The sequence below is a fragment of the Bufo gargarizans genome, chromosome 1, assembly GCF_014858855.1.
Source record: "Bufo gargarizans isolate SCDJY-AF-19 chromosome 1, ASM1485885v1, whole genome shotgun sequence".
Lineage (NCBI taxonomy): Eukaryota > Metazoa > Chordata > Amphibia > Anura > Bufonidae > Bufo > Bufo gargarizans.
The window spans coordinates 257,426,418-257,930,503 of NC_058080.1; the positions used below are offsets into that span (position 1 = coordinate 257,426,418).

At 42.8% G+C, this 504,086-nt stretch overlaps 2 protein-coding genes across 6 annotated transcripts; one reads left to right on the forward strand and one right to left on the reverse strand.

Annotated features, from left to right (window-relative positions):
* The first annotated feature begins 6,266 nt into the window (after positions 1–6,266).
* NPNT (nephronectin) lies at positions 6,267–107,334 on the forward strand. Of its 5 annotated transcripts, XM_044302620.1 has the most exons (15): positions 6,267–6,561; positions 25,663–25,763; positions 38,356–38,409; positions 64,131–64,223; positions 68,765–68,854; positions 73,236–73,355; positions 75,324–75,443; positions 77,392–77,526; positions 78,115–78,237; positions 82,686–82,736; positions 82,866–83,261; positions 101,139–101,225; positions 103,069–103,167; positions 104,438–104,697; positions 105,158–107,334. In XM_044302620.1, exons 1-15 carry the CDS (start codon positions 6,491–6,493, stop codon positions 105,248–105,250), a joined length of 1,893 nt encoding a protein of 630 aa, XP_044158555.1. In that variant the 5' UTR covers positions 6,267–6,490; the 3' UTR covers positions 105,251–107,334. The 5 variants fall into 5 exon arrangements, with proteins under 5 accessions (XP_044158555.1, XP_044158532.1, XP_044158541.1 ...); XM_044302597.1 differs by having other exon boundaries at positions 6,268–6,561; positions 82,686–83,261; XM_044302606.1 differs by lacking the exon at positions 38,356–38,409 and having other exon boundaries at positions 6,269–6,561; positions 82,686–83,261.
* Positions 107,335–145,169: 37,835 nt separating this feature from the next.
* Positions 145,170–487,376, reverse strand: TBCK (TBC1 domain containing kinase). Its single transcript, XM_044302639.1, has 26 exons — positions 487,261–487,376; positions 485,790–486,007; positions 452,431–452,503; positions 393,237–393,351; positions 386,306–386,379; positions 380,180–380,321; positions 376,528–376,588; positions 370,745–370,806; positions 369,922–369,983; positions 366,142–366,290; positions 365,921–366,056; positions 364,868–364,967; positions 362,614–362,663; positions 362,093–362,219; positions 360,806–360,904; positions 360,113–360,175; positions 358,842–358,968; positions 357,184–357,234; positions 347,314–347,397; positions 346,100–346,185; positions 306,910–306,946; positions 288,373–288,534; positions 264,685–264,860; positions 195,377–195,552; positions 173,844–174,003; positions 145,170–146,494 (listed from the first exon to the last, which is right to left on the reverse strand). The coding sequence occupies exons 2-26, from the start codon at positions 485,983–485,985 to the stop codon at positions 146,384–146,386; spliced, it is 2,679 nt and encodes an 892-aa protein (XP_044158574.1). The 5' UTR covers positions 485,986–486,007; positions 487,261–487,376; the 3' UTR covers positions 145,170–146,383.
* Positions 487,377–504,086: the final 16,710 nt, after the last annotated feature.

A 504,086-nucleotide genomic window follows, 5' to 3' on the forward strand; every position in this document is an offset into this window, starting at 1 on the left:
CCTTCTCATTCAAAGAGTTTTCTTTATTTTCATTACTATGAAAATTGTAGATGCACACTAAAGGCATCAAAACTATGAATTAACACATGTGGAATTATATACATAACAAAAAAGTGTGAAACAACTGAAAATATTGCTTTGATTACTGCTTTGCACACTCTTGGCATTCTCTTGATGAGCTTCAAGAGGTAGTCACCTGAAATGGTCTTCCAACAGTCTTGAAGGAGTTCCCAGAGATGCTTAGCACTTGTTGGCCCTTTTGCCTTCACTCTGCGGTCCAGCTCACCCCAAACCATCTCGATTGGGTTCAGGTCCGGTGACTGTGGAGGCCAGGTCATCTGGCGCAGCACCCCATCGCTCTCCTTCATGGTCAAATAGCCCTTACACAGCCTGGAGGTGTGTTTGGGGTCATTGTTGAAAAAAAAAAAGATGGTCCAACTAAACGCAAACCGGATAGAATAGCATGCCGCTGCAAGATGCTGTGGTAGCCATGCTGGTTCAGTATGCCTTCAATTTTGAATAAATCCCCAACAGTGTCACCAGCAAAGCACCCCCACACCATCACACCTCCTCCTCCATGCTTCACGGTGGGAACCAGGCATGTAGACTCCATCCGTTCACCTTTTCTGCATCTCACAAAGACACGGTGGTTGGAACCAAAGATCTCAAATTTGGACTCATGAGACCAAAGCACAGATTTCCACTGGTCTAATGTCCATTCCTTGTGTTCTTTAGCCCAAACAAGTCTCTTCTGCTTGTTGCCTGTCCTTAGCAGTGGTTTCCTAGCAGATATTCTAACATGAAGGCCTGATTCACACAGTCTCCTCTTAACAGTTGTTCTAGAGATGTGTCTGCTGCTAGAACGCTGTGTGGCATTGACCTGGTCTCTAATCTGAGCTGCTGTTAAGCTGCGATTTCTGAGGCTGGTGACTCGGATGAACTTATCCTCCGCAGCAGAGGTGACTCTTGGTCTTCCTTTCCTGGGGCGGTCCGCATTTGAGCCAGTTTCTTTGTAGCGCTTGATGGTTTTTGTGACTGCACTTGGGGACACTTTCAAAGTTTTCCCACTTTTTCGGACTGACTGACCTTAATTTCTTAAAGTAATGATGGTCACTCGTTTTTCTTTACTTAGCTGCTTTTTTCTTGCCATAATACAAATTCTAACAGTCTATTCAGTAGGACTATGAGCTGTGTATCCACCTGACTTCTCCACAACGCAACTGATGGTCCCAACACCATTTATAAGGCAATAAATCCCACTTATTAAACCTGACAGGGCACACCTGTGAAGTGAAAACCATTTCAGGTGACTACCTCTTGAAGCTCATCAAGAGAATGCCAAGGTGGCTACTTTGAAGAACCTAGAATATGACATATTTTCAGTTGTTTCACACTTTTTTGTTATGTATATAATTCCACATGTGTTAATTCATAGTTTTGATGCCTTCAGTGTGAATCTACAATTTTCATAGTCATGAAAATAAAGAAAACTCTTTGAATGAGAAGGTGTGTCCAAATGAATTGTACATTTTTTTAAATTATTTTCTTGATGCAGTTTGTTTGCGTGGTTATGTTGGTGGTTGGATACAGTAGTGCAGGGGCGGACACAGACAACAGAGGGCCCCTATGCAAAGAATATACCTGCCCCCCCCCCCCTTCCCCAAGCCAAATTCGCAACCTAGCCTATTCCGTCCTAACATTACTTATAGCAATAGAAAACATACAGGGTAAGGCTACTTCCACACCTGCGGCACTACGCTCCGGCCACCTGATCCAGCAGAAAATGCAAGGAATCGACCAGACACAAACCGCAGCATGCGGTCCTGCTGATTCTCTGGATTTTTGCCAGATCTCTGCCTTACCCCATTATAGTCAATTGGCCCGGAGGGCATTCTGTCTACTTCCAGCAGTGCCGGATACAGTGAATTCCAGCAGGGTGCTCTCTGCTGGAACAGACTGCCAGAATCACTAACGCAGATGTGAAAGTAGCCTAATACAGGTACACATACCTCGTACATCCAGTGACGTCTCCTTTGATGTAGATGTTCTCTGTCCTCATCTTCTCCTTTCAGACCAGATCGGCATGATGATTTTTCAGCCATCTCTTCTCTCTGCAGAGTTGGACAGACAGACATCTTAGTTTCCTACTTTTCCATCATCCTCCCACCTTCTGAACACTCTATGAACACCCATCCTGCCACCCCCAATACTGTGCCCGATGTGCTCCCTATACAGGTTACACACAGATCTCTCCCCTTCAATAATTATTGGCACACAGTGTCCTAAAAAATAGCAGTGTCCCTGACACTAATAGTGTAAACATAATGTTCCCCAAAAATAATTGTGCTAAGCTGATATCGTGCCAGGGTGCACCCCACAGTAATACTGCTCCCCAAAGTCCCACCAATAGAAATAATTATCTACCAGACAACACGTAGTAGTAATAGTGCCCCTACAGTAATACATTCCCACTGTGTCCCAGTAAGTAATAATGCTCCCATAGTCCTCATACTAGTATTCATGTTCCTCATAGTACCTCAACTGTAATAAAGCCCACCATAATGCCCACAGGAGTAATAATTCTCTTTATAATGTGTTACAGTAAAAATAAAAGTGCCCTGTTGTGTGACAGTATAAAAAATACCTCCTCTTAGTGCCCCCTGTAGAGCCAATGTCCCCATAGTACCCTCATAATGTGTGCCAATGCCCCCTACTGTGTGCCCAAAAAACCTCTTAGTGCCCCCAGTTGAGACAAGGTCCCCATAGTGCCCTATATCATGCCCCAATAGTGCGCCTCCCCTTATCCCCATGGTGCCTGACTGTGCCAATATAAAATAATGTGTGCCAGTATAATTCCCCTACAGGAAGTGCAGAATTATTAGGCAAGTTGTATTTTTGAGGATTAATTTTATTATTGAACAACAACCATGTTCTCAATGAACCCAACAAACTCATTAATATCAAAGCTGAATATTTTTGGAAGTAGTTTTTAGTTTGTTTTTAGTTTTAGCTATTTTAGGGGGATATCTGTGTGTGCAGGTGACTATTACTGTGCATAATTATTAGGCAACTTAACAAAAAACAAATATATACCCATTTCAATTATTTATTTTTACCAGTGAAACCAATATAACATCTCAACATTCACAAATATACATTTCTGACATTCAAAAACAAAACAAAAACAAATCAGTGACCAATATAGCCACCTTTCTTTGCAAGGACACTCAAAAGCCTGCCATCCATGGATTCTGTCAGTGTTTTGATCTGTTCACCATCAACATTGCGTGCAGCAGCAACCACAGCCTCCCAGACACTGTTCAGAGAGGTGTACTGTTTTCCCTCCTTGTAAATCTCACATTTGATGATGGACCACAGGTTCTCAATGGGGTTCAGATCAGGTGAACAAGGAGGCCATGTCATTAGATTTTCTTCTTTTATACCCTTTCTTGCCAGCCACGCTGTGGAGTACTTGGACGTGTGTGATGGAGCATTGTCCTGCATGAAAATCATGTTTTTCTTGAAGGATGCAGACTTCTTCCTGTACCACTGCTTGAAGAAGGTGTCTTCCAGAAACTGGCAGTAGGACTGGGAGTTGAGCTTGACTCCATCCTCAACCCGAAAAGGCCCCACAAGCTCATCTTTGATGATACCAGCCCAAACCAGTACTCCACCTCCACCTTGCTGGCGTCTGAGTCGGACTGGAGCTCTCTGCCCTTTACCAATCCAGCCACGGGCCCATCCATCTGGCCCATCAAGACTCACTCTCATTTCATCAGTCCATAAAACCTTAGAAAAATCTTGAGATATTTCTTGGCCCAGTCTTGACGTTTCAGCTTGTGTGTCTTGTTCAGTGGTGGTCGTCTTTCAGCCTTTCTTACCTTGGCCATGTCTCTGAGTATTGCACACCTTTTGCTTTTGGGCACTCCAGTGATGTTGCAGCTCTGAAATATGGCCAAACTGGTGGCAAGTGGCATCTTGGCAGCTGCACGCTTGACTTTTCTCAGTTCATGGGCAGTTATTTTGCGCCTTGGTTTTTCCACACGCTTCTTGCGACCCTGTTGACTATTTTGAATGAAACGCTTGATTGTTCGATGATCACGCGTCAGAAGCTTTGCAATTTTAAGAGTGCTGCATCCCTCTGCAAGATATCTCACTATTTTTGACTTTTCTGAGCCTGTCAAGTCCTTCTTTTGACCCATTTTGCCAAAGGAAAGGAAGTTGCCTAATAATTATGCACACGTGATATAGGGTGTTGATGTCATTAGACCACACCCCTTCTCATTACAGAGATGCACATCACCTAATATGCTCAATTGGTAGTAGGCTTTCGAGCCTATATAGCTTGGAGTAAGACAACATGCATATGGGCAGCACGGTGGCTCAGTGGTTAGCACTGGTGCCTTGCAGCGCATGGAGTTTGTATGTTCTCCCCGTGTTTGCGTGGGTTTCCTCCGGGTTCTCTGGTTTCCTCCCACACTCCAAAGACATACTGGTAGGGACCCTAGATTGTGAGCCCCATTGGGGACTTTTGGATGATAATGTCTGTAAAGCGCTGTGGAATTAGTAGCGCTATATAAGTGTGTATAATAATAATAATAATAATGCATAAAGAGGATGATGTGGTCAAAATACTCATTTGCCTCATAATTCTGCACTCCCTGTAAATAATGACCCCAATAGTGCTCCCCTTCTCCATAGTGCCCCCCATGTGTGCTAGCATATAAGATAGGGCCCTCAAAGTGCTCCTCCCCTCCATTGTGCCCCCCATGTCTGCCAGTATATAAGATAGGGCCCCAGAAGATACCCCCATAGTGCTCCTTTCCCCCCTTCTCCATAGTGCCCCCCATGTGTGGCAGTATACAAGATAGGGCCCCCCATAGTGCTCCTCCCCATGCCCAGTTGCTCAGGAGGAACCCACCCCAATATCAATTGTTTATTTATTCAGCCCCCCATATATCAGTTGCCCAGGACTACTACTCCTAGCATCACCTATGCAGGTAGTATATGCAGGTAGTATATGTACATAGTGGAGGCTAGGATCCTTGGTACTACTACTCCTAGCATCCACTATGTACTCATACTACCTGCAGTCCCTATGTACATTTGCATAGGGACTGCAGGTAGTAAAAGTACATAGGTGATGCTAGGAGTAGAAGTACCTAGGTACTACTACTCCTAGCATCACCTATATACTTACAACATACAGCTCCTATGTATAAGTACATAGGAGCTGCTTATATTACATTTTTCTATTGTTGCAACAAGAAAAAAACAACAACTTTATACTCACCTTCAATGGCGGGCTTCCTTCTCCCTCGCAGGCTGGAGCAAAGAGACAAACAGCTCCTCCTATATCCCGGCACAAGCGCAGACCGGAAAAGCGTTCCGGATGCACCAGGATGTCTTCAGTTCCATCCCTTTACGGCTTTTGGCCGGATATATAATACCGCAGCATGCTGCATTTTTTTTCTACGGCCAAAATTCCGGAACACTTGCCAGAATGCCGGATCCGGCATTCATTTCTATTGAAATGCATTAACGCCGGACCCGGTACCAAGTGTTCCGGAAATTGGCGCATTGCCAGATCTGGCGTTAATCCTGCATTCTGGCAAGTGTTCCGGAATTTTGGCCGTAGAAAAAAACGCAGCATGCTGCGGTATTATATATCCGGCCAAACGCCGTAAAGGGACGGAACTGAAGACATCCTGGTGCATCCTGAACGCTCTCCATTCAGAATGCATTAGGATAAAAGTGATCAGTTTTTTTTCCGGTATTGAGCCCCTAGGACAGAACTCAATACCGAAAAAGAATAACGCTAGTACCCTTAGCCGTTTTAGGACCTGTGATGATGTCATCACAGGTCCTTGAGCTTCCAGGCCTCTGGACTTCACTGATGAGGCAGCCCCCTGACAGACCAGCCCACTGGGTACTTCAATATCAGATCGGTGGAGGTCCGGCACCATGCTGAGTATGTTGGAGAATACATTATAGACAGAGCTGGGGGCTGCCTGAAACAGCTGATTGGAGGGTGTCGGTTGTCAGACCCACACCTATCTTTAATATAGATGACCCATCCTGTGTATTTGCATCAATAGCTAAATCCTGTAAAGCCCCCCGCTGGTCCAACCTTCCCACCTGGCTCCTGAATGATACCCTGCCCGTATCACTGTATAAAGGTGGGCGCTGTACTGAGGGCCACATCTATTGCTATAGCTCCATGATAAGCGCTGACAGAAGGGCACAGCTCTAATATGTGCAGGGAGGAGTGTGCATGGTGAGTGAGGAGAGCGCGGGTCCGGAGGGAGGCTGAGGGGAAAGTGAAGGTGACGCGCGGCGGCTCCTCCTCACACAGCCCGGGGAGGGAGCGGAGTTGGGCAAGTGTCAGAGTGCTGCTCCCCGCAGGACGCACACGGACTCCTGCACCTCACTGCCCGCCACACCTGGCCCAGCACGGACTCCTCCTGGACCTCTCCTCCCTCACCTAGCCATGGAAGTAGCTGCAAAGTTTATGGTCGCCTGCTCCCTGTGCCTGTATGCTGCCGGGGACTATGATGGAAGGTAAGCCCGTGCCATCACCTGTGTGGGACTACAACTCCAAGCCTGATAGAGGTTGTAGTACAGCTTCAGATGACCTTGATCTGCAGGTCTGTAATGCTTGGTGGGTGCTGTCCTTATGGGTGTATGCAAAGTTTAAAGGACTTGGGCACCTACCCACCTCCATGCAGCAGATGTACTGTATAGAGAGATGGGGCAAAGTGTATGTTCTCTGGATCTCCAGGTTGCTAGAGGATTGTATGTTTATAGATGTTTCCAGGTATTCTGATGTTGGGTCATTCTTCTGTAGCCCTTATTTCTAGCTTCTACCCAAGTGATCAGAGCAGCTTTATTTTACCCACAGCCTAGAAGTTAGCTTGGGAGAAAGCCTCTGAGAACCTCACTGACCCTTCGTCACCAGCCAGGTGACCACCTTGTATTGTCCAGGACACATGGTCCCATAGAAGAGATGACACCTTTAGTAAGTGGCCAGTACTTCATGGAGGAAGGAAAAGGCTGAGGGCTGAAAGGTGTGTCAGTCCTGCCGGCAGATGTGCGTGTGGAATGAGGCGTGCAGATGTGATGACAGATAGGACACCTGCAGGTTGTAGTAGTCATTAAGGAACAACAACTCCTCCCGGATAGATTCCTATGAGCTTTCTTATGTTCTCAGTCCTATGAATGTTTTTTTTTTGTTCTGATTATTTTAGCTTAGTCTCTTACATGGAGAAGTGGTGACTACTACTAAGACGCTACTTCTTCTGGCAATGAAGTGGAACAGCTAATGCTAGAAGAAAGTATAAATAAGTGGTAGCTGTGGTTACCATGGATGTGCACCCATGCCTCTAACTATACCTTATTATTAAAGTACAAGTCCGTCCAAACTTGGAAGGTCAGGGTGACTGAAATCCACCCTGCTCTGATCTTCAGTAGAGGAGACCTATCCCAAAACTGTAAAGTGTCCAGACTTGTTCATCTCTATCCTGTCACTGGAAATCTCTAACCCAACAATCTATAAAAAGTGTCCTCCTAAGATTTGCTTAAAATATTTAAAGAAAGTGGAATGGCCACAGCTTCCCACCCCTCACTCTAAAAACTGATGGACCCTAGGTGAAATATGTTACATAAATGTGTATCAGTGGAAGTTCTTCTGTAAGGAAAAATCAGCCAGGAATGATCTTCTCACGTGTCAGAGATCAGTGGTGCGCTTAACTGCGTCATCTGGATAGTAGTAGATCAAGTAGATGTGGCATAAATGTCTGAATAGTAGGGGTCTGGCTGTTTGACCCCCCTGTTATTGCTTAGAACAACTCAGCCCAGCTTTACACGTGACACTGTATTGGAAGTTAAAGGGGTCACAGCATTCCTTCTCGGAATCACTTGGGGTTTTAGCCATTAGATGGACTTACTGAACCCAAAAACGCTACAAAACACTGCGTATGTAGCCCTCACGATATTCTATCAATTGTTGTTGTTTTTTTTAAAACCAAACGCAGTAAAAACACCATGACAAATGCTGTGTATGAATTCAGCCTTAACATGTTTTGTCATTTCCCTTATCTTCTCAATTGCTATTCATGGAACTCCCGGAAGCTAAGATCTATCCTGCTGTTTGTAGAGTCCTTATACTTTGACTGTCTGTGATATGAAGGAAGAAATTAAGTACATTTCTAGATTAACAGAATAGTATCTGTAATGTCTCCTCTGTTCTTCAGCCTCATAGTTTTGTTAAAAAATTGTCCCTCCTTTCTGTACACCCAGAAGGTAGTAAAGCTGATCTTCCTGATCTCAGCTCCCTTGACCCTGTCAACATGACCCGGGGAGAGAGAATCTGGTTATCTTCAGCCAAACCAGTTGTCTTGTACCCAGAATATGAAGACATACGGACTTTATGTGCACATATACATATACTGGTAGATAACGGCTGATGTGCTAAACAATGGGTGATGATATGGAGCCCATGGGGGTCAGTTACAAAATGTGGAAAAATGTTTTCAGGCATACAAGAGTAAGAAAATTGCACACAAACAGCATTTTTTGCAAAATGTGTGACTTTTTGAATTTCTACGTGGCTCTCGTCACTTTAGAATGAGTGGGCCGTGCCACCGCAACCTGATACATTTGCTATAATTTACTCCAGAAGACTGGGTTACATCTTAGTAGGCCTAGCTGGTCTAGATTTCAGTTTTTGATTCACGGTCATTACTGATGCAGCAAATTTATTCAGAAAAATGCACCTTTTAATAAACTAGCCACATCTTACTCCTGTGGTCTTTTTTACTAAGACTGGCGTGTTAGGGGCCTTCACACGCTATGGATTTTGTTGCAGAATTTTCTGTGACTGAAAATAATTTCCATTCATTTAAGTGGGGCTTACGAAAATCCATGTGCTTGCCTCCCCGTGGAAAATTCTGCAACAAAATATGTGGTGTGTGAAGGCACCCTAAAAGGACCTTTATTAAATGACCCCCCCTTGTGGTTAGATCAGAAGACTTACTGTTGTTCATTTCCTACTACTATGAGCTGGTTCCTGGAATGTTTTTTCCTTCCCTAAACTTTGTAAAGTTGACACTAATGATCATGACTAGGGTTATATAGTCACAGATATAAAGGGTACATTTGTTAGGAAGCAGTTTGTGTCTGGTTCAGGAGCGTTGTCTGAGCAATAAGCCTCTCGGTTTGCCTTGGCTTAGGATATTGTTACAGTGTTCATCCGTAATGAGGACAGTATATTGTTTGCTGTCAGTCAAGTGTAAACCCAGAAAAACGGAAATTAGCTAGAAATGATGGAGCATGAGATAGGAAGGATTTTCTGCTTTTTAGTAACAGCTTCACATTCAGTTGGACATTCTGCACTCTTGTCTGGATTATCTGTGCTAGACATCTTGGTCTAGAACTTGTGGTGACCACAAATGCAAGACCCTGACGTGAAAATTGCAAAATCAATTCTGTATCGAATAAAGTGCATTGGAGAACCAATTCATGTAGTCTGGTGGTGTCAGTAGCTAAAGTCACATGGTGCCATTGGTTTTACTTTGGTTTTAGATGTTGAGAAACATAACGTAAGCCACAATGACTTGAAACCTTACACCATCTGTAATGACGTAGTGCTGACACCTTACTTTATGATAATAATGTGACTCATCTGTAATAGCTGTTCACCTGAAACAAGTTCATTCAGGGGACACCCTGCCGATAATGGGCCAAGGAGCCATCAAATTCCATCATTCTGTCCACCCATCCAGCATCCTTCCTGCATATGCTTGTACACTGAGCATTTTCCAGCCAAGGTGAACCATTTGCTTTAGATCGCAAGTTATTTTTATGCTTTCCTTGCTGGGTGTTTAAGTTGGCTTCGAGTTTTTGAACTGGGCCAATAAAAAAAAATCCAGGATATCCAGTGGATGAGCTCTGACAGCCAAATAATAAGTATTGATTGAAAAGGCAAAAATAGATCATATAAACCCATTTGATTTGCTATATGTGCTTGACAAGACTTTTTCCTACGTAGCTATACAGTATGTATAGGGGTTCGTTTGAGATACCTACTAGACATCTGTGTTCTGTACTGTGATGATATGGTGGTCTTTATTATCATTAAGTCTAATGGATTTTGATGGAGCTCTGAAACAGGTTTTGCACTTTTGGTGTGCACAGTTCCAGTGCTTCGGCAGCGGGCATGGGCGCTGGTGTCCGATGTGTCTTTTAGGGTGCAAGGGTCAAATGCTCCTTTGGTTCTGTGTGTAGAGGCTTTTGCTATATATGTTGTGCTGTTTGTCTCATGCTCTGCCTGAGTAATAGGTTTACTAGCTTGCGAAATCCTGCAAAGGTGCTATAATCTGTTTGTCTTCCTGTATACAAAGTTCTGTCTGATTCCTGGTTTCTGACCCTCTGCCACCTGCCCTGACCTGTGCCTGATTACTGTACTGACCCTTTGCTGCATGCCCTGAACTCTGGACTGTTTCTTGGATTTGCATAAACTCTTTTTTGCCTGTCCATCGGTGCTTTGAACCAGTGTCTCTGGCCTCTATGGGTTAGCTGTCAACCACACCAGGCCTTCTCCAGGAGATAGTGACCTGGTGGCTCCCCTGCAGCGAAGTTTAGATCCCTGTTTAGCAGTTAAAGAATGAAAGCCAGGGTACTGCTAGGATGCTGCCCTTAGGATTAGCCCAAAGTCAAACCGCTTAGTTGATGCAATGTTTGCACACCCACTGAACATAACAGTACCCTTAAAAGGTCAAAGTGAATCTAAAAAGGTGATAAATTAGTGGTATCAGATCCATCATAACCAGAACAAGGACTGAATGAGTATCTTCTTATACTCTTGAACAGCCGTATGTTAAGTCAGTGGGTTTGCTCCAAGTGGCATGTCACTGGGTCACACTGCTTGTGGGACACATCACCACTCCAGCCAGTCATTGGCAGCTACTGCACATATAATCACTGACGCACTACCATGCCAGAAGTTGACGAATGGGGACTGGAGCACCGGAAGGATCTGGGAGAGAGTGGCAGGGAGCAGGTATGTTTCCCTCCACAGGTCCGACTGGGAGGAGGGAGGACCCAATTTTTTTTTCAAAAGGTGGCGAAACTTGTTAAGTGTCTGTGAAGGTTCTCATTTAACCAGGTCATGGTATATCTGTAAAGAATAAATCAAGGCAACTGGACTTACTGTAGATTAAAAACGTTTCACTCGTTCTTCCAGAAGAACAAGTGAAACGTTTTCTTGGAAGAACGAGTAAAACGTTTTCAAGAAATCTACAGTAAGTCCAGTTGCCTTGATTTATTCTTTACAGATAGAAACTTGTTAAGTCCATGCACTTTATTAGTTGTATACATGAAGAACCTGATTTGCTGAGGTAACTAGTTCCAGAGTAAGGGGGATGATGACTGTTTGAGGACCGACAGGAGGGCAAAGAAGTGGAGTAGATATCAGGAGAGTAGGTCAAAGATGTATGGAGGGGGCAGGTTGTGGATAGCTTTATATGTCATGGTTAGTTTTTTTTAACTGAAGTCGCTGGACAATGGGTAGTCAGTGAAGGGATTGATGGAGGTGGCTTAACCTGGCATCACATTTGAGCAGAACAAAATCAAATGTTATCTCAAGGCAGCAAACTTATGAGGGTGGGAAAGTGTGGAGCCATTAACGATAATTAATAAGTGGGGTGACTGAGTGAGATGGAGAAAGATGATACATTCAGTATTCTCCATGTTAAGTTTGAAATCGGAGGGAAACTCCTGGAGAAAATGTGGTCTTGTCGCCCATAGCAGCCAATTAGATTTCATAAAAACTGTCTATGACAAGACCACTTTTTTTCTAAATTTTTTTTATTTATGAGACCCATATTGTCTACTGAATATAGTTGATCAGATCCATGGGAAGAATATGCTGCAAACATGCCTTGGTAAACAGAAAGCATGCCCCTAAACGATACAACAAATCAGTTTCCTCCTTCAAATATATATATTATTATTAAAAAATATTATAAATAAGAAGAAGAATAGCCATGTTAATGGATTTTACACCAACAGGAATACCATTTTGTATTCCACTGATGGTTTAGTCATATGATGTAAATACTTGTAGATTTAACTTGTATTAGGTAGCGATAAAGATAACCTGGAGCCTTCTGATTCATTCTTTTCCATGTAAAGAAAACCTTTGGAGGTCATGAACCTGCACATACTTGTCATCTGAGCTTCCCAGGAGATACTATGGAATACTCTACGTATAACAAATGTACATGAAGCCGAGAGTTATTGACATGTAAGTGACTGTGTAAGATAAGAGTCGCAGTCATGTTGAGACAGGTATAACAGAGACTACTAGACATGGCGGAAGCCTGGAATGCAGGTCCCGTGGAGATAGACTTTTATTCACGCCTCTTGAGTGGTGGCACTGGAATTGTTGGCGTTCAGGTTCTGCAGAATGTGTCGGACCTTTTACAGGTTTAGTTTAAGGATTGTATAGCCACCAGAAACAATGACCACATCTGGCCGTTTGCTGACAGTGTATTTAGATATGACGTGAGTGACTCCACTGAACTGTTTTACATATAATGTGGTTCATGATATGGAGAGGGTCTTTATTATCTACCTTGCCGTTTTTATGACTATGTTGCTTCTATGACTAGAGGAATATGCTGTCTTCATTGATTTGCATTCTTACTGGCTAGGGATGTGTTCCGCATTGTATTTCATGGCTTTAAAGTTTTATGGCAGAATGGTTCCACATGTTTTCACTGGAGATTATCTTTGCCATCATTCATACATGTGTGTGGTTGTTTCCTAGCTCATCCCTCTTTTGTGGACCATGAAAACTTCATCTGAGTTTGAGTTTATGCTGTTTCAGCAAGCAGCTACCCTCATGTGCCCATACACATTAGGTAAATGGCAAGAAAATCCACTGACCATCTATTGAGTATGGGGCTTACCAGACTCTCCCCCAATGGCAAATGTTGGGCTTGTTGGATTTCAACATGCCTGATCCCTTGTTCCTGCAAGAGGTAGCTATTGCCTTTGAATGCGGCTTGCCTTCCCCCACATTTTAAAAAACTATTGTCGCTAGGAGTGGGCTAGGAATAGCTGTCAGACAAAGAACGTTTAGTGGCTGCTATCTTAAAGCGGATTTTCGGGAGTGCAATATTGATGACCTATCCTCTAGATAAGTCATCAATATCAGATCGGTGGGATCTGACTCTCGGCATCTACGCCAGTTAGCTGTTTGAAAAAGCCATGGTGCTCTTTTGAGCGCTGCGTCGTTCTCACAGCATATCAAGCACAGCTCAGTTCATGGTATAGTGGCTGTATTGCAGCTTACTTGAATGGGACTGTGCTGCGCCTAGGTCATGTGGCCTAGGAAGAGGTAGCAATGCTCACCACACCGGCCTCTTCAAGCAGCGGATCTGAGGGGGTGCTGGAAGTCATACCTCCACCAATCAGATCCTGTGGATAGGGAATCAATATAGATCTCTTGGAAACCCACCCGAAGAGCCATTACACTGGCCTGTGTGCACTCCCACAGTCCAGGCCGCCAGAAGGGCCAGCGCTTTTTCCTATAGTGTGCGAGCACAACCACCACTGATGGATTGCAGGGTGGGTGTAACCACCCTGCAATCGTTCATAGGGTAATCGGCGTCACCTTTACACTAGCAGATCATCACCAACAAACGTTCCTACGAATGCTAGTTAACGATTATCTGACCGATTCTCAACCTGTGTAAAGGGACCTTTAGAGAGCTCAATGATCAATTTGTTTTCCTCCCTAGGCACCTTTCCACTCCATAAAGTTAAAACTCGGGCAGCCCCTGTACATGTAGAAGATATGCTCACCCCTTTTCTCTCCTGCTTCTTACTCTTCTCTGGTCTTCCCTGCCATTGTCTGTTTTCCTGATTGCAGTGGTGACACCCTATACAACTGTAAAGGGAAGATTACCTACCTGCTTCCTTGCATTCCTCCATCTCCAGGCCTGCGATGCTCCGTTGTGCTCTTTTGATATAAACATCCAGTTTGACATCACCACAGCCAATCACTCACCTCGGTCGAGACCATATCCCCTTGTGTCATGTGACCATTTGTCATGATGTAAGGTGGCGAGTGATTGGCTGCGGTGATGTCAAACCGGAAGTTTTTATTGAAAGTGCCCAGCGGAGCATCGCAGCCCTGGAGAAGGAGTGGGGAGCCAGCATCGGGGTGGGAATCAGGTAAGTGATCTTCCCTTTACAGGTCTGGTAAATTAAGGAGGTGTTTTTTTTTTTTTTTTGTGCCAAACCGCCCATTCTTGCACATCTCCTATAAGGGCTTGTTGGGGGTTGTAGATTTCCCAAAATCTTTTGGACCATTTGGGGGCATGGCTTAACAAAAAAAATTTAAGGTCTTCTGTCACCCCCCAAGAGTAATTTTTCATTTTTGGGCTAATTAAAATCCTTATAGTGCGATTTTTCAATATATAGTGCACTTACCCTTTTCTGTTGTCTAGTTTCTTTAAAAACCGCACTTTTATAATATGTTAATTACCTGGCTACCAGCAAATAGGGCGGTTGCTTGCTGGTAGCTGACGCGTCCTCCTTTCAAAAAAACGCCCCCTCCTCCTGTTGATTGACAGGGCTAGCGAGCGCTCTCCTCCTCTGGCTGGCCCTGTCTGCGTTCTAAATCTCGCGCCTGCGCATTACCAGTCTTCAGTCGGCGCAGGCGCACTGAGAGGAGGACCTCGCTCGGCCGTTCCTTCCTCAGTGCGCCTGCGCCAATGATGTCACATCTACACCCGGCGCAGGCGCTCTGAGGAAAGAGCGGCCGAGCGAGCGTCCTCCTCTCAGTGCGCCTGCACCGACTGAAGACTGGTACAGCGCAGGCGCGAGATTTAGAACGCAGACAGGGCCAGCCAGAGGAGGAGAGAGCTCACTGGCCCTGTCAATCAACAGGAGGACGGGGGCGTTTTTTTTTAAAGGAGGATGCGGCGGCTACCAGCAAGCAACCGCCCTACTTGCTGGTAGCCAGGTAATTAACATATTATAAAAGTGCAGTTTTTAAAGAAACTAGACAACAGAAAAGGGTAAGAGCACTATGTATTGAAAAATCGCACTATAAGGATTTTAATTAGTCCAAAAATGAAAAATGACTTTTGGGGGGTGACAGATGCCCTTTAAAAATTATGCAGTGGAATGCGCATGATATGTCCATATGTCCCTATTTGTCCCTAAGTTGGGCAGAATGAAAGTATATCAGCAGTTTGCAGAACTATTAGTTATACAATAATTAATCTTTACGCACATAAACCAGGGAACCCCATGTACCAGTTACATGTATGTACATTAGAGTGATCCACAGTTTTATTTCTAGACTGTGACCACAATTGGATTTTTTTTTTTTAACTCGTTTTATTGAAGTTTAACAACAGACATGGTACATCACAGTCTGAAGCAGCGGCAACCCGCGCAGGGGAGCCACTCGCTTTGCAGCATATCGTCAAAATACACAGTGCATTGGGCAGGTATCCACAGTATTTCACATTTGACCTCAAAAGACACCCAAGATCTGCAGTTTAGTGTTCAGACACCCAGCGCAGTGGGATCCTCCGACACGGAGTGTAAATGCATAGATTGCAGGGAATGAGTAGATGAGCACCACTCCCCCCATACTTTCTGGAATTTCCGAGGACACTTTCTATGGATATACACCACTTTTTCCATCGTCATTGCATGATTCATCAAGGTCTTCCATTGGCCCACCGTGGGGGACCTTTCCGCCATCCACCTCAGAGCTACTGCCTTTCTGGCCATAAAGAGTGCTTCCCCCAGAAATACCCTCTGACAATGTGTCCACTGTTCCTCCTCCAGTACTCCCAGGATACATATTTTAGGGCAGACCCCTATCGGTGCCGGTACCATTGTGGAGAGAATTTCTACTACTTTGCCCCAAAATACCTGTAAATACCTACATCCCCACATCAAGTGCCAGAAATCGGCACCCTCCTCCTGACATCTATGACACCTGCTGCTAGTCGATCTCCCCATCCTAAGCAGCTGAATAGGGGACAAGTAACTCCTATGCAAAATGAACAATTGTATCAGTCTATTATTTACCGATGGGGAAACCTTAGTGGGTACTAGCATAGCCTCCTCCCAGTCTTCAGCGTCAAGAGTTGGGATGTTAGCTTTCCATTTCGCCTCTACCTCCAGTGGTTGAAGAATCATGCGTTCACCCAGCAAATATGTGTACAATATAGAGATAATGCCCTTAGGTCCCTGTGATCGCAGCACCCCTATCAATGGGTACTTAGAAATACTGCGGCTCGTCCCTCTAAACTGAGCGCTCAGGGCGTGCCTTAATTGAAGGTACCTATAAAATAAGGAGTGGGGAATCTCAAACTTCTCCTGTAGTTGCTGTAAAGTCCGCAATACACCCCCATCATACAACTCAGCCAGTGTCAGCACCCCACACCCTTTCCATGTCACCGAACCCTCCAGGTTCATCAAGTGTGGGAACATGGGGTTATCCCAAAGTGGGACCGCATCTGGCAAATCCACATATGAGTTGAGTTTGGTTGCCTTCCATACTTGGTGAGCCAGCCTGTGAGCAGGGAGTAGCCTCACAGAGACTGAACCTGGAGACTCCAGCACAGGCCAGAGAGTAGACAGACTGAGATGATCCTTCAGCCAATACTCCGGCCCTGGTAACTCCCCCTGTTTCACCCATGCCGCTACATACTTCAGCTGGCCGGCCAGGTAGTAAAGAAAAAAGTCGGGTAGAGCAGCCCCCCTCTTGTCCTAGTTCTCTGTAGCACTTTCAGTGAAAGCTTCCTTCTAGCCTTGCCCCAAACAAAAGCCGCCACCAGTGAGTGTAGTCTGTCAAAAAAGGCCCTAGGTACCGGGGCGCATGCGTGCGACAGGAGATACAGACCCTTGGGGAGCAGAATCATTTTAACTAAATTCAGTCTCCCCATTACCGAAATCGGCAATGCCTTCCACGTTTTAAATTTGTCAATAAATAGGGACTCTATCGGGTCTATATTCCTTGCCACGGACGCGCAAGGGTCCCTTGTGATCACGATGCCAAGATACTTAAACTGGTCCACCACTGGTAGATTGTGTATGCACTCCGGCCAGTTGTGATCCCAGAGAGGCATAATAGCCGATTTCGTCCAGTTTATGTGCAAGCCCGAGTATATGCCAAACTTCTCTATTACCTCAATAGCACTGGGAAGGGTCTGCTCAGGCTCGGCCATAAACAGGAGGAGATCGTCCGCGTACAGGCCTATCTTCTCCACTCTATCCCCTTTTGTGATTCCTTTAAAAGACTCATCCTGCCTGATACGCAAGGCTAAGTGCTCGATCACCACTGCAAACAGGAGGGGGGAGAGGGGGCAGCCCTGTCTAGTGCCTCTCTGCAAGGTAAATGAGTCCGACTGGGTTCCATTCACTAGTATGTTCGCCTTAGGTCTCTGGTACAAAATCTCAACCCATCGCAAGAACCCCGGTCCAAACCCAAATTCCCTCAGGATCCGCAAGAGGAAAGGCCACTCCACAGAATCAAAGGCCTTGGCCGTGTCAAGAGACGCCAGGGCCCATTCACAACCCTCCGCTACTCCTACCTGAGCAATGACCTGGGCTCTTCTGATATTGTCAGAGGTGGTCCTCCCCGGCATGAATCCTGCTTGGTCCTGGTGTACTATAGACGTGATCACCCTGTTCAAACGGGAGGCTAGTATCCTAGTCAGAATTTTGTAATCTAAATTTAGTAGTGAAATCGGCCTGTAAGAGCCGCACACAGTTGGATCTTTATCCGGCTTTAATATGACAACAATAGTCGCATCATACAGGGTCTCAGGTAGCTGATGGCGCTGGAATGATGCTGAGTACAATTTAAGGAGTTGAGGGCTAAGGATCTCACTATACCGTGAGTAAACTTCTATCGGGATCCCATCTGGTCCTGGCGCCTTCCCAACAGGGAGATCACGGATAGCCATCTGAATTTCTTCCAGGGCTATATCCCTGTCTAGCAGGGCTATATCCGCCGCACTAAGCCTAGGGTGGTCCACCTCTGCAATATAGTCACTCAATTCCCCCTCCGTATAGTGAGCTGCTGAACTATACAATGATTGATAGAACCGCTTGAATCCATCAAGTATTCCCTCAACGGATTCTACCAGTTGTCCCTCCGGGTTCAGAATTCGTAATACCGGGGGAGACGACTGATTGGTCCTAGCAATTTGAGCCAGAAGCCTACCCGCTCTATCTCCCGCTTCAAATGACTGCTGCTTCATGAAGAACATTTTACGTTCACTTTTCTCCTTAAGATACAGCATATACGACCTACCCCTAGTCATCCACTCCATCCTATTACTCTCCGTGGGGTCAGCACAAAAAGAGGCTTCAGCCTCCCTACATTTAGTATGTAAATCCAATTCCTGGCGAGCCGTGTCCCTCTTAACATATGATATTGAGGACTTTAAACAGCCTCTCAGGTAGGCCTTCAGGGTGTCCCATAGCAATAAGCCTTCCGTCTCATCCCCCTGTGCATCTAAAAAGACTCTCAGCTGATCAGGAATCCTATCATTTTGAGTCAATAGGGAAAGCCAAAAGGGATGAATTCTCATCTTCCCCCCACTAGAGGTAGTCCCAGGAATGTTAAAACGTGCCACAACCGCAGCATGATCTGAGGGGCCCTGCGGTTCATAGGTAATATCTACCAAGTCCGTATATACAGCAGCGTTACCCAAAACATAGTCAATTCTCGAAAGCGCCCCCCTAGCGGGAGTTAAACAGGAGTATTCCCTCAGCTGTGGGTTCCTAAGTCTCCACAAGTCCACCCATCCTAGTTCTGCCGTAATTCTGAACAGTGTTGTTGTCGAATGGGCCCCAGTCCCCCCCCATCAGGCGGTCGATATCTGTCTAGCTCCTCCTGCATGACCATGTTGAAGTCTCCCATACAGATCAGCCGGGCAGTGGGATATTGCGCCGCAAACCCCAAAATCACTTGAAGAAGTGAAAGACTAGCCGGAGGAGGGTTATATAGGTTGATTATAACGTACGGGATGTGATTAATAAAGCCATACACTAATAAGTATTGACCCTCCGGATCGACAACACATTGCTGCGGCTCCCAAAGGAGTCCCTTGCGCACTAGTATGGCCGTACCTCTAGAATTCGATGTACCATATGACTGAAGTGACCACTGCACCCATTGTTTAACAATTCTGTGCCCAGTGTCAGCCGTCAGATGAGTCTCCTGGAGTCCTAGAACGTGAGGGCAATAGTGTCGCACATGTGAAAATACTGCTATCCTCTTGTTTGGAGCGCCCAAGCCTCTCACGTTCCAGGACATCACCACTAGAGATCCCATAATTCAAGCATAGAGTTATCTCTCCAGTAGTGCAGGATGCTATCCGGCGAGTGAGAAGGAACCTTGCTCAGTCTAATAACTCGCCTCCTACCCACACTCCCAGTGAAAAAGTGATGTGTCCATGTCTTCAGTAACTTAATAAACGTATAACCTAACAGGTGAACAACTAACACCTCTAAACATACATCCAGTGTATACATCATAGCGTTAGTAACGTGGAAATGAATTCGGGGACCAGTACGGGAGGAAAGATGTTATGCCCGTACAGGTAGCCGACCATTCCCCATTCAATGCAGATAATGAAGCTGCAGGTGCAACTAAGCCTCAATAAATGCATACATGCGTATCCAACCCCCTCATGAATCAATATCAACCACATAACTGGATCAAAGGTCCCAGTGGTCTGACAGCCAGTAATACAACACATTACATACGGGTGAGGCATAAGATTGCACCGTAAAACAAGGAAACATTAACTTAGTGGCAAGGCGCCCATATCGTGCATTCCAAGGGCCCATCAATACTTGCAGCTTAGAAACAAAGTCCCAGATCAGTGCGGCCTTGGACGCCTAGCAACCCAGTCCTCAGCTTCCTTCGGATCGGTGAAAAATATAGGCCGGTCTCCATCCACCACTCGAAGACACGCCGGGTAAGCCATCGAGTACTGCAAGTTCAGTTCTCTGAGGCGCCTCTTGACCGAGACGAAGGTGGCCCTCTTCTTCTGTAGATCCGCAGAAAAGTCCGGGAAAAGCGACACATTAGCATTATCATGTGAAATTGCACCCTTGCTCCTCGCTTGACTGAGGATTAGATCTCGATCCTTCCAATTTAGCAATCGGGTAAGCAGAGGCCTCGGTGGTGCGTCCGGAGGCGGTGGTCTGGCCGGGACTCTGTGCGCCCTTTCTACAGCATAGGCCACAGAGAACACAGCATCGGGAAACTGGGCCTTGAACCACGTCTCCAGGAAGCCAGCAGGGTCTCTCCCCTCTGCCCTTTCTGGCAGCCCCAGGATCCGCACGTTGTTGCGTGGGGCCCGGTTCTCCAGGTCGTCGCACTTCTGCCGCCATAATCCGACAGCTCTCTCCACCTCCGTCAGTCTCGAGTCCAGCGGCCTGGTGTAGTCCTCCAGCTCCGACACCCGGTCCTCTGTGTGCTTAACTCTCTCCCTCAGCTGTTGCACGTCCTGTCTCAACAGCCCCAGGTCAACGCGCACCTCCTCTATCTTACAGGTAAGGGAGGATTGGCAGGATGATATCGCTGTAAGGAGTTGTTCAGCGTGATCTCGGGTTCCCCAGCATCATCAGGCTCCATCTGCTGTGCGGCCTGCCCACGCGTCACCGCTGCACGTGGAGTAGCGGGAGCTGCGGCGCCATGTTGGTTCTCCTGGCGGGCATATTCTTTGAGCTTATCGGCCGCGGACTGTGCCTTGCTGGGCCCCATATCTTGGTGCCTGGGTTTCCTCCTTCTCCTCTGCACTTGCCACTCAGTATTTGACGAATGCAGCTTGACAGGATTAGTCAGGATAGGATTCAGGGAACGGAGCCGCTCTCAAGTGCGTGCGCTCATGTCGGCAGTTAGCCACGCCCCCCCCCCACAATTGGATTTTATGTCGAGAATGGTCCAAAATGCCATTGATAGAGAATGATGCATTTATGATTAAATCAGGGTCGAACTGCTGAGCCCCACATTATATTGTGTGCCCACTGCTATGTTATAAATGTGAGAGTACACCAAACAAGTCCATTGTGTTCATGCACATTATTATTAATGGCATGTTCCCCAATGGAGGATGTGCAGTACTTCCTCCGTAGCTTCTTACTCCCACTTTAGTTCCAGCAGCTGCTTCTCCATGATCCGTGCTGTATTTTAGGAGGAAAAAGATCCAAGCTCTATTAATATTCACAGCTATCATCTGCTGTGTACTGCGGGATACAGTCCTGATTGCTGGGACATAACCCTTAACACCGCAATAGTTTATTGGGGTTTTACAGTTTTAATTTTTTATTAAATCCTTTTCCATGCTGAGACCACATATAACGTGTTATGCTTTATATATATATATATATATATATATATATATATATATATATATTATATATATCAGCATCCACAGCCTCACAATTGTCCATCAAAATGAATTGTCCTCTTAAAATGAAGTAAGGTGGATAGTGTTGTTTGAGATTTCCTACCTGTAGCAGTGGTGGTCAGCATTACTTAGCTAAGTATGAGATCTAGCTCTCCTTCATAGTCTGTGATAAATAAGGCAGCATTGAAGGTTGGACCATGCTGGGTATAGTGAGGTTCCATAGTACTCAGACAGGACACTGCTCCGTGCACAAGCTCTGCTTACCACCAGTTGGCTTTGCTCTACTGTGTACATAAAAGTATGTGCGACACAGTGAAGTTCTGTATGTGGGAAAAAATACTGGGACACACCAAACCTCCTCTGGTATTAACATCAGCACAAAAACTGTGTGCCGGCCCCTTCATAGCATGGGTTTCCATGGTCGGGCAGCTGCATGTGGGCCTTACATCACCAATCAGAATGCCAAGTGTTGGATGGAGTGGTGTAAAGCATGCCACCACTGTACTCGTCTGGAGCAATGGAAGCTTGTTCTATGGAGTGATTGATCGCGCTTCTCTATCTGGTAGTCTGATAGCTGAGTCTGGGTTTGGGGAATGCCGGGAGAACATTACCTGCCTGACTCCATTGTGCCAACTGTAAAATTTGTTGGAGGAGGGATAATGTATGGGGTTGTTTTTCAGGGGATGGCCTAGATCCCTTAATTCCAGTGAAGGGGTATTTTAATTCTTTAGCATACCAAGGCATTTGGGACAATTGTGTGCCAGAGACATTTAGGACATTTTATATAGGTCAACAGTGAGGATATCAGATCCTGTTACTATACTTTAAGGGGTTATATCATCAATAATGTAAAAGACATCATATAGTACATGATAACCTCCTTCTAACAAAGCTAGAACCAGCCCTCTACCTCACATGGATCCAGAGATCTCCCCAGTCATTGCTCTGTAGATATACTATGTTTTAAATTGCAACTACAAAAGTATTCAGATCCAGGTTAGAATATTCTTTGTGAGACAACCCCTTTAATGATGTCCTGGTGTATCATTCTAGTATTGTAATTCTGCCTTTCATCACTGAAGGGGTAGTATAATAATATGTCCCCTGATTCTCCTATACTTTTGCTTTCTACCGCTTCACTGGCTTCCTATTTTTATCTATATTACCCTATAGGAATGGTGTCCTCTCCTTTTCAGCTCTCCTAATTGATGTATGTTGTAGCCTGCAAATTATGGATCTGCAAAATACAGATACCATACGCAGGGGAGTAACTACCATAGCAGCAGACCAGGTGACTGCTATGGGGCCCAGGGCAAGAGGGGCCCAGTCTTTGTTGGGACTATCTGCTCTACTACTGGAGGTGAAAACTTGGTCAGGACTCTACCCTGTAAAGGAACAACTTTTAGCAAATGAGGCAGTGGAAAAAATGGTCCAAGGTTTATTAAAAGGGTTTTAGGCAGGAACCCTTCTGTCCTGTGTGGGGGCCTGGTTTGATCCTTGCTATGGGGCCCTTACTTCTCTATGTACGCCACTGACCATATGTGTTGCATCAGATGTTTTTGCCTTCAGTGGGTCTGTGGTTTGCATTTTGTGGCCAAGTAAAGGACATGTTCTATCTTTTTATGGAACGGTCCGTGTGCTTTCCACATCCATATGTCCATTCTGCAAAAAAAATTGAATATGTCCGCAAAATGCAGACAACAGGCCCATTGAAGTTAAAGGGTCTGCAAAAAAAACACAGCATATCAACCCCATTTGTATTTTGCAGTTCCACAGTTTGTGGATGGCAAAAAGGACACGGATGTGTGCATAAGGCCTCATGCACACGACCGTATTTTGTTTCCGTGTCCGATCCATTTTTTTTGCGGATAGGATGGTGACCCATTCATTTCAATGGGTCTGCAAAAAACGCGGACAGCACACCGTGTGCTTTCCGCATAAGTATGTCCGTTCCTCCGCAAAAAAAATAGTGCATGTCCTATTTTTTTCTAGTTTGCGGACAAGGATAGGCATTATTACAATGGATCCGCCAAAAAAACGGATGCCATACGGAACATCACCCGTTTTTTGGGGCGGATCCGCAATTTGCGGACTGCAAAACACATACGGTCGTGTGCATGTAGCCTAAGGCCTAACTTGTCTGTTTTGACCCCTTGACACCTCAGTGTCGTGTGCATGTCTTCCCTTCACACTACACTTTCTTCCAACTTCTTATGGAGCGATGGTGAGTGTTAGAAATGCCTGTACTCTGGAGGACATCATTTGTAGTCCTTAACATAGTACAAGTCAGGATAACAGTGTACACACACGCTGTGACCCAATTTTCAAATATGCCTACTAATGGGGACGTTCACGTCCCCTCTCAACCTCCCCTGCTGTGCTCCACTGTTCCTAACATATGGTAATTAACAAAATAAATGATTGCAATGAATTGTATAATTACAAATATCAACTATGTATGTATTTAACCAACCGCATGGACTTGTAGATGCATTAGAGCATTGATTTGTCGTATTTTACTCATATTTATTACTCTTTATATAAAAACTCAGGCAATCCCTGTAAAGAGCCTGAAATAACCAAATGGATGAATACTCACCCGTTTTGTCCTCTGCTTCTTCCTGCTCTGAGAAAGGGCAGGGATTTAAATGACTAAAATGCAAGTTTTATGGAATCATCAGTATTTCATATAACATGATGATATAATTGTGTCTGACTGTCATGCATGCACATGGTATCCAGGCGCCCCCTCTCTCACTATTTCTGTGCTGGAGAGACCCGTAATTAAGCATTAGCATTCCATCTGGTGCAGTAACTCTGCGCTGTGTGTGCCAGTCCCATAGGCAAAGGTTAACCGCCCTGTAATTGGTTAATAAGCATTTTCCAGACCTGTTTATATAGATGAGAACTGCTGCATAGCGGAACACGTGCCTACTTGTAATTTGTCATCTCTCTATTTTTGGCGCTACCCTGACAAAGGGTTAAATGCATTCCAGTCAACTGGATTACTGCTTTTTAAAAAAAAAAAAAAATTAAAAAATGTCTATTCCACATCTCGAGGAGCTTTATTGTGTAGCCTGAAACGTCTTAATGGATTTTTAGAGATATGTGAGTCTCCTCGATTTGCTTGTGCTCCAAAAATACTTTCTGCAATAAAGTGATGGCCTTCCGAATGCACATGCTGCTATATGCGTCTAGGACCTTTGGACTGTAGAAATAACGGTATCATTATAATATTAAAATAGCAATCTGCAATGAAGGTCCAGATGCATGGTACCAGTTAGAGGGGGGCACAGTCTGACACTGACAGAACTGATTGGTTAATGTCAGACTAGACTATGCAGGGCCACACTCCCAACTGGTTACACCCGTCTGGACCTTCATTGCAGACTGCTAGCAGTTTATCTATAACTTCAAGAAGAAATAATAGAGGAATGGCATAACATAGAGCCATAACAATAGATAGCTCCAGAATTGTTACTACATGGGGAATGCATATAGTTACTAAAACATGCCAGGAGACGTTAGACGTCAGCTAGGACAAGGGATAAGTCGCGGCTAGCCTCTTCACCAAGAATGAGCATGGCATTGCCTGTAGGCACCCATAGACATTAGATCATGAATAGATCAGCTGACAGTGAAAATGCGTATAGGCGCCTTAACTGTAGTAAAGCGGGTAGTGTATATCAGGCGGTCAATGCAAACACTCAAACAAACCTCCTCAGACAAATGGCCTGATCTGGTCAACGGTATAAGATATATCAGGTTCCAATCAATCTGGTCCACAGCTTGTCAATGAGTTCCAACAGCTCTAACTATAGCCATAGCAGTTGCATAGCAGGGCCGAAGACACGAGGGGGCCCACTCCGCTGTGTATAAATGCACATTGAAGAATTCCTGTTATCTGGCATTACCGTGTAGATTTCCCTTTGCACGTAAGATCTGATATATGACACCACTACTCGTCTTTTGGTTTCTGCACAAGTAATAGTAGTTGTGGTGCTGTTTTCATTACTGTAGTTCTTTTCACTGCCAACATAGCGGAAGTGGAGCTCCAGCCTCCATAGATGTCACCGCACTGGATACCTAGACATCTGATGTTGGATGTATAGAACTGATGTACGGTATATAAGGCCATGCTTAGAGTGAATCCCAAGTATGTTCTGGTGTCAAAATAATGGCATATCTCTTCTCACAGGTGGCCCACACAAGTTGCCTCTTCTACAGGACTCTGCCGATACGGCAACAGGATTGATTGCTGCTGGGGATGGGCACGACAGTCATGGGGCCAATGTCAACGTGAGTATTAAAATGGCTGGGGCTTTTGCGATTTAGGTGGGGCTTCTACAGATCTAATCATAGCTTCCATACATCATAGCAGGGCTTAATCCTGGGGGCTTCTGCACGTGCAGCCTTAATACGGTGACTCTAATTCACCCATATAATTACCAGAAATGCTCTATGAATCATTTATAACAATACATCTGAGGAACGTAGACTCTAAATACATAAATTAACAGGACATTTTCCATTGCTGAAGCTTCATGTTGTAGGTTTGCCCTTTAGTGCAGTAGCATGGCCTAGAAGTTCTCTCTGAAGGACCAGTAGACTTTAGATACTTGCTGCCTTCACTATAAAACAGTCACAAATACATGACTGTAGATTTAGTCTAGAAGGGAGCTACTCGTATTCTTCTCGTATATGTTCAGTGATGACTATCATTAGAGGACCACCTATGTATGGCGGCATGTATCTTATGGTATGTGGTACTTTTCACCTCTGTTGGCAAAGGGCATGTGGTGTATACTTCTGCTTAGTGTTCTGTGACTAATTCCATTAATCCAAGGCCTTTTTAGGGTTCAGAAAGCACCTAGTATTTTTGCAGTTTCTGACCCACTAATTACACACTGGGTGCTCGTGTAATTAGCAGTTGTACCTGCACACTATGGAGAAAAGCATCAGTGGTCCCGGCCACCAGAGAGGCTGGCGCTTTTTCTATAGTGTGCAAGCACGACCACTACTAATGGATTGCACGGCGGTCGTAACCATGGAAACAAGCGGTGTATAATGTGATGGAAAAATTAATGCAGCCAGCAAAGTAGGCAATATGGACAAGCATAATACATTATACATAATACAATTGCCTTGTATTAACTTTGACTACATGATAAATGCTATTTGCTGAAGTGACAGGGGACTTTCACACTAGTATTATTCTTTTCCGGTATTGAGTTCCGTCACAGGAGCTCAATACCGGAGAAAAACTGATCAGTTTTATCCTAATGCATTCTGAATGTAGAGCATTCCGTTCAGGATGTCTTCAGTTCAGTCCCTCTTACGTTTTTTGGCTGGAGAAAATACTGCGGCATGCTGCAGTTTTTTTCTCCGGCCAAAAATACTGATCACTTGCCGGAATGCCGGATCCGGCATTAATTTCCATTGAAATTTATTAGTGCCAGATCCGGCATTAGGTGTTCTGGCAAAACGGATCCGGCATGCGCAGACCTTTAAAAATGCAAAAGAATAAAAAATACCGGATCCGTTTTTCCGGATGACACCGGAGAGACGGATCCGGTATTTCAATGCATTTGTCAGACGCATCCGGATCTGTCTGACAAATGCCATCCGTTTGCGTCCGGATTGCTGGATCCCGCAGGCAGTTCCGGCATCCTCTGCCGCAAGTGTGAAAGTACCCTAATGCAGGGCTGGCCAACTTGCGGCTCTCCAGCTGTTGTAAAACTACAACTCCCACCATGCCCTGCTGTAGGCTGATAGCTGTAGGCAGACTGGGCATGCTGGGAGTTGTAGTTTTGCAACAGCTGGAGAGCCACAGGTTGGCCAGCCCTGCCCTAATGCATTCAGAGTGAACTGCCAAAGATGCTGGACAGTTTAATCTCCATAAACTTTTATTTGGTTCAGTAAGGCAAGAGTGAGGTGTCCAGGAGGTTTTCAGATTGCAGTCCGAGTCTTACAGCCATAGATGACACCTTGTATAGACAATTTTCCCGTTGACCTGTATAGCAGTCATGACTTATTGTTCCTGGTATATTACTTATTCTACCAGTTCACTAAGGCCTCATGCACACGAACGTATTTTCTTTCCGTGTCCGTTGCGTTTTTTTTGCGGGTCATTTCATAGGGTCCGCAACAAAAAAACTGAAGCTACTACGCGTGCATTCCGTTTCCGTATTTCCATTCCGCAAAGAAATAGAACATGTCCTGTTATTGTCCGCATTACAGACAAGGATAGTATTGTTCTATTAGGGGCCAGCTGTTCCGTTCTGCAAAATACATACTTTTTGTAGATCCGTTTTTTGTGGACCGCAAAATACATATGTCGTGTGCATGAGGCCTAAGGCTCATGACCTAAGAAAATATTGGACACAATGGAAAGTATTTTGGATAATTCTGTTTTTTTTGTGTTGCTTTTGACAGTGGCTTTCAAGCATGGTAATTGGCAATAGGCAACTTTTCATTTATAAAAAGCAGAAATATTAGCCAGTGTTTGTAGGGCACTCTTCTCCTATCTGGGATGAATCCTCTGCCTGGGCTTTGTTCCCCCTTTAGAAGGTTGAGGTCTGTTGTACATCACCTTCGCCTCCTGGACTGTTACTTTTTGGTTGTTTTTGTAATTGCTCAGAGTAACATATCATACTGGTAAGGATATTAACCAAATAAGTAGCCAGTCTAGACATGGGTATAATACAGCTGTCATGGCGGTCATCTATAACTGCTGGATTATGCCTGCTACAAATAGATAGGTGTATGGTATTCACCCTATAAAATGTACATTTAGAGAGGACTGCCATTGCGTTCCATAATATTACTATATCTGTCCATCGGTAGTAAAAGGGCTAAATGAAATACTGAGGGAACCAGAATGACTCTGTGCATTTTATTACCTGGCAGCACAGAACATGTATGGCATACTAAGGCAGCGTTGTGTACCACTAATTATAAAACACATGGGGTAATATGACCCACAGATACCAGTCATTTGAGGACTCTCCTTTCACTATAACATATGACAATATGTTGACCTATTTAAATGCTGACTTAATTTCAGGATGAGATCAACCCTCCTTTAATTGATGGTGTGAAATCCTGCAGAGGACATAACTTTTGAAGGCGAGCCCTATAAAAAGTCATGCACATGACTTGTTGCTTTCATATTGACTTGACTTCATAGTACTGAGGCCAAGCTAAACAATACAACAATGCCACACAGTAGAGTTACATTATTATGACCACCAGCTAATATCCAGAGTAACCGCTGTGTGCAGCATAGACCGCTGCTGGAGGGTGCATGAGGGAGTATCCATAGAGCAAACATGATGATCGAGGTGGTCCACAGATGCTCAATTGGGTTCAAGTCTGGGGAATTAGGAAGTCTTGGTCATGCTCTTTCAACCAAAGTTGGACGTTTCTAGCTGTGTGACTTGTTGCGTTGTCTTGCTGAAAGATCCTATTTGCCCCAGCAAAGACAGTCAGCATGTATAGGTGTACGTGATCTCCAAGTATGGATTCATACCCAAATTGGTTGAAAGTGCCTTACACATGGATGAGTGGGCCCAGAGAATGCCACAAAAACATTCCCCAGGCCATAACACTGCCACCACCAGCTTGTGTTTTTCCAGGGTGTTTGTTATCTGATGTTTCTCCCCTGACATGCCAACGTCCATCCGTTAGATGAAGCAGAAAACATGACTCATTCGAGAAGGCAGCGAAGGCCCAATTCTGATACTGCCGTGAAAATGGAAGCCTTTTATGCTGATCCAACTTCATTAGGAGAGGTGCAGTGACCATCATTGTGTTTTCAGAGCCCGATATTCAGTAGAGTTTTCTGAACACATGTTTTAGACACATGTCTGGTAGCCCCCTGGTTCATTTTGGAGGTGAGCTGCTCTACTGGAACATATCGGTCCGCCCTTGAACACCTTCATAGCCAACATTCACCTCTCACATTGATGGCACATGGTGCTCCACATTTTCCACATCACTAATTCGCAATGGTGCTATTTGTCCACTCTCTATACACTTTAACCACAGCAGCACCTAAACAGTTCAAAAACTGCACAGTTTCAGAAATACTGCCACCCTTGGTGCAAAAGTCAATAATCTCTTTTTGCAACTCTGATAAATTGCTCCTTTTACCCATGACAGCAACGAGGGATATGTATGCAGTCAGCCTATCACACACCTTATATACCCACCAAGCCAGCTCACCACATGTGACTTCCTTCGTGAGCTACACATTACCAACGTAGAAAGTAGTCCTAATAACGTGACTCAACTGTGTACACCAGGGATGTCCAACCTGCGGGTCTCCAGCTGTTGCAAAACTACAACTCCCAGCATGCCCAGGCTGTCTACAGCCATCAGCCTACAGCAAGGCATGGTGTGGGAATTGTAGTTTTGCAACAGCTGGAGAACCGCAAGTTGGCCATCCCTGGTGTAGATTTACACTTATACTATCTAACCACCCTAATTTTGATCATAGGACCTTTAAAAAAATTGCAGTCTTTCACTATAATATGCCCCTCTCTGTATGAATGTCCTCTCTAGGACCTAATATGTAGTCCTGTAGCACTGCTCCTTCAGATAAGGAGTGTGTTACCAAGACATTATATTAGGAAACTGCTGTGAGCTAAAAAAAAATATCTTTAAAGGGGCTTTAAAATGGAGTTGCTTATACCGTACATATATCATGAAGATATGTCACCTCCAAACAGCAGTACACTTGTGATTATTTATCTGACCCTCGATTTAAAGTCTGAAACATAAACTGAAGCATTCTTGGCCACAAATAGCTTGCAGAACATGGATCCAGCTGACACGAGAGCTGTGCTATAGTCCTCTCCTCGGTGGATGGCAGACACATATCTGGACTCTATACCAATCAAGAATAAAGATAAATGGAAACACGTTCTTCTGCCAAACTCTGCAGCACTTTGCCAAATGCAGTTTTACAAATGAGTCTAGGCTATCCACAGGAGGAATGGGGCAGCTCTGTTCTATCAGTGTATAAGCACATCACACATATATCATTTAGCACTCACTGCAATATTACGTCTACGTTGAGCAATGGCCATGGATTAAACAGAATTACATTATCACTCTGCATTCTCACCTCCCTATGTGGCTGAGAAATTTCACTGGAAAGTTTGATGACACCAGTAAACATTGAGATTCCAGTATTCGCCACTTTGTGTTGGTCTATCACATAAAATCCCTATATAATACATTTAAGGTTATTTTCACACTGGCGTTTCTGGGTCCACATGTAAGATCCGTTTCAGGGCTCTCACAAGCGGCCCAAAATGAATCAGTTCAGCCCCAATGCATTCTGAATGGATAAGGATCCGTTCAGAATGCATCAATTTGGCTGCGTTTTGCCTCGGTGGCGTTTTTTAGACGGTCACTAAAACGCAGCTTGCAGCATTTTTGTAACCGTCTGACTATGCGGATCCTAACGGATCTATCTAGAATTACAATGTAAGTCAATGGGGATGGATCCGTTTTTAACTGACACAATATGGTGCAATTGAAAACTGATCCGTCCCCCCATTGACTTTCAATGCAAGTCAAGATGGATCCGTTTTGACTTAGACTTTTTTTTTATGAATAATGCAAACGGATCCGTTATTAACGGATACAAGCGTTTGCATTATTCGTGCAGATTCATCTGTGCAGATAAAAGGCGGATCTGCACAAAATGCGAGCGTGAAAGTAGCCTAAGTTTGTGAGTATAATGTGACAAAATGTGGAAAAGTTCAAGGGGTGTGAATACTTTTTCAAGGCACTGTATGTGGGGGAGAAACAATTGCTGCCATGATTTTTCCTCCCCCATTATTGGCAGCATATGCCTGATTACCCGTGCAGTTTAATAGGGCCTTAAAGAGTTTCTGAGTTTTCAGAAAACTTTTGGTATATCATAGAAACTTATGAAAAGTTTTGATCGTTGGGGCCCTGAGTGCTGAGACTCTCACCAGTCACAAGAATTAGGAGAGAGAAGTCCCACATAGCATGTTCTCTCTCGCACTCGCATGAGAAAAAGGGAGGGAGACTCGGTAGAAGTCTATGAGCCCGTCTCTCTTCCATCTCCAGTGGTGAGGAGCGAGAGTGCTCTATACGAGTGCTTCTCTCTTCTCCTTCTAGTGATCGGTGGGGGTCTCAGTGCTCGGACCCCCATGGATCAAAACCTTAGATACGTCTCTATGACATTTCAAACGTTTTCTGAAACCTCAGTGACCCTATAAGGCTCATAATTGCTGATGTAAGTAAGTGTATGACGATCACATGACTTGAATGTATATGGTACAGAAATTGTGTATTTTTCATGCTGGTGATCATTTGAGTAGTCTCCTTTGTTTCAATTCTAAACGGCGGGCAGATGTCTGTTCATACAGGTGGGTGTATGTCAGCATAAAAGATGTGAATGACAGCAAACAATCAGGCGATTATCGCCCCATGTCACCGGCCTGTGAGTGTTATCTTATATTTTAAATTGTGCCTGTACTTTGTGAACAATATTGTTTCACAGTGACATATCTAAAGTTTTGATCAGTGGGGGACCAAGGACTGAGCACCCCACAAGGAGAGAGAAACGCTCACATATCATGCTGTCTTCCTTGCTGTAGACTACAGAAGCGAGGACAGACTCAATCGAAAGACTACGGGCCTGACTCGCTTCCGATAGTGTGCTATGTGAGTGCTTCTCTCTCCTCATTCCAGCAATCGGTGGGGCCTCAGAGCTTGGACCCCCACCAATAAAAACTTTTTTGATCTGTCACTGTCAAAAGTTTTCCCAAAGTATACTGCCACTTTAAGTGTTATGTTGGATCTTCTTAAGCCATTTATGACCCATAATAATGGAAAGATCATGTGCGGGATTACAGTAAAAGTTTTATTGTTGCATTTTACACTTTTGGAAATATTTTTGGTATTGGCATGATGGCTAAACCACATTGTGTGTTATTTAAGGGCACCGCTTGTGTAAGCCTACCGAAAGTACAGTCACAGACATGTCACACAGTATAGGCAAAGGCATCAGAGTGACCCAAGAGCACAGACGGTGTGCGGGCCATATAAGCGGGGCTTAGATTGCTGCATGCGACTGCTGGCTTCTCCATGTAAAGTTATTAAGATGCTTGTGCTGCTGTTTTGATATGCATATCACATACTAGTGCACCTTTCCATTTACAGGCACTTTCACGCTTTCAGTGGTACTCTACTAAATCCAATGGCATAGCACTGCTTGTTCTGGCAACAGTGGAATCAAAGTACTGTACTTAGATCTGCTGCTCTCCTAAATTCTATAAATTGCTTGTCTTCTGGCAAGTTCTCATTGATCTCTTTAGCGTAAAAAGGGCCACGTCTGTCAGGTCAATGTGAGACTGTTTCATCCTGCAAAATGGACTGCTTTACATGGATGTTCTGGCCAGCCTGGAGAATGTGATATCCCTTCCCCCCCTTTCTTCCCAGGAACCAATTTTGCACATACCACAAAAATGTTTATATTACATGTAGTGACATAGCAGCACACGTGAAAAGCATAGTACATCATTTGCCATTTTATATGCGTCACACAAGAAGCTCTCAGGTAATACATGGTAGATAGACTTTGGTTGTTGGTTGAGCAGTTGAACAATCATCTGATGAATGATAATTTCATAGGCACAGCCGTCGCATTTTAGTCCAAATTGGCCATTACAATTGGCCGGTCGATGGACAAAAGACCTTTATGGGATCTTTTGTTAAACTATCGGACAAAAATATTAAACATGGTAGACTTTTCAGATGAAAATGGTCTGTCATTAGCCGGTTAAAATTATCGTTCATAGTCTGATTTCACCTGATGAATGATCATTTTAGTATGCCACTGATCGTGAATGATTGATCGTTTAGTATGCCACAGTTTTTTTCTGCAATTTGTATTAGATTTGTGGTGTGGATTTTCGATAGATCTCACTGTTCCATTGAAATCTGCGCAAGAAAAAACTGAACAATAATTGACATGTTGCAAATTTCAAAATCCAGACAGCAGGATAATTTCCGCACCTAAGAAAAAGATTTGTCTAATCTCGTACACTTTGCTGGTACTGTATTACACTGCGTTTTTTTGCACAGAAATCAGCATGAAAAAACCCTGCATGTAATCCACATCTTGTGCATCTTGAGTAATGTTTCTTTTTATGCAGATAAGGTTTTCAGTGCATCATGGTCAGGGCTTTGATGTTTGGTGCACCATGGTTTCTCCATAACGTCGTCCAGTGCTTCTCCTTTTTGTTTAATTGACACTTGCTGAGATTTAAAAGCCGATAGCGATGACGCAGGGGAAGCCAGGTGCAATAAAGGGAGTTGCCTTGTCTTCAGTGCAGCGAAAACCTTATCTGCAAAAAAATAAAAAGAAGCATTTTTCAGGATTAGAGGTCCATATTTTCACAAGAAACGTAAGATTATGTTTCAGGGCACCTACCCTTTACTTTGAAACAGATTTTGGAGGTGACAGACTCCTTTTAAATTTGTGTTAAAATGTGGCCGAAACTGTGATCCTGTGAACTATAGAAGGAGGACACCATTGTTTGTGCGATGTGTAGTCGTAACCTTAGAATTGAATTGATGATTGCTGGTCCTCAGGAAAGTGGACTTTTCAAGAATGTCCACTACATTTTCTGATCTCTCTTGTCTTAAAGGGAATGTGTCACCAACATTTTGACATCTGAGCTGTTCTTAACAACATTTAGAAAATATTTAATAGGCATAGGCACAATGGACTGAATGGGAACTTGATTGACTTCTATGGGAGCATTTTCTAGGCATGCTCTGTGACCTGTGCAGAGGTCATTGAACAAGGAAAGAATAGATAAGCTCTGCCAATCACCTATTGTGAATGGTGGATCCTGTGTTATTTATACCTAGAGGTGATGCCATTCTAAAAGTGGATTTACATGTCCTGATTGTTGGGCAGCTTATCGGGAACGAACGTTCCTATGAACACTCATTCCCGACAATATGCCCATTTTAATGTGCCGCAAAATGCTCATTCATCGGGTGATCCTGTCATTCATGCAAGCACATCAATCATCGTTTCTGGTCAGCAGATTGTGCTGTCTAAACAGTGGTCTTCTGCCCAGAAACAGTCCAGCTCTATGAGGATGAGCGATCGCAATGGCAATTCCTCGTCCTCATACTGTGATGTAGATCCGCAGCAGTCTCCTTCACTGAACGAACAGCCAACTGTCGGGAAGGATCACATGCTTCCTGACAATCAGCTGTTGGATCGGAGCGTCTAAACCTGCCTTTAACCTTCCTGTAAAGATAATCAGGTAACTGCAGTAAAGTGATCTGTAAAGACCTGATGTGGCGCCTGTTATAAGGCTGTGTGCAACGGTATTTTTCCAGATCGCGGCCGGATCACCATCGGACCTTATCTTACTGATAAGAATGTGGCTTAAAGAAGTATTTATGACCTCTTAGTAGTTTATAGATAAGGTTTATTAGATGACCAGCACAAAGTGAAAGTACCAGTCACACAGCTAGAAAAACAGTTAACCCTTTGTGACCTAATGGCTCAATATTTTTAATAAAGGCCAATTGAAAATATGATTTTTAGCCAAAAATTTGTAAAACGAAATTGTAAATAAAAATTTCCTCCAAAGGTGTACATAGCCTTTAAGCTGGCTTGGTGATAAGCTGATAGTTGCAGATCTGGCTACAGACACTCATGGTAATCAGCAGACATCGCTAGGGGAACTTGAGCCGTTCATAGATAAGTGGTCAACCATCTAACATTGACAGAATGGTTCTGTCAGATTAGGGGACTCTGTGAGCACCTCTCAGCTCTGGCTAACAGAGGGTAAACCCTACTATCCTCTCTGTGACATCCATATGCCCTAAAACAACCCTTCCAGTTTATACATTATAGACTATATGATGGTCAGAACAATTGATTGAAGGCTCTGGTCACGAGTGGCATTGATGTCTATACAGCATATACATTGTGAGACATTTTATATCAGTTCCCAAGTCTGGTGGTTAAAGGGATTCTGTCATCAGATTTAACCCCTCTAACCTAAACATATCCTCATGTCCAGACTAATAAGAAGAATCCTAAGCTGGCCTTACTAAACCTCACTGTGGCTCTATTTGCCCCAAAAAACAGGTTTTTATAACCTGTCAATCATTTACTTAAGGTGCCCAAGGAGAGGTCTGTTAATACAGGAGAGGTGCCCAGTGCCGCCTTCCCTGTCTTCAGCGCCGCCTTCCCTGTCTTCAGCACCGCCTTCCCTGTCTTCAGCACCCGATTCTCTCCCAACAGATGATATCAAGGGAGACAAGGATCAGACAAAATGAATATTTTCAACCAGTAGCGTGCCTAGGTTGTTTGGCTCCTGGGGCGGGTCTTTTCTCTGACAACCCCCCCCCCCCCAAATACTTCCAAAATTGTACCCCCTCACAGTAGTATTGCCCTCATTGTACAACCTTCATAGTAGTTTTGTACAGATATGTGCCTGCTAACAGTAATTATGCCCACATTCTGCCCCCTTAAAGTACCTTCATTGTGCCCCCTTCACAGTAGTTATGCCCTCATTGTGCCCCCCTCACAGTAGTTATGCCCTCTCTGTTCCTCTTTCACAGTAGTAATGCCCTATATGTGCCCCTTCACAGTTGTAATGCCCACGTTGTGCCCCTTTCACAGTAATAATCCCAATTGTGCCCCCTTCACAGTAATAATACCCTCTGTGCCCCCTCCATAATAGAAATTCCCATTGTGCCCCCTTAATAGTAGTAATGCCCTTTGTACTAGTAATGCCCATTGTGCCCCCTTCACAGTAATAATGCCCTCTGTGCCCCCATCATAGTAGTAATGCCCTGTGTGCACTGTGCTCCCTACAAAGTAGAAATGCCCATTGTGCCCGCTTCACATTAGCACTGCCCTCTGTGCCTCCTCCAGAGTAGAAATACCCATTGTACCCCCTCCATAGTAGAAATGCCCATTGTGCCCCTTCACATTACCAATGCCCATTGTGCCCCCTCCAGAGTAGAAATGCCCATTGTGCCCCCTCCAGAGTAGAAATGCCCATTGTGCCCCCTCCAGAGTAAAAATGTTAATTGTGCCCCCTCTAGAGTAGAAATGTCCATTGTGCCCCCTCCAGAGTAGAAATGTCCATTTTGCCCCCTCCAGAGTAGAAATGCCCATTGTGCCCCCTCTGTGGGGAGCTGAGCGGTGAGTGACAGGACCCAGCTCCCTGCGCTCCAGCAATGAGCGCTTCCATCTATATTGATGAAAGTGCTCATCTCTTCTGGACTCTGGCACCCTCTGAGAGCCGGACACCCGTGGCGGACCTCCCCCCCTCCCTCCTTAGTATGCCACTGTTTTCAACCAATCCTTTTGTTCTCATGGCAGATAAAATGTCTGGCAGCAGCTTTCTCTGCTCTCCCCATAGCATACACAAACATGTTCGGCTGAGCTGTACGTGTAAGCATATAGGGAAGCCGGGAGGAAAACGGGATAGTTAGCTGACAGTTGTTCGGCTGACAGCCATTGGTGAATGGCAAGCTTGAGGTGGCCATACTCTTTAGATAGCTCCTGTTCAAATTGTCCTATGGCCAACAGTTATTCTTCCCAACCACTCCATACACATGTAGCCCCATGCAGTGAAGTATGCATATGTTCTGAGTGGAGAGAGGGGAGTAGGTTGTTGTCAGATAGCTCTAGTGGCGACTTATCTCCCCTGAGAACAAAAGGATCAGGCACGTAGAACTCTAATATCCCAATCCTTTTCTCCCTTGACATCTGCTATTGGGAGAGAGTCAAGAGGCCTCCATAAACATTCGATGGTCAGCAAGTCCCACCAAAATTGTGTACAGATGGCTTTCTCTACTGAAGTCACTCCAGTGAAAGGGAACAAATGTGCTCTCTTAAGAGGGGCCTATATTGCGATTTAGAAGTAGTTAGGAAGATATGTTTTGGTGCACTACTTACACCAGCTTGCTTGCAGATTGTTCATTATGTGAAGCAAGACCAGGTGGAATAGCTTTTTTAGCTCATATTGGTGAAAGATGGCCTTAGCTTTACACTCATGGTGACAAGCATGTCTTGATCTTTAAGAGTAGAACCAGAGATTTAGCTGAGCTGCAGATGTTTTCTCTTAGACTGTTAAAAATTTACTATAGTTAATGGGCATGTGTTTTTTAGAGTTAACCTACACAATGGTTGTTGACAGTGAGCAAGAGAATGACCCTCAATTTTTTGTAATTTAATAAAAAAAAACAACTGCTGCTCACATAGCAGTGTGGTTTTTGGCTCTCCGGCTGCCCATATGGTCCTACCTTACACAAAGCCCCTGGTCAAGCGGAAAGCATGTATAACCAGTGTGCATTATGAAGGATCCATTGAAATGATCAGGTACTCGCTGATTTCAGCAGACGACTGTTATCCAGAATGGTGAGGCAGTTTAACTTGGCTGATGAGATTACATGGTGCTTATCTGTGAGTATGGAAATAAAGTCCATGAAATGGAATAAAGTACGTTCTGTCTGCAGCCCTGGGAGAGAGAGACACCGTCAGCAGTTTGCACCATGATGGTTCTGTCTGAAATGAGATGCAGCAGTGCTATGCCATGTACAGTACCATGCTACTAACTGCTTTTACCTTTCAGCATGCATTGTGCATTACAATAACCATCTTGTTTTGTGCCATTACTTTAATTTTAAATCTGTCCCAGATTTTTTTTTCTTCTTGCAGACTTTCTCTGAAAGTTGAATGTGTTTAAGGCTGCCGGAATGTAGCATGTTGATTAAGACCCAAGTCCAGCCTACCCAAAAGGAACAAAAAAATAATAAAAATAAAGATCTACAATTCCTTTTTTGGACATTTGTTTTGCAGCTTTCTACTACGTCTTAAGGCAGAGAATAGCCAGCGTAAGGTGCCGTACACAAGGTTAGCTAAACATGTTTCTTACAAATCATTTTGGCAGAATACCGTGTGTGTCTGGGAAGAACAGACTCTAGATAGAATCCGAAATTTACTCCTTTTCAATGCTTTTCACTGACCAGTATAATTACTTTAAATTGTACCTATCACCAAGACATTCACTGTTCCATCCAGACTTCCATTACTCATGAGGTGCAAAGTACACTTCCTAAAGTCCTAAAATTGATCTGCAGGCTAAATTGGGGCTGAAAATGGGTCACTGCATGTTGCGTGTTTCTGTATGACCTAAGCCTTGTCTTGTCTTTTCTTATTATGTCTGAATTGGCATGTTTTACTTTATATGCATGCAGGTGTCTGGTAATATTACCTGTGCCTCCGAGGAGGTGTACAGTGTTTTATTGTCCCCTAAGGATACTGTATATTATACCTATGACACAGAATAGCTGGAATTCCAAGGTGTCACACGTCAACTGTATTCTCACGTCACACAGGTGGCCCAAGCACTAAAAGTGAGAGTACAGTTCTAAAGGTCCCTTGTGTTTTACTACGTGTCCCACTGTTATCAGCCACCAGATTATAACGCTTAGTTCACATTTTATTGTTACTCTGTTAAATGAAGTCATATGGAAGAATCCTGCTCCTGCCTCAAGAGGGATTGGTGGGCACCGAGCGCTGTGTTGTTTTTAGGCTGAAAACATACAGTATATGCAGTTTTTGATGCAGTTTTAGGTGCATTGATGCCACTTTTTGACCCCCAGTCAGAAGTAAATCCAGCAGGAAGGGGAAGTGTAAGTCCAACCTTTATGTTCCCCTATTCCTTTTGAATTTACTCCTGGCTCTAGCTCTGAAAAATGCCCTTCAAACTGCATCAAAGCTGTATGTGTGATTCCACCCTTAGGTTATGTTCACATCTACATTGAAGGCTCTGTTAGGGGCCTCTGTCACAGATTTTGTTAAAGCTGAACCCGGACATAAGCTCCCATTCACACATTTAGCTTGTATCAGTGGAGCATCGGATCATTTCTAGCTCCCATGCTCCCTTGCCCTAGACAGGGGCTGTTTGTTTACTGCCGGTGACGTACCCGCTTTTTTCAGTATGCTAGTCAGAGGCTTCTACCTAGCGGTGTTCCCAGTGATGTTACCGACACTAATGGGTGGTCTTTAGTGCTGCCCTAGCCTGTAAAACAGCCTAGGGCAGCGCTAAAGGCCGCCCATTTGTGCCAGGGAAGTCACTGGGCTCACTGCTAGGTGGAAGTCTCCGCCTAGCATACCCATGTGAATCTCGGTACATCACCAGTAGTGAAAAAAAAGCCCTTGTCCTGCGCCATGCATTTGTAGCTCCAATGTCCAAGTTCAGCTCTGAACCCGAACAACAACCGCATGATGGACTAAATAGAGCAGGATGCTGCGCTATATTGTCTAGTAAAATGACGTACACCAACGGAAACCCGACCTACCCTATTGTTGTCAATGGGGTCCATTAGGTGCCGTTTGTATACCTCATAAATCAGGTCTGGCGCTTCTGTTACTTTCATTGTTCAGTATCTGTAAAGAAGCAGAACAAAAGAATTTTAAAAATGCTGATTTAAAGGATAACTGTCATATTTAATTTTATTTGCTAGTTTATTACAGCTAGGCATGAATACCCGAGTTAGTCTGTCAATGATTGCCAAAAGATGTGTAATTACCTTATAATAACAGCTTTCATTAAAGACTCCTGTCCTTTTCCAATGCTCCTTTAAAAGAACGTTGTTATGGCTCATCTGTCTCTGGCTAGGAAGACAAAGAGGCGGTCCTTCACACTGCATGCCTGCATTAGGCTTCAGAGTGAGGAGGTGTGTCTCTTAGTAATCCAATCTGATTGGCTGGCAGGAAGCTGCTGGCTGCAGCAAGTTTGTATGTGACCTGAGGGAATGCAGTTTTGGCCTCAGAGAACTGGCAGAGGAGCCATCTTGAGAAGATCCTCATAATGTAGGATTCAAAACAGATGTAACTAAGGGGAAACCTCAAGGAAAACAGCGGTAAGTGAAGAAGCTAAAGATTGCTTTATGCATAATGCTGCTGCAGCAGTAACATATGCTAAAACAGTTATCCTTTAAACCAAGCCTTGAGGGTAGTTTCACACCTCTGTATAACTGATCCAGTAGACTGTTCTGGCAGAAAACAGCCTGCCAGAGTTCATCAGATCTAGCCTAGAAGGATACTGCCGTTCAGTGCCAGACCACATTGGCTATAATGGGATGCAGCAGGGATCCAGCGGCTTTCTGGCATGAGTGTCAGGTTTTAGCCGCACAAAAAACGCTGCATGCGGTTATAGTCAGTAGGGTCTGGCTAGGCTGGATCCGGTGAACTGCCGGAACAGCCTGCTGGATCAGTAAAATGGAGACGTGAACCTACCCTAAGGTGTACCTGCATTGTAAAAGAACTTTTGATTATTACAGCGAAAATATCAAAGGTTTTGATAGTTGGGAGTCTGGGTGCTGAGAATGCCAGAATGAGGATAGAGAAGCGCTCACATAGCACACTCTCCTCGCGTCAGGAGACAAATCAGAACAGCCTAAAAAGGGGAGATTTATCAAAACTGGTGTAAAGAAAAACTGACTTTAGTGCCCATAGAAACCAATCAGATCCCATCTTTCATTTTCCAAAGGAGCTCTGAAAACTGAAAAGTGGAATCTGATTGGTTGCTATGGGAAACTATGCCAGTTTTCCTTAACACTAGTTTTAATAACTCTTCCCCAAAGACTTTCTGTTGAGTCAGTCTCCTACAGCGAGGAGAGACAACATGCTATATGAGGACTTTTATCTCCTCGTTCTAGCAATCGGTGAAGGTCTCAGGACTCAGATTTCCACAAATCAAAACCCTTGATATGTCACTATGACTTTTTTACAGTGACATTTGAAGGCGTTGGATAGAATAAAGGATCAAAGCACCACTCTTACCCATGGGTCGTAGTATTGCATCCTGGCCACATTCTTTTGAATAAGGCTTAGCTGCACTACTAGCCCACGGACAAGATTGACACTGTATCCAGATAAAAGGGACATTTTTCTCAAAGATCCCCTATAATTATTATATGACAGTTATTTTTATTGCCATTATCTTAGAACAGGAGCCCACCACCTGTGGCCCAGGAGCCACATACGGCCCTCAATGCCATGCCGTGTGGCCCAACTATTTACACACAGAAAAGCATGTCTACCTGTAGCTGCCCACATGTAGTTTCCATGTCAAAGATGAGTAGCACACAGGAGGGACAGGCAAGTACTACTGGCGTACTGTGTATCCATCTTTGGGACCCTCATATATGGGGAAAAGGGGGATCCATCAGGCATTTATGCCATATACTTTTGATATTATAGAATTTATCAGATGGTGATGCCCCTTGGATGCAGTGAAGCATTGCATGGGAGTTGCAATGTGACCTACTGTGACACGACCGTCACAAACATCCAACATTGTCGTTCCAGTCTTTTTGCGGCCCTTGGGAGTGGTTCAGTTTGGCAGTGTGGCCCTCAGACTAGAGAAGGTTGCGCACCCTTGTCATGTTTTAAACAAAGGGGGTCATTTATCATTCTGAAATACACCTAAATCAGGCGCAGATCTGTGACTTTGCCACGCTAACGCAAGGTCTAAACACGTGGGTGTGACGTGGGCGGTGAGGGGACAGTAGGCCTGTCTCATTCACCATTTTCTACGCCTGTTTGAAGTGTAGAAAAAGGTCTAAATGTAAGACAGCTCAGAAGCTGTCTTACATTTGGAATTGGTGCTGGATGCTCCTAAGTTATGGAGAGGCCTGCACCTCTTCATAACTTCGACGATCCACCGCCAGCGATGGCGCTTTATTAAGTCCGACGTCTAAAACTCTAGTCTTAATAAATGTGTCTATTTCTGTTTGCTTATCAGATGAAAATCTTTATTTTTGTGACCAGTTTTACAGTAACACAAACTATTGGCACTCAGCCCTGGCCAATACTGACGGCACAAACTTTTAGTTTATCCAACCAAGCTTCTAGTATCTACGGACACTTGATGTTATGTTAAACTGCCCCCATATTGTGGTTGCCAATCATACAAATGTCATTTTCACATTATCGATAGGTAGATGGGCTTGTGGCTTCATGACCAGTTCTGTACTTGCATATCTGTGTTTCTTCTGCTATTTTACAATGCATGTGACCGATCGCCAACCATACCGTGCTTAGGGCAAAAGCAAAAACGTGTGCAGCTCCCTGGAATCCACTTGAAAGCTTAAAATGACATGGCAGGCCATGGAATCCGTGTTTTGTGGCCAGTCGTGCTGAATGCGTGATGAGAGATGTCACTTCTGCAGATAAAAAGAAGCGCAAAAGTGCTAATCTCCGTCCATCAGTCAGTTTATGATCTGTATAATGCAGCTTATCAAATCGCATTCTGCATCACAGAGAAAACATCTGTTCCAGCACAGAAATAGTTCTTTAGATTCCTCTTTGTCTCCTTTTCTTTGTAATCGTGCCAGTAGAACCGGACTGATGACAGCTGGACTACAGCACTGTAGTTTTGAACCACAAATGGCAAACAAGTGACCTCTGTACTATGTGTCCCAGATATCCTGAAATGTCACATCAAGCTTGTACGTTGTCATATCCTTATTCCAGGATGAAATCTGGCTCCACAAATGGAAGAGCACATGTTTTTCTGTAAACCGTGGAATAATTTGGGCTACTCATTTTTATTTAGTTGTACTCTTACGGGGTCCAAGAGTGTAAAGTATTTTTTTCAAAATACAAACTACTATTAAAAAGACAGCTTCCAACACGTCATCCTCATTGTTTACATTGCTAAGCAGCTCACTGCAGGTGAGACCAAAGCCCCTATACCCTTTAAAGGGAATTTATCAACAAAATTGTTTTCTGCCAGTTAAAAAACACATCCTTTTTTTCTAATCTAATATTAATCTATACTAATATTTTCTGATTGTAGATTTTTATTTTATTTTATTTCCTGAAGATGGTTATTGGGGCGGCCATCCCAGGAGGGAGTAGATAAGCTGTGATATCACCTATTGTGGATGGTAGATCCACCGTTGTGTATATATAGGTGATATTAGTCATTCTAGTCCTGCCTGTGATGATAAGCAGATAAGTGCAATAAAGTGATCTGTGCAGACCAAGAAGTGGTGCCTATTTATTAGGCTCAGTGACCAGGAAGAAAACCGCTGGATTTTATATATATTTTCAAAATATAGATATTGACATGGAAAATTAAAAATAACATGATCAAAAATTCTTAAAAAATGTTTGTTTAAATCAAGTTTTATGTTAATCAGTAATTTTCCGGTGACACATTCCCTTTAAACTATTGTCAGCCGAACCCACAGTTTTTGGCAGGGCTAGTCGACAGTTGAATGTGTATGGAGAATTCCCAGTGCTCTTTCTACAGATGGTGTCAGGTAGAGGAGGATTGGACAAGCTGAATTTCACTGCCAATCTTTTTTTTCTACCGGGATATAAGAGATATCTGGCAGCGGCTTTCTCCACACTGAAAACACATACATTCTCTGCCAACCATGTATGTGTGTGGGGGGACTGGGAAGAGATAGCTTTTGACTGTAAATGACAGTTCTCTGCGTTGTCCACACGTGACTGAAATGCTGAGGATTTGCCTTTGCGGATTTTAATGCAAAAGATTCACAATGTTGTACAGTACCAGAAAAGTGGATGAGATTTTAAGAAACAAATTGCAGATTGCACCCTTTGCAATGGATGAAATTCACTGCCATTTCCTTGGCAAATACTGCACGTAATACATTTGACTTTTTTGCTGAATTTTCAGACATGTACCCTAAGGAATGCCACTGCGTTTTTTGATGCAAATTTCTGCTCCAAAGCCAGAAGTCACTTATGGTTTTGCTAAAAAACAACAACATGAAGACTGCTAGAAATCTGCAGCGTTTAAAAAAAAAAACCGCTGCATGTGACACCACTTAATGGGTGAATTCACATGCAGCAGATTTTTCAGACTATAAGATACACTGGATTATAAGATGCACCTAGGATTTGGAGGAAAATAAGAAAAAATATTTTTGATCAGACCCCTAATCTTCATTAGAAGCCCAAATCAGACCCTTATTCTTTATCAGACATCATATCAGATCCCAAAATCAGAACCCAAGCTCTATCAGACCTCAGATTAGACCGTCCTCAGACCCCCGAGCTCCATCAGCCTCAGATCAGACTCTCAAACCCCCAAGTTCTATGAGCCTATGAGCCTCTTCCCACCCTTAGACCCCCAAGCTCCATCAAATCAGATCCCCATCAGACCTCAGATCAGACTTCCATCAGCCTCAGATCAGAACCTATCAGCCTCAGATCGGACATTAAAAAAAGTAAATGAACTTACCCTGCTTGCTCTGGATGACACTGCCACTCACACTGCTCCCTGGTCTTCTTCCAGCCATCGCTGCACTGTGACCTGACAAAGCATCAGGTCATAGTGTGCGCCTACTGTACGTACACTGTATGCAGTCAGGACCAGTGATGGCCAGTTCGCATTGTTCGCCCGCAAACACATGCGGGCTGCCATCTTTTCTGACAAGTCCGGCGCGGGCCGGTCTGAAATCAAATGCGGTCACCGGGAGCAGGCAGTTCCGAGAACAGCCGCCGGGGGCCTTCATAGGGCTGTTCTCGGAACTGCCTGCTCCCGCCGACCGCATTTGTTTCAGACCGGCTCGCGGCACAGGTAAGGACTTACCTGTGCCTCGCCGGACTTGTGAGAAAAGATGGCAGCCCGCATGTGTTCGCGGGCAAACAATGCGAACTGGCCATCACTGGTCAGTACACAGTGCAGAGCGGAAGCCTGAAGAAGACCAGAGAGGGTGAGTACAGCCGTGCAGCTCTTCCCTCACCACTCCCTGCCAATTGCATGCTGATTACTACTTTCATAATGGACTATAAGACACACAGACACTTTTCCCTCACTTTTTGTAAAAAAATGATGCATCTTCTGTTGTCTATGTGCCAGAACTGAATTCTGCTCCAGCTAAACGAGTTGGGTCTTGAAGGTCCTGTCCACAGAGAGCCTCCTGCTTCTCAAGCTCCGGCCCTATTAAAAAGACTGAAGAGACTCCGGGAGGGACCCCTCCCCCTCACACTTATTGACAGTGTGCAGGTGTATGGGTGACAGAGAGGAGACCCTTTAGTTAGTTTAGTGATGTGGAGAGCTCCCTTAATAAGTGTATGGGTGGTGGTGGGGTGACATTATTTTACCCATTGTTGGGAGCCCTAACCCATAAATTGGCAGAAATCATCAATGTGATCACAGTTGATGATGTCACAGTGGCAATAGTTTTTCTCCTGTCTGAGCTTCCACGAGTCACACAGCCAGCACCAACTGCATGCTGTGTTGCACTGACCTGACGGCAGAGGGCCTGACCCACTTGAGAAAAAAAAGAAAAAAAAAAGACTAGCACTGATTAGTTGAGGCTCAACCAACCAGCATTGGGCTCATTTATTACAAGTGAGCTGCAAGCTACATATGGCTCACAAGCTTCAGGTTAGGGATCCCTGCCCTAAAGAATAGCATTTGTGAATGCAATGTTCTCTCAGAAACACATTCATTTTCTGTTTGTTACCTGTAGGCTAAGTTCAGACAGTGCAGTTTTGGAGCATGCCAAAATTGGGATTGGATCCCTGAGGGATTAGAAGTACTATGGTTTCTATCTTTCTTCTCCGTTAAAGTGAATGCCCACCTTTTAACACTATTTTATACTTAGGTCCAACATTCTATTATAAATATAGAGTATAATAATCAAGAGCTCTGTTTTGAGTTACAGAAGTCCAAGTTCCTTGCTCCACTTTATACAGTTAATGAAGTTTAATGATACAATTCTGTCTGCCTGCAGCCACCACTAGGGGGAGCTTATGATCTTGTTGCATGCAATATTATTATGCAGTAGTCTGTAGACACCTCTAAAATGTTATCATTTAGCTCAGTATTTTTCAGTGGTTTCAGACTCTGTACCAGAAAAACAGAACTCTAAGGCCTCTTTCACACGAGCGTGACGGATTAGGTCCGGATGCGTTCAGGGTGCGTTCAGTGAAACTCGCAATATTTTGCAAGCAAGTTCAGTCAGTTTTGTCTGCGATTTCGTTCAGTTGTTAATTTTTTTCTGTGCGGGTTCAATGCGTTTTGATGCGTTTTTCACACACGTGATAAAAACTGAAGGTTTACAAACAACATCTCTTAGCAACCATCAGTGAAAAATGCATCGCACCCGCACTTGCTTCCGGATGCAATGCGTTTTTCACGCAGCCCCATTCACTTCTATGGGGCCAGGGCTGCATGAAAAACCTCAGAATATAGAACATGCTGCGATTTTCACGCAACACAGAACTGATGCATGAAAAACAACGCTTATGTACACAGACCCATTGAAATGAATGGGCCAGGATTCAGTGCGGGTGCTATGCGTTCACGTCACGCATTGCACCCGCGCGGAAAACTCGCTCGTGTGAAAGGGACCTAAGGGCACGTTCACATATGGTAGATACATTGCAGATTTACCATCACAGATTTTAATGTGGCAAGTCTACAACATTGTGCTCTATCAGCAAAGTGGATGAGATTTTAAGAAATTTCATCCACATGCTGTGTAAAAAGTCAGCAGAGTAAATTGACATGTGGTGCAGATTTTAAATCGACAGCATGTCAACTTATGGCTCATGCACACAACCGTTGTAGTTTCGCTGTCCGTTTTTAACGGATCCGTTGTTCCGTATCTGAGGTTTATTTTTTTCTGTTTTGTGGCCGCACTGTTTTGTGTGCATAAGCCCTTATACTGAGATTGTCCGCTGTGGATTTCACTCTTTGCAATGGTGAGGGTGAATCCACAGACTTATGGCAAAATCCACAGTACATTTTTCTGCCGTATTTGACGTCTGGTGGGGATGTACCCTGATGTTTACATGTAATGGATTCTGTTAAAATTTTCTGTCGCAGAATTGTATGCAGAAAACCTTGCAGCGTTTTACAGTACCATAAAAGGGAAGTACCCTTATCCTCGCGCAGCGAGTCCGCATCGCAGCTCCCGGTCTGACCTCACAGCACTGACGGGATTCACATACCATTATATTGATTTATGTAACCCTTAGGCCTCTTTCACACAGGCATCGCGTGTGAGGGCCGGATAGGATGCGGGTGCATTGCGGGAAAATGCGCGATTTTTCAGCGCGAGTGCAAAACGTTTTAATGCGTTTTGCACGCGCATGAGAAAAATTGGCATGTTTGGTACCCAGACCCGAACCCAGACTTCTTCACAGAAGTTTGGGTTAGGTGTTGTGTAGATTTTATTATTTTCCCTTATAACATAGTTATAAGGGAAAATAATAGCATTCTTAATACAGAATGCATAGTACAATAGGGCTGGAGGGGTTAAAAATAATAAACAAATAAATTAAACTCACCTCATCCACTTGTTTGCGCAGCCCGGCTTTTCTTCTGTCTGGTGATAGATCATGTGATGGACCATGTGATGAGCGCAGTGATGTCACCAAAGGTCCTTTTCCTCCCAGGTCATCAAAGAAGAAGAAAGAAGAGATGCCGGCTGCACGAACAAGTGGATGAGGTGATATAATTATTATTAATTTTTTTTTTTAACCTCTCCATCCCTATTTTACTAAGCATTCTGTATTAAGAATGCTATTATTTTCCCTTATAACCATGTTATAAGGGAAAATAATAAAGATCGGGTCCCCATCCCGATTGTCACCTAGCAACCATGCGTGAAAAACACACCACATCCGCACTTGCTTGCGGATGCTATCGATTTTCACGCAGCCCCATTCACTTCTATAGGGCCTGCGTTGTGTGAAAAACGCACAATATAGAGCATGCTGCGATTTTCACGCAACACACAAGTGATGTGTGAAAATCACTGCTCACGTGCACAGCCCCATAGAAATGAATAGGTCCGGATTCAGTGCGGGTGCAATTCGATCACCTCACGCATTGCACCCGCGCGGAAAACTTGCCCGTTTGAAAGGGGCCTTACAGTTCTGGAATGTGTTGCATAACACTGGCAGCATTATGCCAGTGTTATCCAATACATTCCAGAACTGTAAGGGTTACATAGCATCATAAATCAATATAATGCTATGTGACCCCCAGCAGCGTTGGGAGGTCAGGCCGGGAGCTGCGTTGCGGACTCGCTGTGGGAGGAAACGCTTGTCTGCAAGGGGCCTCAGGGTACATGCACATAGGATGGATTGTGAATTTGCGGCAAATTTTGTTTTGCGGATTTGCAGCAGATTTGATCCTATGCATTGGATGAAATCTGTGGTGAAAATCTACATCAAGGACTGACATGCTGCTGATTTAAAATCTTCCCCTGATCAAACCAACAAGACCACACGTATAGTACAAATCCATTCTTTATTACATTATATCAATAAGACATACTGTATTTGATTGTGCTCCTGGGGATCATCAAAGATTTGGATATTTTTCTATAACCTAACCTGACTTATACTTCTCAACAACATTGTCTCTTACTTGTTTGGAGAGTTCCTTGGTCTTCATGGCAGTGTTTGGTTAGTGATGCATCTTGCTTAGGTGTTGCAGCCTCTGGGGCCTTTCAAAAAAGGTGTGTATATGTAATGACAGATCACGTGACACTTAGATTGCACATAGGTGGACATCATTTCACTAATTATGTGACTTCTTAGGGTAACTGTTTGCAGCAGAGCTTTTTATGGGCTTCCTAACAAAGGGGGTGAATACATACGCACATGCCAATTTTCTGTTTTCTATTTCTAAACAATAGTTTTATGTATATATTTTTCTCATTTCACTTCACCAACTTAGACTATTGTGTTCTGATCCATCACATAAAATTCAGAATAAAACATTGAACTTAAGGCTGTAATGTAACAAACATGAAAAAAGTTGAGGGGGGTGAATACTTTTGCAAGGCACTGTATAGAGATGTGGTCAAGCAGGGATACAGCTGTTACAACATTAAGGCATATAAACCAAACATAATAAACCGAATAATAACAAAAAAGCACTGGGTGAGTCAAACATACAGACCTAGAACCAAGAAGGGCTAGAAACCTCGACGTATGTTTCGCCTCGCTTCCCCCTCTATTTTACAATTTTTCTCGTTGGGTTTTCTGATTTAAAATCTTACTGCATATCAGCTTACGGGTAGATATTTTTCTGCGGAATGTGTGGGTGACTCGATGGAAAATCCAGAGCATTTCTGCTATGTGTGGAGTACAGTATAAGGCCTCATGCACACTACCGTTGTGTGCATCCGTGTCCGTTGTTCCATTTTCTGCGGACCTATTGACTTCCAATGGGTCCGTTGAAAACTCGGAAAATGCACCGTTGTTCATCCGCGTCCGTGATCTGTGTTTCCTGTCCGTCAAAAAAATATGACCTGTCCCATTTTATGGACGGACAACGGTCCACGGACCCATTCAAGTCAATGGGTCAGTGAAAAAACACGGATGCACACAAGATTGTCATCCGTGTCCTTTGGCCTCTTTCATACAGACAGATCCGAAGATCCGTCTGCATAAAAGCTTTTTCAGATCTAAGTTTTCACTTTGTGAAAACTCAGATCCGACAGTATATTCTAACACAGAGGCGTTCCCATGGTGATGGGGACGCTTCAAGTTAGAATATACTACGAACTGTGGACATGACTGCCCCCTGCTGCCTGGCAGCACCCGATGTCTTACAGGGGGCTGTGATCCGCACAATTAACCCCTCAGGTGCGGCACCTGAGGGGTTAATTGTGCGGATCACAGCCCCCTGTAAGACATCGGGTGCTGCCAGGCAGCAGGGGGCAGACCCCCCTCCCTCCCCAGTTTTAATTTCATTGGTGGCCAGTGCGGCCCCCCCTCCCTCCCTCTATTGTATTAATTTCATTGGTGGCCAGTGCGGCCCCCCTCCCTCCCTCTATTGTATTAATTTCATTGGTGGCCAGTGCGGCCCCCCCCCCCCAGGCCCCCTCTCCCTCCCTCTATTGTATTAATTTCATTGGTGGCCAGTGTGCGGCCCTCCCTCTATTGTATTAATTTTTCATTGGTGGCCAGTGTGCGCCCCCCTCCCTCCCTCTATTGTATTAATTTCATTGGTGGCCAGTGTAAGGCCTCCCCCCGGCCCCCCCTCCCTCCCTCTATTGTATTCATTTAATTGGTGGCCAGTGTAAGGCCCCCCCTCCCTCCCTCTATTGTATTAATTTCATTGGTGGCCAGTGGCCTCACCCCCCGATCATTGGTGGCAGCGGAGAGTTCCGATCGGAGTCCCAGTTTAATTGCTGGGGCTCCGATCGGTAACCATGGCAACCAGGACGCTACTGCAGTCCTGGTTGCCATGGTTACTTAGCAATATTAGAAGCATCATACTTACCTGCTGCGCTGTCTGTGACCGGCCAGGAGCTCCTCCTACTGGTAAGTGACAGATCATTAAGCAATGCGCCGCACAGACCTGTCACTTACCAGTAGGAGGAGCTCCCGGCCGGTCACAGACAGCACAGCAGGTAAGTATGATGCTTTTAATATTGCTACTGCAGTCCTGGTTGCCATGGTTACTGATCGGAGCCCTAGCGAATAAACTGGGACTCCGATCGTAACTCTCCGCTGCCACCAATGTTCGGGGAAGAGGGCAGGCCGCACACTGGCCACCAATGAAATTAATACAATAGAGGGAGGGAGGGAGGGAGGGGGGGGCCGGGCTCACTGGCCACCAATGAAATTAATACAGTAGAGGGAGGGAGGGGGGGGCCGGGGGGCCGCACACTGGCCACCAATTAAATTAATACAATAGAAGGAGGGAGGGGGGGCCGCACTGGCCATCAATGAAATTAAAACTGGGGAGGGAGGGGGGGTCTGCCCCCTGCTGCCTGGCAGCCCCTGATCTCTTACAGGGGGCTATGATCCGCACAATAAACCCCTCAGGTGCGGCACCTGAGGGGTTTATTGTGCGGATGACGGCCCCCTGTAAGAGATCGGGTGCTGCCAGGCAGCAGGGGGCAGTCATGTACACAGTTCGTAGTATAGTCTAACTTGAAGCGTCCCCATCACTATGGGAACGCCTCTGTGTTAGAATATACTGTCAGATCTGAGTTTCACGATCTAACTCAAATCCGATGGTATATTCTAACATAGAGGCGTTCCCATGGTGATGGGGACGCTTCAAGTTAAAATATACCATCGGATTGGAGAAAACTCTGATCCGATGGTATAATAGGGACTCCTGACTTTACATTGAAAGTCAATGGGGGACGGATCCATTTGCAATTGCACCATATTGTGTCAACGTCAAACGGGACCGTCCCCATTGACTTGCATTGTAAGTCAGGACGTATCCGTTTGGCTCCGCACGGCCAGGCGGACACCAAAACGACTTTTTCCTTCATGTCCGTGGATCCTCCAAAAATCAAGGAAGACCCACGGAAGAAAAAACGGACACGGATCACGGAACTATGGAACCCGTTTTTGTGTACCGCAAAAAAAAACGGTCATGAGGCCTAATCCTTATAAAGATATGTTGTGCAACTAATCAACACCGATTTAAAAATAAAACAAGACAATGTGGTGCTGTATAGAGGAATTCACTTTCAGGATTAATTTCTGGTGTTGGCTACAATAAACCAAACTACTCAAGCCTTAATCCTGTGACTGGCTGCTCTTTGATGTCATGGAGAGGAAGGTGCCAGAAAATGTCGTTTGTGTGTGTTGTTTTAGAGACTGGATCTGTGCCATGTTGGCCTATATTTATAACTCTGTGCTATTTGATGGAAATTAGCTGTATACCTTTCTTCAGAGTGTTTTCAGCAAGTTCAGTTATGGCATTGAGGCTGCTCTGTAAAATGGTTTATTAAAATAGCCATAGAAACAATAGAATCAGTTATTCAGTAAGGCGCTGATCACATCAGGTTTGAGCCTTCCATTGGTCTATATCTGACCAGTGGGGCCCTATGGCACATGCATCAACTGTCCCAGCACTTTTTAGGATCATATGGGGTCATTTATCAAACTGGTGTAAAGTAGAACTGGCTTAGTTGCCCATAGCAACCAATCAGATTCCACCTTTTATTTTTGACAACTCCTTTGGAAAATGAAAGGTGGAATCTGATTGGTTGCTATGGGCAACTAAGCCAGTTCTACTTTACACCAGTTTGATAATTTACCCCAATACTCTTAAATGCAATCTGTAATCCCTTCATGATGATGGTAGTTTAGATATGGCACCAGCATTAAAGTTGAGCATGTGTCTTGATAGCTGGCGGGTGCCGTCTGTGTTAGGGCGCCAGATTTTGTTCCAGTAAATTCAGCGACTGAAAATCAGTTCCATTTGTTTGAGTGGGGCTGAAAGCACATGGATTTCTGCCAGCCCGGTTTAGGCGAATGGAACAGATTTTCAGTCAAGGAATTTTCTGGAACAAAATCCACAGAGTGTGACGGCACCCTCACACAGCTGACATCCGCCAGCAGTATCCATGATTGGAAATACAGTCAGGGATGCTTAAAGGGGCTACCAAACCCCTATAATGACCCCCCAATGCCCGGGCACCTCATATAGATTATACTTACCCCTGGACCCGCGTCATTCCTGATCCTCACACCGGCCACCGCTGCATCTCTCAGTCGCGCGGATCAAATCATATAGGAGGGGGAGGGGACAGCCAATAGCAGTCCGCGACAGGACAAGCCTCTCTAGCATCACCCACGATGGTAGGGAGGCTCGTCTCCATCACGGCCTGCTATTGACTGCTCCCCCTTCCCCCCTTTTCCGGATGTTTTGATACACTCGGTGAGGAGATGCAGCAGTGTGGGGATCAGGAGCGACGTGGGTGCTGGGTAGCAGGGTAAGTGCAATCTATATGACGTGCCCGGGCATTAGGGGGTCATTATAAGGGGTTGGATAACCCCTTTACCACTTAGATGCCATGACCGTGAATAGTGAGCCTCTCTATTGTCCAGCCTCCCACAAAAGGCACAATTTCTTGGTGCCAGTCATTTGTAATAGCCGCCTGAAGCTTGGGAAAGCTGTCAAGCCTTCAGGTGTAATTTTGATATGAATTCTTCACGCTCACCACAGACAGCAATACAAAAGTATCTCAGTGTGTGGGCTATATGAGATCCAGAACCCCAGAACCCTTACAAAGATTTGTTGTGAAATTAACACAGAATTAGGATGTTTTTAGATAAATTGACAGGGCTAGTCAATGAAAACATCATAATGGCTGTCCCTATCAATCAAAGGGCAGAGGCTGCGGCAGTTGCAGAGAGAGCAGAGCCTCTAGGTGTAACAGCAACGCCCCTGTTGCTCTGTTTCTCATTTGCATATAGTAAAACTTAATCTTTCTCAGCAATGCGGGCACATATGGACATGGGACCAACACAGATGCCTTCAGCTGCCAAGTGCACAGGGAACAGGTCAGCCAGTGTCATAGGTACAAATCTGCTGACAGATGGCCTTAAAGTCTCAGCATTTGGCAATATCCCCTTAATATGCTGACAGTATTGGTATTCAAGTAGTGTTTTTTGTTCAGCAACATTATGGTAGTATTATCCAGTCACAATATGGTGGTATTATTTGGCGACTGGATTTATTATTAGTATACAGAAGGGGCATAAAAAGAATAATTAAATCACTAATGGATACGAACACTGAACCTTTATCACCTTTCCACACGTAATGAATGTCTGATTACTAGCAGAACCACCGCTTGGGACCCTGGCATTCAGTAGGGGTCCCATTTAGGAGGATTTTGAATAGAGTGGCAGGACTCATGCTTAACCTGCAACTGCCACTTAATTCAAACTCAGGACTCCGTTCAGGCTCAGGACCACCATTCTGGTGATCAGTGGGCCCAGTGATCAGACATTTCTCACCTGTCCACTTTGGCACAACCTCTTTGGTAAGATTTTCTTTTCATACTGGACCAAGGGAATTCAACATTGAACGTTTAAATCCCTCCTCCAACGCAAATTGCCGGGATGAGAAAAAGCTCAGATCTTTACCGTTTAGCCCTTTGTTTGCAATGTGATCAATGCAGATTGCTGACAAAGAGAGGAGCGTTCCTTTGTCACCTCACCACCAGCCCTGGTATTGCAACTATAAGAACTGGTGTTGCCGACGGTAGACATGGCAGGGTCCAAAATGCATGAACAGCCCTGGGTCTGTGGTACACTTAATCTGCCACTGTGTTGTCAGTCTTATCGTCCTATGTAAAAGGGCCTTGGTTCTCACCCCCAGTAACCGAAGGATCCCTTTACACAGTCTGAGATTGGGCCAATTATCAGGAACAAAGTTCCTACAAATCCTCATTCCTGATAAGGGGCCTGTATAAATGTCCTACTGGCTACCCAACAAATGAGTGATTGCAGCTTTCATTGCCAGCTCTATCCGTCCATGTAAAAGGGCTTAACGTTAGGCCTCGTTCATATAAGCATTTATTTTTTCCGTTATAGGAGCAGAACAACAGAATAACGGAAGTGCCAGATTTAGCACATAACTGAAGCAACAGACCCCATTGACTAAAATAGGTTCCTTTTGGTTCCCGTTCAGGAGAACGCTTTTTTTTTTTAGAGAAAAAACTCCTGCATACAGGACTTTATTCTCAGTTTTTTTTTTTTTTTTACGAATTCTGTGACGGAGGCCCTGAACGGAGCCTACAACGGGGATGTGAACATAGCCTTATCTTGCGGATTCTAGAGTTAACAGCTTGAGGTTATTCTTTACCCCCACATCTACTATTGTTTTAGCAGACCATCATATCTAATTGATCTTGGCTCTTGAAAAATGGAATTCCTCTATAACATAAAATAATCTTCTGTCACCTTGTAGTCAAAGAATAGAAGGCAGTGTTTAAATCATAGTTTGGCATATTAAATGGAGTAGACTTCGTGTCTGCTGATTTGCTACACTGTCTTTCCTATCATTTGGCACTAGTTCACACAAAAGAGTGTGACAGCTTATCTTGACACCTGACATTAAGAACTAGCTATTAGAAAGCCCTTTCTTACGAAGAAAAACATCCAAGCCAGGCTGCATTTTTGCAAAAACACATCTGAAGCATGTGGGAAAAGGTGTTATGGTCTGATGAAACCAAGGTTGAACTTTTTGGACATGGACATAATATTAAAAGATATGTTTGGCGCAAAAACAACACTGCACATCACCAAAGGAACACCATACCCACAGTGAAGCATGATGGTGGCAGCATCATGCTTTGGGGCTGTTTTTCTGCAGCTGGAACTGGGGCCTTAGTTTATCTAGAGGGAATTATGAACAGTTCCAAATACCAGTCAATATTGGCACAAAACCTTCAGGCTTCTGCTAGAAAGCTGAACATGAAGAGGAACTTCATCTTTCAGCATGACAACGACCCAAAGCATACATCCAAATCAACAAGGAATGGCTTCACCAGAAGAAGATTAAAGTTTTGGAATGGCCCAGCCAGAGTCCAGACCTGAATCCGATTGAAAATCTGTGAGGTGATCTGAAGAGAGCTGTGCATAGGAGATGCCCTCGCAATCTGACAGATTTGGAGTGTTTTTGCAAAGAAGAGTGGGCAAATCTTGCCAAGTCAAAATGTGCCATGCTGATAGACTTATACCCAAAAAGACTGAGTGCTGTAATAAAATCAAAAGGTGCTTCAACAAAGTGTTAGTTTAAGGGTGTGCACATTTATGCAACCATATTATTTTATTTTTATATTTTTTCTTCCCTCTAGTTCTGAAATGATTTATCTTTGTCTAATTTTTTTTCATCACAGAAACCTGACAGGGGCGTGTAAACTTTTTTTATCCACTGTATATATACATTATTTAAGCTTGATTTCTTAAGAGAAAAAACATACTTACACCTTTGAATAGTTGTATGTTTCTATGTTATTCATGCTTTGTTTGCATGCTGCATCAAAGCTGTGGGGGCTGTAACAACAGTGCCTGAGCTCTCCCTCATGGATATTTGTGGGTGTGAATAATCTGCCCTTCCCCGCCCCCTGCACTGCACAACCTAACCTTACATACAAAACAGTCACATGATCATCTCCTAGCTCACACGGGTAGAAGATCTTCCTGTCACATTCCAAATTGTCTTAGGCCTCATGCACATTGCAAATTGTCTTAGGCCTCATGCACACAAATGTATATATGTGCTGACATTTTGTGTACAGTCTTATCCCTGCATTAGGGAGTGGCCCGGCTCTGTACACGAAACGTCAGAGCCTTCTGTGCCCGCCTCCCTCCCTCTGCGTCTGGCTGCCGGCTGGCTCCTGTGGCGATCCTTACCAGTGCCGACAGCCTTAGGTAAAAGAGTATCGCCCTGATCCACTGGCCATCGGACCCCAAAGCCACCCCCACAAACAAAACCAATTAAATCCTTGCCCTTGATAGGCCTAAGACAATTTGCTGTCCCCAATGCATGGGCAACTTCCATGCGGCGGCCGGGACGAATCGAGACCCATGTAACTTGAATAGGTCCGTGATCTGTCCGCACCGCAAAAAAATAGAACATGTTCTCCGTAGTGCTTCCATGGGGTTCCGTGGCTCCGTTCCACACCGCAGCTCTGGATTGCGGACCCATTCAAGACAGGGAATGGGTCCTCATCCGTGATGCGGTGAGCACACGGCCGGTGCTCGCATATTGCGGACCTGCTGTTTGCGGGCCGCAATGCTGCCACAGCTTGGCAACGGCCGTGTGCATGAGGCCTAAGGGTGTTCCGTGGTCTTCATGAGGCCTTACAGAAAGGATAATGTTTGCTTTTTAGCTGTAATAATAATTTCTACAAAGACAGAAAGGAACGGTCGTATGATGGAACTTTTGGGGTATTTCTTTAAAGATAAACACACAGGTTATGTTGTGAAAGATTTGCTAGTAGAAATCATAATTCTAAATAGATAAAATAAAAAATTATAGCTCTATGTTAAGGACAAACCAACAAATAGTTTAAACAACACATACTGTATACACCATGCCCTGCTGTAGGCTGTTCAGGCATGCTGGGAGTTGTAGTTTTGCAACAGCTGGAGGGCCGCAGGTTGAGCATGCCTGGTATACACTATATGGGCTAAAGGATTGGAACACCTACACATTCCAGCTATAGGATTTTTTAGGACATACCATTCTAAATCCACACATTACAATGTAGTTGATCCCCTTTGTACTTAAAAAGCTTACACTCTTCTGGGAATGCTTCCTATAAAATCTTGGAGTGTGTCTGTGGGAATTGTTCCTCATTCATCCTGAATAGCATTTCTGGGGTCAGATACTGATGATCAACTAGAGGGCTTTGCTTTCAGTCTCTGTTCTAGTTAATCCCAAAAATAATTGATAGGTTTTAGGTCAGGGCTCTGTGCAGGTCAAGTTCTTCCACGTCAATTTCACCAAACCATTCCTTTATGGACTTTGCTCTGTGGACTGGGGTGCAGTCATGCTTGAACAAAGAGGGTCTTCCCTAAACTGTTCCCACAAAGTTGAAAGAATACAATTCTCCAAAATGTCTTGGTATGCTGTATTAAGATTTTCCTTCCCTGAAACTGAAGGAATCTAGGCCAACCCTTGAAAAAAAAGCATAGTACTACAGGTCATTCTAAAAGAATTAGCATATTGTGATAAAGTTCATTATTTTCTGTAATGTACTGATAAACATTAGACTTTCATATATTTTAGATTCATTACACACCAACTGAAGTAGTTCAAGCCTTTTATTGTTTTAATATTGATGATTTTGGCATACAGCTCATGAAAACCCAAAATTCCTATCTAAAAAAAATTGCATATTTCATCCGACCAATAAAAGAAAAGTGTTTTTAATACAAAAAAAGTCAACCTTCAAATAATTATGTTCAGTTATGCACTCAATACTTGGTCGGGAATCCTTTTGCAGAAATGACTGCTTCAATGCGGCGTGGCATGGAGGCAATCGGCCTGTGGCACTGCTGAGGTGTTATGGAGGCCCAGGATGCTTCGATAGCGGCCTTAAGCTCAATCAGAGTGTTGGGTCTTGCGTCTCTCAACTTTCTCTTCCCAATATCCCACAGATTCTCTATGGGGTTCAGGTCAGGAGAGTTGGCAGGCCAATTGAGCACAGTAATACCATGGTCAGTAAACCATTTACCAGTGGTTTTGGCACTGTGAGCAGGTGCCAGGTTGTGCTGAAAAATGAAATCTTCATCTCGATAAAGCTTTTCAGCAGATGGAAGCATGAAGTGCTCCAAAATCTCCTGATAGCTAGCTGCATTGACCCTGCCCTTGATAAAACACAGTGGACCAACACCAGCAGCTGACATGGCACCCCAGACCATCACTGACTGTGGGTACTTGACACTGGACTTCAGGCATTTTGGCATTTCCCTCTCCCCAGTCTTCCTCCAGACTCTGGCACCTTGATTTCCGAATGACATGCAACAGTCCAGTGCTGCTTCTCTGTAGCCCAGGTCAGGCGCTTCTGCCGCTGTTTCTGGTTCAAAAGTGGCTTGACCTGGGGAATGCGGCACCTGTAGCCCATTTCCTGCACACACCTGTACACGGTGGCTCTGGATGTTTCTACTCCAGACTCAGTCCACTGCTTCCGCAGGTCCCCCAAGGTCTGGAATCGGTCCTTCTCCACAATCTTCCTCAGGGTCCGGTCACCTCTTCTCGTTGTGCAGCGTTTTCTGCCACACTTTTTCCTTCCCACAGACTTCCCACTGAGGTGCCTTGATACAGCACTCTGGGAACAGCCTATTCGTTCAGAAATTTCTTTGTGTCTTACCCTCTTGCTTGAGGGTGTCAATGATGGCCTTCTGGACAGCAGTCAGGTCGGCAGTCTTACCCATGATTGCGGTTTTGAGTAATGAACCAGGCTGGGAGTTTTTAAAAGCCTCAGGAATCTTTTGCAGGTGTTTAGAGTTAATTAGTTGATTCAGATGATTAGGTTAATAGCTTGTTTAGAGAACCTTTTCATGATATGCTAATTTTTTTAGATAGGAATTTGGGGTTTTCATGAGCTGTATGCCAAAATCATCAATATTAAAACAATAAAAGGCTTGAACTACTTCAGTTGTGTGTAATGAATCTAAAATATATGAAAGTCTAATGTTTATCAGTACATTACAGAAAATAATGAACTTTATCACAATATGCTACTTTTTTTTAGAAGGACCTGTATTTGTCTTCCACCAAACTTTACAGTTGGCACAGTGCAGTCAGGCAGGTAACGTTCTCTGTAGGCATTCACCAAACCCAGACTCGTCAATCAGACCGCCAGATATAGAAGAATGATTCATCTCTACTCCAGAGTCCTGTGGTGGCATGCTTACCTTATACCCCTCTATCCGATGCTAGGTATTGTGCTTGGTGATTTTTAGGCTTGCATGCAGCTGCTCGGCCATGGAAACTCATGTGATCAAACCATTTTTCAGCCAGTGTTATTGCTAGGGATGAGCAAATCGACTTCGGATGAAACATCCGATATCAATTTGCATAAAACTTTGTCCTAATACTGTACGGAGCGGGAACTCCGTACGGTATTAGAATGTATTGGCTCCAATGAGCCGAAGTTATTGCTTCGTGAAGTCTCGCGAGACTTCGCACAATAACTTCATAAATTAATTTCTACTGTAAAAAAACATTTCCCGAACTCGAGTTAGTTTCTAAGGTAACTTCGGCTAGTATCGGAGCCAATATATTCTAATACTGTACAGAGCTCCAGCTCGGTACAGTATTAGAACAAAGTTTTATGCAAATCAGCTTCGGATGTTTAATCTGAAGTCGATTCGCTCATCCCTAGTTATTGCCAGAGGAGGTTTGGAGGTCAGTTATTGAGTCAGCAGTGCATTGGCGACTTGTATGCCCTATGGTCCTCAGCAACCCTGCTCTATAACTTTATCTGGTCTGATATTTTGTGACTGAGTTGTTCCTAAACACTTCATTTTGCAGTAATACCATACACAGTTAATTGTGGAATATCAAGAAGGGAAGACATTTCAGAAACTGACTTGTAACAGTGATACCCTATCACAGTACCCCACTGGAATTCAGTGAGCTCTTTAGATTGAGCCATTCTTTTACTAATGTTTGTAAAGGCAGACTGCATGGCTAGGTGCTGGATTTCATAACCTGTGCCACTAAGACTGAATTAAGCAGCTTACTTTAATGATTCAGAAGTGTGTCCCAATACTTTTCTCCATATAGTCTAAGTAGTATACCATATAAAGTGTAGTGTGCTCACAAGTTAAATGTAAAAATCATTCAGACAGACGCAATTCTGCTGAAGTTACAGTTGCAAGGACAGGCTGTCTAATTACCTGAATCAACATAGAGCTCAACGGTTAGTTTGGGTCATTAGACCCATGGAAAGTCATGGCTTGTGGCCATAATATGAATGCTAAAATGCATCAGAGATTGCACCTATTTTGTAAGCTAAAGCTATAGTGGAACCAAAGGAAGAACTTTTTGTAAAACTGTGTTCAAAAACTATGCAGTTTTGGGAAAATGCTGCAAAATCACAATAAAATGGAGTGGAGTTGCAGGCAGCTATAATGCGGCTCTGTTCTCTACTTTACCCTTATATTCCTTCACTTTCACACATAGACACACCAAAATGTTTTAGATTATATGGAACCCTGCTAAAATAAAGACTGTGCCATGTCTCATTGGATGCTGTATTGAGAAGATATTGAGTAACCACCAAATGTAAATTTTTGCCACATTTGAAAGTGTAACTGTCACTTCAAGTATTTTTTATGTGTAGGGAGTATTGTACTATATTTTACCAAGTGAATTTTGTTAAGTTTTTATAAAAATAAAAAAAACCTGGCTCTGAAAAATTCATCTTCAGTGTTCAGTGTGTACACTGAAGACAACTCACTGTCACCTGCAGAGGCATGCTCCTGATGCTGCCTCTACTCTCCTTGCTTCAAACATCTGTATAACTGTCCCTATATAGTGTATGACTGTTTCTCCCTGTCTACCTGCCTGTTATACTGACTGTCCCTGCTGGTGACCAAGTAGTCACTGGGGAGGTAAAGGAGAGGCTGTCATCACTGACAGTCAGTGTAATAGGGAGAGAGGGAGAAGCAATGTTATACTACATAGGAAAGATCTAATAAGTAATCTAATAAGAAAAAAATGAATTAATAGACTGTTTTCCTTTATAAAAACTCATCAGACCCCCTGCCATCAGTCCCCAACACCCTTCGTTTCCCCCTGTGCGATCTGCCCAAGTGCATCAGTTCCCCTCAGTGCCATCAGCTCCACTATCCCCCAGTGCCAACATCTCCCCCCCGTGCCATCAGCCCCCCCCGTGCCATCAGCCCCCCCCCTGTGCCATCAGCTTCATTCCCCTAGTGCCTTCAGCTCTTCCCCTCCCCAGTGCCATCATCTGCCCCCCTAATGCCATCACAAGAGAAAACATTCGGCACTCACTCTGTTTGCACGTTGCACAGAATAGGAAGTAGTCTCCACAGATATTCAAAGAAAATCCCAGCAATCGTGTCTTCAATCGTATGGTGTTTATTTCATCAAATCAGAAATGTCCACAATCCTGGACGCGTTACGGCTAGCCTAGCATGCCTTCATCTGCACCTGTGCAGGTGAGAGGAGTTGATGATGATGTCATAAGGGGAGGAGTTTATCCCATTATATATTATTGGTCATTCTATGTATCTGTACCTGTTGATGAAGGCATGCTAGCCGAAACGCGTCCAGGATTGTGGACATTTCTGATTTGATGAAATAAACACCATACGATTGAAGACACGATTGCTGGGATTTTCTTTGAACCCCTAATGCCATCAGCTGTCCCCCCAGTGCCATCAGCTTCCCCCTCAGTGCCACTAGCTGTCACCCCAGTGCCACCAGCTGCCACCCTAGTGCCACAAGCTGCCACTCTAGTGCCACAAGCTGCCACTCTAGTGCCACCAGCTTGCCCCCCCCAGTGCCACCAGCTTGCCCCCCAGTGCCACCAGCTTGCCCCCAGTGGCACCAGCTTGCCCTCCCCCAGTGCCACCAGCTTGCCCCCCAGTGCCACCACGATATGTCAGGAAGAAAGTGCAGCGTGGTGCAGGCTGGCGGGTGACCACAGAGCGGTAAGTAATAGCAAGTGCTTTACTACCGCTCCGTGGTCACATGACACAAACGAATCCTCGATGCAAAAAATTTGCATCTAGGATTTTTTTGTGTCGAACTACTCAATTCAATTGAGTAATCGTTTCAGCCCTACAAAAGTGATTTACACCATTTCTCAAATATTTTATTATATCTTTTCATGCGACAACACTGAAGATATGACATTTTGATACAATGGAAAGTAGTCGGTGTATAGCTTGTATAACAGTGTAAATTTGGTGTGCCCTCAAAATAACTCAACACACGCTGATTAATGTCTAAACCGTTGGCAACAAAAGTAAGTACACTACTAAGTGAAAATGGCCAAACTGTGCCCAATTAGCCATTTTCCCTCCCCGGTGTGATGTGACTCGTTAGTGAAGCCTTTTTTAAAAGATGATGCACAAGAAAGCCTGCAAACAGTTTGCTAAAGACAAGCAGACTAAGGGCATGGATTACTGGAACCATGTCTTGTGGTCTGATGAGACCAAGATACATTTATTTGGTTCAGATGGTGTCAAGCGCATGTGGTGGCAACCAGGTGAGGAGTACAAAGGCAAGTGTGTCTTGCCTACAGTCAAGCATGGTGGTGGGATTGTCATATTTTGGGGCTGCATGAGTGCTGTCAGCTATGGGGAGCTACAGTTCATTGAGGGAACCATGAATGCCAATGTGTACTGTGACATACTGAAGCAGAACATGATCCTGTCCCTTTGGAAACTGGGCTGCAGGACAAGTTTCCAACATAACGACCTCAAACATATCTCCAAGACGACCACTGCCTTGCTAAATAAATTGAGGGTAAAGGTGCTGGACTATCCAAGCATGTCTGCAGACCTATTCCCAATTGAGCATCTGTGGGGCATCCTCAAACAGAAGGTGGAGGAGTGCAAGGTCTCTAATATCCACCAGCTCCGTGATGTCGTCATGAGGAGTGGAACAGGATTCCAGTGGCAACCACTGAAGCTATAGTGAACTCCATGCCCAAGAGAGTCAAGGCAATGCTGGAAAAAATAGTGGCCACACAAAATATTGACACTTTGGGCACAGTTCAGCCATTTTCACTTAGGGGTGTAGTTACTTTAGTTGCCAGCGGTTCAGATATTAATGGCTGTGTGAGTTATTTTGAGGGCACACCAAATTTACACTGTTATACAAGCTGTACACTGACTGCTTTATATTGTATCAAAGTGTCAGATCTTCAGTGTTGTCCGATGAAAAGATAGAAATCAATATTTACAAAAATGTGAGGGGTGTACTTTTGTGAGATAATAGGATTGTTTTACTGGTTTACATTGAAATTCTTTTTGGTGGAATGGATTTTAGGTTTGTACATATTTTGATAATATTATACCATGTGTGACCTTTGATGTAATGATTCTGACTGAAATTAACAAGACTGCTATGAGACAGAAGAAACTTGTTAAGAAATGATCATTACTTTCCTTTAAGTGAAGGCATCTCTGCCCTGTGCTTACTATTCTCGGGGCAATGTAAGGGATTCCTGCTGTTATCCAAGTGTTTGCACTGTGTGACTGAATCTTCAGGCCGTCTAAGTAAAATTGTGGGGAATAGAATATCTGACTACACATCAGTGGACTGTCAATGTTAATCTTTTCTATCTCTGTTTCTGTAGCCGTTTGCCAGCCAGGATGCAAACATGGGGAGTGTATAGGCCCCAATAAGTGCAAATGTCACCCTGGATACACTGGAAAAACCTGCAATCAAGGTATGTGTGCTCTTCCTATATTGCTTAGATATTGTATAGAAATGCTAGTGAATTTTGTATGTTTTTTTATTGTATTGACATTTTACTCAACTACAAATATAAAACATCATTTTATTGTGTTGATTAATTCTAGGGATGAGCGAATCGACTTCAGATGAAACTGTACTTTGAAACCGAACCAGAGTTCGGGAAATGGTTTATTACAGTCTAAATACATTTCTGAAGTTATTATGCGAAGTCTTGCGAGACTTTGCAAAGTAATAACTTTGGCTCATTGGAGCAAATACATTCTAATACTGTACAGAGCGCTCACTCCGTACAGTATTGAAACAAAGTTTTATGCGAATCGACTTCGGATGTTTCATCCAAAGTGGATTCGCTTATCCCTTATTAATACCACAGCATGAAACTATTATCATATCAAGAAATGTTTGTAGTTTTGGTTTCCACACTGCCATTCCATAAGGTAATCTCTTTTTTTTAGACCTGGGGTGAGTGAGGAAAAGTCGCAGATTGCAGCGCAAATAACCTTATAGACATTAATAGGCCTAATATAGGTGTATTTCTGTTTGTAAATGACCCCCATTGTTCTTATGCATACACAATTGTGATCCATGTAACTGTTGTCATAAGCATATACCATTGCACTTTTTTTGGATAGTTTAGTGCTCTCATTAAGAGAAACAAAATAAGAGTATTGCAGGTTTGATACCTTTTAATGGCTAACATAAATAGAAGTAATGATGTTATATAGCGAGCTTTCGAGACATCACCAGTCTCTTCATCAGGCGTACTGCAAGAATATATGAAGAAACAGCAATATATATATACAATAAGAACAGAGGCATGGGGGGAATGAATGGACATTTGAAAAAAAAAAACTAAAAAAAACAGAACAACATATTAAAGATCTTGAGAATGAGTCCTTAATTATCTTACAGATAAGGGGTGTGAAAGTTTTATGGTCTCTAAATTGATGTTATCTCAGAGACCTGGTGCCCTGACTATGTCTATAGAAGACTCTTTAGATCTTGTAGTGTGTCATAAATCCTGGGGACAAATTCAGTCCAGTATTCAAAGTGTCAAGCAGGTCTTATAAATTTGTATTCCCAAATTCTTCTAGTTTTTTCAGATTTGAAGTTACCTTTTAATATGAGAACTTTCATGTGTTCTACATTGTGTCCTGGGCTACAGAAATGCTTAGCCACAGGAAAGTGTAGCTTCATCTCTTTAATTGTGTGGGACCTAATCCTTGCATTGAGTATCTGTCCTGTTTCTTTTCTTATAAAAACAAATACGGTATAACTGGTAACACCGCAACTATAATAACCTGTTCTGTACAATTAAATGGGTTATCTGTGAATGATTTCAAATGGTCACAAGCAACCTGTCCTAGGATCTGAGTGGGACTGCTTGTTTCCACTTACACAGTTGCCTAGGAGGTGTAAGGAGATGTCACCAATGGATGGTAAGGATGTGATCCTGCCTAGGATATTCCACTGTGGCTGAGCAGCCTGACAAAAATGCTCACCAATGTGCAGTATATGCAAGTGCCAGAGCATAGTGTGTAGTAAGGCCCTGAGCTCACATCCCCCCCAAGGCAAGTCTGCAAGTGGAAAATCAGTCTTGCTCACATTCTAGGATAGAATGGGCAAATCATTTCCAGAGACATAAAAAACATAGCTGTTTTTGTTTGTCCCGTCTCTCATAAACAAAGAGCCCGGTTCGTCACCGGAGCTCCAGAAAATGCCTTTGCCCTGTGCAATTTAGCACAGGGCAAAATAGAGCATCGGAGCATGAACTGCTCAGATGCTCAAGTCAGGGGGGCTGCCGGGGTGAAAATGGGGATTTGTCCGGGTTCAGCCCTGCATAAAATGCAACTTTTTTTAAATATTAGTTTGCTCCTGCTAAGTCAGCTTCAGGAATCCAGCTGTTTTGTGGGCGTTCTTATGGAGTATATTGGTTTTTGGCCTCATTTGTCATAGGGGAAGTCTCAAAAATAAGTCAGAATGTTAGTGTTTTGCCTGTGCCAAATTTAACAAGTACTGTGCACCACCTTGATAAATTCTCACAGAATGTTACCGTTACACAAATAGACAAATATGAAGACAAACTTCAAATTGTCTGCTGTTGATAAATCGGGCCAATGAGTTAATAAATTATATGTACCGCAAAATGCAAGCGGCAAAAGAAGCCCTTGTGGCTTCATCCAAGGTAAAAAATAAAAAGTTATGGATATTGAACGTGCTGATGAAAAACTGAAAAAAGATTAGCTTCATCTTTAAAGTGAACCTCCAGTTCAAGAAAAAAAAAGCACACATTAACTGGGAATGAACAGAATAGTCCCCAAGAAACTTACATGGTACACTCCTTTTACTAATTTCGGTTGCAGGTCTGCTGATTCTCAGGCTCCTCTTCTGCCGTCCAAGATGGCCACACCGCTTCTCATCTGATGCAAACTGTGCATTGTAACTCAAGACACTTCCTCCTTGTCCAGCACTGATCTTGGATTGATCCATTCTGTGAGCAGTGCTGTCCAATCCAAGGGCAGCAGGAAGTGTCTTGGGCGGCCGAATGCACAGTATACATCAGGTGGTCTGAGAAGCATCCTTGGATGGTAGAAGAAGAGTCAGGGAATTGTCAGATCTATAGCTAAAAAGATGAAAAGGAGGGCACCTGTGTTCTGTTCATTCAGGATAATAAGATTTTATTTTTCTTGCACTGGAGGGTCTCTTTAAAGCCCAAGATAGCTACATCTTTAAAGGGGTTTCCCAAGATTAGGAATTTTCACATGGTCAGGCAGGGTGCATGAGTTTAAAAAAAGACTTACCTGTCACTAGTGCTTCGGTTCCAGGACCAAACACCAGACGTGTGACATGCCATCTAAATGCACATCACCACTGAGGATATTGATTGGCAAGCAGTGGGGACATGTTTATAGACAGCACGTCACACTGGACCAAAAGCAGGGTAGATGGGAGCTCAGCAGTGGAACCGTAGTGCAGATGACAGGCAATCCATGCACCCTGCCTGGCCATACGAAAAGGAGTTCCCAGTCTCAGAGAACCCCTTTAAGAGGTTAATGCAAAAGTTGACATTTTTTTCTTCGTTTCTAATATTACGTGATGCTTTTTTAATAAGTTTATCCTTCAGCCATCAATTGATGACAGTTCTTGTTTACACAGATGTACATGGGTAACAACTCTATTATACAATTTATATTATGAAGCAACTTCTAGAGAACATCTTATGTTTTTTCGCTATCAAAGCAAAAAGTCCACTTGTGAGACATCTCTGATGGTTCTATCATTCTTGACAGCACATTGTGCTGTATTCATTCTTGCACTAGTTATATAAAGCTAATTCTGAATATGGTTAAAGGGGTTGTCCCATCTCGGACATTGGGGGCATATCACTAGGATATGCCCTTAATGTCTTATACTTAGAATTGAGCAAGCAAAGTCGCAGAGGACGCACTGTACATGCAAGGCTGCCCTCCATTCATTCCTTGGGGAGCGCCAAAAATAGCCAAGCGCTGGTTTGGCTATTTCCTTCAGCCCCATAGAAGTGAATGGAGCGGTGGCCGTGCTTACACAGTGTGCTTCCGATTAATTTCAATAGGACTTCCAAAAATAGTCCTATTTTATCTCGGCACCCCCATAGGAGGGTGGCCACACATGCGAAGTGCACCCTCCGGGACTTTGCAGGCTCTCTTTTAAGTATAAGTGCAGGTTCCAGTGGTGGGACCTTCACCTATCAGACATTAGGGGCATATCCTAGTTGTATGCCCCTATGTCTGAGATGGGACAACCTCTTTAAAGGGAACCTGTAATCTGGATTTTGTGAATAGAGCTGAGGACATGGGCCGCTAGATCACTGCTAGCACAACCGCAATATCCAGTCCCCATAGCTCCTTCTTGTCTCCAAAAAACGATTTGATACATATGCAAATTAACCTGAGATGAGTCCAGCGTGAAGGAGCCCAGCACCGCCCCGCATCCTCCGAATCTCCTCCTTGCTCCCGACGTCACAAAGCTAGAGCGCTGTAATCTCTCGCTATGCGCGAGCTAGCACATGTGCAGTGTCGGCATAGTGTTCTTTCCTTGTGCTGGCATCAGCCTCAGGGAACGAACTGCACATGCGCTAGCTCTTGCAGCGCGAGATTACGGCGCTCTAGCTTTGTGACGTCGGGGAGCAAGGAGGAGATTCGGAGGATGCGTGGCGGTGCTGGGCTCCTTCATGCTGGACTCATCGCAGGGACAGGACTCATCTCAGGTTAATTTGCATATGTATAAAATCATTTTTTTACACAATAAAAGCACACAGAGCTATGGGGACTGGGTATTGCGGATGTGCTAGCGGCCATCTAGCAGCCCATATCCTCAGCTCTATTCACAAAATCCAGGTGACAGGTTCCCTTTAAGTATTCATTTTCTTCTTATACAGTGAAAGTGGCGAAACTGTGTCATATTCTGTTGGTTTTGTTATGTACTCCACAATACACCTAAAAGAACTGTTGACCGTATCTTTTTCATATGAAGATGAAAGCCTATTGACCATCCAGCCTGACTGGTACCATGAAGTGCCTGTTTTCTATCCTGTGGATTATCCGACAGCGTTCCCTCCCGGGGGTGAGAATGTTCGTTGTCTGCTACGCCAGTGCATTCCTCGTTACCGCATGGCTGTAGAAGAATGAGCAGACTTTTTGGCAGAAGGCTGCCTCTTGTAATGTGGGACTGGTGGCTTTGCCTTGAAGACCAGGCTTTCATAGGCATGCAAATGAAATGTGTAATGCAAGAACCTTCCTTTTCTGAGAATGATGCCTGTTCTGTAAATCTTCTCTATCTACTCCTAGAGCACATTCTGCTTGTTGCATTCACACTCATAGATGACTACTTTCTTATTATAAATCCCATATACAATATGAGAACTCAAAGCTGTATGCCCAAACATATCCTGCCATGTGCTGGTTCCATGCCATTGCTGGTAGGATCATATTCCTCTGTAATATATGGTAATATCCAGACAAGCATGCCACATTTTTCTCATGGACTCACGCACCGTAGAAAACCTCTTTGTACAGTGTGGGTCCATAGCAAGCTATAGGTTCTATATTACATATCCACACAGCAAACTTTAGTAATATTGCAGTGTGACCTGCTTGTATTGAGGACTGCAAACTGCGTTTCCGCTATATACAGAAACCAACCGTGTAAATCTCATATCACAGATGCAGACCCATTGACTTGGATGGGTCCGTATTCCTCGGATATGGCACAGTGCGGAGTGGAGGCATGGATCTGAAGCCCATAAAAGTACTCTGAAGAGCTTGCATGGGCTTTTTGGTCTGTACCTCCGCAAATCGAAAGATAAGAAATGTCCTATCTTTTGCCATATATTGCGGATTGCGGACCCATTCAAGTGAAAGGGTCCGCGCCACAATACGGGATTCATAGAGCCAGTGCCCATGCATTGCCGACTGCAAATTGCGGTCCATCGCACGGACATGGGGCACACATGGTCATACGATTGAGGCCTTATTCCTAAGCAAAGGTTTTCCCACAAGTGACATTTATCACCTGTCCACATAGTTGCCAATAGTCCTGAATTTGCAGGTACTGTCTCTTATTTTCACACGTGGGTGGGCCCAAATTGGTTTGGGTGCATTCCCTGGGGTGGGGCTTACATACCTTGAATTTACCAACTACAATGTTAGTAAGTATGTGTCCTCAGGATAGGTGGTAAATGGGAGTTCAAATCTCATCCTCACTACAGGACTCCAGTGAGAAGTTGGAGTGATGGTTGAGCCTCCATTCAACGTCTATAAGACTGACATAAGGTAATTAGTGTTCTATGTGAGGAAACCCATTTAAAGAGGACCTGTCACCATAAAATGCAGTGCAATCTGCAGATAGCATGTTATAGAGCAGGAAGAGCTGAGCAGATTGATCTATGCTGAGCTCAGGAGCCATGTGGACAGTCTTATAAGTCACTGACAACCTTCCCTGTATAGGTAGGATATACAGAGATAGTTGTCACGCACTGATAGGACCACCTACATGGCGACTGAGCTCAAATGACCAGGGATTTAAATGAATATATGACACATTTATCGTCTTATTACTAGCCAGTAGTGCGTCTTTCTTCTAGGAACAGTCTCATCCAGGAAAATATCAGTTGGATATGAGTCCTAGCAATGTATCCCAGAACACCATGACCTTGGAATGATATTGTCGTGATCTTGCCATGTTTTTAAATGGCTTGTTGTCAATGAGGGGGATCTGGGCATCCTTTTATTAGAAGACATCATATAGGTTAATGTATCACACACAACTTCCGCATCAAAAAACCTGTGCCCTAACTTCTGGGGAAGCTCTCCTGTTTCTACCAATGTCGGTCTTGTACAGTATGTGCCTCTGCTTTTCATCTGTCTTCACCTAAAGCACCTTTTTCTGAATTCTGGCTGAACACCAATCTTCATGGAAGAAACTTGCTTCTCAAAGCTGATTTCTGTGCATTTCCCATGTGCAGCATGCTAATCTGTTCAGATGAGAAATCTAAGTACGTTGACATATCTGACATTTCCTAAAATCAATTAGTTTTGGGTAGATCGTAGTTACGCAGTTTGTAAAATGTCCTGATACTTGCGGCCTCACTTGTAAACAGATGCTCCCAGGAAATGGAACAATAAGTCTGTGCAAACTTACAAGTGTTCATTTGAAGTCCCAGGTCGCACTTTTTTTTTAAATTAGGTTTTCGTTTAGTTTTTTTTGCCTAAAGTGAGAACCATGGTCCATGTGTAACCGAGGAATTTGCATCTACATTTCAGAATCTATACCGAGAGCTGCAGCCAGTGATCTCACATCCATTTCAGTGACCAGAATTGAGCTGGAATACCAAGCAGAGTAATGCCTGGTATAGTATGAAGGGGCAGCAGCATTCGTCCAAGCTCTGCAGATTCTTCAAATACAGTAGCTGATTGGTGGAGGTGCCAGGAGTGACAACCCCACTAATCAAATATTGGTGATCTGAAGATAGGCCATCAATATTTAAAGTGTAACTGTCATGTTTTCACAAAAAAAAAAACTATTTTAGCACATGTTACTGCTGCAGCAGCATTATGCATAAAGCAATCAATTTAGTTTCTTCACATACCACAGTTTTCGTTGAGTTTTTCCCTTAGTTACGGCTGTTGAAACATTTACAATATGAGGATCTTTTCAAGATGGCTAATCTGCCAGTTCTCTGAGGCCAAAACTGCTTTCCCTCATTTCACATACACACTTGCTGTAGCCAGCAGCTCCCTGCCAGCCAATCAGATTGGATTACTGAGAGACACCCTCCTCACTCTGAAGCCTAATGCAGGCATGCAGAGTGAAGGACCGCCCCTCCGTCTTCTGTGTACATTAAGTTGGGAGACAGACAATCCATAGCAACTATCTTTTAAGGGAGCAGTGGAAAGGGACCGTCCTACTTGTACGGTCCGTCCTAACCGACGGTGCGCAACTGGACGGCAGTCCCTAGCTTACGTACGTGCAGGGGCCTACAGGGAGGAAACACGGTGGGAGAAAACAAGAGACAAAGACACCAAACACAGAAACGTAAGCTACCAGGCTGGATCAGAAACCAAATAAGCAAATAACCAACCGTAAGCAACAACCAGAACAAAAATGGAAGCCGAGGTCAAGAGCCAGGAGGCCACATCAGCACAAGGGAATAACACAGGATCAAGGTCAAATACAAGTCAAGGTCAGAAGCCACAAGGTCACGTCAGTGCAAAGGGATTACACAGGATCAAGAGTCAAATACAAGCCGAGGTTGAATACACAAAATCACGCATGCAGGGAAACTCTAGTGGTGTAGTAAGACCAAGACCACAGGCAACTTGTGGCCAGCAGGTTGCCTGTTAAATAGGCTAGACTGAATGGTCACATGACATGACCAGCGTCATGTGACCCTGCATCAGCCCCAGCCAAAACCCTGAGCGCCGACTCATACCCGTCAGTGCTCGTTCATGCCCCTGCTCGTTGCCTAGGGGATGGAGGATGCCGGCCACGCTGAGGAAGCGTGCGCCGCCGGGTCCTCCCTACCCCCTTGTTACGAGGGAGATGAAAACGCCGGCCGCTTTGACTCCGGCTCCTCCACCCTCATTATTAGCGGGACACTAGCAAATAAAAAAATATATAACAGTTACACTTTAATCCCCAGAAAACCTATTTAAGGTTGCTTCCACACTTGCGCCAAAGCCATACGGTAGGCTGTTCCGGCAGACGAGCAGCCTGCCGGAAATCTTTGTAAGCCTAGCTCAATACTGCTATTTACCGCCAAACCCCATTAACTATAATGAGATCTTTCAGGGATCCAGTCAGCTTCCAGCAGAAGTGCTGGATTTTGGCTGTACAAAAACTTGGTCAATGAGGTCTGGTTGTAAACGGCAGTATCCAGCAACTCTGGCAGGATATTCCTCTGCCAGAAAAGCCTACCACATAGCTTTAGCGCAGAGCTCTCCATGGGAGCTGTAGACAAAAGTGTAGAGTAAAATTAAGACTATTTGTAAAGATGTGCAACTTCTTTATTAAAGACGCTATAGAACAATTGGTTGCAAATTGGTGTGCATATCCTTTAGATAAGTGATACTACTTGAAACTAGCTTATATATCCGTGATATTTTGACAGATTTCTGAATTTATAAATGTGTGACAGCGCAGAGTCCTAATATACATTTATATTGAGTGTGACTTATCTAACAAGACTTCTTTAGGAGGTTTTTTTGTTTGCTGGTAGGTAAAGAACACACCAAATGGTCACACAAATCAAAGCTGATCCACATAGTTGGATCCTCCTGAGCTGTTATATAGTTACATGGGAGTTAGTGACTATGTTTTGGGGAAACTGTAGTCATTTATAGGTCATTGTTCTTCTGCTACATTCCCATAGAGGTACGTTATTAAAACATTTTGAGCTGTTTGATATTTCTAAAAGGAAATTAGTAATTTTTTTAACTGCTTTCAGATCTAAATGAATGTGGACTGAAGCCTCGACCTTGCAAGTACCGCTGCATGAACACGTATGGGAGCTACAAGTGCTATTGTCTGAATGGATACATGATGATGCCCGATGGAACATGTTCAAGTATGTCCATGCACTTGACTGCCTCCCATTGTTATTCCCTCATTAGTGTGACTGCTGACATTCAGTTCTGTTCTTCATGTTCCCATTTTTCAAACACTGCAAGTGGGTTTGTTCTGTATGCCACTCACATTAAGACACTTTTATGTATCCAAGAAAAAAAGAGCAATATCATCCCTGACGTTGGTCAGGATGATATATGCACTGAATAGCTGACAGTTTATTAAATGGACATGTTTCATGTAAGGTGAGATTTCATTCACTTGTTTTCTGAATCTGTAAGTAGACTGCTTCCTTTCAGGACCAGGCCAGTTTTCATGATTTGGTTTTTTTTCTCCACGCCTTCCAAAAACAATAACTTTTTTACTTTTCTATTCACAAATCCATATGAGGACTTGGTTTTTGCATGACGATTTGTAACTTTTAACGAAACCTTTACATTTACCATATCTTGCAATATTTCCAAGATTTAGTTTTTACAGCATTCATTGTGTGCTAAAAATGACATAACAATTTTTTTTTCCCCCATTGTTATATTCTGATGTCCATAACTTTTTATATTTCTATCTACAGAGCTATATGAGGGCTCATAGTTTGTGAGTTGAGTTGTAGCTTTTATTTATATCATTTTGGATACATATGACTTTTTGATAGCTTTTTATTCACTTTTTTTCAGGGGATGAGGTGAATAAAAACAGTGGTCACTTTTTGACCACTGTTTGATTTTTTTTTTCCTGTACAGTGTTAAGTGTACGCGATACTTTTATATTTTAATAATTCAGACATTTTTCAGATGTGGCAATACCAATTATGTTTATTTTTATATGGTAAATCTCAGATGACCAAGGCATCTGAGGGGTTAAATGGTCGGGAACAGAGTTATCTCCAATCCCCATTATTGGTGGCACATGCTCCCTATGGGTGTCAAGCTATGTGTCTGCACATTTGTTAGAATGTGACATGGGGGTGAGGTTGGTCAGAAAAGTGATGTGAGTATAGAGGCAGAGCCAAAGGGTTGTGGCTTGAAAAGCATTTTTCTCATGATGTCTGAAGCATGGGGGCCAGTTTCTGGGGTGTCGAGCCCAAGAAGAACTAGCACATTTCCAGTCTCTCAGCAAGGGGATGAAAATGACAGAATGTTTAAGCAAGGCATATTACAGATCTGCATATCTTCAGAACTGTCATTTTAAAAATAAATGTATTTCACTGGACAAAAAACTATTTCCAGAAAACCAACCACCCGTTTTCTTTTTTTTATCATATATATATATAAACATAGAATAGCAGGAGCACAGACAGTCAAGCAGACAGCTGCTTTCTTTTACAATCATACACGTCAATACCTCTCTGTAATGTCCTTAGGGATGCTTCTGAAAGACTTTGAGACAGTTAGGAAGCAAATTCACCTCTACTTTACTTGTGTAGCTGGTCTCTACCCACCAAGTCTGTAAAAACTGCAAACTAGATATTCATTCTTCCATGCTCAGAGGAAAACTGCTAAAAAATGCCAGCTACAAGTGTTATAATGCCAGAAGCCATATAGTGCCAGAAGTAGTGTAATTCCTTGTGTACACACACTACTATTGATTAATGCAGAGTTTGTTGAAAGGCTAGGTACGCATTAATAGAGTCAGCATCAATACTATCTATAGACCGGATGACCTTCTATCACGTATGGGAGTTTACCAACTGTCCCACAGCGGTAGATATCGGGGGAAAGAAGGGTTAAGCATGTGGATTTTACCAATGCTTGATCCGTTTTTCTGAAGGAAGGTAAGTTGTTACCAGGGGTGTCTGGCAGAAGCTTTTTTCCCTATTGCTATTGAGAACAAATGCAGGGCTGAGCATCTAAAGTATGTAGCTGAGTATCTGCGTAAAAGAATATCACATTTATAATAAATAGCTGTACTTTATTAGAATACGAAGAATACTACAGATCATGAATATAATACTGTATATATCTTCCTATAGATGCACTTACCTGCTCCATGGCAAATTGCCAATACGGATGTGACATTGTAAAAGGAGAGGTCCGATGTCGCTGTCCTTCTCCTGGTTTGCAGTTAGGACCAGATGGCAGAACTTGCGTGGGTAAGTGGTACCTGAAATTCATTCTGTAGTTAGTAAATGCAGGAACATTTACATTTCTATGTAGATTTTCACCAATCCACTATATTAGCTAATAACTGGTTGTGATTGGTCATTTAGTGTTTTGGCACTGCCATAGAGTAACCAAAGCACTGTGCAGTTTTATCCTGACCATCAGTATAGGCAATGACTGTTTGTGGCCATCCTAAGAATTATTCTTTTCAGAAATCTCATTGCTACAACAAGTTTACCTTGTACTGTAATGTGAAATGAGTGAGATAAAATGTTCTGGGTTAGGGTGCTTTTAAACATAGGCTGTTTCCTGACGTTTTTCTGCACTTTTGTGTTTGTGGTCGCATTTTTTGCACCAGTGTTTTTTGCAGTGTTTCTTGCTGTACAATGCCAACTGCAGATGCCAGGTGAAGGTTTATGGGCAGTATGAAATACTGGACACTATTGTTATTTTTTTTGCTAGTGTTGTTTTTGCCCATCTTAGGTGGCATTTGTCTTTCTTGCACTTGCACTTGCACTAGCACTTGCCATTTTTCAGGCGTTTGCCAACACTTTCTAAATAGGGGGAAAACACCATAAAGAAAAGGCTAGTGGTAAGACATGCTGGCCCAGATTTACTAATCCTAAAGGTGGCGTAAGCTTAGAAATGCTGTCTAGACCTGCACCATATTTATCACAGGGGCTCAGGCTAGATGAGAAATCTGCTGCCAGGATAGACACTCTGGGGGAGCTTTATCAAGACTGCTGCTTTCTGTGACGGTCTTGATATCCCCTGCTCTGCCGGAAGTGTAAATGAAGATAAACTTGTCTTGGCTGCTGGTCATGCCCCTTTCTCTCTTGCCACTGCTTGCAACTTTTTAAAGCCACTTTTCTGGCACAAAAGAGATAAGTCTCCCCCTCTGACTCTATACCAACTATTAGTTAGGATTTTTATGCCAGAATTGTTGCACAATTATCTTATTAAACGGCATATCTTAGGCCCACCCCTGCCCCATTCTACTAAGCCCCACACCCTTGTTGAGTATGTTGGAAAAATTGTAAATACTCTTCATGTGACAAAGTGTGCCAGTTTTTAGGCAGATTTTTGACACAGACACTTCAGTAAATCTGGGCAACTGTGTGAAAAAGACATCAGAAAATAAAAGCCACATTTGAGCATTTGAAAGTTAGATGCTAGCAGTGGTTATCCCTGCAATTAGCCCTGCAATGTTCTCCCTGTGTTTGCATGATTTCTTCCGATGCTCCCAAAAAAATACTGATTGGGTAATTCCCTTCCTTTGAAGTAGTTTCAACTTTGTTTAGGTCTTTATATGTGTTAAAGAGGTTTTACAGGAGTAGAATTTTGATGACCTATCTTCAGGGCAGGTCATCAATATCTGTTTGTTGGGGGTCCGACTCCTGGTACCCCTGCTGATCAGCTCTTCAAAGCACAGAACTGTACATTGTATAGTGGCTGTGCTTGGGATTGCAGTTTAGGCCCATTCACTTGAATGGTACTGAGCTCCACATAGGCCATTTGACCGTTGGATGTGACATCGATGGCCTAGGAAGAGGCTGTAGTGCTCAACGGCACCTCAGCCTCTTCAAACAGCTGATCAGCAAGGGTTGGACCCTCTCCAATCAGATATTGATGATCTATCCTGATGATAGTCATCAGTATTCTACTTCCAGACCACCTCTTTAAACTATGAGTTTCCCTTTCATCCATTATGTTACACGCAAATTAATCGCTCAATGAGCACTGTGTACACAGATCAGGACGCACTTCAAACAGGTTTAACTTTTTCGTACGTGAATCGAATCTGCCAACTGGTTCATTAGAATCAGACCAGAAATGAATTTTAAGAAATGTTCTCATCTCTAGCTATTGTACAAATCTTATATGTAAGTAACTGTGTAAGTAACTATGGCACATTTTTCTATAATATCTCCTTGCTAGATGTTGATGAGTGCTCTTCAGGAAAGGCTGTGTGTCCCAGATTTAGGAAATGCGTAAACACCTTTGGAAGCTACATTTGCAAGTGCTATCCAGGATATGACTTAATCCATGCCCATGGGAAATATCAATGTTTTGGTAAGTATTGGCATAGGTGGACTGGAAAATGAAAGTGGCCTTGGAAAAAACCTAAAAGTGTCCCCATATTGTAGTTAGGTCCAAATTGACAGAAGGCGGGCCAACACAAGTAGGTATGGACAATAGAAGTAGAAGGTCCAGCAATACTGTAGTGCAGCACAAATACCACCCCAGTAGAACCAAATACCACCATGCAGGGCAAAATACTGGCGTCCTCACCACAGTATTCAGGAGGGCACCTGCCGCTGTTAGCCAGGTGCATAAGTACCTGATTCTCCTAGCATTCATTAATGCTGAGTTCATCAGATCATTAGGAATCCAGCCAGCAACTACGATGAGGGCTTGGGCGGCCCCCTGGGCATCGGCCTATCTGTAAATTTCCCTGTAGGATCTGTGACCAGTCCTCCCCTTAGTATTGGCTTTTTAGACTCTAGGTTTTCAAGCTTGATAATAGTTAAATATAGAAAATAATAAGATGGGATATACATCTATTAAAGCTATTTCTTTGGTTAATGTAAGGTGTTGTGATGTATTATTTTGTCATGCTAATGTGATTCTTACATGCACGTTTTTTCTCTCTGTGGATAGATATTGATGAGTGTTACACTGGGGAGTATCAATGCAGTAATTATGCAAGATGCTACAATACACCGGGATCCTACAAGTGCAAATGCAATGAAGGCTATCGGGGAAATGGAGCTGACTGCACACGTATGTTTTATTTAAGTGTTATCCACTATATTAAGGATTTTATATGGAAAAACAATGCCTTATACTGTAAGCAAGTAATCCGATTTATTGTTTAACCATTACAGGGAGACTGGCAGCATAGGCTAATATGGACAGTGTACCATTGACTTGAGTCAGTGAATCACAGGTGACAATAGCCTATACTGCACTGTTCCCAAACCAGTGGCTCTGGAGCCACACTTGGCTCTTGGGTCCCCTATTGTTTACAGCTCCATATAGTATTTTGCACTAGTGGTACAATCTAGGTCAGGCATGTCCAACCTGCGGCTCTCCAGCTGTTGTAAAACTACATCTCCCACCATGCCCTGCTGTAGGCTGATAGCTGTAGGTAGTCTGGGCATGCTGGAAGTTGTAGTTTTGCAACAGCTGGAGAGCCTCAGGTTGGCCATCACTGATGTAGGTCATAACATTACTTGGCACCAGGTTCAAAACCAAATCACTGGTAGTTAACAGTAGGATAAGTGTGATATCATTATATTTGAAGAAGCTTTTCCCATTCCATATTCCATGCAGCTGAGTGATTTTCAAATCAAACCCTATTTTTCCTCATGGTAACAGCCTCATTGCTGCCATAATGACAACTGCAGGCACGCAAATAGCGTACATAATAATTCAGATCAAATCTGGTTCACACGTACCAGTAGTGGTGTGGTTTTCACCTCTAGTCAGGGAGAATGTTCTTAGGAATATGTTCACATGCATAAATTAGGCATTTCACAGATCCGTCACATGTTTACTGCAGGGTTCGTGGCAGAAGTCCGAGAATGTCAGTGGGATTTCTGCTGTGAACGTGCAGTTTGAAGTGGCGCGGATTTGCGTAATTAATTGCCCCATTCAATGGGTCTAATCCGCATTGAGATAATCCACTGTTTTTTCTGTCCAGAATCTGCTGAAATAAGAAGATTGCCTGTTTTTGCAGACCTTTTTTTTCTGCAGCAGAGACAAAAATCTGCATGGAAATTTTCCATAGTAGGTTAGGTAGTTTGTAGTGTAAACTCCAATCACATGCATGGGATGTGGATTTGCAGTAAGCCATTCAGGAGTCGGAGCGGAGGATGGGTGGTAGTGGCTCTAACCATATGTGTCACAATGGTCTTCCTCAGGCTGTTGCTCCTAGGACCAGTACAGCTAATAGAGGGTACACCTGTTCTTCTCTCGGGCACACCCTAATGTCGGAGTTCTCTGCCTGATGGTAAAAGGGGTGCCTGTGATTTTAACTGTCCATGTGGTTGCCGGGCAGGGCATGTAGTGCAAGGTGCAGTTGTTAGCGGGGGTGTATGAGTAGGAATAACCAGGCCAGAGGTGGTGAAATAAACATCTCTTTTTACTGAGTGGAAAATAGTGGTTGTAATACATCCAACAACAATCTGGACACAGCGAGAATAAATTTCCCCCAGCTGTTGTGGATGTGGATTGTGGCATGAAATCCATGCTGAAGACCATGTCAAATCCAACATGTGTGAACAGTTCCTAAAACTGCTTCTATAAAAAAAAACATTAACTTTTTAACCCCTTACTGACCAGCCTGTTTTGGGCCCTATTAACCAACACATTTTTTTCATTTTTTCCATAGTCGCATTTCAAGAGCTATAACTTTTTATTTTTCTGTAGCCTTGTGAGGTCTTTTATTTTTATTTTTTTAAATGGCACCATTTTTGGGTACAGAAAACGTACATGTTAACTTAACTCTGTCTAAAGGGGGAACAGCAATACTGCCGCTGAGTGTTTATGCTATAAATTTTGCATTGTGTAATTGTGCAGATACTTTAAAGGGGTATTCTATATATTATGTATTGAAGACTTATCTTCCAACACCTGACATCACAGTTCGTTGAATAGGAGATAAGCTGCAGTATGCTGCCCAGCTACTACTCAACAGATGAAGCCTTATGCTTCCAGTTCCATACACTATGGGTGTTAGACCCCCACCGATCTGATATGTCATCAGTATCTAAAAGCCAAAATCTGCACTTGGCAGAAGTTGACACTAGCACAGACTGATCGAATAGCACTGGTCAAAATGATTATTTTGCCTATTGTGTTGTACCCGATGTGTGCTTCCCCTATCTGGAACGATAATATATTCTTCCATAGATTGGAGGTTCTTATCAACTATCTAATATGGGGGAGGAAGAGGGTGCGTATAAAACAAAGATATCTATGGCTTTCGGAATCAAGGGGCGGATTATCACTACCTTATTTTCAAGGATACTTCTTATGTGCACAAATTTAACGATGTTGTAAGTTTAAGGAGAGTTTACTTGCACAATACTTGTCACACGTTATGGATAAACCAATAGATAATATTTTCACATGCCTGGAAGCTGGTTGTTTGGGTTTGAAGAAGTCCCTATTGATACCTTGGACCCTACAGAGGGTTTGGGAGAAGCTAAAGATGATACTTAAAGTTTCTCATACTTTTGCCTTTACACCTCTGTGGGAGAATAGGAATCTGGTGGAATTCTTCAAAATCACAAACTTCACCTACTGGCTTCGTAAAGGTGTTTTTAATGTATGTCACCTTTTTTCTTCGGGACATTTCAAGTCTTTTTTGGAATATAACTTCACTAATAGCTCACCATTAGTTATGTTTATGTATTTAGGCTTAGAACACGCATATGAGGCCACTAGTAACAAAATTCATATTTTGTCACGGGAGAATTTATTTTTTGATTATTGTTTTCTTCAGGCAGATAACAGGGTCAAGATAGCTAGACTGTATTCTAAACTCCGAGTAACATTGGCAACTGTAACTGTATTTAAGAGTCCGGGCAAATGGGAGCAGGAGTTGCACTGCCCTCCACTGCATTGGGCTAGTATTTACAGAAATGTTAGAAAGGCCACAATATCTAATGCCCATAGATTAATTCAATTTAAGTTCTTACAACGACTGTATTATACGCCTAAAATCCAAGCGGAATTCCCTCAAAATAAAGGCCGCGAGTGCTGCTGTCCGAAGTGTGGATGCACGAATTTGGATTTCGGCCATCTACTTTGGGACTGTAGCAAATTAAAATGGTTCTGGGACCAGGTCTTTGTAACCTTAATAAAGGAGTCCTCCTCTTCTTATAATCCTGGGGCCTTGACAGTAATGCTGGGATATTTTGCTCCAGACACTGTAATTTCAGCCCGGGTTAGACAGACCTGGATGAGGGGTCTGATGGCGGCAAAAGTTATGTTAATTAAAAACTGGGCATCTGCCTCCCTCCCCTCACTAAACGAATGGACCCAGTACTCCCGACAAATTAAAATATATGAGGATATGGGAAAAAAACGGAGAGCAGCACGTGTGACCAATTAGATACAGTTTAATATAATAGTTTTTGATAAAGTCTCTATGACGACAGCCAATAGGGGGTGAAGGGGTGAGGATATAGGTCGTTTTCCGTATTAAATTGAAATATATTGTGATATGCACAAGTTATGCAGGATATTGTTATTCTCCGACATGGCATTAATTATTTGCTATCATTTTCTACTGTAATGTGTATACTTTTTATTGTGAATTTTAAAAAGTAAAATAAAAAGTATCTAAAAGCCAGAATACCCCTTTAAAAGAAAGGGGAGCCTTTCCAGGAAATATCTTGCTTTTAAATAATGATAGAGTTAACCTTTTCTGGAAAAGCTAAAGATATACAAGAAGTTTCAGCATACTTTCTAAAAAACAAGCTTCATTTCTGCTTCTCATCTTAACATTGAAATGTAATAAACATAAAAACTCTGAACTATTTTCTACTTACAAAATTTTCTAACTTTTTTTTTCTCAAGCTTACAACTAGATTTCATTAACAAGCTACTGGTACAGTACTTGTTTGTGCATACATTGTATATATACATTGTATACATGTATATAGTGTAGAGCTCTTCAAAGGGGGTATATGTCTTATTATATTAGGCACATTATATTGAGAAATACCTGTTAATGTTTTTATTTTTTACCTACCTTTAAACCTTGTCTGTTCTGGATACAATTTTTCATATAATCTTTGGTAATAGGTACTTAAAGGGAACCTGTCACCAGGATTTGGGGTATAGAGCTGAGGACATGGGTTGCTAGATGGCCGCTAGCACATCCGCAATACCCAGTTCCCATAGCTCTGTGTGCTTTTATTGTGTAAAAAAAACGATTTGATACATATGCAAATTAACATAAAAGAGTCACATCTTACTTGTGTGACCAGAGAAGAGTCATATTTTCAAGCTCTGACTCATCTCAGGGTAATTTGCATATGTATAAAATCGTTTTTTATACACAATAAAAGCACACCGAGCTATGGGGACTGGATATTGCAGATGTGCTAGCGGCCATCTAGCAACCCATGTCCTCAACTCTATACACAAAATCCTGGTGACAGGTTCCCTTTAATAATATAGAGATGGTAGATAATACTGTGTTGTTTTTTTTACAGCAATCCCCCGAGTGATGGTTGATCCACTTGGCCCACATAATTTTCTACCAGGTAAAGATAATATGAGAAACATACTTAAAGGAAATGGCAGCACATTAAGTGGTAGTGAAGGAAGCAGCAACAGGATCCCAGACTTTGGCTCCAGACATCCTAAGTGGCCTCCCTCACCCTCTATTACAGCAAATCCGCATCCAAAGACACCCAAGACCACAACCAGACCACCTGTAACACGGCCAACATGGAGTCCTGTAACAAGGCCAGCACCAAAACCAGTAACCAGGCCTCCACAGCCAGTGACCAGGCCTCTACAGCCAAAGACCAGGCCTCCACAGCCAGTGACCAAGCCCCCTCAACCAGTCACAAGGCCAACCCAGCCAGTCACAAGGCCACCTCAACAAGTCACAAGGCCACAGCAGCCAGTGACAAGACCACCTCAGCCAGTGACAAGACCACCTCAGCCAGTGACAAGACCAACACCAACAAAGCCACCGACAACCAAATCACCCACAGTTGTTACCAGAATACCAGATAGTAACAAGATTGAGGACCAAGGAAAACAAAGAGGAGATGTGTTCAGTAAGTATTCTAATGCATATAAAAGCCTATTAAGTCAAAAAGTCATGACATTTTTTCTTGTAGCCAGTGGGGATATTGGTTCCTAGACCCCAACCAAAGCTATTTATAAAGGGCAAAATAATTTCAAAGTATATAAGGTAAACCACAGAGTTTTAAATTTTAACACATTTACATCAGATTAAAGCTTTGTTCCTGCTTGTTAAATAAATTAACCCTATAGTTTCAGCAAATGTTGCATAAATCAATATTACAAATTAATATAAGAAACTTTGCAGAATACCTTATTAAAAGAAAATGCCCTTTTCTCCAATTTTGAGACACTTCTTCGTCTTCCCCCCAGTTAAAATCCAATATAGAGGGCAAGACATGTTATTAGCTTATTGAGAGATTATGTTGCATGCTGCCCATATAAGTCAATGGAGAGAGGGAGTGGGGGAGGAAGAATAAGCTTCTGAAGGGAGACAAGGGTGTCTGTAGTAAACTCTCTATATAAACCCAGGGCTGGATTCCCAGCTACACTGCTTAATACTGTTGGATAATGTCTACCATGCTGCTGCTGCTGCTGCTTCTGAGGGTATGATAGAGAGAGATAGGGAACAGGATCTACTCTTCTCTGTGTGTGCCATGTCTACTTTCTAGAAACACATCCCACTTATCTCATATCACCTCAAATTGTGACATTTTATCAAACCTAATGGCATCTAATCTTTCTCCACATGTATTTAAATTTATTCATTCTATCACTCCTTCTAACTCAATTGCAGAGCATTTCCAATTCTTTGCAATAAATACTTTACTAGCCGCATAAACAACACAGTCTTCTTGGAAACTCCATCTAAATGCATCCCCAAAAGACAACTCTCATGGGACATTGTCACATCTCTTCCCAATACCTTATGCAACATCTTACGTACTTCCTCCCAAAATCCCCTATCACACATTCCCACCACATACTCTTTAATGTTCCTTTCTCATCACATTCACTAAAAAACGTACCCTCCTTAACGTTATATATCTTTGCTATTTTATCTGGAGTTAAATAAGCGCTATGAAACAGTCTTAAAGGGAGTCTGTCACCTCCATATGGCCATATACAGTGCTTACATGGCTCTGTAGCACACCTATACAGGATTGTAACAGTACCTTTGTCTTTGTCCTTAGACTTGCACAAGCAGGAAAAACGAAGTTTAATTCATATGCAAATGAGCATCTCGCAAGTGCCCAGGGAGGAGTTCATTGTGTAGGAGCCCAGACTGCTCTGCCTTCATTTCACTTTACTCCTCCCCAGCCTCTTCCTTTGCCTGCCCTCTAAGTCCGGACCTATCGATGAGGCAAGAGACTTGGATGGCGGGCAAAGGCAGAGACTGGGGAGGAGTAAAGTGAAAAGAAGGCAGAGCAGCCTGGGCACTTACACACTGAACGCTGCCCCTGGGCACTTGCGAGTGCTCATTTGCATATGAATTAAACTTCGTTTTTCCTGCTGGTGCAAGTCTAAAGAGAAGAACAAAGGTACAGTCCTGTATAGGTGTGCTACAGAGCCATGTAAGCACTGTATATGGCCATATGGAGGTGACAGACTCCCTTTAAAGCTGTTTCTGCCACTGACATTTGTTTACTGGCTCACCTCAACTTCTCACTTATATCATTCCATTTCTGCCTTTTCCAGTCAATCCCTAAATCCTGTTCGCACTTCAACATAATTTCCAATGTATCACCCTGTGGATCATTAATATCAGAGTAATTTCTCATGCCATGTTTCTCTAGCCTCTTCCTTATAAACCTTTTCACAAAGATAAAAAATGTAGTGGCCTATAATTTCCCATCAAACCCTGGTTTAAACAAATGCTTTTCAAAAATGTTCATTACCATCCTCAGTTTCCTTTATTATTTTCTCCCATTAATTTAAAATCAATTCCACCAGTGGAGCTCTTCCTAGATGTTCTTTTTTAGGTTTCTCCTATGCCCATGCCACCACCAAAAATCTAGAGTGCTGTATTTTTGCAGCACAAAATGGCGCCTGCACTATATATATTACATATAGTACAGGTGCCATTTTGACCACACATAGCAGTCTAATTATTAAGTTCAGAATGTTACATTACTTTATTTGGCATTAATGGCAGCCAAGATCATCCCAGGGGGGTCCAGAAAGGGTCTCATCCAGCTTTTACTCTCCCTGCCACTGTCCCTGTCTCTTTCTTTGCAATTGTCCATGCCTTTGTCCCTTTCTCAGCCTCAGATCTGCCCCCCACCTCCATCAGCCTCAAATCAGCCTCCCTTCAGATCCCCCAGCCTACATCAGCCTCAGATCAGACTCCCATCAGACCTCCCAGCCTCAGATTAGACCCCATCAGACCCCCCAGCCTCAGATCAGACCCTCATCAGACCCTCCCCATCCTTAGATCAGACCCCCAGCCTCAGATCACCCCCCCATCAGACCAGCAAGGTGAGTACAGACATTGCAGTTCTCACCTTCCTGTGCCTCCCACATGCTAATGACCGCTTCCATATCGGAAGCGGTCATTAGCATTTTCACAGTATGTTCTGGCAGGGCGCCAGGGGGCCACATGAAATGATCCCGGCCCTCGGGCCAGAGGTTCCCCACCCCTGATTTAGTACATGACTAAGAGAGGTTTATACACTCAAAATGCATAGGTTCTACAGTGTTTTTAAACTTGTTATTTTCTATGGACAAAATAAAGTAATTTTAATGGATTAGTGCTGGAACATTGCAACTTTTTTATATTAATTCCTAAAATTTTGAACTGACCACCCTCCCTTGCTACAATTGATTCAGTTCTTCGAATCTCCCCTTATTTTTTGGAATTACCCCCTAAAATAATACCTACGTATGTATCTCCTTTATCTCTGTATATAAGATATTTTTTATCACCAAATACTGGTAGGTCATATATTTGTTTTTGTTTTTTTAAACCCAAGATTTATGAGCTATGAGCTTCTGCGTACTTTTCTCCACATTACAATACAGTATTTCAGATTTTTCAACATTAACAGGTAATCTTGGTAATATCCCAAAATATTCTAAAATCTTAAAGTGTAACTGCCATTACATTTTTTTATTCCCTAATGGTATAGTACACCCTGCTGTATAAGTGCTTTTGTGATACATTTTTTTTTATCATTTTCAGTTTTACCTGCTAATAACTCCCACAAATGCATGCTACTTTCCTATTCAGCAGCTCTCATCTCACAGCGTTGCCATGTGCAGTCTGTCTTCTCAGTATTATAACAAGAGAGGGATGAGCTCTGGGAGGAGGAGCTCAGCCCTGACAGCCTGGAGCTGGGCTGAGGCAGAAATAGGAGGGGGGAGGGCTGCTTTAGATGGTGATATATTCTCAATGGTAGCAGCTAGAAATATGCCACTGGTCTTGTTTGAAAGCTGACAGTCCAGGCTTTCATACAAGACCATAATGATCTAGTCAAAGCAACAGAGGAGAAATCACTGTTAGAAATAGAGTTGGGAATAATCGCAGGTAAAATCTGCTTCTGCTTTTACTTTCAGCTTCATTCACAGCATCCTGATTTCTGTCATTGATATCTTCCCCTGTACTGGACAGAGTTATGTCATTCTGGTATTGTCTGAAAGCTTGGAATGTCAGTTTAGCTGATACCAAACCAGAGATATAAGCAGCTAAAGCATGCCCCCCCCCCCCCCCCCCCCCGTCAGTCTGGAAGAGAATGAAGGACAGCTTGCTATTAAGAAGTTACAAGAAATGCTTACTGATTTAATGTAATTGCAGGGTTTGTCTCTGGTTAGCTGTATGTGAGGATACACACTGCTCTGGGTACTGTGGGAAGTTATCTGCATTCTGATTGGTCCTGCTAGTTCATGTGAGGAGAGCAAGGGCTTATGGGAAGTGAGGGAAATACAGGATGGCCTCAAGGAAGGGCAAAGATCATCACAGGAAGAGCAGCAGAGGCCATCTTAGGAAGTTGCTGAAATAGAGGCACAGAGAAATATGGTTGCTAAGGGCTGAATACAGACATCAGAAAGGTAAAATTAGCTGGAAAATGCAGGTTCATGAATATCTCCCCTTCAGCGTCACATATGTTAAGAATTTCATTTTTGGTAGTTAAATGGCAGTTACACTTTAAATAGATTAGGTAGTAAAGTAAAAAGTGAGGACAATGTGAAAAATTATAAACCGCAAACAATCTTAACTTTGACTCCCTCTCCCTAACACTAACACCTGAGATATCCATACACAACACAATCCTTTTAACCACTGGTTCCATTGCCAAACCAAAAATGGCCAGTGAGACGGGCCACCCCTTTCTTCGTCATCTTTTAACCATAATTTTCTCTTTCTTATTAGTACGTAAATTTAGCTTAGCTGTTGGGTGAGAATATAAAGCTTTTAAAGCATTAAAAAAAGCATTAAAAAAAAATTTATGTGCGCCCTCGAAACGCGTTGACAAAAGAATAAATAGCTACTTTCTTTTTTACAATATTTTATGAGAACTTGCCTCCTGTTTTCAGCGCCTTAAAAAGGGTTCAGAAAAAACACTACTTTTTATCTTTCTAACGTTATCTGGGACTTGTATCAATGGAACAAATCCAACTTGTTCACATCCAGTTAAAAATTGCATAATCCCATTTAATGTTTCTGATAAAATTAATGTAAATAACTTCAGATCTACTGTATTTTTTCACCCTATGAGACACACCGGCCCATAAGAAGGTTTCAGAGGAGGACAATAAGAAATAAATATTTTTCATTAGACCTCAAATCAGACCACAAATCAGACCACCAATCAGACCCCCAATGTTAATCAGACCTCAGCTCACAGCCCCAATCAAACCCCCAATGTTGGTAAGACCCTCAATCAGACCTCAGATCAGACCCCACTGTTAATAGGACCAGACCTCAGATGAGACCCCATACCTCAGATCAGCCCCCCATGCATCATATCAGCCCCCCATGCCTCATATCAGCCCCACATGCCTTATATCAATCTGCCCCATGCTAGTTATCAGCTCCCATGCCATTTACCAGCCCCCATGCCTTAAATCAATCAGCCCCCATGCCATTTATAAGCCCCCATGCCACAGAACAAATAAAAAAAAAACACTTATCCCATCTGTTCCAGACGCCAACTGCAGAGAACCAGAAAGCAGAGTACAGAGCCTTCACCACTTCCCGGTCCTCCGGTACTAATGAGCGCTTCCATAATGGAAGCGCTCATTAGTATTTGCCCCATAAGACGCAGTGACATTTTCCTCCACTTTGGGGGGGAAAAAGTGTGTCTTATAGGGCAAAAAATACGGTATATTCAGTAAATAAATTGGCTTAAAGTTCTTAACATTAGTACGATCATTTGCCTATTTTGGAATAAATTTAATCACAGCCTATAAAATTATTTAGTTATCTCCCCACCCCTCATGAAAATGTTTGAAGAATAATCAAATATGGAAATAATAATTCCTTAAATTTCTTAAAATAACTAGCCGAAAACCCATCCTGGCTTGGAGCCTTACCTAATTTTAATTTCCTAATATGATGCAAGACTTCTTCCTCTGTGAGCTCCTTATTCAACCTTTCCAATTTCTCCTTTTCAATCCTAGGCAGGCGTAATCCATACAGAAACTCCTTCACTCTATTAAGCCTTTCCTCTCCCAGATCACTGTAAAGCTTTTAATAATATCTATGAAATTCCCTATATGTTATATCTGGATTTGACGCACATGCCCCTGAGGAATCTCTAATTTTAAATGTCACATTATTATTTTTCACTTTTCTTAATAATCTCGCCAAAGGCCTATCTATTTGCATATTTACTTCATATTTATGATACCTCACTTTCATCCACATAATTGTTTTTTCCACTTTTTCAGAAACTGTTATAATTAATTGAGACTTTATATCCATAATTTGTTTCCATGGGAAATGTGAAGAGGACCTTGATTCTTTCTAACCATCTTTTCCAATCTGGCCTCTAAACCACTTCTTACTCCTTTTCTCTCTCTCCCTTTTCCTTCTTGCAGGTAGCTTCAAAACAGTCCCCCTAATAAAGGTCTTGTGTGTTAACTAAATTGTTACTAAATCTTCTTCATTTGTCATATTCAATTCAAAAAATAATTTAAAGAGTCACAGACAGTACTTTCACACAATTACATTTCATTTCATAGACAATGGTGTAACTAGCACATTTGTCAATCACTTTATTTAAAAATGTGCCTACATCCACCTGAGAAAAAGCTGTAAAGTCATGGCCACTAGGGTCTCATTTCCACCTAATCTGCAGGCCACTGCCTGTTGTCAAGAAAAATGGGGTTGTGTCAGAGCTTCCTAAGATACTGAGCCTGATAAAAGAACTGCTTAAATGCAGCTTTTGAAGATTATTGGAACATTCTGTGTGTCTGCAAGTGTGATTTTCCCCTCCTTTGAGCTCCAGAGTTCAAAACAAACATAGTGGGAAGTAACAGAAAGGATGTCACAGCAGTACAGTACTGGCAGATTCCACAGAAGGGAGAGGTCCCCTGTTTGTGAGAGAAATGCATCTACCTGTGCCTCTGAAACAGGGAATAATTAGGCTGAGGAAGACATTAGGGAAGCCCAAAAAAATACCTGTTCCCGAACAGTTATTTTTGTACAAAGAAGCACAGCCATTATGCAAACTTTTTTGAAAACTCAGGTAATGCTTTAATATCTTCCTCTAATTGCTTCATAATCACTCAATCAATTATTAAAGTCTCATTTAATATCCAGGATTTTATCCCTCTTCCTACTGGATTCGGATTCAAAGCAACTAGGACTATTATACATCATGGTCTAACCAGGCATACAGCAAGTGCCTAGAATATACTAACTGTTACTAGCAGAAGAATATACTAACTGTTACTAGCAGATGGAGTCTAATAAATCATATAAATTCTAGAATAACTTCTATCCATGGGAGAAAATAATATATACCCACTATAAATCCCATTACATTCCCTCCATGAATCTACTAATCTAACCTCATTCAAAAGATCACCTAAACTCCTCTCTCTGCTTCTGTGACAATTTACCATTCCCCAAATTACACCTGTCCATCCCTGAAGAAAATGTATAATTAAAATCCTCTGCCTGGATTATTTTATTAAAGCTTAACATGCTCAACGGTCTAAATACCAATCTGAATGTACAAAACGCCTCCTCAGGAGGTGCATACAAATTCACCATGCAGATGCTGAACCCAAACAAATTTATCAAAACAGTGATATATCTCCTCTGTCCATCCCTAAATTAATCCACGATCTGCCCTGGGAACTCATTCTTAAACAATATCACCAAACCCCTATGTTTCCTGGAGGCTCAGATACAAACGCAATGATTATACCTACTGTTCATGAATTTGGGAGATGACTCTTTTGAAAACATTGTTTCCTGTAGAAACAATAAATCTAAGTGAATATTTCTTGTAATATTCCAATGCTGATTTCCTTTTTTTAGGCAAGTTGAAACCTCTGACATTATAGGACAACGGTTTACACATAATAGTATACGGTAGTTAATTAATAATAGCTGAATAGACAATTGAGCGAACGAGAGAGGAAGAAAGAGGAGAAAATAATAAATACCTTTAATTTAAATCTGAGTTAAATGCAATACGATAGGGCAAATGTTTAGAGCATCAGAAAAAGCCAATTTTAAATAGAACATTAATAGACACTTTACTGGTGGTTTGCCAGTTTCACTTGGAACATACCAGAAATGCCATTCTCATTCAGCCTTGAGCTAGATTGCTTCACAGGCCATTCAGCCTCCTTATATTAATTATTATTGCAGGCTACAGTAGCAGAGAACTCATTGAATTGCGTAACATTGCAGAGTAAACCTTACTAGACTGTGACCAAAGGTGGCTTGAGGAAAATGTATAACCTGAATAACAATGAACAGTGGTTGAATTCTTGACTATACAATGTAAATGCATTTTATTTTTGCAGGAATCTTACTCTTCCACCTTGTGGTGAAAGTTAGTTTTTTCAAAGTAAAAGCTACTTATGTTTTGTAGGAAGGTAAAAGTTTATTTCTGTCTTTCTTTTCCTGACCCTCAAAGTCAGCAAATCCTTCCCTGGGTTCACTTCAGTGATTTACAGCCTCTGAACGGGTTTGGTGCTGTTTTTGGAATGCAGACTTGTTTTTCTAATCATGGACAACCCTTTTAATGTTGAGGTTCTCTCCAGAAATGAACAGTTCATGTGTTTTTTGTTCCTAGTTTTAGGGGAGATGTTCTAATAAGATTTAGGTGACTGACTTTGTTGTAGCTGATATTTGCTTTTAAAGGCATTCAAATATTTTTGGTTTTACTTTGTCTCAAATGTTTGCCTTTCAGGTCAGGAAATGAGTTGACTTCAATCTCAATCTCTTAGCTTTTGAATGGACTTCAAAAATCCAAAACAAAATACCAAACTTTTGAAGGGTAATGTCTAGAAGAAGAGCAGGAGGGTGTTGATAGGGGCATCCGCTGCTGGCTATGGGGGCTTAAGTCAAGCATGGATTCTGTGTTAAATAGAAAGCGATGTAATAAACAATGTAAAGCTAGCAATATAAACTATATTATGGCAAATTTAGCTTTCTGTAAATGTCAAGTGGGAATTTACTCTGCTATTGCATTTTATTTAGTTTCTATAAAACCAACTTACAGGCAGTCCAAATATATGATATTAATAATTTTTCCTAGTTCTGGAACCTGGAAGAATCTTCTTAACCTTAAATAGTTACCAGATGCCTGAACTAAATAATTACTGCAAGAAAGCATGCCCTCTATGCTAATTGGGCATCCAGTAGGTCGATTGGCATCCATGACTCTGTAGTGTCCAGGAGCAGTGCATCTTCATGTAGCAATTTAGCAGAATTTGGCAGTACCCTTATAGAAACTACAGGGATTCATGTAATTTGTCTTAGTTATGGCGTGAAAGAATTACTGACTGGTGTACCTAGGATTAATTACCTGCTAGCATAATCTTTGCTTACTGATTTTTACTGCAAATTTTTACTTGCAATTTTTTAAGCCAAAAACTAGTTTCCTTCAGTCATAGCATTATTTAAAAATAACAGCTAATACCGGTATTACTTTCTGGAGGTCGATCTTCTTCCAAAATGACTTGTACTTTGCTTGGATACTTTAGAATTTCTTGTTTATAATCCAAGTCTAAATCCAAAATGAGAATTTCTTGAGAATACACATTGCTATAAATATTAGGCACTTGCCTGCATGTGGTTAGCTATCTTCTGCCAGTGACTTGTCAGATACTTTCCGTCACAGCATGACTTACGAGTATATTTATATATTTCCCTCTATCTATCACTGCTTGTTGACTGCATTCACCATACAAGATGTTGTTATGCTGCTGGGGTGATTTGTAGAACTTCATAAATTTGGCACAACATCTTTAAATTAATTTTACACTGTCGAAAGTAGTGAATTTGCCCCAAAGTGTGGTATTGTAATTGCACATTATTAATTTTACTCACCTATATAACGTTGACAGTTTCTGCAATGAATCTCACTATCAATTCCGTATCAGTATGTCTTTGGAGTGTGTGAGGAACTCAGAGTACCTGGAGGAAACCCACGCAAACATGGGGAGAACATAGAAACTCCATACAGATGTTGTCCTTGGCTGGATTCAAAACTAGGACCCAAGCACAGCAAGGCACCAGTGCTAACCACTGAGCCACAGTGCTGCCCTAGCAAAACATCTTATCTGTTGGCAAAGGCAATCTTTACACCTATAAATATCTATACATTTGGCAGAAAGCAGAGTTAAAGGGGTATTCCCAATTTACACATTTGTGGCATAGTCATAGGCATGCCATAAATGTCTGATAGAGAAAGGTCCCATACGTATCCAGAACATTGTCCATTGGACCCTCTTCCACCTGGTGAGCCAGCTACTGGCACATTTGGGCAGAGAATGGGGAGTAACAGTTGTTTGGCTGGCTCTCATAGAAGTGAATAGATGGACGTGTGAATACGGACACCACTCCATTCTCTGCCTTGAGGCACCTCACCAGGTGGGATGGGATTGGCATTGCATCATTTTCAATATCTAGCACATTAGATTGAATGCCATATAATGCACTGAGCTTCCATGGCCTAAAATGATGTGGTATATGGTGAGGTGCTTCTTCTGCTGTTACTGTGGGGCTCTTATTTATACTTGATGAATCTACTGGAACAGTAAACCCCTATCCATTGTCAATGCGGTATATAAGGTATGCGGTATATAAGTTTTCACTCATTGAATAGATTACCATATTTTTGTCCCCATAAGACACACTTTTTTCCCTCCAAAGTACAGGAGGACCGGGAAGCGGTTAATGCAGCACTCCCCGGACTCTGTACTCACCACTTCCTGGTCCTCGGTCGCTCACTGTGCTGTGACTGCGCACAGCGTTAGGACATTGGGTCACAGCACAGCCCGTGGCAGGATGAACTTGAAGAATGTGGATGTGCGGAGCTGTGGTGTCTGGAGCAGGAGAGGTAATTTAATTGGCAATTGTTTTTTAATGTTTTCTCTGAGCCTGGGGGTCTGATCTGAGGTCTGCTTGGGGGTCATTCACATTGGGCTCTGATCTGAGGTCTGCTTGGGGGTCATTCACATTGGGCTCTGATCTGAGGTCTGCTTGGGGTCTCATTCACATTGGGCTCTGATCTGAGGTCTGCTTAGGGGGGTCATTCACATTGGGGTTCTGATCTGTGGTCTGCTTGGGGGTCATATTCACATTGGGGCTGTGATCTGAGGTCTGATTGGGGTTCTTCTGAACTTTGAAGGTGTGAGCTGAGGTCTGATTATCATTGGGGGTCTGATTGTGGCTCTGACGTGAGGTCTGATTAACATTGGGGGTCTAATTGGGGCTCTGAGCTGGGGTCTGCTGAAAAATATTTTTTTCTTATTTTTCTCCTCTAAATCCTAGGTGCGTCTTATAGGGTGAAAAATAAGGGTAGCTTGTTTTATTTACACAATAGTCATAGAGGGGTAAGGGGTGTACCTATACTCATAATGGTATGGCGTATGCTACTGAACTAGAAACTGGATTTAGGGGTCTCATGATTAATAAAAATGTCATAAGTGACTTGTAGGACACAGAACATCTCCAGTGACTCCTTGCTGGAAACCTGCTATTCTCCAACTCAGTGCAGTTCTACTGACCATGATTCCTAGTTTTCTACATTGATGCGCATAGTTAATAGCTGATAGGGTCTTACTGGCCAATACTATTGAACATATTCTGGTGAATTGTCATATATTACAAATGTATACTATAAAAGCACTAGTTGTGCAGTAAATTTCAATGTGCTGCAGTCCTGTGAGCATTCAAGGGCATAGTTATCAACAACTTTGTGTTTTTCTGTTATAGGTTCAAGGCTGATCTAAATCAATGTGTTTGGTATTTGGACAGCAGATGGGAACATTGATTCCTTGTCAGTGAGCGTAATATTTCATGTTGGTAAAATGAGTAATTTGTTGTACCCACATTTCTTCTAGCGGCATGAAGGATGTTTTTCGGAGATCTGCATTTTTAGCCCTTTTTGTATCCACGTCCTTATTTCTTAGGAATTATCTCCAAGGATTAAAGGAAATAAACATTCTGGGCCAGATTTATCATTAACTCAAGTCAGAATAATGGAGTGAAAAAGTCGCACATTTTTGCGCAATCACTAAAACTGCACAAAAATTTGTGACTTTTTTCTGCTCTGCACTATGCTCGCCAGTTTTCTGAAAGTGGGCGTGTTTTCTTATGTAAATTAATCTCTAGACAGATTTACTATTGAGACTATTTAAAAAGTCGCAAAAAAGTTGCAAAAAATTGTGCAATTTCACTCCAGTGAGGACCATGCTTATCTTATGAGACTTTTTAATAGAACATGCGACTTTTTCATAAAGACGTGCGACTTTTTTGTGAAGATGTGCGACTTTTGTAAAGCTGCTTACTGACGGATAAACTGCTACCGTCAAACCACATTTATTTCAGTCTTAAAGGGCCGATCATAAATCTGACTTGGCTAAAACTGACTTTAGCCATATGTGAAAGTGGAGTGAGCTGTCAGAGTCATGATAAATCTGGCCCTCTGTCTTTAAAATTACAATTTACTATATAGGTGATTACATGTGCAGTTTTCTCATTACATGTGCCAGCCAAAACTTCTTACATAGATCTTTATAGAAATACGATCATAAGAGGGTGAAAAATGTTGATTGCTAGGTAATTCCAAACTTGCTATGTATTTGTGTACTCCGCATCAATTATGCAATCTTTTTTTTTTGAGATTGGCAATGTATAGTGTCATGTACAGTACATACTCACGTGACCTTGGAGGGACTGCAAGACATTGATCTATCTCCTCTCTATTTTGCACTTACCTTCCAGTCAGGCTGTAAATTACGCATAAATCTTACTCCATTACTGCATCTGCCTTGACGTTTTTAACCCCCGGGTTCATGCACTCCAAATACATGTTATCACCACCCAATACTATGGCCAACGAGATCCGTTCACACAGGTACACTAGGACACATACTGCTTTCAGACATCAAACACTTTTTGAAAAGTTGTGAGTTATTGGAGCTGCGAGGACTGAAAATTAAAGGGGTTGTGTCACTTCAGCAAATGTTATTAATCATGTAGAGGAAGTTAATACAAGCCACTTACTAATATATTGTGATTGTCCATATTGCTTCCTTTGTTGTCGGGATTCATTTTTCAATCACATTATACACTGCTCATATCCATGGTTACAACCACCCTGCAATCCAGCAGCGGTGGACGTAGTCGTGGACGTGCATTGCAGGGTGGTCGTAACCATGGAAACGGGCAGTGTATAATATAATGGAAAAAAGCATAAAGGCCGCAAAGGAGGCTATATGGATAATGACAATGCATTAGTAAGTGCCTTGTATAAACTTTTTCTGCTGAAGTAACACAACCCCTTTAAAGTTGGTAAGCTTTAAAACTAATAGGCACAATGCTTACCAAAATATCTAAAAGGAGACAAAATAAAAAGACATACAAAAGGCAAAACAGTTCTAACATAAAAGGGAGAGAATAACAGGATACTATTGCTGTGAGGGTAGGCAGAACAAAAGAATTCATACTTCAGTCTTGAGTGAGCCTCAGAAACTTTGAACCACAATTTTGGTTTTGAGCATGTTTTATACCTTCATCATGTGGTTTAGGTTTGAGAACTTTCTAGTAATTTATTACTCAGAAGCATGGGTTATTACTAGACAGTAGGTAATTTGGAGGGAGGGGACCTGAAATATTAAATAGCTGGTTGTCCTATAACTATATTCCACCACCGTTTAATAGGTTTTTGTTTTTAAAGAGCTCCCTTCGTTTTCTGGATCTGTACGATTGCAGAGAATGTTTTAATATTGAAAAAATGATGCATTTTCTATACAAGATAAATACATTTATATTTTGATAGTTTGGGCATTTGCGGACATGTTGATGCATATGATGTTTATTTTTTTGGGATGGTTTATAGTCATAAGAGGGAAAGAGAACCCGCGCTGACTAAATGGCAAAATGGGACACTGCTATATATAGCAGTGTCCCATTTTGCCATTTAGTCAGCGCGGGTTCTCTTTCCCTCTTATCTCCATTAGGTTTTCCTATTGTTCCATTTTTTTTTTTGGGCAATTATCCCTGTATCAGAACCCTGCAGCGACACGCCCCACTGGAATTCTTTTTAACAGTGTGGGTGATTTCCTCCACTCCCCCTAATTTAGACGGCAGCGCTAGTATCTTTGTTACTTCTACTTCATGGTTTATAGTCAGCCTAGGTGACTATAACATGAAATGATCAGATTGCAATTTGTATTCTTCAATGATTTTTTTTTTATCCATTACAGAATTCAGTATATTCCAATGCAGTGCTGCCACCTGCAGGCCAGCATTGGAATATGCCAGTAATAGGCCTGGAAGCCTTGTACAGGCTTAAGCCCAATATTACTACAACTGTCACGCTCGTGTGTGGGAGGAAAACACCACACCGAGCATAGGAGAGAAAGGGGATACCGGAATAAGGCCTGGAAACTAGGGAAGGAAGATGGACACCTCCTAGAGAAAACCATAACTCCAGTCCTGACAGACTACCAGTATGAACAGGCCCAAAGGTAGGCTAGTTCATACGCCGGATACCTAGAATCCTATCTCACCCTATAGGACCCTGGAACTAATGTCAGGACAAAACAGGGAAGGATGAACAGGAGTGTCCCTCAGGCCTAATGACAAATAACAGGGAAAGGCAACACACACATATATCAAAACAAATACAAAAGGGAACGGAAGAACTTATCTTCAGTGAAGCTTAGGTAGCACCAGGAACTCAGCCGAGAACCAAACACAAGCTAACCACAAGTCCAACAGAAGCTATAAACCGCAGAGCATAGTGGGAGAAACAACAATAAATAGAGAAGGATAAATTATCACAATAGCAACACCTGGGGATAGAAGGTGTGGCAAGCACCAGAAACAACACACACGTCATTTGATCCAAAAGGAAAACATGTCAGATCAAACCACGTGTTTCCAGTCTTACTGGTCTCCTGCCACCTGTCCGGGAAACGTCCGTACCCTCGGTACATCCGTGACAACAACTTTCTGAGATTGAGGAAGGCGTTCCAGGCCAGGAAGCACACGTTTTCTGGTTTTAGTGCTGCTGGAAACCATAGTCACATTTGAAACAGCAGAAACCTAGTGGCTATGGCGCCAGCTGTGCTCTCAAGCGGGCACCATTTTTAAACACTGGATGCCTACTCTTATTGTCACATTAATCCTGTGGATACTAGATGTGTACAGCCATGTTCCTTTTCATTACTGCTTAGGGTATGTTCACACAACAACATTTTCCCTCAGATGTCAGCACATATCTGCCAAAATCCTCAGGCAACGTGCCTACCATTTATGTCAATAAGTTTCTTTCAGTCACCATTCTGCTCTGGATGCGGACACCAAAACGCTGCTCGCATCCGTCCTGACTTACAATGTAAGTCAATTAGGACTGATCCATTTACATTGACACAATATTGGTGCAATTGTAAACGGATCCGTCCCCCATTGACTTTTGATGTAAGTCAGAACGGATCCGTTTGACTTACACTTTTTTTTTACTAAGTTATGCAGACGGGTCCGTACTGAACGGATACCAGCGTTTGCATTTATAGGTGCGGATCCGTCTGTGCAGATACCAGACGGATCCGCACCTAACGCAGGTGTGAAAGTAGCCTCAGGTGACTTAAAGGGTTTTTTGAAGCTCCTGGTATTGATGACTTATCCTCAGCCATACCCAAATGGTCAGGGTATGACACCCCGTACCCCCACTGATCAGCTGTTCCCTGCAGCCCCGGAGCTGAAACTAGCACTTGAATGAAACAGGAAGCAGAACTCTGTGTATTGGCCGTGCTGGGTACTACTATATTTCCCTCCCCTGGGGAAATACACTGTTATACAGGGAGAGAGGATCTCTGTCTCTTCTCTGTCAGCACGTTCCCCAATAGCTCCCCCTCCTCCATTCTGGCTAAGATCACAGCCGGCTCACCTCTGTAACTGTTTCAAAGGGATAAACCAGTCCTTCAACCAGCTGCCTAATTCTGCTGTTAGGTTTTTTTTTCAAAGTCAGAGCAGAACTCGGGTAAAACAGTTTGGTGGCTAAGCGATTAAGCTCTATACTTTAAGTGCTGGTAGAAGATTACTTTGGAGCAAATTTACTAATGTAAATGCACTTAGACCTTGTCGTAAAATGTGCCGAAATTTGGAGCCTTAAAGTATTACACCTATGTATGAAGCAAACGTGCCAAAACTAAAATTCCTCTGCACCTAACCTAGCTGATTTGGTTTTATAGCTCGACAAGAGGTGTAGCTTAGTAGAAAGGGGACATGACTTAAGATACAACATTGCAAACCACAAAACTTTGTGTCTGTTACATTTAAAATAACTGATCAAAATTTCAAAACTTCTCATATGTAAATCCTTTATTACTTGTAATTGTACAAAAAGTTGCTTCCTGTAACTCAGGACTTTTTTGGTTGTATTGTAGGAATGGTTAAAAGGAACATCTAAACTTGACAACTTTCCACCTGTATTTGCACACACAAGGTGTGAGCTGCTGTAACATTCCTGCATTCATTATGTAACAGAGTACATTCTTTTACGAGGATTAATCACAGCCTTTTTTTTTTTTTTTTTAGAAAACTATGTGATAGGGTTTTTGCAGGCTTATTGTGGGAATCCCTCATGTTCTGGCCCCGAACACCTGTCAGTCTATGCACCTGCAGGTGAGAAGTACTACATAGTGCTCACATTCAGACCTCCCAGATTAAATTGAACACGTCTAGAATGTCTGATTTTAGAATTCTTTCTTAAACATAGTGTCGGTGGAATGAGGAGTCTTCTCATATAGGATTACTGCTATGCATAGTGAAATAAAGAGGTCCAAGATTAAGTAACATGGAACACAATGCAATCAAAATTGTTTAGATAGTTTTGCTTCTTATAGGACTCTATTAACAACCTTGTAAAATGTTCTCACATTCTGTGCTAGAGGAATAATGAGAACATTAGTTCTTTATTTTTTACTTTTGAGATCTAAATTTCTCTCTCCACTAAAGCTGTCATTACCTAATTTCGCTTGTTATTTTTTTTTTGAAGAGTTGTAAAGTCTGTTATAGGAAATGGCCCTTTAAGGGGAACCTGTCACCGGGATTTTGTGTATAGAGCTGAGGATATGGTTTGCAAGATGGCCGCTAGCAATACCCAGTCCCCATAGCTCTGTGTGCTTTTATTGTGAAAAAAAACGATTTGATACATAGGCAAATTAACCTTAGATGAGTCCTGTCCCTGACTCATCTCACATAGAAGACTTATCTCAGGTTAATTTGCATATGTATCAAATCATTTTTTTACACAATAAAAGCACACAGAGCTATGGGGACTGGGTATTGTGGATGTGCTAGCGGCCATCTAGCAACCCATGTCCTCAGCTCTATACTCAAAATCCCAGTGACAGGTTCCCTTTAAGAATACTTACTGTCAGTGGCAGATACATGAGGATCATCTCACACAAGCAGTCAAAGTAAAATAAGGGAAGATATAGTTATACAATTAAAAGAACAAAAACCATTGTTTTCATCCTTTCCGTTGATCCTACTTTGTCAACCTCCTTTTCCCTCTCACTGTCCTGTGTCTGGCTGTAAGATAAATGGCTGGAGCAGCAGCCTCACTACTGTACCCTGTCTGTAGTAGGACAAAAGATAGTGGAGCCTCACGCCTTGGTTAAGCACTGCATACTCTCTCAGTCATTTCCCAACAGGTGGTTAACTCTTGTATTCGCTGGGGGATTTCTACTAGTCTGTTTGTGTCACAAGCATGCAGAAAATGCTACAGACTTACAAAACCCCAAAAAAAACTTTATCCTGTTTACTTGTATCATTCATTTTGAGGTCTCGTTAAGTAAGTTGTATACATTCAGTGTTTATAAGGACACTTACAAAGGTCCCCTAACCTCCTCTGGTCCACGTTGCTCACGTTGCTCAGATGTTAACTTTCTAGTTAACTTCCCATTACCACAGTGATGTAATTACTGTAGTTCCCTTAATATTTGGTCAGTAACACAGTTCATGGAATTGATTCAACTGCAAGGTATTCGGGGCCCCTGGAATGTAGTTTTCTCTGGATCGTTTTTTCTTTCTTTCTTTCTTTTTTTAGCTAAAAATCAGCACATACATGCAGCTTTATGTATTATTGGTTATCATTAAAGCACTATGCCAATGTACTTCTTTATTTTATTTTTAATTTCGACCCCTGAGTTTATTAGTCCAATCTAGCACAGAATTATATAAAAAAAATCTTTTTTTATTACAGTTCCACATCATGAAAATAATATATTTTTCAACTTTGATGTTGAGAGGGGGCTGAGTGCTGATGAATATGAAGAAAATGATGATCCAGGTAAGAATGTAGAATCAAGTGTAATTTTCATCATATGACTGTATGTGTGAAGTTAGCTTTTCTTTCTTCATTTTTTAATACTGTACAGTATATTTGAAGAATTAATCAAGATAGTGGGTAATACCCATGATAGACACAATATAAGAGGTGTGAATGCAGTTATTCTCAAACTTCCTATCCTCCCGTGTCATATCCAGAAAGATATATCCAACATCCAATAGTCCAACAATAAACATTTTTTTGTTTGTTTCCTGTAGTAAAATTGTCTGATAATCTAGAATCTTGTGAACCAAAAGTATGATTGATGTGATAATTGATATACTTACTATATTTTAATTGGGTTAAACATTTTTTATATTTATGTGGTTGTTCAGCTCCGAAAAGGTCATACAACCCTCACCGATCCTTCACTGCTCCCGTTCTTACACTTCCCGGGTCCCCTACCACTTCCTGGTCCATGTCAACACAGGAAATGTGACTCTCAGCCAGTGATTAGCTCAACTGTCATATTTCCATGTTGAGATGGAACAGGGAGTAAAGACCGGGACCAGTGGGTGATCAGTAAGGTATTACATTCTAAAGCTGTTCTGCCATTTTTTTTTATTCCTGGCCAGACACTCATACTCTGCAAGTCCATCTCATAATCTGGCATCTGTCAAAATACATTAATTAAAACATTTTAGTGCCAGGTTTTCTATATACATATTTTCTTATATTTTACATCACTTGTAAATGTGGCATTACTTAAAGAGGACCTATCACCTCTCCTGACATGTCAGTTTTGGTTGCTGTTGCATCCGTCATAAATCTGGAGCATCTATTTTTATGGCTCTGTGATAAATCAGGAGCATCTATTTTTATGGCTCTATTCCTTTATTGTTCTTCTAGGAGTTATTAATGAATTGCTAGCAGTTTGCAATAAAGGTCCAGTTGAGTGTTACAGGTTGAAGTGTGTTCTTGCACTGCATCTGCCATTGGCAGCACTGATATTGGTAGGACTTTGCAGGGGCTAGCCCCCCAACTGGCAACACTCATCTGGACCGCCATTGCAAACTGCTAGCAGTTCTTTCATAACTTGTAGCAGTAATAATAAACAAATGTTACAACATAGAATAGGTGCTCCATAATTGGTATTACATGGGGAATGCAAGTAGTGGCTAAAATGGACATGTCAGGAAAGGAGAGAGGTCATCTTTAACTCACTGGCATTACTCATTCATTACTGGCACCAAGCCAGGTTTCTATACAAGCTAATTTTGACAGATGTCCTATTATACGTGTTTTAGTAATCCGTTGGAAGATGCAACATATGGCTTTGCTCCAGTTACACATGTAGTAGAGATGAGTTTGCTATTTGGCAGGAGGTCTGGTGACATCAGGATGTGTTGGAATTAGTATGGAGAAATGAATGGATGGATGTAGCCTGTACATTCGTTGTTGTTGATTTCCATTATGTGTTACCTGGTTTGAGGCCTGTATTAGACCTGAAGCGTTCCTTCCTTCGTCTGTGAGGGAGGCCACTGCTATTACATGCAATGATCTTCTCCACAGTATGGAGAGGAACAATCAGTAATGCCATTGCTCGTCCCCGTACAAAATCATTGTTTGCTAGACAGCACGATCTGCCTCCGGCAAACTATTTTTTAGCCTGCTTAGAAATTCTGATTGCTCGTTCATCGGGTAATCGGCGGCCCTTTTATCAATGACGAGCTTTCCTACAAACACTTGTTAGCGATCATCTGCCTGACCATCTCCAGGTCTAATACAGCCCTAACTCTCATTATCTGTTTTATCTTGGAGCTTTCAACCTCAGCATTAACACTGTATCCGTGCTACTTTGCAGGAGTTTTGGTTCATAGCTGTAACTTTGACAATGGCTTATGTGGCTGGATTAGAGACAGAGAAAATGATTTGCATTGGGAACTGGTCAAAGATGACTCAGGTAAAATGTTGTGGCATTGTCCACTGGACTTCCATCATGGATTTGCCATATCACATGAACAGCATAGATATCTAATAGTCAGACAACCGGTTCAGCATGTCCCTAGGAGATTGCGGGTAAAGCTATACTCTTGCCGACTCTTTTGTTTATAGACATTTTTACTATTTGATGGTCAATTTCAGATACATTATTGCCCCTTCTACAAAAAGAACAGGGTTGGAAATTGTAAAGCCCATCTTAATATTACAAAATATTTAAAACCATACCAAAAATATATTTTTTATTGCAGTTCTACAGAAAACAATAAGTACATTATTGGCATGGCATCACTTCAGTCAGTTCTTCAGTTTACAATAGTGTGTGCTGTAACTACGCAGTAGTTTGTCCCTCATACCATGCCATTTCATACCACACACCAGGCCTTGGCACAGCCTGCTTCTTCCCCCCACTGGGTGCCATGTTAGAAGAGCTCAGCCCTTATATAAGCTCCTTAGCCAGCTGCTAGTTAAGCCCCATTAACCACCCAGTTGTCATAAGAACGGAGAGAAAAACCCTACTTTAACAGACTTTTCTTTCCTACCCAACTTTTTAACAGCACAAATATGTCACTCTGGCAGCTCCACTGACGAAATATATAACCTAGTATTTTTTTAATCTCTCATTCTAATGATAGACGGTCTGCGAGATGTAGTCAAGAAGCTATCATGAAGGCTTTACAGTTACTGTGCTGAACAGATACGTTGGTAGCGCCTCATACTTGACAGCAGCAGAACAGAGGTTTTTAACTTAAAGTTCAGGAATCAAATCATTCATTTATAAAGACATTTAGAGGGATCCCCTGCCATTTCCTCTCCACAAATGTATTATGTACTGCCACCTCATAAATTATATACTAATCAAGTTATAATGAAATTATTTATAGCAAGTTTCCAATTTCCATTTCATTATATTTCCAGCAGCATGCTTCATTTACAGATAACACGGGAGTTAATAAAGTTAAAGAAGACTAGTGCATTGTTAATGGGAAAACTAGCATAAGTCACAGACTTCATTTGGAGTCTGGGTGAAAATGTGCGACCTGTGGGTATTTTTCTTAAGTTGCTGAGGGATTATTCAATCCATTCCCCATAGTCTTAGTCTAAACTCAGCCATATAAGTGTATAAAAGAAAGGAATAAAATGCATAATAATAAGTGGTTTTATTAGACAACTTAAATTTACTTAAACTTTTCTTCGTTTCTATATATGACAATTATAATTTCCTTGTTTAGGGGGAAAATATTTAACAGTCATGGAACCCAAGGCATCCTCCGGGAAGGTAGCGCGGCTGGTCCTTCCACTTGGACATCTTTCCTATTCTGGAGACCTCTGCTTGTCATTTAGACATTTAGTGTCAGGAGAGAGTTCTGGTAAACTTCAAGTCTTTGTAAGAAGATTAGGCGTTCATGGTCCTGCTCTGTGGGGAAGAAATGGAAGTAGCCATGGATGGGGTGAAACACACATAACTTTGCCGGGGGCAGGTGTCAGAAACGTAAGTCAACCATTAACCAGTGTTATTACTACTTTTGTTTGCATGTTATGTATTTATCCAGGTCTTGATTTGTTGCAACCAGTCTTAGTCAGATGTTCGAATTAGTCAGATGTATCTACTGTAAATTATGCAAAGACAGAAGCTCACACGGCCAATCTTTTCTGGACTTGTAAAACAGAACTTTAACCCCAATACAAGAAATCTCCAATAAGTGTTTCATGCTGGAACTTCTTCCAGGGTCCTTTTACTATAAAATAAAATATATGGTTTACATCTGTAATTAAAGCTTATGTGCACTTGCTACCAAAATTTGTATTGCCCCAGCGAAATTTTTGAAAATAGCCTTTATTAAAAATCTCCTGCAGTGTGTGTATACAGCTGTCGTGCAGATCAATGTGTCTCCACGGTTTCAGACTACATCTGCCCCCTGCATTTTGTCTGATATTTTTTTCTTTTACAGATTGTCTTTAAAGCAGAAAGAGGGAAACATCGATCAGGAAGTGTTGGTCTTGATGATGTCAGTATAAAGAGAGGGCGCTGTGCTAAAGCTTAAAACTGGTCAAAGTTTTTGCTGCAATGTGTGACAACCCACCTTGCAAGAATGGCAGGAAAACCTGATGTGGGGCTGCAAGACATATTCACAAAAAAGTGAAGGCCTGCATTCTTGCAACATATAAGATGACAGCGAGCACAAGAACTTTCTTCTAGACAATGTTTGTTTCTTCCTAAAACTCTTTTCACACTACCAAAGAACTTGACCTGAGGAAATGACTTGAAGAAAATCAAAAAGAACATGTCTAGTCTGGTGCAGAGCTAATTCTTGAAATATGTGTGCTCGAGCTTCTGAGAATTGAGAAAACTCTGACGTTAAATGACTTTTGCCAAGTCAAACTCTACTAATAGTGGAGCTGAAAGCTTTGTAAATGCAGATTGTGTACCTATGTATTTATCGGAAGATTTTAACTCCACAACTTTTTATAATGGGTATAGCATTTTATTTAATTATGTTGAATAGCTCTTAAAGTCAAACACTTAGTCACATCCCCGAGTTTTTATAAAGAACATATAAATGGTGCTTGTTAGTAGATTTTATTGGCCACAGAAAAGATTCTTTGAAGTTTTTATGAAAAGTAAATATATTAGTGTTGCTCTTTTAGCATGGTATATATGTACATTCTTACCTATGAGAACGGTTTAATTGATATTTTTGTATCATGTTTAATAATGGGTCATTGTTGTATTTTTTTATTATTACTTTCACATTAGAAACTGGTTTTCCATGCAAGACCATTAATATACAGATGTAGCAGGCATTAAAGTAACTCCTGTTAAAGTAATGCTGGCTTCGTATAACAATGTGCAAAGCTTGTTACACTGTTAGTTTAACCGAGTTAATGCTTTAACCCACTGATGTTGGCGCTTGTAGATCTATATGGAGATTAACTACTTATGTCATTGAAGAGACAGCGGCCTTAATTTACTGTGACTCTAAAACTTGGTGGGAATGCACCCGAAAAACTGAAAATACCAGATATATACATCAACGTTGTTCAAAAATATCTTTATGACCACAATTAAAACAGTATTGACTACTTTTATTATTGGCCTAATGTTTCCTGGAACTGTGTCTAGCCTAAGAACCATTTTTACTCTTTACTAACAGGTAAATGTAGATTTATTGCTCGACATTGCAGGACCTGTTTTTTTGCAGCAAACGTGTCTAAGGTATTCCGAGATAACACTGATTTATTTTGCCAATTTAGATTTTATATTCAGGTAAGTCATATATAAATGAATGGTTTGGGAAATCAAATTTTATATACTTTTTTTTTAGAGTATACTCAGTAGAGTTGCCTCCCAAAATACTGACTTTCATCTATTAGCCAGAGCAGAGAGAGGTTACAAAGATCATCTCTCATTCTGTAGGACAAGCTGTGTCCATGGCTTAACTTAAAATTCCATTGATTTGATTGTGAGAACTGTGCAATGGCGCTGCAGGGGAATTGAACTCTTACTGTTGGATTCCCCTGAGAAACCCTGTGATCATCTTATCGTCAAGAGACTCTTGTAACAAAAAAAAAAAAAAATAAGCAGACAGCCTTTTTTAAATCCTGTAGCAATATAGCTACACACTGTAGTTTATAAGGCTGAAAAAAGCACAGGTTCAAGTCCAAATAAAGGCAAAACCCCTATAAGGAAGATGGTAATTGCCCCAAAATTCCTTCCTGACTCCAAATATGGCATTCAGAATAAATTCCTTTATCAGTGACCCATGTCTAGAAACCTTACACCCATTGACACACTTTTGCTTATGTGAGTACTCCTAGATTTTGGCATAAACTGCACCATAAAGTAGCACAATAAGGCACATTTGAGACTAAAGAACATTTCAAGAAAAAGATGGGGACCTTGCGGAAAAGGGTGTGGCTTAAGATGCAATGTTTTGTACTAGAATAACGCCACAATTCTGGTGCAAAATTTTGTCTCAAAGAAGGCAAACCAATAGTCGTTATAGATTTACATAAAAGTGTCTATCCTAAGGCCAAATATATTATCCAGTCTCAGCCTAGTGCATTTCTAGACAGCCCGTCTACATTTATGCCATCTATAGGATTAGTAAATATGACCCATAATTTTTAATATTATATTTTTCGAAAAAAGGCATCCATACCCATTTTGTACTTGTTTAACAGATCAGTCAACATAACTTCTATGATGAGGGTAAAATATGTCCCCTTTTCATGGTTATTACTTAGAAATCTCTTGATACTTTAAAGGAGTTGTCTGACTTTTTTTAAGGGTCAGAATAACAAAAATAAAAGTGATTTTGCTGGTCTCTACTTCCTAGTGGTCAAGAGAGATCAAGAAGTATAATAAATTAGGAAATTGCAAGGCTTTGGAAAAGGGGATTGGTGAGATGAGTATCACTTCTTTTATCTTTTTATGCCACTCTGACCCTTTAAATTACTGATAAGCAAGCCTTTTAATCAAATGTACTTACTGTACAAATGAATGTATGTACATGGCATTTTCAGTGTTTGGGTTTTTGATGGTAATAGTGCAGTCTGCAGTGCTAGTCTTTGTGTAAAAATTAAAAGGGAAACACTTAATATAAAAAAATCTTAAAGCTGAGAAAACCTCATCAGGATTTGCTGGGATCTAGAACGGATCTGTCTTACAAAAAGGGGCAGACATAAACAAGAAAGGGCCCCAGTTCAAGACCCCTTGCTCTCAACTTGTCATAGATCATGCCCTTATGTCTCTCGAACAATCTACTAGTAATTGCGAGGTATGAAATTTATTATCTCAGTCCCTTAAGTGCAATCTAATAGCTTTCTATTGGCATATATTCTACCTCCTTGTGGCTTTGATTTTATATATGCTCTGTAAAGTACCATGGAGGTATTCCGCTTACAATCATTTCTTCAAATGGGGATATGTTGCCTCACTGCAGCACTTGTAGTGCCTATGGGGGTCATTTATTTAGACTGGCATTTTAGGTGCCGCTCTTGATAAAGCACCTGCGCCGGCCTTTACATAACTTCAGTGCATCCAGCACAGATTCTAAATGTAAGGGCTCTTTCACACGAGCAGATCCTGTGCGTGGAATCCGCTGCATGAAAGAAAGCCAAACCCCCGTTCCGGACAGCAGAGACACGGAGCATTAACATGATTAATAATGCTCTGTGCCTCTCTGTGATCTTTTTAATACAAAATCATGGTGACAACTTTATCTCACTGTGTTTTTGTTGTAAAAAGGTCACAGAGAGGCACTGAGCATTATCAATCATGTTAATGCTCCGTGTCTCTGCTGTCCGGAACGGGGCTTGGCTCTCATGTGAAAGAGCCTTAAGGCAGCTTCCTTGCTGTCTTACATTCAGACCATTTCCTACACTTAAACAAGGCATAGAAAATGATGAATGAGATGGGCGTGGCATGAGCTGGGAAAAGTCGCAAATTGCGGCGCAACTAACCATTGTGCCGCAATCTGTGCCTGAAATTGCCATGTGCACAAGTCTAAAGGTCTCCACATACATTACACTATTGTTGTCCAAACTCACTGTTTTTAGCAGGATGAGCTCACAGTCCAATGTTTATGAGGAGCTCCCTACTCTCCACCAACAGATAATGTCAGGGAAGAGAAGGATCACGCACGTTGAATTTTAACACCCAAACCTTTTGTTCTCCAAGGATATAAGCCACCATCAGAGGTGTTTGGCAGTTGCTTTCTCCTCTCTCCCAAATGAAAACATGGCACATGTATGGGAGTGTCGGGAAAGAAAGCTGTTGAAGGTGTATTGGCATCTTTAGGATCACCAGGATGTAAAAAATGAAGCAATGCTAAATCTGATGTGCTTCACACTTCTGTTTTAAAAACTTGATTTACTTTCATTTCAAGCTTTGTGTTTGTATTTGTATTCTATTTATTGCTGATCTGCTGCCTGGTGTTCAGTTGTTTCTTTGGTTTTCACGTTTTCTGTTTTGCATACCTTTGTGTCCTTTTGTCATCTGACATTCCGGTTCACAGTTATGCACCAAAGGGATTTATTTGTATAGCCAGAACCTGTAATAAAAGTAATTTTCACTTGTCATATTTTAATGTAGTGTTTTCTGGCATTTTTTTTAGCATATTTTATTAATCTGACTTGCATGAGCTACCCTATAGTCCTGGGACCACACACAGACAGCTTCAATAGCAACTGTCAAAAAACCTAGACCTTTGACATTTGCATGATTTGCATCTGCATTATTTTATTCCTGCACCATTTTATTCATATTTTGACTTTAAAATTGTTGCATAAAAGCAGAGGCAGTTTTTCAGAAAATGGGGACCAGAGAAACAAGGCAGGTTTGCTATTTGGGCTTCTGACCTCAGGGACCCTCTACTACAGAGGTCAGCAACCTTTGGCACTCCAGCTGTTTTGAAACTACAAGTAGTAGTAGCATGCACACGTCCTGTGCTGTTCTTGGAACTCCCACAGAAGTGAAAGGAACATATCGGGAGTTGTAGCTTCACAACAGCTGGAGTGCCAGAGGTTGTTGATCCCTGCTCTATTAAATGCGTACATGCTGCAGAAACATCTCAGTTCATATATAGTGAACAGATCTCTCGCTTGTATAGCATTAAGGGCACTGCTTCTACTGATATATACATAATAGCATCATCACTTGAGGCATGCAGTGTTACCATTCCTCTTTACAATTATTTGGATTTCCAAACTATTCTTATTCATTATTATTCCTTTCTCATCTTTACATGTATAATGAGAATTCATTACAAGGGATGACATGTGAGACCTTTGACAACATACATCACACAGAGCACAATGTAAGGTGGCACATGCAGCCTTGGCACGTACTTGACTAGAAAATCCTGGGATTGTCAGGAACATTCTTTGTCTGTGCACATTGAGTTTTTGGCTCATGCAGATTTTATGACCAGCCTGAGACGTGGATAGATATTCTGTGAAATGTTTTCTTTATACCTACATTGTTGGCCAAAGCACTTATCATATAAGTAAGTTGAAGTTCATGCATTTCCATACATAATGCACAAAGTCTGGGCTGGCTAAGAAAACTTGTAGAAGGAGAAACGCTGGAGGCTGAAAAGCATTCTTAAATGGACAGCAGCATTCAAACAAACAAAAAAAGCAGCACCTCTAGCAACCTCAACAAACTCATAACCTTTGCAGGACAAAAATGGGGATTCAAAGACACTACATTCTGGAATCCCCATACAATATATTGTCCAAAACATTCTTGAGAAGGACCCTGCATGGTTTCAAATAGAGCAATTAAAACCACGAGGATTACTTTACACCTGTTTGGAGGCTGTTGCCCTTTAACAGTGTATACACTTTTGGCATAGATCTGGCCCTCAGAAGTCAATAGAAACTGTATTGTGTACATCTGGATACTCTCCAGACTTGAATGTAGTCACAAAATATATGTAAAGAGTTTCTTAAGACACATATGTCTAAACCGTGATGAACTTATTAGCAACACATGTGATCTTAATATGAGGTGGTTGCTGGATTTCACAAATGCTCTTTTACAGTATTGTTGCACCAATGGTGCCAGTTATGGTCTCCTCCTCAGGTGGGTCAGATTGATATGAAATAGATAGATCTCATACGTCTTCTCTGATTGTAGACATTCTCTTTCCTCATCTTCTCCCTTCGGCTCAGAGTGCCATGATGACTTCTTCCAGTCACAGGTCATCTCTGCAGACTTTTCCACAGAGACATAACTTTTCCATCATCCTCCCTACCGTCTCAACACTAACTCCTTATGTTGGTGCCCCATCAGTGTCATCTTAATGTTATCCCCTAATACAGTGCCTGCTGTGCTCCCTAATAATGTAGTGTAAAAATAATAGTGCCATACAGAGAACCCCCCTGAAAATACTTGCACTACATATACTGTATAGTGTCCCCTTCAAAAATAAATTCCACTCAGTGTGGCATGATGCCCAGCAAATATTACCTATGAATGTAACAATGCCTCTAACATAGTGTCCCCCAAAAATAATTGTGCCTAGCTCTTCGATTAGTAATAGTAGTGTCCTTAGTGTTCCCAATAATAATAATGCTTCCATATGGCCCCCCAATAGTAAAAATAATCCCATAGTGGTAAAAATGTTTCCCATGTTCTCCATAGTCCCCTAGGAATAATAAGGCCTCACATAGTGTCCCAGTAGTAATAAATACCTTCACAGTCCTTCTAGTAATAAAGGCCCCAGAGTGCCCAATAGTAATAATGTCCCCTATAGTGCCCCAGTAGTAATCTGTTCCCTTAGGGCTGTTTCACACAAGCGCAGGCATCCTCAAACTGCGGCCCTCCAGCTGTTGCAAAACTACAACTCCCAGCATGCCCGAACAGCCTACAGGTATCAGCCTACAGCAGGGCATTGTGGGAGTTGTAGTTTTACAACATCTGGAGGGCCGCAGTTTGAGGATGCCTGCACAAGCGGGTGCTGTGCGTGTCATCCGCTGCGTGAAAAACAGCCAAGCCCCGTACTGGACAGCAGAGACACGGAGCATTAACATAATTGATAATGCTCCATGCCTCTCTGTGACCTTTTTACTACAAAATCACAGTGACAACTTTATCTCACTGTGATTTTGTAGTAAAAAGATCGCAGAGATGCACGGAGCATTATCAATCATGTTACTGCTCCGTGTCTCTGCTGCCCAGTGCGGGTCTTGGCTGTCTTTCACTCAGCAGATGACACGCACGGCACCTGCTTGTGTGAAAGAGCCCTTATAGTGGCCCCAGTTGTAATAATGGCTCCCCTATGGTGCCACCAGTGATAATAAATCCAGTGATAATAAATCCCCACATAACTCCCAATAGTAATTAACAACCGCACAGTAACCCCAGGAGTAATCACCTTCTATAGTTCCCCCAAATATGCTCTCACTAAGTGGTCCCATTAGAGATGAGGAAAGGGAACTAAAAATAAAATACTCACCTGATGTTCCATCTGCGATGAGGTGCAGGCTACAGGCATTCCAGCTCAGATGGTTATGATGACATAATCACTAGTGTTGGGCGAGCGTGCTCGGCCAAACACCAGTTTGGCTCGAGCATCACTATGCTTGGCCGATTATCGTGTGTGTGTGTATTTAAATCTAATTTAGCCTCCATTTCTGAAAAGTTTCTGGCGGGATTCGAAATCACAACCTTCTACATTACAGCCAAGAATGTTAACCACTACACCGTAGAGCTGCATGGCCAGTTGCTTAAATAAATAAAAAATAAAAAATATATGAGACTTCTGCTGCATAGGAATACTTACTAGTAGTAAGTATTTCTATGCAGCAGAAGTCTCATTTTTATTTTTTTATTTGAAAATAACTGGCCATGCAGCTCTATAGTATAGTGGTTAAGATTCTTGGCTGCAATGTAGAAGGTTGTGAGTTCAAATCCTGCTAGAAACATTTTATATTTTATATCTTTTTTAGTAATTATAAAAAATTTGTCAGTACTAAAATATATATATCATACCTATGATGTATATGAATACATAATATGTGGGAAACTACTACTGATGTTTTAGCCATAATATATTATAATATATTATAATATATTATATATTCTAAATATATAATAATATATGTAAATATATTATGGCTAAAAATGTATATATATGTTTATATTAAATTTAGCCTCTATTTCTGATGGGATTCGAACTCACAACCTTCTACATTACAGCCAAGAATGTTAATCACTACACTATAGAGCTGCATGGCTAGTTGCTAAAAAATATATATATATGAGACTTCTGCTGTATAGGAACACTTGCTACTAGTAAGTATTCCTATACAGCAGAAGTCTCATATTTTTCTTTTTTTTAAGCAACTAGCCATGTAGCTCTATAGTGTAGTGGATAAGGTTCTTGGCTGTAATGTAGACGATTGTGAGTTCAAATCACGTCAGAAACATTTCAGAAATAGAGGCTACTAGTATGATATATATATATGTTAGTAATTACAATTTTTTTTACAATTACAAAAAAATAAATATATATTAATTTAGCCTCTATTTCTGAAATGTTTCTGGCGTGATTTGAACTCACAACCTTCTAGATTACAGCCAAGAACCTTATCCACTACACTATAGAGCTGCATGGCTTGATGAGACTTACTAGTAGCAAGTGTTCCTATACAGCAGAAGTCTCAAATATATATTTTTTAGGAACTAGCCATGCAGCTCTATAGTGTAGTGGTTAACATTATTGGCTGGAATGTAGACACTTGTGAGTTCGAATCCCAACAGAAACTTTTCAGAAATAGAGGCTAAATTAAATTTTAAATACACTGGGTGTCCCCAAGCACTGACTCCATATGTGGACATAGCTATATATGGAGTCAGAGCAGGGACTCCTAAGCCGAACTAGAGTCCCCACACCCTCCCCTCTTCAGAGCAGGGGGTGCCTGGTTTAATGCTTGGGTTCTCCCATTGACTTCCATTGTGCTCAGAGGCTCTGTAGACCAACACTAGTAATCACGTCACCTGTGCCATTGGTCTGTCTTCAGAACTAGTGGTGAAAGGCATGGTAGACAGCCATTAACTAACATGTTCCTCCAAAGTTGTCCAATATATCGATGTCCTAAAGATGGAGATACAGTTGACTTTGGGGCATCTGATACATTGTGGGCCTGGACAAAATGTCTGGGCCCAAGCCCTGGATGTTTTTGGACTAGTGATCAGTGATGCAGTGTTCTCCAGCGAACACATGCGGGCTGCCATCTTTAGTAAGGTAGACTCACCCGTCCGGCGATGCACAGGTAAGCCCTTACCTGTGCCTGTGCTGGGAGCCGGTCTGAAATCAAATGCAGTCACCGTGAGCAGGCAGTTCCAAGAACAGCTCAATGAAGGCCCCCGGTGGCTGTTCTCGGAACTGCCTGCTCCCGGTGATTGCGTTTGATTTCAGACCGGCACAGGTAAGAGCTTACCTGTGCATCGCCGGACGGCCCCTAGATAGATAGAAAAATAGATACCACATAGATATAAGAAGAGTTTGTCACTGCTTGAGAAAGATCCCAGGAGGAGGATCGAAACGTCGCTGTCTGGTGAATAAAAGTTATTCCTGATTTTACGCCTTGGATGTGCCGTGGAATTTTTCCTGATAGATATAAGACAGACAGATTGACCACTTTAATGGGAGCAGTGCTGCATCAACCAGTTCCATCAACTACATAGTGGATGGAGTTTTATAGTTCAGAAGTCAGACCTACTGAACAACAGCTGATTAATGGAAGTGCCAGGAGTCAGAGCCCCACCAATCTGATAATGATGGACCTATCCTCAGGCCAGGCCATCAATATAAAAGTCCTAGAGAACACATTTAAATACCATATTGCCATTCACATAAGTATTTAAATTACATTAACTTTTGTTATGAGTTAAATGCAGGAAAAAAAAAAGCAATCTCCATGAATAATATATAATTGCATTGTGTGGGCTGTTACAGAGACACTGTATATGTCATATACACTCATTGACAAAAAAAATATAACGCATCCAGATAGAAAAGTCAGCTGCAAAACTCGGCATGCAGTTATGTCTCAGGCAGATATGTAAATTATTACAGGTGTGGTCTGATTAGACAGGAGTGAGCAAATAAGTGCATACACTGCTGCCCTATAAAAAGGCTTTTAGAGGCCACTTTTGGGTAGTGCACTGGTGAGAAATTGTTGCTAGACATGCCCTTATAACGCACTCAAAGACACTTTGCCCAACTGACAGACTTTGAGAGGGGGCGCATCATTGGACCGAGAGAAGCAAGATAGCCGTTTTGACAATTTGCCCTCCATCTAGGTTGTTCTAACCTAGTTGTGATTATGTGAGGGCCCACACAAACACGGCGAACAGGTTCCAGATGGCCCATACAGACCACAGGTAGAGAGGATCATTTGATCTGCCAACGAGCATTGCTGTCACTGCACCCATTATCTGTTCTGCCATTGACAGCCAGCCACCATCACCTTCATTTGCAGTGGGGTCGTGAATGAGAAACCTGGAATGTTAGGGTACGACCACATGGTGAGGCCGGCTTCAGTCGAGAACCATGAGCTGCATATTTTTTAACTAATGAAGGCCACACTGTATAGCTGTTTTTTATTGTTAACACAATGCACCTTTCTTCAATACCCCATGGGCATTAACAATGAAAACTGGCTATTCAGTGCAGTCTTCTTTAGTTAAATAATAAGCAACTGTGTCCTAATTTGCTCTGCGGTTCTCGACCACAGCTGGCCATGCCCTAACGGGCTCATGACTGCATTGTGTGGTCGTACACTTATGGACTGTCTTCACATACCAAGGGTTTCCCAGGAATGTTTAAACCAGTTGCCAACACTGTATAGCTGGTCTTCATTGTTAACACAATGCACCAGATTCCAACACTTTTATGGCCTGCCCAGTTGTCAGATTTATCGGCAGTCAAGCATTTATGGGACCAGCTGGGACACCAGGTTCAGCAATCTACAAGGGTGCAGGATCTTCTGGTCCAGCTGCAACATCTGTGGGCAAACGTTCCACAGGATACCATATGGGAACTGTATGCCTCTATACTCCAGTAAACCTATCCTTTTGCGCTAATATTGTAATCACTTAATACAGAGACATCCCCTTAGCACTGTCAAATCTCAAAATGTCCTACAGGGAAGAGAGATGAGTACACAGCAGTGATGGGTCCCATCACTTAGCATCGATGCTGGGGGTACCATTAGTGTATTTGGTCTTGATCACTAGGGAATAGAAGAGGCAAATATATATATTTATATATATATATATATATATATATATATATATATATTGTGGGGATTCGCTCTGGTAGGCAGATTAGTGGATGCAGTACAGAGGCAAAAACAAAGTCTAACTTAAACAGTTCAGTGTTTATTCACACATAAACAAAATGACAGTTCGCCGTCTTGGTGTTCATTCACACCATTGCAAGTCCACAGAACAAAAAACATTCACCTTGTCAGCAGCAGTCCACAACAGGTTTTTAGGGGCCTGGAGCATGGGGAGCAGCCACCCACCCAGCACTTTAGCTACTCCCAGTAAGAGCCGTCCTGGATCAGCTTTGCAGCCATACTAAACAGCAAACAGTGTCAATCAGCACTAGCTGCCGCTGACACTTGAAACTACTGGCTCTTACCTCACCAAGGCCAGGAACCTCGATGACACATACCTTCCATCAATGACGGACCCTTGCGCCTTCCTACTATATATATATATATATATATTTTTTTTTAAACAAGATATCCAATGCATTTAAAATATCCTTGGTCAAAACTTCCCTACTGTTATGTGTCTATAGTCACTATGCAAATCTCCATGGTAACAGACAACAAATAAATCTTGTGTTCTGCCTGATTCAATAGTCAAACTCCCTTCCATCCATTAACTACTTCTTGCTAATCTGCTGAATGCAAATACTAGGAAGAAATACAAGATAGATGGAAAAGGCTTCAGGATCAGACTACACAGGTCTAGATTGTTTGCCATGACAGAAATGGTGGAAATTTCTATGCATCAGAGGAATGTAAAAAAAAATGTTGTGAAGGTAGAAATAACCTTTAGAAGTAAACTACTGTAGATTGTTTTCCTTCATTGATGGCCAGGAGAGAACTTTAAAATGGTGAATGAATTAAACCAAAAAGAGGGAAATTTATCAAGAATGGCATTCCCATACTCTATTCTTGATCCCCCTGTGCTGGGATGCCCCTGACTGGTGTAGATTTAATCTATAGTACAGTTTTTGGCATTAGTTATAGTAAATCTGGCAAACCGTAGGAAGCCACTCCCACATTAAGCTCTACCCCATTTTTCACCACTTTAGAAAAGTGGTGAGAAGCTCAAAAAGTCACAAATTAAGGCACAATTATTCATCCACAATAACGGGACGGCAAACATGAATCAGATGCAATTAAGTCCTTTAGTGCAAATCCAACATTTTTAAGTATTCTAGGGAAAAATTCATGAAGCAAAATTTCAGGCCAATAAAGAAAGACCTTTGTCAAGCAGGCAAGTCATCCACTATAAGATGGTGGAAGTTGCAGGAAGGCTTACTTTGGGATTTGCACCCAAGAGGATAGACAGCGCTGTTGCATTTGTGTTATTTGAATACATTCTTTCCTGCAAATTATGGTGCAAATACTCTTTTTTTTTATGCCACATTAGTGGAGTATTAGCTTTGATAAATGCCCTCAAAGGATATTCTAATGTGGATTATATTTTATTCTACTCATTTCCATTCTTCATCTCCATCACATGGCATGTGCTAAAATAGATAGGGATTCACTGGGATTCGATTTTATGATAACTATATACAGGAAACGAGGAAAGAAATAGCTTATTTTCTCCTGAGGTTTAAGTGATTGCACACGACAAGTCATCATAGCCAAAAACAAGATGCTTTCCTATTGGGTAAGGACCGCTTGTCTCCGTACAAGAGATTAATTAATTAATAAGAATTCTGCCCACCACGGATAGTGTATAATTAATCCCACTGAAAGCACAGCAGAACAATCCTGTTAACCCTTGTCTATCCATGTACTAAATACCTGATACAGTCATCTTAATGCCAGTTAAGCAGCGTTGCATTTAAACTTCTGGGGTCTTCAAAGTAATTCTCCTGGTTCATTTTGCTCCTCTTAATTAAGAGCAGAAAAGTAAATTGACATCCATGATGTGCGCCCTGAATGTTTAGAGGTGCAATAAGCCTGAGATGCTATCTTCCCCGCATAGACTTGCACAGGAATATGACACAGCTAAATAGCTCAATTACATGCAAAGCCACAGCTCTTGTTTAAATGCAAATTTCTCTATTCCCAGACATCGTTATTGTCTAATTAAAAGCCTCATTAAACAGCCAGGGATTCATTCACACACGTACATCAGTGCTGAATTATAGAAAATTGGATGTGGCTTAGCACCAAAACAGATGACCATTTGGAAAATTAAAAATGTAATGTTCTAATCGCACATGGTGCGCATAAAAAATGAAGCACTGCTTGCACAGTGCCGGGAGATTCATCATTATTATTAAAGGAGTTAAGTATTGCAGTAATGAGAATCCAGTAATCTGATTGGCTAAATGTAACCGGCAATACTCTTCCCCAAATGGGTCTGATTATTCACATGCTGCACATTACAACTATGATTGGGAAAACTAAGGAAAGGACATTACAACTGGGGGCATTTTGTTTCACAAGGAGGGAACAATTGTGAAATGATGAAATGTTCCTTGTAAAACTAGATGGTATTTATTTGCCGGTTAAAATGCACTTTCGGAGCCAGGAGACTATTGTAAAGAGTATTCTAAATCCATAATTTCTGATAAAGGCACAGACTAGGGGCAAAAATAAAAATCACAATGGTGCCTATAGTTAGGTTTTGAAATGCTAATCATTTAGTTTCCCTATGACCTGAAAGCCAAATTAGATGCTGCATTAGAAGAAAGTTTTGGTCATACACATCATCAGCAAGAGCTGAACTCTGACAAGCAATTACGGATTTGTTGGGATATTGCTTTGTTCTACTTTTTCAGCAGAAAGATTGAATTTGAACTAATTCTTAATTTTCAGCGAGATATCAAGATATTACATTGTTTCCATTACACTCAACAATCACTTTAGACAATTGAATATCAACGTCCAGTTCCTTGCCCATTTTTTTCAGATCTGATTGTTTATGTGTGCTTTTACAGTCATGTCCTTTATTCTAAGGATATGCTCCAGAGGAAGGATAACTTTAGGGGAAAAAAATTCCTTCCCGACTTCAATCAGAATAACTCCCTGGATCAACGACCCCTCTCTAGTAGCTATACTCTGTAATATTATTACACTCCAGAAATACATCCAGGCCCCTCTTGAACTCTTTTTGTGAATTCACCATCACCACCTCCTCAGGCAGAGAGTTCCATAGTCTCATTATTCTTACCGTACAAACCTTGTTTCCTCCAGAAGCAAAGGATGTCCCCTTGTCACAGTGACAGTCCTGGGGATAAATAGGAGAGATTTCTGTACTGACCCCTGATATATTTATACATAGTTATTAGATTTCCCCTTAGTCGTCTTTTTTCTAAACTGAATAACCCTAATTTTTATAATCTTTCAGGGTACTGTAGTCCACCCATTCTAGTTAGTACTTTAGTTGCCCTTCTCTGAACCCTCTCCAGCTCTGCTATGTTTGCCTTGTTCACAGGAGCCCAAAACTGTATACAGTACTCCATGTGTGGTCTGACTAATGATTTGTAAAGTGGTAGGACTATGTTCTCATCACGGGCATCTATGCCCCTTTGAATGCCCCCGATAATCTTATTGGCCTAACACTGGTTTCTACGGCTTAGTTTTCTATCCAATCAAATTCATAGGTCCTTTTCCATGTCAGTGTTACCCAGTGTTTTACCATTCAGTATGTACTGACTGGTGACTTGTATTATTCCTGCCCATGCATAACCTTACATTTGTCAGTGTTAAACCTCTTCTGTTACTTCTCTGCCCAAGCCTCTAATCTATTCAGATCCACCTGCAGCCGTATACTGTCCTCTTCTGTGTTAATTACTTTACACTGTTTAGTGTCATCTGCAAAAATTTATATTTTACTGTGCAAGCCTTCTACAAGATCATTAATAAAAATATTGAACAGAATAGGGCCTAATACTGACCCCTGTGGTACTCCACTAGTGACAGTGACCCAATCTGAGTGTGTACCGTTAATAACCACCCTCTGTTTTATATCACTAAGCCAGTTACTTACCCACATACAGACATTTTCCCCCAGTCCAAGCATTCACATTTTATATACTAACCTTTTATGTGGTACAGTGTCAAATGCTTTGGAGAAGTCAAGATATACGACATCCATTGATTTGCTGCGGTCAAGTCTAGAACTTACCTCTTCATAGAAACTGATTAAATTAGTTTGGCATGACCGATCCCTCACGAAGCCATGCTGATATGGCGTTATTTGTTTATTTTCATTGAGGTACTCCAAGATGGAATCTCTTAGAAAACCTTCAAACAGTTTACCCACAACAAATGTTACACTTACTGTCCTATAGTTTCCAGACTTAGTTTTTGATCCCTTTTTGAATACTGGTACCAGATTTGCTAAGCACCAAACCTGTGGAACATGCTTCTGTCAATATAGAGTTCTTATATATCAGAAATAAGGGTCTGGCTATGACATTACTTAATTATCTTAGGATACGAGGGTGTATGCCATCTGGTGTCGGCAATTTGTCTATTTTAATCTTTTTAAGACACCGCTGGACTTCTTCCTGGGTCAGACAGTGCATTTTTAATGGGGAATTTACTTTTACATTCTGCATTTCATCTAACAGTTTATTTTCCTCAGTGAATACAAAAGAGAAAACTATATTTAATAGTTTTACTTTCTCCCAATTGTTCTCTGCAACTTCCCCCTCATCACTCAATAAAGAGCCGACACCTTCAAATTTATACTTTTTACCATTTATAAAACTGAGGAACATTTCAGGGGCAGTTTTACTCTCTTTGGAAATTAATCTCTCTGTCTCCAGTTTGGCTGCTTTTATGTATCTTTTACATATATATATTTTTTCCTTATAATTTTCAATGCATCCTTACTATCCTCCTGTTTTAGTGATTTTAGATGCTTTTTTCTTGTACATTAAAATTTCTACGTATCCACATCGTTTTTTTTTCTTGTTCCAGATCAGGGCTAGCCTCCCTTGCACTCTCTCCTCTACCTTCTTTCTAACTTTTACCCAGATAGCTACCTCATTTTCCTGATCCTCCATACTACCACCAACCCCAGCATCTAACCCATAGAGTGCCTGCTCTGTGAACAGCAAACTCTTTTCTAAATTGCCAATGCTTCTCAGTTTTGAAATTCGCTCATTTAGATACAAGATAGATACAAGTGCAATTCCAAATAACATTTTGAACAAAGAGATGCACCCTCAAATGGCTGTTCAAGGACTGCATACATTTGACAAGATGTGCACTGTACTGCGTTGTCAATAATGAAACACATTTAAGTTGTACTATAGGTTGAAATTTAGGGTACTGTAATTAACCAAGGTGCCATGGGCTTCTCTAACAATGGTCACTATAGAACTTCCCTAAAGCTCGAAATGGCCATTCCACCAGTGGTCAAGTCTGTGACTCTAGTTCACACATTGTGTCACTGGTTGCTTACATATACGGTCATCAGAAAAAAGTATACTTTCTTTGAATTCTATGTCTTTATTTATCAGGGCATAATAAAAAATAAAAAAAATGGTCCTCAGAAGGTCTTAAAATTTTCAGGGCATAATAAAAACACTGGTTAGAAAGTCTTAAAATTAAGTAGATATATCTTCAGATGAGCAATAGCACATGACAAATTACACAATGTCATTATTTATTTAGCAAAAGCTAGGCCAAAATGTAGAAAATGTGTGTGAAAAATTAAATAAATCCTAAAGATTTTTTTTTCCGGGAATTAAGAAAATGAAAATACTTAAATATTACTTCATTATAAATATATTCCCAAATACCTTTTGTTAGTTATAATGGATGTTTTGTCCGGTGAGCAATCATTAGAAGAAATAAAATGGCCGCCATCCTACTAGTCCACACAAAATCTGTCCTAATTACACAGGAGGACAAGTTAAAGAGCTGCGCCATCTTCCTCTCTTACTTGTCAGGGATTATGATCCTGAATACAGTTTAATATGATCTAAAGATGAATCTCTGTAGGTCTCTTCACAGCTTAGCTCCGCCCCCTCTCGCATTGATCACATGATGGTGACATAATCGCAGGTCCTTCTCCCCCACCAAGCTCTGCCTCTAGCAAAGATCACCTGACTGTGATATCATTACAGGTCTTTCAGCTCTTGCAGTGCATCCTGGTCAGTAGTCATCCTTATTTTTTCATTAGAAGGCAGTACATTCGGGGCCTGGGACAAAACATCTGGGGCCCAGGCCCCGAATGTTTTAACCTAGTGATGCCGATGGTTAGCATAATAAAAATACAAGTTCATGACAGTACAATTAGATAAAGACTGAACAAGTATGTCTTGTTTAGAAGCAGTGGCGTTGCTAGGGCTGGTGTCACCCGGTGCGGTAGAAAATGGTGTCACCCCATATATGGGGGCTATGGTGGTGCTACTGCCGTAGGGGGGCATCCGTTAGCTCAGCAGACCCCCCCTAGCTGTCAGAGCCTGGTCTCGGGAGGGGCACTTTCAGATTATTTTCTGTCCTCTGCCACAAAACAATGGTGCTTATAGAACAGACTACAAAGTGTAGAGGTATACTGTATATTGTGTGGCACAGTGTATGCTATATGTGTATAACAAACATATTTCACAGGAAAACTTACAATTACTTGGCTTGGCCCTTGGGGATCTCGGACACCACTTCAACACTTCTGATGTGTTTTATCCTAATGAGAAATATTTCATAATAAGGATTTGGAGAAGGGGCAGAGGGGTCGCAGAGCAGGGAGAGGCTGGTGCTGCTACTAGGGGGTCATACCATGGGGGGAGTAATAAAGCCCACCATAATGCCCCACCCCCAGTAGAAATAATTCTCCTTTTAATGTGACAATGCAAAAAATACCCCCTTGTAATGCCCCCAGTTCAGCTAATGTCCCCATAGTGCCCCCAATGTCCCAGTATAAAATACCCCTATATAGTGCCCCCAGTAAATTCCCCCATAGTGCTCCTCTCCCCCCTTCCTGCTAGTGCCCCCAAAAATGTACCAGCATAAAATGCCCCATATATAGTGCCCCAGTAGATGCCCTCAGTGTCCGGCCTCTGATAGGCTGCCGGCCTTGTGTCCTCCATAATGCCCCCAATAATGTGCCAGTAAGTGTCCCCATAGATGCCCCCCATCATGTGCCAGTATCAAGTGCCTCTCTCCTCCCCCATGTGCCAGTATCATAGTGCCAATACCCCCATGTGCCGGTATCAAGTGCCAACCCCCCCATGGGCCAGTATCAAGTGCCTCTCTCCTCCCCCCCATGTCCCAGTATCATAGTGCCATCTTCCCCCCCAAAAGTGCCAGTATCAAGTGCCTCTCTCCTCCCCCCATGTACCAGTATCATAGTGCCATCTCCCCCCGTGCCAGTATTAAGTGCCTCTCTCCTTCCCACCCCTATATGTGCCAGTATCACAGTGCCATCTCCCCCTCCCAATGTGCCAGTATCAAGTGCCTCTCCTTCCCATCCCCCACGTGCCAGTATCATAGTGCCAACCCCCATGTGCCAGTATCAAGTGCCCCTCTCCTCCCCCCCATGTGCCAGTATCATAGTGCCAACCCCCCCATGTGCCAGTATCAGGTGCCAACCCCCCTCCCCCCATGTGCCAGTATCAAGTGCCTCCCGCTCCCCCCCATGTGGCAGTAACAGTCAGGTATATAATAAACAGCCTCTAATAGGCAGCCAACCCTGTGTCCCCCATAATGCCCCCCAATAATGTGCCAGTAAGTGTCCCCATAGATTCCCCCCATCATGTGCCAGTATCAAGTGCCTCTCTCCCCCCCATGTGCCAGTATCATAGTGCCAATCCCCCATGCGCCAGTATCAAGTGCCAACCCCCCCATGGGCCAGTATCAAGTGCCTCTCTCCTCCCCCCCATGTCCCAGTATCATAGTGCCATCTCCCCTCCCAAAAGTGCCAGTATCAAGTGCCTCTCTCCTTCCCACCCCCCATGTGCCAGTATTATAGTGCCAAACCCCACCATGTGCCAGTATCAAGTGCCTCCCGCTCCCCCCATGTGGCAGTAACAGTCAGGTATATAAAAAATAAAAAACACTTATACTTACCTCCATGTCAGCGATGCGACGCAGCCTCTTCCTGTGTCCAGCGCTGTATGTCCATATATGGAGTCAGTGCTGTGTATTCTAATTTAGCCTGTATTTCAGAAAAGTTTCTGCTGGGATTCGAACCCACGACCTTCTGTATCAGGCAAGGCACTTAACCACACAGCTATAAGAGCTTCATAGCCACTGACTGAAAAAATATGAGACTTCTATTGTAGACTCTGTTATAGCTGGCTAAGTGTACATCTATACACATGACAGATGCCCCAACAAACCCAGCACTGCTATATCTCTATATGGCAGCTGTCCCAGCACACTCAGCTCTACTATATCTCTATATATGACAGCTGCCCCAGCACTCCCAGCTCTGCTACATCTATACACATGACAGCTGCCCCTGCACACTCAGCTCTGCTATATCTATATATCTCTAAGTATTACTATACAGTAGATAGATATATAGAGATATAGCAGAGCTGAGTGTGCTGGGGCAGCTGTCATGTGTATAGATGTAGCACAGCTGGCTGTGCTTGGGCAGCTGTCATGTGTATAGATGTAGCAGAGCTGGGTGTGCTGGGGCAGCTGTCATATATAGAGATATAGTAAAGCTGAGTGTGCTGGGGCAGCTGTCGTGTATTAGATGTAGCAGAGCTGGGTGTGCTGGGGCAGCTATCATATATAGAGATATAGTAGAGCTGAGTGTGCTGGGACAGCTGTCATATAGAGATATAGCAGTGCTGGGTGTGTTGGGGCAGCTGTCATGTGTATAGATGTACACTTAGCCAGCTATAACAGAGTCTACAGTAGAAGTCTCATATTTGTTCAGTCAGTGGCTATGCAGCTCTTATGGCTGTGTGGTTAAGTGCTTTGCCTCTGATACAGAAGGTCTCCCTCTCCTGAGGATGGCAATACAGATGACTATGCCTGGGATTCGTAAATAAGAAGTGTGCAAGTTGTGACACAGGCAGGGCGCTGATGGCTGGCCCTGCTGGTGTCACCCGGTGTGGCCTGCACCCGCCACTGTTTGGAAGGATTGCCAGAAGAAAGCCTCCTCTTTCTAAAAAGAACATGGCAACACGGCATGTAGTTGTCTCAGAACAAACTACAAGACTTCTGAAACAATGTTCTTTGAACAAACTAGAATCAAAGAGAAGATGTTTGCTCATAATGCACAACACTGCATTTAGTGAAAATTAAACACAGCATATCAGCAAAAACACCTCATACCAACTGTTAAGCACAGTGGTGGAGGGGTAATGATTTGGACTGGTCTTGCAGACATGGTAACTGGGTGTCTTGCAGTCATTTAGTCGACCATAAAATCCTCTGTATAACAAAGTATTTTATAAAAATGTGAGACCATCTATCCAACAACTAAAGCTTGGCTGAAACTGGGTCATGCAACAGGACAATGTTCCCAAGCATACCAGCAAATCTACAACAGAACGGCTGAAAAAATAATCAAGGTGTTGCAATGGCCCAGCAAAAGTCCAAACCTAAAGCCAGTTTAGATGCTGTGGTGGGAACTTAAGAAAGCGATGCATAAACACATGCCAACAAACCTCAATAAACTGAAGCAATGTTGTAAAGAAGAGTGGGCCAGAATTCCTCCAGAACGATGTGAGGGACTGATAAGGAACATGCTTTAGCTATTGGATAGATGTCCTCACATTTGGTTCTAGAATATTGTTATAGAGTGGAGTTTGTAGTTGACTCAATGGGCCAGATTTATCATAACTGACAGCTCACACCACTTTAACATATGGATAAAGTCAGTTTTAGCGAAGTCAGATTTATGATCGGCCCTTTAAGACTGTAATAAATGTGGTTTGACGGCAGCAGTTTATCCGTCAGTAAGCAGCTTTACCAAAGTCGCACATCTTTACGAAAAAGTCGCACGTTTTTATGAAAAAGTCGCATGTTCTATTAAAAAGGCTCATAAGAAAAGCATGGTCCTCACTGGAGTGAAATTTGCAACTTTTTAAATAGTCCCAATAGTAAATCTGTCTAGAGATTCATTTACATAAGAAAACACGCCCACTTTCAGAAAACTGGCGAGCATAGTGCAGAGCAGAAAAAAGTCGCAAATTTGTGCGCAGTTTTAGCGTTTGGGACTTTTTTGGGGACTTTTTCACTCCATTATTCTGACCTGAGCTAATGATAAATCTGGCCCAATGACTGCAAGTTTCCCAGGTCCTGTGGCTACCAAACAAGTACAAATCATCACCCCTCCAACACAGTGCATGATAGTTGGTAAGAGGTGTTTGTGCTGATATGCTGTAATTGGTTTGGTTCTGTCCAAAGAACATTGTTCCAGAAGTCTTGTAGTTTGTCCAGATGCAATTTTGCAAACTTAAAGGGCTTCTGTCACCCCACTAATTACCTGTATAACCGCTAGTAGGGCGTCTACTTGCTGGTAGCAGCCTCAGAAAACGGCCCCCTCCTCCTGTTGATTGACAGGGCCAGCAGCGATCTCCTCCTCCGGCTGGCTCTGTCTGCATTTCAAAAATTGCGCGCCTGTGTTGATTCGGCGCAGGTGCTCTGAGATAAGGAGGCTCGCCTCCTCAGCACTCCCTCAGTGTGCCTGCGCCGATGACGTCACCGAAAGAGAAGGGAGTGCTGAGGAGGCAAGCCTCCTTATCTCAGAGCGCCTGCGCCGAATGAACACAGGCGCGCGATTTTTGAAATGCGGACAAGGCCAGCCGGAGGAGGAGATCGCTGCTGGCCCTGTCAATCAACAGGAGGAGGGGGCTGTTTTCTGCGGCGGCTACCAGCAAGTAGACGCCCTACTTGCTGGTAGACAGGTAATTAGCATATCATAAAAGTAAGTTTTTTGCCAAATCTACTGAACGAAAATTATTAATAACATAATGTATAGCAATATCGCAGGATAGGGATTATAAGTACAAAAAAAAAAAAAGAGTTTAGTGGGGTGACAGAAGCCCTTTAAGCCATGCTGCCATGTTCTTTTAAAGAAAGAAGAGTCTTTCTCCTGGCAACCCTTCCAAACAAGCAATACTTGTTCAGTGTTTTCTAACTGTGCTGTCATGAACTTGAACAATTAACATGTTGAGGCGTGTAGAGTCTTAGATGTGGCTCTTGATATTTTTGCAATTTCTCTGAGCATTGCATGGTCCTGGGAAGATTAAAGAGTTTAAAAATGGTCTTCTAACCCTTCCTAGACTGAGGGTTAGTAACTGGTCTTTCCTATTTGGCATTGTGTTAACAGACACCTGAATACACCAGACCAGCAAACTTGCTAAATTGCTGCTTTTATAGTGGTGGTCACACTTGCTAATGATCAATTAATCAAGGGCATTTGATGAGTAGCACCTAACTGTTTTTACCCTCTTAATTTGAATGGAACCAGGAAGGGTGTGCTTCATTTTTCACACTAATCTTCTGCATCTTGGCCTAGTTTTTTTTTAAATAAATCATAACACTGTGTAATTTGTCAAGTGCTAATTTTAAGACCTTCTTAGGACCAGATGTTATTTTTTTTATTATGCCCTGATTCATAAAACAATAGAATTCACATAAGATGTACTTTGTTTTTCTCACAACTGTATATAAAGTCTAATAAAAATAGTTTAATAAATGATGCCGTATCAAATATTCAGCAAATAAAAAATAAAATACTTAAGATGTAAGAAACAAAATGTTCAGAGAAAATGTGGGGCTGCTTCCATAAAAATACTATGCATATTGCCAGCGAGGGTAAGACTACAAAACTTATGACAAGTGTATTTTGCCTCTCCTGTTCTCCCTGTCACTATTAGATACTCTACAAACTGGACTTTGACATGCTCATATAAAGCAGGGTTGCCCCAAAAAAAAAAATTTTTATTTTGCATATACAACTTTTCAAAAAAGTAGCAAAACTGGAGAATAATAAATGTCATGAACAGACTGAGAAACATGTGTCTCTACCTCTTCTGGGATAGATTAGTTAACACGGATAACACTTTCCTAAGGGGTGGGGGTCCCAGAGCCGCAAAGCAAACACTTAAAGTTTCCCTCTTGACACCCTATTAAAATTTGCTACAGGTTTTCCATCCTTATTATATGGTTCTTAGATCAGAAATACAACGTAGTGCAACATGCTATACTCACTCTCTAACCACAACTGTATTTCCTGTCACACATTGTCAATTGGAGCAAAATGTATTTGCTAACTTTTGCTGGTCCTTTTGGCAAAATATTTCAGTTGTTTTTATTTATTTTTTCAGATTTCAAATCAACATATTTGTCCTAACATAGTTGCAAATGAATTTATTTACTTGAGTTTTTCACCTGGGACTCAATTCAGAAATAATGGGGCACATTTATTAACACCGTCGTTTTAGACGCCGGTCTTAATAAAGCACCAAGGCTGGCGGTGGATACTGAAGTTATGTAAACACGCAGGCCTCTTCATAACTTCGGAGTATCCAGTGCCACTTCTCAATGTAAGACAGCTTTCTTGTTGTCTCATATTTAGACCTTTTTCTACATCTGAAACAGCCGTTAGAAAATGGTAATTGAGATGGGCCTGCCAGACCCTCCCCTTCCACTTTTTTAGACCTGGCATAAGAAGGGAGAAGACTAACTGTTGCACCGCAATCTGCACCTGAAAAACACATTATTTAAGCGTATTTCAGCCTGATAAATGACCCCCAAAATACTTTCTAAGATTACTTGGGATAGCTGCCCTTAAAGTGGCCTGCTCTTTTTCTCCGTCGCAGTCCTTCTGGAACTGTTTCCTTAGAGCTGCTAAGCACCACAGCCAAACATATTAAAAACACCTGCACAGTACTGACGAAGCTTTCTGCCGAATCATATTGAGACCTCTGCAGCCATACAGAAGCTGCACATTCACTTCTATCCTTCCTTCACTCAACTGTATAGTCAGTGCAGGGAGGAAATAAATAGCTGAAGCATCAGCATTCAACTTCTTGTTATAGACCATGGAAGGTAACACCATGGTAATAGTGTGTAGAATATGGAAACGCTGTAGGTTAGTGAAAGGTAGGGAGTAGAGACGAAAGAAGTTCTCAAAAATTTGATTCGGCTGATTCGCTGAATTTCATAGAGAAATTTGCTTTGTGCTAAATTACTTCATCACAAAGTGCATTTCTTTGTAAGTAGCGGGCACAATGACGGGGAACAGCAATTGCACCGCCACCCGTCATTAAACCCCTCAGATGCCGCATTCATCGCTGATCGCAGCATCTAGGATGACCATTCAGGGCTTTCTGGGGTTAATGTGTTAAAATAAATAAAAAAATAATACTCACCTTATCCATTTGATTACGAAGAGACCGCCGTGGCCATCTTTATTGAAGATCCAGCGTGAAATCTCATGTGGTGCGTGATGACATCATCACACTGGCCGCGCACAAGATTTTGTGCAGGATCTTCAATCAAGATGGCCTTGGCAGACTCTTGGCTTACAAATGGATGAGGTGAGTGTGAATTATTTTTAGGGAAAATTGATTCATTACCACAAAGCACGAGGAAATTCGGTTTTGCAGCAAATCTAATTTTCCATGAAATTCGGATTGAAGTCCACTTCGTGAACCTCGATTCGCTTTACACTAGTAGATCTTCAAGTTTCAGCTAGAAGTCTTTAAACCGTGAGTCATTGAATGTAACCGTACAATATTCACTAATACAGACAGCAGAATGCATTGGTTGAACTTGCATCTACCACTATATGATCACTGTATAGCGCTAATATTTTTCTTTGTTTTTTATTTAGTATGGTAATATTATTGAGTGAATGTATAGTGGTAGTGGTTGTGTTGTGGCATTATTATTAGGGACTTATATACCAGTATTTTTGATCTTTGTATAACTGTTTTTACTCAGTACCAGTATGGTAATATTATTCAGTCACTATACAGTGTATAGTGATAATAGTGTGTTGGAATTATAATTGTATAGTGTTACCATTGGCAATATTGCTATTTGTATAGTGCATTTTGATTAGTAACAGTATGGAGGTAATGTTTAAACACCGTATGGTGGTAATATTTGGCCCTGGTATAGCGGAATTATTTAATAATAATGGCCCTGATTTATTATTCCTTCACTCCAGAATTCTGGCTTCAAAAAGTCACAAAATAGGGCTTTTATGACTTTTTACCCTCACACAAAAATTGTGCGACTTTTTGCATTTTACACCACTCCAGTTTTGGAAATACAGGTGGGAACGTTGGTGTGGTTAGCTATGTTAATTTTTTTTTTTTAAGTCGCAATCTCACTCCAGGAGGAAAGTGTAATAGGAAAACTGGAGTAGCTTTTCTAGACAAAAGTGTTAGGTTTATTGATCAAACAACCTGTGACATTTGCTAAATGTGGCATAAAGTACTCTAAGGCCTCTTTCACACTTGCGTTGTCCGGATCCGGCGTGTACTCCACTTACACGCCGGATCCGGAAAAACGCAAGTGTACTGAAAGCATTTGAAGACGGATCCGTCTTCAAAATGCTTTCAGTGTTACTATGGCACCCAGGACGCTATTAAAGTCCTGGTTGCCATAGTAGTAGTGGGGAGCGGGGGAGCAGTATACTTACAGTCCGTGCGGCTCCCGGGGCGCTCCAGAATGACGTCAGAGCGCCACATGCGCATGGATCATGTGATCCATGCGAACACGTCATCCATGCGCTTGGGGCGCCCTGACGTCACTCTGGAGCGCCCCGGGAGCCGCACGGACGGTAAGTATACTGCTCCCCACTACACTTTACCATGGCTGCCAGGACTTTAGCGTCCCGGCAGCCATGGTAACCATTCAGAAAAAGCTAAACGTCGCATCCGGCAATGCGCCGAAACGACGTTTAGCTTAAGGCCGGATCCAGATTAATGCCTTTCAATGGGCATTAATTCCGGATCCGGCCTTGCGGCAAGTCTTCAGGATTTTTGGCCGGAGCAAAAAGCGCAGCATGCTGCGCTATTTGCTGCGGCCAAAAAACGTTCCGTTCCGGAACGGAAGACATCCTGATGCATCCTGAAGGACGGACTGTCCATTCAGAATGCATTAGGATAATCCTGATCAGTATTCTTCCGGCATAGAGCCCCAACGACGGAACTCTATGCCGGAAGAAAAGAACGCAGGTGTGAAAGAGCCCTAACACAGACTCAAGCAAAACTGACTTCAAATATTCACCTCATGATAAATTCCCACCTATATATGTATGTGAAGTATTTTTTGTTGGGATGGAGAGCGATCAGTGCTGCAAATCACCTTCTGATTTGACTAAATGACTGTGCTGTTTGTACAGTATTTCAGCATTGGCTGATCCCAATTTTACTGTACGTCTGCCCAGGCCATCACAATAGCTTCGCCGTATCTTTTTGTATTCTTAAAGGGGTTGTCACACAAAAAATATTCTAGTTTTCAAACCAGCACCTGGATCTGAATACTTTTGTAATTGCATGCAATTACAAATGTTGTATAGCCACTGAGCTACGGTATACAGATCTTTGTTCTTTTTCTTATTTCTTTGACCTGCTCACTGAGCAGGCCGCACATGCTCAGTTTTATCCTTCAATCGCCTCCTGAGCTGTGATAGGGAGAGCTAAGACACGCCCCCTTAGCAGCTACAGAAAGGACACTCCCCTTGAGCTTTCAGCTTGATATAAATCTAGTAGAGCAATTCATGTGGAGATCTCTGGATCCATGTGAGGTACAGGGCTGGTTCTAGCTTTGTTAGACAGGTATTGTCTTATTTTCATTTTTTACAGTAATCATGGGATAAACCTCTAAAACAGCTATGGGGGATTAATGGGGTTGTCTCACTTCAGCAACTGGTATTTATTTTGTAGAAGTAGTTACTACCAGGCATTTATTAATGTATTGTTATTACCTATATTGGTTCCCTTGCTGGCTGGATTAATTTTTCCATAATATTATACACTGCTCGTTTCCATGGTTACAACCACCCTCTAATCCATCTTTGATGGCTGTGCTTGCACACTATAGAAAAAAATCACAGCCTTTTTTGGTGGCTGGGACCGTGGGAGCATGCGTAGGCTGGTGCTTTTTCCTATAGTGTGCAAGCATGACCACCACTGATGGTCGTAACCATGGAAACAAGCAGTATATAATGTGATGGAAAAATGAATCAAGCCAGCAAAGGAGGCAATATGGACAATTACAATGCATTAGTACGTGGCTTGTATTAGCTTCCTCTATATAATACATTCCATTAGCCGAATTGAGACAACCCCTTTAAGTAAAGCTTCAACTCATGAAATAAAGTGCACCCTCTTTCTTCCTACTATTCCTGCTCTCCTTTTACTAACGTTAGATGTAAGCAACCACCACAATTTCATCTCCTTTACTTCTGGCAAGCACTGCAGCCCTGCACAGGTGTTTATTACTTTACATTTGGAAACTGCATGAAATTCAAAATGTCTGCATTACAAGTTCATGATCTGTCATTTTCACATTCTTCTAGTGACGGGATACTGCTGACAAGTTGGCAGGGAAATTAGCCCCTAATTGCTGCTTATGCCCTTCAGTAAGCTGCGGACTTATGGAAGCTATACACTGAATCTAGAAATAGTTTAGTCAATTACTTCCAATGGCAATGCTAAGGATTTGATTCCTATATGAGCGTCAAACCAATCCTTATTAGCAGAATGACCACATTTCCCTGCACCTGAGAGATGGCTTCATTTCTTCTTTGAACTCCAAGCTCCACACACAGGGAATAAGGCTCAGAAGAAGTGCTGATCTCCCAGGGCCAAACTACAAGACACATGGCTTTCACCTAGGGACATATTGCTCAGTTGAAAATGTTTTGGATGCTTTACCAATTTCCAGGCTTTTAATCTAACCTTCAGCGTGCTGCCACATGTTGAGAAAAAAATAAAATGCAATCTCTCTGTGCAACCACTTACCTGCATTTATGGTGTGTTTTCTCCCAGCAAGGGAAAACTCACACCAGACTTGAATGACATGAATGCAACTCGATGTTGTAATTAATATAATTCAGTTTTGCTTTTTGCGATTTTTTTTTTTCCCTTGACTTGGATATTGCAGATATGTTGTTGCAAAAACCGCAGTATCCAAAATGCAGCACCACGGTGACATGTGGCAGCACCCTCACCCTAGCACATTTCAACCCACCAAGTGTCCACCTGACTTACACCTGAACAATTACAAAAACTGAACATCTGCCTCAGCTCCAGCCAGAAATTCTACACGGAGAACGCCTCTACGTGAACTAGCGAGGACCCGCACAGTCTCTGAAGGCAATGTGCCTCTGTACGGTGTCAGCTACATTGCCTTTTATTATCAGAAAGGCCAAGAAGCTATCTAGTTCCTATGCAACCAAACTGAAGGAAAAGGAAAGAAAAAAGTAGAAGGCACTTCTCACCTCCAACCCCGGTGGACTTTTGGTAATATAGTATTGTAGTTCTACATATAGGATACCTTGTATGGCAGGAGGTGTCCAAGCTCGACAAACCTTTTATGTATTTCCCTATTGATACATGTAGATAAATGCTTGTTTTATCTGTAAGACCAAAGCATCATTTTTCTTTGGCATGTTAGGCTCCATTCATACTAGCATTATTCCTTTACGTCAGGTTTACATTGCTTCACAGTTTTAATGGCATTGCTATTTAATAAAAAAATAATAATAATACCTGACACCTGAGAGATCCTTTAGAACGGGGATGCTCTGATCAACCTGTGGCCCTTCAGCTGTTGCAAAACTACAATTCCCAGCATGCCTTAATAGCTGTAGGCAGTTCAGGCAATACTGGGCGTTGTAGATTTGCAACAACTGGAGGGCCGCAGGTTAGGCATCCCTGCTTTAGAAGCTAGTGGAGGTACAAATAACATGCATACACAGTGACACATTGCCCCAAAAGCATCGGCCCTTAGTGTCATGCTCTCAACCCAAGACTATCTACCCAACCTTAAAGGGCTTCTGTCACCCCACTAAAGTGATTTTTTTTTTTTGGGCTGGTGAAATTAGTTATATTGCGATATATCACAATATAATTGTGTCACTTACTTTGATCCAGCAGTTTCTTCAAAAAACGAAGTTTTATCATATGTAAATTCGGTCTCTAACAGCAAGTAGGGCGGCTACTTGCTGCTAGCTGCTGCAGAAATCCGCCCTCTCGTCGTGTTGATTGACAGGGCCAGCCGGGATCTCCTCCTCCGGCCAGCCCTGTCGGCATTTCAAAAATCGCGCGCCTCTGTGGATTCGGCGCAGGCGCTCTGAGATGAGGAGGCTCGTCTCCTCAGAACTCCCTCAGTGCGCCTGCGCCGATGACATCACCGGAATAGAAGACGTCATCGGCGCAGGCGCACTGAGGGAGTGCTGAGGAGACGAGCCTCCTCATCTCAGAGCGCCTGCGCCGAATCCACAGAGGCGCGCGATTTTTGAAATGCCGACAGGGCTGGCCGGAGGAGGAGATCCCGGCTGGCCCTGTCAATCAACACGACGAGAGGGCGGATTTCTGCAGCAGCTAGCAGCAAGTAGCCGCCCTACTTGCTGTTAGAGACCGAATTTACATATGATAAAACTTCGTTTTTTGAAGAAACTGCTGGATCAAAGTAAGTGACACAATTATATTGTGATATATCGCAATATAACTAATTTCACCAGCCCAAAAAAAAATAATCACTTTAGTGGGGTGACAGAAGCCCTTTAATAGGTGTTGGCACAAGCCTCCTGTAACAATGTGATATTCTCAATTTGGAGTCATTTGTGTTGGGCATATCCCCATATTTTCCTATTCTTGTGTTATGGGAAGAACAAAGTTACATCAAATGTAGTTATGAGAAGCAGACAAAAGGAGGTCTGTACTGACACAAAATGATGTCTTTGGTATTAGAGTTGTGCCATAATAACTGAATCAGAACATTATATTGTGTATGCAGATAACACTAACAAGACCTAGTCTTTACCACTGCTGTAGGGCCCCTGTTCTAAGCTTCCTTAATGGATACGGGATGACAAAAATTCACTGCAACAATAAAGAGCACAATATAATTGGCAGATTCCTGAAAAGTTGAACTTAGAGTAATGCCATAAAAAAAGAAAGCATAGAGTGTAAACTTGATAGAAAGTTGTAGAGGAAGATGTTAGGAATAATACTGGCTTTGTTCTGTGGTGCCGGAAATCTGACCAATCCCCAACAGTAACCAGTATGATAAAACACTCACTAGGATGTTTTCCTCCTGGACTCATGGGACTTAGAGGCTTCTTTGATAAACCACAAAGAAATACTACTGCTCTTTTCTGCATTTCATAAAACTATGAGAAGTATTCACTCTGCTGCAGGACTAAGCCTCAGTATATATCTATATACGTACCTAAGCATACATCTACAGGATCAGCTATATACATATTCATTCTGTGTGTGTGTATATACAGTGGATATAAAAAGTTTACACACCCCTGTTAAAATGTCAGGTTTCTGTGATGTAAAAAAACGAGACAAAGATAAATCATTTCAGAACTTTTTCCATCTTTAATGTGACCTATAAACTGTATAACTCAATTGAAAAACAAACTGAAATCTTTTAGGTAGAGGGAAGAAAAAAATATAAAAATAAAATAATATGGTTGCATAAGTGTGCACACCCTTAAACTAATACTTTTTTCAAGCACCTTTTGATTTTATTACAGCTCTCAGTCTTTTTGGGTATGAGTCTATCAGCATGGCACATTTTGACTTGGCAAGATTTGCCCACTCTTCTTTGCAAAAACACTCCAAATCTGTCAGATAGCGAGGGCATCTCCTCTGCACAGCCCTCTTCAGATCACCCCACAGATTTTCAATCGGATTCAGGTCTGGGCTCTGGCTGGGCCATTCCAAAACTTTAATCTTCTTCTGGTGAAGCCATTCCTTTGTTGATTTGGATGTATGCTTTGGGTCGTTGTCATGCTGAAAGATGAAGTTCCTCTTCATGTTCAGCTTTCTAGCAGAAGCCTGAATGTTTTGTTGGATCCGTCCTGCTGCTATTTCGCCGTGCCGCCGCTCCATCCCCATTGACTATAATGGGCACCGGGGCAGAGCTCCGGCACAGCACGGCGAAAGGCCGCCAGACTAAAAGTACTGCATGTCCGACTTTTTAGTCTGGCGGCCTCTCACCGCAAACTTCCGTGCAGCGCCGGAGCTCCGCCTCATCCCCATTATAGTCAATAGGGACGGAGCGGTGGTCCGGTGAAATAGCGGCAGTACCTATCCGACAGGGTGAACAGCCTGTCGGATCCGTCCTGCCGCTAGTGTGAAAGTACCCTAACTAAGGCCCCAGTTCCAGCTGAAGAAAAACAGCCCCAAAGCATGATGCTGCCACCACCATGCTTCACTGTGGGGATGGTGTCCTTTTGGTGATGTGCAGTGTTGTTTTTGCGCCAAACATATCTTTTGGAATTATGGCCAAAAAGTTCAACCTTGGTTTCATCAAACCATAACACCTTTTCCCACATGCTTTTGGGAGACTTCAGATGTGTGTTTGCAAAATGTGGCCTGACTTAGATGTTTTTCTTCGTAAGAAAAGGCTTTCGTCTTGCCACTCTACCCCATAGCAAAGACATATGAAGAAAACGGGAGATTGTTGTCACATGTACCACACAGCCAGTACTTGCAAGATATTCCTGCAGCTCCTTTAATGTTGCTGTAGGCCTCTTGGTAGCCTCCCAGACCAGTTTTCTTCCTGTCTTTTCATCAATTTTGGAGGGACGTCCAGTTCTTGGTAATGTCACTGTTGTGCCATATTTTCTCCACTTAACCACTTCAACCCCCCTAGCTGAAACACCCTTAAAGGGAACCTGTCACCCAAAAATCGCCTATTAAGCTGTTTACAGTACCTTATAGTGCTGTATAGTCGTTTCCTGATGCACTTTTTGTTAGTTTTGCAGCATGTATGCTCAGTCAGAAATCGATGTTATATTCAGCTGCTGCCCCGTGCTTCAAGTCAGGCTTGAAGTCACGGGGGCAGCGGCCTCGGCGTCTTACATGGCCCTCTCCCCGCCCCCTGCCTCTGTGACTGACAGCCGAAATCCGATTCCGGGACCGCGCTCAACGGCCGCATGCGCAGTAAAGGGCGGCAGGAGCGCGGTCCCGGCTGCCGCGCGTACTACGCGCCGTCTTACTTTCGCCGCACTGCGCATGCGCCCGACATCCTGTATCAAACGCGCCCGCGCCCAGATGCATCAGGAAACGACTATACAGCACTATAAGGTACTGTAAACAGCTTAATAGGCGATTTTTGGGTGACAGGTTCCCTTTAATGACCAGGCCACTTTTTACACTTCTGCACTACACTACTTTCACTGTTTATTGCTCGGTCATGCAACTTACCACCCAAATAAATTTTACCTCCTTTACTTCTCACTAATAGAGCTTTCATTTGGTGGTATTTCATTGCTGCTGACATTTTTAACTTTTTTTGTTATTAATCGAAATTTAACTATTTTTTTGCAAAAAAATGACATTTTTCACTTTCAGTTGTAAAATTTTGCCAAAAAAACGACATCCATATATAAATTTTTCGTTTAATTTATTGTTCTACATGTCTTTGATAAAAAAAAATGTTTGGGTCAAAAAAAAAATGGTTTGGGTAAAAGTTATAGCGTTTACAAACTATGGTACAAAAATTTGAATTTCCGCTTTTTGAAGCAGCTCTGACTTTCTGAGCACCTGTCATGTTTCCTAAGGTTCTACAATGCCCAGACAGTACAAACACCCCACAAATGACCCATTTCGGAAAGTAGACACCCTAAGGTATTCTCTGATGGGCATAGTGAGTTCATAGAACTTTTTATTTATTTTTTGTCACAAGTCAGCGGAAAATGATGATTTTTTTTATTTGATTTTTTTCTTACAAAGTCTCATATTCCACTAACTTGTGACAAAAAACTAAAACTTCCATGAACTCACTATGCCCATCACAAAATACCTTGGGGTGTCTTCTTTCCAAAATGGGGTCACTTGTGGGGTAGTTATACTGCCCTGGCATTTTAGGGGCCCAGATGCGTGAGAAAAAGTTTAAAATCAAAATCTAAAAAATGACCGGTGAAATCCGAAAGGTGCTCTTTTGAATGTGTGCCCCTTTGCCCACCTAGGCTGCGTGTCACACATGTGGTATCGCCGTACTCAGGAGAAGTTGGGGAATGTGTTTTGGGGTGTCATTTTACATATACCCATGCTGGGTGAGATAAATATCTTGGTCAAATGCCAACTTTGTATAAATAAATGGGAAATGTTGTCTTTTGCCAAGATATTTCTCTCACCCAGCATGGGTATATGTAAAATGACACCCCAAAACACATTCCCCAACTTCTCCTGAGTACGGCGATACCACATGTGTGACACTTTTTTGCAGTCAAGGTGGGCAAAGGGGCACACATTCCAAAGAGCACCTTTCGGATTTCACAGGCCATTTTTTTACACATTTTGATTGCAAACTACTTCTCACGCATATGGGCCCCTAAAATGCCAGGGCAGTATAACTACCCCACAAGTGACCCCATTTTGGAAAGAAGACACGCCAAGGTATTTCGTGATGGGCATAGTGAGTTCATGGAAGTTTTTATTTTTTGTCACAAGTTAGTGGAATATGAGACTTTGTAAGAAAAAAAAATAACAAAAAAAAATTCATCATTTTCCGCTAACTTGTGAAAAAAAATAAAAAATTCTAGGAACTCGCCATTCCCCTCACGGAATACCTTGGGGTGTCTTCTTTCCAAAATGGGGTCACTTGTGGGGTAGTTATACTGCCCTGGCATTTTAGGGGCCCATATGCGTGAGAAGTAGTTTGCAATCAAAATCTGTAAAAAATGGCCTGTGAAATCCGAAAGGTGCTCTTTGGAATGTGTGCCCCTTTGCCCACCTAGGCTGCAAAAAAGTGTCACACATGTGGTATCGCCGTACTCAGGAGAAGTTGGGGAATGTGTTTTGGGGTGTCATTTTACATATACCCATGCTTAGTGAGATAAATATCTTGGTCAAATGCCAACTTTGTATAAAAAAAATGGGAAATGTTGTCTTTTGCCAAGATATTTCTCTCACCCAGCATGGGTATATGTAAAATGACACCCCATAACACATTCCCCAACTTCTCCTGAGTACGGCGATACCAGATGTGTGACAATTTTTTGCAGCCTAGGTGGGCAAAGGGGCACACATTCCAAAGAGCACCTTTCGGATTTCACTGGTCATTTTTTACAGATTTTGATTGCAAACTACTTCTCACGCATATGGGCCCCTAAAATGCCAGGGCAGTATAACTACCCCACAAGTGACCCCATTTTGGAAAGAAGACACTCCAAGGTACTCCGTGAGGGCCATGGCGAGTTCCTAGAATTTTTTATTTTTTGTCGCAAGTTAGTGGAATATGCGTGAGAAGTAGTTTGCAATCAAAATCTGTAAAAAATGACCGGTGAAATCCGAAAGGTGCTCTTTGGAATGTGTGCCCCTTTGCCCACCTAGGTTGCAAAAAAGTGTCACACATGTGGTATCGCCGTACTCAGGAGAAGTTGGGGAATGTGTTTTGGGGTGTCATTTTACATATACCCATGCTGGGTGAGAGAAATATCTTGGCAAAAGACAACATTTCCCATTTTTTTATACAAAGTTGGCATTTGACCAAGATATTTATCTCACCCAGCATGGGTATATGTAAAATGACACCCCAAAACACATTCCCCAACTTCTCCTGAGTACGGCGATACCACATGTGTGACAATTTCCTTTTAGGAGGGCAGTTTTAGACATTTGGATCCCAGACTTCTCACGCTTTAGGGCCCCTAAAAAGCCAGGGCAGTATAAATACACCACATGTGACCCCATTTTGGAAAGAAGACACCCCAAGGTATTCAATGAGGGGCCTGGCGAGTTCATAGAAAAAAAAATTGGGGCAGAAGTTAGCGGAAATTTTTTTTTTTCTAACAAAGTCTCAATTTCCGCTAACTTGGGACAAAAATTTAAATCTTTCATGGACTCAATATGCCCCTCAGCGAATACCTTGGGGTGTCTTCTTTCCAAAATGGGGTAATTTGTGGGGTGTTTGTACTGCCCTGGCATTTGAGGGTCTCCACAATCATTACATGTATGGCCAGCATTAGGAGTTTCTGCTATTCTCCTTATATTGAGCATACAGGTAATGAGATTTTTTTTTTCCGTTCAGCCTCTGGGCTGAAAGAAAAAATGAACGGCACAGATTTCTTCATTCGCATCGATCAATGTGGATGAAAAAATCTCTGCCCAAAAAAAGAAAAGGAGGGGAAAGGAGCTCCGCCCAACATCCATACTTAGCTCGTATGCCCTGGCAAACCAGATTTCTCCATTCACATCAATCGATGTGGATGAATAAATCATTGCCGGGATTTTTTATTTTTTTTTATATACAAAGTGTTTGCCAAAGCATATTAACACCGCCACCTCCTCAGCTCATATGCCTCGGCAAACGTATCTTTTACTGCAGAGGAGAAATCTCGTCTTGCAGCGCCGCATACACCGACTTGTGTGTAATCTGACAGCAGCGCAATGCTTCTGTCAGAATGCACATCAGTGCTGCAGCTAGTCGATCGGTTGGTCCACCTGGAAGGTAAAAAAAACAAAAGAAAAAAGAAAAAACCAGGCCGCAACGCAATACATTTTATTAACTTTATAATAACTTTAGAACAGAACATATAAACTTTTTTTTAACTTTTGAAACTGAACTTTAACTTTTTTGCTTACTGGTGTTTTTTTTTTTGTTATTTTTTTTTTACCTTTATAGGACAAACCTCTCCTTCCCCATGGGACAATGTGCAAAGCGCAAATCGCCCAAAGATGTGGCAAAGTACATTATGCACTTTATCCCAGGTGAAAGGAGAGGTTTGCAGCAGCTCTGTGTGTAAATGGGCCCTAATAGCCCTGTGTGCCTGTCCTCTGAGATGCAATCCCTATGCTAAGTGTACCTGTGTGTGGTACTTCCGGAAACACTCTCCAAAGCATAGGGCAGGGTGGTCAGGACAGAAATAGCGGGTGTCACACCTTATTCCACTCCTGCTACAGACACGACATCTTTTTCGGGGTGACGGTTGGGTTGAGGTACCAGGAACGACATTGGGGAAATGTCGTTTGTGTAGACGGCTAACTACACTGGTGGATGGGGCCACGGAACCTCCTGGGTACAGGAGTTTCTCGATGATCTCTTCCTGAAATTTGAGGAAGGATCCTGTTCTCCCAGCCTTACTGTAGAGAACAAAACTGTTATACAGAGCCAATTGAATCAAATATACAGACACCTTCTTATACCAGCGTCTGGTGCGTCGGGAAACTAAATACGGAGACAACATCTGGTCATTGAAGTCCACCCCTCCCATGTGAAGGTTATAGTCGTGGACTGAGAGGGGCTTTTCAATGACACGGGTTGCTCGCTCAATTTGTATTGTCGTGTCTGCGTGAATGGAGGAGAGCATGTAAACGTCACGCTTGTCTCTCCATTTCACCGCGAGTAGTTCTTCGTTACACAAGGCAGCCCTCTCCCCCCTTGCAAGACGGGTGGTAACGAGCCGTTGGGGGAAGCCCGCGCGACTAGTTTGCGCGGTGCCACAGCAGCCAATCTGTTCTAGAAACAAATGCCTGAAGAGGGCCACACTTGTGTAGAAATTGTCCACATAAAGATGGTACCCCTTGCCAAATAAGGGTGACACCAAGTCCCAGACTGTCTTCCCACTGCTCCCCAGGTAGTCAGGGCAACCGACTGGCTCCAGGGTCTGATCTTTTCCCTCATAGATCCGAAATTTGTGGGTATAGCCTGTGGCCCTTTCACAGAGCTTATACAATTTGACCCCATACCGGGCGCGCTTGCTTGGGATGTATTGTTTGAAGCCAAGGCGCCCGGTAAAATGTATAAGGGACTCGTCTACGCAGATGTTTTGCTCAGGGGTATACAAATCTGCAAATTTCTGGTTGAAGTGGTCTATGAGGGGCCGAATTTTGTGAAGCCGGTCAAAAGCTGGGTGGCCTCTGGGACGGGAGGTGGTGTTGTCGCTAAAGTGCAGGAAACGCAGGATGGCCTCAAAACGTGCCCTGGACATAGCAGCAGAGAACATGGGCATGTGATGAATTGGGTTCGTGGACCAATATGACCGCAATTCATGCTTTTTGGTTAGACCCATGTTGAGGAGAAGGCCCAGAAAATTTTTAATTTCGGAAACTTGGACTGCTTTCCACCGGAAAGGCTGGGCATAATAGCTTCCCGGGTTGGCGGATATAAATTGAGTGGCATACCGATTTGTTTCTGCCACAACTAAGTCCAAGAGCTCCGCAGTCAAGAACAGCTCAAAAAATCCCAGGGCCGAACCGATCTGAGCTGTCTCAACCCGAACTCCAGACTGGGCGGTGAATGGGGGAACTACAGGTGCGGCTGAAGTTGGGGACTGCCAATCAGGATTTGCCAGCACCTCAGGGATTCTAGGGGGTCTACGGGCCCGTCTGTGCGGTGGCTGCGACGGGGTAACTAATGCACGTGCCACCGTACCAGCTTCAACTGCCCTTCTGATGCTCGCCACTTCACCATGTTGTACGGCAGTGCTGGTACTAGGTCCAGGGAGGGCTGCGCTGCTGGTGTATGCCTCACCACGTAATCCGACAGCGCCAGCCCCACTCTGCTGCCCTTGAAGCGGATCCTGCACAACCTGTGGTCTAGCGACACGGGGCCGGGTACGCCTGGTGGTATCAGGGACCTCAACCTCCTTGTCCGAACTTTGGGTCAGACTGCCACTGCTTTCTACAGGTTCATATTCTGACCCGCTAGATTCATCAGATGAGGGTTCCCATTCCTCATCCGACTGGGTCAGAAGCCTGTAGGCCTCTTCAGAAGAATACCCCCTGTTTGACATTTGGGCAACTAAATTTAGGGGTATTCCCTGAGACTACCCAAGAAAAAAAGCAAGCCTGTCTTACAAATGGGAGGCTAGCGAAGTACCGGAGGCCGCTGCCGTTAATAAAAAATATCAAAACTGATTTTTTTATCGCCGCAGCGCGTGTAAAGCGATTGTGCAGTGATCAAAAAATATATATTTTTTGTCACTGCGGCGGGGCAGGCGTGGGCGAACGCACGTGTGGGCGACCGATCAGGCCTGATCGGGCAAACACTGCGTTTTGGGTGGAGGGCGAACTAAGGTGACAGTAATACTATTATAGATCTGACTGTGATCAGTTTTGATCACTTACAGATACTATAAAAGTACAAAAGCTGAGTAGCGATACGCTAATCAGCAAATAAGTGACTGCGGTGCGGTGGGCTGGGCGCTAAACAATCGCTAAACTACGTAACCAAGGGGCCTAAACTATCCCTAAAACCTAACAGTCAATACCAGTGAAAAAAAAAAGTGACAGTTTACACTGATCCCTTTTTTCAATTTCACTAGTGATTGACAGGGGCAAGAAGGGGTGATCAAGGGGTTAATTGGGGTGCAGGGGGGTGATCTGGGGCTATGGGTAGTGTTTGGTGCTACTCACTGTGAAGCCTGCTCCTCTGCTGAGACCAACCGACGAAAAGGACCAGCAGAGGAGCAGGGAAGCCATTTAACACATAATATTTACTAATATGATGTGTTAACTGGCTTGTGATTCGTTTTTTTTTAAATCGCCAGCCTGCCAGCAACGATCATTGGCTGGCAGGCTGGTGACGTGACCCCCCTCTAACTTTTGCCGGCTAAGCGCGTCATCTCGCGTCTCGCGAGATGACGCGTATATGCGTGACTCTGCGCAGCACTGCCGCCTCCGGAACGCGAATCTGTGTTAGGAGGTCCGGAGGCGGTTAAAGATGATTGTCTTCACTGTGTTCCATGGTATATCTAATGCCTTGGAAAACGTTTTGTACCCTTCTCCTGACTGATACCTTTTAACAATGAGATCCCTTTGATGCTTTGGAACTCTCTGTCATCCTTAGACAAGAGGAGAGATGTGCGTGCATATCGTGCTCTGCTGCTGCATGAGATTAGCTCCATAGCAGTCTATGGGCCCATCTCAATTCTATCCTCAGCAGCAAGGAGAGAGAGATCAGTGGGGTCTCAGCACGCAGACTAGTGATGGGAATTTTGGTGAAACAGACAAGAAATAAGGAAAAGAACAAACAGCAGATGGAGCTACACGGATGCATTTTATTGAATAGCTCACTGGCTATATTCCATTTTTTATTATATGCAATTACAAAAGTATTCAATTTCAGGTGCTGGTTTGAAAATGCAGAATATGTTTTATGACACAAACCCTTTAAGAAAGAAAGATGAACATAAGCAAAGAGTGGAAAGGTCTATAGGATCTCCAGCCTGACTCTACCCTCCCCATGGACTTGAAACTGGAAAGTCCATGCTTGGCATGAGTAGGAAATGATGTTGAGATAGGGTTCCCACCCCATGAATTCTACAACCAAGTTATATACTTGCTGAAAATATGAGGACATATTTCAAGTGTTTTTAGGCTGCAAGTGACACTTTAACATTCCCTATTGTAGCTATTATTATTGGTGCAGATGAGGTCACTGATTCATACTAATAACTTATAGTTGAACGGACAATCTATACAAATGTGTTTGACAGGCACTTTCGCCTCACCTGCATTTTTGCAAATTAAATTATGGTGTAAATATAGATAAACATGAAAATTACCTGTGAAACAAATTGGATATCTGTATTTTTCACTAATGTTTTCCTAGATGATCACAAAATATATTTGTTCACATCTGTCACTTCCTGTGAAAAGTCTGATTAGGTGACACCTGGATAATGGGTTAAACCAAATCACATTTCATTCCAGAGAAAAGGAACAGAGAAATACAGGAACCAAAATTCATTATGAGGGCACAAACTATGGTATCGCATTAAAGGGAACCTGTCACCGGGATTTTGTGTATAGAGCTGAGGACATGGGTTGCTAGATGGCCGCTAGCACATCTGCCAATACCCAGTCCCCATAGCTCTGTGTGCTTTTATTGTGTAAAAAAAACTATTTGATACATATGCAAATTAACCTGAGATGAGTCCTGTCCCTGACTCATCTCACGTACAGGACTCATCTCAGGTTAATTTGCATAAGTATCAAATCGTTTTTTGACACAATAAAAGCACACAGAGCTATGGGGACTGGGTATTGCGGATGTGCTAGCGGCCATCTAGCAACCGATGTCCTCAGCTCTATACACAAAATCCATGGTGACAGGTTCCTTTAAGCACTATAACTGGCACCACACATAGGCCAAAGGGCACTTTTCAATGTGGTGCTCTTATAGACTATACCTTATATAAATGCGGTACATTGCTCTTCCACAGGATAATTATTTGCAAGCCTATAAACTATCAGACTGCAGGATAAAAACTGTATCTGAAACAATCCCAGCTCTGCTGAAACATTACACATGTCATTTTTGTACGATTTCTGGAGTTTCCCCTCCTCTTTACAACTGTCAGTCTGCTATGAAGCCATGCTGAATTAGAGACACAGATGAACTCAAGGCACACAATTTATAAAAAGATATGGACATTTTTATTGAAGTAGATATTTTACAGTAACAGCTGTAAAGATTCACATTACACTTCACTTTTATGATAATGCCCATGTAACGTGGATGAGCTGCTGCTACACTTGGGACATCAAAATCAGGAATATAATAGAATATGCCTAATCTTGTCCGCAATTGCGGCCAAAAATAGGACATGTTCTATTTTTTTCGGGAACGGAAATGCGGACCCGGAAGTGCGGATCCGCAGAGGTGGGGTTGCTCTTATCCCTACCCTCTGTCGTGACAGGGTCCTCATGATTCACAATGTGATGTATCCACTTCATACAGATAATTTAGATTCTTCCATAATTCCGTTCTACAACTACTACTCACATCCATAGTAAATATACAACTCGTCACCCAGAATAAGTCATTCGAGTGTCCTCTCAGGGGCAAACGTGAGATGACTCCACATGTACAGCCATCACTCCATTGATATAATCTACTTATTGGTAACCACTGTTTCATTGGAGACATGGCTGAGCATATGGGGTCAGTGTTGTGATTTGTCATTTCTGGACTTACTCCAATGTCACAAAATCCTTAATGTATGTCTGATACACACATTGGATATTGCAGTATTGGGAGCAACCCCTTTATAGAACTAGAATCTGATCCCATGTAATTACCGTATTTTAGGTTTATAATGGAATATATATTATTACTGCAGAATATTATACTAATTGTTCTTGAAACTTGAACATAACTGGTCACTGCTTTACTCCACATAAAGTAAAAGTAATGTGTGCAGCCTGATGGGTGTAATCTTTACTGACATCTTCCAGGGTCATGATGCTGTAGATAATATATATGGAAGTAGATTGGTCCAGTAACACCAGTGCAACGGTCAGAGACTTCAGGCTGTAGAACTTTCATATTTGAGGGGATGGTACAGTTAGTAGACCAGTTGGCTTCATCTTGTTCATTCCACCATCCAGAATACAAACTCGTGGGTATCCCAACTTCACCAGATGTGCTGCAAACTAAAAGAGAACACATTAGTACAAGTATCTACAGCCAGTGCCTGTACTTGCTTTGAAGAAGAGACTGACAGATAATAGAACTGTAAATGTATACATTAGTTTAATTAGAGCTAATTAAGACTTGTGTGAGGACCATATATCAACTGCAGTGAGATCTGTTATATACAGTGTTCCTTGCTGCAGAAAAATATACGGTCTTGGGCTTCACTTCATAGTGTAGTTTATAGCACAGTGTAATGTTCTAACAATGACTGTTGATACTGCCATTTTGAACTACAGTATCAAATTAATCCAGGTCTAAAGACAAAGGAGAATAATGCTCAGAGGAGCACCACCACACGCAAACCACCACCAAATGGCATAGTCTTACATGGTTCACTGATCTGTCAGAATATACTTAAAGGGAACCTGTCACCTTCATTTTGGGATATGGAGCTGAGGACATCCGCAATATCCAGTCCCCATAGCTCTCTGTGCTTTTATTGTGTAAAAAAAACGATTTTATAGATATGTAAATGAACCATAGATGAGTCCCGTCTCCTCCATGCTTCAGAGAGGAGTCCAGTGTTCTTTGACTCTGAGCCCAGCCACGCCCCGCATCCTCTGAATCTCCTCCTTGCTCCCTGATGTCACAAAGCTAGAGCGCTAGCGCATGCGCAGTTCGTTCCCTGAGGCTGATGCCAGCACAGGGAAGGAACACTACGCCGACACTGCGCATGTGCTAGCTCGCGCATTGCGAGATTACGGCGCTCTAGCTTTGTGACGTCAGGGAGCAAGGAGGAGATTAGGAGTATGCGGGGCGGTGCTGGGCCCCTTCACAGTGGGCGTGGCTAGGCTCCGGAAACGTTAGTAACAGCTCCTTGGGCTTCTTACTTGTCTCATTTACATATATATAAAATCTTTTTTTTACACAATAAAAGCACACAGAGCTATGGGGAATGGATATTGCAGATGTGCTAGCGGCGATCTAGCAACCCATGTCCTCAGCTCTATACCCAAAATCCAGGTGACAGATTCCCTAAAATTTTTGCTTGAAGTGTTTTTCCTAAAGGCTTGTTTACACTGCATGATTGTCAGGCATATTATTGGGGAAGGAACATTCCTAGGAATGTTCATTCCTGATAACCTGCCGGTCTAAAGATGTTGCAGATCATTCATGCAGACACCTAAAAGATCATTTTTGGGCAGTAGATCGCTTATACTGTGGAGATGATCGCTGCATGTAAATGCAGAGCTTCACCTCCACTAATGAGCAGGCGATTATCGGGAAGGAAAGCTGTGTGTTCGACCACTACTTGGCAGTTGCTGTGGCTTTTGGACTTGTTCTCTTTGACCTCTCAATTATTGGGACCTAGAATTATAATGGAATTACCTGTGGGGAATTTCTTCCACTAAAGGTTCCTTTAGATGGGACAATTCAGCAGGCGATTGTCAGAAAGGAAGAATTTCTTCCTGGCAATCCCTGGCTTGTCAGTGAATAAGACTGCCGCATTTACATGCAGCAATCTCCTCCACAGTATGGGAAGGAGCGATCGCTAATGCCAATGCTCATCCCCATACAGACTCGTTTGCTGGCAGCAGAGCCTGATTAGACTGCACAATCTGCAGCCAGCAAATGCCGATTTAGATGCCTACACAAACAACCTAATTATCCAACGAACGATGGCTTCACTCATTCATCGAGTAATCAGCAGATAGTCGCTAATAATCATGATTATCTGGCAGATTCTTGGCCAGTGTAAAGGGCATTTTAGCCTCTAATAAGTCCTTCACTCTTCTGCTTTTCTTGTTATCTTATTTCTTTTCTCTTTATTTCCCATTCATTTTTCTTATTTACTTACCACAGGATTTTTATACATATTTCTCTCTCATATTTTATCTCTCACATGATCTTCTTCCATATTTCCCCATAATCTAAATACCTAGTCTGCAACAGCCATGAAAGTGGTGCCATTGATAATAAAAATGTAAGCTTAGGTTCCTTGCACCTTTATATACTCATTTACTCAAGGATTGCCTTAGGGACTCATATATATATACTGTAGAAACGCAGTGTTGGACTGTGGCATATACACTCAGGGTGGGCTTAATATGAGATTTTACAAAGTGTCGACCGTAAAGAGCCTGACAGCTGCCCAAGCCAAGTTCACTTGTCAAACCTAGATCCTGTGTCACTTTTTACAGGCCAACATATTCACATTATTTTTCTGCTGTCTGCACTTTCAATCGGTATTTACGATCAGCAATGTGACCAATATAAAATTCAGCACTTTCAGAGAAGACACTAGATATACTGCATATACATTCCACAATCAGAATGGGTTTATGGTGGCTGCCAGCATTCAAATAAAATGATAGGACAGATGATTAGATTGCTTACAGACTTATAAGTAGGTTGCAGAGCATGTTTAAATACATGACTATGTTCAGTTTGGAAGTTTTAAGAAATTAAGGGGCTTGTCCCACAAAAAATATTCTACATTTTTCAAACCAACAAGCCAGAATACTTTTGGAATTGCATGTACCGTAATTAAACATTTAGTGTGGCCACTGAGTTATTCAATAAAATCTATCTGCATAGCGCCACCTGCTGTTTGTTATTTTCCTAATTTCCCTGTTCACCTCATTAACATCACTGTGGTGGACGCACATGTTCAGTTCCATCCTTCAACTGCCACCAACTGTTCTGTTTTGATGGTTACAGAGAGAGAGAGCAGCAGAAATGACCCACCCACTGAGAAAGGACAAACTTGAAGAAGAAGGAACTGCAACAATGAATGGAGAGATCTCTGGTTCCATGTGAGGTACTGGGCTGGTTCTGGCTTTGTTACAAAAAGATTGTCATGTTTTATATGATGTCCAATGTTTACACTAATCATGGGGTAACCACTTTGAGGACTTTAAAAGGGTTGTCTTGTATGGAAAAACACTTTTTATAGTTTGTATTATAGAGTTAATACAATAGAGTCATCTCTTTAGCATCCTCATTTCATGGCCAAAGTACGGAGTGTATACAAACAGGGTCTCTCACTCTGGAGGACCTACAGGAAAACTGCCAGGTTTCACTACAGATTACAACTAATCCAAAGGGACTCTTCTAATAAGTAGTAACCTTCAAAGTGGATGCCCCCTTTAAAGGGGTTGTACCACAAAACATTTTTCAAACCAGCACCTGGATCTGAATACTTTTGTAACTGCATGTAATTAAATATTCTGCACAGCCAATCAGCAATTCAATAAAATGTATCTATATAGCGCCACCTGCTGCTTGTTCTTTTCCTTATTTCTTCGTCCACCTAAGGGGGTCGCACATGCTCAGTTTAAATTTACAACAGCCATCAGCTATATCTTCAGTTACAAACTGTGGCAGTTACAGGAAAAGAGCTACAGAAAACAAGACACACCCCACGATGAAATAAATCTAGCAGAACAATTGGAGCAAAGAATGTGGAGATCTCTGGATCCATGCGAGGTACAGGGCTGGTTCCAGCTTTGTTAGAAAGAGATTGTCATGTACTATATGATATCTAATTTGCTTTTTATTTTTTTTACATCAAACGGCATCAATAGCATAACCCCTTTAAGAAAGCGACATGGGTCTGATTCAAAGACAGTGATATTCTTGTGTGGCTAGGCATTATAATTACACAGTAAGCTAGAAATTACAATGGTCATTTGTCTTTAAACCCCCCACAGTCTAGCTCTGTTCTTATTTTACAGGACACATCGCACCCAAGTTACCATCATTAAATGGTCCTGAATAAAAAAGAACAACTCTGATACAAATTAATTCAACACAAATTTCTGGAGTTAAAATGTTGAGAAGGGCCAGGAACCGGCCATTGTGTACTGGGTGAATGGGTCCCATGGGAAAACAGGAGGCAGTCCTAAACAAACTTTTCATTAAAAACAACTGAATATCATTGTGAGCACTGTCAGGCGGCTATACAGCTGCCAATTTCACACTTAAGACGCATCTAAATGTCTTCAGGGAATAATCAGCAGTGGGCCTACAGAACTTTCCGGCTTCTATTATAATGGCATTAGCAGAAAGGAGCATCTAGTTAGTACCTTGTTGAATGGCCTAATTTATTCCAGACAGGATAATTGGCGGATCAAAGCCACACTGACTATAAAGGGTGACAGCTTATAAGAAACACCTTTACAGCCATGCTTCACCTTTGTAAGTGATTTGGGCGATAGCGGAAAGCAGGTGTAAACGGGTGCGTCTATTCTTTTAACAATGCCCAAGGGAAGGAGGGATACATCTGTCTGCAAGTGACTTGATATTTTTTCCAAATCATTCTGGTGTGTGAAACAAGCGATTTCAGTATATGATGCATATTCTTTTGTATATATTTTGCAACAGATATAAATTAACTACAAAAAAGAGCTGCGGAATAGGTTGGCACTACATAAATAAAGATTAGCATTATACGTTTTCACTTTAAATTAACAGTAACATGTAGGGATAATTAACAAGAATTCATATTCACCTAGACCGATGGACATGATATTCATGCAAAGAATGAGACGTGAGGCCATGTCACTATGGACAAAATGTGGGCTAGAAAGATACGGGTGCAGTATACAGTAGCTTTAGCAATATATGGGATTGCCAGAAAGCAACATAAAAAGAGCTGCAAAAGTAAGAATATAAAAAAGTTTTTTAGATTTTTTTTCCAGGTGATTTTGGAAAATTCCCAGACCCCAAGTACTCTGGGAATGCACGCACGCAGGGGATTTACTGTAGGGTGGGTCATATTCAGTGTCTTAGACAACTGTTAAAGGGTCACTGATACAACACTTTCGAAAAACTGTTGATATTTCATAGTGACATATCAAAGGTTTTGATCGGTGGGGTCTGAGTACTGAGCTCCCCATGGTCACTGAAATGAGGACAGAAAAGTGCTCACATATCATGCTCTTTGTCATCTCTGCAGGAGACGGAAGTGAGATGGGACCAAAGACTTTTTATTGAGTTTGTCTCCTGCAGAGAAGAGAGACAACTGTCCTATATGAGCGCTTCTATCTCCTCATTCTAGCGATCTGTGGGATCTCAGCGCTCAAACCCCCACGATCAAGGCCACCGATATGAGGCTATGACATATCAAAAGATTTTAAAACGTTCAGTGACACTTTAAGCTTATCTCAACAGTTTTGCGAGTTGTAAAATTTTTTTTTACCAAATATCGTACACCAGTCATGAGGTGTAGAGATGAGCGAAGTTTTGAAAAATCAGATTCGCCAGCCTCGCCGAACTTCATCAAGAAATTTGATTCGATACAAATTACTTCATTACAAATTGCTTTTCATTGTATGGAGTGGGCGCAATGACAGATAATGACGATAGCTGCGCCCCCCCTCCCCCGTGTAATTTAACCCTTCAGATGCTACGTTCAATGCCAATCGCAGCATCTGGTACTCACATTTATCACCTCATGGATTATCCAGTGTTAAAAAATAAATAAAATTATACTCACCTCATCCACTTGATTGCGAAGAGGTTGTCCGCTCCTGCCTTGATTGAAGAAAACCCACCAAAGGACTTCATTCGTAATGATGTCAACATATGATCACACTGGCCGCCCGCGGTGACGTCATAAGTGATGACAATGTCAAATAATTTTCCCTTTAGGCGCAAAGAACCATCCCAGGTATTCAGGTAAGTAGATTCTTCTTGGTTTTATTCAGCAAAAGACATACAACGCGTTTAGGACAACTTAGGTTCCCTTCTTCAGGTAAAGTTTTGCAAAGTTTTACCTGAGGAAGGGGACCTAAGTTCCCCGACATGTCACAATCCACTGAACAGCGGCCGTGTGGACGTTAAGGCATGGTCAGGAACAGAGCAGAGGCTCATTCCCAAGAAGACAGGCAGAAAGCAGAAGACCAAGGGAAGGGATATTGCAGAAGTGTAGTCAAGGATACCAGGTGAGGACCAGAAAGATTACAGAAATGACAGGCAAGGTATCCAGAGGACTAGGCAGGTAAAAGATTAGGAACCAAGTAGAGGTCAAATTCCAAGGGGCCCCACAAATACCATGCAGACTAATGAGGGTGTCTAAACGGGGACGAGGTTAGGAACAGGCATGGGGCCTGGAGACTAAATTAAATATTATACAATGTGTAATAGCAAGGCATAGAGACCGAAAACTTATTTACAAGGCGACATCCATCTGCACTCCTCTGCTTCAGACAGACTGCCTGCTGACATCTCAGAGATGTGTCGAATTTAGCATGTCATGTGCTCCATTTTGATAAATTTGATGAATTTTGTGCCATTATTCCTAGGTCATAAATCTCCTGAATGGTTTATGTGAGTGATGGCACAAGATTATTTAAATTATTTAACTATCTTGCTCCTCTCTTTTTGTTCTATGAGAATGTAGCTCTAGCAATGTATCTATAAGCATTGATGACATTTTGAAAACACAAAGGCCTTATTCACACGACAGTGAAAAATCATCCGTGCAACATGCTTTTTTTTTTTTATTCAATGAGTCTACTGACACTTACATTTAACGGACTGTGAATACCAGCCGTCCAAAAATAGGACATGTCCTATTTTGTCTATTTTTAATAGAAGAAAATACTCCAGCAACGTGGTTGCAAGATTGTTGGTGTTTATTTAGAAATGCGGCTGTACAAATCATGTGACGTTTCGGCCACACTTGGCCTTTATCAAACTGGTGCCGCTAGAGCTAGAAGATCCAGTAAATGTGCGCTTAGGAGATGTGCCTCGGCACTATTTTCAAGGCAGCTCCCATAAGATTCAAGGGGGCCGTTTTTAAAAGGCGTTTTTCAGAAAGGCATCTGTGAAAAAAACATCTGTGAAAAATGGACAGTTTTGCCATATTATTGGCTGGTTTTTCATCACTGCCGTGTGAATCTAGCTAATATTCTACAGATAATAATAAGGTTTATAACAGTACAATATGAAAATGACAAAAGGGGGAAACTGGTGTGAGTTTTCAATGCCGTCACGCAGAGAAGTCCTCCTCTACAATTTAGGGGAAAGGAACAAATGGAGCTTTAATGTATTACCATGGCTTTAGCAAAGCCTTTGAAATGGAAAAGTCACATTAACTTGGAACAGAGTTGCGGTTTTAATCTGACATTATTTACATTCTCTCTACTGCTCTAAATTTTCTCTGTACCAGTTTCAGAACGCATGCTTGGCACAGAGGTGGCAAAGCCATAACAAAAGCATTGCTTTCTCATGCCAGCACAGAAATAGACCAGGAGTCAGAGAGGTTTTTTGATCTATACATTCCCTACATCTTACTAATTCCCACATCGTCAAACTTCAAATAAACTCTGGGGTTCCACTATTATTACAGACTGGGCTTTGAAAACTGGAAAGTGTGAAAAGACTGACCAGGAGATCATGTGACACCCTACCTAAATATATCTACCACCATAAATGAATGCAGTAGGAGAAAGGTTGCAGCAAATTAATTCAAGCCACAGGAGCTGAAAATCCTGGAAACTTTTCAAACTTTTCCTGCTTTCTGCTCTCATTCTTGAGAGGTCGTCCAATGCATTATTAATTAAACCAAATACAAAAGGTTTGATATTTGTGAGGGCAATGTCATTTGAAGGTTGTGTGATTTCCTTGGCCCCATGAAGGGCCTATCTGAGAGGAGGACAGTGGGAGACGTTCTGACAGGCTGCAGGGAGAAGAGCAGAAGCATAGATCTCCGCTCTCTGTGTAACTGCAGATGACCACATAAGGAGGGGTGACATGGACTTCTGTGTATGTTATTCAACAATTGGTGTTGTTGGCTCCTAGGACAGACAACCCCTTTATGGCTAAAATTAATTATGTCACTAAGGGGATAAAATACAATTCAGGTGTGCTATATTTACAACAAAAAAATGTAAGAGGGTTTTTCCAATGTTAATGTTAAAGGGGTTACATTCAAATTTGGTGAAATCCATTAATTATCAAACAGAATGGAAAAGCAACAGATTTTCTAATCCTCTACTATGGCATAAACATAGCCAGGCTTTCTAGACATGCACCAGATTTATCACAGATCTCAGGCTGAATGATAAATTTGTCTAATGTTACAGTTTGGTGCAAAACTGGTTGACATCTGCAAATCTATTTAGCTTTGTGTATTCTGCTGTTGTAATTACTCCAGGTTGCTTTCTGTACCCTGTAGATCAGGGGTACTCAAGTACTTTTTGTAAAAGTCCACATACCCGAGTCTGTCGTAGGATGAAGGCCCGAGCTGCAAAACTAAAATATATAAGGAGGGACAACACTATTGGCGTGTAGCGATGCATTATTATTTTTTACAATAATCCACACCTCCAAGTCCACCTAATCTCCTTTCTGCCGACCAAACGGTAAGAATGTCCTTTCAGTGGCCCTTAACAATAATAATGCCCATTTTATGCCCCTTAGACAGTATGATATGCCTTTAGTGCTCCACAGAGTGTGATACCCCTAAGTGAACCCTCACAGCAGGGTGATCCCTTGGTTCCCCCACACATTATGATGCTCCTTAGTGCCCCTGAAACATTGCGATGCCTCCTTAGTTCCTCCCCACAGAGTATGAATACCCTAAGTGCCCCCTCATAGTAGTAATGCCCTCTCTTTGCCCCTTCAGAGTTTTAATGCCCTCTTTGTGCCCCATTCATATTAATAATCCCCATTGTGCCTCCTTCACAGTAATAATGCCCCTTAATAGTAGTAATGCCCATTTTACCCCGTTCAAAGTAATAATGCCCATTGTGCCCCTTTAATAGTAGTAATGCCCATTGTGCCCCCTTCACAGTAATAATGCCCATTGTGCCCCCTTCACAGTAATAATGCCCATTGTGCCCCTTCACAGTAATAATGCCCATTGTGCCCCCTTCACAGTAATGATGCCCATTGTGCCCCCTTCACAGTAATAATGCCCATTGTGCCCCTTCACAGTAATAATGCCCTCTGTGCCCCCTCCATAGTAGAAATCTCCATTAATAGTAGTAATGCCCTTGGTGCTAGTAATGCCCATTGTACCCCCTTCAAAGTAATAATGTCCATTGTGCCCCCTTAATAGTAATAATGCCTATTGTGCCCCCTTAATAGTAGTAATGCCCACTGTGCCTCGTCACAGTAAGAATGCCCATTGTGCCCCTTCATAGTAATAATGCCCTCTGTGCCCCTTTCATAGTAGAAATCCCCCTTGTGCCCCCTTAATAGAAGTAATGCCCTCTGTGCTAGTAATGCCCATTGTGCCCCCTTCACAGTAATAATGCCCTCTGTGCCCCTTCATAGTAGTAATGCCCTCTGTGTATTGTGCCCCCTTCAGAGTAGTAATGCCCTCTGTGCACTGTGCACCCTCCATAGTAGAAATGCCCATTGTGCCCCCTTCACATTAGCAATGCCCATTGAGCCCCCTCCAGAGTAAAAATTGCCCATTGTACGCCCTGCATAGTAGAAATGCCTATTTTGCCCCCTTCACATTCGCAATGCCCATTGTGCCCCCTCCAGAGTAGAAATGCCCATTGTGCCCCCTCCAGAGTAGAAATGCACATTGTGCCCCCTCCAGAGTAGAAATGCACATTGTGCCCTCTTCACATTAGCAATGCCCATTGTGCCCTCTTCACATTAGCAATGCCCATTGTGCCCCCTCCAGAGTAGAAATGCCCATTTTGCCCCATACTCACCTTGTCCCATTCCTGAAACTCACAGTCCTCTATCCCCTGCAGACACAGATCGCTCTGAAGCATTGTGTGGGTGGCGCTTATGCAGATTTTCGGCCGGCAGGCTCCGCCCACACAAGCGGCGGCGCGATCTGTGCCTGCAGGCTGAATGGGGGAGCAGGAAGAAATCTTTCTGCTTCACCATTCAGAGCGCCACCGGCCTGAAGGAGGGGAGGAGCACGGGGAGCAGAGCGGTGAGTGACAGGACCCAGCTTCCTGCGCTCCAGCAATGAGAGCTTCCATCTGTATTGATGGAAGCGCTCATTGCTTCTGGACTGTGGCACCCGGGTGCATGCAGGGGTCCGGACAGCTGAGTATCCCTGCTGTAGATGATCTATCTTTTGATGCCAAGGCTGGCATCATTTCTTCTACAATCAGATTGTGGTTAGAAGTTGGACTGTTCTCTCTTAGAGGTGGAACGGGGAAATTGTGAACATTCAAAAGTCTGCATTGCTGTACCCCTTGTTTGTTAAATACCATCCTCATCACACCGTCCCCTCCATTTCATCATCAAATCTGAACTCCATAACCTATGGGGTAGTTTTGGATTACCAAATATAGATAAAACTTTTGGGTTGAATATACAGACGTGGACAAAATTGTTGGTACCCTTTGGTCAATGAAAGAAAAAGTCACAATGGTCACAGAAATAACTTTAATCTGACAAAAGTAATAATAAATTAAAATTCTATAAATGTTAACCAATGAAAGTCAGACATTGTTTTTCAACCATGCTTCAACAGAATTATGTAAAAAAATAAACTCATGAAACAGGCATGGACAAAAATGATGGTACCCCTAACTTAATATTTTGTTGCGCAACCTTTTGAGGCAATCACTGCAATCAAACGCTTCCTGTAACTGTCAATGAGACATCTGCACCTCTCAGCAGGTATTTTGGCCCACTCCTCATGAGCAAACTGCTCCAGTTGTGTCCGGTTTGAAGGGTGCCTTTTCCAGACTGCATGTTTCAGCTCCTTCCAAAGATGCTCAATAGGATTGAGGTCAGGGCTCATAGAAGGCCACTTTAGAATAGTCCAATTTTTCCTCTTAGCCATTCTTGGGTGTTTTTAGCGGTGTGTTTTGGGTCATTGTCCTGTTGCAAGACCCATGACCTGCGACTGAGACCAAGCTTTCTGACACTGGCTAGTACATTTCTCTCTAGAATTCCTTGATAGTCTTGAGATTTCATTGTACCCTGCACAGATTCAAGACACCCTGTGCCAGACGCAGCAAAGCAGCCCCAGAACATAACAGAGCCTCCTCCATGTTTCACAGTAGGGACAGTGTTCTTTTCTTGATATGCTTCATTTTTTCGTCTGTGAACATACAGCTGATGTGCCTTGGCAAAAACTTCGATTTTTGTCTCATCTGTCCACAGGACATTCTCCCAGAAGCTTTGTGGCTTGTCAACATGTAGTTTGGCATATTCCAGTCTTGCTTTTTTATGATTCGTTTTCAACAATGGTGTCCTCCTTGGTCGTCTCCCATGTAGTCCACTTTGGCTCAAACAACGACGGATGGTGCGATCTGACACTGATGTTCCTTGAGCATGAAGTTCACCTTGAATCTCTTTAGAAGTCTTTCTAGGCTCTTTTGTTACCATTCGGATTATCCGTCTCTTAGATTTGTCATCAATTTTCCTCCTGCGGCCACGTCCAGGGAGGTTGGCTACAGTCCCATGGATCTTAAACTTATGAATAATATGTGCAACTGTACTCACAGGAACATCTAGTTGCTTGGAGATGGTCTTATAGCCTTTACCTTTAACATGCTTGTCTATAATTTTCTTTCTGATCTCTTGAGACAGCTCTTTCCTTTGCTTCCTCTGGTCCATGTCGAGTGTGGTACACACCATATCACCAAACAACACAGTGATTACCTGGAGCCATATATATAGGCCCAATGGCTGATTACAAGGTTGTAGACACCTGTGATGCTAATTAGTGGACACACCTTGAATTAACATGTCCCTTTGGTCACATTATGTTCTGTGTTTTCTAGGGGTACCATCATTTTTGTCCATGCCTGTTTCATGAGTTTATTTTTTTACATAATTCTGTTGAAGCATGGTTGAAAAACAATGTCTGACTTTCATTGGTTAACATTTATAGAATTTTAATTTATTATTACTTTTGTCAGATTAAAGTTATTTCTGTGACCATTGTGACTTTTTCTTTCATTGACCAAAGGGTACCAACAATTTTGTCCACGTCTGTATAGGGAACAATATGCAATTGTGGCATTGCACAATAAATAAATATATGTTAATGGTAGATGATACCAATGGCAACACACAGACACTATTTATGCAGGGACGAGCTATGGTTTTGTGCAAAGTAGTGGTAGTCTTATACTGGCTATCAAGCCACAATAGGAATACAATAGTAAGCTTATTTCATGTACATACATCATATGAATGAGCATCCGCATCTCCCGCTGTGAAAACGATCTGCAGATAACACACCCGAAATAACTCATTTTCTAAGTATACAGAACATTAGTGCAAAACTAGGATAAAATAGAACAGTCTATGACCACCATACACTGATCGAAAGCAGACATTGGGGTATACTATCAGTCAACATAAACCAAACCTCTGGAGCAAAGTGAAACATATAGGATATAGCTCCACAGACATCTGTATTATAATATTTTATAACGAGAGACATAGAAACCTGGACAGTATACTAAACCTTGGAGTGTCCCAATGGCCGCTATTGTTATTCACTATTATTCTCTATATATACTTTACAATTGTCTTTATGAGAAAGTTTTGAATTTGTAGCTATTTCTCTTTAATGCAATCTATGAAGCGAAAACTAAAACATAGGAATTTCATTATGATCAATGGAGATACAATAGACCAAAAAACGCATGAGTCCATGGAAAAACACACTCATACCGCAAGAGAATCGCAATGATAAGCAATTACCGGATCCAGTTCATGTTTTCCAGGTATTTTCGAGAGCACACATATAAAACCCGGCTACCTATCCAGACCGAGCATAGCCACTGAGGAAGGAGACAGCAAAGTCCCCGAAACGTGGGCGACATACTCGGTCATCAGATTGAATAGCCGGACATATGCTTGCGCATACCGACTGAGTTCTCAACAAGTGAAGCGCTTCACTAAAGGTACCTGATAGCGGTAACCTGGAATCGACATTCATATAGGAATAGGCACGCAGCCAACCCATTCCCAATACTGGGACTCCAGCTACTCTGACACGTTGGAACCCAAAAAAGTTTACCCACAGTGTAACAAGCTGAACCCCTGGACCGCGAATATCCAATAATATCTTGCTACAAAGCAGCAGATGAATACAGACCCGCTACAAGACTGCAGCGAACGTTTCCTAGAGTGCACAAAGCCGTAGGTAAGCTTACCTTCCAGCCATTCCACGTGGGACGCCACGAATAAAAGTGGAATCGAGAGTACTATCTATCTATATTGAAAGCCGACTACTTAAACATCGATTATTCATTGCAAAATATCCAGCTTACATAACAACATGTGGATATTATGAGTAAAGCGATATATCATATAAGACTCTCTTTACTGACACATAAAGATTGATGCCTGGTGACCATCAGTCCCAAGCCTTAGACCAGCGCATGTCTGGAGACATATGAACTATAGTGCACGATTTACAGGAAGATCCTTAGGCCGTTGACTGATTATATGTGATTCTATACCGATTATATGTGATCCTACACCAAGGGGTTTTAAAATCCATCAGTTTGCGTGAATACCGCCATCAGTTGGACTCATTGGACTCGCAGACTATTGCTTGATACACCTGTTAGTGTATGTGAATTTTATTTAGCATTTTTATTTCATATAGGAGGAAGCCAGTCTCTAATTTTATTTATTTTATCTATTTTATTGCTTATGTATTAGATGCATTTTGGAAGCAGCATGCTCTGATGTGTTATTGTTTATAAATAAAACTCTAGTGACAAATCTGAGCTATATGTGACTCCATCTATCAGAGTGCCGCTCCATTTTTGCAAATTTGGTTTTGAACCTCAACACTTCCAGGATGTCTAGAAATGCTACTTTAGGTACCACTTGGAACCGAACCTGAGTTCGGTACAAAGGTTTTTTACAGTAATAATGAATTCACAAAGTTATTACACGAAGTCTCGCGAGTACAGTATTACAATGAAGTTTTATGCGAATCGATCAGAAGTCGATTCGCTCATCTCTAGTTTTCACTGATCATGGTTGGAGATACTCTGGAAATCTCTTTTCAGCCTAGCAGGGCACGTGGAAAACGGATGACAATTTATACAGCTTCACATAATTATACAATCAAGTTCTGATTCATATCAATCAACAGAATATTATAATGATAACAACAAAATACATAAAAAAACAAGTATATATTGCATACAGTGCATGTACTATTCATATACATCTCCCAAAAAACATGCCCATAAGTGTGATATATCAATGTATGGTCATCATCATTATCAACTACACACATCTGACAATGGCCTCATAATTATGTGGTCGCCACAACTAAGGTGCACTTTACTCTGCTATCTGGGCGCACGTGACGCGGTGCACATTGATGTGGGTCGGACATGTACGCTGGAGTGAGCTCTCACATGTGGATGTACGCCAGGTTCCCATGGGGTGGCTTGCGTTCCATATGATTTGTGGAACGCAGGCCATACTTGATTCACTATTGCGGTGACGTGCACTGACGTTTTGCGTTCCATACTGGAACGCAGGACGTCAGATCTCAATGATGCGGAGAGGACAAACATACGAATAGCGATCACGTGATCAGAACTCTGATCACGTGAGCCGATAGTTTCTTAAGGCCCTGCGACATGCGCAGTTGAAGCATAGGCACGCCGAACTCCATGCGGATCTCTCTCCACGTTCACTCTAGGACCTTCCTGAATTGGATTGTTTTTAAGGGACACCTGCACATATGTAATTATGAGGCCATTGTCAGATGTGTGTAGTTGATAATGATGATGACCATACATTGATATATCACACCTATGGGCATGTTTTTTGGGAGATGTATATGAATAGTACATGCACTGTATGCTATATTCAAAATGAATTCACAATATATACTTGTTTTTTTAATGTATTTTGTTGTTATCATTATAATATTCTGTTGATTGATATGAATCAGAACTTGATTGTATAATTATGTGAAGCTGTATAAATTTGCACTCAGCACTAGTATGTTTGTCACTGCTTGAGAAAGATCCCAGGAGGTAGATCGAAACGTCGCTGTCTGGTGAATAAAAGTTGATCTTATTTTACGCCCTGGATGTGCCGTGGAATTCTTCCTACTTGCCTTAGTAACAGTGAGATGAGACAACCCCTTTAAATACAAGACATATATGACAGCATAGTTTACAGGATGTTTCCACCCTAATGCTAGAGGACACTTGCACAATGTGTTTTGTTTGGCCAACGGAACAGACCTCTCAAGGTTCACAAGCAGTGGAGCAAGCAAGCAGATCTTTTGAGATTTCTTATCAAGACTCCGATCTTTGCTAATGGATAAATGCCAGCCTCTAGAAAGGACAAATTCATTAGAGCATATCTTATTTGACTGACTTTTCAATGATGTAACAGAATGTCGAGTACTTCTTCTCTGCCAACATGTATATAGACCAAGCTGCAATGATGTACATGTCTTCAGAGCACACGTAATCTTCAGGAAGATATTAAGATACTGGTTAATCTAATGCAAATGAAAATGATTCTGACCATTGTATTCCGCTCTGAGACTGCCTTCCTTGCATCATCACTAATACAAATTTCATTGGCGCTTACCTGAATGCAGAAGCAAATGCTTGGTGATGTTAATGAAAGGGTATTGATTGAGGGAATTTTCTTATATAAAAATGTAGTACTTCAGTCCTGGGGTACTAAAATTGGTTTGTAATGTAACGCTTTGTTACATGCATGTTATGTCAAACTTCACACTACCTACCTTGTTCACCAGCAGATGGGGTATGGTTGGCAGTGTTCGACAAAAGGAATGGAACTTACCATTCCATTCCTCCCCTCTTGGTAAGAGCGGGCTGGTCTGATTTCCCGCCAAGGGAGCGGTTGTGTGAGTTACAGACAGTGCAGAATGTAGAAAGTGCAGAGTGAGGGAGCATCTGACTCATCTCCTGCTCTGCCAGGCCATGAGGACCACAAAGGCAGCTCATCTAGGAGGGCATCATTGCCTCAGAGACTGCAGGGTCCTAGGCCATGGAAGATTTGTAAACTACCGTGTATTTGGGTCAGAAGAGTGATCAAGCTATCAAGATTCTGCTGCAATGCAGTGGGAAACACATGAAGACACCATCAGCACCGTTTAGGACAGGCATAGGTAGAAGCCTGCATCATATACGGACACCTAGTGCCAGGTAAAGTCATAGAGAAGGGAATCCTGAAACTTCCTAATGTCATTTTCTGCCACAAAGCCAGCCACCATATCCCATTATCTTGGAGGAGGAAATTGCACTTTGTATGAACTGCTGCTGGTTGTGCTGCGATTTGTTTTTTTTGCACACAGTAAAGAAAGAATTTCTTTGTTCTACAATCTCTGTCTGGTTCCTTCATCATCACCTTTTTCTCTGCACTGAACCCCAGGGAGCGACGGCCTGAGGGACATAGGACAACTTGACACAACAACACTAAATCAGGGCCACTACCACTCCCATCATCTGCATCGGCTCCTAGGTGGCTCACTGCAATAGCTCAGCTTCTTACTCAGCCAAATGCAAGTACTCTACAAAGAACAGTCTGCTCTAGATTTAAGGGCTTTAAATTAAAGTGATGCTCTGGGAAAAGATGGTTATACATTTATTACCCAAGTTTTGATTTGTTCACTCCAGCCACAAAGTCATACTTATGGGGCTCCTAGCTATCAGGAGATCCATGAGTGTATCAGAACCTGTATAGGAAGTGCCTCATTGCACATTCAAATACACTGCACCTAACATCTGCACTTGCACTGTGGGGAATTTAGTGCAGGTGCAGTGTGCTTCAATGGAGGAGATACCACGTTGAGGTGACTTGCCATGATCAGCAGCCATTTTATGGACAGAACATCTGTGTGGACAGACTTTGTAAACAAGGGGACATACTTCATGAAATATAAAAAATGGTGCAGAATTTTTACAAAGGCTACATTAGTAAGTGCCATATAATCATCTCACATACACATTGAGCAACAGTAACCAAAAGGTGGCCAACCACTTTATCATTGGTGTAGCTAGAAATAGACTGGGCCCCACAGCAAATTTTTTAATGGGGCCCCCCCTACCTCAGTAATTTTTTTCGCAACCCCTTCTTCTCATGCTGCTCCCATTCCTGTAGCTAGTAAAGATCGCTCTCTCAGACCAGGCCCGGCAGGTGTTCCATCCGTTTTATACACTGTCTATACTGTCACTGTATATTATTTCATTGTGTAATACTGTTAAGGGGGCCCTGACCAAATCCTTTAGTCCTCCTTCTCCTGGATGGGTCCTTCTGGGTCAGGGCCCCAAAGCAGCCGCCTCCCCTGCTTCCCCTATAGCTACGCCCCTGCCCTTTATCTAAGTCTATGACTAGGAAGGTTTGATGTTTGAAATGCATCTACTAGGTTGCTTTTTAAACAGTAATAACAAATGCAGTTATTGTGGCAGCCAAATCCAGAATCAAAAATAAGAGGAAAAGTATAAAGTAGAAACGTTTCCGCTCTCTTCTATCAATTCCTTGTGTTTGGCTCATACATTATATAAACATTGACCCCCAAAACAGTATGAGTTGTTCCAGCCATAAAAGGATTTTCTGGGATTTTAATATTGATCATCTATCCTCAGGACAGGTAGGTCATCACTATCTGATCAGCGGGGTTTGACACCCTGATCAGATGTTACCTTGTATCTTCTACGCCAGAAGTTGGCTCCGGAACTACGTGTAGTGGATGCAGATGGTTACTGGAGGGTTGCTCCCATTGAAGTAAATGGAAACAACACAGCAGTTATCAGCTCTGTCCACTAAACAGCAGATGAGGCTGTGTAGTTCCAAGGACGGAGCTACTCTGAAATAGTTAATCGTCGGAGGTAAGGGGAGCGTTGGACCCTCGCTGATCAGATACCAATGGCCTCCCCTGAGGATAGGCCATCAATATTAAAATCTTGGACAACCTTTTTACTTTACTCAATTTTAGTATTTGTTAAAAAAGAAAATACAGTTTTCCACTAGCCGTGTGCTGAAATTCCTAATTCCTTTTGAAATTTAAATTTCTTGGCATTGTCCCGTCACATGTACAACCATTAAGTCATGTTTCTTGGGAAACAGATGTACCAATGAACTGAAACTACCGTAAGTAATGCTACATTTCTCCTGATGATCATTCTTTGCAATATGCAATCTCTGTGACGGTTTACATGTCATTAGTATGGAACATTCACAGATTGCAATCTTGAATCTGATGCATATAACGTTGACCAGCAGGCAAAGCTAAATATCCAGACTTAGAGCAGTTACCCTGCAGATGCATGTCCGCCTCTAACTAGACTTACCAATAAGTGTATGATACAATCTGTGGAAAGTCATATAACTAATCTATCATTCTGTCCTGTACTGGCCCTAGGAAACTTAACCTGGAAGAGCAAAATTGTTATGACCGTTGTCAGTGAGTTTCCATAAAGAAACACAAAGCCCTGCAGATTGTCTCCTGTAGATGTGTCATGAAGTCAGTGACCGTAGAACCACTGCTGCGTGAAGAAAACAGAGCTAGGGTTTCTCTTGGCTAGCCTCACGTATACATTATGAAAGGCACGACCCTCAGAACATGTTCCTTATTCCCATACACAAGACTTTCAAACTACTTGACAGTCATAGATAACAGAAGATCACGTTATTTTCACAAGGAGTATAACTAGCACTCTACAGCCGTCTTGTTTCCAAGAGGGAGAAACCTAAAGGGGTTGTCCGACATAACAGAAAACTTAAAGTCAGGCAGGAAAGTATGCACAAAAAAAAGAAAATAAAAAAAATCACTCATCCTTTGAAAGTCCACCATTCTAACGCATTGGTTCCTGTCCCTGCAAGGCCAAAAGTGATGAGGTCACGTTCTTGGTCAAGTGGCCACTATGGCCAATTACAGGCCTGTGCAAGAACAACTCATCACTAGCATGACTTTCCTGTATCTGTGCATATGTGACAATGTAGGGTTAGGCGACCCACCGATTCTGGACCACGTCTTTTGTGAAGCCAACACTAGCATCATGATCACGAAAGGGTACAAAGAGGTCTTCTCATCTGATACAACTAAGGCATTTCTTTCACCACATCTACCGTCTGGAGTGCTAAATCGATATAGACATATATGGCATATGGCACTACAGATATGCCATAAGGGCCTTACATGCGAATGCCTAATAAAGGAACAACCTGGTTAGAACTAACAGTGCCTGAAACAGGGATTTAAAGAACACCAAAAAGAGTACAAGTCATGGTCTGCACTAGTTGGATATCTCCATTACATTGGTTAAAATAGAACTCATATAGCCTCCTGGTTCCCCCACAACAGTGCCAGCCATACATTATGCCAAATAACAGTGCCAGTCACAGAGTCCCCTTAAGAGTGTCAGCCATACCGTGCCCACAATAACAATCCTAGTTACACAGTGCTCACTATAATAGTACCAGTCCCCTATAATGGGGATAGCCACACAGTGTCCTCCATAGAAGTGCCAGCCACACAGTACCCTTTAAACAGTGGCAGACATGTAGTGCACAATTCTATTACCGCTCTTTCCTTCACAGCAGGATGCTGCTTCTCACTACTCCTCTTCTATCCGCCATGGAAGAATAAGGTGAGTAGCCACTAGAAGGCGCTCACATGCATCTTCCAAGACCTGCACCGTTGTCTATGATCAGTGCAGGAACGGGAGAACAGAGCTGCTCTGCCTCAGAAGGATACAGCTGTCTGTGTCCTGACTCTTAAAGACAAGGAGGGGGGAGGGGCCGCACAGCATTTAGCGAAATTCAATAAATGACAAACAAAACACGTTGGCTTTGTATTTGGGCAGAATAAAGTGCACATACTGCACATGCATCACCCCCTCTGAGGAAGCCTGTATAAATGGCTGCATGCTCTTAAAGAGAACCTGTCATTTGGGTTTTGCACACTAAGCATATTATGCTTCTTTTATATATCACGTTACCATTGCGTCTTTCACAAGTGAGCTCAGCCCGGTTGTCCATCACTCACCACCTCTCCTGGCGCATGCACACTGCACATATGGACTTGAAGTTAGTACACCCAAGCTTTACTGTAGATGCACGGGGATCAGGAATGAAAGGCTAATGTGCAAGGTTTCAGGAGCATTTCTGCTGACATTGGACCATTTTGGAACATCAATCATACCTCGATGGGTGTGACTACAGTAAGGAGATCATTACTGTTTACATCAATGGCCTGCCCAGAGATGACTTCTCAGGGGTAATCTGCACACTGCACATAAGTTTCTTTTTACTCTACGTTTTTTTTTAGAAAGATTATAAGAAGCTGAATAAGGAAGAAATAACATTGTGCTGGTGGAAAAATCCAAGCAGCACATGCTAGTGATTCTTCATACTGCTAATGGAATACAGATTTGGTTTCTGTCTCACTTAATTCAACTTTTTGCTGACTGATTGCTATTTTTGGGGCGAGCTTGAAGCATGTGATAACACACTACAGCTGTTTTCTTATCAGTTTAGTCGTGTTTACAGGAACATTTATGCTTCAGATCTGACATGTACTACCTCCAAACTGTAATCTTGAAATGCTTGATGTTTGTGTGGGCCTCTGGTGACTGGGAGCAGTCCAACAGTAACCGGAGAGGTTGAGAGACTAAATTAGGATGAGTTGGGTAACTCTCTTAGAAACTTCTTGAATTGTTGAAGTTCAGTCTTCTGCTGAAACGAGTGAAACAACATTGGGCAGATTTGCTAATCCTGGCGTAAGCTGTCAAGACCTGCAACGGATTTACAACAGGGGATCAAGTTGGATGATAAATCTGGTGACTCTATACCAAGTATCGGTTGGCCTACTTTGAAACTGATTTTTCTACCAGAACTGTGGCACAATTTTTGTACAAAATGTTGTTTCTTATACCCTCTTTCTACTAAGCCGCGCCCTTTTGTCGAGCATGTTGGCATAAGGTGTAGAAACCCTAGATGTGCCAAATGGCACAATTTTTAGACAGATTTTTGGTGCAGACACATTAGTAAATGTCTGGAGAGTCTGATGATATCTCTGGTACATCCATATGTGCTGGCAATCTGTAAAAAAAATGGCTTTTTATAATATGAAAATTGCACACAGAGGCTCCGCTCCCTGTCTGCTATGCCAAGCCCCCAACACTGTGACAATCTCGTGGAATCATGTTTGGCACATGCGCAGCAAAAGGATGGAGACCGCCAGGCAGATGGGCAATCTCCATTGCTTTACTGCGCATGTGCAAACGTGTTCCCTTTCACTGCCTGTCTGTCACAGCTATGAGGGCTCTCCATAGGAGACAGGGAGCAGAGCCTCTGGGTGCAACGACACAGTTGTCGTTGCGCCTAGTGATTAATTTTTATATTATAAAAAGCCCTCTTTCTACAGATTGCCAGCACATAAGGAAATACCAGAGATATCACCAGCCAACCGTTTCACCTACTGGTAAATGATGACAGATGTCCTTTACGGCTTTCTATTACAAAGTCATTAGCTGATCACAGAGCAATGAATCTGTCAGATGTGCAGTAACCTGCCCCTATGCATACCACTGCTACAACAACCACAAGCTATTTAATGCTTGGTAACTGTATCCTCGTGATGATCTAATGAAACAATATGGAAACTGCTCTAAAATAAAGGAAACCTTCCAACATTCATCCCATAACGAGGCTACAAACTAGTTCATGGGACTAAACAATACCCACATTTCTGATCTCTCATCCTCATAAAAAAATCATCTAGTTATCAAGACTATGATGTTATAAGTGAAGCTGTAAACTCATGAAAATAAGTTCAGAAGGGTGAAGCTTATGTATTTTAAGAAACTGATAGGTAAAAAGGAAGCTGAATATATACTCCGGGAGGATGCGACTGACACAATCACAGGAATATATTGAATTTCTGCAAAGTTTTCCAAGACAAAAATGTGATGTTCCACCACCGATCAGCGGAAGGTTGGTGAAAGGGGGCCTTGTTGTATCTCTCATCGACGTGTGATACTTAGGGAGATAACATGCTCCAGCAAGCGTAAATACTAAAAAATGCATGGCTTCCACATGGCACAGCTTTAATCCTGCAGAATGGCTGCTATTCAGAATAGAATGATGCCGTATAAAGGGTCATAACTGATGTGTGACAGAGTAAACCCCAGTAAATCTGGAGAGCTGCCTCGTTTATTTTATTTTTTTGAGTATTGTAATCAGGACACTGGCCATGGGTCCGTTAGTCTGTATCTGTCTATCTATCTCATATCTCTCTATCAACTATAAAATTAAAGGGAGTCTGTCACCAAAATATGACATTATACACCACTTACATGGCTCTCTAGCACACCTATCCATGCTTCAAATAGTACCCAGCAGGAAAAACGCACTTTAGTCCATATGCAAATGAGGGCTCGCAAGTGCCCAGGGGTGGAGTTCGGTGTGTAGGTGCCCAGGCTGCTCTGCCTTCTTTTTACGTTACTCCTCTCCAGCCTCTTCCTTGGCCTGCCCTGCAAGTCCCTTGCGTCATCCACAGGACCGCCCGATGTCCCGCGCGTGCGCAGTGCACCGCCGGCGCGAGCATGCGCACTGTGATGCCTATTGTGGGCCTCCAGTCCTCCTGTTTGCTTCTGGTCCACCCTCTAGTCACTGGTTTCATGCCTGTGCTGGCGCATGCGCACTACATGTAGCGATACCGTGCCCACAATTGGCATCACAGTGCGCATGCCTGTGACGGCTGTGCACTGCGCACGCACGGTATATCGGCCGGTCCTGTGGATGACGTAATGGACTTGCAGGGCGGGCCAAGGAAGAGGCTGGGCAGGAGTAACGTAAAAAAAAGAAGGCAGAGCAGCCTGGGCACCTACACACCGAACGCTGCCCCTGGGCACTTGCGAGCCCTCATTTGCATATGGATTAACGTGCGTTTTTCCTGCTGGGTACCATTTGAATAATGGATAGGTGTGCTAGAGAGCCATGTAAGTGGTGTACAATGTCATATTTTGGTGACAGACTCCCTTTAAAGGGCTTATCCCATCTTGGACATAGGGGACATATCGCTAGGCTATGCCCCCAATGTCTGATAGGTGCAGGCCCCACCTCTGGGACCCGCACCTATCATTAGGATAGAGCCTGCAAAGTGACGGAGGTTGCACCGCGCTGCATTCATTTCTATGGGAGTGCCGAACATAGCCGAGTAGGAAATGAATGGGAAGCACACCACACAAGCGCAGCCACCGCTTAATTCACTTATATGGGGCTTACGGAAAAAGCAGAGCCAGCATTTGGGTACTTTTGCAGTCCCATAGAAATGAACAGAGGCTGGCCACATTGAGCCCTCACTTTGCAAGTTCCAGTCTAAAGATAGATTTGGGTCCCAGAGGTAGGACCTGCACCTATCAGATATTGGGGGCATTTCCAATGTCCAAGATTGGAACACCCCTTTAATTGAATCAGTTTACAAAAAAGCAAAGAAACCCCTTCATGGGTCAGATTTTCCTGGGCAGGTCATGCGACACAATTTACAGTTCTATCCTTGTTCCACAAGTCATAGCTATTTCTGAGACTGCAACCTGGATTGTAGAGAAACAATAGTGCGACATTTTTATACTGCCACATTAGATCAGTTTGAGGCAACATTTTATATTTCCATTTGGTGACATTTCATGTTCCAGTGGACATGCCTTTCTATTACAAATCTGTTTCTCATACAATCGGTGATTCCTTGGCATGCTTTGGTAGAGACACTCTCCACCAACCAAGGGCTGATCTAGGACAATTAGAGATGATAATGATAAAGGATGAATGATGATTCTACTAGAAGTGATTCAGATATTATATTAGGACACAGTTTAAAAAGTTTTTTCCTAATACATATTTAAAGGGATTTCAAAATTTGGCTTCATTATAATAACAGTAATTTGCTATTTCTTGCAGATGCATTCTACATCATGTAGGGATCTGCTTGTGTGAATACGGCAAGTGGTCACAGACTTCATGGTTTATTTAGCATCCAGAAGAATACAGGGCAATCAGGCTGTGCAATAACTTGGGTGAAGACACTGCTCCAGAAATAACACACAACCATTAAATCAAAGACCTTGCCCATCTGGGCACTTACTAAACCGTATATCTACCTCAGCTAGGTACAAGTAACAAGGAGATCCGGCTTTCAGAGGAGAGAAGTCTACCAGCTTCAAGGCTCTGACCCAGACTTACAGTCTGAGGCCTTTATTATTTATTTCACTGTAACAATCCCAGTGTCTACACCTGGAAACACCTCAGGCTAGGGGGAATAGCTGTACTGGAAAAAGGTGGAATGGCAGGTCTTCTCTACCAACTCTACCCACCTTTCAAAAAAAATACAGCTGATAAATAAAGTCTGAATAAACCAGTTCCAGCAAACCATGCTTACTGAAACCATACAGCCTTCTGGATTCCTTTTATCGCACCCATCTGAGCAATCTGGGCGAGTTATAAACCCCCTCCGGTACTTTATCAAAGACATTATTACAGTAATAATATTTTAATAAGTAGCAAAACTGCAGAAACAAATGCACTTCATGACTGGGGCGGAGAACTTAACTACTGAGCTGATGGTGGGAAATAACAAGGATAACTTAGTGATAGAATTTGTACGGCTGTCTATTGCCCATTAAATCTGACACGAAAATATTCCGGAATCACGGCAAACTAGAGGATTAGAAGTGTAATACTCAACTACATGTTATGAACACAAACTGAATACCTGAAGGCTCCATGCAGAATTCCTTCACGCTGACATCACTCGGAGGAAAATCACATTACTTTCTGTCAGCTATTGACTTAAAATAAAACATTTCGGGTGAAGCAGAGCTGTCCTGCCGGATGCTGCTCTTCGTTTGGTGCAGCCGGGCTTTCCATAACACATCCTATGTTATACATAATGTAATTATCCTGTCATAACACAGGAAGGCTGACGGTTATATTGTATTAGGTATACTGAGGCCTGCTAATTCATGTGCCGCACCGTCAATGACTGCCACTTCTGTGGACACAACCACTTCATGCATGTTGATGTGGAGAGTGCAGGTGGTTTAGAAGACTGTGTATTACACAATAGGCAGATATATATATATATATATATATTTTGTTTTGTAAAATATAGTGAGTGCCTTGGATTTCACCATTTCAACTACATGTATTTCACACATTTCCTAGATGCTCCCACCCAGAATATAGTTCGGATTGACCATCAATCATGGAAATACACTCTGCACTACCTGGAAACTTTATATGCCTAAAATGGTTCTACATGTCCGGTGTGTCATGAAAGTGGACGTGGTTAAAAAAAACATACCATTAGTGTTGCGCCAAGTGGGCTTCGGATTATAGATCTGAAGTGGCTTCGATCAAAACTTCGAGTGAATGCTCTATGGAGAGTCGTCTCTGCACAGCATTAAAATGTATGGGCTCTGGTGAGGCGAAGTGAGTTAATAACTTTGAGATTTGATTTTTAAACTGTAAAACCATTTTAAAACATGGATTCGAAGTTGGCTTTGCTACTGAGATACCAGTTGGTACCGAAGCCAACTTCGGATCCATGTTTCAAAATGGTTTAAAAGTTTGAAAATAGATGGTCGAAGTTATTTACCGAAGTCTTGCAAGACTTCGGTGATAACTCACTTTGCCTCGCCAGAGCCCATGTACGGGTCTTCGTACAGCATTAAAATAAAGTTCTTGGATCCAAAGCTTGATTCGCTCAACACTGCATACCATGCATCAATGTAGAAGAATACAAAACTGCCCCTCCAGGAGATTACCCCGATCAGTCTATCAATCTATCTATCCTTATTTATATGAAATAAATTAAAGGGGTTTTCTGAGTGTTTAATACTGATGCCCCATCATCAGCATAGGTTACCAGCATGTGATTGCCGGGTGTCGGACCCTCACCAATCTTGCCGATCAGCTGTCAGTACCTCAGCCATCACATTAAACATTTACAGGGTCTAGTCTAAATAGCATAGAAAACCTAGGAATAATTAATAACCTATAATCAATATTTTAATACAGATAATAAAATCTATCAAAATGTATTTAAACAGAAAACATAATAATAAAAATTACACTTACAGTAAGGCTACATGCACACGAACGTTTGTTTCCGTGTCCGTTCCATTTTTTTTGCGGATAGGATGCGGACCCATTAATTTCAATGGGTCCGCCAAAAATGCGGACAGCACATTGTGTGATGTCCGCATCAATATTTCCGTTCTGTAGCTCCACAAAAAAAATTGAACATGTCCTATTCTTGCTCGTTTTAGGCATTGTTACAATGGATCCGCAAAAAAAAAAAACGGATGGCATAGGGTCGTGTGCATGTAGCCTAAGAATGAAAAAAAGAAGAAGAAAGACCAGGATGTCAATGTCCCTCTATACCACTGCAGATTGGAAACACAACAGGTGGAAATACCAGACTCCACTAATCCAATGATCCACTAACACCCCTATAGCATATAAAATTAATCGATATATAACCACAGCTCTGTCCTTTGGATAGGGTTTGTGCTTGGTATTTAAAATTGCTGTGATGTGGGTAGGTAGACCTAGCTCATACCTGATGTCCAATGGATTAGGATACACTGAAATGTTGCTGTCAGTGAGCAGCATTTTGCAGAACTTCACAAATATATCAGAAAACAGCGTATATGTGACAATGTGTGAATATACCTGTACCCACGTATCAAAGCTACAATGTGCCCCTGCAGGCTGAGACATAAAGTGTAACTTACTGGCTAATTGAGTTCAGCCCTTTTTCGTGTCCTACACTGATGACAGAGATTAAAGGGGTTCTCCTGGCATTATGAAAAATACCAGCATTCAGCAGACCTGTGGAAGCGAGATGGTTTTATTACTACATATCTGTCCCGCTCTCCAGCCTGGCTCCTGACTGAATGTGTACGCTTCTTTTTCTGTTCATACAGGAAAAGAAGCTCACACATCTGGTCAGGAGCCAAGCTAAAGAGCTGGGAGCCTGTGTGAGGGCAGCGGAGACTGCAGCATCAGCGGAGGAAGGGATGGGTAAGTATTAACAAAACCATCTTTCTATCACAGGTCTGCTGAATGCTGATATTTTTCATAATGGCTGGAGAACCCCTTTTACAGAGTTGTCTCCATGACTGGACAGAATTCCTCATGAGCACTCTGCCCGATCATTATTGGGGAGTCAAGGAATTGGCGCGGGTGCAGTGCGTCTCTTGGGTAGGATGGGTTGTAGGGAAACATGGCAATATGCACAGTAATATAGTACCAATGATAATAATATGAACACAAGGGCTTGTGCGTGCTAGTTAAATGAGAAGAAGACATATATACTTGGCAATACCAATTAGCGGTATGAAACAGTAATTACTATAGAAACAGTTGAAGACATATGTCACTCAGACTTACCTCTGCTGCATTTGTTGACACATGGCCAACAGACACAATCACTTTGCCTTTGAAACTCTGAAGGGTGGCACTGGCAGGACCTGGCACCAGTTCTCTATCTGCAGTGAATGCTGAGCCATAGGGCATATTGATACTACCTGGTATATGTCCTCGATTAAAGCTGTGACAAGAATGTTAAGGCCTTTGGAGAAAGATGATTCCTGGGAATACAGGTCTTAAACGCAATTACAGTATGAGTTACAACAATAATTAAATCAGTGACAGGTCTTCAAGATGTTTATACCTAAAGAGAACACTTAGATGGAGGTGCTTAAGGTGGCCATACACATTAAATAAAATGGCTGATGGTTAAACAGCGCTTTATGGATAAAAAATCTTTCATTCTCTTAACAATCTTTCTTTGAACAAAAGGTCTTTTGTCTGACAATCGGATGAAAATATTAAACAAGGCCAAGTTCTTTTCTAAAAATAATGGTCTATTATCAATCGGATAAACTATTGTTTGTTGTTAAATTTTATCCCACGAACATTCGTTTTAGGTGAAATCGGACGTTTTACATAATGTGTATGGCCACCTTTAGAGCTGAGTTACTCATAGTATTATGACTTGAAACTCCAGGGCCCAATGCAAAATCTAAAGAGTTAAGTAAGCAGTGGCTAAAAACGTTTAGTTGATATTTTGAATGACTTTTAATGGCTTTTGTGACATGACATCATGCTGTGACATGACATCACGCTCAAGTTTAGAACTGGTCCATCTGCACTGGTTCCAGAGGTGAGGCTTCACTGTAAACTATATATACTTATATGAGTCCACTAACCCTAATAAATTTCAGGACTCCTACAAGAAAGGGCGACTCATAATTCAGTATAACAAGTTCTTGCGTAGTACGAGAGCCAGGAAATAAAAGCAGATTCTAACATATTAAATTGCTGCCTCTCTAACACACAATCATTGTTCCATTCTCCTGTATCTATCTTTTTGCTAGTACTAGAGCTGTGGATTGACCTTAGAAGGAACCGCCGATGGGTGAAAGCCAATACATCTGCTGTTACCTTGAAAAGCAAAAGTGTTATCTCACTTGCCTCCCTATCCAAATTTCCGGATGAGGGTGAATTTATCTGCAGAAGCTAACTTGTTATAATTGCATAGTACAATTAAAGAATAGTCCCATTGACTTTCAGTAACCTGATGCTTTCTATTTCCTTTTTAGATCTCACTTCCTTAAACTTCCCCCTCCCTCTCACAGACCTCCCCTTGGCTTTCCTACTTCACCACTTGGCCATGAAAAATCTTGTATAGGCACAGAAGACATCCTTGGATTGCCACAATCCTGACATGTGCAGTGAGCGGAAGTGTATGCACCTTGGCTTCAAGTGCTCACTGAACTTTCCAGGACGGAAGTGATGCATGTCAGGATCAGGGTAGCGCAAAGAGAATTACCAGATGATGACATAAGAAATCCAAGGGGATATCTGTGAGAAGGAGGGGGAGGTTTAAAAGAGGGAGATATAAGGGATAGCAGGGGATGACTCCATGACAGCACAACGCGCCAATGACTCCAGGAACTACCAGTAGATGACGTCCGGTACATGTTAAAAAATTTTTTTTTAACATAAACACTCTACTTTTAATTCTGAACAAACCCATTTTCTGAATGATGGGAGCATAAAAAGCAGGAATATGTAAATAGTGCTATAGGTCAATTCCGATGACAGGTTCCCTATAAGATGGGCTTTCCGTTACACTGTGGAGGTTTTCTTCAGAGCCAAATTTACATTTTTTTTACTTTTTTAATTTCATGACTACTTGAGCAGCAAAGTCTACCACAATACTCCAAAAAGCAAAAAAAGAAGCCTTATGCTTTCCAAAAAAACATTCTTCTGGCAAACGCCAGTGAAATAACCTCCTGTGCACAAGCCAAACCTTGTGCAACCAAGAAATGTGAACACAGTCTGATCAAAAAGACTTCTGTTTATATGTGATGCTCATCACAATGAGTCCGTTTAATTTCAATTAATGGACATGTAGCAACCATTAAGCGTTTTTTTTCTTGTCTTGCACTTAAAATGTCCAGCAGGTCGTAACTCTGCAAGGCATAAAGATAAAAAGGCATCAAGATAAAGACATAAAGTAAAAACCCCATGTCTCGCTGAAAAAAGAGGCATACGTTATATTACTAACCACACAAAAAATAATTATTGCTTACAATCCTGCACATACCGTACTAAAAAAAAAGAAAATGTGCTCGGTCATGAAAGGGGGAAAATGACTCAATCTAAGAACTGTTTAGCATTATAATGGTGAAAAACATTAACATAACCTAACCAGTACTTTAGGATATAATATACCTGAATACATAAAATTGTCACACATTATCGAAAGATTAACCTTGACACATGGTTTTCCGTTAAGACCTTCATATCCCAGCAGTTCGAATAATTCACTGTATACCATTAATAAACACTGGTATAACTGATGTACTTTTCATTTTAATTTGCTATTATTATGCATCATTTTATGTGTGCTGAAGTCAGCAAAAGTTACAATGTTGCCTGGAGGAACGCTTGGTTCTAGCATTTGCCAAGTGCTCCTCTTGCCTACAGCTGAGCATACTGCTAGTGACTTACACATATGTAACCCTTGGGCCAGATTACTTTCTGTGTGTTATAGTCTCTTTAGGAAACTGATAAATGGGTTCTGCCTTTGACAAGTCTGGGCTGGCAAGAGCAATTTGCAAGATGTACTGTGAGTGCGCGTCTTCAATTTTACACAAAATTACATAGGTGTCCTATAAAATGTCTCTAATGCAGCTGGCAAGCTGGGGCCTGAATTTCCGAGAAGAGATGGGGATAAATCTTGCAACTGCAATACACATCTAGTAGCTCTTATCCCTAGGTGATAGAAATACAGATTGTGTGTACTTTTAATTTTGTTAATATAATACTTGACCTGATAGCTTGAAAGCCCAGGAGACATCACCACCCCAGTGACGGCAAAAACATGCTCCCCATCATTAAATATGATATATACAATACATTGTATTGTGTGTTTTCTGAAGGAAATATGATGTAAGTGGTGGCTTTTTTTTTAGTATAAGCTTGTTCCAGTAGTCAAGGCCAAATTTGTAAGCGGTAACATAACATTTATTAATATATAATGTTAAAAGGTCCAAAAATATTTATAAAACAAGGCAAGGACACACCAAAAAATAATCTTAAATCAATGCGACCTCTGATTGCCTTCAAAACAGTGCAAAATCCAATAGGCAAAGAACAGGAGGAAGGATAGAATGGAGAGACAGGGGTACTGGGACGCTGCCCCTATGTATCCCTAGAGACTCTCACTAGTACTGTCCCTTAATTAGGCAACAGTGACTGCCCAGTTTCGTCAAGAAAAAAGTAAACAGAAAGGGAACAATATAGTAATCCACAAAGTGACTCAATGGTCCCAGGTGCAGTAGAGGTAGAGGACGTGGTTGGCAACCTAACAGATACCGAGGCAGAGGTAGAACTGATAGGGGTGACAAAGGTGTTTTTTTTAGGAATGGGCACAGAATATCCCCCGAGGAGCAGAAAGAATCAGTAGCTCCATTGAGGCACACTGAGGACTTACAGCTCTGACAGCGTACTGAGATGGAACTTTTACTTAAGGGGCTGTCCTTCGTCCCAGTGTGTAAATACAACCCATTCAACTGGGTGAAGGACATCAACCACTTTATCAGAAAACTAAAATAAAGGAAATTCTTCCTCACTCATGATCGTGACCAATGCCGGAGATTGGGCATATATAAGGAAGAATTGGTTGATGTGCGCCTTCTGGCAGATTTGTGGGAGGAAGGGCAAAGGCCGATTGGTACTGGTCCTTTCACGCACTTAAAACCTCCCTTTAGGAAGAATCCACCTGTCAGTGAATACTCACCCCTGGACGCCTTCCTTATGACTGTAACTGATAAACTAAGGACACTACATGTATATGAGCAGGGATCGAATAACCTCACTCCGGGTTAATATGAGGCTTTAGAATTGTTACAGAATGACAAAGAGACCATTATCAAACCCTCAGACAAAGGAGGAAATGTAGTAATTCTAGGAAGGGAAACATACAGGGGTATCTTAAATGATAAATCATGTTATGCAAAACTTCGTTTGAACCCGACTGATGCCCTCAAAATCAAATTGGCAGAGATACTGGGTGAGGCTAAAAGGCAAGGCTTGGTTAATTTGACCGAATATACCTACCTGTTACCCGACAACCCACATTACATCTGTGTTTTATGCTCTGCCTAAAACACATAAAGGGGTGAACCCCTTTAAAGGCAGACCTATAGTGTCTGGGGTCAGAAGCCTCACGGAGATCAGCAAATACATTGATGTGATTGTGCGCCCTTTCATGTTGAGTTTACCTTCGTACGTAAGGGACTCAATGGATGTGCTCAGACGTCTTAATGGTATGTGATAGTGGCACACTCCTTGCCAGCCTAGACGTGGAAGCCCTCTACAGCTCCATCCCACATGAAAGAGGATGGGAGGCTGTGAGGGCATTTCTGGCAGAAAGGGGGGCACATCTGAGATCACACAATGAGTTTGTCATCAAGTTGCTGACCTTCATCCTGAAGAACAACATATTCCTGTTTGATAGGCAGGTCTTCCGCCAGCTCAGGGGAGTTGCGATGGGCAATCTGTGTGCACCGACATTCGCAAATCTCTACCTGGGCTGGTGGGAGAGAGAGGTTGTCTTTGGTGAGAGCATGAGTCGATGGACCTCGTCCATTACGCTGTGGCTGAGGTTCATCGACGACGTGTTTATACTGTGGGAGAACACCACTTCTGCCTTTGAGTATTTTGTGTCCGACCTCAACCAGAACGAATTAGGCCTGTACTTTACTAGTGAGATCCATGACACCAAACTGAAATTCCTTAACCTCTCTATCAAGATTGGCCCAGACAGAACAATTACAACCAATATGTATAGGAAGCCTTGGCCACCAATATACTACTCAAATGGGAAAGTAGTCATCCACTCCCATTGAAGGCATCCCTAAAAGACAATATGTGCGGGCGAGGCAAAATTGTTCAGAATGGGCTGACTTTAAGATGGCTGCAAATGACTTGAGGACCAGATTTAGTCGGAGGGACTATCCAGCAGAACCACTTAGAAAGGCATATCACCATGCGGCCACATATAACACAGATGTGGCGCGGTGAAAAGAAACCACAAATCCGACGTCTGACGGGCAAGTGGTGTCACCGCTGAACGTCAGCAAGGCGAGCCATGGATGTGTAAGATCTAAAATGGCCAGAGATTGTCCTGGCCTGCCGCAAGACATCCTGGACCCCAGGGTATTTGGCAACGAATCGCTGCTCGACTAAGTTCAGGACGTGTGCCATGCACGGCACGTGTGTCATTTTGCCCTGTTTCAGCACGCTCAGCAGATTGGCACCGTTGTTGCACACCACTTTACCGACTGTCAAATTGAGTGGAGTTAGCTGCTGAAAGGAGTGCAGGACCGGTGTGGCTTTTGTCCTCCGGGCACAACAGCCGCAGAACAGCACGGCAACGTCTTACCTGGCATGTTGAATAGGTTCTGAGAAGCTTGGGGCGTGCAGCGGAAAGGCGATAGCAGTGGAAAAGGAGAAGTCAGCAGAGGAGGAAACGGAGGATAGAGTAAGAGGAGGAGAAGAGGCAGGCCTGCATGCAATCCGTGGCGGTAACACCAAATCCACACGGGTGCCACGGGTTACATGCTTGAAGGCTGTTAGAAGGTTCACCCAGTGGGCAGTAAAAGTTATTTACCTTCCCTGCCCTTGTTTGCTAGACCACGTGTCTGTGGTCAGATGCATCTTGGCACCGACACTGTGTGCCAGAGATATATTCAATTGCCGCTGAACATGGCAGTATAGTGCAGTGATGCCCTACTGTGAGAAATATTTTCTTCCAGGTACCTTCCATTGTGGTGTGCCAATGGCCACAAATTTTCTAAAGGCCTCAGAGTCCACCAATTTATATGGCAGTAGTTGGCGGGCTAGCAGTTCCGACAAGCAAGCGGTCAGCCGCTGGGCAACGGAAGCCACGGAAGCCTGCCTTGTGCCAGATGAACGCGATGATGGCACGGTGGAAGGTGGAGTGGAGGACAAATGGGAGGAGAGAGAACAAAAAGAGGCAGGACGTGGAGCGCCGGGAGTGTGTCTTTGTGGGTTCTTATGCGTTGAAAGCAAATGCTGCAGATGGCAACACTATTGTCAGCAGCTGACACGTTAAAAAAAAAAGGCCATGCTGCGGAGCCATGTGCCGGCGTCCTGGGGGCGCAAGATGTGACCGTGCATGTTGGTTGGGTCACTCCAGATACATTTGCAGTCTGCTTTTTGCCTCCTGTGCACTGCGAGTTCTGCCTGCTTCTCCTCCCTATCTGCTGCTCCATCTCTTACTCTGAACTCCTCTCCTCTTCCACGTGATATCCATCGACATGTTATCATCGTCACCTTCACCACCACTGAAATTAGAGATCTCGGAGGACGCAACAACAGCGGGGACCACCCTCCTTGGGCTGATCTGGGTACTGTCGTCAGACCGCTGGGTGGCGGCCGTTGCTACCTCCTCTTCCTCATCCATCGCCAAGAATGGCTGCGCATCGGTAAGGTCTGGGAATGGATGGGAAAATAATTCCTCTGACTCGAGTGGAGGGGCTATGGTGGTGGTGGTGTCTTTGGGGGTGCACACAGCAGAGAGTGAGGAGGGTGCAGATACAGAGGATGAGGAGGGTATAGAAGCGGAAGACTGACTGATAATCGCACGCACCTTCTCCAACTTACCACTTAGGCTCTGGCTTGTTGCACCTACCCGACCCCTACCACCCCTGCGGAACGGCCTGCCTCTTCCTCTGCCTGTCATTTTCAAAATGATCACAAAATGACCCTGTGCCAAAGTCCCTAGAGAAGAGCAGTATTTGTGGAATCTGATATATGGCAGGCCTCAATCAGTTGTTAGTTGAAGCTGGTATATTACCCTCAAGCAGTAATTTTGTAGACGCAGGTATATGGAAACCTCTATCACTATTTTGTGGAAGCTGATATATGGTAGGCCTCAATCAGTTGTTAGTTGAAGCAGGTATATCAAAACCCGCGATCTGTATTTTATGGACGCAGGTATATGGAAAACCTCTATCACTATTTTGTGGAAGCTGATATATGGCAGGCCTCAATCAGTTGTTAGTTGAAGCTGGTGGTATGTCACCCTCAAGCAGTAATTTTGTGGACGCAGGTATATGAAAAACCTCTATCACTATTTTGTGGAAGCTGATAAATGGAAGGCCTCAATCAGTTGTTAGTTGAAGCTGGTATATCACCCTCAAGCAGTAATTTTGTGGATGCAGGTATAAGAAAAACCTCAATCACTATTTTGTGGAAGCTGATAGAATGCAGCCCTCAATCAGTATTTTCTGGAAGCATACAAATGCACCATAATATACTTTCTATGTTAGAAAGTATATTATAAGTATATCACACCCCTCTGTGTATCACACCTATCGATAGCACAACGTTACCAGTCCTTAAAAGGACTTTTGTGGCCCTATTAGCTAGCGTTCGGTGTCCCTAAGTTCTTAACTTAAAGGTTGTCTGGACGGCACTCCGTAACTAAGTTCCGGTGCTCAGCGGTAACATCAATCAGTGTATAATATAAAGGACTGCGGCACTAGAATTAAGTAAATAGTTGTTTTTATTTTTAATTATCCATCCAGAAAATTAGGCTAAGGCCAACGTTTCAGTCTCATCCCGAGACCTTGTTCACGGCCATTTCATTCAGGCGCTGGTTTTTAAGCACAGGATCTTCAACAATTCTAGCTACTCGTTTGAACTGGGAACGTAAAAGTGAATGTTTAGTATTTTTTGGATGGCAACTGGAATAATGGAGTAATGTGTTAGAATCTGTGGATTTTCTATATAAATCCGTTGTCAGGTTGCCCTTCTGTGTTTTAATGACTACCGTGTCCAGGAAACTGATAGATTGTAAATCAAAGTGCGAAGTAAAGGTCAAATCTGGGTCCTGTCTATTGATATGGTCAAAAAAAATCGGAGAATGATGCGGTGTCCCCTTGCCAGATACAGAAGATGTCATCTATATATCGATACCAAATATTGGCATGTGTTTGAAAAAGTGGATAGGGATAAACAAAATCCTCTTCGAACTTCGCCATGAAGGTATTCGCATACGGCGGCGCTTCATTTGCCCCCATAGCGGTACCCCGTTTCTGAATATAGTCGGCGTCCCCAAACATAAAGTAGTTGTTTTGTAATATATACTTTAGTAACGTCACACAAAAACATTGTGCTTCCGGAGAGTAATTGGACAAGGCTAGAAGTGATGAAACCGCCTGGATTTGATACAATCCTATATATAATTATACTGATATATGTACTACAATTATTGTATTATTTCAGGCCTTGAACAAGATCTCGGGAAGAGACCGAAATGTTGGCCTTAGCCTAATTTTCTGGATGGATAAATAAAATTAAAAACAACTATTTACTTATGTGAGTGCCGCGGTCCTATATATTATACCCTAACAGCCTGTCCCTGCTCCAAAATGCAACCTCTACCTACACTGGCAAAACACATAATGTAAAATGGCTGCCAGATCGGGTTCTGTTATAGGGTTGGGGGGGTGTCCATGTGCTAAAACATCTCAATTGGCTGTAATGTCCCACCTGATGGATGTTTCATGGGTCAAAGTTTGTCGCAATGCAAAAGAATATGGTGTGCGCTGAGAGCGCCATATGTTCGCATGTTCGGCGAATAGCGAACGAGCAAAGTTCGCCACGAAACGACCGCTGGGCGAACCGCAAGGCCATCTCTACTGTTTTATACAGCCATTAACAGGGTTTATTACAAGGAAATATTTCTACGTCTTATTTGCCCTTGTGCGGTGCAGTTATATGTTCTAAAACATTTTTGGGCTTGTATTAGTGGGGAAAAAGTGCTTATTAGCTGTTGTGTGGTGAAGTGTAAAAATTACAGCTCTTTTTGTCGTGTATTTGTGGCAAAAGAAAAATATATTTGCCATTCAGCGGTGCAGTTATCTGTTCTAAAGCTTTTTGTGGAGTGTATAAGTAGAAAAAAATAAGGGCATATTTGCTGTTCAGCAGTGCAGTTATATGTTCTAAAATCTTTTTTGTCGTGTATTAGTGGCAAAAGAAAAATATATTTACCGTTCAGCTGTGCAGTTATATGTTCTAAAGCCCTTTTTGTCATGTATTAGTGGCAAAAGTAAAATATATTTGCCATTCAGCGGTGCAGTTATATGTTCTAAAGCCCTTTTTGTCATGTATTAGTGGCAAAAGTAAAATATATTTTCCGTTCAGCGGTGCAGTTATATGTTCTAAAGCCCTTTTTGCCGTATATTAGTGGCAAAAGTAAAATATATTTGATGTTCAGCGGTGCAGTTATATGTTCTAAAATCCTTTTTGTCGTGAATTAGTGGCAAAAGAAAAATATATTTACCGTTCAGCGGTGCAGTTATATGTTTTAAAGCCCTTTTTGTCATGTATTAGTTGCAAAAGTAAAATATATTTGCCGTTCAGCGGTGCAGTTATATGTTCTAAAGCCCTTTTTGTCATGTATTAGTGGCAAAAGTAAAATATATTTACCGTTCAGCGGTGCAGTTATATGTTCTAAAGCCCTTTTTGTCATGTATTAGTGGCAAAAGTAAAATATATTTGATGTTCAGCGGTGCAGTTATATGTTTTAAAGCCTTTTGTGGAGTGTATAAGTGGCACAAAAAAAGTATTTGCCGTTGTGTGGTGAAGTGAGAAAATTACAGCCCTTTTTGACGTGTATTAGTGGAAAAAAAGGGCTTATTAGCCGTTGTGTGGTGAAGTGAGAAAATTACAGACTTTTTGGGGGTGTTTTAATTTCCTTTTTATTTATTTATCCACTCTAACAGTATGTCAGACAGAGAAGTGCCAGGCCCTGCACAGGGGAGTGGCAGAGGCCTAAATGTTTCTGGCACAGGCACAGGTTGCAGCAGAGTAAGGGGGCGTGGCAGCAGTAATCACAGCAAGAGGCATGAGCCCCCGGTGTCATCAAGCAGTCGTGTCTTGACCAGCAACCCAGCAGTTCTTAAATGGTTGACTCGGTCATCTCAGTTTTGGATCCACTCCAGTTTTTGAGCAAATGCTGACCGAGTAAAGGCGGATGCTCAACAGACAGGATCCGTTTTTGGGGGGTTATTGTTCTGACGGATCAAAGGGAGGGCAAAATAATCAGTGACGTCAACACAAACTTACTGCTGACAACCTCTCCACTCTGTCGGGGGGCTCTAGTTGTATAAGCGTTTAAAAGAACAGGTTCTGTAGACATCTATGTGGAATCAGCTGACGACGGTGTAAAAGGAGTGTGCTTCTTCTTGCGCTAACATCGACCTGTAAGGCTGAGTTCATACTTGAGTTATTTGGTCAGTTTTGGCCCTGTAATTGCCCAAATAAGTGAAGTGTGCAGTGCAGTGAAGAGCGACACCTGCCATCTGGATGTCATACTGACTGACAGTATTATTTCACTACCACAGCAGACTCCCTATGCGTGTTACTGCAAGGCACAGTGTTCTACACCAATATAAAGGCTCTGCAGCCAGGAAATAGCAGTTTTTTAAATGCGATTCACCGCCAATAAATTCAAATCGAACTGATTTTTTTCCAAAAATTCGCCAAACTGGCTGAATCGAATTTTTTTTAAATGTGCTCATCTCTAGTCACAAGGTTAAGATTGCTCAACTTTATAAATTATTAGTTAAAGCACTATTTAATAACACATGCTCTCCTGGACAAAGGGCTTGGGGAGCTGATTGTCCAATTATAGAAGATGATTGGGAGAACATATTGTCTAACTTAAGACTAGTGTCCCAAAACGTTAATCACATTTTAGTTCAATTTAAAATTTTACACAGTTTATGTTACACTACTATGGCTTAATAAATGTGGTTTAAGAAATACATCCCATTGTCCACGGTGTGATTCACCTGGAGCCGACTTTATGCATATGTTTTGGCTTTGTACAGAACTAAAAGAATATTGGGGTGCAATTGATGATTTTATTACCCAAAAATTGAAAGTAGTGATTCATTTTATGGTGGAATGTTAGATATTGGGTGATCATTCCAAGGTAAACTGTCATAAATATAAAAACATTCTTTTGATAAAAGTAATGTTTGTAGCAAGACTCGATTACACGGGTCTGGATTTCATGGGATACTCCAAATGTGACTATATGGCTAAACTTGGTCAACAAGATCAAAAGATATGAAAAGGTTCTCTATAAACAAAGAAATATAGAGTAAAAATGGACTAGGATATAGGATGGTTGGAAATTTTAATTTTATTTGCCTGGGCTCCTCCTCTTTTAGAGAGACACATCACAGTGAAAGGGTGGGTAGGGAGGGTACTAGGGGGTTGGGTTAAAAGGAATAAAAGTAATAATGATTTGGATATAAATTTGTATGGAAAATGTATTGTTTCATTCTTAAATTGAAATGAAATTGAAAATATATTTTTTTTAAATACAGTAATAAAATCTGTATCATACTCTGTCAGAGGAATAAACAACAAAAAGAAAAAAACTGAAAGACCCAACTCTCCCCTTCCCAATCCCATGCACACTATTGTCACCAAACAACCACCATTGACAGATGCTGAAAGAGAAGTGTGTCCATGAAAAACCTAGAAAAGGAACCATGATGTATGTTGTTTGGATTTGGCATGTGTGGACAGAGTGTTCATAAATAAAGACCACTTTTCAAAAAAATCGCTTGGTCAGTTTTTTTTTGTCAGTTAAAGTATAAATCTAATCCATTTTAAATAAAAACAGTATTTTAGCGTAAATAAAAGAAATAAAGGGAATCTCTGGATCAAGCCTTCTGTGTAGGATACTCTTCCTAGTAGCCGCTGCCAAATGTGTAATATAGCTTTATCCTGTCTAGAAAGAGAAACTTGGTCATCGGATAATATAGTAAAGATAGACCACTGAAGAGTACTGTTAAAAATAACACTTTAGGTGTGTCGCATATGAGATTACACCGCCTCCCAAAGATTCTGAATTTAAGAGCAGCTCCATAAATAGTGGAAGATATCTGTATTGGGAGTATTACATTTAGAGCAAGAGAAAGAGGAGGTAGGGGACATCTTGTTTTTTTATATAAGGCATAATATATGCTCTATGAAATATTAACAAGGCCATATCAGTATAACTACTGATTGGCGTATATGTTTATATATTTTCAGTGTGGCCACTAAAAGCGTATTAACATCATAGACAGGAGAATCCCTAGTCCATTTCTTGACGCCCGTTTCAACTATGTCCCATGATAATACCGGTCTAAGGAAACGATAAATTTAACTGATGGATGAAATCTGAATTCTAGCCCTTTTAAGAAAGATATTCAAACAAGCACCCCTTGATTCCTTGGGAATATTACCCAAACAACGTTAGACAAAGCTATCTGCCTGAAAAAAAAAAAAATTGGTTATGAGCAAAAGCGGGGTATTTCCTGGAGGCATCTGCAAAGGACAGCATAGAATACTTAGAATCCAAAGTCGAGGATCCAGACACATCCCTGTGCTGTTAGGGTACTATATAACACTGGCGGATTACCCCCCCCCCCCCCCCGAAATCCCGGGTTGGCCTTCTAAGCGTTGAAAAAGAGTATGGGAGCTGTCCTAATTACAAAGTTTCTGAATGTTACGTCAGGCTTGAATTGTGTTACACAATATTGGATAAGCTCCTACATCTTTTGGCATATTATCTACTGAGAGATGGAATAGGGCTAATGAAGATATGTGAGGAGAAAATTGCTTTTCCATTTCAACATTGTCAAAATGAGATTCGTCCCGCATCCAGTCAAGAACATATCTTAAATCAGCGGCCAGATTATACAAAGAAATATCGGGGAAGTTTTAAACCTCCGAATGCTACTAATACGAATTCTCCCGGCACTACCCTATATGAATCTCTGCAAAGTTCTCTGAAGAAGTCTAATGTCTGACTTACATAGAAATAGAGGAAGAGTCTGAAGTGAATAAAATAATTTAGGGAAAGCCACCATTCTGATAAGGTGACAGTGACCGGAGAAAAACATTGCCAAGAATGTACTAAAGAAACAACAGAAGAGATGAGGGGACGCAGATTTATCTTATAAGGCTACATTCACACAAACGTATTTTGTTCCCGTGTAAGTTCAGTTTTTTTTGCGGATAGGATGCAGACCCATTCATTTCAAGGGGTCCGCAAAAAATGCGACAGCACACCGTGTGCTATCCGCATCCATATGTCCGTCACGTAGCCCCGCAAAAAAAATAGCGCATGTCTTATTCTTGTCCATTTTGTGGACCAGTATAGGCATTGTTACAATGGATACACAAAAAAACGGATGCCATACGGACAGCAAAACACATACGGTCGAGTGAATCTAGCCTAAAGATGAGAAGGATTAGCCGAAAGTTTAACCGCTAAATAGGTAATAGATTCAGTCACTGAAATGGGAAGGCATTATACCAATCATTCCTGGCTGTGCGAAAGCTGGACAACACTTCAGATTTATGAAAATTAACCTTAAAACACAAAAGAACACCAGTTTTCTGGAATAAAAAAACTCACAGGGGGAGATTGATCAAAACTGGTGTAAAGGAAAACTGGCTTTGTTGCCCATAGCAGCTAATCACATTCCACCCTTCATTTTTCAGAGCTCCTTTGTTGTTAGCGTCAACTAAGGGTATTTTCACACTTGCGGCAGAGTGATCAGGCAAGCTGTTCCGTCGCCAGCAATCTGCATGCAAACGGACAGCATTTGTAGACTGATCCGGATCTGGATCCGTCTTATAAATGCATTGCAAGAACGGATCGGTCTCTCCGGAGAGAGAGACGGATCTGTTGCACAGACCGGATCGATGGTTCCGGCATTGCGATATCTTTAATGCCAGATCCGGCATTCAGAATGCATGGGGATAAAACTGATCAGTTCTTTTCCGGTATAGAGCCCCTGTGACGGAACTCTATGCCGGAAAAGAAAAACTCTAGTGTGAAAGTACCCTAAGCCAGTTTTCTTTGATAAATCTCCCCCACAACTTTTAGCGAACACCAGTTTTGCCACATCTCACTCTAGCACACTTTTTAATACCCCCCCAACAATCTTAATCTCACATTTACGTTCATTCCTACTGTACATCCATTCTACCCCAAACCACTATTAAACACAAAAAACTTTTTTTTTTGCCATTACAAACTCTTTTGATTTAAAATGAATACCGGTAATAGAATTTCTTCCAGCTATTGCAATGAAAAGATGGGCTTCTTTAATTGCAAGCAAATACGCCTGCTTTAAACAGACACGGCTTTGTCTACTGTTCTTCCTTTAATGTATGTATTCCAGCAATTTAATGCTGAGCTGGTTCATGTCCATGTACCATCATGCTCTGATTAGCCATTTGGAATGACTTAAAGGGGATTTCACATGCAATAAAACACTGGATATATTTTAGAGCTTTCTAGGGAAATAATTAAAAAAAAGTGAAGTCATTACAACGCCATTCAAGAAGGCTGCGATTACATTAAATCTCCTCTAGAAGGACACTATGAAGCAGACGATTATACTACGTACATTGATGATTAATGTAGGATTAACAAAGCCAGATAATACTTAACAAGCCAGGTGCATCAGGCAGACTTTTCCCATAAGGCTTTACCTTGAAACTACAGTATACTGAGCAGAAAATCTTCTGGAACCAATACAATCACTTAGATTTTGGAATTAAGTAAACTTATTAACTAGTTGGCATGAAAGCTGGCCATGAACTTTTTTAGAAATGTCATAGCTCTGCCATGCTATGTTCCAGTGGTGATCTCCATTACCTGCAATAAGCTAGTGAGCTTCTTGCCGGCTGTTGTAATATGATACATAGCTCTGTGGTCATACTGACAGGAGGGGAAGAGAATGAGCAGAGAACGACACGAAATCAGGACAAGAAGAGTACACAGGAGTCTACTGTACCCCCCACCCCTGGCTTCTTTTTCTGTCCTCTTCCTCATCTAGGCCCATTTTTGCTGTTTTCAACCGTCCTTTGCCCAACCACAGCTGCTTTCTGCTGTCCTCTGCTTGTCTCTCTATCTGCTCTCTCCATTCCTCTATGCCTTATTCATTTACTAATGGCTTTCCTTCTCTGTTGTCCTGTGATGGGTAAAGACAGTAATGGTGGCCCCTACTTCTTCAGGCTGTCAGCATGTACAGTCCAACTATCAGCAGAAAAGGGCGGAAGTGATGGGGTGGGGTTAATCTCTTGCTCTAGTCTAGTATCTAGTCTTTAGTCCTCTGTAGACAGGGGTGCACCACCAATAAGGCCAGGTGAGACGATCATCTCAGGAAGCACCAGGTAGGGGCAAGGGGGAGGGGGGCAGCCAAAGGGCCATGGGCTGAAGGTAGTGGGTTAGGTTAAAAAATTGGTATTGGGGATGGGGGGGATGTTTCAGTTTTCGCCTCAGGCAGCAGAAAGGCTAGCTGCACCCCTGTCTGTAGATCTGGCAATGTTTTGCTGAGTTTTAAGAACATTGTTGGTAGTGAAGATGTGTGCACATGTATCATAGTGCATACATATGCATGTGTCTATATATGTATGTTAGAGCTTAAATACATAAGTGTGTGTTTGTGTACATATACTATGCAAGCGTGTCCCTGTTCTTAGCCTGACCCCCCACACTTTCAAAATCCAGATTGTAATATTTACCACATAAACTGAAACCAATTGTTTTTGTACCATGGATGTAATAAGGGTCAATAACTTATTAATATTGATAATTGTTACATTTATGGACAGTTTTTTTTTTTAATTAAGAATCATCTTTTTCTTCTTTTTTTTTTTTTTAAACTTACTGTATATTCACTTAGCCTTATACCTTTACTTGCATAACACTAGTAAGTTCAGGTATCTCTCATCTTACAGGGAATAATCACCAGAAATTAACTGTTGACCCATTTCCGACATACACCATACATGTACAGCGCAGCAGGCAAGGAGTTCCCACATCTCTATACATGTACTGAACTGTGCTAGCTGTTTCTGACAGCCATGCCCCTTCTACAGCTGTCAGCAACAGAGATAACTGTTTTAATCCCTTAGATGTGGCAGCTAATGGTGACTGCCACACCTAAGAGGGACAGAGTTTGGTCTCTGACCCCATCGGCTCCCCACAATGTGATTGCTGAGATCCGACAGATGCTATGACACCCGGAATCTTACAAAGGCTTTGGGGCCTGCCAGCTACGAAAGCCTATGAGGTCAAGCCTCAAGCTGGGTCTCATATGGTCACAATGCATTACAATACAGTATGTATTGTAATGCATTGTAGAAACGTTCAGAATTATAGAAGTTGAAGTCCCATAGTGGGCCAAAAATAAAAAATAATAAAAATAAAAAAGCATTTTATAAAAAAAAAAAGAGTTTCAAGTAAAAAAAAAGAGCTCCTTTTCCCCTATGAAGCAATTTACTACTGGCATTGCCGTGTCGTAATGACTGGCTCCATAAAAATATAACATTATCCACCCAGCCATTTCTTTTTAACTTGCCTCCCAAAAATCATAATATCAAGCGATCAAAAAGTCAAATGTACACCAAAATGGTACCAATGAAAACATCAACTCATCCCACAAAAAACGGTTTACAGAAAATGATGAAAAAAGCGTGATTTTTTTTAAAGTGCTTTTATTCTGTAAAAGTTGTAAAAAAAAAAATTGGACTTACATAATAGTTTTTCCCACACAGTGCACACCAGAATAATCAAGCCCAAAAACCAATGACAGTATTACTGCCTTTTCTTTATCCTGCTTCCCAAAAAAACTAAATAAAAAATGAACAAAAAGTCGCATGTACCCCAAAATAGAAACAATGACAATGGTGAGTCATACTGTAAAAAATTAAGCCCTCACACAGCTCAATTGAGAGAAAAATAAAAGTATGGCTCTCAGAAAATGGCTGTACTGATACCCTAGAAGCTGTTCTAAAGTAACATGGCGCCCAAAAATCAATCCATCAAAATCTGCGCTGCAAAAGCTAAAAGGTGGTTTTTCCCTTAGTAACCCTGCAGCATACCCAAACAGCAGTTTATGTCCACATTTTTTGCTTGCTATTTTCATTTTGCATCATACACTGCACACTTCTACTTCTACACAATACCTATGGTGTCAAAATGCTAACTTCACCACTTAATAAATAACTTAAAGGGGTTGTCCGGGTTCAGAGCTGAACCCGGACATACCCTTATTTTCACCCCGGCAGCCCCCCTGAGCCTAGCATCGGTAACTTCCGCCCGGCAGTGTGTTCGGTGACGTCACCGGCTCTCAGGGGCGGGCTTTAGCTCTGCCATAGCCGTTTTACTGGCTAGGGCAGAGCTAAATCCCGCCCATCAGTGCCGGTGACGTCACCAGGGTTCCTGTCAGCCCAATAGAGAGCCCCAGTACGTCACCGGAACTCCTAAAAATGCCTTTGCCCTGTGCAATTTAGCGCAGGGTAAAGGAGAGCATCGGAGCATGAACTGCTCCGATGCTCCTGTCAGGGGGGCTGCCGGGGTGAAAATGGAGGGATGTCCGGGTTCAGCTCTGAACCCGGACAACCCCTTTAAGGTGTGTAGTTTCCAAAATGCGGTCATTTATTGGCATTTCCACTGTAAAAGTACCTTGGGATCTCTGCATATAGGATGTAGTGCCCAAAAACCATTCCAGCAATATCCACACTCCAAAAGCGAAATGGCGCTCCATCCTTTATGAGCCCAGCCATGTGCCCAAACAGCAGCTTACCTACACATTTATGGCATTTCTGCACCCAGTAGAACCCGCTAAACAATTTAAGGAATGTGGTGTCTCAGATGGCACCAGCTGGGTACAGCATAGTGGTCACTGAAATGCCATATCTGTGGAAAAATTGCAATTTTGCAAGGTCCACTGTACATTCATTTTTGCTCACTCCACCCCTAAATAAATACCTTGAGGGTCACAGTTTTCAAAATGGGGCAATTTGTCAGGGGACTCCATTTATTATTTTACCCCAGAGTCGTACAAGCTGTGTAAATCAGCACAATGGAGCTCAAATGCACATGGTGCTCTTTTTAAAGGTTAGGGCTAGAACATATTTGGCACTAAAATGGCATATTTGAGGAAAAATTGCAATTTTCACTTTGATGTGTATTATTTTTTGCAAAATGCCTGTAGGGTCAAAATGTTCACTATACCTTGGTAGATTCTATAATGGGGTGTGTTTTTTAAAACAGGGTATTTCACCTTAGAGTTCTCGACCAGTGCTGTATAAATCACCTAACTAAGCCTCAAATGCCTATGGTGCTCTTTCTCTCCTGACCCTTGCGGTGTGCCCAAACAGCAGTTTATGACCACATGTATTGTCGTACTTGGGATAAAATACGTAACAAAATTAATGTTCTTTTTCTCCTGTTACCCCTTCTGAAAATAAAAAATCTGTGGCTAAAGCAACATTTTATTGTAAAAAAAATGCAATTTCTCATTTTTACAGCAAGGTGTTTCTAAATTCTATAAAAAGTCCAATGGTGGCCCTCCCCGTTTGAGCCCTCTAGTGTGCTCATACAGAAGTTTATAGTCACATATGGGGTATTGCCGTATTCAGTAGAAAAAGAGAAGGAAATTATAAGGTGCTTTTTCTCCTATTACCACTTATGAAAATGAAAAATTTGGTGCTAAAGCAGAATATTATTTCAAAAATGTAATTTTAAGTGTTTCTAAATTATATGAAACTTCTGCCTGGTCAAAGCTCTCACTATACCCCTCAAAACTTGCTTGGGGCATGTAGTTTCCAAAATGCTATTCAAATTGACCCTGATAAATGTCAGGCTATGGTTAACCCATATTTTCAAAAAGGCCATTAAACCCTTTTTATATTGATCACTCAGTGTACCCTTCCCTACTTATCTTTATTCCCACATTGCTCAAACAGTGTCTAAGAATTTTTATCTGTCACTAGCTGCAAGTGACAGTAAAAGTACACTACAGAATCTGACAGCGCCAGGGGTAGATTGTGTCTACTACCCACATCCCAAGCTGATAGATGTGCTAGCAAAACAAAGCAACAGCAGTGGCATTGTCTTTTAATTATTAGCTTCAGAGTTTGTTTGAGCAATGCGGGATTAAAGATAAGTAGGTAAGGGTATACTGAGTGATAAATATAAAAAGGATTTTAGTTTCCAAAATAGGGTAACTTTTTGGGGGTTTACACTGTAGGGGTACCTCAGAGTCTCTTGAAATGCGATATGGCACCTGCAAACTATTCCAGCGAAATCCGCTCTCCAAAAAACATATGGCGCTCCTTCCCTTCTGAGACCTGCCATGTGCCCCTTGCAGCAGTTTATGACCACATATAGGATGTTTCTGTAAACTTCAGAATCAGAGTAATCAATTTTGAGTGTTTTTTTTTTTCTGTTAACCCTTGCTGTGTTAAAGGAAGAAACTGATTAAAATGGAAATTCTGCTCATTTGGCTCGAAGTAACATTAAAACAGTGATGAACCTGTTGGCCCCACAGTATACAGCTGTGGAGTGAAAAACTCCAATGTGGTGTAAGAAGTGGTTCTAGAACCTTCAGTACAAAGCATAGTAGAAACAGCAAGAAACAATTTATACATAGCTTAAAGTGGATGATTTGCAGTATACATCCAATATAATTTGCCATTACCTCTATGTGGTGCAGCACAGAGCATGAATACATGAGTCTATATATATACAGTTGCAAGAAAAAGTATGTGAACCCTTTGGAATTATATGGATTTCTGCACAAATTGGTCATACAATGTGATCTGATCTTCATTTAAGTCACAACAAGTGCCAATCACAGCCTGCTTAAACTAATAGCACACAAAGAATTAAATGATACCATGTTTTTATTGAACACACCATGTAAACATTCACAGTGCAGATGGAAAAAGTATGTGAACCCCTAGACTAATGACATCTCCAAGAGCTAATTGGAGTGAGGTGTCAGCCAACTGGAGTCCAATCAATGAGATGAGATTGGAGGTGTTGGTTACAGCTGCCCTGCCCTATAAAAAAAAAAAAAACACACACCAGTTCTGGGTTTGCTTTTCACAAGAAGCACTGCCTGATGTGAATGATGCCTCGCACAAATGAGCTCGCAGAAGACCTACGATTAAGAATTGTTGACTTGCATAAAACTGGAAAGGGTTATAAAAGTGTCTCCAAAAGCCTTGCTGTTCATCAGTCCACGGTAAAACAAATTGTCTATAAATGGAGAAAGTTCAGCACTGCTGCTACTCTGCCTAGGAGTGGCCGTCTTGTAAAGATGACAGCAAGAGCACAGCGCAGACTGCTCAATGAGGTGAAGAAGAATCCTAGAGTGTCAGCTAAAGACTTACAAAAGTCTCTGGCATATGCTAACATCCCTGTTAGCGAATCTACGATACGTAAAATACTAAACAAGAATGGGAGGATACTACAGAGGAAGCCACTGCTGTCCCAAAAAAAAACATTGCTGCATGTTTACAGTTTGCACAAGAGCACCTGGATGTTCCACAGCAGTACTGGCAAAATATTCTGTGGACAGATGAAACCAAAGTTGAGTTGTTTGGAAGAAACACACAACACTATGTGTGGAAAAAAAGAAGCACAGCACACCAACATCAAAACCTTATCCCAACTGTGAAGTATGGTGGTGGGGGCATCATGGTTTGGGGCTGCTTTGCTGTGTCAGGGCCTGGACGGATTGCTATCTTCGAAGGAAAAATGAATTCCCAAGTTTATCAAGACATTTTACAGGAGAACTTAAGGCCATCTGTCCACCAGCTGAGGCTCAACAGAAGATGGGTGTTGCAACAGGACAACGACCCAAAGCATGGAAGTAAATCAACAACAGAATAGCTTAAACATAAGAAAATACGCCTTCTGGAGTGGCCCAGTCAGACTCCTGACCTCAACCCGATTGAGATGGCATGGCATGACCTCAAGAAAGCGATTCACACCAGACATACCAAGAATATTGCTGAACAGTTCTGTACAGAGAAATGGTCAAGAATTACTCCTGACCGTTGTGCACGTCTGATCTGCAACTACATGAAACGTTTGGTTGAAGTTATTGCTGCCAAAGGAGGTTCAACCAGTTATTAAATCCAAGGGTTCACATACTTTTTCCACCTGCACTGTGAATGTTTACATGCTGTGTTCAATAAAAACATGGTAACATTTAATTCTTTGTGTGTTATTAGTTTAAGCAGACTGTGATTGTCTATTGTTGTGACTTAGATGAAGATCAGATCACATTTTATGACCAATTTGTGCAGAAATCTATATAATTTCAAAGGGTTCACATACTTTTTCTTGCGACTGTATATATATATATATATATATATATAATTATTTTTTTTTTTACAATATGACAGGTCAACATTGAAAAGGATCAATACATTAGCCTTGTAAGAACTCAGGTATTGTGCCCAGAAGAAAGTAAACATATTATACAAAAGGATACTCTTCACTGTTGCGAATGTCAACCACAAGTAACTTGGGCTTACTAGACTTGGTCTTTTTGGTGGGTCCCTTCGTGTGAAAAGGCACAGTCAGTTCACACAGGTCAATCAGATCCTCTGCCGATATTCGAGGGGACACCTCTGCTTTTAGTTCACTTAACTTGATGGGTTCTCTTCCCTTAAATAAAAAGAGAATAAGTGTAACAATAGTAAATGACCTTACTTAAAGGGTTACTGAATTTTCTGAAAACTTTTAATACGTCATAGAGTTTTGATTGGTGGAGGTCTGAGTGCTGAGATTCCCGCTGATTATTAGAACTGTTTCTAATAATCGCTTCTTCTCCTGCAGGTAGAAGAGAGAGCGCGATAAGCAGACTCCTCTCTCTCCTCGTTTTAGTGATTTGAGTGTTTTTCTGCACTTGGACCCTCACCGATAAAAACTTTTGATACTATTTGTCTTTATGACATATTATTATATTCATTATATATTAACATATTCATCTAGGTGAAATGTAAAGACAATATCACTGAATTCTGACATAAAGGAACACACAGTAACTTAAAGAGGACCTTTCACTACTTGAAAAACTAAAACCTAACTATATCTGTGGGCAGAGCGGCGCCCAGGGGTCCCCCTGCAAATACTAGTATGTCTGGGCGCCGCTCCGTTCGCCCGGTATAGGCTCCGGTGTCTGCAGCTCCCTCTGTTGTACTGGGCGGAGTTTTTGTATTAGGGTTGTCCCTTGCTGCAGCGCTGGCCAATCGTAGCGCACAGCTCATAGCCTGGGACTCCCAGGAGCGGCGCCCAGACATACTAGTAAGTGCAGGGGGACCCCTGGGCGCCGCTCTGCCCACAGATATAGTTAGGTTTTAGTTTTTCAACTAGTGAAAGGTCCTCTTTAAGAGCTACCATATACAATGCAAAGCTAACATATGCCCCTGCATTCAATTATACAGAGTTTTAAGCATGAAACTTAGCTTAATCATTAATAAGTGCACATGGCAGAGCTTAGTGCTGCCTCCCTATCTCTATTATCTGGATTGAGGAGACTTGCATATGCCCTTTTACGTCAGTAGCTCACTAGCAAACTGTGAGCACATGATCCAGGTCAAGATATCAGAAGATCACTGCAATGACCCTTCAAATATGTTTATGATATGGTGGCATAGCTGTACAGCAGGGCCACACACAGAGAATGTGAAGAATTTTTCAAGGGCTGAAGCCAAACACTCTCAGCAACTGAAGACAGCAAGTGTACATTCTAAAAGTAAAACATAAAAAAAAAACTGGAAAACTTAATACAATGACAATACTGGATTTACTTATTTACTTGATCTCTAAGCACTAAGATATAACTAAGAGCATCAGGGTTGGCTGTTTCCATAAGCTATAATTTGAAGGGGTTGTGCCTATAATAATACTTGTTCCCTATCCACAGGAGAGGGGATACATGATTGATCTTAGAGGGTTTGACCTCTAGGACCCAAAGGGATCATGAAAACGCTGTGGATAGAGGCATGTGTTATTAGTGGCACAATCCCTTTAATGAAACATATCACAGAAGGAAATAAAAGAAAAGAAGAAAATCTAACATTGAGTTAGCAAAGCTGGGCACAGAAAGGCTTAAGACATTACCATTTATGGTTGATTTGGGTATCGAACTTTCGATACCCACTCGATACTATTGTCCCGGTATCGATACATACCGGGATTTGCCTTTTATCAATACTAGGCTGTGCTACTGCACAGCCCAGTATCAGAGAATATGGATCGCACTGCTCTCAGCGTGCGCCATGTTCGCTCAGCAGCATGGGTAGAAGGAGGCAGTCTTTCCCTCCCCCTGTGCCACTTCCACCAATGAGAGAGCAGGAGGGGAGGGGCTGTGGCCACTGCGCCACCAATGATAACTAACGTTTAATACATTACAAATACAAGCGTCAGAAACACATTGCCGGCAATGTGTTTCTGCCGCTTGTATTTGTATATTAAACGTTAGTTATCATTGGTGGCGCAGTGGCCACAGCCCCTCCCCTCCTCCGTCTCTCTGCTCTCGGCAATGTGTTTCTGCCGCCGGCTGTATTTATATATTAAACGTTAGTTATCATTGGTGGTGCAGTGCGCCCTCCCCCCCCCCCGTCCCCAGTATTAAAAACATTGGTGGCGCAGTGTGCCCCCCCCCACTCCACAGTATTAAAATCGTTGGTGGCAGTGGCCACAGAGTCCCCTCACCTCCTCTCATTGGTGGCAGTGGCAGTTGTGATCAGAGCCCCAGCAGTGTAATCTTGGGGCTCTGATCGGTTACTATGGCAGCCAGGACGCTACTGAAGCCCTGGCTGCCATAGTAAGCTCCCTGCTGCTGTGTGTACTATGCACAGGGCAGCAGGGACAGTGTAAGATCCTATTCACCCTAATAGAGATCTATTAGGGTGAATAGGACAAGGGATTAAAACATCCCAGGTCTACCCCTAAGGGGGGAAATAGTTATTAAATAAACTGTAAAAAAAAAAACTGTAAAAAAAAAAAAAAAGTTTAAAAAATACACCAAAATAGTATAAATCACCCCCTTTCCCAATTTTATATATAAACAATAAATAAATAAAATATTACATATTGCCACGTCCGAAAAGTCTAAAATATAAAAAAATCTCTCTTATGCAGTGAACACTGTAAAAGAAAAAAAAAAAGAAAAGAAAAACTTTTTAATTCGTCATTTATTTATTTTTTGTCACGCTGTCCTCCCAAAAGATAGGATAGGACTGTTCTATTATGGGCCGGATGTTCCATAAAATGTGGAATGCATGCGGCTTTTTTTGGCGTTTTATTTTTTTTGCGTGGTATCGAGTATCTCAATACTTTTTTATTTATGGTATCGAAACCAAATCAAAATTTTGGTATCAAAACATGCCTATTACCATTATTTTAAAAAAATTGTAAAACTATACAAACAATAGAAAATTTGAAAAAATTGGCCCTGATTTATCAAGATTGATGTGTGCTACACTGGTCTTGATGGGCCACGTGCTGCTGAAATGGTCATTTAAGACAAGTGCAGGCCTTTACTGATGTAAATTACAAATGTGCTAGGGCCAATAGACCTGCCCAGGCACCATGCTTGCCATGTTCCTTTTTCAGACACTGCCGGGAGCAGCATAAAAATGCCAGTTGTGACTAAAGCTAGTCACAATGGCATTTAAAAAGTGGCAAAACCTGGTTTTGTGAGTTTTTTAAACCTAAATCAATGGTGTAGGGGGATGATAAATCCCCTCAATTTCTTTCTAAAAAATTACCAGAAAACTATGATTGAAGAGAACACAGTGTTTATTAGCGGATGATTATTGATAAATATGGGAGATTCGTTTTCTGCATTGGAAACTTTTTGGCGCGTTTCTGTCAGGAGTCGGGCCTTGTAGATGTCTGGAGTGTCTTGGGACATGGAAGAAGAGCTTATTCCTATGTGACTAGATTTGGGAATTGTATGTTCAGGATCGATCTTGCATTGGTAAACAATACGTTTTTTAGATACATCAAGCGGATGAGATATGAGGCCAGGTCGCTTTCAGATCATGTCCTGGTATCTCTGGAACTTACTCTGTTTGTTGACAGGGAAGGGGCAGTATCTCATTTTAGATTAAATCCTCACTAGTTGTCCGTAAAAGACAGTCATGACTGGATAAAACAGGAGATGGCTTTTTATTGGAAGGCTAACTATAAATCAGCTAAAATCCAATTTGTATGTGACGCGTTTAAGGCCATGGTAAGGGGGCTATTTGTTAGCAGCATTTCTCATTTAAGAAGTGGGTATGGGAGGAAGGAGAGAGCTTCAAAAGCAGCGGTGTTAGGCTACTTTCACACTAGCGTTCGGCTGTCCGCTCGTGAGCTCCGTTTGAAGGGGCTCACGAGCGGACCCGAACGCAGCCGTCCAGCCCTGATGCAGTCTGAATGGAGCGGATCCGCTCAGACTGCATCAGTCTGGCGGCGTTCAGCCTCCGCTCCGCTCGCCTCCGCACGGACAGGCGGACAGCTGAACGCTGCTTGCAGCGTTCGGGTGTCCGCCTGGCCGTGCGGAGGCGTGCGGATCCGTGCGGATCCGTCCAGACTTACAATGTAAGTCAATGGGGACGGATCCGTTTGAAGATGCCACAATATGGCTCAATCTTCAGGCGGATCCGTCCCCCATTGACTTTACATTGAAAGTCTGGACGGATCCGTACGAGGCTATTTTCACACTTAGCTGTTTTTATGCTAAAATAATGCAGACGGATCCGTACTGAACGGAGCCTCCGTCTGCATTATTATGATCGGATCCGTTCAGAAAGGATCCGATCGAACGCTAGTGTGAAAGTAGCCTAACACGGGATGGATCAGTTCTTCAGGGAAAAACTGAGAGCGATGCAGAAAGCAGGTCAGGAATACTCTGATTTTCTTCTGGACAAGGCTCAGCAAAGGCAATTTTTGTCCCCAGCAAGGGGACAAAAACAATTTTGTGAATCAGGGCGTCCAGGAAAATTCCTGGCCAAGGTGATATCCAATCAAGATCTAAAAAAAGAAAAAGAAATAGCCAGTATCTGGCGCCTGCGCCGCGGCCGTACCTATCTTCAATCTGCGCAGGCGCACTGAGAGGCGGCCGCTCGCTCGGCCGCTCTATCCTCAATGCGCCTGCGCCGATGACGTCACATCTACACCCGGCGCAGGCGCATTGAGGATGGAGCGGCCGCCTCTCAGTGCGCCTGCGCAGACTGAAGATAGGTACGGCCGCGGGGCAGGCGCCAGAAATTGAATGCAAACAGGCAGGGCCTGCAGAGATTGATTCCGTTCCCTGGCCCTGTCAATCACAATGCGGAGGGGGCGTCATTAGGATTGGAGGATGCGGCTGCTACCAGCAAGTAGCCGCCCTACTTGCAATTTGCATATTTTTGCAAAATTTGCATATTTTAAAAATAGCTTTTATCAAATTCTACTGAACCAAAATGATTATTTAACTTATGTATGCACAGCTCGCAGTATAGGGATTATTAGTAAACAAAAAAACAAACAAAAAAAAAAACGGTTTAGTGGGCTGACAAAAGCCCTTTAAATCAGGAAAAAAATAAAGGGAGCTTTCAAAAAAACACTTCTCGGAATTATACAAAACTAGCAATAATAGCACGGATGAAAAGATGGAGACTTATATGAACTCCATCAAGTTTATGGTTCTTACTGAAGTCAGAGGAGCTCCCTGGATGCAGAATTTTCTTTACAGGAGTTAGAGGCCGCATTAAGGGCCTGTTTTGGAAATTCTTCCCCCGAATCTGATGGTCTCCCCTACGAGCTCTATCGTAAATATGGAGATGTTATACTACCATATTTACTGAGGGTAATTGTTAAGTCCCTGGAGGAGGGTATTCTACCGGAGTCAATGGGCGAGGCGGTAATTAAATTAATTTCAAAAAAGGGAAAGGATTCTCTAGATATTGAGTCCTACAGACTGATATCCCTTCCGAATACTGATGTCAAGCTCCTGGCAAAGATGTTGGCTATCAGGCTCTCCAGAGTGATTCCCTCAATTATACATCCTGACTAGAATGGGTTCATTCCCAATAAAGGTACTCCTCACAACCTTCATCGTCTTTTTGCGAACATACAGTCCCCCAAGGGGATTCCCGCTCCTTGCTGTCTTTAGATGCCTCTAAGGCGTTCGACAGGGTGGAGTGGAAATTTATCTGGAAGGTGTTAGAAGGGATGGGATTTGGACCTAGATTTATTAGTATGGTTAAGCTTTTGTATAAGTCCCCTACTGCGAGACTGAATCTTAACAGTATTTTGTCCCCTAGTTTTCTGTTGTCCAGAGGTACTCGCCAGGGTTGTCCTCTGTCACCACTATTGTTTGATATTTATATTGAGCCCCTAGCACTCAGTATTAGGCAAGACACAATTATTGAGGGTTCTGGAGTGTCGGGATCAGAGGATAGGATTTCCTTATATGCGGATGACGTATTATTCTACATAAATCAAACCAATACTACCCTCCCGAGAGTTATTTACTTAGTTAACTCGTTTGGGGAAGTCTCTGGTCTAGATATTAATTGCTCAAAAACTACCCTTATGTTACTGGATAATTTTGAGTATTTAAGTGAGGGCTCACTTACAGTGTTAAAGGTAGTTAAGGCAGTGGAATATCTTGGTTTCATGATATCGCCTAGTATTGAGGACTATATTCAGCTAAATTTGATACCACTGATAACTAAGTTGAAATAAAAATGTACGATATGGCTGCGACTATCCTTAACTAGAACTGATAGAGTATCTTTAATTAAGATGGTGATTTTTCCCCAACTTCTTTATATCCTCAGAATTTCCCCAGTCTGGATTGAGTATAAGTTCTTTAAAATTCTTGAGAGGATAATGAATGACCTACTTTCGGGAAGAAAGCGAGTGAAGCTAAAACTGGAAAATTTGTATAAACCCTTGGAACACGGAGGATTGAATCTTCCCTATTTTAAGGGTTACTTTATAGCTGGCCAGCTATTGTTATATTGTGATTGGGAGAAAGGTATTTTGTGTAAGACCATGGTTAACCGATCTCCCTTTGATAATATGTTTACATTATTGGAATCGGGGCAATTGATTAGTGTCAATCAAGAGTATAGAGCAACTAGGAAGCAATTTTCTAGATCGTGGACTACTATCAGAGGATGGATAGGGTTAAGGGGTTCTCTTCAGTGCACTTCTTTTTGGCATCATTTTTTTTACAGGAGGTTGATAAACTACTTGTGATAGATTTTGGCAAAAAAGTAATATTATGTATCTTTCACAAGTGGTGAAGCATGGAGAGGTAGTCCCTCTTTCAAGCTTAGCACTAGTAGGAAATTTACTTAATTTAAGTTGGTTTCGGTATTTTCAGTTACGTTCTGCTTTGTTAAGGGTAAAAGAGGTTTCACTTTTGGAGACAGACACTTCCTCACCTTTGAGTGTTATACAATACTACTATATATATTATTAAGTAACTTTTCTCTAAGGTTGCTTCACCGGGTCAGAGGGCCTGGGAAAACGACTGTACGAGGGTTATTTTACAGGGTTGGGGACATATATTTCCTCATTAAAAATTTGTTTTGCGCAACTTTAATTATGTATTGACACAATTTCATATTATACACAGGGTCTATATCACGCCGATTTGGCTTAATGAATGTGGTTTACGAGAATCTTTGAATTGCCCTCGGTGTGGGTCACAGGGGGTGGACTGTCTCCATCTTATTTGGTTGTGTCCAGATTTAAAATTACATTGGGATTCAATCTGTAATTTTATTACTCAAAAACTAAAGATAGTAATCCCGTTGATACCCGAGTGTTGGATATTGAATGATCTTTCTAACTTAATCGGTCATAAGTACCGAAAGATCCTCTTGGCTAAACTTATGTTCCTGGCCAGACTTTTAATTATCTAAACATGGTTTTCCCAATACACTCCAAAATCTTATGAATGGTTATACTTAGTAAATAAGGTTAAGAGATACGAGAATATTTTTTACAACCAAAGGAATTCTGATGAAAAATGGTCCAAGATATGGGGAGAGTGGTAGGCTCCTATTTTTGATCCGTTCCCCTTCTCCCCCTTGCTCCCCACTTACTTATTTCTTATTTTAACTTTATTACTTGATAAAGAGGATGATAAGCATCGCAGGATTGGGGGGGTTAGAGTTTGGATGATTGGGGTGAATATGGGGAGAAAAGTATTATTTATGCTTTTGATTAATTATGTGATTGTTTAAATTTGTTTCTAATAAAAATTATAAAAAAAATAAAATAAAAAAAGAGAGAACACATCATAAAAATGTACCTTTCATCTGTGTTTACCAGTGAGCTGCAAATGCCAGATATGAAATTAGGGTGACATTAATCAAGGTTCTTCATCCAAAAGTGAAAGTGTTTTAATCTTGTACCAGTTAGTATACCCTTTTTCCAGTTAAATGTTCTTTACAAATTATAACTTAACACAAGAGGTATCAGGGGAATTTTTTAAACGATACCGGGACTGTCTCCTTCCACATCTTCTAGAGACTTTTAACGATGCGCTACGAATTGGAAAATCACCTGCATCTATGAGGGAGGCGATAGTGGTGGTTATTCTGAAGCCCAACAAGGACCCTGTTAGACCTGACTCCTACAGACCCATTTCTCTTCTATCAAATGATGTCACAATCGGCTTAATAAGGTAATCACTCCTTTGATACATAAGGATCAGGCTGGCTTCATGCCGGATAGTAGCACGACCAATAATCTCCGTCGACTGTTTCTGAATCTCCAGAGACCGTTAAATACTGGGGGATGTCACACAATAATATCCTTGGATGCTGCCAAGGCTTTAGACAGCGTAGAATGGGAATACCTGTGGGAAGTCTTGGAAGCCATTTGGTTTTAGGCGGGGTTTTGTCTCTTGGGTCAAATTACTGCATAACTCCCCGCTAGCAAGGATTAGAGCGAATGAGATACTTTCCGATCACTTCCCTTTACATAGGGGTACGTGACAGGGTTGCCCCTTGTCCCCCCTGCTCTTTGCGATAGCAATTGAGCCCCTAGCCTGTCTTCTACGTAACTCCCCAGATTGGAAGGGATTTCCAGTAGGCCCCCGGGAAGAAAGAGTCTCGTTAAATGCAGACGATTTATTACTATACGTGGGAGATCTACAGAAGTCCATAGACCCCGTAATGAAGGAGACTGTTGATTTTGGGAAATATTCTGGGCTAAGAATAATTGGGACAAGTCCACAATTCTCCCACTGGATCCTACCCCACCACAATTAGACCTCGCCAGTATACCCCTGCAGCTGACCACCCACTTCAAATATTTAGGTGTGATGATAACACCAATACCAGCCTAAACTGAATTTGGAGCCACTAATTGCTAAATTTGTAGTCAAAACTAATGTTTGGTGTAAGCTGCCCCTTACGGTAATTGGCGCTGTAATCTACTTAAAATGATACTCATGCCACAGCTATTATATATACTACACAACTCGCTGGTATGGGTCCCACAGAGGATATTCTACAAAATTCAGGGGATTTTTAGATTGCTGATCTGGAAAAAAAAGCAACCGAGAATTTGCATAGAGACTCTCCAAAAAAGTAAGGAAGAGGGCGGCTTGTCCCTCCCGAACCCATGGTCCTACTTTATAGCTGCACAACTGCAACATGTCAGAGGGTGGATTAGAACAGTTGACCTAGACTCCTCGGCTGATATTGTTGCTTACAGTATGAAACAAAAAGCACCTATTGCCTCAGTGGAAATGAGTAGGCAACAGCCTCTTGGTAGGAAACTTCCCACAATCTCCCTTATAACCAAAGGTTGGTCAAAATTTAAGGAATTGGCTAATCTAACAGGTTTCAGCGACAATACGCCTTTATGGCGAAACCCCCAATTGCCAGAAATATTCAGGCTAGAAGGCTTTTCCCCATGGGAGGAGAGGGGCATATTGTTATGGGCCAAATTCAATCACATGGAGTGTTTAAACCTTTTACCCAGCTTCAGGAAGAGTTTGGCTTACCCAAAACGGCATTTTTTTTTTATTCCTCCAATTAAGACATGCATGTCAAATGCAATTTCCAAGGGGTATAGTAATTGCCGTCTCCCCTCCTGTGGTAAAACAGTTACTGGAGAGGCAGGTCCACCAAAGGCCTGATATCCCGACTATATAAATATATACTTGACGCCAATGCCCCCTCAACCCCCTTGGTGGTAAAAGGAAAATGGGAAGAAGATATGGGGAACAATGGAATGACGTTCTGGCTTTAACTACTAGTCTTACACTGAACGAATCTCAGAGACTGTCTCAGCTATATTTAATACACAGAGTGTATAGAACCCGAAAATTTCTATTTAAAATAGGCGTACGACCAGACTCCACATGCCATCGCTGTGGAGCAACAGAAGCGACATTGCTTCATATGGTTTGGAATTGCCAAAAATTGGGAAAATATTGGGAAGATATACGAGAAATCATAGCCGTAACGACTCAGATAAGATTACCCAACGACCCCAGAGTCTGTGTATTGGGTATACTGAATTCTCCAGAAATAGACGATAAAACGTCTCTGTGTATTCCCAGAATGTTGTTTCAGGCAAAGGTTTTTATCGCTAAACATTGGATACGGGGAAATTCACCCAACAGACAGGAATATATAAATAGGTTAAATACTGTTTTACGCATCAAAAGAGGGGTTTATGTCAAGGGAAAATGTCGAAACAAATTCCTGTCAATATGGAAGGGCTGGTTGGAAGCTGGGAAGTTGGCTTCATTAGCACTGACAAGAGATTGCATAAGAAGGCAACTATCCCTACTGGGCCACTTACCTTAACTCAAGCTGTCTACTAGGGAAGATCGCATACTCACTTTAGTATCAGTTCTCATTGAAATGGCCTTTTTGAGATATTATTAAATAAAAATAGTGTAATTATCTCTATGCAGGATCAAGCAAGGGGGGGGGGGGGGTTGGTAGGATGTTAAGTAGTTGTTTAGCATTATTTTTGTAACGTCCTGTATCTTTATAATATCAAGTTTCTGTCTATGTAATTTATATTATACGCTGACTCGATGTTATTATAGTGATGGATCCATTATGTTGTTGGGAACTCGATGGATAGACTGACAGGATCTTTGTTATTGTATTCAAATCTTTATTTTGTTAATAACTTTATTGAGAATCAATAAAAAGTTATTCTGATTTAAAAAAAGAAAGCTTTATAACTTTCATTACGCAAACCATAGTTAGGCTTCGTTCACATCAGGAGAACGGAAAGGACGGAAAAGGCACATAACTGAGCCCTTAGGACCCCATAGACTATAATGGGGTCCGTTATGTTTCTGCTCAGAAGATGATTTTGAAGCGGAGACAAAACTCCTGCATGAACAACTTTTATCTCCGCTCCAAAACCATCTTCTGAGCGGAAAGATAACGGACCCCATTATAGTCTATGGGGTCCTTAGGCTCCGTTTGGCTCAGTTATGTGCCTTCTCCGTCCTTTCCGTTCTCCTACTCCTAAACGGAGCAGGAGAACGGAAAGGCTGAACGGTGATGTGAACAAAGCCTTACCCAAATATGGAAAATCCTTTTAATGAGTAAAAATAAAATCAGAAATGTAAACAAATATTAAGGAATATTAAGGAAGTCTAGGGTTACAAAGCAATGAAAAAATGCATTTATATACATGATTGAGAAATTAATTTACATGTAACAGCATAAATTGGCACAGCACTCAGTAAATCATGGATCAAATCTAAATAAAGTAAATACAGATATATGAAACATTCTGGACCACAAGCAAGATTATTGATGGATGATTTATTGAGTTATTTCAACTTCACAAGCCCTCCACATTTCTGGAGTGTGGGTGACATTGTTTATAATAATAATTTATATGTACAACATATTATATATACGTATATACTCTATGCATTGTTGGGATCTGTACTTGCGGTGGGGTCAACAATTACAGATTTTCACGGAGACAGCGGGTTTCAAAGTCCAAACCGTGCTTTTTTTTTTAGCATCCAGGCTATTGCATCACTTGTTGAGGTGAAGTTATAGCACCAGCATAACATAACATAACATAAAACAAAAATAAATACCTGCTCGTCTGGGCTCTACCTAATACATAGGTGATTCCTGTCTTACCTATAGTGTCCAGTTCACACCATTGGTGATCAGCCTTCACTCGGCCTCATTGTCAGCCAGTCTCCAGGCTCCGAACACACAGTTCAGCTCTCCAGGCCTCAGTCCCCCTAGACTAACAATCTGAGGTCCGCTTTATTCCCCAGTGAGGATCCCAGCAGGCCTCAGCTGAGATCACATCAGGCTAGGGGAAAAACCTGTAATGTAGGGGTGTGGACTGGGAAATACATTTACCAAACCTATCTACCAGTCCAAAGAAATCCCTGAAAGCCCATGTAAACTTAAAGAAAGAGCTCCAGCAGACTATGCTCTGCTGAAGAAAATGCATCTTTCTAGATTTCCGCTACCTCACCCAGCTGAGGAACCTGGGGGAGATATGCACTCCCTCCACTACTTTACTGTACACATCACCACAGCAGGTTTATTACTTCTAAGTTAAAAATGTGCTTTTGTATTTGTTTAGTCCAATGTTTAACACCAGAAAAAGGCACACAGAATGCATACATGTGATTATTAAACTGTGTGCACATGGCAGAACATCATGACATGCATTTCCAAAACCATGGCACCTACAAGAAGCCATTGAAATGATAAACATACACTAAAGTGGAATGTCAGATTATTATGAAGGACAATCTTGTTTACCAAAAATTCTGAAAGAGTCTTGTGCTTAAGCTGAAATATTCACATGATCCCAGATTTCCCCTTTATCCAAAGATTAATATTTTCTCAGGAAGTATTACATTCCTCAAAATTACACAGTGATCAAGTTCAAATTTACAGCCTGTACACATGATACTTACAAAATACCACTGTTATGGCGGTCGTCCATGCCCTCCTGGTGGGCAAGATCACCACCTCCCTCACCCACTCCATGGCTTCAGGCTTCTTGCAGTCCAGTTTCAGCGGTGCCCCTCTCTTTGCCTGGCAGGCCAGCCAATGGTCTAACGTTGTTCTCTCTATGCCTCTCCACGCAGGCTGAGGCCTTCTTCCTGCCGGCAATGCATCTCTCTGCCCATCAGGTGCATGTGTCCTCTGGCTCTTAAAGGGCCAGTATACGTACGTTGATCTTCTACATCCTTTGAAAGTGGACGGGTGCCTGAGCAACAGGTTCTGGCTCGCTAGTTTCCTAGCAAACTAGAACCTATTGAGTGTTCTGTGCACTGACTTTTGCACGACTAACAAGGTATGACCGTCAATAATGTCACTGAGCATCTCAATTTGTTCTTCCTCATACAAGCTCTGCTGTGTGAGTGTCTCCATGTGGGAATGCAGGCTCTCCTTGGTGAAGTATCATTACGTTGCTGCATACATATACAGTACAGACCAAAAGTTTGGACACACCTTCTCATTCAAAGAGTTTTCTTTATTTTCATGACTGAAAATTGTAGATTCACACTGAAGGAATCAAAACTATGAATTAACACATGTGGAATTATATACATAACAAAAAAGTATGAAACAACTGAAAATATGTCATATTCTAGGTTCTTCAAAGTAGCCACCTTTTGCTTTGATTACTGTTTTGCACACTCTTGGCATTATCTTGATGAGCTTCAAGAGGTAGTCACCTGAAATGGTCTTCCAACAGTCTTGAAGGAGTTCCCATAGATGCTTAGCACTTGTTGGCCCTTTTGCCTTCACTCTGCGGTCCAGCTCACCCCAAACCATCTCGATTGGGTTCAGGTCCGGTGACTGTGGAGGCCAGGTCATCTGGCGCAGCACCCATCACTCTCTTTCATGGTCAAATAGCCCTTACACAGCCTGGAGGTGTGTTTGGGGTCATTGTCCTGTTGAAAAATAAATGATGGTCCAACTATACGGTATAAGTAATGATGGCCACTCGTTTTTCTTTACTTAGCTGCTTTTTTCTTGCCATAATACAAATTCTAACAGTCTATTCAGTAGGACTATCAGCTGTGTATCCACCTGACTTCTCCACAACGCAACTGATGGTCCCAACCCCATTTATAAGGCAAGAAATCCCACTTATAAAACCTGACAGGGCACACCTGTGAAGTGAAAACCATTTCAGGTGACTACCTCTTGAAGCTCATCAAGAGAATGCTAAGAGTGTGCAAAGCAGTAATCAAAGCAAAAGGTGGCTACTTTGAAGAACCTAGAATATGACATATTTTCAGTTGTTTCACACTTTTTTGTTATGTAAATAATTCCACATGTGTTAATTCATAGTTTTGATGCCTTCAGTGTGAATCTACAATTTTCATAGTCATGAAAATAAAGAAAACTCTTTGAATGAGAAGGTGTGTCCAAACTTTTGGTCTGTACTGTATATCCATGCTTTCAAAACAGAATATCATCCTTAGATCACATTTTAACATGTGCATGTATATTAGCATGAAATATTTAAGTGGTTGTCCTACTAGGACAAAGCCTACCTATATGTTCCATGAGCAATGAAAATGACACATGGGCATCACAGAAAGGGTATCCAGCTTGTGACAACCCTTTATAAGCCACAGCAAAAAAGATGCTCCCACTGTAGGTATGACCATGTATTAAATGGTTGTCAATTCATCTAAATGACTACCATACAATTCTATATTTTCCTCTGCAAGAATAGTTGATCACTGAGAGTCTAAGCAGTTGGACCATCTGTGATCAGCTCAAATCTGAGACAGCTATATTCTGAGAAGGAGTTTTTCAGCTTGGCAAAAATTTTGGGGATCAACTATGACAAAACATACACCACTTTTTGGCATATTTAAGGCGCAGATTTTGTTGCAAAGGTTTTTTTGCGGCAAAATCTGAGCCTTTTCCCCGCTCATGTCACTTTTCCGAGATGTCAGAGAAAGGGGGAGTGGTATTGGCGCGTAAGAGGGCCAACCGGCCGGTCTGTCTCATTTATCATTTTCTACTCCACTTTATAGAAAATGTTCCTAAACAACCCCAGCAAGGGTGCTGATGCAGTTTAACCCAGTGGTCCCGAAACTTTTTTGCACCAAGGACAGGTTTCATGCAAGACAATTTTCTCAGGGACAGGGTGGGGAGGCAGGGGTTGGGGGGGTGCTGGTTGGCGCTGACTGATTCACGCGCATAACAAAACACAAGGTGCATATTAAAATATATAACGATTACATTTATAATTTAAATGTGAGTCAACTCAACATAATGCTGAATCAGTGGGAGCACTGGGCTTGTTTACGTGCAACAAGACCGTTCCATCTAGGGGTGATGGGTGACAATGACATCTGAAGTGTGTTCCTTATGTCCAGTCTACTCTGTAATCTTTTTCACAGTTCTGATAGATATAGACATCAGATGTCAGGTAGTCACTAGTATAACTAGTGTCCATGGACAGAGACCAGACTTTCCATCAAGATGGCCACCGCTGCACCACCAATGCTCTTGTGCTGACCCAGACTGATCCCTTATCGTACCCTCTCCAGGCTTGGCCTCTCATCTAGGATTTGGGGAAGTATAATCATTTCCTCCCCTTTGTGTCATAGCAATTGTTATGTTTATTGGCCTACCCTGTCGTTATTTCGATTTTATGGAAAGCCATACTTTGCAAGGGTCTCAGTAGTAGCAGCAGTGTGGACATTTGGTATATGATGTAGATGCATTATATTTGGTCCTAAATATCTGGGAATAGTCTTTCTTTATGGCCATGAGATTTACCATTATCATTTGGTATTACTACAATAAAATAATCTGATTTGCCTCCATTCCTGTATCGTTTGTTTTTTTGTTATATGTGGGGACAAAGTTTGTATTCCGGGGACATATGGTACAAGCTCCTTTTTTTTTCTACTGGTGTGATCAAAACCTGGACGCCACTGGTTTATTTGGGAGCATATATGTATTATGTGCGATTATTTATCTATGTTGTGACTTTATTATTTACTGATACATGCATTGACTTATGACATTACTATTGAACTGCAGTCATACTAAGTCTCTTCTCGGGTGGCGGTATCTATCCCTTGTCAGGGACATATAGAGCCTATACAGGTTCCTGACACAGGATCGCACATTCCGTTCTGCTAGGCAGGGCCTATAGCTTGATAGGGCAAGTGTGAGGGTGAGTCCATTTAACTTTCCTTGTCCTGTCCAGCCTCAATGTTAATTGCTTTTTAAGGGCACAAATTGGGCGATTTTTGAATGATCATCAGTAAAGGTTACGTTTTACACTGTTTAAGGTACTCTGTGTTACATACTCCGTAATCTTGTTTTGGTTGCTGTCACTGCAGAAAACCCTGCTTCACAAAGATAGGATGTTGGAAATGGCAGCGCTTTTGTGGAGATCTCAGGATATTCTGCCTTGACTTTAATCCAGAACGTTGCAAAATTTGACATCTCAAACATACTTTTAAGACCACCATGATTTGCAATGTCAAGCAGTTGGTCTTCTTCTAGCACAGACAAGGTTGCCTCACCAGGCTTGTTCACAAATGGGTCACGGGTCCATTCCTTCCTAGTTTGCGGGCAGGGGCGTAGCTATAGGGGGTGCAGAGGTAGCGGCCTAGGAGCCTGAGGGGGGCCAAAGATTTTTGTGTCACCTAAGATACCTGTATTATAGAAAGTGCATGCTGGTCAAGTTACACTTCTGACTGGAGGGAAGGGGGGTAGGTCAAGAATTAGGCATTGGGTGGCGTATCAATTTTTTCCTTAGGCAGCACGAAGGTTATGTGCTTCCCTGCCCCTGGCCAGAAAGCACTGATGGAAGGGGAGCCAAGCTGAACTATTGCACCAGGACCCGTGAGCCTTTAGCTACGCCCCTGTTTGCGGGTCTTGTGTGGTTAATAAATAACGCTCAAACTCTTTCAAAAGCTGAGATAGTGAGCGTGCAGCAGCTGGGATAATGAAGGTCCAGGTTCGGTCTCTTCCAAAATCCCTGCTAATGTTTGAAACATGTCAAATATCCCTATTATGCTGTAAGGGTCCTCTGCTACACTGGGCTCTACTGCAAGGGTCTCTGCTGCACTGGGATCTGCTGCAAGGGTCTCTGCTGCACTGGTCTCTGCTGCACTGGTCTCTGCTGCACGGGTCTCTGCTGCACGGGTCTCTGCTGCACGGGTCTCTGCTGCAAGGGTCTCTGCTGCAAGGGTCTCTGCTGCAAGGGTCTCTGCTGCAAGGGTCTCTGCTGCAAGGGTCTCTGCTGCAAGGGTCTCTGCTGCAAGGGTCTCTGCTGCAAGGGTCTCTGCTGCAAGGGTCTCTACTGCAAGGGGCTCTGCTGCACAGGTCTCTGCTGATGTCTGTCTCTGTGATATTTTCAAGGTGCACATGACAGGAAGAGGAACTGCGCTCCAAGATCATTCTCCGACTCCCTCCCTCCATCCAATACTAGCTCAAACAACTCCGCCCCCAGATGCTGACCCTCCCCCGGGCCGTCATGTTTATTTCCATTGGTGGGGCAGTGACAGCCTTACCAATCCCTCCCTCACAACCCCTTCGTCAGGCTTTTCATTGGTGGCAGTGGCTGGCCAGCATCACAGTTGGAAGGAAGGAGCTCTGTCCTTCCTCCCTGCTCTGCCACTTGAAGTTGAGTGTGATGTGTGTGTCCCGCATGCATGCGCCTAGCATCTCCCCTCGTCTGTATTGCCGCGGCCCGGCAAACAATTATCCAGGATCCGGTCCTGGGCCGCGGACCGGTGGTTGGGGACCACTGGTTTAACCCATGTCGTAAGTTATATAGACGCCTGCGCCTCTACGTAACTTTAGGCGTATCCACCAGAACAGAGGCATTAAGACTGGCGTATAAATCACCGGTCTTAATAAATGACCCCCTTAGTGATTATCTGAAATACAGGAATGGAGTACTGGTTCTCACGTAAAAATTACTCTAATGAAAATAGTGTAGGTATCAATCGGATCACCGATGTCCAACCCGCTACAGAAAACAGAAAGTTAAAAATTTAAATGGTTACTCTAGGTAAGTAAGCCTCGGGGAGTACATACTTCCCGCTCTCTAATTGTCGCATATACATTTTCTCAAATAAATACTGATTAAATTAACAATCAAAGAATATATTTCTGTCCGAAAACTCGCTCTCAGTCTGATATTTGACATCACACATACATTGTAATATGTGGCCAGGCATAAGATCAGTACTTCTCCTCTAACAGCACGGACTAACAAAACCCTATAAGCCTCTTATTTTAATATTAGTAATCAAAGCCACCAAGGCATTCTGAAATTAAAAGCTAAGCTCCTGCAAGATTAAAGAGTTCTCAGCATCATTTGGCAGCAGGCACGCACAATTAGAGGCGGCCATTTCATTTTCCATCAATTCATAATCTCTTGCTGGCATTTCACTAGGGCTTTCATGTACAGTCAAACATTATTCAACCTGTCTTTTATATCCTGTGGCCTTTGACATTATTTTGTAGAAAGTCAAGGTTTATGTCAAGGTTTATGAACAGTGTGAAAAGCACCTACTAGATCAGAGGATTCGTAGTTTTACCTTACTCAGCAGGAGTATCTCAGTGTATTTGTGAGGAAGTATTTGTAGCAATATTAAAATAGGTTCATTCTGCACTAGAATATTGTGGCTCAGTGGTTAGCACTGGTGTCCTGCAGCACTGGTTTCAGTCTGACCAAGGACAACATAAAGGGCCAGATTTATCATTACACTTGCATCTTACTCCACTTTTACATATGTCCAGTCACTTTTGGCTAAGTCAGATTTATTAATGGTCCTTTAATACTGTGATAAATGTGGCTTGAACGTAGCAGTTTATCCTTCTGTAAGCGGCTTTACAAAAGTCGCACGTCTTTACGAAAAAATTGCATAAGATAAGCATGGTCCTCACTGCAGTAAAATTGCGCAATTTTTTGCGACTTTTTTTAAATTGTTGCAATAGTAAATCTGTCTAGAGCAGTGGTTCTCCACCTAGGGGTCGCGACCCCTTTGGGGGTCGATCGGCCCTTTCCGGGGGGTAGCCTGAGGCTTCCTATTGTGGGTCGCCCGCACAACGGCAGCGGCCCCTTATCCTCGCGCACAGGAAGTGATGTCCTATCACTGCCTGTGCTTGAAGGAGCCTGTCTGCTGAGGTCCGAGTTTTTTCGTTAATGACTCCGCCGCTGAGCACCACTGCCACCAATGATTTAATTGAGCCTGGCTAATTTTATTTTAATTATTTGGCTGAGCAAGGCTTAATTTATTTGGGGGGACATGAAGCACCGCTGATTTATTTATTTGGGGGACCCTGAGCACTTCTGATTTATTTATTTGGGGGAAACTTGATGCACCACTGATTTATTTATTTGGGGGTACCCTGAGCACCGCTGATCAGATATTTACATTACAAGTAGCAAAATTAGTTATGACGTAGCAAGGAAAAAAATGTAATGGTTGGGGGTCACCACAACATGAGGAACTGTATTAAAGGGGTCACGGCTTTAGAAAGGTTGAGAACCACTGGTCTAGAGATTCATTTACATAAGAAAACACGCCCACTTTCAGAAAACTGGCGAGCATAGCGCAGAGCCAATAAAAGTCGCAAATTGTTGCTCAGTTTTAGCAATTGCGCAAAAATTTGCGCCTTTTTCACTCCGTTATTTTGACTTGAGCTAATGATAAATCTGGCCCAAAGTGTGTATGTTCTGCCTGTGTTTGGGACTGGTTTCCTCCCACACTCTAAAAACATACCAATAGGTTAATACACTACGTGCAGAATTATTAGGCAAATGAGTATTTTGACCACATAATCCTCTTTAAGCATGTTGTCTTACTCCAAGCTGTATAGGCTCGAAAGCCTACTACCAATTAAGCATATTAGGTGATGTGCATCTCTGTAATGAGAAGGGGTGTGGTCTAATGACATCAACACCCTATATCAGGTGTGCATAATTATTAGGCAACTTCCTTTCCTTTGGCAAAATGGGTCAAAAGAAGGACTTGACAGGCTCAGAAAAGTCAAAAATAGTGAGATATCTTGCAGAGGGATGCAGCACTCTTAAAATTGCAAAGCTTCTGAAGCGTGATCATCGAACAATCAAGCGTTTCATTCAAAATAGTCAACAGGGTCGCAAGAAGCGTGTGGAAAAACCAAGGCGCAAAATAACTGCCCATGAACTGAGAAAAGTCAAGCGTGCAGCTACCAAGATGCCACTTGCCACCAGTTTGGCCATATTTCAGATCTGCAACATCACTGGAGTGCCCAAAAGCACAAGGTGTGCAATACTCAGAGACATGGCCAAGGTAAGAAAGGCTGAAAGACGACCACCACTGAACAAGACACACAAGCTGAAACGTCAAGACTGGGCCAAGAAATATCTCAAGACTGATTTTTCTAAGGTTTTATGGACTGATGAAATGAGAGTGAGTCTTGATGGGCCAGATGGCTGGATTGGTAAAGGGCAGAGAGCTCCAGTCCGACTCAGACGCCAGCAAGGTGGAGGTAGAGTACTGGTTTGGGCTGGTATCATCAAAGATGAGCTTGTGGGGCCTTTTCGGGTTGAGGATGGAGTCAAGCTCAACTCCAAGTCCTACTGCCAGTTTCTGGAAGACACCTTCTTCAAGCAGTGGTACAGGAAGAAGTCTGCAAGGTAAGAAAAACATGATTTTCATGCAGGACAATGCTCCATCACACGCGTCCAAGTACTCCACAACGTGGCTGGCAAGAAAGGGTATAAAAGAAGAAAATCTAATGACATGGCCTCCTTGTTCATCTGATCTGAACCCCATTGAGAACCTGTGGTCCATCATCAAATGTGAGATTTACAAGGAGGGAAAACAGTACACCTCTCTGAACAGTGTCTGGGAGGCTGTGGTTGCTGCTGCACGCAATGTTGATGGTGAACAGATCAAAACACTGACAGAATCCATGGATGGCAGGCTTTTGAGTGTCCTTGCAAAGAAAGGTGGCTATATTGGTCACTGATTTGTTTTTGTTTTGTTTTTGAATGTCAGAAATGTATATTTGTGAATGTTGAGATGTTATATTGGTTTCACTGGTAAAAATAAATAATTGAAATGGGTATATATTTGTTTTTTTGTTAAGTTGCCTAATAATTATGTACAGTAATAGTCACCTGCACACACAGATATCCCCCTAAAATAGCTAAAACTAAAAACAAACTAAAAACTACTTCCAAAAATATTCAGCTTTGATATTAATGAGTTTTTTGGGTTCATTGAGAACATGGTTGTTGTTCAATAATAAAATTAATCCTCAAAAATACAACTTGCCTAATAATTCTGCACTCCCTGTATGGAATTCAGATTGTGAGCTCCAATGGTAAAAGGGGTTGATGGGAGTGATGACATTCTTTGTGCAGTGCTGTGGAATATGTTGGCAGTATATACAGTAAATGAATATGATACTAGTACACAGGATATTAAAGAGGATCTGTCACCTCTCCTGATGCGTGTTTTAGTAACTACTTACATTCCCTATGTAACAGTTCCGGGGCATCTATTATTGTGACTCTATGTTGCATCATTCCTCTATTATTTGTACTAGAAGTCATGAATGAATTGTCAGCAGCCTGCAGTAAGGGTACAGAGCGGTGTTACCAGTCAGGGGTGTGTGCCTGCACAGTCTGATACCAGCAGCACTGATTGGACAGAGTCAGACACACCTGCTACTGCTAACGCCCAGCAGTACCTTTATAGCAGACTGCTGGCAATTGATTTCTAATACAGGAATGGCACAACATAGAGTCACAAGAATAGATGCTCCAGAATTGGGATTACATAGGGAGTGCAAGTAGTTACTAAAACTGAGAGGTGACAGGACTTCTTTAGGATTTGTGTATTTTCCAATTTCATATGGTATTGCCATATGTCTCTTAAACGGTTGCAGAAAAGCAGATATTCAAATTGAAGACCACATAGGTGTGGCAAATAATCAGCTAACTAAGTAAAATAATTCAGCTTATTATGCACGATCACCCTCAGGAACCTTGTACTTCTATATCTACATGAGTGCACGTGTGGCCAGTACATGTGAATGTGGAGCCGGGGTGATATTCTGCATGGACATTTTCCCATACCCAGATTTACTAACGCTAAATATGGCATAAACATAGACAAGCTGTCTAGACCTACACCAGATTTATCAGCCTGGATGATAAATGTGATGCAGGGATAGACACTTTCTCTGACTCTGTACAAACTATTGGTTGGCTCACTTTCAGACAGATTTTTTATGGCAGAATTGTGGAAGTGCAATTTTGGTTAAAAATGGTGCATCTTGGGCTCCACCCCTTTTCCGCTAAGCCTCTTCCGAGCATGTCGGAAGAAAGTGTCGAAACCGAAGGCACACCAAACTGCATCAATTTGTGCCACGTTTTTAACACAGATTTTGGGCGCAGACACATTGGTAAATCTGGGCCACGTTTTTCAAAACAAAGCACGTTCCATATAACTCTATAGTGCACCCATGGTGCATTATATGGCATCCGTACAGAACTGTGTATAACTAGCCACAGTATGGTTCGAAAAGTGTGAATGGAGCCCTATAGGCTTTGTGGCTCCATTAAGAGGCTATTACTTGTAACAGTATGTGTAGGGTACTTTCACAAGAGACGCCGTTGGCGCACTTTGGAGACCTTGCAATTGATCTCTGTATGGCTTGGTTTCAGTACTGTATTTATGTACTGAGAATATTTCTGGTAACGTATTTATGTTGTAAGATCGGTTCCGGTGCATTATAACGTGCAATGCATGCGGCACAGCTCTTAACTATATAGGCAGCACAGGTCTATGGTATTTAATGTGCACATAAGGTCCATAAGCAAAAGATGAGTGTAATTCGGTGAGTGTGGACAGGTCTGTATGCATTCAGTGCGACAAACCAGTTCAAAATTTAAGCCTGGGGCGGAGAAGGGCACACAATTTCAGCAAATTTTTGAAAAATCACTGTTATACAATTGCATAGAATTATATTCCACATTAAGAAATGGTGTGTAAGATCACTCTCTCAGACGAGGATTGGCAGCCGCTTCGCTTTTATACACGTATATACTATATCTCATGTCACTGTATATACTTTCACTGTATATAATGTAATTGTAACAATAAAATCTTATAGTCCTACTTCTGGATGGGCTCCTTCTGAGTTTGGGCCCTTGTGGGATTTCTGCAAAAAAATGTGTTTGCCTCTGTTTTTGTACTGCTATTACTGGAGCTATTATGAGTCATGGCAGAACACGCTGCAGGATTCATGGATTATTAGAATCATAGTTACATTCTGCCATGTCTGCTTTATTTTATTATCTCGTTTTCTGATGTTCTCTTTATATTTGTTGGTGCTTTTTTGGTCAGAAACTAGTCTAGCATTTTTCCACCGATAAAAAAGAAACCACTTCTTTCCCATACTGCATGCCATTTTTTATGGTGTTTTTTTAGTGTTTTGTTTTGCAAAATAAGCATGCAGTTTTGCCATTTTTGCTTAGGTGTTTTCCTCAAAAACTTCAACATGCTGTGTATTTAAAAAACACCACCAAAAACGAATACCAAAAGCTTGTCTTCTTTGTATTTCAGATTTCCTATAATCTTTCAGCTAGCTTCTGAAACGGGTTAGCAAAAAACACATAAAAAAACTGCATGTGCAAAAAACATCACTAAAACGACAAACGTGCAGAATGCCAAAACACCTACCTGTTGTGCTATTCCTTTATTATTCCTGCTGCAAACTATGAATGAATTGCTATCAGTTTCCAATGAAGGTTTACATGGGTGTCACAAATTGGGATTGGGGTTGTGTCCCTGCAGAGTCTCACACTGATCGTATAGTATCAGACAGTGTGGGGACCCACCTCCAACAGGCAAAATCCATTTGGACCTGCTAGTAATTCATTCATAACTTGGAGCAGGAATAACAAAGGAATAGCACATAACAGAGTCACAAGAAATGATGCTCCAGAATAGTTTTTACAAGGCGGTGCAAAAAGTTGCTACAAAGGCATTTGAGGAGAAGTTACAGGCACTCTTTAATGGTTAAAACTACCAACAAACCATACTAAAGAGATCATCAAAAAAGACATAAAATACAGCAGGAATCCTGTGGATTGTGAGTATGTGCCGTGACTCTAAATCTCCGGTTCCTGCTAAGAATACAATCTTCTGTCTAGAGCAGTACAGAAATGTTATTTGGACAAAACTCACAAAAAGAGAAGAAAAGAGAAGCTAATATTCTTGGCAGAATTGCTAAACTGTAAGATTACTGAAGATTACTAAATGTTGTAAGTAACCTCATTGACATTATGGGAAGGATAGTTAATATATTTATAGCATATACCCCCAATTGAATACGTTTATTTTGCTGAAATTAGTGCCTTCAGTTCCCTTATTGTCCCCAATCCACACCTCACTCTTAGGCCTTCTTACAGATGTCCTAATACATAAGGATTCTTCAGTACTCTCTATACTAACATCATAAAATGTTAGTGTGAGCATAGACTGTAAACTTGTATGTACTGACTCAGGCCCTATTCAGACAAACGGATGGCCGCTGACCCGTGTTGCAGACCGCAAATAGCGGTCCACTATACACAGGCACTGGCTGTGTGAACTTCGTGCTGTGGTCTGGACCCACTGACTTGCATGTACTAACATGTCCTTTCTTTTGTGGTGCAGAGGCTCACGGAAGGGCTTCTGAGTATTTCCGTGGGGTTCCGATCCATTCCTCCACACTGCAAAAGATAGGACGTGTCCTATCGTTTGCCGTATCTTGCGGATCGTGGACCCATTTAAGTCAACGGGAGAGCACTGCAGCCCGGAGTTCCATGGGTGGTGCCTGTGTATGGCACGGAGGCCATACTGTTGCTCTTGTGCATAGACAATACAGTGACTATACAATTAGATCAGTCCATGGTAGGACAGGTGACGAAATTTCTCATGGTCTCTGGTTACTGCCAAAATATCAGCTTTACCCAAATGTGTTGATCTGTGACCTTAGGGCTCATGCACACTACCGTAGGTATTTTGCAGTGCACAAAAAATATGGATGACGTCCGTGTGCATTCCGCATTTTGCGGAACGGAACCGCTGGCTCTTAATAGAACAGTCCTATCCTTGTTCGTAATGCGGGCAATACTAGGACATGTTCTATTTTTTTTGCAGAACGGACATACGGAAACAGAAAGCACACGTTTCCGTAGTAACTTGCGTTTGTTTTTTGGTGGACCCATTGAAATGAATTCCGTATACAGCCCGCAAAAAAAACGGAATGGACAAGGAAAAAAAATACGTTTGTGTGCATGAGCCCTCAGTATGAGGTATGCTTTACATTAGGCTACTTTCACACCTCCGGTATGAATTCCGTTGGGCTGTTCCAGCAGACAATTCTAGGAATCATCTGGACACAAAATGCAGCATGCAGGGGTTTGTGTCTGGCCAATCCTCCGCATTGTCTGTCGTAATGTGGCTGCATCTCCGCGTGACCCCATTATACTTGAATTACGTCAGGCTGTTCTCTGTCGGAACAATCTGCCGGTATTCACACTGTAGGTGTGAAACTAGCGTTACAACCACCATGACAAAATGCTCATGCTTTCCATACATCTTCTTTGTAGACTTATTGTATGAATAGTGTTTGTCATGAGATGAGACCAAGAGAGTACCTTGTATGACTTAAATTCCAACAAGTTAGATTACTATGGTTTTTAACAGATATGCTTATGTAGTCTGCTACCTCAACCATGAGGCACTTCTTTTTCTACCACAGCTCCAGCATGGCCCAAACAACATCCAGCTAGTTTAAGGCTCCTCCCACGCAGATAATTACATGGACATAACACGCCCATAGACATAACATCACAGGAAATATGAAAGAGCTGCATAAACATGGTCATGTGACCACAGCCCAGAATGGAGGAGAGGAGCAATAAAGGTAAAATAAATACATTACAAAGTTATAGCTACCTTCATAAATGATTATTTTAAAAGATGTTGATAGAAACCAGAAAACCCTTTTAAGTTCCTGTGAGGGATATGGTCACTGTTTACCATGAAAGGTCAGCTTGGTACAGTTTACACCGACTCCTCTTGTCCACATGGGCACAGAAAGGCAACAAGCTGAGGGAGCCTGGTCTTTGCCTCAGTGAAACAGTGCTTCCTCAGCCCGGAAAATCTGCCACCAGCTTCTCATTTTATATAAGCCCGGTCCGCTAACAGGATTATATAGGTCGAGAAACCAACCCGCGGTTGCTTATAACTAGGCCAAAACACAGATGTGGGGATTCGTGTTCGAGATAACAAGATAGTACAAGATTAAATTATATATTTAATCGCCTAAAAGATCATCAGCATCTGATCGGCGAGGTCCGACAAATGGGAGCCCTGCCGATCAGCTGTTTGAGAAGGCAGCGGCGCTCCAGCAGCGCTGCAGCCTTCTGACTGTTTACCGCTGTCCCAGTGACGTCACGACTAGTATCAACTGGCCTGGGCGCGACTTAGCTCCGTTCACTTGAATGGTACACTATACACAAAGAATATATACAGTGGTTTGAGGTTCCGAATACAGGTAGTATGGTACAAACAGGATTACACAGAGTACAAGTCAGTTACCGGGTAGATGAATGTTCCTTTGGGTTATGATGGTAGAATAGTCCTTGGCTGTGGTCAGGTGGGGGCAGTGATGTCAGCAGTTTCCAGGTCTCTCCAAACACATGGCACGATGTGACCCCCTTTCAGAGAAAGACATGCCCGCTTGCAAAAGCCTTTTAACTTGTAGCCGGCCCCTCCTCTTCCCGCCTCTGGGAAGGGTTCACGTTCACTCCCCCTGTTCTGAGGCTGGCAGCAATTGAGCCACAAAACCAATTAGTGCTCATAGCTCCAGACCAGAATGTCGCAGGGAGGTGGTTCTGGGACCAATGGCATTCACCTGGGTTATGGCTACCAATAGAGTCCATGCATGGTACTGTTATTTGGTTTTTGTAGGGAGATATGTATATCTCCTCTCCCTAGCACCCGCCCTCCAACCTATGACCATGGGCATGATTGTCTTTGCCCCAGGATCGCATAAATATATTTGACTTATGTCTGGGATGGACGGGTGATTTATAATTCCTTATGAACTGCCGGACCCAGAAAGTCTGATAATTTCCATTGAACTGGGGAATGGACTAGACCTCATGCTAAGACATTCTTCCTGTTACATCAGCTTGGTTCCTGGCTGACTGGAGGACGTGTACATTTGTAAACAAGTGGCTTGCTTGAAGCCAGGACCCATGTGGAGTTCACTACCTCTGCTATCTGACAAGCCGAGGGTTGAAGTGAGAATTTATTTTGCATGTACACTGAACAAAGTGAATTAAATGAAAATCATGGCTGCCATTAAATGATAATCCATATTTCTGACAGTTCCATATTTCAGGGGTAAACTGGACAAATAAAATGTAGGGATGCTCCCTTCAAGGAGGGACACCTAAATGGCATAATCTTTACATGCACGTTCGATTTGCATAAAAGGCATCAAAGACCAGAAATTATTTTCTCTACATCAGGGGCTGGTTTTGTGAGAACAAGCAGGAGATCCTGAAGCACAGGAGAACAGATCTACAGTGGGTCCCATAATGAAAAGTGGGACCATTTTTACATCCTCTGAAAAAATTGGCGGTGATTTTAGAATTCTCCAATCTTTTCACTTTAGCTAGCAAACATTTCTGTTCTTGTCTCAGAGAGTACACTGACGAATGCTGGCTTAATATGAGCTCTCCTGCCTCCTGGCATAAACACAACGTTCAGTTTTGCTTGAATAAATATGTAATAAAAACATTTACCTAAACTTTGCACCCAAATGCAGTCAAATAAAGGTATGTCATTTGTAAGCAATCATATTCGTATCAGGACACGTAGGCAAAAATCATTTTCAAGAATGTGAAAGAGAACAGCTTTCAATGGTGGCTTCCAATCCTATCTGGAATGTTACTTTCACTACTTTGGTAAAATTTTATGTTGCAATACTTATTTTTTCTTCCGGGACAAAAAAGTCTTAAGAGTGAGAGTGCTCTGTCTGTCATGGTGACTCTTACAAAGGGCCACTGTGACTTGTCGGAAGGAAAGAAAATGAGCACAAATTATAATGTTTCAACGACAGGTCAGTCAGAAGTTAGGTTTTGGCAGAAACTTAAAAAATGGCAGAAAAGTATATATATATATATATATATATATATATATATATACTCAATGCAATCTGTTTCATTTAACTAGTTTTGACTACTATGTGTCACAAGAGGTAGGGATAAGTGCAGCCCTGAGCTTCGCCCACACCGCTATCTCTACCTACTTGCACGATCCGTCCTTACCGATGGTGCACAACTGGACGGCAGTCCTTGGCTTAAGTACGTGCAAGGGCTTACAGGGAGGGAACAAAGTGGAGAAAACAAGAGACAAAGACAGAATCGTAAACTTGCAGGCTGGGTAGAAACCAAAAAACCAATAACACACCGTAGACAAAAACAGGACAAAATTGAAGCCGAGGTCAAGTACCAGGAGGTCACATCAGTACACAGGGATAATGCAGAATCGAGGTCAAAATACAAACTGAGGTCAGAAGCCAGGAGATCACGCCAGTACAGAGGGATAACACGATATCAGGAGTCAAACACAAGCCGACATCGAGGTCCACAAACACACATGCAGGAAATACGCTGGTGAGTATAAAGACCAATTACAGGCAACTTGTGGCCAGCAAGTTGTCTGTTAAATAGGCCACACTGAATGGTCACGTGACGTGGTCAGCGTCACATGACCCTGCTTCAGCAACAGCCACTACTCTGAGCGCCGACTCATCACCCTCGGCACTCATTCCTGCCCCTGCTCGTTGCCTAGGGAATGGAGGATGTCGGCCGGGTCCTCCCCCCTCCCTTGTTGCCAGGGAGACGAGGATGCCCGCAATGTCCGATGCTGGCTCCTCCTCCCTCTCTGTCAGCGGGGTGGTGGCGGTGCTGCAAGGAGGAAGCGCACCGCCGGCTCCCTGTTACACTAAGAACTGCCAGACAGCAGGAATACTAAATGCAGTTACTCAAAGACAACATATATTACTAGAGAATGTTCTCTGATATAAAACAATCACAAGTACATATAAATTCCTGTACTATGGGATGATATATCAGTAATAGGAAATAAGTATATAATCCCAAATGATTTGCACCTAGGTAATGGCCTTACATATGAAGTGATACATACTGTAGTTGACAACCCTAACAAAAACTGTACTGATATATTGTCACCTAGCATTCCCCCCAAAAACATGCAAAAAAAGTATTCACTTTTATATAATAAATTATAAAACATTATGGGAGGATTTATCAAAGTTTATATGCCAGTATTCTGGTGCAGGAAAGTCGCGTATAATTTAGTGAAAGTCCTTCTGCTTGTTTATGCCGAGCTCGCCACTTTTCTAAATTTGGACAGGAAGGGGAGGGGCATGTATGGTAGGGGGTGGAGCCAACACGGCCCAACATATTTACCATGATTTACACTAGAAAACTTCTGTACATTACACCTGAAATCTACTTCATCTACCACTGAATAAAATTGGTGCTTGTTAGACTAGCACAGCATGCTACATGCCAGTCTTAATAAATTGGCTCCTGTCAGCTAATAAAATCCAAGGGGGACATTTATTAAGACTGGGCAATTTATACATCAGTCTTAATTTGTCTGCGCTGCTAGCGGATACGCCAAAGTTTTGTAGAGGCGCAGGCTTCTACATAACTTCGGCTCTTGCTGCTGCCGGCCGTGCGACATGATTTAAACTACACCAGCTCCCTTGCTGGCGTTGTTTAAGGCCATTTTCCACGCCATAAACTGGTGTGGAAATTGATAAATGAGACAGGCTGGCCCTCTTCCCCTCCACTTCAGAAAAGTGGCATGAGCGGGGTAAAGGCACATCGCTCAATAGGACGGCTCGTTCCTATTCAAGTGTATAGAAAGGAGTCGTCCCATAGAAGAGAATGGGACGGCTGGTAATTACATCTGCTAAACAATAAAGGGATGGCTGTGCTCGCACAGCGAGGGGCCTTCACTTCAACTAGCTGATCGGAGGGGGTGCCGGGTGTCGGGCCGCTGACAATCTGATATTGATGATCTATCCTGTGGATAGGTCATCATCATCAATATTAAAAACCCGGAAACCCACTTAATGTCTGTGTCTTCCACAGCTCACCCCATTGCGGAGTATACATGTAAGGCCATTTTCACACAGTAACATTGTGGTCAGTATTATGCATCAGTAATTGTAAGCCAAAACCAGGCGCACAAATCTTTCCAATCTACTTTCCATGTTTATATTCCGTTCCTGGCTTTGGCTTTCAAATATTGAAGCAAAATACTGATGAAAAAAATCCTGCCGTGTGAAAGGACCCGAGGCTGTGCTCATAGCTCTTTATCAGCACAGAACATGTGGACACTGCAGTATTTTCCCACATTTGCAAAACTGTTCAAGATCTGTGCATTTGAGTGAACAGCCACACATTCCCAGCTGGACTAAAGCCTGGATGTGACTTGCTCACTTCACAACTTTCACATAAAGCAATTTTGGGGAAAACACAGTTATTTGAGCAAGAGGAAGAATAAAGACGAATATGTGTGCTTCCTTTATATTTCCTACTTCTGTTGAATCCTCTTCTGGCATTAGCTCATAAAACTGTATGGAATACTGCCACAAAAACTGTGCTGTTATAAAAAAATATGCAGTGTGTGAACTCACCCTAATTATAATGCTCTGCAGTAGTTTTATCCACATGCACCTTGATAATATGTCAGTTTTAGCATTATGTAGAAAAAGTAGTTTTAAAGGGGTTGTCCAGGGTCAGAGCTGAACCCAGACATATCCCCATTTTCACCCAGGCAGCCCCCCTGATATGAGCATTTCATGCTCCGATGCTCTTCTTTGCCCTGTGCTGGATTGCACAGGGAAAAGGCTTTTTCTGGAAATCGGGTGACGTCCCAGGCTCTCCATGGGGAAAGCAAAGAGGAGTATCCGCCTAGCAGTGAGCCCGGTGACATCACCGGCACTAAAGGGCGGGTTTTAGCGCAGCCCTAGCCTGTAAAACAGCTAGGGCAGCGATAAAGCCCGCACATCAGAGCCGGTGACGTCACTGAATACACTGCTGGGCGGAAGCCTCCACTTAGCAGTGTAAAAAATATCAACAAAAAAGCCCTTGCCCTGCACAATGTAATGCTCCAATGCTTATATCAGAGGGACTGCCTGGGTGAAAATGGGGATATATCTGCGTTCATCTCTGAACCCGCACAACCCCTTTAATACTGCTCATGCTATATAGCAGTTACCCCTAGCCATCTGTGCAGTACCATTTGGGTGAATAATCATGCAGTCTCACGCCGCTTCTGGCTTGAGTGATGACCCTCAGGCTGGGATACATTATTAGAAGCAATCTCCAGAGGCATCAGATGCATGCAAAGTGAAGCAAGTTATATAGCGCAATATACAGTCAGAAAAGTTGCTGCTTAAAGGGATTCTGTCACCAGTTTTTGACCCCCACATTCAAAAATATGGTTATATGCATGGAGCTCTTGTGATTCCTAATGTGGTCTTATAAGCTAAATCTGTAGGCTCATTTAGTGTAAAAAACGTTTTATCTAACCTGTCATTCATCTCACTAAGGTGCCCAGGGGGATGCTCATGTCTTCCAGATGCCGCCCGCACCCGCCGCCGTTCGTGCCCAGCTCCTCCTTTGCTGTCATCAGCGCCGCCTCAGAATCCTTTGCTACTCCTCCGGCTCTCCCTCACTCCCCCCTCCTTCTTCTCTAACATCCCGCACGTGCGCACAGGCCTGTGCCTGATGCGCCCGTGCGGACTTCTCCGTTCGGCTTCATTGAGCGAAGTGCGCATGCGCCGGCACTTCGCTCAACCTCCCGATGACCTGAAGGCTGTTAGAGAAGAAGGAGGAGCTGGGCACGAACGGCGGCGGGTGCGGACGGCATCTGGAAGACATGAGCATCCCCCTGGGCAACTTAGTGAGATGAATGACAGGTTAGATAAAACGTTTTTTACACTAAATGAGCCTACAGATTTAGCTTATAAGACCACATTAGGAATCACAAGAGCTCCATGCACATAACCATATTTTTGAATGTGGGGGTCAAACACTGGTGACAGAATCCCTTTAAGTTTTTATAATATCAATTTGCATATACTCCAGAATGTTATGAAAAGTGATCAGATGAATTGCATAGTCCTTCTTTGCCATGAAAATGAACTTAATCCCAAAAAAACCTTTCCACTGCAGTTCTTCCATTGTTAACCATGGTGACCTGCAAAGAAACGCGTGCAGCCATCATTGCCTTGCATAAAAATGGCTTCACAGGCAAGGATATTGTGGCTACTAAGATTGCACCTCAATCAACAATTTATAGGATCATCAAGAACTTCAAGGAAAGAGGTTCAATTCTTGTTAAGAAGGCTTCAGGGCGTCCAAGAAAGTCCAGCAAGCGCCAGGATTGTCTCCTAAAGAGGATTCAGCTGCGGGATCGGAGTGCCACCAGTGCAGAGCTTGCTCTGGAATGGCAGCAGGCAGGTGTGAGCGCATCTGCACGCACAGTGAGGCGAAGACTTTTGGAAGATGGCCTGGTGTCAAGAAGGGCAGCAAAGAAGCCACTTCTCTCAAAAAAAAACCATCAGGGACAGATTGATCTTCTGCAGAAAATATGGTGAATGGACTGCTGAGGACTAGGGCAAAGTCATATTCTCCGATGAAGCCTCTTTCCGATTGTTTTGGGCATCAGGAAAAAGGCTTGTCCGGAGAAGAAAGGGTGAGCGCTACCATCAGTCCTGTGTCATGCCAACAGTAAAGCATCCTGAGACCATTCATGTGTGGGGTTGCTTCTCATCCAAGGGAGTGGGCTCACTCACAATTTTGCCCCAAAACACAGCCATGAATAAAGAATGGTACCAAAACACCCTCCAACAGCAACTTCTTCCAACAATCCAACAACAGTTTGGTGAAGAACAATGCATTTTCCAGCATGATGGAGCACCGTGCCATAAGGCAAAAGTGATAACTAAGTGGCTCGGGGACCAAAACGTTGACATTTTGGGTCCATGGCCTGGAAACTCCCCAGATCTTAATCCCATTGAGAACTTGTGGTCAATCCTCAAGAGGCGGGTGGAGAAACAAAAACCCACTATTTCTGACAAACTCCAAGAAGTGATTATGAAAGAATGGGTTGCTATCAGTCAGGAATTGGCCCAGAAGTTGATTGAGAGCATGCCCAGTCGAATTGCAGAGGTCCTAAAAAAGAAGGGCCAACACTGCAAATACTGACTCTTTGCATAAATGTCATGTAATTGTCAATAAACGCTTTTGAAACGTATGAAGTACGTGTAATTATATTTCACTACATCACAGAAACAACTGAAACAAAGATCTAAAAGCAGTTTAGCAGCAAACGTTGTGAAAACTAATATTTGTGTCATTCTCAAAACTTTTGGCCACGACTGTACAGCTATGGTGGTTCTTTAGGTAAGGAAAGTCACTTGGCAGGTGCCCCTTCTTTATCCATCATTCACAGATGTTAGCGAAAGGTCAAAAGGGAAATAAAAAATGCATTACAAACTGAGCGTTCTTGGTGACGTGTTTTATGCTTACTCCATAGTATTCTATATAGAAAAATAGCATGAAAAAATGAATGCAAATATATGATTAAATAAAACTAAAATGCATTAAATTTACAAGCCAAGAGAATTCCCACATAGTGGGATGTGTCATCCTCCTAAAATCAAACCAGTGTAACTAATTCAGAAACGTACTTAGGTTTGACGGAGACCTTGAAGGAGTTTGCGCACTCATGTCTGCGAAACGATCCGCACGTGAGTCAAGTAACATATTCAAGTCACCCATGCATACTATTTTAGCCTTCCAGTACGTGCCTGCAAAAGTTGTCGCTAAGTGCACTATGTGCATAGACCCAGGAGGAGGGTTGCAAATGCCAAGAAAAGTGTACATTTGCAATACAAGAATGAACAAAGATCTATCTGCCTCAAAGGCTAGGTCTTTTACCTTGCATTGTAAATTTTTGTGTGTTAACAGGGATATCCCCCTAGAGGAGGAGGAGTGGTAGGATTGTGCTGCCCATTGAATACAGGGCTTTTTCAGTGACCTTAAAGTAGTGACAGTAAGGTGTCTCCTGGAGACAGAGAATGTGTGGCCCAGAGTTTCTGATAAAACAGAAATCCATAGATTTTTTGCGTGCAGTGCCCAAACCCTTGACATTCCATGACATAATCTTTAGGTCAGCCATAGATTTGAAGGCAGATATGCGTCACCCATAAGTAAACAAGCTGCCTCATGCATACATTACTGTAACTGTAACACCATAAGGACTGTATTCATTTGAAGAAAGAACAATCAAACTGAAACAAAAAATGTGAGAAATTTAACGAACAAGTTCGTACTATGTATAAAGTACGATATTAAGGGTCTGAGACTAATAGCAACAGACCATTCAGTGAGCTAGAAATACCGGGATGCCCCTGCCAATGATGTCAAGTGGCAGAGGCATGTGGGTTTGCAGCTATAGCTATCTGAAGACCACAAAAAATTTGTACAATAGTAGAAACCCAATGTGTCAATAAAAAGAGAAAAGGAGTAGATCAAGGAGGTAGGAAAGTCAAACCAGAGCCAACTGAGGTTTTGCGAAGGGTCTTGTAGGTTTATGAAGGATTCCTCAGCGTCTCAGGAATATCGTCTCAGGGACAGCCGTTTGGAGACTTCTTCAGGTGTAGTGAAGAATACCACTTTTTCACCATCAACTCCCGTAGAGTATGATATACTGGCCTCTCTCTTCACATCCATGAAGTTAGCCCGTTGTCTCTGCAATTCCATGGAGAAATCCAGAAAAATGGAGATTCTGGAGTTGTCATACTAGATTTCTTGTTTGCGTCTGGCGAGTTCAAGAATTTTGTCTCAATCTTTGGGGTTTAGAAATATAGCCTCTGCTTTAGCGTTGATATCATAAATAGATCTTGGGACTGTAGTGGTGACATCTTTTATGTGAGAAATACACTCCCCAGTATGTTGTACTATGTCTCTTAAATTATGTACTGTAAATCTTGGTAACAGCCCCAAATCAATCTTCATTTCCTCAATTTTCCCAGTGAGGGATATCTTACATGCAGTAATGGCTGCCAGTACTTGGCCAGAACCTTACTTGAGAGTGAGCTCCTCAGACTCCTTCTCAGAGAGAACAATCACTGCTGCTGGATCTGCGACAGTGCTGGCTCCAGTTTGAGTAGTGCGTTGCGGTAGTGGAGACTGCGAGCTCTGCTCTGGTTGTCTAGCAAATTCACACAGCTGATCAGTGGCACTTTGTGGTTTCTGTGTCCCCATTTGGACTGCGTAGAGAATGGACAATTAGTATATGAGGAGACCTACAGCAAGGTTGTGGGTTCTTAATATATTCGAAAATATTAGAGTACACAAGTAGGATCAGATGTGGTCAGGATTTGTCCAGCTATAGCAAACACTGTGGAACCCCGTTCAGACAGGTCCAGCCATCTTGGCTCGTAGCCACGCCCGTACAACAGCTTTTTAAATTAAAATAGGTTGCTTTTTGTCACCATATTCTAACTTCCATAATGTTTTTATTGTTCTGTTGAGGCAGCTATGTGAGGGCTGATTTCTTAAGGGATGGGTTGTGTCTTTTTTTGTTATTGCCACCATTCTGGTGTATATATGACTTTTTGTGATCACTTTTTATTTTTGGGGTGCTGAGATAAACAAAGAAAAGAGCATATATGCTATTACCAAAACACATTGGGTATACAAAAGTAGTGAAGAAAGCTACTCCTCTTGAGGCAGATGTGCTTGCTTTCAATACATTTGTTCAGAACTGGCAATTAGCTCATAGAAGAAAGAGACGGGAAACAAACTGGTTTTTGTGCCATGCAGACTCTGAACAAACCCTATATTTTTCTAATGATGAACAGAAAAATAAGACAATCCGAGGCACCGAGACCAGGCTGAGTCAGAATAATTAACCTGGGAAAATACGCGAGAAGAGAAGTTCAATAGGGACAGCATATTAAATCGTTCCGTATTCAATTAGGTTCAGAAGATGGAGGGTGTGTAATTATGGCTAGCAGGGCCTAATTATAGAACAATTAAAGTGATGACATAGCCTAGAACTTCAATAAATCGTAGCGTGCTTAACACAGCAACATCACTGCCATATTAGGATTTAAGAGCTCTTGTTTCACACTACGTAAAAACTAGGCTGAAACAGCAGGAAGAGAAATACAGTACTTTCCCCTCTCTACTACTACGTACATCTTACAGAAACACTGCCACAAGAAAACCTATGTTGTAGAGTGAATAAAATTATCTTCTTAAAATGCTCATACTCTCCTGGAAGCCCCCTGACTTACTGGGCATTCCAACTATTTAACCCAGTTATATAGTTTGGGTGTAGATACATCTGTATGCGAGGAGCTTTTCCCATAGATTCGCCCTGATGTTCCACTATTCCCTTTTAGTACACACCTCTATTTTTCGTGATAATGGCACAGAATCATTATTGTCTAAAATATCCCCACAATGCCCAGGCCCCTTGCATAGATTATACTTACCTGCTCCCCAGCACCCCCGTCGCTCTGGATCCCCGCATGCCCGCCGCTGGTAAAGCTAGGGAGGCTCATCCCTGTCGCGGCCTGTTATTCGTTGCCCTGCCCCCTAACCCCCCCTCCCCCACGTTGCCGGATTTTTTGATCTAAGCGACGGGGAAATGCAGCGCTGGCCGTGCAGGGATCCGGGGTGACGCAGGTGCCGGGGAGCAGGTAAGTATAATCCATACCCAGGCATTGGGGGGATATTTTATATATTGGATAACCCCTTTAAGATAGGTCAGAAATATCAGATTGGTGGGTTCGGGCTGCTAACACCCCCACCGATCAGTTGTTGGAATGGACTGATGCGCTCTTAAACAAGCTCCAAGCTCTGGGTAGCGATAGCTGCCATGACTGGTACTGCAGCACTGCTTCCATTTAAATGAATATGTAGTGCTCGTCACCTTTTCTCCAGAAAGTTATGAAAGATAGGTCATCAATATTACAGTCCCAGAAAACTCCCAGGAAAGTAGTAAATTCAGATTTTGTTTCATTGTGGAATTGCTCCCTTGTGTTGAATTTAGCGGTTATATTTATGATGCTGGTGTAGAGAAGTGGCTAACAGGGCTTTTTTTGGGCCAACAGAAGACAGAAAACATTGTACTGAATTTTCCTTTATTTTTAACTAAAATTTCAATTTTTGGACAGAACAAGTACACTGCCCCCCTGACTATAAAGATAATAGATTGAATTCAGTACAGCCAGTGTTGTCATCAGATGCACTAAAAACTATATCAGAAAAACCTATCATACCTAATATTTAAAGAGAACCTGTCACCACAACAATACAATGCAATCTGCAGGCAGCATGTTATAGAGCAGGAGGAGCTGAGAAGATGGATGTATAGTTCTCTGGGAGAAGATTCAGTAAAACTTGTAATTTATTCATTTCTATATTGGCTCATTCTGGGCTTTGAAGTCAAGGAGGTGGTCTTATCACACACAGTCATAGAGGGAAGGATGTCAATCACTAATAGGACCATGTCCTTGACTTGACAGAATGAGCAGGAATTTAAATGTATAAATTACAACTTTACAAGTGTTACTGAATCTTTTCCCATAAAACTCTATTAATATGCTCAGCTCCTCCTGCTCTATAACCTGCTGCCTGCAGCTCAGACATGATATTCAACATGACAAGAAGAAAAACCCATTTCTATTGTCTGCATTATGGCGGTGGTCCACTCCCACCACTGCGCACGGCTGCCTAAGCGATCTGTTGATCCTGGTTTCTGGTGGTTTGGTCCTGTCAGTATCCCCCTCTTCCTACCCAGTGCCATAGTAGCACTGCCCCCACCACCTCTACACAAGTTGAGTCCTGCCTCCTGCTGTAGGGTCCCAGCGCGCGCACCCTAATCTTCCACAGCCAATAGCTGGTCTCCCTGTTTGTGCTAAATAAGCAAGTAAAATAAATAAATCTATGAATACTTAAGGGGGTGTCTCACTTCAGCAAATAGCATTTATTATGTTACGGAAGTTACTACAAGCCACTTACTAATGTATTGTTATTATCCATATTGTCTGCTGGCTAAACAAAAGTTTCCATCACATTATAAACTTCATGTTTCCATGGTTACGACCACCCAGCAATCCAGCAGCAGTGGCCATGCTTGTGCACTAAACAAAAAAACACCAGCCTATGTGATCCCCCATGGTCCTGGCCACCAGAGAGGTGGCCGCTTTTTACTATAGTGTGCAAGTACGGCCATCGCTGATGGATTGCAGGGTGTTCATAGCCATGGAAACAAACAGTGTATAATCTGATGGAAAAATAAATCCAGCCAGCAAAGGAGACAATATGGACAATCATAATACCTAAGTGCCTTGTGTTAACTTTCTCTACATGATAAATTTCACTTGTTGAAGTGAGACAACCCCTTTAAGGCACCTTCCCCTGTGCCTGAGCAATTGGTTCTAGTACTCTAGTGCTCTTCAAAGGTGTGCTGTTTCACTTTTCTCTGCCTGTGTACCGACTTCTACCTGATCTGCAGATTTGACCCTTCACTGTCTTACATCTGCCAGGTTTTTCACTCTGCCTGGCCTGATCCTTGGACTGTCCATTGGATTGCATGAATTCCACCAGTCCTGACGTCAGCCTGTCCCTGACTACGGTTTTGCCTGATCCCTTGGTAGCTGTGTTGCTAGTGTGAGAGCTGCATTCTCTTCGATGGTTACCTGCATGCCGTGTACGTTTTAGTGGTGGTGCAGTGTAATTACAGCTTCCTCTGTCATTCACTTGAATGAGACGAACAGTTGTAATGACCCTGCATGTCTAGTACAATGTAGACAATGTGCAGGTAAACATTGAAGAGGACGTAGCTCTCACACCACCAACACAACCACTTAGAACAGATAATTGGCGGAGGTGCCGAGAGTCAGACCTCCACCAATCTGCAATTTAAACATTTCTAACAAAATAATCTTTACTCTGCCTAGGTGCAAGTATGTGAAAATGTATTTATAGGAAAAAAACATTAAAGTTCTTAACTTCTTAGTTTCTGATTTCTTTTATTCTCATAAATAGAAAATGTATCACATTTTTCTCATAGTTTTACTGATTTCTATCGTTCTGAATAAGTTTTATCTAATTTTAGTACTATTATATTTATATTCTCCTCCCCCTTGGCAGATTATGAGACTTCCATGAAAGCATCGCCCACAATTATGCTGGGCACCAACAAAGTAAACATAAATCCCCTTTATAAACGGTACTCCTTGTCTTATTTACTACAACAGATTCCCAAGGAGGCCATACAATATCACCCATCATTATCCCACAAGCACAAAGGGGGAAGCACAAATGTAGCGTGCATAAGTTTATAAATCTCTTTGCAGTAAGGATAGCACTTTTTTCTTTAATATCCTACTACAAAATCTATTTAGAGGACGCATCCTGCACATAGATGTGTTGACCTGCCCTGTGATCATGGAAACGTCCTCCAAAGTCCTGACCAGCTAAATTGATGAGCCCGCCGTGATATATGTTGATTCTTTGACTCTCCATTTGGAGATTATGAACAGATCACAGCTCCATCGGCCTTCACATAACCTTCATCTAGTTGTAATACTTACAAAAGGATATACATTATCCATTTTATCAATGATGTCGCTATTCTGCAAGCATTATTACTTCCTTTATTATTTTTCGTGGGCCACACTGTAGAAGGAGACCGCCTTGTCATTTCACAACGATGCGGACAGCACTCCATGTGCTGTCCGCATTCGCACGTTTATTCCGTGTTGTCAGCAAAATTATAGAACATATGCTATTCTTCTCTGCATTATGGACAAGCATAGGCCTGTTCTATTATGGGCCAGACATTCCGTTCTGCAAAATGCGGAAAGCACATAGCCGGTATCAGTGTTTTGCGGATCCACAATTTGTGGCTCCAAAAAAAAGCCAATGGTTGTGTGGATGAGCCCTTAACTTGAGAGCCACATTCAGAGCTGAGAGATGGTCACAAGCCAATCGTTGAAAATAGTCACAAACGGCTGGGGCAGGGCCATATGTGGATATGTGGTTTACTGCTGCGGACTCTCTGCAGGAGAATAGCAAGTGGAAAAACCACAGCATTTACAGTAGAAGCAAAGTACATATTTCGGCCAAATCTGCAGCGGGCTCACTACGTATACATATGTCCTTAAGACTGAAAGTCATAGGTAAAACCCGAAACATAAATTGACATTCTGCGGATTTAAATCTGCACCAGAAGTCAGTTTAATATAGACACGTGCCAAGAGACTTGTATCTGCAATAGAAGCAAAAGGTGTCTCCACAAAGTAATGACTTTTAGAGGGTGAACACTTATACACATTACATTTCTCAGATTGTTTTCTTAAAAGGGTTATTCCATGATTAATGTCAAAAATGAAAATCAGACAAGATATAGTACATGGTAATGTCTTTCTAACAAAGCTAGAACCAGCCCTGTGCCTCACATGGAACCAGAGCCATCCACATTCATTGGTCTGCTAGATTTACATTAAACTGGAAGCTCAGGGGACGTGTCCTCTCTGCTGCAGCTCTCTTCCTATCACAACTCAGGAGGCAGTTGAAGGTTGGAACTGAGCATGTGCGACCTTCTTGGTGAGGTGGCCAGAGAAATAGGAAAAACAAACAAACAGGGGGTACATTTTATTGAATAACTCGGTGGCTGTACAAAATTTGTAGTAACATGAAATTACAAAAGCTTTCAGATCCAGGTGCTGGTTTCAAAACTGCTGAATATTTTTTGTGGGACAACCGCTTTAATTATTGTCTGTGTGTCACAGTAAAAAATATTTTCCACCTTCAAAGTGGTAGGCATGCTGTGTAAATCAAATGCTACAACCCCCCCAAAAAATCAGTTTTAACTCCAGGTTATAATACAACAAAACAGGAAAAACAAGGGGATGAATAAGTTTGCAAGGCAGAAGACTACAGACGTGGACAAAATTGTTGGTACCCTTTGGTCAATGAAAGAAAAAGTCACAATGGTCACAGAAATAACTTTAATCTGACAAAAGTAATAATAAATTAAAATTCTATAAATGTTAACCAATGAAAGTCAGACATTGTTTTTCAACCATGCTTCAACAGAATTATGTAAAAAAATAAACTCATGAAACAGGCATGGACAAAAATGATGGTACCCCTAACTTAATATTTTGTTGCGCAACCTTTTGAGGCAATCACTGCAATCAAACGCTTCCTGTAACTGTCAATGAGACATCTGCACCTCTCAGCAGGTATTTTGGCCCACTCCTCATGAGCAAACTGCTCCAGTTGTGTCCGGTTTGAAGGGTGCCTTTTCCAGACTGCATGTTTCAGCTCCTTCCAAAGATGCTCAATAGGATTGAGGTCAGGGCTCATAGAAGGCCACTTTAGAATAGTCCAATTTTTTCCTCTTAGCCATTCTTGGGTGTTTTTAGCGGTGTGTTTTGGGTCATTGTCCTGTTGCAAGACCCATGACCTGCGACTGAGACCAAGCTTTCTGACACTGGCTAGTACATTTCTCTCTAGAATTCCTTGATAGTCTTGAGATTTCATTGTACCCTGCACAGATTCAAGACACCCTGTGCCAGACGCAGCAAAGCAGCCCCAGAACATAACAGAGCCTCCTCCATGTTTCACAGTAGGGACAGTGTTCTTTTCTTGATATGCTTCATTTTTTCGTCTGTGAACATACAGCTGATGTGCCTTGGCAAAAACTTCGATTTTTGTCTCATCTGTCCACAGGACATTCTCCCAGAAGCTTTGTGGCTTGTCAACATGTAGTTTGGCATATTCCAGTCTTGCTTTTTTATGATTCGTTTTCAACAATGGTGTCCTCCTTGGTCGTCTCCCATGTAGTCCACTTTGGCTCAAACAACGACGGATGGTGCGATCTGACACTGATGTTCCTTGAGCATGAAGTTCACCTTGAATCTCTTTAGAAGTCTTTCTAGGCTCTTTTGTTACCATTCGGATTATCCGTCTCTTAGATTTGTCATCAATTTTCCTCCTGCGGCCACGTCCAGGGAGGTTGGCTACAGTCCCATGGATCTTAAACTTATGAATAATATGTGCAACTGTACTCACAGGAACATCTAGTTGCTTGGAGATGGTCTTATAGCCTTTACCTTTAACATGCTTGTCTATAATTTTCTTTCTGATCTCTTGAGACAGCTCTTTCCTTTGCTTCCTCTGGTCCATGTCGAGTGTGGTACACACCATATCACCAAACAACACAGTGATTACCTGGAGCCATATATATAGGCCCAATGGCTGATTACAAGGTTGTAGACACCTGTGATGCTAATTAGTGGACACACCTTGAATTAACATGTCCCTTTGGTCACATTATGTTCTGTGTTTTCTAGGGGTACCATCATTTTTGTCCATGCCTGTTTCATGAGTTTATTTTTTTACATAATTCTGTTGAAGCATGGTTGAAAAACAATGTCTGACTTTCATTGGTTAACATTTATAGAATTTTAATTTATTATTACTTTTGTCAGATTAAAGTTATTTCTGTGACCATTGTGACTTTTTCTTTCATTGACCAAAGGGTACCAACAATTTTGTCCACGTCTGTATCTATCTATTTATCTCATTATCTATCAATCTATCTAATTATCTATCTTATTATCTATCTATCCATCCAGTGGCGTAGCTAGAAATTACTGGGCCCCACAGCTAATTTTTGAATGGGGCTCCATCCCATAGTAATTTTTTAGTGACCCCTTCCTTTCATGCCGCCCCCATTCATTTGGCTAGTAAAGGTCGCTCTCTCAGACCAGGGCCGGCAGCTGTTCCATCAGTTATACACTGTCATTGTATATAATTTAATTGTGTAATACCGTTGAGGGGGCCCTGACCAAACCCTTTAGTCTTCCTCCTCCTGGATGGGCCCCTTCTGGGTCAGGGCCCCAAAGCTGCAGCTTCCCCTATAGCTACACCCCTGTATCTATCTATCTATCTATCTATCTATCTATCTAACTCGTCCTGTGGTTCATCTTAAAATTCAACTACGACAAATATAATTTAAACGGCAGAATACTTCAATGGGTAAAACCATAGCATTCAACCCTCCTAATTACACTAGTTTATATGTGTGTGGTGTGGTTTTCCATAGACTCAGGGGAAAATCTGTCATCTGCCTATGCCATAGTTTTGGCATTAAAAAGTTGGAAAACTGGATTTTGATACTTTTTTAGTATTATTGCTACTAAATCTAGTTGCAAGTGGCTTTTTTTTATGTTGCCCTTGGCAGTTTCTGAAACGGGGGCATGGCAAGGGCAGTGTATGCTGGGCCATTGGCCCTGGCACGTTTACCATCATTTACCCCAGACGCTTATATAAATGATGACTGAAATGTACATCAGCTACGAGGTGGTGTAGATTTCAGTCCAGTGCACAAATTGTGCCTCATCCTAAATTAAATGTCTCCTCCGGTACAGGGTCCATCACTATAAATCAGGGCCTGAGTTTTAGAGAACTGATCCTAGAATGGGGTCTTTCACAAAACTTTACACAAAATTATATGATTATTCAAATTGTACATATACTTTAAAAAATAACTTTTTGATATGTCATAGTCACACATCAAAGGATTTGATAGCCGGGGGTCCCATCAATGGCTAAAATGAACGCTGCCTCTCCTCACTGCTAGAGATGGGCACAATGTATAGAAAGTCTATAAGTCCGTTTCCAGCAGCGAGGAGACACAGCGTTCTGTTTAAGTCCTTCTCTCGCCTCATTTTAGCGAAGGATAGAGGTCTCAGCACTTGTACCCATGTACATGTCGCAAAGACGCATGAAAAGTTTTTTTTAAAGTACTGGTACACCATTATATGTATACAGTCCCACACTACTGATGCATGGGACTCCCCCAGCAGAAATGCAATCATCCCTCAGCGTTGTTTGCTGGCAGATATAATTGCTTGCGGAAGCACGCCAGTCTTTGATGTTCTAATGAAAAAGAACTAAATTAACTAGAACTAGTAGCTCAGAACGGCAGGGGGAGGCATGGGGAGCTTGGCATCAGATTAATAAAAACATTCAATGTGGAGCATTCATTTAAGTTTTCAAAAATGAAAACAAAAAGATACCAAGCACAGGCATTACCTGCAGATCCGACTCCTGAGCCAGTGAGGTCTGAGTACACATTAATCCTACGGATTAATACACCTTCATTTAGGAATATGTTTCTACACCGATTTTTGGACAAAACTTTCTAAAAATGTAAAGAAAAATGTAGTGTAAAAGGGGTTTACTGCATGAAGGACCTTAAAGGGGTTGTACGGGTTCAGAGCCGAACACAGACATATCACCATTTTTACCAAGGCAGGCCCTCTGAGATAAGCATCATAGCATTTCATGCTCCGATGCTCTCCTTTGTCCTGCGCTGTATCGCGCAGGCCAAGGGCTGTTTATTTAATATTTTTAACACTGCTAGGGGGAGGCTTCCATCAAGCAGTGTTCCTGTTGATGTCACCGGCATTGATGGGGCAGCAGGAGGGCTGCCTGGGTGAAAATGGGGATATGTCTCTGACTCTGGACAACCCCTTTAATGGAAGTCTGTCTTTAGAATTGAGGATTTGCACTTGAATCAGCAGACAACAAGCACATATCTAACAATTCATTTTATGAATAAAGGTGGAGGTAGATGATGACAGATTCCCTTTAAATAAAAACTACTTACTGTTGTGTCCTTTAAATGTGCCTACAACTGTACATCTCAAAAAAACAGCATTTAGTTAGACACTAGCAGAAGGACCCGGCTTTGCACCGGTATATTTAATCTAATTTATTTAATTTGTGTGTGTCGTTAAAATATATTGACAGTATCCACTATAACAGTGGTATCTACAGTACCCTGCCCCTTTAAAAGTGACTTCCACAGCGGCCTGCCTCCTTAACAATAACATCCACAGCACCCTCCCCTTTAACAGTGACCTCCACAGCGGCCGCCCTTTATTAGTGATCTCCACAGTACCAGTACCCTATCTCGTTAACAGTGATTTCCACAATAACCCGACCCCTTAACAGTGACCTTAATAGAGCTCCGTTCCCTTAAAATTTGACCTCCACAACATCCTGCCCCCTTAACAGTGACCTCTACAGCACCCCGCCTCTTAACACTGACCTCCATAGCAGACGGACCCCTTAACTGTGACCTCCACCGTTCCCTGACCCCTTAACTGTGACCTCCACAGCATCCAGTCCCTTTAACAGTGACCTCCACAGCGGCTGCCCATTTATTAGTGACCTCCACAGTACCCCATCTCCTTAACTGTGCTGTCTGAGCGTGAGCTGCAGGGAGAAAGTCACCCTCCCTCCCACCCCTGCAGCTGACATAAGTTGATTTTTACCTTTATTTTTTCAATCCCCGTTGGCTGCGGAGTGGGAGGGGGTGTGACTTAGTGGGACTTGGGGAGGGGTTTTAAGTCTGTCTTTTGCCCCCCTTAACTGTGACCTCCAACGCACTCTGCTCCCTTTACAGTGTCATCCACAGCACCCTGCCCCTTTAACCACCTCAGCCCCCTAGCTTAAACCCCCTTAATGACCAGACCACTTTTTACAATTCTGCACTACACTACTTTCACGGTTTATTGCTCGGTCATACAACATACAAATGAATTTTACCTACTTTTCTTCTCACTAATAGAGCTTTCATTTGGTGGTATTTCATTGCTGCTGACATTTTAACTTTTTTTGATATTAATCAAAATTGACCAAAATGTTTGCAAAAAAACTACATTTTTCATTTTCTGTTGTAAAAATTTTCAATTAAAACTACATTTCTATATACATTTTTCTCTAAATGTATTGTTCTACATGTCTTTGATAAAAAAAGAATGCAATAAGTGTATATTTATTGGTTTGGGTAAAAGTTATAGCGTTTACAAACTATGGTGCAAAAATGAGAATTTACGCACTTTGACTTTCTCAGCACCTGTCATGTTTCCTGAGGTTCTACAATGCCCAGACAGTAGAAACAACCCACAAATGACCCCATTTCGGAAAGTAGACACCCTAACGTATTCGCTGATGGGCATAGTGAGTTCATGGAAGTTTTTATTTTTTGTCACAAGTTAGCGTAAAATGTTTATTTTTTTCTTACAAAGTCTCATATTCCACTAACTTGTGACAAAAAATAAAATTTTACATGAACTCACCATACCCCTCACGGAATACCTTGGGATGTCTTCTTTCCAAAATAGGGTCACTTGTGGGGTATTTACACTGCCCTGGCATTTTAGGGGACCTAAAGCGTGAGAAGTAGTTTGGAATCCAAATGCGGAAAAAATTCCCTGTGAAATCCTAAAGGTGCTCTTTAGAATTTGGGCCCCTTTGCGCACCTAGGCTGCAAAAAAGTGTCACACATGTGGTATCGCTGTACTCAGAAGAAGTAGGGCAATGTGTTTTGGGGTGTATTTTTACATATACCCATGTTGGGTGAGATAAATATCTCTGTAAAAGACAACTTTTCCCATTTTTTTATACAAAGTTGTCATTTTACAGAGATATTTATCTCACCCAGCATGGGAATATGTAAAAATACACCCCAAAACACATTGCCCTACTTCTCTTGAGTACGGCGATACCACATGTGTGACACTTTTTTGCAGCCTAGGTGCGCAAAGGGGCCCAAATTCCAATGAGTATCTTTTAGGAGGGCATTTTTAGGCATTTGGATTCTTACGCTTTAGGGCCCCTAAAATACCAGGGCAGTATAAATACCCCACATGTGACCCCATTTTGGAAAGAAGACACCCCAAGGTATTCCGTGAGGGGCATGGCGAGTTCATAGAAATAGTTTTTTTTTGGCACAAGTTAGCGGAAATGGATTTTTTTTTTTGCTTTTTCTCACAAAGTCTCCCTTTTCCGCTAACTTGTGACAAAAAGTTCAATCTTTCATGGACTCAATATGCCCCTCAGCGAATACCTTGGGGTGTCTACTTTCCGAAATGGGGTCATTTGTGGGGTGTGTTTACTGTTCTGGCATTTTAGCGGGGCTAAATTGTGAGCAACCCTGTAAAGCCTAAAGGTACTCGTTGGACTTTCGGCCCCTTTACGCACCTAGGCTGCAAAAAAGTGTCACACATGTAGTATCGCCGTACTCAGGAGAAGTAGGGCAATGTGTTTTGGGGTGTATTTTTACATATACACATGCTGGGTGAGAGAAATATCTCTGTAAATTGAAAACCTTGCATAACATTTTTTTTAAAGTTGGCATTTACAGAGATATTTCTCACACACAGTATGGGTATACACTCACCTAAAGAATTATTAGGAACACCATACTAATACGGTGTTGGACCCCCTTTTGCTTTCAGAACTGCCTTAATTCTACGTGGCATTGATTCAACAAGATGCTGCATTCTTTAGAAATGTTGGCCCATATTGATAGGTAAAACGGAGCCTGCGAGCTTCTATTGGCTGAAAAAGGGTCATGTGACCAGGCTTCTATTGACTAATACATTTTTGGGGAATATCTCAAGAACGGTATGTGCTAGAGAGCTGAGAACCGGTATAAAACTAAAACCTTCCTGGACACCTGATTTACCTATGTGCCATATTTCGTGATTGTACGGTCACCACCAGACATCTGAGAAGCTCTGACAACGTTCTTCAGAACCTCCTCCTTGAGGTTCCTTTTGTTTTGCTTTCGTTTTCTCATCTCGTTAGCCTCTCTCAGCTGTCATGTAGTTGCACTGATTGCATCCCTTTAAATCCCTTCCCATACTGCATCACTTTGCGGTTTATACAACTTCCTGGAGTGTGTGCATGCTGGATGCTACTACTGAGTCTTCTACAGATAAGTTTTGTTCATTCATTTGTGTTTTCCTGTTTGCTGGATCCCAGGTGACCCTGACTCCCTCCGTATCAAGTGTAGGGAGCCGGTGGTCGTGTCCCCTCACTATTATAGGGTGTTCAGGTGTTATACAGTCGAGGTACGAGGATATGCGATCATCTACCATTGAGATTTTTGCATAGGCTGAGCAGTTAGGGAGAGAGCCAGGTCTGTTGCAGGGCTCTCCCTTTTGTTCCTTAGTTTTGGATCCAGTCAGTCGGATCTTCATTTTGTGTCTTCTAGTTTTCTGTACACCTTCCGTGACATTATAAACCGCCAAAACCGTCTCAAGCATGGATCCGGTTTCACTTTTGACTGAACACATGCAGGGTCTTTCATTGGAGGTAGCAGATCTCCGTAAAACTGTTTCTCAGTTTCAGGTGACCGGTTCAGCTTGCGTTCATGGAGTTTGTTCTGAGCCTAAGATCTCGCTCCCGGATACGTTCTCCGGGGGTAGTGAGAATTTTGTTTGTTTTAGAGAGGCTTGCAAACTCCATTTTCGCCTACTTCCCCATTCCTCTGGTGATGAGGAGCAGAGGGTGGGGATCATCATCTCGCTGCTCAGGGATAACGCTCAGTCCTGGGCCTTTTCGCTGCCGGTGGGGGCACGGCCCCTCTGTTCAGTGGATGAATTTTTTTTAGCCCTGGGTCAGATATATGATGATCCGGATCGTATTGCTCTGGCTGAGTCTAGACTACGTCTTTTATGCCAGGGTAAACAGTCCGCAGAGATATACTGTTCAGAATTTCGGAGATGGGCAGCTGATACTGGTTGGAATGATGCTGCACTCCGAAGTCAATTTTGCCATGGTCTTTCAGAGGGATTGAAAGATGCATTTGCCTTTCATGAGAGACCTACCTCCTTGGACTCTGCCATGTCTCGGGCCGTTCGTATTGACAGGCGTCTTAGAGAGAGAGGAGAGATCACTCCTTCCTGTCATACTCAGTCCAAGGACAGTGCGGCGGTCTCATTCAGTGCACAGGGGTCTCAGTCGCTCTCAATCCCTTCTGAGCAGGGGCCCATGCAGCTGGGTTTGCTTGCCTCTGACAATAGAGATTCAGCTCTCATAGGAAGGTTTGTTTCTGTTGTGGAGGTATAAATCATTTGGCAAATGTTTGTCCCTCTAGGAGATTCAGGCAGTTTTTTGAGAGTAATAAAGAAACAAAAAGAAAAAAATCCTCTAAAAACGTTCCATCTGTTACTATTGGCAAGGTTGATGCGGAAATTGAAGGTTTTCCGTTTGCTTGTAGTTCCCGTTTTGTCCTACCTGCCAGGGTGGCGCTAGAGAGCAAGAACATTTTTTGTGAGATTTTTGTAGATAGTGGAGCAGCTGTCAATCTCATTGATAATCAATTTGCTATAACTCATGGTTTCCAGGTATGCACTTTGGGAAAGGATATACCTGTTTTTGCTATTGATTCCGTTCCACTTTCTCAGAAATCGTTAAAGGGCATAGTTCACAATATCCGTTTGATTGTGAGTGATACTCATGTTGAGGATGTGTCATGTTTCGTCCTAAGCGGGTTGCCTACTCCTCTAGTGTTGGGGCTACCCTGGCTCACTAAACATAACCCCACCATTGATTGGCAAGCGAGGCAAATAAATGGTTGGAGTGACTTTTGCAGAGAGAATTGCCTCACGACATCTGTTTCTGAGGTTTCTACTAAGACTGTACCATCTTTTCTCTCTGAATTTTCGGATGTGTTCTCTGAGAGTGGTGTTCAGGACTTGCCCCCTCACAGGGAGTACGATTGCCCTATTAATCTCACCCCAGGCGCCAAGCTGCCTAAATCTCGTTTATACAATCTCTCCCAACCTGAAAGGGTCGCTATGCGTGCTTATATCTCTGAGAGTCTGAGAAAGGGACACATACGACCCTCGAAGTCACCTGTTGCCGCTGTTTTTTTCTTTGTTAAGAAAAAAGATGGTTCTTTAAGACCATGTCTGGATTTCAGGGAGCTGAACAGTATCACAATTCGTGACCCTTATCCGCTTCCTCTGATCCCGGACCTGTTTAACCAGATTGTTGGGGCTAAAGTTTTTTCCAAGTTGGATCTAAGAGGGGCATACAACCTGGTCAGGGTCAGAGAAGGAGACGAATGGAAGACGGCCTTCAATACCCCTGAGGGCCATTTTGAGAATTTGGTTATGCCTTTTGGTTTGATGAATGCTCCAGCCGTCTTTCAGCATTTTGTGAACAGCATTTTTTATCATTTAATGGGGAAATTTGTATTAGTGTATCTAGATGACATTTTGATTTTTTCTCCTGATTTCAAAACTCATAAGGAACACTTACGTCAGGTCTTGCTCATCCTGCGGGAGAATAAATTGTACGCTAAACTGGAAAAATGTGTGTTTGCGGTTCCAGAAATTCAATTTCTGGGGTTTCTTCTCTCCGCTTCTGGTTTTCGCATGGACCCCGAGAAGGTCCGCGCTGTGCTTGAGTGGGAGCTTCCTGAGAATCAGAAGGCGCTGATGCGTTTTTTGGGTTTTGCCAATTATTACAGGAAGTTTATTTTGAATTATTCCTCTGTTGTTAAACCACTCACTGATATGACTAGAAAGGGGGTAGATTTTTCCTCCTGGTCGGTAGAGGCGCGTAAGGCCTTTTCTAATATCAAGGAGAGTTTTGCTTCCGCTCCCATCTTGGTACAACCTGATATTTCTCTACCCTTCATAGTTGAGGTTGATGCTTCTGAGGTGGGTGTGGGTGCGGTCTTGTCTCAGGGTCCCTCTCCTGCCAAATGGCGACCGTGTGCCTTTTTCTCGAAGAAACTCTCCTCCGCAGAGAGAAATTACGATGTGGGAGATAGGGAGTTGTTGGCCATCAAGTTAGCTTTTGAGGAATGGCGCCATTGGCTAGAGGGAGCCAGACACCCTATTACCGTGTTTACTGACCATAAGAATCTGGCCTACTTGGAGTCAGCCAAGCGTCTGAACCCGAGACAGGCCAGATGGTCTTTGTTCTTTTCAAGGTTTAATTTTGTTGTCACGTTCCGCCCTGGGGTTAAGAATGTGAAGGCGGATGCCCTGTCACGTTGTTTTCCGGGAGGTGGGAATTTTGAAGACCCGGGTCCCATTTTGGCTGAAGGTGTGGTGGTCTCTGCTCTTTATCCTGAATTGGAGGCAGAGGTTCAGGTAGCCCAGTCAGAGGCTCCTGATCTTTGTCCTCCTGGGAGGTTGTTTGTGCCTCTCGCTTTAAGACACAAGATTTTTAAGGAGCACCACGATACTGTCCTTGCTGGGCACCCGGGGGCAAGAGCCACAGTGGATCTCATCGCTCGGAGATTCTGGTGGCCGGCGCTTCGTAAGTCGGTTGAGGGTTTTGTGGCAGCCTGCGAGACCTGCGCTCGTGCCAAAGTCCCTCATTCACGGCCATCAGGTCCTCTCCTTCCGTTACCCATTCCTTCCCGTCCTTGGACACATCTGTCCATGGACTTCATTACGGACCTGCCTCGTTCCTCGGGGAAGACTGTGATTCTGGTGGTGGTGGACCGTTTTAGCAAAATGGTGCATTTCATTCCTTTTCCTGGCTTGCCCAATGCTAAGACGCTGGCGCAGGCATTTATTGATCACATTGTCAAATTGCATGGTATTCCTTCAGACATAGTCTCTGATAGGGGCACACAGTTTGTTTCCAGATTCTGGAAGGCTTTCTGTTCTCGCTTGGGGGTTCGGTTGTCATTCTCTTCTGCTTTCCACCCGCAGTCGAATGGCCAGACAGAGCGCGTCAATCAGAATCTGGAGACATATCTGCGCTGTTTTGTGGCGGAGAATCAGGAGGATTGGTGTTCTTTTTTGTCCCTTGCTGAGTTTGCTTTAAATAACCGTCGTCAGGAGTCCTCTGATAAGTCACCATTTTTTGGTGCATATGGGTTTCATCCGCAGTTTGGGACATTCTCTGGAGAGGGGTCTTCTGGTTTACCTGATGAGGACAGATTCTCCTCGTCTTTGTCATCTATTTGGCAAAAGATTCAGGATAATCTAAAGAGCATGAGTGAGAGATATAAGCGTGTGGCGGATAAGAGACGTGTGCCTGGTCCGGACCTGAATGTTGGTGATCTGGTGTGGTTGTCTACTAAGAATATCAAATTGAAGGTTCCCTCCTGGAAGTTGGGTCCTAAGTTTATTGGGCCTTACAAAATCTTGTCCGTCATCAATCCTGTTGCCTACCGTCTTGATCTTCCTCAGACTTGGAAGATCCATAATGTTTTTCATAAGTCCTTATTAAAACCTTATGTCCAACCCATTGTACCCTCGTCTTTGCCTCCTCCTCCGATTGTGGTTGATGGTAATCTTGAATTTCAGGTCTCTAGGATTGTGGATTCTCGTGTTGTCCGCGGTTCTCTCCAGTACCTCGTTCATTGGGAGGGTTATGGTCCTGAGGAGAGGATGTGGGTCCCAGTGACGGACATTAAGGCCACTCGTCTCATCAGGGCTTTCCATAGGTCCCATCCTGAGAAGGTGGGCTCTGAGTGTCCGGAGTCCACTCGTAGAAGGAGGGGTACTGTCACCACCAGACATCTGAGAAGCTCTGACAGACGTTCTTCAGAACCTCCTCCTTGAGGTTCCTTTTGTTTTGCTTTCGTTTTCTCATCTCGTTAGCCTCTCTCAGCTGTCATGTAGTTGCACTGATTGCATCCCTTTAAATCCCTTCCCATACTGCATCACTTTGCGGTTTATACAACTTCCTGGAGTGTGTGCATGCTGGATGCTACTACTGAGTCTTCTACAGATAAGTTTTGTTCATTCATTTGTGTTTTCCTGTTTGCTGGATCCCAGGTGACCCTGACTCCCTCCGTATCAAGTGTAGGGAGCCGGTGGTCGTGTCCCCTCACTATTATAGGGTGTTCAGGTGTTATACAGTCGAGGTACGAGGATATGCGATCATCTACCATTGAGATTTTTGCATAGGCTCAGCAGTTAGGGAGAGAGCCAGGTCTGTTGCAGGGCTCTCCCTTTTGTTCCTTAGTTTTGGATCCAGTCAGTCGGATCTTCATTTTGTGTCTTCTAGTTTTCTGTACACCTTCCGTGACATGTACATGCAACGGTGCAGATTCCTTTAATGGACATACACACACACATACACTCAACTTTATATATTAGATTGAATTATTTACGGATTGGTATTATTATACAGAGACAGACAGATAATGAGATAGACAGATGATAGATAAATCAATAATAGCTAGACAGATGATAGATAGATAGATAGATAGATAATAGCAGGACAGATAGATAGATAATAGCTAGACAGATGATAGATAGATAATAGCTAGACAGATGATAGATAGATAATAGATAGACAGATTATAGATAGATAGATAATAGCTAGACATACACTGCTCAAATAAAGGGAACACTTAAACAACACAATGTAACTCCAAGTCAATCACACTTCTGTGAAATCAAACTGTCCACTTAGGAAGCAACACTGAGTGACAATCAATTTTACATGCTGTTGTGCAAATGGGATAGACAACAGGTGGAAATTATAGGCAATTAGCAACACACCCCCAATAAAGGAGTGGTTCTGCAGGTGGTGACCACAGACCACTTCTCAGTTCCTATGCTTCCTGGCTGATGTTTTGGTCACTTTTGAATGCTGGCGGTGCTTTCACTCTAGTGGTAGCATGAGACAGAGTCTAGAACCCACACAAGTGGCTCAGGTAGTGCAGCTTATCCAGGATGGCACATCAATGCGAGCTGTGGCAAGAAGGTTTGCTGTGTCTGTCAGCGCAGTGTCCAGAGCATGGAAGCGCTACCAGGAGACAGGGCAGTACATCAGGAGACGTGGAGAAGGTCGTAGGAGGGTAACAACACAGCATCAGGACCGCTACCTCCGCCTTTGTGCAAGGAGGAACAGGAGGAGCACTGCCAGAGCCCTGCAAAATGACCTCCAGCAGGCCACAAATGTGCATGTGTCTGCTCAAACAGTCAGAAACAGACTCCATGAGGGTGATATGAGGGCCAAACGTCCACAGGTGGGGGTTGTGCTTACAGTTTGGCATTTGCCAAACACCGTGCAGGACGTTTGGCATTTGCCAGAGAACACCAAGATTGGCAAATTCGCCACTGGCGCCCTGTGCTCTTTACAGATGAAAGCAGGTTCACACTGAGCACATGACAGATGTGACAGAGTCTGGAGACGCCGTGGAGAGCGTTCTGCTGCCTGCAACATCCTCCAGCATGATCGGTTTGGCATTGGGTCAGTAATGGTGTGGGGTGGCATTTCTTTGGAGGGCCGCACAGCCCTCCATGTGCTCGCCAGAGGTAGCCTGAATGCCATTAGGTACCGAGATGAGATCCTCAGACCCCTTGTGAGACCATATGCTGGTGTGGTTGGCCCTGGGTTCCTCCTAATGCAAGACAATGCTAGACCTCATGTGGCTGGAGTGTGTCAGCAGTTCCTGCAAGACGAAGGCATTGATGCTTTGGACTGGCCCGCCCGTTCCCCAGACCTGAATCCAATTGAGCACATCTGGGACATCATGTCTCGCTCTATCCACCAACGTCACGTTGCATCACAGACTGTCCAGGAGTTTGCAGATGCTTTAGTCCAGGTCTGGGATGAGATCCCTCAGGAGACCGTCCGCCACCTCATCAGGAGCATGCACAGGCGTTGTAGGGAGGTCATACAGGCACGTGGAGGCCACACACACTACTGAGCCTCATTTTGACTTGTTTTAAGGACATTACATCAAAGTTGGATCAGCCTGTGGTGTGTTTGTCCACTTTAACTCCAAATCCAGACCTCCATGGGTTGAAAAATTTAATTTCCATTTTTTTATTTTTGTGTGATTTTGTTGTCAGCACATTCAACAATGTAAAGAACAAAGTATTTCAGAAGAATATTTAATTAATTCAGATCTAGGATGTGTTATTTTTGTGTTCCCTTTATTTTTTTAGAGCAGTGTATGATAGATAGATAATAGCTAGACAGATGATAGATAGATAGATAGATAGATAGATAATAGCTAGACAGATGATAAATAGCTAGACAGATGATAGATAGATAGATAGATAGATAGATAAACAGTGATGGATGGATAGATTATGAAATACACACTCATGAGTAATAAAAGCTAATGCCTATAATACTAATCACCTAATGTTCCGGAAAGCTGCAGCCAATGTGTGGGATTACTGTCTATTTTTTAAAAAGAATGTGTAATCTTGACTTAATGTCAGATATCTTAAGAACATGGATGGCCATACTAATTCCTAAGCAACACCATAAATATCCTAGAATTCCATCTTATCTGCACAAGTGCAAATGTCTAACATTCCATCGTGGCTTTCGGACACTCTGCCTTAGAACCATTTCCAAATTCATCTCTAATGTTTGCCAAATATAATTTAATTGTACAGTCTTGTAAAACTATTCAAGGTCATTGCATAAGTGCTAGTTATTTTATCTGCATCCAGTCCTGCCGGCAGGGTGATGCCATATCTGACTTGTTATATGGTAACTCATCTGAGCACATTCCATAGCAACACTTCTATCATAATGTTACCTCCTTAAAGGGGTTATCCCATGATTGATGTAAAAAAAATAAAAATCAGACATCATATAGTACATGACTATCTCTTTCTAATAAAGTTAGAACCAGTCCTGTACCTCACATGGATCCAGAGATCTCCCCATTCATTGCTCTGCTAGATTTATATTGAGCTGAAAGCTCAGGGGTGTGTCCTTTCTGCTTCAACTCTTTCCCTGTAACTGTAACAGCTTCTAATAGAACATATGGCTGGTGGCAGGTGAAGATTTAAACAACTGAGCAAGTTTTATCGGCTCAGTGAGACAGACAAGAAAATAGGGAATAGAACAAACAGCAGGTGGCGCTGTACAAATACATTTTATTGAATAGCTCAGTGGCTATTTTTAATCCCATGCAATTACAAAAGTGTTCAGATACAGGTGCTGCTTTGAAAACTATAGAATATGGTTTCGAGACACAACCCCTTTAAGATCAGGACCAATTTTAATTTTTGTATTTAGATTTTTTTTCCTTCCTACATTCCAAGAGCCATAAATCAATGAATGAATAAATACATTACAAAGTACATTATACAATAAAAGATAAAAGTTATAGTAGTCAATAGTTGTTGTGTTCCAATGACTCATTAAGGCCGAAGGGGGTCAAGGAATTAAAGCGAAAAATTCAATACATTTCTTTCCTGCACAATTGTAGGAAGGATTTGGGGACCCACTCTATTGGGGTTAATCGTAGGAAAGATGCATAACCTGAGTGTGTCTGCGCGAAATGTCTAGAGACACTGTGATTGGCATATTTCTTGTTAAGCCCACATGCCGAGACCACATTGTGTTATGCCTCTTATGGTGCCCTGATGGCCTCCATTGTATTCAGGGGATGCAGGCTCTGCATGCATGTGGAACCTGCATTCCCTGAATGTAATGGAGGCCAGTATGGCACAAGTTAATGTGGTATTTAGTGTTAGGTTCCCGTCTTACTGAGATCGCCTTGACGTTTGGCAAACGAGCCCAAATAATTTTGTACAAAATGTATTTGCCAAGCATCTCAAATTTATAAGCGTAGCATTAGCACCAGAATACTTTCTATTACTTTGGCATTATTGTACTTTATTTGGTTTGCAGAGTGCTGTTGCATTGTATATTTTTTTTACTTCTACTAACGATTCAGAATGGACCATGAATCTAGAGAGACCCAAGGGATCTTACACATGCGGACATAAACGATGCAAGTGCTGTTCAACGATAACCAATGATATAAAAGATGTAACTATCAACGTATTCGGTGAAAAGATCCCTCTCCTCAGTCATATGGACTGCAGCACCACGAATGTGGGCTTCAATACGTTGGCCAAACCACTGGTAAAAAAAAAAAGGCTAAATTCGCACCGTTCGAACAAGAAATATGCCAAGCACAATGTCTCTAGACATTTCGCTCAGACACACTTAGGTGATGCATCTTTCCTACGATTAACCCCAATAGAATGGGTCCCCAAATGGTTCCTACAATTGTGCAGGAAAGAAATGTATTGGATTTTTCGCTTTAATTCATTGACCCCCTTCGGCCTTAATGAGTCATTGGAACACAACAACTATTGACTACTATAATTTTTATCTTTTATTGTATAATGTACTTTATAATGTATTTATTCATTTATTGATTTATCCAATGCACTTGACCCTTTCATTTATCTATTTATTATTTTTTATTTTATCAACTATATCATCAATTAATGCAACTAACATTAGTAATTTTTAATAATCTACTTAATAATTAACACGTGGTTAATTTTGTTGCTCATCACTTATTTATCTGATATTATTTTTCATTATATATACAGTTGCAAGAAAAAGTATGTGAACCCTTTGGAATGATATAGATTTCTGCACAAATTGGTCATAAAATGTGATCTGATCTTCATCTAAGTCACAACAATAGACAATCACAATCTGCTTAAACTAATAACACACAGATAATTAAATGTTACCATGTTTTTATTGAACACACCATGTAAACATTCACAGTGCATATTGAAAAAGTATGTGAACCCCTAGACTAATTGGAGTGAGGTGTCAGCCAACTGGAGTCCAATCAATGAGATGAGATTGGAGGTGTTGGTTACAGCTTCCCTGCCCTATAAAAAACACACACCAGTTCTGGGTTTGCTTTTCACAAGAAGCATTGCCTAATGTGAATGATGCCTCGCACAAAAGAGCTCTCAGAAGACCTACGATTAAGAATTGTTGACTTGCATAAAGCTTGAAAGGGTTATAAAAGTATCTCCAAAAGCCTTGCTGTTCATCAGTCCATGGTAAAACAAATTGTTTATAAATGGAGAAAGTTCAGCACTGCTGCTACTCTCCCTAGGAGTGGCCGTCCTGTAAAGATGACTGCAAGAGCACAGCGCACACTGCTCAATGAAGTGAAGAAGAATCCTAGAGTGTCAGCTAAAGACTTACAAAAGTCTCTGGAATATGCTAACTTCCCTGTTAGCGAATCTACGATACGTAAAACACCAAAACAAGAATGGATTTAATGGCAGGATACCACAGAGGAAGCCACTGCTGTCCAAAAAAAACATTGCTGCATGTTTACAGTTTGCACAAGAGCACCTGGATGTTCCACAGCAGTACTGGCAAAATATTCTGTGGACAGATGAAACCAAAGTTGAATTGTTTGAAAGAAACACACAACACTATGTGTGGAGAAAAAGAGGCACAGCACACCAACATCAAAACCTCATCACAACTGTGAAGTATGGTGGTGGGGGCATCAAGGTTTGGGGCTGCTTTGCTGCGTCAGGGCCTGGACGGATTGCTATAATCAAAGGAAAAATGAATTCCCAAGTTTATCAAAACATATTGCAGGAGAACTTAAGGCCATCTGTCCACCAGCTGAAGCTCAACAGAAGATGGGTGTTGCAACAGGACAACGACCTAAAGCATAGAAGTAAATCAACAACAGGATGGCTTAAACAGAAGAAAATACGCCTTCTGGAGTGGCCCAGTCAGAGTCCTGACCTCAACCCGATTGAGATGCTGTGGCATGACCTCAAGAAAGCGATTCACACCAGACATCCCAAGAATATTGCTGAACTGAAACAGTTCTGTAAAGAGGAATGGTCAATAATTACTCCTGACCGTTGTGCAAGTCTGATCTGCAACTAAATGAAACGTTTGGTTGAAGTTATTGCTGCCAAAGGAGGTTCAACCAGTTATTAAATCCAAGGGTTCACATACTTTTTAGTTTAAGCAGACTGTGCTTGTCTATTGTTGTGACTTAGAAGAATATCAGATCACATTTTATGACCAATTTGTGCAGAAATCTATATAATTCCAAAGGGTTCCCATACTTTTTCTTACAACTTTACATATATATATATATATATATATATATATATATATATACAGGTCCTTCTCAAAAAATTAGCATATTGTGATAAAGTTCATTATTTTCTGTAATGTACTGATAAACATTAGACTTTCATATATTTTAGATTCATTACACACCAACTGAAGTAGTTCAAGCCTTTTATTGTTTTAATATTGATGATTTTGGCATACAGCTCATGAAAACCCCAAATTCCTATCTCATAAAATTAGCATATCATGAAAAGGTTCTCTAAACGAGCTATTAACCTAATCATCTGAATCAACTAATTAACTCTAAACACCTGCAAAAGATTCCTGAGGCTTTTAAAAACTCCCAGCCTGGTTCATTACTCCAAACCGCAATCATGGGTAAGACTGCCGACCTGACTGCTGTCCAGAAGGCCATCATTGACACCCTCAAGCAAGAGGGTAAGACACAGAAAGAAATTTCTGAACGAATAGGCTGTTCCCAGAGTGCTGTATCAAGGCACCTCAGTGGGAAGTCTGTGGGAAGGAAAAAGTGTGGCAGAAAACGCTGCACAACGAGAAGAGGTGACCGGACCCTGAGGAAGATTGTGGAGAAGCACCGATTCCAGACCTTGGGGGACCTGCGGAAGCAGTGGACGGAGTCTGGAGTAGAAACATCCAGAGCCACCGTGTAAAGGCGTGTGCAGGAAATGGGCTACAGGTGCCGCATTCCCCAGGTCAAGCCACTTTTGAACCAGAAACAGCGGCAGAAGCGCCTGACCTGGGCTACAGAGAAGCAGCACTGGACTGTTGCATGTCATTCGGAAATCAAGGTGCCAGAGTCTGGAGGAAGACTGGGGAGAGGGAAATGCCAAAATGCCTGAAGTCCAGTGTCAAGTACCCACAGTCAGTGATGATCTGGGGTGCCATGTCAGCTGCTGGTGTTGGTCCACTGTGTTTTATCAAGGGCAGGGTCAATGCAGCTAGCTATCAGGAGATTTTGGAGCACTTCATGCTTCCATCTGCTGAAAAGCTTTATGGAGATGAAGATATTATTTTTCAGCACGACCTGGCACCTGCTCACAGTGCCAAAACCACTGGTAAATGGTTTACTGACCATGGTATTACTGTGCTCAATTGGCCTGCCAACTCTCCTGACCTGAACCCCATAGAGAATCTGTGGGATATTGGCAAGAGAAAGTTGAGAGACGCAAGACCCAACACTCTGGATGAGCTTAAGGCCGCTATCGAAGCATCCTGGGCCTCCATAACACCTCAGCAGTGCCACAGGCTGATTGCCTCCATGCCACGCCGCATTGAAGCAGTCATTTCTGCAAAAGGATTCCCGACCAAGTATTGAGTGCATAACTGAACATAATTATTTGAAGGTTGACTTTTTTTGTATTAAAAACACTCTTCCTTTATTGGTCGGATGAAATATGCAAATTTTTTGAGATAGGAAATTTGGGTTTTCATGAGCTGTATGCCAAAATCATCAATATTAAAACAATAAAAGGCTTGAACTACTTCAGTTGGTGTGTAATGAATCTAAAATATATGAAAGTCTAATGTTTATCAGTACATTACAGAAAATAATGAACTTTATCACAATATGCTAATTTTTTGAGAAGGACCTGTATATATATTCCTCTTAATACTTATTATTCATTCATCATCTATTTCTGTCAATAATCTCCACCATTAACTTTTATATATGTTATGTATCCATATAATGATGTGGAAAATGTGTCCTCATACCTACCAATCACTGCTATCACGTACCAACCACTCATTATCATCCACTTCATTCATTCATACCCTTTTCTACAAATATACTTATAAATATGCAGTCCCAACAATAAGTCATGTTATCTTATTTCTTTTCCCGTTTTCAGATATTTCCCTTTTTTCAGTCAACTAGTGACAGCCACAGCATAAGTGCGCTCCACAGTGGAACGCATCCTCTACCTATTGAATAATGAGACAGACAGCTGGGTGGGTTCCATCCTGGAGTGCATCAGCCTGTCCTCTATCTCTACCCCTGTCCCTTCGGATGCGTTTCACGTTGGAGCACATGCGGCCCCTTCGGATGCGTTCCACAGTGGTGTGAAATATATTCAACTAAGGACTAAGTTCTCTCCCATTCGTCCCACCCTGGTACGCATAAAACCCCACCCCCACTTCTGGTCCCTACAATTCCAAACTGATAAATCCAAGCCATAGAAAAGTTTTTTCACATACTCATTACCCACAACTTTGTCAACATCAATTATAAGTCTCTCACGTTATAGCTCAAATTGATTTGATTAATCACACAAGCTAATTCATTTTTTGTGGAGTACCAGGAAGTGACATCAGATATGGCCGGCCCCTTCTAACCACCTGACTGTTAACCATGTGCTTTTGTTCTTCTATATAAATATTGTCACATCAGCTTTTTATTCATGCTCTTGATAAAGGGATGTTATCCCGAAATGCGTTGAGATTTTCAATCAGAAATAAAGACTTCTACTATATCCAGGAACCCCGGTGTCTTCCTTTGGGGACCTAGAAGCCATATCGGCGACCTTGGCGGGGAGGTTATAGTATTGGTGTATTGAGTTTATCTTATACTTCCCTCCCCGGTAAAGTAAGTCCTTTACCATTGCAATAATACATACATTTTATTTCACTGGTGTGTACAGATTTTTACGTTTTGCAGAGCTGGCTCACGTTTCTTCCGCCACTTCCATCCCTTCATGACATCCCTTGGCGCCTCCCACCCCGTTCCCCCTCCCACCTTCCTTCCTCCACGTCCGTCCACCTAACTTCTTTTTGATTTTCTTTTACGTAAAAATTACATGACAACCTTATTCTGCGGATCAGTACGATCACAGCGTATAGCTTATGTTTTTCTTCTTTTGAAAATATAAAGACCTGCAAACATTTTCTTTGCATCTTCATTTCTTCACACCCATGGCATTTTATTTTTTATGTCTACAGAGCTGTATGAGAGCTTGTTTTTTTTTCTGCAGAGGAGCTGAAGTTTCAGGGTATGTATGACTATTAAAAAAAAATTGGGGGGGATGGGCAACTTTTTGTCCCGTTGGTGTTCACTGCGCAGGAAAAAAGTATTTTGATATTTTAATAGGTTGAACATTTCCGGACGCAACAATGCCTGCTACATTTATTTTTTTATTTACTGTTGTATGTAAAATGGGGAATAGAGGATAATCTGAAGCTGGAGTTTTTATGGCAAAAAAACACAGATGTAAAAAATGCGACTAAAAACGCAAAAGTGCTGAAGAACACCATTAAACAAGCCTTAAAGGGAACCTGTCATGTTTAACATGGCATCAGGCAGCATGCTATAGAGCAAGAGGAGCTGAGCAGATTGATAAGGAGGCACTGATTTATTAAGGCTATAGTGTGCTATGCCGGCCTTGACAGAGCCGGAGGAGGTATGTCATTTATGACGAGGTGCAGGTCTCATCATAAATTACCTACCTCCTCCGGGTCTCCGTACACTAGAATAAAATCTTTAGCACTTTGGCCATAGATTGTATTTATTATATGCACTTATATAGCGCTACTATATTCCGTAGCGCTTTACAGACATTAGCATCAAGCTGTCTCCAATTGAGCTCACAATCTCAGGTCCCTATCAGTATGTCTTTGGAGTGTGGGAAGAAACCAAAGTACCCGGAGGAAACCCACGCAAACACAGGGAGAACATACAAAATCCATGCAGATGTTGCCCTTGGTCGGAATCGAACACAGGACCCTAGCGCTGCAGGCAACCAGTGCTAATCACTGAGCCACCGTGCTGCCCATTTCAGTTATTATTTACGCCAGTTTCTGGTGTAAATCATGATGAATTCACTGGGGCTTTGTAGACTTGGCAAGGGTTGCGTAAATGCACATTGTTACTAGAAAAGTCACAAATGCATTGAAAAGCTAGAAATCTGGTGAATTTGCGACTATTCTACTCCAAAAACAAGCGCAAGGGAAATAATGAATTTCCCCCATAGACCTGAAGGAAAATATTAAGTGTAAGTATAATTCCTGCTCAAGCTAAGCTTTGTAGTCAAGGAGGCTGTCCTATCAGTGATTGACAGCCTTCCTTTTATGAGAGTGTATACTGAAAAAAGTGTCAATCACTGATAGCCCCGCCTCCTTAACTTCAGCATTCAGAATGAGCAGGAATTTAAAGAGGTTGTCCAGCTTTTACTAAAGTGATAGTCTACCCTTATAGGCCATCACTAGCTGATCGGTAAGATCTGTCACCACCTCCAACAATCAGCTGTTTGAGTGTAGCTCTAGTGCCGGAAGTTGGCACCAGAATTATAAGGCTCCATCAACTGAGTAGTGGAGGGAGCTCATTACCACAATGGGAGCAATGCTGCAGTAACAAGCTGTCTAGGACACAGAAAAGCTGATTGGGTTCAGGGTGTCAGAACTTCACCGATCCTGACGATAGGCCATCACTTAGTATAGGCTGGACAACCCCTTTAAATGAATAAATTACAACTTATGTTGAATCTTTTTCCCAAAAAACTATATATCAATCTGCTCAGCTCCCCCTGCTCTTCAACATGCTGCCTGGAGATTACATTCTCATGGTGACAGGTTCTCTTTAATGCTGTTTTGAAGTGCGCGGCATCCATGTATGCATGCTTTTTAGGTCAAGCTGCTTGCTTTTTGAATTAATTATAATTATTATAATTATAAGTCAGTGTGAAAACGACAACTGAATCTGAGACCATGGAAAGTGATTGATTTGCTGATTCAAATCCATAAATAATAGATGCAAAAGTATAATCTGTAGAAATACTTTTCAAAGTCGGTTTAAATATTTCGGTGACTATCGGCGACCAGAAAGCAATAATGTGGTCTTCAAATCATGGCCACCCTTGGTCCACTATATAACACAGTGGGGGAGATTTATCAAACTGGTATAAAGTAGAACTGGCTTAGGGTACTTTCACACCTGTGTTTGGAATTCCGTTTGTGAGATCCGTTTGTGAGATCCGTTTCAGGGATCTCACAAACGGTTCCAAACGGATCAGTTCAGCCCCAATGGATTCTGAATGGATAAGGATCCGTTCAGAATGCATCAGTTTGGCTGCGCTTGGTCTCCGTTCCGCTTTTGAGGCGGACACCAAAACGCTGCTTGCAGTGTTTTGGTGTACGCCTGATGAGCCAAACGACTCACAATTGAAGTCAATGGGGACGGATCTGTTTGTTCTGGCTCCGCTTTTACACGGATCCGTTAGAAACCGTTCACGTCTCTGCGCATGCCCAGTAACTTCCTGTCCCTCCCCTCATCGTCGGCCATTTTGGATTATCGGCTTGATGAAGACTGGTAAGTATATGAAGTTTTGTCTGTTTGTCTATCTTTCTTTTTTTTCTATCTATCTATCTATTTCTGGGGGGGGGCTGCTGGCACTTGGGAAGGGGTGTGTGTGTCTGGAACAGTGGGGGCTGCTGGCACTGGTGGTGGGGGCTGCCTTTATGGGGGGCTTCTGGCACTGGGGGGGCTGCTGGCACTGAGGGGTGTGTGTGTTTGGAACTGGGGGGTCTGCTGGCACTGCAAGGATGTTTGTGGCTGGAACTGTGCGGTGCTTCTGGCACTGCAGGGGTTTATGTGGCTGGAACTGTGGGTGCTGCTGGCACTGCGGGGGTGTTTGTGGCTGAAACTGTGGGTGCTGCTGGCACTGCGGGGGTGTTTGTGTCTGGAACTGTGCGGTGCTTCTGGCACTGCGGGGGTGTTTGTGTCTGGATCTGTGCGGTGCTTCTGGCACTGCGAGGATGTTTGTGGCTGGAACTGTGCGGTGCTTCTAGCACTGCAGGGGTTTATGTGGCTGGAACTGTGGGTGCTGCTAGCACTGCGGGGGTGTTTGTGGCTGAAACTGTGGGTGCTGCTGGCACTGCAGGGGTTTTTGTGGCTGGAACTGTGGGGGCTGCTGGCTTTGGGGTGGGGGGGCTGAGGGCACTGTGGGAAAGTTGTTTGGAACTGGGGGGCTGATGTCACTGTGGGGCATCCAATAAATACCCCAACCATGGGATAATTACTTCTTCAAGCAATAAAGCCTTTGGCAGTACTATTACTAATACATAACCTACATAGAAAATGCCAGACCACTAATACTGATTAATTCTTTATTACAAAAAATCACAATTAGATAAATGACAATTAATTACATGCATGGTTAAAAGAATTGGTACAGGAGATAAAAAACTGCATCACTGGAGGAAACATACAGTGGACGCAGGTCCTAATTAATCAGTCATGATTGTTACTAAAGTGCATATATAGAATTCAATTGAAAGCAGGACATAGGACAATTACCCATACTGTGTCTCCTCCAGGATGGCGCCAACCCCATTTTTTTATCTCCTGTACCAATTCTTTTAACCATGCATGTAATTAATTGTGATCTATCTAATTGTGATTTTTTGTAATAAAGAATTAATCAGTATTAGCGGTCTGGCATTTTCTATGTAGGTTATGTGTCACTGTGGGGAGCTGCTGGCACTATGGGGGGTTGCAGGCACTATGCGGGGCTGCTGTCTCTGGGGGTGATTATGGTACTTGGGGGGGATTATGGCTCCTGTAGGATAATATTTTTTAATGATTTTATTATTAGGGTCGTCCCAAAAAAAAAAAAGTTCCAAATTTCTACAAAGTTCTGCGGTGGGCAAGCACCAATCTATATTTTAAAAAGTAAGTATTAAAATTAAAAACATTTTTGTTGATATATGTGGAAATAGTGCTCTAAATAAGTTCCTTTAACGTTATCTGCATTTTGTCTGGTATTCTGTTGCATACAGATGTCATCAAAGAAGACATCCATCGATTGGAAAAACCCACTCAGAAGGCGCAGGCGTATTCAGTGGCCGGTAAGTATAAAATCAACACTTGGGGCCAGATTTATCTTTAGCTCAGGTCAGAATAATGGAGTGAAAAAGTCTCAAAAAAGTCCCAAAGGCTAAAACTGCGCACAAATTTGCGACTTTTTTCTGCTCTGCACTATGCTCGCCAGTTTTCTGAAAGTGGGCGTGTTTTCTTATGTAAATGAATCTCTAGACAGATTTACTATTGGGACTTTTTTTTAAAGTCGCAAAAAAGTCGCAATTTCACTCCAGTGAGGACCATGCTTATCTTATGAGACTTTTTAATAGAACATGCGACTTTTTCATAAAACGTGCGACTTTTTCATAAAGATGTGCGACTTTTGTAAAGCTGCTTACTGACGGATAAACTGCTACCGTCAAACCACATTTATTACAGTCTTAAAAGGCGGATCATAAATCTGACTTGGCTAAAACTGACTTTAGCCATATGTGAAAGTGGAGTGAGCTGTCAGAGTCATGATAAATCTGGCCCTTGGAGTTTGTACTGTTTGATTCGTTGCATTAATCAGTATGTGCTCTTATTATAGATTTCGTCATCCTCATCAGCGGAGGGCTCTCTGGATGTGGCCGGCTCACCTGCCGGGGCTCGCCCAACCGATGCTGGAATCGCCAGCGTCCAGGGGAGGTGGACCAAGCCCGGACCGGGGCTGTCAAGAAGTATATATATATATATATATATATATATATATATATAAAAATTATTTTTTTAATTTAAATACATTCTGTTTAAAAAAAATTTTGTTTTTGTTTCAGCAATCTGCACCTAGAGCCGCCAGGGAGGATCCCCGCGAGAATGAGCGTGGCGGTCGTAGACGTGTAAGTCTTGAATTAAGTAGTTTTAATTTGCATTTTGTATTAGAATTTACATTAAATTTTGTATTTCCTTTTTTTCAGGGTTCCAGAGGCTCCACCAGGGAAAATGAGGAGTTCGGGGTTCCTACCATAGATAACCTTCTCCTCATCCAACTGGTGGAGGTGCGTCCATCATTATGGGACCACTCCGACCGCCACCACGCTAATCATCGTCGTAGCCAGCTGCTCTGGAGGGACATCTGTGCGAAAAAATTTTGAGACCTGGGGGGATCTAAATGCGGCGGCTTAGGAGAAATATGGTAAGTAAAACAATATGTATTTTAATACATTAATATTGTTCTTTTCCTTACATCATGCTGATTTTATTTTTTATGGTTTTTTTTCTATAGTCAAACTGGTTACAACGCGTTAGCGATCTATCCGGGACCACTTCAGGAGGGATTTTAACAAGGAGGTTCAGGCCCCGAGTGGCTCCGGAGGCACCTCAGGGACCACATACATCTATACGGCGGCCCTGGGGTTCCTACGAAAGGCGATGGCACCAAGAAGGTAAATATTTTTAACAACTGTAAAAAAAAAATTTTTTAAAAAGGGGCTGTCTGAGACAGCAGAGTGTATGGCTCCCCTGTTTTGGCCAGCCCCCTACAGTCAGAGGGACAACTGTTCTCTCCGTCTGAGTGTAAGGGGCTGTCTGAGACAGTGGAGCATTTGGCTCCCTTGTTTTGGCCAGCCCCCTACAGTCAGAGGGACAACTGTTCTCTCCTTTTGAGTGTAAGGTGCTGTCTGAGACAGCGGAGCGTTTGGCTTCCCTGTTTTGGCCAGCCCCCTACAGTCAGAGGGACAACTGTTCTCTTCTCTCCTTCTGAGTTTAAGGGGCTGTCTGAGTCAGCGGAGTGTATGGCTCCCCTGTTTTGGCCAGCCCCCTACAGTCAGAGGGACAACTGTTCTCTCCGTCTGAGTGTAAGGTGCTGTCTGAGACAGCGGAGCGTTTGGCTCCCCTGTTTTGGCCAGCCCCCTACAGTCAGAGGGACAACTGTTCTCTCCGTCTGAGTGTAATGGGCTGTCTGAGACAGCGGAGCGTTTGGCTCCCCTGTTTTGGCCAGCCCCCTATGGTATACGGTAGACATAGTATAGAACATGGATGTTTTATTTAAAGAACAATTCCTAACTTTCCTTATTTTTTTCCTACAGAAGTGCCAGCAGCACTCGGGAGCCTGAACAACCTCCTGAGGCAGAACCGGAACAGATCGCCAGCGAACAGCCCTCCTGTCCCTCATATATCGGCTCAACAGAGGCTCTTCGGTTTTCGCCTAAATTTGAGAGCCCTGGTGCGCGTGCAGAGATCCGGTAGGCCAAATCGAACCGATTAAGCGAACCTTGTAGAGGTCGTTTCCGACGCTCTAGATAGAAGGTTTTGCCGAACATCAGAAGGAGTTTAGTGCTGACTTGATTCGCTGCTATGAGGGGGCGGAGTCGGCGATTCAACGCAGCCCAAACTACCATTATGGGCTAAGCATAATCAGTTTGATGGACTCAATGACACCCGAGCAGTTGCATGAGTTTTAGATCATGCTAGAGAACGGGTCATGAGAAATTACATTACATTACAACCCTATGGATCTGAATACATGAAGATGGAACCTAGAGATGCTACTCATTCCAAAATGGATCCGCTAAACGGATGGCAAAACGGAAACAAACGTGACAAACGGATCCGCAATACAGACGGATCCGTCTGAATGGCTTCCGTTTGTCTCCGTTTAGTCATTTTATTGACGGATCCGTTTCAAATGCATTTCAAACGGATCCGTGAAATGCCAGTGTGAAAGTAGCCTTAGTTGCCTATAGCAACCAATCAGATTCCACCTTTCATTTTCCAAAGGAGCAATGAAAATTGAAAGGTGGAATCTGATTGGCTGCTATGGGCAACTAAGCCAGTTCTACTTTACACCAGTTTGATAAATGTCCCCCACAGATAGACTACAATGTGCTGAGAGAACAAATACCCCATCCTCATGCTATCTATCTCTCTTAACCTTTGCTGGAGCGATCTCACTTCTTGGATTTCGTTCAGTTAGTGATACGTGTTCTCTGCATTCTGGGATCATTTTCACTGGCCAGGCCACTCCTCAGTATATTTGCTGGGTTGTGGCCAGATCTCCGCCATTCCCATTATAGTAAATGGGGTCGGACGGAATTCCAGCAGCACACGGCAGTGACGGGTCTGGCAGACTGTTCCCGGCCGGATCCGTTACATTAGAGTGCAGGTGCCATCTACTGCATTATCTGTACTCAAACAGTTATCACTGTGTTTTCTGTGGTGTTACATAGGACTGCAGGTGACATCTACTCCATTATCTGTACTCAGTTATCATTGTGTTTTCTGTGGTGTTACATAGGACTGCAGGTGACATCTACTACATTATCTGTACTCAGACACTTATCACTGTGTTGTCTGCAGTGTTATATAGGACTACAGGTGTCAACTCTTGCATTATCTGTACTCAGAATTATTACTGTGTTATCTGTGGTGTTACATAGGACTGCTAGTAACATCTACTACGTACTCTGTACTCAGTTATCACTGTGTTGTCTGTGGTGTTACATAAATGTCTGATTAGCGGGGGTCCAGTGCCCCTACCAATCATTACACTGAAGGGCCCATGGCGGTCCTGTTAGTTCTGCATCCCCTTCATCCATGTAACTATGGATGTATCCGTGCTTTTCCACTTAAAAAAGACAAGATGTAGTGTTCAGCACAGTCGTCATATTGGAGGAGCCATTATATCTGCAGAAACAAATAAAAAGGGGGTGCAGGACTTGCAGGAACCTGGAGCTCCTTTCACTGTGATGATTGGTGGGGGGCCTGGAGTTCAGACTCCCATGATCAGTTTTGAGGGCCTACAATATTGATGTTCACAATATAGTTTGGTGCAATGTTCATGTGTGTTAAGTCCTATTTATACTGTGAAGTTTATTCAAAGCCATGTGGATGAGATATCTTAAAATCTTATCCACTTTGCTAGTACGTAGACACTGTGGAATTGCTGTAACACATATCCATGCGGCAAATCTGCACCCTAATGTAGCCATAAGGTTGGCCCTCAGAATCAGTTCCTCTGGGGGGCTCTAAGCAACTTAGTCTGACACTGTACAAGTTCCAACATTTACATTGCAAACCTTATTAGACAGCATAGAAGAAATGTGCAGCTTTGTAACATTTTTAAGATATAGGGTGTTTGTTTGACATACCAAATCAGTCTTGGAAGAGTCCTGGTATTCAGTGGTGAAACTAGCTGGAGATCTGTTCATGCCGTTACTGTCGCTTGCTTGTTTCGGTGACTGAGCATGTTGCCTGTAGGTAGCGCTCTTTGGAGTCCAGCAGAAGAGGTTGATTGACTCACGCACACATCTCTCTATGTCAATTTCTGCAGATAACATGAAATGATACAACATGTTATATAAAAATTAGTCTGCCCTTCTGAATAAGAACCCAATGGTTTTACTGGCCTGTTCAATATATTAGAACAAGAGAAAGTAAAATAACCTTAGAATATAGTTGCTACTAGGTCAACAAAGGTGATATAAAGAAGAATGTCTCATGATTCTTGCATGATTTCCTTAAGCAGGTAACAAATGTGTTCCATGAATGTTTTGTAGGGCTTAATCATGGGTAGGCCAGGAGGGTCAATAGAGAAAAACAGCTTTTTTTCCAAGTTGCATTCTTGTTGCATGGCATTGTTCCTGGTTACTAATCATGGCCTTGTTCTGATCTGTTACCAGTTGTGGTCACATAGTATGGCCTGAGCAAATCCTAGAACCATTTGATTCTCCCATTTCTCTATCTCCTTCAAGTTCTAAACGTCTTGATTATACAACTCTGGACCAGCTAATGTTATTAGCAGCATGTCTAATTACTTTGGATTTTCTCAATTTTGGGCCTATATATTTCTTTTTCTTGGTCCTGGCATGCATAATTTATCCTGCAGATACAGCTTTCAGATATCATAGTTATGATTACTATTCTATGGGGGTAAAAATTAGCCCTCCCTTTGAACATGGTGCCTGAATGGCATCCAAGTCCATTAACTTATCTAAATTGTCAGACATGCCCATACACATATAGTATAAGGTGGTACACTAGCCATAAATCTGTTCACCACTACAGCTAAAAGGGAATTATGCTCCCTCTGAAAGTCTTCTCAGGATAAAATCAGGTGGAAATTCATAGCTTGTTCCATGCAAACAGGGCAACACAAGCCTCTGTTCTAGAGATCATCAGGGACCCCAGTAGTCAAGCCCCTGCCGATCAGACACTTATGCCCTATCCTATGGAGAACCCCTTAAATGCTAAAATAGGCTTGGTACTTGAGTTCAACAACAGTACAGTTCTGAGTTCCCGGGAAACCAGGATATAATTTTCTAGTTTATGGATCTGCATGTCACTAACATTCTGAAAGTTGATGGTTTATCACTGTATTGTATGTCGTAGACTATCATACTACATATGTTACATTATTTAATACCGTCTACAAGCGAAACTCGAAAAATTTGAATATCGTGCAAAAGTCCATTTATTTCAGTAATGCAAATTAAAAGGAATTGTATTAATGCAGCTTAAAATTAGAATTTTGTGAAAAGGTTCAATATTCTAGGCTCAAAGTGTCACACTCTAGTCAGCTAATTAATCCATACCCTCTGAGCAAAGGGGACCTCAAAATTGTGACTTTGGGGTTTCATAAGCTGTAAGCCATAATCATCCAAATTATACCAAATAAAGGCTTGAAATATCTAACTTTGCATGTAATGAGTCTATCTCATATGTTAGTTTCACCGTTTAAGTTGCATTACTGAAATAAATGAACTTTGCACGATATTCTAATTTTTCGAGTTTCACCTGTATGTAGGCACTCGAGAGGGCTAAGGCCAAAAGACTAAGATTAATATTTCTTTTTTAAAATAAAAAATACTCCTACATATTCTTCAAAGGTTTGTGGGCTGGATTAACCTTAATCAACTTGTAACATTTGTGGCACCTAATAAGACAAATTATGTAGCGAGAGTGACATTTCAATTACAATTTGGAGCAGTTTTAAACATAGTTCCAGCTGATCGGCCTTTTCAATTAAATTACTAAAGAAGGGCTCTTTTTCTTACAAATTACAATGTATTCACATGATTCTACCAGAGTAAAATGGCAACACTAAATCGTGTTCTTTTTCTAACATCACTAATAAAAAAACATACATAATACAAATGGCTTCTACAGACCAAAACTAAGGGGATATTTATCAGATTTATCAACAGAAATCTACGGCTGCATCAAGCTGCCACAGATTTAATGCTGGCACATGGACTGTGGGAGTAGGCACCTAATTTATGACAATGTCTGCTCCTCACCCTAAATAAGGTGCATCCTTCAGCAGCAAGGTGAAATGCTGGTCTTTGATATATATCCCCCTGAGTATATTTAGTTAAGGGCCTACGAGGAGGTACCAAACTCTTCCTGACCCAGGAGTACATGTACAGAGAAGTTCGGTCTTTAAAAATGAAACCCACTCCAGAGCACATCGGACGCCATAGCCGCTGGGTTTTTGTTGTTTTAAACACCAGACACCCAGGACTAATGTTGGTGATCAGAGTTAACCCTTCTGATGCCACGGTCAATTGTGATCACAACATCTGAGGCAGCTTTTAGGGCAGCTGATCACTCCCTGTGGTAGCCTCCATCCTCCTTTCCCCATAATAAAAATTTGAAAAGGTAAAAATAATTTGCACTGCCACGCAAAACCATACCGTTCCAAACTATTAAAATCTAAACATATTTATCCCATACAGTGAACATTGTAACAGAAAAAAAATAACTAAAGGGCTGAATACCTGTTATTTCATTGCTTCACCTCCCAAAAAATGTGATAAAAAATTCATACACACTCCAAAATGGTATCACGGAAAACTACAAAAAATTAGCCTTCAAATGAACCCCAAAATCCATATAACTATGTAAGAATTGTGTTTCTTTCTCCAATTTCACTCCATTTGGAATTTGTCTCCAGCTTCCACCTATAGGGTATGCAATATTAAATGAAGCCATTAGAAAGTGTGACTTGTTCCATAAAAACATTTGTGAATGGAAAAATAAAAAAGTTATGGCTCCTGAAAAGCAGGGAGTAAAGAACAAAAGTGTAAAAATGGAAACTCCCAGGGTCTTAAAAGAGCTAAAAGAGTATTCTAGGACTTTGCTACTGAGGACCTCTCCTTAGGAGAGGTCATCAATACCTGATAAGTGGGGTATATGACACACTGCACGGTCTGAACTACACAGTGCCATCCAATGTGTACTGGACGGAGCTGGTTACTGCAGCACTGCTCCCTTTCACTCAAACTGGAGTTGTGCTGTGAATCAGTTTGGTTCAATACACAGTGGATGGAGCCATGTAGCTCTGGTAATGGAGCTACTCAGGAGCAGCTGATTGATGGGTGTGGGTTGTCAAACCCCTACTAATCAGATACTGATAGCCTATCCTGATGATAGGCCATGAATAGTAAAATCCTGGGCAACCCCTTTAAAGGGTTTGGACACTTTCTGGTTTCTGTTGACTAATGTGTATGTAAGATGACTATATGGCACTATATAGCCTTTGTTGAAATTCTGCACCATTTTCTATTTTTTTTCTGAGGTATACTCCCTTGTTAACAAAGTCTTTTGTGCATCCACACAGAGGTCCTGTCCATAAGATGGCTGCTGGTGGAGAGTCAATTGACCAGGGAAACCACCTCCATGTGATGCACTGCACCTACCACTGTATTGTTCATAAAACCCCTCAAGTCTCTGTTATCAGCAGTAGTAAGAATCATAAACACATGCTGGTTACACACTTCACTGACCTTTTATTTGGGAAAGCTGTTACAGAAGCCTACCGATAGTTTTACAAATGCTCAGCTATTATCTATGGGCATAATCTTTTGCAGTGTCAATGTTTTCAAACGGAAAAGGCATATGTTACACTACTGTGACGCATCAACTGTTCGGACTGCACCATTAAAAGGAAATGTGTTTGATAGCAAAATATGTTGTTTTTGGAAGGATTTAAATTCAGAAAAAGTGTGAGAAGTGATCCAATGTTTTCCGTCTGGCTATTGACCAGTAAGTAGTTAAAATCTGTCTCAAATCAAAAAGTATTCCACTTTTATGCATATTTTTCTCATTGAACATTTGCATCAAATTAGACCTGCATATTCTAATTTTAGAACTAGCTGTAAATACGGTAAAGCCCTTTACAGTGTTTTTGATTGTTAATTGGTTTGATTGGTAATTTTTTACTTAATATTCATAGAAAACTATTTTATTTAGAATTTGTGTTTATTTTTCATTTTTTATTTCAGCAGGACATATGCATATTATTCTTCTGTAGCAATCAGAACAGGTAAACAAAACTCCTATATAGATCGGCAAGCCATTATTTCGTTTTTTGCTGCTATTAGGAAAAGATGCTATCTGATTGTGTAATAGATTAGTAGAAATTGTATAACAGTATGATAGCTCTCTTGTTCTATTGATAGATAAAGATGCCCACAGAAGAGCATTGCACTTATCAGTGTAATGTGTGATGCTCTAATTTTGTCAATCATCCACCTTCCCTCTCTGGCCACAGTGAATGGTCTGACTGAAAAAGTCAAGCAAGGCTGTTAGGCCTGCTAAAAGTCCAAACAAAGAAGAAAGAGCCAGGACAGGAAGTGGAATATATGGAGAGACTTAAAAAAATGATATCCAGAAAATCACCCACCCATTTTTCTGTAAATTAGGCTGTTAATATGTGAGAAATACTTTTTGTTGGTAGTATCCCTTTCTAACTCTTGAACTTCATTTCGAGAAGCTAGATCGCGCTGTATGATGTCATCTTTGTGAAGCATCATTCTGTAGTCTATAGAAATCTGATTTCACCATAAATGGTCAACGTTTATTGTATGTAGGGCTACAGTAAACGATTATTTCAGAAATCGAGTATTCTATCGATTATTTGTTACGATTAATCGAGTACTCTAATAATAAAAAATGAATTAACAGACTGTTTTCCTTTATAAAACTCATCAGACCCCCTGCCATCAGTCCCCAACACTCTTCGTTCCCCCCTGTGCGATCAGCCCAAGTGCATCAGTTTCCCCCAGTGCCATCAGCTCCACTATCCCCCAGTGCCTTCAGTATACCGATACATTCACAAGACCAAAACAGGTCCACAAACAGGGATTTCGTCCGTGTCCGTTCTGCATTTTGTAGAATGCAAACGGTCAGCAATATGATAGAAATGCCTATTCTTGTCCGCTATTGCGAAGAAGAATAAGACATGCTCTATATTTTTGGGCGGGGCCATGTAACAGAACTATGGATGTGGCGGCACGCGGTGTGCTGTCCGTATCTTTTGTGGCCCCATTAAAATGAATGGGTCTGCACCTGTTCCGCAATTAGTGGACCCATAAATCTGGTGGTGTGAATGTACCCAAATATTGTGCAATCCTGTGAGAGGAGCACGGGACCTGTCATGGACACACGCTCACTGGTGGCTGTCTGGCCTTATATGCTGCCAACAGAGATTCAGATTGAGGTGCAGGGTCACTAGATTCTGCTGCCCTCAGGTAGGGCACATCTAGCTGGTACACCATAATACTGGGCACCTCTATAACTACTGACCAGAAACAATAGGGCACTAAGGACAGCGCTATCTATGCCAGTGGGGAATTTACCACATGTAAGGCTGTACTTGTCATACACACAGGTCACCATATTGCTTGCCATCTCCAGAAGACCAGCTTAGCAGCCTGTGACTTGCAAGTAGAGCGCATAGGTCCAGGCACCATGGCTCTCAGCCTGAGCACCGGTCTCCTCCACAGGATGGCACATACATGCCAGCCTAGTAGCCCCGCTGGTACATTACAGCCAGACCTAACCAGCCATGAACAGAAACATCCCATTCACTTTGTCGTAAATTAACACGCTAGTCACCTGGTGGCATTTCTTCTTAAGCTGAGACGCGTCTAATCAGACCCCACACTCTTATGGCTGCGGCAGGGCACGTTTCCACTCTATATCTCGGGCACAAGCAGCAATGAAGGAGGAACACTGAGCTGGTATCACTGGCCACCTGAGGCTCTGAGATGCAGTTTCCAATTTCCAGCGCTGGGTCCTTGCTGTGAACCTGAGGTGTCCTGTGCACTGCCTGCACTGTGGGGACTACAGCCTAGATGTCCGTGTAACTGCTTGCTCTCCGGTACTGAACATTGAAAGGTGAGAGGAAGACCCTGACATAATTGGAGTACACAAGCAGTCAAGGGACATTGCAGGTGACCACGGAGCGGTGAGTAATAGCAAGCGCTTCACTCCCACTCCATGGTCACATGACACAATCGAGTAATCGTTTCAGCCCTAATTGTATGTAGTACTTTATTTCACAATATACCGATAAGAAGGTGGCTGTGGACCTGTTGTGTCACTAGAACAGATTTGACTTGGGGCTACTCCTAAAGGCATTATCTAAGTGTGTCCCCATTATCTAAGTGTGACAGGATCACCAATACCATAGTCAGAGCCAGGCCGAGGTCAGGGCAGTCAGAGTACACACAATCTGATTAACGGTCTGAGAGCAGAGCGAGCAGCTCAGGGTCAAATCCAGAAGTCAGTATACAGAACTGGCAAACATACACACAGCACACCTTAGCAGGAAACTAGCGAACAAGAATCTATTGCTCAGGCACTTTTCCAGAGGGGAAAGGTGCCTTAAATGCCCTAAGGTGGCAATAGGCTAGGGAGGAAGAGGGTGCATTGACCCTTTAAGAGCAAGTGATAGCATGCAACCTATGGGCAGTGAGAGGCAATACCAGCAAGAAGCTGGCCTCAGCCTGCAGATGGAAGTGCAGTGCCACTCTGTCTAGAACGTCCGGACAGGGAAAGCAAGGAGGTGGCCATGCCTGCCAGTGGAGGAGGAGTGGTGGTGAGCACGGAGTGCTGGCAAAACAATACCAGTAGGTATTTTCTGTTCATAGTCAGAGTCATGGTTATTGACTAAACTAATGGTAAATTTCACCTTACATTGATAACAATCCTTGTTATACAGATTATAATCCTGCACTACTTTTTATGATTTTGTATTAGCTTATACTCATTTTCCCTAGAATGGGTTACTGCAAAATTGCCATCAGTTCCATACAGCTTTCCAAACACTCTCAGTAGGCGTCTGAAAGGTACTACAAATCCACCACACAATACAGCGGATCAAGTACTTTGTAATTAAACAAAAACGTGATTCATTCATTAGAACTGACAGCAAGTGTACACCATAGAAAGTAAGAATACAAAAGAAAACAGGAGAACGAGGCGTTTTCAGCCAATTTTTATTAAAGGAGGTGTATCGCATATATTTTTGGTTTACTAATTAAAACCAGATACTGATAACCATTCATTTGTTCTAATTTGTTTTAATTTTCTGATTATAGATTTTCAAAAGTATTTTCTGTATATGATAATGGGGCAGCCATTTTGACTGAGCTGTTAGTAGAGATGGCCTTGCGGTTCGCCCATAGATCTATTTAGTGATCACCTGGAAGTCATTGGCCTAGGGGCTAGGGGCTTACTAGGGCCATTTTTATATAGGGTAAGGTTCTGCACAGGGTCGCTTTTATCAGGGCCAGAATAGCACCCCCCTGTAGGGCAATATCAGGGACAGTTCTTTGCCCACCCTGACCTTCAATACCACATCATCTAGCCCAGGGATAGATGATTTTTGCTTTCTCTCCGGGAATTGTGGATGTGCACTGGAACCCCCCGGATTGTGGTAGGACATATGGTTTCTGATTTGGTGCCGCTGAGCACCTGATTTAGTGCCGCCGAGCACTTCTATGCTTTTTGCTTAACTTTAATAATTTCATTTATTTTTATTTTGAGGGATATCTTTCCCATTCACATGTCCGCAAAATGGGTCATTTTCAATGGGGCTGGAATGTGCTGGGCAGAGCTTATAAGGATCACAGCGATTTTACGATAGACTGTAGTACTATTTGCAGTCTATGGTATAAGCTATCTAATTATCACTTTTCAAGTCCCTTAGGGGGACTAAACAATTTTTTGAAAAATTGACATACGTGTGCAATGCGAACAACAAAAACTACAGTGAAATTAGGTGTGTACATGATTGGTGTAAATGGAGTGTGGGGCCTCAGAATCATGTCCCAAAGAACATCAGCCCAACAAGGGCACCATCTGCATTCAGTTTGTATGTTCGCCATGTGTTTGCATTTGCTTGTGTTACTTGGCATCATATGATTTTAGCTTTAGAGCCATCATTTACCGTCATAGGGGAAAATTATATTGTGAAGCCAACTGGGAGCCGTGACCACTATGAATTTATATAAAGCATAGTGTTCAGTAAGAGATATACAGTAAACTAATCACTCTAAAACATTACAAAATGTCCAATACACCCTCTTACAACATAATAATATATAATGCAGAAAAGTAAATATTTAAGCGCATTGTGTAATCACTGTTCCATTAAATGAAGCTTGAAAAGGATGTGCTCGCATACACACCCAGCAATGATTTATTATTTCAGCTGAAGTCTGTTCCTTTAATCTGTCCCTGAATCACCTTTTGCCATCAATAAATCAGTTATTGTCCATGGTCAAGGTAGGAAATAGCTGACAGCATGAATAAAGGACCTGCCTCTGTGCATTTCCCAAGCCACGGTCACAATCACTCAATAATCTGCGTCATTTGATCACAAGGGCTGCACGACAAAGATCACCATGGCAACCACTTGGAATGGTCTCGGGCAGCGACCAACACCATTATCCGTCTTTCCACCAGCGTTTTCATTAGTTTTAAGTTCTTTTTTTTTTTCTAGTTATCTGTTTTGTTTTAACAGGATAGATGTGCTCATTTACACAGCAATGGGTTAATATAGACTTCACTGATCACCACTTCTATTCACTGCAGAGGTGCCTGTAACGTACTGCAAACATACAATACTATACAATAAAATGTATTCAAGGACATGGCTAATCAAATAAACCTAATTTATTTTCCTTCTCTAACATTAACCACAGGACTGATGGGAAGGCTGTATCTGGGCAACAAAGAACACAAAACAGCAAGGATGCAAGAAGAATGTTTAGTCTAAGTTACAGAATCGGACTTACTAAATATAGCAATGCAGGGTGAGAAAGTAAAGTGTTATTAAAGGGGTTGTCCAGTGGACTGGAGGGACTCCGACACCCCATCGATCAGCTGGTCTGTGGAGCTCCTTTGACATAAGTCAATGCCAGAGCTACAAAGAACTGTCAACATTGAAGCGTTGGGAGCTCACTACTACTATAGTAGCAGCACTGTAGTAGCAAGCTCCCAGCGCTACAATGTTACTGGTTCTGTGTCGCCCCATTGCTAACTTCCATAAACTGAGCCACACAGACCAGCTAATGAGCGGGGGTGTAGGTTGACAGACCCCACAGATCAGCTAGTAATGACCTATGCTTCGGATAGGCCATCACTTATAAAAACCCGTACAACCCCTTTTAGTCAGAATCTGTTATCCAGTTGTTAGAGGTCTGGATGATATGTAGCAAAACTAAGCAGAAATGCAGAGATGTAAACCAGCTGTCTTGGACCTTAGCTAGCCTGGTTGAGGAGAGGGGAGCCAGTGAGGGATGAGCTGAAGAAGTGAGACACATATCCTCTCTGTCTAATTTTACATGACCCCAGGGGGAGGATAGCATGTACTTCTGTGCATGTTATCAATCCCCCCTCCCCCATCAAAGAATATAAATGCTCTTTGATTGTCACATATGGAGGGTCTTTTCTCCAGAAAAGGAGTGAGAAGATGAGCACTAACTAGGCCATTCATTGATGTCACAACCTAGAGATTTAACAGCGTCTGGATCACGGCGTCAAAAAAGTCGCGCCTCTCCCCCCACAAACATCAGTGAGGTTCCATTTGACATTGTCCTTATTATGTCATATTTGAAACTATACATACTGGAAAATATACCCTATGTGCCCTTTAAAGGGGTGGTATGTAGTTTTGATTTCAGAATATTATGGAATATGCGTGGTATGATGTACTATGTCAGGGGTCAGCAGCCGATGGCCCTCCAGCTTCTGTGAAATTACATGGCTGTTCTTGTAGCGCCCACAGAAATGAATCGAGTATTCTGGGAGTTGCAGTTTCAGAACAGCTGGAATAACAGAGGTTGCTGATCCCAGCACTAGATACAATCCCCATCCTGTACTGCACAACAAAAATAAAAGTTATTAGAAAAAGCACGTAACTATATCTTACATTTCCTATTGAAGTTTAAAAAATTGCAGCTAGCTCCTTAAACTGCAAGGTATGAATAGGAGCTTTAGGGTACTTTCACACTAGCGGCAGGACGGAACTGTTCACCCTGATCCATCCTGCTGCTATTTCGCCGTGCCACCGCTCCGTCCCTATTGACTATAATAGGGACGGGGCGGAGCTCCGGCGCAGCACGGCAGTTTGCGGTGAGAGGCTGCTGAACAAAAAAATCGGACATGCAGTACTTTTAGTCCGGCGGCCTTTCGCCGTGCACTGCCGTGCTGCGCCAGGAGCTCCGCCCCCGTCCCCATTATAGTCAATATCGGCAGGACGGATATGACAGGGTGAACAGCTTGTGGATCCATCCTGCCGCTAGTGTGAAAGTAGCCTTACAGATATATGCTCTAGAATGTAACATCGGCAGCTGTAGAGATTTCCTGTGGATGCAATGTGTGCGAATGTACCATGGAAATGAGGAAGCTGCAGTTCAGCAGCCTAAAAGGAGGTGTGTTTCAGACTACATCAGACTTCTGCTTCACACCAGCATGCGTCTAAGCTGAAAACACTGGTCATAACGCCCTAATGGAGCAGATCTATAGAGCAGCCAATACTAAAGAAAAAACATAGCAAGTAGGTATCACCCATGGGGTCTTGGCATGAAGATATTTCAGATCTCAACAGGAGTCCTGCTTCAATCCCTTCATGTCACTGCAGAATGTCCTGGAAACCTTTGACACTGCTATACCCGCAGTGTATAACACATAATACAGTTAAAATAAAAATATATCAGGGAGAAGCGGCCAAAGTACTGCAAATAGTCTACACATGTCTTCCGATGAATTAATTAATATGAAAGCGCTCTGCAAGCCTCTGTGGGAGTTCGGCACAGAATAAGCATTATCTGCTCTTTTGAAAAATTAGAATGATGGTAATTTGTAATTCCAGCAGGTCAAAGCCTCAAGGCGGTCCTAACACAAAGAGAAACCACCACTGCAGAGAGAAAGCACAGCGTTTTACAGCGTAACCAGCTCAATAAAATGAATGTCAGGCAAGAAATCCATGCACAGAATGCAATATTCACTGAGGGCTTCAGCACTTCTGCTGCTGTCATACAGTTAATGTAGTAGAATAGAAGTCCTTAAACAAGAAGCTGATTTAAACGCTCAAAGAGTTTAAATATAGTAGTTTGTGTGTTTTATATTCTATATTCCATATATTGTCCGTGTAAACCAATGATTAAGAACCACCGCTATCCCTCATACTTTACTGTATAGCATAAAATTGGACCACATTTACCACAATTTGCACAGTGCCAGTCAGCGTGAGGACAGGAAAAGCATTAATGTCTCAGGGTTGTTGAGTCCACCTAATGCCATCATTGAAAAAAAGCTGACTGTATTCTGTGCACCTACAATCCTATACAATCTATAATAAGCTTTAATATCTTGTATCTCTGATTAACCTGTGGCCCACAATGTAGCATGGGTAGTAGTAGACGGTTCTGGAAGATGGCACTGCGTCTCCTCCCCATTGCTCCGATGCTCAGTATTAGCATACTGAGTGCAAAATTTGCAGGGGACCATAACAGGGCCCAGAAGCGCTAACAGGCAGGGTGGCAGCACAGCGGGAGGGAGGGGTACCCCACAGGTACAGATATATCTCACTTACTACAAACCAATGAAATGTCCTCTTTATGTAAGGGTATCTGGCAAATATCTCTAGTAGAGACATCTCTTAACACTCTGTATAAGAAAAATTATGTTCCAGTTAGGTTTCATGTTACATACAATATTGTTTCACCATTATGCTTTAGAGGATGTGCACTTAGAGGTACAACGCTACATATTTGGTGGCCCTATTGCAGATAATTTTTAGACCCATATAACAAATCTAATAGAAGAGATCACAGGGCATCCATGTCCAACCAGACCATGTTTGTCTTCTTGGGTATAAACCCATTAACAGTGATGGCCAGTTCGCCCGCGAGCCGGTCTAAAACAAATGCAGTCACTGGGAGCAGGCAGTTCCGAGAACAGCCCGATGAAGGCCCCTGGTGGCTGTTCTCGGAACTGCCTGCTCCCGGTGACCGCATTTGTTTCAGACCGGCTCACGGCGCAGGCACAGGTAAGGGCTTACCTGTGCCTCGCCGGACTTGTGATTCAAGATGGCAGCCCGCATGTGTTCGCGAGCGAACACGGCGAACTGGCCATCACTGATTATTAATATGAATAATCCTACTTTCATATTAACGCAACATATCTTACTGGGTGGTCAAATTTATGCAGCTGCTAAATGGAATACACAAGTCTGGCAAGTACCAGTTATTTCACGTACAGTATAGATCATCATCATGTGATCCAATATTTTAATAAGGTATGGTCTCCTTGTTCTATTCTCCTGATATCTGACATATTTCTTTATAGGGTGGAATTTAGAAATGCTGTGTTGATACTGTCATTTTATAGTCAGGATGGCCTATTCTTCTTTTATGTACACTGATTTTGATTTGCAGGCAAACCAATGTCAATTTCTGTTCCTATTGCTAAACTGTAATGTGTATTTTTTATCTTTAGTCATTTCTTCCCCGTATGCATTTTGCACTTTAGTGACAAGCAATTTTTTCATTTTTTGTTCTTTGCATTCTAAGAGCTTTAGCTTTTTTTTTTACATTTTTCCATCCATGTAGCCAAAGTAGGGCTTGTTTTTTTTGCGGGACAAGTTGTAGTTTTTAATGTACACAAAACTCATTGATTAACTTTGATTAGGCCTTCTGGAGACGAATAAAAAAAATAATAAAAAAAATAAATAATAATGCAATATCGTCATTGACTTTTTATCTTTACCTTTCATTCACAGATTACATCATTCCCAAAATACGATGATCACAGCTTATATACTGCTTCTCTGTTCATAATGACATAATAATCACAGAGCATGTCTAGAAAACTCTCCCACAGAAGTCAATCAACATCCACTGTGGCCTATAGTCCATATGACTCTGAGCGCCGTTACCAGCATCTCATACAAGATGACGGTCCCATAATAATGTGAAGAAAATACAGTAAAAACATACAATCAGGAAATAAAATGAGATTAGAAAAAAAGAAGATGTTTCACATCGAATATAAATGAGTAAAAATACAGGTCATACATTTAGTTTTTAGCCTGAATTTACACTGTACCGCAAACCCCCCCCAAAAAAAAAAAATTTATGACCAGGACCATTTTCCATTACTGTATGAAACATTCATCAAAAAATCTGGGACCACTTTCAGTACAGGTAGAAGCACACAAGAGGGTACATGAAGATAAAGTTTAGATCCTTTATTCGATAGTACACATTTTGCATGGAACTGGTACCTTCAAGTGTAAGCACCCAAAACACAAAAACAATGTTAAAATACATGTTTGGGTTAGAAAACATCAATAAACCCACAAGAAGGTCAAAAGGAATCACCCTGTGAAATACCTTAGCCCCTAGACAACTACGCAAAGTAAAGTCCAAGACTAGCATCATCTTCTCATTTGTTATAGGAGTTTTCAAATGTGACAGGAGCAGTTCTCGCCCATAGAACAACAAGGTTTAGATCCATTGTCTAATGAGACCTTTAATATCAAAACTTTCCTTAACCGTGGCTCTGATCATGTTGTGTATTTACTGCAATGGACCTGTCATTTACAGTACACTGGGCACATGATCCAGAGGTGTAGGATCAACAAACTCCGATCCAATGTATCTAACGTTATTTCACCACACTGCTTGCTACTGCACAAGAAAGATTTTAGCAACATCTCAATAAACCATATCAAACCGATCTCCCCAGTATGCCAAACAGATTCGTGAAGATAAAGCAGAGAGAATCCTTCTGGATTTCTGAGCTAGAATGCTTAGAACCAGGGGGACGTCAATGAACTTATTAACCCATAATGTTAATCCCTCACTTTGGTTTTTGAATTTTTATTGCATTAAATAACACAGAATTTTACAAATTATGTTTTATGCTCTACTATTTATCAATTTTTAAGTACTTCTACATGTGCACTAATTATGATGGATCAGTGGAGCCTTTTTCACAATTATTTTTGAATCCCTATTCACTCATAACTGAATTTTTATGTTTTATTATATATTTTATGACATATTTCTTATGTTCTTATTAATGTATTTATTTAAACGACTATTTACTAGACCAATTTGTGGCATCAATTTCCTTTCAACCCTTTTTCATCCTTCTGATTCTGACCTCATTTTTGGCACCAGCTTCCTTTTGACCGTCTTCCTGCTGGTATCAGATTTTCAACCTTCCGTTTTGGGTATCAGCTTCCTTTTCACCTTCTCTTTGTTGGTATCTTGATATTTTCCTGATCAAACACGTATTTAAACCCATGTTTTTTCCCTTGAGTGTGTACACCTGATGAAGTTGCCAGTTCGGTGCCGTAACGGGTAGTCTCTAACATAGCACCTAAAACATCATCTTCCCATAGCTTCCTGGGAGCGTCTACCTGCACTCAAAATGTCCTAGATTTTTGATAAATGATTCAAACCTTACACCAAATTACTATGACCTCTGTGATTGGGCCAAGCAGCATGGAAGCAGAACTACTGTAATATCAAGCCTACAGCCAGATTGTACACACATAGCACAATCTCATGAAGCAAGAGCAATATTGTTATCACCTCATTTTACAAACATACAGTGTGCACTACGAAGCACCATGCTCTTTGCTTTTCATTTTAGTGGCTTTTCTATGAATGCATGTTGGCAGTCCTTAAGGTTTTTTATGGGATTCATGACTAATAAAAACTATTTCCAATTCACTCAAAGTTTTTCACTTTCCAATACTGTCAGATACAAGGTGTTTTCTCTAACATTCTCAACAATATTTGCATACAGTATGTTGTTAGAAAAGGAAATTAGAACAAAGCAGTTTGACCAGTGATTATGTACAAAATGTTTAACATTTTTGAGACTATGAATTCTTATGAAATATAGTAATACACGCTCTACCAAGGATTTAAAAGGCTATTTACCGATGGTAGCCTGAAGAAGGCAATAATATTCAAATGTCTAGAGGCATTAATACAATTCTAGTTATTTGTACTGTACAAACGAGAAAGTAGTATTCTACAGAAGAGTCAATTGAGGCATTCTGGACTGATTTAATGACAAGATTCCGGAAATTAAAAGAATATGTCAATTAATCATATAAACAAGACCTGCTTTAAGAAATATTATTTTTTTACTCTCCCACAGACCAAATAATACAATGTACCTGAGTGAAATATTTTAATTTCCTCTCTGAAGAGGGCAATTCTGGTTCTTCAGAGACAGGAATGTGTCCTGGGGAGAAATAGCAGAGCTAGGACACGGCTGACTGCTATCCTTCCTAATATGCCACAGGCAACACACCTTCCACAAAGCAACCACAATACCACTGCTAAACAGATGTGTAGATGGAAATTTATGGTGGTGCCAGGAGCATCAGCTATTGACAAGTTCAATAACAAACAAAATTCAGTATTCCAGGATTTATATATAGATGGCCTATCTTCAGGACAGGCCATCAATATCTGATCAGCAGTAGTAGGACACCTGCACCACCACTGATCAGCTGTTCCTGAGTAGCATATTTCCAGCACCGTAAGTACACAGCTACGTCCATTGTGTAGCGGATGAAACTGGTAACTGCAGCATTCAAGTGAATAGGAGCAGTGAAGCAGTGGACGTATCTGTGTGGGATGTAGCAGTGCGGGAGCTTCTCGGAAACAGCTGATCAGACCCCTGAAGATCAGATGCTGATGGCTTATCTTGAAGATAGACCATCAATATCAAAATCCTGGAAAATTCCTTAAAAGATTTTAATTTGTCTCCTTGAATTGCTTATGCACATTAAAAACATATTACAGGTACTTACTGGTCCTATGTGGAATGGCTTATGTAGAAGACAGCGCACACAGAAAAATAAAAAAAACCAATAATACCAGTACACACAGTAGTACTGACCAAACAATATATAAGAAATTCAAAGAGTGAAAGTGTAAAAAATCTGAAGAAAGTTCTGTCGCAAAAGCCACATGTAACATGAAAAATCCCCACTAAGTCTGGACTTACCCTAGGCCACTTTCAGACGATCAGTATTTTTCATTAGTATTTGTGATCCAAAACACATACGAGACACAAATCTTTCCATTATACTTTTGCCCTGTATGCTTCACTCCTGTTTTGGCTTACAAATACTGATGCAAAAAACTGTTGTGTGAAAATGGTCAAATTCTGGTACGATATGCCTCTTAATTTTAACAAAAAAAATCATAAGAATTCATCGCACAAACAAATGAACCTGTCTCTTTTTCCACAGAACAGCAATTTTATAGAAAATAAGATATGAAACGCCCTATGATGATCCACTTGAATCATGAAAAACATATCCTAGTCATCAATCTGAGATACCCAGAGAGTCATCATCTAGACAAGAGAGATTTATAAAACAATCACAGCCCAACTGTAACTTTTAACCTCTTAAAGTAATAGTATGCACATGTAGATCAGATGTGCATCTGGTAGCTTTCAATAAGTGTTTCAGAGACAGCACACCAAGGTCAGCAGGGTAGCTTTATATTCAATCTTTATTTACCAGTGGTACAATCTCGGTACAATCTCAAGACATTTATTGCTTATTGCAACGTTTCGGGCCCAGTTCGGTGCCCTTTGTCAAGCTGGATGGCTGGTCTGAGTGTTTCCACGGCGTGCGGTGGACTGCATAAACATCTTTTTTGCCCATAGCAACCAATCAACACAAGCAACACTTTCATTTTTAAAGAGCCCTATTAACCCGTTAAGCACTTGACCAATTTTATTTTATTTTTTTACTTCCCGCTTTCCAAGAGTCATATTATTTTCACAGTTTCCATTCACATAGCCTTATAAGAGCTTGTTTTTTTTTTGGCGGGATGGGGACAAGTGATATTTTTTAGTGGTACCGTTTAATCTACTATATTGTTTATTGAAAAGTGGAAAGAAACATTTTTGAGTGGTGAAATTAAAAGAAAAAAATGCAATTCGACCATTGTCTTTTGGGTTTTGTTTTTAGGGCGTTCACTGTGCACTAAAAATTACCTTTATTGTGTAGGTCAATACGATTATAGGCATACCAAATTTATATTGTTTTTTCTTATGTTTTACTGCACTTTTTTTAATGCTGACCCAGACTGATCCCTTATCGTACCCTCTCCAGGCTTGGCCTCTCATCTAGGATTTGGGGAAGTATAAATCGTTTCCTCCCCCTTTCTGTCATAGCAATTGTTATGTTTATTGGCCTACCCAGCAATTTCGATTTTATGGAAAGCCATACTTTGATTATCAGTATTTAAATGGTGTGTGGTAGAAGTTTACAAGGGTCTAAGTAGTAGAAGCACTGTGGACATTTGGCATATGATGTAGATGCATTGTATTTGGTCCTAAATATCTGGGAATAGTCTTTCTTTATGGCCATGAGATTTACCATTATCATTTGGTATTACTACAATAATATAATCTGATTTGCACAAATATCATTGCCTCCATTTCTGCATTGTTTGTTTTTTGGAGTCTTTTTGTTATATGTGGTCCCCTGATGAACTAACGCAAGAGAACGATTCAGAGAAACGCATTGGAACAAAGTTTGCATTCCTGGGACATATGGTATGTTTTTTTTCCCCTACTGGTAATCAAAACCTGGATGCAACGGGTTTACTTGGGAGCATATACAGTGGATATGAAAATTCTACACACCTCTGTTAAAATGTCGGTTTTCTGTGAAAATGAAACAAAGATAAATCATTTCAGAACTTTTTCCACCTTTAATGTGACCGATAAACTGTACAACTCAATTGAAAATCCAACTGAAATCTTTTAGGTGTGCACACCCTTAAACTAATACTTTGTTGAAGCACCTTTTGATTTTATTACAGCACTCAGTCTTTTGGGGTATGAGACTATCAGCATGGCACATTTTGACTTGGCAAGATTTGCCCACTCTTCTTTGCAAATACCCTCCAAATCTGCCCTCTTCAGATCACCCCACAGATTTTCAATCGGATTCAGGTCTGGGCTCTGGCTGGGCCATTCCAAAACTTTAATCTTCTTCTGGTGAAGCCATTCCTTTGTTGATTTGGATGTATGCTTTGGGTCGTTGTCATGCTTAAAGATGAAGTTCCTCTTCATGTTCAGCTTTCTAGCAGAGCCTGAAGGTTTTGTGCCAATATTGACTGGCATTTGGAACTGTTCATAATTCCCTCTAGCTAAACTAAGGCCCCAGTTCCAGCTGAAGAAAAACAGCCCCGAAGCATGATGCTGCCACCACCATGCTTCACTGTGGGTATGGTGTTCTTTTGGTGATGTGCAGTGTTGTTTTTGCACCAAACATATTTTTTGGAATTATGACCAAAAAGTTCAACCTTGGTTTCATCAGACCATAACACATGCTTTTGGGAGACTTCAGATATGTTTTTGCAAAATGTAGCCTGGCTTGAATGTTTTTCTTCGTAAGAAAAGGCTTTCGTCCTGCCACTCTACCCCATAGCCCAGACATATGAAGAATACGGGAGATTGTTGTCACATGTACCACACAGCCAGTACTTGCTAGATATTCCTGCAGCTCCTTTAATGTTGCTGTAGGCCTCTTGGTAGCCTCCCAGACCAGTTTTCTTCTCGTCTTTTCATCAATTTTGGAGGGACGTCCAGTTCTTGGTAATATCACTGTTGTGCCATATTTCCTCCACTTGATGATGACTGTCTTAGTTGTGTTCCATGGTATATCTAATGCCTTGGAAATTCTTTTGTACCCTTCTTCTGACTGATACCTTTTAACAATGAGATCCCTCTGATGTTTTGGAAGCTCTCTGTGGACCATGGCTTTTGCTGTGGGATTCGACCAAGAAAATTTCAGGAAAGACCAACTAGAGCAGTGAAACTTTATTTGGGGTTAATCAGAGGCACTTTAAATGATGGCAGGTGTATGCTGACTCCTATTTAACATAATTTGGATTTGATTGCTTAATTCTGAACACAGCTACATCACCAGTTATAAGAGGGTGTGAACACTTATGCAACCACATTATTTTAGTTTTTTTTTGTTTTCTTACCTCCACCTAAAAGATTTCAGTTTGTTTTTCAATTGAGTGGTACAGTTTATAGGTCACATTAAAGGTGGAAAAAGTTCTGAAATGATTTATCTTTGTCTCATTAACCGCCTCCGGACCGCCTAACGCAGGATCGCGGTCCGGAGGCGGCTGTCTCAGGCAGAGTCACAGGAACTGCAAGTAAGCGAGTGGATCTACAGCCTGCCAGCGGCGATCGTGGTGCTGGCAGGCTGTAGATGCGATTTTTTTTAACCCCTAACAGGTATATTAGACGCTGTTTTGATAACAGTGTCTAATATACCTGCTACCTGGTCCTCTGGTGGTCCCTTTTCGGATCCGCAAAACACATACGGACGTCTGAATGGAGCCTTACAGGGGGGTGATTAATGACCCCCTTTCATTGATCACCCCCCTGTCATTGATCATCCCCCTGAACTCGCCATGCCCCTCATTGAATACCTTGGGGTGTCTTGTTTCTAAAATGGGGTCACATGTGGGGTATTTATACTGCCCTGGCATTTTAGGGGCCCTAAAGCGTGAGAAGAAGTCTGGGATCCAAATGTCTAAAAATGCCCTCCTAAAAGGAATTTGGGCCCCTTTGCGCATCTGCAAAAAAGTGTCACACATGTGGTATCGCCGTACTCAGGAGAAGTAGGGCAATGTGTTTTGGGGTGTCTTTTTACATATACCCATGCTGGGTGACATAATGACAACTTTGTATAAAAAAATGGGAAAAGTTGACTTTTAGAGAGATATATCTCACCCAGCATGGGTATGTGTAAAAATACACCCCAAAACACATTGCCCTACTTCTTCCGAGTACGGCGATACCACATGTGTGACACTTTTTTGCAGCCTAGGTGGGCAAAGGGGCCCACATTCCAAAGAGCACCTTTAGGATTTCACAGGGCATTTTTTACACATTTTGATTTTAAACTACTTCTCACACATTAGGGCCCCTAAAATGCCAGGGCAGTATAACTACCCCACAAGTGACCCCATTTTGGAAAGAAGACACCCCAAGGTATTTCGTGATGGGCATAGTGCGTTCATGGAAGTTTTTATTTTTTGTCACAAGTTAGTGGAATATGAGACTTTGTAAGAAAAAAATAAATAAATCATCATTTTCATTTTTTGTGACAAAAAATAAAAAGTTCTGCATGGTATCTGTTAGAGGATTTAAAGGATGCACTGGGAACTCTGAGAGTTATGTAACCTGGTATTTTGCTTCTGAGGATTGGAGAGGTGGATATGGAGAATTGGCTGATGCAGGGGATAGTTGGGGGGAGGGCGGGAGAGGGGAGGGTGTGGGGGTAATTTTCCTCTTTTTTGTTTGTTATCACAAAATACTTTATAACATGACAAAAATGTATGATCATAACCATGACCATATTGATGTGTGATACTGGAAATTTACAATTGATGTCATATGTCAGATAATTGTATGTCTGTTATTGTTCTTTGAAATGGGAGAAAATTAATAAAAACTATATTGGAAAAAAATAAAAATAAAAAGTTCTATGAACTCACTATGCCCATCAGCGAATACCTTAGGGTGTCTACTTTCCGAAATGGGGTCATTTGTGGGGTTTTTCTACTGTCTGGGCATTGTAGAACCTCAGGAAACATGACAGGTGCTCAGAAATTCAGAGCTGCTTCAAAAAGCGGAAATTCACATTTTTGTACCATAGTTTGTAAACGCTTTAACTTTTACCCAAACAATTTTTTTTTTTTACCCAAACATTTTTTTTTATCAAAGACATGTAGAACAATAAATTTAGAGAAAAATTTATATATAGATGTCGTGTTTTAAAAAAAAAATTACAATTGAAAGTGAAAAATATCATTTTTTTTTCAAAAATTTCAGTAAATTTCGATTAATAACAAAAAAAGTAAAAATGTCAGCAGCAATGAAATACCACCAAATGAAAGCTCTATTAGTGAGAAGAAAAGGAGGTAAAATTCATTTGGGTGGTAAGTTGCATGACCGAGCAATAAACGGTGAAAGTAGTGTAGTGCAGAATTGTAAAAAGTGGTCTGGTCATTAAGGGGGTTTAAGCTAGGGGGGCTGAGGTGGTTAAAACCTGACATTTTAACAGGGGTGTGTAGACTTTTTATATCCACTGTATGTATTATGTGCGATTATTTTTGTTGTAACTTTATTATTTTCTGATACATGCATTGACTTATGACATTACTACTGGACTGTAGTCATACTAGGTCTCTTCTCGGGTGGCGGTATCTATCCCATGTCAGGGACATATAGGGCTTATTAGGAGGTTCCTGACACGGGATCGCCCCTATCGGGGCGGCCATTCCGTTTTGCTAGGCAGGGCCTAACAGTTTGATAGGGCAAGTGTGAGGGTGAGTCAATTTTCTTTTCCTTGTCCTGCCCAGCCTCATTGTTAATTGCTTTTTAAGGGCACAAATTGGGTGATTTTTAATGATCGTCAGTAAAGGTTACATTTTACACTGTTAACGGTACTCTGTGATTACAATATATCTTTTTTAAATAGCATCATTGAAAAAAATATATCCTTTACCATATTCTGACACCCATAACTTTTTTGGGGAAAAAATAGTTTTCAAAACTATAAAAAAAATCAAAATGATAAAGATTCAAAATGTCCCCTTTTTCTAATTTTACATATAAAAACATAAACATTACTGGTATTGTGTCTGAAAATGTCCGTTACTAACTTAGTATTTAACTAAGTATTTATCCTGCAAAGTGAACACAGTAACAGAAAAAAAGTCTAAATGCTGTAATCACCTTTTTGGTCACCTTGCCACCTTGAAAATAAATAAACAAGAAGTGATATGACCTTAAAATGGTACCAATAAAAACTACCGCCCACACGCAAAAGCCCTCACACAGCTCTATACAATGAAATACAAAAAAGTTATGGGTGTCAGAATATGGTGACACAAAGTATATATTCTTTTCAATGATGCTATTTGTAAAAAGAGCAGTAAAAAATAGGAAAAACAATATAAATTTGGTATGTCCGTAATCGTACCGACCTACACAATAAGGCCTCTTTCACACTACGTTTTTTTTTCCCGTTTTGTGGGCCGTTTTTTGTGTTCCGTATACGGTCCGTATACGGAAATTCATTTCAATGGGTCCGCAAAAAAAATGGAATGTACTCCGTATGCATTCAGTTTTTCTGTATCTCTGTTCCGTGCAAAGATAGAACATGTCCTATATTTAGCTGCAAATCATGTTCCGTGGCTCCATTAAAGTCAATGGGTCAGTAAAAAAACCGGAATGCATACGGAAATGCATTCGTTTGTCTTCCGTATCCGTTCCGTTTTTTGCGGAACCATCTATTGAAAATGTTATGCCCAGCCCAATTTGTTCTATGTAACTACTGTATACTGTATATGCCATACGGGAAAACGGAACAGAAAAACGGAACCAAAACAGAAACATAACGGAACAACAGATCTGTGAAAAACGGACCGCAAAACACTGAAATAGCCATACGGTAGTGTGAAAGAGGCTTAAAGGTAATGTCATTTTTAGTACACAGTGAATACTGTAAAAACAAAACCCAAAAGATAATGGTCGAATTGCAATTTTTTCTTTCAATTTTACCACACAAAAAATGCTTCTTTCCACTTTTCAATAAAGGATATGGTACAGTTAATGGCACCAATAAAAAATATAACTTGTCAAAAAAAAAAAAAACAAGCCCTCATAAAGCTATGTGAATGGAAATTGTCAAAAAAAATATGACTCTTAGAAAATGGGAAGCAAAAAACCCCCCAAAATCAGTCCAGTGCTTAATGGGTTATTAGGGCTCTTGAAAAATGAAAGTGTTGCTTGTGTTGATAGGTTGCTATGGGCAACAAAGACAGTTTTTACAAATATGTAAACGAAGATACGAAATAGGAGACGGAACTCACCAGCATCTCCAACAATCTTCACCTTTTATTGCATAAAGGTGATACAGGGGGTGGGGGCGGACATTCAGCAGACAAGCAGATGCAAGTAAGCGGTTATGTCCGCCCCCACCGCCTGTATCACCTTTATGCAATAAAAGGTGAAGATTGTTGGAGATGCTGGTGAGTGCCGTCTCCTATTTCGTATCTTCGTTTACATATTTGAGATGAACTGCACGAGGAGACAGAGCATCGTATACAGCTAAGCCGCTTACAGACGACACAATAGCAGTGCCATCACTAGAGACTTTTCCTATATTTATAGAGTTTTTAAAAATACTTTCGAATGCAATATCATACAATGACCCGGCATACACCATCACTCCACTCCACCATCACTCCTCCAGAAGAACCACTAGCTCTAAACTTTTGAGAGATATAGGAGTGGACTGGTTGCTGTGGACAACTTTGATATTCTGCCCGTATGTAAAGCAGCCATAAAGTTCATGAACGCACATTTTAGACAGAATAAAATATAACAGCATGGTTTTAAAAGTGACATATAACAGACCAATAGATGTCCCTTTAGATTTTATGGCAATAGTTTACCTGGTAAATCTGAAAATAGGAGAATGCATTCATTGAATCCATTAGCGAGAAGCCTGACCCTCAGCTGCTGCAGAATAGCCACTCCAATACAGAACGGGAAGGAGGAGTTCCCCAAGAGCAGAGTGTCCCACAAATGGAAGATCTTGTGCAGTGGAAAGACGTCTGTAAAGAGGATTATAGAAGAGAATAAAGTTACGTAGATACAAAAATGGAACAGGCGCTCATCTGAATGTGAAATAACATGAGTTCTCATTCTCGCTACTTTCATATGATGAAAAAGTCGCTGGCCACAAATACAGTTCTACATCTAATGGAGCAGAGGGCCACATATGAGTGCTAGACTGGACTGTAAAGATTGGGGGGGGCATTTATTAACTCATATAAGCCACTCTGTGGTGCATTAAGATTTTGTTGCACACCATTTTGCTTGCAGGCGAACACTGCGAACTGCCCATCACTGTTTACGACCACATATAGGGTGTTTCTGTAAACTACAGAATCAGGGCCATAAATATTGAGCTTTCTTTGGCTGTTAACCCTTGCTATGTAACTGGAAAAAATTGATTCAAATGGAAAATCTGCCAAAAAAGTGAAATTTTGAAATGTTCTCTATTTTCAATTAATTCTTATGAAACACCTAAAGGGCTAGCAAAGTTTGTAAAATCAGTTTTGAATACCTTAAGGGGTGTAGTTTGTAAAATAGGATAATTTTTTGGGTGGTTTCTATTATGTAAGCCTCACAAAGTGACTTTAGACCTGAACTGGTCCTAAAAAATAGGGATTTGCTTCTAAACTTCTAAGCCTTCTAACGTCCCCAAAAAATAAAATGGAATTCACAAAATGATCCAAACATGAAGTAGACATATGGGGAATGTAAAGTAATAACTATTTTTGGAGGTATTTCTATTATAAAAGTAGAGAAATAGAAATTTGGAAATTTTCAAATTTTTCTAAATTTTTGGTTAATTTGGATTTTTTTAAAAATAAATAACATTTTCTTACTCAATTTTACCACTGTCATGAAGTACAATAAGTGACGAGAAAACAATCTCAAAATGGCCTGGATAAGTAAAAACGTTTTAAAGTTATCACCACATAAAGTGACACGTCAGATTTGCAAAAAATAGCTTGGTCCTAAAGGTGAAAAATGACAGGGTCCTGAAGGGGTTAATGACCCTTTTTTTTTGAACAATTGAAGTCTACGGGTCGTAACATGTTGGCTGCTAAAAATACTCAAGATGGGTGAGTAAAAGAATCCAGGACAGTTGCGTGGTTTTAGCAAAGTGTAGTTTGCTGAGGCACTTCTCTTTAAAGTGTTTTATGGGCCTGGAATTTCATAAAATGGTAGGTAGGTTGGTAGAGGGAATTGCCATTCCCTCTCCACACCAGTACAACATTTTGCCCTAGCCTGAAGTAATTCCAGGAGTAAATGCTGTGGGGATAAAGAAAGGGCTGAAATGCTCATTCAGGATCAGATGCCTGGTAGCTGCATGACCAGTTTACTGTGTGAAGCCTAATCTCCCATGGGTTTCTGAGTATTTTAGGTGAGGAAACCTATGTTTAGTTAGAGCCCAGACTGGCAAGGTGTTTTATGTTTATGTGTCCTTTTGCCATGGAATTCATACCAGTGAATGTACAACTTGGATGCCACTATTTTCGTTATTTTGCAGAAAATAAATATAATTTGGACTTTTAACTGCTGAAGCCTGCGATGTGTCATTGCCAACCCTGCCACAAGTATGGACCCACAACAGGGTTTAGAATGGTTCTACAGAGTGGCATCCATCTGACGGCCAATAAAAACTGTCTGGTTGCTAGGAGACTCTGAGGCAAGGGGTTGGGGAAAAAGGGGCCATTACATTTTTCTTTTTTTTTTTACGGCTATTAAAAAGAAATGGTGAACGGATGACAAATAGCTGTTAAATATGCTGACACGACTGGGAAGTGAATTAAAAAAATTGTGACACACGAAAGCAAAATAGCTATGAAAAACTGACAGTTTAACAATTTTTAAGGGCCATTTTTTTCTTTACTGTGGTGTGAATACAGCCTCAGATATTCAGGAAGAATGTAATGTGTGTAAATTCCAGACACTGCATTTTACTCGACGCTCAAGAGTACAACGTGATTTTCACAATTAATATTCTGAAGCTTCTGCTTGCTGTCCTGTTGTAACCTCAAGAGCAATCGGCAGATTTCTGCTACACATGCTGCTGCATCTCACTAGACTCAAAGGACAGAGCAGCTTTTATCTCCTCTTATAAATGCTGCTCATCACATCCGTGCTTCCATGCCTTGCACAAATGAACAGAGAGGTGAGAGTTCACCGACAGTATACAATGGAGCTGCCCTTTCAACGGCAGAAATTAATTTTTCTTGCAGCGTGAGAAAAAAGGACGGACAAGAGTTCAATCACTATGTTTGTGTTTAATCATTAATGTAGAAGATTCCTTGTAGGGAATTCAGCTTTTTGACTATTTCCACATCTTAAAAACAAGAATGTGTTCTGGGAAATTAACGGCCACGTGAAATCATCCTTTTCATATGTCTCCTGCATTGTAAATCTGCCTTGCTTCAATTCCAGTTCTCAGTATAACCTGTAGTATATTTCTTTTCAATAAGCCCCTCCAAACTAGATGATACTTACAGATAAATTGTATGCTCTGTAGCATTGTGATACACCTCATGCTCAAATACGTAGCCACTTTAAACTTTATATTGATTAGTGTACATAAAAAAAAGAGGGCTCCCGTAATGGTGCCAGATTTTGCCACCACTACAGCATATCGCCCTTCGACATGTCAGCAAAAGGGCAATACATATATTGTTCCATTAGGAAACAGCAGCTAAAGGTGGTAGGAGTACCTCCACCAGCTTGTGCTTCTTTTAAATGGGAGTACCACATGTTCTTGGAGAAGGGAGTTGGTAGCACCACCCTTCTATACAGAGCAATGTACTCAGCTATAGTGTACTATACGGGAGAACGTTTAAGCAAAACAATTTTTTTTTTCTTCATCTTTTACATTTTCAAAATAACAAAAAAGGAAAAGGGCCCCAAGCAAAACTTTAGGCACCCTGCATAATAAGTACCTAGTAACACCCCCTTCGGCAAGTATCACACCTTGTAAAAGCTTTTTAAGCCATCCATGAGTCCTTTAATTCTTGTTTGAGGGATATTCATCCCTTCTTCCTTACAAAAGTCATGTAGTTCTATGAGATTCCTGGGCAGTCTTGCATGCAATGCTCTTTTGAGGTATATCCACAGATTTTCAATGATGTTCAGATCAGGGGACTGTGAGGAACATGGTAAAACTTTCAGCTTGCGCCTTTTGAGGGAGTCTATTGTGGATTTTGAGGTTTGATTAGGATCATTAGCCATTTGTAGACGCCATCATCTTTTCAACTTCAGCATTTTTACAGTTGGTGTTATGTTTGCTTTCAGAATTTACTGGAATTTCATTGAATCCATTCTTCCCTCTACCTGTGAAATGTTCCCTGTGCCATTGGCTGAAACACAACCCCAAAGCATGATTGATACACCCCCATGCTTAATGGTTGGAGATGTGTTCTTTTCATTAAATTCTGTGCCTTTTTTTCTGTAAATATACTTTTGCTCATTGTGGTCAAAGAGTTCCGATTTGCCTTTCTAGCAATACTATGAGCAGCTGTCTTCCAGACCAAAATTAAATTTTAAACTAAGGAAATGGAAACCTGAAAATGCTTTGTTACATTCTTATAGCCTTCTCCTACTTTGTGGGCCTCAGCCATTTACATTTTCAGAGTGTTAGTTGCTTAGAAGAACCCATGGCTGCTGTTTTTTGGCACAAGGTTATAGGGTTTGGATATTAATAAAGCTTTGAAGGTTGCATCATCTAGCTTTTCCTAATGATGACTGTGAACAAGCCTTAACCCTAACAGGCTATTTAAGGTCTGAGAGCTCGGTCAAAGTTATATGAGCACTCAAATCTCTTTGGGTTCCTATACTTTTGCAAGATACTCCTTTCCTTTTTTCACTCTGAAATTGCTTAAATGTTGAAAATAAACTTTATGCCTTTTGGAGATCATTTTATCTTCAATGTGTTTGACCAGGGGTGCCCAAACTTTTGCATGCCACTGTATAATATACTACATAGGAAATGGAATTTCTTCAGCCTAGATATTAACATTCATTTCAAAGTGTGTATAACAAAAATGTGTTTATTGTTAGTCATTTTCCATCTTTACATTTTTTGTAAGTACTAAAACAATATGTATTTGCTTTTAACCATTTAAAAAACTTACAACATACTCAGGTATAGAGATGTATCTGTAGATACCAGTACATTATGAACGTGAAGAATACTATTGAGATTTTTAGTCAGAGAAAACCTGTCACAGTCCCTCCCATGACAGAAGATCTGACAGACTGGCGGCACGTGAGGTTATCTGACAGTCTCTCTGTTTGTACGTATTGATAGACACCTGAGGGAGAGATCTAGGGTTCCTCACACTCAGGACGTACTATCATATGGGGTAGCGACCTCCTCCGACACTTTGGGTAGAGAGACACTTGAGCTCATGTCTGGTGATGAGCCAATGCTGCAGGGAGGAGCCACCCCTGGACCTGGCGATAAGAAATTTAGGCTTAAGAAGAGACTCTGCTTTTTCTGTGGAAAAGAGGGACATTTTGTTAACGTATGTCCTTATGTTAAACGTCAAGGTGAAAAAAAATAATAATATGTGTTTAGTACTAATCTCACTCTTGGTGGTGTGGGTGGGGAATCTGAGAATTTACTTTTGTCCTTTGCCGGTAGTACCCGATTTCTCCTTTCTGCCAAGGTGGTGCTAGACTCCAAAACTGTGGGAATTGAAGTATTTATTGAAAGTGTGGCAGGGTTTAACCTAGTTGATGGTCAGTTCGTCCGTATGCATGGGTTGACAACAAGTGTATTAGAGAAAAATACTTCAGTATTTGCTATTGAGTCCGCTCCATTCACACAGAAATGTTAGTCACAAATGGTGCAGGACATTCGTTTAAAGGTGGGTGATTTTCATCAAGAATCCATTTTGTGTTTTGTGCTGGAGGTTCTGCCTGCTCCCTTGGTGCTAGGTTTACCATGGTTAAGCAAACATAATCCTACTATCGATTGGCAAGTGAGACAGATTCTTGATTAGAGTGATTATTGCATAGACAACTGTCTTAGCATGACACTTTCTCTTGTAACCACTAAAGTGGTAACTTTGCTTATTTGGGATTTTTCTGATGTATTCTCTGAAAGTGGAGACCAGGAGTTACCTCCACATCGTGAGTATGATTGCCCCGTCAACCTTATTCCCGGAGCTAGGTTGCCCAAGTCTCGGTTGTATAATCTTTCTGAACCCGAAAGAGTAGCCATGCGAGAGTTTGGCTAAAGGTCATATTAGACCAACCAAATCCCCAGTGGCTGCAGGGTTCTTCTTTGTTAAGAAAAAGGACGTAACTCTTAGGCCATGTTTGGACTTCCGTGAGCTTAATCGCATTACTGTCCGTAATCCTTCCTTTGATCCCAGATTTGTTCAATCAGATTGTCGGTGCCAATTGGATTTGAGGGGGGCATATAATCTGGTAAGGATCAAGTAGGGGGACGAATGGTGGACATGCCAGAAAATAGCCCCCTACTGGGAAAGAGTGTAAAATGCTGTCAAGCAAATCTGCTCCTTAGCTATCCCCATTTCACCCTTACTGGTGCTCTTAAACCTATCTAACCAACACTATTCACTCGATAGACATTCATTGTCTTCCTACCTTATTGCGGCGGCAAAACTTCTAATTCCACTTAATTGGCTGTCGGAACAGGTGCCCTCTCTATCTGACTGGATCCACAAAGTCCATGAAATATGCAGGCTAGAGGAAATATCTAGTTGGGAGAATTTCTCTCATGATAAACATCTAGACCTTTGGTCCCCCTGGTTTCAGTGGTGTAATAAGAACACCAACTCCTTCACAACTTACAGTGCCTTCACTTTCTCCTTCTACTTCTTTTATACACCAATTATCTCACCTGATATAACATGGGATTTTTCCTGCACATTATACGTAGTATTACTTTATTGGTTATTCAGACTTTTTGGCTATATGTACTGCTCACATGATTCTGGATCCGTTTTTCCAGGAACACTAGGGGCCGGATCCAGAATGAATGCATGTCAATGGGAAAAAATGCCGCCAAGTGTTCCGGAATTTTGGACGGAGATAAAACTGCAGCATGCTGCGGTATTATATCCGTCCTGAAAAGGCAAAAACACTGAATTGAAGACATCCTGATGCATCCTGAATGGATTGCTCTCCATTCAGCATGCATTCGGATAAAACTGATCATTTTTTTTCCCGGTATTTAGACCCTAGGACGGAACTCAATGCCGGAAAAGAACAACGCTAGTGTGAAAGTACCCTTACCTACTCTCATCTTCAGGTTTTCGTATGGATCCTAAAAAGGTACGCGCTGTGTTGGACTGGGATCGACCTGAAAATCTGAAAGCACTTATGCGATTTTTGGTGTTCACCCATTACTGTAAATTTATTTTGAACTACTCAACTGTTGTTAAACCGTTAACGGACATGACTAGGAAAGGTTTGGGTATCTCAGTCTGGTCTCATGAGGCATTACAAGCCTTTTGAGCTGTGAAGGAATGTTTTGATTCTGCTCCTACACTGGTGCAACCTGATGTGTCAAAGCCATTTATTGTAGAAATTGACGCATCCTAGGTAGGGGTAGGAGCAGTCTTGTCGCAGGGTCCTTTACCTAGTATATGGCGCCCATGTGCTTTTTTCTTTAAAAAGCTCTCAACTGCTGAAAGAAATTATGAAGTAGGTAATAAAGAGTTGCTGGCCATTAAGTTGGCTTTTGAGGAATGGCGTCATTACCAGATGACGTTGTCACCTATCGCCCTGGGGTTAAGAACGTCAATGCTTTGTCGCATAGCTTTCCTGGGATGGGGAGTGATTCGGAAGATCCTGGGCTAATTTTAGCTGAAGTAATATTCGCCCTTTATCCCAAATTTGAGGCAGAGGTGTTGGAGGTGCACCGGATTCCTGTCCTCCGGGGAAGTTGTTTGTTCCTTCGGAACTACGTCACAAGGTGTTCGAGGAACATCACTGTGTGGTTCTTACGGGACACCCTGGGAGCAGATCCACGGTCGATCTCATTTCCCATAGATTCTGGTGGCCAGGGTTGCGTAAATGCATTGAGGGCTATGTGTCAGCTTGTGAGACTTGTGCATGTGCCAAGGTGACACATACTTGGCCTTCAGGATCGCTACTTCCGTTGTCTATCCCGTCCCAACCTTGGACTCAATTATCCATGGACTTTATAACAGATTTGCCGAATTCCTTAGGGGAAAACTGTGATTCTGGTGGTTTTTGATCGCTTCCGCAAAATGTCGCACTTTATAGCACTATCAGGTCTACCTAATGCTAAAACTCTTGCACAAGTGTTTGTCGATAACATCTTGAAACTACATAGTATCCCCTCTGATGTGGTGTCTGATAGAGGGACTCAGTTTGTTTCCAGATTCTGGAAGGTGTTTTGTACTCGCCTTTCATCCTCTGTCGAACGGGCAGACTGAACACACTAACCAGAATCTGGAGACTTATTTGAGATGTTTTGTCTCGGAGAATCAGGAGGAGTGGTCTTCATTTTTGTCTTTGGCCGAGTTTGCCATAAATAACCGTAAAGTCGCCCTTTTTTTGGAGCATATGGATTCCATCTGCAGTTTGGCACATTTTCTGGTACTGAGAATTCTGGTATACCGGAGGAGGAAAGATTTTCCTCTTCTTTGTCATCTATTTGGCGGAAAATTCAAAATAATTCTCCGTAGATCCCTTCAGTATCTTGTGCAGAGGAGAGAATGTGGGTTCCAGCGGCCAACGTTAATGCCAGTCGCCTTGTGAAAGCCTTTCACAGGGCTCATGCGGATAAGGTCGGTCCTGGGTGTCCAGAGGTCACCCGTAGAATGGGAGGTACTGTCACGGTCCCTCCCATGACAGAGGTTAGAAGATCTAAGAGACTGGCGGCACGTGAGGTTATCTGACAGTCTCTCTGTTTTCACTTGTTGCAGTGTTGTTGTTGGTAATGACCACACATCTTGTCAGGTGCAGCTTGTGGTCATTACTGCTGCTCTATTTAGTCTGGACTCACAATTCATACCATGCACTTGATATTATCTGCCTGGAGTTGGAAGAGCTGGTGTGTGGTTCTTATCTGAGTTCCTGCTCATGTAAATAAAAGCTGAGAAATGTTTTTTTTCCACAATGTACTCCATATGTACTCTGAAACACCACAGTAATAAAAAAATAAAAAAAACTGGGCACAAGTAGAAGGGTCAATCAAGCTGAGCCAGGTGGAGAGAGTAGCAATAGGGACAGGGACAAGGGGCAGCTTGAAGCCCTGATCTGTTACTCAAATCTTTGGTTCTTGTATTGGGAGAAACTAAGGTGATAGATGTGTATTAAATACCTCTCTCTATTACTTTCTAGGGCATTCATATGTTAGAGGCAGACCATTCATCAGCTAAGAGTCCTTTGTAGGGCTGGGCAATTACCTTTGTAGGGCTGGGCAATTAATCAAAATATAAATCTAGACTGACTGACCAACCTACTATATTTTTGGTCTGTGCTGTAAGGAATCCTTTCTGTGCTCTATATAGTCCCCAGGGGTTGGGGAGGGACCTTTCAGCTGTCCCTGCTGTGCTCAATAGGTTCCAGGTCACACTCTAACAATGGAGGCAGGGGGTGGAAGCCACTTTAACATTTTGACAATGCTTGGGAATACCCCTGTATATTTAAGTTTCAAGTTCAAGACCTGCTTTATGGGAAGCAGAAACTCTTACTAGTTAGCCACATGCCCAACTGTTAGCAATAGAAGGATTTTGTCACAATATAGGGTAAGGGGATAAACACCAGAAGAACCACAGAAGAAAAATGACCAGGAACTAGGCCTCAAAGCTAAGGAAAGGGAAAGGGTGACCACCTAGGAAACCCTAGACCTAGCCCTGACTCCTGTCAGTATGAATAGACCCTGAAGGTGGGTATATTCATACACTGTAAACCAAGGCCCTAGTAATCCTGAAAATCCCTAGGAATAGTGACAGGGTCTGAGACTACTGGTTCCTTCCCAGATGAACGAACCAGCATCTCCCTGAGACCTAGTTAACAGCGAGCAATAGAGAACAACAAATTACAAAGCGAAGTACACTTACAGTCCTGATCAAGACCACTTGGAAAATGGCAAAAAAACATATTTAACATGGCTGGATCTTAACAAGGTTCCAAGTAGAGCTTCAACATTTTTTGAGCATTCAATTTAATGAAAACAACGAATAAACTGAAACAGGTTTTTCAGCTGATCAAAAGTTTAGGACCACACCTCCCAAAAAAAACTAAACCCCCCCCAAAACAGAAATCCAACTTCCCAACATGAACTCAGTAATGAGTAGCTCTGCCGTTATTGTTTATCACTTCAAAAAATTGTTTCGGCATGCTTGATGCAAGCGTTTCCATGAGGTGAGTGGGAACATTTCTCCAAGTGGTGAAGACGGCCGCACGAAGGCCATCTACTGTCTGGAACTGTTGTCCATTTTTGTAAACTTCCCTTGCCATCCATCCCCAAAGGTTCTTAATTAGATTCAGATCAGGGGAACATGCAGGATGGGCCAAAAGAGTGATGTTATTCTCCTGGAAGAAATCCCTTGTCCTGCGGGCATTGTGTACTGTAGCATTGTCCTGTTGAAAAACCCAGTCGTTACCACACAGACGAGGTCCCTCAGTCATGAGGAATGCTCTCTGCAACATCTGCACATAGCCAGCGGCCGTTTGACGCCCCTGTTTCACTGAAGGAAAAAGCACCCCAGACCATTATGGCGCCCCCTCCACTGTGGCGCGTAGAAAACATATTAGGTGGGATCTGCTTGTCATGCCAGTAACGTTGGAAACCATCAAAGGTTAAATTTTTTCTCATCAGAGAATAAAACTTTCTTCCACCTTTGAACGTCCCATGTTGGGTGCTCTCTTGCAAAGTCCAAACGAGCAGTTATGTAGCATTCAAGGAGACGAGGTCTTTGAAGATGTTTTTAGTTTTTTAAGCCCTTCAGTCTCAGATGCCGTCTGATGGTTATGGGGCTGCAGTCAGCACCAGTAAGGGCCTTAATTTCGGTCGAGGATCGTCCAGTGTCTTGACGGACAGCCAATTGGATCCTCTAGCTCAGTGCTGATGAAATTTTTTGGGGTCTTCCACTTGACTTTTTTGTTCCATAACCCTCAGGATCATTTAAGAAATTCCAAATGACTGTCTTACTGCGTCTCACCTCAGCAGCGATGGCGCGCTGTGAGAAACCCTGATTATGCAGTTCAACAACCCGACCACGTTCAAAAAGGAGAGTTTTTTTGCCTTTGCCATCACAACGTTTGACTACCTGAGAGAAAATGACAATGAATCCACATCTTTGCACAGATTTGGCCTTTTAAAAGCATGTGGTCCTAAAATTTTCATCAGCTGAAAAACAGCCTGTTTCAGTTTAATCGTTATTTTCAATTAATTGAATGCTCAAAAAATGTTTTGTCTCACTCTCATTTCTTCTTGTTTCATGTTGAAGCTCTACTTGGAACCTTGTTAAGATGTAAAATATGATGTTTTAGCCATTTGTCAAGTGGTCTTAAAGGGAGTCTGTCATCAAAGTTTCCACTTTTTAACCATTCCCATAGCCTTCTAGCAGCCTTACAGTTAATAAATACGTTACCTTTATGAGCAATCCTGGACTTATAAAACCGTCAAAAAACATCTTAGTAGCATATGCAAATAAGGGCTCGCTAGTGCCCAGGGGCGGCGTTACCCTCGTAGGTGCCCAGCAAGCTCAGCCTTATCGTCGCTTCCCCCCGCCCATTCTTTCCCTCTGCCCGCCCATCCTTTCCCTCTGACCGCCCATTTACTTACTTCTTGTTTCGCCGAGATCCCGCGCCTGTGCACTCAATCTGTCGGCCAGCGCATGCGCACTGCGATGCCCATTCCTTGCATGGCATCACAGTAATTAACACTCATGCACCAGCTAACGGCGCAAAAACACCACAAAGGAGGCGGTCCATCGGCGCATGCGCATTAATTACTGTGATGCCGTACAAGGAATGGGCATCACAGTGCGCATGCGCCGGCCGACGGACAGAGTGCGCAGGCGCGGGATCTCGGTGAAACAAGAAGTAAGTGGATGGACAGTCAGAGGGAAAGGATGGTCGGTCAGAGGGAAAGAATTAACTTTTTGTTCAAATGTAAATAAAAGCTGAGAAATGTTTTTTTCCCCACAATAATGCCTCTTGTACATCGTCTTATTGTCTTTTGGGGGACACCTATGTCATTTCCCGTCAAAAAATGACTTGCTGGTTGAATAAAAGTAACTTTAAGTCAAAATTTGCCTGGGGTATGAATAATTATGGGCAGCACTGTATGTAATGAGGGAGCCTGAGGGCTGAGATCCACACCGATTCCTAGAATGAGGAGAGAGAAGTGCTCGCATATGGCGCTCTCTCCTTTTTGCAGAAGTCAGAATTTGAGACGGGCACACAGACTTCCATTCAGTCCATCTCCTACAGCAAGGGTAGAAAGCGAGATATGTGAGTTGTTCTCTCTCCTCATTTCAGTGATCGATGGGGGTCTCAGTACTCAGACCCCCATCGATCAAAACTTTTGATATGTTTCCATGACATATCAAAAGTTTTTTGATAACTCAGTGACCATTTAACATATTATTACACAGAATATATAGAGCACACAATATTAGGCAAGTGGTTTATATGTTGTAGCTGATTGTTATTATCTATCTATTGTAACAATCACTAAGCAAAAGTTATTTGTGTCAGGAACATTAGTTAGCACCGCTGATGAACATTTGTTCGCAATTTGTGTAGTGCAGCTGCTCCAATACAAAGTAAATGAGTGATTGAGTTATACAAACTGCATAGGCGTCCTATGTGTGGACACTGTAGCGCACTTTACAGAACAGAGCATGCTACATCTGAGTATAGTATATATTATATATAATAGTATACTATACTATATATACTATGTATACTATATATAATAGTATATATATATATAAATATTTATAAACACACATACAGGATATATAATTAACATTGTTCATACAAATGTTATATACATATTAACAGATTATTAAAGAGAGTTTGATGACAATGAGCTAAACAGATTTTAGTTGTATTTAATAACAGGGCAGATATAATCTATTATTAAATCAATAGAGGTTATAATTAAAATTCTGGTACTTTGCCAATTCCGTAACAAAATTGACAATTTCCAGCTACTTCGATACAGCTGCTTAGAAAGAAGAGTGCAGCCAAGTTACAATTATGTGAGTGGCAGTTGAAATTAGCTAAATGACACTTCACATTACCAAACTGAAGGTGATCTGGTATCTATAGCTGTATACAATTAACGCACAAGCACAGCTCAAAATGACAAAAACAAAAAAGAAGAGGTGTTCAAGTAAATAACTCCTGCCAGAAAAAGCCAGTTTTCACCTTTTTTGAAAAACTGACATATGTCACTTTATGTGGTAATAACTTTGAAATGCTTTTATGTATCCAAGCAACCACGAGACAGGTTTTTTTTCGGGACACACCATATCTTCATTTGTAATTTTTTTTATTTCTATGCTTTTACGACAGATATTTCAAACTTTACAAAATAGTTATTAATTAACATTAACCATATGTCTACTTTATGTTGCCATCATTTCGGAATTCTTATTAGAACGTTAGAAGGCTTAGAATTTTAGAAGCAATTTTTGACATTTTCAAGAAAATTTCCAAAACTGACTTCAAGGAACAATTCAGTTTTGAAGTGATTTTGAAGGCTTCTATAATACAAAACACCCATCAATTACCCACCATATTATTCAAATCTGATTTCAGAAACGTTGTTAACCTTTTAGATGTTCCACAGGAATGGCCACTATGTCTAAAGATTGGCGCCACTTCTTGGTTTGTACAGATCACTTTACTGCAGTTAACTCATTCTAATCCTGCCTGTAATTATATCACCTATGTATAGATAAGACAAGAACCTCCATTCACAATAGGCGATTGTGAGAGCTTATCTGTTTCCTTGTACAATGACCTCTGCACAGGTCACAGAGCAGGACTAGAAAACGCTCCCATAGAAGTCAATGAGGTTCCCTGTGTCCATGGACCATGGGGCTGCCATAAAGCAATTTTCTTAATGCTTTCTAAATGCTGTTAAGAACAGCTCAGGCAAGATGGCCACCCCATAATCATGCTCAGAAAATAGAAGAAATAAATCTGCAATAAGAGAATAAAAACAGACTAGAAAAAAAGGAGATGTGTATCTATCTGATTTTAACTGGCAGCTAAAAATTTTGGTGACACATTTTCTTTACAGGAAACCTTTCATCAACTTTATGCTGACCTCACTGTCGACAACATAAAGTAGTGACAGAAATGCTGATCTCAGCGGTGTCTCACTCATGAGCCAATAGTAAGTAGTTGCCGAGAACTAGCTTTATAATAATTACAGCCCAGGCCTTGAAAAGAGTCAAATCTACTTGAGAAGAGTCATGGCTATTCATAATCTCCTGCTCTCCCGCCCATCTGCTGATGATTGGCAGTTCTCTCCTAGAGAGAAAGGGAGAAAACTACCGGTAGGTAGAAGCCTGTCAATCAGCAGCAGGAGGGCAGGTAGAGCAAGAATTTATGAATAACCATGACTCTTCTCAGGTGGCCCTGACTCTTTTCCAGGCCCAGTCTGCAACAATTGTGATGTTTGTTCTCGGCAACTACTTACTTTTAACCTATAAATGACAGAACGCTGAAATTAACTGACCTATCTCTACTTCATGCTGCCTTTAGTATGGGCACAGGTTCCCTTTAAGTTTACAGAAACACTCTATATGTGGTCATAAACTGTTGTATAGGTTTGCGGCAAAGTATGCAAGGAGCGCCATTTGATTTGCTGGAATGGTTTTTGAGCATCATTTCTCAGTAGAAACCATCAAGAATGGACTGTATATTGAAAACAAAAGGAATTTATTGAAGAGTGAAGTGAAAGCTTAGACCACCCCACAAACATTTCATAGAATTTAGATACACATAGCTGTCAAAAAAAAATTGCCAATAAAATGTTGCTTTTATCCTCAGATTTTTAATTTTCACAAGGAGTAACAGTAGAAAACGAACCCGAAAAATTGGTTGCCCATTTTCACCTAAATATGACAATAAGGAGCTGATGGGTTGAGAGGGAGGCCCCTCCCTCTGTAAACCTTTTTGATGTGGTGGTCAACATTTACCGCATCATCTAAGGGGTTAATCTGTTGGCATCAGAGTTAAGGGGAAGGGGGCTTTTTTTTTTACACTTTTACAACTTGTATTTTTTTACTTTCATAAAAACTTTTTTTTATTTTGTATTTTAGTCCTGCTGCATTGTACTGCATTGAACCTGTCAGTTTCCCGCTGACAGTTGGAGGCTGGGCCTCATATGTTTCAGTGCACGGCAGCCCCAGGAGCTTTTACATGGCTTTCGGGTGTGATGGGAACCATCAGCATCTGAGATCCTCTATAAACTCCTTTGATGTGGCAGTCAGCAGTGACCACAGCATCTAAGGGGTTATTTCTCTGGCATCAGAGTTTTCATGGATGCTGGTGGATACAACAGGGGCCTGGCTGTCATTAACACATGGATTTAGTGACGTATCTTTATCCTCTGTTACTTTTGGCACTTAGATCATGACACTCTGAGGAGACTTGCTGGATCCCACAGCATCTGCCATGTGGACAGGGAGTCAGTTTTTCTATTCATTCCTTGGACACAGACTTTGAGGCTTTCATAGGAATTGACTCCTGATCCATATAGCAGAGAGTATGGGATCCAGCTAGTGTCAACAGGGGTCACATAACCTAACTGCCAAAAGTAATGGCAGTTGAAAGGTCAAGGTCATTAATAAATCTATATGGCTACTTTCACATCAACGTTGTGATGTCCGAGTTTAAAATCTGGCACAGGCTCTCAAAACTGCAGCACAACGCTTCAGTTTTGTCCCCATTCATTGTCAATGGGGACAAAATGGAACAAACCGGAATGCATTCCGGTTTGTTCCGTTCCCATGCCAGACACAAAAATACTGCAAGCAGCATTTTTGTGTGCAGTATAGGAAACTAAACAAGCCAGATCAAAAAACCATGTAAGTCAATGGTGCTGGATCTGTTTTTTTCGGACATTAAAAAAACGGATTGACTTACAATGGTTTCTTCATTTTTGATATTATACAACCAGATCCGTTCTAAACAGATGCAGTCGGGTGTATTATTACAATGGAAGCGTTTTACTGTGGTTTTGAGATCCCCTGCCCGATCTCAAAACCGTATAGCAAAAATGCTGATGTGAAAGTAGCTTATGTAAGTTTACTAAAACAAATGATTATGTATATCATTAGCACATTTACAAACTAGGGAACTGGTGGGGCACAAAAATTAAAGTGTCTCTTTAATTGAAAGGAAGATGAGAAAATAAAATTGTGGGATCAGATACAGGGGCGTAGTGGCAGACCATGCGACTTCTATGGGTCCCAGGGCAAGAGGGGGCCCAGTTGTGATCATCCCCTCTTCTACTCAGGGGGGGGGGGGGGATTGGCCAGGACCCTACCCTCTGAAGGAACAACTTTTAGCAAATGAGGCAGTGGAAAAAATGGCCCAAGGGTCATTGGAAAGGGTCTAGGCAGAAACCCTTATGTCCTGTGTGGGGGTCCTCCTTGCTATGGTGCCCTTACTTCTCTATGTACACCACTGATCAGATACTGTCATCATGTTCAAGAAATCAGCACAACAAGCTTAAATCGCTGTCCCACAAAGCACATTAGTTGCCTATCCATGGCAAAGGAGGAGACCCAACCCCTGGGAACTTTACTATTCAGTATAATAAAGGTCTCATCAGCCACATAGACATTGAATGGAGCAGCAGTGCACATGCGTGATCACCACTCCATGCAAACTCCTTACCATTCGAGTTGCACAGTAAGAAGGAACAGGGAGCATGGGACATCCTCATCCACATTAGATAGTTGGATAACCTTTTTATCTAGTGTATGACCAGCTCCAAGAGTTTTTATAATCATGAGAGAGCCTCTTCCTTTTTCTTTTCTTTAGCCTTTTTTGCTTCCAGCAATTCCTTCGGTCTTTCTTGAGTATTCTTAAAAATACAGTATACCGTAGGTAGTTACTATGCCATTATTAAGTCTGGGCCATGCAAAATGTGTGGCACAGAGTGGCTTTTTGCTGAGTAGACAATTCAAAATTTCCAGGAAATATGGCTGCATTTCCTGTTGCCACTTTTGGAAACATGGCTGCCTTAGACAAGATCTCTGAAAGTATATGACGCATAATCGCTATACGTTAACTATTGTTTTAACTTATATAATAGTCATTTTGGTACAATAAGTCTCTGTTTAGATCAGTGTGCACAACACTGTGCTGGATACCCTATCATGGTTCCAACTTCAGCAGACTTATAATGGTATCCCGCATGGTTCCTGTACTTTTGACAGCAACTGTGATACATGCTGCACTATTCTTGCCATGAAACGTGACAGGATCACAAATGGAGGTTCAGAACAGCAGTGTGAATGTTGCCTAAGACAAGGCTATGACTTCTCCACGCTGATAAAACCATTGTTTCTACCACACACTGGTTGGTAATGTTTTCTCAATCACTGCTCATTATTATAACTAGAATTTAACATTGAAAAATAGGATTAAGGCGGCTCAACTGGTCAGTAGAATGGCTGAGGTGCTGAACTGCTGGTTTTGACTCACCCAGTCAAAAGGAGAAGATTTAAAATAAGAAGGTAGCAGGCACACTCATAGATGGGATAAATAAAGTGTTTTTTATTTTGTTAAAATCTTACATATGTTAAAATTGGGTACTGGTGTTTCAAGAAAAGGTAAGTGTAATAGTCTGGGCACTTGTTACGGGTGCCAGATGGGAGGTGACTGATATTAGGTGATCTTGGGGTAAATTCGTGGAGAATGGATGGGGGAAAAAATGGACGGTATTTGGTCCGTTGGGGTAGGTGGTGTGTTGTGATATAAAGAGGGGGATGGTCGGGGAGTACAGTCTTTTGAGACTGGCTAGAGTAGGTGGGGTAGCCTTTCCCAGTAGTTTGTGATATATGGTGTAGAATAGAGTGAATTGGGCTAAGAGGGAAAAAAAAAAACAATTCATGTAGTAGGTGAAATAAAATGGATAAAAAATAGAAAAATTATGTAAAAAATAGAAAAGAGTATTATAGTTCAGTATCCGGTGGTCCCAAAGATAGCGCTAAAAAGAAAAATTAAAAATGGTAGAGAGATAGTATGTGTTACGTATGTAACTTAATTTAACATTAATCTTCTAAGATTTTTTCTATCTAGGGCTATGCAAAATCTGACCTCAACTTAGCATATCATCAGTTCTTATAGAATAGTCATTGAGTGATGATGACCAGTCATGAAACTGAACCTCAGGACCTTTGTTTTACAACAAGGGTGGAGTCACCAGCCGATGGACCCCCCACTAAAATGACTAATATACTATCTATAATGGGAAAACCACTATAAGTTACAGTGATTGACAAGATAAAAAATGGCCATGAATACTTGTCTCACTAATTCATACGGCCTGTGAAGTGACCCTAAGGAAGTGTTAAGCCTTTCTCGCTGTAGCTGGCCACTTTACATAACAAGATATGCCAACATCTTAAATAGATTGTTATTATAGCGCCAGTGTCCTCTTCAAGACCGAACAAATGTATTCACTTCCAAAAGACTCGTAATTACAACTGGGAAGCGTTTGTCTTGATTTTTATTTAACCTATTAAAGAAGGCTTTTCATTTCAAGAGTTTCTCAGAGAAGTGCAAATTGCTTTCTAAAGTAAGTTTTGGCTAGTGTTAAATGAGAAGATCCTCTTCTTGTTCTGGCACTGTCAAAAGCAATGTGATTTACTTGCAAATTCTGCTCCTGCTTGGATGATGCAAGCAATTCTCATATCTAGGCATTAATTGTTTAATAAAACCTGACAAGAGTTCTTCACTTGACCTGCTCTCAGTATGAGAAACTAGTAGAGTTATAAGACAAGAAACCTTCTCTAAGAAACAGCCACATCAACAGGCATGAATTTGGCCTGGTAGGTTTTAATCCTGCACCTTGATTGAACTCCTATTACTCCAAGGTCTTCTCATTCCGCAGAGACTCGGCGTATTCATTTTCCACAACAATCTACCTCTCAGTTTCAATGACATATCTGCTTCCATCTGTCTACAGTCTTTTAACTCCTTTGTGTCAGAGCAGGGTGTGCAAGAACTGGCAGCAGCTAGGTGTCTGCTGACATTTAATATCTGTGATCAGCAAAGACAACAAACTGAAGCATAATGCAATACAAATGTCAAGACTGACTGTAGACAAGAACAAAAAATGTGACGTAAAGCAATAAAACAGAACACAAGAACAAACTAGAAATGCTGGGACTTACGTGTGAACATTGTGAGGAACCATGGAATAGCGTAGAGCTGAAAGACAAGGAAGATGCAATCAATGTGGGAACAATCTGTTCTCGGTAAAAACACAAGTCTTCTGGAATGAGTAATGTCATTGCCACAAATGTTCTACAGAGAAACCTCAAATGGAGGTGTCAAAAGTGAAAACTAATAGAACAATGTAAACCTTTCTCAAGAAAAATATGTTCCACAGAGTAATACCAGAGTCCAACATCATCTAAACTTTTCTACACTTCTGAAGTCCAAATCTTCCTAGCTATGTAATTCCATCTCCCACTCCCAAGAATATGTACTCTCTAGCAGTAGAGGTAACAGTAGGAGTTTCCAGGGGGAATTTTAATGGTGGCCATGAGGGTTGTCACCAAGCTTTCCCTGTTACTGAGAAAAATGGATGAATGGAGTTTCATTTTCTTAATGGCAGTGCAGGACAATTCAATAAGTTATAATTACCAGTGATGCTTTCAATGTAACGGAAAATGCTCTTTAAGGAGAACCTGTCTGCTCCTTGATGTGGTCATATCTGGGAACAGCTTAAGGCCTCATGCACACGGACATTGTTTTGGTCCGCATCCGAGCCACAGTTTTGGTTGGCTCGGATGCGGACCCATTCACTTCAGTTATATTAAAGGCTGTCCATACGGATGCCATCCGTGTTTTGCGGATCCGCGGTTTGCGTACCACAAAAACGGAACGGTCGTGTGCATGTAGCCTAAAGTAGGCAAATCGCGGATCAGCAAAACAGGGATGGCGTCCGTGCGTGTTCCGCAATTTGCGGAACGGCACGGACAGCCTTCAATAGAACTGCCTATTCTTGTCCGCAAAGCGTGCAAGCATGGCCACTGCTGATGGATTGCAGGGTGGTTGTAACCATGGAAACTAGCAGTTTATAATGTGATGGGAAAATGAATCCAGCCACAAAAGGACGCAATATAAATAATAGCAATACATTAGGAAGTGGCTTGTATGATAAATACCACTTGCTAAAGTGACACAACCCCTTTAAGTGTTTATGACCTCTTAGTAGTTTAAAGATAAGGTTTATTAGATCGGCAGAAAGTTAAAGTACCAGTCACACAGCTAGAAAAACTGTTAACCCTTTGTGACAGAACGGCTCAATAATTTTAATAAAGGCCAATTGAAACAAAAAAAACTTTTTTTAGCCAACAATGAGTAAATAAAAAAAAAATTGAAAAAATGCTGACTATCATAAAGCAATAACGGCACACAGAAGTAGTAGAGAATACTTATAAGCCTATCAATAATTGGAGAATGGAAGCCATTAACCATATACTGCTACTTGAAAACAAAAAGTCAGTTCATATATACAGGTCTTTCTCAAAAAATTTGCATATTGTGATAAAGTTCATTATTTTCTGTAATGTACTGATAAACATTAGACTTTCATATATTTTTGATTCATTACACACCAACTGAAGTAGTTCAAGCCTTTTATTGTTTTAATATTGATGATTTTGGCATACAGCTCATGAAAACCCAAATTTCCTATCTAAAAAAATTAGCATATTTCATCCGACCAATAAAAGAAAAGTGTTTTTAATACAAAAAAAGTCAACCTTCAAATAATTATGTTCAGTTATGCACTCAATACTTGGTCGGGAATCCTTTTGCAGAAATGACTGCTTCAATGCGGCGTGGCATGGAGGCAATCAGCCTGTGGCACTGCTGAGGTGTTATGGAGGCCCAGGATGCTCCGATAGCGGCCTTAAGCTCATCCAGAGTGTTGGGTCTTGCGTCTCTCAACTTTCTCTTCCCAATATCCCACAGATTCTCTATGGGGTTCAGGTCAGGAGAGTTGGCAGGCCTATTGAGCACAGTAATACCATGGTCAGTAAACCATTTACCAGTGGTTTTGGCACTGTGAGCAGGTGCCAGGTCGTGCTCAAAAATTAAATCTTCATCTCCATAAAGCTTTTCAGCAGATGGAAGCATGAAGTGCTCCAAAATCTCCTGATAGCTAGCTGCATTGACCCTGCCCTTGATAAAACACAGTGGACCAACACCAGCAGCTGACATGGCACCCCAGACCATCACTGACTGTGGGTACTTGACACTGGACTTCAGGCATTTTGGCATTTCCCTCTCCCCAGTCTTCATCCAGACTCTGGCACCTTGATTTCCGAATGACATGCAAAATTTGCTTTCATCTGAAAAAAGTACTTTGGACCACTGAGCAACAGTCCAGTGCTGCTTCTCTGTAGCCCAGGTCAGGCGCTTCTGCCGCTGTTTCTGGTTCAAAAGTGGCTTGACCTGGGGAATGCGGCACCTGTAGCCCATTTCCTGCACACACCTGTACACGGTGGCTCTGGATGTTTCTACTCCAGACTCAGTCTACTGCTTCCGCAGGTCCCCCAAGGTCTGGAATCGGTCCTTCTCCACAATCTTCCTCAGGGTCCGGTCACCTCTTCTCGTTGTGCAGCGTTTTCTGCCACACTTTTTCCTTCCCACAGACTTCCCACTGAGGTGCCTTGATACAGCACTCTGGGAACAGCCTATTCGTTCAGAAATTTCTTTCTGTGTCTTACCCTCTTGCTTGAGGGTGTCAATGATGGCCTTCTGGACAGCAGTCAGGTCGGCAGTCTTACCCATGATTGCGGTTTTGAGTAATGAACCAGGCTGGGAGTTTTTAAAAGCCTCAGGAATCTTTTGCAGGTGTTTAGAGTTAATTAGTTGATTCAGATGATTAGGTTAATAGCTCGTTTAGAGAACTTTTTCATGATATGCTAATTTTTTTAGATAGGAATTTTGGGTTTTCATGAGCTGTATGCCAAAATCATCAATATTAAAACAATAAAAGGCTTGAACTACTTCAGTTGGTGTGTAATGAATCTAAAATATATGAAAGTCTAATGTTTATCAGTACATTACAGAAAATAATGAACTTTATCACAATATGCAAATTTTTTGAGAAGGACCTGTACAGGTAAAAAATACTGTCTGATAACATAAAATAAGTTTTGCAGATATGGAGGCTTAGTTTTCCTTTTCATCTTTTTACTGAACAGAGAGCCGTTGTACAAGAGTGGCTTGTCTGTGAGAAACTTTCTATTAACGACCAAGTCAAGGGGTTGCCATTTAAGACTCTAAGCAGAGAAGAGTGATCTTTGTGATGTTTTTTGGTTGTTCCGATGCAGTTTAACTGCTAAACCTCCAGTTTAATAATATGTAGGATACAAATTTTACAGATTTGTTGGATAAAATGTTCATCTACGTTATCTGAGAGAACTTTAAATTATTATAAGTATCACAATATTAAATACATTGAGGAATGTCATGGTCACGTACACACACACACAGCACGACAAGGCACCAGGGGGGAGACTATGGCATAGACAGCACCTATTACCATCTATTTACTATTAACTCCGCTTCCCCCCCCCCCTCACACTTGCCTAATGCAATATTCTACCAAAGAGTGAAGCAATCCCCAAACATGTCCACAAATCCAATAGAATGCCCTGGTTACAGAGGTCCAGCACTTACAGGAAGACATAATGGGGGACAGTTATCAAACTGGTGTAAAAAAAAAAAAAACAGGCTTAGTTGCCCATACCAACCAATCAGATTCCACCTTTCATTTTTAAGAGCTCATTTGGACAATGAAATGTGGAATATGACTGGCTGCCATGGGCAACTAAGCCAGATTTTCTTTACACCAGTTTGATAAATCTCCCCCAATATTTTAGCATACAACAAGCAAACCTTCAGAACTCTTACCTTCAATGGTAATACACCAGAGTGGTACTTAGAGACCAATCCTAGTACTTGAGACCAAAGAAGTGTCCAAGTTCCCTGGTCATAAGAATGTAAGTTATTTATTTAAAAAGGTGAATTATGACGAGGCTGCTTTTGAAGTGTATCTTCTGGTCTATGGGTATATATAGCCCTAGTCCCAGCATTGGTTGGGATAGAGATGTAACATCTGTGGCCTGCATTAATTCATGTTGCACCTGGAAAGCAGTATAGTTTGGCCTTTTGTCAACTTTAATTGCCCCCCCCCCCCCACACACACCCCCCAGTCTACGGCATTCGATGTCTAATAAGTTCTTATCAATTTTCGGGAAGATGGCACCAGAAATAGGGAATATTTAGCTCAATTTTTTACAGCCATCATTTAATTTACCATAGCTTGTATTGGAAAATGGGAAAAAACTCTTGGAGTAAAAATAAAAGCAAAACAAAAACAGTTTCACCCATGTTTTTTTTTTTTCCCCGCTGTGTTCAAAGAGTACTAAAAATAACAGAACACCCATATTCTGTGGGTCAGTATGATTACGGCGACCGCATTTATTTAGTTTCTATTATGTTTCAATACATTTAAAAAAATAATAACCTTTGAAAAAATCTTTGCTCATCATATTTTAATAGTTTAGACATTTTCTGACACTGCGATAATAATGATGTTTAATTTTTTATTGGCTATTTGAAAAATAGGGAAGGGGGATGACTTGAAAGTAATATTTTTATTTTTTATTTTTTTACTTTTTACCTTTTCTTTAACTGCAATTTTGCTTATGTTGTTAAACCCACCCCAGATGTAAAAGATCTGACAATTTTTTTTCTACGGCAGTCTGTAGGAAAGATGCAAAAAGTGACAAATGTCCAACACAATGCGCCAGGGGGATGTCAGGTCTTTCTACTAACAGAATTTTATACCATTTTTTTTATACTTCCTCGGAGCTGGTATACCTATACAGAACCAGATGGCTTAGACTAGGTCGGACAATAAAAGGTGCAATCATGTTCAGACAAAAAACATCCAAAAATGATCCAAAAAGGCAGGTCTAGCATGGTGCACTTCATAACATTTTTAGGCGCAGCACATTAATTATATGCCATGCAAGGGATGCGCACCAAAAAAACTGACGCAATGGCGGATGGTTCTAGGAGCATCTGCTCCAATGTATAATAAAATGGTAGGTGCGCTTTTTTAGTTTTATAATATTAATCTGTGCAGTACTGGTAGTATACAAGTTGTTGGAGGAACCTTGGAGGAATTTTGTCTCACACTGGGTGAAACAAGGGTCAAACCAAACTTTGCTTCCCTCACCCTACTGAAATAACACAGCGATGGGCACGTGCATCTTAACCCTGGTGTCTCATTCAAAGTCTTTCACGATGTCAATGTTTTCCATATATCTACTGAAAAAAATATATCATACTGCGAAACTGTAAAAGTTTTACAAAAAAATCCTAGCCAGCTTCCACGGAACAACTACCATTATATTAGGAAATATACAACAGGATGGCAAGTGCTGGAAATGTGACGGTGGCATGGGGCTCTTTAAAAAGATTTCCTTTTTTACTTTCCACAATAAAAAACACAGACAAGCAGGCTACTTTTATGGTCCCACAGTGCCCTCTAGTAGCCAAGGAAGGTGAATCAGTCATTTAAAAATACGCTTTTCCTAATGTCTATTTGGCATGCACAATCCTGAGAGACGGCACAAAATAAAAGACATTTAGCTACGCTGAATACAAAACCCAGGGATGGCCTTTAAATGGGATCCTATACTCTGTGTTAAAATCCTGCTAAAATGACAGATCACGGTGCCGCGCTGCAATGTTTTATTATAGCACTGTATGTGTCACAAGTACATTCAGTCTGGAGGATGGGGGAGGGGCATCTATCTAATATCTATTTCTCAATCTAATATGAATCTAAATCTAGTATCAATCTCTCAATCTAATAATCGATCTAATATCTACCTACCTATGCATTATCTAAAATCTGATTATCTAATATGCATCTCTCAATCTAATTATCTATCACTAATATCTGCCTAATATGCATCTTAATCTTATCATCTATCTCTTAATCTAATATCTCTTAATTGAATACCTAATATGTATCTATCTCCTAATCTAATTATCTATCTCTCGTCTATGTAATATCTACCTACCTATCTATGCATTCTCTCATATCTATCTATATATCTATCTAATACCTCTCAATCTATTATCTATCTATCGATCGCTAATATCTAATAGGTATCGCTCAGGCTACATTCACATGAACGTATTTTGTTTCCGTGTCCGTTCCGTAAATTTTTTTGTGGATTGGATGAGGACCCATTCATTTCAATGGATCCGCCAAAGATGCACACAGCACACCATGTGCCGTGCGCGTCCGTATGTCCGTTCCGTAGCCCTGCAAAAAATATAGAGCATGTCCTATTCTTGTCCGTTTTGTGGACAAGTATAGGCATTGTTACAATGGAACCGCAAATAAAATGGATGCAACACAGGTGTCACAAGGACGTCATCCGTATTTTTTGCGGTTCCACATTTTTATGGACAGCAAAATACATATGGTCGTGTGAATGTAGCCTTAATCTAATTACACCACGCAACAAAAAACTTTTCGTCTGCTACTGGGCAAAAACCAATTGTCCTATACTAAATCGAGTGTGCGGATTAGAATTCAGAATTGTTGTAACACGTCACGAAAGTATGTCTAAATGCATTAAGCACTTGGAAAGCATTGAATAATTTTGAACAGAACGAGTTTTACTCCAACAATTACCTGATCTACATCAGGCGCTGTAAACAGTGTATGAAAATGGAATAACAAAATTTCAAAAAGTCTTGTTTTTCAGTTTGAAAGTCTTACTTGAACAAGGCCCAGTACTGTTAAGAGTGCTTCAGGCATCTGATTTTGCCTTTGTGAACAGTCATATTTTACCGTGGCAAAAACCAGCAGTAGTCCCCCCATCATGTTGGGATTCCAGCGGCCTTGATACCTGTTCTCCATTGTAGAAATATCTTTATAGAACCGCTCTCCATGTTTGTCACTTAGGTGTCCCAAATTGGGTGGGAAAAAGTCAAGATGGGAATATAAGAAATTCAGCATAGTTTGCAGCTCATCTGTTCCCAAGGAAGTTCTGCACTACTAGCACAAATGCATCCCAAGCTGCAAGTTCCAGAGGGTTGAGTTTTGTTCTGAATGTGTCATCATGCTCTAGTTTGTTGATTTTGGGGCCAATAAAAATGCCAGCCTTTATTTTAGCCTCAGTTTTTAGTGTGCTGAACTTCTCCTTCAAATACTGGAAACCATTTCCATCACGAACAAGTGCAATTACAAGATTTTTCATTAAACCAAGTTTAATGTGAAGTGGCGGAAGATAAACTTGAAGTTGATCGTCCAATGATTTGTGTTGTACATTGTACAACTCTGAGATGCCACTGTCTCATTTTGTAATGATTGCGGTCATCATGACTGTTCAATAGGCACAAGAAACACATATGCTTTATGTACCCTAACTGTAGGCCAAGCAGCAGTGCTACCATTTTCAGGTCAGCACAAATGTTCCATTTATGTTCTGAGTATTTGTTCATTTTTAAAATTAACTCCATAGAAGCATGGGTCTCTTTCATTCCAACCGCATGAGCCAATGATTTTTCGTTACCATTGTGCAAAAAGATAGCTTTCAAACTTGTTTTGCTAGAGTCTATGAATAGCCTCCATTCATCGGGAACATGTCTACCATCTAACTCCATCATAAGACCATTTACATCAATACAGAAACAGACATCGCTTTCCATTGCATAGTATGCAGCTAACTTGGTGTGTCGATGACGAAAGTGCCTCATTGTAGCAAACTCCATTCCTGAAGTCTAGAAGTCTTGTTCTGGATCAGGAAATACATTGTGACAATCAACATCTTCTTCTTCATGAGGATCAGAACCATCTGTTTCAATTGCCGTTCCTGCTGTGGGAGGGGCAGGCACTGGATTCTCTACATCGTGTGGTACTGGTTTAAGAGCATTCTGTCAGGAATCACAATTTGTGACTTGTTTCTCTTTGAATATCCAACGATTTTAGTCATGCAAACGTTAAAGTCTGAATGGTGGCTTTTATGCTCACGCCAAACCATAGGCACTGCAAAAGCCATTCCTTTCCTTTTACCATTCAATCACTGCGTTAGCCCAGAGTAACACACAGTGCAATAAACATGAGGTGCCCAGCTTTTATCTTGATCTCCAATTTTACAGTCAAAGTAATACTTGTAAGCAAGACGCACTCGCTTTGTCAGATTCTTGCGCTGATCATAAGTAGTGTATTTGCCACATATGTAGCAGAAATTGTCTGGATAACACATTTGCGTTTATCCATCTTAAGTTTCAAAACTGACAGCACTATAACAGATCACTTTATCAAAATCTGTCCAGCTTGCCTTATATACTCACTGCTGACATCAGCCTGAGTGCATCCGGACATGTCCACTGGAATATTTCCAATATAATGCATTAATATTATAACTGAATAGGTTTTGTATGTATAACAAAATCTAGACGGGTCAGAAAAATTCCAGGTTCATATTTGGAATCAGCGCGCTCATTTTAGTATAAATCACATGTTCTTCTCTCAGTAGCAAAATCACTGTTGCACGGTGTTATCTATCTCTCAATCTATTAATCTAATATCTTCCTAACTATTTATTTATCTAATATCTACCTAACTACCTATGCAATATCTCAAATCTATCTGATTATCTAATATCTATCTCTCAATCTATTATCTCTCTGGTAGATTGTAAGCCCTCACAGGTAGGGCTCTCTCTCCTTCTGTACCAGTTTGTAACTCGTCTTGTTCAGGCTTATTACAATTGTCTGTATTATGTATGTACACCCCTTTTCATAAGTACAGCGTCATGGTACAATTAGCGCTTTAATAATAAATAATAATCTGTCATCTATGTCTCTCAAACTGTAATTTTACCTAATCTACCAGTCTGTGAATCTAGCTAGCTATCCCCCATCTTTCTTTCTGTCGGTTTACCTAATCTACCATTCTATCTATCCATCCAGCTATCACACGGTTATTTAATCTGAGGCTGGGTTTCCACACGCAGGCTTCCTGAAGCGTCTTTTTGAAGTCAAAACCAGGTGTGGATCACAAAGGGACAGTAAAGGTAAAGGACAGATACTGCCTCTCCTGCTTTTTATCCATTCCTCCAAAAGCTGCATCAGAAAAGCTGAAGGTGTAAACCCAGACTAAAAGGCAAAGAAACTGATGAGAATTCTCATCCAGATCAGCAATGGTCTCAGCTGGTGTTGGACGCTTACTTTACTATGCTCTTTCTGTATCTGTGCTCGCTGACCTATAACAGGGTGTAAATTGGATGCATCTAAAGGCCCGGCAGCTGGAATGAAAAGCATATAGCTTCTACCTTACATCAGACCAGGTTTTGATGCTTTTTCTCCAACCACTGAAAGATTAATCTATTCTGTTACAAGAAACATGTTACGGATGTTCGTTAAAGCTCTCACTGATGAGACAGAAGCAGCAGACAATGGCTGCTTCATCATAGGCATTGTCTACAAAGTGGAAAAGAAACCTTCAACATGCACATTTTAAGTAAAAGGTGAAAATGGGAACAGATAAAAGGCAATTTCTTAAAAGTTTTAACATTTTTTCCTCTTATTCAAACCACTTCCAGATAGACAGTCTAGGTGATGCCTCCACCACATTAGGCTTAAAATGTATTTGTAACTAGCATAATTTTGGCCCAAAATGTATTTATGATTATAGAAATCTCCAACTGATATATTTTTAAAGTAAAGCACTACTTTTCAAGTCACAACAAAAAGAATTGGCAAAAGTAGCAATTCCTTTATTTCTCCCAAATCACCCTTTTTACAAGTAGGAACATGTAGACAGGTTCTGATTTAACAAGACCAGTGTGTGCCATGCCAGTCTTGATAGGCCCCGCGTTGCCAAAGGCACAAGCCTCGTCATAAATGAATTAAAGGGGTTGTCCGGGTTCAGAGCTGAGCCCGGACATCTCCTCTTTTTTACCCAGGCAGTCGCTCGGAGTTGAGCATCGGAACACTTCATGCTTCGATGTTCTCCCTTGCCCTGTGCTGCATCGCGCAGGACAAGGGCTGTTTTGTTTATATTTTTAATCTACTAGGCGGAGGCTTCCACCTAGCAGGGTTCCTGATGACATCACTCGCACTAACGGGCGGGTTTTAGTGCTGCCCTAGCCTTTTTTACAGGCTAAGGCAGTGCTAAAGCCCGCCCATTAGTGCCGGTGATGTCACCAGGCTCACTGCTAGGCGGAAGCCTCCACCTAGCATTCTCATGGTGAGACTCAGTAGATCACCGGATCTGCTGAAAAAGCCCTTGAGCTACGATGCTCAACTCAAGAGGGGGCTGTGTGGGTGTAGAAGACGTTATGTCCGGGATCAGCTTTGAACCTGGAAAACCCCTTTAAATCTACTCCAGTTCATAGCTTGCGTAGATTTCAGTCATCATTTATACCAGTTTCTGGCATAAATTATGATTAATGTTCCTGGGACTAGGGCCCGTCCCACACCACATTCCCTTTTCAGAAACGTGTGATGGCGTATGAATTAGCAAGAAGATTTAGGCTACTTTCACACTAGCGATTTGGCTTTCCGTTTGTGAGATCCGTTCAGGGCTCCCAAAAGCGGTCCAAAATGGATCAGTTTTAACCTAATGCATTCTGAATGGAAAAGGATCCGTTCAGAATGCATCAGTTTTCCTCCGTTCGGAGACTGACGCCAAAACGCTGCTTGCAGCGTTTTGCTGTCCACCTGACGAAGCAGAGCCAAATGGATCCGTCCTATTACACAATGTAAGTCAATAGGAACTAATCAGTTTTCTCCGACACAATATGGCACAATAGAAAACGGATCCGTCCTCTATTGACTTTCAATGGTGTTCAAGACGGATCCGTCATGGCTATAGAAGACATAATACATGACGGATGCATGAGGTTGTATTATTGTAACAGAAGCATTTTTGCAGATCCATGACGGATCCGCAAAAAACGCTAGTGTGACAGTAGCCTTGTAATGGAGTCTTAGCCAGTTTTATAGGTACAAATCTGCTGACAGATGCCCCTCAGTTTACTAAGGTATCCCTTGCCTGTTGCATATACATGAATTAACAGTTCGATTTCATGACTTTTTAGCAGAAAAGATGCAAAAGCACACTGTCATTATAAAATAATTGCCCTTTTGTATTAGTAAGGGATATTGGAAAATAGAAGCCTCACGTACAGATATATCTGTAAAGAATAATTCAAGGCAACTGGACGTACTGTAGATTTCTTGAAAACGTTTCACTCGTTCTTCTAACGAGCTTTCTCAATTCTGAGTGATTGTACAAAAATTCTGGGAATAAATATGTAACTGAATCCATATTTATTCCCAGAATTTTTGTACAATCACTCAGAATTGAGAAAGCTCGTTGGAAGAACGAGTGAAACGTTTTCAAGAAATCTACAGTACGTCCAGTTGCCTTGATTTATTCTTTACAGATATCTACCATGACCTGGATAAATGAGAACCTTCACATACTCACGTACAGATGTATAAAAAAAGTAAGCATGAACATGTTTCGTAGTCCTTTTGGTACTCTTGGATTCTTAGAGTGATCACATTCCTAGTTAAAGTAGTTACTGCACTTAATTTTCTCAATTTGCATGGACTGATTTACACCCAGGTCTTTAGCAATGGTTTTGTAGCCTTATTCAGCTCTCAGCTTCATGCGTCATTAAGACATATCTCCCGAACTCTTTAGAAAGTTGTTTGCATTGAGGTTCAGTATGGTTCACACTAATCAATCCTTTGAAAAGAACAAATGTGTCTATGCCTTTATTTAATCCCTATAGGTACGGCCTATTTTGAGCCTTTAGGACTAAGCATTTTTTTTCCGTTGCTTTTTCGTTGTTGCATTCCAAGAGTCATTACTTATTAAACAAGTTGCCCAGTTTCAGGAGGAAACCGGACAACATATTGTATCCTTCCACGCTGTTTACTCAGCTGTAAAGTCACATCGACAAAACATGTGCCAGCTGCAGCCAATCACTGGCCTCAGAGGTATTTCAAAGGTGCAGAAGGATCCTATGTGTTGCTTGGTTTCTTCCTTAAAATGGAAACCCCTTTAATTCTTCTATTGGCACACCAGTACTGGGGGGAGGCTTGTTTTTTTGTGGGATGAGTTTTATTTTTCAAGGGCACCATTTTGGTGTACATATATCTAATTAATAAACTTTGATTAACTCTTTCTGAAAGGGAGGAAAAAACAGCAATTCTACCATTGTTTATTGTGTTGCAAGTTTTGCTGTATTCACTTTGCGGCAGAAATAACATGTTGGCTTTATTCTGAAGGTCAGGATAGCGACAGTAATTCCAAAATTTATACAGGATTTTTTATGTCTTATTACATTTGCACAAAAAAAAACATGGAAATGTCAGTCACTCTGACTAATCCCTTAGAGGCTGTTGTTGGTAGTGACAGCATCTAATCGGTTAAAAGGCCAGCAATGTTGAAATATGATATCTAAATAAAATACTGAATATACATTTAATATTGGGATTTGTGGTGGTATCGGGTATCAGGTCATCTTTTGTGTCCTCTCCAGCCTGAGACCTGCCTTGCATGGAGGTCCCCTATGTATGGACTGTCATAGTCTGGGTGGTGCCCTCTCATCCTAGTGAAATAATCTATTATTGTATATTGTAGCATTATGGGGGTCATTTATTATCCTGAAATACACATATATTAGGTGTATTTCAGGGGCAGATTGTGGTGCAGCAGTTAGTTGCGCCTAAGAATCCATGACCCCCTAGGTTTCTAAAACTGAGGTCACATTTGACAGAAGTCCATTTTATGCATCAGCATGAACATCCCAGACCTGTACCTCACTGAGCACCTTTGGAATGAATAATGCTTTCCAGAGAGCAAAAGGTGGAAGGAAACACCATATTAAAGGGGTTGTCCAGGTTCAGAGCTGAACCCGGACATAACCCCTTCTACACTCAATCAGCATGGCCATGATAACAAGCAACACGCTGGTGATGTACTGAAATTATAAAAAGAAAGGTAATGATAAAGGTGTCAACTCAAATGTAATTACAACACTTCAAAAAAATAAATTGACATTATACAATTAAACACAACATAGATCTATTCAAAAGAAAAAAAAAAGAAACATTTTGTTGCTCCAGACTTCACAAAATTTCTAAGAAACCGGAATCAATGCAGATATTTAACCCCTTCAGGACCACCCAGTTTTCATATTTACATTTTAATGCTGTTACTCTTATACTTTTTTTGTTCACATAGCTATATAAACCGGAATCAGTATAGTTTTAAGCTTAAAGTTTTATTATTTTTCTTCTTCGCCTACCAAGAGTCATAACTTTTATACTTTTTTCTGTTTACATAGCTATATGAGGACTTGTTTTTGCAGGACAATTTGTGTTTTTATTAATGACGCCATTCATTTTACCATATCTTGTTTGTTTGTTTTTTAAATAAGAAAAATGTGCACTGAATTTAAAAAAAAAAATATTCCACCTTTTTTGTTTTCTTTTGCTTTATGACTTTCACTGTGCATTAAAAATGAAATTTTGACCTTAATCTGGGGGTCAGTATGACTACAGGGATACTAAATTGATTACAGTTTTTTTTTTATTGTGGTCTACTACTTTTAAAAAACAAATAAAAACCTTTAAAAAAAAATAATATTTTTTTTTTTCATCACCATATTCTGACACTCATACACATAACTTTTATATTTCCACCTACAGAGCTGCGAGAAGCTTTTGTGGGGCTAGCCATAGTTTTTTAAATCAGTAATGTTTTGAAGTACATTTCACTTTTTCAGCACTTTTAATTATACTTCCTATTAGACCTGGCCTAAGGAAGGGCTTAAAGAGAAACCTTCATGTTGAACATGGGGTCTCACGTTAAAGGCAGCATGGTATAGCACAGGAGGAGCTGAGAAGATTGTACATTCATGTACATTCTGGGCTTTGGAGTCAAGGAGGTGGACCTTAAGGTAATTCCCTGGATGACTGTGTACACACAGATAGCTGACAGTTTCGCATTAAGAGGCATGCCTGGAAACCTGTACAAGGCCAATCAGCACCCTGCAATTTCACCACAAAGTTGCTAATTGGAGGTCAGAACGTCCTCTCCTCTAACCTTTCAGATGCTGCGTTCACTATTAACCGTGGCATCTGAGGGATTTATTTACCAAGCTTGGTAACCGATGCCAGCTACTGTGCATAGGTGTTAGCTGTATTATACAGCCAGCACCTACAACGCATGGACAAGGCTCAGCTCATAAGCCCACTCTACTCAAAACACCATATTTACATGGTGCGGTCAGGAAGGGGTCAATATTTAAAAAAAGTATAAAAGTATCATAAAAAAACATACAATGCTTAACAAACTTGATTTATGTAAGTATGTAAGAACATTGAAGGGATTGATGGGAATAAGTTGTTTTACCTAATGCCATTAAACAACCTCAGTAAGCGAAAAATTCATACTTACCTACTCCCTGTCGCTCCACTAGCAAATCAAAACCTGAACGTGTACGGGCAAACCTATTGCAGTGATGTCCATGCACGACACCTGGTTTCACTCAAAAGCTGACAGACAGCTCATCTGGTGAAGATGCTTTACAGGTCCTAAAGCTTCTTCTGAACTTTTCACCAAGTTCTTTTTGTGAATTCTGGTACCCATTTATCAGAGTTTTCCCTTGTGACAAGTGGAAATTGTGTAAACAATAAGGAATGAAAAGGAGAAGCTAAGCACCTGATTTTGCACGAGGAGATTTTTTGGAAATTATGCTTGTGATGTCCATCAGTCCAAAAGTTATGTATCAAAAGGATGATGCTTACTAGTCATTGCATTTGTGCCTGTTTCTGACAGAACTAACTGTTAAATGAGGTTGAACGTTCAAGCTACCAAATTAAGACTATTATTACCTTTAATCTATTCAGGAATATCGACAAAAAAAGAGTGTTGTCTCAAGGGTAAAATAAAAATGTCAATTAGGAAAGTATAAAATGCAAAGTACAGTGGAAGCATATCTTATTCAATATACCATTAAAATAGCGTCTTCACACACAGGATAGTAGGTAAAGTATGCTATGCAGAATACAAACATTACCAGAAAGCAAGCTCACTGCAGCATAGATTATAATTTGGGATACACAGAGATGTATAATATAATAAATAGTACAAAATATAAAGGTAACATGATGGTTCTTTTCTAGCAAAGAGACCGGTAGGAATACGACACTCAAGATGTTTGCAGCTTTACACTTATTCTGTATTCTGAGAGCTGCTTTCTGACCCTGAGCAAGTGGAAGGTTGCCAGGAAACGCAATCCTTCCTGCAGCGAGACACTGCGTTGGGGTGATGAAAGATTAATCAGGTTTTACTGATACCGGATTACTGCTCAAGCACGAAAATCAAGTTCAGGCCCTATTATCGGCTTGCGGATAGGTTACCATGACCAGACACAGGCCATCTTGTTTGTGGAGAAAACAATCTTCTTTATATTAAGGCACGTTCTGCAGCAGCAGGTTGCACAAAAACCTTGACTAGCTGAATTGCAATAACATATGTGTGATCACATTACTATGATACAGGGATGATGCCCCTGGTCTTCATTCTCGAAATATACTGTAAAGCAGAGAATAATCTTTCACATCACACCCACAAAGCAGCACCCTAGTCACCAGCAACGGCAGTTTTTTTTTTGTCCCAAATGAAAAAAAAATATCAGTTTAGTCTTGAAATTTCAGATCATTTTGAATTAAGACACTAAAACATCCAGGGGTTCTCCGCTTTCATAATGATTTATTTTTCTGTCCAGAGTACCCCAAACACTGCATATTTTTGCCTCATATACCTGTTTTTCAGTTAGCACTTTCCTTCCCTTTTTCAGGTTCACTGCATCCTGGCTGGATGTTTACATACTTTCTGTTTTAATCTGCTTCCTGCTGGGTTTTCTGACCAAACCAGCATGATTGTCTGTAATGTTTCTTTTGACTTGCTCCGGTTGCCACAGTGCAGTAGACATGCGCCCTACACCTCCTCTCTCTATGTTAGCCTGGTGGGGAGCAAGCCATGTAAAATATGAGAGAGCAAAGGGTCTGATTAGAAAACCTAGCAGGAAGCAGAAGTAAATACGAAGTTCTGCATATAAACATCCTGCCAGGATGCAATAAATCTGAAAAAAGGAAGGAAACTGCTTAAATGAAAAAAAGTATAAAGGGCAAAAAGATGCAGTGTTTGGAGTTCTCTAGGTGTAACCGCTGATGTTCCTCTGCTTATCACCACGGTCTCAATATTCAGCGGTGATCTGCTGCTGGTGTTTTCCCATCCACAGCCACAGTTCTGGGCTCTGTCCTTGCAGACATCGTCTGTCCTGGAATCCACTCTATGGTTGCCTTCCAGCCCTGGGCTCAACATGCTTTCAGGTTGCTCCCTGTAGCACTTCCTTAAGGGGCAGCACGCATCACTTCCTGTGATTTATAGGTTTAACACATGTAACCGTGCTGACCAATCCTGGCCCTTTTGCACCTATATAAGTGGTCTAGTATCCTTCCCAGGTGCCTGAGAGTCAAAGGTCCTTGTGTCCTCCAAAGATTGCTGTTATCTGTCCTTGTGTTCCTGTATACCTGCTTGTGTTTCTGGACTCCGCTACCTGTTTGATCCTTGCCTTCACTCTCCTGTTGCCGATCCGGATTGCCTGACCTGTACCTGTGCCGTCCGCCCTGACCCATTGCTTGTTTGACTTTGTCTCATCCTTCGGTCCTACACTATTGCTCCCCTGGTTACGACTCGGCCTGCTGACTACGACTCTACCTCTGGTACCTTGCACTGGTACCCCGTGGTCCGCCTGGACCAACTGCCTCTTGTGCCAATCCTCCTCAAGAAAGCCTATCCCCACCGCCAGTACTGTGAAGAACGAGGGATTCACTTAGACAACGCCCTAAGAGGAGGTTGGTCAAGTGACACAGTGGGTTTACACCCGTTGGTTCATGACACTAGGCAAATAAACAGTAAAATTTGAACACTATACACATTTAAGATTATCTGCTATCTTTTTATACACTAATTGCCAAAATTGGCTCACTTTTGGGCAGGACTAAAGAAGATGGACAAAATCCAGTATTATGCACCTAAACCTATGACATATTGACGGATCTCGAGTCCCATTATTTTCATTAGGATTGGGGTCACATACAGACTATGAATAACTTTGAACTGAACCAAAACATGAGTAAAACATTTCCATACAGTAACAAAATGATTATAGATCCTATCCTTATTCAAACCAGAGACCTCGTGCGTTCAAGCCTTTTGACTAGGAAAAACTATCGAATAACCTTTTAGTAACAATGTATATATCTGTGGGTTGCTACCGCATCATTTACCAAAAATTCACATTCATTTGACTGAATATCAAAAAAGTGCATTGTTATTAAAATTTTCACATTTAGAATGTAATTATAAATATCTAAAATATCCACTAAACGCTAACTGTTTAAACCCATCAGGACCCTGCCATTTTTCATCGTAAGGACCAGGCCATTTTGCAAATCTGACATGTGTCACTTTATGTGGTGATAACTTTAAAATACTTTTACTTATGCAAGCCATTCTGAGACTGTTTTCTTGTCACATATATTACTTCATGACAGTAGTAAATTTGGGTAAAAATATTTCATTTTTATTGATAAAAAAATATAAAATGTAGCAAAAATTTTGAATAATTTGCAATTTTCAAAATTTCTATTTCTCTGCTTTTAAAACAGATAGTGATACCTCCTAAAATAGTTATTACATTTCCCATATATCTACTTCATGTTTGCATCATTTTGTAAATTAAATTTTCTTTTTTTGGGACGTTAGGTGGCTTAGAAGTTTAGAAGCAAATCTTAACATTTTTAAGAACATTTCTAAAAGCCAATTTTTAAGGACCAGTTCACGTCTGAAGTCACTTTGTGGGGCTTACTTAATAGAAACCTCCCGGTTTTAGAAACTACACCCCTTAAGGTATTTCTGAATTTCACTTTTTTGGCAGATTTTCCATTTTAATCCATTTTGTTCCACTAACAAAGCAAGGGTTAACAGCCAAACAAAACTCAATACTTATGTAGTTTACAGAAACACCCCATATGTGGTTGTACGGGCCCAGGGCAGGGTGCAGAAGGAAAGGAACACCATATGGTTTTTGGAAGGCAGATTTCACTGGGATAATTTTAAGTTGCCATGTCACATTTGAAGACCCTGATGCACCCCTAGAGTAGAAACTCCCCAAAAGTGACCCCATTTTAGAAACTACGGGATAAGGTGGCAGTCTTTTTGGTACTATTTTATGGTACATAGGATTTTTGGTTGCTCTATATTAGACTTTTTGCGAGGCAAGGTAAAAAAAAAGAAATAGCTGTTTTGGCACCGTTTTTATTTTTAGTTTTTTACAATGTTCATCTAACATAGTAACATAGTATATAAGGCCGAAAAAAAGACATTTCGGCCTGTTATCCTGCAAGTTGATCCAGAGGAAGGCAAAAAAAATGAACCTGTGAGGTACAAGCCAATTTTCCCTACTTAAGGGGGTAAAAAATCCTTCCCGACTCCAATAAGGCAATCAGAATAACTCCCTGGATCAACAACCCCTCTCTATTAGCTATAGCCTGTAATATTATTACACTCAAGAAATTTATCCAAGCCCCTCTTGAATTCTTTTATTGTACTCACCATCACCACCTCCTCAGGCAGGGAGTTCCATAGTCTCACTGCTCTTACCGTAAAGAATCCTTTTCTATGTTTGTGTACAAACCTTCTGTCCTCCAGACGCAGAGGATGTCCCCTTGTCACAGTCACAGTCTTGGGGATAAATAGATGATGGGAGAGATCTCTGTACTGGCCCCTGATAAACACTCACCTAAAGAATTATTAGGAACACCATACTAATATGGAGTTGGACCCCCTTTTGCCTTCAGAACTGTATTAAGGTGCTGATAGCATTCTTTTGAAATGTTGGCCCATATTGATAGGATAGCATCTTGCAGTTGATGGAGATTTGAGGGATGCACATCCAGGCCACGAAGCTCCCGTTCCACCACATCCCAAAGATGCTCTATTGGGTAGAGATCTGGTGACTGTGGGGGCCATTTTAGTACAGTGAACTCATTGTCATGTTCAAGAAACCAATTTGAAATGATTCGAGCTTTGTGACATGGTGCATTATCCTGCTGGAAGTAGCCATCAGAGGATGGGTACATGGTGGTCATGAAGGGATGGACATGGTCAGAAACAATGCTCAGGTAGCCCGTGGCATTTAAACAATGGCCAATTGGCACTAAGGGGCCTAAAGTATGCCCAGAAAACATCCCCCACACCATTACACCACCACCACCAGCCTGCATAGTGGTAACAAGGCATGATGGATACATGTTCTCATTCTGTTTACGCCAAATTCGGACTCTACCATTTGAATGTCTCAACAGAAATTGAGACTCAACAGACCAGGCAACATTTTACCAGTCTTCAACAGTCCAATTTTGGTGAGCTCGTGCAAATTGTAGCCTCTTTTTCCTATTTGTAGTGGAGATGAGTGGTACCCGGTGGGGTCTTCTGCTGTTGTAGCCCATCCGCCTCAAGGTTGTGCGTGTTGTGGCTTCACAAATGCTTTGCTGCATACCTTGGTTGTAACGAGTGGATATTTCAGACTGCCATGTGATTGGTTGACTAGATAATCGCATTAATGAGAAATAGAACAGGTGTTCCTAATAATTCTTTAGGTGAGTGTATTTATACATAGTAATTAGATCTCGCCATTAGATCTCTTTTTTCTAAAGTGAATAACCCTAATGTTGATAATCTTTCAGGGTACTGTAGTTGCCCCATTCCAGTTATTACTTTAGTAGCCCTTCTCTGAACCCTCTCCAGCTCTGCTATGTCTCCCTTGTTCACAGGAGCCCAGAACTGTACACAGTACTCCATGTGTGGTCTGACTAGTGATTTGTAAAGTGGTAGGACTATGTTCTCATCACAGGCATCTATGCCCCTTTTGATGTAACCCATTATCTTATTGGCCTTGGCAGCAGCTGCCAGACACTGTTTTTACTGCTTAGTTTGCTGTTTATTAAAATTCCTAAGTCCTTTTCCATTTCAGTGTTACCATTTAGTATGTACGGGTGATTTGCATTATTCCTTCCCATGTGCATAACCTTACATTTGTCATTGTTAAACCTCATCTGCCACTTCTCTGCCCACGCCTCCAATCTATCAAGATCCATCTGTAGCAGTATACTGCCCTCTTCAGTGTTACTTACTTTACACAGTTTAGTGTCATCTGCAAAAATATATTGAAATATAGTGATATTTTACTGTGCAAGCCTTCTACAAGATCATGAATAAATATATTGAAGAGAATAGGGCCCAATACTGACCCCTGAGGTACCCCACTAGTGACAGTGACCCAATCTGAGTGTGTACCGTTAATAACCACCCTCTGTTTTCTATCATTGAGCCAGTTACTTACCCACATACAGACGTGTTCTCCCAGTCCGAGCATTCTCATTTTATGTGGTACAGTGTCAAATGCTTTGGAGAAGTACAGATATACGACATCCATTGATTCACCGCTGTCAAGTCTAGAACTTACCTTCTCATAGAAACTGATTAAATTAGTTTGACATGACCGATCCCTCATGAAGCCATGCTGATATGATGTTATTTGCTTGTTTTCATTGAGGTGCTCCAAGATAGCATCTCTTAGAAAACCTTCAAACAGTTTACCTACAACAGATGTTAAACTTACCGGCCTATCGTTTCCGGGGTCTGTTTTTGCACCCTTTTTGAATATTGGCACCACATTTGCTATTCGTCATTCCTGTGGAGCACTCCATGTTAGTATAGAGTCTGTAAATATCAGAAATAAGGGTCTGCCTATGAGATTACCTAATTCTCTTAGGAGACGGGGGTGTATGCCATATGGCCCTGGCGATTTGTCTATTTTAATCTTTTTTAGTCGTTGTTGTACTTCTTCCTGGGTCAGACAGGGCACTTTTACGCTGGGTTCAGACCTGAGAGTTCGCGATGGAGCGCTCTGTATGCGCGATTGTACGGGCGTTTGCAATCGCGCATACAGAGACAAGCAAACGCCCATTGTCGCGCGTTCCCGCTGAAGTCTATGTACGGGAACGCGCAACAAGACGGCCCAAAGAAGCTCATGTACTTCTTGGGGTGTCGGGCGTTTTACAGCGCGATCGTACGCGCTGTAAAACGCTCAGGTGAGAACCATTCCCATAGGGAATCATTGGTTCCTGCCTGTTGAGCGTTTTACAGCGCGTAGGAACGCGCTGTAAAACGCTCAGGTGTGAACCCAGCCTTAATGGGGAATTTACTTTTACATTCTGCATTTCATCTGACAGTTTATTTTCCTCAGTGAATACAGTGGAGAAAAAAATATTTAATTGCTTTGCTTTCTCCTCGTCGCTCTCTGCAACTCCACCCTCATTGCTCTGTAGAGGGCCGACACCTTCAGATTTATACTGTTTACCATTTATATAATTGAAGAACATTTTAGGGTTAGTTTTGCTCTCTGTGGCAATTAATCTCTCGGTCTCTAGTTTCGCTGCTTTTATTAGTTTTTTACATATTCAATTTTTTTCCTTATAGTTTTTCAGTGCTTCCTCACTACCCTTCTGTTTTAGTAATTTAAATGCTTTCTTTTTGTCATTTATTGCCTTCTTTACAGTTCTATTTATCCACATTGGTTTCTTCTTGTTCCTTAACCTTTCATTCCCATAAGGTATGTATATCTCACAATTAGATTTTAGGATGCTTTAAAAAATATCCCATTTTGCGGCTGTATTTTTATTTTTGGGGACTTTGTCCCAGTTAGTTAGGCCTATGGCCTCTCTTAGTTGGCTAAAGTTTGCTTTTTTGAAGTCTGGTATTTTTGTTACTCCCTGTAGAAACGCTCTTTTGAAGGATAATTGGAAGGTTATTGCTTTATGGTCACTATTTCCCAGGTGTCCCCCAACCTGCACGTCTGTTGTTCTGTCAGGCCTATTGGTTAATACTAAGTCCTGTATGGCCGTCCCTCTAGTCGGGTCCTGAACCAGTTGGGAAAGGTAATTGTCTTTGGTTATTGCCAAGAACCTGTTTCCTTTATGAGATGTACAGCTATTCCGTTTCCCGGTCTATATCTGGGTAGTTGAAGTTCCCCATAATAACCACCTCATTATGATTAGCAGTCTCATCTATCTTGTTTAGTAGAGTTTCTGTGGACTCTGGTATATTAGGTGTCCAATTAGCAATTTATTATTATTTTTGCCTCCATGTATTTCTACCAACAGTGACTCCACATGTTCATGTACCTCACTTATATCTTCTCGGACTGTGGGCTTTAGACAGGAATTTACATAAAGTCAGACCCCTCCCCCTCTCTAGTTTTGACGATCCTTTCTAAACAGACTGTAACCTTGTACATTAACTGCCCAGTCATAGCTATCATCCAGCCATATCTCAGTTATTCCCACTTTGTCATAGTCCTCCTCACACATTACTAATTCCAGTTCCCCAGTTTTATTAGTCAGGCTTCTAGCATTAGTATACATACAATTAAGAGGTTTATGTATATTTTTTACCCTACACCTTTCCTTCTGAACTGTTCTAGTCCCTTCTTCCATTCCTCCCCCAGTCCCACTATCTTGCCTCTGGTCTCTATCTGCACTATCTTCCCATCCCATAAAGTAATTACCCTCCCCCCCAGTCCCTAGTTCAAACACTCCTCCAACCTTCTAGCCATCTTTCTCCCCCAACACAGCTGCCCCTTCCCCATTGAGGTGCAGCCCATCCCTACGATAGAGACTGTAGATGACAGAAGTCGGCCCAGTTCTCGCGGAACCCAAACCCCTCCTTCCTACACCAGTTCTTTAGCCACTTGTTAACCTCCCTAATATCCCGCTGCCTTTCTTGTGTGGCTCGTTGTACAGGCAGTATTTCGGAAAAACTGCCTTTGAGGTCTTTGCCCTAAACCTTTGACCTAAATCCCTAAAATAATTTTTAAGGACACTCCACCTTCCTCTAAGGCTACTTTCACACTAGCGTTCGATCGGATCCGTTCTGAACGGATCCGACCATAATAATGCAGACGGAGGCTCCGTTCAGAACGGATCCGTCTGCATTATTTTGGCATATAAAAGCTAAGTGTGAAAATAGCCTCGGACGGATCCGTCCAGACTTTCAATGTAAAGTCAATGGGGGACGGATCCGCTTGAAGATTGAGCCATATTGTGGCATCTTCAAACGGATCCGTCCCCATTGACTTACATTGTAAGTCTGGACGGATCCGCACGGCCAGGCGGACACCCGAACGCTGCAAGCAGCGTTCAGCTGTCCGCCTGTCCGTGCGGAGGCGAGCGGAGCGGAGGCTGAACGCCGCCAGACTGATGCAGTCTGAGCGGATCCGCATCCATTCAGACTGCATCAGGGCTGGACGGAAGCGTTCGGGTCCGCTCGTGAGCCCCTTCAAACGGAGCTCACGAGCGGACAGCCGAACGCTAGTGTGAAAGTAGCCTAACTTTGTCACTGGTTCCGATATCGACCATGATCGCTGGGTCTTCTCCAGCCCCTCCCAGTAATCTGTCAACCCGATCTGCAATGTGCCGAATTCTAGCACCAGGAAGACAACACACTGTTCGGCGATCACGGTTTTTGTGACAGATTGCCCTTTCTGTACCACTAATAATAGAGTCTCCCACTACCAGCATCTGTCTGGCCTGCCCTGCTCTCCTGGTCCCCTGCTTAAAGGAGCTGACATTCCCCTGACTGGCAGAGGAAGTGTCCCGCTGCAGCATTGCTGTCCCTGAACCGACAGATAGGTTTTATTTCTTTATATTTATACATACAAATTCTTGTCCACTAGATGGCCGCAAACCAGATGTGTAAGCCTCGTGTGCATTTTTTTGTTTTAAGGACACTGGGGGATGGGGAATTAGGTTGCAGTTTTCAAATCTACCTATGAACTCAGAGTGGAAGATGCTGAAACCACTCCTATCAAGTTAAGGAGCAAATAGTCTCTTCTTAAGAAACACCCCTTTTGTGATGTCATGTCTGCTATTTAAGTGAATGTAACTTGAATAAAGTTCTCTCTTGTTCTGGCTCGGGGGGGGGGGGGGGGGGGGGGTGAGAAGATGCTTTCATGAAACCAACTTGTGTGTCTGGTCTCATTATAAAAGTAGTATGGTGCATTCATACTTATACTTCTAATTGATTTGGCACCACACAAAGAAGATGAAAATCGCATGAATTGCGATAACATTATAGAGCAGGTTGTTACGGATGCAACAATACCAAATATGACAACTTTTTTGGTTGTTTGTTTCATTTTAACATAACTGTCTTATGTAGAGACTCATTTTTTCGGTATGAGATAAGGTTTGATTAGTGCCATTTTTGAGGTGCATATGACTTTTTGATCGCTTGGTATTACACTTTTAGTGATGTAAGGTGACCAAAAAAAGGGCTTTTTTGAAACCCTTTTTTTATTTTATTTTTTTTACAGTGTTCACCTGAGGGGATAGGTCATGTGATATTTTTATACAGCAGGTTCTTACGGACGTGGCGATACCTAATATGTATACTTTTTTTTATTTAACTCTCACACAATAAAAGCATTTTTAAAAGAAAAAAAAAATCATGCTTTAGTGTCTCCATAATCTGAGAACCATAGTTTTTTTATTTTTTGGGGGCGACTCTCAGGTAGGGTCTCATTTTCTGCAGCATGAGATGACTGTTTGATTAGTATGATTTTGGGGCGGTATGATTTTTTTGTTGCTTGGTATTACACTTTTTGTGATGTAAGGTGACAAAACTGTGTTTTTTTTTACATAGTTTATTTTTTTATTTTTTACGGTGTTCACCTGAGAGGTTAGATCATGTGATATTTTTATACAGCAGGTTCTTACGGACGCGGAGATACCTAATATGTATACTTTTTTATTTATTTAAGTTTTACACAATAACAGCATTTTTTAAACAAAAAAAATCATGTTTTAGTGTCTAAATATTCTGAGAGCCATAGTTTATTTTTATTTTTTGGGTGATTGTGTTTAGTAGGGTCTCATTTTTTGCGGGATGAGATGATGGCTTGATTGGTATGATTGAAAAAAAAATTATGGTGTTCATCTGAGAGGTTAGTACATGTGATATTTTTATACAACAGGTTCTTACGGACGCAGCAATAGCTAATATGTATACTTTTTATTTATTTTTTTATTTAAGTTTTACATAATAACAGCATTTTTGAAACAAAAAAAAACATGTTTTAGTGTCTCCATAGAGAGTCATAGTTTTTCATTTTTTGCCCGATTGCTTTATGTAGGGGCTCATTTTTTGCGGGATGAGGTGACGGTTTGATTGGTACTATTTTGGGGGGCATACGCCTCTGTTTATCACTTGGTGTTGCACTTTTTGTGATGAAAAAAATGATTGTTTTAGCACAATTTTCATTTTATTTTTTCTACGGTGGTCAGGTGAGGGGGTGATGTGATACTTTTGTAGAGCCGGTCGTTAAGGATGCAGCAATACCGAATGTCTAGTTTTCTTTTTTTTTACTATTTATTTTTGTCCCACTCTGGGACTTCAACTTCTGGGGTCTGATCCCCTCTGCAATGCATTACAATAAAACCTGTATTGTAATGCATTGGCTGTCAGATTTTATGCCGACAGCCTGCCTGTGAGACCCAGCCTAAGGGCTGGATCTCACAGGCTTCCATAGAAGGCAAGCTTCGATGCCTATGGAAGGCATCGGGCTGCCTTCTCTGCCACTGCAGCGCGAGGACGCGATGGGGAATGCTTTGACCAAGGTATACCGGGGGGTTAACACGCCGTATGCAGCAGCGGCCCAGTTGTCAGTGACTGATGAGCCCACCGTACATGTATGGCGCCGGTCCTTAAGTCACGTCAACGGATCCTTAAGGGGTTAAGCTAAGTTTCTCCTATGCCAAAATGTTTCCATTTTTGACAACTTGTGCTACATAAACCAAGCCTACCTCAAAAAGAAGTGTCCTTTAATTTATTAAACTCCTTCAAACATTAATTATCCCAAAGAGGGGTGAAAGAAAAAGAACCATGTATACCAAACATAGATTTCAAAGAGGCCCATTTCCTCAGCAAAATATGAGCAGATCGTTTTGTACAAATGTATTTATCAGAGTTCTTGTGCAACATAGGTCTGTCCCCCCCCCCCCCCCCCTCCTCCTCCGGCAGTCCGTGCACCTAAACAGATATCTCTGACAGGTCAGAGCTGCTATAGATTTCTGGCTTCATTTGAGTCAGAAAACTGGTACAAAAAACATAAATTTGTTGGGGCGACTATTCACGCCTCCTCCCTGCCATTGTCACGTCCCTTTATTTATTATTTTAAAGGCGCAGTTAAAAAGTTACAAACACATAGTTTTCAAATATCTAACACGACTTTTCAGAAACAAGGGAAATTATAAATCTCTCCCTTTATTCATGGCTTACTGTACATCCAGGGGCACAACTAGAAATGACTGAGCCCCACAGCAAATTTATGAACAGGGTCCCCCCAGCAACATATGTGTGATACATTAGCACATTCCTTTGTGGGACGGGTAGTGACCTCTCTTTACTGCTGGGACTGGGACGTACTTCCTACTGCTATGTCTGTACAGCAGATATTCACTGATGACTGAGTTATTGATATTATCTGAGGGGCTCTTGTCTCTATGGGAACACAGGTGGGCGCGGATGTCATGTGACTGCTCCTCTAAACATGCTTTCTGCAATGCATGCTGGGATTTTTACTTTCACTTTGCCGCTGCTCCTCCGAGACATGTCATGGTGAACAGGTTAGAAAAATATATATCCAGTACATTTAGCATGATATTAATACTTCATGGTTTTGGCTATTGTCTAAGGCACTTTGGATTTTTGATACTTAGGGTGGCCAACCCCTTTAAGTGTAAATAAACAATCCTCAACCTACAGCAGACTGGCTGTACCTTGAATTTCCAGAAAAAGAACTTTTATTCATAAACAAAGTTCCCAGCTGAGCAGGCTTTGAAGTGCCAAACCCACCTTTTTTCATCCATATTTGCTCCCAATCTTCCAAGCGTCCCCCCTCCTTCACTGATGTAACAGCGCTTCATTTCAAAACCTTGTGCAAACACCCCCCTATGTGCTTCTGGCGCCTGCTATACATTCCCTTCAGTGTGCTATTGCCTCAGGGATATGACCTGTGCAAGTGCTTGGCAGACATTGGGGAAAATGGTGGGGTCGGGTACTCTGAAAAGGAAAACCCGCACAGCTGGGCACTTTGGAGAGTTTGCATATAGATAAGAGTTAATTTTGTGGACATTCAAGGTACAGCCAGGTGACTTACAGGTATGATCGGAATGGTGGTCACATGCACTTATGGCCACTGTAGGTAGTTTAATTAGTTAAAAGTGAGTGACAGACTCACATGGACACAGTCAGGGAGGTCTGGCACTGCTGGACCAGTCTGAATGAGACTATACAGTAAGTTGCAGGCACTTGATAGCAAGATTTTTTTCTGATAATACGAAAAATATGATATATACATTTTTATATATATATGTTCTACGGAGCATTTAAAGAAAATCCCTCACTGGGAAAATCACTGGTAAACCAGGCAAATTCCTTGTAGAACTAGCTCAGCTGAATATAATGATATTTCTAACTTTGCGATCCGTTGTTTCATCCTAGAGGAAAAAGTTACTTTAATCCATATGCAAATGAGCAGTTAAGTGCACCGAGGGTGGGCCCAAGTCACTCTGTGCACTCTTGCTCCTCCTGCTTCCTCTGCCAGCCCCTCCCTATGCAGGAACCCGGACCAGTCAATTGTAAAGAATTTTTTTGAATGATCAGGGAGCCAACTGCTTCATGACAAGAAAAAAAGAAGCAAATGTATTGTAGCAGTAAAGTATAGGAAAATACTATATATGCAGAAGTGGGAACATTCAATAGAAAGCCAAGTAAGGGAGCACTTGTCCATGATCTTCAGGTCAAGTATGTTAGGGCAACACTCCGCAATATTATGTCTTCAAGTAGTATCGCCATGACAGCTTTTTCTCATCCTCTGCATATGATGTCTCAGATGAAGACCTTTAGTTAGAATCATAAAGCAAGTTTTCTATAGGGCTGTTAAACAGATAAGTGCACCCAAGATGCATGTGTTTTATCCTAAGATTACCATTGCCTTTTTGCTGACTTTCACCATTATGAATGCTAATTACAGCATTCATTTTTATTAATGGCAACAATTACTCTCTCATCGCAAACAATTAAAGGGGTTCTGCAGTTTTTTTGTAAACTGATGATCTATCTGGATAGATCATCAGCATCTGATCAGCAGGGGTCTGACACCTGGAACCCCCCGCCGATCAGCTGTTTGAGAAGACAGCGGTGCCTCGGACTTCTTGTTGTTTACCTCATACCCAGTGACGTCACAACTAGTATAACTGGCCTGGGTCGAGGCTAAGCCTCGTTCACTTCAATACTGTTCTTACACCAGATACTTTGTATGCACTCCTCTGTTCTTACACCAGATACTTTGTATGCACTCCTCTGTTCTTAAACCAGATACTTTGTATGCACTCCTCTGTTCTTACTCCGGATACTTTGTATGCACTCCTCTGTTCTTACACCAGATACTTTGTATGCACTCCTCTTTTCTTACACCAGATACTTTGCATGCACTTCTCTGTTCTTACACCAGATACTTTGCATGCACTCCTCTTTTCTTACACCAGATACTTTGCATGCACTCCTCTTTTCTTACTCCGGATACTTTGCATGCACTCCTCTGTTCTTAAACCAGATACTTTGTATGCACTCCTCTGTTCTTACACCAGATACTTTGTATGCACTCCTCTGTTCTTACACCGGATACTTTGCATGCACTCCTCTGTTCTTACACCAGATACTTTGTATGCACTCCTCTGTTATTACACCAAATACTTTGCATGCACTCCTCTGTTCTTACACCGGATACTTTGTATGCACTCCTCTGTTCTTACACCGGATACTTTGCATGCACTCCTCTGTTCTTACACCAAATACTTTGTATGCACTCCTCTGTTCTTACTCCGGATACTTTGTATGCACTCCTCTGTTCTTACACCAGATACTTTGCATGCACTCCTCTGTTCTTACACCAGATACTTTGCATGCACTCCTCTGTTCTTACACCAGATACTTTGTCTGCACTCCTCTGTTCTTACACCAGATACTTTGTATGCACTCCTCTGTTCTTACACCAGATACTTTGTATGCACTCCTCTGTTCTTACACCAAATACTTTGTATGCACTCCTCTGTTCTTACTCCGGATACTTTGTATGCACTCCTCTGTTCTTACACCAGATACTTTGTATGCACTCCTCTGTTCTTACACCGGATACTTTGTATGCACTCCTCTGTTCTTACACCGGATACTTTGTATGCACTCCTCTGTTCTTACACCGGATACTTTGTATGCACTCCTCTGTTCTTACACCGGATACTTTGTATGCACTCCTCTGTTCTTACACCAGATACTTTGTATGCACTCCTCTGTTCTTACACCGGATACTTTGTATGCACTCCTCTGTTCTTACACCAGATACTTTGCATGCACTCCTCTGTTCTTACACCAGATACTTTGTATGCACTCCTCTGTTCTTACACCAGATACTTTGTCTGCACTCCTCTGTTCTTACACCAGATACTTTGCATGCACTCCTCTGTTCTTACACCAGATACTTTGCATGCACTCCTCTGTTCTTACACCGGATACTTTGTATGCACTCCTCTGTTCTTACACCGGATACTTTGTATGCACTCCTCTGTTCTTACACCGGATACTTTGTATGCACTCCTCTGTTCTTACACCGGATACTTTGTATGCACTCCTCTGTTCTTACACCAGATACTTTGTATGCACTCCTCTGTTCTTACACCGGATACTTTGTATGCACTCCTCTGTTCTTACACCAGATACTTTGTATGCACTCCTCTGTTCTTAGGGTACTTTCACACTTGCGTTGTTTGATTCCGGCAGGCAGTTCCGTTGCCTGAACTGACTGCCTGATCAGGTAAACTGTATGCAAACGGATGTCATTTTTTCTGACTGATCAGGCATTTTTCTGACTGATCAGGATCCTGATCAGTCAGAAAAATGCCTGATCAGTCAGAAAAATGCATTGCAATACCGGATCCGTTTTTCCGGTGTCATCAGGCAAAACGGATCCGTTTTTTTTTTTTTCTTTCATTTTTAACCCCTTAAGGACCAGGCTCATTTTCACCTTAAGGACCAGGCCATTTTTTGCAAATCTGACCAGTGTCACTTTAAGTGCTGATAACTTTAAAATGCTTTTACTTATACAGGCCATTCTGAGATAGTTTTTTCGTCACATATTGTACTTCATGACACTGGTAAAATAAAGTCAAAAAAATAAAAAATTTTGCATAATAAAATACCTAATTTACCAAAAATTTGGAAAAATTTGCAAATTTCAAAGTTTCAGTTTCTCTACTTCTGTAATACATAGTAATACCCCCAAAAATTGTGATGACTTAACATTCCCCATATGTCTACTTCATGTTTGAATTATTTTGGGAATGATATTTTATTTTTTGGGGATGTTACAAGGCTTAGAAGTTTAGAAGCAAATCTTGAAATTTTTCAGAAATTTACAAAAACCCAATTTTTAGGGACCACTACAGCTCTGAAGTCACTTTGCGAGGCTTACATAATAGAAACCGCCCAAAAATGACCCCATTCTATAAACTACACCCCTCAAGGTATTCAAAACTGATTTTACAAACTCCGTTAACCCTTTAGGTGTTGCACAAGAGTTATTGGCAAATGGGGATGAAATTTGAGAATTTCATTTTTTTGCCTAATTTTCCATTTTAACCCATTTTTTTCCACTAACAAAGCAAGGGTTAACAGCCAAACAAGACTGTATCTTTATTGCCCTGACTCTGCCGTTTACAGAAACACCCCATATGTGGCCGTAAACTACTGTACGGCCACACAGCGGGGCGTAGAGTGAAAGGTGCGCCGTATGGTTTTTGGAAGCCAGATTTTGCTGGACAGTTTTTTTGACACCATGTCCCATTTGAAGCCCCCTGATGCACCCCTAGAGTAGAAACTCCATAAAAGTGACCCCATCTAAGAAACTACACCCCTCAAGGTATTCAAAACTGATTTTACAAACTTCGTTAACCCTTTAGGTGTTGCACAAGAGTTATTGGCAAATGGGGATGAAATTTGAGAATTTCATTTTGTTGCCTAATTTTCCATTTTAACCCATTTTTTCCACTAACAAAGCAAGGGTTAACAGCCAAACAAGACTGTATCTTTATTGCCCTGACTCTGCCGTTTACAGAAACACCCAATATGTGGCCGTAAACTACTGTACGGCCACACAGCGGGGCGTAGAGTGAAAGGTGCGCCGTATGGTTTTTGGAAGCCAGATTTTGCTGGACAGTTTTTTTGACACCATGTCCCATTTGAAGCCCCCCTGATGCACCCCTAGAGTAGAAACTCCATAAAAGTGACCCCATCTAAGAAACTACACCCCTCAAGGTATTCAAAACTGATTTTACAAACTTTGTTAACCCTTTAGGTGTTGCACAAGATTTAATGGAAAATAGAGATACAATTTCAAAATTTCACTTTTTTGGCAGATTTTCCATTTTAATATTTTTTTTCCAGTTACAAAGCAAGGGTTAACAGCCAAACAAAACTCATTATTTATGGCCCTGATTCTGTAGTTTACAGAAACACCCCATATGTGGTCGTAAACCACTGTACGGGCACACGGCAGGGCGCAGAAGGAAAGGAATGCCATACGGTTTTTGGAAGGCAGATTTTGCTGGACTGGTTTTTTGACACCATGTCCCATTTGAAGCCCCCCTGATGCACCCCTAGAGTAGAAACTCCAAAAAAGTGACCCCATTTTAGAAAGTACGGAATAGGGTGGCAGTATTGTTGGTACTAGTTCAGGGTAGATATGATTTTTGGTTGCTCTATATTACACTTTTTGTGCGGCAAGGTAACAAGAAATAGCTTTTTTGGCACGTTTTTTTTTTGTTATTTACAACATTCATCTGACAGGTTAGATCATGTGGTAATTTTATAGAGCAGGTAGTCACGGATGCAGCGATACCTAATATGTAAACAATTTTTTTTTATTTATGTAAGTTTTATACAATAACTTCATTTTTAAAACCAAAAAATTGTTTAGTGTCTCCATAGTCTGAGAGCCATATTTTTTTCAGTTTTTGGGCGATTATCTTGAGTAGGGTCTAATTTTTTGCGGGATGAGATGACAGTTTGATTGGCACTATTTTGGGGTGCATATGACTTTTTGATCGCTTGCTATTACACTTTTTGTGACGTAAGATGGCAAAAAATAGCTTTTTTTACACCGTTTTTTTTTTTTTTTTACGGTGGTCACCTGAGGGGTTAGGTCATGTGATATTTATATAGAGCCGGTCGATACGGACGCGGCAATACCTAATATGTATACTTTATTTTTATTTATGTAGGTTTTACACAATGATTTTATTTTTGAAACAAAAAAAATTATGTTTTAGTGTTTCCATAGTCTAAGAGCCATAGTTTTTTCAGTTTTTGGGCGATTATCTTGAGTAGGGTCTCATTTTTTGCGGGATGAGATGACGGTTTGATTGGTACTATTTTGGCGTACATGCGACTTTTTTGATCACTTTTATTACCTTTTTTGGGAAGTAAGGTGGGCAAAATTTCAATTTTCTCATAGTTTTTATTTTTTTATTTTTATGGCGTTCACTGTGCGGGGAAAGTAACATGGCCGTTTTATAGATCAGGTCGCTACGGACGCGGCGATACCTAATATGTGTAGTTTATTTTATTTTTTTAATTTTTATTCAGTGATAAATGTTTTTTTTTTTTATCTTAACTTTTTTCACTTATTCTTTTTATTTTTTGACCCAGACCCACTTGGTTCTTGAAGATCCACTTGATTCTTGAAGATCCAGTGGGTCTGATGTCTGTAAAATACAGTACAGAAACTATATAGGTTTCTGTACTGTATTTTACTTACACTGAACAGATCTATGCTTTCAGCACAGATCTGTTCAGCACCATGGACAGCAGGACGCCTGAGCAGGCGTCCTGTTGCCATGGGAACCTTCCCCGTCTGCTCAGTTATGGTCAGAACTTCGCAGACGGGGAAGGGTGAGGACGGGGCTTCGGGGGGCTCTCTGGGGGCTCTCTCCCTCTCCATCGGGGGGCTGCAAAGGCACAGCAGCCCCCCGATCGGAGAGGGAGGGAGCTCCCTCTTACTGTTAACCTTTTCCATACAGCGGTCCGTACGGACCGCTGTATGGAAAGGGTTAAACGGCTGACATCGCATCAACGATGTCAGCCGTTTATACCAGGGTGCCAGCAATGTGCTGGCACCCTGGTATACCCACTGTACACCAACGATTACGCAATAGGAGGCGGGCGGGGGATCGCGATCCCGCCTGCCGCACCGCCCGCCTCCCGCAACGCCCCCACCGCCTGCGACACCCCCCCTGCACCACCCGCCGCCATCAAATCATGCAGGGGTGCAGGGGGGGTGTACTATATTGATTTTAGGCACTCTAAAGTTTCTGATCCCCGCGGTCAGGGACCGCGGGGATCAGAAACTGCAAAAAGCGCAGCAAACCGCAGGTCTGAATTGACGTCGCGGGGGGGTCAAATGACCCCCCCCGCATTGTTACAGGATGCCGGCTGAATGATTTCAGCCGGCATCCCGTTCCGATTAACCCCCGCGGCGCCGGCATCGCTATTTAAAGCCATGACGTACCGGTACGTCATGTGTCCTTAAGGACTCGGGAAACATGCCGTACCGGTACGTCATGTGTCCTTAAGGGGGTTAAAGGTCTGCGCATGCGCAGACCGGAAGGACGGATCCGGCATTCCGGTATTTTGAATGCCGGATCCGGCACTAATACATTCCTATGGAAAAAAATGCCGGATCCGGCATTCAGGCAAGTCTTCAGTTTTTTTCGCCGGAGATAAAACCGTAGCATGCCACGGTTTTCTCTTTTGCCTGATCAGTCAAAACGACTGAACTGAAGACATCCTGATGCAAACTGAACGGATTACTCTCCATTCAGAATGCATGGGGATATGCCTGATCAGTTATTTTCCGGTATAGAGCCCCTGTGACGGAACTCTATGCCGGAAAAGAAAAACGCAAGTGTGAAAGTACCCTAACACCAGATACTTTGCATGCACTCCTCTGTTCTTACACCAGATACTTTGCATGCACTCCTCTGTTCTTACACCAGATACTTTGCATGCACTCCTCTGTTCTTACACCAGATACTTTGCATGCACTCCTCTGTTCTTACACCGGATACTTTGTATGCACTCCTCTGTTCTTACACCGGATACTTTGTATGCACTCCTCTGTTCTTACACCAGATACTTTGTATGCACTCCTCTGTTCTTACACCAGATACTTTGCATGCACTCCTCTGTTCTTACACCGGATACTTTGTATGCACTCCTCTGTTCTTACACCAGATACTTTGTCTGCACTCCTCTGTTCTTACACCAGATACTTTGCATGCACTCCTCTGTTCTTACACCAGATACTTTGCATGCACTCCTCTGTTCTTACTCCGGATACTTTGTATGCACTCCTCTGTTATTACACCAGATACTTTGTATGCACTCCTCTGTTCTTACACCAAATACTTTGTATGCACTCCTCTGTTATTACACCAGATACTTTGCATGCACTCCTCTGTTCTTACACCGGATACTTTGTATGCACTCCTCTGTTATTACACCAGATACTTTGTATGCACTCCTCTGTTCTTACACCGGATACTTTGTATGCACTCCTCTGTTCTTACACCGGATACTTTGTATGCACTCCTCTGTTCTTACTCCGGATACTTTGTATGCACTCCTCTGTTCTTACACCGGATACTTTGTATGCACTCCTCTTTTCTTACACCAGATACTTTGTATGCACTCCTCTGTTCTTACTCCGGATACTTTGTATGCACTCCTCTGTTCTTACACCAGATACTTTGTCTACACTCCTCTGTTCTTACACCGGATACTTTGCATGCACTCCTCTGTTATTACACCAGATACTTTGCATGTACTCCTCTGTTCTTACATGTGACTGTGTCTTTTCGATCCTGTTTGTAAGTTTCCTGTGAAGTGTGTGTAGACATATAGTGTGCTCCTGTACAGTAATCTTGCTGTAAGTTCACAGTGAAATAGCATGTATCGGACTACTGTCAGTGGGGGATGCCTCGGCCCAGCAGCATGCTCCAAGAAGAAAGTGAAACTAAAATCACTGGCCCCAGCAGTCAAGTACCATATACTTCTCAGGCCAGTGATTGGATGCTTAGTGATGTGGTGTGTGCAGGATATCACCGCTGCAGCCAGGAACTCATCTCTGCAGGGCCACTGCGAGTGCTGTAGGCAGCCAGTGAAGAACACTGGAAAGTATAACTTGCTATTTTAGCACTTTTACTGTTTTACAGATAAGTAGTCCTTCTCTCTATTCAGAACATATGCACACTTTGTTGAGGGGTGAAAGGGTTTCAGGAGGAATAGCTTTTGGGTGAACAAGTGCTCAGCTAATAGCTATATGAAATATATGGTCAGCTAAGACCTCATGTGAACAATGAGCACCATCATTCACAGCACATGTCCACCAATAGTCCTTGCTTTCATAGCACAATTTCCAGTAACAAGATAATAGAACTGAACACTATACAATGCTACCAGGGTAATAATTAATAAATCGGCCAAGCCAAGTCATTCCAGGAAAAAATAAAATCAACAATATTTCTCAATGATTAGGGTCTAGAAAATAACCATGACCTCTGATTACATCAGAACCACTGATTGCATTCAGCACCACTTCAAGCCAGAAGTATGCCTGGAATTAGCTGTTTAGTATCTAAAAAATAAAAATTAAGAAAAATGATGGCCTTGACAAAATTACAGCCAATTCACAGCAATCAGCGGAGGCAGAGTGCAATGTACAGCTCAACACACCAAGACCCCTTCTTTCTCAACATGGTTTAAGTGGGCTCATTCAATTTTACACATGAAGTTTACTCTCAAAATACTAGCAATTCATGGGTATCATATTATTTGTGAGATAGACAGATACACAAAGATGGATATCACTCCCTGAAAGCACCCCCATAAGTGGGGATTTCAAGAGAGAAATAGCATGATATGGGGACGATGTCCAGGCCTCAATGGTGCACCACTGACTTGAGGTTGCAGGGATAAATGATCTGTCATGGTTATGTAACCATTCTGAATATGAAACTGCTACCAGCACAGCAGAAGTGGTGATGGCCTATTCCAACAAGACCTGGCATTATTCTGAAGATGAAACTGCTACCAGCACAGCAGAAGTGGTGATGGCCTAGTCCAGTCATGGCTAACCTTGGCACTCCAGCTGTGGTGAAACTACGACTCCTAGCATGCTCCATTTATTTCTATACAGCCAAGCAAGGGGGGCATCTTGGGAGTTGTAGTTTTACCACAGCTGGAGTGCCAAGGTTAGCCATCACTGGCCTAGTCCAACAAGACCTGGTATTATTCTGAAGATGAAACTGCTATCTGCACTCACCACGTCAAGGTCGCCTTCATGAGTGGTCCCTAACACTAGTTCCTACCTGTTATGGGCCATGACAGCCACACAAAGTCCAGGGAGCGCAGATACAGCATGCACGCCAAGCACACTCTGCTTATAACCCCGTCCGGTGCCATTACAGCCTTCATCGGATCCAGGGATGCAAGTACCAACATGCATGCTGAGCCCACTATATACTTCTCCTGGAGCCAAATGGCTACTGGTAGGTGCTATATAAGCCTCCAGAATTGGCACTATATATTTTTTCGTTTTTCTCTTTCTGCCTTGCTAGATTTGAGTGTGTTTGCCTTTACTTGGCATTCTAACACTCTTTTGCACCTGGTAAACCTCCATCACATGGTCTGGTGTGGGTGTGGCTCGCGGCCTGGCTTCATTCACATAGTACTACCGCAGTATACATGCTGGGCATTTGTGGGAAGCTTGGCTGCGAGTTGAATTATATCACCTTCAGACCGTGTTCACACCATAGTTAGAGCAGCGGTTAGGACCCCTTGCCATGCTGAGAACCGTGACGTGGTGCATGATGGGCTCCGATATCTCCATGACTGGAATATATTGGCAAAAGTCTCAGCTTTTAATACCTTTATTCATGTCTTGCCAGCATAGTCAGTGTTATATCTGTTTGGTGCATTCTCTCTGTGTGTTTCATATGATTGCTACATTCTGTGTAGTTTGCTCTTGTGGTGCATGTGGACCGCGCCGACATCCTCCATTGTATGCATAATTTGCTGGGGTTAGTCGATTACTGCGGTCCACATGCGGTTGGGCTGCTCCCCCAATAAAAGACACGCCACAGTGTCAGGGGTTTAGCAGCTCCTCCAGAATTGCCACTATATATTTTTTTGTTTTTCTCTTTCTGCCTTGCTATATAAGCATACTCAGTTTTATACTGACTTTAAAACCAGCCTCCAGGGCAGACTAACTGGTCAGGTGTGCATGACTGCATGGAGATCGCCACGCCTCCAATATATACTACAAAGAAAAAAATGTGGGGGGTTCAGCCCGCACAACCCTGTAGGCTGGTGCACATTGCTATGGTGAAATACAGATACAAACGCAAAAACACAAATGCAATCGCACTCTGCAAACCAGCACTCTGCCCTGCCTCTATGCTGGATGTTGATTAAGGCATTGGTGTACATTTTGGCCAAAGCGTAATAAGCAACTCACCATGTCAAGGTCGCCTTCATGAGTGGTCCCTAACACTAGTTCCTACCTGTTATGGGCCATGACAGCCACACAAAGTCCAGTTAGTCTGCCCTGGAGGCTGGTTTTAAAGTCAGTATAAAACTGAGTCTGCTTATATAGCACCTACCAGTAGCCATTTGGCTCCAGGAGAAGTATATAGTGGGCTCAGCATGCATGTTGGTACTTGCACCCCTGGATCCGATGAAAGCTGTAATGGCACCGGACGGGGTTATAAGCAGAGTGTGCTTGGTGTGCATGCTGTACCTGCACTCCCTGGACTTTGTGTGGCTGTCATGGCCCATAACAGGTAGGAACTAGTGTTAGGGACCACTCATGAAGGCGACCTTGACATGGTGAGTTGCTTATTACGCTTTGGCCAAAATGTACACCAATGCCTTAATCAACATCCAGCATAGAGGCAGGGCAGAGTGCTGGTTTGCAGAGTGCGATTGCATTTGTGTTTTTGCGTTTGTATCTGTATTTCGCCATAGCAATGTGCACCTGCATACAGGGTTGTGCGGGCTGAACCCCCCACATTTTTTTCTTTGTAGTATATATTGGAGGCGTGGCGATCTCCATGCAGTCATGCACACCTGACCAGTTAGTCTGCCCTGGAGGCTGGTTTTAAAGTCAGTATAAAATGTGCACCTGCATACAGGGTTGTGCGGGCTGAACCCCCCACATTATTCTGAAGATGAAACTGCTACCAGCACAGCAGAAGTGGTGATGGCCTATTCCAACAAGACCTGGCATTATTCTTAAGATTAAACTGCTACCTGCACTACAAAAGTGGTGATGGTATATTTCAACAAGACCTGACACGATTCTGAAGATGAAACTGCTACCAGCACTGCAGAAGTGGTGATGGCCTATTCAAACAAGACCTGGTACCAACTATAAATTCAGGTACACTAACCAATTTTTGGCAAAATACAAGCTTGCATTATTGGAGAGGACTAGAAATGTGGATTTGCATCTCACAGAAAACCTGTGGGCTTTTATGAAGTCACATATAGGAAATATAGCAACAAAAAGCAATGATTATTGCTGTGTAATCTAAGTGTGTGGTTTTAGGGATCAATTCACATGACATGCTGTATTCTTTGTTTTATAAGATGCACTTCCCCCCATTGCTGGCTGAGAACACAGCTGGCTGAAGAGGGTAGAGCTGATTTAACCTTTAATATCTCAGGCTACAACTGAGCCAGAGCCATGATCTTGTTTTAAAGCAGCTCCTACTGGAAACAGTTTCTAACGACTGTATCTCCGATTTTAGAGAATGTTTAGTAATGATAAGCATTGGCTGAAAGGGTGCCCCCCCACCTTTCTATTTGCCAAATGTATTTTTATGTTTTGTTAAATAAGCATTAATAATGTGCAAGTCAGATAGACACATGCACATTGTTTTTACAGCACAGTGCATTTGGAAAGAGTGTTTAGTACTTACATCTGGAATGAAACCAATTTCATTAAGGTGGTTACTCAGTTCTGGGTCATGAAATGCAATCATCTGGGAAAAAACAGTCAGGTACTCTGAAATAAAAGTAACATCAGACAGGTATGATGAGAGGGATCAGTCACTGTTCACCCACAATTAAAGTGATTTTCCGAGATATTTTTATTGATGAACTTTACTCTGGAAGGTCATTAGTATGTGATCGGTGGGGATCAGACGCCGATCAGCTGTTTGAGAAGGCAGCAGTGCTCGCAGTGGTGCCGCGGCCTTCTCTCTCAGAGGATAGGTCATCAGTAAAAAAATCTCGGAAAACCCTAAGTAACTAAAGCATACATTTACCATTTACACATTGCATGCCATTCTACATTTTTGCTGCTTTACAGAAATGTATGCTTGCAACAACCTATTGACGGGTTTTATGAAACTAGTCCCATGGGATGGCTTTAATTTAAAGGGTCTGTCCCATAAGAAACATTCTACATTTTTCAAACCATTACTTTTGTAACTGCATGTAAACATTTAGTATAGCCACTGAGTTATCCAATAATATCTCTGTAGTGCCACCTGCAATGAATGGGGAGAGGTCTGGGTCTATGCGAGGTACAGGGCTGTATCTAGCTTTGTTAGAAAGAGACTGTCACTTACTATATGATGTTTGATTATTTTATTTTTTTACATTCATAGTGGGATAACCCCATTAAGAAAGAGTTATCTTCATGAGACAAACATGTTAAATGTTAAATAGTGGAGAGAAGTTTTGCCCAAAATGGGTCAAGAACCCACATGATGCACATGACAATAACCACAAGAAATCAAAGACTGGTGCGAGTTGTAGGGGGCCCACTGATCAGCATAGATAGCATAGTCGACCAATATGCCCTTCCATATCTATCATTGGTTGTTTTTTTTTTTTTTTTTTTAGTTTTCTCTCCTGTATCATCTTATATAGCACTAACTGATTAAAGGGTGTGCTCCTCCATTTACCTAGCATTAAATACCTCAAAATATTGAATGCAATGATATTTATTCTCTCTATGGCACCAGTAAGATTCAAGATATGCTGCTGTGCACACATACCATCCATATAACAATATATAGCAGCTGTCAAGTAATATACAGACATAACTGGCAAGGACAGTATTTAGCCAATCACAGGACAAACAATACAGTTTCTAGAGGAAAATACATTGTACACTAGCACTTACCTTGAATGACATGAGAATTATCCTTCAAAAAGAAATTGTATAGGTACTTTGGTATGAAGGCAGACATACATGCATATGCCAGTGCTAGAAGAAAAGAAGCTGTAATTACTATTTTATTTTCCATAATGTGGTGTACACCTCAAAGTTTTTACAGCATAAACAGCAGTAAGAACGTATGACATGTTCTTCTCACTTTACTTTCTTCTTGCCATATAGGTCACCATAACAAAAGGAATGTTTCTAAACAAGGACATGTAGGATGGGTCAAAACTGTAGCATTGCTAGAAACCTAAACAGTGACTGGAAGAAGGGCAGGCACAGATCATATAGGGCCCCATAGCAAAACTACCCCATCCAAGTGAAATTTCTGATCAATGTATTTTATTTTATTTTTTTTGGAAGTGAAGGAAGTTTTTAATAAAAAAAAAAAAAGTTGTGCTCTGCCTCACCAACTATACTCAACTTCTATGCTAGAGAAAAATGGAACAGGTTCTGTATAAATATGGTACTTGCTCTGATCGCAAAACTTTTACAACAGATAACTGGCATAAATACATTGATAAATCGCCCTCCCTCCCCCACCATAGAGATGTAAATCTCCTGCTTGTCCTCACAACATGAAGAAACTGGCTACCTACAGCCATCACTAGGGGGAGCACATCATAGAAATGGATATACAAGCCTCTGTTTTCACTGGCGTTAAAAATTCCATTCATACAGGACCAATGACACATATAGTGGAATTGTTACATTTAGACCCAACTGACTTATAAGTCCATCAGGTTTCTGATCTTCATTCTCTTATTTTTCGACATCAGACTACACTATTGTGGACATTAGATAGTGACTATTGCTCTCATCTTCCGTTCTGGGCTGTGGTCACATGACCATGTCCATGCAGCTCTTTCTTATTCCCTATGATGTTATCTCCATGGGTGTGTCAAAGCAGCAAGAGAGGCAGTGACAGAGGAATGTCTGTGTAACTAGCTGGGTGGGAGGAGCTATAAGTTAGCTGGGTGTTGTTAGGGGAGGAGCTGTGGCAGAGAAAGGAGAAGTGCATCATGGGTTTGGATGGGTCCTGCAACAGAAAGTGCTACATACAGGCTGGAAATAAACCAGAATGATTTGTTCAAAATTGTGAAAACGGGTCAGGAGAGTTCAAATTGGAAAATAAAAATTAGACATAAGATGTCTATGAGCAACTATAAGCAACTGCATGGGCATATCTGCCAAAAACCATAGCAATTCCAGAAGACCCCTCTAAAAGATTTCATTAATGTAGTTTAAGATACAGGACATTCCTAAAAACTGCTGAAAAGCTTGTCGTAAGGCACAAATGCAAACTTAAGCACACAATAAGTTAAGTTAAAAATAGGATCAATCACCAAAGTATCATTCTAGTAAAACATCTGAATTCAACCATCAAATGTCACTTAGAATTACCTACAATGTGTTTTTATAGGTAAAATTGGGGGATTTAAAGCATCATTCATCTTATCTATTGTGGTGAAGATGCTGCTTGGGTGGCCCAGTAATAGATGAGGGAGTGGGCAGAAAGGAGATAATGGATGGGTAATGGTGTTCTAAAAACAAGGCCCCCCTCCCATTACCCAATACTATGTTATGGTGACACCTCTAGTTATCTCATTCATAAAAGAGCAGCTAAATCATTCATACATAGCCACTCAAATAGTCAAGTAGGAAACTGAGATAATGATGTTTTCATAGAAGGTGTCAAAAAAGCTAATGCATCAGTTGTTGTCTTAATGTATATCCCTATTTATGTAAGAAAAAGGGTTTTTCTAAACTCTGTCCTGAAAACTACTTTAACATCTTCATGACCAGACATTTTATTGATTTTGGATGCATGATAACAGCCTTTACTGTATGGTTGTATAAATAAATAGATTTTGGTACAGTTTGGATTACAGGGGAGTATAGCCCTTTGTGGAGACATGTGGGTCTGCTGAGAGGGCAGGAGCTATTGCTTTCACTATACACAGTGCATGGAGTATGGATACAGAAGAAAGAAGTGGAAAAATGTTTTTGTCTTTTCTCAATTGTAAAAACAGCAGCTTTAAATCTGCACAAGACATTAATAGTGGCAGGAGTTTAACCCCTTAAAGCGGTTCTCCAGGAATTTAGACAATTAAAATACTTAAATATTACTTTATTATAAATATATTCCCAAATACCTTTCATTTGTTATAATGGCTCGTTTTGTCTAGGGAGCAATCATTAGGAGAAATAAAACGGCCACCGTCCTATTAGTGCACACAAAACCTGTCCTAATCTCACAACAAGACAAGGTACCTCAGAACAATGAGGTAAAGAGCTGCCTCATCCTTCTCTCTGCTGTACTTGTCAGGGATTATAATAATGAATAGAGCTGATAAGATCTTCAGCTGAATCTCTGTAGGAATGGTGTTCATGAGGAGACATGAAGTACAGAGAGGACGGACAGGACAAACTGTTGTAATGGAGACTGCATACAAGTGTTGCTTCTCATTATCCACACCTTTGCCTTCCACTCTGCACTTCATGATTCCTCATGAACTCCATTCCTACAGAGATTCAGCTGAAGATCATATTAAACTGTATTAGCAGAGCAGAGAAGAGGCTGAGGCAGCTCTTAAGCTCAGTGTTGTGAAGCAACTTGTCCTCCTGTGTTAGAGGCAGACCATGCAGTTACCATGGGGCTCGTGAGTTTGGGGGGCCCAGTCAGGCTGAATGCCCCTGAAGCTTTCTGACCTGACTACACGTCTCCCTTCTTCCTTGCCCCTGCAGCCGCCAGCCAAATCATTTCATCTGAGAGCACTGTGACAAAGAAAGAGCCTGGCATGTTCAGCATCACCTCTGACCTGGAGAGCCCTGGCTTTGAAGGTAGTGTCTAAACTCCATGAGCCGTCAGCATCCCACAGCTGACACAAACACAGCAGGCAGCACATCCTATGTCACGTTTATATAGTCGCTCAAACACTGTGCTGCAGTGTGCAAGAGGGGAGGGGGGGACACAGCTACCAGTCACAAGAGCGTCGACTGCTGGATGAGTGTGTGATGTAGGAGTAGTAGTGGAGAACAGGGGCACAGTTCACTGCTTACTCACCACACAGCAGCCCCGCATAGACTCAACCCATCATTGACCTTCTACAAACAGCCTATTTCTAATAGGGCAATGAGGGGCAGGTACTAAATCCCCTTTAGAATATATATCTAGCAATTATTTTTCACATGGGTGAATAAAGATTTCTATCCTTTTCAAGTCTTGGAGTGCTGTCCCGTTTTCTACATATACAAGAAGGTTCAAGCTCATTCCTTTGGACATAGCACCTGAGCCATCAGACTGGTGCCGCCGAATTCTTTTTCTGGTATATATATATATATATATATATATATATATTTGAAGAAAAAATGGCGGCACTGGTGCTTTAAGTTACAAAAGGTAGGGTGCACGTCCCGAGGGGAATAGGCTTCTTACCCCAATTAGTAAATCCGGAAAAACGAGAGGCACTCCAATGAAAAAGAAATAGTGAACCTTTATTCACCCAGGTGCAACGTTTCGGCTCTGCTCTTGAGCCTTTTTCAAGCATAAATACAACTCCACAACACAGCCTTAAATACAGGTGAATTAATTAACAAATAGATCATGTGGTCATACTCCACCCAGTGGGTGTGACAAAATCGTAACCATGACAGAATGCAACACTGTGAATACATAAAATTATCCTGTGCAAACTGTGCAATTATGAAAACATAAATTACAAGCCATGTAAATAATACATCTCATACATATATTATGGCTTCAGTGAACAGTGATAATGTCGATCATAAGTAAAAAAGCGATCGATCAATGTGCTGCAATCCATTATATCATACAGGGGGAAAAGCAAACAAGGAGGGGTGATCAAACTGACATACCTAGCGCACAAAGAGAATCGCATCCCACCGCTTGTTTCAGCGTTGTTTATTTTCCTTTGCGCAGGTCGGGTAAAGCACCTATCAGGGAGAAGGCTGAAAGGGAGCGACCGACGTCATCACATCCCGTCGACGTGCGGTCATCGCTCCAGTCACATCCTACGCAGCCTAGGCACAGCTTCCTGAGCGCATGCTCAGATGAACAAAAACACACTAGACGCCATCTTGCTCTCTGGCAGGACGCCCTGTTGTCAGTGTAAAGCCCCAACCTATATAAAATCGGACTTAGACAACTCAGACAGGCGGAATTCACCGCCTGTCTGAGTTGTCTAAGTCCGATTTTATATAGGTTGGGGCTTTACACTGACAACAGGGCGTCCTGCCAGAGAGCAAGATGGCGTCTAGTGTGTTTTTGTTCATCTGAGCATGCGCTCAGGAAGCTGTGCCTAGGCTGCGTAGGATGTGACTGGAGCGATGACCGCACGTCGACGGGATGTGATGACGTCGGTCGCTCCCTTTCAGCCTTCTCCCTGATAGGTGCTTTACCCGACCTGCGCAAAGGAAAATAAACAACGCTGAAACAAGCGGTGGGATGCGATTCTCTTTGTGCGCTAGGTATGTCAGTTTGATCACCCCTCCTTGTTTGCTTTTCCCCCTGTATGATATAATGGATTGCAGCACATTGATCGATCGCTTTTTTACTTATGATCGACATTATCACTGTTCACTGAAGCCATAATATATGTATGAGATGTATTATTTACATGGCTTGTAATTTATGTTTTCATAATTGCACAGTTTGCACAGGATAATTTTATGTATTCACAGTGTTGCATTCTGTCATGGTTACGATTTTGTCACACCCACTGGGTGGAGTATGACCACATGATCTATTTGTTAATTAATTCACCTGTATTTAAGGCTGTGTTGTGGAGTTGTATTTATGCTTGAAAAAGGCTCAAGAGCAGAGCCGAAACGTTGCACCTGGGTGAATAAAGGTTCACTATTTCTTTTTCATTGGAGTGCCTCTCGTTTTTCCGGATTTATATATATATATATATATAGTGACACAGTGAGAGGTTTAGTCTGGGAAAACAGGTATTTTCCTCCCAGCATGTGCTGCTGGGCTGATTTACAGCCAGGTGACGTCAATTACTGGACCAGATTTTAAATGCCGGCCCGGCTTTGGCAGCACCTGGCTGTCCTTAAATAGGCAGCTGGGCTCAGAAGCGATGTCTCTGTGTTGGGATCCTTGTGTCTGGATGAAAGCTTGCTACCTGTTTGGTGTGAAGACAGGTTGGTGCTGCTATCAGCAAGGACTCTTTGAGGCAGAATTGCTGCATGGTGTGAATTACCACCAACACCGCAAGGTGACTTTTTGTTTGAATATGACTGCTTGTTTTGTCAACTGTTTGATCCAAAGAACTTGTTGTTGCCTTTATACACGTCCAATAATCCTATCTATCAGAACGAGACCCCACTATACTGTATATACTTATTTTAAACCCTCTTCCTGTCCTGTTATGCAGATGTGTAGCACAGTGGTGGTGCAGTCTCAGGAGTTGAGCCTGTGCCATCAGCTATTGGTTTCAGCTATAACATACAGCTAGTACATTGCTGAAGGTGACAGGGCTGGAGCTAGCTCCATTCCAACATCTTAACCCTTTAGATGCTGCGTATGAACATTACAAACACAATGCAGATAAAATGTACCTATGCCGTTATTATTAGGTTCGTACAAAAATAGTACTTTTTATTAGAGAGGGCGCCCAATTCTGAGTTTTGCTATGGAGCTTCACGAGTTCTATGTATGTCCCTGGTTAGGGCACCATAAAACTGGTGACAGATTCCCTTGTGGAAAGGGGCACCATGTGCGTAGTCAGTGCAGTGAGGGCAAGTTATTAAAGCCAGGCAAATACTGCACGCCTTTACACCATGTGCTGGTTAACAGGCCAAATTCCACATTTATACCACACTGTGCAATCATGCCGGTTTGTGTGCAAAAAGGACTTAAAAGGGGTTGTGCCAAGTTTTCAAATTATCCCCTACCCACAGGATAGGCTATAACTAACTGATTGTGGGGGCCTCACTACTGAGACCCCCACCGAGTCTGAGAATAAGGGTCCATTCACACATCCATAGTGTATTGAGGATCCACAAATTACGGATTCGCAGAACACCAGGCCGGCACCCCTATAGAAATGCCTATTCTTGTCCGCTATTGCGGACAAGAATAGGACATGTTATATTTTTTTCGGGAGCTGCAGACCAGAAGTACGGAGCCGCGGACCGGAAATGCGGATGCGGACAGCACAATGTGTGCTGTCCGCATCCTTTCTGTCCCCATTGAGAATGAATGGCTCCGCACAGATACGGACCCATTCTACGGATGTGTGAATGGACCCTTAGGGTCCTGTTCCCCCATCCTGATGGATGTTCCCTGCTGTTTCATTCATTCTCTAGAGACAAGACCAATAAGAATGCAGATAACCCTCCCCAATACTCCAGAGCAGTGTGTATCCTCTCACATACAGCTAACCACAGACAGACAAGACCAATCAGAATGCAGATAACTTCCCCCACTACCCCAGAGCAATGTGTATCCTCTCACATACAGCTAACAAGAGACAAGTCCTGCATTACATGAAATCAATAAGCATTTGTTTTAGCCTCTTAATAGTCACATAAAAAAGTTTTTTAGGAACCATTTTGGTGTATATATAATGTATTAAATAACTTTTATTATTTTATTTTTAGGGGAAAAGATAAAAAACAGCATTTTTTTCATTATTTAGTGGAATTTTTTACGGCGTTCACTGTGAAGTAAAAATAACGTAATTTTATTATGTGGGTCACTACACTGATGATAAAGTCACATTTCTTAATATTTTGTTTACTTTCTCTCCTCCTGTCAGCTCTGCAGCTGCTCCCTCATTCTCCTCCACACTGACAGGGAGGGGGGGGGGTCTGCCTTAGCTTCTCATATGTCTGATTTGGTACAAGCTAGGGATATGGGCTTTGTATTTGAAAGCTGACATTCCAAGCTTTCATACAATACCAGAATGACAGCAATCTGTTCAGTACAGGGGAAGATATCACTGGAACATCAGCTTTCAAACAAGACCAGTAGCATGTTTCTAGCTGCTACCCTTCAGGAGATAGCAGCATGTAAAGCAGCCCTCCACTTTCTGCCTGAGGTCAGCTCCCAGGGCTGAGCTTCTCCTCCCATTGCTCTCCAGTCTCTTGTTTATATCAGAGAGGAGACGGTCTGCACATGACAACGCTGTGAGAAGAGGCTGCTCAATGTGAAAGTGACAAGCATTTCTGGGTGCTATTATGAGGTGAACCTGTCACCTGGATTTTGGGTATAGAGCTGAGGACATGGGCTGCTAGATCACTGCTAGCACATCTGCAATATCCATTCCCCATAGCTCTCTGTGCTTTTATTGTGTAAAAAACCCGATTTTATATATGTAAATGAGGCAAGTAAGAAGCCCAAGGAGCTGTTACTAACGTTTCCAGGGCCCAGCACTGCCCTGCATCCTTCGAATCTCCTCCTTGCTCCCCGGCGTCAGAAAGCTAGAGCACAGTAATTTCGAGATGCACAAGCTAGCGCATGCGCAGTGTCGACATAGTGTTCCTTCCCTGTGCTAGCATCAGCATCAGGGAACGAACTGCACATGCGCTAGCTCGCACATCGCGAGATTATGGCGCTCTAGCTTTGTGACGTCGGGGAGCAAGGAGGAGATTCAGAGGATGCGGGGCGGTGCTGGGCTCCTTCCAGGGCCGGCGCTACCATAAGGCAGACCAAGCGGCTGCCTTAGGGTGCACCCTGCGCAAAGAAGGGGAGGGCGGAAAAATGAATTACTGCTGGGGCCGCCCGCCCCAGCATCAGTGATCACCTACCCTACCCACCTGTCCTGCTGGCTGCTGCTACGGCAATCTGGTTGACGGCTGTGTGAGTCAGACTCAGACTGACAGACACAGTCAGTCAGCTCTAGTCCCTGCTTCCCGCCACGGCGCCATTCGCCAGTCATGCCCCCCTGGCCTGAGCCCACGTGACCGTGTTGCCGTGCTGCCGTGCCCGTGCCAGGAGTGAGGGCCGGGGCCACACACGCACGGCAACACGGTCACGTGGACTCAAGCCAGGGGGGGCGTGACTGGCACCGCTGCGGGAAGCAGGGACTAGAGCTGACTGACTGTGTCTGTGAGTCTGAGTCTGACTCACAAAGCTGTTAGCCAGATTGCCGTAGCAGCAGCCAGCAGGACAGGTGGGTAGGGTAGGTGATCACTGATGAGATGAGCGCACTAGAGCCAGAGGCTGAGCGCACGGCATAAATGTTTAAAAAATATATATATATTACACAACAACAATGGGGGGGGGGGGGGGGGGGCGGGGGTGGCCGTGACATGATGGAGGGGGGACAATGTATATGTCTATACAGTTGTAGTCTGTGACATGGGAATGGGGACAGGGAGGGTCGGCCGGCGGGGATGATGTGGGATGGGGGGGAATGTGACACAATAGGGGGTAATGATGTGATCATGGATGGGGCCAGGGCCATCCAGGGGGGGGAGGATGATGTGCCATGGGGGGGGGGAGGATGATGTGCCATGGGGGGGCGGGGAGAAATGTGACACAATAGGGGGTAATGATGTGATCATGGATGGGGCCAGGGCCGGGGGGGCGGGAAGGGATGTGCCATTGGGGGGGGGAGAAAATGTGACACAATGGGGGGTAATGATGTGACACGAAGAGGGTGATGTAAACTAAAAAGGAGGGGGTGATGTGACATGGTTTGGAGGGGGAGAAATGTGACATGGATGGAGGGGGGAGAAATTTGACATGGAGGGCTATTGTGACACATAGGTGATTTGACACGGAGGGGGAGAAATGTGACATTGAGGCCTTGAGGGGGAGAAATGTGACATGGAGGGGGAGAAAGGTGACATGGAGGGCTGATGTGACATAGGGGGGTGATGGCTGACATGGGGGGCTAATGGATGGGGGCTGACATGGGGGGCTGATAGCTGACATGGGGGGGGCTAATGGCTGACATGGGGGGGGCTAATGGCTGACATGGGGGGGCTAATGGCTGACATGGAGGGCATGATGGCTTAAATGGGGGGCTAATGGCTGACATGGGAGCATGATGGCTGAGGCTTATGGCTGACATGGGGGGCTGATCTGAGGAATTGGGGTCTGATCTGAGGTCTGATTAACATTGCGAGTCTGATTGGGGCTGTGAGCTGAGGTTGGATTAACATTGGGGGTCTGATTGCTGGTCTGACCTGAGGTGTCATGGAAAATATTTTTTCTTATTATCTTCCTCTAAATCCTAGATGCGTCTTATAGGCTGGTGCGTCTTAGAGGCCAAAAAATAAGGTCCTCAAACCAGTGATTGTCTGAAGCAGAGAGAAGATACCAGGACCACACAGAGGAGAAGCCAGCAGCTGCAGACGGGACCAGGGCCAGGTGAGCTGGGGGGTTTTGGGGGGCGCAAAAATGTAGCTTCGCTTGTGTTGGCAAAAATCCTTGCACCGGCCCTGGCGCCTTCACAGTGGGCATGGCTGCACTCTGAGAGTCAGAGAACGCTGGACTCATCTCTGAAGCACAGAGGAGACAGGACTCATCTAAGGTTCATTTACATATATGGCGGGAACATTTATTTTAGGTTTTTCTCTGAACTGATAATTCATTCAGAATTGATTTTAATATCATTATTAATGTACTAAAAATATGTTTAGAAAAGTGAGTGGATAAATAGACTTAGAAAGTGATGACAGGTTTCCTTTAAATTATGAAGCACAAAAGCACTTATACAGCAGGGTGTACTATACCATTAGGGTATAAAAAATGAAACGGCAGTTACACTTTAAGCCTAAACTTGAAAAGCTGCCTGCATTTAAAGTTACACTATACCAGTCATATTATATGCTGTATCAGACACTTACCTTCATTGTTAAAATTCAGATAGAGGAATGGAGCACACAATGAATCCAATCCTGGCAATACAAAAGTAGAAATTTATGCACCCAACAATAATACATCAAATTATTCCCAAAATCTAATGGCGTATGTTTCTGACATGGAACTGACTCTCATAAGAGCAGAAGGTTGAATAGAGGCAACCTCCTATCAGACTCTTTTATTCACTTAAGGCTGTCTTCCTGAAGATTCTTTAGTTTCAAGTATGGAAAATAGTTGGTGTAATAAAAATAGATGTGATCCTTACTTAATAGTCACTGCTGTAAGCAATGGTTTTCTACTGATGCTCAAGTATGTTGTTGCATGCCATCAATGTGACAAACCTCTTACTTATAATACAGCAAGTCCAAGCTCATTACATTGGCTCCTCTGAGAACGTATTAAATTAAAAAGGGCAGTGTACAGAGACAACAAGTTGTGATGGATATACACGCTTATCTTGGAATTTGCCTATCTGTTCCCAAATGTAGAAAAAAAGTAGGCAGGCACAATCCTATATTTCTCCTATGAGAACTTGGCGCCAGGAAGCCTTAAGTCCATCAGGTAAATTTGGACCTGAACTAGACAATTTCAGAGTGCAGAGGATATATCAATGTCATTGTCACTGTAGTAGTGAAAGACATTTAATTATACTTAAAGAGGTTGTCCAGCTTTTACTGTCATGGCCTATCCTCAGGATAGGCCACCACTAGCTGATCAACTGTTCAGGTATAGCTCCATCATCAGAAGTCAGAAGGAGAACTACACAGCTCTGTTAACTTTGTGGTGGACAGAGCTCGCCACTGGAATGCGGCTCCCACTGACTTCAAAAGGCCCAGCACTGTAGTAATGAGCTACCTCCAGTACAAAGATCACAGTGTTGTGTAGTTCCGGTGCTGTCAGAGCTATACCCAAACATCTGATTGGCGGAGGTGTGGGATGATAAGCTGAGAATAGGCCATTACTTAAGCTGGAGAACTGCTTTAAAGGATATATTGGCCCAATGCTGGGGTGGACTGACTATTCAGGTAGTTGGGCACGGTCCAAGAGCACAGAACTAATGGAGGTCCTCAGCTTTTTTTTTTTTTTTTAAACCTTGTTTTCCCCTTACTCCCTCTATCTGCCCTTGCATCCATGCATCTAAAATAAAAAAGAAACTCTTACAGACCTTTGTGCCTCAATAAACTAAAAACTTGTGTAGTCTTCTACAGTCATTTGCTAAGCTCTTCCATCTGCCTTCTCATCAAACCGCCAGTAAGGTGGCAAGAAGTGGCGGCAAAGGCAGCGGAGGTAGAGATGTCAATGTAAATCTATAGGGCACACAGCCTTCAATCTGTTGAATGGGAGGATACACAATACACAGAGTAATCTGCAAATGTGGCTTTTTTGGGGGTTCACATTAGAAAATACAAACACCATGGTAGGGCAATTCCTAACAAGATTTAACTGAAATGATTTTCTTGATCATGTATCCATTGCTTAGTAACCACCAACACGCGGCTCAGTTGTCTAGCATACACTTGTACAGAATGATGCAGAACTGGACCGATTATCATGAGATGTCAAATTGCAAATCAGTCAGGAAACTGACTGACTTGTACAATTACCTGACAGTTTGTGTAATTTGTTGGTTAGCACAACTTACCTTGCCAGTATACTAAGTTTGGATGTGATACCACCCAAGCTTTTAAGACCCTTCGAAATTTTGCATGTCCTTCAGGTGATGACAGGAGCTCGTCATATTGATGACATCGCGGAATGTCTACTTCAATCTGAAACGCCAAATACAGATTACCAAATACACTGATCTAAAAATATAATTATTTATATTTCACACCATTCTTGGGCATGAAAGCCAAATGAAGAGCTAAACAAGGGAAGGGATCCTTTAGCAGAAGTATTTTTTTTTTCACTGAAAGTAGCACTCCCACAAAAATGTTTATTTGCTCACCTGTCAGAAAGGTACATGATGTAATATCTAGTGAAGGTAATCTTCTTACCAGTGACTGTATTTTTGAGTTATAACCTCCCTTCTGATCCCCAGCTATGTCATGTGACCAGAAATGTGAGCTTCAAATAACTCAGCATCTTATGTGTGGACAGGAAGTCAGTTTCTCTATGTATACCTATGGGAGCCTCAACTTCAGTATCATAGGAATGAACAGAGAAGTAAGCGACTTCCTGTCCTGTGTCAGTTGGAGATCAGAGTGTTGGTTACTTGACACAGCTGAGGATCAGAAGGGAGGTTCTAATTCACAAATACATTCACAGGTAAGAAAATTGCCCGCACTACAGATTACATCATGAACCTGTCTAATAGGCCACAGAATACAATTTGCGTGGGAGTGCTTCTTTAACGGGCAACTAACATTTAAAAAAACTTTTGACATGTCCATAGTTTTGATTGGTGGTGGTCTGGTCCTGAAATCTGCTCAACTTCAGAAACAAAAATTTTCAGCTGATGACTGCGTAGCTTCAGGGGTGTTCAGTTTTGCTCAGCTATCCTGCAGTACTCTTCTGAGTACTTCTGTCCCTTTGTTTCAGTTATCTATGGAAATCTCAGGACACGGGCACCACTTTAAGAAATGTGGCTATGAAGGTTTTTAAACATTAGTTACCCTTTATTAGTAGACACCAACTGGGCATGAAAATAACCCAATCGGGAACTCAAAGTAGGAGGCAAACATAACATTTGAACTTGGAGAATGTAACACTCCCCTCACTTGAGGAATGGAGGGGGGCATGGGCAGACAAAAATCCGTGGATAAATCTGGATTTATTTATCCATCTATTAGCTTAGCAATATAAGTTCCAGAACAATTTTTGTATGTTTTTATGCTTTGTGCTGGCATTGGCAGTATATTACATATACATATGTACTTGCACAATGATCATAGGAACATGCATAATGGCTACCTGACGGTCAGTAGGAATTGGTGTGTCCTTGTCTGTGGAATCATACTTTTCTTGTATGGCACCCTTTAGAAGGCAACATAGAACAAAAAAAAAAGAAAAGCTTAAAACTGCAAATAATTATTTTTAATAAACAGTATATTGTAACTAAAGCTGCAAAATTAGTTTTAATAAACTGTATATTGTAACTAAAGCTGCAAAATGAAGACAAAACACCGGCTTGTATTCAGCTCAGCGGCAAGTAAAGCCGTGCATTTATTTCTGGAGAATACTGTTTTAGGACATGTTCACATTGCTCATACACATTCTGTAATCATTTCCATTGTTCTGCCTAGTCATAGGGGCAGAACAACGAAGATTACAGAAGTGTAGGATCCACAAAGCATGCATTCAATGTCTATGGGGCTGTACTTTGTGGCAGCGGCTTTGACACTGCATAGAGCAGCAGGGTGCCGCGTGACCACCGCTCCTTTCAAACTCCTGCTCACTGTGGTCATGCACTGAAGAAGAGAGTTATCAGTACCCTTGTTCTATTGATACTTGGGGGTCTAAGCAATCAGACATCTATCACCTGTCCTGTAGATAACCAATAAATATCCTTTGTGGGACAATCCCATTAAGGTGCTGCATTTTGTCTGGATATTTATAAAAAATGAAATGTCTTCTCATTGTAAGATAACCACATAGCATACTCACTTCTACACCCAGAAGCGCTGCCCAGGTTAATCCTCTCAAAAGAGGAGGAATGTCCACTCGAGCTTCCTTCCAAATTAGATTCTTCTTGTATGGGTAAGCCTTAAAAAATTTGCACAAATATCATGTTCTTACTTAAAAGCATATTCCAAGCAAAATATAAAAGGGATCAAGTAAGCTCTGTCCATTAGATGCATGCAGTACCCCAGACCTGGGGGTATCTACAAATGTTTATTATGCATTGTATATAGTTATGTATTGGTTTTGCTATGTATTTTACTCTATTGACCATATGTTCCAGCTAAAGGAAGGTATGGTTGGCAGAAACAGGACTAACCACCCTGTTCTTCTGCTTTTGGTAGGAGTAGACTGGACTTGCCTTCAGCCAGGAGGGGGAGTTCCTGTTCATAATGCAAGGGAGAGGAAGCAGATGTCAGAGCTCCTACTCCTAGGAACCAGATCCAGTTCTCCCATGAGAACATTACTCCAGAAAGACCAAATAGAATCAAGAATACTGCTTCCAGCAAGCATCAATGTGTCAAGACAGCAGAGTAATCAGCAAAATTACAGCTTTACAGACACTGCTGCAGGTGGGGGACTATGGCTCAGACACCCAACATCTAAACCCCAATCAGGCCAGACTAACACCATTCCCTTCCACAAGTTCCTGCTAGTGCCAATCAATTGCCATCCAACCAGCCATCATACCTCCTCATCTGGTACCAGAATCTGCACTTTGTATTTAATACTATAGTTATATTTTGCACTAAATAAAAAGAGTCCATTATACTTTTACTTCTGGCCTGATTCCTAAAATCACTTTTCCACTGCACTGACTCCCAGGGAGCAACAGCCTGAGGGAGTACACCATGACACAACATCTCATCAGGGTCACTACCATCCTCTTACCGGCTCTTCAGGGGCTCGCTGCACTTACCTAACATTTATTTCTGTAAGCTGCACCATATTCATTTTACCCAAGTGGGCCATGCTAGTAAAAGTGGTCCATAACTAGATTATTACCATGGCACCACATTTGTGTGACACAATTACAGTGTATCATTTAGCATATGTCAGTGTTTTCAGGTTGGCAGACTTGGAGATTTCAGGATTTCCTGATTCACTTGAAAACTCTATCATCAGCGTTTTTAGCTGATAGCATGGAATACTGGGCTGGATTCAGAAAGAAGAGCACATGTAGATAAGGTAAACTCTGGAATTGGTGTACCTTCAAACATGTAATTTCAGTCTGTTCAGACTAATTCAACATTCTAAAAGTACGGTACTTACTTTGAGTAGTCTATCAAACAAGACAATGCGGTTGAGCTGATATTCTGTGTCTTTCTCTCTGATAATCAGAGGAAGGGTGGATGTAGAGAGCTCGCTGTTACTACCAGAATGAGGGACGTTTGACTGGCTGAAAAGTGATTAGAGAGACAAGAACAAATTACGAGCTTGTTATATACACATGCGTGCCCCATCTGCCACTGACAGCTTGTGTCTCGCTGCCGCAGAACAGCGGTTCCTGCCATGCCCCGGCCGTGTCTGTAGCATCTCGCTCTCTGGGGAGTCGTTCATGAATCATTAATAAAGATGATCAGCCTGCTATTACAATGTCACTCTCAACATTCTGCACTGCCAGTTATAGCATTCCCATACAGTCAAGCACACCGCTAATCTGACGCGCTGTGTCTACCCATGGAAAGAATGCTATAGTAAAAGATCATAATGTCATGAATGAAACTATAGCATGAGACAATACGACACTTTTTCTGCAACTATTCCAGGAAGAAATATAAGGCCATACTTACTCTTCTCCTAGGAGAGGGTAATATGCTTCACCAGGCACATCTTTCAACCTCTAAAAGGTTAAAAAAAAATATGTATAAGATTAAAAATCCCAGTAATCATACATCTGCATGAAAGTAAGTGAACCTTTGGGGATGACTTGGATTTCTGCATTGATTACTAATAAAAAAAAATTCTGACTGCTTTACTAATATAATGTGGTGTGGTTGCTATCTAAGTCACAATTATAGACAAATAGGGGGTCAGTTAGTTGCGCCAGAATCTGCAACTTTTCCCCGCTCACGCAAGGTCTACAATTTTGAGCGTGGCATGGGTGGGGAAGGGGATGCCTGTTGTAGGTGTAGAAAATGGCCTAAATGTAAGCCAGATCCACCGCCAACTATGGGCCTTTATTAAAGGGTTTCTGTCACCAGAATTAACCCTATTAAACTGGCTGACATTGTGCTAATGTCAGCAGACCCTAACTGTACTATTTTTATGCTTATGGATGCCCCGGTTACTGCACAATTTTAACTTTGATAATATGCAAATTAGCCTCTAGGAGAGGGGGGGGGGCTTTGCTCCTGCTCCTAGAGGCTCCGTTCTCCCACCTCAAGTCACGCCCTGCCGTCCTTGATTGACAGGGCCAAGCAGCGTTTGTCTCCTCCTGCTGGCCCTGTGTGCTGGTACTGTGCAGGCACGAGATTTATCCAGAGCACAAGGCCGGCAGGAGAAAACGAACGCTGGCCCTGTCAATCAAGGGCAGCAGGGCGTGACTTGAGGTGGGATAACGTCGCTAATGTCAGCCAGCTTAATACCCATTTTTCAGGTGACAGAAACCCTTTAAGGCCCGTGTCTAAAACACTGGTCTTAAAAAATGTGCCCCATAGAGTCTAACTAAATTTAACAACATGAAAAGACACCACAAAAAGAAAAAAGCTGCAGCCAGTCTGAAATTTGCCAAAGACACCATGGGTGTTCCATAATGCCTCTGAGCAAATGTTTCATGGAGAGATGAGACAAACATGGGACTTTTCAGCTTAAATGTACAATGCTATGTATAGAGTATATAGAACACTGCACACCAACACCAAAACCTCATCCCAACTGTGAAGTATGATGAAGAGAGCATCATGGTGCCAGGCTGTTTTGCCATGTAAGGGACTGGAAACCTAACAATCATTGAAAATGTAAGAATGTAAGGGCAGAAGTCCAAGGCCTCAAGAAGATGAGATGTTCGGTGGTCCAACAAGACAATTACCCTAAGCAGACAAGTAAATCAACTAATGGCTGGAGAAGGACATTTGTGTTTTGGAATGGCCAAGTCAGAGTCATCATCTTAGCTATATTGAGATGCAAACACATTTAGAAGAAGGATTAGTCCAACGTTTTGGTGAAGGTTGGTGCTAAATGGAGATCTACAAGTTATTAAATTCAAGGTTTCACTCACTTTGTCTCCCTGCCTGGTGAATGTTAACTCAGTATGCTGAATGAAAGACACGAATGGTACTGTTTACGTGTTATTAGTTTAGTTGGATTGTATTTGTCTATAATTGTGATTCAGGTAACAACCAGACCATGTTTTATTAATTCAAAAGGTTTACATAGTTTTTCTTGCAACTGTAAGTTGTATAAGTAATTCGTCAATGAAATATGATAAAGTTTACAGCCTTACATAGGAAGCCAACATATTTCTTAAGCAAGTGATGTGATGCCACCCCTCTACAATACAAGCTGCACTCCTAAAGGCAGTTACAAGAAGAAGTCATATGTTTGCCCCATAGATGGCCCCTCTCTAAATACCTCATACAACCTTTGAATAAACCTAGCCATGCTATTCCCTAATCCTAAGGTCAATGCTAATACTAAGTCTACCATACAGGCTGCAGTCACCTATACTGTTAGCCTTTCATGGGGCTGTTACTGTTAGGTTTGGGGGGTTTAGGATGGGCATCACTAATTGTCATACTTCTGTCACCCACCAAACAGTGTTATAAAATGGGTGACTAAGCAGTTCTACGTCAACATATTATTTTAATACAATATATTGTATTATATAGCCTATGGAAAAATGCAATGTTGGCCCACAAAAAGTGTGCAAATGTGCATGAAATACATCTGATGGCTAACAATCTGCTAGTGCCATACATCCTGCAAAAGGAGAAGGATCTGGGTGTACTTGCAGATCACAGCCTAAATAACAACATGCAATGTAAACTGGAGGTTAGCTGGAGGTTCCCTTTCACAGTCAACAGAAATCTGAAAATCCATTCTTACATTTCTGAGTTGGCAAAGAGATAAAGTCACTGTTGTGTCATCAAGAAGGGAGCTTCTGTCTCTTCCACGACCAAAGCTTTCTCCATCTTCTAATAAGAGGCTATATTAGGAAGATGAAGTAAAATATAAAAAAATTAAGTCTGGAGGAGCTGTCCCTTCAAGGGGTTATTCACCTTTTAGGGGTGTTTGGGCAGACCCCCCTTCCTACTTAAACCTGCAAAGGAAAGCATACCTACGTGATGCCCACTGCTGGGTCCTAGCTCCTAAGCCCCCCGTCAAGTTTCTACTAATGACTGGCCACAGTGGTGACCTGTCCCCTTTGTGTCACATCAGTTGGTCACATGATGCAAGGTGACTTGGCTGCAGCAGTGTCAAAGTGAATGCTGACAGTGGGGAACATGAATGAGACATTGGTGGAAGGAGAGCAAAGAAGCCAGGACCCAGAGGCAGGGAACCGCTAAGTATAGCTACCCTTGCAAGTCTGGCCAGGAGGGTGAGGGTCTGCCCAAACACCCCTAAAAGGTGCATAATCCAAGTATATTTTGCTTTTCCTGTTCCAGATTTCTGGACTCCTCATCTAAGCTGTGTTCTCTAAAAGGATTTTGTCTGCTTTTACGCCATACATATGAATGAAATAGTCAAAAAGGCTAATGCAAGTGTGCAAAAGTACTAAAAAAGCTGTCTCTTTGAAAAGTGTTTTGTTGCTATAGAATGTATAAGCAGGCTGCATTTCTCATCTTTCACCAGATGGTGGCAGCAACATTCATGAAGATTCTGATATCAAACTATAGGAAGAATTTGGTTGCGCTCATTCCTGCTGTTGATTATTTTATTACATGGGTGATATGGGTGTTCTCCCTATATAAATGTGGTAATAATTCAAAATTGGAGCTGAGATTTTACTCAGCTTTCCTTCGTCTAATGTAACATATGTTTTGAGAAACAAGAAACCATTCAGTGACAAAATATGACTTTCGTTTGCCACATTGCTGTGGGCTCTGTTGCAGATGAAGGGATTCCACGCATGTTAACACAATGATTAATTTCACTTACTTTGGTAATGTGCAAATCGGTGGTTTGGACCTTATGATTCCTTTACTGACCAATTCTTTTTCCAAGTCTCCTCCAGCCAAGCACCAGAGGTGGTACACCTCCTGAATGGATCGTTCTGCCAGAAGGTTACCTTCATCTAAAATGATAGGATGATAAGCAGTGAGTGTGTATTTCCTTTATGGAAAGTTGATAGACTATGTCCTAATCTCGATTTTGGGTACCTTTGCACAGGAGACTGATGTCCTCGGGCAGGGAAAGGTTGGCACATCTGAGAGCAGAGGAGAACAGGCTGGCAGGTTTGCGGAAGGGTGTGTATGTAGGTGAGATGTCACTGAATATGTCATCGGAAAGTAAATCTGAAGCTGTGGGCCTACAAGGATGACATGCGTTATAACAAGCATTCACCAGTAAACAGACTAACCACATTCACAAAGACATCATGGAAGTCATATAATCTGGTTTTTACATTCTAAGATGTTTCGACAACAGGAAATAAGAAAAATCTGACTCATTTCAGATCACCTTTCTGCTCAATGGGAGGGTTAATATCAACTTCTGTTAAAGGAGATCCAAATAAAAGAGTGGCCGGACCTCCAGTGAGGTTTATACTACCAGCTCCATCTCTCCACGGCTGCCTCCACGGGTCCCAGGTCTTTGGAAATCAACATCCTGTTAGCAAGGCTGCACATGACCACTGCGGCCAATTACTGACCGAAGCAGTGACCTGTCACCTGTACGGCACGTGACCCAGTGAAGTACTGCACAACTAACAAGTTATCAGTGGAGCCAGTGATTGGCGGCAGAGGTCACGTGCGTCCTTTCAGTGGGTTAAATACCCTGGGAGAATTTATCAAGCTGTGCACTACAGAGTTCTGGCTTCGAAAAGTTGCAAAATAGGGCTTTGTGACAATCTGGGATTATTTCTGACCCCCCAAAAAATCCAGTTTTCAAGAGTGGGTGGGAAGGTGGAAGTAGTTAGCCTGCCGAGCTGACTTACTCCAGATTTATTGGCTGAGAATTTTTTAGAAGTGGAGAGAACTGTCACAATATTACTCCAGTAAAGGAGTGGTATAAAACATGGCAGAAAATCTCAAGACATCTCAAGCATTGTACCAATTATATCAAACTCTGTGTGATACTAGATACATCTGGTGCACATTATGGCAATGCAGACACCTGCAAAATTGACTTTAACCCCTTCCTGCTGCAGATTTTCTTTTTGTGCTTGTTTTCATTTTTCTACTCCTTGCTTTTCCAGAGTCAAAACTTTTTTCGTTCACATACTGTAGCTGTATGAGGGCTTATCTTTTGTGGGATGGGTGGTATTTTGTAATGGCAACCTCTTACACTGCATACAGCGTAGTGGGAAACTGGAAAAAAAATCCAAATCTGGTAAAATTGGAAAAATGCCATTCCATCACAGTTCTATGGGTTTAGTTTTTACGGTGTTCACTACTTGGTAAAAATGACATGCTGAACTTCATTGTGTGGGTCGGTACATTTGCAGTGATATCACATTTGGTTCGATTTTCTTGTGTTTTATTACCACCAAAAAACAGCGTCATTTTGATTATTCTTCCCGTTATGTAATTCACCATACAGTGTGATAATACTTTGGGTGTTTTGGGATGCTGCATACTAATGATTTTTATTTCATTTTTATTTTTAAAATTGGGAAAGGGGGATCATTTGAATTTTTAGATTTCTTTACTATATTTGGGGAAAAAAAACATTTTCTATTTATTCTTAGGGCACTTAATATGCGATCATCTGATCACTTCTCCCGTTGACTGCGATGGTTTAGCATTGCAGTCTATGGGAGAATCATTACATTCTTCCCCAGCCTTGGAGCCTTCATAAAACCAAACGGGTCCTGCGTTTTCAGCATGGGTGAGCTGTTCGGTACTTTGGAGCTCAGAGCTTCCGGAAAGTTTTTACCACTTAGATGCCATGGTCGCAATTGACCATGGCATCTGAGGATTACAAATCCGTGATCGGCATTGTAACCAATCACAGATTCTGCCATCGGGTGTCTACTATGTAAAAGAGCAGGCACCCAGTGGCTATGGCATCCACTCAGCTCCAGAGTGAGCACCATCTTTAAAGACCCGACATCCTGCATACATGTATGCCCGATGCCAGGAAGTGGTTACACATTCCCCTCAGGATAATTTACAACCCAATCTTTGCTCCCCTGGACACTTAACAGCCGTTCATTCAGTTAATTCCTGTTAATTGCCTACTCATCAGAGTAGATGAGAGCTGCGGAAATCATCTCCTCTGTATTTGGAGAAGCGACTGCTCCTGCAATTGCTAGTCCCCATAGAGAATCGCTGTTTACACAGAACAATCTGCTGCCTAGAAACAATGACTTAGGTGACCGTATCAGTAATTCTTTCATCTGAAAAATGAACGTTTGCTTTATTAGGTGATCAGCGGCAATTATTGGGAATGAGTGTTCCTAGGAATACACCTTCCTGATAAGTGCCCTGACTGTCACCCTGTGTAAAAGAGCCTGTAGTTTAGTTTCCAGCAGTGAAAGGGGGTTGTCCAATCCTCACTTCTTATTGTCCCATTACGCTTTTCATTATTTATCTCTCTATGCTCACTATTTTCTTTTTCTTTAGGGCTCATTCACACAACTGTATCCGTTTTTGTGGTCTGCAAATTACGGATCCGCAAAACACGGATACCGACCCTGTGCTTTCTATATTTTGCGGAACAGAATGGCCAGCCCTATGATAGAAATGTGTAATCTTGTCCGCAACTGTGGACAAGAATAGGACATGTTCTATCTTTTGTTGCGGGGCCACGGAACGGAATTATAGATGCGGCCCCATTGAAATGAATGTATCCACATCCGTTGAGCAGTATGCGGACTCACATATACAGTCGTATGAAGGGGCCTTAAATGTGTAGATGATAGCGTTATAGTATTTGCTACTTGGGAAACAAATCAAAGAACTATTGAAACACAGTTTAGGTTTTTTTTTACTTTAGAGAAAGGGTCTCCAACTCTTTGCTGCTTGTGAAAGAAAATGTTCAAATATTTCTAAATTAAAGTTAAAGGGAAGAACGTTGTCGCACTCCGTGTATCAGCTGTAAGTAGGGTTCCAACCCCGTTATCAGTAATGAATACAACTACATCTTGTAGGTTTTGGTCTTGATAGTAGAGTTTTATGATTATGTAACATACGGCAATATTCATGTGTGACGTTTCGGCTCACAGGCCTTCTTCAGACACTATGCCGCTGTTGTGATTGAGAAGGTAAGAAAATGAGCAGGTGGACGCAGTCTGGTGCTTTTTGAAACACAAATGTATCATACATGACTGCTTCCATACTGCGTCCTCCTGCTCATTTCCTTACCTTCTCAATCACAACTGCGGCATAGTGTCTGAGGAAGGCCTCAGCCGAAACGTCACACATGAATATTGCCGTATGTTACATAATAATAAAACTCTACTATCAAGATCAAAACCTACAAGCTGTAGTTGTATTCATTATTAAAGTTAAAGGGTTTACCTGGCATTGGAGAAAGAAAACAAAAAAAAACTAAAACCATCAACAAGCACATGGCAGTGGCCAACATGTGACTTCTGTAGCCAATCAGTGGCCGCCGTGGTACGGTACATGACTAATGATGCCCCTGAATGACTGTAGCGGTCACGTTCCGTTTGTAAACAAAGACCAGGGGGACTACTGGAGCTTCTGCCCTTGTTCAGTGGGAGACTGGAAGATGAGTATTGTTCTTTTTCGTCATTTTAGAATATTGCTGTTGTTTTTATGTATTTTTTTTTCACCAGAAGAAAATGGCCTAAAACCAAGGTTATAACACTAGGGTTAACATGAGGTCACAGTAGTATCTGCAACTGCCAACAGCTGAAGAACCATATTGGCTTCCATACTATGGTTGGTGAACAGTTTAATAAAATCCATGCTATTACACTTGCCTCACTATTGAATAAATGTAATTACCAATATAGCCTTCATTGCACTCACCTTTTTGAGGGATGATAAGTAAGACATTTTCCTAATAACGTTAAGACGTTTCCAGGAAGACTCTTGGAATAAGAATAAAAAAAAAGATATTGAGCTGTTTAAAAATACTACAGCATATGATAATGTAGGAAACATGATTTGTGCCAAGGCACTTGTGGATAATCCTTCATTTACCATTAAAAGGGTTGTCTGGGATTTTGATATGGATGGCTTATCCTCAGAATAGGTCATCAATATAAGACCGGTGGGGCTTACCGGAGGACCAAGACCTCTTCAACAGTTGAATGGCTGGGGTTCCGAGAGTTTGATCCCCACCGATCATATACTGATGATGTATCCTGAGGATAGCTCATTAATATCAAAATCCCAGAAAACCCCTTTAACTTGATATCAATTCAACGGTCTGGACACATTTCCACAGCTACTTTATATAAGCAGGGCCCAGAAAACACTGTAGAAGTAAAAGACAATTCTCATGAGAATCAAGCTCACCTTCTGTGGATATCCATGCGGAATCATATTGAATCTAATATTTTGCTTACACAGCACTACGATATATGCATTATTTGGAATTTTCTGGATACTAATCTGTGCAGTACGGGGAAGCATTTACACACTGTAATGAAAGCCACAGAAAAGGAATAAATCCAATTCTGCTCTTGTTACAGATATCTTACAATGCTGCCTGCTAGAATTGATGAAATGGGCCTCTCGCCAGCTCTACAGTGCCACCTACGGGGAATATCACTAACAATCACCTCTTAAAATGCATGTCACCGGCTTTAACAGCAATTTCCTGGGAATAGCAAAGCGCTTCACACACCTTTATCACTTCCACACATCCATGTTCTTCGGCGAGCACGGTCACAATGTCATCAACGCAGCCTGAGGGAACAAAATAACAAGAAAATGAGGCCTGCGCCGTACACACGAGTACTTGAAACCATGTAAAAATAGCAAGCTGGGAATTACATGGTGAGGATTGGAAAGCTAATGCAGCCGGAATTGAAATCTGAAACGACTTCATGCAGATCAATGCTTCCTGCAGACCGGGCCAGTGACCGCGGTATAATAAATGCGCTATAGGTAGTAGCAACCGGAAAGTCATCGACTACTTTGTCACAACTAGAGCGCATTTGCATCTTTGATCTCGTCGTTTTTGACAAGCAGGTACAACAGATTTCAAGGGCACAGATACCTATTACATGTTGTGTATGCTGTCATCTTAGTCAAGCATATGATGGTAAAGACATATGGAGCAAGGGAGAGTGTGTGTTTATTCATTAAAAGGTCCCCCGCACACAATTCAGAGTTCATGGCGATGTCAGATACGACAAGCACGCCATGCATAGTTTTTCTGTTTGGCTATGTACACAAGCAGCGGTCAACAAAATGCACAAAATGATCAGTGTGTCAACATATAAAAGTCTAACTGGATGCAAGTGATGCGTGTGAACCCAGCCTAAGGCCTCATGCACACGACCGTTTTTTTTTAAGGTCCGCAAAAACGGGGTCCGTGGGTCCGTGATCCGTGACCGTTTTTTCGTCCGTGGGTTTTCCTTAATTTTTGGAGGATCCACGGACATGAAAAATGAAAAAAAAATCTAAGTCAAGTTTGTCATTGAAATGATAGGAAAAAACGGACACGGATCACGGACGCGGATGACAATCTTGTGTGCATCCGTGATTTTTCACGGACCCATTGACTTGAATGGGTCCGTGAACCGTTGGCCGTGAAAAAAATAGGACAGGTCCTATTTTTTTCACGGCCAGGAAACACGGATCACGGATGCGGCTGCCAAACGGTGCATTTTCCGATTTTTCCACGGACCCATTGAAAGTCAATGGGTCCGCGAAAAAAAACGGAAAACGGCACAACGGCCACGGATGCACACAACGGTCGTGTGCATGAGGCCTAATACTGTACATAATGTTCCTTCTCTACTGTCATCATCCTACTTTATCCCTCTTTCTGGCACTTGTGCCCACATGTTAGAGGCTATGTACACCTTCAGATGCAATTTTTTAATGATTGCATGTTACTCATTTTTGGCTAAAAATATTTTTTTCAATTGGCCTTTAAAGGGAACCTGTCATGTGGATATTTGTTTATAATCTAACTAATTATATACAATCATTAACTACTAAAAAGTACCTTAGATGTATTCACTTACTGGTGTGACAGATGGTTACCTCATAATATACACACAAAGATGCCGCATGCTAATGAGCTGATTTCAGTCTAGCGTGATGTCTAGTGTGGCTATAGCCACTCCCCTGCCCACCTGCTGCTGTTTCATATGGAAAATAACTGTCAATCAGCAGCAGGTGGGGGGGGAGAGTCAGGAGTTCATGAATATTCATGACTCATCATTATCAGCTGGAGCTTTTCAATACAAGATGTTGCCAGATTGAAGAGAATCAGTCACTTATTTATGTTGCCCTTAGTTAGGACACCATAAAACTGGTGACAGGTTCCCTTTAATAAAAATATTGAGCTATTCTGTCACAAAGGGTTAACTGTATTTCTAGCTGTGTGACTGGTACTTTCACTTTGTGCCATCTAATAAACCTTATCCAAGAGGTCATAAACACTTATTTAAGCCACATTCTTATCAGTAACATAAGAACTGAGCAATAATGAGTGTTTATGATGTGAGAGAGCAGAGATAAGGAGCTGTCAGCTCCTGGTGTGACGGAAAAGACAGAAAATCCAAAGGGTGATACTACAGCATGTCAGCTCTGTACAGAAAAAAAGGATGCCATATTTTAAAAAAGACCATTTAAAAAAAAAATATTTGGGCTCAAAATGAGTACAATGCAATAATTAAAAAAAAATGGCCCCAAAGCCAATTTAAAAGAAAAGAGCCAGTCTACTAAAACCCAAAAGCCATTATCTACATTACAGAGCAGAGGGGTTTAAAGCTTATTTTAAGATATAAGTGAAAAATTCATCATCAGATTTTATCAACGACTTCAGTTTCTGGTGCACGGACTACTAGAGATGCCACTAATTTAGGAAGAGGTATCTGCCTTGATAAATCTTCCCCATTGTATTTGTACTGATGTCTATTTATCTTTGTTTTCGTTTAGTATTGTGCCTAACCTGGAATGGTTATAATCTAACCCCTTTTATTTGTGGGTTTAGTTTTTTACATATTGTGTTATCCTGACCACCACTTATCCATTTTTATCCATTTTTATCTGATCATATTTTTGGGTCATGATGAAGAGGATTGCTTACCCGTGTATTGATAGAGTTGTTATTGTAATAAATCTATGCAGTTGAGGATGGTATTTTCTTCACTCTTTTCACTACATGCTTCTGATGGTGTTGAGCTCATCATCAGTTGTCAGCCCACTTTTCCTCCCTATGGTTATCTATACATATGATATATACAGTAGCCCATATAAAGCCTAAAATAATGCTGTTATTCATTCCAACTCGCATACAGCTGTTTCATACTTGTTAGCACTCATCAGTGCGGAATGTGAAAACCGTGGGTCTATGAAGTAGACGTCTTAGGAAGTACTGGACTTTGGTGTCTTTTATAAACATCCTACCTCCAGTATCAGCTGACATGAAAACCATCATTACACAGAGTACAGGATGTAGTCGCGCTCTCTAATAGAGTAATGGCTCCATTATAGTCTACGAGTACGATCTTGCAGACAGTGGCTACTAATATATATGTAAGTACCACCGTCGCATGTAGTCAGGAGACCAAAAAAAGCACACAATATATTATATCTCAGTATATTTGCTTTTTGACAAATGACTTCGTCATGATTTGTTTGTAAGTAGTGGGTGTCAGGACAGGGAGCCAGGATTGCACCGCTCCTCGCCATTGTACCCCTCAGATCCCGAGTTCATAGCTGATCGCGGCATCTGACAGTGATAATACGGTGTAAAATTTAAAGAGAAAAAAAATTAAATCATACTTACCTCATCCATTTGCTTGCGACGGGCCAACCACCACCATCTTGATTAAAGATCTAACGCGAAATCTTGTGCGGCCTGTGATGACGACTCACTGCGCATGGGATTTAGTGCTGGATCTTCAATCAAGATGGCAGCGGCTGGTCCATCGCAAGCAAATGGATGAGGTAAGTATCATTCGTTTTGTTTTTTACCACCATTCAGGGAAAATTAATTAGCTACCTCGAAGCACAAGGAAATTCGGCTTTGCGGCAAATCAAATTTTTCCTTAAATTCGGGTCGAATTTTTCCTTACGAGTCTCCAGCGCTTCCCTCGCTTTCACCTGCCCTCCTCAGTCCTGCCTAAAGGCACTCTTTCAATCATATGCATAAATTGATGCCACTCTGCACTGATCTTCAGAGGACCCTTACGCATGGTAATTGAAGCAGTAAATTTAATCCTTACCGACCAGAATGTTTTGGTCCAAAATGATCAGACATCTTTTAGCAATTTTGAGCATGTCCCTTTTTTTTTTTTTATTTGTTGGGCTACAAAAATTATTTTAGCATTTTTTTTTTTTTACCTAGGTCTGTTTTCTCATACCTTTGCATAGCATAGTAAAAGGGGCAAAAAAATAAATAAAAATAATAATAATAATACATTTTGTAGATTTATTCGGGGACATGTATCAAAACTGGTGTAAAGTAGAACTGGCTTAGTTGCCATAGCAACCAATCAGATTGAGTCTTTTATTTTCTAAAGGAGCTCTGAAAAATGAAAGATAGGATATGACTGGTTGCTATGGGCAACTAAGCCAGTTTTCCTTGGCACTGATTTATCTATACCTCCTGCAGTGACACATCCCTGACCCAGCAGCTCTACCATGCCAGGGGCACTAAGCATGTGATCGCTTGGTCCAATAGAGACAGCAGCATAGGTGCTTGAGCGCTGCGTAAGCTACAACAGAGGAGACAGAAGTAGTTGCAAACCGCTTCTGTCCTCTCCCTACGGTACCTGTATCTTTGACTTGACCTGCTCTTAAACCTAAGCGGTACATTTATAATGGCGCACGTTTAAAGACTAGGACCTGCGTGTGATCACAAACCGGTTAAGGCTACATGCACACGAACGTTGTTTGCTTCCGTGTCTGTTTTTTTTTTTTTTTTTTTTGCAGATAGGATGCAGACCCATTTATTAAAATGTGTGCTGTCCGCATCAGTATGTCCGTTCCGTAGCCTCGCAAAAAAAATAGTCCTATTCTTGGTAGTTATAAAATGTAGGTTAGGAAGTATATTTATATACGTAGACTTTTCTGGTATATAACATTCAATATTTATTATACATATACTGTATATAGAAAGTATCTTGGATGTCTATATATCGCTGCCAGTACCCAAAGTAGTCACAAAGTATATGTTGTTATACTCCTTCCATTAATTATATGTGAATATCCACGTAATTTAAATAGGTGAAATATATTCTAGCTACAGTAAAATTATATAAGTGCTCTGATGTGGTAAAATAATAGGAGTATTCCTTACCACATCGGAGCACTTATATAATTTTACTGTAGCTAGAATTATTTTTTTTACTCACAAGACATATATATTTTTTCACTCACAAGGTATATTTTTGCAATATTTTTGCACAATTTTTTTCACCTATTTAAATTACATGGATATTCACATATAATTAATGGAAGGAGTATAACAACAAATGCTTTGTGACAACTTTGGGTACTGGCAGCGATATATAGTCATCCAAGATACTTTCTATATATATATGTATAATAAATATTGAATGTTATATACCAGAAAAGTCTACGTATATTAATATACTAACATATGAGGTGTGCACAACTAACCTACATTTTATAACTACTTTGCATTTTATAGACCGGGTGTGTCTATCAGTTGGAGCACCCGTTCCATATACAATAAACAGGTGAGCCGTCATAACCCAATATATCTCATGTCCTATTCTTGTCCGTTTTAGGCATTGTTACAATCGATCAGCAAAAAAAATGGATGGCATAAGGATGTCATCAGTTTTTTTTTTTTTTTTGCGGATCCGCAATTTGCGAACCGCAAAACACATACGGTCATGTGCATGTAGCCTAGGTCACAGATCTATTTTATGTGGCTTTCAAAATGAATTTTTGAGAATATTGAAGAGCTACTTATATAAACCTGTCATAAAGGGCAGGCACTCTCATCATATGCTTCCCCTCTCTCCTTATCTTTTCCTTTCTTAACCTCCTTCTTCCTTTTCTTCTTTCTTGTACGCTTGGTGTCTTCTTTCTAAATTGGGGTGGGGTCTTTCCCTCACGCCCTATTGACATGTCACATTACAGAGATACTTTGATGGTATGTAATTTGTCTTTGCATATATATTATGTACTTCATGGATTGAAATGTGAACATGTTAAATGTTTTTGAAAAATGAACTGAATAAAAACAGTTTAAACATAAACCTGTATGCAGGGGCTAGTAGGCCCCCTCCTGGCTGTGTGAAGCAAAGCAGGGGATATGGATCTGCTCTGTAACAGAAAAAAGAGCTCTAGCCTGCATAGACATATATTATGCAAAATATTGCCATATTATTTTGGACCTATTTGGCGTTAAAAAAAACAATAAGTAGACATTAATTTCTATAAACGATGAGAGCATTTAGAATAGCTACATACCTAATTCAAGTATTACTTTTACCTTCTCGGATATGTCAAGGCTTTGAAATAATTTTCTTCCCTGTGAAAAGAACACCACATTTTATGAGAACATGGTACATATACAGGGTGGTCCAAATGCATGGAGACACCTGAATAAATGGAAAACGGTGAGCAAATCAGCGTCCATTTTGAAAGCCGTCGTCTTGGAACCAAGTCGATATTTTCAAATGGGAAGGGGCGCATGTGACATATGTATCTGACAGAGAATTTGACGAGGAATCCACATCTCTGGGTTCATGGCTGAATAGAACGTTAAGTAACAATAACTTTATCGATTAATATCTAAAAATCAGGCAGCGGCCCAAATAGAACTGAGTCAGGCAGAAAGGGTATATTGCAGGCACACTGGGAAAAAAGCATGTTACCCAGTGATATTGTGCTGCTGGTGTGCTTCAAGATACACACCTGTGGTGCACCAGGAGGTAATTGAGATGTTAGGTGTAATACCACTACCCTCACGGATTAGCCAGGCAGTGGGTCCAGGGGAGCACTAAGGGCTACTTGACCCCTGAAGCCAATGTCTTGGAATACTGGTGCACAGAATGACCCTCTGCTGGAGGTAATTAGCAGCATCGGTCAGTGTGTCCCCCAGTCACCACCTTTAAAATCGCAGGAGCAACCTCTCTGCAATTCTTTAGCCCTGGTGCACCCTGCGGATGATGATTACCCTCATGCAGGATTCTCTCGGCACTGGGGATCGCACTTCGTGCCAGGTGATCAGCAGCGCGCTGCAGGAACAGACAGTCGGCCCAGCGTGAGTCGGACTGTAATCCCACACACTCGACGTGTTTCTGCAGCTCATCATCAGGAGCTTAGGTAAGGAATTGGTGGACTGATGATGTGCGGTCGGCCAGTAATCGGCACTGTGGCGGCCGTGAATCCACATCTCTGCTAAAATGTGATGGATCTTTATATCTGCCAAAGTTGTTAACAATAACCTCTTTGTTACAGACAGAGATATGCCTGCAAGATTAACACGAGAAAAGGAAAGAGATTGTGCTGTACTCAAGTCACTGCGGCAGGTTTCAGACCACCCATCTGCCATGGCACTGTTGGCAAACTGCTTGCCACATTTCCCATTTGAAAATACAGACTTGGTTCCAAGATGGCAACCTTTCAAAATGGCCACGTTGGTCACCACTCCTCACAAATTTGCTCCTTTTGCCTTAGGAACTTGCCAACCAACACTTTCCATTTATTCAGGTGTCTCTATAATTTTGGACCACCTGTACATTAAAAACTTCATTGTCACATGCTTAAAGGGAAACTCTTATATAAATAGTGATTTCCATGCACATTTTGACATTTATTCTATGCCGATATGACCCCTTATTGCTGGAATATTGCCCCCCAATATTTTGGGCATGCTATATGCAAATACACATTGGCTTGCCATAGGGTTAACAAGCACTGCTTCTCTCTAGGGATAGAGTTCCTTTCCTTGACTCTGTCTAATCATGGCTGTACAGGGTCAGAGCAGTCTGCATTGTGTGATTTCAAGAGCTATAGCATGCATTATCTTGCAAGACCAGCCCTGTGTGCACAGTGCATTTAATAGAGAGAAGACAAACCACCAGGAGAAGTGCCAGAAGAAGAGCAGTTGCAGGAGAGAATATGGGTAAGAGGAGAAATGAACTGTACACACAGTGCAGGTCTCGCACAATAAGGAAGATGTCCCCAGATGACACGGTGCAGACTGCTCTGACACTGCCTGGCCATGAGTGACCAGCATCGGAGCTAAGAACAGAACCCCACCCCTAGAGAGATGCAGTGGCTGCGCGCTCCCACCCATAGCAAGCTCATATAGCGTGCCCAAAATATCAGAAGCCATATTTCATCAATGGGAGGTCAGGGCAACCAAAATGCTCAGGGGGTAGCAGCTACGTGACAATGTGCAAACTACTTATGAGAGGTCCTCTTTAAGATTCCCTATTTTTCTTAATCTCACATAAACCATTATATTAAACAGCTTTTTCCTGCCTTGCATGATGGGCAATGTTTGAGTCTTCTAAATATCCCATTTTAACCACAGTATTAACCGACTGGTCTCAAGTATTCCCATTACTCACTGTATCAAAGCTCGTAGACATCTAAGTAGGGCTGCAGTAAACAATTATTTCAGTAATCGAGTATTCTATAGATTATTTTTTACGATTAATCGAGTAATCTAATAAGAAATAATGAATTAATACCTGTTTACCTTTATAAAAACTCATCAGACCCCCTGCCATCAGTCCCAAACACCCTTCGTTCCCCCCTGTGCGATCAGCCCAAATGCATCAGTTCCCCTAGTGCCATTAGCTCCCCCCCCACCCTAGTGCCGTCAGCTCCGTTCCCCCAGTGCCTTCAGCTCTCCCCCACCCCAGTTCCTCCAGCTCCACTCCCCCAGTGCCATCAGCCCCTCCATGCCATCCATTGCCATGTCCCCCACTCCCCCAGTGCCATCAGATCAACCCCTCCATGTCCCCCAGTGCCATCAGATCAGCCCTTCCATGTCCCCAAGTGCCATTAGATCAGCCCCTCTATGTTCCCCACTCCCCCAGTGCCATCAGATCAGCCCCTCCATGTCCCCCAGTGCCATAAGATCAGCCCCTCCATGTACCCCAGTGCCATCAGATCAGCCCCTCTATGTTCCCCACTCCCCCAGTGCCATTAGATCAGCCCCTCCATGTCCCCCACTGCCATCAGATCAGCCCTTCCATGTCCCCAAGTGCCATTAGATCAGCCCCTCTATGTTCCCCACTCCCCCAGTGCCATCAGATCAGCGCCTCCATGTCCCCCACTCCCCCAGTGCCATCAGATCAACCCTTCTATGTTCCCCAGTGCCATCAGATTAGCCCCTCCATGTCCCCCAGTGCCATCAGATTAGCCCCTCCATGTCCCCCACTCCCCCAGTGCCATCAGATCAGCCCCTCCATGTCCCCCACTCCCAGTGCCCCCAGATCAGTCCCTTCATGTCCCCCACTCCCCCGGTGCCATCAAATAAAACCCCTCCATGTCCCCCACTCCCCCAGTGCCATCAGATCAGCCCCTCCATGTCCCCCACTCCCAGTGCCCCCAGATCAGTCCCTTCATGTCCCCCACTCCCCCGGTGCCATCAAATAAAACCCCTCCATGTCCCCCACTCCCCCAGTGCCATCAGATCAGCCCCTCCATGTCCCCCACTTCCATCAGTCAGCCCCTCCATGTCCCCCACTCCCATCTGCCCCTCCATGTCATCCATTGCTGGCTGTCCCCCTTCAGTGCCATGTTCCCAGCGCCAGTGAAATAAAATACTTACCTTTCCTGTAGGGGCGCCTCTTCTTCTCCACACGCTGCACTGGATCCTGACGTCACACAGCTTTGGGTTATAGTGCGCGCTTACGTGCACTATGACCTGACGATGTGTCAGGATCCAGTGCAGCGCGGTACGGGCCGGCGGGTGACCACGGAGCGGTAAGTAATAGCAAGCGCTTCACTCCCGCTCCATGGGCACATAACACAAACAAATTCTCGATGCAAAAAATTTGCATTGAGGAATTTTTTTTGTAGAATTACTCGATTCAATCGAGTAAACGTTTCAGCACTACATCTAAGTTCTAGTTACAGAGCTCATGTCTGCTTTACTTACCATACAAAGTTCAAACAGAATTACACCCAGTGACCACACATCTGACTTTGGTCCCGAGGGCAGAGGTCTCTCAAATTGAGTGGGATCTTTAGGTTTTACGGTTCCCTGGGCAATTACTTCTGGTGCCAGATAAGATGGGTATCTAGAAGTGTCATGTAGAAAGAGAAACACATTAAAAGAGTTGTCCCAAATGTGAGTTTTAGGACACATCACTTATACCTGTCAAACAACTCTAATGAATGAGCCATCCTCCAAACCTCAAAGACCCCAGGAAAGGACAGGCAACAACCAGTGATGGAGAATGGCACACCATACAGAATACAGTCACACTCCTCTGAAATTAATAGGAGTCAGTTACCAATCAGATCTCAATCAAGTCAATGTCTACCTTTTTATTGTACTATTTAAAAGGGATATCCCATGGAAAGTATAACCATGCAATCAACAGGGCATATCTAATGAAGTACTATGGCACTATACATGTGATAAAGCAATTGTTAGGTTTTATAGGTACATCACATTTTCCTCTCTTGTAGCACCCCCTACTGGTTCTCCTAAAGCCTTCTCCTGCATTTAGTAGTGGACCACACATGCTCAGTACCTTCCCAGCTCTCAGGGCCGGAGTAGTCATCTCATTGTGAAGAAGGTGAAGTGGTCCAGACACCTATCTTTCATTCATACTTGTAAAGTAATAGGAATATATAGCTATATCTCTAGATTGACAGTGGAGAAGCAAATTGAAAAAGGGGAGGGGGTGGATTACATATTCTGGGGCTGTGTGTGAGGGGCAATATTCTATGCAGGGAAGGAGTTAACAAGAGCTGATGGCAGTAAATGCCTGGGAGAGGCTGGTGCTTGAGTGACTGCACCATGGCATGAGCTGTTGCCCGCCCATATAAAGGGAACAGCCATGTTTTCAGGATATGTGAGTAAGGCTACTTTCACACTTGCGTTAATATTTTCCGGTATTGAAATCCGTCATAGGGTCTCAATACCGGAAAAAAAACGCTTCAGTTTTGTCCCCATTCATTGTCAATGGGGACAAAACGTAACTGAACAGAACGGAACGCTCCAAAATGCATTCCATTCCGTTCTCATACCGGAGAGCAAACTGCAGCCTGCTGCGATTTGCTTTCCGTCCTGGGATGTGGAGCAAGACCCACAATGCGAGTCAATGGGGACGGATCCGTTTTTTCTGACACAATAGAAAACGGATCTGTCCACCATTGACTTTCAATGGTGTTCATGACGGATCGTCTTGGCTGTGTTAAAGATAATACAACCGGATCCGTTCATAACGGATGCAGATGGTTGTATGATCAGTAACGGAAGCGTTTTTGCTGAACCCTGCCGGATCCAGCAAAAACGCTAGTGTGAAAGTAGCTTAAAAAAGAGAAAAAGGGCGAACATTACACTGGAGAGCAGTGTTTTTTGCACTGATATACAGCAGTTAAACTAAAAGTGTGCATTACTCCAGATATTTTTATTCTTTTTTTAATTCATAGGATAACCCCTTTAATATACCTTTATAGGAGTCAAAAGTCAGCTAAAACACTGCAGAGACTAATGCAGCCACCACTAGCCTAAAGGGGCTATCCAGCTTTTACTGAGTGACGGACCAACCCTTATGATAGGCCATCACTGGCTGATCAGTGGGGTCTGACAGCACCGTCAACCTTGTAGAGGGAGCTCATTACTACAGTGCTGCAGTGACAGGTTCTGGTGCTGACGTCTGGTTATAGTCCACCCAAACAGCTGATCAGCAGGTATGAGAGGTGTCGGACCCCAGCCAATATACTGAGGATAGGCCATCACTGGCTGATCAGTGGGGTCTGACAGCACCGTCAACCTTGTAGAGGGAGCTCATTACTACAGTGCTGCAGTGACAGGTTCTGGTGCTGACGTCTGGTTATAGTCCACCCAAACAGCTGATCAGCAGGTATGAGAGGTGTCGGACCCCAGCCAATATACTGAGGATAGGCCATCACTGGCTGATCAGTGGGGTCTGACAGCACCGTCAACCTTGTAGTAGAGGGAGCTCATTACTACAGTGCTGCAGTGACAGGTTCTGGTGCTGACGTCTGGTTATAGTCCACCCAAACAGCTGATCAGCAGGTATGAAGGGTGTCGGACCCCAGCCAATATACTGAGGATAGGCCATCACTGGCTGATCAGTGGGGTCTGACAGCACCGTCAACCTTGTAGAGGGAGCTCATTACTACAGTGCTGCAGTGACAGGTTCTGGTGCTGACGTCTGGTTACAGTCCACCCAAACAGCTGATCAGCAGGTATGAGAGGTGTCGGACCCCAGCCAATATACTGAGGATAGGCCATCACTGGCTGATCAGTGGGGTCTGACAGCACCGTCAACCTTGTAGAGGGAGCTGATTACTACAGTGCTGCAGTGACAGGTTCTGGTGCTGACGTCTGGTTATAGTCCACCCAAACAGCTGATCAGCAGGTATGAGAGGTGTCGGACCCCAGCCAATATACTGAGGATAGGCCATCACTGGCTGATCAGTGGGGTCTGACAGCACCGTCAACCTTGTAGTAGAGGGAGCTCATTACTACAGTGCTGCAGTGACAGGTTCTGGTGCTGACGTCTGGTTACAGTCCACCCAAACAGCTGATCAGCAGGTATGAGGGGTGTCGGACCCCAGCCAATATACTGAGGATAGGCCATCACTGGCTGATCAGTGGGGTCTGACAGCACCGTCAACCTTGTAGAGGGAGCTCATTACTACAGTGCTGCAGTGACAGGTTCTGGTGCTGACGTCTGGTTACAGTCCACCCAAACAGCTGATCAGCAGGTATGAGAGGTGTCGGACCCCAGCCAATATACTGAGGATAGGCCATCACTGGCTGATCAGTGGGGTCTGACAGCACCGTCAACCTTGTAGAGGGAGCTGATTACTACAGTGCTGCAGTGACAGGTTCTGGTGCTGACGTCTGGTTACAGTCCACCCAAACAGCTGATCAGCAGGTATGAGGGGTGTCGGACCCCAGCCAATATACTGAGGATAGGCCATCACTGGCTGATCAGTGGGGTCTGACAGCACCGTCAACCTTGTAGAGGGAGCTCATTACTACAGTGCTGCAGTGACAGGTTCTGGTGCTGACGTCTGGTTATAGTCCACCCAAACAGCTGATCAGCAGGTATGAGGGGTGTCGGACCCCAGCCAATATACTGAGGATAGGCCATCACTGGCTGATCAGTGGGGTCTGACAGCACCGTCAACCTTGTAGAGGGAGCTCATTACTACAGTGCTGCAGTGACAGGTTCTGGTGCTGACGTCTGGTTATAGTCCACCCAAACAGCTGATCAGCAGGTATGAGAGGTGTCGGACCCCAGCCAATATACTGAGGATAGGCCATCACTGGCTGATCAGTGGGGTCTGACAGCACCGTCAACCTTGTAGTAGAGGGAGCTCATTACTACAGTGCTGCAGTGACAGGTTCTGGTGCTGACGTCTGGTTATAGTCCACCCAAACAGCTGATCAGCAGGTATGAGAGGTGTCGGACCCCAGCCAATATACTGAGGATAGGCCATCACTGGCTGATCAGTGGGGTCTGACAGCACCGTCAACCTTGTAGTAGAGGGAGCTCATTACTACAGTGCTGCAGTGACAGGTTCTGGTGCTGACGTCTGGTTACAGTCCACCCAAACAGCTGATCAGCAGGTATGAGGGGTGTCGGACCCCAGCCAATATACTGAGGTATTTTAATAATTTGTTTAAAGGGACTGTTCAGTTTCACGATATTTGATGACCTCTCCTCAGAAGAGGTCATCAATATCAGATCGGTGGGCTTCTGACTCCCTCTGATCAGCTGTCTGAAGGCGCCGAGGCCTACATGTGGGAGCTGCGCCCTCTTTAATGTTCACCTGCATGGCATGTACATTGTGGTGGCAGTGCAGTGAAATGACAGCTTCTGCTCCCATTCACTTGAAGCTGTAATTAAATTGCCCCTCCACTATAATCTAGAGCAGACATGCTCAACCTGCCACCCTTCAGCTGTTGCAAAACTACAACTCACAGCATTCCCAGACAGTCTACAGCAGGGATGCTCAACCTGCGGCCCTCCAGCTGTTGCAAAACTACAACTCCCAGCATGCCCTAATAGTTGTAGGCTACTCAGGCATCCAGGGAGTTGTAGTTTTGCAACAGCTGGAGGGCCGCAGGTTGGGCATGCCTGGTCTACAGCTATCAGCCTGCAGCAGGGCATGGTGGGAGTTGTAGTTTTACAACAGCTGGAGGGCCGCAGGTTGGCCATCCCTGGTCGAGGGTGTGCAGGTAAATACTGAAGAGTGAAGAGGATGCAGCGATGCAGGCATGTTGGATATGTTCCTAAATAAAGACACTTTTGGCCCAGAAACCCAATCCAAATTACTAAATCAAATAGCCTAGGCTATCAAGTTCTGTTTTTGGCCTATTTTCCTTTCTTTTAAAATGTAACCTTTATTTAGCTCTTAAATAAGATATACGAAAAAGAAAAACAATTCAGTGATTTTTACAAAAAAACCTTATGTGAGATTACTAAGCATTAGTATTGTCACTTTTATTTCTAATATATATTATTGTAATTTCTTTTGTTTTTATATATATTTCACACTATCCTTGCCCCTTATTAATGTCACTTTTCACCCTGCTTCTTAATGCCAGTTACAGGGAAGACGTATTTCTGACCTAAATGTTCTTTATTTGTAACAGCTGGTATCAATTTAAAGCAGCTGTATCAATTATAGAGTGTTACTTTGTCTGTACTCCACAGCCTAGGCTACTTTCACACTGGCGTTTTGGCTTTCCGTTTGCGAGATCCGTTCAGGGCTCTCACAAGCGGTCCAAAACGGATCAGTTTTGCCCTAATGCATTCTGAATGGATAAGGATCCGCTCACAATGCATCAGTTTGCATCAGTTCAGTCTCCATTCCGCTTTGGAGGCGGACAACAAAACACTGCTTGACTTTCAATTATGTTCATGACGGATCCGTCTTGGCTATGTTACAGATAATACAAACGGATCCGTTCTGAACGGATGCATGCGGTTGTATTATCTGAACGGATCCGTCTGTGCAGATCCATGACGCGACAGTGAAAGTAGCCTGTGGTCGCTACATAAACTCTCCCCTGTTCATCAAGGTTCAAGCACACACTACTAGATCACATATCCCTGTCTCCTCTCTTTCAGACATCCACTAGGGAGCACGCCTGCAGCACGTCCCCCCAGATTAGTACTAATGCTCTTGTCTAAAAACGACTAACTAGTGCTCCCCCGACATGCTTCACCACTAGCTGTGGCGTCTTCAGGGGTTGCTCCTAAGCCTGAATCCTATTTACCTTATTACAGTGAATGTACCTGTTACAGTACACTTCTGAACACCACTTTCAGGTACTCATAAGTATACTCTGAAGAACATACAAACTCCATGTAGATCTTGTCCTTGGTCAGATTTGAACCTGGGACCCCAGTGCTGCAAGTCACCCGTGCGAACCACTGAGCCACTGGTGCCTTGAAGCGATGGGTCCAAGGACAACATCAGCGTGTAGTTTGTATGTTCCCCCCTTGTTTGCGTGGGTTTCCTCTGGGTACTCCGGTTTCCTCCAAAGACATACTGATAGGGACCTTAGATTGTGAGCCCCATTGGGGACAGCTTGATGCTAATGTCTGTAAAGCGCTATGGAATATAGCAGCACTATATAAGTGCATATAATAAATAATAAGGGAAAGCCCTGCAGACGGCTAAAACGCTAAGTGAATGCAGCCTATGATGGGCAAAAGACATCACCAACCCTTATAACTCTCTACCCTACTGGACTCAGCCGGCTGTTGTTAACAATATCCAATTACACAGTAGGCTGTAAAAAGAGATTTTTATATATATATATATATTTTTTTTTTGTAGTGTCACTATACCTAAAGATAAAAACAAAAAACATAACAGTGAAAAAACAAACAAACTATAGCACATACTTTTTAGGCCGAGTGTCACACCAGAAAGCATCATTTTGGCGTTCATATACACTGTAACTGACATGGAATACAGTGCACTTTCTCACTTAGGTTACTCTGTGCCTACACTGCCATCTACTGGTTCATTATGTTACAGCAGAAACTAATAGTCTTACCCGATTGGAAAATCCACATCCGCTCCATGATCAGTTATGTAATAAAGGCCAAATTTAGCCATCTTAACATGACCCTGAAAAAAAGATAGTACAAAAAAAATCAACAATACAAAACGTACTCACAAGGCGACTGACGTGAATATAACATTACAGTAAGATTTAAAGCCAACTTGGCTTCAGTCCGTGTTGGCGTTCTTTAGGTGAAAATCATCAAATGTTGCACTTTGTTTATTAAATTTGGCGCATCTTAGACCCCTTCCCGACACAGTGATTTTCGGTGTTTTTGCTTTTGTCTCCCTGTCTTCTACGGTTGCACTGGGTGTCAAAGTTTCAATACTTTGGTACCTGGTTTGGGTCGATATCGGGATTACCCATTTTTCTATACTAAGCTGTGCTATTGCATGCTCCTTTTTCCTGGCATGCTTCCAGCAAATACTTCTTTTTTTGTAACTGTTTAGAAAAGAGTAGTCTCCTGGGTACCCCAATATAGATGAATACAGTAAAAATGTAATTCATTTTACAAATTTATTTCAATGGGTCCGCAAAAAACGCGGACAGCACACTGTGTGCTGTCCGCAACAGTATGTCCGTTCCGTTGCCTCGCAAAAAAAATAGTGCATGTCCTATTTCTTTCTAGTTTGCGGACAAGGATAGGCATTTTTTACAATGGATCCGCAAAAAAACGGATCCACAAAAAAAAACGGATGCCATACAGAATGTCATCTGTTTTTTTTGTGGATCCGCAATTTGCGGACCGCAAAACACATACGTCGTGTGCATGTAGCCTAAGGCTGCTTTTACACTAGCGTTTTTACTGGATGCGGCAGGGCTCAGCAAAAACGCTTCCGTTACTGATAATACAACCATCTGAACGGATCTGGTTGTATTATCTGTAACATAGCCAAGACGGATCCGTCATGAACTCCATTGAAAGTCAATAGGGGACGGATCCGTTTTCTATTGTGTCAGAGTTTTTTGCTCCGCATCCCAATATGGAAAGCAGCATGCTGCGGTTTGCTCTCCGGTATGAGAACGGAACGGAATGTATTTTGGTGCACTCTGTTCTGTTCAGTTACGTTTTGTCCTCATTGACAATGAACGGGGACAAAATGTTAGGGTTTTTTCCGGTATTGAGACCCTATGACGGATCTCCACACCGGAAAATATTAACATTAGTGTGAAAGTAGCCTTAAGGGCTTTTTTATTTTTTTATTTTGAATAAAAAAGCTTAATCGCTATATAAATAAAAAAAGTTCTACAACTCTAATATACTTTGGGGCACCATGCCCACTTTTTTAGACCTGGCGTGAACAGGGAGAAGTCGCAGACTGTGGCGCAACCAGGGTTGCCAACCAGAATTTTTCAGTTTTCTGGACAACTTATCCCAGTGACAGGAGCTGATAAAAGGTCAATGACTGAGAACAAACCGCTTGTTCCTGATCATTGCCTGCTCGTGTGAGCGGCATTTACATGCAGCAATCATCCCCTTCATATGGGAAAAAATGCTTGCCCCATACAGTGTAAAGCCTCATTCACACGTCCGTGCTCGAATCACTGAGAAGATGGTCAGGGATGCCTCCGTGAAGCTGTCCGTGAAGGATCCATGTTGGGTGTGTGGGTCTGTTTTTTGCTGTCTGTGTGTCATTTGTGTTTTACTGACACTGCACAGCATCTCTTCCTAATGATCCATGAAACACGAATGCGACACGGATGGCATCCGTGTTGCATCTGTGGCCTTCAAGGACCCATAGACTTTAATGGGCGTGAAGGATCCGTGAACACGGACATAATACAGCATGCATCCGTGATAAAACGGACAGTGCTAAAGCACTGATGTGTGAATGCACACATTAAAATGAATGAGGACACGTGCTGTCCGTGGAACACTGACGTATGGATGAGGCTTTACTGTGTGGCATAAATGATCACATCACCCCACAAATGAGCAATTGGCCTGAAATCTACCCATGTATAGGGGCCCCCAGTCTGTTTAGGTCCCACACCACTGCCTAGATTCTATACAAGGACTTAAGGACCTGCATATTTTGGGACTTCAGGACTGAGCGTTTTTTTGTTTTTGTTTTATGTATGCAATCAAGGGCTATAACTTTTTAGATTTCTTTTTATAAATTTTTCGTTTAAGGCCTCATGCACACGGTCGTGTTCTGCGGCCGAGAGCGGACCGTGGAAACCCGGCTGGGATTCCTCCTGACAGCATGAGCGCACGGCGTCATTGGTTGCTATGACGCCGTGCGCTTCATGCAGCCCGCTCTCGGCCGCGGAACATGGCCGTGTGCATGAGGCCTAATCGATACAATTTTTTAAGTACAAAAATACATTAAAGGGACTCTGTCACCTTCAAAATTGGTTTCAAAGTAAGCATACTGCCATGTGGGGTAGGTGCTCTGAAACATAACCATACCTTCCTTTTGAAAATGTAGTCCTCTCATCCTAAGAAATGCTTCTTTTTATTTTTATGCAAATATTGTTTTCGGTCCACCTGGGATGCCATTTGGAGCACCATCGCTCCACTAGTAGCGTTACTGAGCACCCTGCTCTTGTGGATTAATAGTCCTTGAAATTTCCTTGAGTTAGGCCTCATGCACACGACAGTATTTTTTTGCGGTCCGCAAAAAGGGGTTCCGTTGTTCCGTGATCCGTTTTTGTTCCCGTGTGTCTTTCTTTATTTTTGGAGGATCTCCAGACATGAAGGAAAGTTAAAAAAAATCTAAGTCAAGTTTGCCATGCAAATGATAGGAAAAAAACAGACGCGGATGACAATCTTGTGTGCCTCCGTGTTTTTTCACAGACCCATTGACTTGAATGGGTCCGCGAACCATTGTCTGTGAAAAAAATAGGACAGGTCATATTTTTTTCACGGACTGGAAACACGGATCGCGGATGACAAACGGTGCATTAGCAGAGTTTTCCATGGACCCATTGAAAGTCAATGGGTCCGCAGAAAATCACGGAAAACGGACACAACAGCGGTCGTGTGCATCAGGCCTTAAGAGCGATAATACAAGCGAAGCCAGGTGCACCGAAAACCTTATTTGCATAAAAACAAAGCATTTCTCAGGATTGGAGGACTGGATTTTCAGAAAGGTATGGTTATGTTTTGTGGCATCAACTCTACATGGAGGTATGCATACTGTGAAACTGATTTTGGAAGTGACAGACTCCGTTTAATCAGCTCACAACCTCGGACATGCCTGTAAGGCCTCATGCACATAGCCGTTGTTTTGGTCCGCATCCGAGCCGCAGTTTTAGCGGCTCAGATGCGGCCCCATTCACGTCAATGGGGCCGCAAAAGATGCGGACAGCACTCCGTGTGCTGTCCGCATCCGTTGCTCCGTTCCGTGGCCCCGCAAAAAAAATATATAACATGTCCTATTCTTGTCCGAGCTTTGCGGACAAGAATAGGCAGTTATATTAAAGGCTGTCCAAGCCGTTCCGCAAAATGGGGAACGCGCACGGACGCCATGCGTGTTTTGCGGACCGCAAAACACACAACGGTCGTGTGCATGTAGCCTATGTCTGAGGTGAGTGAGGGCTGGAGCAACTCACCAGCTGAGCTCACACCATATGCAGAAGGTGTCAGCGTGTAATACAGCTGACACCAAGTTGCAATGACGAGAATCGAAGATAATTTCATTCCTGGTCATTTAAGGCCTCATGCACACGACAGTGTTTTTTCACTGTCAGTGATTTGGCTTCAGTGGTCCATGTCCCATTTTGCTTCAGTTGTGTTTCCTTGTGTCTTCCTTTTTTTTTTTTTGTCTGACAGGGGGGAAAAAAGGAAGGTTAATGAAAAGTGTAATTTTATTGCACCAAGGTCTTGTAGAAAAAAACTGACATGGACGCGGACACGGATGACATACCAGTTGTGCATCCGTTTGTTTTGACGGACCCATTGACTTAAATGGGTCCTTCCTCCGTTTTCCACTGACAAGAGTAGGACAGGTTATTTTTTTTTGACGGACTGGAATCACGGATCACAGACGCAGAAAAAAAACGGAGGACTATCAGTTTTTTTCCACAGCTCCATAGAAATGAATGGGACCTCCGCTAAACTGTGAAAAATGACGGAACAGATGCGGATGCACACAACAGTCGTGTGCATGAGGCCTTACTCAGATGCTGCAATCAATAAAAACAGACGATATTCTTTTTTTTTGTTACGCTGCACCCCCAAAAACATTGACTAAAAAGTGATCTAAAAGTCATGTGTACCCCAAAATGGTACCAATAAAAACTACAGATAGACAAGCTATCACACAGCTCTGGAGATAGAAATATAAAAAAGTTATGCATAGAAAAAAAAATGTTATGCTTTAATTTAAAAAAAGTAAAACTAAAATAAACACTATTGGGGTTATTTATCAAACTGGTGTAAAGTACAACTGGCTTAGTTGCCCATAGCAACCAATCAACTTTCACCTTTCATTTTTGACAGTTCCTTTGGAAAATGAAAGGTGGAATCTGATTGGTTGCTATGGGCAACTAAGCCAGTTCTACTTTACACCAGTTTGATAAATGACCCCATGTATAAATTTGGTATCACCATAATCATACTTACCTGCAGAATATGGTCTTGTTATTTGAATATGGCACATATATTAGCACATAATGAACGCCAAAGCCCAAAAAACTAATCTGGAATTTCTTTTTTTTCTTTCACTTTCAACCCACAAAGAACTTTTTTTCCCCATTTTCTAATACATGATATAGTAAATGAAATGGTGATATAAAAAAACACAACCTGTGCTGCAAAAACAAACTTCATATAGATATGCGAACGGAAAAGTAAAAAGTTATGGCTCTTGGAAGGTGGGGAGGAAAAAAACAAAAATGAAAATTATCCCAGTCATTAAGACATTGAGTTTTATTAACTTTTTGGGGGGAGAGGATAATGCCATATGCCATGGGCTGTGTGGCATAAATAACATAAGGTATGATTATGTGGATGCTAAATTTATAGATTTCTTAAATGTTTTAATAATTTTTGCTGAATAAAAGCATGTTTTATAGCAAAAAGTCACTTTTGTGTCACCACTTTCCAAGACCTATTTTTTCGTCGACTTAGTCGTATGGGGGATTTTTTTTGTGGGATCAGTTGTATCCTTTTATGGCACCATTTTGGGGTACATACACTACTCACAAAAAGTTAGGTATACAGATATTTGGCTTGTGGGTGAAATTTCAGGATGAACCTAAAATGCACTCTAACCTTTATAGATGAACTTAATGTGACCCTCTTTAAACTTTTGAATGCACATCTCCAACTGTTCAGTGTTTCAGTACTTTCTGCACAACTTGCTGTTCTCCAACAAGGAGCTTAACGGCAAAATTCACAAGTGTTTGATCCATGAATCGCTGAATAAATTTCATGGTTCAATTAGAATTGGTATTTAAACAGTCCTCCTCATCATGCTGTTCACATTTTGACATCATGAGACCAAGACGACACCTAACAATTAATCAACAGTACCTCGCCATTGCGAAGCTTCAAGCAGGATGTTCTTACACGGAAGTCGCCACTGAGTTTAGAGTGCCACAGAGTGTCATCATCCGGTTGCAGCAGAGATACAGAGAGACTGGAAGAGTTACAGAAAGGCACAGAAGTGGACGTCCTTTGGCCACATCCCACACTGACCTCTTTATTATGATCAATACCCTGTGGAATCGGATAAGGTGAGAGACACCAGTGGGCTTTAGTGCTGTTCACTGATGAAAGTCAATTCACACTGAGTAGAAATTATGGCCGCCAACTATGTTGGAGATATCAAGGAGAACGCTATCCATCAGCCACTGTTTTCCTTTGGTGGTGGTGGTGGTGTTACAGAGTGGGCAGGTGTGTAAAGTCAATACAGAGCTGTCCGACACTTTGTAAATGGTACAGTGACAAGCCCATACTACTTGAATGACATCATTAATCCAGTCATTGTGCCTCGTGCATGAACAACAAAGGCCCAATTTCATCTTCATGGATGACAATGTGAACAACACAGGCCCAATTTCATCTTCATGGATGACAATGTGCCAGCTCATTGAGGTTGCATCATTAGGGAATAGCTGCTGGAGACTGGGGTACCTGAAATGAAGATGCCTGCAATTTCTCCAGACCCGAATCCCATTGGAAACCTATGGGATCTACCTAGTCACCGCGTAGAGTCTTGTAACACCAGAACCTCAATGATCTGAGGGCTGCCCTTCAAGAAGAGTGGGATCCCATGCCTCAGCAGACAATAAGTCGCCTTGTGAACAGCATGAGGTGTTGTTGTCAAGCTGTAATTGATGCTCAAGTCCACATGACAAGTTATTGAGAAATAGAAATTTTTTGTTGGGGTATACCCACCACTGTTGTTGGCTTTTGTTTGAATAAATTGTTTGGGATGAGGAAATCAGCATCGCAATGCTTCTACTTACATGCCCTACTTCCATGATATAATATCACTGTATCATCAACTTTTTGTCATAAATATTTCCCATAAATTTCAACCGAAAGCCAAATATCCCTAACTTTTTGTGAGTAGTGTATAATATATTGTTTGAGTATTATTTTTAAATTGGCAATTCCAACAACCTGTTTTGCATTTTTTTTTTATTTATGCAATGTGGTTTAAATGAGGTGTTACCTTTATTATTATTATTTATCTATCTATTATACCTTTTATATCTATATATATAAAATTTACTTTCACTTGAGAGGGTTGACATTATTTTTTTATTAAATTTTACTGAACTCAGTTTTACTTCCCAGTTTCTGTCCCTCTGGGAGACATGAAGCTACAGAAGGTTTACACTACCTGTATAAAGCACACATAATATTATATGATTAAATCCCATACACAATTTAATCAAATATTCATTTTAAGACATTCTATCAATCAGTAAAGTAACTACCAAGCTCCCATAGATCATATCATACCTCGCCATCCAGCAGGATATTGTGCGGAGACAGTGCTCGGTGGACAATGCGATGGCTGTTCAAATACTCCAATCCCTGAAGGGCTTCAAAAGCAAAGTGCAAAATCTTCAAAGGGCTGATAGATGAGAGAAGGAGAAAGCGGGATTAGCTTAGAAAAAATGGTAATAAAAATGTTTATGAATTGAATGTTCAATGAATTGAAAGGCTGTAAGGCTAAAAGCTGAGGTTTATTGGGGGTCATTTGTTATGACCTCATACACCAGAAACTGTCATAAAAGAGTTGCAAGCCCGTGGTTTGCAACTTTTTGAACAGCACTGTTAAAATTTTGGCACACATGACATTTGTATACTGCCCTGGACAGTTTTTGTAAGTGAGTAGTGGTGGTGGTGGGGGGGGAGTGAGTAGTGGTTGGGAGGAGTAAGTAGTGGTGGGGAGGGGAGGGTAGTGGTTGGGAGGCGTGAGTAGTGGTTGGGAGGAGTGAGTAGTGGTTGGGAGGGGTGGGGAGGAGTGAGTAGTGGTTGGGAGGAGTGAGTAGTTGTTGGGAGGAGCGAGTAGTGGTTGGGAGGAGCGAGTAGTGGTTGGGAGGAGCGAGTAGTTGTTGGGAGGAGCGAGTAGTTGTTGGGAGGAGCGAGTAGTTGTTGGGAGGAGCGAGTAGTGGTTGGGAGGAGCGAGTAGTGTTTGGGAGGAGCGAGTAGTGGTTGGGAGGAGCGAGTAGTGGTTGGGAGGAGCGAGTAGTGGTTGGGAGGAGCGAGTAGTGGTTGGGAGGAGCGAGTAGTGGTTGGGAGGAGCGAGTAGTGGTTGGGAGGAGTGAGTAGTGGTGGGGGAGCGAGTAGTGGTTGGGAGGAGTTTGTAGTGGTTGGGAGGAGTGAGTAGTGGTGGGGGGGAGTAAGTAGTGGTTGGGAGGAGTGAGTAGTGGTGGGGGGGAGTGAGTAGTGGTTGGGAGAGGTGGGGAGGAGTGAGTAGTGGTTGGGAGGAGCGAGTAGAGGTAGTGAGTAGTGGTGGGGGGGAGTGAGTAGTGGTTGGGAGGAGTAAGTAGTGGTTGGGAGGGGTGGGGAGGAGTGAGTAGTGGTTGGGAGGGGTGGGGAGGGAGGAGTGAGTAGTGGTTAGGAGTGGTGGGGAGGAGTGAGTAGTGGTTGGGAGGGGTGGGGAGGAGTGAGTAGTGGTTGGGAGGAATGAGTAGTGGTTGGGAGGAGTGAGTAGTGGTGGGGAGGGGTGGGTAGTGGTGTGGGCAGGGCCACTGCCAGTTTCCTTGCGTAAATGATGATTGAAATGCATTCCTACTATGGGCTGGAGAACATTTCAATCTGGGTGCACAGACTGTAGGGGGCTGCGTCTAATTTATGACAGCCAGCATAAAAGATCCATGCGCTTTCTGGATCCGTATGTCTTTTACACATAGAATATGTCCTATAACTGGCCTAAAAATGCGGACCACTGGCCCAATAAAGTCAAAGGGTCCACCCAAAAAATCAGATTCAACACGGACATCCCATGGATGTCATTCTTATTTTGCAGATCCGCATTCTGCAGAGGATAGGCCATCAATATCAACATCCTGGACAACCCCTTTAAGGTCTGGCTGACACCTAGCATATTTCAACAAAGGCAGTTTCACCACAATATCAGGCTGCTTATGAATGGTGACAACAAGCAGTGCACGACCAAAGATCGCGGGGAAGCAGTGCAGCCCCACAACATTATAGAAGTGAATGGAGTCACAGTGTGACTTGCAAGTTGCTGCACCAACAACACTGCTGGATTTTTTTATTTCAATTCTGGGGTCGTGGCAACTTGCAAGTCAGGCTGAGACCCCATTCAATTCCGCAGTGACACTTCCTGTGGCCAAAGTCACCATGTAGCTCAAGCCTGTTTACCCAGCTCACAATGAAAGCCACAGCAAAAATACATAGGTAGTAAATGCAGTACTGACACTTATCTGCCATTGCCAGAGCTACCTGTATGGAGAAAAAATGCAAATGCTGTGGTTTCTCCCCATTTACAGTAAGTTCAGTAACTAGGAGAAAGACATTAGAACTGATGTGTCATTCAGATAAATGGCCTCTTGGTGGCAGCAAAGCACCTATTTTCTTGCTAATCAGAAATTCATATTCTGCTAACCCCAAATCTAAGAGCGTTCACCCTAAATAAAGTTGCTGTTTAACCTCTGGAACTTTCTCTGTCGTGTCTCAAATAACTTGTGTTGGAACCAGATTGTAGACAATATCTGTAAAATGGAGGAGAATAAAAAGAACTACCAATACATTAAAGGGAACCTGTCACCGATTTTTGAACATAAGAATCATCGGCATCCTGAGAAAGTTCTCCCCCTAATGATCCTAGTTTAAAAAAAATATATTTTTTTAAACACCTCCAAGTACTTGTTGTACAGTCCACTTTCGCTTTTTTCAAGTTATGTAAACTAAACGCTTACCTCATCACTTCCCATTCCTAACCCCACCTCCCGAGTGACAGAATCTAAAGAGCCTACCCTCCTCCCGAACTCACGTCCCAAATCCTGCGCATGTGCAGAACCAGTCACCTCACACTGATCATATAATGTATACTGCGCAGCTGCGAGACTTGGCAGAGAAGGGGTGGAGATGAGCAATCGTAGAGGGTGTGTCTTATTCGTTTGTGGGCGTGGCTGCACTCAAAGAGTCAGAGAACGCTGGACTCCTCTCTGAACGCACGGAGGAGACAGGACTCATCTAAGGGGCATTTACATATATGGCGGGAACATTTATTTTAGGTTTTTCTCTGAACTGATAGTTTGTTCAGAATTGACTTTAATATCATTATTAATGTATTAAATAGTATTTATAGAAAAGTGAGTGGATAAATAGGCTTAGAAAGTGATGACAGGTTTCCTTTCACCATCCGGCTTTTCTATTCACTGACAGAAGCTGATGTACTGTGTAATGTTCTGCCACGTCATCAGGCACTTCTGATCCCGACACACAGAACTGAACTAAAGCTCATTCTTTCATCAAGGGTCCATTCAGACGTCCGTAGTGCTTTGCAGATCCGCATTACACCCGGCCGGCACCCACATAGATCTGCCTATTCTTGTTCTATTGCGGATGCGGAGAGCACATAGTGTTCTGTCCATTCAGTCCCCATAGAGAATGAATGGGTCCGCAATTTGCGGAACGGATGCGGACCCGTTATACGGACGTGTGAAGAAAGGCAAAACTGGACAACAAATTAATTTGTTTTTGCCTCTCTGCATTTCAGCAGCTATAAATTTTCATTCCTTAGTTGATCTGGCTGACTATATGAAGCCTTGTTTTATGAAGGAGAAATTGTATTATTTTTTGGCTCTGTTTGGGTATAGAAATAAAGTACGTGTAATCAAAATAATTTTCTTTGCTGTACGATTCTAGAAAAAAATATGACTTTTGCCTTAGGCTACTTTCACACTTGCGGCAGGACGGATCCGACAGGCTGTTCACCATGTCGGATCCGTCCTGCGGCTATTTCACCGTGCTGCCGGACCGCCGCTCCGTCCCCATTGACTATAATGGGGACGGGGGCGGAGCTCCGGCGCAGCACGGCGAAAGGCCGCCGGACTAAAATTACTGCATGTCAGTCTTTTTAGTCCGGCGGCTTTCGCCGTTTACCGCCGGAGCTCCGCCCCCGTCCCCATTATAGTCAATAGGGACGGAGCGGCGGTCCGGCGAAATAGCCGCAGGACGGATCCGACATGGTGAACAGCCTGTCGGATCCGTCCTGCCGCAAGTGTGAAAGTAGCCTTAGTGCTTGTAAAGGGAAGTGTTTATATATATCTATACACACACACACACACACACACTGTACATGACCCCAGATAATAACCTAGTAAGGCTCCCATCCCTTATACAACTAATAGACAATAACTTTCAACTTTCCACTTCAATGGTCAACTTTTCTCTTTGTGCATATCCACACCTCAGTAAAATTCTGTGACATTCCTATGTTGATATGGATGTCAGAGAGATAGATAGATAATTAGATGACTATGAGATAGATATTATAGAAAGATAGATAGATGTCCTACAGACCCTCTCTACACTATCCTACAGACCCTTTGTACACCTCAGCTGACGGTTCATGTGAAGCCTTTTCTATGATCTCCTGACCTCATAAACGCTCATTTAAGCCATATTCTTACCGGTTTGATGAGCATTTAGTTATAATGGGTGTTTATGTCAGGAAATCAGAAAAAATGCTTTACATGAGCCATCAGCTGTGTAAAGAGGGTCTGTAGGATAGTGTAGAGTACGAAGGAATAGTCTAGAGAGAGTCTGTAGGAAGGTATAGAGTCTGTAGGGTACTGTAGAGAGGGTCTGTAGGATGCGTTCCCCGATCTCACTGCAGCATAGGATGCTCGCTGCGTCTGGCTGCGCTTCCTGTTTCCCGGCGTCTCCGTTGTCGATGGTGACGGGGGATGCGGCGCGCCCGGCCGCACTCCTCCTGCAGGAGCGGTCAGCATTACCCGTCACCATGGGAACCAAGATAGGCTGAGCGCCAAGCTGGGCACTCGGTGCTTGGCTACAGGCAGGGAGAATGGGTTATGTGATGCTGGCCACGTCACATGATCCCTTTCCTCCACTATTTAAACAGGCAATCTGCTGGCCACAGGTTGCCTGTGATTGCATCACTTAGGCTGAGTACCTGTGTTACTGCATTGTTTGACCTCTTGGATTTGACCTTTGTCCGTCTTCTGACCTGCCTATTGCCTGCTCCTTAGTATTGTCGCTACCTCCTGGATTTGACCTCGGCTCGTTCTCCTGATTAGTCTCCTGCCTTTCCCTTTGTACTGACGCGACCTCACGGACTGACCTCGGCTAGTTGACCCACCATTGCCTTCCCCACCAGGGGGTACCTCTGCCTTTGTTTACCTCCCTGTCCCACAGTCCGGATTCGGCACGCGTTTGCCGTTCTCTGCCTCAGCTGTTAGTTTCCTTCTCTGTCTTTGTCCTCTACGCTCTGCACTTACGTAGGTCAGGGATCGTCGCCCAGTTGTGCCCCGTCGCCTAGGGCGGGTAGTGCAGGGACAGAGTTGGGGTGGCAGTCAGGGGGCGCACTTCCTCTCTACTTTTCCCAAGCGTGACAGAATCACAGGCCCTAATTCGCATGGACCCTCTACAGAGTCTCACAGAGCACGTGCAGGGTCTGGCTCAAATTGTTCAGGAGTTAGGGGAGAGGTTGCAGGCTCAGGAATCCGCCAGGACACCCCCTATTCCTGCTCCCGCCACCCTTCAGGCGGAACCGCATGTTAAATTACCTAATCGGTTCTCGGGTGACCGTAGGCTCAAATGCCAATTTAGAGCAGGGTTGATGGACAGGTTAAAGGATATGCTGGTCTGTTACCCTAGTCCTGACTCTTTAGAGGAGACCATGACTTTAGCCATCAGATTAGACAGGCGGATTAGAGACAGACAGCAGGAACACTTGTTTTCTCCGCATAGCCTTCCTAAACCTTAAGTTTCCCCTATCGAACCCAAGGCAGAGGCTCAGATGGATGAGCCAATGCAGCTCAGGATGACGAGAAGAGAACTACGTCGTCGTCGGGGCTCCTGCTTCTATTGTGGCGATTCCGACCACTGGGTCCTTCAGTGTCCCAAAGTTCCTCCTTCCGGAAAATCGTCCAAATCAGAGGGATCCAAGGACAAGGTACTCCCGGAGGTGGTAAGAAGAAAGCTGTTGTTGCCTGTCTCAATTGTCTTTGGGGTTTTAAAGGGGTCAGGTAGTGCTTTTGTGAAATCAGGATCAGCATTTAGTTTTATTTATCTCAATTTTGTGGAACGGGTGGGGATCCCAGTACTAAAGTTGTCCACTCCGATCCATGTGGTCGCTACTGACTCTACCCCCCTGCTGGGGGGCACAGTCAAACTTCGTACTCCTGAGATTACCCTGTCTGTAGGGGTCTGTCACTCAGAAAAGTGTTCTCTCTTTGTTTTAGAAAATCTTCCTGTTCAGGTGGTTCTTGGCATGCCCTGGCTTCAGCAACATAACCCTGTCATTAACTGGAATTCGGGCGAGTTGGAGAAATGGGGTCCGAACTGTAGTTCCTGTTTAACTGTAGTGCAGGCAGGGGTTTCTCTGGATCCCATTCCTCACTTCATTGCTGATTTCCATGAGGTCTTCTCCACTTCCGAGACAGATACTCTCCTTCCCCATAGATCTTATGACTGCGCTATTGAGTTGATTCCTGAGTCTAGATTTCCTAAGGGGCGGATTTACAATCTTTCCGGCCCTGAGCGCAGTGCCATGAGAGATTATTCAGGAAAGTATTAAGAATGGGCATATTAGGCCCTCCACCTCTCCCCTGGGAGCAGGGTTCTTTTTCGTTAAGAAAAAGGACGGTGGTCTCAGACCCTGCATTGATTATAGAAACTTGAATAAAATCACTATTAGGAATCAATATTCCATCCCGTTGATTCCTGATTTATTCAACCAGGTCCTGGGTGCTTCTTGGTTTTCTAAACTTGATTTGAGGGGCCGGGGCTTATAACCTTATTCGTATTAAAGAGAGAGGTGAGTGGAAGACTGTCTTTAACACTCCAGAGGGACACTTTGACTATCTGGTCTTGCCATTGCGATTTTTCAAAATTTCATTAATGAAATTTTTAGAGAGCTTATTGGCAAAGTGATGATTGTTTATCTAGATGATATTCTTCTCTTTTATTCTGACTGGGAGGCCCATGTTTCTCACATCAGATTGATCCTTAAAGGGGGGTCTGTCATCAAAGTTTCACCTTTTTAACCCTTCCTATAGCTTTCTAGCAGCCTTACAGTTAATAAAAACGTTACCTTTATGAGCAATCCTGGACTTATAAAACCGGCAAAAAACTGTTTTCCCGCCGTTAGCCGGGGCATGCGCATTAATTACTGTGATGCCGTACAAGGAATGGGCATCGCAGTGCGCATGCATCGGCCAAAGGACTGAGTGCGCAGGCGCGGGATCTCGGCGAAACAAGAGTGCGCAGGCGCGGGATCTCTGAGACTGAGTGCGCAGGCGCGGGATCTCGGCGAAACAAGTGCCCAGGGGCGGTAACGCCGCCCCTGGGCACTTGCGAGCCCTCATTTGCATATGCTACTAAGATGTTTTTTGCCGGTTTTATAAGTCCAGGATTGCTCATAAAGGTAACGTTTTTTATTAACTGTAAGGCCGCTAGAAAGCTATGGGAAGGGTTAAAAAGGTGAAACTTTGATGACAGACTCCCTTTAAGGGAGAATAATTTGTCGGTTAAGTTGGAGAAATGCGTGTTTGCAGTACAAGAGATTCCGTATCTTGGGTATATTCTTACTCCACACTCTTTTAAGATGGATCCCAGTAAAGTTCAGGCCATTCAAGACTGGGTAAGACCATCCTCCTTAAAGGCACTTCAACGCTTTTTAGGATTCTCAAACTTTTACGGTAAATTCCTAAAAAAAAAATTCTGTCATTGCCAAGCCCCTCACTGATTTATCCAAGAAGGGGTCCGATCTTGTCAACTGGTCGTCTGAAGCCTGTCAGGCCTTTGAGACTCTTAAGACCTGTTTTCAAATGGCCCTAGTCTTGATTCAGCCGAATCCTGAAGAACCTTTCGTGGTGGAGGTGTATGCCTCAAAGGATGGCGTGGGGGCCATCCTCTCCCAGGGATCCTCCAACTTCACGAATTTAAGACCCTGTGCCTTCTTTTCTTGCAAATTCTCTCCCACGGAGAGAAATTACGATATTGGGAACCGCGAATTACTGTCCATTAAATGGGCATTTGAAGAGTGGAGGCATTTTTTAGAAGGGGCCAAACACTGTGTTACTGTTCTCACGGATCATAAGAATTGAGTGTTTCTTGAGGCGGCCAAATGCCTAAATCCTAGGCAAGCCAGGTGGGCCCTCTTCTTCTCACGTTTTAACTTCTCTGTTACTTTCAGACCAGGAAGTATAAATATTAAAGTAGAAGCCTTGTCTCGAAGTTCTAATGCCGTCCAACCTCCTGACACCCCTCCCGAACTCATCTTGCCGGCAAGCATAATTGTAGCAGCGGTATCCTCGGACCTTTTCTCAGAGATCCAACAGGGTCAGCAACTTGCTCCTCCACTACACCTCCAGATAAGTTGTTTGTTCCTGGGCATTTTCGTTTTCGACTTTTGGGTGAGTATCATGACTCTGTTCTGAGGAAGCAGAACGGCGAAATGTACGTCGAGGAGATAGCATCCACCTGTCCTGACTCTAACTGGTATGACCATTGCTTTTCATCTCTAGTTATCTTTCCAGATATCTGTTTATGATCTGACCTTTATCCATGTTGTTCAGAGAGTGCGGTGTGCTGTGAGCACATTGAGATGTTTCCAGAGGGTGGTTCTCTCTTCCTTACTCAATGCATTATATGTTCACTATACCCTACTCTCTGTTCAGCATTACTTTATAGACTCACTACTCTTAGATGTACATATCCTGGTCAGGTGGCGCTTCTAATTGGACATGTTCACTATATGCTCATTATTTTGTTATTTTATAAAATCATGTTTGGTTAATTTTCTATTTGTGATTTTTTTTGAATAAAGACTATATATTTTTAATCTATGGGATGTGAATCTACTCTTTTTTGTGTGGTATATATAATAGGAATAGAGTATCCCAGTTACAGTAATTGTAGCAGCATTTGACCTATTGGTGATTAACCTGAGTTCCAATTAGCAGTAAAGTTCAGAGCTGCATTCACAATTTTGCAGGCGTCAGAGCATTCCCCCTGGCTCAATGTCTGTAAAGAGCTTGCTATAGAGGCTTGTATTCTAAGAAGTGTCCTCCTTACACCGGGTATTACAGAATACGTTTTTTCCTTTAATCAGATGCTACTCAGAAGTGCGGTATAGAGGGAACTACTTCATCATCATCTCAAGTAAAGCATATAATACACCATCATCATCATACTGAAGGCATCATAAAACACATTGCAGCGTTTTGCAAATACTGGATTGATTTAACTTAATGATACTGTTATTCCAAACTTCATGCTTCAATAACCAGAATCAGGATTTCCGATTCAAAAGTCTGTTGGTGGCCTGCCGACCCCAAGCCCCCCCAAAAAATGTACTTAAAAGCTCTGAAATAAAACGTAAAATATCCAGGTGATGCTGGTAGGGAGCCAATCACAAGCCGCTCTCATTTCCAGGACCATATTTTTCACAGGAGGCCTCCAGGAGCATTCTGAATAATCTATACAGTCAATCCTAAACACATGTGCAGCGTATCTGCTTAGATTAACATTTATTTCGTTGCAAGTGCCAGTAATAGAAAAGCACATACTAATACGTTAAACATGTCTAAACATCTTCTACTTTATTATGGAGGACTGTGAAATAATAGAACAAATTCTGCAGGAATCTATTATGAGCAGTGGAAATGTTCAAACCAAAATGTGATTATTAGGCTCTCATAATCCCACCAGAGCTTGAGGAACTTCTATGCATATTGCTCAATATATACAGAATTTATCTATCAGCCTTTATGGCAGAGAAATACGACGATAATGACTGCATTTAAAGAACCATTTCTAAACAGGACAACAAAGCTAAGGGAAATATAAGGGTCTCCTCAACCATCTTCTCACTGTGGACCAAATTATTTAATCAGGCTCTTTTTGAGGCACACTTCCCTTTTAAGAAAAAAAAGTATTAAGACAACTCCATTATCATTCCTGACAAGTGGATTCTAGATCTTTTTTGGGTTCCTGGTCTACATACTGTAGTCCTCTGGTCTACACCTCACTTTCGCTGGATATTTTACAATTCAATTGTTCAAGGCTGCAAAGGAGCCTACAAGTGCCCTATTACAGCTCTCTACATCCATGTGCATGAGGCCTGAAAAGAATTTTAAAACCTGCATTAAGTATTGGGTTTATACCTATGTTTTTTCTGTCCCATATTTTTACTGAAATATTACTTCTCATGGATTTTACAGGGAAGCTGTCACCATGAAAGTGCAGTGTAATCTGCAGGCAGCAAGTTATAGAGCAGGGGGAGCTGTGCCGACTTATAGAGTTTTATGGGAAAACATTCAGTAAAACTTTATAGCATTTTATATATTAAAATCTCTTCTCATTCTGGCCTTAGGAGTCTTGTGAGCGGTCCTACCAGTGATTGACAGCTATCTCTGTATTCACCTGCAGTGTTCGCCAGCGAACACATGCGGGCTGCCATCTTTAGTAAGGTAGACTCACCCGTCCGGCAATGCACAGGTAAGCCCTTACCTGTGCCTGTGCCGGGAGCCGGTCTGAAATCAAATGCAGTCACCGGGAGCAGGCAGTTCCGAGAACAGCCGCCGGGGGCCTTCATCGGGCTGTTATCGGAACTGCCTGCTCCCGGTAACTGCATTTGATCTCAGACCGGCACAGGCACAGGTAAGGGCTTACACCTGTGCATCGCCGGACGGGTGAGTCTACCTTACTAAAGATGGCAGCCCGCATGTGTTCGCTGGCGAACACTGGAGGTGAATACAGAGATAGCTGTCAATCACTGGTAGGACCGCTCACAAGACTCCTAAGGCCAGAATGAGAAGAGATTTTAGGCTGAAGGAGCTTCTTAAAGTTTCCGGCCCATTTGTTTTCACCCCTCTGTGGGGGAATGGGGAGCTGGAGGAATTTTCTAAAATTACAGAGTTTGGTTACTGGACACGTAATGGCATCAATAGGGTGTCTCACCTATTTTATTTAGGTCGATTTAAATCACCTTCGGAATTTGGGTTGGTTGATGCTTCACCATTAGATTTATTCATGTATGCACGTTTGAAACATGTATTTGAAGCCTCTAGGAATAGGGGCCGTATATTTCCACAAGAGAATACTTTTTTTTGATTATTGTGACGCTCAGAAGGACCAGAAGGTGAAACTATCTCGACTATATGCTAAACTCCGAACGGCACTGGCTACTGTAACACCTTTTAAGGCCCCAGGTAAATGGGAGCAAGAGCTGAATTGCCCCCCTTTGCAGTGGCCTACTATCTACAGGAATGTGATTAAAGGCGTCAGTATCCAGTGCTCATAGATTGATCCAATTTAAGATCCTTCATAGACTGTATTATACGCCCAAAACCCAAGGAAAGTTCCCCCAAAACAGGGATCGGGACTGTTGTTGCCCTAAATGTGGTTACGTGAATGCTGATTTTGCACATATGCTTTGGAGTTGTAGTAAAATAAGAAAATATTGGGAAGAGGTTTTCTTTGCTTTACAAAAGGAATCCTCTATGAATTATAATCCGGGGATCCTGATAGTGATCTTCGGAGACTATACTTCGGAAACGGAAGTTCCCCATCAGGTTAGGCGGATTTGGATGAGGGGATTGATGGTAGCGAAAGCTATAGTGGGCAGGTATTGGGGCTCTGCTTCCCAGCCCTCGTCTAAGGAGTGGGGTGCATACCTTCAACAAATTAAAATTTATGAGGATAGTGAAAGGAATCGGAGAGTTGCACGCAGAGCCACATAGAAATATCTAATGTATGTGTTGTATGTTGTATTTTACTGAATTGAGGGGAACAGCAGCCAATGGGGGGGGTAGGTTATTTATGATTCGTATATTTTATACATAGATGCGATGGATATGATGTTTATTGGTATAATTTTTATACTAGTGTGATTGATATTGGTCTATGTATTAACCTTATGTTTTTGTAAAACAAAATAAAGATTAAATAAAAAAATAAAAAAAAGAGGTTGCTCCATCTCACGCATTGGTGGCATTTCCTAGCAGTGTGTCACCGATGTCAGATAGGTGCAGGTCCTATCTCTGGAACTCTCACCTAGCTCTAAAATGGGACACCCCGAAGTGATCAAGGTGCGTATTCCATTTACTTATTTACTTCTATGGGAGTTCCAGAAATAGCGGGGCATGCTCACGGGCTCTGTTCAGAACTCCCATATAAGTAAATTGAGAGCACGCCACGCATGCAAGGTGCACTCTTCTTTGCTTTGGGGACCCCATTCTAGAGATGTGTGCCTGCACCTATCTGACATCGGTGGCATGTTCTAGTGATGTGCCACCAATGTGTGAGATGGGCCAAACCATTTAAAGGTTTTCTCCTAGTTTTATGCAAAGAAAGCGTATTCATTGTGTGATACAAACATATGCATCTTTCTGATACTTCAACTACTTTATAAACTTCCTTTCGCCACTCAAAAAAAAAAAAAAAAAGATGGCAGCCCGCATGTGTTCACTGGAGAACACTGCGAACTGACCATCACTGTTCACCTCGTCATAAACTAGATGCCCGCTTCAGCAGCACAGGGCCCATGAAGACCGGCAAAGCACAAATCGGGGCCTATAAATCAATCTGCTCAGCTTCTCCTGCTCTGTAACACACTGACTGCACTGCATTTTATTGTCATAGGTTCCTTTTATATTTTTATGCCATGAGCTGGCTTCAGGTATATTCCACTGTATCGAGTTTAGTTTTGTGATTGGAAGAATAATGTACTCTGCTACACTATTCTACTCGTAAGGTTCCATCAGTCAACGGCTCCATTATGCTCTGCTATGCTTATAAATTGGTCCATTGTCCCCCCATACAATATTAATGTCCCCCCACTGCGCCTTACAACAGTAATGGCCCCCTTACTGCCCCCTACATCAGTAATATCCCTGTTAGTGCCCCCTACATCAGTAATATCAATGTTAGTGCCCCTTACATCAGTAATATCAATGTTAGTGCCCCCTACATCAGTAATATCCCTGTTAGTGCCCCATACATCAATAATATCCCTGTTAGTGCCCCCTACATCAGTAATATCCCTGTTTGTGCCCCCTACATCAGTAATATCCCTGTTAGTGCCCCCTACATCAGTAATATCCCTGTTTGTGCCCCCTACATCAGTAATATCCCTGTTTGTGCCCCCTACATCAGTAATATCCCTGTTTGTGCCCCCTACATCAGTAATATCCCTGTTTGTGCCCCCTACATCAGTAATATCCCTGTTAGTGCCCCCTACATCAGTAATATCCCTGTTAGTGCCCCCTACATCAGTAATATCCCTGTTAGTGCCCCCTACATCAGTAATATCCCTGTTAGTGCCCCCTACATCAGTAATATCCCTGTTAGTGCCCCCTACATCAGTAATATCCCTGTTAGTGCCCCCTACATCAGTAATATCCCTGTTAGTGCCCCCTACATCAGTAATATCCCTGCTAGTGCTCCTTACATCAGTAATGTCCACCTTAGTGCTCCTTGCATCAATAATGTCTTCCGTAGTGCCAGTTACAACAGTAATGTTTCTCTTAGTGCCATGTAATGCCTCCCCTCTTTTGCCCCTTGGTACAGTAATGTCTCACTTTCATGCCCCCACAGTAATTAATAGTATATGCCTCCTTTGCACCAATAAAGCATAAAAAAACATGAAACTCACCTAACCCCGTTCCCATGATGAACAGTCAACTTCCAAGTACTTACTGCCCTCTGTGAAGAGTCCAGCATAAGCACTACGATGCAGTGACGTCTTCTGTGTGCTCTTGACCTCCTGAGAGCTCATCCATTGTAGGCCCTGCCTTCAAATCTCTGGTAGGCCACTGGTATAAATCCGCATGTGGATTACCAGAGTAAGTGGCGGGGCAGGGAGCCAATGCTTCGGCATATATTTCTATTTAGTCTGCATCCTGACAATGAGGATACAGCTGAAAACAGTGCTTGTCCTTCCCCTCTACGCCTGGTCATATCCCCTGGCACTGTGATTGTTGCTCTCTTGCTCTTTTCTACTGCTCTGCCAGAATTAAAGCTGTATTATACAGTCCGATTTAACAGGAGATTGTCGGGAAGGAATCGTTCCTTCCTTGCAATCGCCTGCTTGCTAGTGGAGGAGACTGCTGCTATTACATGCAGCGATCTCCTCCTCAGTATGGGTAAGAGCGATCATTATGCCATCGCTCGTCCCCCTGCTGTATAGTAGTTTGCCCGCGGCAGATCGTGATTAGACACCATGATCTGCCGCCTGCAAACAATGATTTTTTTAACCAGTCAAAAGATTTGGATTGCCTGATGAATTTACTCGTTCATTGGGCAATCGGCGGCAGTATTACACTGCCAGATCATCATTACTACGAACGTTCGTTAGCGATCATCTGCCGAAGAATCGGCAGGTGTAATACAGGCTTTAGTGTCCATCTTACATTACATACTGTGACACTTGCATTAGTCTCACTCAGACAGTAGAATGCTGGGTTATCCCATGAAATATACTGTTAATAAATGCATGCGCGATTTGCCATTTTTAGTCGTCTTCTCCCCCCCAAAAAACAGGATCGGACTGTTCTATTATGGGCCGGACGTTCCATAAAATGCGGACTGCACAGGGCTCTTCTGGTGTTTTATTATTTTCGCGTGGTATCGAATGGTATAGAGTATCGCAATACTTTTTTATGGTATCCAAATCAAATAAAAATATTGGTATTGTGACAACCCTAGACAATGTAGCTTTCTGTGTAGCTCCCATTCACTGCTATAGGAGTTATGGAAACGGCACAGAACGGCCATCCCCTGCCAGTGCTTACTGAGGTTATTCCCATCTCGGCCATGAAGGGCTTAGATGGGAATAACCCTGTAAGGAAAAATGTTTAAAGAGATGTCCATTTTACTAAACAACAATTCTGAAGTATGTGTTCTTATAACTCTTGTGCTGTTACTCTGTTATTCCGGCATCAGAGTACAGCACTTCGCTGTTCCCGAAACTCCCATAGAGATGAATGGAGCAGCCACGCGCATGTGCGACTGGCTGCTCCAGTCATTTCAGGGGGCTGCAGGGGGTACAGGGCCGTCGTTCTTGTGATCACTGGAGGTCCCAGTGGTAGAACCCCCACAGATCTAATAGTTGTCCCCCATCCTGTGGATAGGGGATAACTTCATGTAACCGGAATACACCTTTAACTTTTCAGTTGAAAGCCACTGTGGAAATGTGCTAAAAGGAGAGAAGAGGGAAAGCAGATTGGAAGCACAGAACCAACCCCCTAGTGACCACTAATATGCACAAAGGGGGGTTTAATCAATGACTATACGTACCCAAAAGGGTGCATTAAAAACTAGAACTTGTCCTGCAAAAAATAAGCCCTCAAACAAGGTACATTGGTGAAAAAACTAAAAAGTTATAGCTCTTGGAATGCGATTAAAAAATAAATGTGCGTGGTCACTAAGGGGTTAAACAGCAATGAGATGAATAAGATGCATTGGGCGACGCGGTTTGACTTCAGTCTTGTTTGCAGGGAGTTTATAGCGTTGACTGGAAATACGTTTATCCTTGGCTTTTTTCTTCCTTCTACCCCTCTGTGTTTCCAGGTGTTTTTCTATCTCGGATATTATTTCATGCTAAAAGCTCTCCATCATCTTCTTTATTCCAGCGTATCATTTCCTCCTCTCCTTTCTGGCTGGTTATATACCGTGCACTATTCTTTCTGGATATGATTATAATTATGTGAAGAACTATTTGCTTACTTGGTGGAAAGTTTAAAGGGGTTCTCTGGGATTTTGATATTGATGGGCTATACTTAGGACAGAAAATCAATATCCGATCGGTGGGGGTCTAACGCCTGACACCCTTGCCAATCAGCTGTTTGAAGAAGCTGTAGTGCTTTGTAAGCGCTAAAGGCCTCTGATGTCACATGTGCAGAAAAGTCCCATTCAAGTGAATGTGCCGCTATACAATGGATGGCACTGTGCTTGGTAAGCTTGCTCAAACAGATGATCGGCAGAGGCGCCATGAGTCGGCCCACCACCGATCACATATTGATGACATCCTGAGAATAGGCCATCAATATGAAAATACCTGGAGAATGTCTTTAAGGCTTCTTTCACATTACCATTATAGTTCCAGCATAGAACTGCCTACCATAGATCTCTGGATTTGGCACTGTGTGCAGCGTTTTTTGTCCGGCCGAATCCCAGCATATCGCAATGGGGGGCGGTGGACATTCCGGTAACATCCAGCAATGCCAGATCCTGACAGGCTGTTCTCTGCCAGAACAGTTTGCTGGAACTATAAGGTTAATGTGAAAGAAGCATACCCCCTTATTATGGGACCCATTTTTGAATTTAAACAATATGGATACCTTCGGGGGCAATTGTTTTTATTATTACATTGTACTTATTTTGGACTAAAAATCATTTTGAAAGTTGATCTTCATTAAAAAGTTTCAGCCACTTTCCCAGTATAACGGTGCAATCTGTGCATTTGCAGAACACCAGGGTTCTGTGTTTACATTGAATCCCGTCATCTGAGGGCTCATGTCAATCCCTAATCTCCTGAAGTTTATAAACAATTATTTTAGCCATATTCTTAACAGTGTGACAAGAAAAGAGCTGTAATGAGTAGTTATGAGCTGCCAAGAGTTCAAAGAACAGGGCTACAGACTAAGAAGACAGCTCTGCTGTACGACAGGACTTGAGGTACAGTGTCTTGAAAAAGTGTTCATACACCACATTTTTTCACGTTAGTCACAAACTTAAAGGGGTATTCCCATCTTAGACATCTGGGACCACACCTATTCTTAGAAAGGAGCCCACAAAGTGCCTGAGGGCGTACTGCACATGTACGGCTGCCCTTTATTCATTTCTATGGGAGTTCTGAAAATAGCAGAACGGCACGCTCGGCTATTTTCTGAAGTCCCACTGAAGTGAATAGGAAGCGCACTGCGCAAGTGCGGCCACTGCTCTATTCCCTTCTGTGGGGGCTTACGGAAATAGCCGAGCCAGCGCTTGGCTATTTTCGGCACTCCCAGGGGAAGGAATGGAGGGCAGTCACGCATGCACGGTGTGACCTCCGGCACTTTGCAGGTTCAGTTCTAAGTATAGGTGCAAGTCCCAGAGGAGGCACCTGCATCTATCAGCCATTGGGGGCATATACTAACGATATTGCCCTAATGTCTAAGATGGGAATACCCCTTCAAATGTATTTTATTGGGATTTTATGTGATAGACCAACACAAAGAAGCAAGTATGTGTATTATGTGTGAAGTGAAAAGAAAATGATACATGGTTTTAAAAAATTTTAATAAATAAAAATCTTCAAAGGTTTGTTAGTGAACATTAGTGATCAAACAGTATAATAAAAACCAAGGAACACACCAAACAGGTCAGGGATAAAGTTGTTAAGTAGGGTTAGGTTATAAAAACAACATCCCAAGCACTGAATATCTCATGGAACACTGTTCAATCCATCATCTGAAAACGGAAGGAGTATGGCACAACTGCCCACCTACCAAAGCATGGCCATCCATGACAGCCCACGCAAGGAGAGCACTAATTAGAGAAGCAGAAAAGAGGTCCACAGTCACTCAGGAGCTGCAGAGATCCACAGCTCAAGTGGGAGAATCGGTCAACAGGACAACTATAGTGCTCCACAAATCTGGCCTTTATGGAACAGTGGCAAGAAGAAAGCCATTTTTGAAAGTAAGCCATAGGAAGTCCCATTTGCAGTTTGCCACAAGTCATGACACAGCAAACATGGAAAAAGGTGCCCTGGTCAGATGAAATCAAACTTTTTGGCCTAAATGCAAAACGCTATATGTGGCAGAAATCTAACACTGCACATCACCCAGAACACACTATTCCCACTGTGAAACATGGTGGTGGCAGCATCATACTGAGGGGATGCTTTTCTTCAGCAGGGACAGGGAAGCTGGTCAGCATTGATGGGAAAATGGATGGAGCTAAATACAGGGCAATACAGGAGGAAAATCTGGTAGAGGCTGACAAAGACTTGATATTGGGGAGGAGGTTCAGCTTCCAGCAGGACATCAACCCTAAACATCCAGCCAGAGCTACAATAGAATGGTTTAGAAAAAAGCATATTCATGTGTTAGAATGGCCTAGTCAAAGTCCAGACCTAAAACCCATTGAGAATCTGTGGCAAGACTTGAGAATTGCTATTCACAGACGTTCTCCATCCAATCTGACTGAGCTTGAGCTATTTTGCAAAGAAGAATTAGCAAAAATGTTAGCCTCTAGATGCGCAAAGCTGGTAGAGACATACTTGCAACTGTAACTGCAGCAAAAGCTGGTCCTGCAAAGTAATGCCTCAGGGGGGCTGGATACAAATGTATGCCACACTTACCAGATTTTTATTTATAAAAAAATTTAAAAATCATGTATCATTTTCTTTTCACTTCACACATTCTTGTCACTTTGTATTGGTCTATCGCATAAAATCTCAATAAAATACATTTAAGTTTGTGGGTGTAATGTGAACAAATGTGGAAAAGTTCAAGTGGTATGAATACTTTTTCAAGGCACTGTAAATAGAAACTGACAGTCTGCAGATACTGTACACTCTCGATTAACCCCTGTAGTACAAGAATTGTTGAACATTTCTAATAGAGACCAAATGAAAAAATTATTTTGAGCCCAAAACTGCCCTCAAAGATGTCCTTAGCCTTTAACCACCTCAGCCCCCCAAGCTTAAACCCCCTTAATGACCACACCACTTTTTACAATTCTACACTACTCTCACGGTTTATTGCTCGGTCATACAACTTTGACATTTTTCACTTTCTGTTGTAAAATTTTTCAAATAAAACTTCATTTCTATATAAATTTTTCTCTAAATTTATTGTTCTACATGTCTTTGATAAAAAAAATGCAATAAGTGTATATTTATTGGTTTGGGTAAAAGTTCTCGCGTTTACAAACTATGGTGCACTTTGACTTTCTGAGCACCTGTCATGTTTCCTGAGGTTCTACAATGCCCAGACAGTACAAACACCCCACAAATGACCCCATTTCGGAAAGTAGACATCCTAAGGTATTTGCTGATGGGCATAGTGAGTTCATGGAAGTTTTTATTTTTTGTCACAAGTTAGCAGAAAATGATTTTATTTTATTTTTTCTTACAAAGTCTCATATTCCACTAACTTGTGACAAAAAATAAAATTTTACATGAACTCACCATACCCCTCACGGAATACCTTGGGGTGTCTTCTTTCCAAAATGGGGTCACATGTGGGGTATTTATACTGCCCTTGCATTTTAGGGGCCCTAAAGCATGAGAAGTAGTTTGGAATCCAAATGCGCAAAAATGCCCTGTGAAATCCTAAAAGTACTCACATGTGGTATCGCCATACTCAGAAGAAGTAGGGCAATGTATTTTGGGGTGTATTTTTACATATACCCATGCTGGGTGAGATAAATATCTCTGTAAAAGACAACTTTTCCAATTTTTTTTATACAAAGTTGTCATTTTACAGAGATATTTCTCTCACCCAGCATGGGTATATGTAAAAATACACCCCAAACCACATTGCCCTACTTCTCCCGAGTACGGCGATACCACGTGTGACACTTTTATGCAGCCTAGGTGCACAAAGGGGCCCAAATTCCAATGAGTATCTTTAGGATTTCACAGGGAATTTTTTACGCATTTGGATTCCGTGAGGGGTATGGTGAGGTCATGTAAGATTTTATTTTTTGTCATCTTCTATGAACTCGCCATGCCCCTCAAAAGTGATCTATATAGCGCCGCAGCGATTTTACAGTGTTTTTGCAGTGATCAGAAAAAAAATATTCGGTCACTGCGGTGGGGCAGACTGAACGCAAGTGTGCGCACAAGATCAGGCCTGATCAGGCGAATACTGCGTTTTTTGTAGAGCCTATAGAACATGTCCTATTCTTGTCCGCAATTGCGGACAAGAAAAGGCATTTTCTATATAGTTCTGGCAAGTGCGGATCCGCAAAATGCGGAAAGCACAATGCCAGTGTCCGTGTTTTGCGGATCCGCAAAACACATACGGACGTCTAAATGGAGCCTTACAGGGGGGTGATCAATGACAGGGGGTGATCAGGGAGTCTATATGGGGTGATCAGGGGTTAATAAGTGACGGTGGGGGTGTAGTGTAGTGTGGTGATTGGTGCTACTTACAGAGCTGCCTGTGTCCTCAGGTGGTCGATCCAAGCAAAAGGGACCACCAGAGGACCAGGTATATTAGACGCTGTTAACAAAACAGCGTCTAATATACCTTTTTGGGGTTAAAAAAAATCGCATCTACAGCCTGCTAGAGAATGATCGCTGCTGGCAGGCTGTAGATCAACTTCTTAGCTTAGCGTTGCTCGCGAGATGACGCGCCGATGCGTCAAGGCGGTCGGGAGATGGTTAATGACCACATACATTTTAGAGATTTCACAGGATATGCCATAAAAGTCTGATAGATGTGGATCCCACCCTTGGGACTTACACCCCTGGGACTTACACCACAATAGGGGAACCACTATCATGCTTTGTTAGGTGGGGAGAACAAATGGAGAGGTAGGCATGCATGTGAGTGGCCCTCGCCATTTACTTCTATGGAAGTCATGGAAACATCCATGCACGGTTATTTGGCTAATACCTAGAAAAAAATTGAGATGTGGTAGACACCTTACCAGGTAGAACAGGTGTTGGGGACCCCCATTCCTGGAGGTAGTGGGACCTGCATCTATTAGATATTTAAGGCATACGCTCCATTAAAGGGGTTGTGTCACTTCAGCAAGTGGCATTTATCATGTAGAGAAAGTTAATACAAGCCATTTACTAATGTATTGTGATTGTCCATATTGCTTTCTTTGCTGGCTGGATTCATTTTTCCATCACATTATACACTGCTAGTTTCCAAGGTTATGACCACCCTGCAATCCATCAGTGGTGGTCGTGCTTGTACACTATAGGAAAAAGTTCCAACCTCTCTGGTGGCCAGGACCATGGGAGCTCACATAGGCTGGTGCTTTTTTCTATAGTGTGAAAGCACGACCACCACTGATGGATTGCAGGGTGATCATAACCATGGAAACGAGCAGTGTATAATGCGATGGAAAAATGAATTCAGCCAGCAAAGGAAGCAATATGGACAATCACAATACATTAGTTTTTTTTTTTTTTATAGTATTTATTTATAGAAAAGATTTTAAATGTAACAGAACATCTCAAATCCCAGAGGGATACAGAAACAGAGACAGCTGAACAACAAGACCAAAATCCAGAAACAGTGACTTCAAGTTGATAAACCATTATGCAGTCCCGTAATATTTAAGGCATATTGACGACCAGACATCCATCCACGCACGCAATCATACAACTTGGAGTTCCGGATTCCAGCACATAGAGTCAGATAGTGCCCTGTGCACATAGCCACAGTGCCCAAACCTGGTCAAACCTATCAGGAGTCCCCCTTGCTGCAAAAGTAAGTTTGTACAACTGTAGGTCAGAATTTATCAGTTGAATCCATGCACCTAGGGTAGGGGTCTTTGGTAGTTTCCAATTCAAAAGGATTGTTTTCCTCCCATAGAACATGAGCAGGCGGAGTAGCTTCCTTCCATATTTGGTAGGTACTATTTCCAACACCAATCCCAACAGGCAGACTATAGGGGAGAGTATCCCCGGGAGCCCCAACTTTGAGGAGACAAACTCACAAATCTCACTCCAGTATAACCGCACCGCAGGACAAGACCATACCATATGATATAGGGATCCTCTCGGCTCTCCACACCTGGTGCAAGAAGCGTCTGGGAGTCTACGCATATGATACAGACGGACTGGAGTGAGATAAACCCTGTGTAGCCACTTAAGTTGAATGAGCTGATCACGAGCACTTATTACCGTGTTCTTCCATACAGAGCTCAGTTCCTCCAGGTGAGATGCCTCCAGGTCTGGGATAGCAACCCTCCATCCCTCGAAGGAGCGACTGAGCGGTGAATACTGCAGTTTCATAATTTCAACATAAAACGATGAAATAGGTTAATATGGTTGTTTCTGCCATTTTAAACACAAGGATAAGGATTTAAATTGGGTCTCACAGGAGTGTCTCAGCTGGAGGTACCGATAGAAACATGCATGAGGCAAATTGTATTCCCTGCGAAGGCTCTCAAATGAGCAGAAGACCCTATCCACATATAGTTGAGTAAGGTACTTCACCCCCCTTTGAGGCCAAAATTCATATTCAGATAAGTGAAACAGTTGCGCCACAATGGAATTTATGGGGACCAGGTATCGTCTCCCTCACCCTCGATGAGCGTCACCACGAACTGTTTCCAGGCCATCAACACCACGGCCATAGCTTCAGTGTAGTGTAGGACTGGAGTCCCCCCCCCCCCGATAAACCAAGTTGGCTAGAGCCTCATAAGAGCCCACCAGTGCCGCCTCTAGAACCACTGCAGGATTATTGGCATCAGCCCCAATCCACCAGGAGGCATACACTAGTTGGGCAGCGATGTAATACACATACATGTCTGGTAATCTCAACCCCCCCTGATTATATAGGGCTTTCAAAGATTTCCTAGCAATGCAAGGGGACCGATGACTCCACAAAAAGGGGGAGAAAATCTTATTTAGAGAATCAAAGTGAGTATGGGGGATCTTTATGGGGGCTGCTCTGTAAAGATATAGAAGTTTCGGCAATACGGCCATTTTTATCATATTCGTTCTACCTATTAACGTCAGCGGTAAATTTTCCCAAGCTTCCAGTTTCTGAGTAATATACTCCATAGTGGGGACTACATCAAGCCGATAGAACTGTCTAGGGTCTCTGTGTATCCTGATCCCCAAATAGACAAAACACTCCACTACCGTTAGACGCGACAAGGGCGTTATATCTGCAGGATCTATCTCGTCTATTAAGCGGAGACTGGATTTACTCCAATTGACCTTGAGGCCCGAGAATTTCCCAAAACCGTCTATAGTATCTAAAAGTGCTTCCAAGGAAGGACCTGCATCAGCTAGATACACCAGTAGGTCATTAGCGTAAAGCGAAATCTTCTCCTGAATTCCCGCTATAGACCATCCCTCAATCAGTCCCGATCCGTTAACTTAGGGGTTCCATAACTAGGGCAAATAACATGGGTGACAAGGGACAGCCCTGCCCAGTACCTCTATGTAGACTAAAGGGGCGCGACAGGTGACCATTAACCCTGACCCTTGCCGTGGGGGCCTGGTACAATGATTACACCCACCTTATAAAGTTCCATTCAACCGAGTCGAATGCCTTTTCATTATCAAGGGATGCGATTGCTCAGGATCCCGCATTATCGTGCGAGACCTGTAAGTTAGTAAACAATCTTCTAAGGTTAAATATCAGTTGTCTTGCCCGGCATAAAACCCGATTGATCAGGATAAATCACTGACAAGATTACATCCCTGAGTCGCCTAGCGAGGAGTTTAGCTAGGATTTTCGCATCCACATTCAAAAGGGAAATTGGTCTATAGGAGCTGCACTGGTACAGGGGTTTCCCAGGCTTGTGTATTACCACAATGGTCGCCTCCATGAAAGACGGGGGCAATCTATTGCACTCAAACACATAGTTGAAAAGTTTCAACAATCGCTTGCTTTGCCTATCCACATCCGTTTGTACTATTCTAACGGAAAACCATCCGGACCAGGAGACTTCCCACCCATCATACTCTCTATCGCTGCCCTTACTTCCCCCTCCTTAATGGGCGCATCCAGAAAGGATCTGTCTGAGCGGGAAAGAGGCGTAAGCTGAACGTTCTTCAGAAACCCCTGAATATCACTAGCTGTACAGGGTATTTTAGAAGTATATAAGTCAGAGTAGTAGCGGGCAAATTGAGCACAAATATCCCCCGGCTGGGAAAACTTAACACCCTCAGATCATGTGCATCAGCCCAATTTACAAGTGACCTAATAGGCGAGACCTGAGGACCAAGTCTATCTGCTATCGGGTCCAGCACTGCATTGTAATCTCCCATCATAATTAGCGGGTCAGTCGGTAGAGTTGATACCTTCCCCATAATGTCTAGTACTGCTCTTTGAAAGGGGGGATGTATATGTCTACCACTATGTAGTCTCTTCCCCGTATAGCAGCGTGTACAATTACATAGCGCCCAGACAAGTCCGTCTGCACTGAATGTAGCTGAAAAGGGATTGATTTAGATACCAGGACAGAGACCCCCCCTAGCGTAGTTACTGTAAACAGCGTGAAATGATGATCCTACCCAAGGACGCTTCAATGCCAACAGCTTTTGGCCTCTCAAGTGGGTCTCCTGCAATAAGACCACATCCGGGGAAAATTTCTTCAAGTAATTAAATACAAGCAGTCCCAGAAGCTGCAGCCTGCGCTCTGTCCCCAAACCGCGACGGCTGGTCCGGTGCTGGTTAGAGGATTGCAGGGGAGCCGGGAGCCGCGGCGGTAATGGCGCCCGTGAAGGAGAGCGCGCGGGAACCTGTCGGGAGGTGTCGGGTCTGCTGGTAAGTGCCGGACAGCTGCACTCTTCCCCGTCGTTTGACTCCGCAGGTCTGCTGTGCCGAAGGGGAATCACCTTCGGCGTGCCGATGTCCCAGGCATCCACAGGAGAGCCCGGGCGCTGGAGTACCCAGTCGGCAAGATGGCTGCTCCCCTCTGCTGTGAATAGGCGGTCACACTGGCGGTAGGTCTCCAGGGGCAGACTTGCGGTCAAGAGTCCCACTGCCGCTCTCAGGGTGTTTCAGGGTTCTTTAGGGGCAAAAATGCAGGTGCTGGAATCGCTGATGGACAGGATATCCTCAGGATTTTGTAGGAGCTGTGTGCGACCTTACACCATGACAGTCAGGCCACGCCCCAATCACAATACATTAGTAAGTGGATTGTATTAACTTTCTCTACTTTCTGAAGTGACACAACCCCTGTAATGTCTAAGATGGGACTACCCCTTTAACTATATTTGTGAGCCTAAGAAACATGGCACATATTGACTTCACTAATATCTAGCTACATCTTACAAGAATGACTAACAATTGGTCCCAAGCCCAAAGCAACATGGAAACTTAATGAAACCCAAGAGTAACGAAAGTTAAAGTTTTGATTGGTAAAAGTTCAATGTCTTTAAAATGATGTTCACTTTAAGTACCTTGACTTCTGCCCAAGGAAATGTCACTGGTTACTCTTCACTCTATGGTCACTTTACATACACTGAGGTCTGGAGAACAGACAAACCCACAACAATCATGTGACTTATCTAGCCGCTCAGAAATCTGCCCTTTACAATGGGTGGTCTTCATACATCACGGCACAAAAAACAGGTACTGATAGTTTTTTGCAAACAGAAACTTCTTTAAAGCCTGACAGGGCTGAAGAAAGCAGATCAAAAGGGGCAGCACTGAAATTCAAGCTGGAAAAAACACATTTCTGGTGCAGAAGGAAGGAGCTCTTCAGGCGTATACGATTACCTATTATCAGCATTTCAGATGATTTTGAACGCTACATTGTTATTTTAGTGTTTTTTTTTACAGGAACGCGACTGCCAGCTTTACACAGAATATATCCACAAAATATTCTTTTAGGTTATATTCATAGCTTTTAGCACATTGCTTTGATACTTCAAAGGTAAAGGTTTGCATGGCAGCTCTGTAACCAGCATGGGTTAGGTTGTGTTCACACAGCCATATTTTCAGCCCTATTAGGCTACTTTCACACTTGCGCTTGATCGGATCCGTTCTGAACGGATCCGATCATATTAATGCAGACGGAGGCTCCGTTCAGTACGGATCCGTCTGCATTAATAACTTTAAAAAAATTCGCAAGTGCGCAAGTAGCCTGCGCGGATCCGTTCAGACTTTCAATGTAAAGTCAATGGGGGACGGATCCGCTTGAAGATTGAGCCATATGGTGACATCTTCAAGCGGATCCGTTCCCATTGACTTACATTGTAAGTCTGGCCGGATCCGCACGGATCCGCACGCCTCCGCACGGCCAGGCGGACACCCGAACGCTGCAAGCAGCGTTCAGCTGTCCGCCTGTCCGTGCGGAGGCGAGCGGAGCGGAGGCTGAACGCCGCCAGACTGATGCAGTCTGAGCGGATCCGCTCCATTCAGACTGCATCAGGGCTGGACGGCTGCGTTCGGGTCCGCTCGTGAGCCCCTTCAAACGGAGCTCACGAGCGGACCGACGAACGCTAGTGTGAAAGTAGCCTTAGAGAAACGCAGGAAGCCTGTCCTCATCTCTGATGGCCCCCTCCTCTATTAGTAGCAGCTAAATACTGAGTAAAGGGTACTTATTATAGCAATGCAATATTTTTCCTTTTCAATGAATCAACAAAGAATTTAAATATTCTGTTTTCACTGTCATTATGGGGTATTTAGGGCGGAATTATGGGGGGAAAAATTGATTTCTATTTTTTCAGCACAAAATGTGAAAAAAGTGAATGAGTCTGAAAACTTTCTGAATGCATTGTATATGGAATCTACACATAAAAATATAGGTGACAGATCGGCGCGTGGGTCTGACTCTTGGCACCCCTGCCGATCAGCTGCTTGCGGCCCACCATCCTCTTCATTGATTGCATGGGTCCACCAACCTGCACATCGTCTACTTAGTGTATGCGGTGCGTGGTACTGCAGCTTCATTCACTGCGCCCTGCACTGACGCTTTTATATGTACAATGCTGAGTATCAGACCCACATCGATCGGGTATTGATAGACTATCCTGAGGATATGCTGATGCTGGAAAACTCCTTGGATTTATAGCAGGCCTTTATAATTGTAAAAAAGAATCAATTCCAAACAAAACAGGCTGAATTTAAGACATGTGTGACAGATTTCCTATAAGGGCAACTTTTGAGTAACTTTAAAAGGGTTTGGTTACTTTATACTTCCACAGCTCCTTTAACTGAAAAATCAGTGTACTAGGGCCCGCAAGTTTCTGTGATACATCAGAAAATATAGTGTAGTTGATTTCACTGGCTGCAAAAAGACTCAGCAAGTGAATGATTTCCACCACAATCAGGTACATTGATAACAGATGGACAACTTGGTCCTAAACATGCATTGCCAAATTGCGTAAAGATAACAAACTTTGATAATTCATCAGCTTGTGTAGATGTGAGTTGGAATATTTCCTAAACAGTTTTCTGTACGGCTCAAGACTCTGTTCTCTAAGGGAGCATTCACACGACCGTGTTGGTTTTGCGGTCCGTAAATCACAGATCCGTGTGTTCCGTATGTCTTCAGTTATGTTTCCGTTTCAGTTCCGTAAGTCCGTATAATACGGACGTGGTGCTTCCGTGTGTCATCCGTTTTTCACGGTCCGCAAAAAAAACGGATGGGTTAAAATTAAATGTCCATTCCTCATCATCGCTAATTCTACCAAGCCAACCATAGTAAACCAGGTCTACGTTGAAATCGCAATGCGATTACTTTAAAGTTATATTAATCGCATTGCGATTTCAACTTAGAGCTGTGTTTCTAATGGGTCAGCTTGCTAGAATTAATGAATATGGAATATAGCAGTGCTAAGTTAAAATCGCAATGCAATTAATATAACTTGAAGTAATCGCATTGCGATTTCAACTTAGCACTGCTATATTCCATATTCGTTAACTTCGTTCATTCTAGCAAGCTGACCCATTAGAAACCCAGCTCTAGTTGAAATCGCAATGCGATTACTTTAAGTTATATTAATCGCATTGCGATTTCAACGTAATTCTCAAATCCGACAGTACATTCTAGTATGGAGGCGTTCCCATGGTGATGGGGACGCTCCATGAGCACAGGGGTCCGCAAAAAACTGATGTATTTCTGTGTGCTATCAGTTTTTCACGGACCCAATGACTTTCTATGGGGCCACGGACCGCGATTTGCGGCCAAGTATAGGACATGTTCTAAAAAAAAAAAAGAACGGACACACGGAACGGACAGCACACGGATGAGAATAAAAGGCATCCCGCAATTTTCGCGGACCCATAGAAATGAATGGGTCCGTGCATTGTCCGCCAGAATTGCGGAACGGACACGGAAGAAAAACACGTTCGTGTGAATGCTCCCTTATTGTCATGGCCAACTCAGGCCTTTGGTGCAACCTAATAGAAGACAACGGATCATCTCCAGAAGAGACAGTTTCAGCAAGTGAAACTTTGGGGCATGTACAGCAACAGGTCTGTGGCCTAAAACTAATCTATTAACATATTCTACCACTGTCATATATTTCACCACAGCTCAGATATATCCATACATTGTGAACCTTTTCATTATGAGCACCTGGGCATGTGTTCTGAAGTCTGACCACCAGTCCAGAGCATGTTCTTCTGTGAAGGTCAGCCTCTCTTCTTGGCTGGCTTCCTATCTAATCCCTATGACAACTCTCAGACCCCTCCCCACTCAGTGGCACCATCGCTGTTGCTCTGTAGGTCTCCTTTACATAGAATAATGCTGAAGAGATCATGTTTGCCCTATCCCATGCACCCGGAGAGCAATGATATAGTAGTTGAGCCCCTGCAGAGTTATACAATTCTCCTGATTCACACTGTATGTGCTGACTCTCCAGGAGATGCAGCTTCACACTGCTCTCCCTTGTCTCCCGTATGTAAGAGCTGACAGGGGAGAAAAAGCAATCAAGCTGAAGCCACATCACATCGAAAATATGAAGACTCTGCTAGCGGCAGCTGCTCTGTGTCACTCATCTGTTACTTGCTGCCTTTAGATAGGACTCAGAGTAGTTCAGTGTGATGAGACGTCGTCCCCTCTGTCTCTGCAAATCCAGAGGCATGATGGGAAATGTAGCATTCATTAGGAGAACCATATCTGAGGGGAAGAAGGAATCGACATGGCAGACAACCCACAAATAGCATATCAATAAAAAGTATACACGAGGCATACACAAGTACCTCTATCTTATTCTATATAGGAAAAAAAAATGATGGACTGCTTCTTTAAAGGGATTCTGTCACCTGCTTTTAGCATTTTAAGCTGGCACCGTCGCTATGTTGACTAAAGTACCTTATTTCCAGGAATCTTCTTTTTACTTATTTCCGTTTGGTAGTTTTGATATAAAAGCGATTTTTATGTTATGCCAATTAGGGTCCAAGGTGCCCAGAGGGGCGTTTTTTTCAATCTGCGGTGCCCAGTGACGCCCCCCTGCAGTGCCCAAGACAGCCTCCTGATAATCAAAACTCCTCCCACAGCCCGGCAAACGGTTCTGCCCCCTCCCCACGTCATAATCTACCTTATAGATATGCCCCGTCCTTCTTCCTGTCTGCGGCCAGAAAACTTGCGCAGGCGCAGTACCGCCTGCGGCCTGCGCGATCATCAACGTCCTGAGGGCAACAGCGCTCAAGTCACATCACTGGGCTCGGCGCATGCCCAGTGAGACTTTTGAGGCTGTTGCCCTCAGGAGGTTGATGATCGCGCAGGCGCAGGCCGTACTGCACCTGCGCAAGTTTTCTGGCCGCAGACAGGAAGAAGGACGGGGCATATCTATAAGGTAGATTATGACGTGGGGAGGGGGCGGAACCGTTTGCCGGGCTGTGGGAGGAGTTTTGATGATCAGGAGGCTGTCTTGGGCACTGCAGGGGCACTGCACTGGGCACTGGAGATTGAAAAAAACGCCCCTCTGGGCACCTTGGACCCTAATTAGCATAACATAAAAATCGCTTTTATATCAAAACTACCAAACGAAAATAAGTAAAAAGAAGACTGCTGGAAATAAGGTACTTTAGTCAACATAGCGACGGTGCCAGCTTAAAATGCTAAAAGCAGGTGACAGAATCCCTTTAAAGAGGTTGTCCACTCCTTTACTACTGATGACCTATGCTCAGGGTAGACCATTAATATCTGATCAGCGGGGGTCTAACACCCTGCACCCCTGCTGATCAGCTGTATCAGAGTAGCTCCTGCAACGGAAGTCGGCACCAGAACTACACAGCTCCCTCTATTGTGCAGTGGACAGAGCTGGTTAGTTCCATTGAAGCAAATGGGAGCAGTGCTGCAGTTACAAGCTCTGTCCATTGCACTATGGCCGAAGAGCTACTCTGAAGCAGGTGATTGTGGGGGCGCAGGGTGTTGCACCCCCACTGATTAGATGGCTAAATGACAGGCCACCATTGATAAAGAAAATGGACAACCCCTTTAAGACCTTCCTTAACAAACATTCATCTGGTGGGCCAAGGCTCTGAGACCATAATGGGCCTCAAAGTTCCAGCAGACAACAAAACAATCACTTGCCACTAGGTTCTTTTTCTTTTGGGTTCATTCATAAAAACGAATATACTTTATAGATGATATGTCCTGTGCAGTGATAAACATTTACACCACAGTTAATAGTAGACAAGTTGTGACTAAAGACTAAATGGAAGGGGAATCGTACACATACACAATCCATTTATACATCATGTATGACCCTGAGAGATGCCATCACTGCAGCTGATATTTACACATGCACCAACGGATTTTCAAAGTGATAAATGTCACAAAATATCTACATCTTTCTTTAGGAAAAATCATAGATGGAAAGATCATACTCTACAAAGCAGACTGTCGTGCAGAAAATCTGTGGCACAGAAACCGGACATTTCATCTGGCCCAGTAAGGAATCATTTTCCTTCAATTTATAAAGCAATCCGCTTGCTGGGGTTGTTCCAATACATCGGTTTTAATAGGTGACACCTGTTCTCCATTGGAATCATAAAGGTAACACACATATTGCATATGTATTCCACTGATGATTGCTCCAATTGTCCTGAAGGCCATTTCTTGATGATTCCAAGCTTTCAGGAAGTCTAATAAAGAATCCAGTATATGGTAGTGAGGAAAACATTATGTGGTTTATCAGGAAGTATGAAAATCCAAAGCGGACAATGCAGGTCATGTGCTCAATGTAATCCTCACGGTAAGTCAAGACCACAGGACATAATAAATGGTGAGCAACGCACTTTTACAGAATTTCTGGGTGGGAAAATTTGTCTCGTACCTAATAAAATGTCATGTGAGTCACTGGCTCTAAAATAAAATGATGATGGGAAATCAGACTGTCTAATGATTGCAACAGAAAGTTAGCCAGAAGTCCACACAGAACATATGCATAAGATATTGAGATCAAGGCTATGTATTTATTAGTGCTGCCTGAGTCTCATGGGAATGGGTGGTGGATCTCAGTGACTACATTTCATCACAATCAGAATTGCTCCATGTCAACAGTCAACTGTGGCGCTTTCCTAACGCCTGGCTCATGCCAGGTGTCTGTCTTATTTGAAGTGCCAGGAATATCAAATAAAGATGGTCTTTGAAGTGGACACACTGAATAATAGAAATGTTGGATCTATCTCAGCAAACATTCAACTAGAAGGAATTGTTTTCCGTTCAGAAGACCCCATCATGCTGAGAGAAATATTGTTCTCACAAGCATGTGTTCTTGGCTTGGCTAGGACTATTCCATAAACCATAGTTGGATCCACACTCAGTTCAATCTACATGGCTGTTATTTTTCTTGTATATGAAAGGAGCAACTTACTAATAGTGACTTGTTCTAGTCATACAACTACATTTTGTATTTTAATTCTTCACACCTTTTAATATCTCTGTATGCAGCCAGTAAAGGGCAAACATTCCTGTTTACAACTAGAGACGTAAAACCCCTACATACTGTACATAGTCCTTATGAGAGGTGGATGCAAATGCACCAAGTCTAGGTACGTTATTTATGTAGATTGGCGGCCTTGTCTTAGTACAACTTTCAGGCTAAAATGTCTACCTGCCCCTCACATTTTTTACAAAAATAAAATCGAGTTCAGAGTTTTTCCATTGTACATTTAAAAACTCAAGTTGCACGTACAATTGAAAAACAAAAAATATGTATATATACACACACACACACACACACACAATTCTTGCACATTGAATCTCTTGAAATTTGGATAAAAAATTAAAAACACCTTTAGGGTATTTTCAGTGGCCAAGAAAATCTGAAATTTGGTGCAGATTCTGCACCAAAAAGTCACCACTGGCCATACAGAATCCACCTGCCACTGTTCTCAAAGTTAGGTCATGGTTTATGAGTGCCAACTTGCCAAGAAAGGACATGGCATGGCTGCCAAAATAATATAATGAAATGCTGGAAAGGGAAGAACATAATTTCACTAAGGGTAAGTTCGCTTTTATCGTCAAAAATTTGAAGTGACCATGAGGATCATGCATCACATGGTTTTCAATTGGAGGCTGTGCTGCTGTTCATGCGGGCACAGTCTAGATCTGTGCCATGTCCTTTCTTGGCGAGTTCACAGTCATAAACCGTGACCTAACTGGAGAGCCAGTGGTGACTTATTGGTCTAGAATTTGCACCAAATTTCAGATTTTTCTTAGCTACTATGTGAACATACCCTACAGATGTTTTTTCTTTCTTATACAAATAGTTAAGAGATTGAATGTGTATACCATTGGGTCCATATATATTTGGACACTGACACAAATTTCATTTTTTTTTCCTGTTTACTAAAACATATTCAAGTTAAAGTTATGTAATGGACATGGACATAAAGTCCAGACTTTTAGCTTTCATTTGAGGGTATCCACGTTAAAATTGGATAAAGAGTTTAGGAGTTTCAGCTCCTTTACATGTTGCACCCTGTTTTAAAGGGACCAAAAGTATTTGGACAATTGACTCAAAGGCTGTTTCATGGGCAGGTGTGGGCAATTCCTTCATTATTTAATTCTCAATTAAGCACATAAAAGGCCTGGAGTTGACTTGAGGTGCGGTGCTTGCATTTTGAAGATTTTGCTGAGAGGTAAATATGCGGTCATAGGAGCTCTCCATGCAGGTGAAACAAGCCATCCTTCATCTGCGAAAACAGAAAAAACCCATCCGAGAAATTGCTACACTATTAGGAGTGGCAAAATCTACAGTTTGGTACATCCTAAGAAAGAAAGAAAGTACTGGTGACCTCAACAAAGCAAAAAGACCTGGACGCCCACAGAAGACAACAGTGGTGGATGATCGCAAAATAATTACCATGGTGAAGAGAAACCCCTTTCACAACAGCCAACCAAGTGAGCAACACTCTCCAGGATATAGGTGTATCAATATTCAAATCTACAATAAAGAGAAGACTGCATGAAAATAAATACAGAGGGTTCACTGCACGGTGCAAACCAATCATAAGCCTCAAAAATGAGAAGGCCAGATTGGACCAGATTGAAAAAAACATCTTAAAAAAACAGGACACTTCTGGAAGAATATTCTTTGGACAGATGAAACCAAGATTAACCACCAGAATGATGGAAAGAAAAAAGTATGGCAAAGGCATGGTACAGCTCATGATCCAAAGCATACCACATCATCTGTAAAACACGGCGGAGGCAGTGTGATGGCTTGGGCATGCATGACTGCCAGTGGCATTGGGTCCCTAGTAGGGTTGTCACGATACCAAAACTGTGACAACCCTATGGTATCGATTTCGATACTGTAAAAAAATATTGCAATACTCGATACCATTTACTAACACGTAAAAAAAATAAAACACCAAAAAAGCCGCGTGCATTCCACATGAGGTGACTAAAAAATAGTGAATCTTGTGTTTTTTATAAAAAAATATTCTGTTACGGCGTTCATCGGATAGGATTTTTTAAAATATTTTAATAGTTTGCACTTTTTGGGGTGTGGCGATATTTAATATGTTTATTTATTATTTATATATTTTATATGTAAAATTTGGAAATGGGGTGATTTCAACTTAATATTATTTTTTTACTTTTTGTTTTACTTTTTATTTAATAAATATTTCCCCTCTTAGGGGCTAGAACCTGGGATCTTTTCATCCCTTGTCCTATTCACCCTAATAGAGCTCTATTAGGGTGAATAGGACTTCACACTGTCCCTGCTGTCTTGTGCTATGTGCACACAGCAGTAGGGAGCTTACCATGGCAGCCAGGGCTTCAGTAGCATCCTGGCTGCCATGGTAACCGATCGGAGCCCCAGGATTACACTGCTGGGGCTCCGATCAGAAGCTGCCACTGACACCAATGAGGAGGGGGGAGGGGACCCTGTGGCCACTGCCACCAATAATTATAATACTCGGGGGGAGCGCACTGCACCACTAATGAAGATAGGTAACCCTTTAATACAAATACAGGAGGCGGGTGCCGGCAGCAGAATCACATAGATGGTACCCGACCTCTATGACAGGGCGCTGCGATCCATGGCAGTTAACCCCTTAGGTGTGGCACAGATTAACTGCCGCAGATCGCAGCGCCCTGTCATAGAGGATGAGTGCCGGCTATGTGATTCTGCCGCCGACACCCGCCACCTATATTTGTATTAATGGGTTAGTTATCATCATTGGTGGCGCAGTGGCCACAGCCCCTCCTCCTCCCGTCTCTCTTCTTATTGGCAGCCGCGGCACAGGGGGGGGTGGAGAGACTCCTTCTCCCCTGTGCTGCTGAGGAGAACATGGAGCGCGCTGAGGCTGTGCAGTAGCGCAGCCTAGTATCGGTAAATGTCAAATCCCGGTATCGAATAGATACCGATAAAAAAGTATCGATTGGGTATTGTTGTGCCTTGTTCATAGGTGTATAACATTTATATCTAAATATCCTAATTATAGTGGATTTGATTATATAAGAGGCCATATCGTGTTATATTCACCATTTGTATGTATTTTAAAGGGGAACCTGTGACCGGGATTTATTTGTATAGAGCTGAGGACATGGGTTGCTAGATGGTCGCTAGCACATCCGCAATACCCAATCCCCATAGCTCTGTGTGCTTTTATTGTGTAATGACTCATCTCAAGGACAGGACTTATCTCAGGTTAATTCGCATAAGTATCAAAACGTTTTTTTTTTTACAAAATAAAAGCACACAGAGCTATGGGGACTGGGTATTGTGGATGTGCTAGCGGCCATCTAGCAACCCATGTCCTCAGCTCTATACACAAATTCCCGGTGACAGGTTCCCTTTAAAGTAGGTTCAGCCTGAATTGTTTTGTTCAGAGCTATGGGGACTGGGTATTGTGGATGTGCTAGCGGCCATCTAGCAACCCATGTCCTCAGCTCTATACACAAATTCCCGGTGACAGGTTCCCTTTAAAGTAGGCTGAAAGAGGTTCATGGAAAGGACACGGTTCATATAAGGTTTCTTCTCTATATATGTGCCAATCTGAGAAGAGTCATGTATCCTTATAGATTTATGACTCAGATAAGGATATTCTCTAGACACATCTGGTTCTAATTATACCTATGGTTTAATGTCTATTGAGGAAGCAGAAAATCTGTGATGTATATATACACGTATAGTGAACTTCAGTTTTTAGTATAAGATAATGAATAGGACACATATATTGTACTATGTTGTTGAATATTATGAAGGACATCAATGTATCCATTTTCTTATATATTTCTCACTAGGAACGCATACACTCCTAAAGCATGATGAGAACAATTTTAAGTGTAAACTTTATTAGTAAGATAGTGTTATTTTAACTAACAATCATTCAATCAACCCTTGGAGTAACAGAGGAGACAAACGTCTGTGAGAGTACAAGGTCTATTGTATTCTTATCGGTACCATAAATTTGGTAGCTTGGGAAACCGTCTCAAATGGTACCTCAACATGTTTTAATTGGTATATGTGTCAAAGATAATCCCTTAGCTCTGATTTAGGATTCCTTATGTTATGTGTATGGCACATAAGACGAAATCAGACCTGGACATTTAACCATTACTAGTATGATGCTAATAGCTTATGCAATAGTGCCACCTAGGTATGAATATGTAACATTTCTCCAACAGTTGAAATGCATTTTGGGTGATATAGTGACATCACAGTAATTATCATATGTACACGCCGAACCGACAATGATTGGAAAACTCCAAGTTAGGAAGGTGTGTCTAACTGATAAGTTTGTGATCATAAATCACACACACGTGAAGGGAGAAGAACACAAAAACACAAGAACACAGAAGGAAGAAAAGAAAAAAAGGAGAGACCCCAGGAGAAAAATCCCAATGATCAGAACATACTTTAGAGCTGACTTCCATTTAACTCTGCATATGATCTGCATTCTCGGGTAACGTATAACTTTATTATGTGTAGTATTGATTGAGATATTTGGCTTGATATTTAGTAACTCCCCGCTTTAGTGCAGATGTATAATGTTAAAAGTGCTATATCAATATTATCACTATTCAGTAAAGATGCATATTACTGAATAAAAGATATAATATTGAGATCAGAGAAACTCTCTCATTGGAATATTCACATTCCATAGTAATATCAGGCCTGATAATTCTTAATTTGTGTAGCTATACTACCCAATATTCGAGATTGTTCATAGTTTGAGCAGAGCAAGGGTTCGTATCTACTTTAATTAATAATACGTTTATTGTGTATATCTCAATTGTCGTCGGGACACTTGTATTACATTTTTATGTTTGAGAGGTGATATGGAACACTGGTAGTCGTATTAGAGCCATCTAGTGGCGAATTTTGGGTACTGCATATCACTGTGTGTTATGGCACATTATTGAGTTTCACATTCATTAAGCTTTGATTGTATTTTAAGTTATTGGTTTATATACCCTACAGTATCGATAATTCGATACCCGTTGCAACCCTAATCTCTAGTGTTTATTGATGATGTGACACAGGACAGAAGCAGCCGGATGAATTCTGGGGTTTTCAGAGACATACTGTGTGCTCAAATTCAGCCAAACTGATTGGTTTGCGTTTCATCATAAAGATGGACAATGACCCAAAACATAAAGCCAAAGCATACCAGGAGTTTATTAAAGCTAAGAAGTGGAATATTCTTGAATAGCCAAGTCAGTCATCTGATCTGAACCCAATAGAGCATACATTTCACTTGTTAAAGACTAAAATTCATACAGAAAGGCCCACAAACAAACAGCAACTGAAAACCGCTGCAGTAAAGGACTGGCAGAGCAATAAAAAGGAGGAAACACAGCGTCTGGTGATGTCTATGAGTCATTGCCAACAAAGGGTTTACAGCCAAGTATTAGAAATTTACATTTTATTTACAATTATTTAATTTGTCCAATTACATTTGAGCCCCTGAAATTAAGGGATTGAGTTTAAAAAATGATTTAGTTCCTCACATTTCTATGCAATCATTTTGTTCAACCCACTGATCTAAAGCTGAAAGTCTGAACTTCAATTGCATCTGAATTGTTTTGTTCAAATCCATTGTGGTAATGTACAGAAAAAATTAAAAATAAATGTTGTCTGTGTCCAAATATATATGGACCTAACTATATATATATATATATATATATATATATATTCAGTGGCTTGCAAAAGTTTGGGCACCCCTGATCTCCAAAAGTTAAAGATGACACATTCTCTTTGTATTTTAATCAAAAAACATTTTTTATTTTTATCTTTTACATTTTCAATATAACAAAAAAACGGAAAGGTCTAAAGCAAAACTGTGGCCACTCTGAATGGTTAGTACCTAATGGAATGCCCTTTGTTAAGTATCACAGCTTGTAAATGTTTTTTGGATTTTTGTGGCGAGCCAAGAGTCTTTCAATTATTGTTTGAGGGATTTTCAACCATTCTTCCTTGCAATAGTCTTCCGGTTCTGTGAGATTCCTGGGCTGTCCTGCATGCTCTTTTGAGGTGTATCCACAGATTTTCAATGATGTTCAGATCAGGGGGCTGTAAGGGTGTTGCAATCCTACAGGCTCACCTGAGTCAGAGGACAGCTGGCTGGAGGTGGGAGCCCAGTGGCAAGGACCGCAGGCAGGTTGTAGTTGCAGGAAGTCAGGCAGAGGCGTAATCGGTTGGCAGGCGGTGGGTCAGGGCAGGCGGCAGTGAGCGTGGTCAGACAATACGGATCAGGAACGGTGGTAGCAGTTCAGTTGGTAGGGACAAGCAGAAGAGTAGTCGAGGACAATTCCGAGGTCGGCAGCAGTCAAGTTGGTAGCAGTAGCAACAGAGGAACAGCGGTAGATGCAGCAGGATCAAGTCCAGAAGAACAATAACAAGCAGGGATCTGGTGCAAGAGGCTGGGCTTATAAAGAGGAAGTAGCAGGTGCAAGGAATCACAGAGATTAACAAGGCAAGGCTGGAACAAGGTAGATCAAAGAGTTCAGTAGAAGGAAATGTCCAGAAGGGTTGGTAGTCTAGTGGCTAGAGCTACTGCCTGGGACATGGCTGGTCACTGGTTCGAATCCTGACAGTACTCCCCCCCTCCAAGGTGACCTCCGGGCACCGCAGATGATGGTTTATCGGGATGTCTTTGGTGGAAAGCTTTTACCAGTCTGGGGGGATGGACATTTTCCTCCGGCTCCCAGGAGTTATCCTCGGGGGAATAGCCCTTCCACCCAACTAGATACTGCAGCCTTCCACGGTGGAGTCTGGAGTCAAGGATCTTGGCCACAGTGTATTCCTCCTGGTCTTGTACTCTTACCAGAGGAGGAGGAGGGGGGTGGCGGCCTGGGAAAGTGTTCTCAACATGTGGTTTCAGGAGAGAGCAGTGGAAAACCGGGTGCACTCGGATGGAGTTGGGAAGGTCGAGTCGGAAGGTGACTTTGTTGATTCGAGCCGTGATCCGGAAAGGACCCATGTATTTTTGGCCCAACTTCCGGGAGGGAACCTTTGGGCTTAGGTTTCTGGTGGAGAGCCACACCTTGTCTCCTACCTGGAATTCCGGAGCGGGTTTGCAGTGTTTATCCGCTGCCTGCTTGAAGCGGCTCTGGGCTCGATGTAGATTGTCCCGAATATTTTCCTGTGCCTGTTGTAGACTTGCAAGACGTTCGGCCACAGCTGGGACTGTGGTGTAAATGGGCAAGTGAGGGATGAAGGTTGGGTGTAGGCCGGTGTTAGCGTAGAACGGGCTGTATTGGGTAGAACTGTGCTCCGCATTGTTATAGGCGAACTCAGCCGTAGAGAGGTGGTCCAGCCAGTCGTCCTGCAGATGGGTGACGAAACAGCGCAAATACTGCTCGAGGATTTGATTCGTTCTCTCGGTCTGCCCATTGGATTGGGGGTGGAACGCAGAAGACAGGTTCACCTTGATCCCAAGGGCTTGACAGAAGTTTCTCCAGAACCTGGAAGTGAACTGTACTCCCCGATTCGAAACAACATCGTCCGGGGCCCCATGTAGCCTAAAAACCTCTCGGAGTACGAGATCGGCCGTCTGTTTGGCGGTAGGTAGGCCCTTGCAGGGGATGAAGTGGGCCATTTTGGTGAGACGGTCGACGACGACCAGAACGGTGTTCATGCCATTGGAGGGAGGAAGGTCCACAATAAAGTCCATGGAGATTGAATCCCAGGGGCGGGAGGGAACCGGGAGTGGACATAGCAAGCCCACGGGGGAGGAGCGGGGGGTCTTGTTGCGGGCGCACGTCGTGCATGAGGAGACAAACCTCTCGGTATCTTTTCTGTAAGTTGTGCAAATAAAGAAGAAAATCCACAGCACTCCTCAGTTCTGGTGAATAAGCTGGTTACTTTATTGGTAACAGCAGCATTGGAATAGTATTCCAATGCTGCTGTTACCAATAAAGTAACCAGCTTATTCACCAGAACTGAGGAGTGCTGTGGATTTTCTTCTTTATTTGTACACTTATGGGACCCCTAGCCAGGATCCTGATCCGCGAGCACCAACCTATCCAGGTTTCTATTGGCAACTGTCCCTATATTGGGACCTGGAGTGCTGCTTAACCCTCTTTTTTTTTTTTTCTGTAAGTTGGCCACCAGAAGAAACGGGAGAGGAGCTCCTGGGTCCTTCTGATACCCAGATGGCCGGCCGGTTTGGAATCGTGGTTGAGTTTTAGTACGTCAAGTCGTGCAGATTCTGGTACGTACAACTGCTGATCCCGGTACAACCAGTAGCCACCCTTGAGAGTAAGGTTTACAGCTCCAGGTGGGTGGGTGAGGAGGTGATCGTTCTTATACCCTTCCTTGAGGGAACCCAGGAGTTCCCTCAAGTAGGTGGCTCCTAGGATGCTTCTGTCGGGAAGGATACCGGCTGGCGCCTCATTGATCTGAGAAGGTTCAGAGAACATCCTTGAGAGAGCATCCGCTTTGCCGTTCTTCGACCCAGGGCGATAGGAGATAACAAAATTGAATCTGGAGAAAAACAGACTCCACCTGGCCTGTCTGGCGGTGAGTCTCTTGGCGCTGCGGATAAACTCTAGGTTCCGGTGGTCGGTGTATACAGAGATGGGATTGTGGGCCCCCTCCAGCAAGTGTCTCCACTCGGTGAAAGCGTCCTTGATTGCCAGCAGTTCCTTATTCCCGATGTCGTAATTCCGTTCAGCGGGGGACATCTGGCGGGAGAAGAAAGCGCAAGGGTGTAGGAGCATCTTTTCCCCTGAACGATGAGACAGAACTGCGCCCACCGCAGCGTTGGAGGCGTCCACCTCGACCGTAAATGGTAATTCAGGGTTTGGGTGGGCCAGGATCGGGGCAGAGGTGAAGAGGGACTTCAGTTTAGCAAAGGCCTCCTGTGCCTCCGGAGTCCACACGAAGGGGACAGTCTTTTTTGTTAGTTGAGTGATTGGGGCGATGATTTTCGAAAAGTTCCTGATGAACTTCCGATAAAAGTTTGCAAAACCTACAAACCTCTGGACCTCCTTTTCGTTCTTCGGGGCGGGACACTCTGTCACGGCCTGGATCTTTCGGGGATCCATACTTAAGCCCTCCGGGGAAATAATATAGCCGAGGAATTGGGTGGAAGTCTGTTCAAATTCGCACTTCTCCAGTTTAATATAGAGAGACTGTTCACAGAGTTTCTGTAGCACCCTGCGGACATGCCCACGATGTTGTTCAGGGTCTTCTGAGAAAATCAAAATATCGTCCAGATATGCTACCACAAATTGGTCAAGCATGTCCCTGAGGACGTGGTTGATAAAATGTTGGAAGGTAGCAGGGGCATTGCAGAGGCCGAAAGGCATGACCAGATACTCAAAGTGACCGTAGCGGATTCGGAAGGCGGTTTTCCACTCGTCCCCCGGGCGAATTCGGACCAGGTTGTAGGCTCCTCAGAGATCGAGCTTAGTGAAGACTTTTGCCGCCCGAAGTCTCTCAAGGAGTTCAGAAATCAGGGGGAGAGGGTACCGGTTCTTCACAGTAACATTGTTGAGCTTTCGATAATCTATGCAAGGGCGTAGAGAAGAGTCTTTTTTCTCCACGAAGAAGAAAGGGGCCCCTGCAGGAGATGTGGAAGGTCGGATAAAACCTTTTTTTAGATTTTCGTCTAAGTACTCCTTTAGGGCCTTTAGTTCCGGCTCGGAGAGGGAGTATATACTGCCGAAGGGTATTTCGGCTCCAGGTAGCAGCTCAATCGGGCAGTCATAAGGCCGATGCGGGGGCAGTTTGTCTGCATTTCTTTTGTCACAGACATCCTGGAACTCCCGATATTGAGGGGGTAAAAGCTCCTTGGTGGATAGTCCGAATATGGTAGGTTCTTCGGGCGGAGGAGGGACGGATTCACGTAAACAGTTCTGAGAACAAAAGTCTGAGCGGAACCGTATGCAGCGGGCATCCCAGTCCACCGAGGGGTTGTGGGTTTCCAACCAAGGGATGCCTAGGATTACCGGAAACTTAGGGGAGGTGATCAGGGAGAAGTGAATGGTTTCCTGATGATCGAGTTTGACGAGGAGTTGAAGATCAGCAGTCCGGTGCGTAACCGGCCCAGAAGAGAGCGGGGTCCCATCGACGGTTTCCAGATCGATGGGGGCTGCCCTGGTTACCAGTGGTATGTTGTTCTCATGGGCGAAGGTCAAGTCCATGAAATTTCCGCCAGCCCCAGAGTCAAGCATTGCGGAGCAGGGAAGCTGTCGTTCCCCAATGGTGATAAGGATGGGAACAATGAAGTGGGACCCAGTACCTGTAGTGTCCATGGTTTTAGAGGCCAAGGGTGAAATTGTGGCTTGTTGTAATTCCCGTAATTCTGTGACAGCAATGGTTCGGCGAGTCTTATTGGGGCACCTAATAGCGAAGTGCTCTGGCTCGCCACAGTAAAGGCAGAGGCCTGCGGCCAGTCGCCTCTCCTTTTCAGCAGCCGATAGTCTTGCGCAGTGTGTCGACCTGCATCGGTTCGGTGGAGGGTTGGTGAGCCGGCTGAGTCATTGGAGTGAAAGGGTACGCAGGCCTGTTATCTAAGGACCAGAGTCTTTCTCTCCTTCTTTCCGCGAATCTCCGGTCAATTCGGATGCACAGTTGGACGAAGTCATCCAGATCGTCTGGGGCGTCTACCCTGGCGAGCTCATCCTTTATAAGTTCGGAGAGCCCGCGGCGTAATTGACTTTTCTGAGCAGCGGGGTTCCAGGTGGTGTCCGTGGCCCAGCGGCGGAACTCGGAGGTATACTCGGCTACAGAGCGTCTTCCCTGCCATAGACTGTGCAGCCTAGCCTCGGCAGTCGCGCAGCGGTTAGGGTCGTCGAAAACTTGGCTCATGGCTGCGGTGAAGTTGTCTAGGTTATTTAATAAGGGACTGTGAGATTCCACATATGGGGATGCCCATGCCAGGGCCTCGTCAGTTAGAAGGTTAATGATGAACAGGATCTTCTTTCTGTCCGAGGAAAAGGAGCCCGGCTGCATCTGAAAGTAGATACGGCACTGGTTGAGGAACCCCCGAAACTGGCTCCGATCGCCGTTAAACTTTGACGGGAGAGGCATGCGGGTGTCTGTGACCGCGCCGCGTACGTCCAGTAGTTGACGCTGCAAGTCGATAATTTCCCTCTGTTGGCTCTGGATTGCGCCTTGAAGTTGAGCCATTTCCTTTTGGGCAGAGGCGCCAAACTCCTGAAGTTCGGAGACTTGTTTGCGCAGGGTGGCCATCGCGGACTCCATTATTGGGCTGGTTATTCTGTTGCAATCCTACAGGCTCACCTGAGTCAGAGGACAGCTGGCTGGAGGTGGGAGCCCAGTGGCAAGGACCGCAGGCAGGTTGTAGTTGCAGGAAGTCAGGCAGAGGCGTAATCGGTTGGCAGGCGGTGGGTCAGGGCAGGCGGCAGTGAGCGTGGTCAGACAATACGGATCAGGAACGGTGGTAGCAGTTCAGTTGGTAGGGACAAGCAGAAGAGTAGTCGAGGACAATTCCGAGGTCGGCAGCAGTCAAGTTGGTAGCAGTAGCAACAGAGGAACAGCGGTAGATGCAGCAGGATCAAGTCCAGAAGAACAATAACCAGCAGGGATCTGGTGCAAGAGGCTGGGCTTATAAAGAGGAAGTAGCAGGTGCAAGGAATCTAGGGCTGCAGCTAACGATTATTTGAATAATCGATTAGTTGCCGATTAATTTCTACGATTAATCGAGAAAAACGACAAAATTACAAAACAAAGCGGTTTATATGATTTTACTTGAAAAATTATGTTCAAAGGCCATATTAACCACTTCAGCCCCGCTAGCTGAAACCCCCTTCATGACCAGAGCACTTTTTACACTTCGGCACTACACTACTTTCACCGTTTATCGCTCGGTCATGCAACTTACCACCCAAATGAATTTTACCTCCTTTTCTTCTCACTAATAGAGCTTTCATTTGGTGGTATTTTATTGCTGCTGACATTTTTACTTTTTTTGTTATTAATCGAAATGTAACGATTTTTTTGCAAAAAAATGAAATTTTTCACTTTCAGCTGTAAAATTTTGCAAAAAAAACAACATCCATATATAAATTTTTCGCTAAATTTATAGTTCTACATGTCTTTGATAAAAAAAAATAATGGTTTGGGTAAAAGTTATAGCGTTTACAAACTATGGTACAAAAATTTGAATTTCCGCTTTTTGAAGCAGCTCTGACTTTCTGAGCACCTGTCATGTTTCCTGAGGTTCTACAATGCCCAAACAGTAGAAAAACCCCACAAATGACCCCATTTCGGAAAGTAGACACCCTAAGGTATTCGCTGATGGGCATAGTGAGTTCATAGAACTTTTTATTTATTTAAAAATGGCCTGTGAAATCCGAAAGGTGCTCTTTGGAATATGTGCCCCTTTGCCCACCTTGGCATCAAAAAAGTGTCACACATCTGGTATCGCCGTACTCAGGAGAAGTTGGGGAATGTGTTTTGGGGTGTCATTTTACATATACCCATGCTGGGTGAGAGAAATATCTTGGCAAAAGATAACTTTTCCCATTTTTTTATACAAAGTTGGTATTTGACCAAGATATTTTTCTCACCCAGCATGGGTATATGTAAAATGACACCCCAAAACACATTGCCCAACTTCTCCTGAGTACGGCGATACCAGATGTGTGACACTTTTTTGCAGCCTAGATGCGCAAAGGGGCCCAAATTCCTTTTAGGAGGGCATTTTTAGACATTTGGATCCCAGACTTCTTCTCACGCTTTAGGGCCCCTAAAAAGCCAGGGCAGTATAAATACCCCACATGTGACCCCACTTTGGAAAGAAGACACCCCGAGGTATTCAATGAGGGGCCTGGCGAGTTCATAGAAATTATATTTTTTTTGCATAAGTTAGCGGATATTGATTTTTTTTGTTTTTTTCTTACAAAGTCTCACTTTCCGCTAACTTAGGACAAAAATTTCAATCTTTCATGGACTCAATATGCCCCTCACGGAATACCTTGGGGTGTCTTCTTTCCGAAATGGGGTCACATGTGGGGTATTTATACTGCCCTGGCTTTTTAGGGGCCCTAAAGCGTGAGAAGAAGTCTGGAATATAAATCTCTAAAAAATTTTACGCATTTGGATTCTGTGAGGGGTATGGCGAGTTCATGTGAGATTTTATTTTTTGACACAAGTTAGTGGAATATGAGACTTTGTAAGAAAAAACAAAAACAAACAAAAAATTTCCGCTAACTTGGGCCAAAAAAATGTCTGAATGGAGCCTTACAGGGGGGGGTGATCAATGACAGGGGGGTGATCAATGACAGGGGGGTGATCAATGACAGGGGGGGTAATCACCCATATAGACTCCCGGATCACCCCCCTGTCATTGATCACCCCCCTGGTAAGGCTCCATTCAGACGTCCGTATGATTTTTACGGATCCATGGATCGGATCCGCAAAACACATGCGGACGTCTGAATGGAGCCTTACAGGGGGGTGATCAATGACAGGGGGGTGATCACCCATATAGACTCCCTGATCACCCCCCTGTCATTGATCACCCCCCTGTAAGGCTCCATTCAGACGTCCGTATGATTTTTACGGATCCATGGATCGGATCCGCAAAACACATGCGGACGTCTGAATGGAGCCTTACAGGGGGATTATCAATGACAGGGGGTGATCAGGGTGATCACCCCCCTGTCACTGATCACCCCCCCTGTAAGGCTCCATTCAGACGTCCGTATGATTTTTACGGATCCATGGATCGGATCCGCAAAACACATGCGGACGTCTGAATGGAGCCTTACAGGGGAGTTATCAATGACAGGGAGTGATCAGGGTGATCACCCCCCTGTCACTGATCACCCCCCCCTGTAAGGCTCCATTCAGACGTCCGTATGATTTTTACGGATCCATGGATACATGGATCGGATCCGCAAAACACATGCGGACGTCTGAATGGAGCCTTACAGGGGAGTTATCAATGACAGGGAGTGATCAGGGTGATCACCCCCCTGTCACTGATCACCCCCCCTGTAAGGCTCCATTCAGACGTCCGTATGATTTTTACGGATCCATGGATACATGGATCGGATCCGCAAAACACATGCGGACGTCTGAATGGAGCCTTACAGGGGGGTAATCAATGACAGGGGGTGATCAGGGAGTGTATATGGGTGATCACCCGCCTGTCATTGATCAACCCCTGTAAGGCTCCATTCAGACGTCTGCATGTGTTTTGCGGATCCGATCCATGTATCCATGGATCCGTAAAAATCATGCGGACGTCTGAATGGAGCCTTACAGGGGGGTGATCAATGACAGGGGGGTGATCAATGACAGGGGGTGATCAGGGAGTGTATATGGGTGATCACCCCCTGTCATTGATCACCCCCCCTGTAAGGCTCCATTCAGACGTCCGCATGTGTTTTGCGGATCCGATCCATGTATCCGTGGATCCGTAAAAATCATACGGATGTCTGAACGGAGCCTGACAGGGGGGTGATCAATGACAGGGGGGTGATCAATGACAGGGGGGTGATCAGGGAGTTTATATGGGGTGATCATGGGTGATCAGGGGTTAATAAGTGACGGGGGGGGGGTGTAGTGTAGTGTGGTGTTTGGTGCGACTGTACTGAGCTACCTGAGTCCTCTGGTGGTCGATCCTAACAAAAGGGACCACCAGAGGACCAGGTAGCAGGTATATTAGACGCTGTTATCAAAACAGCGTCTAATATACCTGTTAGGGGTTAAAAAATTCGGATCTCCAGCCTGCCAGCGAGCGATCGCCGCTGGCACGCTGGAGATCCACTCGCTTACCTTCCGTTCCTGTGAGCGCGCGCGCCTGTGTGCGCGCGTTCACAGGAAATCTCGGCTCTCGCGGGAGGACGCGTATATGCGTCCACCCAGAAGAGCAGGGCCGCCGGCAGGACGCAATCCTGCGTACGGCGGTCCTGAGGAGGTTAAAACAAATTGTGGATGGCACTGTTATGGGGGGATCTGTGGACGACACTATTATGGGGAGATCTGTGGATGGCGCTGTTATGGGGAGGATCTGTGGGTGGCGCTGTTATGGAGAGGGGGATCTGTGGGTGGCGCTGTTATGGAGAGGGGGATCTGTGGGTGGCGCTGTTATGGAGAGGGGGATCTGTGGGTGGCGCTGTTATGGAGAGGGGGAACTGTGGATGGCGCTGTTATGGAGAGGGGGATCTGTGGGTGGCGCTGTTATGGGGAGGGGGATCTGTGGGTGGCGCTGTTATGGAGAGGGGGATCTGTGGGTGGCGCTGTTATGGAGAGGGGGATCTGTGGGTGGCGCTGTTATGGAGAGGGGGATCTGTGGGTGGCGCTGTTATGGAGAGGGGGATATGTGCACTGTTATGGGGAAGGGGATCTGTGCACTGTTATGGGCATAACAGTGCACAGATCCCTTTCCCCATAACAGTGCACAGATCCCTTTCCCCATAGCAGTGCCATAGACAGATTTCCCCCTCCCCATAGCAGTGCCATAGATAGATTTCCCCCTCCCCATAACAGCCCCGGCCCTGCTGCTCACAGCAGACTAATCACTCACTGCATCTTTATTTTACCTTACAATCGTGACGCTCCAGTAACAACTAACAGGCAGAGCGGAGGGTGGCGTAACGTCACTTACTCAAGTGACGCACTGTTCCGCCTACTTTATGAATGAAGGAGGCGGAGCAGGCGCGTCACATGAGTAAGTGACGTTACGCCGCCCTCCGCTCTGCCTGTTAGTTGTTACTGGAGCGTCACGATTGTAAGGTAAAATAAAGATGCAGTGAGTTAAAGTAAACCGCCCGCCCGGCACCCGCCCGCATAGCAACGAATCGGCGATTATTCGATAACTGGATTCGGCGACAACGAATCCAGTTATCGATTACATCGATTAATCGTTGCAGCCCTAAAGGAATCACAGAGATTAACAAGGCAAGGCTGGAACAAGGTAGATCAAAGAGTTCAGTAGAAGGAAATGTCCAGAAGGGTTGGTAGTCTAGTGGCTAGAGCTACTGCCTGGGACATGGCTGGTCACTGGTTCGAATCCTGACAAAGGGCCATAGTAAAATCTTCAGCTTTTGCCTTTTGAGGGAGTCTATTGTCGATTTTGAGGTGTTTTAACCACTTAAGGACCACAGGTTTATACCCCCCTAGTGACCAGGCCCTTTTTTACAAATCGGCACTCCACAACTTTAGCGGTTTATTGCTCGGTCATGCAACTTACCACCCAAATGAATTTTACCTCCTTTTCTTCTCACTAATAGAGCTTTCATTTGGTGGTATTTCATTGCCGCTGACATTTTTACTTTTTTTGTTATTAATCGAAATTTAACGATTTTTTTGCAAAAAAATGACATTTTTCACTTTCAGCTGTAAAATTTTGCAAAAAAAACGACATCCATATATACATTTTTCGCCAAATGTATTGTTCTACATGTCTTTGATAAAAAAAAAATGTTTGGGCAAAAAAAAAATGGTTTGGGTAAAAGTTATAGCATTTGCAAACTATGGTACAAAAATGTGAATTTCCGCTTTTTGAAACAGCTCTGACTTTCTGAGCACCTGTCATGATTCCTGAGGTTCTACAATGCCCAAACAGTAGAAAACCCCCACAAATGACCCCATTTCGGAAAGTAGACACCCTAAGGTATTCGCTGATGGGCATAGTGAGTTCATAGAACTTTTTATTTTTTGTCACAAGTTAGCGGAAAATGATGATGATTTTATTTTTTTTATTTTTTCTTACAAAGTCTCATATTCCACTAACTTGCGACAAAAAATAAAAAATTCTAAAAACTTGCCATGCCCCTCACGGAATACCTTGGGGTGTCTTCTTTCCAAAATGGGGTCACTTGTGGCGTAGTTATACTGCCCTGGCAATTTAGGGGCCCATATGTGTGAGAAGAACTTTGCAATCAAAATGTGTAAAAAATGACCGGTGAAATCCAAAAGGTGCACTTTGGAATATGTGCCCCTTTGCCCACCTTGGCAGCAAAAAAGTGTGACACATCTGGTATCGCCGTACTCAGGAGAAGTTGGGGAATGTGTTTTGGGGTGTCATTTTACATATACCCATGCTGGGTGAGAAAAATATCTTGGTCAAATGCCAACTTTGTATAAAAAAATGGGAAAAGTTGTCTTTTGCCAAGATATTTCTCTCACCCAGCATGGGTATATGTAAAATGACACCCCAAAACACATTCCCCAACTTCTCCTGAGTACGGCGATACCAGATGTGTCACACTTTTTTGCTGCCAAGGTGGGCAAAGGGGCATATATTCCAAAGTGCACCTTTCAGATTTTGCAGGCCATTTTTTACACATTTTGATTGCAAGGTACTTCTCACACATTTGGGCCCCTAAATTGCCAGGGCAGTATAACTACGCCACAAGTGACCCCATTTTGGAAAGAAGACACCCCAAGGTATTCCGTGAGGGGCATGGCGAGTTCCTAGAATTTTTTATTTTTTGTCACAAGTTAGCGGAAAATGATGATTTTTTTTTTTTTATCTTTTTTCCTTACAAAGTCTCATATTCCACTAACTTGCGACAAAAAATAAAAAATTCTAGGAACTCGCCATGCCCCTCACGGAATACCTTGGGGTGTCTTCTTTCCAAAATGGGGTCACTTGTGGCGTAGTTATACTGCCCTGGCAATTTAGGGGCCCAAATGTGTAAGAAGTACCTTGCAATCAAAATGTGTAAAAAATGGCCGGTAAAATCCGAAAGGTGCACTTTGGAATATGCGCCCTTTTGCCCACCTTGGCATCAAAAAAGTGTGACACATCTGGTATCGCCGTACTCAGGAGAAGTTGGGCAATGTGTTTTGGGGTGTCATTTTACATATACCCATGCTGGGTGAGAGAAATATCTTGGCAAAAGACAACTTTTCCCATTTTTTTATACAAAGTTGGCATTTGACCAAGATATTTCTCTCACCCAGCATGGGTATATGTAAAATGACACCCCAAAACACATTGCCCAACTTCTCCTGAGTACGGCGATACCACATGTGTGACACTTTTTTGCAGCCTAGATGCGCAAAGGGGCCCAAATTCCTTTTAGGAGGGCATTTTTAGACATTTGGATCCCAGACTTCTTCTCACACTTTCGGGCCCCTAAAAAGCCAGGGCAGTATAAATACCCCACATGTGACCCCACTTTGGAAAGAAGACACCCCAAGGTATTCAATGAGGGGCATGGCGAGTTCCTAGAATTTTTTTTTTTTTTGCATAAGCGGATATTGATTTTTTTTTGTTTTTTTCTCACAAAGTCTCACTTTCCGCTAACTTAGGACAAAAATTTCAATCTTTCATGGACTCAATATGCCCCTCACGGAATACCTTGGGGTGTCTTCTTTCCGAAATGGGGTCACATGTGGGGTATTTATACTGCCCTGGCTTTTTAGGGGCCCTAAAGCGTGAGAAGAAGTCTGGAATATAAATGTCTAAAAATGTTTACGCATTTGGATTCTGTGAGGGGTATGGTGCGTCCATGTGAGATTTTATTTTTTGACACAAGTTAGTGGAATATGAGACTTAGTAAGAAAAAACAAAAACAAACAAAAAATTTCCGCTAACTTGTGCCAAAAAAAATGTCTGAATGGAGCCTTACAGGGGGGGGGGGGTGATCAATGACAGGGGGGTGATCAATGACAGGGGGGTGATCACCCATATAGACTCCCTGATCACCCCCCTGTCACTGATCACCCCCCCTGTAAGGCTCCATTCAGACATCCGCATGATTTTTTACGGATCCATGGATACATGTATCGGATCCACAAAACGCATGCGGACGTCTGAATGGAGCCTTACAGGGGGGTTATCAATGACAGGGGGTGATCAGGGTAATCAGGGTGATCACCCCCTGTCACTGATCACCCCCCCTGTAAGGCTCCATTCAGACATCCGCATGATTTTTTACGGATCCATGGATACATGTATCGGATCCACAGAACGCATGCGGACGTCTGAATGGAGCCTTACAGGGGGGTTATCAATGACAGGGGGTGATCAGGGTAATCAGGGTGATCACCCCCCTGTCACTGATCACCCCCCCTGTAAGGCTCCATTCAGACATCCGCATGATTTTTTACGGATCCATGGATACATGTATCGGATCCACAAAACGCATGCGGACGTCTGAATGGAGCCTTACAGGGGGGTTATCAATGACAGGGGGTGATCAGGGTAATCACCCCCCTGTCACTGATCACCCCCCCTGTAAGGCTTCATTGAGACATCCGCATGATTTTTTACGGATCCATGGATACATGGATCGGATCCACAAAACGCATGCGGACGTCTGAATGGAGCCTTACAGGGGGGTTATCAATGACAGGGGGTGATCAGGGTAATCACCCCCCTGTCACTGATCACCCCCCCTGTAAGGCTCCATTCAGACATCCGCATGATTTTTTACGGATCCATGGATACATGGATCGGATCCACAAAACGCATGCGGACGTCTGAATGGAGCCTTACAGGGGGGTTATCAATGACAGGGGGTGATCAGGGTAATCACCCCCCTGTCACTGATCACCCCCCCTGTAAGGCTCCATTCAGACATCCGCATGATTTTTTACGGATCCATGGATACATGGATCGGATCCACAAAACGCATGCGGACGTCTGAATGGAGCCTTACAGGGGGGTTATCAATGACAGGGGTGATCAGGGTGATCACCCCCCTGTCACTGATCACCCCCCCTGTAAGGCTCCATTCAGACATCCGCATGATTTTTTACGGATCCATGGATACATGGATCGGATCCACAGAACGCATGCGGACGTCTGAATGGATCCTTACAGGGGGGTTATCAATGACAGGGGGTGATCAGGGTAATCAGGGTGATCACCCCCCTGTCACTGATCACCCCCCCTGTAAGGCTCCAATCAGACATGCGCATGATTTTTTACGGATCCATGGATACATGGATCGGATCCACAAAACGCATGCGGACGTCTGAATGGAGCCTTACAGGGGAGTGATCAATGACAGGGGGTGATCAGGGAGTGTATATGGGTGATCACCCGCCTGTCATTGATCACCCCCCTGTAAGGCTCCATTCAGACGTCCGTATGCTTTTTGCGGATCCGATCCATGTATCCGTGGATCCGTAAAAATCATACGGACGTCTGAACGGAGCCTGACAGGGGGGTGATCAATGACAGGGCGGTGATCAATGACAGGGGGGTGATCAGGGAGTTTATATGGGGTGATCATGGGTGATCAGGGGTTTATAAGGGGTTAATAAGTGACGGGGGGGGGGGTGTAGTGTGGTGTTTGGTGCGACTGTACTGACCTACCTGAGTCCTCTGGTGGTCGATCCTAACAAAAGGGACCACCAGAGGACCAGGTAGGAGGTATATTAGACGCTGTTATGAAAACAGCGTCTAATATACCTGTTAGGGGTTAAAAAATTCGGATCTCCAGCCTGCCAGCGAGCGATCGCCGCTGGCAGGCTGGAGATCCACTCGCTTACCTTCCGTTCCTGTGAGCGCGCGCGCCTGTGTGCGCGCGTTCACAGGAAATCTCGCGTCTCGCGAGATGACGCCTATTGGCGTTAGTGTGACCTGGGAGCGCCGCAGCATTGACGCCTTTCGGCGTTAGTGTGACGGGAGGAGGTTAAGGATAATTATCCATTTGTAGAATCCATGTTCTTTTTAACTTCAGCTTTTTTACAGTTGATTTTATGTTTGCATTCAGAATTTGCTGGAATTTCATGTCAGTCAGGCAGCTGCTTAAAAGAACCCATTGCTAGAGGAGTCTGGGTATTTATAAAGCTTTGAAATTTGCATCACCTGGCCTGATGATTGTGAAGAAGCCTTAACCCTAACCAGATATTTTAGGTCTGAGACCTCAGTCAAAGTTATCTGAGCGTTCAAATCTTAATGGGTTCCCATACTTTTGCAAGGTAAACATTTCAATTTTTTCACTCTAACATTGTACAAAGCCAAACTAATACACTGATAATGCTTAAAATGTTGAAAAGCATATTTCATCTTTAACTTTATGATTTTTGGAGATCATTTTATCTTCAACTCAGTAACAGTAATTTTGACCAGAGGTGGCAAAATTTTGGCATGCCACTGTATATATTGCATTGTACAAAATAGTGCTTTATATCAACCAATGTATCAGCTGGTCTCCTAACGAGCTAGTAAATTATTTTGTCAGATGTTTCAATTTTAACTGCCCTCAATGCAAAAAGGATGATCAAAGTGATTATGGAGTGAACATTACATACATTCTGGCTCATGAGAGCAATATTTTTCACAGTCATGTAAATAAATCATTGCAGACAGATTACTATTGTCTTTTTGTTTTGGTTCAGTTCCATCACCTTCATATTTGTATACTGTTTGAAGGAATATCAAATATTGTCCACATGTTAAAAATTATAAAAACGCCTTTTCACACATGTATACAATGGTGATTGAAAGTTTCTGAACCCCTCTGAATTTTCTATACTTCTGCATAAATTTGACATAAAACTACCGTATTTTTCGCCCCATAAGACACCCCTGTGTCTTATGGGGTGCATACTAATGAGTGTTTCCATTATGGAAGCGCTGAATTGTATGGGAGGACCAGGAAGAGGTGAAGGCTCTGTACTCACCGCTTCCTGGTCCTCGGCTGTGCTGTGGCTGCACATAGCATGAGGGCGCGTCAGGTCACAGCACAGCCGATCGCTGCCGGTGAGAAGCGGCAGCGTCCGGCGCATGAGGCATGATGAGGTATGGGTGCTGATGAGAGGCTGCTGGGGGCTGATGAGAGGCTGCTGGGGGCTGATGACAGGCATATAGGGGGCTGATGACAGGCATATAGGGGGCTGATGACAGGCATATAGGGGGCTGATGACAGGCAGATAGGGGGCTGATGACAGGCATATAGGGGGCTGATGACAGGCATATAGGGGGCTGATGACAGGCATATAGGGGGCTGATGACAGGCATATAGGGGGCTGATGACAGGCATATAGGGGGCTGATGACAGGCATATAGGGGGCTGATGACAGGCATATAGGGGGCTGATGACAGGCATAAGGGGGCTGATGACAGGCATGGGGCTGATCTGAATGGGGGGGGGGGTCTTATTTATTTTGGTGTTCTTATCTGAGGTCTGACTGGGGTCTGAACTGTGGTCTAATAAAAAAAAAAATAATCTTATTGTCCTCCTCTAAAACCTAGGTGCAACTTATAGGGCGAAAAATATGTTACATCAGATTCTTAGACATGTATAAAAAGTGGAAACAGATAACCAAATCAGTGGTGAAAGTACATGAACATTTAGAATTAGCAGACAATTTAAAGGTGAAATTAGAGTCAGGTGTTTTCAATCAATGGTATCACAATCTGGTGTAAGTGGGCAATCTGCTTAATTTAAATAACAGGGATCTATCAAAGTCTGATCTTCACAACATGTTTGTGGAAGTTTATCATGGCATGTTTGTTTGTGGAAGTTTATCATGGCATGAACAAAGGAAATATGAGGATCTCAGAAGAAGAGTTGTTGATGCTCATCAGGGTGGAAAAAATTACTGTAGAGGGAAGTGTATTTAATTTTCTCTAGATGCACTTCCCTCTGAACTCATATTAACTCTTCATCCCATCAAAATTACTTTGATTTGTTTCCATCCTGTATATAGCACTTCCTTTAGCTGTATCCAACCAAACCCATAATGCACTTCTCTTTTTCTCTGCCACTACAATTTATAACTCCTCCCACCCAGCTAGTTATATAGACATTCCTCTATTACTGCCACACCCATGGACATAACATCACATGAAATAAGAAAGTGCTGCATGGCCCAGAACAGAAGATAAGAGCAATAGGAGGGAAAAGAAATATAAAACTACACTTGCCTTCATAAATAATTTATTTTTATTTTTTTAAAGAAAGACCTTTTGAGATAGCCGCACTTTTACCGACTGCTATTATTTTTATATATTCTAACTGTATAGTATTAATTTAAAACCCAGAGGGAGAGATTTATCAAATCAATCAGATTACAGCTTTCAGGAGCTGTGAAAAATGAAAGGTGGAATCTGATTGGTTGCTATGGGCAACGAAGTTGTTTTTCCTTCACACCAGTTTTGATAAATCTCCCTTAGAAGGTTTTTTATTTCAATTTTATGTGTGAGACATAATCAATATAAAAAATACAACCCTGCAACTTAAAATGTACACTATAGGGTATGATTAACAAGTGTTTCCATGGTATTTTTACAGAAAATACAGCCATTTCTCTGTCTGCACATGCCACCAGGAGCTAGCGCTAAGAGGACATTCCCTGCTGGGTCTGGACCGCTGCCGATTACAGGTGCCTTTTTGTTCTCTTTAGGCTCCAGGCGATTGCTGGCAGGACTGATCTGAGAAGCAGATGAGTCTCAGCTTTATGGTCTCCTAAACTGAATAAACATTTAAAAATTGAAATAACATGTCCCTCAACAAGTATTTGCCAATTCGCTGAGTGGAGAATCGATTTGGCAGCTTAACAGAAAGGAAATATTTGTGGGGGACTCTGTAACCTCTCTAATGGTTCAGTGAGCAGCGACATAGAGTGATGTCATACCAGGATAGGGGGAATGGAGGAGAAGGAACAGGACAATAATGTCATAGTAACATCACCAATGTGCTACCAAATGTGCCACAGAATGTGCTACCAAAATAAAAATACAAATGGGGTCATTTATCAAACTGGTGTAAAGTAGAACTGGCTTAGTTGACCATAGAAACCAATCAGAATCCACCTTTCAATTTTGACAGCTCCTTTGGAAAATGAAAGGTGGAATCTGATTGGCTGCTATGGGCACATAAGCCAGTTCTACTTTACACCAGTTTAATAAATGACCCTAAAAGTGTCCTTCACACAGGCACCTGTGAGTTGTTAGTCCTCACCCATTTAATTTATACAAGATTATATCAATATAAGGAAAAAATGAGCCCTAACACCAAAATATGCAATTCTGTGCCGCATTAGATGGGAGCTGTTTGCTCTAGTGATCCCCAATATCAGTGACATAACATGAAGCTCCAGGGAATGAATGGAAATTCTGTAACAGTGCTCCTAATTATCATGTGGTACTTGTGGTACTGGTCTCCTCATTAGGAACAGAGAGAACCTTTTGGGCGCCCTTATATTACAGGGCTTGGCGGTGAACACAACCTCCGTACCCCTGTAGCAAGGACCTTTTCTTAACCTTACACTAAACAGTAACTACCGGTATATATTGGCCAACATTAACTAATACCGTCCAAAAGTAAGACAGTGTATTTAAAGTGGCTGATGACTGTCTAGCAGGGCTGGGCGATATGGCCTAAAATCTATATCGCGATATAATTTGAAGCATGTGTGATATAACAATATATTGCAATATATTATTTTCTTCTGTATGTATACAAATTACATGGCCATCATCATTCATGTCCCCCAGCCAGCACCATCAGCCCCATTCCATTACCATATCATCCATGTCCCCGAGCAAGCGCCATCAGCCCCATGCCATTGCCATATCATCCATGTCCCCGAGCAAGCACCATCAGCCCCATGCCATTGCCACCATCATCATGTCCCACAGCCAGCGCCATCAGCCCCATGCCTCTGCCATATCATCCATGTCCCCCAGCCAGCGGTATCAGCCCCATGCCATTGCCACCATCAACATGTCCCACAGCCAGCTCCATCAGCCCCATGTCATTGCCACTATAATCATGTCCCCCAGCCAGCGCTATCAGCCCCATGCCATCGCCACCATCATCATGTCCTACAGCCAGCGCCATCAGCCCCATGTCATTGCCACCATCATCATGTCCCCCAGCCAGAACCATCAGCCCCATGCCATTGCCAGTTTGCCACTATCATCATGTCCCCCAGCCAGCGCCATCAGCCCCATGCCATAGCCATCCACCCCCCACGCCCGGTAGATTTGGGCCCCTGCTAATATACTTACCTTTCCTGCAGTCTTCTTGCCAGCACTGGGAGGGACCTGATGTCACACACAGCGTCAGCCAGTGCGCTGACGATGTATTCACACAAGGCCCTGGCCAGTTCAGCACGGTGCAGAGTCGGGAGGCCACGGAGCGGTGAGTGAGAAGCTTCTTCAATTCACTACGGCTCCGTGGTCATCTATCGCGATATGGCTAAAATCTATATCGTTGCTTGAATTTATGGTGATAATATCGTATATCGTGTATATTGCCCACCCCTACTGTCTACCCTAGATTTACATTTCCTATTGCTGAATTAGTTTTATTCCAAAAATGCAGCAAATTTTTGGCACACAGAGTCACTTTAAGCCACACCCTTCTCATGGAGCCATACCCTTCACACTAAGCCATGCCCTTTGCTGAACGATATGGAAAAAGTGTCTTAAAGTATCTAAAACACTTGATAAACAAAGTGAAAAGAACATACACTCGTTTGTTGGTGCAAACTGTGCCAAAAACAGGCACTTTTTCAATAGTAAATTTGCCCCATTGTTTTTGGACAGTTATTTCAGTTCTAGCAGGTAGGATTTCTACGACGAGCAAAAAAAATAAAAAATTGAAAAAAGTAAGAAAGCATCTTGAAATTTTTAACCTTGGGTGGTGCTCTCTCTGCACTGTCACACACAGATCCCCCCCCCCCATTTTTCCTCTCACCTCGCCAATCTCTCTCCCTCCGGCACCCAAACTGGCCTGTTCACAGAAAAAGCAGAGTCTCAAATTCTATATAGCCCACTTACAACAGTGAAACTGTATGGTGGGTGGGCTATTCATGTGAACTTATCAGGGGTCTGGCTTCCGTAGCAGGAAAAAAAAACAAGCCCCCAGTACCAAGTGATGCCCATTATGACATGTCAACGTGAAGACAGAACAGCACCACTTGTTAGTCGATTTTAATAAAAAAATGGCGGCGGTGCTTGCAGTGTCACGCCCCGAACTAAGGGCCCCCTTGAAGATATGAAAAACCGCAGCACTCCCAGTCTTGAGTCTAATCTTGTGTTTATAACACCGAAAAAGATAGCACCAAAGTCTTTTTCAAGCTATAGATAATGTTACAAGTGAACACTAATACATATATACACACCCTATTCAAACAGGAATGGTTGGGGGCTGTCCAACCAGGAGTAACCCCTCCCCTTAGACAATTCCACCAGTGATAGCCACAGTGACCTCATTACCAAAAACCTACATATGTGACAAGAATCCATGTATAAATTAGGACTTACATCGCAGCTGAGCCCAAGGAACAAACAGACTAATCGAGTGAGGTGAACAGTGTTGCCAGCATGCTACTGCGCATGCGTGACTCTCATTTCTTGGTTTCCGCAGTGTGCCGGCATCTCCAGCGATCATGTGCTCGGCCTAGTAATCACATGACTAGAACCCGAGGCCGCTGCTAGGACGCTACCCCCATTGCCAGTCACCTGACTCATCACATGCTCCTATGTGTCTCCGTATCCCAGGTCTTATTCAGTGATTAATATCTTCATTATAGCCAGGTTCCATACATAGGAAAGCAACCCATCGCAAAGGCAAGATCTATATGCGCTGTTCACCTACACTCTGCATATCATATATAGGTATTGCAAAACACTATAAACAGTTTCTGGCGCAGCATCAACTTCGGGGCTGGCCATGTAATGGGGCTCGTAAACAGGTTCCTATTATTTAATGGATAAATGAATCCCACTGGATATGCTCATGGGGTATACTAAGCAATATATTATACCGAATGACCCACAAACAGGTCGTCCCCATCTCCTAGTGCCTAGCGGAGGGCAAAACATCTGGTGTCGTGGGTAAGAGATACGGGGACTAAAGGGTGCAACCCCAATTAGGGGAAAGGGAACATAAAAGGTACATACGTATGCCCAGGACCTAAAAGAGGTCCTACTATATGACAGCACAGACCCCAATGGTTCCCACCAGCGGGGAGTGTGTACAGATTACAGCAATTGCCATTCACATCAGGGACAAAAAAGGTTGGTGCACCTCCTAACCCCTAGAAACAACGAAGTCAGGTGCCCACGCCGTAGCAAAATACACAGTCCACTCTCATTTAGAGAGGTCAATTATGACATATCATATCTTATAGGAGTGCGAGGACTAAGGATGGACCACACAATGACTTGCACACCAAAGGCTTTGAATTACTGGACTACTGGCCACTGGTGACTTTCAATGTGCAACAAGTGCAAGAGAAAGATTTTTATTACAAACTGACTAACATTTTTATTATTTATTAAAGGGCATCTGTCAGCAGATTTGTACCTATGACACTGGCTGACCTGTTCCATGTGCACTTGGCAGCTGAAGGCATCTGTGTTGGTCCCATGTCCATATGTGCCCGCATTACTAAGAAAGATGAAGTTTTACTATATGCAAATGAGACACTAAGAGCAATGGAAGGCATTGCCATTACTCCTAAGAGGCTCAGCTCTCTCTGCAACTGCCGCGCTCGCTACACTTTGATTGACTTTAGGAAATGTTAGGGCCAGGCAGTGAAAACGTCATTATGCCTGGCCCCGTCGATCAAAGTGCAGATGATGGGTGTTGCAGAGAGAGCAGAGCCTCTAGCTATATCGACAATGCCCCTGTTGCTCCTAGAGGCTCATTTGTATATATTAAAATATCATTTTGGAACAACCTCCCTGTCAAGTTCCTTCAAAAACTTTATGGCAGGGTACCTAGAAGGAACTGATGCTGTCTTGAAGTCAAAGGGTCGCACCAAATATTGATTGGATTTAGATTTCTCTTTTGTTAATTCATTTTGGATTTTGTTAATTGATAAAAATAAACTATTAACGCTTCTATTTTTGAAAGCATTATATAAATAGCGACTTAGTTTAATTAGCTTTGAATGTCTAAAACACACTAAAACACAAAAGTGTTTGTACATATATAACCTCTTTCTTTCCCATTTTATGTGACTTTAGTTCAGCTGTTTTTGCGCGACAGTTTTTACAAACAAGGATGTTCTGGGTGGAGACGTTACCTCACAGGCTTCCTGCACTTTAGCAAATCTTCAAGACTTTTTTCATAGTGCTCAGCTACAACCACCAGTCTCTCTAAGGAAGTAAGCACAGAATAAATCAAAATGTTAAAACCCATTGAAATCTCTCAAATAAATTCATATACTGTACTAATAAAGGTACTCCTACCAATCAAGGTACAATACCACAATAAAAAAACAGAATAAGGCCTCTTTCACACGGGCCTCACTTTTTGGCTCAGGATGCGACCCGGGGTGCATTGCGGAAAACCCGCACGAGTAGGTACGCCATTTCAGTCAGTTTTTACTGTGATTGCGTTCCGTTGTTCAGCTTTTATCGCGCGGGTGCAATGTGTTTTGCACGCGTGTGATAAAAAACTGAATGTGGTACCCAGTCCCGAACTTCAGGTTTGGGTTCAAGGTTGTGTAGATGTAATTTTTTTCCCTTATAACATGGTTATAAGGGAAAATATTAGCATTCTTAATACAGAATGCTTAGTAAAATAGGGCTGGAGGGGTTAAAAAAATAAAATAAAAAATGTAACTCACCTTAATCCACTTGTTCGCACAGCCCGGCTTCTCTGCTTTCTTTAGGACCTGGGTAAAGGACCTTTGATGACATCACTGCATTCATTACATGGTCCATCACATGATCCATCACCATGGTGATGGATCATGTGACGGACCATGTTATCAGCGCAGTGACGACACCACAGGTCCTTTTCCTCCTGCACAGCAAAGAAGAAGAAAGAAGAGAAGCCGGGCTGCGCGAACAAGTGGATTAAGGTGAGTTAAATTATTTTATTAATTTTTTTAATCCCTATTTTACTAAGCATTCTGTATTAAGAATGCTATTATTAACCACTTCCCATCTGGGCCATTTGCCCCCTTCCTGAACAGGCCTAATTTAGCAAAACTGACATATCTCACTTTATGTGGTAATAACTTTGGAACGCCTTTACTTATCCAAGCCATTCAGAGATTGTTTTCTCGTGACACATTGTACTTCATGATAGTCATAAATTTGAATCAATATATTTCACCTTTATTTATGAAAAAATCCCAAATTTACCCAAAATTTAGAAAAATTCACAAATTTCTAAATTTCTAATTTCTCTGCTTTTAAAACAGAAAGTGATACCTCATAAAATATTTATTACTTAACATTCCCCATATGTCTACTTTATGTTGGCATCATTTTGGAAATGTCATTTAAATTTTTTAGGACGTTAGAAGGCTTAGCGGTTTAGAAGCAATTCTTCAAATTTTTAAGAAAATTGCCAAAACCCACTTTTTAAGGACCAGTTCAGGTCTGAAGTCACTTTGTGGGGCCTACATAGTGGATACCCCCATAAATGACGTCATTGTAGAAACCACACCCCTCAAGTTACTTAAAACCGATTTTACAAACTTTGTTAACCCTTTAGGCGTTCCACAAGAATTAAAGGAAAATGGAGATAAAATTTTAAAATTTAACTTTTTTGGGCAGATTTTCCATTTTAATCCAATTTTTCCTTTAACACATCGATGGTTAACAGCCAAACAAAACTCAATATTTATTACCCAGATTCTGTGGTTTACAGAAACATTCCACATGTGGTCATAAACTACTGTATGGGCACACGGCAGGGCGCAGAAGAAATGGAACTCCACATGGTTTTTAGATGCCATGTCCCATTTGAAGCCCCCCTTATGCACCCTTACAGTAGAAACTCCCAAGAAGTGATCCCATTTTGGAAACTAGGGGATAAGGTGCCAGTTTTAATGGTACTATTTTTGGGTACATATGATTTTTTTTATCATTTATTCTCTTTATGGGGCAAGGTGACCAAAAAATTGGTTGTTTTAGCACAGTTTTTATTTATTTATTTTTACAGCGTTCACCTGAGGGGTTCGGTCAAGTGACATTTTTATAGAGCAGATTGTTAAGACGTGGCGATACCTAATATGTATACTTTAAGTTTTACACAATAATAGCACTTTTGAAACAAAAAAAATTGTTTTAATGTGTCCATGTTCTAAGAGCTATAGTTTTTTTATTTTTTGAGAGAATTTCTTATGTAGGGGTTCATTTTTTGCGGGATGAGGTGACGGTTGTATTGGTACCATAAGGTCATACAAGACCTCTGGGGGACATTTACTTTTTCGCTGTTGATTTCTCCTGTAACTGGGGCTGACATAGTAGCCCCAGTTACAGCAGAAATACACCCCCCAGAGAGGCTGTACAGCGCAATACAGCGCTGTACAGCCTCAGTGCAGGGCTGATTGAGGTCTCTGAAAGACCTTACACAGCTCCTGCACACTCCAGTCCCGCCGATCACATGACCGCCGAGCCAGAACAGGAAGCGCATAGCGCTTCCTGCTCTGCATACACAGCGCTCGGTGAGCGCTGTGTATTCAGCGATCCAGAAGGCAGGGACACCTGGGCACTGTCCCTGCCTTCTCTCTAGGTTGCCCTGCTGTCACTGACAGCGGGCAACCCGATCAGCAGCTGCACGATTAGCGTGCAGCTGCAGTTTCTGAACGGCCGCAACGCAATAATTTTAATAACTTTTGAACAGAACATATAAACTTTAACTTTTTGAACTGAACATTAACCTTTTTGCTTACTTTATAGGACAAACCTCTCCTTCCCCATGGGACAATGTGCAAAGCGCAAATCGCCCAAAGATGTGGCGAAGTACATTATGCACTTTATCCCAGGTGAAAGGAGAGGTTTGCAGCAGCTGTATGTGAATGGGCCCTAATAGCCCTGTGTGCCTGTCCTGGTGAGATGTGATCCCTATGCTAGGTGTACCTGTGTGAGGTACTTCCGGAAACACTCCCCTAAGCATAGGGCAGGGTGGTCAGGACAGTCAGGACAGAAATAGCGGGTGTCACGCCTTATTCCACTCCTGCTACAGACACGACATCTTTTTCGGGGTGATGGTTGGGTTGAGGTACCGGCAACGACATTGGGGAAATGTCGCTCGTGTAGACGGCTAACTACACTGGTGGATGGGGCCACGGAACCTCCTGGGTACAGGAGGTTCTCGATGATCTCTTCCTGAAATTTGAGGAAGGATCCTGTTCTCCCAGCCTTACTGTAGAGAACAAAACTATTATACAGAGCCAATTGAATCAAATATACAGACACCTTCTTATACCAGCGTCTGGTTCTGCGGGACACTAAATACGGAGACAACATCTGGTCATTGAAGTCCACCCCTCCCATGTGAAGGTTATAGTCATGGACTGAGAGGGGCTTTTCAATGACACGGGTTGCTCGCTCAATTTGGATTGTCGTGTCTGCGTGAATGGAGGAGAGCATGTAAACGTCACGCTTGTCTCTCCATTTCACCGCGAGCAGTTCTTGGTTACACAAGGCAGCCCTCTCCCCCCTTGCAAGACGGGTGGTAACGAGCCGTTGAGGGAAGTTCGCTCGGTGCCACAGCAGCCAATCTGTTCTAGAAACAAATGCCTGAAGAGGGCCACACTTGTGTAGAAATTGTCCACATAAAGATGGTACCCCTTGCCGAATAAGGGTGACACCAAGTCCCAGACTGTCTTCCCACTGCTCCCCAGGTAGTCAGGGCAACCGACCGGCTCCAGGGTCTGATCTTTTCCCTCATAGACACGAAATTTGTGGGTATAGCCTGTGGCCCTTTCACAGAGCTTATACAATTTGACCCCATACCGGGCGCGCTTGCTTTGGATGTATTGTTTGAAGCCAAGGCGCCCGGTAAAATGTATCAGGGACTCGTCTATGCAGATGTTTTGCTCTGGGGTATACAAATCATCAAATTTCTGGTTGAAATGGTCTATGAGGGGCCGAATTTTGTGGAGCCGGTCAAAAGCTGGGTGGCCTCTGGGACGGGAGGTGGTGTTGTCGCTAAAGTGCAGGAAACGCAGGATGGTCTCAAATCGTGTCCTGGACATAGCAGCAGAGAACATGGGCATGTGATGAATTGGGTTCGTGGACCAATATGACCGCAATTCATGCTTTTTAGTTAGACCCATGTTGAAGAGAAGGCCCAGAAAAATTTTAATTTCGGAAACTTGGACTGGTTTCCACCGGAAAGGCTGGGCATAAAAGCTTCCCGGGTTGGCGGTTATAAATTGTGTGGCATACCGATTTGTTTCTGCCACAACTAAGTCTAAGAGCTCCGCAGTCAAGAACAGCTCAAAAAATCCCAGGGCCGAACCGATCTGAGCTGTCTCAACCCGAACTCCAGACTGGGCGGTGAAAGGGGGAACTACAGGTGCGGCTAAAGTTGGGGACTGCCAATCAGGGTTTGCCAGCACCTCAGGGATTCTAGGGGCTCTACGGGCCCGTCTTTGCGGTGGCTGCGACGGGGTAACTACTGCACGTGCCACCGTACCAGCTTCAACTGCCCTTCTGGTGCTCGCCACTTCACCATGTTGTACGGCAGTGCTGGTACTAGGTCCAGGATGGGCTGGGCTGCTGGTGTATGCCTCACCACGTAATCCGACAGCGTCAGCCCCACTCTGCTGCTCTTGAAGCGGATCCTGCGCAACCTGTGGTCTAGCGACACGGGGCCGGGTACGCCTGGTGCTATCAGGGACCTCAGCCTCCTCGTCCGAACTTTGGGTCAGAGTGCCACTGCTTTCTACAGGTTCATATTCTGACCCGCTAGATTCATCAGATGAGGGTTCCCATTCCTCATCCGACTGGGTCAGAAGCCTGTAGGCCTCTTCAGAAGAATACCCCGTTTGACATTTGGGCAACTAAATTTAGGGGTATTCCCTGAGACTACCCAAGAAAAAAAAGCAAGCCTGTCTTACAAATGGGAGGCTAGCGAAGTACCGGAGGCCGCTGCGGTTGATAAAAAATATCAAAACTGTTTTTTTTTATCGCCGCAGCGCGTGTAAAGTGAATGTGCAGTGATCAAAAAAAAAATATTTTTTTGTCACTGCGGTGGGGCGGGCGTGGGCGAACGCACGTGTGGGCGACCGATCAGGCCTGATCGGGCAAACACTGCATTTTGGGTGGAGGGTGAACTAAGGTGACACTAATACTATTATAGATCTGACTGTGATCAGTTTTGATCACTTACAAATACTATAAAAGTACAAATGCTGATTAGCGATACGCTAATCAGCGAATCAGTGACTGCGGTGCGGTGGGCTGGGCGCTAAACAATTGCTAAACTACCTAACCAAGGGGCCTAAACTATCCTAAAACCTAACAGTCAATACCAGTGGGAAAAAAAAAAAGTGACAGTTTACACTGATCACTTTTTTCCCTTTCACTAGGTGATTGACAGGGGGCGATCAAGGGGTTAATTGGGGTGATGGGGGTGATGGAGGGTGATCTGGGGGCTAAGTGAAGTGTTGGTGGGTACTCACAGTGATGCCTGCTCCTCTGCTGAGACCAACCGACGAAAAGGACCAGCAGAGGAGCAGGGAAGCCATTTAACACATCATATTTACTAATATGATCTGCTATGTGGCTTCTGATTCTATTTTTTTAAAATCAGCAACCTGCCAGCAACGATCATTGGCTGGCAGGTTGCTGACGAAATACTCCTTTAACTTTTGCCGGCCCGCGATGCGCATGCGCGGGCCGGCTCTGACCGAAATCTCGCGTCTCGCGAGATGACGCATGGATGCGTCCAGGAGGAATGAATCAACCACCTTCCGGATGCATCCGTGCGTTAGGCGGTCCGGAGGTGGTTAAACACCTTTGGAATGAAATAGAACGAGCCTTGCCCTTTTGTCCAACATCAGTGTCAAATCTTGCAAATGTCCTTCGAGGTTATAGGGGAAAGATTCCCACAGACAGACTTCAAAATCTTGTAGAAAGCCTTCCCAGAAGAGTGGAAGCTGGGTGCGGCTCAGCCCCGTTCACTTCAAGGGGGCTAAGCTGCCTTCAAGCTAGTGCTAATAGTCATGACATCACTGGGCCTGTGGGAAACAGCCAGAAGGCATATGGACAGGCAGTTCCTTAATAAAAAAGCCTTTTGGGGAAGTAGTATGGATTGGTAATTATATAGTCCGAGCATATATATTCATAAAAGATATATATTCCCTCTATGAATATATTCTCTATATCCCAGACATACAGAGGGCAAATGAACAATAGGAAAACCAGACAAAAAACTTCTCAAACAGAATGACTTCAAGAAATGTATTATAAGCAATAAAGGTCATCCCCACATCCTGAATTGTCAATGCACCGAAATCTGGAAAATAGGTTCCAACGACATTTTTTAGTACAGGTAATTTACTAGATTTCATTCCCAGAGAGAAGGAACTCCCATCAGCTCTGGACGCTGGGCTCACTGTAGCCTCGCATGGCTCTGTCACAGCCCAGACACATTACAGTTTAACAAGTCCCCCCAGCCTTAGAAAATGTCTCCGTGCATAGTTTATAACTCACACGCTCATATGTGTCCATCAGGACAGATAGTGAGACTGCCATAAACTCCAGTGCTTCTAATAAAACATCTTTTTCCAGAACTATCTATACTAATAACCTAACACTAAATACAAATCAGAGCTTCAGATGGTTTTATACAGCTATTAGACTATTGTTATTGGGGGATTATATAAAACCTATTGGCAGCATGTACGGGTAATGACAGCATAGATGAAATACAATGGTTGTTATATAAACCTTACCAAAACAGATTATATACTATATTTGATTATTCCTAACAAAGATATTTACAAAAACCCCTGCAAATATAATATATACTGTATACACACACACAAAGTGCCTTAAAAAAGTATTCATACCCCTTGAACTTTTCCATATTTTTTAAGTTACACCCACAAACTTAGGCTACTTTCACACTAGCGTTCGAGCGAATCCGTTCTGAACGGATCTGCTCATATTATTGCAGACGGTGGCTCCGTTCAGAACGGATCCGTCTGCATTAGAACTTAGAAAAATTTTCTAAGTGTGAAAGTAGTCTGAGCGGATCCGTTCAGACTTTACATTGAAAGTCAATGGGGGACGGATCCGCTTGAAGATTGAGCCATATGGTGTCATCTTCAAGCGGATCCGTCCCCATTGACTTCCATTATAAGCCTGGACGGATCCGCTCGCCTCCGCACGGCCAGGCGGACACCCGAACGCTGCTCGCAGCGTTCAGGTGTCCGCTCACTGAGCGGAGCGGAGGCTGAGCGCTGGCAGGCGGATGCATTCTCAGTGGATCCGCCTCCACTGAGAATGCATTAGGGCCAGACGGCTGCGTTCAGGGCCGCTTGTGAGCCCCTTCAAACGGAGCTCACGAGCGGACACCTGAACGCAGGTGTGAAAGTAGCCTTAGGCTACTTTCACACTAGCGTTAAAGTTTTCCGGTACTGAGTTCCATCACGGGGGCTCAATACCGGAAAAAAATACTTCAGTTTTGTCCCAATGCATTCTGAATGGAAAGTATTCCGTTCAGTATGCATCAGGATCTCTTCAGTTCAGACACTTTTACGGTATTTGGCCAGAGAAAATACCGCAGCATGCTACAGTATTTTCTACGGCCAAAATTCCAGAACACTTTAATTTCCATTGAAATGTATTAATGGCGGATCCGGTACCAAGTGTTCCGGAAAAACGGATTTGGTTTCCCCGGTTTGCGCATGCACAAACATTTAAATCTGTGAAAAAGATAAATATTGGATCCTTTTTTCCGGATGACACTGGAGAGACGGATCCGGTATTGCAATGCATTTGTCAGACGGATTCGCATCCGGATCCGGAAACAAATGATATCCGTTTGCATACAGATTTCCGGATCCGGCAGGCAGTTTCGGCAATGGAACTGGTGCCGGATTCTTATAACGCAAGTGTGAAAGTAGCCTTAAATATACAGTTAGGTCCATATATATTTGGACAGACATTTTTCTAGTTTTTGTTCTGTACATTACCACAATGGATTTTGAACAAAACTATTCAGATGCAGTTGAAGTTGAAGTTCAGACTTTCAGCTTTAGATCAGTGGGTTGAACAAAATGATTGCATAAAAATTTGAGGAACTAAAGCATATTTTAAACTCAATCCCTTCATTTCAGGGGCTCAAAAGTAATTGGACAAATTAAAGAGGACCTTTCATGGTTTTTATTTATTCTAGATGAATACCTTTACTTGCAGGGTACCCCCCGCTGATGCTGCCACCCTACCTGTTTTTTTTTTTTAAATATCGCTCCTGCACCCCACTGTAGTTTTCCCACTCAGTATGTTAATACTGAGCATCAGTACAAGGAGGAGGAGACACCAGGATTTCTCAATGGGCGTCTCCTTCTCCCTGGCTTAGACGCGATCCAATCACTCCAATCACAGCGGAGAGCGTCACAGCCAGGGAGAAGGCGAGTTATTTTTTTCTCCCTGGCTGTGACGCTCTCCGCTGTGATTGGATCGCGTCTAAGCCAGGGAGAAGGAGACGCCCATTGAGAAATCCTGGTGTCTCCTCCTCCCTGTAAAGATGCTCAGTATTAGCATACTGAGCGGGAAAACTATGGGGGGGGGGGGCACAGCGGGGCGCAGGAGCGATATAAAAAAAAAAACAGGCAGGGTGGCAGCATCATCGGGGGGTACCCCGCAAGTAAAGGTATTTATCGCAATAAATACAAAACCATGAAAGGTCCTCTTTAAATAATTGGAAATAAAATGTTCATTTTTAATACTTTGTTGGCAATGACTGCCTGAAGTCTTGAACTCATGGACATCACCAGACGCTGAGTTTCCTCCTTCTTAATGCTCTGCCAGGCCTTTACTGCAGCGGTTTTCAGTTGCTGTTTGTTTGTGGGCCTTTCTGTCTGAAGTTTAGTCTTTAACAAGTGAAATGTATGCTCTATTGCAGGCATGTCCAAACTGCGGCCCTCCAGCTGTTCCAAAACTACAACTCCCAGCATGCCTGGATAGCTTACAGCTATTAGGGCATGCTGGGAGTTGTAGTTTTGCAACAGCTGGAGGGCCACAGTTTGGACATGCCTGCTCTATTGGGTTCGGATCAGGTGACTGACTTGGCCATTCAAGAATATTCCACTTCTTTGCTTTAATAAACTCCTGGGTTGTTTTCGCCTTATGTTTTGGGTCATTGTCCATCTGTATTATGAAACACTGACTAATCAGTTTGGCTGCATTTGGCTGGATTTGAGCACACAGTATGTCTCTGAAAACCTCAGAATTCATCCGGCTGCTTCTGTCTTGTGTCACATCATCAATAAACACTAGGGACCCAGTGCCACTGGCAGTCATGCATGCCCAAGCCATCACACTGCCTCCGCCGTGTTTTACAGATGATGTGGTATGCTTTGGATCATGAGCTATACTATGCTTTCACCATACTTTTCTCTTTCCATCATTCTGGTAGAGGTTGATCTTGGTTTCATCTGTCCAAAGAATGTTCTTCCAGACGTGTGCTGTTTTTTTTTAGATGTTTTTTAGCAAGGTCCAATCTGGCCTTCTTATTCTTGAGGCTTATGATTGGCTTGCACCGTGCAGTGAACCCTCTGTATTTACTTTCACGCAGTCTTCGCTTTATCGTAGATTTGGATATGGATACGCCTAATCCTGGAGAGTGTTGTTTACTTGGTTGGCTGTTGTGAAGAGGTTTCTCTTCACCATGGTAATTATTCTGCAATCATCCACCACTGTTGGCGTCCAGGTCTTTTTGCTTTGTTGAGGTCACCGGTACTTTCTTTCTTTCTTAGGATGTACCAAACTGTAGATTTTGCCACTCCTAATAGTGTAGCAATTTCTCAGATGAGTTTTTTCTGTTTTCGCAGATGAAGGATGGCTTGTTTCGCCTGCATGGAGAGCTCCTATGACCGCATATTTACCTCTCAGCAAAATCTTCAAAATGCAAGCACCACACCTCAAATCAACTTCAGGCCTTTTATGTGCTTAATAAAAAAAAATGAAATAATGAAGGAATTGCCCACACCTGCCCATGAAACAGCTTTTGAGGTAATTGTCCAATTAGTTTTGGTCCCTTTAAAAAACAGAGCAACACATGTAAAGGGGCTGAAACTCCTAAACCCTTCATCCAATTTTAATGTGGATACCCTCAAATAAAAGCTAAAAGTCTGGGCTTTATGTCCATGTCCATTATATAACTATAACTTGAATATGTTTTAGTAAACAGGTAATAAAAACAAAATATTGTGTCCAAATATATATGGACCTTACAGTATTTTATTGGGATTTTATGTGATAGACCAATACAAAGTGGCAAGAATGTGTGAAGTGAAAAGAAAATGATACATGGTTTTCAAAATATTCAATAAATAAAAATCGGGCAGGGGAGGGGCCAGCAGGCCTGTCTCATTTACCATTTTCTACACCTGTTTAGGCGTAGAAAATGGTCTAAATGTAAGACAGCAAGGAAGCTCTATATAACTCTGGCGGATCCACCTCCAGCTATAGGGGATATTAAGACCGGCATCTAAAATGCTGGTTTTAAAAAATGTGCTCCTACATGTTTCCATGTAAAACAGCACATTTATAAGAATAATAGAAGAATAATCCATGCAGGGAGATGAGAGGCAAGCTGTACAACGTATGTGTGCTTCAAACTGCTTCCGTTCGGCTGAAGTGGTTATACAGCTGCAATCACAAAAGAAATTATTGATGGCAACATGGCTTGCCTTTTATATATTAGTATCATAAGGCTATGTTCACATTGTCGCCAAAAGATCTGTTCACAATGACTCTCTCAGGGAACGACAGCCAACCTTATTTACTTGAATGGAGCAATGCTAAAGATCCTCTTCACAGGGGGTGCCTGGTGTGTACATGCTCTTTTACACAGGCCGAGACAGGAGGTAATCATCAGGAATGATCGTTCCTAGGAACATTCAGCTAGCAGTAATGATCGGGCTGTATAGGGCTGAATGATCATTGCTACAATTGTTCGTCCCCATACAATTTCCTCATTTGTTGGCAGCACAATGCTGCTTACACACTCATCCCTCATAATTGTCCTGATCCTAGGCCCATGTAAAAGACTGTGAAGAGGCTGCTGTGTTACATCAGTGTCGTAGCCCATTAAAGGGGTTGTCCGGGTTCAGAGCTGAACCCAGACATACCCATAATTTCACCCAGGCAGCCCCCCCCCTGACTTGACCATCGGAGCAGTTCATGCTCTGATGCTCTCCCTTGGCCTGCGCAAGATCGCGTAGGGCAAGGACTCTTTTATTTACTATAACACACTGCCTGGCGGAGGCTTCCGCCCAGCAGTGTGTTTGGTGACGTCACCAGCTCTGATGGGCGGGCTGTAGCACTGCCCTAGCCGTTTTAGAGGCTAGAGCAGCGCTAAAGCCCGAGCATCAGTGCCGGTGACGTTACCGAACTCGCTGCTTGGCGGAAGCCTCCGTCTGGCAGCCCAAAGGAGAGCCCAGTTCGTGACCGGAACTCCAGAAAATGCCTTTGCCCTGCGCGATTCAGCACAAGGCAAAGGAGAGCATCGGAGCATTAACTCCCATACTGAAGAATGGAAAGCACACTGCGCAAGCACAGCCACCAGTCTGTTAACCACTTTGGAACTGCCGGAGGTAGCCGAGCCGGCGTTTGCCTATGTTCAGAACTGAACTCCATTGTGCTCTCCATTCACTGCTATGGAACATCCGAAGATATTGATAAATGGAGAGCACACCGCTTATCTTTACTTTGGGGGCCCTGTTCTGGAGATAGGAGTGGGTCCCAGAGGCGGGACCAGCACTATCTGACATTGATTGCATATCGTAGCAATATGCCATCATTGTCTGAGATAAACCAGTCCCTTTAATGATTAGTTAAGGTCTTGAGCATTAAAGTGTTCCGTAAATACCGTAAGAGTGACTGAACTGAAGACATCCTGAACGGACTGCTCTCCATTCAGAATACATTAGGATAAAACTGAAGCGTTTTTTTCCCCCGGTATTGAGCCCCTAGGACGGAACTCAATAGCAGAAAACTTTAACGCTAGTGTGAAAGTACCCTTAGGTGACAAAATACAAATCCCCATAGCCTCTAAAATGGCTGCTTATAGTTTTAACATACAGGTTACAGTAGGGAGAAGAGCTCTGGAGCACAAACTGCTGCCGTAGCATGTGATATACCGTCCACGCAGAAGAACGGGAACATTCATGAACACATGTTACTTTTATTATTTGGGGTGAAGTAAGCTTTAAATGCTTCCAAATGCAGTTTCTAATAAAAAAAAAAGATATTTGTGGGATGTTACAAGACAGTGTTGAAAGAAATGCCTGAACACAGAAATGGGACCCGAATGGCTATGATTACAATAGTAATATATAAAAAACATATTCAGACTAAGTATAGCGCCCATGAATACATAGAACAATAATGGCTTGGCTGCTATGTAACGTACTGAACATCTTGTTCTGCTCTTGCTCTTCATATACTCATTGCACCTGAAGGGCAGATTTATATCAGAACAAGGCAAATGTCGAGATCTGCAAATATCGTACATGTGCACTAACTAGTATTTATAGCTAGGATATTGGAACAATCCCTCGTCCCTATTATTAATTTTAAACAGTTCATAACTTTAAGCTCTTGAAAGGTAACGGCGAAGAGAGTGCTGGAAGACATCAATTGTTCCAGGGCTGAAGACTGCAACCACTGGTATCTACAAGGTGGGGGAGTCACACAATGTATCACTGCGTATGCTCACCTTCCCTACCACTGTCCAACATCCTCACCCTTACAGGAACGCCTAGTATTAGAACTCAACTCTACGCCAGCTGCGTCGACTGTCTGGGGCAAGGATAGCCAGAAGATGAGCCAAAGAGGAGTGTGGGCCATCTATCACACACCAAAATACCTACTTAGGCCCCATTCACACGTCCGCAATTTAGTTCCGCATTTTGCGGAACGGAATTCCTGACCCATTCATTTCTATGGGGCCGAATGATGTGCTGCACGGCTCCGTAAATGCGGACCAGCACATCCGGGTCTGCATTTCCGTTCCCGAAAAAAATAGAACATGTCCTATTCTTGTCCGCAAATGCGGACAAGAATAGGCATATTCTATTAGTGCCGGCGATGTGCGGTCCGCAAAATGCGGAACGCACATTGCCGCTGTCCGTGTTTTGCGGATCCGCGAAACACGTTACGGACGTGTGAATGGACCCTTAGAGGGTTTTTCTGAGCCTTACTCTGGATAGGTCATCTGTATCTGATTGGTGGGAGTCCGACACTCAGGACCCCCGCCAATCAGCTGTTTGAGAAGGCAGCAGCGTACTCTCTGCTTTCCCTAGGCCCCGTGACGACACGCTCATCAGTCACGTGGCCTAGGAGCAAGCAGCTCAGCCCCGTTCGAGTGAAAGGGGCTGAGCTGTGATATTATGCACAGCTGCTATACAATGTACGGCGCTGTGCATGGAGAAGGCCTCATAGGAGCGCCAGTGCCTTCTCAAACAGCTGATCAGCGGGGGTCCCGGGTGTTGCAGGTACCGATGACCTATATAGAGGATAAGTCATCAGTCTTTTAAATACTTATAGCCTCAGGATAGGTCATCAATATGAGATCTGTGCCTGCACTAGGCAGTTACCCGCATCAGAAACTATCCAGTGGATGGAGCCGGAAACACAAGGTTCTGTCCACTGTGTAGAGGTCCTCACCTCCCATTCAATTTATTGTCTAGATTCTAATATCGAAGTCCAGGGACAACCCCTAAAAGTATTTATATTAAAATGACCAAAAACATATTGAAAACTAAATCACAACAGATAAAATTAGATAGATGTACTATAGGGATGAGCAAAGCGATTAGTCTCATCTGCAGGACTTCTTCACCTGTGGTGAGCAAGTGCCCACTTGCCGAAAGATTGACAGGGCCTGACATTTAGAATAGCCCTGATAATTTCCTGGCTGTCTGACTGCGCCAATTAGCCGAAAAAGGGCAGAAACACTGCTTCGGCTTCAAAGCAGCAACTGCGCAATCACCGGTGCCCAGAAGTGTAGCGCTGCCAGTGTACGCGCTGTTCTGAAGCCGAAGCAGAGTTTCTGCCCTTGTCAGAGCAGGGCTAAATGCTGCGGCAACTGGGCGCTTCTTCACCTGCAGGGAAAACCCCCAACAGGGAAAGAAGTCCTGCTCATGAGACAAATGGATTCACTCACATCTAATGCCTCATCTATTGTTTGAGGTGTAATCTTGTCATACCTAGGCATCAAGCAGTACAGAGCAGTCATCCCATCACTATAAGGGCCCATTCACACGACCGTATATTTGAGTCCGTTTCACTATTTTGCGGAACGGATGCAGACCCATTTGTTTCAATGGGGCTGCAAAAGATGCGGACAGCACACTGTACTTCCATTCCACGACCCCACAAAAAAGAAGCAATTGCGGACAAGAACAGGCATTTCTATCACAGGGCTTGCTGTTCCTTTCCGCAAAATAGGGAAAGCACATGGCCAGTATCTGTGTTTTGCGGACCAAAAAAATGAATACGGTCATCTGAATGAACCCTATGGTTGCAGAGTACATATGGCATATATGGTATACCGGGAAAGCTACTGGTATATATTTCAAACATATCTATAGGCTCCATTCAGCAGGTGGAGGCCAGAAGACTACATATAGATACCGGTATAACTTTTTTGAAATTTTTTTTTAAACATGGGGGCCCCTACAGATGGCGTATACCACTGAATCCCATTACAGTATCTCTTTACCTTATGTTACTGTATATATAATGTATAGGGGTATAAAGACAGCTGTATTAAACTTCATACTCTATCCTCGCCAGGCCCGCTTCCCAGCTCATGGGTTTTCTGATCCACGGTCAGTATGGAAGTGACGGAGCCAGTAATAAAGACAATTGTCCGTGAGCGTTATATGTTCTTACTTTTCAAGAGGTGCTGAAAAGCTGTGCATCTGGAGAAGCGATCACAAGGTAGTTGGTTGTGGATTCCTTAGTCACAAGTATTTTCTGCTCTCCAAGGTAATGAAATGAAAGAGGGGTGGAAATGTATCCCTCGCAACACAGAAAATAGAGGAAAATAAATGAACACCTAGGCTCCCGGCGTTAGTATGCGCCAGGGTACCGGCTGCTACGCGGCTAAGCTACAGGGGGCACATCGCTCATGTAAAAAAGGACATCTGATGTAGAACCAAACAGTGGATAATGAAATATAGAGCACTGAGAAGCTAAGGAATAAGGGAGAAGACAGTAGTCCTGGTGATTGGGAGAGGCACCCGATTTTCTGTTATGGGACCTTGTGGTTGTTTCTCCCCTCACAAGGATTTCTCTTGTCCTGTGTATATGAATACGGCAGAGCAGCAGTAGCATTTCTCTTGTATGCTTGGTGTCACACCTCAATACCTGTTGTTATTCTGCATATATGGACACTGCACAGTATCATTCTCTTGTATGCTGGGTATCAATTCTCAATACCTTCTGTTATTCTGCATATATGGACACTGCACAGTACCATTCTCTTGTATGCTGGGTGTCACATCTCAATACCTGCTGTTATTCTGCATATATGGACACTGCACAGTACCATTCTCTCATATACTGGGTATAATGCTCAGTATCTGCTCCTATTCTGTATATATGGACACTGCACAGTACCATTCTCTCATATACTGGGTATAATGCTCAGTATCTGCTCCTATTCTGTATATATGGACACTGCACAGTACCATTCTCTCATATACTGGGTATAATGCTCAGTATCTGCTCCTATTCTGTATATATGGACACTGCACAGTACCATTCTCTTGTATGCTGGGTATAATTCTCAATACCTTCTGTTATTCTGTATATATGGACACTGCACAGCACCATTCTCTCATATACTGGGTATAATGCTCAGTATCTGCTCCTATTCTGTATACACTACGTGCAGAATTATTAGGCAAATGAGTATTTTGACCACATCATCCTCTTTATGCATGTTGTCTTACTCCAAGCTGTATAGGCTCGAAAGCCTACTACCAATTAAGCATATTAGGTGATGTGCATCTCTGTAATGAGAAGGGGTGTGGTCTAAAGACATCAACACCCTATATCAGGTGTGCATAATTATTAGGCAACTTCCTTTCCTTTGGCAAAATGGGTTAAAAGAAGGACTTGACAGGCTCAGAAAAGTCAAAAATAGTGAGATATCTTGCAGAGGGATGCCGCACTCTTAAAATTGCAAAGCTTCTGAAGCGTGATCATCGAACAATCAAGCGTTTCATTCAAAATAGTCAACAGGGTCGCAAGAAGCGTGTGGAAAAACCAAGGCGCAAAATAACTGCCCATGAACTGAGAAAAGTCAAGCGTGCAGCTGCCAAGATGCCACTTGCCACCAGTTTGGCCATATTTCAGAGCTGCAACATCACTGGAGTGCCCAAAAGCACAAGGTGTGCAATACTCAGAGACATGGCCAAGGTAAGAAAGGCTGAAAGACGACCACCACTGAACAAGACACACAAGCTAAAAAGTCAATACTGGGCCAAGAAATATCTCAAGACTGATTTTTCTAAGGTTTTATGGACTGATGAAATGAGAGTGAGTCTTGATGGGCCAGATGGCTGGATTGGTAAAGGGCAGAGAGCTCCAGTCCGACTCAGACGCCAGCAAGGTGGAGGTGGAGTACTGGTTTGGGCTGGTATCATCAAAGATGAGCTTGTGGGGCCTTTTCGGGTTGAGGATGGAGTCAAGCTCAACTCCCAGTCCTACTGCCAGTTTCTGGAAGACACCTTCTTCAAGCAGTGGTACAGGAAGAAGTCTGCAAGGTAAGAAAAACATGATTTTCATGCAGGACAATGCTCCATCACACGCGTCCAAGTACTCCACAACGTGGCTGGCAAGAAAGGGTAAAAAAGAAGAAAATCTAATGACATGGCCTCCTTGTTCACCTGATCTGAACCCCATTGAGAACCTGTGGTCCATCATCAAATGTGAGATTTACAAGGAGGGAAAACAGTACACCTCTCTGAACAGTGTCTGGGAGGCTGTGGTTGCTGCTGCACGCAATGTTGATGGTGAACAGATCAAAACACTGACAGAATCCATGGATGGCAGGCTTTTGAGTGTCCTTGCAAAGAAAGGTGGCTATATTGGTCACTGATTTGTTTTTGTTTTGTTTTTGAATGTCAGAAATGTATATTTGTGAATGTTGAGATGTTATATTGGTTTCACTGGTAAAAATAAATAATTGAAATGGGTATATATTAGTTTTTTGTTAAGTTGCCTAATAATTATGTACAGTAATAGTCACCTGCACACACAGATATCCCCCTAAAATAGCTAAAACTAAAAACAAACTAAAAACTACTTCCAAAAATATTCAGCTTTGATATTAATGAGTTTTTTGGGTTCATTGAGAACATGGTTGTTGTTCAATAATAAAATTAATCCTCAAAAATACAACTTGCCTAATAATTCTGCACTCCCTGTATATGGACACTGCACAGTACCATTCTCTCATATACTGGGTATAATGCTCAGTATCTGCTCCTATTCTGTATATATGGACACTGCACAGTACCACTTCTCTCGTCATGTATGCTGGGTGTAATTCTTAGTATCTGCTCTTATTCTGTATACAGTTAGGTCCATATATATATTTGGACACTGATACAAATTATATATTTTTTTACCTGTTTACTAAAAACATATTCAAGTTATAGTCATGTAATGGACCTTTAGCTTTCATTTGAGGGTATCCACATAAAAATTGGATAAAGAGTTTAGGCGTTTCAGGTCCATTAAATGTGGCACCCTGTTTTTAAAGGGAGTCTGTCACCACATTTTAGCATGTTAGACCGTTAAAATAGGGTTATGTGATCCACCCAGAACATAAAAACGGTACCTTTGTTGTAGAAAACTGACTTTTCTTTTTGCCGAAAATGAACTTATAAGATTATGTTCTGAGCCCTCTCAAGTGCCCAGGGCAGTCTCTCAATCCTTGGAGCCCCAGGCAGGCACCTCCTAAACGGCTCATAACCCCGCCCTCCGTGCGCCTCTGCCCGCCCGTTTACTCCCCTCCCCTGTCCTTTTCCACTGCGGCTGTGCGGTCCAAATCGTAGCGGGCGCATGCGCAATGCGATGCCTGCTCCTGGCAGGGCATCGCAATACCTACTGCGCATGCGCCCGCTACGATTTGGACCGCACAGCCGCAGTGGAAAAGGACAGGGGAGGGGAGTAAACGGGCGGGCAGAGGCGCACGGAGGGCGGGGTTATGAGCCGTTTAGGAGGTGCCTGCCTGGGGCTCCGAGGATTGAGAGACCGCCCTGGGCACTTGAGAGGGCTCAGAACATAATCTTATAAGTTCATTTTCGGCAAAAAGAAAAGTCAGTTTTCTACAACAAAGGTACAGTTTTTATGTTCTGGCTGGATCACATAACCCTATTTTAACGGTCTAACATGCTAAAATGTGGTGACAGACTCCCTTTAAAGGGACCAAAAGTAATTGTACAATTGACTGAAAGGCTGTTTTATGGGTAGGTGTGGGCAATTCCTTAATTTTTTCATTCTCAATTAAGCACATACAAGGCCTGGAGTTGATTTGAGATGCGGTGCTTGCATTTTGAAGATTTTGCTGAGAAGTAAACATGTGGCCAAAGGAGCTCTCCATGCAGGTGAATCAAGCCATTCTTCATCTGCGAAAACAGAAGACTGCATGAAAGTAAATACAGAGGGTTCACTGCACGGTGCAAACCACTCATAAGCCTCAAGAATAAGAGGGCTAGATTGGACTTTGCAAAAAAAAAAAACAGCACACTTCTGGAAGAACATTCTTTGGACAGATGAAACCAAGATCAACCTCTACCAGAATGATGGAAAGAGAAAAGTATGGCGAAGGCATGGTACAGCTCATGATCCAAAGCATACCACATCATCTGTAAAACACAGCGGAGGCAGTGTGATGGCTTGGGCATGCATGACTGCCAGTGGCACTGGGTCCCTAGTGTTTATTGATGATGTGACACAGGACAGAAGCAGCCGGATGAATTCTGAGGTTTTCAGAGACATACTGTGTGCTCAAATCCAGCCAAACTGATTAGTCAGCGTTTCATAATACAGATGGACAATGACCCAAAACATAAGGCGAAAACAACCCAGGAATTTATTAACCCCTTAGTGACCAAGGCTGTTTGGACTTTAATGACCAAGCCAGATGTTGGAAATCACTTTAGCAGAGAATAACTTCATAAAGGTTTTGCACATCAAAGTAATTCTGACATTGTTTTCTCATCACATATTGTACTTTACTTAGGTGGTAAAATTTTACCGATAAAATATGCGTATCTTTATTTAAAAAATTAAACAATTATGACATTTTTTAAAAAATTTGCATATTTTCCTATTTTTAACTGCAATATTTCACATACATACATAAATACTATTCAATATTTTTTGCAGAAATATATTTTCACATCTTTACTTTATTTTGACTGCACTTACAAAAAACTTTTCCTCTTTTTTATTTTCGGAGACTTAACATTTTAACTCTAATTTAAAAATTTTTGAAGTACATGTTTTTCCTGCAAGAAGCCAAGTTTGCAGAGGATTATAAGTGTCAGAATGATATAACCCCCCAAAAGTGACCCCATTTTGAAAACTAGACCGCTTAACGTATTCATCTATGGCCGTAATGAGTTTTTGACTCCCTAGTTTTTTAAAGAAATTAAAGCTAAGAAGGTGAAAAAAAAAATCATTTTTCATTTTTTACACAAAAGTGTCAATTTAAAGATATTTTTTTTTTCTACAAACACGTGGAAATGAAGAAGTACACCCCCAAATGTATCATCCCATTTCTCCTGTCTTCAGAAATACCCCCATTGTGGCCCTAATCTTATGTCTTGACACACGGCAGGGCCCAAACATAAAGGAGCACCCAGTGTCTTTCAGAACACAAAATTTTCTTGAAAATGTTTTAGGCCCCATTGCACACCTGTAATGGCGCTGAGCTGCCAAAACAATAGTAGTGAGCTTTTAGACCCCCTAGTTTTTTGTAAAAATAATTCTAAACAGGAGAAATTAAAATATTCTTTAGTTTTTAGACAAAAGTGTCAATTTAAAGACAGTTTTTTTTCTCTACAAAGCACATGAAAATGAAGAAGTACACCCCAAAATGTATCACCCCATTTCTCCTGTCTTCAGAAATATCCCAATTGTGGCCCTAATTTTATGTCTTGACAAACGGCAGGGCCCAAACATAAAGGAGCACCTGGGGTCTTTCAGATACACTGAAAATGGTTCAGGCCCCATTGCAAACATGTAATGGCGTTGAGCTGCAAAATGATAGAAAACCCTTATAAATGACAACATTTTAAAAACTAGATCCCTTACAACATGCATCTAGTGGTGTAGTGAGCATGCGGAGTGCAAAATTATTATAGGATGAAATATTAAGCAGTGATGGTCAGTTCACAGTGTTCGCCAGTGAACACATGCGGGCTGCCATCTTTAGTAAGGTAGACTCACCTGTCCGGCGATGCACAGGTAAGCCCTTACCTGTGCCTGTGACGGGAGCCGGTCTGAAATCAAATGCAGTCACCGGGAACAGGCAGTTCCGAGAACAGCCCGATGAAGGCCCCCCGGCGGCTGTTCTCAGGACTGCCTGCTCCCGGTGACTGCATTTGATTTCAGACCGGCTCCCGTCACAGGCACAGGTAAGGGCTTACCTGTGCATTGCCGGACGGGTGAGTCTACCTTAAAGGGGTATTCCCATCTTGCTATTTGAGCATCACCTGCAGCAGCTCTGCATTTCACTTCCTGCTTTCCAAGCTTCTCAGGCTGGGCGGGCTTAGGCAGTTCAAGTGAAGGCCGGCCACGCCTCCTTATGACATCACTCAGAGCTCAGTCCTTGCGTCATCAGCCACCCCCAGTGCCTCCAATACACTTCTATCAGTCCCCCCAGCGCCTCCATCAGCCCCCAGTGCCTCCAGCAGCCCCCAATATGCCTCCATCAGCCACCCCCAGTGCCTTCAATACACCTTCAATATCTCTGCCCGCCCTGCAACAAGCCCCGCCCTCTGTAACAAGCCCGCCCCCGCTGAGTCTGCAACAAGTCCCGCCCCCGCCAAGCCTCACAACAAGCCCCCCCCCGCCCAGCGCTCTGCCATCACGTCTGTTGTCCCGGCAGCTCTGATCCTCTCCCTAGCTGTGAATGTTCTAATGCGCATGCGTGGCAGCCGGCGTGCTTGCTCCCGAGCAACAGACCAGCCGCCTGGGTGAAACAAAGGTCCTCTCTGCGCAGCCGCGGCCCAGAGATGCGGCAGAGGAGCGGGCCGTATCCATTGGACACAGGATACAACTGTGGCACTACATAAACAGAATAATTAGAACATAGGTGAGTTTTTTTTTATGACATTAAATTAGAAAAATAACGGAGGGCATCAGTTGGATCAAATGAGATATGATCTTAAAGATGAGAATACCCCTTTAACACTGCGAACTGACCATCACTGATAATGTGTATATATGGTTTTATTCAAATTGTTAATAACATTTTCACAGGGCAATAACGCCATATCAGCACGGCATCATGAGGGATTGGTCATGTCAAACTAATTTAATCAGTTTCTATCAGGAAGTAAGTTCTAGACTTGAGTGCAGCGAATCAATGGATGTCGTATATCTGGACTTCTCAGGGTGGATAAAAATCAATGATTATTTAAATTAAAAAAAGAATCAGATTTTTTTTATAGTTTTTTTTTTTTATATAAAATGCTTTTTGAGGAAAATCTATTACCATCCAAAGGTTACTCCATCATGAAATAAAGATTTGTTTTTTATTTATGTAGAATAAGGCTGTATATGTTTTTTTTGGGGGGGGGGGGGGGGGGTAAATAAATTCCATTAATCCATTCACAATGTCATGCTCTTCCAGAGGTTTTTGTAAGATTATTGGGCAGTTTCTCTACCTACAAGATATTATCACAGATGCTTGGTTTACTTTTTCAGTTCTCAAAACTGAATTTGACTCAGCAGAGATCACATGCATCTTCTTCACAGCAAAAATTTTATAACACGAACAGAGTTGAGAAAAAGACCTTAATCCTAACTTCTACAAACCTATGAATACAGAATCAACCTAATCAAACTAATATGAAAAGTTGTTATTCTAAAAAGCTTCATCTACTTGCATATTATAAGTTATACCAGCAAGAATTAGTCTTTATGTAGAAAACTATGATTTAAATCAAGCCTTACTGACTAGTGATTAAAATTGTGATTTAAATCAAATCCACCCTGGGACTTCTCCAAAGCATTTGACACTGTACTGCATAAGGTTAGTATATAAAATGAGAATGCTTGGGATAGGAGAAAATGTCTGTATGTGGGTAAGAAACTGGCTCAGTGATCAAAAACAGAGGGTGGTTATTAATGGTACACACTCAGATTGGGTCACTGTCACTAGTGGGGTACCTCAGGGGTCAGTATTGGGTCCTATTCTCTTCAATATATTTATGAATGATCTTGTAGAAGGCTTGCATAGTAAAGTATCAATTTTCGCAGATGACTCTAAACTGTGTAAAGTAATTTACACTGAAGAGGACAGTATACTGCTACAGGTGGATCTGGATAGATTGGAGGCTTGGGCAGATAAGTGGCAGATGAGGTTTAAAGAGGACCTTTACTAGAATAAAACATCTAAACTAACTATACAGACATGGAGAGCGGCGCCCAGGGATCCCCCTGCACTTACTGTTATACCTGGGCGCCGCTCCGTTCTCCCGGTATAGCCTCCGGTATCTTCATAGTTAGGCTCCACCCAGGGGAACCTGCCGGCGTCTCATTCTCCCATGCTGTAGCGCTGGCCAATCACAGCACTCAGCTCATAGCCTGAGAGGAAAAAAAAGCCTCTCAGGCTATGAGCTGAGCTCTGCGATTGGCCAGTGCTACAGCATGGGAGAAGGAGACGCCGGCAGGTTCCCCTGGGTGGAGCCTAACTATGAAGATACCGGAGGCTATACCGGGAGAACGGAGCGGCGACCAGGTATAACAGTAAGTGCAGGGAGATCCCTGGGCGCCGCTCTCCATGTCTGTACAGTTAGTTTAGATGTTTTATTCTAGTAAAAGGTCCTCTTTAACACTGACAAATGTAAAGTTATGCACATGGGAAGGAATAATGCAAGACACCCGTACATACTAAATGGTAAAATACTCGGTAACACTGACATGGAAAAGGATTTAGGAATTTTAATAAACAGCAAACTAAGCTGCAAAAACCAGTGTCAGGCAGCTGCTGCCAAGGCCAATAAGATAATGGGTTACATCAAAAGGAGCATAGATGCCCGTGATAAGAACATAGTCCTACCACTTTACAAATCATTAGTCAGACCACACATGGAGGACTGTGTACAGTTCTGAGCTCCTGTAAACAAGGCAGACATAGCAGAGCTGGAGAGGGTCCAGAGGAGGGCAACTAAAGTAATAACTGGAATGGGGCAACTACAGTACCCTGAAAGATTATCAACATTAGGGTTATTCACTTTAGAAAAAAGACGACTGAGGGGAGATCTAATAAATATGTATAAATATATCAGGGGTCAGTACAGAGATCTATCCCATCATCTATTCATCCCCAGGACGGTGACTGTGACGAAGGGACATCCTCTGCGTCTGGAGGAAAGAAGGTTTGTACACAAACATAGAAGAGGATTCTTTACGGTAAGAGCAGTGAGACTATGGAACTCTCTGCCTGAGGAGGTGGTGATGGTGAGTACAATAAAGGAATTCAAGAGGGGCCTGGATGTATTTCTGGAGCGTAATAATATTACAGGCTATAGTTACTAGAGAGGGGTCGTTGATCCAGGGAGTTATTCTGATTGCCTGATTGGAGTCGGGAAGGAATTTTTTATTCCCCTAAAGTGGGGAAAATTGGCTTCTACCTCACAGTTTTTTTTTTGTCTTCCTCTGGATCAACTTGCAGGATAACAGGCCGAACTGGATGGACAAATGTCTTTTTTCAGCCTTATGTACTATGTTACTATGTAAATTGGAGAAAAAATATTTTTAGATGGGTAACCCCACGGGTGTCAAACACAAGGCCCGCGGGCCGAATCCGGCCCGCCAGACCTCGTCATGTGGCCCGCGTAGCCGCCGCCGGCCGCCAGCCTTCACCTTTTATTATCACTTCCTGCAGGCGGCCCCTGCAGGAAGTGATAATAAATCGCATAATGAGCGGCAGGGCTTTTTTTCTGGCGGAACGCACCGGAACGGCGTTCTGCCACCTTTTGACATCGCAGCCTGCCATGCTCCAGCATCGCAGGCTGCGATGTATCAGCGGGGAGGGACTGGGAGGAGGAGCTGGGGGCCGGTGCGTTCACTGTGCTCCGGCCCCCAGCTCCAGTAGTTATAAAATGTGTACAATTAATAAGGATTCTATTCATGAGGCCCCCTCTGCAGTAGAACATTCAATATAGCCACATCCTACTCACAGGGCTGTTATCTTAATGCTGGCCGGCCAGGCAGACGAGCGGCAGCGTCACGACTGACGTCATGTGCACGGCCTACTTTCTGAATGAAGGAGGCGGCGCAGGCATGTGACGTCAGTCGTGACGCTGCCGCTCGTCTGCCCGGCCGGCCAGCATTAAGATAACAGCCCTGTGAGTAGGATGTGGCTATATTGAATGTTCTACTGCAGAGGGGGCCTCATGAATAGAATCCTTATTAATTGTACACATTTTATAACTAGTCTGTACTGGAGCGGCAATGGGGGGGGTCTGTGGATGGCACTGTTATGAGGTGGGGGGGGTCTGTGGATGGCACTGTTATGGGGTGGGGGGTCTGTGGATGGCACTGTTATGGGGTGGGGGGGTCTGTGGATGGCACTGTTATAGGATGGGGGATCTGTGGATGCCATCCCCATCTGGGGGGTTTCTTTGCTGGGCTGGACTTTTATAGCCCCCCTAAATTTTACTTGCATCCCTGTTCTCTAAAGGGGCGGTTTTAGGGGGCGGTCCTAGGGGTGGGCAGATCCCCCATAAGTGTCACCCACAGATCCCCCATAAATGTCACCCGCAGATCCCCCATAAGTCCGATACAACCGGCCCTTTGAGGATGACCAAACTGCTGATGCGGCCCCCGATGAATTTGAGTTTGACACCCCTGGGTAACCCTGTCACTGTCTTAGAAATCTGCCACATTCTTATCTTTGTGGCGCGTACAGATGAGAAGTGAAGCTGTGCACTTACAAGGGAGGCAGATTTCTTAGGCTACTTTCACACTAGCGGCAGGGGACCCCGGCAGGCTGTTCCGGCAGGTGAACAGCCTGTCGGATCCGTCCTGCCGCTAGTTCACGTGTAATAGGAAAAAAGGATTGCGCTGCAGGAGAGTATGCTTAATAATTAAAGTCCAAAAAATATTTGTGTTCTATTGTCTATGGAAATCTTCAGTCAAATAGGTTCATCTATACACGTCAAACACAGCTGCGGTGTGGAAATCTGAAATAAAATAAAAACCGCACTATGGTGTAGTAACTTCTCAAAAGGAGTGTCACCTGGTAACAGGTTATACTCACAAGACTCAGATGGTATTAGGCGTAAAAGTCAGGCTCAGCGCTGTCATCCACCCAGGAACTGCACACCTTGGATGTCGTTCACTAAACCACACGGACGGACAGGGTGCTTTACCGCTTATGTGAAATCTTGCACAAGCACAAGCAGGATCCCAAAATGAGCACCACTTTGACAGGATATCACCGAACTCCACACTCTTCAAGGTCTCGGAGAAAGGAAGTCAACCAATAGTGAAGTACGTACCACAGTGTTAAATAAAAAGGATTTATTATACTCACAAAGAACGCAAGTTTTGGAGCAAGTTAAAAAAAAGTACACAATGCCTGACCCGGGTTTCGCCATGATGCTTCGTCTGGGGCAATCTGAATGAGGTAGATTGCTATCTTTTTATACCAGGCCCTGTTTTTTCGCTTCAGCAGGTAGGGTTGAAGAGCCTGGTCCGAGAGGTCTACACCTCCCATAAATTTTGTATACTCTGTCACACAGACCGGTTTGTATTTGTCAGCAGTAGCCCACCTCTCCCTAACTGCTACTGTGGTGTCTGCATGCACGGTGGTCAGCATGTAGACATCCTTCCTGTCCTTCCACTTCACTGCAAGCAGCTGGTCATTTGCAAGGGCGAAGCATGCCCCTTTCTCCAAACGCTTGGACACCAGCGGTTGCGGGTATTCCACTCTATTTTTACCGACTGTCCTACAAGCCCCTGTGTTTACAGCATGGAGGGATTTAAAGAGGGGCATGCTGGTATAAAAATGATCAGTGTACACATGATACCCTTTGTGCAGGAATGGCGCCAATAGATCTCACACAATTGTTCCCGATGTCCCAATATTTTCGGGGTAGCCTGGGGGGTTAAGTTGGGAGTATCTGCCCTCATATACAGACAAACCGCAGGTGTAGCCGGTTGTGGTCTTGCATATATAATTATATAATTTTACCCCATATCTGGCACCCTTGGAGGGAATAAACTGACGGAAGGAAAGGCGGCCTTTAAAACCAAAAAGGATTCATCGACAGATAAAATTATATACCCCTGATAAAAATCTAAGAATAAATCCCTAAGGAGGGAAATAAGGGGTCTCAAAGTATTTAGGGGGTCGTAGGCTGGGTCAGTTCTGGGGGGGACTTGGGAATTGTCAAAAAATTCATAAACTGCATTAGGGCTTCATAGCGGTTTCGGGACATAACTGCTGCAAACACAGGGGTTGAGTTGACAGTACTCACAGCCCAAAAGGTTCGGACAGATGGCTTATTTACAATGCCCATGTCCAGGGTAAGCCCCAATTTTTTTTTCATTTTAGGGACACTTGTGAGGGTACACTGTCTGATAGGGATCGACCGATTATCGGTTTTACCGATATTATCGGCTGATATTCAGGATTTTGACCGCTATCGGTATCGGCATCTATTTTGCCGATATTCCGATAGCGTATGGGGAACACAGATCGCACTGTTGTCAGCGCTCTCCGTGTTCCCGTTAGCAGCACAGGGGAGAAGGAAGCAGTGTCTCCTCCCCCTGTGCTGCTGCTGCTGCCGTTGCCGCCAATGAAAGGACAGGGGACAAGAGGAGGGGATATGGCCACTGCGCCACCAATGAAGAGAAATCTCTCATTTATTCATATACAGGAGGCGGGAGCTGGCTGAAGAATCACATCGCCGGCTCCCGACCTCTATGAGCAATAGCTGCGATCTGCGGTAGTTAACCCCTCAGGTGCCGCGGATCGCAGCTACTGCTCATAGAGGTCGGGAGCCGGCTATGTGATTCTGCAGCCAGCTCCCGCCTCCTGTATATGAATAAAGGAGAGATTTATCTTCATTGGTGGCGCAGTGCGCCCCCCAAGCCCAGTATTAGACATTGGTGGCGCAGTGCGCCCCCCCTCCCCCCCCAAGCCCCCCCCCCGTATTAAGCATTGGTGGCGCAGTGCGCCCCCCACCCCCACCCCAGTATTAAAAACATTGGTGGCGCAGTGCGCCCCCCCACCCAAGCCCCCCCGGGATCCCCTCTCCCCTGCTCCTCCAATCGGAGCCCCAGCAGTGTAATGCTGGGGCTCCGATCGGTTACCATGGCAGCCAGGACGCTATTGAAGCCCTGGCTGCCATGATAAGCTTCATGCTGCTGTGTGCACAGAGCACACAGCAGCAGGGACAGTGTGAGCTCCTATTCACCCTGATAGATCTCTATCAGGGTGAATAGGACAAGGGTTCTAGTCCCTAAGGGGGCTAAAAGTTAGTAAAAAAATAAATAAATATTAAGTATAAATGAAAAAGAAAGAAAGATTTACAAAAAAAATTAAATAAATACACATTAATTTTCAGCAGATTTGTGTAGGAATTTAATTTTTTTTTCAAAAATGAAAATTCCTAGAATATCGGTATAAATTATCGGCCTGAAAGTTCACAAATTATTGGTATCGGCCCTAAAAAATCTATATCGGTCGATCCCTACTGTCTGATATAAGTAGACGTGGGCTTTTGTACAGCAAATTGTGTGGCGTAAAGATTAGTCTGCTGCACAATTAATTCCAGGACTTTATTGTCCACAAATAAATGAAAAAAATCACAGGAGGTAAAATTGGTGACGTCCACATTAATTTGGGGAGTAGATAAAAATTGGGGTCGTTGGGGGAAAATGATGAAGCAGGAACCCACGTAGTAGAAGGGACAGGAACGCTGGGTGGTGAATGCGATGAGGTGGCTACTTCTACCACCATAGGGCTATGGGGTCTGGTGATGGAAGCGGAACTAGAGTTCCCGCTATCGGAAAATATTTCCGCCTCTGAAGTGGTGTCGGTTTCAGAGCATGGAAATTCATATGCCTACTCTGCACTATATAATCTTTGCGCCATTTTTTTTATAGAAAGAAAAAAATATATATTATATCTATATCCCACCCTAAAAATGTTAAATAAATGTTCGCTAGCGTCAGTAGCGGTGCATCCACTGACCGACAATTATGGACGGACCCTAACAGATGCCCACTGACAAACTAACAGATGGACGGTGACAGATGGCTTCTGACCGCCAATGACAGATGCCCACTGACCGCCAATGACAGACGAACAGCAACAGATGGCCTCTGACCGCCAGTAACAGACAGACACACGGTCCCTAATAGACGCCTAATGACGGACGCCCACTGACCGACTATAACAGGCACTAAGTGAGAGATGCCCACAACACGCTAGTTACAGACGGACAGTTTATAAATTGAATTTTCTTTTTATCCACAGTAAATCGCACAGCCAGGACAGAAGTCTGATCTCTCTCTCCTCACAGAACAACTGCACTGAGGGGAGAGAAGCATAGCCCATGTCCTGGCTGTGTTAGTAAATATAATGGATGTGATCTTCACGATAGGGTTATCATGAAGACCACATGATCACGGATCAATAGTAATGGTCCCTGATGGTTACTGTGCTGAAGGCAGATCTTCAGCACAGTAACCAGTGCGCATGTCTGTGCCATTTTGTTTGTTGTTTTTCTTTTTATTGGTAGGGGCTCCTGCCCTTTATTAAACTTTTTAAGAACTTAATTAGGGGTCATATGGCCCCGATCGGGGTACTGGGGGACCAGATCGGGGCGTCCTTCTATACACTCTCTCCTCTTCTGAGGAGAGAGGACTCTTCCGGGGGCGGCTGGCATATAGTTTGCTCATGCGCCGGGCCGCTGCTGCGATCTTTGTTGAGGTACTGGGGGGTGGGGTGAGGATCGGGACCCAGCTTTCCCTTATGGGCAAGTTGGGGAACCCGATCCTTGCACCGGAGACTTTCTCCCTCCTCTCTGACATGAGAGGAGGGAGAAAGTTAACTGCAGGCAGCTCTGCTTGTCATGGTCTCTGATCACTGCCTCCTGGGCCTTTTTGTAGCGCTAGCTTGGGCTGAAGTGCCGCCGTAAAAAGGTGGCACTCCAGCCCAAGGCCCCTTAGTGATCGCTGAAAAAACACGTATGGGTGGTCACTAAGGGGTTAAAGCAAAGAAGTGGAATATTCTTGAATGGCCGAGTCAGTCACCTGATCTGAACCCAATAGAGCATTTCACTTGTTAAGACTAAACTTCAGACAGAAAGTCCCACAAACCGCTGCAGTAAAGACCTGGCAGAGCATTAAGAAGGAGGAAACTCAGCATCTGGTGATGTCCATGAGTTCAAGACTTCAGGCAGTCATTGCCAACAAAGTATTAAAAATGAACATTTTATTTCCAATTATTTAATTTGTCCAATTACTTTTCAGCCCCTGAAATGAAGGGATTGATGCTTTAGTTCCTCACATTGATCTAAAGCTGAAAGTCTGAACTTCAACTGCTTCTAAATAGTTTTGTTCAAAATCCATTGTAGTAATGTACAGAACAAAAACTAGAAAAATGTTGTCTCTGTCCAAATATATATGGACCTTACTGTATATGGAGACTGCACAGTACCACTTCTCCTGTCCTGTATACTGGGGGTAATCATCAGTATCTGCTCTTATTCTGTATATATGGACACTGCACAGTACCACTTCCCATGTTCTGTATATATAGAGACTGCACAGTACCACTTCCCATGATCTGTATATACGGACACTGCACAGTACCACTTCCTATGTCCTGTGTATATGGACACTGCACAGTACCACTTCCCATGTCCTGTATATATTGGCACTGCACAGTACCACTTCCCATGATCTGTATATATAGAGACTGCACAGTACCACTTCCTATGTCCTGTATATATGGACACTGCACAGTACCACTTCCAATGTCCTGTATATATGGACACTGCACAGTACCACTTCCCATGTTCTGTATATATGGACACTGCACAGTACCACTTGCCATGTTCTGTACATATAGACACTGCACAGTACCACTTGCCATGTTCTGTACATATAGACACTGCACAGTACCACTTGCCATGTTCTGTACATATAGACACTGCACAGTACCACTTGCCATGTTCTGTACATATAGACACTGCACAGTACCACTTGCCATGTTCTGTACATATAGACACTGCACGGTACCACTTGCCATGTTCTGTACATATGGACACTGCACAGTACCACTTGCCATGTTCTGTATATATGGACACTGCACAGTAGGGATCGACCGATATTGATTTTTTAGGCCCGATACCGATAATTTGTGACCTTTCAGGCCGATAATTTATACCGATATTCTGGGAATTTTCATTTTTGAAAAAAATAAATAAAATCCTACACAAATCTGCTGAAAATTAATGTTTATTGTTAATGTGTATTATAATTTTTTTTGTAAATCTTTCTTTTTCATTTATACTTAATATTTTGGTGTTTTATTTTTATAACTTTTTTATTTTATTTATTCTTTTACTAACTTTTAGCCCCTTAGGGACTAGAACCCTTGTCCTATTCACCCTGATAGAGATCTATCAGGGTGAATAGGAGCTCACACTGTCCCTGCTGCTCTGTGCTTTGTGCACACAGCAGCATGGAGCTTATCATGGCAGCCAGGGCTTCAATAGCGTCCTGGCTGCCATGGTAACCGATCGGAGCCCCAGCATTACACTGCTGGGGCTCCGATCGGAGGAGCAGGGGAGAGGGGATCCTGTGGGGGGGGGCGCACTGCGCCACCAATGTTTTTAATACTGGGGTGGGGGTGGGGGCGCACTGCGCCACCAATGCTTAATACTGGGGGGGGGGGCGCACTGCACCACCAATGTCTAATACTGGACTTGGGAGGGCGCACTGCACCACCAATGAAGATTAATCTCTCATTTATTCATATACAGGAGGCGGGAGCTGCAGAATCACATAGCCGGCTCCCGACCTTTATGAGCAGTAGCTGCGATCCGCGGCACCTGAGGGGTTAACTACCGCAGATCGCAGCTACTTGTCATAGAGGCCGGGAGCCGGCTATGTGATTCTGCAGCTCCCGCCTCCTGTATATGAATAAATGGAAGATTAATCTTCATTGGTGGCGCAGTGGCCACAGCCCCTCCCCTCCTCTTGTCCCCTGTCCTCTCATTGGCGGCGGCAGCAGCAGCACAGGGGGAGGGAGACACTGCTTCCTTCTCCCCTGTGCTGCTAAGGGGAACACGGAGAGCGCTGAGAGCAGCGCGATCTGTGTTCCCCATACGCTATCGGAATATCGGCAAAATAGATGCCGATACCGATAGCGGTCAAAATCCTCAATATCGGCCGATAATATCAGTAAAACCGATAATCGGTCGATCCCTACTGCACAGTACCACTTCCAATGCTCCCTCTATATGGACACTGCACAGTACCACTTCCCATGTTCTGTATATATGGACACTGCACAGTACCACTTCCCATGTCCTGTATATATGGACACTGCACAGTACCACTTCCAATGTTCCCTCTATATGGACACTGCACAGTACCACTTCCAATGTTCTGTATATATGGACACTGCACGGTACCACTTCCAATGTTCCCTCTATATGGACACTGCACAGTACCACTTCCCATATTCTGTATATATAGAGACTGCACAGTACCACTTCCAATGTCCTGTATATATGGACACTGCACAGTACCACTTGCCATGTTCTGTATATATGGACACTGCACAGTACCACTTCCCATGTCCTGTATATATGGACACTGCACAGTACCACTTCCCATATTCTGTATATATGGACACTGCACAGTACCACTTCCCATATTCTGTATATATGGACACTGCACAGTACCACTTCCCATATTCTGTATATATGGACACTGCACAGTACCACTTCCCATATTCTGTATATATGGACACTGCACAGTACCACTTCCCATATTCTGTATATATGGACACTGCACAGTCCCACTTCCCATATTCTGTATATATGGACACTGCACAGTCCCACTTCCCATATTCTGTATATATGGAAACTGCACAGTACCACTTCCCATATTCTGTATATATGGACACTGCACAGTACTACTTCCCATATTCTGTATATATGGACACTGTCTGGGTTGTGGCATCAATAAGAGGCCTAATTAAGGGCAGAGGGGTGATTAGAAGTGATGAGAGAACTTGTGTTTTCCAGCTCCGCATACAAGGTTCGGGTTTTCTATGAATCCCGCTATGGACTCTGCTACCATGGACCATAACGGGATTCTATGTTGTAATTGCATCTGCTCCCCTATTGTGATGTTGATGGTGAGCAGGAAAACAAAGAAGGGTAGGCCTTCTCTTCAACCAGCTGATCGGTGGGGGTCCCGGGTGTCGGACCCCGCCAATCTGATACTGATGACCTCAGTGAAGTCATCAATATAAAAATCCCAGAAAACCCCTTTAAGTAGTTTATCTAATACAATAACAGGCACCAACATATAGGGTGGGGTATCTTGTGCGGTGCGAATAAATCTCACAATGTAAGGCTGGCTGCCATAGGAGACCCGGGTAAAGCAGACGTTCCGTACCTGTTCTAGTCTGTGAGCCACGTTTCAGTAATATTAGGCAGTACCCCTGGCACCGCTAGGGTATGTATGTGCCCGAGAGCGATATGTGGCTGCCACTGACTAGGACATGAATGGGTGTAATGCTTGTAATTACACCTGTCAATGGCGAGCTAGGTAAACAGTGAAAGGAAAGCAGAGCTTGAACAGAGGGCGGCCTTCTCTTCAACCAGCTGATCGGAGGTGTCGGACCCCCGCCGATCTGATATTGATGACCTATCCTGAGGATAGGTCATCAATATTGAAATCCCAGAAATCCCCTTTAATGTCCATAGGCAGGAACAGAATGTCCATATAAGCTAAAAAGGCATACATCACACTAATACTGACTGAATTCTGACGAGCCCCCTTAAATTCTGTACGCTTAAAGGGGTCTGGCAGACTTCTACAGCAGCCCCCCTAGACAACCAACACGCTGTCAGGACCTCAGGACAGGTGAGGTTGAAATGCCTCAAACCAGTCTATAGAAGGTAAAGTGAGGACACTGGCACCATCAGTAGTTGGCTCTCCTTACCATGCTTCCCACGGGTGATATCCACATACTGGCAGAGTCGGGGGTGGACAATGGTCTTGAGAATTTGGAATCGCCCAAGGATTTTGATAGAGTTTGGAGTTAGAGGGAGACCATTACTTCCACATACGTCGTGAGGGAGAGCTGAAGCAAAAAACGTGAAAGCTCCTAGTCCTGCATCCCTTAGAGAAGCCATCATGGGGGGCTGCCCGAGAAATGAACTGCAAACACAACACACACTGTAGATTAGAAGAACATACATTATGGTCGCCATTGCTGCATGCACATACCTGACGCCACACACTGAGGAGGGCATGTATTTTACATGTGATAACGGAGTTGTCACTGCATAAATATGTCTGTTATGCCTCATTTCACATGTCAGTGTTCGTTCAGTGATTTCCATCAGTGATTGTGAGTCCAAAACCAGGACTGGAGCCTCCATAGCCATAAGGTGTAAGGGTAAGATCTGTACCTGTTCTGTTTAGAGCCGCAAGCTGGTTTTGGTTCCAAATCACTGATGTAAAACACTGACTGAACACTGATGTGTGAATGAGGCATTATACTGAGTATTCAGCTCCTCTCTGTGCTCCGGACCTGCTTAATGGCTGTCAATGGAAGCATCAGAGGGTGAAAACCTTTACAGATATGACAGGTCTCACAGCTGAGAGTTTGCTACAGTTGTGTCCAGTTTGGACAATGCCTTGAGAACAAAACATGACAGCAGCCCAACTATTTCCTCTATCAGTCATCACCCTGACGCTTCCAGGCAAACCCTCAGGACTAGGCCCAGTGGGTTTCCAGGCTCTGACTATAAAGGATGCTCCCATTCACTTTCAGCAAACATAGATTTTGAAAATAATGAGAAATTAAATCACAAAGTACAGTCCTGTGCATGAACTAAGAACTTAAAGTGTCCCTGGAAAAATAAAAAGAATTAAAGTGTCCCTAAGTTGTAGCCGGGTCCAAATTTACAGAAGGCGGGGCAACACATGTGGGCGGGGCCAGAAATACTGTAGTGCAGCACAAAATACTGTCATATCTTCATCATGGCAATACAGCGGGGTCTATAAATACCTGATGCTCCTACATGAATTAATGCTGAGAGCATCAGATCGTTATCTACCCAGCCGGCGGCTGTAAGGGGGGCTGGGAGGCCCCCCATGGCCATCAGCCCACCAGGAAACGTCCCTTTAGGATCTATGGCCAGTCCGCGGGTCCCCCCTATAATGTACTAGCACATCTAGGTTTTCTATGGAGGTAATGGTCTGTAGATACAGGGCACATGTGTCAGTGAGGTGCCTCCTCTTCAGTCAGAGCATGTCTGCCCTGTATATGCAGCATAGAACACTAGACTGAACTCCTGAGGATAGCCCATAGCCCCGTCATAGAGATAACAGGATAGACACTGTATGCAGGATACATAATAGAAAGATAATTAGATGGCGATGCCCATCCATCCCACAAGTCTCACCCCGTGTTCTTGGCTGTGGAGGGCACCGCTTCTCCCTGCAGTGGCAGACCTAGGTGCCCGCACACTGTACTACAGGCACACAACACACTCCATTGACAGAACGGCAGTCACATGATCGTGACGTCATCAGCAGGCGCGCTCCACGAAGGCTTTTCCCAGGCGAAGGAGGCTTCCAGTGCTAGCGCTGAGCTGACTGATGTAGCGACAACCTCCGCTCTGCTGTGTGCAGGACGGGCGACTGTTGTGGGCTCTTTCCTAAGAGCCTCCGCTAGAAGATCGGAGGTCCTAGGGGGCACAGCCATGGGTGGAGGGGGTGCTGGGCACCAAGCTAGGGGAGTCCAACATACAAATCCCTTAGCGCTGTCCTGGTGGAAACTGCTTCTGGGCACAAAAAACTGGCATGAAAGTTGGCATGAGACTGATCAGTTTCCATCTATCTAAACCATGTGCTTGGTGCCAACACAACCCCATGCAGATAATACTGTAGATCTGATATTCACTGGCAGAACTTTCTGCAATAAAAACTGCTGTGTGTGAAGGCGGCCTGACACCGCACCAGCGCAGCGACTGATACCTGTGGTAAGAAAAGTCCTGTGTGAAGACGGCCTGACACCGCACCAGCGCAGCGACTGATACCTGTGGTCAAAAGTCCTGTGTGAAGGCGGCCTGACACTGCACCAGCGCAGCGACTGATACCTGTGGTAAGAAAAGTCCTGTGTGAAGGCGGCCTGACACCGCACCAGCGCAGCGACTGATACCTGTGGTCAGAAAAGTCCTGTGTGAAGACAGCCTGACACCGCACCAGCGCAGCGACTGATACCTGTGGTCAGAAAAGTCCTGTGTGAAGACAGCCTGACACCGCACCAGCGCAGCGACTGATACCTGTGGTAAGAAAAGTCCTGTGTGAAGGCGGCCTGACACCGCACCAGCGCAGCGACTGATACCTGTGGTCAGAAAAGTCCTGTGTGAAGACAGCCTGACACCGCACCAGCGCAGAGACTGATACCTAACCTGTGGTCAGAAAAGTCCTGTGTAAAGGCGGCCTGACACCGCTCCAGCTCAGCGACTGATACCTGTGGTCAGAAAAGTCCTGTGTGAAGACGGCCTGACACCGCACCAGCGCAGCGACTGATACCTGTGGTCAGAAAAGTCCTGTGTGAAGGCAGCCTGACACCGCACCAGCGCAGAGACTGATACCTGTGGTCAGAAAAGTCCTGTGTGAAGACGGCCTGACACCGCACCAGCGCAGCGACTGATACTTGTGGTCAGAAAAGTCCTGTGTGAAAACGGCCTGACACCGCACCAGCGCAGCGACTGATACCTGTGGTCAGAAAAGTCCTGTGTGAAGACGGCCTGACACCGCACCAGCGCAGAGACTGATACCTGTGGTAAGAAAAGTCCTGTGTGAAGGCGGCCTGACACCGCACCAGCGCAGCGACTGATACCTGTGGTCAGAAAAGTCCTGTGTGAAGACGGCCTGACACAGCATCAGCGCAGCGACTGATACCTGTGGTCAGAAAAGTCCTGTGTGAAGACGGCCTGACACCGCACCAGCGCAGCGACTGATACCTGTGGTCAGAAAAGTCCTGTGTGAAGGCGGCCGTACACCGCACCAGCGCAGCGACTGATACCTGTGGTCAGAAAAGTCCTGTGTGAAGACAGCCTGACACCGCACCAGCGCAGCGACTGATACCTGTGGTAAGAAAAGTCCTGTGTGAAGACGGCCTGACACCGCACCAGCGCAGCGACTGATACCTGTGGTAAGAAAAGTCCTGTGTGAAGACAGCCTGACACCGCACCAGCGCAGCGACTGATACCTGTGGTCAGAAAAGTCCTGTGTGAAGACAGCCTGACACCGCACCAGCGCAGCGACTGATACCTGTGGTCAGAAAAGTCCTGTGTGAAGACAGCCTGACACCGCACCAGCGCAGAGACTGATACCTGTGGTCAGAAAAGTCCTGTGTGAAGACGGCCTGACACTGCACCAGCGCAGCGACTGATACCTGTGGTCAGAAAAGTCCTGTGTGAAGACAGCCTGACACCGCACCAGCGCAGAGACTGATACCTGTGGTCAGAAAAGTCCTGTGTGAAGGCGGCCTGACACTGCACCAGCGCAGAGACTGATACCTGTGGTCAGAAAAGTCCTGTGTCAATCCCTGGGCTTACTTTCCTGCTGTCACAGGAAGTGCGTTTCCTTGTGTGAACGGGGCCTTGAGGCAATCGGCGTGCTCCAAGATCTCACTATACAGCTAGACTCCGGTTAGGCTAGGTTCACACTAGCGTTAGCGCTCTCCGGCCCCCATTCACCACAAAGGGGTCTGGTGAAGATCTGTCCGCTACCCAGCAAATATCCCGGGATCCGGGCGGACAAAAACTGATGCACGTAATGCTCTTTGTCCGGTCGGATCCCAGCATGTCAATGGGGCCAGTGGGCATTGTGGTAACATCCAGCTGAGCCGGATCCTGACAACTCCGGTAGGCTCTTCTGTGCCGCAGATGTGAAAGAGGCTTTCGGGGCCACGTCCTTCATATCAGCTGCCACACAGCCAATCCATGGCCAAAATACCCGCAGCAGAGCCGTGTGGCAGCTGATACAGGGGATGCCACCTATGCTTTTGTCAGGAATTGAGTTTAGATGTGTAAGGGGGAGACACAATTTACTGTACGTTGGGCAGCAAATACTGTGTCCTGGCCCTATAGCTTTCAGGGGATGACTGGCCATAGATGTTACCGGGAAATGAGTAGACCCATGCCCAGAGAGCCACCCAAGGCCTCCTGGTGGGTAAATAGAGATCTGACACGCTCAGCAATAACTAATGCTCTGAGCATCTGGTACATATGCAGCTGGTGGCACCCAGTACCCCCACCGCTCAGCTGCTGGAAGAGAAGGCCGTGCTCTGTGCAAGCGCTGCCTTCCCGTCATTGTTTACCTGCTCGCAGCGGTGAGGCGGTGTAATTAAACGTCGTCCCATAGAAATGAATGAGATGGCTTGTAATTACATCTCACCGCTGTGATGTCAACGGCGAGCAGGTAAACAATGACGGGAAGGCAGCGCTTGCACAGAGCACGGCCTTCTCTTCCAGCAGCTGAGCGGTGAGGATGTCGGGGCCCTGACGATCTGATAACAATGACTTAGGCCTCCTGCACAACACCGTATGGCTTTTTCAGTATCTTGCGGTCCGTTTTTCACGGATCCATTGTTCATTTTTTTTTGTTTCAGTAGTGTTTCCGGTTCCGTTCTGCCGTTCCGTTTTTCCATTCGGTTTCTGTTTTTGATCCGTTTTTGCAGATTGGAAACAGAAGCATACAATAATGTTTAAAAAGTGAGTACATTAAAATATTGGGCTGGGCATAAACTTTTCAATAGATGGTTCAGCAGGAACGGATGCGGAAGACATACAGACGCATTCAGTTTTTTTTTTGAAGACCCAATGACTTGAATGGAGCCACGGATCGTTATTTCCGGGCAATAATAGGACATGTTCTATATTTGAACAGAATAGAAATACGGAAACGGAATGCATACGGAGTACCTTCCGTTTTTTTTGCGTATCCATTAAAATGAATGGTTCTGTATACGGAACGCAAAAAATGGAACGGAAACGGAAAAAAAAAAAACCTAAGGCCTGTTGCACACAAACTTTTTTTTTCCGTTTACGTTCCGTTTTTTGCTTTCCGTATACGGAACCATTCATTCCAATGGAACCGCAAAAAAAAAAAAAAACTAAGGTACTCCGTATGCCTTCCGTTCCGTTCCAAGATAGAACATGTCCTATTATTGTCCGCATAACGGACAAGGATAGGACTGTTCTATCAGGGGCCAGCTGTTCCGTTCCGCAAAAAACGGAATGCACACCGACGTCATCCGTATTTTTCCGGATCCATTCTTTGGGGACCGCAAAATACTGAAAAAGCCATAAGGTCGTGTGCAAGAGGCCTTATCCTGAAAATAGGACATCAATATTAAAATCCCAGAAAACCCCTTTAAAGGCATTTTTTTTAATTATTGCATTATACTTATTTTGAGCCAAAAATATTTATTTTTTCCAATTGGTCTTTATTAACAATATGGAATCCTTTTTTCTGTACAGAGCTGAGATCTGCAACGGGCGCCTCCACCTAGGGCGCTCTATGTAATGCGACCCAGGTATAGGAATGCCGAGTGGTATAGTGCGGCCTAAAATGTCCCTTGTGTGTCACGGTGCTCCTACCTGGATACGGCTGGACCCCAGGCTTTTGGTCCAAAGCAATAAATAGGGGGAATAATTGAGGGATTTGCAAGAAAGATTGAGTGCAGACCTTGTATATAGGTGAACAGCAGCTTTACTTGAATAAACGTTCATCAGAAACAATCTTCAAGCTTTGTCTTGGTCCCAGCAGGCTTTAGCATTAAAACTGGCAGGCAAACTCAACTCTGCTACATCTGTTTCTCTCTGGCTCTGCTGTACTGACAGGCTGACTGTATAAGGCTACTTTCACACTGGCGTTTTGGCTTTCCGTTTGTGAGATCCGTTCAGGGCTTCAGGTGTTCCACAAGAGTTAATGGCAGATGTAGAAACAATTTAGAAATTTCTATTTTTTGGAAATTTTTCCAATATAATCAATTTTTTCCAGGAACAAAACAAGGGTTAACTGCCAAACAAAACTCAATATGGGTTGCCCTGATTCTGTAGTTTGCAAAACACCCCATATGTGGTCGTAAACTACTGTTTGGCCGAACAGGAGCACATAGAAGGAGGGGAACATCATATGGGTTTTGCAAGGCAGATTTTGCAGGACTGGTTTTGTTTATACCATGTCCCATTTGAAGCCCCCCGTTGCACCCCTAGAATAGAAGTTTCAAAAAAGTGACTCCATCTAAGAAAGTACACCCCTCAAGGTATTCAAAACTGGGTTTACAAACTTTGTTAACCCTTTAGGTGTTCCACAAGAGTTAATGGCAGATGGAGAAACAATTTAGAATTTTCTATTTTTTGGAAAATTTTCCATTTTAACCCTTACTTTATTACTGGAAAAAATGGGTTAACAGCCAAACAAAACTCAAAATGGGTTGCCCTGATTCTGTAGTTTGCAGAAACACCCCATATGTGGTCGTAAACTACTATTTGGCTAAAAGGCAGGACATAGAAGAAGGGGAACGTCATATGGTTTTTGGAAGGCAGATTTTGCTGGACTGGTTTATTTACACCATGTACCCTTTCAAGCCCCCCTGATGCACCCCTAGAGTAGAAACTCCATAAAAGTGACCCCATCTAGGAAACTACGGGATAAGGTGGTTGTTGTTTTGGGACTATTTTAGGGGTAAATATGATTTTTGGTTGCTCTATATTACTCTTTTTTGAGGCAAGGTAACAAAAAATTTTAATTCTAAAATTGTTTCTACATTCGCAATTTAGTTTTGTGGAACACCTAAAGGGTTAACAAAGTTTGTAAAGTAACTTTTGAATACCTTGAGGGGTGTAGTTTCATAGATGGGATCACTTTTTTGGAGTTTCTAGTCTAGGCTACATCAGGGGGGGCTTCTAATGGGACATGGTGTAAAAAAAAAACAGTCCATCAAAATCTGCCTTCCAGAAACCATATGGAGTTCCCTTCGTTCTATGCCCTGCCGTGCGGCTATATAGCCATTTACGACCACATATGGGGTGTTTCTGCAAACTACAGAATCAGGGCAATAAATATTTAGTTTTGTTTGGCTGTTAACCCTTGCTTTATTACCGGAAAAAAGGATTCAAATGGAAATGTTGCCCAAAAATTGGTGTTTTGGCACCGTTTTTATTTTATATTTTTAACGCTGTTCATCCGAGGGGTTTGTTCAAATGTTATTTTTATAGGGCAGATTCTTACGGACGCAGCGATACCTAATATGTGTACATTTTCAAATTTATTTGGATTTTACACTATATTATCATTTTAGGAACCCCAAAAAATATTTTAGTATCTCCATAGCCTGGGAGCTACAGTTTTTTAATGTAGGGGTTAATGTTTTGCGGGATGAGATGGCGGTTTTATAGGCACTAATTGGGGGTGCATATAACATTTTGATCGCTCGCTATTACACTTTTTCTGATGTTAGGTGACAAAAAAATTGTTGTTTTTTTCCACTTTTTTTTTTTAACGCTGTTCATCCGGGGGGGGGGGGGGTTGGGTTAAATGTTATTTTTATAGAGACGATTATTACGCACGCGACGATGCCCAATATGTATGGCTCTCAGACTTTGGAGACACTAAGCAGGCATCCTAAAACTGCGGCCCTCCAGATGTTGTAAAACTACAATTCCCACCATGCCCTGCTGATGGCTGTAGGTTGTCTGGGCATGCTGGGAGTTATAGTTTTACAACATCTGGAGGGCCGCAGTTTGAGGATGCCTGCACTAAAACTAATATTTTTTGGGGAAAAAAAATAGTTTCCGTGTCTCCAAAGTCTGAGAGCCATAGTATTTTATGTTCTCTAGAGGACTGTTGGGGATTATAAAAATGTAGTACTCTATGGAAGTGTGATACTCCCTGAAGCAATCGATAACGCAGAGGCCCGGATGATCGGGGCAAGTGTCACATTGAGTGGTGGTGTCCTTCCGTATTCCCCTCTTGTGACACACTCTGCATCTTTTTTGGGTTGGTCCCTTCTTTCCAGTATGGGGGACCACACCTGGAAAATGTTGGCCAGGGACTATCCGGGCGCCTCCAATTCCCGAGGTACTCCGGCCTGCTCTTTCCCGGTCCGAAAAGATCAGGTCTTTGAGGACTGCCTCATAGAATTGGAGGAATGTCCCTGTGCTGCCAGCGCTTCGGGATAGTACAAAAGGGTTGTACAAGGCAACCTGTACCAAGTAGACCACAACTTTTTTGTACCATGCCCGGGTTTTGCGCATTGCATTATATGGCTTGAGGACTTGATCAGAGAGATCAACTCCTTGTCACCACCAGACATCTGAGAAGCTCTGTCAGACGTTCTTCAGAACCTCCTGCTTGAGGTTCCTTTTGTTTTGCTTTCGTTTTCTTATCTTGTTAGCCTCTCTCAGCTGTCATGTAGTTGCACTGATTGCATCCCTTTAAATCCCTTCCCATACTGCATCACTTTGCGGTTTATACAACTTCCTGGAGTGTGTGCATGCTGGATGCTACTACTGAGTCTTCTACAGATAGGTTTTGTTCATTCATTTGTGTTTTCCTGTTTGCTGGATCCCAGGTGACCCTGACTCCCTCCGTATCAAGTGTAGGGAGTCGGTGGTCGTGTCCCCTCACTATTATAGGGTGTTCAGGTGTTATACAGTCGAGGAACGAGGATATGCGATCATCTACCATTGAGATTTTTGCATAGGCTGAGCAGTTAGGGAGAGAGCCAGGTCTGTTGCAGGGCTTTCCCTTTGGTTCCTTAGTTTTGGATCCAGTCAGTCGGATCTTCATTTTGTGTCTTCTAGTTTTCTGTACACCTTCCGTGACACTCCTCCCATATACCGATTGTAGTCCACGATACAATCAGGCTTGAGGACCGTTGCCGCGGTACCTCGCACAGGGACATGGGTGATGCCGTTACCATGAATTGTGGACAGCATAAGGACATCCCTCTTGTCCTAATACCTGACCAGCAACAGGTTTCCATTGGTAAGTGCACGGGTCTCACCCCTGGGGATAGGTACCTGGAGGGGGTGGGCAGGGAGGCCGCGTTGATTTTTCCGCACGGTCCCACAAGCGAACGTGGATCTGGCGGCAAGGGACCTGAACAAGGGAATGCTGGTATAAAAGTTATGCACGTACAAGTGGTAACCCTTATCCAGCAGTGGGTACATAAGGTCCCACACGAGTTTCCTGCTAACACCCAGAGTGGGGGGACATTCTGGGGGTTGAATACGGGAATCTCGCCCCTCGTACACACGAAATTTGTAAGTGTACCCTGAGGTACTCTCACAAATTTTGTATAGCTTCACGCCATACCTCGCCGGCTTTGTGGGAATGTATTGGCGGAAACTGAGTCTCCCCTTGAACGCAACGAGAGACTCATCAACCGTGACCTCCCTTCCAGGTACGTAGGCCTGCTCAAATTTGGCCCCGAAGTGATCGATGACCGGCCGTATCTTATACAGACGGCCATAGGCAGGATCACCTCAGGGGGCACATGCTGCATTATCGGAATAATGCAGACATTTCCGGATGGCCTCAAACCGGGGACGTGTCATGACCATACTGTAGAGTGGGGTCTGGTATAGGACGTCCCCACTCCAGTATTGCCTGACACTGGGTTTTTGCACTAGACCCATATGCAGCACGAGGCCCCAAAATGTCTGTCACGGACGGTGTACAGGAAACAAGACAAAGCAACATGCATATATGACTGAGTGGATCCAAAGCTAAGGAACCAAAAGGGAGACCCCTTCACAAGACCTGAGACTTTCCCTGGCTGCTCAGCCTATGCAAAGATCCCAGAGGTGGATGGTTGCATATCCAGGTACCTCGACTATATAACCCCTGAACACCCTACAATAGTGAGGGGACACGACCACCGGCTCCCTACACCAGACACGGAGGGAGTCAGGGTCACCTGGGATCCAGCAAACAGAAAATAACAGATAAATGATCAGCACTTAACTTAGTAGCAGACTGGAAAATAAGATCAGCATGCACACACACTCCAGGAAGTAGTATAAGCCGCCCAGTAATGCACCATGGGGAGGAATTTTAAGGGAAGCAATCAGTCCAACTAGATGACAGCTGAGAGAGGCTAACGAGATGAGGAACTGAACAGCACAACAAAGAGAACTCAAGGAGGAGGTTCTGAAAGGCTTCTGTCAGAGCTTCTCAGCTGTCTGGTTGTGACAGTACCCCTCCCTCTACGAGTGGACTCCGGACACTCAGAGCCCACCTTCTCAGGATAAGACCTATGGAAAGCCCTGATGAGACGAGAGGCCTTAATGTCCATCACTCGGACCCACATCCTCTCCTCAGGACCATAACCCTCCCAATGAACAAGGTACTGAAGAGAACCGCGGACAAGACGAGAATCCACAATCCTAGAGACCTGAAATTTTATGAAAAACATTATGGATCTTCCAAGTCTGAGGAAGATCCAGACGGTAGGCAACAGGATTGATGACAGACAGGATTTTATAAGGCCCAATAAACCTAGGACCCAACTTCCAGGAGGGAACCTTCAATTTGATATTCTTGGTAGACAACCACACCAGATCACCAACATTCAGGTCCGGACCAAGCACACGTCTCTTATCTGCCACACGCTTATATCTCTCACTCATGCTCTTTAGATTATCCTGAATCTTTTGCCAAATAGATGACAAAGACGAGGAGAATCTGTCCTCATCAGGTAAACCAGAAGACCCCTCTCCCAAGAAAGTCCCAAACTGCGGATGAAACCCATATGCACCAAAAAATGGTGACTTATCAGAGGACTCCTGACGACGGTTATTTAAAGCAAACTCAGCAAGGGACAAAAAAGAACACCAATCCTCTTGATTCTCCGCCACAAAACAGCGCAGATATGTCTCCAGATTCTGATTGACGCGCTCTGTCTGGCCATTCGACTGCGGGTGGAAAGCAGAAGAGAATGACAACCGAACCCCCAAGCGAGAACAGAAAGCCTTCCAGAATCTGGAAACAAACTGAGTGCCCCTATCGGAGACTATGTCTGAAGGAATACCGTGCAATTTGACAATGTGATCAATAAATGCCTGCGCCAGCGTCTTAGCATTGGGCAAACCAGGAAAAGGGATGAAATGCACCATTTTGCTAAAACGGTCCACCACCACCAGAATCACAGTCTTCCCCGAGGAACGAGGCAGGTCCGTTATGAAGTCCATGGACAGATGTATCCAAGGACGGGAAGGAATGGGTAAGGGAAGGAGAGGACCTGATGGCCGTGAATGAGGGACTTTGGCACGAGCGCAAGTCTCGCAGGCTGCCACAAAACCCTCAACCGACTTACGAAGCGCAGGTCACCAGAATCTCCGAGCGATGAGATCCAGTGTGGCTCTTGCCCCCGGGTGCCCAGCAAGGACCGTATCGTGGTGTTTTTTAAAAATCTTGTGTCTTAAAGCGAGAGGCACAAACAACCTCCCAGGAGGACAAAGATCAGGAGCCTCTGACTGGGCTGCATGCACCTCTGCCTCCAATTCAGAAAAAAGAGCAGAGACCACCACACCTTCAGCCAAAATGGGACCCGGGTCTTCAAAATTCCCGCCTCCCGGAAAACAACGTGACAGGGCATCTGCCTTTACATTCTTAACTCCAGGGCGGAACGTGACAACAAAATTAAACCTAGAAAAGAACAAAGACCATCTGGCCTGTCTCGGGTTCAGACGCTTGGCTGACTCCAAGTAGGCCAGATTTTTATGGTCAGTAAATACGGTAATAGGGTGTCTGGCTCCCTCTAGCCAATGGCGCCATTCCTCAAAAGCCAACTTGATGGCCAACAATTCCCTATCTCCCACATCGTAATTTCTCTCTGCGGAGGAGAGTTTTTTCGAGAAAAAGGCACACGGTCGCCATTTGGCAGGAGAGGAACCCTGAGACAAGACTGCCCCCACACCCACCTCAGAAGCATCAACCTCAACTATGAAGGGTAAAGAAATATCAGGTTGCACCAAGATGGGAGCGGAAGCAAAACTCTCCTTGATATTAGAAAAAGCCTTACGCGCCTCTACTGACCAAGAAGAAAAATCTACCCCCTTTCTGGTCATATCAGTGAGTGGTTTAACAATAGAGGAATAATTCAAAATAAACTTCCTGTAATAATTGGCAAAGCCCAAAAAACGCATCAGCGCCTTCTGATTCTCAGAAAGCTCCCACTCAAGCACAGCGCGGACCTTCTCGGGGTCCATGCGAAAACCAGAAGCGGAGAGAAGAAACCCCAGAAATTGAATTTCTGGAACCGCAAACACACATTTTTCCAGTTTCGCATATAATTTATTCTCCCGCAGGATGAGCAAGACCTGACGTAAATGTTCCTTATGAGTTTTGAAATCAGGAGAAAAAATCAAAATGTCATCCAAATACACTAATACAAATTTTCCCATCAAATGATAAAAAATGCTGTTCACGAAATGCTGAAAAACGGCTGGGGCATTCATCAAACCAAAAGGCATAACCAAATTCTCAAAATGGCCCTCAGGGGTATTGAAGGCCGTCTTCCATTCGTCTCCTTCTCTGACCCTGACCAGGTTGTATGCCCCTCTTAGATCTAATTTGGAAAAGACTTTAGCCCCAACAACCTGGTTAAACAGGTCCGGGATCAGAGGAAGCGGATAAGGGTCACGAATAGTGATACTGTTCAGCTCCCTGAAATCCAGACAAGGTCTTAAAGAACCATCTTTTTTCTTAACAAAGAAAAAACCAGCGGCAACAGGTGACTTCGAGGGTCGTATGTGTCCTTTTCTCAGACTCTCAGAGATATAAGCACGCATAGCGATCCTCTCAGGTTGGGAAAGATTGTATAAACGAGATTTAGGCAGTTTGGCGTCTGGGATGAGAATAATAGGGCAATCGTACTCCCTGTGCGGGGGCAAATCCTGAACTCCACTCTCAGAGAAGACATCCGAAAATTCTGAGAGAAAAGATGGTATAGTTTTAGTAGCAACCTCAGAAACAGATGTCGTGAGGCAATTCTCTCTGCAAAAGTCACTCCAACCATTTATTTGCCTTGCTTGCCAATCAATGGTGGGGTTATGTTTAGTGAGCCAGGGTAGCCCCAACACTAGAGGAGTAGGCAAACCGCTAAGGACGAAACATGACACATCCTCAACATGAGCATCACTCACAATTAAACGGATATTGTGAACTATGCCCTTTAATGATTTCTAAGAAAGTGGAGCGGAATCAATAGCAAAAACAGGAATATCCTTTCCCAAAGTGCGCACCTGGAAATCATGAGTTATCGCAAATTGATTATCAATGAGATTGACCGCTGCTCCACTATCCACAAAAAATGTTCTTGCTCTCTAGCGCCACCCTAGCCAGCAGGACAAAACGGGAACTACAAGCAAACGGAAAACCTTCAATTTCCGCCTCAACCCTGCCAATAGTAACAGACGGAACATTTTTAAAAGATTTTTTCCTGTTTGTTTCTTTATTACTCCCAGAAAACTGCCTGAATCTCCTAGAGGGACAAATATTTGCCAAATGATTTATACCTCCACAACAAAAACAAACCCTCCCATGCGAGCTGAATCTTCTGTTGTCAGAAGCAATCAACCCCAGCTGCATGGGCTCCTGCTCAGAAGGGGCCGACAGCGACTGAGACCCCTGCGCACAGAATGGGACTGCTGCACTGTCCTGGGACTGAGTATGACAGGAAGGGGACATCTCTCCTCTCTCTCTAAGACGCCTGTCAATACGAACGGCCTGAGACATAGCAGAGTCCAAAGAAATAGGCCTCTCATGAAAGGCAAATGCATCTTTCAATCCCTCTGAAAGACCATGGCAAAATTGACTTCGGAGTGCAGCATCATTCCAACCAGTATCAGCTGCCCATCTCCGAAATTCTGAGCAGTATATTTCTGCGGATTGTTTACCCTGGCATAATAGACGTAGTCTAGACTCAGCCAGAGCAATACGATCCGGATCATCATATATCTGACCCAGGGCTAAAAATAATTCATCCACTGAACCGAGAGGCCGTGCCCCCTCCGGCAGCGAAAATGCCCAGGACTGAGCGTTACCCCTGAGCAGCGATATAATGATCCCCACCCTCCGTTCCTCATCACCAGAGGAATGGGGAAGAAGGCGAAAATGGAGTTTGCAAGCCTCTCTAAAACGCACAAAATTCTCACTACCCCCGGAAAACGTATCCGGGAGCGAGATCTTAGGCTCAGAACAAACTCCATGAACGCCAGCTGAACCGGTCACTTGAAGCTGAGAAAAAGTCCTGCGGAGATCAGCTACCTCCAATGAAAGACCCTGAAGGCGTTCAGCCAAAAGTGAAACCGGATCCATGCTTGAGACGGTTTTGGGCGGCTTATAATGTCACGGACGGTGTACAGGAAACAAGACAAAGCAACATGCATATATGACTGAGTGGATCCAAAGCTAAGGAACCAAAAGGGAGACCCCTTCACAAGACCTGAGACTTTCCCTGGCTGCTCAGCCTATGCAAAGATCCCAGAGGTGGATGGTTGCATATCCACGTACCTCGACTATATAACCCCTGAACACCCTACAATAGTGAGGGGACACGACCACCGGCTCCCTACACCAGATACGGAGGGAGTCAGGGTCACCTGGGATCCAGCAAACAGAAAATAACAGATAAATGATCAGCACTTAACTTAGTAGCAGACTGGAAAACAAGATCAGCATGCACACACACTCCAGGAAGTAGTATAAGCCGCCCAGTAATGCACCATGGGGAGGAATTTTAAGGGAAGCAATCAGTCCAACTAGATGACAGCTGAGAGAGGCTAACGAGATGAGGAACTGAACAGCACAACAAGGAGAACTCAAGGAGGAGGTTCTGAAAGGCTTCTGTCAGAGCTTCTCAGCTGTCTGGTTGTGACAGTACCCCTCCCTCTACGAGTGGACTCCGGACACTCAGAGCCCACCTTCTCAGGATAGCCTCACCTTCAATGTCCTCATCTCAGCTTCACTGACCGGCGTCTAGCCAAAAATTAGCCCGGGTGCTGAGCAACGAACTGTTGGGCGTACAGGTTCGTCTGCTCCACCATCAGATTCACAAATGGCCTACTGAAAAAAAAACTAAAAAAGTCAATTTCAGTAAACCCGACTGTGGGAATCTGGATTCCTGGATTGCCAGCAAAATCCGGAATCTCGGGCACAAAGTCCACTGGGGGACACCAGCTAAGTTCGGCAAGTGGCAGGGGGGGGGTCTGGGGTCTGAAAGCTGAAACAAAGAAAGTTTAGAATAAAAGTGCTTTTTTTTTTTTTTTCCTAACTAACTTTTCCCTTCTTTCCCTGCTGTCATGCCCTGCTCGGACGGTGTGCGGAGGTCTGTCGGATTGGCAGCACATGTCTAACCTTTTGTTTGTTCTGGAATCATGCTGGATCCGCCTTCCTTCAAGTGCTCTGGCTGGGGTCATTGGCTTAAATTGCCTTCAATCCCAGAGGGCAGTGCGGGTTATAGATTTCTGTCTGGCCTTGGATTCAAGGAAGGAAGGATTGTCTGTTCCAGCTCAGATAAGTTTGATTTCTGTTTGTGTGGTTTGCGGTCTAGGCTATTTGTGTGTCTTCTGCCCCTTCTCCCCTTTCACCATCTCAGGGATTCTAGGGTGTTTGCAGTCCAGGCACGAGGACACTTCATACCTACCATCAAGGTCTGAATGTGGGCTTAGCAGCATAGGGAGAGAAGTCAGGGATGTGGTAGGGGGTGACCTGTCCCCAGCATCTAGCCTAGACACTTGTGTATTTGGTTGTCTGTGTATCTGAGATCCTGTCCGCCGTGACACCTGCCGAACGGTGCCTCTCCCTCACTGACCCTAACCTACTTGGAGGGCGATGGGTGCAGGAGGGTGATGGATTACGATTAGGGGGACTCAGGAGCTGGTGCTGGACGGTGCTGCAGGGTGCTCGTGCAGAACAGGAAGAGGAGGGGAGAGAGGAGCGCAGGAAGTTTGAATCTCGCGCCTCTCTCCCCTGCACCAATCAGCACCCTGGACAGCAGCATTCAGCACCAGGGCCAGCACCCCCTCTTCAAATCTTTAGACTGTGATTGGTGGTGTATAATCACGCCACCGATCGCAGTCTTTTTCCGGTTCATCGGGTCACCGGAAACGCAGCAAACCGCAGGTCTGAATTGACCTGCGGTTTTCTGCGATCGCCGATCGCGTTGTTACAGGATGCCGGCTGAATGATTTCAGCCGGCATCCTGTTCCGATTAACCCCCGCAGCGCCAGAATCGCGATTTAAAGCCATGACATACCGGTACGTCATGGGTCCTTAAGGACTCGGGAAACATGCCGTACCGGTACGTCATGCGTCTCTAAGGGGTTAAAGCCAGGTCCTCCCCAGCAGCTGATAAAAGTGCCTGGGCTGTGTGCACTTCTCCATGTCCCTGCGCTTGGCAGACGCTCCCTCACTCAGCAGAGCTGGACAATGCAGTGTTGGAGCAGCGCAGACCAGGAAAGGGAGATCTGCCGTCTGCTCAGTGTATAAATGAAAGCAACATGTGGTAAGAGGACCCCTTTGTGCTGCAGGAGATTAACCCTTTAGGGGGGAGGGCTCTGGTTACTGACACTTTTGGGGGGCTATTGTTACTGGCTAGTGAGGGCAGGCGGGATTAGCCTCAGGGTGAGGGCAGTGGTGGCCATCTTAACTGAATAGTGAGATTGCAGTTTTATGCAGACTGGTTGCTAAGGGCTGAATCTTATTAAATATGGGGTAAGTCAGTCTAATAGTAACTGATTCTGGAATATCATGTTATTAGTACAAACTGGATTCCAAAAAAGTTGGGACACTATACAAATCATGAATAAAAACTGAATGCAATGATGTGGAGGTGCCAACTTCTAATATTTTATTCAGAATAGAACATAAATCACGGAACAAAAGTTTAAACGGAGAAAATGTACCATTTTAAGGGAAAAATATGTTGAATCAGAATTTCATGGTGTCAACAAATCCCCAAAAAGTTGGGACAAGGCCATTTTCCACACTGTGTGGCATCTCCCCTTCTTCTTACAACACTCAACAGACGTCTGGGGACCGAGGAAACCAGTTTCTCAAGTTTAGAAATAGGAATGCTCTCCCATTCTTGTCTAATACAGGCCTCTAACTGTTCAATCGTCTTGGGCCTTCTTTGTTGCACCTTCCTCTTTATGATGCGCCAAATGTTCTCTATAGGTGAAAGATCTGGACTGCAGACTGGCCATTTCAGTACCCGGATCCTTCTCCTACGTAGCCATGATGTTGTGATTGATGCAGAATGTGGTCTGGCATTATCTTGTTGAAAAATGCAGGGTCTTCCCTGAAAGAGATGACGTCTGGATGGGAGCATATGTTGTTCTAGAACCTGAATATATTTTTCTGCATTGATGGTGCCTTTCCAGACATGCAAGCTGCCCATGCCACACGCACTCATGCAACCCCATACCATCAGAGATGCAGGCTTCTGAACTGAGCTTGATAACAACTTGGGTTGTCCTTGTCCTCTTTGGTCTGGATGACATGGCGTCCCAGATTTCCAAAAAGAACTTCGAATCGTGACTCGTCTGACCACAGAACAGTCTTCCATTTTGCCACACTCCATTTTAAATGATCCCTGGCCCAGTTAAAACACCTGAGCTTGTGGATCTTGCTTAGAAATGGCTTCTTCTTTGCACTGTAGAGTTTTAGCTGGCAACGGCGGATGGCACGGTGGATTGTGTTCACTGACAATAGTTTCTGGAAGTATTCCTGAGCCCATTCTGTGATTACAGTAGCATTCCTGTTTGTGGTGCAGTGTCGTTTAAGGGCCCGGAGAACACGGGCATCCAGTATGGTTTTACGGCCTTGACTCTTACGCACAGAGATTGTTCCAGATTCTCAGAATCTTCGAATGATGTTATGCACAGTTGATGATGATAGATGCAAAGTCTTTGCAATTTTTTCGCTGGGTAACACCTTTCTGATATTGCTCCACTATCTTTCTGCGCAACATTGTGGGAATTGGTGATCCTCTACCCATCTTGGCTTCTGAGAGACACTGCCACTCTGAGAAGCTCTTTTTATACCTAATAATGTTGCCAATTGACCTAATTAGTGTTAATTGGTCTTCCAGCTCTTCGTTATGCTCAAATTAACTTTTTCCAGCCTCTTATTGTTACTTGTCCCAACTTTTTGGGGATTTGTTGACACCGTGAAATTTTGAATCAACGTATTTTTCCTT

Excerpts from the sequence above, each read along its gene's own strand:
- NPNT (XM_044302597.1), top strand. The coding sequence starts at position 6,491 with ATGGAAGTAGCTGCAAAGTTTATGGTCGCCTGCTCCCTGTGCCTGTAT. Across the intron at positions 38,410-64,130 it reads CGTAAGGTGCCGTACACAAG|CCGTTTGCCAGCCAGGATGC; the intron begins GTTAGCTAAACA and ends CTGTTTCTGTAG. Across the intron at positions 103,168-104,437 it reads ACTGGTCAAAGATGACTCAG|GGGGAAAATATTTAACAGTC; the intron begins GTAAAATGTTGT and ends TTCCTTGTTTAG.
- TBCK (XM_044302639.1), bottom strand. The coding sequence starts at position 485,985 with ATGATGGCTTCTCTAAGGGATGCAGGACTAGGAGCTTTCACGTTTTTT. Across the intron at positions 364,968-365,920 it reads CCGATTTGCACATTACCAAA|CCTCTTATTAGAAGATGGAG; the intron begins GTAAGTGAAATT and ends TTCCTAATATAG. Across the intron at positions 288,535-306,909 it reads GTTCCTCACAATGTTCACAC|ACGTCTTTCCACTGCACAAG; the intron begins GTAAGTCCCAGC and ends TCCTCTTTACAG.